The sequence below is a fragment of the Chelonia mydas genome, chromosome 12, assembly GCF_015237465.2.
Source record: "Chelonia mydas isolate rCheMyd1 chromosome 12, rCheMyd1.pri.v2, whole genome shotgun sequence".
NCBI classification, from domain to species: Eukaryota; Metazoa; Chordata; order Testudines; family Cheloniidae; genus Chelonia; species Chelonia mydas.
In genome coordinates, this window is record NC_051252.2 from 27694988 (window position 1) to 28139926 (window position 444939).

The 444939-nt window shown below is 39.8% G+C and overlaps 1 protein-coding gene and 1 long non-coding RNA gene across 5 annotated transcripts; both read left to right on the forward strand.

The window, feature by feature from the left end:
• The first annotated feature begins 105231 nt into the window (after positions 1 to 105231).
• On the forward strand, positions 105232 to 190092 carry LOC122462601. 2 transcript variants are annotated; one of them, XR_006285280.1, is made up of 7 exons: positions 105249 to 105374; positions 126340 to 126458; positions 138785 to 138889; positions 185469 to 185545; positions 185976 to 186099; positions 187025 to 187125; positions 188705 to 190092. It is a non-coding gene; the product is annotated as an uncharacterized LOC122462601 (long non-coding RNA). The 2 variants fall into 2 exon arrangements; XR_006285279.1 differs by lacking the exons at positions 185469 to 185545; positions 185976 to 186099; positions 187025 to 187125; positions 188705 to 190092 and having other exon boundaries at positions 105232 to 105374; positions 138785 to 140041.
• A 9924-nt stretch (positions 190093 to 200016) lies between these two features.
• CDH8 (cadherin 8) lies at positions 200017 to 390918 on the forward strand. 3 transcript variants are annotated; one of them, XM_007059249.4, is made up of 12 exons: positions 200017 to 200589; positions 214316 to 214766; positions 266880 to 267174; positions 289954 to 290073; positions 307592 to 307759; positions 312184 to 312371; positions 314838 to 315091; positions 323574 to 323710; positions 348541 to 348662; positions 356724 to 356841; positions 387024 to 387275; positions 388623 to 390918. In XM_007059249.4, exons 2-12 carry the CDS (start codon positions 214515 to 214517, stop codon positions 389114 to 389116), a joined length of 2400 nt encoding a protein of 799 aa, XP_007059311.1. In that variant the 5' UTR covers positions 200017 to 200589; positions 214316 to 214514; the 3' UTR covers positions 389117 to 390918. The 3 variants fall into 3 exon arrangements, with proteins under 3 accessions (XP_007059311.1, XP_043382296.1, XP_043382297.1); XM_043526361.1 differs by lacking the exon at positions 388623 to 390918 and adding an exon at positions 365009 to 365133 and having other exon boundaries at positions 387024 to 387154; XM_043526362.1 differs by lacking the exons at positions 200017 to 200589; positions 214316 to 214766; positions 266880 to 267174; ... (4 more) ...; positions 323574 to 323710; positions 348541 to 348662 and adding an exon at positions 365009 to 365133.
• The last annotated feature ends 54021 nt before the right edge of the window (positions 390919 to 444939 follow it).

A 444939-nucleotide genomic window follows, 5' to 3' on the forward strand; every position in this document is an offset into this window, starting at 1 on the left:
ACTCGTTGTTCTCAATAAGGCTGGGTATAAGAGAGCAAAGGGATAGATGATGCAACTCATACTGACAACATGGATGAGCATTTCATTTCACAAAATAATCCTACTGAAGCCAACAGGTCTGCTTGCATGAGAGCAAGGCCTCTACAAGGTGGACCAGAGTTTGAGCTAGTATTTCTAGAAATTGTTAAATGACTGATTTGGAAATTTCTTCATATTTACCAATAAAGAAACTTATCCAAATGGAAGCTATTTGCTAATAATTTAAATGGTATGTGAAAACTTTGCTGAATACTTTGAAAAAGCTGGATACATTTATAATACTACTTCTTAGTTGGGTCATCTTCAGTTTTTCTCCATGACACTGTTCTAGCACTTGTCTACACTAGGATGACCTAGAATCAACAAGATTTACAGGTCCACTGGCATTTTCACCACATTTGAGCAGGATTAGCTAACACAGTGAGAGTAAGAAAAGCATTTGAGGAACCTCTGACGCCATGTCTACACTACTGATGTTAATGTTGCTAGCCCTGTGGACCTGAACAGAAGGCAGCAACAGTGGGAATTATTTTGTAGAACTGCCCAGTGTAGCCACAGCCATAAATGAAAAATCTCTTCAGAGGTCTTCAAAATCTGACCTTACCAATTCTGCCAGCCTACAAGGAAAAAATCATTAAATTAATAGAAAAACATACCTTCACAGTATTACAATTTCCTATTAATAACTAGCAAAGCAAACAAACTGTAACAAGAGCAGAAAGGAGCAGTTTTTTCCTGTTTATTGTTGCACTTCTGAATTCACATCCAACTCAATGTTGGCAAGGGATAATATGTTATAGAAACCCACAAAAACATTCTAAAATGACCTTTCTGAATAATTGAATACGCCTTTGTCTTTTTACCAGAATTCTCTATAAACTCAACATGGCCTCAATAAGAGTTTACCACAATATTATCTACAACATAGCATTTACCAGTATTTCAGATAGCTTTACTGTAAGTGATGAACTTCCTACCAGGACAAATATAGCAGGTTTTACTAGCAGGTAGTTTATGGGCTCCACGAGTTCTCATCATAAGTAAAATTATACTTCTAAGCCCATAACAGGCTGGGCTGAAACTGGACTTGAAGGATTAGCCAACACAGTGGAGAAGTGTGAAGCCTGCTGCTGCTCCCTTCCCTCCCCCCCATTTCTCCCCTCGCACACATGCAGATTACACAGCTAGTATATGGAGCAGTCATGATTGGATTCCTGGGGACACAGTGCTGTTGTGTCTGTTTCTTACATGGCCCATGCATCGAGTGGAAAGATACCATAAGTTTCCCTTCCCTTTTCACTTGTGAAAGGGCCAGCCACAATCTGACCTCTTACTAGTCATAGAGAATAAGTTACAGATTTCTCATTTTACTTACCTTGTCAGTGGGGTTGAGGGGCATTTCCCTCCCAACGAAGGTGGGGGAGAGGTGTGACCAGTACATGATGAAGGGTGTCAAGGGATGTAACAGCAGGCATACTCCGTGTGCACACTACGAATGTGGAAAGAACTCCCTATATTCCCCAGGGGAGGGGCACCTCAGCAACTCACCTTGCATGGGGCTGCATCCAATCTGTGTAATCTAGTCCAAAGGAAAAAAAAAATCTTTTTCTTCCCTTACAGAAAGGCAAGTTCTCGATGGCAAAAAGCCTTTCAAGCTCAAGCAGCACAAGCAGCTTTTTATTAAAAGATCACATTCGCACACACACATCAGACAAATTATCTCACAGGAGTACTTTGCCCATAGATAGCACCTTCCTTCTCAGGCAGTAAAAGCACTTTAAAATATTAATAAAACAAGGATCACAGCAGTCCTATTTATACAAGAGGCACACTACCGCACAAAGAGGTCACATTACTTACCCAAGTCCACACTGCATGCCCAGTGTTAGAACCCAGACATGTTGATTACCCCCTCCCTAGCACTAGACCTTTTCTATATAGGAAGGACCATCAGGGTTCCTTGTATTACCAAGTCAGCAAGTGAAACAAGGATAGGAATCTGGGTCACCTTTGGACCAAAAGATGCTGGCAGTGGAAAAAGCAGAGTTAGGATTTGAAGCACCTCCTCTGGGGCAGGAGGAGTTCAGTTTTCTGACTGTTAAAAATACAGCAGTTTAAAAATAAACCTACTTATTGCAATATCAAAGGACACATACCTTTACATAGACCTATTAGCACGAATAGTTCCAATGCTTTAAATGGTGCAAGATACTACTCAGTGTGTGTAGGAGTATCAGAATCTGGCCTAGCAGTGAATTGGACTATCACCAGTGAATACTGCTTAGCAGTGCAATTCCCTTTAATTGACTGACTATCTCCATGTTCTTCTGGTGTTCTTCTGGTGATGTTTTCTGGCTCTAGAAAACTAGGTGCTCCAAAATAATAAAAAGAGGGGCAAAGGTACTAGACCATAGTTGAAAAGTATCTATCCACAAAATAGTGGTAGAATAGTTTAGTACCAGGCAAAGCTTTGACTAACAATTACCATCACTGGATGGTAAAGGTCAATTAAATTCCTTCCCACTAAAGGCACACGCCATTAAAATTCTTTCTTATCTAGCATTTCCCTGCAAGACTTCAGGGTAAAACTGAAGATGTCTTTAGAATGTATTTTAATTCAGTTTCATTTAATTTATTGTGGCTTTGAAATGTTTTATACATTACAAATATTGATGGCCATGGCAGCATCTGGTGGGTGAAGTTTTTTGAGGGGGGAGAAGGATTGTTCTTCAACTTCAAGATGCAATTCTGCCTTTAGGGCTGTCTCTAATTGTATTCTGTTTCCCCCTACATATGGAAAATGCTGACTCCATATGCCATTTTACAATGTTGCTCTGGTAGTAGACTGTGAAAAGGTGTCAGCCCCTCTGTATGGGTGTGAAAAGTGGAACAAACATGGCTTCTCCCTGCTGTACACAGCTGATTACTTTTGTAACCACATCATACTTCAGTGGAAATGCACTTGCATAGGACGGCTACTGTACTTCAAGGATTGGCTGTAGCAAACAGCTGGAGCCCGATTGCCCTTGTTCGTTTCACTTTATTCTTGTTGAAGATTCAGCAGAAGAAAGAAAACAAGTGTTTGCCCATTTCAATAAGTTCTTCCTACTAGTATTAACTTTTCTTCCACTCTGCTCAATTTCTGTAGGCGAGAACGTGAGAATATGCCTCAAATGTATATATTTTGTGACAAGGAGGCAAATTAATATTGCTTCAATTCTGAGCTGAATTACCCAGTAATCAAGAGCAGAATAGAAAGTCGGCACGTTGCCCCAGACTATAAGAACTCAACCTGAAAAAGTAAGAGTGTCTCTCAGACCCATCAGGATTCATTTCTGGCAGGAAGGTGGCAACAGTGTAATGTCAATCTGCCTCCTCTTCTGTCCGTATTCTGAGCTTGTTCAGTGGAATGAATCTGATCTTGCTGCAGGCAAGTTGTTGCCAATGGGAATGAAAGGCTTATTATTAGACAACAGCTCTTTGATGAGTGTCAACGTTCTTTGGGAAGTGAACTGTGTGGAGGAAAGAGACTGCACTACTACAACACCAGCAAGACTTTCCTTTCTCAAAATGAGCTTTTCTGTAGTTGCACCTTAATTTATTTTCCCTGCCTCCTTCCCCCATACAAAAGTTGAAGTCTCTCAATTAACTTCTGGTTTTGTTGTGAGGAAATTACTACATTTTTCCTAAGGTACCTTGTGAAAACCTGCAATTATTTCCCCCTAAAGTGGAATTAAGTCAGCCGCTTGTCACTGTGGAAAAACCCACTATGTTCTGTGGATGAAATGGCAACATCTGAAAAGTTGGAAATTATTAACTTCACCCAACACTCATTTGGTAACAGCATGGCCTAAATAGGATGATGGTTATATGGTCTTGATTTTGACATTTCTTTCTCAGTCTGACTCCTATTGACATATATATATATATAAGAGGTAGAGGACCAGTTACTAGACTAGGGCAATTACCTTCTAGTTTACTTGTCTCCCACTTGGAAATCAATTGTTTAGCTGCTTCATTAACACGTGTATGCTCTTTGGTTAGTTAGCACTGATTTTGATGCCTCTTTTATTTATACATATGATTTTCACAAATGTTCCAACTTCCAAACTCTTGGGCTTCTAAACTTTGATGCTTATAGTAACATGCTATGGCTGTAGGCCCAGCTTGGCAAGGCCTTTCCTCTCAAATAGTATTTGAATATACAGGCTAAAGCAATCCTTTGGCATAATGTATAAACAGCTTAATATTCATTTAGTGAATGCGGGGAAGCAGTAGTATCAGTAATATTGCAGGCGTATTTGAATGAAATCACAGAACTCAGCACCAGAACTAATTTATATCTCTAACCTGAGAGCTAATTTTCACTTTTTCAACTATATTCAGAGATAGGGTATCTCAAGGTTATTGGAATTTTAGTTGATACTAAAGATCTGAGACACACTGTCCAAGGTAGTTGAAAGAGTAATGCGCGAGAGCCAGTTTTTGCTGCACCATTATTTGTGTAGGAAACTTGAGATTGTGACAATTCACAAGAGGAGCCCATTGTGAACCTGAGCTATTTCTGCCACTGGCTCTTTTCAACAAACCTTTTTTCAAGAGGTCAATCAGTTTTAAATCACTTTGTTAAATCTATGTAAACTTTGCATCACTTTCACTATTATGATCAGTACCTTCCTTCCTTCATATTATCGTATAAAAATGTTTTTTAGAGGGGGTATCATTTTTCCAGTATGATACTGCAATTTTATACTATTCACTGATATTTCTACATTCTAATTACATTCTCTCTCCCTCCCACTTAGAAAATGAAACTTCAGTTTTCATAGAAGAATTTTTATCATTTTTGTAGTCAACTGTAATCCTAGGGCTTGTCTACACATGAAAATTAATCTGGAATAAGGGAAAGTGTAAATTTAAAGCAAATTGACTATTACTGAATTAACTCCTTATGTGGACATTCTTATTCCAGAATAAGAGAGCCTTATTCTGAATTAGCTTAATCCAAGTAGATTATGATAATTCAGAATTAAATATTCTTATTCTGGAATAAGAGCATCCACATGCAGAATTAATCAGGCATAAAGCTATTCCAAAAACAACTTTGTATGTAGGAAAATCCCTACATATCTCGGAAACAGTTTTAATTTATAGTTATATAAAAGACATCTGAAAAAAAATGGGCAAATCAAGGACTCAAAATGTATTTCATATTTTTATTAGCTGGCTGTGTTGATCACTACTGGATGTTCTCTCTCCAGTTATATTGAGCCATGGCAAAGAAAATAAAGACTCAAGAAAAGAAAGGAGGGGATAGGTAAAAAGTATACATTAGAGGCTGTAGACAATAGAGCTTGACACAGTTACACCATCTGAGGCACTTGCCCAGAGACTATATTAACATTTAAGTGTGTGCTCCCTGTGACAGATGTGCTTTCTTTCTAGTTATAGAAGGCATTTACAAAAGATACACCACCCTGCTGTTTTCAGTGGTGGAGCTTCTGGGAAAAGGTTGTGCACTCAACAACTATCCTGGCACTTTAACCACTTGTACTCCAGGCTGATTCTGAAGAGATGAGTGTTTGGACATTACGAAGATTTGACCAATAAACACTGGAATAGATTGTGCTACCTCACATGAGGTAGCCAGCTCACAGAAGAGTCCATTAGCACTGGGGATTTTGGATTTGAGAAGATGGCAATAAAGCAGTCCGCTATCAAATGGGAGGTCAGATTGTTGAGGTTTTTTTGTGAACAGTGTGTTTTTGGGAAGAATCTTAATGATAATAAGGGCTATCCTGGAACTGCTTTGCTAGCAATAGAGCAGAAAAAGGCACAAAGTCTCTAGTGCCCAGGAGCATTTTGAGGAAGAGAAGTAAACACATGAAACAGAGGAATTAACTAGTACCCTTTGGAAGGTTGGGATCCAAAATCCAAATACCATTGTAAACAGGTTAATGTGATTTGGGACATTCTAATGAGTTACTTATTATTGTAATTGTGTGATAAAGGAGACTTCTGATTGGTGAGGTTCGGGAGCAGAGGAAAGAAAACAAATATCAGGAAGTGTCTGTAGTGTTTGTTTCCTCTGAAAGTCTATTTTGTTTGGGTGCTCCCAATTTGCAAAAATATCTAGGTTAGTCAATCAGCAAAAGTACAGTTAACATCAAAGCCATAAATGGTGTGTTCTGCATGTAACTTGCTATGGTGCAATACAAGCTACTCCTCGTAGAAGCTTTTGTAAAAGCAAAAGTACAAATTCTTACATTTGTTTTTGTAGGAACCCTTAAATAAGGTATGCATGACGATACTAACACTGCTACAATCAACAGAGTGCAATCTCTCAGCAATCGATCCAGGAGTACTGGAGGAAAAGTGGGGAGAGAATAATTGCTTTTCATGTAAAATATATGCAGGGGACCAAAAAGAAAATTGTGGTACATCCTTGCCACCACTGTACTTGCTCAGGGCTATGGAGTAAGTAGCAAGCATCTTCAAAATTTCCTGATTATGGTACTCCTGTGAGCTTGTAATTTGTGTCAAATCACTAGACACAATGTACTTGCCTATATCTTTTTGTTCATCTTCCTTCACAGCTCTAAAGATATTCTCCCACTCTATATTATTTGGACCAGGAGGAGTGGAGGTTCCAAAACCAGCTCTGTAATCTCCACCACTGCTATATTTGAATAGCATTCAGAGGTGCAATTGGGATTAGGGTCCCAGGGCAGTGCGTGTTGTGCAAACATGTGAAGACTTGGTCCCTGCCACTAGGAGCTTACAATTTAAAACATATAACTGAACTGCTAAAAGCAATATATGCTTCTGGAAACCATAAGGCAATGGAAATTAGGCTGAGACATTCAAAGGTACCTAAAAAGTAGTAAGTAGTTTCAACAGGATTTGGGCAACCAACTCACTTAGGCTCTTGTGAGCATTCCAGCCCAAATAAATATCTAATCTTGTTGTGTGGATTTTGTGCCACATACTGCCTTTTAAAAGGAACATAGTATTTTAGTGCCAGACAATGTACTGACTTGTGTGACCAAGATGACAGTTTTCCAATGTGCAGTAGGCCAAGGAACTCATTCTGTGCCTCTTAAATTGGTTAGTCTCTAAGGTGCCACAAGTACTCCTTTTCTTTATAAGAACAAATGTGTCTACACAGCCCACGGCAACAAGTCTCTGAGCCCAGGTCAAAAGACTTGGGCTCATGAGGCTCGCACTACTGCTCTAAAAATAGCTGTGTAGATGTTGTGGCACCCTGAAGTGGGTGGGCTTCAGATCCTGAGTGCCAGCTCAAGCTGCAATTTAAAAGCACCATCTACAGAAATAAATTTAGTGCAATGCACAAGCTGGAGCTTGTTGACCCAGGCTCAGAGGCTCACTGCTGCGGGCTGCTGCTGGCTATGTAGATGTACCAATGTGATTTAAGATCCTAAGCCTTTAAACAGGACTTAGGCACCTAAGTCATTTAGGAGTTCTTGAAAGTTTTAGCCCTCGTCTATACATGGGCCCAGTTCAGCTACTGGTGGTTAGCAACCAGTGAAGCTGTACCAAATCCCACATATAGACATGAAAAGATACGATTTGCACTGGTTGAACTTGTACCATTTCCAATTAGGGGCAAACTCCACTAGGGCAAATGTCAGCTGTCCTTGTCTCCACTTAGAATTTGTACCAGTACAGGTAACCGAGTTGCCAGCCACAATTGCTGAATCTGATATAGACAGGACCAAATTGTAAGTACCTTGAGTCAATGACTTTCTAAAATATCCGTAAAGAACCTCGCACAGTTTTGGCACCACAAACAATTAGTTTGAACGTTTTTCTGTCGTGATAAAAGCAAACCGATTTTGCTCTCTATGTGTGTAAAGTACTTTACTTGCAGTGTAGGTCACTGTGTCGGGTTCCAATGTGCCTCCATGTATCTGAGGAGGAAAAAGGGTAAATAAACCCTCTGAGTTTTAAGTCACATTTGTATTTTTATTCCCAGATGAAAGGTTTTATCCCAGTCTTTCAATAGCTTCTGTGCCTTCTAATAATTATTCCATTAGCATATATGAAGCTCTTTGTGCCCCCTTTGAAATGTGCTTATCTTTGCCTCTGATAGAGAAGAGGGAAACATAACAGAGTGTTTGAGAGAGACTGCTGGCAGAAGATATGGCAAGAAGAGAAGAAGGACACAATGCAATAGGACAATTTCTATGCTTCTCTCCACTTCTGCAGACCATAATGACCCTGATCTCACAGGGCTACATTGTGGCATTTATGACACAGCCCTGAGTAAGGAAAAGGCAGAGCACATTGTACCAGGTGTAGCGGTACAGACACAGTGCCTCCCAAAGATTAGCTTTCTTGATGCTGCTGCTTGTGCAGAAGGGTGTGCCCCACCTTCTCCAGCCATGAACATTGAGCATGTGAACCAATATAGTGCACCAGCCTATGGGTCAGTGCAGAAAGTGAGTGGCCATGAACTCACTTCTTTTCCACTCCATTTCTAGTGACCTATTCTCCAGATTTCAGGGAGCAGAGATCCTACCATCATAAAAAGCAGTTAAAGTTAAAGAGCTGTACAAGGGCTTCCTATATGTCCCTCTGTCCCTGTAAACCCATTCAAGGACATTCATGGTCTGGTCCATGGGAGTGTGTGGGGAGAAGGTCATGTAATGTATTCCTTCCGTTGTGTAGCCACCTCTCTCATCTACATAATCACTACATGGGAGCTAAGAAGGTAGGGCTAAAGAAAGGAATGGAAGCAGCTGCTCTACTATATTTGGAAGCATACGGCAAAATTTCTGGGCCCCAAATAATCTCTGGCATTGATTATGTCTGAGGCCTAACTAGATTGCATTATTGTGTTACAGGGTCCTCTAAGACAGTACAACAAAGGAATCTGGAATGGCTCTATAACTATGAAGTACTTCACCATTCAAACTAGTTAACTATGAGATGGACTTTAAAAAATCTACTGCCTTTGCCCCTTTTTGTATACATCACCTAATTTTGCCCACTGTGATGGCAGATTTGCTTGTAAAACCGCTGTTCATAATCAATGAACTACCCAGGAATTTGCTTTTATGATACATTCCCTGTAAATGTGATTTTCTAGTAATTTATTAGCAGGCAGCCTAGATGAAGAGGCAGATTCAGGAAGCAAATTCAGCTCTTCCATTTGCTAGAGATCACAGGTCATTACATCTCTATATATTTAATATTGAACACAGAAATATCATACCAAGAAGCTGTATAAGCCATTCAAGTTCATTTAATACCTAATTTCAATATATTAGTGAAATAGGTGAAAATGTATGCCTCAGAGGAGCTCAGCATACATCACCCTTACTACCTAAAATTAAACATTTCTACTTCACAGTTATGTAACTTCTACCTGACAGCTCTTCCATTGCACAGATAAAAAAGTACAAATCAAAGTTACAAACTTTCAGGGTTGCTTTTTACTCTCTTTCTTCCAACCCACCCATGCACATGTTCAGTTACTAGTTAACCTACAACACTCATGCTGTGCACACAATCTGTGACTCCACTTAAAACAAGATTCAGCCACCAATTCAACATAGCCATTATTGGGAAGTAAATATAAAATCACTGCTGATAAAATGTGTGGTTGATGCAAAGATTGGCAGTGGTAAAGGATCAGAACAGGGCAGTCCATACCTAGAGATCTGCATTGCTTGGTAAGCTGGGCCCATTCAAACAAAATGCATTTTAATATAGTAAATGCAAAGTTATACAACTAGCAATAAGGAATGCAGGTCTGGGTGGTGTTGGTGACCTGTGATATACGGGAGGTCAGACTTGATGATGTGCTCGTCTCTTGTTTCCTTAAACCAGTGGTGGGCAACCTGCAGCTCATAAGGGTAATCCACTGGCGGGCCACGAGACAGTTTGTTTACATTGACCGTCCACAGGCATGGCTGTCCACAGCTCCCAGTGGCCACAGTTCACAGTTCCCAAGTTATAATTTCTACACACTGGTTTTAGACAAAACCAAACCAAGTTTATTAACTACAAAAGATAGATTTTAAGTTATTATAAGTGACAGCAAACAGATCAAAGCAGATTAGTAAATAAACATAACTGCAAACTGAGCTTAACACACTACATAGATAGGATAGAAATTAGCAAATTCTCACCCTGAGTGATAAACAGGTTGGCAGAATCTTCTTGGCTGTCTTGGCTTTCCCAGGTTTTCATACACAGGCTAAAAATCCCTCTAGTCTGGGACTATCACTTCCCATAGTTCAATCCTTGCCCATCTGGTGTTTCTAGGTGTGGTGTTGTAGGGAGAGTGGGGTACCATCATGATGTCATTTCCACCCTTTTATATCTTCATCCCACTTTCTAGAAAGTTCTTTTGCTGTGACCCAGGTCAAACAGTTCCCACTGTGTAGTGCTATCTCTGGGAGGTTTGTATTGTACACAGTTCCTGGGGTCATCATTGTGCTTGTGCACATTTTCTCAATAAGCCATTAACGTTGTTTGGCCTTTTTACTGTTGCACCTGAAAAGCTGCTTGTGGGTGTTTTCAACCTCACAACATGTTTCAGTAACATATACGTAGCCAAACTTCATAATTTCACATTTGATGATCACACATACAATACAACAAGATGTTACTGTCTAGCAGATCAAGACTTTTAGAATGATACCTCACAAGGCATACTTTGTACAAAACCTATCCTAATTACATGATAGTGGTGAATATTGGGGTACCAGGGTATCACAGATGCTTTCTGAGAGATTTACTTTAGCCAAATAAAATTTATGTTTTAGTAAAACACAAGTCACTGGGCTCATTATAGACGTATCAGGGTGAAATGTAATGACCTGTGATATGCAGGAGGTCAGATGATTTAATCATCTCTTCTGGTCTTAAACACTATGAAAAATTACAGTTACATGTCACATCTTTAATGTTATGATCATGAACATCACACCATCATGCTATACTTTGTAACAGAATTTGAAAACAGAAATAACCTTTCATAAGGGTAACCTACCACGCACATCAAAGTCCAATTTTTAGAGATGTCCCAAATTGGTATTATTTCTTTGATACATCATTGTGACAATGTGTACCTGGCCCTTTGTGGCCCCTTGCTGAAGGCCCTGCTACACACTGCCCCGGGAAGGAGCAGTAGAGATGGGTCCTCCAAGCCTGCCTAGAGAAGCCTTGTCGAAGTAGCCAATCAGAGCCCAGAAGGTTCAGATAAAAGGAGCTGCAGGTGGTTAGCAGCTCAGTTTCTAGGTGAAACCAGAAGGGTGAGGAAAGGGGTTCCTGTTCTGGCTAAAGGAGTTTGGTGGGCTGTGTTTGCTAAACCTGGGAGTGAAAGGACCTGAGAACGCTCAGGTAATGGATGTGGGTAAAGGGGCTGTGTGGGAAGAGACCCACAGGAATGCAGCAGTAACTACTAAAGGAAACAGTATGTGGTTGCTGTTTATAGGATCTCTGGGTTGGAGTGTGGAGTAGTGGGTGGGACTGGGTTACCTTATTAGCCACTGATGAAGGGGTATAAGGCTCCTTTAGAAGACCCTGGTGAGAGCAGACAGTTTAATGAACCCTTTGCTACCCCAGAATGGGTATACTTTGACTGTGTGACTTGGCCGGATGGTGGAGCTACTGAAGACTTGCCTAGTAAGGTTGGCAACCTATGGGGAGTGCCAGGAGCGGGAGAAAGATGGTAGTCCCACACCCAATTGCTGGGATGCACTTGGGAGGTGAGTGCTCCCAATCACAACATCTACTCTTGGGAAGCTTAAAGAGATAAGGAGGTTAAAATGCTATAATTTAAGACAACTTAAACTTTTCTCCTCTTTCTTTTTGCATCCAAACACTTAAACCCTGTATTTGAAAGCATCATAGTTTTATCTTTAAAGAAAAAAAACTCCTAAAATGATAAGGCAGAGACTTGCTGTTTTGTGAATGTTAGGTGGGCATCCCTGGATGTTGTCTATGAGCACTGTTAATTCTTATGACTCAGGCCTAGCAATTCATTCATCTTGTGGTTTGAACTTTTGGTACAGTAATTGGTAAACAGGAACAGGCCAAATCCTGAAGCCACTCTGGAGGCACAAAATCATTTTGAACATCCAGCTGGGGCGTACTCTTCAGTAGAGACTATCCAGGTGGCATAAAGCCCAGCGTAGTTGATTTGTGCACCTCTCTCCTGTGCATCCCCCACACCACTGACATAGAGGACATTCTGTAGGTAAGAGAGGCATGGATAGAACATGTTGCACTCTGCTGATTCTAGACTGACAGTAGTCTCTAAAGGGTCAATGCTACCTATGCAAATTAGAGTACTCCTGAGACTTATTCAGTCAGACTGTTTATAGGGATCAGGGAGAGGATGGAAAAGTGACAGAAAACTGTTTGTTTTCTGTTATAGTTGTAAATAAAATGAAACTTCAATTAAAAATCCAATGCAGATGTCTAACTTTCTCTTTAACTTTAGATGAGTGGTTGTCTGTAGTTGGGTAGGATACACAAACTGCCTAGGGTTATTGCCTATGATGTGGTTACTTGGGGGAACACATAACATCAGGGCCAAATTCAAATCTCCTGTTACTTCACTGAGGTCAATGGATTTGTACCAGAGATGTATTTGGTCCATTATCATAATTAAAAATTGAACATTCTAGTATGAATGCAATCTTCAGAATTACCTAGTTTTGTTTCTTTTATTGTCCTTCCAATGCAAGAGGACACCATGCTTCCCCCCAGAATTTTAATAACTAATCAGAATTTCTGACAAACTTTTTTCTTTTCTATTTTTCTCTGCCCAAGTACGTCAGAATTTGCTGCTTTAGAGGCCCTGTTTCTGCCATGTAGGACTACCATGACAACTGTCAGACCCAGATAGCTTTTCTTTTAGAATAACAAATCCATTATTTGGTCTGTGGTTTTTTTGTTTTATCTTTCTTGTACTTTGTTACTATGCACAAAATAACTCATCAGTTCCTTGTTGTTCCACTTAAATGCATCTATTTGTAAAGTTCTTGCCCTTCAGTAAACGCTTGTTTGACAGCAAAACACCTTCCAAAACCAGGGAACATCCAATCTACTTTTGCTGTGAAGTGTGCCTGTTTGTTTACCTAAGAGTACATCAGAACATTTAATTAAAAGATATTTTTTTTAAAACCGTTGGTCAGTCTCTACGCATGTGCCACCACTTTTTTCATAATAATAATGAACTGTGAGCCATTGATTCAGGTGACAAACTGCTGACATGCATGTATGGGATTGTACATGAACACAGACATGGAGGTAGCTGGCACACTGTCAGTTTGACTGGTGAACACACCTGCAGTTGGACACTTACGAGCATGCAATTCTAAAAAAACTATTCTATAGAACATAGTATATCTTTGCCTTGCTGGTGCAAATTCAATAACTAGTTATGCATGTACATTTGAATATTGATTGGCATTAAGAACCTCCTCACCTCCAGGGATCCTGCTGTTAGACCTGTTAATTGCCTTACTGTCCATTTTTGAGATGAATTTGACTTGCATCCTTTATTAAATGGTAGGCCCTACACCTTGAAATAGCTCATGTCTGATGTCCAGTAGTGAGAACAGTGGAGGAAGAGACAATTCCTTGAGCCCTGCCTCTCAGTTATAATGCACAACCAGAATTGAGTTTAAAGTGCAATCAGTTTTTTTTTCTTAGTCTTCTACTGAAGCCATTTTACACAGCCTTGTTTCATCAGATTAGTACTCTGGTTTGGGTTCATTTTTATATCCATATACTAGCACTAAATTTAATTGAACATATTCAAAAAAACCCTCTTTCTGATGGTAGCTATTGGTTTTTCTCTGGAATGGTTCCTGTCTAAAGACCATATTTCATGGGTGAGGCCACAGTTCTGCTTGGCAGAGTTAGGAGGGGCTCAAAGCTATCTTTGTACTTCTTCAATCACCAGTGTTTCAATGGTCTCCTGCAAAACAGAGCAGCCTTAGGGTTGCTGACAGTTTCCAACATTCTTCCCACCTTTGCTGATGTGTCCCCCCATACCAATGGGAGAAGGGGAAGAGGTAGCAGACCCAGCTATGCTGGTCTTAGGCTAGCCAGAGACTATTTTGCTCTAGGGGGAATCTTCAGATTACTATTTCATTGATTTTTATCAATGGGGCTTAACAAGGACTGGGATCTGGCCACAAGACTCTCCTTACCTTTGCCTCCTCCCACATACTGTGTAGCATAAATAGGATCTCTCCTTAATTTAAACATCTCCATCACTTCCCCTTTTCCATCATTATTTCTTCTCTTCCCCCCCACAAACCCTTTCCATTCACCTTTCACTCATGTGCTTCTTGTCAGACTGTCACCATTCCTTCAATTTATTTCAGTGGTTTACAAACATCCATAGTTTTTTTTCATTCAGGACTCAGGGCTGTTTTAGTTACTATAGTGCACTGAAGTATGTTAGTCATGGAAGATGCTGTACAGCTTTAGTTTACTTGAGGGTTTTAAAATGTTACTGTCACTTATTTCGAAATGAGAAGAAATCATATTTAGCCCTGGAGTTAATTTTTTTGTCAGTATTTCATCCACAAAGGGCCTGCAAACCATTTCCCCTCACTATTCTCCTTTCAGTATAAAGACAAAGAATCTTTGGGTGCTTTAAGCATTCTTTGTCAGTAAGTTACCTCCTTACACCGTCTTAAATAGTTTTTTATCCCCTTCACTGACCTCTTGTTCCTTATGCACTGTACTTGAAACACTTCTTATTTAATCCTATTCTAGTGCAATATATATTTCGCTCACTATCTTGACCTTATCACTTTTCAGACTCAGATTCATTCTGTATTCTTGTGTGCTTCTTTCGCACCCTTTCTTTTTTGTTCACATGTTCTTGTTGATATACACAGACTTTCTTAAAAGACCTCAGCTGGTGCATTTATACCATCAGTATTAAACCATCCAATTCATTTGTCCTTTCACCTCTTAGTGTCATTACAGTAGTTCTTTAATTCAGCATAAATGAAGATGTACTCTGTACTATATGCAACATATGCTCACAATGAAGTGTGTATAAGGAGAGCATCTGATAACTTTTGCTAGAAATAACAAACATTATTTCATTATTAGTGTTTACCTCCTACTTCTAAGGCTTTCATGATGGAATTTTTCCTCATAGTAAATGTACTAAGAATTTGAGTGAAAAATACTCGAGTTACAAATAGTCAAGTTACTAAAAACCAAGTCAAGTAGCAAATTAACTTTTGGTTGCAAAATTAGCAGAGCATTTTAGCTTCACATGGATTCTCCCACACTGAAGAGTGAGGCTACTGTGGTGGATTTAGATTTGCCTGTTATAGAGTATTGATAAATTATCTCAACAGTGTGTTAATGTAGTAGTAAGATAGGAGTTGGAACCTGATAGATTCTCTTAAGTGTGTAAGAGTCAGCTGTTTTGAAATTCTACCTCAAATACCCTGCTGAACTCAGACCAGGTTGAAGTAGCAAGTCAAGCTGTGGAAATGGAGAATGAAGTCTTTGGCTAGGTTTAAAAGTCTCCCCAGGACTGGGAGATGGAGAGAAGAGACAACCACACTGCCAGAGACTAGGAGTCTGGGGTAAGATAGACATGTGGTTGAGTACTCTTAGGTTATGCTTTGTTCCTATGACTAAGAACAATTTCTTAAAAGTTAAGTATTGTTTTGGTCACTGTATTAACTATTGGTTACAAGCTCCAAAGGAAACGGCAGGTATGAAATCCTGTTGGAACTACAACACTTTATACACTGGGTGCTGTAGCCAAGAAGCCAGAGAGGAGTGGGCAATTAATGAAATTCCATCATGAGAGAAATAAAACACAGATGAGAGGGAGTCAGAAGTGCAGCAGCTGGCCCTGTCACCATTACAGCTACACTTGGAGTTCTTTCCGCTTTCCTGGATATCTAATTTCTTGATGTGGAGACAATATATTGAAGGGTTATTGTAGTTCAGTGGCTCAATCCTAATGCCTTCTCTATTAGGCTAGGTTTGCATTATTTGAAAAATGTAACATCAAAAGGGAATGCTATTTTTGTGCCCAATACGCTGGACTGGGATTGAGAAGATGTAGGTTGACCTCCATGCTCTCCTACAAACTTCTTGTGTGACCTTCTGCAAATGACTTAGTGTCACTGTATCTCAATTCCCTGTCTGTAGAATGGGGATAATCTGCTTCTCCTCCACTTACCTATTTAGATGACAAATAGTTCTGGGCAAGGACTACTGTATATACAGTTCCTACTACAGTGGGGTTCTGGCTTCCTAATATAAATGTGTAGTCTACTATCAACAGGGTACAGAGTTTTTTGTAGCAGTTGTATCATTTGATGAATAAGAAGGACAAGCTTCATATGTGGAAAGTCCAGAAGTAGCCCCAGCAAGGGAGAGATCAGTGCTGTTAGGCTGCTTTTGAATGCAGCTCATCAAATGATGAAATTAGTTTTCTAGTTTGAAAGAGCTGCATTCAGTTTAGTCCGTTCAGTCTCTTCTGCAGGCATTTTTACCACCGGCATTTGTGCCAGTGTCTGATCCCAAGCTCTGGCATTAATAAATAGTGAAAGAGTATTGTTCACTACTTATTCACTGTCATTTGTTGTTTAGCAGCCCCCTTCTGAGGGAGGAGAAGCAATATCCTGTTACTCAGGTAATCAAAGGTGGAATAGAATGGAACAGTTTGCGGGGGATGGGACCCACAGGCTATAAATTATTCGTCCAAACTGTTCACTGGATATGTACAATTCCACCAGCACAGATCAAGATCCATTTTAGGAATAATATGGAAATGGGGGTGGGGAGAGGGAGAAGAGTAAATTCCCAATTAATTGTACCAGCTGTTCTTGCAAATTTGGCTCCCTAAAACTTTCAGTTTATTACAATGACACTGATTGTGAGAGATGTTAATTTTTGTATTTCTTCCTCTAACAATAGCTCAGTTACCACGGAACAGTGGTGGGCAACCTATGGCCCACAGGTCACACGTGGTCTGTCAGGGTAATCTGCTGGCAGGCTGCAAGATAGTGTTTACGTTGACTGTCTGCAGCTCCCAGTGGCTGTGGTTCACCGTTCCCAGCCAATGGGAGCTGCAGAAAGCCTGCTGATGATGATGATGATAAAAGCAAGGAGTGTTCTACATCTTTCTGATCATATGTAGCCACTTACTGTGTTATAGACAATTGCACAAGGTCAGTCAACTTGTGCCAGGGCTTAAAACTGACGATGTTAAGAAACATTAGGGAGCAATGGTTAAATAAAGTAGGGCAGCATGTCAGATGTACAACAACACTGCAGGCTTCTCAGAGCAAAGCTTGTGACACGTTGTTCACATGTGACTTGTTTAGGTTTTTCAAATTACTTAAAGCACCTATTAAGATATGTTGGAAATAGACTCCAAGCTAAGAATAGTTCAGGCAAGAGACCTAATGGAGGGCAGGGGATAAAGAGGAGACCAAGGGAAGATAAAGATGAAAACTTAACAAGAGGGGGGAAGCTCTTTTCCAGTGCCTGAGCTATTTTGTAAAGCTGTCTAGAAGAAAGCTGCTATTCACACAATGCACCACATTGGTCAGATATATGTATATATTTTTAACATGTTTCTCATGGGAACATCACTCAGACCCCCTCAAGTTATGGATGTGGCTACTACTCATTGCTTCGGCAGAGATGCCAACAGAAGCAATAATACTGAGAATTCCATGAATGATGGAGAGCATAAAGGGGAGGGAAGAAGCAAAGAGGTAATCAGATATTCGTAGAACAGTCCAATTGTTCCTTTGTGATAGCTCTGCTAGTTGTAATCAGTTAATAGATAGACTTGGGATGGGATATTCCATGAGGATTAGCTGTGTAGAAAAGATGGAAGTGAAGGGAAAATAAATGAGATTGCAGAAGAAACTTTCCCATTTTGCTACCACATGCATATTCATGTACACCAGACTCCTGGCTTAAGCGGTCTACCTGTTTTGCAAATGAGGTGAAAATAAAAGGATAGTTAATTGTGTATTAAAAGGAAAAGATCTCACACCCTTTGATCGTGAAATATACCCTAGGTACCCACTGATATCAGTGGTAGAATTCCCATTGACTTTAAATGCAGGATCAGCCTCTCTTGACCTTTAAGAGATGATTAATGATCTACAGCAGTGGGTCTGCTATATCAGGTCACATCCATAAACACTTCATGGAGGCCACATGCAAGAAGGAAAATGGTAAGATTCAAAGAGGTGAAAGTAGAGAACCAAGAGGAGATGACAAATACAACAACTACAGGGCCCATCTCCTCAGACTGAATCAGACTGGTTTTATTAGCCATTGTTTGGGGATATAAATGAGCTCAACCCTGTTTGAACGCCTCTGCATTGTTCTTCATGTAAAAATGAGCTTCAGTCCCTAGAAGAGCCATAGTTCTATTACTCTTCCTCCTTTTTACAACTGCAGCAGTAGAAATAGTAGACAGAGGCTTCATCAGGATGTCAAATGGGAGTTTATTTTTGATGTATATCCTTTCAGTGCTATCTGATGCATCATTGAAACTTCTCTCAAACAATAAGGCCACTCAGCTTTAAACAAAAAACTATCTGTTTCACAAGTCATTTAAAGTAACATGGTTCCTGTTCTCAAAAAATGTATTTTTGCAAACCAGAGTAGTGTGAATGGGATTTTAGTGTTTGCACTGTTTGAGTCTGCAACCACCCCTCTTGCTCTGCCATTTTAAATTCTGAGTTTTCTATTCTTGACAAAGATTTAAATAAAATGGTATTTAAATATACAGAATTCAACCATTCCTTTAAGATTGATAGATTCCAAGACCAGAAGGGATGATTCTAATCATCTAGTCTGACTTCTAAAGCACAGGTAATAGAAATTCCCCAAATAGATCCTAGAGTATATTGTTTTAGTAGGGCTGTCAAGAGATTAAATAAATTAATAATATTAATATTAAAATATTTAATAATAAACAGTGATTAATTGCACTATTAAACAATAATAGAAAAACCATTTAGTTAAATATTTTTTGATGTTTTCTAACTTTTCAAATATATTGATGTCAATTATGACACAGAATACAAAGTATACAGTGATCACTGTATATTTTTAATAGTATATTTCAATTCACTTAATAAAAGTACTGTAGTGAAAACTGACCGTGCAACTTACAAATGTAGATCGTTTTGTTTTTGAGGGCAGTTATGTAATAAAAAAATCTAAAATTTTAGAGCCTGCTAGTCCACTCCATCCTAGCAAGTGGCTGAACAAGAAGTAAGACCAACAAGTTTGTTTACATTTGCAGGAGACAATGCTGCCTGCTTTTTGTTCACGTCACCTGAAAATGAGAACAGGCATTCACATGGCACTGTCATAGCCACCATCACAAAATATTTATATGCCAGATGCACTAAAGATTCATGTCCGTTCATGCTTCAACCACCATTCCAGGGGACATGCGTCCATGCTGAAGACTGTTTCTGCTTGATAACCGTCCAAAGCAGTGCGGACTGACGCATGTTCGCTTTCATTATCTGAGTCAGATGCCACAATCGGAAGGTTGATGTTTTCATTTTTGGTGGTTTGGGTTCTGTAGTTTTCATATCAGTGTGTTGGTCTTTTAAGACTTCTGAAAGCATGCTCTACAACTTGTCCCTCTCAGATTTTGGACAGCACTTCAGATTCTTACACCTTGTGTCAAGTTCTCTATCTTTAGAAATCTCACATTGGTACCTTCTTTGCATTTTGTCAAATCTGCAGTGAAAGTGTTCTTAAAATGATCAACATGTGCCAGTTCATCTGAGACTGCTATAACATGAAATATATGGCAGAATGTGGGTAAAACAGAGCAGGGGAGATCAGTCACAAATGTAACTAATGCTTTTTTTTTTTTTTTTTTTTACAAGCATCATCAGCATGGAAGCATATCCTCTGGAATGATGGCTGAAGCATGAAGGTGCATATGAATGTTTAGCATATCTGGCACGTAAATACCTTGCAATGCCAGCTACAAAAGTGCCATGCAAATGCTTGTTCTCACTTTCTGGTGATGTTGTAATTAAGAAGGCAGCATAAATGTAAACAAACTTGTTTGTCTTGTTCAGCCAATTGCTATGTAACAAAAAATCTACATTGTAAGTTGCACTTTCATGACACAGATTACCCTACAGTACTCGTATGAGGTGAATTGAAAAATATTATTTCTTTTATCATTTTTACAGTGCAAATATTTGTAATCAAAAATAATATACACTTTGATTTCAATTACAACACAATACCATTGTATATGAAAATGTAGAAACATCCAAAATTAAAATTTCAATTGGTATTCTATTGTTTAATAGTGCAATTAACTCATGCGATTAACTCAAATTAATGGCAATTAATTGCAGTTTTAACTCCGATTATTTGTGATTAAATTTGATTAGTTTTTAGAAAAGCTTCCAATCTTTATTTAAACACTGTCAAGGCTGACCCTTGATAAGTTGTTCCAGTGATTCATTACTCACTGTTAAACACTCACATCTTATTTCCAGTCTGAATTTGTTTAGCTTCAACTTCCAGCCACTGAATCTTGTTATACCATTTTCTGCTAGATTGAAGCACTCATTATTAAATATTTGTTCCTCGAGTAAATACTTAGTTTAATGAAGTCTCTCCTTAACTTTCTCTTTGTTAAGCTAAATAGGCTGAGCTCCTTGAGTCTCACTATATGGAGCTTTTGTAGTCCTTTAGGCTCTCTCTGAACCCTAATTATCAACATCCTGCTTGACCTCTGGATAAAGAACTGGACACTGTTCTAGCAGCAGTCACACCAGTGCCAAGTAGAGGTAAAATCTCTCTTCCCCTACTCAAGGTTCCCCTGTTTATGCATCCAAGGATGGTATTTGCCCTTTTGGCCACAGTGTTGCACTGGGAACTTTATGTTCAGCTGATTATGCACCAGTCTTCCATAAGAGTGTAAGTATACCCTACATGCTTTGTTCCTAGATTAGCCATATAAAAACCAGTTTGCACAAGCCCAGCTGAGCAAATGATCCAGATCACTTGCTATCAGTGACCTGTACATTTAATTATTTACTGCTCCCCCAACTTTCCATGTCATCTGCCAATTTTAAGTGGAAATCTTGTTTTCCAGGTCACTGATAAAAATGTTAAATGTAGGGCCAACAACCAAACCTTGTGGGAAAGTAATAGAAACATACTTGTTCAATGACTTCCAGTTTAGTTAATGAGCTTTTAATCCATTTAATGTGTACAATGTTAATTTTATCATTCTAGATTTTAATCAAAATGTCATAGGAGTCTATTCCCTCTATCAAACCAAAGTTGTAATAACTTTCTCTTTAGAGCCTTTCAAGTTATCCACAATTTTTCCATAAAGCCACCTGATTGGCATTAATTAAGATAACCCCATTTAATGTTTGAGTCCCAAATCAGCCAGGATTGATGTCAGGTTGACCGCCTATCATTACACAGGTCATCCCATTTACTCTTTTGAAATATTGACACATTATCTATCTTCCAATCTTCTGGGACTTCCCCAGTGTTCCAAGACTATTGAAAATCAACATTAACAGTCCAGTGAGCAACTCATCCAGCTTTTTTAATACCCTTGGATGCAAGTTATGCAGACCAACTGACTTTAAAATAACCAACTCTTGTAGCTGCTTAACATACTTCTTTCTATTGCACTAGTATCTCAGGAGTGTTGTATATGTTTTTCCCAAATACAGAAAAGAAATGTGGTGAATTCTTCTGCATTAAGTTGATTTCCATCTAGTAACAGACCAATACCACTGTTAGGATTCTTTTTGTTCCTAATATACTTATTGTCCTTAACTCTTGTGTTCCATTGTTTCCCTCCATCAGTTTTCTACAGTTCCTAGTTTCTGATTTATATTCATTACTATTGGCTCCTCATCTTATATATTTTTAAAGACAGATCTGTCTTCATGTCCTCTCTACACCGGACTTTTTTTAAAACAAATAGGGCTGCCTTCACTCATGGGATTGGAAATCTAGTAAAGTGTTCTTAAACAATTCAAAATTATCATTCATGCTTAAATTCTTTCTCCCAGCTGACTTGGTTCAATTGTTTTCAGATTTGTGAAACTGGTCCTTTTAAAGTACTGTGTGTGTATATGTAATCACTGGCCTAGACTCCATTCAGTTTGCACATTATAAATGTGACCAAGTCATGATCACTTGTATGTAAGCTACCATTCCTTTTTTAGTTCTGTGATCTGTTCCTCTTTAGCTGTTGAGACAAGGTCTCATATAGTATTTTCCCACATTGGCTGCAACACTTTCTGAGTTAGGAATCTGTCAACATTGAGATGCACTTGGTTTATTCTTAGTGGAATGAATGACTGGTATGAATGATGCACAACAGTGTACAGGTGGGACTTTTCCAACAATGTTAGTGATACACAGGGAAGTGCAATATGCCTTCACCACACAAGGTTTTAAGACAGCTGCTTACAAAATGCTTGATAGTAAATCTGAAGTTTTGGACTTCCATTGCTTAATTATGCAAATAGTCCTTTTCAGTTAAGATTCTACGAGGAAGAGATGCTGTGGGGAGAAGGCCCAAACCTGCAAACTTCTTCCTTTGGTTAATTAATCACATGTGATGTCCCATGAAGGCCTGACCCTGCTCATTTTAAAGTCAGTGATACTAATCCCATTAATTTCCATGGAACAGGATGGCGGTCATATTCCCTAACCTGTGCAAAATCAAAGTGTTCTGGGTTACATGTGTTCAGTATTGTTTTGAGTTAGTATAAGCAGGACCCAGTTCCCAGAGGAAAAGATGCTATGCTAACATTGCTCTTGATTTTCATTATGATTATTGCTATTTTAGTTTAATCAATGCCTAGTGCTTACATAATGCTTTGTTTTTACAAACATTAACTAATAGCCATTAAAAATGCTCTAAAGTTTCAGATGGCTGCAGGGATTCCCTTAGATTAAAGATTCCAAAATACTAGCTACAATATGGCAATTGAATATCTCATAATCAAGCTGCCTGGAATTTTAGTAAGTTTAATCAGATTTCTCCCTCAGTCCTACCCATTTGCTTTAATGAAATTGAAAACTGAATTTATTTTAATATAATGCATACATTAATAAAACATGCTAAGCAATGAGGCAGGACAAATCAGGATCACTTGGGTAGGAAGTAGCAATATGTGAAGCCTGCTGTTTTTCATTTGCATTGATCTGGGGAGGGGGAATAAACCCAGACATTCATTTCATACCATTTAGACACTACCCTGGCTAGCTTCAAGCTCTGAAAACTCAGAGCAAAGCTAGGAGAAACTAGTGGGCATTGATAAATTTTGTGTGTGTGTTTTTTGGCATCTCACCAGGACCTCTATCCCTATTCCCATCAGCATTCTTCCTGGTTACTTCCAGCTTTAATTGGAAGAGGCCACTTGCCCACTTTATCATAGCAGAATTAATTTCATCTTCACTAAGTCGTCCCTGAGAGATGGGAGTCAAATCTTGCCTTGAACATGCCCCAGCCTTCAAACATTGCTGTGTATCATGTCTCTGTATCCCAGAAGCACAAGTACCATATTTTGCAAGCATTCTCATGTTAAATACACATTTTTAGTTGAACACTGAAGTAAACAGATGCTTTCACAAGTGTTTTCATATTTTATTTTGATGTCAGACTAGCTACTGTTGCCCTTTAACTTTTTATACCTACTGTATACCTTATCCATTAGAAATAGTATCTTTTTTTTAAGCTGGCTCCTTCTGTGTCTGGACTTACATTTGCAAAAAGAAAAGGAGTACTTGTGGCACCTTAGAGACTAACAAATTTATTTGAGCATAAGCTTTCATGAGCTACAGCTCATTAATCTGTGTAGATAACAAAGTTCCTTCCTGATGAACAAAAAGAATAAATGGGTTTCATGAACTGCAAAGGGATTTTAAAGACTTTTTTTTAAGGGCCTCACTTTTTGAATACAGTACACTTGGTAGCGTCACAGGAATTACATATGAAAGAGCAGTGCCTATGTAAGTAGGTTTGAGACTAAGCTCCTGCTTCACAGTTCCTACCTTAAGTTTCTAAGAACAAAAATAGAAAATGAGAGAAACACTCGCTATTCCTGCTTGGGGGATAGCTTTTCTCTTTGAGTTGAAATGAGTGACTAGTCAAAAATGCAATTTTTTCCCCCTTCAGCCCATTCTCCTCCTAAATTTAGTGCCAACTGACTTTGTACCCTTCTAGGGACTAGTGAGCTGGGGAATATCATTACAAAACACTAGTTTCAGTTCACAAGAATTTGTGTACATATTTTCCTGGCTTTTCAGCCAAGACATGAAGCTTGAATGAACTTCATATCAGCAACACAACTCAATTGAACCACAGTACTAATTTTCATTGTTTCAGAGTAAGCCCAGATACCAAATCCAGTGATGTGTGTAACACTTTGGGGGGGGGGAAAGAAATGGGCTTAAAGGTGAGCCAAAGTTCAAACCTTGGCAAAATGGTTTATGAAACCTAGTTGGGAGTTTCAAATTCATGATGAAACTTGAAGGTGACTTATTTCAGTGAGTACATCCTGCTCCTTATATCTGTCTATGGCATCACTATCTACTTCACTTTACACTCCAAGGCCAGTATAAGGAAGGTGCTGTATCTTTTACTGTAGTAGGTGAATACTCCCTAGGCAGCTGGAAGAACAGTTTATTGGATTGCAACGAGCAGTTCGTAAAGACCATTCTAGGCATTGTAGAATCAAGGTAGAAGTCTTGACTATGAAGTAGGCAGAGATTATTGCTGTTCATCATTAGATGGTTCAGAGGTGTGAAAGTTGATCATGGCTTCTCCCAAAAAAGATTGTAACCCCACTCCATCCCCAGAAATTTCTTCTACAACAGAACTTTAGTCTGGGATTTCCATGAGCATGCAACTACTGAATCCCATTTAAATATAATGGGATGTTGACATGTAAATTGATACCTGATGCTATTAAGAACCTTTAGAAAACACACCGAGGACTTAGTTGAAAACAAAAAAGACCACCTCCACAAGTGACCCACCCACTAAGCTTATTATCCCTACAAAACACAGTACTTTTTTCTCCTCTTGCTGGCATTGGAGCAGCACTTATACTATTTCAGACTTCTGATGAAATTATTCAATGAGATTAGTGCCTCCAAAAAACAATGCTTGTTACAGTTCTGCTGTTTCATTGATTATTCTTTCTACCGTATGTAGACACAATAGTCTGATTTTTTTTTCTCCCCCTCCCCCATTTTCTCTAGTTACTTTATCCGACTACTACCTTCAGAATGCTTCTGGCCACAAAAGCTAAAAATAGCATAACACAGATTTATCCTAGGAAAGCTTTTCAGAGGTAAATAAGGAGTGTTCAAAAGTTCAGATTTTCATCCATTCCTAGAAACTTGCTGTATGGATAGAGCAGCAGACCTTCTCCTGAACCCGTAGGATCTTGATAAGTTTCTATGCCACAGTTAATTTAATAGGTTTATAACCAAATGGTTTTTAAAGGAAGCTATGGCCTGGATTCAACATGTGAGGCCTCTGTGAATAGTTTCATCTTTATCTTTCACACAGAGGTTTTCAAGCAATGCCTCCTCAGGCAGCATAGTTCTCATTGTCAGGAATACAACTGCTAGGAGTTTTGATTTTCATGGAACTAGTTTGTTCAGGTGTTTCACCTTTTATCCTAAAACTGAAGCATTAAGGACTAATCCTTTTCTGATTTAATATGCCATGTAATTCCACTAATCTTAAAGCCTTCAACAAACTGCAATGGTGTTTCATAGGGCAGAATTGGACCTAGTGCTGTCTAATTTTAATTGAATTTCATAGCCCAAACTAGTTAATGACTGCTAACAATATGCATTTTTGCCCACTTGAGTCCCCAAGCTAATAATTAGGATTGAGTAGGGGATATTAAGTTGTTGTTGTTTAGGGGCTATGATGATTGGTAAAGTGAAAACCAGACATAATTTGAGACAGCTGCTGACACTTTCAATTTTGTTTGGACAAAAATCAGGAACAAAATGTGTTCTGAGCAGCTCTAATAACTCATGGCTACCACCTATGATTAATTATGAAGCTGAAGGTTTATATTTTTACTTTTTTAGGAAAAGTAACTATAAAAATTACAAAGTACAGGGGTGCAATAGAAAGCCATATTTCTTATATTATAAGGCACATTAAACTTGTTCAGTGCTTCACATTTTAAGAAAGCAATCGAAGAATCAAAACAAGGACGAAAGAAGTCACAGAAAATGAGTGGGGGGACGAAGGAGGATGCTACTCAGGACATAGCAAGTCAGAGAAAGTAACACTACACAGAACCAGGAAAATAGTTAACATACTGCAGTGACAAGCTTACAACTAAGGGGTGGAGGTTGGAAATTGCCCAGCTGTGGTGTATGCTACCTCTGCAGCTATTGTTACCAGTGTCTCATTCACAACTGAGCCTATCACAACAAGGTATTTAGAGGTCACATTAAAATAAGGTCCAACTACTAAGAGTGAGAACTGCTCTTGGAAGTCTTAATTAAATAAAGTAGAATTACAGTATTTTATTGATCATCCAGGTTATTAGCCCATGAATGTCATCTCAACTGTAGGTATGGTTAATTATCTGAGGTAAGAGGCAATAAGCAATGTTGTTACACAGTGAATTTCCATAGTGAGCCCTATTTTCTTTCACTGGGGGAGTTGCTTAGATGTGGTGTTTTCTTAGGGTCTGATCCTGCTCCCTAAAAGGGACCGTCAAGTTTCACTGATTTGAGTAAGGATCAGGCTATTATACATCAGTAGTACTACTTTTTTTTTCCTAATGAGATGAATCATGAGGAAAAAACACAAGGTTAATGTTCCAAGGGGCCTAATTATAATCAGGTGAGAGCCTGAAAAGGTACCTAAGGTGATTTCCGTGAAAGTCCATATGAAAAGCCTTAATTAAGAAGAATGATGGCCTTTACTTTAAGTCCCCTGAAGAATATAAGATGCTCTATTTAACTATTCCACACCCAGAAGCAAGAATATCCAAAATCCCAGTGTATTTTTAAGCAAACAAAACAGCTCCTTTTTGGCTACAGCAGGCCATAGACTTATCTATTTGTCAGGGACACTAGCAGAAATGAAGCATTATGATGGACAAACTCATGAGAATAACATTAAATTGGAATCCAATAAAAATTTAGTGATTGAAGTATTCATGTAATTATAAAATTGTAGTGCCAACATTGTCTAGGTCTACCACAAGAAGGACAGGACACACTTTGTGACAGATTTGTTACCAATCTGCCTGAGGTATCAGGTGATCAGGCTGAGGCTGCAGGATCGTTGGGATAGGAGATGAAGGAGCACACAAAGTAACGAAGTTTTAAAGCTTTATTAATAAAATAACAGTGGTGAGTGCTGGGGATTCTCCCCAAGTCACTCAAAGGATGGAAGAAAGCGTTAGTGCCCAAGCCCTCGTCCGCTTTCATACTCTCACATGCACAACCCAGGGCTGGCCAAGCCTGGTTGTAACGTAAGAAGAGGGGGAAGGGTGGAGAAGAGTTCTGTCTTTTGCACAGTTGTCCAGGGTCCACTGTTGATCGCCGACTTCCTTCAGCTCTTGGGAGGCAGCTGAGAGTCTGTTGGCCGGAGTCAGTTTCTTATCTTCAGGCCTGGCTGGAGGGTCAAGTTAACTCATTCTCTTCTCCCCTCTCCCCCTTTGGACTCTTGCAACCTGAAAAGGAACCTTTCACTCCCCACTCACACCTTTAACCCTTCCCACAATCCATTCCACTACATATACTAAACTGCTTACCCAGGGGTTTCCTGGGAGGTGAGTGGGAAGGGGACATTATATTGGCTCTAGACTGTTCTCAATGGTAGCAGATGACAGAACGAGGAGTAATGGTCTCAAGTTGCAATGGGGGAGGTTTAGATTGGATATTAGGAAAAACTTTTTCACTAAGAGGGTGGTGAAACACTGGAATGCGTTACCTAGGGAGGTGGTAGAATCTCCTTCCTTAGAGGTTTTTAAGGTCAGGCTTGACAAAGCCCTGGCTGGGATGATTTAACTGGGAATTGGTCCTGCTTCGAGCAGAGGGTTGGACTAGATGACCTTCTGGGGTCCCTTCCAACCCTGATATTCTATGATTGTGACAACTTTGTTATGGATTTAAATCAGGCTGCAACTTTATCTGCTGGGTAGTCCCAGACATCTATATAATAAAGTGTACAACACAGGCAAATCCATGTTTATTCAAATCAGTTCTCTTGGGCTTCTACCAGCCCCCCCCCTTTGTTTCCATCCAGGTCTCCCAGCTAACCCATGGCTTGGACCTTACCACCACCCTCATAAGAGGCTTAAGGTGGGCTGTGAGAACGGGGCGGGGGAGGGGGCGTTGGCTCCCTGCCGTACCAATCAGAGGAGGCCCCAATCCCCCTCCTCCATTCCATTCCTTTATCCAGTACCTCCTTTTAAGTCCTTTACCAGGCCATTTATCTGGTCACTGGCTGCCTTCCCTATGGAGTACCTGCACTGGACATCTGCCACAAGGAGGCTCCAGCAAGTTTCTTGGCTGCCTTCCCTTCACCCCACCCCCCAAACCACCCAGGTTCCCAGGCATCTCCAAATGGCCTCTTGCCTAGCAGCCCTAGTGGGGAGAAAGAACCTATTATCCCATGAGTGCTTCTAAAGGGGCACCAGCAGCTGCATTGTCTTGACCTGGTACTTCAACAACCACCCTCCACAGAGGGCCGTTTAGGTGACCCACTCTCTGGATCCTTGAATTGACAAGACTCATTAAGAGAAAACAAAATAAACAACTTGTAAGCATGGAGCGAAAAATCTTAATTCCACCAACCACCTCATATGCCAAAGTTCCAGAGAGAGCCAGCGGCATCTGCTTGGGTTCACTTCTAGCCCCTGGTGCAAGCTCACAAAATCTGTCAAACTGGAAATGAGACAAGGTGTCTGCTTTGCCATTATCCATGTCCAGCATGTGCTTGGAAGAAAAACAGATGTTGAAGGTTAAACGTAGAACAAACGCCTTTACCAACTTCATAACCCTGTGTGATGTGGAAGTTTGGTCATTTGATAACCTGTACCCCTGCCATGTTGTCACACTAGAAGCACACCCTTTTATTAGCCAGCTCTGATCCCCAAATCACCACCACAACTAAAATGGGGGAAAATTCCAAGAAGGTCATGTCACACACAACCCTGTTTTGTGTCCAAGTGGCAGGCCATTTTTGTGCACACCGTTTGCCTTGATTAAAACACCCCAAAACCTGTGCCCCCTGCCACATCTGAATAGATTTTTAACCCCTTTGTAATAACCATTCCTGGCAAGAACAGGCTGAATGGGTCCCAAAATATGCCTTACAAACATTCCTGTATCTACAGGCGCTGCAAAAACAACCACAATCATTAAATGCCCAGCAAATATTATGTGCCTCGGCCCCCCTCCCCAGCTTGCTGTGGTGTGAATAAACCAATGTCTATGTGAACTCCTGGCGCCCTTGGTGTCATCCACTCCAACCACAGTGGGAGATGAGGTATGTCCCACCTTATTCCAGTTTGTTAATCGAAACTGCTCATCATAATTAAACCAGGACATGCCCCAAACATATTATGTGCCTACCTCATTATGTCCATATACTTAACCAAGGCTCCTCTCGGGGTAGGCCTGTACTATAACACCTGCATAGATGAGGAAGGCAGCCTCCGAATTTTCCCATGTTCTAGGCACCACTGGCCTCTTGGGCAGCTCGCTCTTTTGCTTGGCTTGCCTGTGTGTACTGTCTGTCAACACCTCCCTCTGCAATAGTGATAATATGTCCATGTAGTGGTCTCAGGATTTTATCTTTAGTTGTACTGAGTAGGTGAACTCCCATCAGGTCAGCCACCCTGGCATAACCATACTCAAGACTGCATGGAGGGAGTTCCACAGAGCCCTGGTCCCCACAGACCTCCCGGGAGTCTCTACTCTGTCCCATGAGGTTACATTCCCTGATGGCCGATGCGTCCCCATGTGCCCACGGGCTTTGATACTCTTGCCAGGGGCCTGCCCCTGTCCTGCTGCCCAAGCCTGAGCCCATGCTGGGCCTACCCTGTCACGCTGTACAGAACCCTCACACTTAACTGCCTGAAGTTGCTGCAGTAAATGCAAATTAGCTTGTAGCAGCTGTGTAATACCATCCATGCCCCCACTGAAGGTGCCACCCCTAGGTGGGTCTGCCCTGGCTTCAGGTCCTCTAACTCCTGAGCCCAGAGCATTCACTATCCCAATAGGCTCACTCCTGTCCCCTTCAGGTGAACTCACTGAGGGACAGGTTGAGCATGGGCCCTGCACTCGCTGCGGTCCCTGCAACCGCCCCCGCCCCCTTGCCAGGCTGGAATAGGGTGACCAGATAGCAAATGTGAAAAATCAAGACAAGGAGTGGGGGTAATAGGAGCCTATATAACAAAGAGACCCAAAAATCGGGACTGTCCCTATAAAATCAGGACATCTGGTCACCCTAGGCTGGAAGGCCAGATACCACCTCTGCCATCCATGCCCCCAACCTCTGTGTGGTTCAGAACCAACTGACCCCTGGGATCAGCGTTACTCCCATCCCTTGTGTTCAGTGGAGAAGAATATCCTGGTTCTGGGTAACCTCGTGCCATTTGGAAGCACTGTAGTGCTATGGAGAAAACCTCAGAAACAACTTCACTGACTGTTTGCTGCACAACTCTGCTGACTACCCCATTAATCCACACAGCCTGCCCAGCTGCGTGAGTGGACGCTTCCCCTCGGTCACTTCCCTCGCTCAGTTCAGGAGGCTGCCCTGGACTGAGGGCCTGGGTTATTAAACACACTGCCCTGGGCACTAGCAGCCCCCATACTGGTGAGCACCCCAGGCCCCTGCTGCAATACTGCCTCCCTTGGGTCCCCTTCCAGCCCTTGGGCTCCATTGGGACTGCCCTGTGTTGCAGCTGCTGCCTCTCACCTTGTCCCCTCTCCAGCAAAGGTACAGACACCTGAGCCACAACCTGCTCAGAGCCGGAAATAATTGCAGCCTGATAGCCCATACATCTACTTGCGGCTGGTACATGGAAAAAGTTACATTTCCTTGTCTTCCCCCCTCCCACTTCCCCTTCCAATGCACATTGATTGTTTCAGACACTGACTAGCTGTGCTTGCCAATTCACCCCCATCCTTCCCTGATTGCAGCTTCCAGCCTGCCTGTGGGTAAAAGTACCTGGGGTAGGAGGATGCTAATTCCCCTTCCTGCGTGAGCCTGAAGAAGCCACGGTGTCGTGTGACTTCAACAGATGCTGGCCAGCAGCTTCACTTGCTAAATCACACCCCTTGTGTCCTACTTGTAATTTGCCTCTGCCTGCCCTTCCCTCCATCTGGGGCCAGGGGATAACAGCTCCCTTTTTTCCCCCGAGCTCACTCTTCTCTGTGTACCTGGAGCCATGCTGCTTCATGATCCTGTTTGCTGGCTTCCTCGCTGCGTGGAACAAAGAGTCTTGCCCCATCCAGGTTTCGTACCTTTATGCCCTTCGGACCTCACATTCTTGGGGGCAGGGAGGGGAGTCATTGCTGCAAAGCTGACCACCGAGCACCTTTTTTGCAGCAGTTTCTGATCTCCTTCCTTCCTTCCCCTCCTCCCCCCACCATAAAGCAGAGCTGTCCTTCCTGGGTAAGCCCCAGAGAAACTCTGCCCCACCTTAGTTGTGGCGTAGTCATTAGAATGGTCTATTATGGAATATTTTTTAAAACTACTATGACTTAAAAAAAAAGATTTAATACAGAATTAATGTAGCTGAGGCACCCATCTTAAAACTCCTATCTCTTAAATTTCCGTAAAGTTTTTCCCCTTTTTCTGAAGGAACAGTAAGGTACACAAGGTATTTTAGCTGCAGGGTGCATATGTGGAGAAAGTGTTGCCCGCTGAGATCATCTGCCTACCTTGTAAATAATTGCAAAAAAACCCCTGGTCATGTGACAGTATGACATTTAGTTTTCTAATCCGTTTAATACCATAGTTTGCACATGATGTGTTTTGATGTGCTTTTATGTTTCTGATACTAAAAAAAGCACATTAGAGTTGCAGTAGTGATTCTTTTACAGACAATATAATTTGTAACAAATTGCATTTTTCCAAAAAACATATAAATGAAAAAGCTAACCTCCTGTTCATTCTTAAAAAAAAAAAAAAAGTCTAAGCACCATTTCTGGATGCACATGAAACCAGAATCTCCCATTCTCTTTTAAAGACCCAAGATAACTGTAGTCAGAATTTGAATAAGTCATGCACTAATCTGAGGGGGGGAAAAGTCTGTATCATAATTTCTATATTTCAAACTTGTTAATCACTTCAGTTTCTCCTGTATCTTCCAGAACCTAAAAATAGTTAGCTGGCAATGACAGAATTTTACTGTTTCCCTGCAATTCATACAAAAATGTTTGTGGAAAGATGGGTGGCTTCTTATACAGTTGCTGCCTGGGCTTCAACCCTTTCATATTTCTCTTATGCCTGTTGAGACCCTAGTTTTCACAGAGCACTCATACTATCCAGTCATATTTCATGCATTTGTGTATAATGTGTATTGCGCATCCAGTATTTCCAAGTTCTTTTTATACTAATTAAAAGAAAAATAAGTTCTCTAGGACAAAAAGGAACTCCTCACAATCCCTCCCCATATTGGTGGTCCTGATTTTTCAGTGATTGGTATGTAGACAGTTTTTGCTCTCAGTTGGGTTCAAGGCAGGCAGTTGAAAGTCTATCAGTCCCCTCCTCTCTCCTCCAAAACTCCATGCTGCTCCTCAGACCCTGCCTCCCTTCCTTTCACCAAGTTAAACCATCCACCTGAATCTCTCTTAACTTATCTGTCTGCTAATTTCCAGCTGCCATTAACGTCAGTTGTGCTCAGCACTTGTGCGATTCAGAATTCAGGTGCCTCAAGAAAATGAGGACCACCAGTAAAAAGTTTCATTGTGTTAAGTGACTTGCCTACCATCCCGTAGGAACTCTGTGATGGAGGCAGCAACAGATTCCAACTGCCTTAACCATGAGCTCACCATCTTCCTGCAGTTCCCTACCTCATTCATGATGCCTCATCCAACTGCTGCAGCAAACAAGGGAAGGGTCCTGGCAACAACAGCCTCATTCACTGCACAACCCACATTGATTCTCTGACCATCCTGCTCACTGAATGAGGCAGGGTTCTTGGTCGAGGGGGAGAAGCATGTGATTGAAGACTTTATCATAATGGATATGCACAAGAGAGCTGAATTAAGGTTTCATGAGCAGCCTTAATGTTGGCATTTCTGACCTCTCAAGTACTTAACTTCGCACCTTAATGTACATTTTTTTTAATTTAACATAGACCAAAATAAAAGGGCAATAGTAATGGGGGGTTATAAGCAGGGGTGAAAGTAAAATGCAGATTTTACTGGTATGGGTCCACTCTGCCCCCCCCCAGCTCATAGTGTAGACACGGGTTAAGAGAGAATAAGACCCTGGGCGTATATGAAGATGCGGAGACAGAGACCTCATTATTCATGGTAACAGGTCTTCATGAATTCTCTTCCATGACTCACTAGGCAGTTTGCTTCCCCACCAGATACCAAGAGCACCTTCACAGTATTTCAGCTAGAAATTTTGCTTCATTAATTTTGCTTGTGGCGTTTCTTTGAAATTCAAGAAGGCTGCACGTGATGGCTATGGCTCCTGGGAAGGAAAAGCTTTTTCCATTCTGATAAATTAATCCCTCAGGATGAAAGATTCTCAAAGGAAAGTGACCTGACTTAAAAAATTAAACAAAATTCACACTAGAGAAAACAGTTTTCTTGAAGGATACAGCAGGGGAAAAATTCCCTCACCAGTAATTCTTTAAGCGATGCAGTTATTCTAAAGGGGAGATTTGCAGCACTGAGTCCTTACCACCAAGAGGGGGAAAAATTAATGCAGAAGTGGCACCTATAATAAGTGAAAGTCCAGGTCATACTCTTACCTTCTGGTTTGATGGGCACTGTATTTTTAAGAAAGGGTTGAGAAGATTTTATGTCATGTAGAAATGCAAAGTGCTTTTTACTTTATGGAGACAAAAACCTGGTGTGGGGGCACGGTGAGTGGAAGAGAGAGACAGTATAAGGAGAGAGCTAAGGCCAAATCCTCAACTGATATGTCAATAGGGCTGAATTCATTCACAAAAATTGAGAATTTGGCCCTTCAAGTTGATAAGATTGAGGAATTTATATAGGCTAGTTCAGTACTAGCAATGAATCGACATTCACAAACACTGAATGAATTAAATACAGTGATGTGATCTTCTGAAGCACCTAAGTTACTTTAGGTGTACATCCCAATGAGCAGGAGGAAGGCAGCTTCTTTTAAAGGCTAATAAAATTATGTTTATTGCATGATAGTTGATTTTGCCCCATGTAATACTTGTAAAGCAAGCCACAGCACGTTGCTAGAGCTGTGAAGACAGACTCTGTGTATAAAGAGAATTAGTTTGACTAGTAGAAGTTAGGTAAATATAATGTTAGATGTAGGAAGACTTTAAAAAGCCTGCCTAGGATGAGCTCACTTAAAGTATTCATAAGACTAAGATGTGCACATTAACTAGAGGTGCATGAAGCCTCTCAGGCAAAGCAGAATTTGTATCCAAACCCATTAATAGAAAGACTCACACTGCCAATTTCAAACGGCTTTGGATCAGGCCCTTGGCTGAAACTTGTAATTTTTCTGACATAATTATGGTGACAACTATACTTACAGCCATGCCAATTCATGCCATGTACAAAAAGGATACCACAAGTTTTCGTGGCTTAAATCAATAGCCATGAGATCAACTATGAATGAAAACATTGATTGGAGAATTGGAAGGAGAGAGATTGTTTGAATGCAGGAAGAAGCTTTGGGAAAATATAGGACAAAGTAATTGAAGTCATTTTATACAATATAGACTACATCTTATATTTATGTAATTCTTTTGTTTTCATTCCTATTAAGTGTCGGGATTGAAAAGAACAAACAAATTACATAAGTTTGCTGAGAGAAAATAGTTGCACCAAAGACTGAGTGTCTACGGCATCAACAGAAGTGAGAAAAAAGGTTCATGAACAGTAGGCAAAATTCCAAGGTAGGGGAAGGAGCAAATCCTTATTCATTTCATCAATGCCCCATTCCCACAAAATGCTGTGATTAGTCATGTCATCAATGCAGGCATTGCCAGATTCCAATGTAGTAACATCTGCACCTGGCTATAATGGGGAAAGTCTCCTTTTAATGCAGTTTCTCATTCCAACAATCCACTATCTAGCATCCGTACTTCTCACCTACCCTCCCACAACATTGACACATTAGCAAGACACCTATTACCTAGGAAGGTATTTTTCATTTGTGGCTTCTTTATGGGATCTTTAATTACATCATATAGTTGTATCTCACCTCTGCACTGTCCCCTTTAAAGGGAGACAGTCAACATAGTGTTTGTACCAGAGGATAGTCTGACCTAGCCTACACTTGGCATGGCAAAAAGTCAAAGTCACAAAGGAACAGCTGGCACTACTGTTGCAACAATGGAAGGGATGCAAGAAATATATTTGAGTACCCAATAATAGCTCAGCTGTTTTATGAATACATTGGTGTAAATAAAGCCCTGTGCTATGGAAGGGAAGGGAAAGCTATAATTACAGCTATTAGTTTCTCATGGGAACTTTAAAAAAAATAAAGACAGGTAATCATCATAGTCTGGCAAAAGGGGGAAAAGTCATGGATTTATTGGGGAGGGGTAGAGAACTGAAGCCTAATTAGTCGTGGCGGGGGGGGGGAGGGTTGAGGGTCTGGGAGTATATTTGTAGATCTGTTTTCTAGAAGAGGAAGATGTTCACCATATTCCCCACCCCATTTCAGATAGATGACACTGTTTGCTACCAAGGCTTTTGAATTCAAAGTAGACACTGACTGCACTCCGCTTGCAGTGTAGCTCTTTCAAGTCGTGCTGCGGGGAGAAAGCACTGACTTAGTTTTCAGGTAAGACTGATCTTCAAATGTTCCTGCCAATTCTTTTTTGGTTTGAAGATTTGGCCAGCAAAAACCTTATAGTGAGGTCCCTACCAAATTCCTGGCCCATTTTGGTCAATTTCACATCATAGGATTTAAAAAATAACAAATTTCATGATTTCAGCTATTTAAATATGAAATGTCATGGTGTTGTGACTGTAGGGGGCCTGACCCAAAAAAGAGTTGGGCGGCGGAGTCGGGGGGAGGGGGAAGGTGTCACAGGGTTTTGTAGGGTCTGTTGCGGTACTGCTACCCTTACTTCTCTGCTGCTGGCGATGGCACTGCCTTCAGAGCTGGGAAACTGGAAAGCAGGGACTGCTGGCCAGGAGCCCAGATCTGAAGACAGAGCCACTGCCAGCAGCAGCACAGAAGTAAGGATGGCCTGGCATGGTATTACCACCCTTACTTCTGTACTGCTGCCTGAAGAGCTGGGACCTCAGTCAGCAGCTGCCACTCTCCAGTTGCCCAGCTCTGAAGGCAGCAGCACAGACATAATGTATGTTATTGCCACCCTTACTTCTGTGCTGCTGCTGGCAGAGGATCTGCCTTCAGAGCTGGGCGCCCAGCAAACAGCCACTGCTCTCCAGCTGCCCAGCTCTGAAGGCAGCTCAGACATAAGTGTGGCAATACCCTGATCTCCTTAAAATAACCTTGTGATGCCCCTGAAACTCCCTGTTGGGTCAGTACCTCCACAATTTGAGAAATAGTGGTCTCCCTCGTGAAATCTGTATAATATAGGGTTAAAAGCACACAAAAGACCAGATTTCCTGGAGGGAGACCAGATTTCACAGTCCATGACACATTTTTCATGGCCGTGAATTTGGTAGGGTCCTTCTTAGAGCCTATGCACTAGGTGAGGCTCATTTTGGGATTAAGTCCACATGAAACCTCTCTCCATGCGTTCATCATGCTTTGACTATCTTAACCTTCATTTCTTCTCTGTGGTTGAGGACCTTTTCCCAGCAAACCTACTGTTCTGTGTTGGCTTCCTTGGCTCATTTCCCTGGGTGCTTTGGCTCAAGCTAAGAGCCTTCATCCAGTAATTCATGATGCGACACCTATAGAATCCTAACAGTGTTAGCTGCTTTTCTCCTCTCTCCCTCCTGTTTCACATCAGGTTGTGAATCTTAAATAATAGAGTTAAAAGGTCCAGAATGCCACTTTACAAAACACCTACATTAAGAATAAAAACAAATCTTGCTATGCAAATGTAAAGTGGAAAAACCCCAACAATTCCGAGCTCAGAAATTCCATGAGTTATGACAAAAGAGGCATTGACCTTTTTGGAAAGGAATAAAAGTTTATATAATCTCTCCTCCCTCCCCTTTAGAACTACCCAAAGGATGACCATTCTGTATTACAACAACTTTTGAGGGTTCAGAACGTGTTTTTGTTTCAAGTGTGGAACAAAACCAAAACCTTTTTGGATATTTCTATGCAAACAGAATTGGGTCAAAATGTCCTTCCTGCACCCCCTCTGTACTGAAACCTGAGCTTTGGTTCAGGAAAACTTCTGGTTCCTGCTTTGGCCACTTCAAGGGAGAATGTCTCTCATATACTTTAGCCTTGTGGTCAGGGCACGGGCCTGGGATGTGGGAGACGTAGGTTGAAGTGACCAGCCCTGGACTCTGGTTCATCATTGTAGTATCTGGGTGCCTTCAGTAGTGCATTAAACAACATAACTAACATTTGTTGTGTGTGTGTTCTCATCCTCTTTGCAAGGAAAAGTTGTGGACCACCTGTGTAAATATGTACACACACATAGCAGTGTGTGTGATGTGTGTTAGAGAAAGCAAAGTCAGAAAAAAATGCACCTTGCACTTGGAGCAGAAAGCAGTGAGATTTGTGATGATCCTTAGCTGCTACGGGCATTTTTTTACTTTATAGTCTCTGACTGTCCCCAAAGAAAGTTTTGTCTCCCAAAAAGACATGCTTCAGTGTTATTGTAGAGAGTTCCATTGTGCCAGGGGAATGTAATTGACCATGGTCTTAGCTCTGAACTTTTAGATCTTTTAGATATCCTGGACCCAGGATATGGAACATTTTTTAAGATAAGGAGCAGGACCTTGAATTTAATTCAAAGTTATGGAATCATAGAAATATAGGACTGCAAGGGACCTTGACAGGTCATCTAGTCCAGTCCCCTGCACTGAGAAAGGACTAAATATTATCTAGACAAGTGGTGGGCAACCTGCAGCCCACAGGCGGCCTGTCAGGGTAATCCGCTGGCGGGCCGCGAGACAGTTTGTTTACATTGACAGTCCACAGGCACGGCCGCCTGCAGCTCCCCGTGGCCACGGTTTGCCATTCCCAGGCAACGGGAGCTGTGGGAAGCGGCATGGGCTGCAGGGACATTCTGGCTGCCGCTTCCTGCAGCTCCCATTGCCTGGGAACGGCAAACCGTGGCCACTGGGAGCTGCAGGCGGCAGTGCCTGTGGACTGTTAATGTAAACAAACCGTCTCGCGGCCCACCAGCGGATTACCCTGACAGGCTGCCTATGGGCCGCAGGTTGCCCACCACTGATCTAGACTAATCCTGATGTTTGTCTAACCTCTTTTTAAAAACCTTCAATGATGGAGATTCTAGCTAACTTGTTTCGGTGCTCAACTACCCTTACAATTTAGAAGTTTTTCCTATTGTCTAACCTAAATCTCCCTTGCTGCAATTTAAGCCCATTACTTCTCCTTAATCACTGAGGACAGGAGAAGAACAATTATTACCCTCCTCTTTATAACAACCTTTTACATACTTGAAGACTGTAATATCTCCCTCAGTCTTCTCTTCTCCAGACTAAACAAATCCAATATTTTCAATCTTTCCTCATAGGTCATGCTTTCTAGACCTAGTTCTATAGGAAGTCAGTGTTGAGAGGAGAGGACAGATCTCATGTGCTTACACTCCCCCATGCACTGGTCCTTATTTCTCCTTCCTCACCTTATGCAGGACTCCTCCTTTCCCAGCTATGTAGGCATCCCTGCAAAGTGATGCAGCCAGTGTAGTCCTCCCTGCACAGAGATCACTTGGGAAGTGATTATGGCTTAGGGAGGTATACTGCCCCCCAACCTGGGCCAATATCTAAATGGCTCAAATTGCCCCAGTGTTTGATATTGTTGAGCAGTGGCTCCAAGATTATTCCTTTCTGTTCTGTTCTTGTGCCAAAGATTATTGTCCACAAAATAAAATTCACTCCTTAACTGCTTTGTTTTACTCTCCACAAATATCTGGACAGTCAAGTTACCCAGGGGTACCAAGCCCTTTTCTTTTACCATCTGTTCTGTTTTCCCTGAGCAAGGATTTGCCCTTGCATTCCCCTTGGATGAGACCTGGATCTGGCTCCAGCTAATGTTGTTTTTTAATTAGTTTTTGGCTATCCAACCTCAATACCTTTTTCCTATGTCTCAAAACTACCACCGCTTGGCAGAGTTGAATACAATTGGCAGTCAGTGTTCAAGAGAGGCCCAGGACTTGAATAGAAGGGGGTGGAGGTCAGGATGCTACCCTGGCTGAGAGAGTGGCATATTAGAATCGGATACTGGCTCTACTCATTGCTATTAGATACTTACTTTCATCAGTGCCAAATCAATACAGTTGAGTAAGGGTGCTATTCTGAAGGGATAGTAAATGTGTCCTATTCACAACATGCATAGTTGAAGTATCATAAACCCAAGGAAAAGTATGGTATGCCTCCCTTGAATAAGGTGACAGAATTCCTAAATTGTGAACTAAATTGTCAAAGGCATTTAAAAATGTTCAGAATTGTCTCTTTTTTTGCAATGAAACTGGAAAATGGAAAAAAGGGATATGGGGTGACACAGACAAATTTATAATTGGTTGGGCTTGAAACATTAAGTTGGGATCACAGTTGTGAGAGCACAGTGGTTTCTAATATACCTATTAATATATCCAAAGCACCTTAACTGAAACTATCCCAGTTCTTCAAAAAGTTGCTGTGTGTTCAGTATGCTGGTTTTGTCAGCAAAACTTTATATCCTCATTGTAGTATTTAGACCGTAAAGAGTCCCAGTAGTTAATGTAGAGGGAAGCATTTGCAAACTAGTTTAACTCAGTATGTAATCTTTGATCTTAATGTGACCTAAGAGAAGATATCTACTGAGACCTGTCAAAACTGCAATGTCAGATAAATGGAAATGTTGCAATTTACAGATTTTGCAGATCTACAGTTTCCAAACGTGGTACAGAAGCTTTCTTAAGTGAGAGAGAAATCCTGCTACAAATTAAAGGTTTTTTAATTTTAATTTTTAAAATAGGTCACTAAAATTGAAATGTAAAACAGCTGGGAGATTTGTGCTTTTTCTGAACTCATGCCCTGTGGGATGAATTTGACTGCCAACTGTATATTTGTTAATTGCTGCTGTTGTAATCCAAAGAGCTTCTTAGAGATCGACACTTATATTGAACATCTAAATTAAATTCCCTCTTCCTGAATATACAAAGGCACCTCAGAATGGCTTTTACATGATCCTCATCATGAATGTCTTCCATTCAGAAGGGCAGTAACAAATATTCTCCTGCTCCTTTTGTCTTTCACTAACCTTGCCACATGAAAAAATATGTACACCTAGTCAAAACATTGTTTTATTGCCCAATTTTCTGTGCACCTGCATGTTTTTCAGGATTCCGATCTACTATTGATAAATTCAGTTGAATACTTCCAAATAAAAGACATTTTTTAATTCACTATAGACTAGCAAGTGTGATGACGAAATTTATTTGCAGAATTCAGTTAACTAATTTACATGAAAGTGTCATAATAGGCTTGTATTTCTGCTGTATGATTTCATTCTTCCCTTTTAATATTTAATTGCATTAGCAGTGTGCTAGTGTAATAGATCTTACTGGGTATTGCTTAATAAATAATGCAACCCACCATTTATGAACTACAAACAAGGAGTACCAGAAGGTACTAGACAAGTGAATCAGGTCTTGTGCCCTTAGAGGAGCAAGGTTATTTTGTATGTTGTCATAAATATAAAGGGAAGGGTAAACCCCTTTAAAATCCCTCCTGGCCAGAGGAAAAATCCTCTCACCTGTAAAGGGTTAAGAAGCTAAAGGTAACCTTGCTGTCACCTGACCAAAATGACCAAGGAGGAGACGAGATACTTTCAAAAGCTGGGAGGAGGGAGAAAAACAAAGGGTGTGTGTCTGTCTGTATGATGCTTTTGCCGGGGACAGAACAGGAACGGAGTCTTAGAACTTTTAGTAAGTAATCTAGCTAGGTATGTGTTAGATTATGATTTCTTTAAATGGCTGAGAAAAGAGCTGTGCTGAATAGAATGACTATTCCTGGCTGTGTGTTTTTTTTGTAACTTAAGGTTTTGCCTAGAGGGATTCTCTATGTTTTGAATCTAATTACCCTGTAAGGTATCTACCATCCTGATTTTACAGAGGTGATTCCTTTACTTCTATTAAAAGTCTTCTTGTAAGAAAACTGAATGCTTTTTCATTGTTCTAAGATCCAAGAGTTTGGGTCTGTGGTCACCTATGCAAATTGGTGAGGATTTTTACCAAACCTTCCCCAGGAAGTGGGGTGCAAGGGTTGGGAGGATCTGGGGGGGAAAGACGTGTCCAAACTACGTTTTCCCAGTAAACCCAGTTAAAGTTTGGTGGTGGCAGTGGAAATTCCAAGGGCAAAGGGTAAAATTAATTTGTACCTTGGGGAAGTTTTAACCTAAGCTGGTAAAAGTAAGCTTAGGAGGTTTTCATGCAGGTCCCCACATCTGTACCCTAGTGTTCAGAGTGGGGAAGGAACCTTGACATATGATTAAACTCACAAGGTTGTGGTAAAATATCCAGAGAGGAGTCCATGCCAAAACTGCAGATCTAATAATCTTTGAGCCAGATTTTGCTGTTTGGCCCATGTCTTAAAGTGACACACTCTTAAAGAGGTGTTGAGTACAGTTCTACCTTCAATTTACACTTTTGAAAATGGTATATCTAGGTATTAACAGAATATATTCCCAAGAATAAACTTAATTAAGGTGAAACAAAGGTTCAGCGTACATATCAGTAGCTAGTGAGCAAGACATCCATTAAAAAGGGCGGAAGTTCAGAATAAATGTTTAGAATCCCAGACATTAACTGTATTTCCCATTCTCTATACAGTATCCAAATGACTTTAACTCTTCCCCTTAGCAATTCAGCCTCCTATCTTTTTTTGTGCCTATTTTGTCAGAGGTTATAATAGGATCAAGGGCTTTGCAGCCTCTGGCTAGCCAACTGTACAACTTGAAAATCTGTGTCTGTAAAATGTAAGAATATTGAAAACAGTTACTAATGAGAATTTGAGTGGTTTTGAGTTTGTATTATTATTGGGAGACGGAACATCTCCTTTCCATGAGAGGCCACTGACACCACTCCAACAGGACAGACGACATAAACCAGGATTGAAAGGTCAAAATTTGCTGTGCAGGTGCTTCGGGAACTTTTCTGGCATCCCATTGCCTATTCTTAATTTTTGTTAGTGAGAGATCAATGGGAATTAGTTAACCTGTCCCATGAAGATTTTGGTGATATCAGAGTTCCTGTCCTGAATCAGGATAAAAGAATCAATGTCAAAAAATGTTTGCGAACCAAAAAATAAATAATAATAATTTTTAAAAAATAGATTGAGTCGATTGAAATGTTTCCATTTTGACCATTTTAAAAAAGTTTGAACATTATGTAAAAGTGAAGCTTCAAAATAAATAAATGAATAAAAAACAAACATGATTTGTAACTGGAAAACCAGAATTACTTATTTCAAAAAAAGTCAAAATAAAATGTTTGGACAACTACAAAGTTGTCTTCAACATTTTAAGGCATTGAAACGGACCCTTTCCTGGGGATGGGAGGCGGGATTGTTGATGAATCGACATTTTCTAACATTGTTTTATTGCAAAATTCCTGACTAGCTTTAGTAAGAGTTTAAAATCAGGCTTTTTTTTTTTTTTTTAAACCAGATGAAATAAACACGGCCCAAACTCTCCATAGTAGTTTACCAGTGGCAGGGAAGTCTGTAGTACGTATCAGTGCAACTGTGGGTACTGGTTGTGATGGTTCTTAGGACTCCCAGGACTTACTCATCTTGTTACCCACTGCCTCCAGCAAAAGGGCGTCTTTCTTGTGATAGCGGGGTGCTAGGTCCCTGACACCACCTATCAGCCAGTCAAGCACTGTCCTCTCAGTTTTACCAGCCCTATCTTTGCCTTGCTGGTTAACAAACCATGCAGCCCAGTCCCCTTGAAGTGTTCCCTTCCGACACTGGCTACTCACAGAAATCCCAGATCCTCTGCACCCAAAAGTGCAGTTCACCAATTTTACCTTAAATCACCACTCCTGAGTAAGACACAACATTTGTGAGCACTTAAATAAACCTTCCTATGTTTTATTATAAGAAAGAATAGAGCTTCCACTAGAATCAAGAGTGAGTGTTGGAAATAAATTATTACAATATAAAACTAGGCCCTATTCTTACTAATAGCTACATTTCCTCTCTAACAAAATAGGTTTCCCCCCACAAAGTTCAGTTTGGTGCAGAGCTGACTGGCCCAAGAACCAGGATCTAGTCTTTCATGAAACACCTTCACTCAACATGATATCTCCTTAGTGAATGGAAGTGGAGTGTTTTTTCACCACTCTGTGAAATACAGAAGCAGTCTTTTATTGTCATCATTCATGGGCAGGGCAATCCCCTGTCCATCACAATGTTGCTTTTTACCTCCAAGTGGTTTTGATTGTTGGCAGTTGTCTTTGATGGTTTTCCACTGACTGTTCTGATATGTGTCAAGAGTAAGCAATTGAACCTTGCACTACATCATCAGGGAAGGGTGACAACTCCCTCCTGTTTGAATGGGACATCACTGAGACACATGATTCCCTGGTGACTTTTATCCTAATACCATAAGGCATAGTTTTCAATAGTTATATTATCCCTTAAATATTATCTGTACACACATTTCACAATGATTATGAATATTGATACATTGCAAGTTTTTAGTAGATACTGCATATGCTACCCTTCACTGATAAATACTGTGAAAATTATGTATTAGTTGTAGTGAGTTTGTCAGCTCTGAGACAGGAGTTGTTTCAAAAAATAATTAAATTTATCTTCCGGGGTGGATTCCTTCAGCATCAGTTCTGTTTCCTACAGTCATGTAGAAATAACATGTGCATACCTGACATTGGGAGTTCTACAGCCTAGATGTGCCCATTTGTTTTGCTGATGGGCTATTTTATTCCTTTGTTTGCAGCAGCCTGTTCTTTGGAGTTAGGAAACCCAAGAGCTCCTGTGCTCATTCTAGAGCAGCTCAGGGCCATTAATTCTTTCCCTAGCATGTTCAGTGCTTTCAAAATTATTCACACAATGGCCAGAGTTCTTACCCAAGACAGTTTTCCCCATAAACTGCAACTAGGGTGGGAATTTGCTGGGCAGCTTCCTACTGTTAATTCCACATACAAACTGATTTCCTAGCTGCTCTAATGTAACACATGGGATGTAAGCTTTTTGAAAACGCTGTAAATACTGACAGCTTTTCAACTAGTGTCTATTTCAGAAACTTTTGCTAGGGATGAGCTTGGTTCACAGTGGGTACAACTCCCACTGAAGCCTAAAGCTGCATTACATATTTGTGGCAGAGCTATATCGGCCCTTTAGCTTTCAGCCAGGCCATTAAATTAAAAGGAATAAGAATTCTGGACATTTTAGTGTTAGACTCAGTTTTACCTGATAGCACTGATAGGAACCCCTCTGTCTTTGTAGTATTTGGTGTTACAAGCTCTTTCAGACATTCATAACAAGGGCTAGAAACCCCTATGGCATAATCCAAACTTACTGCAGAAGCATCTTAGTTTAATTGTTACTCTTCAGAGGCCAATTTCTTTTTTCAAAACCATCAGTGATCTCCTCCTCCATTTCCAAATTGTTGCATTTGGTGTAAAGATAATTAAAAGTCTGGAAGAGACTCAAAATTAGCGTTTGAGGAAGTCAGCTTCCTAAATAGGACATTTTGACTATTCCAAGTACAGCTCAAAACTAGGAGAGGTCTAGGGAGACCTGCAACATCAGAACTCTCTAACAAAGATTACATAGAGATGAGCTAATACCTATTCAGTACCAAGGCATCCTTAAAAATGCTAAAGAAATTGAAGAAATCAGAAAAAGACCTCCCAATACAGAGGAATTATAGGCTACATCTTCACTGCACAACTGGCCTGAGTTAGCCTAGCATAGATAGAGTGTCCCAACTGCAAAGCTCTACCCATGCCAGACCTGTGTGGCTGCATTTATAATGGTGCTGTACTAGCCAGTGTGCTGGGCTGGATTTCTAGCAGGATGTCCCACAGTTCTTTGAAGTGCATTAAACTGGGCCATTATGAATTTATTTGCAGAGTATTGTTTGAAAACTTCTGTCCTATCTTTGCTCCTGCAAGTGCTTTTATGGGTGTTACTGATATCCCGCAATAGCTTACCAGAAGGCTGGTGTCAGCTTTTGGGCAACTAGCAGCACAGGAGAAGAATTTCTATTCAAATGCTGTGAAAGTGCAGCAGAAAAGGAGCAGGCAAACATGAGGTTGAGGCCTACAGCCCAGGTGAAAGAATGAGATAGGAATGGAGGACTAACAGCGCCCAGGCTTGATTAGCTTGCATGCTTACAGCAAAGTAAGTGGGCTGCTAATCCAGGTTGAAGGGAAACCAGAGCTCAAGCCTACTCCCTCAGCAATTCCTGCTAGCCCAAGCTTAAAGTACCATCAAACTCAGGTTAGCCAGTGTGGATGGCAGGTGGGTTAATGGCAACACCTAACTCTGCAATGAAGACATCCCTACAGACATCCCAACATCCCTACAGACATCCCAACATCCCTATGTTACGAATATGCATTCTGCTAGACATGGGACACACAGTTATAGCCAAATTACTGCAGCTGAGCAAACATTCTCGTTAATAATGTATAATGAAACATTTGACTTTCTTGCTACTATGCAACCCCAATGCGCTCTTCAAAGTGATTGAAGGAGGTAGTGAGAGGTCACAGCAGTGGCATGCCAAAGGTTAGAGATGAAAAATGCTGTTGGTCAGTGAGACCTTATATCTTGTAGAACTCTACAGAAATTTTATTACACTTTATTAGAAGAGTGTTAATGCTGTCCTGTAGATTTTAGAAGAATTACATCCTTGCTATAGACTTCTATAGGATGGCTTCAAAGAGGTCAGCACTTGAGTTTCCCACACTAAGTACTAACATCTATTTGTTTCATTTTCTCTTAAATTCTACAGGAATTTTCCATGGGGGCTGGGAAGGGAGGGAGAAAATGTTCCAAGAGAGACATAGGGATTTTAATACTTTGCACGACAAGCCCAGGAATTTTTGTTCTCTGCATTGTTTCTCTTTTAATCTCAAATGCTTTAAGCCTGAGACTTATGTTTTGTACCTTTTTGTCTTTGCTTTAATTTCATTTTCACTCAATATTTTAAGATTTGCTTGAGACCTGATTTCGGGCTTGTTCTGTCCATGTGAAATATTAAGATTTGTTCTCCAATACAAGAAAAGAACTTGAGAATGAGGCCAGAAGTACATTATCTGGGGCACTCAATCTGAAGCATTGGGCAAGAACACCCTGTCCCTAAGAGGTTCAACCAAGATACTGGCCATGGTCAGCCGAGCACATGGGTAACCACTTGTAACATAAGACTACCGGTTAGGGGGCTTATTCCTTCACCCACTTACTTCCCTGGTCCTTCTCGCATGAACACAGAGCAACAATACCCGAAGTCCAAAGGTGCAAACAATTCAATGTTTATTGGGGTGAAATTCCAGCAAGCATGATTCCAGTTTTCTTCCTTAGTGTCCCCCTTCCCAGCTCTGACACCACAGAGCCTTACCTGTGTCCCTGTTCCCATTCCCGCCTCCAGCAAAACATGATTCCAATTTCTCCAACCCCATTCCCTGTTCCCATCCCCCCCACACCCACACACTTCCTGATTGACTGCAGACTATATAGTAAAACTTGAGTTCTGCTTAGCTATACCTTAACCAATCATTTTACTGAAATTTAACTAACCAATCCTAACATACTGTAACATGATTATTTAACCAATTATATCCCACCACCTTAATTAGTGTACACCCAGCAAAATTAATTATACAGCAGACAGAAACAATCACAGAACCGGACAGAGATTATACAGACAAACAATAAGGAAATGGGGACTACAGTGACAGAACAACAAAGAAATGACGATTTCGCATCCCAGCTATTGATAAGTGAGTTCTTGCCAGACAGGATGCTATCAAACTAAGTTTCCTTTTACATCTTCTAGGCACTTCCTTTCTCTGGAGGTGATAGGCATTATCAGGACAGGATTGTATTCCTAACAGCCCAATAGCACCTTATTTCAATGTGACTAGTTTGGAATGTGAGGATGTGACCGTTCACTTCCCAGCTTATGGCTGCCTCTGCTGCTTAGCCAAAGATCTTAGCCTAAGCACAGGGCCTCAGACTGTCACAGTAAGAGAAGGACCTTACACCGGCAGACAATGATTTTGATGGTTTCTTTTATACCTCTATAACTAGCTAAGTGATAAGAATACACCTAAATTCTTAGAGTATAGGCCTTTACAGACAGGCCTGAATATCTATAGCCTAACACTACCCACTCTAGGTATACAAGGATAGTGATATTAAGAGCTCTCTAGAACATGACTTAAAGTCTTTAGGCAAGTAAGAGTACCACAAAGAGAAATTAGGGCATCTCTCAGGAACGTCACCAAAAAAACCAAAAAACCCCACAACCCTATTAGCTATTCATTACTTTTACTGTCATTCCATGTGTCACATTCTCTTTAGAATTTGTATTACAGTCTTGAACAAAACCACCAAGAACTCAAAAAATCAAATAAGTAGGAAAATAAATTCATTTCACTGAGGAAAGTTGTATGAACAAGTAATCCTAATGACATTTTCCCCTTCAACTTATTATCAACATATTGTTTACTGACATGAAAATGGATTACAACATCTCTGAAATTAAAGATGGATCTGTATACACATTTCCCAAGATGGTCTCTTGTCATACTGCATTTGATCAGTCCTCACCCTCTTTTTTATTACTATTGATGGAAGAGCAAATTATCCAGAAATAACTGATCAATATTGGACGCAGCTCCTAGGCTTTGTATATTATCCATTGGCATCTGTTCCTTTCCAGGTTGTGAATGGGTACGTTTGCATTCTCTTGTTTAGATAGCTTCCACTGCTTAAGTAAATGTATATAGCATACTCAGCAGGAGATTCTTTACACACTATTGTTCTCCAAAACCCACTGTAGCTTCACATTAATCCATATACTTTAGCAACACTAATACTGCATCATCTTTGTACTACCCCACTTATTCTGGATGATTGCTGGTGCGCTCTGTATCTTTTGTTTTTAACTACAGCTCTGTAAATATAATTACAAGCATTCCAGCTGGTTGGGTGGAGTGGAATGGAGACAGACAGAGCTCTCCTGTCTATTAATAGAATTTCAAAAACTCACTCATCCATCTTGAAGATAGAAATGGTCACATATCATTAATACTGTGATCTTCTGGATAGACCCTGTGGGGGCAGTTTTGAAGAGTGTGACCAACAGATCTTTGAATAGACAAACCTGTGGTACTGTATTTTTTTTAGAAAAAAAATATGCTAGTACGTCCCTTGCACCGCTTCATAAAGCACAGCCCAATTGCATTTGTGGTATTTCAAGTCCCCAGCGATATATTGTGTTTGTGTAACAGGTATGTTAAATGAGGCTTTTAGAAACTGGAAAGCTGCATTTGTGACCCAAGCACTTTCATGACATCAATGTTCTATTTTTAAATGGACCATGGTTTAGTGTAGCCTTTTCTATATTAAAGGTTTTAGAGGATAAGCATCTCATTATTCATATTAATCCATTTGTGCTGGAAGTAGGATTTTCCTGGGATGATGATTGTTGGCAAAAAGGAGTTGAGTTCATATTTTTTTGCAGTCCATTTCCAGGCTAAGTCTGTATGGTTTGTTATATTAATTTTATATTTGTTGGGGAGGGGGAGAACTTGCCCATTGCCAGGCTGCCTCTGCTCATGTGCCTCCCTCAAATTAAGTATCATGAAAATGATATCCACTTCACCTCAAGGAGACACTGAGAATCCTCTCCCCCGCCTCACATACCTTTTTTTCCAGGGTTCACAAATGCCTGAACTCTCTGTGATCATAGAAGGAGATGCTCCCCTTTCCATGTAGCATTATTCCATTGATAGCATGCACAGGCTAGGGTGGGGGAAAAAACACTGCCCAGTGGTTTAAGCTGTGCAAATATCACTCCAAGGAAATGGAGATGAGGGGTACTGGAGAACACTTGTATTTTTGCAATTCTACTGTTCCTTTTAATGTTTTCTAAGTTAATACATAAATACTAATCCTGATGATGATGATCCACGTAGGGGAGTTGATATGCATCCATATGGTTGAAATATATGTATATTTGAGCCATATGGAACCATAGCAACTCCCCCACATGGATCATCATCAGGATCAGAATATTTACAACCCCAGCACAGGCCTCTGTAATTTGAGATAATTGGATAACTAGGTTGTCATCCTCTGGGCCAGCCACTAGATGGAGGTTCACAGATATTTGCTGACAGAAGAGGAGTGTTGAGGCTCTGGAATGCTGGGTTCTGTGAGGCTCTGAAGGGCATGTTCTCTAGTGATTGCAGACACTTTGGTCCCTATCCCAGTCTCTCCTTCTTCTCCCACCTCCATATCTTCCCAGTCTTCAGGCCCAGCTCCTTGCCCTTCTCCATTCCAAGTCAAGTTGTTTCTCTCCTCCTTCTCCATGCTGCCTGGGAGCCTGCAGCAAGTGCTGAGAATACAGGTGAGAGAGTCTCCCTGTTCTCAGTTCCTGTGACCAGCCCCACAGTGTTGGAGGAGTAATTGCATTGAAAGTCCTACTCAGCCATGTAACTGTGGGCTGGAGCATGCACAGTGCAGATGGACTCTGTCGCGAACTTAGTAGACAAACTAAGAAGTCTCTACCAAAAATGTTTTTGAACATGCTCAGAGTATCATAACTTGGCCAAATTTGAGCTTTTTTCCCCACAGGGCTGGCACCAGGGCTACGTGGCTGCTAAATTTCAAGTGCCTGCTCCAAAGCATGAATATGCTAGAGAGTCTCAACAAGACACCTGTAGGAATTTCCCCCATGGGGAAAATGTATTTTTCTTTAATCTTGTTCTGAAAAATAGCTGACTAGTTTTTGCTGAAGTTCACCTCTTCCCCTCTCCCCCTCCCCCCTAAAAAAAAAAGTGTCCTGAGGCAGTTAGCATAGAAAGTTTTAATCCAAAGAGAGTTTGGAAAAGTTATTAACAACTAAAACCAGGGTTTTATAATTAAAGTTGATAGGCAAGCTTAACTTTAGGCATTGCTGCCTATAATTAAAACAAGCACATGAAAATGTCCGACATTAATGAGGTCTCAGTTCTGTAGCGTTCCTATGCTTGTAATTAAGTTCTAGGTCCCAAGCCCACGCATTTATCTATGCAAGAGCCTTGTGCATAAGCAGAACCCAATTCACAGGGTTCCACCTGTGTGGTTTAGCTATCAGGACCAGGGCCTTAGAGTGTATGCTACATAGGGGAGCAACCAGATGTTCAGTATTTGGGAAGAACACAGCATACTTTGGGACCTAACAACTCAATCTAGAAATTAGATTGTAAACTGTTCAGGTAGAGAGGCTGTCTGTGTAGCACCTCTGTTTAAGGGCACCTATACTGCTCATCGCAGCTCATAAGCACTACAAATAGCAAATTAGTATTTCCGGACTTCCTTTTTGCATTTGGTTGAGAAGCAATTCCATAAATGAATAAATGTTTGGAAGAGTCATTACAGGACCAGTCCTGAGGGTCACTCAGCTAGACTTAGAGTGGAAGCTGTTTGGGATAGGGACTGTCTGTTTTCATTCTCGGTGTACGGTACCTAGCGCAGTAGGGGCCTTGTCCATGTCTGGGGCTGAGAGGAGCGACAGTAATGCAAGTGGGCTCCATCTGAGAGTCTGAGGGAGATTTGTTTGCTTGATGAAAAAGAGTAAGCATTCCACAGCACGTGCTACATGTATATTATGAACCAAATTCTGACTTTTTCAATTTCTGCAATAACTGGCTGGAGCTGTGCAACACGTTTGTGGTAGGCTGTGTCCGTACTCTGGGACAGAGTCTTCTTCTGAGTGCTATACAGCTACTTCTGACATGCCACTCAACCTATCCCTCTGCCCAGGATGTCATGCCCATTGTATGCCTCCTGACACTATACTGGGGCATTGGTTCAGAACTGCCTCATAGGGAAACGTGCCACTAAGTCACTAGCACCATAATCTACAGCATCAAAGTATTCCTTTGATATCTCCAACCCATGCATGGATCCTTCTAAGTTCTGACAGCATCACAGCAAATGGTATCAGGAGCTGTCATAATAGCACACCATGACCAACTGTGCTGTTTCAGACTTCTATAAATGTAGATGTTATGTAAAACAATTGGATTGTCTGTCAGTAGCAAAGAGGTTTCTTTATGGTAAAAATCTTGCCATTGTTATAGTATATATTTTATTCTTCAGATGTCAGTGTTAGATTAATTGTGCAAGGTCAGTGCTGATTGTTTGTCCAAATTTGTCCTCCTTACCTCTGAAAACTAATCCTTGGCTGGGTGCTTCAGTATTTAAAATTCTGCAAGTAAATGCAGTTGATAAGGTTTTTAACCTAGCTCATGGCAGTCGGAATACAATCACAACCATATATGTGCAATAGGCTTAGTGCCTCCAGCATAAAATACAATTTCTGGCTCATCAAGTTTTATTGATAAAACACAGATGTAGTTATGTTATAAGACTTTTGAATGCAATTTTCCAGGGGGAAAAATGAAATTGGCTTTTTTGCATAATCTTTATTATATTCTTATTGGATAAGTGATTGTTTCAGATATGTTTAAAAGCTCCAGGATTAGAGGATGTCAATTTTCCTCCCCACAGCACATGCAACATCAAGTGTTTCATAGCTACTGTAGATGTCTGAATGTAACATTTCATGGAAACAAACTTATTTTTTACATTACATACTAAAGGTGGAACTAAAAATCAAGTATTGGGGGTACAAGAGAATTTTCTCCCTTATTCTCAAAATAGGAACTCAAAACACCACTATTTCATGAGTAAATGGGCTTTTTAGTTATCTACAATGGGTACATAACACATGGACTAAAACAAATCATGAAACTTTTGTAATACACTTGATTAAGTACTACCTTACAATAGCATTATTAAACATCTTTCACAATGCATTCATTTAGTGTGCTGTTCCAGCTCTGCGCAGATAGTGAAGATAATTAAATTGCCCAATAAATCCACAGACTCAGTTTTCAACAAGGCCTGCCTTTTGATCACAACCTGACTTTGCTTCATATCAGCAAAGTTTTGGCCATCGCTTTAATTCAGGCTTCAGGCCTTATATCAGGACTCTAATACAAGCGCTTATGTCTCAGGCTCTCTTTCTACTATAGATGGGTCTAACCAACAAGATTTCTGCAAAGGCAGTCGTGTTTTACTAATCTTAGAATTCTTTGAATGTGTCAAAGTATTGAATAAAGGAAACTTCCAAAAGCCCTTTGTCAATATGCCTCGCAGAAGGCTAAAGAAGTTAAGTAATTAAGGGTGAGAGGCAAAATATTGTGATTAAGACAGGGAACCAAGACTAGGGTTAAATGACCAATTTTTATAATAGCAAAAGGTTAACAGCATGTATGTGTTTCCTGATGCTAGAAAAGTTACCAGTTTTGGTGGTGTTCCCCACTATGTGAGGGAACCAAAGCCAGCTGAAGTAAATTGAAAGACTCTCATTGACTTCAAAGAGCTTTACATCAGGTCTTGTAAGCACAGCTATCTCTGGAATTGGGACACTCTAGATATGGAATGTCCTTCAAGGAAGCTCATTGTTGCACTATACATGTAAAATACTTGTGATGAGCAATAGGGTTTCTGCAAAGCACCATGCACATTTCCCTAGATTTTGAAGAGAGTGGAGGTAAGGTTTTCACAATGGTATGCAATATCTGCAATTTACTGAGAATTATAATATTTAAAGCATTTTATTGTAAACACTGGGAACCCTAGTTAACCAAGAAAATCTCAAACTGATTGATTCATAATCAGCCTTATTTACTCAGTTATTTAGATAAATTTTCTGCTCAGTGTTTTTTTTTAAAGACATTGTCATAATATAGTTAATAAAGTAGATGCAAGATATTTCCTGCTAGCTTTGAGACACAACTATTAGTAATACACAGCAGTGACTCAAAATATTTTGTGTTCTCTTAATCTAGCCATTAATAACTATTATGTTTTGTCCTTCACTAACAAATGTATCAAACAGCTTTTTATGGTAGATGACAGTAACTTCAGCATATTGGAAGAACAGATACGAGTTGTTTTGTTGCATACCCATGGGTGGTACTGAAAGCGCTAAGTTAACAGAGGGAAAACATGCAGCTTAGTGATACAAGTGAAGTCATACACAGATTTGTAATGGATTTAGCTTGTATGATATGCTGTCATTTTGGGGAACAGATACTACTTCTTGCCAAATTTTCCATTCAAATAAACCATTATTTAGTAAGACGATTGGAATAAGAGACACTGTCACTCACTATGGTAATGTATATGTAGCAGGCTGTAACACATTTTGTAGCAGCCAGATTGCTAAATCTTTAAAAAGTATACTTTTTTTTTTTAAGAAATGCTCCTAATCCCCCTCCATGCCAGTATTCTAGATGAACACTGTTGTCCACTGTAAGATAACTTTAGGGTAATAATGAGGAATATACTAATGCGCGCACACAGCCCTCCTCCTCACCAACTCTAGAGCCAAGGTGCTATAGATATTCACCACTCAGCAGACTCAGATTTTTTTAAGCATTTGGCCATAATCACACCAGGTGCTTCAGCCTCTTTCCACGTACTGGATTTATACAAAACTGCCCGAGAAAGAAGTACACCAGCCATCTCATCAGTTTTTTTGAAACATCTCAGAGCCCTTTGACAACAACCTGGATCCATTTGTCAACTGACAAACTGTCCTGCAACAATTGAATTTTGCAAGTGAAAGTAGGTTAAGCACCTCATAAGAAAATATTTGAGTCACATAAACCACAGTTAGAAGTAGATATAATATGCCTCTAACTACTGGACTATCTAAATAGACAGTTTGCTTAGTATTTTCTTGATAATGTCAAGCAGGACATATGAAACAAGTATACCAAACTTGAATATTTTATTCATCTTTGTATTAGAATATGGATGGTGTGGGGTTTACCAGCTTTGTAGAAAGGGCAAATACTTATCTAAAATACACCAACTCTTACTCAATAGAGAAAATTCTGTTCTGTATAGCCCAATTGGTTTCAGAATTTGGTTCAATATCTTTAGTCAGAGATTAATTGAGATGCATTTGTCCGGTCAATACATCATATGATCACGGGGTGGAAGTCAAGGTAGGCTAACCTCCTTAATGCTAACATGTAAAAGCAAAAGTGTTTATCAGGTACATAAAATTGATCCTAGTCATCCTAGCTAACAGTGTCTGTCTCCAGCTGACTTTACAAATGCTAGCAGGTTACATTAATTTCTTTCCTTCCCTTCTCCCTCACCTCTTTGAAATGTAACTGTCTTTAAGCTAAGTAATAAATAGAAATGGGCTGAAGCCAAGATACCCAACTATCTAAGATGCTGCCACATTACCTTTGAATAATTGGCTATGGCAGCCTACCTCTTAACCCAGAAAAGGAAAGATCAGGTGTTGCAATCATTTGCTATACTTAATATCTGTGAAAAAAGTTAAGGGAGGGAGACACTGTTTCCAAGTTTTAACAGTTAAAAATCATACACATTACTGGATAACCTGCGCTGCTACACAATACAACAAAAAGTGTGAATTATTTCATAGCAAGTGTATTATAAAATGCCTCTGGATACAACAGTTAATAAGTGCAATGCACTAAACTTGTTCTGTTCGAATAAAGTTGAGTGTAAAGATAAAACTGAAACTTAAATCTAAAGGACTGTTGACAACATTTTCAACACCAGGTGTTAATGAGCTCCATATTATCTACTAAGATTTATAAAGATCATGCTCTTAAAACTAATTTTATGACCGGCTTAATTTGGACTGGTATTTCAGCAGTCAAAAAAGCATATTGATACTGAAAATAATAAGGTACAATATTAAGCAGCGTAGATCCCCTGGTACACATCTATAGGGTTAAAGATTCCCATTTTAAGATCACAGTCTGAAATCAAAGTGTCATGAGAAAGAAATTTTACAGAATGCTGCCAATCATCAGAACAGATGCAATGAACTACGATGTAAAAGACTAAAGAGCCAAAAATCTACATAGTTTCTTCTAAAACTAGCACAAAAAGTTAAATGAAGATGCATATAAACATGTTTTAGTGTCATGACTTGATCTAAACTCATAGTGAGATTCACCATCCAAAGCATGGTTCAGATTGTACTGAAGTTCTGCAGACAATGTTAGCTACAAAAATGCAAGTTTGAAACAGGATCTAGTCTCAACTATTGTTTTTTGTTGGGTTTTTTTAAGTGGCAAGAAAGTGGCCAGCAAGAACCTCCTCAGAAATAATAAGTTAATTTCACACTGAAATATAGAAAAGTGTAAATCTGGAGGCTGGTTTCGAGACAGCCAAAGACATTAGACTTCTGAGAACATCCGTCTTCTGGGCACTAAAGTTCAGAGAGTCCATTTCAGATGGCTCTCCTTGCACAGCCAATATATTAAATATATAAAGTAATTTTTACAGTTTTAGAATGGTTTGGCAACTTACAATTTTGCAGTTTCTTATCATTAATGTTGCCTATAAACAAACTATTAAATATGAGACCTAAAGTGAGGATTCATATGAACTGTCAAAAACAAAGAATTTGAATCCTCCTACATATTTTGGGTTGGCACTGATCTCTACGGTCTCCCAATCATAAATATATAGCCATTGGTTTGATTTTTGAACAATGCATTTCTGTTGTAGGGCTTGAATCCAGAATGCTTGTTAAAGCATCATTACCCATGTGAATGGAAGCATTTATATCTCAAGGAAAGGTCAGACTTAGGTCAAGATTTACAATTTGAGCTGTCAGTTTATCAGGCTGGAGTGGGTGGCAGGGGCAGCACTAAGAAACCATCCCCAGAAGGAGTAAAAAGCAGACATAGATGAAAGCGTAAAAGTGATAAGTAATGGGTGAAACTACAAGTCACAGGAGACAAATATGTTAAGCTTAAGCATGAAATCAAGACTTGGTTCTTTATAATGAGACAATACCATTGTGGGTACTATTATATTAGTAGCCAGAGGATAGAATCTACTTAAACATCAGGTACTCCTACTGTGAAAAATGTGACCCTAACAGATGCGAAAATCTCAATTCTTGTAATAAGTCTCTAGGTGATTTGAGAGTATGATATAAATACAAGAGAATGGGGTAAAAGAAAAAGAACAGATGAAAAGCTACTATAACAAAGCAATAAGCAAAGGAGTCATATGTGAAGTGAGCAGAAAATTACAGCAACCCAAAGTACATATGTCAATATAGAGGCTGCAAGTGGGGTGAGTAAACGTTGTGAAGATGAAAACTGGGGGCCTAAAGAAGTATTAGTGATACAGAAGCAGCAAAATTGTTGCTCAACTGATTAAGTCAGATCACTGTAGTATTTAATAAGATGTGATCTACATTTTAAAATGTCGAGGAGTAAGATATAACATCTGTAGTTACCAAGTTTGATTTATTAGATTGCAAGCTCGTCAGGCCAGGCCAGGGATTATTACTCTCCATTGGCTGGATCCAACACCTATGGGAGTCTTTCTATGGAAGTCACAGGGAATTGATCAGGGCCCATAGATGTTTGTAAAGTGCCTAATTGGGTTTAACCTTAACTGGAGCTCTGAGCTGCTACTGGAATACAAATAAAAACCCTAAAGAGTAACTCCAGTAATATAGGTTAGCCAACAATACTACGTTCAATTGTCATTGCAAAAAGCTTCCTTAAACTGTCATGGGAATGACATGATATTGAAATGATTAAGGTAATAAAGGAACAAGGGATGTTAAGTACCCAAAAACCTTTCTTCAATAAATAATTTAATTTGGAAAATTTAAGGGAAGGCACAGTTTAGTCAGTGTGTAGCATAAAGTATCAGTTCATATATACGTTAAACTGAACCAGAAAACTTAGAATAAAAAGGCACTAAAGATTGATCAGCAACAGATTACGAATTACAGCACACCCTCCATAGCTAGAACTATGGGAAGTCAAACTGTGTGGGAAAAGAAGTATACCACTTTTTTCCTAGTTATCTGCAGACATTTTTACAAGTTTATTATTCAAATTTTCCCAAAACATTGTTTACTTAAGTCACATGGCACTTCTTCTGCACCCTATTTGGAGGACTCAGACTCAAAGACAGCTTTCATGGCCTCACAAATACTTTTACCAGGAGTATTTGTGCAAGTATTCACCACACTATTTCCATTAAGTTACTTGCTTCCTCAGGCATTTGGTGCAGTATTATATGCTCAAAGTCCACAAGTAATTAATGTAGGGTTTTTTTAATACTCCAGTGGGTACTTTGTATCTGATTGAGAACTTGGGTAAATATGCAGGTGTCATGTAGAGGAGAAGAGTTATGAAGAAAGTTAAGTTTTAACAATTTGATGGAGGGATAAAACAGATGCCGACAACTTTGGCTAGCACTCTTTTGTGTAAGTCAAGATAAGTAAAGACTTGTAGAATCTCTAAAGATAATTAGAAACCACAATGTGGAGGGCCAATGGCTAAACATTTAAACCTTTTGTGTCTGTCATCAAAATTAGCTGTAATGATATTAAATAGCTGGTGTCATTATTCTAATCTAACTCTAGACTACACACACTTCATGCTCTTGTGGTGAACCTTCAACTCTCTTGACTGCTTTATGACATACCTTTCTAAGCTTGTCATACAAACGTACCCACTAACTTTTAAGAGTTAAACAATGTTCAACCACTTCTAGATTCAGATAGCATGCAATGTCAGGTTTACTGTGCCTCAGTTTCTCCAGCCAAATCAAGAGTTTACACCTTCAAGGGGAAACAAGTCCAAATGAAGTCACAAACCTAAATAAAGAGCGATCTGGCTCTCAGAGGCTAGCTAAAGAGCGTCTCATTCCCCAGCCTTAACAGTAACATTTTTATAGCAGGGGTTTCTACTTCCCAGATAGCATCCAAGGCTGCCATGCCTTCTTTATTACAGCCCGTAGGTCCCTAAGTAAGGGGATAGCAATACTTGCCAAAATTCAAGAGTGCTCTGTTCCACTATTTTCCCATCTCCATTTCCTGTTTCTGTTCAGGCTCTCTCCCAGGCCATTACACACAAGCCCATCCTGCACTATTTCCCTACCTTTCATGGTGGAGAGCCCCATTCTAGATCTTAATTCACCTGTGGTCTCTCTTCCGTGAAAGCAAAGGGGCTTCCTCTTATATAGTCTTGCCCACAGTCACTTGGTTCTCTCCTGGTCACATGGGGCCAGATCCACAGAGGGATTTAGACACCTAAGTCCCAGTATGAGGCACCACTGTGATCCACAAAACCCCTGCTCAGCTGCTACCTAGCCCTGTAGGTATCTAAACTTGCTCAGCATTTAAATTTTTACTGTGACAGATCTCTTGGTGCCTAAGTTTCTGCCTGTGGGCATGCTCACTGATGTCTTGGGCAGGAGCCCCAATGCCTAACTTACACCTAGGCCCTGGTGTGATACTCAAACCAGGGGAAGATGGGTGTTCTCCACCTCTCTTTGAGTGTACCTAACTCCAAACAAAATGGCTGGGGGTGGGCATGGACATGTAAGGCATCAGTTGTGGTCTCCCACATAACTTTTATCCCAGTGGGTTAGGGTACTCACTCAAAATATGGGAGACCCTCATTCAATTCCCACCCCTACTGGCTGAGAAGAAGAATTTTGAACAGGGATCAGCCACCTTTCAAGTGAGTGTCCTAGGCACTGGACTATAGAGACAGAGTGAGAATTACTCTAGCTCAGTTAATATTTAATTATGTATTCAGAGTGGAACAGAAAGACCAACATCAGAATATGCCATAGGCCACTGGTTAAGCAATTACCTGAGATGTGTTTAAATCCCTTCTCCTTATCAGGCAGGGGGTAAATGAACTGGATGTCTCCCTCATCCCAGGTGAGTACCCTATCCACTGGGCTAAAGGTTATATGGGAGGCCTCCTGCACACACCCCTCCATCCCAGCCATTTTGTGTGGAGTTCAGCAGGTGTCCAAGCTGACTGATTCTAGAGAGGGTTCCTGGCTGTGGATCACAAACAGATAGGTACCTCCCTACCAGGGCCGGCTCCAGGCACCAGCTTTCCAAGCAGGTGCTTGGGGCAGCATTTAGAATGGGGCGCCAGTCCGTGTCCCACGACGGCAATTTGGCGGCGACTGCTTGCGGCGGCAAAATGGGTAGAGCTGCCCTTGCTCCCTACAGATAGGCATTGAACTCCATGAGAGGGTTGAGGATTAGAATAAATATCTTTTGCTGGCATCTCCCACTGGCTAGTTTAGGCAGCTTGTCACCTCACAGTCTGGCTTTTGTGGATTCCATTCTTAGGCAACTAACTCTCATTGTAAAGGAACTCTAGGTGCCTAATTCAGGCTTTTTGGATTCCAGGGATTTTCAAGGCATCCAAAAGTTAGGTGTTGCAATGCCCAATATCCTTTGTGGATCTGGGCCATGATGCCTCTAAGGTAGGACCCAAAGTCACCCTAATTATCTGGCCTTAAAGGGCTGAGACTTTGTAAGAGTAGTTCTGCCCATACTTTGCCTTTAAAGATCTCTGTGACAGGTAGCACAATATCAGTGGTAGCTGTGAGTGCTATTGACGTGCAAGAGTCTGAAAGTCTTCACAACTACCAAACTTATTTTTTACATTTGTGAGTGAAGACTCATTTTCGTGTCTGATTTCAATCTATGACAAATGTTTTGCCTTTGCCAGATTTTTTCTTCATGATGAAAATGGCAAAAATTCACATCCTGAAAATAGTATGACTTTAAAAAAATAAATAAAATAAATTCACAACAAATTTCCATTTGCGCCAAAATTGGAAGGCAAGAGTACAAAATGTTGTTGTTGTTTTGAAAACCCAGAAAAGATCTATCGATGTAGTGTTTTTTTTTGTTTTGTTTTTCTTTTGTGTAGTTGTTTTTGTTTTGCTTGTGTGTGTCAGTGGAGATACTTTTTACATAAGGCAATCCATTATAGCAGGTCAATAATAGTACAACACTGGAAAAGAACTTCTGAGCAATCTCAGCATGGATGATACTCCCTGGCAATTCTAGCTTTGGTAGCAAGATCAGTTAAAGGACAGGTCTGTCTTATGTTGCCAAGCTTTCCCCAATCTATTCCAAACAGTAGTGCTCAATAGGGATGGACAAATAATGAGAGAGATTATTCACATGCATTCAGGGACTTCTAAATGGAATTTCAATTTCATCATGATTGTGCCCTTTATTGTTCACCTTTTGAAAGCATTCATGTGAGAAAAATTTAGTTAATATGAATGTTTGCTGAAAGTATATTTTGAGCTGTAGCCAAGATCCATTTAATAACAGAGTGAATTTTGTTTTGAGCAAAACAAAAAACCATTTTAGGCAGAAGGGGATGTAGCTTATTACGTTTAGGTCATGTAGTCAGAGAACAGAAACACCCTGTGACCACACACACAACTCAAATAGTGAACTGCAAATACTAACTATGCTCAGTGAACAGTTTTGGGTTAAGAGTCAGGACTAATTTGTTCTTACTAAAGATTCAAACAATTTCAAAAGCTAACCGTTCAGATATAACATGCCAAAGGAGCTACAGTTGCTGGGTAGAGAATTATTTGCCCAACTCTAATGGTGAGTTTTCAAACATGTCTTTCAGCAGCTTGAGGAAAAGGCATTCCAATGAGCATATAATATGCGACAAATGGCTACAGGGGTTTATCCAGCTTCTCCCATCTTTCAGAATAATCTAAAAACTTGTACTATTTTCTGTTGCCTTAATTACATGCCAAAAAAGGTAAGAGCAAAATGATACATAAATATGCCAACAAAAAGAGACAAGCATGCTTTATCCATCCCTTTGACTGTTTATACTGAATGAAGCCTGAATTAGTATTCCTGGCTTTTGGTTGTAGCTTTTGGCTCCTAGACTTTTAAGCGCATTTACTAGTAATCTCCATGCATGCTGACAGATATGCCACAATACCTTAATCACCGTTGGCTACAAGGCTAATAAAGGTTAGTAACAAAGCAAAATTCAATAGGGGCTCATTTTTTAACCAGGTAATATCAAGCCCTATGAACTGTTAATGCCCACTCTGTCCTATTTAGATAGTTATGGCTCAGAGCTTGTATTAGAAGTAGCAAGGAATGCTTTTTCAGAAGTGTTTGAAAATATTGCAAATTACATTGTAATATGGGCTTAGTCCAAACTAATCCTATCCTTTACTGACCTTTGCAGAAACAGTTCTCTTTCATTTAGCAGCTTCTTTTCCCTTCTTTTCGCTTTTCTTATTCCCCAGTCCTTCTATCTTTATTTTATATTATGTAGTCATCAGGAATTTGTTTGATGGGGCTGCTGCCAGTTAGGTGTGTAGTCTGATAGGTTTGTTGAGTTCACCCCAGAGCAAATCCTATTTCTCATTCTATTTCCATTGCAGCCTCATTTTCATCGCAACACTCCATTCCTCAGGAGCTAGTCAATACTTTCTTCTTTGTAAAACAATGAATGTGTTTACTTTTTTGCTATACCTCCCCAGTTCTGTGGAGAGAGCTTTGGATTTTCTTTTCTCTATTTCTCTGCATATTACACACACACTAAATTCAACCAGAAGCTAAAAATAAATGAAATTGAAAGTCAAGAAGGAAGAGTGTGTGTGTGTGTGTGTGTGTGATTTCAGTAAAAAATCTTTTATTAACATTAATAGAAGACTAGACTAGAGTACAATAGCAGTGTTGTTATTGATGACCCCAGTGGACAATTGCTAATCACAGCCTCAGTCTACTTAAATAGTGAAATATTTTGTATCCTTTGTAAATTAGCTACACCATTACTTACTTAAGGTCTGATTCTCCTCTTACACTCATATATGGTTCTAATCCTCATTTAGGTCAATAGGAAATGGGTCCATATACAGTTTTCTGACAACAAAATTGGACCTTGAATACTTAGATGGTCTTGATTTTGTGTCAGCGTATTCTAGTGTGGCAGGGATATCTCATTCCTATCCAAGTAAAATACTGGTGGCCTGATCCTACACTTGTGTAAATTATCATAACTTTATTGAAGTTAACAGTGCTGTGACCATTTTCATCTGGATGTGCTTTTATAGTGCTGATAGTGATAACACAGAATTCCTCTTAGTGCTCAACAAACAAGGCAGATATCAAGGCCCAAAACCTCAAAGGGTATTTCAGTGTCTAACACCCATTGAATTCAATGTGAGTTAGGTGCCTAAATATATTGGAGGATCTGGACCCAACTCTGTGCCCTGAACTCTTCCCACTGTCTTTCACAAGGATATTTACTTCTCCCCAGAGTACCACCCAACCAAAACAGACCTTTAAGTTTCTTCCCTCTGACACAAGTAACTTTAAACACTGAAATTAAACTCTTTTCCTCATGATACAAAGCTACACCAATTCAGAGACATTCTAGATGGCATCTCTCCACAGGCAGCCTGCTTCCACTGAGTATTTTTCTGGCTCTCTCGCTGCTCCTTGTAACCAAATACTTCCAAGTGCTTGTACTTGGGTTTGCCCAGCTAGACCCAATTCCAGTAACTCTCTCCTTCTTTCTGTTCCTCTTCTATCTTCCAAACTGATCTCCTGATAGTTAATTAGCTGCACCTGTGTCTGGATTTGCACTGTTGATCCTTGCATCCTGTGCAGAGACCAGATCAGAAAATCTGATCTTCCACCTCATCTTCGTATTGCATGCCCCAGAAATGTACTATCGTCCATCACAATAGGTCAAATACTGATCATGCTATAGATCTAATACCAACCTGTCTTCATAGCTAGAGATACTCAGACTTTCCAAACTGGTAGAAACCTCCCAAATTGCTTTAGAAAAGCCAGAGGTACTAGGTAACTGAGAGGGCAGGCATTAAGAAATTAAAAGCAAAAGTAAAGTAAAAACTTAAAAAAAAAAATTAGTTATTTGGGACCCACTGATTCCTGGCACCAGCACAACACCTCATAAGTTTCTAACTACATTGTTGCTATCTAATATGTTTATCCAGTTACACAACAGAAACAATGCCATTTGACTTCTGTGACCAATTGCAATCAAGCAATGCATCTCAAATTTCACATATCAAATAGTGACTAGAAATCCTGAAAGTAAATATTATTGAAATATGTCATCTAGCTATTGCACTTAACAAATCTGAGATCTGTTTGAGGACATTCTTCTAAGAGAAAGAAGCTAAATTTGTTGAATAAAGTATAATTCAAATAACTTGTTAAACTTCAGTATTAATTGTTTGTTTCATTTGTTGTTAAAAGATTGTTTAGAGTGAGTTCTTCCTTGTGTAGAGAGCCAACACAGGGGTTGCATTCCACTTATGTTATATTTTGGGAGCTTAACTGGGATTTAAATGGTGCATGAGTTCTGTACTGGTCCTCAGCACTGCATTGTAACAAAAGCAAAAATAAGGCATTTCCATACCTATGTACTGTATATTTGTGAAAGTTTGATGGTTCTTAATGATGATTCAAGAGATCCTTCTTGAAAAGGGACAGATACTAAATTGTATTCTTTTTTTTCTTCCTAAGATGATTGTTTTTAAAATGTATGTTTTCTTCTAATAGCTTTTACATTTTGTCCATAAAAGAAAATCACATACCGTCAGTCATCCTTTCAGAGAAAGCCTTATGTGTTGTAAAAATATGCCCAATTTACCATACTATTTGTGCAGTGCTGCCAGTTTTTAAGATTTCATTATTCATCACAAAGTCAAATCTAATCCTTTCTCTGTTTGGTTTCCTCACTATAACTGCAATTAATATGTCCTTGATCTCACTCTTGTATGTGCCTTCCTTTTTATCAACATTTGGCACTGCTTTACCTTCTGTGTTGCTATAGTTCTGCAACCATTTACAATGAAATATCTTAAGCATGTCTGTGTGACAGCCTCTATGGATATAAAAATAGTGTTGTTCGGTTTTATTGTAGTGCTTTTCAATATTCTTATCTGGCTTTGATACAATTCTTCGTTGCACTAAGATTTCTATAGCTTGTCATGCAGCATCAGCATCCCCAGTTGGAAATCTGACTTGACCATTTGTTATTACATAGTTGTTGTATTATGGGGAGGTCATTATATACTACTGAGGAAAAGCATGTACCATTTAGCAATCACTCACGTATGGCTCTAATGGCAGAAATCATTTCACTTCCATTTAGTATTAAAAGATATTGAATTTGTTGCCTCGATGGTCTTGTAAATAACTGCTCGACGGTCCATTAAATGATAAACACCAAAATGTCTGAAAGGATATATTTTGATTCTTAAAACATATGTTTTTAATGTACCACTATGATCTTTTAGCCCTTACTATTTCTTTGTGAAATGACCTGTGAGGTTTGCACTGGAGATCCGAAGACACAATTGTATTTCATCAGCCCTAGTATTTAGAGTTTTCTTGTTAACAAAGCTAATTATTCCCCATGGTTGTGTTATACCATTTTCACTATCTGGATGCTTTGATTTTTGTGTTCAGGAACATAAAGTGTGACAGGGTCGGGCCAGATGGCTACAGGAGAGTAATAGAAGGCAGACATATTAGCCCCAGGTTAAGTAGGTCCCTTTTCCCTGGGTAAGGTAACAGGGAAGGTTCCAGAACAATCAGGAACCTTCTGGAGACAATTAAGACAGACAGGCTGATTAAAACACCTGCAGCCAATCAAGAAGCTGCTAGAATCAATTAAGGCAGGCTAATCAGGGCACCTGGGTTTAAAAAGGAGCTCACTTCAGTTTGCGGTGCGTGGGTGAGGAGCTGGGAGCAAGAGGTGCTAGGAGCTGAGAGTGAGAACGCATACTGTTGGAGGACTGAGGAGTACAAGCACGATCAGACACCAGGAGGAAGGTCCTATGGTGAGGATAAAGAAGGTGTTGGGTGGAGGCCATGGGGAAGTAGCCCAGGGAGTTGTAGCTGTCGCACAACTGTTCCAGGAGGCACTCTAAACAGCTGCATTCCGTAGGGCCCTAGGCTGGAACCCAGAGTAGAGGGCAGGCCCGGGTTCCCCAAACCTCCCAACTCCTGGTCAGACACAGGAGTAGTTGACCTGGACTGTGGGTTCATGAAAACAGCCAAACTGAGGGCTGCTGTGAAGCTCCAAGGTGAACAAATCTGCCAATAAGCACAAGACCCACCAAGGTAGTGGAGGAACTTTGTCACAAAAGATAACAAGTCAATGACATAAACCCTAGCAAAATGTAGAGTTGATATTCCTCTTCCATCAGACCAGAGTTTGTTTCTGTCCCTGGTCTTGTGGTTACGGTACTGGCATGGGATTCTGAAGGCTGATTCTACTACAGATCTCCAGTGTGACCTTGGGCAAGTCACTTGATTTCTCTGTGCCTCCATTCTCAGTAAAATGGGGATAATAATACCACCTTTCTCCTACCACTTGTCTATTTACACTGTAGAGTCCTGGGAGCAGGGACTGTTTTACTCTTAGTACATTAAAACTAAGAGTGTGATTCCCAGTTTGTGTAGACATAGTTGTTCTAGCTCTCATCTAAGCTAGCACGTTGAAAATAGTAGTGTAGCTGTGGTAGCATGGGCAGTGGCTATGTGTGCTAGCAGCCCTGAGTATGTACCCACAGAGTTCAGGCAGATTTGTGCTAGCATGGTGCCATTACTCCTGCTGCCCAGCTACCATACAGTTATGCTACCATTTAGCATCCTAACGCAAAGGAGAGCTAGCACAAGTATGTCCACTTGAGTTGGGACTCGCACCCCCAGCTTGTAGTGTAGGGATAGTCTTACCCCAACTCCTACTCAGTTTGCATACTGCCCATCAAAATGGGGCACCAATGTTAGCTGAGGCCTCTCGGTGTTATCAAAATATAAACAATATCAGCAGTAAGGAGACCACAATATGTTCTCCATCCTTTTCTTAGCCATAAGGAAACTTCATTGTAGCTTATGACCGATCTGTAGCCTGTAGGGTTACCCAGATACTTGTAGGGTTTTTTTTTTCTGTTTATCTAAGCAAATATGGGGGGGGGAGCTGATATATGATCAACAATTATAAAAACAAAATTAATTGGGGTCATGATTCATCCAGATCAAGAAAATTGTTCAAGCCCTTGGCTGCTATTTGTTACACTGTATGGCACTAGATGATTTGGTAATATCCTACTTGGATTCCCTATTATGAGAATTATGTTTATGTTCTGCTGCATAATATCACCATTATTTACATATGTCCATTCTACATCCAACTAAAACACATTTTGTATTTTGTGATAGCTAGTGCTTTTTGCTCTTAGGTCATTGGGAAATTGATGCTCTGTCTAAAAATCCCTATAGTGAGTTACTAAACATTTCATGTGTGTGAACAGGTCACACTTTCTTCCTCTCTGTTCTTTCCCTATTTGATCTCTAGGTCACAAGGTGTAACGTATACTCTGCAGGCTTGATGATGTGTAGTCAGACCAGATAGATCTAACTACATTCATTTTACCTGTAACCTGACTTCAGTTCATGAAAACAGAGTGTAAAAATGCACTACTCCTACAGCTGTGTGGAGGGACATATCCCTCCCCATCCCCTAAGCTGTTGCCGCTCTGGTTTAATTCTATGGGCTCACCAATATATTTAGGCACAGCACATCCAGACTTCTGGCTGTGGTCCCTCTCCTTCAACTGCAGCTCCCATCAAGTCACCCAGCACTTCTCTCTCTGCTGTTCTCCCCCTCCTCCCCGCCTTTCCTGCCTCCTCCCTTTGCTTCCAGAGTGCTGTCCCTTAAGAGAGAAAGAGGCCCAGGGCCATATATTATCACTTGGGATGACAAACACCCACATTTAAATTTGCAGGTTGTATGTGGCTTTTCACATTGTCTGAGGAGGACGTTAATTTGTATAGAGTTGTAGACGAAGTCCTGGAACCCTGTCCAGAAGAGGATTTCCTGCCCTGCACTCTATTGATTAACACTGAGATCCACCCGCCTTGCAGGGTCCTAGAGCCCAGGCTCAAGGCCAAGCCCAAATGTCTACATGGTGATTAAACAGCCCCTTAGTCTGAGCTCAGGGGCAGGTTTTTAACTGAAGTGCAGATATACTCTAAGGCTCTCGGACCATACACATGAAATCAACAAGAGTAAACATTGCTGTGGTTATTTTGAGAGAAGCGGGGAGTACTTAGTCTCTTAAAAAGCTGTTTGGAGAAAACATTACCTCGGATCGCTCAATTTCTTTAATTTATCCAATCTTTTTTTCCCCTTCATTAGGATTTGCTTGAGTGACATCAGCACTGGAATCCCAATCTGAATCCATGACTGAGAGCTATAGTATAACCCTCACAATTTAATGAACTGCCAGGATCCGCTTCGTTACCTCAAACACCGAAGAATAAGAAGAGAACAGGAAAGGTAATTATCACATACTTCAGTCCCATTCATTCTCATTTACTTGCACTTTTAAAAATAAGTATATAATGTGAATTCAGTGCTTGTGGACGATGTCATGTTGACAGCTCTGGGATATGAAAGTCTCTGTTTATTTATAGAGCACAGACTTCTATTTATCCTACAGAACAAGTGCGGTAGAGTGCAATCCAGCTCCCCTTCACTTCTATAGGTCTCCCTCTTCCATGGCAATTGGAGGTGTGTCCACACGTGATACGTGTGATCATAGCATGTATAGACATAATTGAGCTAACTCGGATATAGTGAGCTTAAGCCGAGGCAGCTCATGTGGTAGCATGGGTTAGCTGCTTAAGTACACACTTATGGTCCTGGGCAAGTTTGTACAGCCCATGCTGCCACCTGTGGTGTGTTAGTGGAGGTAGCTGTATCAAAGCTAACTTGGGTATGTCTACTTGTGCTGCCGTCACACCCCAATTGCAGTGTAGACATACCCTTAGACAGGACTTTAGAAATGATGTGTCTCCACTGTCTGTGAGGCTGTTGGGATTTGAGCACATTAACAAATGATTCACATACACCCCGATTGGATCAGCTCTGCAGGGGATCCCTGTCTAGTGATGTTTGTTCGGGGCAGGTCTGTACTGGCCTTGGGGAGTAATAGGAGGAAGACTAGCAGGTTTTCCACACAGTGGACCCACACAGTGGATCTTCTCCTGAAAAGAAGCAGCCCTGGCATGTTGGGCAGCTCTAGGGCTGTAGTGGTGGTTGTGAAATGTTGCACTTTGCAGCTTGGGAGAGAGAGAATGTCTTTACACACAACTTCAGCTGCTGTGCAGCCCCACTGCTGCAAACACATTCCTCAAGATTAGTGGGGGGGGGGGGTGTAGCATGGATTTTGCTCCTAGTCAGTAGAGAGAAGAGCTGGCCAGATATTCTCCAATGGAATGTTTTTCTATTTGAGAATGTTTTTTTCCAGTTCTGTTTAAATGAAAGTCCAATGGAAAGCAGGAAAGTTTCTGTCAGAAATCAGCCTGGTTTCTTTCCTGCTGGCGTGTGCAGCTCCTTAGCAGCCTGCCAGGTGCACTGATAGGGAGCCAAGGGCTTGGAGCGCTGGGGACACCAGCTTCTAAGTTCCCAGGCTTCTTGGCTCCTCCACAGCTTGTGTGGCAGGCTGCCATAGAGCTAGCTCCCAGAGATACCAGGGCTACTAGTGCGTCCAAAGCTTGCCAGGTGGAATGATAGCTGGACCCTGGGAGCATTGGCTCCCAAGCTCTCAGCCTGTGCTTCCAGGGCTTTCAGGGTCCCAGCTCCCTATCATTCTACCTGGCAAGCTTCAGAAGCACTAATAGCCCTGGTAAGGGGAATCACAGCCACCAGGGCTTTCCTTGTAAAGAAGAATTTCAACATTTTTGGTTTTTTCATGACTTGGAGTGAGACCAAATATCAAATGTCTAAATCCTCCACGAAACTGAATTACCTTTATTTGCACAGCTTGAGTAGAGATGGGTCTGGAGCCATGAAGTGTGGACCTGGATCCCAGCTTTCCAGAAACTACATGTGATTCAGAGGCAGTGTTTTGCTTCTGATCCATCTCGACTAATGAGTTGCAGTTTTGCCAGCTTCAAGCATTCAAAAATCAGGAGTCCCGTCCCCCCACAACACACACACAATTCTTTTTTTTTTTTTAGATATCAATGGCTCTTCTTTGAGTGATGGTCCCTAGTGTATCCCACTGTGAGTTAAACATGCATCTGGATCCAGAGAATTTGAAAGTAGTGTTGTTGGTCCACAGCTGCATCCTGGCTCATCGCACGCCACCGTCCAAGGGGATAAAGGCAGGGTCAACTGACCGCCTCTCTAGTTCCTTCTCACTGCCGCATGTTCTGGATCGTAACCTTCAGTATTTGCAGCTTAGTCTTTGTCCTATCAAAATTATCTCATGTGTATAGAGTTTTAATAGCTTTTAGCTTTAATACTTAGATTAGTCTTCTGGGGGAACCATCCCCTTCCCCTGTACTCTGGGTACCAGACTATGCTGTGGACTTGGGCTTTAAACTCAGTGCTTCCTGCCTGCAATCCTTCTTGTTCAGTAGCAACCACCAGAGCTGCCTGTACTGCCTTGGGAAGCCCACACTGCAGCAAGGTGCAGTATCTGCCTATTGTTCCAAAACTGAACCTGAGAAGGGCAGGAACTTCATCTCTGCAAATACCTCATGGAGAAGGCTGCAATGGGACCCAAGCTGGGGAACCTCCCATCCCTGTACATTCCCTGATTCAGCAAGGAATGTGCCTCCTGCTGTGAAGTGCAATTCCGGTGCAGGAGAATCTACCTCCACAGACTCCACTGTGGGGTCTTGTTGGGAAGCCAAGAAGCACTCTCGTAAGCATGAGACTCTCTCTCTAAATCCACTTCAGAGAAGTCAGATTTGGCTGTCAACAAGCCCATCAGCTTGGCCCATGAAGACTTAGTATGTCCTAAGTCCCAGAGGCATGACAAAAAGCATTGGACTCCATTAATACCAGACCATGTTCTATTGGTGCCATCATTCTCCCAAACCCAGGATAAACCAGCACCAACAAAGTCTGATCACCATCAGCTTTGGTCACCACCTTCCTCACTGGCTCTGGCAGGTGGAACAAGTAGAACCTCTCTCACACAGGGGAGATCCGAATCCGTTGCCACTCCACAGGACATTTTTGCTCTCCAGGAACTGGTATTCCTCCCACCCCCATCAGGTCCCTCTGTCTCCAGGGACATAATAATGCCATGGAAGGAATCAGCTGCTGGAAGGAGTTTGTCACCTGTCCCACACTCAGAATACAACTTCCCTCCAACCAGTACCATCACTGGTATTGGAATCAGCCTTCTCTTCATCAGGAAATTCTGAACCACCCAATGAACCCTTTTTCTCATCCTCCAGTGCTCAAAGACCTGCACCAGTTTGGGAAAACCTCCTTCTCATCTAACCTGGAGCCATTGATACCCTATGACATGGGGGCCTCCCAGGATCACATATTGAGCCCTCCTACTGGCCATTTTGGGGGCCTTGGGACCAGAGTCGATCCAATCTGCTAGGGACTCACCCTTTGCCTCCCCTGTAACGATGCTCAGATCTGCCCCTGGATCTGACAAAAGAGGAGGATGAACATTATGCACCAGAACCAGCAATTCCACTGGAACCAGTGAGACTGCTGTCTTTATCTCTGGATGAAGCAGTGATTCCTACATCTCCACCCCCACTGATTACTTCATACAGTTCCAGGACTTTCTTCACAGGGTTGCTGGAGAACTTCAGATACTTCTTGAAGAAATCTAGGACTCCCAGCACAAACTCTTAGATATTATCCAGTCATCTAGATCCAACAGAATAGTTCTCCCTGTTAATGAAGCCGTTCTGGAACCAGGATGGAGCCAGGGGTGTGCCAGTTCGGCATACTCCTGCTACCTGCAGTTCCTCCCCCAAAAGAGTGGAGAAGTGTTACTATGTGCTAACCAAAGGAGTGGGATTTTTGTTTTCTCACCCCCTCCCATCTCACTGGTAGTCCAGCCACATCTGAAAGGGCTAAACAGCAATACCCCTAGTCTACTACCAATAAAGAAGGAAACACTTGGATCAGTTTGAGGAGAAAGGTCTTCTCATCATCTAGCCTCCAGTTCCTGCCAATTATCAGGCACTAATGTCTAAATATGATTTTCTGAACTATGTCAACTTTGCAGAGTTTACTGTCAGCCTTATTCACCAGGACAGAGCTTATTTCAAAACTCTGATATACGAAGGCAAACTGATAGCCAGCATTGTTCTCCAATCTGTCATTGATGCCACAGATACTTCCTCTAGAGCTATGGCTACTGCCATCATCATGTGCAGGGAGTCATGGCTGCATGCATCAGGGTTCCCAAAGGTAGTCCAGAATACCATCGAGGACCTCCCCTTTAATGAATCTAACCTCTTCAACCAGAAGACTGAGTCCCTCCATACCCTGAAGGATTCCATGGCTACCATCTGCTCACTGGAGATTTATATGCCTGTCCCTAAGAGGAAGTTTCACTGCCCACCAATTCAGACCTAAAGGTATGGCTCATCAGTTTTTTTTTCCATCAGAGGCCCTATGAACTATTTCACAAAAGACAGATAGTTCAAAAGTCCTACTTCACCCACCCTCTGCAACAGGCTCAGAGTCTCAATCTAAGCCCCTGGCTAGATGTTATTTTTGACAAGAGCTTGAAAGCTGAGAACACTAAGCCCAGCACCTCCTGACTCTTCCTCCCCACCCCACACACCATCTGGGGTTCGTCAAGCAGTCTGTCAACACCTGGAGTGCAATAACAATGGACAAATGGGGTCTGAACGTCATCCACTCTGGTTATTTGATAGAGTTTGCATCTCTAGCTCCTCCTAAATGCCCCTCTCCATATCCTTTCAGAGGCCGCTCTCACAAGAGTATTCTCAAACAAGTGTTTAACTTACAGCAGAGAGGAGCAATAGAACATGGAAGCCTACATACCAAGTTCTATCATGATACACCACCTATTCTCACTGGGAGTCACCGAAACACCAAAAAATCTGTTCTCACTGCCACACAATCTCTGGACTTCATTGGGGCCACCTTGAATTTTTATCACTGTAAAAGCATAAGCATACCTGACCAAGGTCAGATTACAGACCATCAGATCACAAGCAACCCTTGAGTACCGATCAAGACATACATCTCTCTCTCTCCTAGATCACATGGTCTCATGTACCTATATCACTCAGTTCACAAGACTCCACCTTCATTGCCTTCAAATGTGGCTGCAGTTGGTATACTCAGCAATCTGCCATTCCATGAACCTTGTGGTAATAGTTCTGACTAAGATAGCACCTTCCCTGATACGGTGGACAAATCCTCATCAGGTATGCATGGATATTTCCTTTCTCCCTTCCTATCAGGACAGGAACTTTATTACAGACACATCCCTATTAGGTTGGGGAGCCCACATGAACAGCTGCACAGCAGACAGAACCTGAATGTCTCAGGAGACCAGGATGTATGCTAATATCCTGGAATTGCAAGAAATCCTGAAGGAATGTGAGTACTTTCTCACTGACCATTTCCTTATAATGTCAGACATCATTGACAGTTTTCTACATAAACCAGCAGAGATGAGTGAGATCCATTTCCCTATGTGCAGAAGCAGTCAGCCCCTGGAACTGGTGTATCAGCAATCTCATCACCTTGTAGGTAGCCTATCTTCTGGGGAAGCAAAATGTACTTGCAGACTCCTTCAGCAGACATTTCACAATCAACCACAGCTGACAACACCATGACTTGCTATTCTGTGATATTTTAAATCTGTGGTGAACCCCAATCAGAGATCTGTTCACTTCTCAAGCAAAGAGCAAATGCATCACATATTGCTCCAGAGGACCCCTAGATTGCCATTCTCCTTCCTTGGTCAGAACACTTCAAGTAAGCTTCCCCTCTGTTACCACCCCGCCACGAGTTCTATGTAAAACCCAGCAGGACAGAGCACACGTCATCCTGACAGAGCATGTCATTCTGACTACTAAACATCCTCCCAATGTTTCCCAAGCTGCTGACCCAGTGGAACAGCAAGATCGAGCATCCTAATCTGCATCTACTCCACCTCTGGGCTTGGTATTTGGATGGGCATTGTCCTTAGAATGTTCATGCTCCACAGTCATGCGAGACATTCTTTCTAACAATAAAAAAGAACTCTACTAGAAGATGTTACCTACCTAAATGGAAGCACTTTTCTTGGGCACATCAGAGACATTCTCCCAGAAACTGCAGATATTCCTCTGATGTTGGACTATGTCCTCTCTTTGAAGACAGCAAGCTTGCCAATTTACTCTTTGTGAGTCCACTTGGTGGAAATCAGTGCATACCATCCACCTTCTCAGAGCTATTCAGTCTTTGCACATCTACTGACCAATAGATTCTGGAAAGGCCTATTCAAAATCTTCCCTCCTATTCAGAAGTCTGCTCTTCAGTGGGGCTTGAACATTGTTGTCTCAGTACTCACAAGGCCCCCTTTGAACCTTTTAGCTTCTTGCTCACTTTCTTTCCTTTCCATGAAGGCTGTTTTCCTAGCAGCCATCACCTCAGCTAGAAGGGTTGGTGAGCTTGGAGTGATGATGGCTGATTGTCCTTACCCTATATTCCATAAGGATAAGGTTTCTTTGCAACTACAACCCAAATTCACCCATTAAGTAGTTTCAGAATTTCACCTTTACCAATCAATTCACTTAACTGTGTTCTCCCCAAAACCCCACGCTCTCCAGAGGAACAAAGACTCCACTCCCTTAATGTTTGCCGGGCTTTGGGCTTTTACTTGCGAAGAACAAAACCAATCAGGAAATCCCTGAGACTATTAGTCAGTATAGCAGAAAGAATCAGGGGGCATGCCATCTCAACTCAGAATCTTCAAATAGATCTCTGACTGCATTCTACTATATCAGCTATCAAACTTTCTCTGCCCCCTCCTCACCCCACTTATTCCACCAGAGCACAAGCAACAACTGTGGCATCACATCAGGAGGTACCCCTCCTTAACATCAGTAAAGCAGCCACATGTGGCTCCATTCACACATTTGTGAGACAGTACTCCTCTGCTGATGTCCCCTTTGGGACAGCGGTCCTCCATTCAGCCCTATCCTCTATCTCTTCCGCCTTTCTCTTACTTAGGTACAGCTTGTCAAACACCCACAGTGGAATACAATAGAGACCATCACTTGAAGAAGAGAAGGTTACTGATCTGTGACTGAAGGTTCTTCAAAATGTGTGGTCCCTATCACTATTCCACTAATTGTCCTCCTTTCCCTCTGCTTTGGTCCTGATCTAATTCAAGGTAGAGAAAAAACTGGAGAGGTGATAGGTCCGCCCTGCCTTTTATCTCCTTCGACAGAAGCAAGAGGTGATCCTGAGTGCATGCATAGACCAATCAACACTACTTTCACATTCTCTGGCTCCAGGCACATGTTGCACATGTGTACCCCACAGTAAACTACAGATAGGGACCACACATCTTGAACCTCCAGTTTCAGGTAAGTAACCTCCGCTTTTTCTTCTGTTTTTTTAAACTTTGGGATTCTTTGTATTTGCTTTTTGGCTTCTGAGCCTTAAGGACTCACTCACTTCATGTTTTTCAAGATTTTCCCTAAAACCATGAGGACTCAAAAATTACTCTTAAAAAAATGAAAGCTGAGATTTGCATGCAATCTCTCACCAAACAGCATGAGATTCACAATAATATCTAGATAGATGGCCACACTGTAGTTAGCCTGGAATTTACCCAAAGTTATGCAGGAAATCTGGGGCAGAAACTGTAAAAGATCCAGATCACCTGAGGTCTCATCCTGTGCTTTAGTTTACAATGACTCCTAGAGCCTGAATTAAAGCCCATCTAAGTCAATGGAAATCTCCTAGTTCTTCCTCCCTGTAGCAACCCCTCGCATCATTAAAATATTTTGATTAACCAGGCACTGCTAATTTCACCATGAAATTGAACTCTTACAAGAACTCCTTTCTGTTCAATAGGGTGAAATACTGTTTTTAGGCAATTACATAATAAAGTTTATTAGGATTAAGAGTAAATGCCATAAGGTCCAGGCTGGTATCAATGAAATTACTGCATATCATCACTTTAAATTTAGTTTTCCAGAAAAAGAATGATCTACTTATCAAGCCATGGTGAAAAGCCACCAACAGCAGAAAATAAGAGCCTGGGCATGCACATAAAAGAAGTAGGAATAGAGCCCTACACTGCTTTTCTTTCTGCTGTTACACCTGCTCCATACCACAGAGGTCCCAAAAAAATTCTGACAAGTCTATCCATTCATTGATCAGTTCTACCTCCTGCTAGTGAGAGTAATCAGTAACTAACAGGATGGGTTTTGTCAGTCTGTTAGCAGTGCAGGGTCTTAGAGTCAGTGTGTCTTGCAGATAAGCTTAAAAAGGCAGGACAAAACACAGCAGTAATCATGTCAGCCTGTCACATACCCAGCTCTCACTCAAAACAACAAAAAACAAAATGGTCAAAGCTGACTGACCCAAAAACTCTTTCCTGAAATTGCTTTGTAAGTAGCCTGACAGTTATGGGCAGAATCTGCTTTAATGGAAGAAAACCAATTCAGAAGGGAGAACAATGCAGGAAGAAAATTATCATGTGAGGAGTTCATATATGAGTCTGTCACATTCTCTCTTCATATAATTATCAGTTTGGGGGTATGGGGGTGGGGAAGCCCATGAAGATTTCATTCAAATTAAGATGAAAGGACAGCAGTAGTAAAAGTAGGGCATTGAAAGATCCCAATCAATTTTCAGTAGTAACCTTAATGAAGGTTATTATGGATTCTGTGCCTCATCTAAGATTTTACTTTCAGATCTTATGCAAGGCTTGCACTTTTACTGTTTTTTCCTAGTGATCTGTTTTTTGTGCTGATAAGTGTTGCAGGCAAATTATTATTCAGGTTTATCACATGTTTAAATAGCATTTGTGGTTGAATCTCATAAAATATTTATTAATAAATGTAAAGTATTCAGCACCTAAAATATTTTCTGCATGAATTTATTTAAAAGCAATAATATTTGTATGTGACCTGCTGGACAAGTTTTCAGTAAATTGTGTCTTTGTTTTTCCTTCTACAGGAAAGAAGTAATGCTATTGTTAGGAATATAAACTAGTATTTGATCTTTTATGATCTCTTCAAGATCCCATTACATTGGGTATGTATTAAACATCACATTGTACTAACTCCATCCTCATTACAGAAAGATGCTCCAATTAAAAAAAAATCTTGTAATCTGGGCATCAGTGTAATAAAGTCTATTAACATTGTCCACAGGTGGAACTCATGTGGTCTTCAAGTGCTTTGTGCTGTGTTACACACCTGCCAAAGCAAATGCAGGATTGGACCCTCTATGAAAATATGAATCAGTTAACATACCATTGAAATGCAGTCAGCTGTAGGATGACAAATATTTAAGGGTTTGATCCTATACCCCATGAAGTCAAAGATAAAATAGTGCAGGATCACACTGTATAACTGCAAGGTCCAGATCCAAGAGAAAGTCCTAATCTTACATCCAATGTGCTGAGTGTACAAACTTTTTTCCTTACTTATGCAAGTGGTCTCATCGATGATAGTCTGGGGAAAAGATTGCAGGATAAAGTCTCAGAGTAGGAGAGGGCAGGAAGTGAAGAACAGTGCTGTACCTAATTGAAACAGCAAAAAACCAGTACCTGATTAAAAGATAGGAAACAATGGGTAGGAACAAATGGTTAGTTTTCAGAGTGAAGAGAGGTAAATAATGGTGTCCCCCAAGGGTCTGTACTAGGACCAGTGCTGTTCAACATATTCATAATGATCTGGAAAAAGGGGTAAACAATGGGTTAGCAAAATTTGCAAATGATACAAAACTACTCAAGATAGTTAAGTCCAAAGCAGACTGCAAAGAGTTACAAAGGGATCTCACAAAACTGGGTGACTGGGCAACAAAATGGCAGATGAAATTCAATATTGATAAATGCAAAGTCATGCACATGAGAAAACATAATCCCAATTATACATATAAAATGATGGGGTCAAAATTAGTTGTTGCCACTCACAAAAGAGATCTCGGAGTCATTGTGGATAGTTCTCTGAAACCATCCACTCAATGTGCATAAGGAGTCAAAAAAGCAAACAGAATGTTGGGAATCATTAAGAAAGGGATAGATAATCAGACAGAAAATATCATATTAACTCTATATAAATCCATGGTATGTCCACATCTTGAATACTGTGTGCAGATCTGCTCACCCCATCTCAAAAAAAGATACAGTATATTGGAAATGGTACAGAGAAGGGCAACAAAATTGATTAGGGGTATGGAAAAGCTTCCATATGAGGAGAGATTAATAAGACTGGTTTCAGATAGCAGCTGTGCTAGTCTGTATTCACAAAAAGAAAAGGAGTACTTGTGGCACCTTAGAGACTAACCAATCTATTTGAGCATAAGCTTTCGTGAGCTACAGCTCACTTCATCAGATGCGTTCAGTGGAAAATACAGTGAGGAGATTTATATACACACAGAACATGAAAAAAGTAATCACTGTCCTTACAGTGTGTATGATAACACCCATTGTTTCATGTTCTCTGTGTATATAAATCTCCTCACTGTATTTTCCACTGAATGCAAAGTGAGCTGTAGCTCACGAAAGCTTATGCTCAAATAAATTGGTTACTCTCTAAGGTGCCACAAGTACTCCTTTTCTTTTTATTAATAAGACTGGGACTTTTCAGCTTGGAAAAGAGACGTCTAAGGGGGGGGATATGATAGAGGTCTATAAAATCATGATTAGTGTGGAGAAAGTACACAAGGAAGTGTTTTTTACGCCGTCTCATAACACAAGTACGAGGGGTCATCAAAGCTAAATATTAGTGTTATTGTAATACCTAGCATATGAAACAGAGCTCACCAGACCATATATAATGAATAAAAATATTCTGGCATAGCGTAAGTATTGATAGGCAGTGCAACACTGCATAGTTTACAATCATGAATAAAGAGGTGTTGTAGATGCTCCAGCAGGCACCTCCTAGCATGGACTAACTGGGACCTTCAAGTGTATCAACAGAAAGTGTTTTCGTGTGATCAAAAACTAGGAAAATAAACTGAAGGAATGGAGGGCAGCTGCTTTGCTACACATATTCATTTTGCTCCACACAGTGTCTGAGTTGGAAAAAAAGAAATTTATATATTAAACCTACTTTTTGCCACATCACATTGTGCAAGTGTTATATGTTACCTATATTTGATGGCATGAAGTGTCATCCTAACACAACATAAAATGGACAGAGTTGTACTTGCTTGGTCATATACTTGCTTGTGTAGAGGAAGAAACGTTATTTTACCTCTCTATTTGGCACTGGAGTGACCACTGTTGGAATAGTGTGTCCACTGCCCACAATTCAAGAATGTAAAGTTAGAGAGGGTTCAGAGAAGAGCCGTGAGGATGTTTAAATGATTAGAAAACATATCTTGCAGTACAAGACACAAGAAACTCAGTCTATTTAGTTTAACAGAGAAGGGGGTGGCTTGATTAGTCTATAAATACCTGCATGGGAAACAAATATTTAATAATGAGCTTTTCAGTCTACCAGATAAAGATGTAACGTGATCCAGGTTGAAGTCAGACAAATTCAGCTTGGAAATAAGTGAGGATAACTAGCCACTGAAACGATTTATCAAAGGCTGTGGTGGATTCTCCATCATTAACAATTTTAAAATCAAGATTGGTTGGGTTTTTTTTTTTTCTGAAAGATCTTCTCTAGGAATTATTTTGGGAAAGTTCTATGGCCTGTGTTATATCAGAGTTCAGACTAAATGATCATAGTGGTTCTTTCAGCTGTTGGAAGCTATGAATGAATGAATGTTAAAACTTGGATAGTCAGCCAAAATTGAAAATTTTGAAAACCCATTGTAACAATTCTGGAAAGACATGTAAACTCCAAACAATATATACATCAGTTCAAATGGGCCAATAGTTGTAATGCTGAACAAAAGCTGTTTAATGTTGATATACAGATGGCCCCTCTGGGTCAGGGTTGAGGTACAATAGTGGGTAACATAGTGAGGTTTCCACAGTTGTTGACTGGTCTTTACCTCCTTTACTCTTTCTTCAAGATTTACAGAAAATGTGCCCTGCCCACTTTGGTGAGAAACCCCCAAAGTCACATATGTGTACCATAATCAGCTGTGAGACATGCACCTGGGACATTTAGCATCCCTGGCATGCACGTTTGCCACTTGAGTTACAGGAGCCATTTTCTCCTTGCTATTTATATGCAGTGTAATCACTGTGAGAAACCACAAAGTAGGCATACACATATTCAAGGCCAGTGTATGCAACTTAATGGAAAACGCATACATATTTGCCTCTTGTGGAGGCATAGAAAGAAGCATTCTCCTAGATAATTCATTCTTCCCCTACCACCAAACCTTCTGTCCAACAAACTACTGGGAAAGTGAAGGACCCTGCACTGTGACTTGAAGATAAGCCAAGGGAGTGAATTAGAATCAAGAACCCTCTACTGAGAGTGTCTTGCCAAGGGCTCACCGATTATTAAATCTAAGAGTTCTGACCACAAGTACCCTACTGACCTTAACAGGACATGTATAGGGAAGTAAAACATTAGATGGTCCTATCGGTCATTACACTTCGCAGTGACATCCAGAAGTGAATAGCCAGGTACCACTGCAGTTCCAAGAGAGCCGGTGTTTTGAATTTCCCTTTTAGTTACCAACTCCTAATAAGCAGACACATTCTTTACTAGCAATAAATATCAGTGTTCCTCAAGCATACCCCCAAATGGTCACCTTGGTAGGTAGTTCTGGAAACTAGTGCCCTATCAGTCTGGCACTTATTATTGCTTTAAAGTGGCTATAGGAAACATTTTCAAAATATAGCCTGTTTGTGCATAAAAAACATTTGTGAATGTGATCATTGAGTATTGTCACTCGTAAACACAAACAATATGATTTTCACATTCAAAGGCCATTTACTCATGTAGGTAGAGTGCAAGTGGGGGGTAAATTGAGGACCAATGATGACTGTAGTTGATATTACATTTATAATCCTCTCATTCAGTTTGCATTGTACTGGTGTTAACATGCTCTCTGTTAGGTATAAATGTTGGGATATTAACTGACAATTACTAAAGGTGTTTGATTGGATCAGAGCAGAGGTCTAGTATTTACACAGTGTGTTATCAGGCAAGGGATCCTCATTTAGGTGATTCAAGGTTGATGCCATGGGAATGGAGGTTTTGTGCTGGCTGTGCAGTGAGTTATCATGGAAGGACAGCTCTCTACACCTCCTTTTATTAATTTCTCCCTGACTGCGGATTGACATTGCTAGGATCTTCTGGGAAATGCATACTCTTTTGAAAGTAAGGTCAACCCCACATAGGGTTGACATGAAATGTGAAATATGTTGGGGCTGGAGGATCCTTGGGGTTTCAAGAAGGGCTTTGAATAATCTGCAGGGTAAAACAAAACCGAGGTCATAATCTTCTCACTCCTTTAAAAAAAAAAATCAAATCAGTACAGTTTGATTGTATCTTTGCCTTTGCCCTGCTTCCGCTGCTATTTACTATTCCATTCCAAAAGTTTTTCTCTTAATTCTTTTTTTTTTAATCTTCAGCAGTGGTTTAAGCTGCCCATTTGCTAAAAGCTACCCATATTTATCTACCTCTGTTGTTTACTGTCATTAATAGCAATTGCATTTCACTACTCATTCTTGAAGTGATATAGTTTATATATAATCTCTCTCACACAAACACACGCACTTTTTTCTGAACTTAAACACTTATTAAAAACCAAAGGGTATAATTGAATACTGCAGAAATAGGTTGTGAGAAAAATGTATTTAGATGTTTTAGAAAAAAGATGTATTTTTATTTTGCTCTTTATAAAATACTTCAAGCATACTTTCATTTGTTTTCCCTTTCTTTTCTAGTAGCACAAACTGTAGCAAGTGCAACCCCACGGTTGGAGGGGAACAGAGGCATTGTGTGACTCCAGTGCCATTCTAGAACAAGAATAATAGAATGAACACTTCGAATTCTGTTTTCTAGTAATAACAAACACCCTCTTACCTCACTACAACAAGCTTATGAATTCTTTGCTGCACACGTGGAAGGTGCATGGCTCTGGAGAGCATTCAGTCTAAAGTTGTCTACTTTCCACTTACTAAATGTTAGAAATAAACTCTGTGTAAAGGTTTCAGTTTCAACTGAGAAATTATTCTTCACTTCCTTCTTTTTTTGCCCCTGCGTTTAAAGAGTATTAGTATTACAGGTGCAGGATGACTGCTGTGTTCCATCAGAGGTGGTTATAGTTCTGGCATGGGTGATGTTCCCCTTACACAGAAAACCTTAAGATGGAAGGCACGATTGATCAGATTTAGAGACTCATCTCATCAGAATGCATTTTCTGAGGAGTGTTGATAATGTTGTTCATTCCAAATTAGCACATTAGCTCTTTTAGCCCCTCATTCAGGCAACGGTGAAATAGAAGCATAGTTACATAGAACTTCCTTCTGCCAGCCTTCTCTAGTGGGACTTGCATTTTTCTTCCTATAATGAGGCCCATAAACAACAAAAAATTATGTGGCCTACTATAGATTGGGAGTTGCATTACAGTAACTTGTTCATCAGAATTAGAGTAGTTAGAGACTACTATATTATTGCAGTGTCAAGTAATACTGCTAACCAGCTGTCAGCATTTCCATTATAAACTCCATTTTTCAGGGGTCTATAACTCTCCAGGAAAGATGCACTCAAGGCTGACATTTGGCATAGAAAGACTCAGCAAGGGAGTGTTTTGTTTAACGAGAGTTAAGTAAATAAAAGAAAAAAAAACATCTTCAGTTTCATGATGGTGGGTTGTTTTTCTACTTTGTTTTTCTTCTGGTCATTGCACTTCTCCAACCTAGCATGGTTGTCTTGTTTAACATAAAGGACATTTTGCAATTAATGAAGTATTTTGAAATGCTCATGTTGATGATTCACATCTGAGGTATGCTAGCGTAAAGCTACTGAACATGCATGATTGATGGGATTCTAGTACAAGTCCATTGGAGCTACACTGCCAGGGACTCCCATGTGGTTACAGCAGCTCCTTGGGATCATTAGGAAGCTCTGCAGAAAAGCTAATACATCTTCTTCCCAAGATTTTATCTGTTTCATTTTTTTGTCTAATTTCCATGGTGCCGGAGAGATTTGATGTACATTGCTCCCCCAGCCCTTATGGCTTGTCATCTTCTCTCTGGCCTCCACAACTCCTATTAATTCAGTGGGAAAAAAGAGTCTGGGAATTTTCATTTGAACTTCAAAGTGACTTTCAATTTGACCGTATTTATGACCTCTTTGAGTTGGTTTCTATGCATATTTGAGAACTCAGAATTTACTAGCATGGATGCTCATGAGAAGCAAATGTTAATGTTTAATATTCCCCAAAAGGCCATTTCAAACTAAACTGTATCTTCAAATATAATTTGTAATTCCCACTGAAGATATTCATGGACAATTATGAACAAAGGAATTTAAGAATATGGGGCCCTGAAAAATATGTGAAAATTTGCCTATTGAATTATTTGTTACAAGTTTTTTCCTTAGCTCTAGTAATTGCCTGAATACATAGAATTTTTCTGACATTTCTTTTAGCTATTACTTTCTGTTCTGTAGTTAAACAGCTGCTGTCTAGCGGAGGCTTCAATTCAGTGGTCAGTGAAATGGTCCTTATATGTAAGCCTCACCCCTCTCTCAGTAGTGTCGTAAGACTTAGTAAAATAATTTTTTCAAAGTATTCCAAAATGCTTACATAAAAGGCACTCTGAACATATGCAGAATATTTTTATTATGTTTCTGCACACTAACTCCATAAAGAAAGGAAAGAAACAGAGTGATTGCACCACCAGCGACCATCTAATCACTTTTGACTGCTGCAAAAGCACTTCTGTTCCCTTATGACTTTGTGTGTTGACTCTTTCAGGTTGTCTCACTGGTACTTCTTCTAATGCTAGTAGTGAGTCAGCACTGGGGATGAGTCCCTCTGATGTCAACTGTTCCTAAGTCCACCTAAGAAGTATTTTATATTTGTGCCACCATTCTTTGCTTCAATTAAGGACTTCAAGAAAAGGACACTGGTGACTCCCTTCATCAAAAGACTGCAGAATACCAGAGGAGATGGCATAGACCATTGGAGATCTCTCCTCTTCTGGGACAGCCAGGTCAGTAGTCATGTTGCTGATGCCTGGTTTTCCAAACATACCTCTCCTCTAAAGACGGGAACTTGGTTGGAGTGATCTGTGGGGCGGATTGGCCATTTATGTCATCCTGCAGAAGGGCCAGTGGTATACATGCTGTATCCTTCCACTGCAGCAGATGGACTTTTTTTTTTCATTTTAGACTTATTCCAATTTGATTTCAATATAAACTAAGGAGAAAATATATACTTGCATTCCAAAATAGAAGGCAACAGTGCAAATAGAGATTGTTAGCTAATATTGGTGATTTTGTTCTATACATTACTGCTGTGTCTTGGCAAGAGTATTGCTTGCCACATCTCCCCACCCCAAGGAATAAGGGGATATAAGGTATGTCCCTGCTTTTCTGTATTGGTGGCCTAAACAGCCAGTCACGGTGAAGTTGGGAGAACTGGTACCTCCTGTCTACTACTTCCCTTCCACCTCCACACCTCGCCAGATTGGCTGGGAGTGGGCAGGCAGGGGCATGAAATGGGCAGAGTCTTAACTCTGTCCCCAGTCTGTCAACCAGCAGAGCTGAAACAACATGGAGAGGAAAGTATTGTGTTCCTGAAAGATGGTGGCAGATTACTGTCTCCTGGAGCAAGTAGGGACCCAAAGAACTATGAGTCTCAGTCACAATTTGTTTCCTTCCGCAGCAACACAATGACACACGCCCCCTATTCAGGGGCCAGATTTCATGGTTATAATCCATGAATAAGAGTCCCTTCTCTCTCTCTAAGCACTGTTATTTATGAGTCTAAAGTAGCACTGATCACTTGCATATTGAGTAAGTCAGTGAGTGGAATTTACCATTCAAACATCAGTTTCAACCTTCAACCAAAATTTGAATGAGATTTCTCCCCACCCACAAGAATGCAGTTTTTGCTGGTGTAGAAAAACCTTGCAAAAGTTCAAATTAAAAAAAAAAATCCATCCCTTTTATCAAATCCGAATCAGTGGTAAATGATGCTGCCTATTTTGAGCTATGTAGTTTGAGCTATGCATCTAATTCATTCATCTACTTCATTGACACATGAATAATCATCAGTTTAGGGAGATAAAATCCACTTTACTGGGCAATGTGAACAATCCTGGGCAATATGATCTACAATAAAATTGGGCAGACAGGTTATTTAAACATCTCAGGTATTCATGAACATGTGCTTTCAAGGGTAAGCATATCTATAAAGAAAAAAATAACCTCTGCTTTGAATTATAATAGCAATCTATTCTCGGTTTATGAACAGGTTTATGGTTATAAGAATGCATTTAAATGCTTACTCAGTCTCAGATTCTGGTTGAGACCCTGTGTTTTTATGTTGAGAGACTGAGAAACTGCCAGAACAAAGGACTGAAATGAGTTTTGTTTTCCTATTTCTGAGACTCATGAATGGGGTGATGTTATCAGCAGAGATAATAACACCTTTAAATGGCTTGGAATGTATTTGGTTCACAAAATCATACGGGAAGATTGACGGCATCTTAAACAGCTGCAGTCAGTGAGGATGTGGCTGGAGTATTGACAGGAGTGATTTTTCGAGTAACGAAGAAGGTTAAGTGATTAAGTTTCCTGAAGCATACATTGCCTGCCGTGTGCACTTACAGTATATTGCCACCCTTCTGTGTCACCGAAGAGCTTCACTTCTTTTCATAAGCAGGATCAATAGGATTAGAGGATTTGTACTCAAAGCTTGCCTGTGGCTTCTTGTTAAGCATGGAGTGTGCTTGACAGCTATCTTTACTGGCTTTTTGCAGTGTTAATCCATGTATTAATCATCTAAGAATCTCCATTCTGATTTTTGTCTATTTTTTGTATAGGTATTTTTAATAAAGAAATTAATAATAAATTTTAAAAATTACAACAAAATTGTCACAAACAGAAGTCAAAAGTTAGGCTCTGTCATCGAAATAAAGTAGCCAGATTTTCAAAAATGCTAAGCACCCTTTGTCCAGCACTTTTGTAAACTTAGTGGGGTTGGGTGGGCCTGGCTATACAGAATAATTTGTCTTGTGTTTCCCTTATAATTGGTGTCCATGGGAGTTGTAGTTAAGCATAATGTTGTTACATGTAAGTATTTGGATCACCTTATTACCTATTAATTTAAAGGAACGTGTAAATTGAATTCCCATGCAAACAAGTTTTCCAGCTTTTTGTTGGCATTTAAGTTCCATTTAAGATACATTTGTTAAAAATATCTCTCCCGCACTGCAAATAGAAACATTTATAATAACTTTAAAGCTACTCAACCAAAACTCCTGCAAACTTTGATCAACTTTCAGGGCTTGTCTGCACTACAAAGTTAAGTCGATTTAAGTTATGTCGACATAGATAATTAAATCACTATGCTCCTTGTGTTGGCTGAGCACTTCCACTGTAGCAGCTCTTGCATCGACACAGAGAGCGGTGCTCCATAGGTAGCTATCCCACTGTGCAACTTGCCACCATCTACCTTACAGTGTTTTGGAAATGGTTTGCAATGCCTTATAGGGGCAGGTTCAATTTACCATGATGCAGTTTTCTCCATCCCATCATTCTATAGGCATCCTTGTATGTTTTGCACCACTTTTCAACAGCCCCTGTAACCTGCATGCCTGCCATCTTTGTCAGAAAGCATGGATCCTTCAATGTTCAATGTGCTGAATGTTATGAACGCCACACGCCTGATCCTGCAGTACTTCCCGAGCTGTGAGTCTGATGACAATGATGGTGTCTATCTTGCTGTGTGCCATGGAAAGAAACAATTCAAGATTACTGTTGGCATTCATGGAGCAGCTGCACACGGCAGACCATTGGCTCTGGGTTCGAGAAGCAAAAACTGACTGGTGGGATTGCATCATTATGCAGGTATTTGATGATGAGCTGTGACTGTAGAACCCTTCCAGGGGGTGGTGTGCCTTGGGTGCTGCTGGGGAGTGTGGTTAGGTCCCGGAATGCAGTTGTCTATGGGCTGCAGAGGGAGGTAAGCATGGATGCGCTCATCCTGAAGTTCTATCAGAGACTGCAGCATGTCTGTTTGCTCCCTCAGCAGCACTGACACCTCTTGCTGCCCATATTTCCTGTTGATTTCTGCCCTCTACTCACAATCTGAAGCATTAGAGGCTTTCAGGACCTCTTGGAATACATCTTCCTTAGTCCTCTTATTTCTCTTTCTTATCTGGCCGAGCCACTCTGCCGGTGTGCTTGAAGAGACCCTCAAGGCCTTATCTGCAACTGCTAAGGAAACAATGGCCAGAGCTACTATTGTCATTGCACTTACAACCCTTGATTCAAACAAGTTACAAGCACAACTGTCTCACTGGCCTTGGAAGTCATAGAGCATGGTGGCAGCTCCAGCTATGGTGCATATGGCCCAATGGGAAGGAGGTGAGTTGGGATAATGGGGAAGAGGTAGCACTGGGGTATCAGTGCAAGTGCATAAGTGATTTGTGATGAATACTGACAACATTTTCTAAAGGCCACCCGTAGTGATTGTAGCTGATATTTCACTCCTGAGGGGAACCGAGGCTGCAAGAGAGGAGCTCCTGCATGCATTAAGTGGAAAATACAGTGGGGAGATTTATATACATAGAGAACATGAAACAATGGGTGTTACCATACACACTGTAACAAGAGAGTGATCACTTAAGGTGAGCTATTACCAGCAAGGTGGGGGGGACCTTTTGTAGTGATAATCAAGGTGGGCCATTTCCAGCAGCTGACAAGAATGTCTGAGGAACAGTGGGGGGGGGGGGGGGGAAATAAACATGGGGAAATAGTTTTACTTTGTGTAATGATCCATCCACTCCCAGTCTTTATTCAAGCTTAAGTTAATTGTATCCAGTTTGCAAATTAATTCCAATTCAGCAGTCTCTCATTGGAGTCTGTTTTTGAAGTTTTTTTGTTGAAGAATTGTCACTTTTAGGTCTCTAATCGAGTGACCAGAGAGATTGAAGTGTTCTCCAACTGGTTTTTGAATGTTATAATTCTTGACGTCTGATTTGTGTCCATTTATTCTTTTAGGTAGAGACTGTCCAGTTTGACCAATGTACATGGCAGAGGGGCATTGCTGGCACATGATGGCATATATCACATTGGTAGATGTGGAGGTGAACGAGCCTCTGATAGTGTGGCTGATGTGATTAGGTTATTTCCCTAATTCTTCTAGCCTGATTAAAAAAGTAGTACATGAGCAGATGTATCTCTGCAGTACTGAATCAATCTGAGCATTACCTGAAGTTCTCTCTGCTGCATCAGGCTTGGTAGAGCTGAACTCCTGGGAGTGGCCAGACTGCTCAGGAGTCCAAAAAAGGTCTTGGCTTATCACATCACTGGATCTCCCTGTTGCCTGCCCCCATCCTCCTCCACTTCCTCATCCAGCACCTCATCCTCAGGGTTCATTCCAGTAGCCTGTGACTCCAGCCCCACCCAAAGTATCCACAATGGCCATTAGCGGTAGAAGTGGAGTCGTCACTGAGGATGGCATGCAGCTCCTTGTAGACGTGGCATGCCTGCAGCTCTGCACCATGGTGGAATAATGTGTATACATTTATAAATGCCTGGTGGAACACATACAATTATGCAATGGTGCAGTAATTATATTTTCCGCCTTCACATCTTGATTCAAACCACATTTTCAATGAAGATGGAAATACAGATGCAAGACTGTGTAGCAAATGTAGAACAGCCACTATTTTAAAAGATAAATACCTGATGTATTTTGTGCAGAAGTGTAGACAGCCATTAACTGTCTCAAGCACCCTATCCTGAACCTCTAACATAGTTTCAAATAAAATATAAAAGGAGTACTGGTGGCACCTTAGAGACTAACCAATTTATTTGAGCATGAGCTTTCGTGAGCTACAGCTCACTTCATCGGATGCATACTGTGGAAATTGCAGAAGACATTATTATATACACAGACACCATGAAACAATATCTCCTCCCACCCCACTCTCCTGCTGGTAATAGCAGTGGGGTGGGAGGAGGTATTGTTTCATGGTGTCTGTGTATATAATAATGTTTTCTGCAATTTCCACAGTATGCATCCGATGAAGTGAGCTGTAGCTCACGAAAGCTCATGCTCAAATAAATTGGTTAGTCTCTAAGGTGCCACCAGTACTCCTTTTCTTTTTGCGAATACAGACTAACACGGCTATTACTCTGAAATAAAATATAGTGAACAAGAACCCTTTCACACAATAATACGGCTTCAGAGCGCTGACCTTACTGAATAGGCCACAATGTCATGTTTACCTTTCAACTTAAGGCAAACTCTTAACAAAGATACTTTCTTGTTTTCCCCTGCTGAAGGGAGGCATTTTTATTGACCAAATGATAATCATGGGTAGATAAGGAATGAAGACATCTCACTCTCAGATTGTGCAAGAGGAACATTGTTAGCATTGTCACTGTACCTTCTGTCAATATATACCATGCTCTGTCATTGACAACTCATGCTTTATTGAATAAAAGTCAAGGTATTATGCTCTCTGGCATATTCTGAAATAGTTTCAAGGTGTAATATGAAAAGGAGTACTTGTGGCACCTTAGAGACTAACAAAAAAGCTGTAGCTCACGAAAGCTTATGCTCAAATATATTTGTTAGTCTCTAAGGTGCCACAGGTACTCCTTTTCTTTTTGCGAATACAGACTAACACGGCTGCTACTCTGAAAGGTGTAATATGTTATCTTTTTGTTTATTTTTACTTTAGCAATTGGGAGCACGAAAAATGTCAGCTTCCACCTCTGAAAACTACTATGGGCCAAATACAAAGCCAGTTGTAGATAATGGATAATATTTATTTCAGTTTTGAGTGTTGTTTGTGAACATTGCCTGCTAAAAGGAAGTCAGCACACTGGAATAAAAACTTTTTCTACAAAAGGGTAAAAAGAATTAAAAACAACCAAGTGACCACTTATATTAGTTCAAAGAGAAGTAAGAGAATTACTCCATTTCTAGAAAGAACCTAAAATGCTACAAAATCTTAAGATAGTGAAAAAAAGAGGGAAAGAAACTTCAAAGAAAAATAGAGATAAATTCCTCAATTAATGGACAAAACTGTTTCTCCCTGCTGAGAGAAGAAGAAAAGTGGGTTGCTTAGATGGAAGTGATGCTCTATGAATATTTCCTATCTCTGTCTGCTGGTAGGTCATATTACCTAACTCCCCTAGGTCCTAATCCAGCAAAGCACTTAGGCGTCAGACTTTTACAAATACCAAACATTTTTGGAACCAAATCACATATTTTTTTCTGATTTTTTAGTTTACAGGCCCAACTGAAAAAAAAATCACTTAGGCACCCAGTTCTAATTATAATATATTGATGGCAGCATGTAAGATGGTTTTGAGATGGAGTGAATTTCCAATAAGTGGCAACAGCCAGAAAAATAATTATTGAAGAAAGAGGAATAGATAAAAGAGGGTTTTGTATTCTTCTGGGGATGAAAGTAGAAAAAGACAGACAGGAAAAAAGAATTATGAACAGGTCCAAGAAGGATCACCAAGTAGAGTTGTGCAAAGAGCTAAACTGTAAAGAACTTCTGCCTTGGCTTTATGAGGCTGACTGGAGGCAGAACTGAATATCAGCCTCAGACAAGTACGCAGATGAGAGTCCCAGTTCTCCCATAGGGCATGCAGGCACCCCAAGAGACAGAGATCAGAATGGACGAGCAGAACTGGGACAGTCTGAAAATAAGAAGTTCCCAGAAAGGTGTGGAGGATTATAGGAATGTACACAATGACTGGAAGAGCAACTGGGCCCTATCCAGACCCATCTCCTCAAATCAGCAGAGCGTAGAGTGGAGGAGGCTGTAGCTGGAGGACAAAACCAGCAGATGACAAGGAAAATTTACATCTGGAGAGACAGATCCCAGAGGCAGACTGGGATCAAAAGAGAGCAGACCAAGGCCAGCACCTCTGGCATGGGGAGGCAGAGTGAGAATGGAAGCATCAGCATGAACTGGACCTCACATAACTGAGGAGCTAGGGACCTGGTGACTCAGTAAACAGAAAGTATAGATACTAATTTGTTGTCCCAGTTGAAGGAGAGAGGTATTGATGCCTATCTCATCACCTTTCAGAAGGCTTGTGACTTGAATTTAGTTTGCCTTCTGGATTGCCTATAGATGCACAAAGCCTTACACCTTACACTCAGATAGATCTAAGAAGGGAAAGAAGACTGGGTATGGATCACTCCATAAATTGACTTATTCTGTTCACTATCTCTGAAGCATCAGGCACTGGTCAATGTTGGAAGACAGAATACTGGGCAAGATGGACCATTGGTCTGACCCAGTATGACCATTCTTATGTTCTTAACTGTAACATGCATAACGGTGGAATGATTGCAACAAAAAGCTAATAATAAAAGGTGTTTTTTTCTTGCCTATATTATATTGTTTTCAGAAAGGTTTTTACTGAAAAGGGTTAGAAAAAGATGCTGTACAGCAGTATATTTGCCGTGGAACAGTTTATTAGATGGCTAATTAGATGAACTGCTAGGTCAGCTCAGGGTAAAATGTGTCAGAACTTATCTGAGTATTTGTTTAAGAATAAGCCTATTCTTTTATTAGAATGGAATAGAAAAGGACTCCAAAAGCAAAATGTGCTGTCTCTCACAGTGGAAAATCAAGCTTAAAAAAATAGCTTCCTTCTTAGTATTGCTTTTGCTTGCAGAATTAAGGGTCAGATGTTAAATCCCAGAATATTGTCTAGATAGGAGATAGGCACAGAATAACATTTTTGGGAGCCCAGGAGCAAAAGGATCCTGCCTAGCACAGTTTTGCTGAAACTTAAAATATCTGCTGTAGTTGAATATTTGGTATTAGAAAACAGACAGGCTGCAATGGCCGAAATTGCAATAGAAATGGACATCAGTGCTAGCTCAGTGGAAACAAACGTACTGGAAAAATTGGGCAAGAAAAAATATCTTGGTTATATAGGTTCCCAGGTACTTTATAAAGGACAAAAGGACATGGGGAAGCATTAAGAGGTGTGAAGTCATCTTCTGAAGTAGTAAACTTTATCTAATGATCAGTGCCTAGCATACTGGAGTGGCTTCATTACTGGAATTATTTAACTGAAAAATAGTCAATAGTCAAAGGGAGTCCAAGAAACTTTGCTCTAAACTTGTACCACACAACAAGGGAGATTTATTTAGATATTAGGAAAAACCTAACTGCACGGATAATTAAGCACTGGAACAGGTTACTAAGGGAGGTTGCAGAATCCCCATTATTGGGGGATTTTGAGACAGGCAAACACTTGTCAGGGATGATCTAGGTATTCTTGGTCTGGCCTTGGCTTAGGGGGATGGACTAGGTGACCTTAGAGGTCACTTTCAGCTCTATATTTCTATGATTTGAGGCACACAATGAACATCTTTGGAACACTGTTGTCATTATTCTGTTTGATAATGACACAAGCGAAAAGTTGTAGAGAATACTAGAGGAATCTGCTAAAAATAAACGAACAACTTGTATGGCATGAAGCATCCTCAGCACATGACTTATGGTAGCACACAAAACCAAAGTAGCTCAGGATATGGCTAGGTATGGGTTTCCCAGTAAAGCTAGGCAATGTTATAGGAGCCAGACTTTGCTCTTATTTACACTGGTGAATGAAACTAATGGGATTGCTCTTCTGTACTTGACAGCCAAACTGAGCCCTAGATTTTCATTACAACAAACATGAACATCGCATGGAAATGTTGCTGAGAAATTTTGTTCCTGAAGCGCAGTCTAATTGTAAAAAACAAAGAAACAAAACTTGACAGTTGTTCCATTTCTTATTAAGAAGCCCTTGTCCCTCTACGTGGTCTTACTGCACTGCCCTCGGGGTCTAATAGTGACACATAGTTAATTTCTCCCTCTGACAACTGGTGAGTGTGTTCACCTTAGCTTGTCTTCTGAGGTGGTGTCTATTATTTAATTACAGCCTACAATATCCTTGTTTTGGGCCTATTCTGTGAGCTAGTGAAATTTAGTAGACTGGAAGTAGAACTGGGAGCCAGGCACTCCTGATTTCAAACCCTTGGTCTGACACAGACTTGCTGCGTGGCCATGGGCAAGTCTCTCAACATCCCTATGTCCTGCTGCTCTCACATCTAAAATAAGAAACATTATGATCATTTATATTTTCCAAGCACTGTTGAAAAATTAAGTAGAATGTACCTTAAGTGCTAAGTTTAACTATACTGTATTTGGAATAACTTCCAAGAGAAAGGTATGTAGGAACAACTCCTGGGAAATAAACGTGTGAAATCTTGCATCTGTCATGAAATGAGGGCTATAAAGAAGAAGAAGTAGGACAGGCAGAGAAGGATGATGCGAAGAGAAACCATGGGTTTCATATCTGATTCTGGTATTCTCATTATACCCCTGCTGTTTTCATAAGAAAATACAGTAAAGTTTTGTTTCTTTCAATTCCAAATCCATTGACTTAGTTTTTCTTTCTTAATTTCTTTCACTCTTTGGAACTGAACACTAGAAGTCTGCTTCAGAACTCATTGACACCAGATTGACACCAGTGTAACTCAACTGACTTCTGTAGAGTTCTGGGGCCTGGTTCTACTCCCACTAAGTTAAACTCCTGTGGTGCAGAATCCTGGTGAGTACTGATATAACTGAGGGCAGAAGCAGACAATTTGGGGTGAGTGGGTTTCCCAGGGCTGTTCTACTGGGACTGACTGGAAGTCCCTTTTACATGAGACAATATTTAACACTCGAATTGCTTTTCGTCTGGAAAGCACTTCATGAGCATTGGGCAGGCCTTTGCCTTGCACAATTGCCATTGATATCAAAGTGAGGGCGGGGAGGTGCGGGGGTAAGGGAGCAATCCCACATATGGAATACCATTAATTAATGAAGTTTCTGGCTATAGAAAGAAGTTAAGACAAGCATCTCTGCTGTCCAGATCTTGCACCATGTCTTGCGCAGTGAGATCCCTGCATACAGCCCTATTGAAGTCAATAGGCTGCACGTGGGCAAAGGAAGTTGCCTGCCAACATCACTTTGCAGAATTTGTCCCTATCGGAGAGGGGTTTGTTTTGTTTTGTTTATGTTGTAACATGCAGCTCACAGCTAGAAAATGATAGATTTCTATTTCTTTCATTTTAGAGATGACAAGATTCACAAGAGGTTCACATATTACCTCCCAAACTCTCCCTTTTCAAAGCCATCTCATATTTGACTTGTGCAGCATTGGCTGGATTTTTTTAAAACAACTAGAGGGGGGAAAAAGCCATAGGGTTGGTGCTTCCCACATGCAGAATTGGAGTTGCTGGGGTAAAAAATGTGAGCAGTGATAAAAATGGTTTGAAAGGTCCGAGAGGGAAGTGTGCATTGTTTTAATGTCCTTTGATTTTTAGGTGGATGGATTTGTTTGGGTAATTGTGAGTGACTGTTTTTTCTGTAAGCACCAGGGACTATTTGGTTTAATTGGGTTACAGCTGGTGCTGATGCTGCATTTTTCCTTAATATTTTTTGGAGCTTGCAATGAGAGGGGGCAGTGCGATCAGCACTGTTTTGGCTTTCTTTACTTCGTATGATTCCAGTTACTCTTTATTTCCTTTTCCTTTTTTAAATTTACCATCAACAGTAACATGAATGGCTGAACACTGCAAGCATGAGAGACTGAATGGACTCCTGCTACAGTAGCTCCAAACTGCTTTTTTCTCCCTCGCCTCAATTTCTAACTGAAGTCTCTGCTTTCTCTCCTTTTTTGGTCCATGTTTATGTTGTTTAACCTTTTTAGGGCACCAAAAATCCTGAAGTGAAGCCCATTTTGATGCAGGCATCCTTTACAAAGCTTTAATAATTTTGAGGGTCACCTTGCAAGCTTGGGTGCCTAAAGTTAGATGGGCCCTTGAGCCACGATTGCTTTGATTGCTGAGGATGGGAGTCTAACTTACTTGACATTAAATCAGTCATAACTAAAAGCCCCACATTGTAGAGTCACAGAAAGTTGGAAATGGAAAGGAGCTGCTAGTATAACCTACTATAATCTATCCCCCATCACAGCAGGATTTGTCCTTACCGCTGAGGACAGCAGTAGTCTGGGAGCTAGGTTAAGAGCTCCATTTAAAAGCCACTTTATACAACTGTCAGAAGTCCTCTGTAAATGAGCCCCTTACAAACATATTGGGAGAGTGACAGATGAAGCAGCAGAGACAAAGCCAGGAGCATCTGAAAGATCAGCACACTGCTGAGGCTAAAATGGTTGGCAGGACTCCTTCTTTCCAGGCCACCTTCATAAAGACTGGGCAAGTGACGTTATCAGAAACATCAGGTAGAGTCCAGAACAACCACCCCAAAAGTGTGTGACTATCACAACTTCTTAGGTGAGGGTAAAATTGGAGGGCACTTGAGGCAGCATCTCAGAAACAGCTTGCTGTCAATTGAAGATTTAGATCATATCAGAATAGAAGTAGAAATCCAGATGCAAAATCTAGGTCATTAGGGATTTGCTAGCATGGACCTCCTATGCAAAATTGAGGTTCTTGTCTTTGGATAGACAAAACTTCAAGATCAGATAGGATCCATCTGTCTCTAGGAAGCCACAAAAGGGTAAAATGAATTGTAATCGGATGCCACATAGAAGACATGGAAAACACCAATGGGTTGGAAAGATGCACATTTGTGTTTTATGAAGCAATATAGGAGAAATCTAAAAAAGTATAAAGGTAGGTTTTTGCTCTGCTAAAGAGTAGAAAAAATTGTCGAAGCTATGATAGGGAAACCCTTGGAAGGTATGATCTGATTATGGATAGTCAGGATACATTTACAAAAGAGCAATCGTACCCAACATACCTTATTGGATTTTATTGAATTAATTAATTTTATTCATTCATTCTTGAAAATGTATCAGAAAGAGCTGACTGGGAAAGTTGTAGTTGCAATTTTCCAGGACATTTAAGAAATCTTTATATACATATATACACAGTGGAAGTTCACAAAAGACTATATCTACCTCTATCTGAAAATACAAAGACTAATCAGCAAGACCACTAAGTGTCACAAAAGATGACCTTCTCAAATGGATGTAGAACTTGACTGGAAGTCAATGACGGAGGCCAAATGTGAATGACAAGAGTTCAGGGTGGAGATATGCATTGCTGGAGTGCAGCAAAGATCAAGTTTCAGACTTGTTTTCAGATTTATTGGCTGATTGCCTTTATAAATAATTTGGAAAAAGAAACGTGTAGTAAGGGGAAGAAATGTGCTGAGGAGATAAAACTGGGGAGTGTTGATCAATACAAAGGGCTGTATAACAGCAAAGTAGTGGAAATAAATGAGCTCTTGTCAGAGGTACATCAGTTAGTCATGAATGAACCCCAGAAGGTTTGCAGGTTCAGTTCATATAGGCCCCCGAAAGTTCAGATGATTGTTCAAATGTTAACCAAATTCTTGGCTCTGCAAAACTAGGCTAGAAATCTTACAAGTATAGATTTTCTCCTAGGATTCAGTTTATTTATTACACTTCTTGTTTCCAGCCAGGCTTAAGTGCCACAAAGATAGTTAGTTACACCGATACATAAACTAGAAAAGAGCTTCTTCTTCTTCTTCTTCTTCTTCTTCTTTTCTTTTAAAGTATTCTGTTGCTTGAGGACTAGGAAGGGTTTGAAAAGGTGCAATTCATAAACTATGACCCTCTGGCTATAGTTTCCACACTTCAAAGCCTATATAATAAAGATATATTATGAACCATTTGCTATTCACATTGGAGTATAAGTAACAAAACAGAATTTCAGAAAACAGAATTCCAGAAAAGTAAAACGGGATCTCAGTATACTTTCATCTTATTGTCAGTGTCTAATTAGTCTGTGTTAATGGTTATATGGAAAAAATAATATGAGTCTCATAGAATTAGAGTTCATTGAGAAATGTTAATTTAAATTAATGTTATCAACGAAAGAAATATGGCTCAATTATTCCCAAGCCACAAATAACCCAATTTAAAATACTGTCAAAATGTAGGGGCCAAATCCTCCCATCCGTACTTAGGGCTGGATCCTGTGAGAGACGCAGCGAAGCATTCAGAACTTCACAGTAAAAGCCTTTCAATCCCTAGACTTGCTTCTGCTCCCATTGAAATCAGGGGGAGTATGATCATGCCACATTAAACAAATCAATAAGTTGACAGTGTTATTGTAGGAACTAGATAAAGAGAAACACAAAAGTAAGGGTGTGAGTGTGGGTGTGGGGAGAGAGAAGGCTACTGAGGGAAAAAATACCAATCAGAGGGTTTTTGTTTCAATTCACCCTAGTATTTATAACTAAGATATGCAAAAATTATACCAACAGGAAACTGAAAACTCCAGATCTGCTCTGTTCCAAAATAGCATAGTAAATAAATTCATTCCTAGTTGGTGTAGAGATCAGCATTCAGCTCAGAGATTTCATTTGTTTAATGTTAAAGGTTTGTTTTTGTTGACTCTCTTTCTTCCTTATAAAATGTTTCTCCTATTCCTTTTATAAAGCTTTCTTCTAATTATTTGCATAGTTGTATGTCATCATCAAGCATTGCAGATAAATGTTCTCCCCGGTGCCTCAAGGCACATGAGCAGGATTATAATTCTCACTAATGGTCAATCCTGTACCAAAGTATTCAAAACCATTTTTTAGTAACTCCTAAATTAAACGCTTTTGAAGGTGATGATTGTTGATTGGTTACTGTTTGTGTCCCCTTTGTAACAACAGCTTTCTAGTCTCTGGCTCTTATTAGTGCAACCCACTTGCTGATACAATCCACCTCTCTCTTTTGCATACTGTTGGAAGCTGTCATCCCTATAATATACCGACACATCCAAAGGGACACAAAAACAAGTCACTGACTTTGTTAATGGTAGTGTTGTTCTGTGTCTCCAGGAACAACAGTGTAGCACCAACTGTTCAGCCTTTCCATGGCAGGACTATCTTTCACAGATTGCACTCATAGGAATCATAAGTTAATTTATGACTAAGTTTACAATGATTAGGCATCAGTATGGATGTGGAAATATCTCTGAGCCTCTCATGAACAGATTCCTTCAGTTTCTCCTGCTCTCACTGAACATAATGGCAATGTTCCCATTGACTTCACGGGAAGCAGGATCATGGGCATTTTGTTCTTAATCTGTTGGGTCTAATTCAAATCTGACCACCATGCAGATCCTTTTCTTTGTCACTTACAAATTGCAAGACACTCTGGCATCTTTTTAAATTAATTGCTTTGTACACATCATGATATTCATTTTCTGTGGATATCTTTGATAACAAGTCTCATGTTTTACTCCGCTGACACTTTAAAAATACTCTGCTTATGTCAGTGCAAACTACAAAAAAAACAAGATAGATAAAGGTTGCAATATTGTTTTTCTTTTTGGTCTGCTTGGCTATTATATTAATGGTTTCTAAAGCAGAAAATTTTGGGAGGTGTGTGTCAGGCTTAATGGTACCGTTGCCAATGCCATCAAATAGTCTGGAGAAAAAATACATTTCTAGAAAAGAAAAACTCACTGCAGGGCGACTACAGAAGTGTTTTACTCCATTAGAGCTGTGCTTGGGGTCCTATGTTTTTTCCTCTGCCTGTAATAGCTGACACATAGCTAATGTTTAAGCAGAGTAGGGAGTTGCATGCCAGACACCCATCACTGCTTTAGGTGTTAGTGGTACCAAAAACTCAAACAGAAGGAATAAAAATTTCTGAACTCAGGTATTGAGTAAATTAGGCAGAAGAGTCAGTTAAGAATTGCTTTCCCCCCCAAAAGTATCTTGTTTTAAAATGTAACATGTAAGATCCAATTTTGCCAGCTTTCTTCCTAGTGAATTTATTGGAATAACTCACATGGCACTGCCTGTGTCCTACCTACATTTTCATTTCACGACTATCATTTTTTCCATCTTCCATAGAGATATCTTGAAAAATGCTGAATACCTCCCAAGTAGTACTGAGCATACTAAGTTCCTATATTCAATGGGAGTTGTGCTCAGTACTTCCCAGGATCAGGCCTTGAAATCCTTAAATACTAAGACCAAGGTCTCTAAGGTTGCTTGTACCATTCTTAGAGATCATAGTTTTCCCAGTTTAGATGCAAGGCTTACTCTGAGACACTGAAATGCTAATTATACTAACCGTATTCAAAGTAGGTTTTGCTTCTATTAGACACATTTATATTGGATTTAAAAGTAGAATTCTGGTTTTTTGTGGGAGATGAGAAGAACTGCTGTAGTATAATAAGTAAAGAAGCTCAGTGTCTTACATCTCTTCATTTTATATTTGGAATGTTTTTGGTGGAACAACAAACAGGAGTTTCCCTCCCCAAGTAAAATTATAGTGTTAGTCATAATGTGGAAAGTCGTAAGAAGCAGCATGACACCTGCAAATATGATGGGATATGCAACATAGAGGTGTAAGGTAGCCCTTCAGAAATAAAGTCCTTTGCTATTACTTCTCACAGTAAAAAAACTAGGGTTTTTCTTTTCTAAATGAAATGTTGTAATCAAACATTTGCAACACATCTAAGTTTCATGGCTGCAGTAAAAACTGACTGATAGAAATAAATCACCTATATAACCTTTTACTGATGATTAACAGGATTGGCATGACTCATTAAATACATAAATATCATTATTTTTATTAGAGGGAGGGGATTTTCATGAAAAAGATAAATAACATATTTCAGATGCTGATATGAAGCATGAAGAACTCTTTACTGTACCTGTGAGCAACACAGAAATGCTAGTACATATGGTAATTAGTTCTATAGAAAACTTTTAGTTTCAATGGAGAGCAGTGTATGTGCACTTGAGGCCACATAGTTGGGTAGCCTGCTGGTTTTCTACTCTTTTTCTCTGCTAGAGTAGGTGAAGTATTAAAAACCTTAATGGTATTTTTCCTTATTTCTTCCCAAAACAGACACTGACAGCTTTCTGCAGCTGACAGCTGTTATGAAGGCGGAAAACACATGCCAGTTACTCCATGCTGATGGACACCTATGCCTGTGTAGAGCCCTGTTGAAGTTAATGGGACTCAGGGGGAATAGAGATGTGCTCATGCAAAGTAATTTGCACAGTTTGTAAAATTCCCTCCCCATGGATGTTTTGTGCCCAGTGTGCTAGGCAATGACTATACATTAAAAGCTAAACCAAAGAACCCAATGCCCAGAAGCATATTAATGGGATAGATGCTAGATATCTTTCCCTAGTAAGTTAAATGACAAGTAACTCACTGTTGTCTTGATTAAAGGAGGGTGTGACTGAGTGCTGGGAGCTAGCACATATTGGGAATCCGGGGATGGGTGGGTGCAAGCCCGCCCACAGCTAAAGACTCCTCCTCCTGCCTAAGGGAAGGAGCTACCAGACTCAGACCCCAGTTAATCCCAGGGGACAACTAAAGATAAAACAGAAACAGGCATAAGAATCACAGGGTCATAAACAGGGAGTCAGAGAGGGACACCAAGCAGAGAACCTGAACAGCAACCACTACTCCTCAAAGGTGTCTAGGGAGCCACCGGACACGGCCCAGAGGAACTCTGCCCAGATACGTGATCTAAGGAAAGAGCAGAAATAGGGCCCACAGTTGCAGAGCACCTCCCCATCCTGCATCCTCCTCCTGGTACAGTGGATGGCCACCTTGACCAGCGCCTGAAGGAGGTTAATGAGGAGGTCTTGGGACTTTGTGGGACCATGGATAGTATGTGCATATATCACGAGGTGTGGGGAGAAGTGTGGCCAGAACCTAAGGAGAAGGCTCTGGAGGAGCCAGAAAAAAAAGGGCTGCCACTTGACGCACTTGACGTAAATGTGTTCCAGGATCTCCCTGACTCTGCAGAAGGGGCAAGTGTAAGGGACAGGAGTGAACCATGCCAGATACATGCCCATGCTTATGGCTCCCTGAAGGAGCTGCCAACTAATGTCCCTGGTGGGTTGTGGGACCAGCGTGGAATACAGACTGGCCCACTGGGGTTCCTTATCCTCCACAGCTGGTAAAAGGTCCTGCCACTTGGTGTCGGGGTGGGACACAAGAGTGAGGAAATGAAAGGTGTGGTGCATGAGTGCGTACATTTACAGCAGCCCAATGGAATTACTCCTGATAGTGCATTGTGTGAAGAAATGCTTCCTTTTCTTCTGGCAAACAGAGGCTAGGGACACCATTCCTGCCCATCCTGGCTAATAGCAATTGATGGAGCTATCCTCCATGAATTTATGTAGTTCTTTTTTGAACCCTGTTATGGTCTTGGCCTTCACAACGTCCTCTGGCAAGGAGTTCCCCAGGTTGACTGTGCAGTGTGTGAAGAAATACTTCCTTTTATTTGTTTTAAACCTGCTGCCTATTAATTTCATTTGGTGACCCCTAGTTCCTGTGTTATAAGTAGTAAACAACGTTTCCTTATCTACTTTCTCTATACCAGTCATGATTTTATAGACCTCAATCATATCTCCCCTTAGCCATCTCTTTTCCAAGATGAAAAGTCCCAGTTTTATTAATCTCTCCTCATACAGAAGCCGTTCCATACCTCTAATCATTTTTGTTGGCCTTTTCTGGACCTTTTCCAATTCTAATATATCTTTTGTGAGATGGGGCGACTGCATACGCACACAGTTTTCAAGATGTGGGCATACCATGGATTTATATAGAGGCAACATGATATTTCCTATTATATCCCTTTCTCAATTATTCCCAGCATTCTGTTTGCTTTTTTGGCTGCCGCTGCACATTGAGTGGATGTTTTCGGAGAACTATCCACAATGACTCCAAGATCTTTCTCTTGAGTGGTAACAGCTAATTTAGACCCCATCATGATATACGTATAGTTGGGATTATGCTTTCCAATGTGCATTACTTTGCATTTATGAACATTAAATTTCATCTGATTTCATCAGATTCTGGGTTGTTCACAGACACTTCCTTTTGATTAATTCCTGTTCATTATTCATGGATGTTAATATAAATCACATTTTTATTTCTGTCCCCTGGCTGGAAGAAAGAAAAGTGTGAAACAAGAAACTAGTTAATAGCAAGTAAGTAATTCACCTCCAGTGAGAAATTTTGGATGAATAATCTGTCATGGTTCAGGGTTAGCTGCACTTCTGACCCCTCTCAGTCTTTCCAAGTGTGCCTTTTAAAGTGTTAGGCCTCTTTCCTTCACCTTCCCTAGGAAGGAATCCCACAGTTATCCTCCTACTTTTTCAGAGTGGGGCCACAGCACCCTGGGTACCACCTTGATTACTCAGCAGGCCCAATGGGGTTGGCTACCAGCAAGACTTCCCTTTAGAAACTGTAACCAGTGGTGAATAGAGACTACAAAACAGCCTTTCCTAAACAAAATACCATTCTGTCTTAACAGTAGGAACAAAGCATAACCAGAAAGAATGGTTCTTACCACAATCAGAGGTCTACACTCATATCTATCTGACCTAAAGTTTAGGTAGGCTAGCTTAAGCCAGACACCCCGCATCCAGGAACTGGAGTTCCCAGAACTCTTTGTCTCTCTCACATGTTCTCCAGGGGCTGCCTTTTTACCAATCCAAACGTTTTTGTTTCATCATCCTGCCTGGAGCCCCACCTGCATCTGGTGTCCTAAACCAGTTAGTAGAACTCAGTATGGACTGAAATGAAACTTCACAGAAAATAAACCTGCATCATCTCTTTAAATACCAATAAATGGACTATCTGAAGCTTTTCTCCCCTTTCCTGCTTTTCCTTGATGATAGTTCCTGCTAGAATTAATCCATTGTCATAATATATTAAACACAGTAACAATCAAACCTGTGGACATAATATCCATACAATATTATAGACACTTCCCAGGTTCTTCCCATACATAACCATTCAGTCAGGAGATGGTGAGCATTTGCAGTAATAAACCAGGAATTGTCCAGATACCCGTACTGATCAGCAGTATGAACCCACAAATCATAGCAATCCAAGGCCCTAATCCAAAACCCATTGAAGTTAATGAAAATGTTTGCTTGGTGGTCTTTATATTTCGGAAAGTATTCACATCTCTATATTCATTTATTATTTGATCAGCTCTGCTTTCTGAAGTGTGGCTGGTCCTTGGCCACTGCTGTGGTGGATAAGCGTAACAGAAGATTCTTCCCGTTGCGCCTGTTCTCTGTTGTAATTTCCAGATAAGAAGTTATTCCAATACTATCTGCCTTCCAGCAAGGTAAGCCATTAACTTGTGAAAAACAATTTGTTTTTGTGCCTTGTTGAAATGGTCCTGATTTCCCTAGCTTCATTCCAAGCTGAAGACATGATATGTAAGGAATTATTTGTGTGTCTTTGAGAAACTAGCCTCTGTGGAACATAGCAACATGATATTGTTGAAGCAATTTGTTCTTATTTGGTAAAACTTTAAACCAACAGGGGATTGTTTATAATATCTGGCGATTGTTATTATGGATGTAAATATTGTATGTCAAGCGGCATTTTGTTAATCTGTTTTTTAAAATGTTACCATAGACACTGAAACTGTATTGTGGCTTTACCAGTCATTGTTTCATTCTGCAGAAGGGCACCACATCATCAATACTGGCTGAAGGCATTCTACCTGCAGATGACAAAGGTAGCCATAATGCCTTCTGGATTCCCAAATGGGATTCTAAGCAGGAGCAGAAACTGCTACATCCTTTAAATGTGTACAGCATCTGTTCCTCTAGCATTGGCTCCAGACATCAGACTAGTGCAGATTCCAGAAGTAAGGTGGAGTCATGGCCATGGATTCACTGTCATGCTCCATTTGGAGTGCCCAGTGCTGCTATCAGTTTTATGACTCCCTTGCATCTTGCTCTCAGTGAGTGTTGAGTACTAGGAAATCCTGCTCAGGTGCATAATAGAAGAGGAGAGAGGGCTGCCTTTGTGATCTTCTCTATGCATATCTACACATGGGCAGCCAGAGAAGCACCTGGGCTGGAGACCCAGGGTTGATATCCTGGTCCCAGTGAAGTCAATGGCAAAACTATCCTTCAGTTCAATGAGGCTAGGGATCACCCCAGAAATCCAACAGCTGAGCCGCTGTTGGTTCATTTCACTTGCTTGTTTCATACTTTTTGCTTCATTGAACAATAATGTAACACATTCTGGGGTGGAAGGTGAATTACCACAAAGTGCCAACTCCTCTCATAAAGCGAGGAAAGTCAGAGGTTCTGTTCAAGTGTATAATAAAAAGCTGTGAAAACTGGTCACAATTTTCAGAAATGCTCCTGGAAGCAATATGCAAAATGCCTTCGATAGTCCATCCATGCTTTTCAAGCCAACCTGGGCATAGGTAGAAGGGACAGGACAGAGAGTTTAAATTTGAAATAGTCTCTGACTGTTAACCTCAAGCAGTTCTCCAAGCTCCGCTCTATATTTTTACCAGGGAATATATTGGGTAGCCTAGTGAAATGCAGATGGTATGTTAATCCTTAAACATTGATTTCAGTATTGCAACCTAACAAATGGGTGTGCTAAATATTGTTGCAGTTTATTTGATTCCAGTGTAAGAGAAGTTAATAGCTGGTCATTTAAGTACATGGAAGGGCTTTTATGTTTCCTGTTACTGATATCTGGTAACACAAAATATCAAGTATTAACTCTTCTTTTGCATCTGTCTGGCTAAATTCCTCCTTCATTTTCAGTTGGATATGTTACATTTAAAATAATAATACTATACATAAAAAAAACCAATCACTGTGTATTGTTACTATTAATTATTGCAGTAAGGTTCCAACTGAAATGAAGATGAATTTTAGTAGTATATGGAGTAAAAAACCATGCTTTTAAAATATATTTGAAAACCTAATTATTAATTTTATAGGTAACTATAAAGAATAAAAAAATTTCCATTTGAAGTTGTTTCACTTTATGAAATTATGTATTTAAATAGCATAGGCCAGCATATTTCATGTACTTTTTTTTCTCTTGTCAGTGTTTAGCAGCTTAGTATTTGTGTACTAATCAAAAAACAGAGATAGTGAAATTGCACTAATTCCCTCAGTAGCATATGGTGTACAGCTAGTGAAAGGTTCTTCTATTCCTTTCCCAAAGAATATCCATTCTGAAGATTTATCCACTACCACCAACTCATTTTCTTATTTTGTTCACAGCAAGTAGAACGCTGCTGGTTACTATCATTGCTATGTTCAACATAATTAGCAGCAATGGAACTCAAATCACAAGCTCTCTAAAGAAGCAGCAGAAGTTATATAATATATTATCTCCCATCTGACTGTCAGATCTGACCTTTTTTTGTCCCCCAGGTTGGAAGGACACTAGACACTCCAAACAGTTTTAGTGCTATAAAGGGATTTTCAAACAGTTTAGATGCAAAATTGCTTGCATTTGGTGCTTAATTTCTACTTTGGACCACTGTTTCACATGCAGGTGTTAACTACTTTTATGCATACAATTACCTGGCATTAACATGTTATGGTAAGTGCATATGTAAGTTATATATGTAAAACCCATACCTTTTGCATATGCAATTGCATAACCTGTGAGTAAGACAATATTGCCCTACAAGCCATAATGCATAATCTACATTTGAATTAATCTATTACCTTTGCAGCTAATTTAAGGCCAGATTCTCAGCTTGGGTCAGCTAGTAGAGCTCCATGTAAATTAGTAAAGCTACGCCAATTTGCACCAGCTGGGGTTTAGTTGCTTTGTGGGAGCCCAAACTGGTACTGGAGGAACCTACAGTCACACTGGGTATTTCTCTAATTCAAGCACCTTCCAAACTGTGAGTATCACCATGCCGAAAATGATTATTTTTAAGAATCATCTACTGAAAGTAGTACTGCTGGAAGGACATTCTAGAGATAGCAGTAGAATGTTATGTCCAGAAGCAACAGCTTCTTCAGTGAGGGGAAAGCTGGCAGTCCTCTATTGTTAATACCCTAGTGGGAAATCTAGATATGTGGTGATAGGCAGTGAATTTCTGAAGTTGGGGCCAGTCATGTGAAAAAAAAATGGAAGATAATCCCTAATTAATTTGTATCAATGCCATTTATTAATTTTCTAGTACGGTACATACTGACACAGATGCAGTAAACTGTGAATGGGATCTGTGTTATAAATGACAGTAAATGGTTTTTATAAGTTCCCAGTTTTCTTTATGGAGAGAAAATGGAATGCTAAAGAGAACTGTTTAGTCATTGAGCTTTAAGTGATCTTCTCTTGATTTTTCTTTATATTTTAAACGAAAAAATATATTTGTTTAGATGCCCAAAGGAAACACAGTAGGCAAAATTTCAGAAATAAATAACTCAAGTTTTGGTAAAAATTCTATTATATAGCTTATTGCCCAAAGAATGGTAGAGCCTGCTGGAGAACATTATGATTTATGTTTCTACTCAGTGTTTGTGTTTAGAACCAAACTGACTTTTTTAGTAATTTGTTGAGACTAACATGATCTCCATTTGGTGGTTTAATTAGTTCCCCTTAATTCTGTTTAATAATGCTGTTCTACACAAAACATTTGCCTGGCTTCTTCCCCCTGTCCCCGACCCTGCAACGTTTCTCATCAGTGTCCTTAATTGCCTAATGACATCACTAGTTCTTGCTGTTGTAGACTTTCACACTTTCCTGTATGCAGCATGGCTCATAAAGCCTAATGAGAATAAGTTCATTAAATTAATCCCAATAATTAACAAACTTGCTGCCTGCTTCTCAGATGTCTCATTTGTGACACAATCTTGGCAACCAGTTTTAACTGTGGAAGCAGGGTTTGCATCCAAAAAGCCTCTTTAAGAGAAGAGGAAGATTCATCTTCATTAGAATTTCATCAAATTTATAATTCATTGCTGATATCTATTAATAGAGAGACACTTCTGCAGTAAAAAAAGTTGACCAAAGAGGACAGAGTTCATGAAAGCAATTTTTCTTTCCACATAACTGTCTGTAAAACATATCTGGGGTTCAGAAAGCCTGCAGAGCCAACTCCTTTTAAGCTTGAAGGCATGATGTATACACACTTCATTGAGGAGCACATAATGGACTTGGGGCCCAATTCTGTAAGAAGTCCTGTTCAGGGAGGAATTGCCAGATTTTCTAAATGCACTGTACATTCTGAAAATCCAGTCATAAAAGTTGAATTGGTCTTGTGTTATGGTCCTTGGAGCTCGGAAACTTAATATTTTAATACCTGATACCAATCTACAAAAGAAGTTGGAAGATTTCTGAAAAGAAGGGATAAAAGGAGAATTGTAATACTAGCTCTCCCTACTTCCCAGCTGTTAGATCCATTGGGCAATACTCTGAACTTGCATGCGTTATTTTTCCACCAGTATAGTTCCATTGACTTCAATGGAATTATTATGTATGTCAGTGTAACAGAGTGCAGAATCAGGGCCCTTTTGTTTTTATTATTGTTGAGGAAGTACTATCTCTTCAACTATACTTCTTAGGAAGAATTGATCTTTTTTTTCAAAACAAAACCTTACTTCGTCTCCCTTCCCTGCATCCCCAAGAGTGCAATTGAAAAATTAAGCTCAAATTTCTGAAATGGTCAAATATTTCCACTCTGTTTTTAATTGGAACTGTAACCAAGAAGGGTCACCCTGCCATGAGAGAGTCTGTTATGGTATTTCTCCTTTTTCTGTAATGATTGCCAGAACTCAGATTGCCTGTTCTTATAAAATTGCCAACCCAGTTTTGCAGATTTGGGAGGTTTGGTAAATTCTGATATGCTTTGGTTAAGCATCCAAACTTCCCACTGCTTATCTGAACTCAATCCAAAATCAGAGCCTTTACAATTATTCCTATCACTGTTACTAAGGACAACAGCAGAGAGCATGGCTGATACCGCATTCTTATTATTTACAGGCTCTCCTACTAATTATAATGTATGTGCTTATGTAACCCACACACCTCCTGGGTGTGGTGCTCTGTCCCCCGTTAGTGGCACTGAGACCACTTAGAGATTGAGTCTGCTACAGCCTTCGCTAAGAGGCATGTGGCTTTTAGCTCATGCAGTAGAGGCTCATACATTTAGCTCCAGAGATCCCAGGTTTGATCCTGCCCATTGTTACACTTAGATTCCAGTAGCACTCAGAGGTTACAGTTAGGACTGGGGCCCCATTTTACTAGGTATTGTACAAACATTTGAAAACAATCTCTACCTTGAAGAGCAGGATTCAAACAAATATTCATCTACATGAAAAGTGGCACTTTTAAAGGAACTACTACTAGATGAATGGCAAGTAAACCCATTGGACCCTTAAGTCAATTAACAATGATTGACTTTGTAGGTATTTTGGTAGATCTGGATCTCATAGATCAGTTTAGAAAGGTGTTCTATGCAGTAGGGACAGCATGATAGAAGACACAGAGCTGCTGGTCTGAGAAGCTGGCAAAGGCAGAAGGTGATGAAACAGGAGATTGGAGTTAGTGAGTAGGGAGGGGCAGAGTTGTAAAGGGCCTCTGAGGTGATAACAAGTAACTTGAACTTGATATGGTGACACAGGGAGTTCTTTGAGGGATTCAAATAGTATGTGCTGATGCAATGGGAATAGTTTGTATGAGCAGGTGGACCTTATAAATAAATATATTGTAAGCTGATCCCTTAAGTAACTTTTTCTATATTAAGATACAGATTTCAGAAGAAAAGCTGTTTGATAGCCCAGTTCCAAACTAGGAAGTTTACTGTAATTGCTTTGTTTGCAAAAAAGGATAAGAAAGTGTGTGTTTTCCAGAATGTCAGAAGAGAAAGTTGTGGTGATTACTTTTATCATCAGTCAGAATTCATTTTTATTTTGCTGATGGATGAGTGTTTGACTGACTGGCTTTGAGGTGCTTGCAGTTTTTCTGTTTTATATGGATTTCATAGAAAAATTTCTATAAACTGATAACATCTTTTAAAGATGTTTGCAGTAGAGGCTCATACATTTAGCTTCAGATGTCCCAGAGTCCTCAAAAGTGGCCTGGTATCTATATTTTTGAAAATTTGGGGGGATTCCAGAACAGCTGTCTGTGCTATGTGAAATATTGAATTATTTTCTTTAAATTGCTGACTTAAGTGGGGCTTTTCCAAGACGATACTTGCGATTGGTGACCTATTTCAAACTTGATTGGGCTGAGTTTAGTAGCTCAGACGTAGGCCTTATACCTGCTTTATCCAACGACCTTCAAGGAAGGTTGCGAAAATAAAATTAATACATTAATAAGAATCAAGGGTAAGGCAGAGAAGCTTCATCTTTCAGGTTCATGAGCCATCTGAGGAAAGACTGATATTACAGAATCTTCAAGCTTCTCTTTTAGAGAGGAAATCATAACATCAACAAACAGGATGCTCCAGTCCTGAGCAGTATCCCCTGAACTGGGAAGAGTACCAGACTCTCATTCTAGACTTGAATGATTTTGGTGAAATTCTTCATTTGAGATTTATGACTAAATGGACAGTCTCCTTCTTAGATTCTTTCCTAGAATTTAAGGAGTGATTATATTTTTGGTACTAATTTGATGATATAATTCCAGTATTGAAACTAACTTGTTTCATTTTTTTTTAAAAAATATCTTAATTTGATTCTGCTATGGTAGTGTTTTATTTTAGCATTATTAGCTCTGGTGATATATTGTCTTGATTTTATTTTAGCTTGTTTTAATAAAATTTATAAAATAGAAACTGATACTGAGTTACATTTCTGTCAATAAGCAATGTGGGTGTCTGAATCTTTGAAGGCTTAGGGTGGGTTACCATCCAGTCAACCTGAAAGCTTTACCTGTTTTCACTAAGTCAAAAGTTTTATCAATGTGGTCAGAGGAACAGATGAGGAAGATGGTCATTGCAGCTGTATATATGGACCTCAGGATGAGAGACTAGAAGAGTGTTTCACTGTCTAAACAGAAGATTTCAGGGCTGAGAAGTGTTAAGGTAGTTAAAAAGGCAAGATTTGGACACAAATCTGGATATGTGGCAAAAGTGACGAAGTTAAAAACAACCCCCAAGTTACAGGCCTGACCGATGAGGAGAATGGTGTTATCAGTAAAGACAGAGAATGAGGGGGAGTTTAAGAGAAAAGATCAGGAGTTCAGTTTTGACCATGTTACCATAAGTTGGTGAGATACCCATGACATGGCAGAGATACAGACTGAGTTGGGGCGGACAGTAGGATACAGTTCAGAAATACTGTAAAAAGGTTCCACTCTGAGTTACAAGTGTAAAGATGGTAGTTGAAGGCCCAAAGAGACAGAGTGTAAAAAAAGATGAAGAGGGACCAAGGAGCCACCAAATCAGTTGCTGAAGTAGCAGTCATTGCAGCAAGAGGATGGCATCACCAACAAAAGCCAATAAATCCATGGTGTTTCAATGATTGTTTTATCTTCAGTTAATCTATCCATTTTCAGTACTCATGGCTCCTGTTACCATAGTATCTGAGCCTCACAGTCTGTAACACATTTAGTCTCGCAATACTCCTATGAAGTTGGGCAGTGCTTTTATCCCCATTTTACAGATGAGGAACTGAGGCACAGAGAGGTTAAGGGACCTGCCAAGGTCACAAAGGAAGTACGGTAAAGCAGGGAAACAAATCTGATGTCCCAAGTCCCAACTTAGTATCCTAGCCACTGTACTATCCTTCCTCTTTTTTAAAAATGGAAGTGAATGAAACAGGGTAATCAAATGCACCCGGCAAAAAATGAAATAGTAGTTTGTTGAAAAATATTTGACAATTGTTTCCACTGTTCATTCTGTAGCAATGCACATTGCACATGAATGGCCACAAAGATCAGTACTATTATACACTGACATTATGTCTACAGCACTAGCTATGTCATTTTTCCAACTTTGAGACTGTATCAGCATCATAAGTTCAAAAATCATCAGATCAAAGGCACACTAGTCAGTCTTACAGACGGTCAGTTTCTGAAACGGAAAAAAAAAATGAGGGAAGAAATTGCTGCTATGTGAGTGCAGTGGCTAAGAACAAAAAGCTATTGATGAGACACACAAGCAGTAGTTAATCAGACAGAGCTCTGAACAAAAAGTCTGGATTTTAACATCCTTGAACTTTGCGGAGTTCGAAATCTGGATTTAAAAAAAAGTCTTTGAGTTTCTTGAGCTCGCTCTGCATCTGTAGAAAACATAAAACTGAGGTTATTTGGAGGGAGGACTCAGTGGACAAGAGGACAAAGTACTTGTAGGAGAGACTATTGGGAAAGCTAAGCCTTTTTTAATTAAGGGAAGATTTACTGCCAACTTGGATGGTGATTGCATTATAAATAGATGTGGGTAAACAGGTTAGACTAAACCATTGACTGTCACAAACACCAACCCAAACAGAACTTTTTTTAAGCTTTGTAAAAGTTTGGTGAATTTGTTTTTGCTAGGTTCATTATTGCACAGCTCTGTACTTCAGGAGAGACTTCAACTTGAAGTACCAAAACTAAACTTCTGAATCTTCTGAGGGTAGCCCATGACAACTACTAATCAAAAGATATTATAAATTATCTGCACTTCTTATAAAAGCCAAATGAGAAGGCATCCGACAAGACAGTGGCAATTACAATGTTTCTGAAAATATATTGTTTACAACCTGCTTGAGTGAGTTTGAGCCTAACTACCGAGAAAAGGAATTAAAAGAGATAGTGGTACTTCTAGGAAGAAACAACAAGGAGTCCAGTGGCACCTCAAAGACTAACAGATTTATTTGGGCATAAGCTTTCGTGGGTAAAAAACCCACTTCTTCAAATGCATGGAGTGAAAATTACAGTTACAGGCGTAAATGTACTGACACATGAAGAGAAGGGAGTTACCTCACTGGTTCAACACTGGTTCTCCACGAAAATCTGTTAGTCTTTGAGGTGCCACCGGACTCCTTGTTGTTTTTGTGGATAGAGACTAACACGGCTACCCCCTGATACTAGGAAGAAACAGGTAGCTAGCATATGGATCAGTACACTGGGGATTTGGATGATTTATATTAGATATCTCTGTGATTAAACAGTGTTCTTAAAAAAATACCATGTTTTCAAATTTTATTTCTAGAAGATGCTGCTTCCATGAATCCATAATATAGCAGATATATAAGTAGGGTACTTTGGATGCATCCACAGTTAAATAGCAGAAGTGGATATTTGAATATCACAGAAGCTTGAGATGGAAGAGGCAAATTTCATCATCCAGTGTAGGTCCCTATTGCATTTTTTAGCATTTTGTCCAGCCTAGGAAAGAAAATCTGGCAATAAAGTAGTTAAATAATAAAGTAAAGATGTTACTAGTACTCCATGACAAGAAGCAAGTACTGCAGAGTAACAGAGACCGGATGATGCGTCTCAAAGCCAGCGGAGCACAGTGGGTATAGGAGGGGGTCGGGGAAAGCTAAAATATGGAAGAGTGGTGACCCATTAATAGCGGAGTGGTGGTAGAAGGAGGCATTATGGATGTGTGAGCCCTTTTGTGGCTAATTTGCTGTCTCTCTCCCCTCCCCTTATGCTTAGGGAACACAAGGAGCCACAAAAGGGCTGCACTATGTAGCTAGCTGTTTCCTTTCCTGCAACACTTCTGTGAACCTTTTCCCTTTTCCTCCCTGTTCCTCACAATGTACCCTTCCTGAGGCAGGTGTTACTTAGACTTATATAAACAAGCTTTGTAATAGTATGTGGTCCTGTAATTAAAGGCTGTATTAGTGCTACACGCAAAGGAGCACAGCCAAGTTTTGCACCTGCTTACGTTGTCCACTATTATATATTTTTAGTTAAGGATCAGATTCTGCTATCCTTTCTCCCTTTGAATAATACCCCACTCTGTAAATAGTACCCCACTCCTCCCTCCCTCATGGCTGGAGCTGGAGCTGGGGCCAGGTCCAAGGCCCTTGATCCAAGATTGGGGCCGGGGCCCCTCCTGCCCTCTCTAGGCATGGCCTGGGCCAGGGCTGAGCTGAAGTCACTGCTTGGTGCTCCCGTCCCACAGCTTCAGCTGGGGCTATCCACCTCCCGCTCTCCCACCATGGCTGTGCCAGGGTCTGGAGCCAGGGCTGTGTCCTCCAGGGGTGGAGGGGCTGGAGTGGTCAGTCCCCACAATGGGGCTACAGCTGTCATTCTTTTCCCTCCCTTCCTCACCCCCCTGGTTATTTTTAGTAAAAGTCTCAGACAGGTCATAGCTCATGTGACTTTTACTAAAAATAACTGTGATAAAATCTTCACTTTGTGGATAACTCAAGCTTTGCAGCTTGGGGATCCCTTGCCTATGCTTAGAAATGTTGTCCTCTCCAGATTCCAAGCAGCATAGTAATATGGATCCTTCTGGTCAGGGATTTTTATTACCTTCCTCAGAGTTCAAACTGTGATGGGATGATGGTTTGTGCACATCCCCTCTTCAAGGATGTGGGGGAAGCAATCAAAAAAGTCTTTGGTGCACTGATTTGTTCCACAATTGTCTGTTGGCCTTTTATTGTTGTGCAGGAGATGACACCTCTTGTGGTAAATTAGTATTTCACACTTGGTAATGCTTCACTCCTGATTGGGGGAGGTTTCTAGTTTCATAGCAAATACTTTTATACTTACACAGAAAACACTTAAACATTAGTTTATAACATGGGATACAGATATTATAAGTGAGATTAATGCATGCAGCAACCCAAAAGCATTTCCTAAAGTCCAAACACTAAACACATCTCTCTAAATCTAATATCTATTTTAACAACACTAACTCGCAGGTGAGCCACATTGGTTTCCAGCTCTGCATTTGTCAGTGTACAGTAAGGCCTCGGGGCCTTGGCACCTTGTCTGCCAGCATGACAATTGCAATTTAAGGGGCTTCTAGAATGCTACATGTGTGGCAGAGAGGTATATTTAAGATAAAAATAAATTAGATTTTCACAGGTGAAAGTTTAAGAATGCATAACAATTTTGCATTTAAAAGTATTAAGTTTATTTTAGTAATTCCATCTGTTTTGAAAGCTAAAATCCTTTTCCTTAGTATCACAGTGAATCATTATATTACTAAAACCAGACAGTTAATGTCAATATAATATGTGCATAAAGGTTTACTAGAATTCTGTATTAGCAGTATTACCCTAGTGCCTAGGAGCTGCAATCAAGAACCAGGACTCCATTGTGCTAGGTGCTGAACAAACACAAAATAAAAAAGTCACTGCCCCAAAGAGCTTCCAATCTAAATATGAAACAAGAGATCCATATAGACCCACAGGGGGAGCACCAGGAAACTATAAGACAATACTGGTCAGCATGACAGGCTGTGGTCTCAGAATACGAGCATCCTAACCATTGTCAAGTTTTTGTAAACAGAGGAGAGTTTGAAGGAGGATCATGGGGAGCTCCTCCCAAGTGGGAGGAGCCACATGGGAGAAAGCATGAAAGTGCTTCTTTGAAAATGTAACAAGTAGGTGATGGAGGCTGGCATTATGAGCTGATCGAAGGCAGATGTGTAGACATAGCGATAATGAATGAGAGTTGATACGTAGGGGGGTGGTAGGCCGTGAAGGGCCTTGAAAGTGAAACCTAGCTACTTGTGTTTGATGCAGTAGAAAGTGGGGGAACTAGTGGAGGATTTCAAAGAGAGGGATGATATGATCAAAGCAATGGGTTAGGAAAATGGAAATTAAGATCTTTCCTTTTGACGACCAATAAAGACTAATAAGACAGTATTACATTATAAAGTGCCACTGTTCTTTCAATAAATTGCCCAGAAAAATCAAAGTATATTTCTCCCACTGACTCTTTCCAATACTAATAGATAAAACCACTTAGCTGTTCAGACCTTCCAAGTGATCTATAGGTATACGAAATATACGGGGGAACCACAGTATAAATTGTTCAGTAGGGATTTCTTAGTGTTGAACAAATTATTAAAATGGAACATTTTTCTGTTGTCCTATGCTGCAGTTACTTAGTCAAAGGAACAGCACATTTCATATTTTAAAGAGAAAAAACACTATTGATTTAAAATTGCAGATATACTTTATCCTTCATCTGAAATAAACATACATGTAATAAGCCTCAAATAACACTGTCCTAAATCTGTACAGTTGCTACATTTTCTAGAGACTGCAGAACAGTGCTAAGACATCATTCAATGGCTGTGAGTTGTTTTATGAATGTTCACTAGAGTATATCTTTGGGTAAGATCAGTCATTAACAACACAGATGAAACAGATCTGAAAACACCTATTTAATTCACAATCTATTATGTCCGATTGTGCAACTAAACTATCACACACACACTAAAAAGTGTGTGTTCTTGATAGGGTGGCAAATATCCCAGTTTCTCATCCCTAGAGTCATAGTGATGCCCATGGGTACGCTCAAAAATAACTAAAGGCACATAGTACAATTTGTGCAAGTGTCTAAGGCCCAGATTCTCAAAGGTACATAACTCCCATTGAGGATCTGGGCCTAAATCCCTTTTTCAGAACTTAGGAGTCTAAGTCCCACTGATTTTTTTTCAATGGAATTAGTTTTCTAAATGCATAAATGACTCTTGAAAATGGTATTTAAGTGCTTTTGAAAAATTTACCTAGCATCTTTCATTGTGTGTATGGTGGGTACTAGTAAACTGGCATCATTTCCTAATGATACCAGCATGGCTGGAAGGAAGGAAAGAGTGGCTACACATTCAGAGGGCAATCTGCATTGCCTACAATATTTTGGAATATTAGGATGGAGTTATGAAATACTCACCTGAGTACCCTAATATAATAGATATTGCTGACCTCATCTATGAGATTCCTTTTCCTGTACTGGGCAAGTCTGCTGTTTGAGACAGCACTGGTTTTGGAAGTAGTTTTCCTCTGTGTTGAGCCCTTGTGCCTTTTGAACATTTCACTTCTGACCAGACTTCTTACTTCCCAAGAAGTGCCCTGACACCCTCTACAGTAGCGAAAATCCTCCCACTCAAACCTTCTGCCAAACCATGATCCCTTCTTTGTGCTACGTGGGTTTTGGAAGTCTATATGGAGACCTACATGCCTTTGACACAGGATGCTACCCCGAGACTATGGGTTTGTCTTGTACTCTGGAGTCCTACAGTACATCCAAACCAGAAAACTATTGTTCGCAGCAATTCACTCTCTTCCCTGATTCCTTGAAGGAAGGAAGGAAGCTTTTAGGTACAGCTAGAACATCTCCGACCCTTCATATAGGCTTTATTATCTCCAGTGGACACTCACTAGTGTTTGAAAATGCACTAATATTAAATATTATTTCATGACTCACAGGATTTGTCTACACGGCAATCTAATGTGCTCTGGAGTCACAACCTGACTTGCTGCACACTAACTTATCTTGTAGACAAGTCCTCAGCTCTTGAACAACCCCCCCTTTCCTCCCACCTGGTTGGCAATCCAAGTTGGTGGACCTTAAGACCGTTTTGTGTTCTTGCCAATAGCATGGGATATATGTTGAGAAGAGTCTAATTGTTGAATTACTCTCATGTTTTTGCATTTCTCAAGAAAAACGGATGGAAAACAAAGAACAAATGGATATGAAGAGAGAATGACAAGAGCCTAGGTTTCTCCTGATTTGAAATATGTTGTTTGGGCTTTTTTATGCTGCTTTACAGTTGAAGGATGATCTGTGTTCTTAATCTTTCATCCCTTTTGAATGTTAGAACACAATCACCATTTTAAGCAGTCATAAATGGGCCATTTAAAAATAGACAAACCTTTCATCTCATACTTGGAAAAAGAGAACAGTGCAATACAAGCTAGTCAATTTGCAAGAGTTGCAAATGGATCCACCTGCCAAAACAAATTTGATCACAAAATGAAGGCAATCCAAGGAGACAACAAAAACATAAGAAAGGAAAAGTGAGAAACTGTCAAGTAAGCCCATCTTGTTTTTGTTTGGTTGGTTGGTTGGCTTTAAGTTCCTGACCTGGTGATGCTAGGAAGAAAAAAAGTTAATGGAGAAATCTCCATGGGTCACAATCCCATTCCCATTGACTTCAGTGGAACTTTTTCCATTGAGTTTGATGGGCATTGGGCTCATGATGAAGGGGAAAAAGAAATCATAGAAGTGCTGTGTTCTCTCTTCACTCTTAGTAAATATTGGCAGCTTCTATAGTTCTTGTGGGTTTCCTATTCAGGAAATGGTTGGGAGTTCACACACTTTTCCAAACCAGCCTAAGGGGCCTAGTTCAGAAGGGTTTGGGATCTCTTGAATACCTTGCTGTAGCTCGGGATATGGGATTAAGAATAATTTCACTTGTGACTATCTTGAAATGTCAATGCCCATTTGATATACTGACTTTTGCCTTACTACCTTAATATGGTGGCATTTATGTTTTTTCCCCTGTCCCTCATGATGTCTCTGTGATGCTTTGATGATTTTCAAACAAAATACAAACTACCAAAATGTACTTAGAAGCTCTTTTTAAAGAAAATATATATACTGGTCTTAATCTGTGACATATTAACATATGCAAAGAAGCTATTTCATGCCAGTGTTATATCATAAGCAAGGCCAAACTAAATGAATAAAAAAAGATAGGCATCATGAACAGGTATTGGGTTAATGTCTGCTTTTTTGACTCTGCCAGTGTTTGCTTTCAGAAAGATAAATGCTTCACTGCAATGTTCAATGTCCTTTCCCTGAGACTGCATTGTTTATGGGAAAACATGGAGTAGTTCTAGTGTTTTCCTCATTGCAAGCAAATTTATGGATGATAAATAATGATTCCCTGAATTCACTATATCACACTGCAGTATCTTCTGTAAAAAGCTTCATAAAGTTAGCAGGTTTTTAGGTGCATTTGGGAAATTACAAGTTTTATAGCATCAACAAGTATGAAAAAGTGCTTATGTGGGTTTTTTGTAGAACATCAGTCCAAAATTAGCTTCCCTATACTTTAAAACGTTAGTAGTTTGGAGTTTATCACTGATAGGTTTTTATTTTAAAAAAATGCTTCAGAAGGTAATAGCCATAACAATCTCTTTATTAAGGAGTTTTAAAAAATATGTACTATATACATTATGTCCCATCACTCTAGGCCAGGGATCGGCAACCTTTGGCATGCGGCCCATCAGGGAAATCCACTGGCGGGCTGGGACGGTTTGTTTACCTACAGCGTCCAAAGGTTTGGCCGATCACAACTCCCACTGGCTGCAGTTCACCGTTCCAGGCCAATGGGGGCTGCGGGAAGCAGTGTGGGCTGAGGGATGTGCTGGCCGCTGCTTCCCGCAGCCCCCATTGGCCTGGAACAGCAAACCGTGGCCTGTGGGAGGTGCGACTGGCCGAACCTGTAGATGCTGCAGGTAAACAAACTGTCCCGGCCCGCCAGTGGATTTCCTGACAGGTCGAGTGCCAAAGGTTGCCGATCCCTGCTCTAGGCACTTATATAGTGCATTATTTTCAAAGCACTGCACTAATCTTAACTAATACTGTAAGTAAAAGTTAAACTCGTTCTAGAGCTACATGAATATTAAAATGCCATTCACCTAGAGACCCCCATAATGCATCATGTGCATCATGTACAGTACCTCTCTGAGAACAGGTCTACACTATGGGGGAAAGTCGATCTAAGCTACTCAATTTGAGTTATGTTAGTAGCGGAACTCAAGTCGACATAGCTTAGATCTACTTACCGCGGAGTCCACACTGCACTATGTCGATGGGAGCTGCTCTCCCGTCAACTCCCTTTACTCCTCTCATTCCAGTGGAGGGGAGACAAACAGACTCCAGGATGATGATGCAATGCAAAGAAATTGTTCCTGGATCTGTGGCATATGTCACAGTACACTATTGGTTGGAATGGTCTCTAGTAGGTGTAGAGCTGGTGTAGCCAGTGTCACAGATCCTAAGAGCTCTCCCTGCTGCCTATCTGCTAGGACTGCTGTAAGGGCAATCTGAGCCTCAGTGCACTGGATCTCCTGCGGTGCACTAACCATCTAGAGTCTCAGCAGGCTGCAGCATTGGTTCCTCCCTTGTAGGGTTGCCAGTTTTGGATGTATTCCTGGATGTTTTATCACATGATATAATCTTTCATTAAAGATTATTTTTTAATTCCTGGAGACTCCAGAACAATCCTGGAGGGTTGGCAACCCTACTCCCTTGGCCTCTCTGGCACATTTCCTGGGCACTGACTCTGTTTCCCCTTCTTCCAAATAGGGCTCCTCAGCCCACCTGTCCTAGGCCTTAAGAACAGCGCTGACCCTGAGATTTCCCATTACTTAAATACACTCCCTCTCCCAGAACTCCATCACAAAAGTTTGACACTGTTGGTTTCAGAGTAACTCTCTCGGGTGGGCAACAGTTGTGAAGTGGTCAAAACATGCACACTTTGCACAGACTAATGTTTTTATATTTAATCATGCAAAGCGAGGAGAGTACAGATCATAAAAAACAACGAATACTAAACACATGTCCCGGCCTCAGTATCCTCACAACTCCAGGGCATTCATTTCCTAGATTCCAAGGCCAGAAGGGACCTTTGGGCTAGGATCAAAGTCCCATGGGTTGTCCAGTGTTCTTGGGGACATCTGGGTTCAAGGAAGTAGGCAGGGCCCCACTGCATCATGAGGCTTCTACTTGCTGGGCGAACCTAACCCAGCTTCTGTGACCTTGCTCATGCTTTTGCTTCCTGTCTGGTCCTGGTACTGTGGGTTACCTTATTTAAACTCCTCCTGGTCACCTGGTGACCTTTGTTCTCTCCTCCTGTTATCTCCTCTGCTCTTCCTCCAGAGGAATCAGCTAAACTGGTTCTTTTCCCTAAAGTTGCACCTGCTTTTTTGCATAACGTTTGTGAGGTTTAAGTACCATAATTAACTTTACATATTTCCCCTTTTATCTGTCTGGGGTGTGCATGCTACAGGCCCTGTCATGAATGTGATATCTAAATACATATAGGCACTCATTATACAATAGTTTTTCATAATACAATTGCACAATATTAATCAGAATTCAAAAGTTATACATCCATAGCTCAGTTATCACAGCCAGTTCCTACATCCCTCCCTCCATCAGCCCAGCTCAGAAAGTATGTCAGCAATAGAAAGGAACTTTTTTTTTCCTGTAGGGAGAGGAGTAGCTAGAATGCTATCTCCAGCTGACCTATGATCCCTTAGGGGCCAAAGACACTATGGTGTTTTCGTCCATCCTCCCCGTGGAAGGAAAAGGCCTGGGTAAAGACCGTTGAATCGTGGAAGTCAACGAATGGCTACACAGGTGGTGTCAGAGAGAAGGCTTTGAATTCTTTGACCACGGGATGGTGTTCCAAGAAGGAGGAGTGCTAGGCAGAGACGGACTCCACCTAACGAAGAGAGGGAAGAGCATCTTCGCAAGCAGGCTGGCTAACCTAGTGAGGAGGGCTTTAAACTAGGTTCACCGGAGGAAGGAGACCAAAGCCCTGAGATAAGTGGGGAAGTGGGATACCGGGAGGAAACACGAGCAGGAGCGTGCAAGAGGGGAGGGCTCCTGCCTCGTGCTGAGAAAGAGGGACGATCAGCGAATTATCTCAAGAGCCTATACAAAAATGCAAGAAGCCTGGGAAACAAGCAGGGAGAACTGGAAGACCTGGCACAGTCAAGGAATTATGATGTGATTGGAATAACAGAGACTTGATGGGATAACTCACATGACTGGAGTACTGTCATGGATGGATATAAACTGTTCAGGAAGGACAGGCAGGCCAGAAAAGGTGGGGGAGTTGCACTATATGTAAGGGACCAGTATGACTGCTCATAGCTCAAGTATGAAACTGGAGAAAAACCTGAGAGTCTCTGGATTAAGTTTAGAAGTGTGAGCAACAAGGGTGATGTCGTGGTGGGAGTCTACTATAGACCACCAGACCAGGGGGATGAGGTGGACGAGGCTTTCTTCCGGCAACTCACGGAAGTTACTAGATCACAGGCCCTGGTTCTCATGAAAGACTTCAATCACACTGATATCTGCTGGTAGAGCAATACAGCGGTGCACAGACAATCCAGGAAGTTTTTGGGAAGTGTAGGAAATTGCACAATTTCCTGGTGCAAGTGCTGGAGGAACTAACTAGGGGCAGAGCTCTTCTTGACCTGCTGCTCACAAACCAGGAAGAATTATTAGGGGAAGCAAAAGTGGATGGGAACGTGGGAGGCAGTGACCATGAGATGGTCGAGTTCAGGATCCTGACACAGGGAAGAAAGGAGTGCAGCAGCATACGGACAATGGACTTCAGAAAAACAGACTTTGACTCCCTAAGGAAACTGATGGGCAGGATCCCCTGAGACAATAACATGAGGGAGAAAGGAGTCCAGGAGAGCTGGCTGTATTTTAAAGAATCCTTATTGAGGTTACAGGGAGAAACCATCCCGATGTGTAGAAAGAATAGTAAATATGGCAGGCGACCAGCTTGGCTTCACAGTGAAATCCTTGCTGATCTTAAACACAAAAAAGAAGCTGACAAGAAGTGGAAGATTGGACAAATGACCAGGGAAGAGTATAAAAATATTGCTCGGGCATGCAGGAGTGAAATCAGGAAGGCCAAATCACACCTGGAGTTGCAGCTAGCAAGAGATGTTAAGAGTAACAAGAAGGGTTTCTTCAGGTATGCTGGCAACAAGAAGAAAGTCAAGGAAAGTGTGGGCCCCTTACTGAATGAGGGAGGCAACCTAGTGACAGAGGATGTGGAAAAAGCTAATGTACTCAATGCTTTTTTTGCCTCTGTCTTCACGAACAAGGTCAGCTCCCAGACTACTGCACCGGGCAGCACAGCCTGGGGAGGAGGTGACCAGCCCTCTGTGGAGAAAGAAGTGGTTCAGGACTATTTAGAAAAGCTGGACGAGCACAGGTCCATGGGGCCGGATGCGTTGCATCCGAGAGTGCTAAAGGAGTTGGCGGATGTGATTGCAGAGCCATTGGCCATTATCTTTGAAAACTCATGGCGATCCGGGGAAGTCCTGGACGACTGGAAAAAGGCTGATGTCGTGCCCATCTTTAAAAAAGGGAAGAAGGAGGATCCTGGGAACTACAGGCAAGTCAGCCTCACCTCAGTCCCTGGAAAAATCATGGAGCATGTCCTCAAGGAATCCATTCTGAAGCACTTAGAGGAGAGGAAAGTGATCAGGAACAGTCAGCATGGATTCACCAAGGGCAAGTCATTCCTGACTAATCTAATTGCCTTCTATGACGAGATAACTGGCTCTGTGGATAAGGGGAAAGCAGTGGACGTGTTGTTCCTTGACTTTAGCAAAGCTTTTGACACGGTCTCCCACAGTATTCTTGCCAGCAAGTTAAAGAAGTATGAGCTGGATGAATGGACTATAAGGTGGATAGAAAGTTGGCTAGATTGTCAGACTCAATGGGTAGTGATCAATGGCTCCATGTCTAGTTGGCAGCCGGTATCAAGAGGAGTGCCCCAAGGGTCAGTCCTCGGGCCAGTTTTGTTCAATATCTTCATAAATGACCTGGAGGATGCTGTGGATTGCACCCTCAGCAAGTTTGCAGATGACACTAAACCAGGAGGAGAGGTAGATACGCTGGAGGGTAGGGATAGGATACAGAGAGCCCTAGACAAATTAGAGGATTGGGCCAAAAGAAATCTGATGAGGGTCAACAAGGACAAGTGCAGAGTCCTGCACTTAGGATGGAAGAATCCAATGCACCGCTACAGACTAGGGACCGAATGGCTCGGCAGCAGTTCTGCAGAAAAGGACCTAGGGGTTACAGTGGACGAGAAGCTGGATATGAGTCAACAGTGTGCCCTTGTTGCCAAGAAGGCCAATGGCATTTTGGGATGTATAAGTAGGGGCATTGCCAGCAGATCAAGGGACGTGATCGTTCCCCTCTATTCGACATTGGTGAGGCCTCATTTGGAGTACTGTGTCCAGTTTTGGGCCCCACACTACAACAAGGATGTAGAAAAATTGGAAAGAGTCCAGCAGAGGGCAACAAAAATGATTAGGGGACTGGAACACATGACTTATGAGGAGAGGCTGAGGGAACTGGGATTGTTAAGTCTGCGGAAGAGAAGAATGAGGGGGGATTTGATAGCTACTTTCAACTACCTGAAAGGGGGTTCCAAAGAGGATGGATCTAGACTGTTCTCAGTGGTAGCAGATGACAGAACGAGGAGTAATGGTCTCAAGTTGCAGTGGGGGAGGTTAGGTTGGATATTAGGAAAAACTTTTTCACTAGGAGGGTAGTGAAACACTGGAATGGGTTACCTAGGGAGGTGGTGGAATCTCCTTCCTTAGAAGTTTTTAAGGTCAGTCTTGACAAAGCCCTCGCTGGGATGATTTAGTTGGGGATTGGTCCTGCTTTGAGCAGGGGGTTGGACTAGATGACCTCCTGAGGTCCCTTCCAACCCTGATATTCTATGATTCTATGACACATGGCCCAGATTAGAGCAGACCCTAAATTAATTTAATTTGTGCTTGGGTGGAGACAGGGGCAGGGTATCAGGGAGTCCTAGCAGACTCATTGAGCGCCCCACAGTAGAAGTGAGGCACCGCAAGGTACCTGGCTCATAGAATAGTTGCCGTCTATTAAAGTGGTGTAGCAAAGTGCACAACTGACTCACTGTGGAAGAGCAAATAACCTGCTGTTTAGATGTACGGATACTTGAGAGACCTGTATATAAACTGACACAAGATAGAGTTGGTTGCGTGGTCATTGTGCAGATGTGCAGTGAGTGTCAAAGGAGTGGTTGGTCTTTTTCCTCCCCTCTCCAGGCTGCGGAGTAGCTATGGAACCATTCATGGATTTATTTCATTCCAGGGGCTGGAGTTATAGGCTCTGTGACCCCTATGCAGCGCCTGTGTGCATGCATGCACACTGACAAGACCGTGGACTCCCTACCTCTTCCCTGGATTGCCAGCACCTATGAGCTCCGTATGCTTATCTTCTGAGTGGGTGCCTGGAATCCTGCCCTTCCCTTACACACTAGAACACCACCAGTTCTTCTGTCAAGTGAGCATCTCTGGCTGCATTCTGATTGAGTACCAAAAGGGTTATTCTAATGAAACACTATACTATGATACAGGAGGAGACAAATTTTGAGACTACAATACAGGCATCAGTAGGTGAAGTCTCTATGGTGTGTGATGTTATTTCATTTTAAATGCAACTTGCCTACTTTGTGATGATTTTTATCACTCCTCTTGAATACAGTATTCTCAGAGGATTAATCTTTCCTCCTACACTGCTGATGTTGGAATGTGCTGCTCTATTTGATGATCAACAATGATGCTCTCCAGAAGGTGTTTTAAGGTAGTAGTGCTCAAAGGAAACAGATCTAGTAACAGCAGTAAACCAGTATGTTTATATACCTCAGGAATACATATATTTGTGCAGGATAAAAGCACCACTACCCATTTTTTGTTCAACATGCTTACCCACACAAAATATCACAGTGATGGAATCTTTTTCTTTTACTTTTCTGCAGCTGTTTATGAAACAGGCAGCTTGAAAGTCATCTATTCAGAATGGATTTCTACAATACAATTGTTTTTGTTCCTTTGCACATAATCAAAGTAGATCCCTAATTATTCTGGTGGAATAAGTACTGACCATCAAATAACCATGGTTTTTTTCCATGCAGGCTAGTGAGTGGGTGGATGGAACCAGTACACTTACTGTAATATTGAGAGATAAAGTACTTAAATACATTTCCAACATTCAAATGCACAAATATGTGAACTGGAAAACCATATACATACACTATTTTATATATATATATATATATATATATATATATATATATATAAGTGTAACAATTTGGTTTTCCAGTTCACATATTTGTGCATCTGAATGTTGAGAATATACAAGCACTGGAGAACACTTTATAATACATGTTAATCCATACCCTTGGTAGAGGTAGCAAATGCAGGGAGAATTAGCAGGGCAGTTACCAGTATATTCCTTACAACAAGAATTTTGTCATTTCTTAGCAGGATTCCTCATGGAATAATGCATGAATCAAGAACAAAAAGTAAGAACAAAAAATAGGGATGCTGCATTCCTCTAGTTCTACAGCAGTGTAACTGCACTGAACTCAATTAGTTACACCAGCAAAAAAACTGCAACAGTGCTTTAGTGAATCTGACTCAAAGTATGTCCCCACCCCAACATACCTATTGCTGGCAACGACTTGCTTTTGATTAATTACAATTATCTCATCAATAGCGTGCAAGGCACTTTACAGATGAGAATGAAGTGAACACAGAGTCCCTGACCCAGAGAGCTTACAATTTAATTGTACTAAATACATGTTTGGAACCTGGAACTTTCATGTGGACTAGTTAAGGAGTATCTGTTGTGTGATTAGACTCAGGTTGTCTTCACTGCAAAAAAAAGTGAGATCCTAATGAAGATGAGGAATAGTTAGTTTTTAGCATGATGTAGCTAGTTAAGGTCAACTTTATACACACACACATCCTCCCCCGCTGAGGTTGACCTCACCTATCTACATTGAGTTAAAAACTATAGTGCCTTGAATCCATTATGATTTTATATCAACTTAGCTATCTCAATGTAAAAAACATCTTATTGCAATAAAATTTCTCTGCTCTGCGGAACAGAGGCTACCATGTGGTTGAAATCAAATATGAGTAATCAAACTTGAAGTCTTAAAAGAGGTTAAGTGACTATACGTAAAATTGTCTTGGCTAATGATGATAATAGTTTGAAAGTTTATTCTTTTGAAATAATATCGTGTCACTGAAATGGGCCACAAAACCGATTTATTTGCTCATAGCAGGCTAAGTATTGCTAAGCATAAAGAACAGAACAGTAATATAGAAAACAAAATTACATTAAAGATTGTATGGGGATTATTTTCATAATACAGCCGTACACACAAGTAGTTATAACTAAAGAGAGACTCTGTTCCCAAATCAAACTAGAGATAACAAAGCCTGTATAAATATTAGAGTTAAAGTATGATTTAAAAGCAGAAATGTAATTGTTGCTCTGAATTACTTAGTATGCATTTAAGAAAAAGTTTATGCAGCAGAGGAAAGACTGCCTCTGGCATATGATTCTGTTAATTTAGTTTAGCACAAAGGGTTTTTGCAGAGGGTAAAATACATACAGAGCCAGAGCGAGGATTTTGTTTGCTAAAAGGGCAAAAGATGCACCAGAGAATGGATATAGTCCAGAAAGGGAATTGGCCTGGAACTGATGTAACTTGAAAGAAAATGTTTCATTTGAAAAGATTGAAAGTGTTGTTAAGATTTCAAAAAGTAAGCATGCTGCTGAGACAGTATCTAAGTGTAAGTGAATTGTGAAATATTAAACATTTGAAATGTGCTATTCATATGGGAATCCATTGAAACTGTTGTTGGGTTTTTATTATACAGTATGTTAATGGATATTTGACTCTAAGATTGTTTATTAATGAAGGACAAATGAAACCTATGCTTAAATGTTATGCCATACTGCCTTGAGTCGTCATCTTATCAGATTTTATAAGATAAGTAGGGTCAGGCTTGGTCAGTCCATGGTCTGTGACCCACAAGACCAGGAGGAAGTGGTGTTGGTGACACAGCAGATGGCACTATACCAGGGCCCCAGGATAGTGTTCATGGATATTAAGCTATCTTTTGAATGAGGTATAAAACTGAGGTCCTGAACTTTGGTGTCGTTTCAAGATCCCATAATACTTTTAAAATGGATTGGAGGGCTAGTCTTGGTATCCTGGCCAATTCCTAATCTGAGTAATTACATTTCGTGTAGCTCAAGTTGCCCTGCGGTTTTTACTGACTATGGTATACGTCTTCTAACCTGAACTATTGTGTAGTTTTAAGCAACTGCTGTGTTTCATTCCTTGATGTCAGCTGGAGTTTTATTTCAATCAAGATTGAAGCCATAGTGTGTAAAATGCTTTGGATAGAAGGATGCAGATGCAATCATAATCACAGACATGGACTGACACCAGAGCAACTGCACAGAGCAGGTAGGATTCTCAAGGCTGTTGTGTAATGAGATAAGGAGTTGGTTACAAGAGAGTTGAAACCACAGACTACTGTGTGGTTGGGAAATCTGTGCTGAATAAATGCTGACTGTCTAACTGTGCAATATGTTTCTGCACTTCTCAGCCCATGGGATATTTTGTAGCCTTCCAGTGCTAAGCAGTAGGCTAGAAAGGCTCTCTTGCATATGTCCTCAATATTTTGAAAGCAAACTTCTGTCAAGTTAATATCAATAGAGATGAAGCAGAATGATCATGAAAATGCTCAGGCCGTGGTTCAGGAAAGGAAGTTTGGTGTGGTGATGCCCAAGTCTCTTGTTTTTGTGAGTGTTATGATGACTCAGTGACTGAACACAATTAACTTAGGTTTGAATAAAGACTGGGAGTGGATGTGTCATTACACAAAGTAAAACTATTTCCCCGTGTTTATTCCCCACACACACACACACTGTTCCTAACACGTTCTTGTCAACTGCTGGAAATGGCCCACCTTGATTATCACTGCAAAAAATTGCCCCCCCCCCCCCACCCCCGCTTGCTAGTAATAGCTCACCTTACCTGATCACTCTCGTTACAATGTGTAGGGTAACACCCATTGTTTCAATTTCTCTGTGTATATAAAATCTCCCCACTGTATTTTCTACTGCATGCATCTGACGAAGTGAGCTATAACTCACGAAAGCTTATGCTCAAATAAATTTGTTAGTCTAAGGTGCCACAAGTACTCCTTTTCTTTTTATGATGACTCAAGTGAATGATAGATAAGTGGCAGTTACCAAAGGAAGGAATCTTTTAGTCACACTATCAATCCTTTAAAAGAAGAAGAAAAAATACAAAACTTCACTGGTTTTCTTTTTAAATGGACTTCATCAGTAAAGCTAAAGGAAGTATCGAATAAGGAAATGTAAGTTAGCAGTGCAGTCCTAAGTTATGCTCTAAAACGCTGCCACACTGTGGTAGTTTAGAAGATATAACACAATCTGTTAACTCACCGAGTCTATTAAAACCATTGAGTAGAATAAACAGAGCCACTTGCGTTTTACACTGTAGTAGGAAAGGTTTGCTTGAGGCTGATAGTCCTGCTGATACTCCTATAGATTTTTGCTCCTCTTTCCAATTGCATTATCCCCTTTATTGGCTACAGCACTCAGTGGTTTTAGGTTCTTAATAATGAGCAGTTTCTCCTTCTGAATTCAGCAGGGGGAAGGATCACTAGGATGACTACACAAATTCACTCATTTGGCTTTCATCCTAATTCTCAAAATTTTCCAAAACTAGAAAGTGTCATCAAACTCTTTATTATTTTACTCAGGGTTCAGACTACATTTATTTAGACTTATAACCATGCCTATTAACCAATTCTCTAGGCCCTTAATTTAAAAAAAAACAAACAAAAAAACCTCAAAGCCCTATAATGGATTCCCATCAAGGAACCTCTGAAGCTCTAAAAACAAACTCCTCCCCAATAACCACTCCCCCAACTTCTGCTAATCCCTCCTCTGAGTGTTTGCAAAATTTGAACACCTTAAAAGCAAACCACCAAACAAGCTGGAAAGGCTTTTTAAAACAGTCTCCATCAAGAGGCCTTAGTCCAAAACCAGCCCAGCAAGAAAGTGAATTCCAAAACATGTTCTTCAGTTCTCCCTTTAATACAGGTGAGGGCTGTTATCTTGAGCACGTCCACTTATCTTAACTGCCTGTGTTGTAGCCCCAGAGGTTAGGGGGGGGAAATAGGGGGAGAGGGACTAGGCATTTAGAACTCAAGCCATTGAGGGTATGTCTACACTGTATCTGGGAGTGAGCCGGATTCACACTAGCAGGGCTCAAGTTAGCACACCAAAAATAGTGTGGATGTTGCAGTGCTGGCGAAGGCTCAGGCTAAACACTCTAGCTCAGAACACTGATCCCCTGAGTCCTACTTGAGCGGTTAGTCTGAGCCTCTACCAGTGCAGCAACATCCACACCGCTGTTCTTAGCATGCTAGCTTGAGCCTTGCTAGCCTGAGTGTTTACCTAGGCTGGGAAGCTTCCTTCCAGTTGCATGGAGATATACCCTTAGGTATTTATATCTTAAATCCAACTCCCTAATCTGCACTTGGAAGTCAGCGAAGGTTAGCGCAGGTCGTTGCACTTTGTTATGCGACTTTGCACTTTCAGATAAGGCCCTGTTAGTATTTTCCAATTACTAGTCAGTGATGTTTCACTTTGTATGCAGCTAAAGAAACAACAAGGACAAAGTAACTTGGTCAAGGTCACTTAGGCAGGCTTTTGAGGGGAGGAGGGGGAGCAGTGTTAACTTGGGTTAGCTAACCCAAGCAGTGAGGCTAGAGCAACTCTGCTTTTAATGGGGTTATCTGCTCAAGTTCAACCCAAGCTCCCCTATGGGATTTCACTCCAATGCTACCCAAGTTAAAAGAAGAGTTACTGTGTCTTCACTGCCATTTTAGCTAACCTGTGTTAAGAACACGCCTTCTTTCAGTGAAGACATATCCATGAGGTCTGTGGCAGATTCAGAAAGAGAACCCAGTAGCCCTAACACCACTTCCCTGCAATTAACTTAGCACTGGATAAGACTACTGAGCAATCCCTTCTCTCAATATCCATCTGTAATATCAATGTTTGCAGTCAGAAGGGTTAATTTGAATGGGGTTGCAAATTCTGCAGAAATTGAAGTCCTTTTTAGTAACAAATTAATAATGTTTTCTCTAAGACTGGCTCTAAGACCAGTGAAACTTTTTGAATACCCAGCCATATGGCTACACCAAGCACAAATTAAGTGAGTCGGACTGTAATTAAGAAAACAGTGGCCTTTTCCTGCTTTAATTATTTTTCTATGTATTATGACAGCATATTATTAATATTTTGCTACTAATAAAAAGAGGGTAAGAATAACAAACAATCTATGCAGTGTCTAGTGTTCACCATAGACAACATTAATAAGGTCAGCACACCTGAGGTAGGATTAGCCATCTCACAGCTTCCCCTCCCCTAGCCCCCTATAGCACATGCCACAAGTGAGGCTTCACTTTACCAGGTGGTTAGGCTGCTATTGTGAGGTCCATGTCTGTCTCTTCGCTCCGACCCACACCCCCATCCCATTGGTATATCTTTAATTCTGAGGAGTTTGTTAAATCTAAATACAGCATGTATAATTTCCTCATTAAATCAATGGGCAAGGTCATTCTATGTTAAAAGGAGGAAATAACTAGTTCACACATGTTATCTTCACAGAAATATGAGCTGCACATTTCTGCACTGACCTTTCAATATCATTCAGAATTATATTCTGTATCCACTCTGCTACCATATCTCTTTCTGAGGTTACTCTATTACAAGACAGACTTTTAGGGGCAAAATATAAACTATGGCTATTGTTTTAAAGCTATTTTGTTGTGTTTTATTTGAGACTATGATTTTCTATTTATAATAAAGTGTTTAATATAGGCATTAATGTGTGTAACATTTTATTTTCTTAAAAATGTATTGACCATATGTATATAAAATAGCTGTTCATTGGAATAAAACCTGCTATTAACTTTAATGCATATGCAGTTCACTCCATAAATACAGGCCTCAATATGCTTTGCAGTACAAAATGGAAGTGCTCACATCTTTAATGTACTATAGAAAATATAAGACATTAATATAGATTTATAATTAGAAAATGAATTGGTCTGTCTGATAGTAGCAGGAAGAGATTTCTGCAGGATAGAATTCAAAGCACATTGATACAAAGATGCTGTAAGAGTACAGGATACTGATGGATAAGTACTCTAACATTCAGATACTTGTAAGAATAGTCAAATGGACTTGTTAGAGCAGCTGGACTCTGGATAAGGAACTTAACCTGTTTATGCCTTAGTGTTCCCATCTGTAAAATATGGATACGAGTGTGCAACCATTTCATTAAAGTGCTTTGAATGCCTCCAATGAAAGGTGTGATTCACAGAACTTTTCCATAGGGTCACTTAGCAGTCTAGTGAGAGTGCGGTGAAAGGGTCTGAGTTTGAGGGTGGGTTCATCCCCTAACTCTTGGTATAAAGAAGAGGTTCTGTAATTGTATCATATTTACCATTGTCATTGCCCTGTTGTGTCAGGGTGTGATGCTGCAGGGGGTCCTTCTCTCCGTTACCTCCTGCTAGCCACCTACTTCTCACTGTGTCTTCCAGGATTTAGCCCTCTGGCCAAGTCACATAAAGTTCAGTGCCCTTCTGGGGTAACGAGAAGATCAATTGAAAATTCAATAGAAATATCCAAATAATAAGAGCCTTTCGTTCCCATCTTGGGCTATCATCATCCTTTGGGGTCAGTCTTCAGCCTCACCTCAGGTTCAGTATTTCTTGCATCGGGCTTACATGCCCTTTCTTCTGAGGCATGGTAAAGCCCACCCTTTACCATGGATTCTGGCCCAGAGACCCTACATTATGCAGCTAGGTCTTCTTCTTAGACATACTGCTGTTTCCCTGGGCCACTTCCTACCTCTAAGTCCCCTTGTGCTGCTTCCTCACACCCTGCGCTTTAACACAGCCTCCCTTTGGTTCTCAGGCCTCTGGCTTTGGCCTTCTCTGCTGAACTAAGAAGTCTTCCATCCTTCTCAGGCTCCACTGACGTGTTTTTACTGACCTTACCTCAGGGCCTCTTCCATAGGAGCCTGACCTGCTCCTGCAAAGTTCTTCCCTTGTTACTTCTTATCTTTGCAGGTTTCCCCTCGTTAGAGACTCTGACAGCTTCCCCTAGGGATCTCCCCACTCCTTGTTGGCCCTAGTTTAGGGCTTTCCCCTACCCCCATGCTTCTCCCTGTGGGTGCTGCTCCCTGTAACAGAATCCTGCCTTGTCTGCAGTCTCTCCCTCTAGACTGAATTCCCAGCTCTATTTAAGGAGCCCTTCCTCATTTCCTGGAGCTGGGGTGCCTAGTTAGCATTAAATTGCCTTATCACCATCAGATGGGGGCTAGCTGGTAGGTCACAGGCAAAGTTGAGCCTGCCTTTCCTTAAAGGACCAGCCAACCTATGACAGGCTCTTAAAGTTCACAGAAGACAAAAACTTCTGCTTAAAAAGGGATATTGGGTAAAATGTGTTGTTGTTTTTCCTGCAAAGGTCAAATCAATTTGAAAGAGATTTGCTTCTTCAAATAAGGCAAGGTACTTATAATGTTTTAAAAAAGGAAATGAAATCTTCATTGTAGCAGGCTTATTCATGTAAAACAGATTAAAATATGCATTCATAATATGTAAATATAGAATCAATTAACATGGAGTGATTTTACAGTACAAATGATTGTAACCTGCTAGTGTCCTCTGGGACGACTTTGAAAATGAAATGTTTCTTCTCCACAGTCATAGCCCAGTTAACAAAAATCAATAAATAGCAAATACAGAGTTGTCTCTGGCCAAATGAGCAATGTCTGATTAGGAGGACAGTTTAATAATTTTAATAGATGAGCTGAATTTACAAGGGAAAGATGAGTTCAAGGGTCCAAAGAGCTTTGTAGGTGTTACAGGAACAATCCATGCAGATAATTATCTAAACGACAAACAGTGAAACTCAGAGGCAATTAAAGACTGGAACTATTGGGACTGATTCTCTATTGCCTTGCACCATATGTAGTCGTTTACACTTGTATAAAGTAGGTGTAAAATTCTCTCTCTTATTTGGTGGCATTTTCCTCCCATTTCGAATTTGCCCAGTTTCTGTGATCACTCTTCCCCAGAGGTTTCACCAGAGAAGCACAGCTGGAATCTGCCTGGAGACCCACTGATGGAGGATATGATGAGGAAGTGCTGAGTCAGCAAAAGGAATAGACATATTGCACCTCAGAATACCCTCCAGTCAGTGACAGTTACTTTTGGAGCTTCTGTGGTTGGCTGTAGGCCTCCTAAAGAAGGCAAAGTTCTGAGTGCCTTTGTACCATTGCAACACTACTCTGGTTGGATTTCCTACTATCAGGGACATTGCAACATACCCTCAGTTGGTCAGGTCAGCTATGAGTCCCACTTGAGCAAAGTATTTAAGCACATGCTTCACTTTAAGCTTGTGAATAGTCCCATTGACAATAATGTTTCTGAACAATTATTCTTTATTTCCACTTCATAGCTAAATTATTCTACACAATGTCCTACTGTACATTGGAATGAAGGAGGCAATGAAATAGGCATTTAAGTGCTAAGATCAACACCTACACAGAGGGTTTGGACATCCTATGGAGGTGTCCATTTTTGAAATTTGGACCTTGAGCATATAAATAACACAGCCAGTTGATCATCTACTACACAAAGCTCATGCTCATGCACATCTTTCTGCTCATAGATGAAATGAAACTTAGAGCTGATGATGATCTCTGAAATATTCATCACTAGATCTTTAATTGCTTTAATCCAAGTTGCAAATATCTAATGTGTTTCTGGCAGACTAAAGAGCCTGGCTCAACTACGTATGAAACTCTCCAAATTAAGTAGATTGTCTGAGGGTTTTGCGCATTTGCTGTCTTCAGCATTTGAAAGCCGTTTCTCCTGAAAGTTGGACAACTTAAAATTCAAGCACTATGCAACTGAGAAGCTCCAAAAAGAGGTAATGAACCATAAATTATTGCCGTTAGATATTTAATACTCAATCAGTATGTGCTCTCTCATGCATATCCCACTGGCATTGCATTCATTCTGACAGTGTGGTACTGGTTCAATTACTTTGCTCATTTACAATAAAAGATTAATGAAAAGAGGTATATTTTAGTTCACAGAGATTAATTGCATCCCTTACTTTCCCTACACAAGAAATATTCAGCCCATAATCCTGATAGCTTTTTCGTCAACAAGTACATGGAAAATTAATAGACTTTCTTCTGCAGGAATCCTCAGCGGGTTTGCAGATACAAACACCCAGGGAAAAGATGACTAAAACTTGGCTTTCTGGTAGAAAGGAATTAATTTACCTTCCTCCCCTCCCTCTTCATTCACTCTGATGATACTTTGAATTAGCCAGCATAAAAATGCATGTACGTATTTGAAACCTACACACTTATTGTCTAGTATGTGCAAAACTAATCCACGTAGTGTATTCCCTTCTGAGGTGCAATTGAAGGCAGACAGTCATAGTGAGGATTGATAGACAGCTCAAGCATTTCAAAAGATATTATTGCCTTTTAAAAAGTAACTGCTTTTCTGCTTGCAAAGTATATGCCAAGATTACTATTAATCTTCTACATTTCTTAATCCTGCTATGAATTTTGTTATTTATTTAAATCAGGAAGACTCAAGTTCCAGTGTGGTTAAAGAATGAACAACTTCTGATTTTTGCTTTTATTTGAGTAATTATTTTTCCCTCTGCTGTGTGATGAAGATGTAAAACTAGCCAACAAGAAAGCTATTAATACACTTATTGTTGACACAGTGGGCACAGAAGAAACACTTTATACTGCCTTATTTATAAAGAGTTATATCTATTTTAAGAGAGTAAACTGACCTGAGGATAAAGGCAATAAAAGGCGCCCTAGCAAATCACATTAAGCAACAAGAACAGGATTATAAAAGAGTCAAGTATCACAGAGGCTCTCAAACTGCAGAAATTGGATCCAGATCTTGACCACTCCATATTTACAGCTGAGTGTTCTGTTCAGCCCTCTAAAAGCATAGGGAACACTTCCTAGACCATTAGGAGTGAAATATATCTCTGATACTAACAAATCTCAAAAGACCTGGACTTTGGGTTCAGCTTGGATAAGCATCCAGAAGTTCAGATGCTTTGCTGAGAACTCACTACAACTTTCTGGACCTCCTGAGTCTGCAAAATCGGGGCAGAAATCTCATAAGAACACCCCTTCTTGCAATATTTCAGCATGTCTGGTCCCTACTGAAAACCCTTAGTGAAAAAAGAAATTTCATCTGAATTTTTTTGACCTTATAAAAGTTCAGTTTGGGCATAAAAGTTGATGAAGGCTTTGGTTGTGTATCTGGGAGACGTGCTTTTTATATCTGGACCTATTTGCCTTTCCATGGTCATATGGTTACGTCTCCCAGAACTGCCTTTGAAAATACATCCCTACTATACGTTTCCAAATCAACTATAAAAACATAAGAGCTATCGTAGAAAGTCCACATACAGCTGAACCTGAAGATGTTATCTAACTTAGAAAAATCCCCCAATTTTTTTTTTTTTGACCTGTACTATTTTTGCATCTCATTAAGGTCCTGATTCTTCATCATTTCTGTCAATGTGAGCTTTGCCGGTGAGTTTTAATGAGTGTAGATTCAGATGGTAAGTGATTCAAAGCTAGATTGTACATTTAGGATCTGCTCAGAATGAGGGTTATTATGGACAGGCATTGTGCCTCAGGGAGGTAGAATGATTCTTGGTGTTCCCAGTTCTGCAGTAGATGCATCTCCGCTATTATGTCTCTTACAGAGTATAGCATACTCTGCTAGCCAGTGCAAACATAGGGCAGTGCCATGCCCTGCCTTGCCCCCACCCCTTTGAGGTGTTGTGTATGTGGTGGGCAGCATTCTCAGTTCTCACAGGAACAGTGGACTGGGAATTATGTATGACCTTTACATAGGCTAGAAAGGGTCTTGACACCCTTCCTGCCAATTGTGCACATACAGGATCAGGCATAGTAACAAGTGGGAGGTTTTTTAGTATTAAATTTGAAAATAGCAGTATAGGTATATGAACCATATATTTGTCCTATCTCTATCTGAATGTTGCTGCAGATTAAAAGTCAAGAGCCTACTCCTGCTCTTTAGAATTAAACAAGTTTAATTCTGGAGTATTTCTAGTGACTACAGTGGAGTTAGTCTAAAAATACTCCAGAATTACATTGGTATAATTCTGGCACAAGACAGCAGAATTTGGCCCAATATGCTTAAACACATTACTTAATGTGCAATGCTTTTCAAACTATCTATCTATGCAAATATACATAGTCTTTTTTTTCTCACTCAGTTGAGTTTGGGACCTTTTGAAAGTGATTTCTCTGAGAGAAATTGGTTTTCCTGGCAGTCCCTTGGGAAAATTTTTCTAGATGTTACTCACTGAACATTTCTGAAGGAGCAACTATGTTTATTTCCTGGTATTTACATTATGTTTAATTTACAATTTTGTAAAGAAATAAAATTTCTACATGTAATTTTCTCCATGCAGTACGACCAACCAAGAATTTAAAATCTATATACTCTAAGGCAGTGGTTCTCAAGCATAGGTTCGGGGCCCCCAAGGGGGCATCGAGCAAGTTTCAGGGGGGGCGCCAAACAGAACTAGCATTAGACTTGCTGGGGCCCAGGGCAGAAAGCCAAAGCCTCACTGCATGGGGCTGAAACCTGGGTCCCTGAGCCCTGCCACTCAGGGCTGAAGCCAAAGCCTGAGCAACTTAGCTACAAGGGAGCCCCTGTGGCGTGGGGCCCTAAGCAATTGCCCTGTTTGCTACCCCGTAATGACAGCCCTGGGTTTTATATTCAGAAAACTAGTTGTTGTGGCACAGGTGGGGCATGGAGTTTTTATAGCATGTTTGGGGGACCTCAGAAAGAAAAAAGGTTGAGAACCCCTATTCTAAGGTACTATGCTACCTGCCTGTGATACGTTTCTTATATGCAGAATGTTTCTTTGAACACAGGGTGAATCTATGTTGAATTTCTAATCTTTCTTCTGATGGTTTTTTATCTTAGTAATATACTTAAGAGCTGACTAAAATTACATTCAAAAGAACTTGATCTAACTTTCTTCTTGTGTCAAATTATATCACTTGAAAAGAAAAGAGTTGGGTTTGGGACATATTATATCTTCAGTTAATAAGACTCCTAATTATGGAAAAGTCCTACAGAATTGAATAAAAAATAAATTTTCTGTAGGGACCATAGTACATAATTTTAACATAAAATTGTATACCTGCTATAGAATTCTATAGGATATTTTAAGAAAAAAAACTTATAGAAAGAATATCATTCTTTATTAAATTCTATAGGTATCACAGATCTGGCTGAGTCCCCATAATGGACAGTCACTACTAATTGGACCAACCTTTAGATCCTATGTGCATCCAAACCTGTCAGGCCCAGTTAGAGTCCAGACACTCTTTAGCTCTTGGCATCTAGAGCATGCTCCCAGGTACAGACTCTCCTGTTTGAAATCCTTCCTTGGGACATGGAACTCCACAATCCAAATGCTCTAAGCCCCAAAACCAATGCTGAGATGTTCTGAGCCTCCACAAGTGCTTATGCACACTCCTCTAGAATTCATCTGTGTGGGTGCTCTGACTTATAATTTAACTCTCTGGGGACACAGGGCAGGTAAAGTAATGAACTCAGTCATTGCTAAGGAGCTTCTTAAATGCACACACTTTACTTGAAGAGAGCACAGGAGAGTTTCAGATCTATGCAAAACAATAATTGCCTGACTTAATCTCTCCTCGGAGTCCTCTCCACTCCAGAGAGTTCTTGGCCTTGGTAGGTATTCTTGGGGGGAAGAGAACCTCTCCCTTCCCTCCCCTCCATCCCTACTCCTCCAGTTGAGTCTGGTGTTTTTGGCAATGGACTGCCTCCCAGCTTTTAAAAGCAGGCTCTGGGACCTTTCCTATTCCTGTTCTTCTGCTGGAGATTTTCTATGCTCCAAACTCCCTGTGGCTTGTTGGACAGAGAGCTGTTAAAAGTCAGTAGCTCTGCTGGTAGCAACCCCATTGTCCCACAAAGGAAGAACTATCTGGTGTTGATGGCTCCTGTGATGGCCCTATTTCAGTTTTCCAGGAATAGTCTGGAAATATACAAGGTGTATATTCTAATCCACACTGAAGGTTAGTCATATATGCTGTTTCACAAAACAAAAAGGAATTGACACATTTCGCAAATGGTCACAATATGTATGTCAAGTAAATTTGTTGATTTTTATTCGTATTTTCCACAGGACTTTTCAAGAAGTATAATCCAAATATTTATTTTAAAGATCCATCTGTTGAAATACAGTGGATGAATAAGTGTTTAGTGTATAACTTACTTCTGCAGTGCATTCAGTGAGAAGCCTTGGTGGTGGTTCATTAGCGTTGTCAAGTAACAAGTTCAGTTTTCAAAGTAAGATGTGTTGCAAAGGATTATTTATTTTAAATAACTGTCAGTTGTGTCCTTAATTATACCTGTGTTCAGAGCTGGTCACATCCCATATTGGGAACCCATTATGTCATGTCATGTGACGTTCATCACACAAAAGGAAATACAAAAAAACCAAAGTGAACTTGTAGGGCATTCTTGATTAAGTCTCTTATAGCTGTAATTACATTTATCAAGGTCTCTTGATTGCTTCCCCTGCACACTGATCCATCTCTGGGGGGAATAATTCTACAGTTACAGATTTTGGACCATCTTCAAATAGCTGCTTTAAAAACAATCCCCAAAACAGTCAACTATAAAATGATTTGTCTTGGACCACTAAATTACACTGTCCAGGGCCTTGGCTGGATACATTTTTTTGAAGCACTCACTGAATGAGTTGGGGCACCTGCGTCCCCAGCAATTTCTCTCTCCCCACTGCAATCAGAGTCAATATAATAGGCCCAAGAAGGATAGTAAAGAGGAGCATTAATCCCTCGTATTCCCCTGCTTGCCTGAGTAAGAGCTGTGATGATTTAACCCATAGGGTTAAATGGGATGATTTAACCCACAGGGTCAATGGGATTCTTTCCTTTCACTTCAGTAGGCCGTCATGCATGACTACTCCTTAACGAAGTATACATAACATCATCTTGTTAATTAAAAATCAGCCTATATCGATACTGATCCCTTAGCTCAGCAAAGAAGAAACAAAAGCAAAAAAAAAAAAAAAACAGAGGAGGAGCCAAATGATGATGAACCTTGAAAATATAGTAAGTTGAAAGTGGATCTTCTTAAATCAAATAAGCAAAAAGGAATATGGATTAAGAAAGACACTTTGATCTATTGAGTGTTCTTCGTGATCTACAGTGTTGACCTGGAATTACATAGTCTTTGATACAAAGAGGTTTCATACTTGTTTAATCCTTCTCATTTTCTGGTGGGAGAAAATCACGCTGCTTTGGCAATGCAATCAAATGTGGATCCTTCTTATCTTGAAGGAGTTAACTGAGATCATTCATCTTAGTCACTCTACTTATCAACTAAGCCTTATTGAAGATCAGTGTTTGAAACACCCTTATTTATTCATGTAATAATTTGAGAGTGCACAACTTTATGAAAGGCTGCTTGCCACGAGTAAAGAGCAGAAATAACTATCACAGTGAATTATTAAGAGCCATCCTTAGATATGACTATTGAAGTGTTCTCTGAAGGATCTCCCTTTAACAACCTTCTATTTTCTTTTTAGGCAAGATGGGGAAGGGAGGAAGAAGCTCCTGAAGATGTCTATGCTGAAAATATCCTAATGCCCCTCTGATTCAGAGATGCTTTTTTGTTGTTCCCTCTTACACTGGTAACTCTCAGCTCCATGGCAACATCAGAGCTATTTGAGCCAAGATGGGGTGGGGGTATGAGTTTAAAAGTTGTCAATTCTGAAGTTATTTATGCATTTAGTGCTTAGTAGAAAAACTGGAGTAATAGCTGACAATCATCTAATTACTGAAGTGGCCAAAAGCCACTGGACCTGATTCTCCATTGCCTGGAACATCTGGAGGCATTTATACTTTGACAAAGTGAATGTTAACTACTGCCAGTTACACTGGAGTTATCTGATTTAGTAGCATTTTACACCCACTTAGTACTTAACTTCATACAGGTATGAATGACTATACAAGGTCAAGGTAGTGGAAAATGACTCCCATTAAGATTTCTGCATATCTGGGTAATAAAGCTGCCATTACCTGATGTACATTTTCTGATATGTCCTTGATTTTTCTCTACAACGTTTAAAAAGCGAAAAAGAACCAAAGCCAAACAAACATACCTACTAGTAATTAGAGCAACTTTTACATTAGACAATACTTAGATCCTAAGTCCAAGTGTAATAAATGCATTGTCACATTTTAGTATTATTTAGTCTCAGAAAGTTTGTGTTATCAATTACCCAATGAGAAAACCATTTCCCACTTTCCCAAAATATCTATCTTTCGTGTAGAAGTTGACATAAAATGAAATCCTGATGTTTGTTACAGACTTGAGATCTAGATGTTTGAGATCAGTTTTACATAAACATCTGAACATACGGAGTTTCATCCAAAATACCTCACAATGCCTGTGGCTTGATGGATAGGGCACTAGACTGTGTCTTAAGAGTTTGGCTCTATCCCCTGCTCTTTCACTAACCTGCTATGTGTGACCTTTTGCAGATCCATGTTTGTTTCCACTACTACTATTTATTACATTAATAAATAAGGTTGTTTCAAACACTGATCTTCAATAAGGCTTAGTTCATAAGTAGAGTGACTAAGATGTAAACTCTTTGGAGAAGGGACTATGTGTTCATACTAGATGATGTCTAGCACAATGGGAATGTTTAGGTGCTATTGTGATAATAATAAAAACAATGTCTTTTCCTGGATATTGACTAAGATCTTCAGAGTTATGCAGGATGTTTAGCCACACATCTTCCATCAATTTTAATGCAATAAATATATCAATCAATCAATAATGGCAGATGTGTGCAATAAATCACCTGTGTTACTTTTCTTTAAAAATCTCGAACATTACCTTTAAATGGTGACCTTTGGAGTACTTGGTGACGTTTGGAGTACTTGCATCTTGCCACTAGTCATTGAAGGTTTCTGAAAAATGAAATGCCATTTCTGGCATTAGTGCTCAAAAAGCAGGACTTGGAGATACGGTAAAACCAATTATTGTTCAAAAAAAATCAATATAACTCTCATTGTTTCCACAGGCCTAGAATTGCCTCATTTGGACATACATGTATATTTCCACACCCAACCGAGAACCTTCTGTCTGTCTCAATAATTTGTTCTCTGCTTATCAGAAGGGGTTAAAATTGAAAAGATGAATTTCCTTTACCTGAATTGACAAATGCTCTCCTGTATCAAAGATGCTACTGGCAAAATAATCTCTACTGAAATGAGGGTATTCCAGCTTGTTTTGTACATTTGCCTTTTAGTGGCAGAGTTGTAGAAAACATCATTTGAAAAAGTTTACTCAAAGGTGAGAAATAAAACATCTGTTCAGAAACATTAGCAGTGTTTTGGAGATGAGCTACATCACTAAAATGAACATCACCAAACAAGTTTATATGGGTAATTATCTTTAAAACCACAATAAGAGGAGAGGAAAAAGAAAATTAAGGGCCAATCATTTACACTTAGAGCTGCAAGTTATTATATACCCAGGAATCTATCAGACTGTGTGAACAACAGTTTAAGAACTTTCATCTGAACTCCCTTGGGAATAGTAACACTTGAATTTATAGGCAGCCAGACTGGTTCTGTATCCTGCTCTGATCAAGTGAATCTTCTTTTCTTATTTCAGAGTAGCAGCCATGTTAGTCTGTGTTCGCAAAAATACCTCTCCAACGCATCATCAAGGATCTACAACCTATCCTGAAGGACGACCCATCACACTCTCAGATCTTGGGAGACAGGCCAGCCCTTGCTTACAGACAGTCCCCCAAACTGAAGCAAATACTCACCAGCAACCACACATCACACAACAGAACCACTAACCGAGGGACCTATCCTTGCAACAAAGCCTGTTGCCAACTGTGCCCACATATCTATTCAGGGGACACCATCACAGGGCCTAATCACATCAGCCACACTATCAGAGGCTCGTTCACCTGCACATCTACCAATGTGATATATGCCATCATGTGCCAGCAATGCCCCTCTGCCATGTACATTGGTCAAACTGGACAGTCTCTACCTAAAAGAATAAATGGACACAAATCAGACGTCAAGAATTATAACATTCAAAAACCAGTCGGAGAACACTTCAATTTCTTTGGTCACTCGATTACAGACCTAAAAGTTGCAATTCTTCAACAAAAAAACTTCAAAAACAGACTCCAGCGAGAGACTGCTGAAATGGAATTAATTTGCAAACTGGATACAATTAACTTAGGCTTGAATAAAGACTGCGAGTGGATGGGTCATTACACAAAGTAAAACTATTTCCCCATGTTTATTTCCCCCCTCCCCCCACTGTTCCTCAGACATTCTTGTCAACTGCTGGAAATGGCCCACCTTGATTATCACTACAAAGGGTCCCCCTCCCCCCCCCCGCCTCCACTCTCCTGCTTAATAGCTCATCTTAAGTGATCACTCTCCTTACAGTGTGCATGGTAACACCCATTGTTTCATGTTCTCTGTGTATATAAATCTCCCCACTGTATTTTCCACTGAATGCATCCGATGAAGTGAGCTGTAGCTCACGAAAGCTTATGCTCAAATAAATTTGTTAGTCTCTAAGGTGCCACGGTACTCCTTTTTTTTTTTCTTATGTAATTTTTAATACATATTTGACATTGTGGGATTGTGTTTGGACAATGTTGTTTGGTGGGAAAATACAGTAAAATGTGACATTTTTCAAAGCCAGTTTTAGAAACACATTTTGGATTAGAAAAGGAAAGAAACAAAAGTTGGTCATCTATTTCCTGAGTGGTTTCATTATGAATTCAGTAGAAAGCTATGCATTTTAAAGGACACCAACATAAATTGGTGACTTGTTAGCTTTAGACACTGATTATTAATGAGCAAGGATAAACCTTCAGCATACTATATTACAGATACTTGCTGGAAGATTTATGACTAGTCTTACAATTGTCTTGGGTGTAAGGGCCAAATGACTTATTCAAATTTTTCCTTTTATATTAAAAATGTGTGCAACAAAATGAGTTGCAGGTAAACATTGAATAAATGCTATTTTTTTTCTGTATTTACAGTCTCTTACACAAAGTGACTCAAAATACGAAAGAAATTAACCTGATCTTGGGTCTGATTTCTCATTCCATTAGACTATTTTATACATATGCAACTCTATTAACTCCACTGCACCCCAGCATGTAGACTCTCAGCCACTACAGATGGGGGCTGAGAGAAAAGCTAGATCAGAAAAGGAAAAACAGGTTGCCTTGAACCAGATTAGTCTTGGAGGATTAAACTAAAATTTCATTACAGCCAGTTTGATCTAGGTTGTTGTGTTCATCAGCCACCTGTATTTATATAACAGTCTTCATGAAAACATTCCAAAGCACTCTGCACAACAAAAAACTCACCCTAATGCTAACAGGCTGGTGTAAAGCTCTTCTCGGCTGGTGTAAGTCAGCATAGCTCCAAAAGTCAGTGGCAATATGCCTGTTTACAACAGCTAACAAGCTGGTGCACAGTCCTTAAGTGCTTGTCTATTATTTTTAAGCCAGGCACTTGTGAACGTTACTTTGTGCCATTAGCTTATCGGCACCAATAATGACAGGATATCTTCCTTTGCAGAAAACCTTTTCTCTTGATACAAAAATCATCAAAAGGATTGAATTTGTCCTCCGAGCAAGTGCCTCCTATACCCTCAGGTCTGTGCCAATCACCTATGCCATCTACCTTGGGACTCCTCTGGGCTGTGCCACTACAGACCCTCTGCCATCACCTTCCCATTAATCAAACTGGTGACAAAGGTAGTACACAACCCACCCTGAATGGTGCCTTCTGATCCTGCTCCTTAACCATCCAGATCCTACAATTAGTGTCGTTATGGGAAAGCTGGATATGGTGGGGGAACGGAGAGACAACTGTGCAGCTAATTAGTCTCTGACTGCATTTCTGTCAGGGAACCCAGCATTTCTGAAGCAGACTGTCCCACTAAAGGTGATGAATATGTGTGGGTCAGTGTCTCTCTATGTTCCCAGGTTGTGAGGAGGAATGGGAAAGGATGGGCAGATGTCTGCCTGCACTGGGAGGGCATGGGGAAGGAGAGTTGGTGTGTGAAGCCAAGGGCCTGCAGTGGAGGAAACATGCACTTGACTGTAACTATGGACTTGATTCAATGTGCATTGGAGTAAATGAGACCAGGCCCTAACCCAGCATCCTGCTAGTCTGCCCCTACCAGCCTCGAAAAGCAAGAACATAAGAATGGCCATACTCGGTCAGACCAAAGGTCCATCCAGCCCAGTATCCTGTCTGCCGACAGTGGCCAATGCCAGGTGTACCAGAGGGAGTGAACCTAACAGGTAATGATCAAGTGATCTTTCTCCTGCCATCCATCTCCACCCTCTAACAAACAGAGGCTATGGACACCATTCCTTACCCATCCTGGCTAATAGCCATTAATGGACTTAACCTGCATGGATTTATCCAGGTCTCTTTTAAACCCTGTTATAGTCCTAGCCTTCATAACTTCCTCAGGCAATGATTTCCACAGGTTGACTGTGCTCTGTGTGAAGAAGAACTTCCTTTTATTTGTTCTAAACCTGCTGCCCATTAATTTCATTTGGTGGCCCCTAGTTCTTATATTATGGGAACAAGTATATAACTTTTTCTTATTCACTTTCTACACACCACTCATGATTTTATATACCTCTATCATATCCCCCCTTAGTCTCCTCTTTTCCAAGCTGAAAAATCCTAGTCTCTTTAATGTCTCCTCATAGGGGACCCGTTCCAAACCCCTAATCATTTTAGTTGCCCTTCTCTGAACCTTTTCTAATGCCAGTATATCTTTTTTGAGATGAGGAGACCACATCTGTACCCAGTGTTCAAGATGTGGGTGTACCATGGTTTTATATAAGGGCAATAAGATATTCTACATCTTATTCCCTATCCCTTTTTTAATGATTCCTAACATCCTGTTCACTTTTTTGACTGCCGCTGCACACTACCGTTACCTAATAGTAGAAAACTAGTTTGTTCAATCGTTCAAAAAAACCTAAATTCTATTACAATCAAAGGTAAGCACTTCAATTTGTAATTCACAACCTTTTTAACAATGTCCTAAAATTTTATTATTTCTTCTTCTTTTTTTTCCCTGGATTTTCTCTCCATCTCTTTTTTTTCCCTGTTCATTATAACTTTTTTGACCCATTTAATTTCCACATCAACTGTAAATATGCTTTAAGGCCTAGCCCTTGTGTCTGCCACCTCAGATACCATCCCCAGTTTCCTTCCTTCCCATCAAACCTCCAGTTCCTTAACCCTGTCTGCACGTAGCTATCAGAGAGGGGAGGCTTGAGCAAGTTTGGAAGGCTCTCCTCTCCAATTGTTCTGCTTCCTCTCCCTTCTCTATAGCAGAGCTGACCCTGTGTGCCCCTGAGTGCTGCCTTCTACCACTTTAAATGACTCCTATTACATCAAGAGGATGGGATTTGCCAGAATATAGTGCATCCCCCCTTGCCTCATTGTGCTGCCTGTAGAGTATTGAAATAAGTGTAAATAGGGTCTATGTTTTGACATCTAGTGATGAGCTGTGAGGGGAAAGATCTCAGGAGCAAACGGCATATGCCTAGACACACCTACTCTGCCTATATGACTAGCAGACAGACCTGCCTTATAAAAGTGATACATTCTGGCTCTTTTGGGTTAAAATTAACTTTACTGTTTAATGTAGGATTAATTGAATATTGTTCTTATTGCATGAGTAAAAGGCAGCAGAAGGGGGGGGGCATGGATCAGTGTTCACATGCACTCCCCGTCAGTACCCGGCCTGAGCCAGGGAAGTTAATGATCCAACCGGGAGACCAAATTTGGTGATGAATCCTGGTCTCGTCCCACCTGAGGCATGTTGTGCATATGCTAAGAAGGAGGCAGCAGAACTGTACTTAGAGTGCCCTAACTTAGGGTGTCACCCTAACTGTAACCTCAGTCCCCAAGCAGGGAGTAGTGATGCCAAATCCAAGTAAAGCTTAGAGGGGTCGGGGACAGATCTTTCTACCTGGCGTTGCGGACTCTGTTTAAAGAATCTTAGTAACCATTTGACCCCTCCCCATCTAGTGTTTAAAGATGGAGCTGATCAAACTCAGTGCAGAGTTTTTGTGTCTGCACAGCGATTAATAGAGCTGAAATCACTGATAAGCTGATCTAAGGGGGCTGAACCTTAGACCTTTCCTGGAGACAATATTGTGATGGAAAAGCAGCAGCACAACCCAGTGAAATCACTAAGGAGCTGAAATTACTAAGTGTGGAACCACAGAATATAGCATCACAGCCAGAGGCAGCAGTGGCTGAGACCATGAAAAATGGCACCAGCAGTGAGCAAAGGTGAAGGCTTCCCATCAGGGCAGGAGGTGAATGCACTCTGGGACATTGCCGATCTGAGATGACAAAGCAGGGGTAGGGTGCCATGGAGGGGAAAGGGGAGTGACACACAGAGATATTAATCGGTTGGATTTTCACATCAGAAGCTGGGAAATGGAGGTAAAAAAATATTGCCCAAGAGACTGTCGGGCGGGTGTTCACTTTTGGTTTCCATGCTTTTAATAATCATTGCGGTGTTTTCCCAAATTAATGCTGAAGTCCCTTTCCCTTGGATTAAAAAAATCTCTTTTTTGATGCCAGATGCAGTGCTTGCAAGCGGGGAAGTATTGCTTCTTAGAGGAGCCTAGGGTTGATGGTTAGTTTCCCCAGATTATAAAGGTGGGACTCAAACAGGTTTTGTTTTGTGATGTTAGAAGGAGCCCTTAGATATTAAACACAATTCTTGTTGCCGCTGACCCCACCTGGTAGAAGGGTTACACAAGGAGGTGACTTCCAGCAGTGTCACAGAATGGCTCTACTATTCATGAAGAGAGGGGAAGCTCCCAGACAGGAGCTGCAATAGGAAAGTGGGGAGGGGCTAGGGAATAAGAAAACCAGTCGGGAGCCAAAGAGCTAGGCAAGGATCATGTTTTTGGAATAGGTGATGTGGTCTGTAGACAAAAAGGGCTGGTAGGACACAGCAACTGGATTCAAGCCCTGAAAGCAGCAAAACAATTCTGCTACAGCTAATGACTTTATTGACAAAGATACCATATTTTATTTCTGAATGAGACTTGGTGTGCATACAACTGCGATGGCCAACAGGTACATTTATAATCCTTGAACCTGCCAATTTTGTCCTCTTCTAAGCACCCTAGAGATTTGTGTTCTCTGGATTGCTTCCCCCCCCCCCCCACCCCTTTGCAATCTGTATCTCTCTGTAGGGTCCTCCATTTAGAGTAGAAAATAATAAAAAAGGGAGAGAGAGAGAGAGAACTGAACAATTTCACAAGAAATTTATTGCAGATAGCAATTTAGTAGACTCATTATCACAGTATGAGGAAAAGATAGCAGAATCATAAGCAAACCAATACCATAGGAATATAAAAATATATATATTCAGTGTCTGAATCCATAGTGTCATATTTTCATGCAAAAATGAATAAAGTTCTGAACTCATTTCACTTTAATAGAATATATTAAATACTAAATTATAAATATTAATTAGCATTTAACTATTGGAAAGGCAATGAATCTAATGCTCTCATGAGGGAATGAGTTCAAGCTGAAAGGAAATTCATACATTCCTGGTCTCAGCTGAGAGTGGTATGACAAAGGTAGGGGGAAAAGTCACTAGGTAACAAAAGACTATCAAATCTGGTTGGCATTGGTTTCAGGCAAGTCAAATGAAGGTGGGGGGAGGAGGGGGGACAAACACTTTTGACATTCATGTACTGCTGAGGTGGTTGGAACGGAGGCAATACTAGTATTTCAGGGTTGCTGAACATACAGCAGAGGTCAAGAGCAGACAGATGCTAGAAAAAGTATGCAATTTCAGCATGCTCCATGCCATGCTCTTTTTTTTTTCTTATGATCATGTGTTTTTTCATTCACACTGTTTTCAAATGGATTCCCACCCTTCCTCTCTCCCACAAAACTTCACTCTGGAATGCAGCTCCCCAGGCATTTCCCTACACCCTCCCCCCCACCCCCAGTTTTGTGAACTAGTTACATGCAGTGTTGCCAATTTAGTGATTGTTTGGAAATTTGAATTGAAATTGAAACATTAATACACACTTTAAAAGCATATAATGTGTATCATAAAATACGTGTATCTGAAAAAGTATAATAGATTGGAAAAGTATGAACATAGACTAGCTTCCTTATACAGCTGTTGTTTTTTATGACAATGTCAGAGCATTCATTTTGGTGATGTTGGCCAACCTAATAATTTCAGATTATGATTTGTAAACAAAGTCTAAATGAGCTTTCCCTGACAGCTAGTGATGAGCTGAGGACTCGGGGGAATGGCTTCAGGACCAGATTGTATTTACATTCACACCTAATCTACCTATGTATCCAGCAAATAGAGCTGAGCTTCCCAAGTGATAGATTTTGGCTGGGTTGGGTTACAAATCACTTGAATGCGGGGGGTAAAAATATGTTGTTCTTATTGTATGAGTAAAGGGCAGTTGAACTGTACTTAGCCTGTTCTGATTGAGGGCATCACGAGAGAGGGTGGGGGCAGGTGTTTTGCTTAATGGTCTGCCTGAGTCACAAGTACGATTTGACCTGCCCCTCTCCACTGTTTAAAGACAGAGCTGATTAGACTCCATAGATAGTCTTTTGTCGTGTTAAGTGACCACTACAGCTGAAATCACTGATAATCAGGTCTAAGTGCTTAGACCTACTGTTGGACAGTGTTTCTGTGGAAGAGATGGCCCAGTCTGCACTAGCAGCGAGGTTCCCCCGCTGAGGGCTCAGCTGAAATCACTGAGAGCTGATGGAACCTCAAGAGACCAACTCACAGAGGTCACAGTGGCAGGTGGCAGCAGAAGGTGATGGTGCAGGGCCACTGGCAACAGAGTGATGGAGTGAATGGTGGCACAACGAACAATAGTGGCCAGAGCGAACAGTGAGCAGCTGGAGGAACGAGCAAGGTGCCTTCTTGCCCCCCACCTGGGAGGTGTACTCATGTGAAAGGACCTCTGAACTCTGAGTCTCCACTGACCAAGGACAACACCGGTGAGTGTTAATGAGGCTGTTACACAACACAGTTCATGCGAACAAACGTGGCCGTGGCATCATACTTTCTATTTAAGCAAGAGATACCACACACTACAAACTGGAGGCCAACGTTAAGTGCATTGTCACTTGTTCATCCTGAAGTTGAACACTGGTTCCAAACAAAACCAACAAATGCTCACTATCTTTCTTCAAGAAACTCAACTAACTGGCTAGACGCATGTGGTGCAACAGTGAAAGACACAAGAGTTGAAAAAGTGAAGAACTCTCTCACCATATTCAAAAAATTTGCATACCTGGCTGATAATGCACCAATGCAAATGGTCAGCGAGTATTGAGTCGTTGTGTACATTATCTTGATGTCAATGGTAGGCCAGTACATGCATTTCTAGATTGGCTGCACCTGTGACAACCCACATCTTAGAAGAGTTAAATGCTTGTCAATTGGACCCCAAACAAATGGCTGCTTGTGCATTTGATGAAGCTGCAAACTTCTCTGGAGCTCAGAGAAAAGTGTAACCCTAGTCCCTCCTATACACACTGCAGAGGCCATCTACTCCAACTAGCATGAGTATAAGCTACATACTCTTCAAAAGACATTTAAAAAGCTATAAATTTAATGTCTTCATTATATTCTTTTTTCAAGAGTCCAAAAAGACTGACTATCTTGGAAAATATAGAAGATACATTGGGACTGAAGTTCAAATTAGTCCAACCTGGGAAAACCCTCTGGCTTTCTCATGAGCGATCCTTGGCTGTTGTCTAAAAATTACTCCAGACATTATTACTGGCTTTGGAAAGTATCTACCAAGATGAGATAGATCTAAGTTGTGAGGCTGGTGGATTACTTTTGCTACTACATTCAGAGAAGACTATTGCCATTCTCTCTCTTGCAAGTCTACTGTTGAAACCACTTGGGTCATTAAATAATGCCATCCAGGCATCTGCTACAACAGTAGCAGATCTTTGTCCAGCAATAGAAGCTACATTTGGATCAATCAGAGAGCTATCCATTGAAAAAGTACTTGAAGAAGCAAAGACTTCAGTCCAGAAGTTGACTAATGAAGGCCTTTATATTGAATCCTTAAGTGAAGAGGACAAGAAGTGTTTGTTAAGACAACTGAAAAAGTACACAGACTTGATTCTTAAAAATCTACAACAGCGATTTCTAGATTCTACTCAACCTCTACGTAGCTTTTACAGATCCCTGTCTTATAAAACACTGACAGTTGAGTGAAGTGAGGCACTGCCAGCAATGGGGCTGCCATGTGCTCAGGACAGAATAGAGAATTTGAACACAGAGTGGAATATCATACGATGAATGAATGAATGAAGATTTGACTTCAACTTCTTTTTTATCATCACTAGTGGCTCGACCTGATCTTTATGCTATGTTTTCTGGGCTGAAAGAAGTAGGAATTCATCTCTTGCTACTCCCAGTCACAACAGCTACAGTTGAGCATTCTTTTTCATCACTGAATAGAATTTTGTGTTTTGAAACAAGTCTTCCTGATCATGTGAATGAACTAATGAGCATATCAATTGAAGGAATGGAAGTAGTGGGCACACGAGAAGCCACCAAAGATGAATGCATTGCATTCAAGAATTTCATTAACAGAGTTGTGCAAAATTATAACAAGAAACCAAGAAGGATGTAGATGTTGTGCTTCATAGAAGGCTTGAGTAGCCAGCTTTAATTTGTGTGATGATTTTAAAATCTAATAAAATGGTCATGAAACATTTTTCAGTTTTTACTATGGTGCCATACAGCCCACCTTCACCCTCATGGTCTCACCCTTCATCAGCCCTGACCCCGCCCCTATAAATTTGAACCCCCCCCCCCCCCACCGTCCCCCAGCCACCCATTTCAATTCCTGGGGAAAACACTGCAGCTCCCTGTAGGAATAAAATTGATGCAACTAGTCTCAAAGTCAGAAAAATCTTCATTTTGAGGGGAAAGCTTCCAACTAGCACTAAAAATCAGTAATGCTTCAGTCAGACCCTGCATTTAGATATGTGCATTTCTCCCTGATATCAGCCTTCTGCTCATGATGCAGTGCGAGAGATCCATGCCATGTGTTCATACAGTTTGCATGCGGAGATGATATCCATACAATAAATTGCAGAGCCACGAGATACATTACATACATCATCCAACTTTAGCGGGCAGAGTGAAAGTTAGGCTGTCAGTGTATCTCCCTGGGACTTCTTGTAAAATTTTAGTCTTAATGTAGCTTCAAACAGCCACCATTCTGAATATGTCAATCTGCCACAACTATATTTCTTCCTGCTTATTCCCTCACCACCCTGATCCCCCAGCACTGGACTGCAGCGAAAGAGCAAAAGCATTCAATCCTGCCCTAGTGGAATATTGAAAAGGTTTGCATTATCAGACCTTAAATCTAGACACAGGAGATTTATACTGTTAGTGAAGGAGTGTGGTATCTCTAGTTGATGGGGACCCTAAGCTAGGATTCTGGAGATCTGAGTTTTATGCCCGGTTCTGCCATTGATTTTTCCATGTGATCTTGGATAAATCACTTCACCTGTTTGTGCTTCTGTTTTCCCTTCTACATTTTGTCTGTCTTGTCGGCTCTGTAAGCTCTTCAGGGTGGAGATTGTCTTGCTAGTGTATGGACAGAGTGTAGTTCAATGAGGCCGTGATCTCAGTTGGGGTCTATAGATGCTGCCAACATATTGGAAAGGGGAGACTGAGCTTTCCAATGGCAAACACAGAATTTGCTTCCAGCTTTGAAATTTTTACTAGACTTGAAAAGGTGCCGTTTTTATGTATAGAAAATTATTTTAGGTCTGTTTGAGAAGTATTTAAAATATAGTCCTCATAACTGTTCTCACCATCTAAATCCTGTGCAGTGGGACTCAAGGTAACCAGAAATGCAGGTCATCCTAATAGCAAAAACATAGACACAAGATTTTTGTCAGTCCTGGTGGTATTGGGAACTGGTAGGTCAATAAGAGCCCCACGGTTTGCCAAGTCTTTCCGGAGTGCACAGATAACCAGAAGATGAATTGCCTCCTTGCCTGTCACTTGCATGTTAAACAGGAGTCTTGTCTCAGCTTGTGAGATATTTATACCACTGTCGTCATATCAGATTCAGAGTTTGCCAGACTTTGTGTCTACACCCCAGACTTGAACTTCTCCATTCTTTATTCGCTATAGGTGTGTCTACCTAACCTAAAATACAGCCAGTGTTGTGGGGCGTGCCTGTCCTGTAGTACCCTCTACTGAGTTCATATGGAGCTGCAGGTAGTCCCTGCCTCAGTTTCCTTTCTCAGTAATTCAATTTCAAGCACTCTTGACATTTGATTTGCTAATACCCTTATTAGGACTTGTTTAGTACAAAATCTCCTACAAAAGGGGCCACAACAAAAAAGTCCCAAATAAATAAAAGGTACTTCTGGTTTTTCACGGTTCCCCTGAAGCCTGCCATCTATGCTCTGTTCCCAGTCCCCTCAGGGTTCTCTCTGTCTGTAAGTCTCTCCTCATGGAAGGACCTCCAACTCTCCTCCTGGAGCTGGATTGCAATTCATCATCCTGGCCCCATTTAATCCCCAGGCTCACAGATTTTGGTAGCCTTATGCTGCTGGTGTCTGCTCCCTTTTAACTCAGGGCCATACAGGAGCCGCCTTACTCCTTAAACTGTCTGCAGACACTTGCCCCGCTATGCCGGAGAAGGCAGCATTTATGCTGACCTCTGTTCCTAGCTCATTCTTTATTGGCTGGGTGAGTGGGGAGTGTTGCTCCATCCTCTTGGAAAGTCTCCAGGCCCTTAAAGATACAGCAACAGGGTCCCTTGTAAATGCTACTTTTTGCTGGGACCCCTTTCCTCTCTCCCTCTATCTTCTCAGACATTGTGTATCAGACCACCCAACATGTTTAAAAGAGCCATGCCAGGTGACAAGGAGGACAGACAAGTAAGCCGTACTGCCCTGTCACCGTCAGCAATTGCTTGCTGGCTCTGCTTCTTTGTGTCTGATATTCCCAGGAGACTCAGCACTTTCACATGGTTTTCTACAGAGAAAAATGCTTTTGGTAGAGCTCAGGTTCCTTTTGTTCTTCATCTTTTTCTTTATCCATTTACTTAAGTATAATTGGTCTTGATTTACAAAGTCAGCACAGTATTTCCACATTTTAGTAGTTCATTCTCATCAACCATAGCAATATAAGGAATATCTTTTCCTGTTCCAATTGCACCTCAGCTAGCTTATTTCCCCTGTAACTTAACTTTGGCATGAGGTGTCCTCCCTGTGATTCCAATCTGTTTTAGTGTCTTTGCTCCTGCCTCTTAAAGAAAATTTACTGTCTTTCCCTGGGGGTCCTATCTAACAAGCAGAGAGAATAATCCTCCTGAACATTAGGTTTCTGACTTGCTATACCATAACTGGGCAAGCACATTATTACTTTCCTAAGCCCTTTCTCTCTTGTCACTTATCCAGACTAATAGCACAGAAACATGGACATTTACTACCTCCTATGGAGGGACCACCTACTTATCTAATTTTAGGCTTCTAGTGAACAATGGGTATATAAATGGTCATTGATCATTCAGGGCTTTTACCTCTGGTGTTTTTAAAAGCTATATCCATGCAGCTGTTTCTTAAACTTTCTCTCTCACTGTTTTTGACTATTCGTATTCCTCAGGTCTCACACAGAGAATACGAGGAGGAGGAGGATAACAGACAGGTTAGCAAGAATAAGACACACATCTGTGTGTGTGTGTGTGTGTGTGTGTGTGTGAGAGAGAGAGAGAGAGAGAAATCAAGTATTACACTGGAGTAACTTACATGTAGCAAGGTAGATGAAATGAAGAGCATCATTCAGTTTAATATATGGAAAACATGGTAAGGGGTAGGTTTCCTGCCCCCACCCAGGAAACCACCCCCGCAGCTCCCAGTGGCAGAGGCAGGCAGAAGAGCTGCCTGGCCACACCTCCACCTAGCAGCTGAGCAAGGGGGTTGTCGCTGCTTCTGGGGAGCCTCCAAGGTAAGAGTCACCCAGAGTCTGCCTCACCCAGTCCCATGCCCCCTCCCACACCCAAACTTTGCTGCTGGGTTGGGGGCAGGGTCATGGAGCAAGGTAGGGAGCCTGCCGGCTCTGCCAACCCCCCAGCCCCTGTAGCAGTGGGGGTCGCACTGCCAGCCCCCCCTCCAGCACCAGTGGGGGTCCCAGGCCGTGCACTGCCACCCACCTGCCCCCCCACAGCACCCAGGCCGCCCTCCCCCAGTACCCACAGGGCCCCCGGGCAGCCCCCCCCCAAGTTTTAGTCAATGGTATTTTTAGTAAAAGTCATGGACAGGTCACGGACCATGAATTTTTGTTTACAGCCTGTGACCTGTCCGTGACTTTTATTAAAAATACCCATGACTAAAACATAGCCTTACCCATGCATAGGGAACTTGGAGCTGCAGTTAGGGCTCCTATGGGGAGCGTGCCCAGCCCGGTTAGGGGTCCTATGGGGAGGGAACTTGGGGCTAGGGTTTGGATTCCTATGGGGGAGGGGTCTTGGCACTAGCATTAGGGTTCTTATGGAGAGGGAATTTGGGGCTCACATTAGGGCTCCTATGGGGAGGAGACTTTGGGCTAGGATTAGGGTTCCCATGAGGAAGGGATTTGGGGCATGGGTTGGGGTACCTAAGGGTAGGGGATTTGGGGCTAGAGTTAGGTTTCCTATGGGGAGAGCACCCCACCCTAGATTTAGGGTTCCAATGGGGAATGGGTCTTGACTCTAGGGCTAAGGTTCCTATGGGGTGGTTACTTGGGGCTGGGGCGAGGGTTCCTATTTGTAGGGGACTTGGCGATAGCATTAGGGTACCTATGGGTAGGGGATTTGGGGCTAGCATTAGGGTTCCTATGAAGAGGGCGCCCTGTGCTAGGTTTTGGGTTCCTATGGGGAGGGTATGTGCGGCTAGGGTTAGGGTACCTATACCGAGGGTACTTGGGGCTAGCATTAGGGTTCGCATAGGTAGGGGTTTTGGTACCAGGGTTAGGATTCCTGTGTAGAGGAGACTAGGGGCTAGCATTAGGGTTCCTATGAGGAGGGGAGTATGAGCTAGTGTTAGGGTCCTTATGGGGAGGGGACTTGTGGCTAGGATTTGGGTTCATATGAGGATGGGACTTGGGGCTAGGGTTAGGGTTCCTATGGTAGGGCTCCCCACCCCAGAGTCAGGTTACCTATGGGTAGGCTCCCTGGCCTAGGTTTAGGGACTGGATTTCACTACTTATCTCAATACTTTCTCTTTCGTAAATAGGACTGCTGATATCAATTCCCATTTCTCCTGTCAACACATTGTGTGACTCAGCGAAGGTCTCAGTGGCTTTGTTTACTTGTCTCTGAAATAGTCCCAACAATATTTACTTTACTCATAGAGGTGGTCTAAGGTTTATTAATGTTTTAAAAATTCCCAGTGGAGAAGTCCTAATTATTAATAGAAATACCCTATTTGTAATAATCCACCATATTAATAGATACAGTTTCTAGATTCAAAGGACACAGTAGTTTCCACATAGACACATCCATCTTAATCCCCCAAAGATTGGGATGGTTCATTTCTGAGAGTCCAGCTTGGCCCATTACAAGGAAAGGTGCCATTGCAAACCATTCTGGTGAGGGTCCAATTCAGTTTTGAATCAGACTTTTCCTTGATTTAGTTTGTGTTTTACTTTGTACCCTTACAGTTTTCAAAACTAAAGGAAGGTATAGAAAACAACATCTAGGAATATGGAACTGAAGCCTAAAAAATTCTATAGGATAGTTAAGATTGGATTGCGTCCAGTCCTTGTTCTGATATTCCTAAAATGTAGCACAACATCTGAGCATTCCAGGAGCTCTGGAAGACACTGCTTTGAAAACCTTACAAAACTTCTTCTGTTGGGATAGTGTGACTCTACTTACCCCTTACCTTGGGACTATTGTTTAAGGGTTCAGACTGGCCCACACTGTTTCTGTCAGACAGATTATTTTGTGTTCTCAGAGATACTGTGGCACATTGATTTTTATTTTTTTTTTATTTTATTTTTTTTTAACCAAGCAGCATTTCATGTCAATGGTCTTAGCACTTGTAAGCTTTTGTGCAATTTTCTGAAACTTACAAAGATTTACTTCACTCTACTGTGGTTTGTAAATATGTTAAATGAGGTTCAAGAGCTGTAACAGATGTTCAGCCTAATGTCATTGAGAGATTCTGGAAATTCAGTTTTTGTCATTGTTTCGTGCCAAGTGTTTATTATATTCTATTGAGACTGAAGAAACTAACCCAAAGTCTGTTCAGAATGGAAGGCGATATGGAATACTGATTTTGACAGAGAAATAATGACTGTTCTTTTCATTATTCCACAGTTGGATTTATAAATTGAAACAAAATTATTTTCTCTACTAACAAAATTCAAAGATTAAATTGGGCTGAGGTTTTAGAAAAGGCATTGTTTGTGCTACATAACCAGAAAAATATTGTGTAATTTGTATTGCAATGTACCACATGTATCTGGGCCCCATTCCTGCAGCTGTTACGCATGTGCAGTGAATGGGGACTATTTGTACAAGTAAGGGCTGCATGATTCAGACCCTTATTATGATAAACACATTATAGACTTCTATTTGTGCAAGAATTTTAAAAAATAGTAATGTTGGGGACAACTTACTGTTGTCGACACACATGAAAATTAAGCATCTGATGTTCATCATATTTCTATATTATGATGACTTCAACAGTCATTTACTAACTTTAATTAAAATGATTGTCAGCTAATTTTTGGGCAATAACCCTCCAATTATAGAGGGCATCTGCTACATTAATAGCCCTGGAGACTGCCTGTTTGCTTTAAAGAGTAGGTGCATGTACAATTAAACTTTTGCTATGTTTCACTGTGTTCTCAATAGGAACAGTGACCATTATGCATTACATGGCTTACAAAGCTGTGATAATGAAGCAATTTCGTGCTGAAAACCTGTACATCAAGGAAGCATTAAAGCTCATTAACTTCATTAACTGAGTGCATCTTCTTCAACAAAACCTTTAAGAAAAATTGCACCATAGTGGGAGGATATAATAGTACAAAAGCATGGAGCAATTTGTTTAATAACTGTGACTCCATAGCAAGTAAACATTTTCACACAATTAGTCTATTAGTCTAATAGTTTGCGAAGACAGGATTTTTTTCCCCAAAGTTTAGCATCTTCATTTTGCATAATTCTTCTTAACAACATTCAGTGATGATATGGTTCCCTTATCATTGAAGGCTGACCCAATCTCTCAAGCTGTCTATGCTTTGTACAGAATCATAGGACGGGAAAGGACCTCAAGGCGTCTTCTAGTCCATTCCCCTTTCATTTAAGCAGGACTAAGTATTATCTAGACCATCCCTGACAGGTGTTTGTCTGCTCTATTCTTAAAAATCTCCAGTGACAGAGATTCCACAACCTCCCTAGGCAATTTATTCCAGTGCTTAACCATCCTAACAGTTAGGAAGTTTTTTCCCAATATCCAACCTAAACCGCCCATGCTGCAATGTACACCCTTTCCTCCTTGTTCATTCCTCAGAGGTTAAAGAGAACAATTTTTTGTCCCTCCAACTTGTAACAACCTTTTATGTACTTGAAAACTATTATCATGTCCATCCCCCCCTCATTCTTCTATTCTCTAGTTTTTCCAATCTTCCCTCATAGGCCATGTTTTCTAGACCTTTAATAATTTTTGCTGCTTTTCTTTGGGCTGTCTCAAATTTGTGCACATCTTTTCTGAAATGTGGTGCCCAGAACTGGACACAATACTCCAACTGAGGCCTAATCAGTGCAGAATAGAGCAGAAGGATAACTTATTTTGTCTTGCTTACAACACTCCTGCTAATACATCCCAGAATGATGTTTGCTTTTTTTTTTTTTTTTTTTTTTTTTTTTTTTTTTTTTTTGCAACTGTGTTATGCTGATGACTCATACCTAGCTTTCAGAGTAGCGGCCATGTTAGTCTGTATCCTCAAAAAGAAAAGGAGTACTTGTGGCACCTTAGAGACTAACAAATTTATTTGAGCATAAGCTTTCGTGAGTTACAGCTCATGATCCACTATTATCTCCAGATCACTTTCCACAGTACTCCTTCCTATGCAGTCATTTCCCATTTTCTATGTGTACAACTGATTGTTCCCTCCTAAGTGAAATACTTTGCATTTGTCCTTATTGAGTTTCATCCTATTTACTTCAGATCCTTTCTCCAGTTTGTCCAGATCATTTTGAATTTTAATCCTACCCTCTAAAGTGCTTGCTACCCCCCCAGTTTATTATCATCCATGAACAAAACAGAATAAGTATGTCGAGTTATCTCAATCCCATGTGATGGGGTGTGGTAAGAAGCACACAGTTGAACAGCAGCTATGCAGACCACGAAAGCTGGGCTTCAGTTTCATAGGATTTTTCTGGGAAACAAGGGGTGCGCTTTCAAGGTGAAACAGCAAACATATAGTCTGTAAGGGGCTTTAATCTGCAAAGAATGCTGGATCCAGACCTACAAGGTCAAGTCCTGTCTATTAAGGAGCAGGTGCAAATGCTGGAGCAAATCTTGTTCAATTTACTTATTGAAAAATACCATTAAGGATTAGATTATGCCACCCTTATTCACACTGAATAGCATCTTGTTCCTCAGATAGCCCCATTAAGGTAAGACAGGACCATTCTGTATGTGGCCTACCTGTATTTCACACCCTCACACTATGGCCCTGACCTCCCTTTGGGTGGCAACAGCAGGGGCCACTCTCACAAAAGCTTTCTGCTAGGCTCCTAGGGGATCTGCCATCCACTCCTGTCTGGGTAGGCTGTCTCCGCCTCTCCCCTCAACTTCATTGACTACTGCTTTCTGTCTTAAGATAACCTAAGGTGTGTCCTGGAAGACTCAGTCTACATCCCCAGTAGTAATGTTGAGGGTGGGCCCCTTCCAATAATACTCCATCAGAGCTGTGATGGGATTGCAGCAGTGAGGGTCCCCCAGAGTCTTGTGCTGGGATGGTGTTGGTGGGGCCCCTGTCCACCAGAGTTAAGATTAACAGGGCATTTCCCACCTCTTGGAGTCATTGGTTTAGGCTGTCTGCATACTCAGGCAGACATCTGTCACACTCAGGTCATTTTTTCCAAGTTTTTCTTTGAAACCACGAGGGGAAGAAACTTTTTTTTTTAAACAGAGGATGAGATTGTGATCTCATCATGTGAGTCCAAGGAGCTGGAGTCCTAAGCATAAGCCTATAGCACCTATGATTTAATATATGTCTGAGTCCCATTGAAATGAGTAGGATTTTGGAGGAGATAAGATACGCCCTCTAATGAGGAAAGGTGACCAATTTGGCAGGTGCTGTCATACCAATCAAACATTTCTGTCAACCAGTTTTCTAATATAAAGTTGGTAGCACTTACTGCTGTTTTCACATACTGTAGGTAGTAAAATTATCCCCTTCTCCCTGCAGCGTGCCAGTGCACCATGTTAGTAATCATGTTTTCCTGTACTTCGTTTTACTCATCTTTAATATAAGTGAGGTTTATTTAAGCCTTGTTTACCTTTCATATGGAGGATCTAAAAAGAGCAACATACTACCAATATTTATTGTGAAGTGTTATCTGCAGTTCTTTTATTAATATTTGCATTTTATCCACATACCTGAGTAATAAAAGCTGTTAAGGTCATGGTAGATTAGTTAAAATTTAATGTAATTTGATGTTTTATAACGATTGTGTAGTGTAAAGTATTAGTGCTTTGCTTGCTAATCTAAGAATTCCACACAAAGCCCTTAAATATAGATTGAGATATTAAAAACACACATGCAATGAAATAGTGAATATAATAACCCCATTACTTTTCCTAATCCCCAATTTTGTATATAAAGGTTAAAATGTCTCATACTATGAATAACTCAGCTAATATTTATCCCTATCCTAAAACCTTTAGTCATGTTGAATAGAACCCTACTTTGAGTAGTCCCATTTCTTTGATTAATTTAAACAGATTTAACGGCACATACTTCCTGCTAGGCATTGTAGCTAGGCTGTGATACTTCCTGCTGTTCATTCTGTCTACTTACAAGGGTATTGACAGCTCTGATACTTCACGCAACATATTTCCATGTGTGTCAATAAGCAACCTTCTGTAGCTCTAGTATCTTTGTGGAGCTGTTATTCATATTAGGGAGGAGATTAAAGGGATAGTCCAGGTTACCAAGAGGTCATTTGGATTTTCTTCATTCTTATGGCATTAAGGAGTTTGGATGTACTGAAGAAGGATGAAATATTTGTTTGTAATAAGAAAAGGGGAAAAAACCCTTAGGAAAAGTAACCTTCCCCTCAAATAGTGGGCCAGTTATTCCTCTATAATAGAGCAACTATAGAAGTCACCACGAGTGCCTCTTCTCACTGAGGAGTAAATCTGAACTAGGGCCAAGCAATGTAAAATGGCAAATTTGCAGTGTAGAGTTACCGCCCACCCTTGCCCTCTGTGAGTGATGACAGGTATCAGACTAAGAGCGTTCATTCTGTCCACAAGCATGATCATTCATGGAAAGGACAAACAACTTGACATCAGGTTTCAGAGTAGCAGCCGTGTTAGTCTGTATTCGCAAAAAGAAAAGGAGTACTTGTGGCACCTTAGAGACTAACAAATTTATTTGAGCATAAGCTTTCGTGAGCTACAGCTCACTTCATCGGATGCATTCAGTGGAAAATACATCAGTAACGATGTGCCATGTAAAAGCAAAACATCCTGTTCAGTTGGGAAAGGCACCAAGGGAAACTAGAAAGGAAACTAGAAACTATAGCTGGTAGTGATGACTGGGAAGCATACAGTTTCCTTTCTTAACTGCTACTACATAGTATCTGAATACTTAATCTCAGTGCTGTCTGCAGGATAAGAAAAGCATCTACTCTTCCCTATCTTCTTATGTCTGAATTGCACTGTTTACCATCCTTTGATTTCTTCTTCAAGCCAAAGATGGTTGATTATTTGCCTGCTCTTGCTCAACCTGTAGCATCTTCCCTGATTTACAGCCAAGAGACTTCTTCAACCAGAAAGCAATTTTTGTTAATTAGTACCACAATGCTTCAAAGATGAGAGTTTTTCAGTCTCTTAATTTTGCAAAGTTTATTTTATTTTAACGCCCTTGCAAGCTGCTCTCAATAAAGTTTAGTAATGTTAATAGTAGTGAAGTTATTTACAATTACTGTGATACCATGTTGGTTAAGTCAAGATAACAAAAGAAGACTCAACTTAGGTTCTAGTTGCCCTATCTTTACGACTAGCAGTTTTTATTAACGTAATTTATTTTGAGGGCATTTTGAGACATTTCCAAGTAATTGTTCAGATATTTTATACAAAGGTATCCTGAAAGGACTTTTGGGAAACTGGCAGTTTACTATATCATTGCTACCATTTGGAATCACAAACTGTGGCTCACCTGTGCATATATGTTACCTGCTTTAACCTCTCAATAAGTGGCATTTCCTTTTCTTAGCTAATAAACCTTTAATTAGTTTACGATAGAATTGGCTTCCAGCATTGTCTTCGGTGTAAGCTCTAGAGTACCAAAAGATAGAGTAAGTGACTGGTCTCTTCGGCCTGGAAGCAACCTAAATGTAATGTGATTTTTGGTGTAAGTGACCATTTTATCACAAAATCCAGTTTGTCTGGGTGGCAAGAGAAACTGGAGAGTCTAAGGGGTCTATCTGTGACTCCCTGATAAGATTGGTATAATGATCTAGGAGTTCACACTTGTTGCTGGTTTGGTGAAATCTAATTACAGAATATACCACCAGTTTGGGGTGTCTGCCCTGTTTTCTGGCAGTCTGCACTGAGGTAGGCATTCACAGTTGTGAGCCACTGCAGACAGCATGACAGATATTAGTTGTCCTATCCTTACTACTAACAGCTTTTATTAAGGTACTTTATTTTGAGGGTATTTTTGAGACATTTCTGGGTAATAGTTCAGATGTTTATAGAGATTAGCAGGTAATGAAATCACTTTGGGCAGGGTCTTTTGACACAGGTTACCCCCCTGTATCCTGACAATGTACTGTGTTGACCTTCCATGAAGCTATGCCAATTTATACTAGTTGAAGTGCTGCCCCCCTATTTCCAGATGTGCTCCCTCTGAGAGCTATTACTTTTGCAAATGATTAAAGATGGGCCATAATGTTCAGATTTGATTTGCATATGCACCCTCCCAGACAGACTGGGCTTGTCATTTCAACCCATTTCTTCAAAGGACATTTTCAGTGGGGGCCGTAAAATGGCATTTCCACTGCTGAAATATCATGTCCAGAACTCCTGTTTCTGAGTAGATACTTTCTGGTCCCTGTAGAAAGAAGGGACAAAGCTTAGGACGTACTGTGATGGACAATAAAATGAGTTTTATAGGCACTAAGGGGCACTGCGCTACAGCTGGGTGAATAACTGATGTTTCAGTTCACAGACAGTTCTGAAAAATAATAAACACAATTGTTTTACTGGAACCAAACCCAAAAATTCAGAAAAAAAATCTGGCAAATTGAAAAAAAGGACAAAAAACGTCATTTATTTTCCACGCAGTTTTTAACATAAAAGCAAAGGAAATTAAGAGCTAGATTCATAAAATGGCCAGAGGGGGAGGAGGTGCTGCCCAGCTCTAGCTCAGTGGCTTGGACACTCACATGGGAAACCTGAGTTCAGATTCCTCATTGTTCTTATGTGGAGTAGCAGCATGAACTCAGGTCTCCCATGTAAGTGCCCTAACCCTGGGGCTATAGAATCATTCTCACTTTCTCTTTTTGGCCCAATGACTTTTCAAGTGCTTTTGGAAATTCCCCTAGAAATCTATCTGCATATTTAGGCACTGAAACACCTTTAAAAATCTGGCCACAGTTCTTAATTACATGGTCATATATTATTTTTTCTATAGCACGTTTAATGTTGGACTTTTTAATGCAGGTTTATGGTTTCAAAGCAAACTTTACAAAAACAACAAAAATTCCGACATGTGGAATCATATCGATACCCATGTGGTTCATTAGCAGAACTGGAACTTGTAGGCCCAGAGCATAAACCTCTGCCACTTGACCTAATGAAGTAACTTAGATGGCAACCTACAACTGGTATACGTGGACCAGAATTAGAGACGGAGGCAACACACACTTTGCTGTTATAGGTTTCACAGAAATTTGAGGACAGCAGAGGAATGCTGAGACTCAGGAATCTTAAGTTCCTGTACAGATTCTGGAGAGGGTAGTGCATTCGAGGCCACAGATCCTTCTGCCTCTGATCCCCCACACAGGGCCACCACTAGAGGGGTGTGGGACCCGGGGTGGAAGTGATGTCACTTCCAGGACTGACCTTGCTGGGGGCAGGTAGGGGAGGCTGCTGGAGGCAGTACCTCCCCAAACAGCCAGGTGTGGCCCCCACCCACACCCCTCTTTCTGCCCCCCTCCGCCCCCGGGCTCTGCTTCAGCAGCACCATTGGGATCCAGGGGGCTGGTGCCACACCGCTCACCTTCCCAGGGCTGGGGAGGCTACGGCAGCACTATGTGCTCTCCTTCCCAGCACTTCAGGGCTGGGGAAGCTGCAGTGGTGCTCTCGCACACCACCCTCCCGGCACACTCTCCTTCAGGTGGAAGGGGCAGACCTCGGGGTAGTCTCCCCCAGCCAGTGGTTCCTACGCCACCCATGCAGTGCCAGCCAATTGCATCGGCCCACGGGACCCCCCAAAGTGCAGGGCCTGGAGCAGTCACCCCAATTTGCCATCTTCTAGGGATGGCTCTGTCCCCACAAACCTGATTCCTTCTGCCCTATCCCCTCTCATCTGTCCTAGTCTTGTCTCCAGTTCCCCATCCCAGATTCTCATCTCAGTCCCACCTGAGTCTCCACCCTTCTTGCCCAGCCAGTCCCAGTCTTCCACCCTCAGGTTACTCATCTGATCTCAGAACCCCCTTCCACTGTGCTCCGTTCCATTTTGCTCCACACAGTTCCTTATCTGATCTATCTCCCCTTTTTCCCTCCCTCCCTGCTTTACTGGCTCCTTGTCCAATCTCAATCTTATTCTCCCAAGAGCTCCCAATATCTGTCTCTCCCCGCCAGACTACTTGTACCAATCTTCTACTCCTACATCCCTCACCCCAAGTCCAGATTTTGTCTCTTCTGCATTTGTCAGGAGGTGTTCTCCTCCATGCTGCTGGGGAGTACTGAGAACACAGGAGAGACAGTCTCCATAGCTCTCCGTTATGGTGCCTGGTGCAGCAGAGATCCACAGCTGCCATGAGAAGCAACTTCAGGAAAAGTCCTGCTCATCTCCTGAAGCCCTGGGATGGAGCATGCTGAGTGAATCCCATGCACCGCTACAGACTAGGGACTGAATGGATAGGCAGCATTTCTGCAGAAAAGGACCTAGGGGTTACAGTGGACGAGAAGCTGGATATGAGTCAACAGTGTGCCCTTGTTGCCAAGAAGGCCAATGGTATTTTGGGCTGTATAAGTAGGCACATTGCCAGCAGATCGAGGGACATGATCATTCTCCTGTATTTGACATTGATGAGGCCTCATCTGGAGTACTGTGTCCAGTTTTGGGCCCACAGTACAAGAAGGATGTGAAAAAATTGGAAAGCGTCCAGCGGATGGCAACAAAAATGATTAGGGGACTGGAACACATGACTTATGAGGAGAGGCTGAGGGAACTGGGATTTTTAGTTTGCAGAAGAGAAGAATGAGGGGGGATTTGATAGCTGCTTTCAACTACCTGAAAGGGGGTTCCAAAGAGGATGGCTCTAGACTGTTCTCAGTGGTAGCAGATGACAGAACGAGGAGTAATGGTCTCAAGTTGCAGCGGGGGAGGTTTAGGTTGGATATTAGGACAAACTTTTTCACTAGGAGGGTGGTGAAGCACTGGAATGCGTTACCTAGGGAGGTGGTGGAATCTCCTTCCTTAGAAGTTTTTAAGGTCAGGCTTGCCAAAGCCCTGGCTGGGATGATTTAGTTGGGAATTGGTCCTGCTTTGAGCAGGGGGTTGGACTAGATGACCTCCTGAGGTCCCTTCCAACCCTGATATTCTCTGATTCTGTGCATGCACACTCTGGACAGCACAGAGGAGCTGTGAGGGGCTGGAGCATGCTTAGTGCAGATAGACCCTTCAGAGAACTTAGCTGCCAAATGCTCCATCTATACTGAGCATGTGAAAACTGCAATTTTTTATGCTTATAACTTGGCCAAATTTGGGTGCTTGCTGATGGGAATAGCAAAATGCACATTCCTGACACCAAGGTGACTCCTCTTTCTTTCCTGCCAGATTTCAAGTTCCTGCTCCAAAGCATTGAGCAGCTCTATTGTCTCCATGAAATGTCTATATGAATGTTTTTAATGTGGACAAAACACATTTCCCCCCCTAATCTTGAAACAGCTGCACCATTTTTGCTGAAATTTTAACCAAAACTGTAGCCTGAGACAGACATTCATCATACCAGATTTCATCCCAAATAGCTAAAGTCTGGCAAAGTGACTAGTAATTGGAAGCAGGGGGCTATAAAGGAAAATGCTGGGAAAGCTGACCTCTAGGAGGCACAATCAGCTCCACCTACAATTATATTATTTTCAGTAAAATGTTGATATTAAAATAGCATGTAATTGCATGCTGTCTTGCTGACGTTTGCTGCAAATTAGTTCATGTCTCCAGCGAACCACTACAGATTAGGTCATAGTCTTAGCCTTTCCAGGGTCATCTATTCAAGCCAATGAGTAATTTTACAGGTCAGACTCTCGTTTTGTTTTGTTTCTGTTTGGTTGGGTTTTGGTTTTTTTGGTTCAAGAATGTTAACTGACTCTTTAAAGACTGAATTATTAATGAAGCTTTCCATAGGGGATGGATTAAATATGTGGAGATGAAGTCCAGTTGTTAAATTGCTGTACTTTATGATAAATAAAATGTTCCCTTCAGCTCTGAATACCTAGTTTGTCCTTTACCCAATTATCCATTTCCCCAAACTTATTCTGCCATCACTGGGAAACACTTGCTTTTAGCCATGGGGAGGGATGGAACAACAAATTTAATACTGTGACAATGGTATGTAAGGAAAAACTATTTAAGGTAAATTTTGTGGGGTTTTTTGGTTCCTGTTGGTCTATATACATTTGGACAATTAAGTCTCCTGGCTTTACAGGTTGAGGGATACAAAAAAAATCCCAGTCAATTTAGTAAAAACTTGATAAAACATTCCTAGTATGTTTTTTCCTTTAATATATCTGACATATTTAGAATCCATAAAGATGGGGTCTCAACACTCATTTGGGATAACCTGCACTACTCCCTTGCAGGCTGGCCACTCATGAGTAATGCAGGATCCCAAATGAGTACTTCTAAAACCACATGAAAACATCCTGCATTCCATATATTTGTACACACAGTGGGTGACAGTTGCGCTGATCTTCAGAGGGAAAATTTTGATTTTTGTAAGTATTTCTCACATAGGTCTATAAAAACCTAGAGACACCAAACTTTTACTTATCCAAGGAGTCCTTTTTTTACTTTGATAGGGGCTACTTCAGATTCATGTCGCAACCCCCATTATTCTTTCTGCTCAGCCTTGCTCAATTTGTGGCTCCAGCCATGGGAAGAAGAGAAGGAGCTACTTGTCCACTACTCCCCACTCCGAGTAAGGGGGCAGAAAAGAAGACAGAGAAGAGCAGGCATTGGGAAGAGCTCTGCACTTTCCCCATCTGCTGACCAGGCTAGATGGCCAGGAGCATGTGATAAGTATGTGCGTGTGGGAGCTGCTCCATGGAAAGAAGTGAAGTAAATTACTATTCCCCTGGGAGTAAGAGGGAACAGGTGAAAAATACTGATTCTGAGTAGCAATTCATTCAGTGATTTGCTCCCAGAGCAGTGCAGCTATGGAAAACCCCTTCATAACAGTATAAAACTTTGTTTCACATATTCTTCACCTCTCAAGAGCAGCTTTGCGATAATTCACTATTAACTACCAATATCAGCAATAATTATGGACACAGAAAAAATTATTTATTAAATAGTTGTATGCCAGCTGCTCTGAGGAAATATATTCTTCTTTTTCTTACAATCCAAGAATTGAAATGAATTGAAAAAGCTGCATTACAAATGCATTATCATTAGATGAATACACTGTAATTTAGTTTACTCTGTTAAATGTCTTTAGATGTCAAGGCAGTTTAAATTGATGATAATTTAGTTAATTAACCAAGATTTGTTCATGTTGTAGCCATTTGACAACCAATAAGAACTAGTAAACATATTGTGATTTGAAATCTGATCTCTTCTACGAAGGTTCTCTACAATTTGCTTTCTTCTAAATTAACAAAAATAAAGGGGGAAATGAAAGATAAATCAAATCCGCTAAAATGTGAGTATTAAATATGTGGTATGGGTCTTTTCTTATGTGCATTTGAATTTGTTGCTGAGTTAGGAATTGATCCTGCAACCCTCCCTCACCTAAGGCCAGATTGTGAGTCTCTTAGTCACACCGGTGAGCAGTTACTCATGTGAGTAGTGTGTGGGGACTTTCAGTCTAGCTCCTAAATAGCCCTATGTATGATCATGAGACTGCTATTGAGGAAAAGTTGTGGGATTGGTGGGGGAATTGCACTTATTCCTTTTATTTTATTTCTGTTCCCTCTTTAAAACCATGAAAGAATTTTTGTCTCATTTGCCCAGATAAAATATACTAATCTTGCATCTCAAGGCTGGATCTAGCTTCCGTTGAAATCAGTGGGAGTTTTGCCATTAACTTCAAATTTTGTGAGGTTTGAACATATGCCTGTATGTTTGTAAAATGCCACTTTGTTAATTGGAGAACAAATTATCCCAAGTCAATGGATATCTCAAAAAAATAAGTTGTGTTTTCATAGATCAGGCTAAGAGACTGAGTTCCATTATTATCCTCTCAGGTCGTATCAGTGGGATTACTCACAGCAATAAGCACTATTACTCTAAGTAATAAGCATCAAGTATTTGTAGGAGAAGGCCCTAAGGCAGAGACAGCCAAGAAAAGCATGATACTGGATAACAGCTAACGTAAAGGAGGGCGCTAGAGATTTCATTGCTTAGAAACACAATATTGGAAGGATTCTTGAAAGAAGGAAATTTTAACAGGATTTGAAAGAAGAGGCATAAGGGCTATTGGTAGACAAAGAGAAGAGTTTGAAGAGACTTTAAGAGGACATTGGCCAAACATCTCTCAACAAAGTGATACAATTACTGTTGCATGCTTTTCCTTGGTTTTAACCAACTGATTTAATCAATTCCATATAACCTCTTTCCTTTGCTCTGCAAAAAGATGTGTAAGAATCCCTTGTTTTGAAGCATCCTGTTTTGTGCAATATATGATGGCCTGGGTACTGTAATAATTATACAAATGTTATAGCTAATCCTCAGTATCAATAATACCTTTGGAGAAAATAGCATTGTACACTTCACTACCAGAGAATAATAACAATATTAATGCAGCCCTGACACTTGGCAGCATTGCTTCCCCCAGCCTGTGTTCACTTGGCAATCAGAACAGCAAGCACAAAAAACACACATTTCTGGCTGCCGTTCTGCTTCTATAGCGTCAGAGAGAATTTAGCATTTAATGATATGCAAAGTGTTGTTCACATTTGATTGTAGTATACTATATATGCCTTGGAGCATGACTTAAAGTAATTTAACAACTGGAATAACAGGCATTTGGGAAGAAACTAATTTCATACGAAGGCAGATCACAGACACTAGAGTTGTTCATAAAAATGTTACCTTGTTATGCTATACAAAGTTGGATATCAAGCTAGCATGGAGAAGAAGGATGTGGGGCAACATCCCTTGGTTCAGACTAGATGAGATCCACTTGACAAAATAACATAATTAGCTTAAATGTAAATACTGTAACTAATTTGCTTTACAGACCTGTATCTTGTCTTCAGCTTCTGTTGATACAAAGTGAGGATAAAATAACTGGCCTAAGCCTTTTCATAACTTTTTAAAACTTTTTTAAGGGAAATGTTAGTGCATGTGAAAGAGGTCAAGTTGACATCCCTGGGGAATGGAGAGCTCGGTTTGTCCATAGGACTACGACAGCAAGATCAGTGGCAGCAATGCAGCACCAATTTCCACAAAACAGGCACTGCATTAGAGTGCCAGTGTAAGCTGCATGTGCTTCCACCTGGAGCAGGTGGGACGATCACGAAGAAAGTGAGCACGTAATTGTATTGACTCAGAAATTATCATAAGTGGTATCCTCAAAATGTGTGGATAAATTCAGTTAAGCATTCCGAAGTGCTTATTCACACAGACTCAGACCAGTGAAGTCTTCAAGATACACCCATCACTAATTAAGATAAAATCCAATTTTTTTCCTCAGACTACTTTAGTGATAGTATTCAAATGCCAATTGTTTTCTCTTTTATACTTCACAGTTATGTCACACAAGCTTAGAGGTTTCTGAGTTAAATGTATTTTACAAATACAAATTATTTGTGCTACTTCAGCAGCTTTCACCCAGGAAATTAAAGTGCTTTCCCAACTCTAAGGAAGTAAGGCTCACGAGACACTTGTGAGGGAAGAAAAGGATAGAGAAGGATCACTTTGTCTCACCAGTAGGATGGAACAAGGCAGCACCACATGACGGTGTAGGGAAGGAAGTGAAGAAGAATACTATATCCAGCTAAACAGCAGGTGAATGTAGAAAGGCAGGATGCAATTGTCCAAAGTGGAATGTAGTTGGGACACTGGCATTAACACATCTACTCTTTTTTTATGGGATATTTAAGAACTACAACATGATCTTATCCTTAAGGCGCAGAACATGGAGTCAGGAGTTCTGTGCTCCATTCTGCTCCTACCGCAGTCTTCCTGAGTGATCTTGAGCAAGTCACTTAACTCCTCGGTAACTTTTTCCTATCTTTAAAATGTGGGGATACAAATTCTTAACTAACTCACGTGAACCTTAATTCATTCATGTTTGTAAAGTACTTTGAGCTCTTCAGATGCTATAGATATACAAACTAATATTATCTTGTGCAACTACTAGCACACTTTCACCAGCAGATCACCCTTTATAACACCATGCTGGGAAAGTAGTTCAGTATGGACCCAAAGACAAGAATACGACCTACTGTTCATATGCCCACTTTGCAGGATCTCAGGGAAAGGAATGATATCCTGCCTTAGCTGCTGTAGCAAGGAAGTGGAGAGATGATCTTGATGATCTAAAATGTCTTTCGCTTTTGATGACTGTGTGTGTCTGGATTTGTTACACTTTTCCCTCCTAATTGCGGGAAATTATGCAAAGTTAAGGCTATAGATACTTTGTATTTTGTAGAATACTGTGTATCTTATTGCCATACTGATACTACTTTTCAGTTTTTTTTCTAAACTGCATGACAATATAGTCTAAAAGATGTGCTAAGATATGTGGATCTTGCATTACATTGTGAATTTAATTGTGGTGCCATTTTTGGTGACTATTAATTGAGTTCTATGGGACAACTGAAACATAAGAAATCAATGGTATAATGAAATTCATATAGAACAACATGCCCAAGCTCATTTGAGACTGCTTTGTCATATTCCCTTCAGTTAAAAATTCTATTGAGGAATGTCTTGTGTGACATTATAGATGAATGCACTAGTTATTCACACTTAAAAATGGAGTCCCATTTCAGCCTTGGTGACAAATGTATGATTTGTGCTTTTGGAAATCTTTCTGCATATCTTGAAATCCCACATATTCTTGACCATTTTAGCAGCTTATCTTAGTTCAAAGGAATATTTAAAAAAAAAAAAGCCCTAAACATCAAAGATGTTTTTAAGAGTTTACAAATTTCTTCTTGCTTCAGTATCTGAGAAAATGGGCTCTAGTTTTGAGAAATGCTGTATTGTCTGCTAAAAAGAATATCTTTTCAGTCACTTAAACATCCGATCTATTGGTAATTTCTATCTTTGTACATTAAATTAGCTTCTCTATTTCTTCATCAGAGTGTCTGGATGATAGGCTGCAATAAAAAAGTCTATTGAATATAATTATAGTAATTTAGACCAAAAGTGTTATTTCAGTAAAAATTAACATTAGGTTAAAAAAAAAAAATCCAGTATGACTTTCAATTATAAAAAAGCAATGAAATTCACTAGATGAAATGTATATCAAAACAAAAGTGTACCAGAGAAAATCCACAAAAGGAAGAAGATGAACAAGTAAGTATTAAACATCTATGGCAGGATTCTGCTTTTACATCTCACGCTGTTCATGATAACTAAACACATGTAACATTACCAGTATGCTGTTTCAAAAGAATTACATCTCTTTGTTGAAGTGTGTGGGTGTCATTGGCTGGCCCTGAGAATGAAGTAGTTTCAGCTCCCCTGTGCCAGAGCAGGTCCCCCTATTTGGTCAATTAAGATGACCAAGAAGCACCTGGGTGCTATAAAGGATTAAAGGTAAGAAGAGGAGAGGACCCAGCAAGTGAGTGAGTGAGAGAGAGAGAGATCTCCACCGAGTCAGAACAGACTGAGGAAGGGCTGTTGAGAGCTGCTAGAGACCAGGAGATTGGAAGAATCCCAGAAGGAAGCAGAATGTGGTTCCTGGAGAAGGCTGAAGGCAGGAAAGCAGCAGATGGGTTTTCTGGCCAGTGTCCCCAAACCAGAAAGCCAGGATTGGAGGGTGAGAGAGGACTGAAGGCAGGAGGAACAGTAGAGGGAGTTGCCTAGTGGCTTTAACTTGGAAAGCTGGAGTGACAGGTGGAAGGCAGGAGAGGAGAGGAGGAGTTTACCTACTGATATATCCAGAGAAAGAGAACTGGATCCAGAGGAACCATGAGAGGTCCGGGGGATGGGGGAGTGAGGGATGCTCCCCAGAAGAAAGAGTGGCATGAGTGAAATTGCAATCCAGCTGGGTTGACTGTCCTGCTACAAGGACAGGCAAGAGCTGCTCTTGAGAACCAGGGAGAGAACCAAAGCTGTGCTGGGGAGCCGAGGTGAGCCGAGCTGTGGTGAGGGGTGCCTGGACTGCATGTTGTATGAACTATTTGGATTATGCAGGAGAAACTCTGGACTATGGTGTTGGAGCTTGTTATGTGAGCAGGGGGATTTCTTTGTAATAAATTACCCCATGAAGAGCTATTGGCTCTCAGAAAGACACTTTGCACTAGTTCTGGGGACTCCAAAGGATAGATACTGAGGCAGGCATGCCTGTCATGCTGCGGTCTGCAGCGGAAGACACTCCAGGTGGGCAGTGCTGTGATAGTGGGGCTTTGCAATGTTGGTAGAATTCCTACGTGCCTGGCTCAGTGTAGTGAGTAGTGTGTGATGTAAGTGTAAATCTTTTCCCCTTAATTCCCACCACTTTTCAAAAAATGGGGTAGCTTCAGAATTTATTTACTCAATGCTTAAAAGGGCTAGTTAATGTTCATGTTGTTTACCCCTGAAGGATTAACCATTGTTTTGAAGTTAAAGGTACTGCTATTCCAGATAGAAGTTGACTTCTGCTTTTGATCCATCTGTATTGTTGAGAACCCCCCTAAATATCTTGGTCCACTCTTCTGCTGAGCTCTTTGTCCCATTGCTTCTAACAATTGACTGCTTCCCAAGCTGAAGGAGGCAACATAGATATGTGTGGCAGGGCAAGAATGGAGACAAAACAGAATACTGAGAACTGAAAAGTGGGAACATCAGCATGAAAAGATGTTTCAAGAGACTGGACTTAGAATGGAGAGGGCAAGGAAGGTGGGAGGAGGAAAAGAAAGAGTCCCTCTCTCCACTGAGAACCCTGATAACAAGAATACTCATTGGTCTTGTTCCAAGGGTTAAGGGAAACTTAGCTTGGAGGGAACTGCATGTGGCCTGTGGGCCTGCTTCTCCTTCCGCCATCTTTCAGTTGCCCACTTTTGAGTTTCTGACCCTTGCAGTCTCCTCAGTGCAGTGTCCCCTCTTCGACTCTCTCTGCCACTGGTGATATTTGCCCTTCTTCTCCCCCCACCACCCCGAGAGTGATCATCCCATTCTCCTCCACTCTCTAGGTCTTCTTCTTCCACCTTCTTCTGTCCCCATTCCTGCCCTTCTGCCTACTTGATTTCCCCCTCCTACTGGGTCCCCCTGTTCTTCTCTATCTGCTGAGCAGAACTGAGCTCACGCTGCTGCTGGATGTGGTTTCCTGCCTACTGTAGCTGGAAGGTGGAACCGAGTGAATAACACAAGGGGAAGACAAAGCAGAGACTGGGTACTCAGAGGCCGGAGGGGAGAACGAAGGCTCAGCTACTTGAGACATGCATGGCTGGGAGAGAAGTTGAAATCTAACTATCCAAAATGTTGGCATAGAGGATATTCAGGTACTGAATGTACACAAAGGATGGAATCTACATAAATGATCAACACTGGCCTAACTGCTCCCACTGAAATTAGTGGTAAACCTCCATGGATTTTAATGGGAGCAGAGTTAAGCCAACTCTGAGAACTTTTGAAAATCCTACCCATCTTGTCTGATTTTATTTTTTCTCCAAGGTATGGTATGAGGATTTATGCACATATGCTAAAGGGCAATTTCAATCCCTAATTGATGCCAAATGAGGCACCTTTTAAAAATGTGGAAATAGATTTGAGATTAATTTCTAATAAAATAAACATGTGTTAGTTTTCCTATAGTTGCGATGTAGAAGAATATTGTCTTGCCTGGAGTCGATAAGATAGAAAATTGTGGTTAATAATAAAAGCTAAATGAGGAGATACTTTAATGATGGGATGTCATGTGCCTGACTATAAAATAAATAGTAATTATCACATTTGAGAAACTACTATCTGAGTATTTGAATTGCTCTTGACAACTTCATCTGTATGTCATGCCCTTCTGGATTATGCACTTTCTAGTTCTTAATAAGCAAACAAATGAAACCGAATTCCTTACCCTGACAGAAGATGTTGTTTTCAACACAACGTCAAACAGCACAGATAGCAGAAAAGAGCCAGCATAGCAAGCTCCAGGGTTATTTTTCATTTACACATTTTGTTAGTTACAAAACAAGATGAGAAATGTATCTTCTTTTTTTTTTAATCTTTACCTTTCTCCACACCCTTCACTACCACACACCATTATAACACATGTCAAAAGAGTTATTATCATTTTACAGAGAAGAGAGGGAAACTGTATAACCCCTGTTAGAGTAGTATAATACATCCTGACATTGAGTCAAAGGGGTAAACATTCCAAGTTTTCCACAGGGTATTAGCATAAAGAAAGCCTGTGTTCGGCAGTTCAGAGATCAAGATTTAGCCAATAGGGAGAAAACTTTGAAGAAAGTATAAGTTTGTTATGCGTTTTTCCTTATTTTTTCCAAAATATTTTTCATGTGCGCACGCATGCACACTCTGACATATTCCTGAAAGAATGCTTCAGAAGTATACGATATTACTGGAGAGAGCAATTGAATTTATTTTGATCAGATACATTTTATTCTACAAAATCAGTTATTCAAAAAAATAATAATCCTAAAATCTATCTTTTTCCAGTATTGCCTAGGGTTTAGAGCCAGTCAAACAATCCACTGGAAGCATGACCCCACCTCTTAAAACCTGGTGTGTTTTTGAAATGCCTTTTCCTGGTCGCTCACTTTGGCAAGCATACCTAGCAGCTCATCTTTGTTGTTTATGTCCAACCGACCAAGGTTCCATGCACACACAGCAATTCGAGGCATGCTCCTGCCTGGAGCAGAGAAGAAGCATTGGATCTCCTGGGCATGTAGGAAGAAAAGGCTGTGGAAGCAAACCTACAGAACAGCCACAGAAATATGGACATCTGCAAGCCGATTGCAGGGGAGATGCAAGCAAAGGGGTACAATAGGGATCAGCAGCAGTGGCATGGGAAAGCACAGGAGCATCATCAGGGATACTATAAAGCGAGGGAAGGCAAAAAATCTGTTGTTGTCCCACAGACCCGCTGCTTTTAGAATGAACTGCATGCCATACTTGGAGGTGACCCCACACCACCCTATGGATACCGTGGAGGAGACCAAGACAAAGACTCCAGCAGTGAATAGTGAGGAGGCGGAAGTGGAGGAGAGAGACACAGTAAGAGACTCCAACAATGCCACGAGCCAGGACCTATTTGAATCTCAGCAGGAGACTAGCTATTATCTAGTGGATGAGCCCGATGATGAAGGGAAAGGGAGCTTGGGTAAGTATGTGCATGCATTTTTCTTTACAATGTTTTATTTGCTTTTCCTTCCTCTCTCTTTCCCCTTTCCCATCTCTTTCCCCCGCTCCCATTTAAAGATGGCACTTGGCCCATCCTCAAGTTTATGAAACAAAGGTATCAACTTTTCATTGCATTACTGGTATATTGTGAGAAAATTAAAAGTTAGGAAGTAAATTCAAAACAAATTCTTCAGCACTACTGAGACAGTCTGAATACACAATCCACATCAATTCGGTGTCCTGTGCTTGGGCAGAGGTGGAACAAACAGAGATAGAGACAGCCTCTGGGAAGGGAGAAATATGTCTGTTTATGTGAATAACGATGTCCCTTTCATCGAGATCTCTCAGGAGGATAAAACATTTTACAGAGAGACTCTGCAATCCTCTCCTGAAGGTTTCTAGGGATGGCAGCCTTATTTCTTCCTCAGTGGTAGGACACTTACTCATGCCATTCTTTGAGTTCAGTTGGCACTATCACAGCAAACCGGCTAGTGGCATACAGGCCCAGGTTGCTTCAGGACACCAGTAGCAGCCTTTATAACCCTGAGGAGTGAGGTATCAGCCAAAATCAACACTGCCAGTGAAAAATAATGCCAATATTCACAGCCCTGGCCCTATTCTCTGACTTGTGCAAAGGGACTGGAATCTTACAGCTCTATGTAGCAGAATATCACTGCCCCCAACATCCCTGGCAGACTGTCCTCACTATGGTTGGAGCTGGAGACCTCTGCTGTACCAAAGTACTCCAAAGCTGAAGTGTCAATAAAGCTTTCTTACTGGAAGTATTTATGGGAATAATATGGGGGTGTTTTGAGACTTACCTTTCCCTTCCTGCTATGATGGTAAATCTAATTGTATGTGCGTCTGGTTTATCAGCAGATTCCGGAGTGGTGGCTTTGAGGAGTGTCCCCTTCAAGTCCACAGAAAGACTGACCTTGAGGAGGAGGAGAAAGAGGACTAGGGAGGACATATTTTGCGAGATTCTACAATTGGGTTATGGACAAACAACTTGGAGGACCAATATGATGAAGAGCATGGAGAAATATAGAGAAGGCAGGCAAAAAGGCCCAAGAGTTTCAGCAGCATATGGCATCACAGGGATATGGCATCAGAGACCTACAGCTCCATGCCAGAGGACAGCAAGGAAAACCACAGCTTCAGCTACCCTGACCTGTGAAAACTACAGACTGATGTGTATATATAGCCACAATGCACTACACTGAACTACTGTTTTGTTGACACAAATGGATATAAAGGCTTGCTTCCTTCTGAAAAGAAATTTTAAATATTTCACCCCATTATGTTTGAAATTTGTATGACATAGTATGCACTTTGATTTTGTGCACTGAATTTTTGCACTCAAAGTATCTTTATTAGTTCACAACGAGCATTACAGTATACATAGTGGCAGTCAAGAAATCAAACACTACTTATAAATGCACACCAAGCACCACTGAATTCATAGCGTCAAGAAAACACCACCATACTTATAAATGCACAATAAGCACCACACAATTCATAGTGGCAGGCAAAGCCCTAGGCCCAGAAGTCTTTATAACTTGCAGCAGGCACAACATAATAGATACCAGCAAACAAAAACCAAAAAAACCCCATAAGACATACATTATCTCAAGACAGCAAGACCGAACACTACTGTGGCTCACAGTGAAAATGAACCTTTAAACACCTTCCCCCCCCCCCCCCATCAAATTCCTAACTCCACATTGGGCTCTTGTTATAGCCCTGGTGTCTGGCTGTTCAAATTCAGCAGACGTCCACTTCATCTCGCCTGTCCACCCTAGCGGCAGCTTCCCCCGCTTTCCCTCACATAAATTATGCAGTATACAATATACAACTACAACCATTGGGATGTTGTGTTTTTTCTCACTGAGGTTCTTATCTAGTGAGTAAAAAATGCTAGCAACCCATCAATCTACCAAAAGCACATTCCACAGTTATTCTGCACCTACTGGACTCTTTCATTAGTGCTGACCTGATGGCCCGTGGTGGGCTTCTAAAGCAAAGGTTAGGCTAGGTCCCTCAGAATCACTATTGACATTTCAACATTGCCAGTGGTAATCTGCCACTTGGGAAAGAATGTCCCTGCATGCAGCTTTCTGAACAGTCCTGTAATCTCAAAGATGCAAGCATCACACATCTTCTCTGGACAACCCACACTAGTATCAGTGAAGCATCCCCTGGTGATCCACTAGTGCTTGGGTAACCATAGGAAAATATCCCTTTCCTGTTGATATACCTAGTAGCATGGTGGGCTACTGCCAAAATAGGGATCTCTGTTCTTCCTATTGCACCACCACAGTTCAGGAACCTAATTGCTGCAAATCCATTCACTATTTCTTTCACATTGTCAAGTATCACAGTCCTGCACAGCAGGAGACAATTACAGGTTCTATATGCTGTCATGACAATGGCCCTGTCAAGGTTCCTTCCCCACTCTGAATTCTAGGGTACAGATGTGGGGACCTGCATGAAAAACCTCCTAAGCTTATTTTTACCAGCTTAGGTTAAAACTTCCCCAAGGTACAAACTATTTTACCTTTTGCCCTTGGACTTTATTGCTGCCACCACCAAGCGTCTAACAAATATATAACAGGGAAAGAGCCCGCTTGGAAACGTCTTTCCCCCCCAAATCCTCCCCAACCCTACAACCCCTTTCCTGGGGAAGGCTTGATAAAAATCCTCACCAATTTGCATAGGTGAACACAGACCCAAACCCTGGGATCTTAAGAACAATGAAAAAGCAATCAGGTTCTTAAAAGAAGAATTTTAATGGAAGAAAAAGTAAAAGAATCACCTCTGTAAAATCAGGATGGTAAATACCTTACAGAGTAATCAGATTCAAAACATAGAGAATCCCTCTAGGCAAAACCTTAAGTTACAAAAAGACACAAAAACAGGAATATACATTCCATTCAGCGCAGCTTATTTTATCAGCCATTTAAACAAAACAGAATCTAACGCATCTCTAGCTAGATTACTTACTAAGTTCTAAGACTCCATTCCTTTTCTGTTCCTGGCAAAAACATCACACAGACAGAGAGAACCTTTGTTTCCCCCCCTCCAGCTTTGAAAGTATCTTGTTTCCTCATTGGTCATTTTGGTCAGGTGCCCGCGAGGTTATCCTAGCTTCTTAACCCTTTACAGGTGAAAGGGTTTTTTCCTGTGGCTAGGAGGGACTTTATATTTATGACAGGCCCCCACTTTATATTTATGACAGGCCCCCACTGTGGATTTTCCAACTCCAAAATGATTTCCCACTGATTAGTAGCAAGCCGGCACTGCAAGCTTCCAAACTGTGGTTCCACTTGCTTCTTCACTGTCAATGCAACTCTTATTTTGGTGTCCCTGCACTGGAAGGCTGAGGTGAGTTCTGTGCACAGATCCAGGTATGTGGCCATTTGCATCTGAAAGTTCTGCAGGCACTGCTCATCAGACCAAACCTGCATTACAATGCAGTCCCATCAGTCAGTGCTTGTTCTTGGACCCAGAAATATCTTCAGCTACTTCATGAATGCCATGAGCAACCTGGGTTTTTTCCCCACTGTGTCCATCAACAAACTCTCCTCAAAGACATCCTCATCTTCCTCGCTGTGATCCCAATGGTTGTGGTACTTCCTGAAGGTCTGAAAATCTAGGAGAATCATTCATGCTGCACTTACAATATTCATGAGAATAATGCTGAGCTTTGTGGGCTCCATCTTGCTGTCAGACATGGAAGAGACTGAAAAGCAATGCACAGGTTTTGGGGATTTTCCAAAAATGGCACAAATTACAAGATTTGGAATGTGTTACACAGTGGAGAAAGTTGTACCCTGGGAGCTAGACCCATAGCTCCCAGAAATCCTTGGGTGAATCATTACTATCTCCACAAAAATTTACAAAAATTTCCCAAAGAGTATTGGGCTGGACAATGGTGCATGGTACTCTGGAATGCCTACCTGTTGTGAATCCTGCTTTACATCAACACACTTGTGGTGAGTATGCACAACACCAATGCAGGCAGACAATTATGTATGCACCTGAGCAATATATAGACTTTGTGGTCTGTACAACAACATAGCCTATGTGGTCTGAAGTTTGTAATATAGATATGGCCCAAGTTGATACTGCATAGATAGGCTTTTTCTTGACACCCTCAGGGAATAGGTCAATTTAGGTTCACATCCATTTCTGATGTGTAATTTTCACCACTTTCCATGTCACATCTGAATGCAAACCTCTGAGTTTAAGGGAGTCTAAGTTAATGTAACATCCTTGCCAAGGAGCAAGAAGAGAAGAATATATTAGGAAATGCCAGTAGCAGGAGGATGTAAGAAGATAGACCTCTACCTATACAATGTCACGGGTTTGGGGGTTTTTCTTTCTTTCTTTCTGCATTCCTTTCTTCTGGCCCCCTCTGTGGGCGATATTGACTTATCCCTCTCCCCACAACAGTGAGTTTGGCTTATTGGGGAAAATTGAGAGGTGGTATGTAAAGGTAATGTAAGTTACACATTGATTAGGAAATTTAAGCAAGTGTAAAGGAAGTCTGCTTCTGTACACAAAGGTGGGCAGAGGCTGGAAGAAACTCTTATACCAATTTACTTGGACTCAGGGAGGGCCTGATCCCACTCCCATTGATGTTATATGGCAAAACTTTTCTTGATGTTGTTGGAAGCAAGCCCTAAGACCTACTTATGGCTAAATTTAGATGTAATCCTATATCAATAAGCATTCAGAAGATAAAAGTTCTGGTGCAGCATGGTGCAGAGAGATTTGAAATTTTTTGCAAGACAAAGGATGTTCTCAGATAAGAACTTTATTCAATTTTTTAGTAGTATTAAATCAGTCCCATTAATCGGAATAATTATCTTTCAGGCTGGGGGGAGTACACTCCTGTTTGGTCCTGAGTCAATAATCTTTGAATCCCAAACAGTAACTTTACAACTTGAGTAAATAATTATACTTAACCTGCAGCATAATCTCTTTGCAGACTTTTACCCACTAGGGGGCAAGGCTATTTCAATTTACTGCTCATGCTAAACAACATGTAAAGTGTAAGTGCCACCATTTCATTCCAAAAAATGTCTGAGAAGTCCCATGTCAGTCAAGTCAGTCACAGCAGCCTCGCAGCCTGCTACCATCTAATTCCAAGCATATTCATAAGAATCTCTTAAAAGTTCTAGGCTTGCATTGGCAGTCCTTATGTAATAGCAGTGTTGCAAGAGAGTCTGTTTTCACTTCCTTGGCAATCTCTTTATAGCCCGGGGCTACACTGCAGCAGCGATTTTTTTTCTTTTCTTTTTTTGGAAGAGAATTACTGCTAGAGCTAAATTTCAAACACAAACCTGTAATGTGGGAGACTTTAAAATGTACCCTATCGTTTCTAAGAACTCACACACACACAAAAATCTCATGCACGACTGTCTGTATGTAAGGACTGATCCCTTGTTCACTTCATTATGCAAGAGCTGCACCCCTGCTATTCCTTTTTAACCATGATGCTGCCTGTTGGCTACTGCTTGTGAATCAATGAGGTGTAGTCAGACAGACATCCACACATCCGGGGATATGGCACTGCATATTAATCATGCTGAGAAGGAAGAGCTCAGGGCCAAGCAGCGCAGATGGTCTGAGGGTCTGTAAAACCCTAGTTACACGTTGTTGGCGCAATAGTTGAGCAATGGATCTCTTTGGATAAAAGAGACGTATCTGAAGTATGCAATCCACTAGATAGGAGCTGTAGAATTGCAGGAAGCACACACATGTTTTTCTGTTTATTCAGAGAGCAATCACTTAATTGTCTGCCTTAAATACTTGATAACTAAGGGAAGTGGTATGTTTTGTTATCATTATTGTCTCTACTAGGGCTATCCAGCATCAGAGTTTATGCTGTCACTCAAGTGCTATTTCTGTTGTGTGACAGGACTGACTAATCCTGCGTGGTGGAGGGGGCAGGAGGGAGAATTTTTTCCCACTTGATGATGCCTTTATGAAGTATTCCTTTGTTCACTATAGAGGTCTGCTTCATGATGATGACATCAAAGCAAAGGCAAGAACACAAAGACTGCATTGGTTAAGAATGTCACAATCTATAAATAACTCTGGGAGATCAATGCACAGCAGAGGGGAAAAAACTTCCCCAGTGGATTGATTTTGTGTTGTTTTTTCCCTTCCTTCCCCTTTCCAGGTATATTGACATTGCAGGTGGCCAGATGAAAAGAAAGAACAGGGAGAGGAACAAGCAGGAGAGAGCTGACTGTACTCCTGAATGTGGGCCTAATGACAACAGAATGACATCCTGTTAAAGGAACATTTGTTCATCCCCATTTACGGTGAACTCTGAAAACATTGGTCCCAATCCCCAGACAGCGTGCATTGGCATAGCTCCATTAAAATTAATGTCACTGCATCCAAGAGAAATTAATAAATAGAAAACTCTCATCCAACGGGAACGTTGATCCTGGATGTGCCTCTTTTGAATGAATTTCACGGGCTCACAGCTGCACACTGATCATAGCACCTTAGCCATGGAGAAAAATTGCCATCTGCAAATCATCCTGGAAAAGTAGTAATGATTGATGTAATTATGGCAACAGCCAGTTCTGTCATAGTAAGATACTGAACCCCAATAATTAGACTCTCAGACTTGTTCCATCACAGCTATAAAACTTGCTGAATGCTCAATGAGCATTTTTCCTCCAATAACCCAAGCAGGAAAAAAAATCCTCTGGAAAAGAGGAATCTTCAAGATCATGTGGGAACTTCAGTTCTTGTTGACCAGTAAGACCAGCCAGCAGACTCGTTACAGTAAAGACCTTAGACTTTACTATGGCTTGTCATCCCATATGATCCATAAACACGGCATAATTATAACAAATTCATATGCAAACTATACACAAGGATCATTTATGGGATAAAACACAGCTGTTCAAGAGCTCAAGGATCCAATACAAGTTTAGGACAGGAAGTGAAAGCATTTTTTTTTTCATTTGACACCTCAAAAGGAATTAGCTAGACAGGATGTAATTACATGTTGGATTTTGCCCATGGCACTGGGGTAGTATCTTTGTATACTTATAGAGTGTCATGGGATCTTTAATTATCACAGGCAATCAGGACCTTGATTTTTTTCTCTCTTTTAAAAGACACTCTCCAGTGGCATAGTACATCCTAAGCTAATTTCAGGACATTGGTTTATAATGATGAAAAGGGAATAACATTCTCTATTGTCAGCCAGATTCGGACCTCCATCCTCATGATTAGTTGCTTGCTTTGCAAATAGTCCTACTTACTGGCCCAGTACTACCGAAATCACATTCTGTAGTCTTTCCTGTGTTCTGAATTCTATATAGTGACCCAGTCCCTCATTTTAGCAGGTGAACTATGAAAGTACCACTGCATAGAAAGGGTTATGGCTACAGTAACTATGGCTCTAGTATCTTCTATCTTAGCACTAGAAATAAAGTACGTTTGATATTTTGCATTTAGAGTCTGAATGTTACTTTTTGTTTTTTTTTAAATAGTATTAATAGATGTAAGCCTTATTTACGAACAACCTGCTGTGATAAGAATAATGTTAATATACTACATGTCCTCAGCTGAACTGGATTTTCGTTTTGTAATTATTTCTTCACCTGAATTTTTCTGTCCCTCGGTGAGAGAATGCTTTATACAATGGGGTTTAAAAAGCTAAACCTGATCTGGATCTGTGGTGCATAATATCTAGTCATTTTATGTATATTAATGCTAAATTCTGTTCTTCATTTTCATAAATAGCCCACAAAGCATGCCAACCTTCTTCCACATTTTAAACAGTACTAGGTTTTGATGAGCAAAATTGGTAGGTACTAGGTGAACAAAAGAATACTGATGATACATAATGTAAGGCTTGATCAAAAGTTGTGAACTCGTCAGATGGTCTGCCAAAAAATTGGATTGTTTTCTAGAAAGTGTTTCTCAGCTAAGTTACAAGATACAGTCTGACTGTTAATTGAAGTCTTGAAAAATCTAACTTTTGGTTATGTTATGAAAATGGTGAAAATGGGTAAATGTGTCCTGTAAAATTGATTATCAATGTAAAATGTTGTACATGAACTTCATGATGAAGACACATGAAAGAAATGAGAAAAATTAGAAATGTACAGGGCATATTTAATCATCAGATCTTCCTGTTAATACATTATTGTTTAATTTGTAAAGATAAATTTGGAATGTTCAATGTTTCCATTTCACTGTACCCACTTGCACCAGTTCTCCGCCATCCCCATCTCCCTGCCTTCTCCCTCGGCAATCCTTGGTGTTCACAGTTTTAAAATACATGCAGTTATTGTGGCCACCTTTAGTAACTGTTAGTCGTTTGCCAAACTATACCTATTTTATCCACTTAATGGGCTAGAGAAAATGATATAAGAGGAAAAAATAACATTTTGTGGGGCTCTCTTCACTCTAGCTTTTGTTAATCTTCTGACACTCAGGTAACAAGAACTGTGTATGAAATTGTACATGTGGTCTCAGCAAGGTCATCAGATAAAAATGTATTGTTGCCCCTTTGCTGAATGGTAGTAGAATTTTGGTGAGTGGAAATCAATACTGTGGAGTCCAGTGTTTTCCTAGTGGAACTTGTTTCTTTAAATAGTATGCACAAATTCTGTTTCTTCTAATGAGGGTGGTAGCAAAATGCACATAGGCAAATCTCTCTTGCAGCAATCTGTGATCAGATACCTCTGCCCTCCAGAAGCAGCTGACTTGCACCTCACACTCTCTCCATGACCTCACTGCTTAACACATAATCTCTTCTTTCTGCCCCAGTGTCCTGAGTTAGTGGGGTATAGAACGCTTCTCTATTGATTTCTGGGGAGCTACACTGATTTATACAATTTAGCCCTACACTATTACTAGGTAAGAATTTTTATGAACAACTTTCTGTAGGGAGAAGTAGTAAATCAGAGTCTGGTTAACGTAAGAGTCTAAATGAAGAGAGACGAGATCATACCTTTTTTGTAAATGCAAGGTAATGGTTTGCAGTTTACAGGGAGGAAAATAAACAGTGCTAGTAAATGCATCTGCCAGAGAAGAGCCTAGTGGCAAAAGCTACCTCTTGTTAGTCTGGGGACAACATCCAGATGTAACAGAGTCAGGCACATTTGCTGAAATCCTCTTGAAGAAAGAACACCGGTGGCTATCAGAAGTGACAAACACAAGATCATAAGGGTGCACATGAAACTCTGTTAGTTCACTGGGTTTTGTATGCTAGCTAAATAACTAGAACTAACATAGTCACAGGAAGGGCTTTGCCCCACCACATCCAGACTTCTTTCCATTTTAATCTTATTCATACTATTTTCCCCCAGGAGGGCTAAGATATTCAGTTTGACTTTCATGTTCTCTTCCTCCGTATTAAACAACAGAACAGTAGCTAAAAATGAGAGACATTCTATACTGCAGCAGGATTCTTTATTGTCCATCCCCCTCCTTTGCCTGTTTTTTTTTTTTTTCTTTGTCATATTTTCAGGCACTATTCCTGTAACTGATTCCTCATGGATGCAGGGATCTCCCTCTTCAGAATCATTTACAGAATTAGGGCCTCAGATTGTAAATTCTTTGGGTCAGGGACCTTGCCTTCCTATATATTTGCACAGAACCAAATGTATGGTGGATGCTGCTACATTATAAATGAAGAATAAATAAATAATAGCAAATCCTAAAGTGCTCAATCGGTATTAAAGATATAGATGCATATCAAAGCTATGCTAAGTTTGTTTAAAAAGTCTGAGTATGGCTATGTGATCTTTGTCATTTTAAGTTACTGTGGTTTCAGTGAACTCTAAACAGAAGTTTCTGGAGTCCCCATGGAGCACACCTCCTGTGGCGTGCTTTGAGTTCGTGATTCATTTGATCACAAAAACTCTAACAACTTCAGTAGAAAACTCACTTTGTCTGTAATGAAACCAGCAAACTTGGCCAACTGCTGTATTACTCCTCCCACCAACAAGCCCCTGCTGCCCCATGGGAAGAAGGAGCATGACCATCATTTATATTGCAACAAGCTAGGTAAGGCTGCTGCTGCCGCACTGCTCCCTAGCAAGCCTTGATGCATTTCCAACCCTGGGAGGGTAAGCAGATTATTCCCATGAAGTTTTTCTAGCTATTTGCAGCCTGGAGTGTCTATTTAAATTCATTTAAAAATGCATATGCAAACAGTATGTATTTTAGAAAAAAATGTGAATACATTATACCCTTAATTCATAAAGAAAAAGCAAATTACATACATATATATAACCTTGCTACACCCAAATCCACTGTTATTATATAGTATGTTTGTTGGTACAGAACCTCTGGTTTTCCTTCTGCAGCTTCTCAAGAGGATGCTGCACCCACTACTTCTGTGGCCATATTCGAGGGCTGGATGACAGTTTCAAGGTTACAGTTTAGGTTTTTGCATGCTGAAACAAGGAAGATCAATCCTAATCTACAGAGGGACTGAATTGCAAATGTCGGAGCACAAAGGGCTTGAGCCTGGGAGGTGCTGAGCACTCTCAACTCCCTGGCCTTCCAGAGGCCCTCAGCACTTCACAGGGTCAGGCCTATAGTTACTAAGCACCATTCTGCTCACACAGCTGATTGAATCTTTTATTCTGCTTTAATACAGCAGGATCTTCTTTCAATTTATATTGATGCCATCAGACTGTGTCACTGCGGGTAAAGGGGACAGTGGCATTCACTAATTTCTTTCCATACTTACAGATAAAGAGTACAGATGGAAACATTCAAGACTTACCGGGCCATGCATTTTTCTGCTTTAGGATACTTTCCACAAGCCCTCTTCTCCAGTGGAATTTAAGAGCCGTTGCTTTACACAGTTGCATGACAAAAATCGAGACTGGGTTACCTGAATTGTCATTCCAGAGAGCAGCACCACTGACAGAGGAACTAACCCTTGCTCTCTTCATTGACAGATCTGAGCCAGAGGTGGAGAACCAGAGCCATTAGCATTTTTAATGCCATCAACAACAGCAAAGGGAAAAACAAAACAGTAAAATTACATCTGTGTTTTCTTCCTTTCACTTCTGCATTAATATCTTTATCACCTCTGCATCTTTATATCCTGGGCTATAATAGAGGTACCTATTCTGATTTGCTTATGTGGTTTTAGCATTCTCAACGGGCTTTGAAATCTGAGTGAAAGCACCCAAGCAACTGCACTTTTTAGAGATGACTTAAATCCTATATTTGGAGAAGAAAACATCACAACCTTTTAATTTTCCTTTCCATTGTCTCTTGGTGACAGATTGACAGGCCTGGAGAATGGAGTTGTCTATTCATAGAACAGGTTCAGTGTGGGTAGCAGCACTGAATGCTTGTTCATGTAGCCCTGCTAGTGTGCCTCAATCCTGACCTGGAGAGGCTGCTTCTGGGGAGAGGGGAGTTCAGTCTCTGTTCTAATTCAGTCCATGTTCTCTCAGCTGAAGCTGCCAAAATGGTTAACACTCAGCGCCAGTGTGGTGGTGGTTTTGTGATGTGAACAGCTCACCTCTAGGACAAAGGACTGAGACCACCAACTCATTTTACAATGAGCACCAAATAGAGGTGAGATGTTAAGAGCTTTGTCACTGATGACCATCTGATTTTCTCATCCTTCAGCCAAATTCTTCTTTTGCTTTTGTTTGCTTCTACAGATTACTTGCACCTCATGGTAATGAAAAAATTGAAGCAGAACATGAGGATGCTCTTGTGCCAAATTTTCTAGAGTTATAAGTATTGCTGGTCTGGTAAAAGGAACAGACAAGGGAAAGATGAAACCAATTGGGAGTCCTTTCTCTGCCTTTAAATAAAGGACAAATATGATATATAACAGGGTGAACCACTAGCTAAGAAATAGACATACCAAAGAATAATCTTTCAGTTTACTTTGTTTTCTGTTTAGGGATCATTTCCAAAGAAAGCCTTATGTTCCAAATGTCTTGCTCATCCCATTTTTATTTGCAATATGAATTTAAGATTTTTTTTAAATTTGAGTATTTTAACAATGCCATTATCAGAAGTACCACTTCCGTGAGTGATGTAAACATGTCAAATCCATCGTGTCAAGCATATTTATCTGCAACTACTGTAAAAGAAGCCACTCCTGCAGGCCACTGAGATTACTTGTGATGAGTTGAAACATATGTGTTCAAACAATCTCCTGGGTTCATATTTATATTTCCTTATGGATAACTCTACTTATTCCATTAGGACACACAGTATTACACTGTCAGTCTTCGATAGTATTGCATTGTTAACATTAGCTTCACTTTTGCATTTATTTTTAAATTATGTATGAGACAACTCCAGGTGAGGGTGTGCAGCAATTTGTGGTTTGGAGACTAAAAGTCTGTCTGAGGGCACTTTCACAGAGAGTTTGGTGTGAAAACCATACACTAAGCCAAATACATATCTATATTGAACTATAAAGCAAACAATGTGGATAACTACTACTTTAGTCCCACTGAATTCAGTGTAATGTGTGTTTTAGGAAGAATTCTGCAAGATGTGAAGTATCCTTAGCTCCCTGTAGTGAGGCAGAGTGGCCTCCCACTGATCCAGAGCGGGAGAGGGGCCACTCTCTGAGCCCAGGTGAGCAGATGCAGGCCGTGCCCATCCCTCCCACCAGAAGTCAGGAGGCGGGACAGGAAATATAAAGGGTGGGTCCTGGAGCTCAGTTGTGCTGCAGCTGCTGAAGGAGAGAGATGCTTCTTGACTGGTCCTGGAGACCATAGATAAGCCCGGCCAAGCTTAAGACTGGCTAGAGCTGCTGGAGCTGCCAGCCAACCAAGGCACTGAGGCCTTGCTGGGAGTGCTGCTGGCCATCTACTCTCAGGAAACAGAGGACCCCTTCCACCCTCCCTCCCCGATCCAGGTACACCCTGAGGGGAGGGGAGGAAGTGACCCAGGGACAGCTGACCCCAGTCTGGCTGCATTGCTGCTAGAAACCCAGCCAGCGTGTTGTGGCTGGGTTCCCCACTGACCCAGTGGTGGAACACTCCACTGCTATTAGGGCCTTGGGCTGGGACCTGGAGGAGTCAGGTGGGTCTGGGTCCCCCTGAAACCCCACCCCTAGGATGGCAGCCTCCCCACTTTAGGGCATGAGGCCTGTGTTTGTCTGCTGTCTACCTGAGACAAGATGTCAGGCAATAGACTGCCTACTGCTCTGCCCTGCCTCAGAAGTCAGAGAAACCCTCTTCTGAGCCCCTAGACTGTTTGGTGCTGTCTTGCTGGAGGCCTGGGTTCCTAAACTGTTTGGTACCCTGCCCTGCTTGAGAGCTTGGAGACCTGAGACTAATTGCAGCTCTGCCCCTTTCTGAGGGCCTGAGCTCACAGACTGCTCATTTGCCCTGCCCTTGCCTGAGGGCTGGAAACTTTTAGACTGTTTGGTGCTCCACCCTGCCAAAGGCCCGAGCCATATACCTTTGCAGCTCTGGCCTGCCTAAGGGCCAGAGCCTTAAACCGTTTACTCCTCTGCTAATTCCCATGGGCAACACCTGACATAGTGAGGCGGAGTGGCCTCCCACCGAACCAGAGGAGGAGGGACCACCACTAACCCACTATACTCCATAATACTGCCTATATTGTATGCATATGCAAATATTTATCAAGTAAGGGACCAATTTTTGGGTGGACCTGAGCGCCTTTCCTGAGAAACCGCCACTCATGATAGTGTTAATAAGCATTTTAATTATAAAGTCAGGGCCACTGCCATTTTTATGAGCCTCTCCAAATAGAAACAAAAATCCTAAGATTGTTACTTTTGCAGCTTGAAAGGAAAGAAACCAAAATGCAGGTGAAAGTTCATTCAGTATTTCTGCTGTCATTTGAGTCTTAGTTCCATGACGTAACCTGGCATTTGTCACGACTGGCAGATTTAATTGGAACGGTTACAGAAAAGTAGCCTGATCAATAGGTTCTTGGAACAATGGTAAGAGAAAGGTACTGGAGTTAAAGCTTGATACTGTATTTCTTTCTTTGTAGTTCTATGTTTTACTTGTGCAGTGAAAGGAAAAAGGATACTTTACAGTGTGACTGTCAGCTATAGGTAATAGAATATGTGTTGATAGCCCCTTTTATATTTGCAGCATCATACATGTTAATTGGAAGATTCTACATCTCCAGTGCACTCTACAGCTGCCAAGTGAAAATAAATGTTATTTTGTTGCAGATGACAGTTGTCCAAAGCACAAACAAGTAAACTGATCTCAGCAAAAGAAGAATATTCTTCAGAGTTTTCAAAAGCATGCAAGATTGGACTGAGGGAGTTGATTTACATGATTCCTTAATATTCTACACACTACCTGCAGTGCATAATGACAGTACTTCTGCAAGCAGCCGTGTTCTTTTGTGTGCCAGAAAACAGTTTTCTGTGATCACAATAAATAAGATGAAACAAAGGGGGTGGGGCAGGGAGAGAGGGAGGATATTATCTCAAAGAAGGCCAGTGTATAGAAGGAAGGTGAATGGGGGAAAATGAGGAGAGAGATATTAAAAGATGTTAGAGAAATAAAGTGTGGGGGGGAAATAGAGAAGCAAAGCATTCTAAGATGATAAAACTGAAAGAATGAGTCATGACAGTACAGCAGCTAAAGAGGTAGAGTATTCTACTTGTGTGGACCTTAACTCTTACAGTGTTCTCTGAAGGACTACATATCAGCCTCTCTTTATGATAAGTCCATTGTGAAAAAATATTATGGTTTGATTTGTTAGCTTTTGTTGATTTTAATCGCTGTTTCTGCAGATATATATTATAATGCATAGCTTTTCAAAAGGAAAATTATAATATACATAGGTTATTTGGATGCATGTACATATGTAGAATGAAGATAGGGAGAAAAAAAATCAGAAGTTAGGTAGACTTTTTAATTCTACAAGTCTGGACAAACTTCAACAGCTTTGGGGACACATTGCAGTAATGCTGCCTCAGACTTCTATTCCCTATCCCATCCCCGATCCAGAACACAGCTTGCAGGGAGATGAGTCAGGACAGGGAGATTGTTCAAGGGAGGGAATCGGTGAGGGAGGAAGAGGAGGGCATTCTGCAGTGCTGGCCTGGATCTGCAGGAATGGACTGCTGTTTCTCTCCACAGACTGCCCCTTCTATTGTCTTGAATGTAGACTGATGATTTTCAACAATCGGAACATTTCAGTTCTCGTACTGGTGCTTCTGTACCGGCTCTAACAAGGGAGGGAGTACTAGATCAGACCCACTCTTACAGTTACAATGACAGGGAAGTAAAAACACAGATTGCCATAGGAGACTTACTTATGCTAGCTATTACCATCTGTGGAGCCAAGCTGGAGCTACAGCAAGAATGGGAGAATGTCAGAAAATCTTCAGTGTAAGAGCAGCACCTACCTGCCACTTACAGCCAGAGAGTTCAGTTTCATGGAAGTGTATTTTTACTCTCCTGCAGTTTACCTGGACTCAGGGATGATAACATATGTCTCCTTATTTGCCCATTACCTGTAGAAGCACAATGAAATAAGCAACTCTTTTTGGTAGACATGCAAACAGTGCTGCTGTTTTTGTGTGTGGGTTTTTTGGCTCACATTCTATAGGATTGTTACTAAAGTAATAGATAAAAAAGGAAATATGTTAAATAAAAACATTTATTAGAGGAAGTAATTTTAAATATTTAATGATACAATTAAGTCTTATTAATGTAATAGTCTTTATTCGTCAGCTTAAAAATTCAAAAGGATAATTTTCTCTTTCATCTTTATTATGCAATGTTTGCCACAATTAATTGTTTTATATTCTTATAAATATTTGATGAATATTAGGTATTTTAATTTAAAAATATGGGTCTTATTCATCACTGTGTTACTCCAGTTTTAGTGAATTATAATGGAGTTGCACCAATATAAAACTGGAGCTGCCACAATGGTGAATCAGACCCTGCATGTTTTACTCTAGTTATAATGACAGAAGGCCTGATCTGATTCCCAAGCAATTCATTGGGAGCTTTGTTATTGATTTCCATGGGAGGAGAATTAGGCCTGTGTGAGGCTACTGAGTTGTAGTGCACATCATATGCAAATAATTTTGCTACATTTAATATTCTAATTGAGGGCACAATCTTGCAGCCCCAATCCCTGAGGAATTCCCATTTATTTCCCCATAGCAGCTCCAGGATTGGGCACATCATTTTCTATACGTGAACATGATGTAATCTTCTTCTAACTTGTTTGACTTCTTTTAATCTGAATTACTAAAATTTTTGTTTTGTTTTAATCCCGCAAGATTACATTGGGTCAGATCATTCTCCCATCTGAGCTGAACTAGTCCTATTATCCACAGTATCTTGTCCACAGCTCTTAAGTGTTTTTTTTTATTGCAATACCAAGCATTTAATAATATTATAATATGTTCAACCTACTAAGCTCTGAAATGACCTTAGAACATCTGTTTGTAATGGCTGTATGGCGATTTTACTCAGTTCCCTCCATAACAGGTATTTAAATGTGTGTTGTGTAGTCAAGTGATTGTTTCTGTACACTGTTAGCCATTTACTGAAAAAGAAAAAAGTCCTGTATGAATAGTACTTCAGCATTAAGCCATGGGGGATTTAAATAATGTATTTTCCCTTTCATCAGTGATATTTGTTGTACAGGTATTATAAAGTGATATTTAGAGGAAGTGGATATTTTATTTTTACCACAGTATCACCTCTTAATCCTTATTACAGTATCAGCTTGGGAGCTACAATATTAGCAATTCATAGGGGCAATCACTTAATGGGCAATATGTTGACTTCCTTTTTCAACTGTTTTTTTTTTATTTTTATTTTTTTAACAAATAAAAATAAAAGCCCTGGTAACAATACTTTGGTAAATAGGAATATACTTCTGATGGGTGTAACAACCTTTGGGAAGGATAGTCCAACTAGTAAAGAGACTAGTAGCCAAATTTAGGCTTGTCTGTGTCATCATAAGTTTTCAGTTCTCTTCAATGTATGCGTGTAGTTCCCTTTATCCTTAAGGTGAATTACTCAGGTACCAACACAGTACATGCAGGGTGGGATTCCAGAGGGGCTTTGTAACAGAGTACTGGCGTGTAAGCACATGCTATCTATTGTTCATTTTCCATCCCCTTCTATCAGGAACTGTTGCTATTGTTTCACCTCTATCTTCAGGCCGTACATTCTTGCATTCTCCACTACACACAGGTGAGGGGCCAGGCACACCAACTGAAGAGGTAAAATACAATGCCATTTCAGGTCACTTGCAGGCTTGAACCAGTGTAAATAGTAGATTCTCTATAACTTCAAATCTTTAAATCCTGATTTGACAATTTCAGTAACTTAGCCAAAGATTAGGGGTGTCTTACAGGAGTGGGTGGGTGAAGTTCTGTGGCTTGCAATGTGCAGGAGGTCAGACTAGATGATCATGATGGTCACTTTTGACCTTAAAATCTAGGAGTCTATGTTAACTTAAGGATATTTCCAAAACGGGATCAAAGTAACAGCCAAAAGAGGACTTTCCAGCTTCCAGAAAGCAGGAAGAGGGAGAGGACATGCCCTTCTCCTGGAGTAGCCATTCCTGCACATCTCCTAGGTGTCCTGCCAGGGCCCCATGGAGACACTGCACTTAGAATCTGATCAAGGAGAATTGCTCTATATAATCTCCAGCAAGTAGTCATATGATACTTAGTCAAGTGACCACTCTCCATTATGTTCCTTATTTGGAGACTACAACTCCAGCAACCCCTGGTCTTAAAGGAGCATGTCCCTTTAACATGGTGGCTGCACCTGTGCTCACAGACCAATTGTGGTTTACAGGCCCATAAAAAAGTAGCTTTATTTAGAAACTCCATGAAATCCATGGCAAAGTCCTTCTTGTTAACTATAGCAAGACACTGGCACTGCAGTCATTTCAGAGTGAAAAATGGGGAAAGGGAGTTAGAATAAAAGATTAATTTGATAGATTCGTGAACTCCTAGATCTGTATGTGATCTGTATGTGAGCATCTGCATGTGTCTGGGAGAGTGGGAGTTAAGTGCTTAAATACCTTTTCAGGGTCAGGTGACAGTCCATAGAAAAAGTGTGAAAAACATGTTTGTTTGAAAATATTGTCATTCCACAAGAAATATGGATGCTTTTTTTTCTTTTCTTCCCACATGTTAAACTACACCTTTTTTCTAACTCTTCATTTTCAGTGTTCCTTCCTGTTCTTTCTTTAGCCTCTCAACGTGCTTTCTTTTCATCCTCTGTTTCCTCTCTATCTCTTGTCGGGCACCTCTCTCCTCGCCATCCTGCTGATGTGGCTGCTAAACAGCTTAGCTGCATGGATTGCCTCCTGTAGTGGAGAAGAAGCATCGTGCCCGGAGTCAGTACAGTGCTTCCCGTCACTGGCTGACACAACATGTTCAGCCACGTAACTTTGGTATGTTGAACCAGCACATGAGCTCAACAGGTAGCCGAACTAGTGACTTGGATTCGAGGAAGGATGCAGTCCCACGGTGCTCTCTCACTGTATGTGTCTATCAGTAGTTCTTTGGCTGTCCCTCTGTTTGTACAGCATAGGGAGCAATTAAAAACAACAACCCTGAAACACCTTCGAAAACAATACCTATTTATTATTTGTGTATTATGGTATTATCCAAACACCCTAATCAGAACTGGGGTTGTACACACAGTTGTGCCAAAGAGTATTCTAGTTTTAGATGTATCCTTTTATGTATTACAGGATATGTTTTATAAAAATCCTTTTTGCCGGCAACCTCTTAAAAATTAAAGACATTTTCAAAAGTAGAAGCACCAGTTGGTGCTCAGCACTTACGAAAATCAGTAGTCTCAGGAGCCTAACTTTAAGCTCCTATTTTTGAAAATCTTGGCTTATGAGTGTATTTTGCTGCTGGTTATATAACTTGCCTGTGGGGGAGGCAAAGAGTTGGTTCTGGTTTTGCTGTGTAGCTAGGAAACATACTCCTAAGGCACCCTAGCATATCTGATTTAAAAGATTGTTGAATTCTATGCAACTGAAAAGTATGTCAGAGTAAACACCTGAGAGCAAACTGATTCAGTCACTCAGTGCTCCGCTTATATAAAAGAGATGATCTGTTTATATATACACAAACAATTAATACAGTGAAAACTTCGTTTATATGCCCTCTGAGAGGGAAAACAATGTTGCAGATTACTTTGGGATTTGGAAGAGTGACTGTTAGAAAAAAAAAATCCTTCCTTTTAGATTGCTACTTGCTTCGTTACTGCACGCTAGAGGGCACTTGAAGTAGAGCAAAAGATATTTCCATAGCCACTGAAAAAGGAACAAGTTACCTGTATCTTGCTTATACATTGGAAGCTAAAAGCAAAGGATTAGGATGCTTGAATCACATCCAAAGCATTAATCAACAAAAAATAGGTAAGTTGATTGCTTTGTTTGACACAACTTTCTTTTTATTTTGTCTTGATCTTAGTGTTTCACATAAAAACCATATCTGTTTTCCTAATAGTGAACCTGACAACAACTAATCAAAATTCCAAACAGTACCCTAGGAATAATAAGAAACTTCCTAATATATAATTGTATTTTTATACATTCTATAATATAATTGGTGAATATGAAAACCTTCTGGTGTGAAAATTAATAGTTATTTTTTTCTTCCATATTTTGAAATTGAAATCCTCCAGAGAGTGGAGCGGATTCAGAAATACGTATGTTTGTAAAAACTAAATGGAGGAATTTAGGGGAAAAGGAAAATAATTCACTAAGAACACAAAGGTGCCGGTCCTGCAATTGAATTCACCCTTGGCACCTGTGTGCCATACCAGAGACTAGAAATGGAACTCCACCTGGACATATGGACCTGATTGCAGCATCAGAGCCCAAGTAATTTGAAGTAACTTTAGTCAGAACCAGCATGCTTCTTGCTTTCTCATGCCTTCGGTAACAGGGAAATAGATCTTCTATTTGCTGAAACGTCTGTGACAGAAGACTAGCGTGCAAAAAGAGTACTTTTAAATATTTGGTCACTTCGAGAGTGTTTTTCTAAAGTCTGCCACTCTCAAGTTTTTGTGGTTGTGGTGCCTGAATCTTATCACTTCTGACACCTGGCCATGATGAAAATATCCTCCTGTAAAAACCGTTCACCTAGACAAGATTCTCTGAAAGAAAGATTATTTATAGCTGTAGCATCTTAAAAAAATCAAGAACTGCAGTCAATGCATAAAGACAAAGACCTACTATCAAAGGCCTCTTACACGGTTTGCCTTTTTCCCTTGTGTCAGCTTTAAGTATCATTTAATAATGCTTTTAAAAGTATCGGCTGTCTTTCAATAATTTTCCAAGCACTTAGTGATCACTGTTTCTCATAGTAAATTTCTCAGGAATGCAAACTATTTGCAAGTATATTTTTAAAGGTTGGAGGAAGGTGATAAGAAACTGTTTGCACCGTTAGTTATGTTTGCATTCACTCTGTGAACCACTAAAAGCGCACATCTCATTCAGAAACATTTCATACCTTTCTTCTTTTCTTTCCTCAGTCTTTTGACTTTTATAAATGCTCTCATCAAATACAAATTCTATTCTCTTGTTACCAAATGCGCATGTTGGTTTTGACTAAGTTACTTCAAATTCCTTTTGGCCTTGGTGCTGCAATCAGATCCTTATGTCCATGTGGAGTTCCATTTCTAGGTAAAAGTTGCCTGGTTTATACTGAAAAGCTAAGGAACAAACAACATCCTATGAAATGAATCTTTGAAGAAAATCAAAGGAGGGCTTGATGCTGCACATAATTTTGAATAAAAAGTAAGAACTATGTGTAAAATCTGAATATTGCCTGACAAAAGTAGACAGCTCTCTGAGACATTAGTGAAATGATGGTGAAATAAGTAATTAGTTGTTGCATAGATTTTATTTTAATACTTCTGAAACACCTTGCTTATTATTTAAGTGGCATTGCTTGTGGGAATTCATGTGCAGTATTTTGAATGAATAAACATGGGATCTGACCAAAAGCCCACTGAATTCAATGGGAGAAACTCACTTAGCCTCAGTGGACTCTGGATCAGGCCCATATAACATATCCACAACTAACTTCAGCCTCTGATTTTTCAAATACTGTGCTGAAGGAAGTAATCTTTCACTGAAAGATCTCAGGGGTTAAACTCTGAGTGTCAGGAATTTAATTCACATAGTGGGTTCCCCTCTCTTCCCCCTCACCCCAGTTTTAGGTTCTTGACTTTTGTATTATTATTTAAATGATATGATGTTCATCATTTTCATCACCAGCCAGTCCTTGTGCGGCTCAGTTGTTTGTTGAGTTACCCCCTGTGAGCTCACTTCAAGCTATTTCTATTGATTTTTTTTTTTTTTTTCAATAAGGCTTGAGCTCTCGGCTGTCTTCTCCACAGAAAACATTTTACGGCACTTCTTTTAATGTTGAAAAGCAGGCAAATATACGATAAATAATCAACAACCCCTTTTGAAAAGCTGAAAAGGATGAAAAGCTATTTGTATTCTATTATATTCCATACAGTTTTAGACGGAAACCAGACAGTTTCTGCCTCTGTGTGACCATGAGAAGTTCCATTAGGTTTACTATCCTCCTTATTCATGATAAGAACAAAATATTATGGAGGGGAAAAAATCTTTTCCTGACAAAGAAAAGTAAATAACCTCTATTTCCTGGGGCTCCTGATCAGGTAAAAGCTGGTTCTGTGTGAAATTTCCTGGCGCAGAGATCTAGTTTTCTTCAGACATTAACTGTGGTACAGTGTGTGCATCCAGAAGGCACCCACATTTTAAAAAGATTCTTTAATTATTCACCTACATTTCACATCTGATGTTCTTTATTCTTCCTTGATTGTAGTTATTAATTTTAAAAGCATATTCCCTCTTTAGTTGCCACTGCTTTCCTTTGGGTATGGAATATAACCACAACATTTAGAATTTAATTTTTAAAGGGGAAATAATCTATAGCTAGCATCCTCAGCAGCACTACTGGGTATTAACAAGAGTGTATTACCATAGGTGGAATTCTTGAAGTAAAAAAATCCCATCCCCCAACTGTCCCCTTTCTCTCTTCCCCCACAATAAAGTTGTTAGTTTAGAAATATGGGGCAAGATTCTCTGGTCTGCTAAGGCTTAACCTGCCATATGAGGATTTGCGCCCTTCAGGGGAATCCATACATGGCAGAGAGCTATCTTATTCATTCCATGTCATCTCTCTTCCCAGTTAGTGACCAAGAAAAAGGGGTCTGGCCTATACCTCCGTGATCCCCAGCTCCAAGAAAAGCTCCTAGGCATTATTTTGTGGATGTTCTATGGCCTGTGTTACACAGGTGTCAAACTAAGGGATCACAAAGGTCCCTTATGGCCTTGGAATCTATGAATTATTAGATTATTGTTGTTGTTGTTCTTTTAAACCACCACCACCCCACTCCCACATTGGAAGATGAAGAAATCTCCTGTTTTTCAGTATGAATAAAATGTATTAAACTTCAGGTATGTGAGGGCTTTCTAAATATAGGTGAAAATGTTTGGGAAGCTGTCATTAATACCCAGGAGTAAAGAAGTACAGGCAAAACATCCTCATTCCTCACCATGACATTATCTATATTCTTATATTATTGTTCAGTTGGTGGAAGAAAAGAGGAGGGGGAAGATACCTTTTTGTTTGAATGCAAATCTGAATAAAGTGAAGCCACATTGCTGATGTTATTTATTGCACTGCAAGCTGTCTCATCATTCCCTGCTCCAACAAACAAAAATAACATTGGCAAGTATTGTATGCAACTACTTTTCCAAGACAGTAGGAGTCAGTCCAGAGCGATAGCTAGGTAAGTAAAAATTTGGAATCTGTGGGGAAGCAACTGAAGGAAAAAATGGAATTCAGGTATCCGTCCTCCATCCCCTGGAAATTTCACATTTCAAAATGCCAGGTCCTGTTTCCTTTTGATGATTTTACGGATTTTCAAAATTAAAATTTTGGGCAAAAGGAGAAACATCTGTTATCTGGAATAACTTACCAGGGACAATTACATTCTCTTATAACAACAAATGCCACACATCAAAGTCACAGAACCCCCAATGCTGGTTTGCATTTTCCATCAGACCTAGACAAACATATAAAAACATTTAATAGTTGTCATTGGCAATAAACATAAGCCAGCCTATTGCCTCACCCTATGTAGGAATAGGGGGCTCCTTTGTTCATCTCCTATCTATAATCAAGTCTTCAAAGACCCTTTGTTCCTACACAGTCATGACAGCCCAGGCAAGTTTGAGGTTTCTTAGAATCATAGAAAGTTAGGGTTGGAAGGGACCTCAGGAGGTCATCTAGTCCAACCCCTTGCTTGAAGCAGGACCAATCCCCAATTTTTGCCCCAGATCCCTAAATGGCCCCCTCAAGGATTGAACTCACAACCCTGGGTTTAGCAGGCCAATGCTCAAACCACTGAGCTATCCCTCCCCCAGAGGTTCCCCTTAAAAGAATGAGTTTGAGGCCCCCAATGATGTCACCATAAAAATAAATCAATTAAATAAGTAACAAACATAACCCTCAAAAACAACAAACTAGCCTCAGCACTGCAAAAAGATTTTAACCACTCTTCCCAAATGAAATGTTTTCTTAGTAAAAGAGGTTATTCCCTTTGCTCCTACCCCAGATCCCTATCCCTCTTCTGTCACAGAGCACTAAAGGACGTGCAACAGAAATGTGCCAGACTATACTCCTTTATAAAACTAACCTTCAGAACCATGATAGAAAGAATTACACAAAAACTGTAACACACTCAACACAGCACAGACATAACTATATATTGACACACGTGTGAGTCTTAGATACATATGTGAGTGTGTATGTATCTTCCAGAGTGAAAACAACATTCAGGCACACATCTTCCAACGTGAAAACAAAAGAAAAAACACAAACTCAGTTAATAGATTTTTAGAGTCAGAAGAGATCATTATTATCACCTCATCTGTCCTGCATAACAGAATTCTTTAGATCCTTTGCACAGGAACTTCATTCTGGGCCCTTTCTATAAGTATTGAATGCTTCAAATAGGTGCTGAGCACCCTCGTCTCTTACTAAAGTGAAAAGGGAGCTGAGGATGCTCAGTACCTCTCAGAAGCATTCAGCTTGCTGTGGGATTGCACTGTATAAAACCAAAACAGGTAATCAGTGATGACAAACTGGAACTAGAAACTAGGAGACATAAGGTCCGTTGTAATCCCAAGAGGCCCAACCATGTTAAGAGAACTTCTTACAACACCATTGTCCCTTAGTGCTGCCACATCTTGTTGTACTGAAGGGACCTAGCCTCATTCCACCTCATGCTAAAGCTCTGAAATTGGGTCATCCAGCACAGCTATACTTGTAGAACACTGGATATGGGCCTACAATGATAGGGGAGAAACCTGACTCTCTCTCTCTCTCACACACACAGGCCTTATTTATTTTTATATATAAATGATTTAAAAAATAGCTCCCTTAGCACAACTCCCTGGCCTCTGTCCTTTCTTCCCCAAGCCTTCTACTGAACATTTTGATTGAATTTTCCTTCTGCAGTGTCTGTTTTCACAATACTGATTAAGAATATTCCTTCTTTCATTTTCACATGCTATGTGGTCTCTATCCTCCCAATTCCTCTCTCACGCCCCTCATTTCCCCCTTCCTTTTCTCTCCTTCATCGCTTCACCATCATCCCTTATTCGTCTCCCACCTATTCCTGCACCTCCCACCAGCTCCTCACCGTTCCTGTCCTGAGGCCTCCCTCATCTCATTCCACTCACATTTCTACCCCTCCCCAAACCTTCCTCTTCCTTTAGCTCCAGCCTCCTTGTGTCTCCCTTCCCCTGCTCTCCCCATCCTCTTCCCTTCAGTTTCTTTTATCACACCCATTACCTTGGTAACTCTGCGCCTTTCCAGACGGCCACTAAACTCTTTCTCCTCATTCTCCCCCAGCCCACCCCCACTTTGGGGAGTGTCTGTCTCCTGAGGACTTTCTGTTTCTCTCCTAGGGTCCTTAGAGTCTCTTCCCACTGGAGGCACCCCTCTCCTTTTGCTCCCAAGGTGTTTCTCCCTCCCTGCCCCGGGATGCCTGTCTCCCCACTCTTCTCCTCTTGTGACTTCTCCCTTATATTCCCCCCCCCCCCCCCATTCCCGTCCCTGAACCTTGGGGGTTGCAGCACCCAGTCCCTTCTCAGCACACCCTGCCCCTGGCTTTCAGCCCCCACATTCTCTCCCAGGACTCTTCATGAAAATCTTGTACCCTGCTACCGCCCAGCCCCCTCTGCCACCCTCCACCCCTTTGTGCCCAGGACCCCTAAGAACTAGCATCCTCTGCCACCAGCTGCCCTTCCTCCCACCCGCCTTGCTCCCGCAACTTCTCTGCTCCCCCTGGGCTGCCTCTGTCAGCTGGCTCCTGCTTCGCAGACCCCGCTGCTCCCCTTTCTCTTCTCTGCTCGGAGCCCCCCCTGCCCGACATCTCCATCAGTCCTCAGTCCCATCTTCGCCTCCCCAGCTCCCATTCCGCTTCTCCTCCTCCCGAGTGTTTGTGTGAAATACGCCAGCCTCAGGCTGGAAAGGCGCCTGGCAAGGAGCTCGGGAATGAATGGCTCTGAAATTTGTAGAAAAGTTGTGTGCTTACTAGATTGAAAAAAAAAAAATGCTTCCTTGAATTTCCAAGCGCTAGACCTGCCTCCGAGATCAGCCCAATAAGAGCTGTCAGGGGAGGCTCCCAGCTCACTTTTCCACATCACTTCACAGTTACATCTGGCAGGCAGGCACATTGGAGCGCTCAGCCCCTGAATTAGTGGATTTATTTGGAATATCCCTGCTTTCCTGGCGATGAGCTGCTGCCGCTGATTTCTGCAAAAGGGAGAAATTACTAACTGCACTTTACCATGCAGGCACGGAAACCTGAGAGTCTAAGTGACCAGCTTCTCCCCCAGCATCAGCAGCATCAAAAAGCATGAAAGAAATCCGGAGAATCCTGCCCATTCAGACGGACTGGTTAATATTTTCCTCTCCCTGAAGTAGACCCTTTAAATCCATTTGTGAAGTGGTCTTCGCAAGACGTTTCCTGGGTCATTGCAAGAGTGAGTATCTGTTTTATTGTTAGCTAGTTATTTATTTCTCACTGGTAGAAGGTTTTCTCTCTATGGATTTGTCTTTGACTTGGTGCACCTTGCATACACTGTCACCGACACTATCTGCTAGAAGGAAAACAGTGTCTGTTTCCTTATAAACAGATGCATTATTAGACTGAAGTGTAGTGGCTCATTAATTCGGATTCTTTGAAATTCCCTGATAATGGGATGCCAGTTTGGGGGTGGGTGGTTTTTTTTCTAAAAGGTTCAGAAGGAGTTTTGTATCACAGTGAGCTGTTCGCTGGGCTGGAGAACCCGTTTCTTCTCGGTGGGTTTATTTATTTATTTATTTATTTAGTACAATAAATCTCTGGACTGTTGTACTGTGGTGAATAGATGCAGGGCTGCATTCATGCACTGAAGTAGATTGCAGTTTTCGTGCTGAGAATAAAAATCAGTCACCAGCCAGATATGTAAATGGTGGAGGCTGGAAGAATCATAAGCGGGGGGGATTTCCCCCCTATTTATCACTGCCGACCCCAGGGTTCCTCAAACCCCTCAAATAAATCAATGGATGGAATTGGACTGATTTATCCTTCTCCCCCGTTCAGAAAGGAAAGTCTCCCGTCAGTTCTGCTCTATCTTTCTCTAAGCTGGGGTGGCAAGGACGCTTTAGCTGTAAGTAGCCAAGAGAGCCATCTCTTTCCCATAAGTTGTTTTCTTTTCCTGTGCTTGTTGACTAAATAGTGAATGCACCCGGCTGAAACTTAGGAGAGGGCGCAAACCCCTTAGCTCCAGTTGCTTGTTAGTTGCATCATGACGGAGGCTTCTAGAGAGGAATGCAGGACTGCCGACCCCTAACGCGGGCTGTTCCACTACGCGTTTGATCCTCTGGTTGAGAAAGGCAAGAGGAATGGCATGTTCTTACATTCTGCTTGGATATCACACCTGCTTGGTGGTAACATCCCGACCGGGAGACCCGAGCTGTCAGATAGCATCCCTGCTAGACTGTGTCAGATCTACAAGAACATTGTGATCAGCTGTGGAGCACAGAAGGCACCGGATCAGACTATAGCACTGCAAGGCTTCAGCACAGAAAACCCATATATACAATATAATCCAAATTTCTCGTTGGATAATATAGAAGAGATTAACTCAAGTCCTTATTTAGGCACTGGCTACCACCATAAAGATGCCACCACTTAACATAAGCAGGGATTCCTTTGTGGTTGATGGCCATTCAGTCATGTCTAGATCCTTTCTCAATTTAAACAGTTTACATTAAGTACCAGACTAAACGGAATCGAATCTATCCAAACTGGCACATAATAGCATTATAAAACAGGGCTCTGGTTACCAACAGGTATCAAATGCTCCTGCTACCCCCAACGCCCCTCCCCAAATCTTCTATACTTTCCCTTCCTCTGAATATAACAATGCAAACTTTCATAAAAGCTGACACGTTTAAACAGCCAACTTGATGAGCTCATCAATGACTAGCCATTTGTCTTCATGGTCATCATTGCCAGATGTTTCCTTGGGCTGCTGAATGTAAGAAATCAAATAACATTTAACTGTCTATTGTTTTCAAATCTCCAACATTGGTGTTTAATAGAAAGTCGGCTAACAGCTGCTCACTTCAGTTTCAATTAAAGAATATAGCTGATAACTAACAAAGCTATAGATAAAGAATCCTCTTAACTTTACTCATCCTCTTTTGTAAATTCCTGAGGAGTTTCTTTGCAATAAGGACCAAGAGATATATATGATACTTCCATATGACTGCAATCTGAAGATATTCCTCTACAGTCTATTGTTAGGAACAAGATGATATAACACAATTGGTTTCCAGGACATGTAGGTTTACTGAAAATATTAAACAAGCAAATAAATAAAAACAAGCAAATGATCCTAATGTACTTTTTCAGCTGTCTTAATCAAAGAGAAATGATCAAAATGGCTAAATGCATTGATGGTATTTTGCACACATGTTAAAGCATTACTCATCAAGTCCACAAATATAAAATCTGATAACATTAAAACCAAAAGATCTCTACAGTGTAACCTCCTGGCCTAATTGTGTGACCATTTCAACCTTAAAGCTATATGCGGGGAACTGATTCTTATATAATATTCTAGTCTAAGATTTTCCATCCATTCAACCTTGCAGTTGTGCCTCATTGAATGCAGAAACCCATAATCTTCCCCTCTAAATACTGCTGTTTGCTTTTTAAAATTGCTATTTATTGAAGCACTTTTCAATCTTTCTGAAATACTTATTTTATAATATCATAGGCTTTAAAGGATTTCAGTTTCTATTGCTGTTTGTAAGTTGAGGGCCTCTTGCAGCAGAGGCTATGCTACCTGGAAACTGTATTTTGTGGACATAGATACATTATGATATACAGGGAATAATGTATTGTTAATTGAAATGTGTTAGTCACAAAAAGCAACTTGCGAGGTTTCTTATCTTATAAAAAGTCATTAAATAAAATAATATGTTTGGCTGCTTAACAAATGTTGATCTGTTTATATGACATTAAAGCATCTTTCATTAAAAAAAAAAAAAAAAAAAAAAACTTTATTGTACTATGGGAGGGAATCCTCCACAGATTGCTTCAGTCGTACCAGCCCATGCTCACTGACCCTTCCAAAAAGCTTATAAGAGGGTGTCCACGGTCACAGACCAGATATAAATTTGCTTATTACTTTTAGAGATGCTTTCTAGAGAAGTTCTGTCTCTTTTTCACGGCACATTTGTCAATTCCCTAGTAAAGATGTTGATTCCTGAAGGTCTCAGTGCCCTGTGTACTTTGCCTGGGACATTTTAGTCAGAGGTTGGAATTAAGGGCGTGGGGGCTCACCCGTATGACCCCTGATATATACAAATAAGTAAAGACCTTGTACTATTACCTCAGCTAGCAGTAAAATTGTTTTAATTCCCATCATGAACACGGGGGGTTGGGGGGGGAGGAGGAAGGGAGATGATATATGTATTTTTATGAACAAGAATAGCTCTTTGACAAGAGACAGAGTCAACACAAAGTGCATATTGAAAGCACATGGTGCTGCAAATCTTTACCAGTTATGACAAGATAGAGTATCTATAAACAATACTTATAAGAAAGCAACTGCTAATGCTACATAGTCTAAATGTTAATGTCTACTCACAGCATTTTGTATAACCAACCATATATTATTATGTATACAAACCACATGCATATTGTATTGCATTTTCCATTTTAAAGCTGCCTCCTTGTAACACTATATCAAGGCTGACCTTTTGGACAAACTTTTAATAATAACAGTTGTGTGCACCTTGATTATATCTGCATTTCAGAAAACCATATAAGACTCTGTGAGCTGTGAGATTAAAAATAACACAAATCAAATTTTACTGGTGGGAGGAGAACTCTAAGACTTTCACATTGAAATGTTTTAAGCATCATTGCTACCATAAGTCTGCATCAATAGAATTCAATTAGATGTTGTAAACTCAACATTTTTCTTAGCCTTGTTGCCATAGAAAAAGTGGTACACTTCATAGCTTTCTAAACATAAATATCTGAGAAAATTTACCCTTTTAGAAATTGAACATAAGTGCCAATACAGTTTACATTTTCAACTATTTCCCCCAGTTCATGAATACTTTCATTAAATTTCTTAGTTTGACAAATCAAGTAAACAGCATCAGCACAGTGGCATTTCAACTACAGATGCAATTTTAACTTTTCAGGATTTCTTTCTGAAAATGCAGTGGAAGCAGATGACATCTGAAAGCGGAAAGAAGAGCTGACATGGAAAGGTGCCCTCAGAACGAGTTTACTAGCAGCTGACTCCAAGCAGAAGACCAATTCCTGCTTGCTTTACTCATGAGTAGTCCATTACTATCAATCACCATTTGATGGCAATGGTACTACTTGAGGAACTGGTCCAACAAGGTGCTAAGCACTAGTTATTATCACTGTAGTCAAAGGGAGTTAGGATGTTCAAAATCTTGGTGGGTTGGGCTCAGAACTAATAAAACGAGCAGGATTTGGCTCAATTTTGCAAAACCTATGTATTGCTTTTCCCGAGGAGCCTCCACTGCATGTATGGGGGTCTAAAGCCAACTTTGTCCCCCAAAAATGTTAAACATGCACGGGGAAAAATGCCACTCAGTATGTTTTGTTCAGGCTTCTACTCCTAGTAGAAGCAGCTGTGTATTTTGTTAAAAATAGTATGTCAGAAATTTTTAGTTCACCAGCTTGCTTGTAGTTTTCAAACTTAGTGGTGTGTATTAAATCCAAACAGGTTAATTCTAAGAAATTCTACACAGCCTACTTTAAGGAACTCATCTTACAGTTTAAATCCACTTTTAATCACTTTCTCTTTCCTATTACTAATGTTTAATCATATAAACATATATAAACTAAATGCCAATGTGGAAAGAAAATTGTGTACTTCTAGTAGAAGAATGTAATTCATTAATTTTTCAGGCAAATACACATTACTGACAATGAACATCAATATTAAGGATTGAATATATCTGCTCATTATTTCCTTTCAATTAACCAAATGATCACTGGACCTTAATTTCTACCCTGACTGAACTTGAAATGAGTAGTATAAAGCCAGTGATCCCGTGGTCCTTAATCTCAGGGAGTGTGCTTCAAATATATCCAATAGGAAGAAATTTAGTTCAGCATGGCAAATGCAAATGTCAAAAATAAATATAAGGCCTGATTCTACTCCCATTAAAGTCAATGAGAAAACTTCCACTGACTTCAGTGGTGCAGGAGCAAGATCTTAAATCCTAATATCATATGTTGCTGTTAGAGGATAATAACCAAACCTTAGCATAACTACCATAACTACTGTATACTGTCAACAAAGCTCGGCAATGTTACTTTTCCTTTTCTGTATAGATTTTCATTCTTCAGCATTTATTTCAAGGGGAACTTCATACCTATGCAGTCTTGAAACCATAAAGACCAAGGGTCATTTTAGTCACATTTCGGGTTGATACAAAAGAAGGTTATTTATGCTACTTTGCTTAATTGTGCATGATAGATGACATTCTCGAAAGAAAATCAAGGAAAGAACAATAATGGTTTCTGTCGTATGTCAATGGATTACTGAAAAAGAATGAGAAAACATATTTATGGCCTCCATTAATATTTAAACAATTTTCAATAAGAACAGGATAAGCACATCTCAGTTGCTGAAAAGTCTGATGATAAATGATGCCCTAGACAGAGGATGGTTAACACCTAATTCTCAGTTACAGGCCAATCTGTTTGCTTTTTAAGAGCTCTCAACATGGTATGCACAACTTGCATTTTTTCCTCTCACTTTTAAAAGTGTTATAGGTATTTCAAATTATGTAATACACCCTTATAAAAATTAGCATTGGTCTGAGAGGTGAGATTGGCACCAGCTAGCACTATTAAATCTATACGTAGTCTAGTATTCTATTTTGGTGGAAGGAAAAATGCTTTAACCACCAGAATGCAGAAAATAAAAAATTGAGTTCAGTCATATTCTTCCCTTTATTATACAAACAAACTGAGGCAGATGTGACCATATTGCGTTTCAGTGTTATAATTGCCTAGACCACTTTGGTGGTTCAAATGGAATATGACAATTTTCCTTCTCTCTGTTTTGAGCTGGCACCATCAGCTTCTCAGAAAGGCAATGTGGAGGTGAACTGACGCTCTGACACAGATCAGAGGGAAATCTGACCCTCATGCTCTGGCAAATAAACTTTTTTTTTTAAAACTAGGTGTGACAGTCTAAAAGGCATAAACATGGCACATGCTCTACAATATCTGTTTATTTTAACACATAGTTTCTTTCGTATTTATATTACACGAAGGAGCAAGAATGATATAAATAGTCATTTCCTTGGAAATGAAATACGATCAAGCAAGCACTATTGGAAGAGAGATCCTATTATTTATCATTATTCTTTATTACTTATTCAGTGGCAAAAAGCACACTGAGCCGAACACAAGACTTTGCGTACAATCAAATGTCAGATACAATGCAATCATTGAGAGCAGCAAAGAGCATGTGGGATGAGGATGTTCCAAGGTTACTGGCATAGTCAGTTATTGTGTCTTGATGGTTCTGTTAAAGCTTTTTATTTATCTGGGTTTTTCAACAGCAAATTATCATGCTGAATATTGTAGGACGGCTCATGTGAGCAAGGATTACCCACATGAATGAGGAGTGGAGTATCCGGCCCTTGTGTTTCTACTGTAGAAAACTTCAGGGTTTACTGAGTTGCCAGGAGAGCATCAGCAGAGTGAAAATAATTCTGCTTCCCACAGTGGGAAGGGTCTGTATCATGTTACTGCCATTACTGGGGAACCCTGTTAGAACTGTGAAAAAAATGGATGAGGAAGCATGAGTGGAAGTGTTGCCAGTGTAACCAATACCTGCAACTAAAAAGGATTGAGTTTAAAGAACAGATAGAACAGTGTGAAGCCAAAGAAAACAGGAATGATATTCTAGCTACTGTGGAAAGTAAGCAGGAGGGGGAGAAAGGGCTAAGAGAAAAATAATTGAACAATAGTGAGGAAGAAGGAGCTTCCAGATGTTGACAAAGGAGGTGCTGCAAGGTACAAAAGTGTCTCTATCATCTATTTGTAGGGTGACCAGATATCCCGATTTTTGAGTCTTTTTCTTATATAGGCTTCTATTACCCCACAACCCCTGTCCTGATTTTTCACATTTGCTGTCTGGTCACCCTATCTATGTTGGCTATTTAAAAAAACAAGGGGCAGTTGCAGATTTTGTACCCGTGTAGACAGCATGTTCAGTTTCTGATCATGGCCCAAGGGAACATCGAGAAAATGGGAAGAAACTGTCATTGTTGATGAGTATGTTCCAAATAAGGGAAGCTAATACAAGGACATTAGTTATTGTAAAAGGCTTCTGATTAACGGTCCTGATGTGTTTTCCTAACTTGAGTGAAAGTTGTCATCTAAAGCTCTACCTGTCTTGCAGGAAGGGAGGATCTTTAATTTATTTATTGCAGGGACTTGAGGTTGTTCAATGGAATTTTCTCTGCAGGGCAAGAACTCCCATGTGAGACTGATGGAATTTTGAGACTTCAGGAGTATATACAATACCAAGAACACCATGCTCAAGTCAACCAATGCTAACCAAAGCTTTAAATGACTTGGTATTTCTTGGTATTTCTCGCCAGTTCTGTGCTACCTATGTTTAATGCACATTTGCCTGTATTGAATCAGGGTGTCAGGGTGGAGTACATGAATGGCACATAATAGGCTGGTCTGCTGTGACCTGCAGCAAGTTGGTCTAATTTCAGTTGTTGGGCTTGGTGTGCAGCTGCTAGGTGGTGGTGGTATCCTGTGGATATAGAGAAGGCCAGACTAAATGATCTGATGGTCCCTTCTGGCCTTTAGCTCTATGTTTCTTTACCACCTAAAACATCTTTACTGGACCTCTGATGCTGTTATGTCCCATCTCTCTCTCCATGTTATTGCTATTTTATATCACAGCCAGTCTTCCCAGTGTACGATGAAAGGATAACTTCCTATTCATTCTGACAGACTGTTTGAGTGTATGCTGAGGTATCTGCAAAAAGCCTACGTTAGACAAATATATATCTCAAGCTTTTAATTGTCTGGCATCTCTAGTGTAATTTATTTAAATAAATCAATAGTGCTAGATTTTTCACGTAACTGAAACAATTGTCTAAAAATTGACAAAATCCTCCTTAATGAATCGGTGAGGTCAGAGGACTTATCTATAGCTTGTAATCACAATGATCAACAAGGCAGCAATGAACGCAGAATGAAATTAGAAGTGGATTGCCCTGAAGATGCAGCAGTTCGCAAGAGGATCCTCAACATTTCCTGATGTGAAGAAACTCTAGAGAGGCTGTAAAATCTCCTTGACTGGGATCATGGTGTAAATCAATGCACTAGCACTATAATAAAGTGGATTACTTGGCCAGAAAGCCATTCTGTGGTTTGACAAATCTAAAAATAAATTGATTTTTCAAGCTTTTATGACCTTACTCCATTTTCTTTTTTAGTAAGCAGTTTGTGTTAACAATTTTTTCTAACTTTATTAATCTTTATAACAGTTCTATTGCATTCCATCATCTCTCTAGTACCTTTTAAAAGTTACAATATAATTGCAAAATAGCCACAATGAAATTAGTACTGGTTGTTACCAATATGTCAGCTTCCAGATAACCATAACCCACAGGTATGTTATACATAAGATGAGAATTAAAGTAATTATACAGTGAACTCCATATTGTTGCCTATTGCCATACTTATTCTATTGCCCCCATAAGTCAATGGGACTATTTGTGTCAATTGACTAGGATTTGGCCCTTAAAGTAACTGTAATGTACATGATATCAACTGATGATGGTGCTACATCTGGAAATGATATTACACTGTTAGGCATTTATAATGCTGCAACATAATTCCAACAAGTGATGCTCCCCCCACCTAACTTGTAAACTCAGTATGGTTGTAAGCTTTTTGTTCTGTGTTTGTACAGCGTTGGTCCATGCCGGGAACTCCTCAGTTCTACCAGATTCCAAACAATAATCATGGTTTGGTGCTGCCTGTCCAAAAGCATATCAACACATACAGCAGGTAGATCCTGTTACAGAAAACAAAGTATTCAGCTTTACCTGTGATTTGATTCTCTATAGGTTTTGCTCTGAGAAACCAACCATTTTACAAATATTTTCACTTTGATTATTTGAAACTGTTATCGAGAACACTCTGTTATCTGAAAAAAGGTCACATTTCCCTAGCTCTATTTGTTATATTGAAAAATCCCTTTATTTTACACACAATCTGGACTCCTAGACTGTTTAAAAAAAAAATCATTCCCACCTTCATCTCACAGAGCCATTCAGAGAACCAAGCCTGTATTATACATACTCTCAGGCAAAAAGCTTTATTGAATTAGAATTACGGTTGTAAGTAAATACCTATCAGACATGGAACCTAAAAAGAACATTGTGGCTTTTGAAAAAACTGCAAACATTAATGGTACACTTTCACAAACAAACCGAAATAATGGAAATAACAGTTTAAGAGCCAGATTCTATTCCTGCTGTAGGTGTTTTCTGCTGTTCTTATGGCACAAAATAGCTGGAGAGCCTGCAGATCTGGCCTCATGAAGGGATCCTCAGATGGCAGAGAGCAACCACCCAAGCTCCACACCACTTCCTTAGGCCCTGGTATACACAAGAGTATCAAGGAAAAGGGAAACATGGCTGCAGTGTCTCTATTTTACAGCGATCCCTGACCACAAAATAGCTTCCTGTGCTGTGTGCAGCCAAGAATAAATTAGAACAACTTAACTTAGGGACTGGGGCAGTCTCTAGCTGGTGCCAGAACTGGAGAAATAGTCTTTTCCCCTTCATGACCAGAAGGGACCGCCTGTCTGTCAAATGGACCAATAGCAGCCATGGGTACAGGAAAAGTGCCATAGTACCTCTCCATAATACCACATCCTGCACATGGATTGCAGCACCTAGAGTGGCAAGAAGAACCCATTTCCACAACTGGCTAGGACTCTGGAGACAGTCCTTTCTCTGTGTGTTGGTTGCAGGCCTCTCCCTTAAAACAGGCCTAGGCCCCTCAGCTCCAGGTGGATTGACTTAGTACTGGCAAAGTCAGAGTAATGAGTTCAAATGAGGCTTGCAGTGAAGAGTTCCAGAAGACCAGCTTTCATTATGGAGATACTAGTGAGTCTCCTTCATTGTGAGCTGTGCATATTCACATACATAGCAGTGCTAAAAGCAAAAACCTGTGCAGTTATGAGGGAGATTTGTTCTGTAATGCCTAAAACATGCTGCAGCTTTCCTTTCCCACTGGTGCTGGAGAACTTATTGCACATTTCTGACCACAGCCCTCAAATTAACTGTGCTTTTTGCCAGGTTGTTTTACTGAGTTAGGTTTAATGAAACGTGGTATGTCAGTGTTGTTGCTGCTGCTGTTTTTGTCTGTTTGAAGTGTTGCTGAAGCCTCTCCCATGGAGCTACACTGAGACTGGATCCAATCATGGCTAAAGAATCTTGATGCATTAGCAATAGCTAGATGGGATTTAATCCATCTGTATTGTGTGAAAAGTAATGGATCCTGTATTTGTTTTAATATACATCTAAGCAAATTTAGGTTTTGCAGCTTGGCAGCTCAGGTAACTAAAGTCTTATGTCCCTTCCCTATATAACAAAAAGATACAGCATATGCAGTGGCAGTACAAGTGTACACTATCCCACCAATTTGCATCAGCTCTGCTCAGGAGGGAGCACCCTTTGGAGTGAAAGGGGACAGCAGTTCAGTCTTAATTAGATAAATTAGTTGATGTTTTTTTAAAAGCCCCTTGAATATGAAAAGTGCTGTGTTTTATTATTATTCAAGCATGGGAATGGCAAAAAAGTGCCAATTAGAGAGGTGTGTCCAAATCAGCAGCAATCTCCGGGTGGGTTCATCTGAAAGGTTTCTCTGGTACAGGTGTAACTCACAGGTCAGTGTGTGTGTTATGTGCCCCCCTCTCCCTTCTGTGTTGAATTCACACTGGATCTGAGTGTTACAGCCTCACCTACAGAGTTTAACTCAAGCTGGAAAGACTTATGCTTCTAACTCTGGAGGTCCCTGATTTGATCCCTAGTGTCAGCCAAGATGGTGACCTTTACACTTCATGGTGGTTCATGCTATCCTGAGGTTTGTTTTTCTTTTGATTCACAAGAACAGCAAAATATCAAAAACCTTTCCCCAAAAACAATTTGTGTATTGTTTTCATCTAAGCTTGAATGTTCCTTCTCCCTCTAATTACTCCTACCTACCTTAACATATTCTGGGTTCCTCTCCCTTTTAAGATCTACAGGGCAATAGCTACAAACCCTCTAGTTCCCCATGCTTTCATTGTCTTCAGAGTGAAGCTGGCTGTTCCCACCCCTCCCCAACCTCTTAGGAGAGAGCTGTCCTTCCACTCTGCTCCTCACCACTCCCTGGAGGGGATTAGGGGATGTGGAAAGTCAGGTTACGTCTCTTCCTTCCACATTTCATAGAAAATCTCTTCAGAGAATTAGGTTGCATTACCTTCCTGCACTCTCTCTCTCTCACTCAGTCTTCAGCACTGAGACCCATAACTCACTGGGCACTTACCTCATTTCTTTTTGCATTATCAAAAGTATCATACTTCGAGGTCCAGAGGTACTCGGACTAAGTTTTAGTTCATAACAGCTCTTCTTGCCTTCTTAAAAATATGAGTCTCTCATGGCTTCAGAATTTCTTGCAAGAGGTTTCCACAGCTGTGTTGTCAGTTACTGAAATAAAAACAAAACAAAGAAACCTGGGAACTTGTTGCCAAGTGATGTTCTGAGGGCCAAAACTATAATGGAGCTCCCAAAAGAACTAGATAAGTTAATGGAGGATAGGTCATCAATGGCTATTAGCGAAGATGATCAGGGATGCAACCCTGTGCTCTGGGTGTCCCTATTCTCTGATTGCCAGAATCTGGCAGTGGGTGATAGGGAATGGGTACTCAATGATTGCCTGTACTGTTCACTCCCTCTGAAGTACCTGGGACCATCTACTGTTAGAAGGCAAGATATGGGCTAGATGGACCATTCTTATGTTAAACAAAAGAAACCCCACAGTTTGTGTCTTTTTACTGGTCTTCTGTTTGTTTTGTTAGCCTTTAAAATTCATGTTCATGTTTTCAAGTTTTTCCTTCACAAACATGAATACTAGAACCATACAATATATATACAAAAATAAAAGCTGTGAGTCTCGCATAATCATATGACTCAAGAAGTTTAGGCTTCAAGAAAAACACCAAATATCATCAGACACTAGAGCTGGGTGACATTATTTTGGCCAAAACTTTTTCTCACAGAAAAATGCAGATTCAAGTTGAGTGAAACATTTCGTAAATTCATGTTGATATCGCTGAATTGTTTTGGTTGAAACCAAAAATTAAGTATTTTTTTTTAAAAGCTCAACATTTGAATTAAATGTTTAGTTTCTGGTCGAATGAAATACTTTGTGTGACCAAAATGTGTGCTTTTGTTTTGACTCATCTAAAATTTCAAAAAAAAAATGGTTTGGGTCTATATGAAACAAATTTTTAAAAAATTCAGAACTGCTAGCTAACCAAAACAATCAGTGATTTGTACAGCTCTGAGCAACACACACACAAATCATGAGTTGGCAGCCCTGCACCTATCCTCCTAGAGTGTAATTTTCCATAAGATTACATTAGGTTCTGAACCAGTCAATGATTATATATCAGGAAGCCTTTTACAAAACTCCAGCCATGCTATTATCCTCTTTGGGTTATGTCCCAGAGATCTTTTTATGTAACCTACAGTTGCATTTAAGGTTTTCAGAGCATTGTGGCTATACTATAGCAGACTTTAAGTTGTTAAACTAGCTTCTTCGTCTCAGTACATCTCTTAGGGAAAACAAACACTTCAAGATTTTATTTTAAAGGTGTTTTTTTTTTTAATTGGCCACTGCTGAGCCTTTTATTTATTACCTTCTCCTGTCCGCTCCTCCCCTCTTCCTTTCCCCTCAGTATGTTATATGAGATCTCCATATCAGGTTTTATTTGTCTGAATGTTAAGGTCTTATTTTTTTGCCAAATTATGTTTTTTATTGTTTTTTAATGGTTTTATGATGTTGTATAAACAGAGGTAGGGGAACATGAACTTGTAAATAGAGTTGATCATAAATTTGATTTTTTTTTCATTGAAAAATTCTGGTGAATCAAAAGTGAAATGTTTTGCAGAAATATGTTGATTTTTATAAAATTTTGGAAAACAACACCACTACCCCAGAAACAGAGCATTCCAATGAGGTTGAAACATTCCATTTTAACCTTTTTGGAATATTTTGATTTTCCATTTTTATTCTTTCTTTTTTTTTGCTAAAATATAATTTAAAAAAATAAAAAGTGGAATGACATTGATGTTGTTATCGGAACAAAATATTTTTGGTTGGCCAAAACCATTTAGTGTGTGTGTGGGGGGGAGGGGCATTTTGTGAGAAAATTTCAAAATATTTTGAATATTGTGCTGTTTTGGAAAGGAAAACAAATTAGAAATAGCAGAAAGTCCTGCAAAATGGGAAATCTGGTTCCTGCCTGCCTCTGCCTACTTAAATGAAATTCATATTTTCTTTCTTAATGTTACAATATTTACTAAAACTGAACTTTTATTTGTGGCCATACATGAATTTAAAAAAAAAAAAAATTCTTGCCCTTGCTGTTATGAATGCTTGGGGGGGGAGAGGGGGGAGGGGGAAGGATTCAATCCTTTGAGGTACTGAGTATGCTCCATTGACTTCAAAGAGAGCAGGGGACACGTAGAATAAAAAAGGAAAAATGAGTTACCCACCGCAGTATTATTGCTCAGCTTCAGAGTTATTTGTGGTTAGCTTTTACTGAAAGGTTTATACAGGGTCAAATTCTAATATGCTGGCTCACACTGAGTAGTTCTGACTTGAAATCAAATGCAGGAAGCTGCTGCACAACATTGACAGAAGAACCTATCCCTTAATTGTTCTTTCCCCCCCCCCCCTTTAAAATGGGCATTAAAATTCGTTTCCTAGACACTTATATAATCTACTACAAATATAAAACTAGACTTTGGCCTTTTTCTGACATGAAAATAACTTAAGATTTTATAAAATATATTCCCAAGCACTTTATAGCTAACTTTGTATTACTCTTATCTTTGCAGGAATCTTGGATGACAGGAAAACCCAGGGGATCATGTTTTTATAAGCTAAGCAATTTTTGTTTATGTTTACTGTGCTGCAAACATATGGAGGAGCTGTAAGTAAATGTACTTTACTGCATGATGAACTGGATGGCTATCGTCTGGAGGAAAGCAAAATAATCGTTTCATTTCTGTGGTGATTTGCTAAGCTCGTGGTACAATGCCAGAAAGACTAACGGAGATGCTTATGGATGTATGGACTCCATTAATAATATTATGGATTACTGTCCTTCCTTCCATTTATATGGCTCCACTGAATCAATCTCAAATATTACCAAGTGGATCCAGTATAGGACTAAGTCGGCTCAGTGGAGAACAGAAGGTTTTGAACCGTTCGAAGAGGGGCTGGGTTTGGAACCAAATGTTTGTATTAGAAGAATTTTCTGGACCTGAACCAATATTAGTTGGCCGGGTAAGTAAAGATTTTTTTTTTGCTTTCACTATGAAAATGTACAGTACATGTAGGTCCTCATTGGCCGGGACTCTCCTATCAAGCTCAAGTTTAAAGCTCTTGGTCATTCTGAGTCTTCCCTGATACCTGTAAATTTATGCTTTATAGATATTTACTCCTCTTAGATGATCATCTCATTTATGTTAGTTGCATAACTCTGACAGGAGAAAGTAGAATGATCTTTTTAGTGGACTGGAGATTTCAGGGTACAGACAACCTGTTCTAACTTGTATTTTTAAGATAGAAAGCATCTTTTATTTTTGGTGATAAAGGAGAACAGATGCAATTTTTTAAAAAATGTCATTAGCCAGCATGCTTAGCTTTTCTCATCTTAAGACTTTTCTAAAACCTGCTATTTGTTAAGTGCTTATATTTACATTCAGTATTCAAAAGTTTTGATACTTTATGGTCACTTTTCACCTGCTGTCCTGCTACACAAAGCTTTGAAATGCTCTGAAATTTCTCAGAGATGCACATTTGAGCAAGTCTAAACACAAGGATGAAAGTGTACCTTATACAACAGAAGACACCAGGCTAAGATATATTTGTAGAATGACCCTGATGTACATGCCATACAAAGTAACATCATAGGCATAGTAACAGGAAGATGGACAGCATGAGTAAAATATCACATGCTTGCCTTGACATACACTCTATCTGGTCTATTACCAGCCCCGTGTTTATTTTTACAGCTCTGTTCATTTCTTTCAATCAATAATTCTGAATTACACTTGCCTTGGAAAGAGATCATGCCATCTGCATTCATCATAAAGCTTGACTAGCAAATAAATGTGTTCTCCTTGTTGGATGTTTGATTTATATCAGAATAGTCAAATACTGTAACATACCATTAACTTTCTGTTTCCTCTGAATAATCAGACATATTATTACCACATTACCTTGGCTCCTAAACTATATAAAATGTAAGCAGACAATGCGTTAAAAAATACATAATTTCATGTTAAAGCATTCTGTACATATTACAGTGTACTTCAGGGAATTTCAATAGCTATGCATGTTACTGAAGAAGACAAAGTATAGAATTGATAACTGTTGCTGGACCAATATGCTAATAGCAATTGTCACCCATTGCTATCTTAAATTGATTCTGTGAAATGATCAGTTTGGGTTCCAAATCTTGGGCCAGATGGTGCAAACAGGCATAGCTCCATTGACTTCAATTTAAACTAATGTTGATTTACACCAATGGGAGATTTATCTTAATAATCTTTGTTGCAGTCAATAAACTATCCCAATATCAATGGGGACTCAGCAGGCTTATTAACATACAAATATTCCCAGTTGTATTTAAAACAATGAAGAGAGCCTCTTTTTGTAGAGTACGTAAAATGACAAGATGATCTTGAATCAAGGCAGTCACTCCTTAGTTAATCCTTTCATTGCAGGGTTATCAGAGAAGTTTGTGATCTTATGTACCATATGTGCAGCAATGCCCGAGCACAATGAAAACTACTCAGAAGGAGTGAGAGAGGACACTGTATCTCAGTTTTGTGGGAATTTATTTTTCAGTGTAAATCATAACCTTAACTTTGCTGTAATGCTCAGTAGTTTTTAGATTTAATTTCCTGCATTATTTTAAATTCATTAATGAAGAGAAAAGAAGGGGGTACGGGACCTCAGGCAAAACTAATAAAGACATCATACTCATTTTCTGCTAGGACTTTGAATCGTACTTATTATTACAAAGCCATGATATCCCATTTGCTGGGACTGCTGCATAATTAGTTTACGGCATGATAGAGATGGAAGAGAGTGAAAAGTGAAACATTCTAAAGGCCAGAAATTTTGGGCTTATTTCTGAATTTAAACTTAGTATTTCCTAGAAACTCATGTCTGTGTCTATTGCTATCTCCATAAAATCACCTTTACTTCTGCTTTCTGAAGGCCTGACCCTGAGAGTTGTGAGCCCCCATAAGTTCCATTGTAGTCAATGGGAGTTGCAGGTGCTCAACCCTTTTCAAAGTCAGGTTCTAACTCTCTTCCCAACTTTAAAATTGCAGCTGCTTTTTTTAAGGCCTCCAGAAAATGGGGGTATGACATTGCTGTTCTCTGGCACCCTCCTTGGTTTAACTACCCATTCCAGATTCCAATTTAAAACCATCCTCTTGGTCTTTCAGTGGATTCATTTTCCCTGTTATACCAGTATTCTGCAAGTCCCTTTCCTGCTTATTCTATTCCTCCAGTCTTTCGCCTAACCATGATTCTGCACAGTTGGAGGTTGCTCCTTCACTTCTGTTGCTTCCTCTGTCAAGAACATTTTTAGCTTATGATTGACCTTAAAGCTTTTTGAATGCTTTGTATGAAAGGCACTCTATAAAGTACACTTTGTGAGTTATTGTAGAGTGTCTCAGGATAAGAAAGTAAGAAAATAAAACACTGCCATGCTGTTACATTTGTTTCACTTGTACATGTGTGTTCTACTGCGTGCATAGCCAATGCTTTTTACATGTTGCATTTGCTACATATTACGAGTACTGTTTATATTCACAATACACCTGTACTTGTACAGAATGCTCTGAACATACACGATGCTATCACGAGACTGAAAGTGCAGTGAACGTAAGAGCCAAACTCCAAAAGTGACTCTAGTTAAACAAAGGCTAAATTTAATGTATAGCTATTTCTGTTCCATTTATATCAGTTCTCATATGGCTCTCATCACCTTACTATCTGAGTGCTTGCACGTTTACTGTGGTACTATGTACCAAGGACCTGCCATGTGTGCAAATCAGGTCTTTAGGTCTTTGCTCTGATATGCAAATACAAACACAAGGGTTTGCATACTTAGATAATCACACATGTACAAGAAAAAGTTGGCACACAATTTCTAAGGCCAATATAGGGCCCTTTGAGAACTCACCCCCTAAAGAATCAGCAGTTCTCAAGATAATGGGTCATGCACCCCAGTGGGTGCTGAGACCACTGATTACCTTTCAGGAAGTGTTCAGCACCTCATGACATTGGCACTTAAGCCTGTGTATAAACAAAATGAAATAGAATACAGAAACTCTTTGGAAAAATACATACACGGGTTCAAATAACTTTTTCTAAAGTATAGTTCTAGCTGAGGTAAAAACACACATGCAGAGAGTATGAATTAGGAAACATAAATGTTAGATACCTTAAACCGGGCTTCTAAAATGTTGACAGAACTTTAACTGATGCAGTACAGCTTCACACTTATCTAGTACTATTGTGAATTATCCTTGGGGACTACAAGGTACATAAAGAATTGCACTCTTCATGTGGTCTCTCTTGGATATGACAATAATTTGAGGGTGAAATTAACTGGACAATTGAAAGCTTCTCCTGTCAAATGAAATAGACAGACAACAAGGTCGGTATGGTGGTTGAGTGAAATGAGTAAAGGACTAGGAAGGAGGAGATCTTGGTTCTAACTTCGCCCTGACTCTGCTGAAGTCAGTGGGAGGCTGAAGTCATTTGCCATTTATTTGCATATGAGCAAGATCAGGCCATAAACCCCCTGCGGCCATTTCCCCATCTTTAAGATGAGGATATAAATATTGTGTCAGGGATGTTGGGAGGATTAATTAGATAATGCCCATAAAATACTACACAAATTCTTATTATTTACCTATCAATATTTAGTTATTGTACTATTAACATAATAAGAAATGTCATTGTTCCAATACTGTACATATGCAAATACAATTTTAAAAACCTATATGAACTCTAGTCATTCACTTTCAAGTTCACATAAGCTCTGTACTAAATGGAGCTACGCTTCTCCACAAGTATAAATGCATTGTTTAAACCAGTACAGAAACATTACACTTACAAATAATCTTCTTTCAGTCTTTTTTTTTTCTGACGATCTGTTCCTTTTTATTCACACATATGTCGACCTGCAATAGGGTAAGTCTAGCTTACCTTCCAAACGTACTACTTTCAGCTTTGGAGGACCTGCATACTGTGTATTTCAGACAGCAGCAGCCAGCTTTCCAGCGACTGGCAATCTCATTCAACTGTGGAGTGATATGCCTGATGACACTGCATGCTGCCCCTGAATATTTGATAAGTTAGCTAGAACTTTTACTTGATATATACTGCTGTATGTTCTTAGCCTCTTCTGCATGCACTTACAACTCCATGGCAGATGTACCACAAACTCTGTGGTGTATCAAATGTCACTGTTCTTTCATTGGAGACAACAGCAGAATTCACAATGAAGTAGACAATAAAATTAGGAAATATTAGGCAACTGCACAATGTAATAAAATATTGTAGGACATGTTATCACAGCTCCCATTTACCAGTCTTATGGAGCCCAAGATAAATATATAGTACTTGTAATTTGTGATGTGTTAAATGGCGTACAGCCCAGAGTAGTAGACAGACATTTTCAGGGAAAACCTAGGTTGTTTAGTTTATGCATTACACTTATGATTTATGGGTACAGTGCAGGAGACAAAAAACAGTAGGCGCACATAGAAGGGATTTGAAAATGACAGAAGCCTTTTATTTTTCGTTTCTGGAGTCAATATTGAATAATTCAATAATAAACCCCAGACTCAAAGGAGCTGTACTGACAAACAGTCAGATTGACGCTCTTTCAATAGGCTGCTCCTCCTGTCCCCATAGACCCTCCCAATTCTTCTCAGGATCTCAGTTTGATTTTTTTCTACCTCCAAAGCCATGTGTTGCAATTGCCTTTTCTGTGTATGTTTGTATGTATCTTTCTATGGGCATGATCCAAAGCTCAATGAAGTAAATAAGAGTCTTTCCACTGATTTCAATGCATTTTGGATAAGGCTTTTACAGGTGTGAGAACCTGTCAATACGTTCCTATGAGCCTCTCAGAGGTGAACAGTACAGAGGGACATGATGTGTTCCCAGGCTGGGTCTCGGGCTGGTGGCCTGAAAAGACAATGTATTGAGCCTTAAAATGGAAATAGCATCATGAATGGAAGAGGATAGAGTGAGCTATGGGTTCTGCATTGCGCATGTTCATGTGATCAGTGCATCATACGAAGTATTTGCATGTACAATTTATTTTATTTATTTTTATGTCCTTTTTATTTATTTAATTAGTTAGTTCCATTATTTTTTGTGGCTGCCTGTTAATGCTGTTCTCATTAATATTGCAAAAGGGATCTGTATCTAAGAAGGGCTCAACTAAAGGCTTCTTGCCTGAATGGGGGAAATCAATATTAAGCAGTGGAAGTTTGCAGTTCGTGGGTGTATCCTTTTCAGAGGATGATGTGATCCTGTGTTAATGCAACATTAAAGTTTTTACAGCTATAACCAGAGAAATGGCCAGTCATATTACATATATGTAGTATTTCTAATCCTGTTTTCTGCTTATCTTTGTATTTTATTATTTATGACCTAAAATATGCATCATGAAACATTCAGGATTTGAAATGCTGCCACTGTTGTTGGAGTTTTAGCTTTTTCATTTCTTGTGCAACCTTAATAGTGCATTAATGTAGGACTTTTTTTCCTAGTTATTTGTTAATAAACACTCAGAAGTAAACAAAATACAATTAATTTTCTTGCCTATTTTTATGCAGCATCCCTCATCTTTTCCTGCTTATTTCTAATGGATGACAATGGCCTTAAAGGACTATTCTGCCAGCTGGGTACCTCCTGAGTGCAGAAGAACTCTGCCATGCTCACCCTGACTCCTTCCCCCCATGAGATCAATTCTACTTTATGCTGCTAGAGTGGCAGAAAGCAAGGCAAAATGATGGGTCTGGGATGCGGCCCTATTTGGGTCTGGGATGTTTAGCATCTATTTGTGTGTAAGGCACTTTGCAGAATACACATGAAGGGCTCAGTCCTGCAATGTGCTGAACACCCTCTGAGACATGCTGTGTGCCCGTTAATGAAGTTAAGGGTGCAGGGCACTTCTCTGATGTGCTTGGCACCTTCCAGGATTGGGCCCTAACTTTTAGACTTGACAGACTAGGGTGTATATAATAACACACAAGGAAGGAGAGGCGTGAGGAAGGACATGCATATTGTGGGTATGATTACACAGTGACTTGGTCTAGGAATTCAGGTATTTTGGTGCCCCATTAATATTATTATTACTTACCATTTGTTCCTTGACATATTTTGCTGACGGCTCACGGATGATGTTTTTTTCAGAAGATTGGTAGATCCAACTGAGCTTAATTCCCTATGTGGGGAAATTAGGTGCTTATTCTAATCAATACACTGAACCAAACTTTTTATTTTTCTTTTAATGAATTTTAACGGTTTTCAAACGTCCATGCAAAGTGCTAGAGTGACAGTATGAAAAATTGAGTGGAGTCCTCTGTGACCATGTAACAGATATGACATAATGGTGTAAACTTCCCCACACTGCTCTTCAAATGGATTTCAGATTCTACCTGGAGGGACCACCTCTAGTGCTGTCAGGACGACTTAGTTCCTCTTGTCAACATAGGTACCAATTAGTGCCAATTGTTCAGGCAGTTTTTTTGAAAGAGACACCTGTCCACTATGAACTGGTTTGGCAAGTAGCTTATTTCCCATAAGCCACTGAAGAGCCATCAGTTGGTAGTGACTTACCATAGCTGACAACGCAGGTCGGAGTCAAACCATTAAGGTGAAGGACTGAATATATCATTATCAAGCCCTGAGAAATATCTCTCTCAATCTGCCAAGGCTCAAATGTGGGCTGCAATGTGTGACACAGACACAAAAATTATTCATGCAGGAAACATGAAATACAACAGGATTCAGTTCAGGATTCAGGATCAAGCTGGACTGTGTGTCATCACAGTTTCATGTTTCCTTGTTTCTGAGGTAAATAACTTTTGACAGCAAAACGGAGGGAACATCAGAATGGTGGGGCACAAAGGTAACTTTGGAACTAAAGTGAGTGACACTTGGAATGAAGGACATTTGAGAGGTATGCTTAAGACACCCAGTTTTCAATTTTTAGACTAGAATACCTACATATATGACAACTGTCATGAAGAAAATCAGCCTCTGTGCAAACCCTTTCTTGTTATTTTCACACAATCTTTTTTTCTGCACGGGAAACTCTTATTTAAAATGTCTTGGTTCTATCCAGCTGGTTGGTACCTCATGTGCTGCATAGCATTGTGTGACAGTCCCAAAGACTACAAATCTGAGACTGCTGATGTTCTCTCTCCAGTTAATGGGCCGTAAGAGACTTCACAGTTTAATCTTTGGATGTGAAGCAGTCACTCAGCTTAGCTGCAAAAATAAAGCCATGGACCATACAGCACAGCAGTAAATATTTTAGGCATTGTTTAAAGGCTCTAATCTGGTGGAAGTTGAAGTATGTTTTCAGGGAAAATTATGTATGAAAATCATACACGTAGGCCCTGTTTCATCAAATTATTTAATCATGTGCCTAACTTTAAGCATATCATTAGCTCCCGTGAAGTACCTAGTTGAGTTGGGGCCATTAATAGCAAATGTATAGCTAAACCTTTCCTCTCTCCCGGGGGAACAGCTGAGCATCTCTCATGCCCGAAAAGATTCTCATTCCACTATTTCCTTCAAGGCCCATATTTCATAGCCACTACATCAGCTGCTAAGAAGAGATTTCTGTGGCTTTCCCCTGGAGAGTATCCATGTCATTCCTGAATTAACCAGAGGAATTATTAGGAGCAACATAAGAAATCCTTTTCCTCATTCTGGTGCTGGTGCTTGCTACCTTTGTAGCATCCAGCCCCTTGTGAAAAGAGAGTGAAGCCTTGAGCTAGTATTTCAAACTTGGTGTGCTCTGCATTGCTGCTAGATTGCCTCCAGCAATCCTTTCTGAGACAGTCTTTTATTTCATCATATTCCACCTAATTGAGACAAAGAGCCCAGTTGTAGGTAAAACCAACAAAAGGTAGTTTATTTAAACAGACATTTCTTAGCAGGAGAGAGTACCACAATCATCTTCTCTATTCAATCCAGCAACTGTCTTGTCTAATTTATTTTCCCCTGCTGGAGAGTAGCATACGCAGAATACCATGTGTTCTTATTCTGAGAATCCCAGCAAGTAAGTGGCACTGAACATCTAGGGTATGAGCACTGGGCATTGGAGAAAAAAGAGACAGTGCCAACCTCCAACTCTTTCATCAGAATGGATATCACTGTCTTTCTAAGGTCATCATGCCACAAGCTTAATAAAAAAAAAAAATGCTAACCTATTGTAATGACTCAACATGAGAAATCAGGATAGTAAATGCCATGAAAGAAAAACACAATTTTAGATTAATTGCGGAAAATATGAAATATAGACACTACAAATAATATGGATTAATAGAATTACATTTTGAATTGGGTTCCTACATCAGACACCTGCTATATGGCCCTGATCCAAAGACCATCTATCTAACTGTTAGGAATCCTTCCCTTGATTTCCATGGGCTTTTGATCAGGCTTTGTATTATTATATGAGGGAGCTGGCAGTGATTCCTATATTTAGGTCACCTAATACTTTCCATTCTAAAATATTTTCTCAAGCTTTTCTTCAAGAAGCTCTAACATTTCCATTGTTTGCAGCAAACATTTGATAGTCAGCAGGGAATAGCCTTCAGGACAGAGAGGTACCTTGTCTGTGTCCTATGAAACTCCACTGATCTTTTACTGAGATATAAAGTGTTAAAAATTGCCATTTCCCCTCTCTTACTTTTGTTCCTCAGGAAAATTTTTGCAGCTTGCCAAAATAATAACTAAACACAAACATTCTACAGCCAGGCTCCCGATGCTGCCAAAGCAGCAGCAGCATGCTCTGCAGTGGAAACATGTGGGAACTGCTGGTGCAGATGCATCAGAAGATGGGGTGGATGAAGCCAAGTTGCTCTCACTTCCAGACTTGGTTCATGGTCCCAGTGCCCAACTACCCCTCTGTATGCACAACATGTGTCATGAACCTCCCCACACCTCCTGGCTGGTGGGGGGAGAGAGCCAGGCTGGATTCCTCCCTCCCGCCCACCCCTGAGCACTGCCTATAAACCTTTCGAAATTCAGAACGTGGTTTCATTGGCCCATCCTCCTGTCCTTAAGAGCCCATATAGAGGATGCTGCTCCCCCAGTTCTGAGGAGAGGGGAGAGAAACAGGCCAGATTCCCCCGAACTACTCTCTGGAACCAGTACACAGACCCAGTCTTTGCTGCAGTGTTGAAGTTCAAGGTTCAAACCCTGATGAGGATGCAAAATGTGGGTGCTGTTACTGTTGTGAATAATATAATGGGATCTACCTTTTCCCTTTAACAAAAATCTAGGAAATTACATAAAATACATTACATTCAAAGAGTGTTATTTAGGTCGTATAGTGGAGTACTCAAGAGCTAGGAAACATCAGATCTGCAGTTGCCGGAGCAACGTTAATTTGGCCCCCTTGTGTGCATGCATTCGGACAGATTTTAATTACATGACCACATACCATTTTTCCCCCACAAGACCCTGCCTCCTTCAGTGCACAGGGTGAACTCATAAGGGAGCTGACTTGAAGCTGAACAGACAATCCTAAATCTGGTATTTTCTGACTTTCGAGAGCTTTACTTTGCAACCAAACAAGCATTATTTTAACATAGTATTTTAATATAATTATTAGTACATTTGTTATATGCATTCCGTGCTGTCTTTTTTTAAAAGCATCTGTCTATTAGGCAAATGTGCTTTCTCATTACTATGCAGTATAAGACATTGAATGTAGATCATTGGCATGTGTGGCAATTCCCACTGTTGCTGTATCATACAGACACCAAAAAAAAAAATAAAAAAAGCCAGAGGCAAAGTGTTTGTGTTTCTTCCTTCATCCAAAATCATCTGAAGCAAGACTTAACAAATGCGGACTCTTGTATTGGCTTTAACTTATTTTTGTTATTAATGGATCTTGATGATTTTATTGGAGGTGCTACATAACTGCTAGAATATTAGATGAACTGAAAGCTGGTGCTGATCTAAACAAACATGTATATATGGAATTAAACTTACATTTTTACTGAGTTTTCATATGAGTAAACAGATACTATATAAATGATTTAACGTGTATAGGAAGATTTCACTTGGCAGGAGGGGATGCATATATAGGTGGGGGGGGGGTGAGTTTTAACCTATGGTGAATTTTGGTTGGGCTTTCTCTTTAGACATTGCTGCTGCAGTGTGTAGTTTTTATAAACATTGTATGTACTCCCAGAACACTGGGGTGGTGAAATAAAATAAATCATAAATCTTCTTAAATAAGAAACATCCATACATGTTAATGTTATTAATATTATTATTTGTAGTGCCCAGAGGCACCAACCAAGATTAGTGCCCCATTTTGCTTCCACTGTTCAAACACATAATAAGAGATCATCCCTGCCACCAAGAGCTTACAATCAAAATGGACCAAACAGTTGGGAGGGGAAATGGAGGCAGAGAGAAGTGAAGTGACCTGCCCCATGTCACACAGCAAATCTACCTGAGAACTGAACCCCTGGCTCCTGACCCTCAATCCTGATTCTCCATCCAGGAGATCATGCTGCCTACCATTGGATCACTAATGGGAACAATGATTTCACAATATGTCTGGACATAATACTATATGGAACTCTGATAGGAATCAATCTGATAGATTTTTTTCTGGTGTGAGACAGAAATAAGATAAGATAGGGTAATAATGAGCGTGCAACCGCATATATTAACAATTTAAAAGCTCCTATAATAAAACAAATGAACCTTTTTAAACTGATTGTACCTAAGGCTCATTGTATCTGTGGTGTTATCACACCTTGAAAATGATTAGAGGGAAATGGTTCATGTTTTGCTGAGATGGATTTCTAGCATCCTTCTCAGGTGCAGCAGTATTGGTGTCTCTTTGATCAATCAGCCTGCCAAAGGCCTTAATCTCCACCACACAGACGCCCACAAGTTACATCTGGGTGGGAAATAATTTTCCCATCCCATGAGAATTTTTGAAAATTTGAAACTTTGTGTATCCCAAATTGGGAAGAATAGTCTAAATCTTGAAAATTTGCATGAATTGCCAAACCTTTTTTCTTTCTTTTTCTTTTTTAGGTTCAGGTCAATTGAAATGTTGTTTGGATAATTTCACTCCCCCTCCCCTTTGACCTTTTTTTTATTTTTAAACCTTTTTTTAGTTTAAATTTACGAACATGTTGACATGAAAAGTCACTTCGACTAAAAAATGTCCCCAAGCCTTTTTGTTCTGAAAATATCAAAATCGGACAAATTCAAAACTTATTCCCTAAAATTTTGTGAGGCTAGGAGATTTGTCAAAACTAAAACTGTTCAGGAAAAAGAAAGTGTTTAAAAAGTCTTAACCACCTCTACTACTCTTGGCTGAATGAGAGTCAAAGAGAGGGATGCTGCCAGAATTCTACTGAAAATAAGAGAAGTAGAATATGTATTAACAAATGCTTTGAGTTTTAAAGGAATTTTTAAAATTAGCAAATTGTGAAGAGCCAGATTTTCACCCTTGTGAGGACACCCATCTGAAATAAATACATCACGTACTAAAGGTACATCTCATGCACCATGTAAACATTACAAAAGTGGCCACAAGATGCTGTAGCCAACCTCTCTGCAGCACATTGTCGTGCTTCACCAGTCCCCTAAAAGTCTGGTAGCATATTGTGTCTCCATGAGTTCAGAGGAGAGAACTGAAACCTCTCCAAACACTAGGCCTTCCAGTTTCTAGCCCTCACTGGGTTCACGTAAACGCTCGCACACTTTGAATAACATAGAGGATTCCTTTACTAGGGCTGCCAGCAATCAAAGATGAAAATATTCTAGGCATACTTGCTTTTATAGTATCATCAAAACAAAACAAGCCTACACAATTCCCAATGCCTATGCCGAGGGGCAGTGCAGTACAGTTCAGGGATATGAAAGTAGCAAGTTCAGAGTACAGCCCCCCTGCACCATTCTCCTGACTGCAGCCCTATGTTATCCTGCCTTCCACAGATTCCCTGCTAACAATAGGCTGTGTCTCTTTCCAACTCTGCGGCCCCGCCTTCCAGGCTGTCTGCTATCCAGCCTTTCCTCTGCAGAAAGCTACCAGACTGCTTCCTCCAGCCTGCTGCTTCTTGCCAGGTGTCCAGTTTTCAGCTGGAACACCGGGTCAAAAAGAGACCCCCCCCCAGCCCAGTGAAAATGAGCAAGTGAGTGAGGGTGGAGGAGAGTGAGTGATGGAGGGATGGGAGATGTAGTGAGCGGAGCGGGACCTCAGAGAAGGGGAGGGGCAAAGGTGTTCGGTTTTGTTTGGTTAGAAAGTTGGCAACCTGCCTCATGCATGGCCATGGACTCCTTCCCATTGACCTCTGATTTGTCTTTCTTTTTTTGCTGCACCCTAGAGTAGAGTTGAGCAAGAATTTTTCATCAAAATAATTTTTGATGGAAAACATGGGTGTGGGGGGGGGAAATGATTTCTTTCCCATTGGGGAAAATCAAGCCAAAATATATTGATTTGGTTGGGCTTGATTTGAATTGGAATATTTCATTTTGTTAAATGACCCAAAACATTTAGTTCTGAGTCAGTTCAACATTAAACTGCAATCTATTGTGGCAGATGGCACAATGGGAGTTGTAGTTCAGGACCCCATTATCTCCTGTGTCCTAGGCTTCATGGAGAACTACATGTCCCAGGATGCAATGTGGCCTCCCTCTGACCAAGCATCCAGGTGGGTGTGTAATGGGAGACGTAGTCTAGTTAGAGAGCCTGGCCCCTTGCTCCCAACTACAGCTCCCATCATATACTAAACACAATAGGGAAATGCAGTTGAGTTTACCCCAAATGAAGAGTTTCATTTCAGTTCAATAAACTGAAATAAAATGTTTCAATTTTGGGAATGCCAAAATGGTTTTTTTTTGTTTGTTTTTTGGGTTTTTTTTACAATAAAACCAAAAATGTTTTGACATTTCTAGATGGAATTTTTTTCAGACTATTTCATTCTGCCAAAACTTTCAATATTTCAACTATTTGGCCTATTTTGGGATGAAAATAAATGTTGAAATAATGGAATTTCTTGTGGGATTGAAATTCTTTATTTTGCTCAGCTATCCACTGGAAATTATGGAGTCCTTTTCTGGCTATATGTTGAATTGCAGGTTACAACCATATCTAGTGATGAACCTGTTGGTTCATTACAATCATTTTCAGAAGTGTTGCTGAAATGTTTATATTCAATATTTGAAAAGAGAAGAATATTAATAAAGTTAAGTCCATGTTCATGCCAACTGATGTCTCCAGTGCAGATGTCTTTCTTAGTTACTGCAAATTTCATGGATTCCTCCAAAGATCAGAAAATATAAGAATTACTCTCACCATTTTAAGAAGAGCAACCTAGAGATGCATCACTTGAGCTGGAAGGCTTATTTTCTAAAATACTTCCTTTGTCTGAGCAAAGCTCTGATATTTCAACAGGGTAGGCTTGTACACTAGAAGAATATAAATGTTGATTTCCTTGAAATTCCATTTCACTTCTAGAGGCTTTCAAAACTTCAATAATCCACTAGAATCTAGACTGGTACATGCCAAAATAAATGTAAAAGAATTCTGTCCTCTTGGTAACTTTCTCACAGTAAAAACCAGGACATAATATTCTGGAAATTCATTTGACCTGATGTCCCCATTAGCCATAAGGGACATTTGTTTCAGAATTCTTAGGAACACCAGTAATCCTACAGTATTCAATCCTTGATTTATTCTTTCCACAGCAAGTCCACTAGTAAACCTCTTGTCCTTATTAAGCCCTTCTAATATGTTATATTTTAGAGCAGTGTTTCCTAAACTTGTTCCGCCGCTTGTGCAGGGAAAGCCCCTGGTAGGCCGGGCCAGTTTGTTTACCTGCCGCGTCCGCAGGTTCGGCCGATCGCGGCTCTCAGTGGCCACGGTTCACTGCTCCAGCCCAATGGGAACTGCTAGAAGTGGCGCGGGCCAAGGGACGTACTGGCCGCCGCTTCCTGCAGCCCCCATTGTCCGGGCACAGTGAACCGCGGCCACTGGGAGTCCTGATCGGCCAAACCTGCGGACAGGGCAGGTAAACAAACCGGCCCGGCCCACCAGGGGCTTTCCCTGAACAAGCGGTGTCCCAAGTTTGGGAAACACTGTCTTAGACCCTTAATTTCTATTTAGGGAAACTTTCTGTTCTCCCCTCCAAAAAATCCTTGGAATGTGTTTTCAATCACAGTTTGTAGCTCATCAAATTGTCTGGGCCTGGCGGTTCCAAGCATTTTAAAATATCCTTCTTTAAATCCAGCAGTTTGAACTCAATCCAAGATCTGTTCAGCAAATCTGAGCACTGCTGCAGAGCCAGTTTGACTGACCCTTCCTAATCCCTGCCACTACAAGCTCCAAGATATAATGTGTGACCTTCTTCAGCTCTTCCATGCTAGTTGGTATTGGGAATAGTGTGGAGATGTGAAAGAGGCATGAAAATAATAGGGAATGTGATGACGACTGGTGTGTGTATTTTTGGAAGGGTTTAGTGGAAGGCTTCTTGTTAATCAGGAGGAGCCACAGTAATTGGGAGGACATCTTGTTTTATAAGTGGGATGGAGTAACTACCAAAGAGAATTAAGCAAAGGAGTATAAGAATCCAATATCACTCTCATTAGCAGTGCAACTTGTCCATGGTGGATTGGGACCTCATGACTGCTGTAACCAATGTCATACATTTAAAAATATTAATGATTTTTGTGAGGATTGCTGCTTAAAACCCTGAGTGGCAATGATGTGTTCTGGCATCTCAAAAGCAATGTACTGTTTATGAGACCATTTTTCATCACAGCCAAAATCTATTATGTAGCAGGAAAGTCGCTAAATTGCCAAAGTCAGCGTTTTACATCCTTCCTGTTGCTCTCTCACACACATTCAAAATCCCACATTCAGTACATAAAAATTATTTCCACTTTTTAACACTTTCCATCTGAGGCTCTCAAAGCACTTTACAAATGTCACTGCTTGTTTACACTTGCAAGTTAATTTCATATTAAGATAGGGTGTGAATTTAAAGTGCAATAACTGTTCCTGAATAACTCAATGGGTAGAATAAAAGACCTGAAAGAAGACCTCACCTCACAATATTGTAGATGGAAAAATGGAGGCATGGAGAGGTTATGTGGATTGTCCAAGGTTACATATTAAATCCCCAGTCCCAAAATTGGACCCATGGCCACCTACAGCCCCAGTGACTGCTGTGAGACTTTAGGTAGTTGGACTATGAGCACAGATCATTGCATCATCATATATCTAGGCCCATAGAACCCATATCTCCTAGTCCTAGTCAGTCCCATGCTATAACCACAAGACCATTCTTCCTCCCACACAGAGTAAATTATGGATTAATGTTAAGGTAATGATCACCCTAACTTCACAATAACTTTTTGAAGTTGAGTTTGAAGTAGAGTTGTAGCCATGTTGGTCCCAGGATATGAGAGAAACAAGGAGGGTGAGGTAATATCTTTTAATAGACCAACATCTGTTGATGAGAGAGACAAGCTTTTGAGCTGACAGTGCTCTGTGTACCACACCTACCTTGTTTGAAGTAGAGACATTTTGGCTTTTCAGTAATACACAATGCAATTTATGCCATAACCTTTTTTGGATCAAAATACTTTAAAAATAACTGAATTTAATATTGTTTTCTTGTGTCTTCAAGCTTGTGATTTAATTGTTTAGGACAATAACAATCTTGACATTTGCATAATTGGAATATCTTTTCATTGACTGAATTATCAAAAGTGGGGTAAAAAGAGAGAGTTTAATTTCCAGAAATCAAATTCCACCATGTTTCAGTGCTTTGCAAACCTTAGTTTAACCTGGATTCCTTCAGAAATGTAGCTTTGCTCACTGGGAATGCATTACCCTTGCCCTGGTTATGTAAGAAGAGAAATGAAAGAATTTTTACTAGGGAACATTTATCATATATATTTCTAAATCTCTCTTCTTTTCACCTGACTCTTAATAGAAAAAAAATCCTATTAAGCTTGTTTGTAGTGATATAAATCATTCAGGCTGTCAAATAAAAGCTGATAAATTTTCATTTATCTGAATTAATGATGGGCAATGTATGTGGTAAAGTGGTATCCTTGTATATAATGCATTACACCTAAACTATGCACAGCTTTGTCCTTGCTACTGTGTTGGCCTTTTGTTACAAAGAGCAGTAGCAACAGCCAATAACCACTTAATAATGTTTTTTTCTCTCTCTCCTTTATTATAGCTTTAGGTACATTTGGCTCTCAGTAATTATCTTATTCATAATCCTCTGTCACAAGTAATATTTTCAGCATCTTGTGAAGCATAATTGGAAAATATTTTCTTTTTATGCACACTATTCCTATTCCCTTTTTAATATACCTTTACCCAGGAGTGCCTTACTTAGGAACAACCAAGTGAGCATAATTTCATACAGGTAATCAAATCTCTCAAACACTGGCATATTTCCTTCATTTCAGTGGGACAAAACGTTAACCTTCAGACAGACCTAGTCATTAAAAGAAAGAATTTCAGGATACCATTAGGACTCCTTGTAAGCCTGTGGAAGGAAACGTGAACAGAAGTTGTTGTTTGAGTTACCAGTACTTTATTTCCCCTATAGGCCACCTTATCTGATTATTGGAGAACTGCAGTGGAATGAATATAGTTTGTCTAAAGTATGTATTATTTAAACTTTGGCTTGAAGCACTGGCTTATGGACTGTGTTGTAATTTGTTACTTTGTATTTTTTGTCAGCTTGACACTTGCAGACTCCAAAACATATATGAAGTTTTAGTTCAACTTATAAGGTTGAACAAGAGGAATATAAAGGGCAGGGAAGAAATAGGCAAGTATTTAGCATTTTCTGGGTTGCAACACAGTACAGAACAGTTAATTTATTTCATTCCTTCCCAAATAAATCATGTGCTGAAGTGAGGACGAAACCCTCAGCTAAATTGCAGATGCAAAGCTAAAGGAATAGTTTTAGGCAAAACAGATCTGTTACAGCAACACTGTCAAGGCTAGCAAGGTAGGCCTAAAATGAAACCTCTGAGCTTTTGTTTGGTTTGTGGGCTTTAACACTCACATCTCCATATTCCACTGCTCTGCCTGCTTGATCTTAGAGAGCACAATTCTTGAAATTTTCAACATCACGCCTACATAAAATAACAGAGCAGAGAGTCAGAATAGATGAATGATTTGATCCTTCTGATCATAAACAGATCCAGCATCCCTCTGGGTTTCCTGATGGAGGTTCATCCAACAGAGTAGCTGTCATTTACCAATGCTGCATCCCTAGTTTTAAATAAATCACTAGATTTTTCAGAATGAGCAGGAATATTTTTTGTAGTAGGTGAAGTATGGTTGTTGTCTGTATTGTTTTCAATTGTAAATCTTATACTCTAATATTATTGGACAGCAAGGAATGGGTAGTAATTGCCTAAGCCCTCTTTTTGTTTTTTTTACTAACCTTAAGAACATATTGGATCAGACAAAGGTCCATCTCGCCCTGTGTTCTGTTTTCTGATGCCAATGCCAGATACCCCTGAGGGAATGAACAGAACAGGGAATCCTCAAGTGATTCATCCCCTTGTTGCCCATTCCCAGCTTCTGGCAAACATCCATGACAATCCTGGCTAATAGCCATTGATGGACCTATCCTCCATGAATTTATCTAGTCCTTTTTTGAACCCTGTTATAGTCTTGATGATTAATTTTAAAAAAAATCCTATTTTCAGTTGGGCCAAAATCTGCTCATAGATATATACATGCAACCCCAGGGATTTCACTGATTTTCATGGGATTAATTGAGCACAGATCTCATATTTGCTCAAATCTCATCTCAAGCTCTCCCTGTTTTGCAAGACTTTGCAAATAATACATACTTTCAGTATGTACGGGTTCGCCTAGTTGTCTATCTATCTACCTGTTAGTTGAAACCTTCCCTTTGATTTGCTAAGAAAGCAGTGGGAAAACCTGGTCATTCAGCACAATGCCTTTTCAAAGTCTCCAAACTTGTAGGCCTAACAAGAACTCAGCTAATATCTGTCTTGCTTTGTGTACTGTGGTATAGCTAAAGTTCAATTACTCATACCCCACATGAACCCCCACCCCTGAAAAAAGAAATATCAGACACTTACAAATTCTCTTGAGAAGGGTCCAAGCTGCAATTTTTGGATACTGAAATGAACTTTTAAAAATATTTGGAAGGGTTTTGCACTGTGATTTTGGTACAAGTCCATCTTTGCTTTCCAGGAGCTCAGTCAAGCCAGATAAATCTTTGATCCTCTCAATCATCTTGTTTCACACTGGTGCACCTAATGTCCATTCTGAATAAGATTGTGCTAATTCAGTTATTTCATGGTGAATATTACACTTTACGTTTTCAGCAATCCCTTTAGTCTTCCTCTTGGAGCAAGTGAAGAATTTCTGGCTAAAATTCACAAGTTTGAAAGAGTTTGATCACTGGAGTTCTGATGTCTACAAACAGCTGGCTGCAGCTCTAGTTTCTTTGTGCTATAGTTAACAGCCCATCTATATCACCTTTGAATAAAGCTTTCATCCACAGAAGATAGTTTTTCATCTAGGAAGTTGCTTTCTTTGATCACTTACTTATAGTTTATTTAGAGAGATCTAAGAAAGCCCTTGGCACCATGACTTACTGGTACAGGTAATCACAGTCACTGTGGTTTTAAACTAGTAATAGTTTATTTATGTTAAAATGCAAGGCTGCTTGGTTCAAAGAGCACCTATTTAATCAAGGATTGCAAGTCATATTTTGTGCATACCACTTGGTGCATAGCTGAATAGAATATCAAAATGTAGCTGAAAATTGTTCTATGCTTGGTGGAAATTTAAGCTTTCATGGGAGAATTATGAGAAGATACAGTTGCTTCATACTCAGGACAAGATCAGAGGATATCATCATGCTGTAGAACATAGTGGTACATGTCTTCTTGCACACTCCTCTAACTTAACTAACTTACATCGGATCACTACTTATTTAAACCAGTGTAAGCAAGAGAATAAAGCTCACTGTCTTCAAGGTATCTGCATATTCACTTGTACAACTCCAGATTGAAGAATCTGGATCAGTATCTGTAGCATTGTCTGTCCATTTTTGAATTCTTTAAGTTTGTTTCCAATTTCCTAGCACTTCACAATTTAGTCTGGTCATAATTCTAGAAGAGGATACGGGGGATGACACAAGGTGGCTGGATTCTAAAAGGAAGATGGGTCTCAGCCATACCTGTGTCACAATAAGCTTGCCTCCCCAGTTGTGGAGAATAAAGGTCCTGTGATTCAATCAAGCCCTACCTTATTTAGCCCTGAGGGCTGAGTAGAAAGGGAGAAGTGGAGGAGGAGATGGCTGTAGCTGCAGAGAGCAAGAAGGCTCCTGCAGGAGACCCTGAGAAAGCAGGAGAGAAAAGGAATCCCACTAGATAGAGCTGAAACTGGCCTGTCAAGGCAGAGAAGAGGCCAAACTCCAGGTAAAGCTCTGGGAGTCACTGCTCTGGTAAAGAGTATTAAAGACTTTGAGTAGAGTGGGAAACCCAGAATGGGTAGAAGGCCATTTTGGTTTGTGCTCTACTTGGACTCCCAGCGGGGAAAAAACAAGAGAGTCTACACTCTGATAATACGAGCTGAGCCCAGGAAGAGCCAAAAACCTTTGATTTATATTACTTTGGGACTATAGTTGAAGCTGGTGTTTATTTTGGGCTGAGCCTCATGAATTCCCAGGAGAGATGGAAACCCTGGGGAGGAGAAACTGAGGCAGGGGCTACTGCAGAGTCATCGTAGGCCCTGAGGGAGTACTCAGAGGCACTTCAGTACTTAGTGGGGTTGTGCAGTAGTTAGAAGCTACTAACATAAGGAATATCATGCTGACCTGCAATAAAGTTAATGATTGTGAATGATAATGATAACAATTATAATGAATACACAAAACATTCTTATGTAACAGACACAGTATATGAATAATGTGATAGAATTCTGGCTTGCTTCAGTCTGTACTTGTCTGCAATGAGGTATCATGTGCATGAATAACATAATGTAGTATTAATAATTCCTAACTCACATTCCTTTTCAGTCTTTTGCAGTTTTCACTTATGTTTACAACAAGGGTTTCCCATAATATCTCCTGTAGTATGTCAAGAACACATGCAGTATATTGGTCTGTATGACTATAGCATAACTGACTGAAGAAAATGAGATTATACTCTCCTGTTCTCTTACAAATGTGCTATTTATACAAAATATTTACTCTTGATTCTATACTTAGGGCTAGATGCATGCACAATAATGTATGCTCTCTTCCCTGTTTAATTTGCATGGGCAGTTACCATAATTGTCCAGGCAATTCATGTAACATGCCTGTGAAGTAGTTATTTCTCACTGTGAGCATTTTACAAAAGGGGGAACTGAAGCATGAAGGAATTTGTGGCAGACCGGGAATAGAACTTAGGTATCCTTCATCACAATCTTATGTATTGTGGTTAGCAGCGGAAAAACAAGGCAAACATTACTGTACACTAAGAATTCATTTGTAATTGCCTGATATGTTCAACTTTGATTTAAACTCTCCTAAATTTGTACAGCTTATACTTGTAAGTAAATCTGGGGCCAACTGGAAGCAACTGAACATTTTTGCTTCAATTGGTGTGGGCTCAAACATCTGAATCCCTAATAATGTTTGCGGGTTCATCTTGGCCAGTACAGTTCCAAATTAATGCTAGATAAAGAAACCTGAAAGCCTGTTAAGAAACATCTGGCATTCTTCTCTAAATGTTCTAATTCTCCAGCACAATCTCTTACTTCGCTTAGATAAGAGCACATCCGAAAAAGCACTCTTTACCCTCACCTGTACTCTTTAAATCACACTTCAGCATCTTAAATTTTCTACATACTGTAGTTTCTTTCAACAGTACATAGTCCTTTCACTTTCTCTACAGAACATTCCATTACAGGCACACTAAATGACACAGCAGCACTGAAGTCTGAGGTCGGTGGAGTTCTTACTTACATGTGTGACAGCATATGCCACGTCTTCTTTCAAAAGGGAGATATTTTTTACAAATAAAGCATTCTGAACAAAGCTGTACAGACACAAGAAACATTGACTCTTCCCCTTGATGATCTCAGTAAAGAAAAAGTTATGTACTGAATAGCTTCTCCAGACTGTCCCCTGCTTCTCTTCCAGTAAAATGAACTTCTCTGTACTCCACTTCAATATACTTGACATCTTTTATTGTGCTCAGGTCATGCACATCTTTCTTCCTATAAAAGGACTAGTTTTATGAACATTTATTCATTATTCTTAAGTTCATGTTGAAAAGACTCATGCCTATTGTCAACATTTGCTTGAAAAAAAACCCAATCTTCTTTTCTCATACTTTTTATTTTTATATTTCTACTGGGAAGGTAATACACTGGTGGGGTATCGAGGAAGGATTGAGAAACGCTTGGAATTTTCTTCCCTTTGCTATTTGTCCAAGCAATGAAAACAACTTTAGGTGTATTCACCCTGAGCTTAAATGTAGGGATTTCATCATTAGAGCTGGTCAGAAGATGGGGGAAGAAACAAGAAAAAAGACATTAATTTTCAGTTTTTGCTGAAATTTCTAAGCAGCTCTAGTTATCATGTTGGATGTTAATCAAAATCACTATCCATAAAACTGTAGTACTGGGAATGGTGTTGTATCTGCTAGGTCTTGCCATCTAGCACATACTGACCCAGGAATGTAAAGGTTTTGCTCCTTTCTAGTGTAAAACAAAGAACATTTGATCTAGACTGCTGCTATCTGCTCTTCTGTCTCTTTTGTTTTTTCTGAAGAGATGCACATATTTAAACAATGGTTTTGTAAGAATATGCATGTTATAGTTAGGTGACCCCTTTGCTCTGCAACACATTTTTTAAAGTACTAGTTACTACGAGCGTGCCTCCCATACTTAGTCTCACACATCTGTGCCGGACAGTTTCATGTTTCTCCACGTGTGCTATTATTCATCTCAACTCATTTTGTTGAACTCATATAGCATAAAAATGTGATACTCTTCCTTGAAAAACTGGAAGTGTGTACTCAGAAATTTCCAGTTGTGTACTTTGTTTGAGATGAGAGACACTCTTGGTATCTATATTGGCTTCCCAAGAAGCACGCAAGGAAATTCTCTAATGATAACTGAATGTTTGTGACGGGCAAATTCCCTCCTGCTGTTCAGAACTGGAATTTGAATGAAAACCATAGGAGGCTGGCCCATCTCTGATGAAAACAGTTTTTAACAGCATGAATTTATGAATCTATTCAGTGCAAATGAGAGTTTATTATGCTGAGAGTCTAAAAATGATGCTTCACTTATTAAATTAAACCACAAAAATTGTATTCAGAAAGTGTTGGAGGCTTGCGTAGACATTTGAGAGAGATGAATTTCAGAGTTAAGGTTGAAATTCTATTCTTCACTCAACGTATGACAGGCAGTAGTTTCAACACAGGACTGGGTGATGGGACTTTTATTCTCTTCACACATCTGCAGTCATTTCTGTATATGGACTTAATCTCTTTTCTAGCGTCTTAAACCATAAAATGGGGATAATGAAATTTACCCATCTTTGCAAAGCTCATTGAGGCCACTGAATGAAAAATATTTTGTAACTGGAAGAATTATTATCACTGCTCATTTCTGGACCTTGTGGCTAGGTAGGTGGCCCCCTGCTGGAAGCCTGGCGGTCCTGTGTCATCTTGCACCAGAATAGAGCAGCGAGAGGCCCTCCGGGCAGCCTAGAGCAGCTACAGAGGAGCAGCCAATCAGAGGGGCTGCTGGAGCAACCAGTAAGGGGCCAGATAAAAGGCAAGCAGCAGAACAGAGACTTCAGTTGCTGTGTGGAGCTCAATGAGGGAGGACCCAGTGCCTGGTTGGCTAGATGAGCCACAGGACCACAGACAATTCACTGCCAAGAGCTCACCAGGCCCAGGGAAGGCTACGGAAGACCTGATGCCTGGTTGCCTGGATGAGCACCAGGACCATCAAAAGATCAATGTGGGCAGGCTGAGCCCAGCAGACTGAGCAAAGTACCTGGCTAGACCAGGCGAGGGTACTGAGATAGGCCCTGCTTGTCTGACTGCAGACTGAGCCCAGGAAGGGCTACTGAAAAGAACACCAGCTGAGGATACCAAGATGGGTCCCGGCTGAATGGTTGAAGAAGGCAGTGCCTCTGGGAAGAAACATAAGAGCTTTGGCCCCATACCAGGGCTGGGATAAGAACTCGGGACTGTATACCCCAGAGGGCTGAGTCGCTGAAGACCCATTGATAGTAGCAGGGGGCAGGTCGCACTTGCAAGGGGCAGGTGCCACCCTGTTGAAAGAACTAAAACCAAAAGCTAGTTCACACCCAACCAACCAAAACACAACCACCTCACAAGAAGTGGGTGGCACCCTGTGAAAAGTCTGTGATTGCGGGCACTATTGAATAGAGAAAGTGGGTGCTCGCCAGAGGCAAGGTACCGTTGCCATTACAGATCCCTATAAGAATATATACTTTTGCACAACTACTGATGTTGGCTACACCTGTGTAAATCAGAAATAACTCAAATGAGTGTGCATGTGTGTATTTTGAAGATTTACCTTTGTATAAATGACAGCAGAATTTTCCTCCATATGTATTACAATACATAGACCCAAATAAGTCTAAGGCTTAATGCCAGATTTTGATATCCAGTCTGCCAGCTGTACTGTGCGCTGCCCAGCTCATCCAAACCATATGTCTTGAGCAAACAATCAGCAAAGGGTGTTAAAAGCTTTGAAAAGGATCTCACTAACAGCAAGTCAATCTGCCACGTGAATTGCCGCATCAGTCTGGATTATAGTTTATTCTTCCAATACTCTGAATATTGATGTCATTGCTTTAGAAAAGGCTTGAATGTAAACTGTGCTGGAAAGATTGGTGGCTATCCCAAGAATTTCCATAAATTATTTTTGGAAATCTGTCCATACTTTAAGGCTAGAAAAAGTATTTCTCTTTAGAAAACAAACTATCATTTCAAACAGGTGTCCTCACTCCACCAGAGCCCATTTATCTTTTCATTGTATGACATCACTTCAGTCAACATCTTCTGGATGTTTGAAATGGTCAAGTCAGGAATTCAGTGGCGACTTGAGGCTGACATTTACTGTGCATTGGATTCTGAATCTCATAAGGTGTTGGCTTTTATGTACACATATCTACCTCATGTGCCTCAATCTTTGTCCTGTGTATCCCAGATGAGGTAGATGGAAGTCCAGGCTGAGTTGATGAGGGGCTGTGGTACTTGTATGCATGCATCCATGGATCCTTACAATCTACTGATTAAAAATGCAAAGTGAATTTGAAACTAAAGAGAAAACATTGTCAATAAAACTGATAGTAATGCATCTTCTAAGCACTGCTGCTGGAACTCGGGAGAGTAAGAGGGGAAACCTTTTAAAAAGTGGGTGGGCCATGCCACCTCGTCTTAACATGGGCATAGTTTGGGGGCAAAAGGTGGTGTTGCCCCACAAAACTGCAAGCCTCAGGAAGGTGTGGAGCAGCGCTGGCAGGGGCTGTGCTTCACAACAGGGAAGCTGACAATGGTGCTGCAGGTGCCAGACAGTGGCTGGTGGGAAGGGCAAAAGAATCACATTCTGCATGGCTGGCGAGCTATAGGCAGCTGCACTAAGTGCCTGAGGGGAGGGGGTAGGGGGCAGGGTTAGCGGTGAAGGGGGCATAGGAACATTGTGCTGGGGTTAGGGGAGAAGGGGTGCAGGAATCCACTTTAGTCTTGCCCTCCCCCCCCCACTTCTACAAAGGTTCTGGTGCCCTTGCTTCTGAGCTGTATTTATAGTCCAGGATCTGGATCTTGATAGTGTTCAGGTCTAGAATGTTCAATAAAGGAAGAACTTTGCATATTGATAGCATTATTTTATTTATATCTCCAGGTTAGCATAAAATATTTTTTGCCCTATCCAGTCCTAGCTGAATAGAAAAAGGAGTGGCTTACACATAACTGGTGAGACTTTTCTACTTCTTCCTGCCTCCTATTGGCATGTGTTACACAACTTTTGAAACAAAATATCCAAGAGCAAACCTTAATAAACACCATAACTAATAAAAAAAAAAAAACTTCTGAACCCCATTTGGACAGGTGTGACTATGATAAACCTCTTGGAATCAGCATAAAATGTGGTAGGTTTAGCCAAGTAAAGCCTACCTCTTCATTAGCTGAACAATATTGTCACAATTTTCATCACTCTACAAATGTTAAAGAAGATCTTCCTACATTTTAGGGGACTGAAAAGTTGATAGATCAGGTTCAACCACTACTACTATTATTTGTTTTGAGGTAACCCCTATGCTGTGGGGGAAACAGCTGATGTGGTATATCTTGACTTTTGATACAGTAAGGTTTTTGATCATCTTAGATGACTTTCTCATAAACAAACTAGGGAAATACAACCTAGATGGAGCTACTACAAGGTGGGTGCATAACTGATTGTGAACTACTCTCTGAGAATGGTTTTCCAGTCAAACTGGAAGGGCATATCAAGTGGGGTCCATCAGGGATTAGTTCTGGGTCCAGTTCTGTTCAATATCTTCATCAATGATTTAGATAATGGCATAGAGAGTACACTTATAATGCAAAACTGGGAGGGGTTGCAAGCACTTGGGAGGATAGGATTAAAATTAAAAATGATCCAGAAGGACTGGAGAAATGGTCTGAAGTAAATAGGATGAAATTCAATAAGGACAAATGCAAAGTACTCCACTTAGGAAGAAACGATCAGTTGCACACATACAAAATGGGAAATGATGCATGGGAAAGAGTACTGTGGAAAGGGATCTGGGTGTGACAGTGGATCGGAAGCTAAATATGAGTCAACAGTGTAATACTGTTGGGAAAAAAAAAGCAAACATCATTTTGGGATGTATTAACAACAGTGTTGTAAGCATGACAAAAGAAGTAGTTCTTCTACTGTACTTCGTGCTGATTAGGTCTCAGCTGGAGTATTGTGTCCAGTTCTGGATTTCATATTTAGGAAAGATGTGGACAAACTGGAGAAAGTCCAGAGAAGAGCAACAAATATTATTAGAGGGCTAGAAAACATGACCTATGAGGGAAGATTGGAAAAATTAGGTTTGTTTAGTATGAGAAGAGGAGACTGAGGGGGGACATAACAGTTTTCGAGTAGATAAAAGGTTGTTACAAGGAGGAAGGAGAAATATTGTTCTCCTTAACTCCAACGATAGGACAAGAAGTAATGGGCTTAAACTTCAGCAAGTAGCAGTTTAGGTTGGACGTTAGGAAAAACTTCCTAACTGTCAGCCTGGTTAAGCACTGGATGAAATTACCTAGGGAGCTTGTGGAATCTTTGTCATGGGAGATTTTTAAGAGCAGATAAGACCAACACCTGTCACGGATGGTCTAAATAATACTTAGTCCTGCCTTGAGTGCAGGGGACTGGACTAGAAGACCACTCAAGGTCCTTTCTAGTCGTACAGTTCTGTGATTCTATGAACCCAGAATCAAGACCCCACTGTGCTAGGCACTGGACAAATTCACAACAAAAAGATAGTCACTTCTGGAAGAGTTTACAGTCTAAACAGCAGTCATAACATATCTTTGTTACAGTTTTTGAGGTGTTAGAGACAGAAGAACCTTTCTTTAAATAGTGTTCTAAATCAATTCCAAAACTTCAGAGGACCCACTTTTACGTAGTCAAGTTCCTGCTTCTCCTTGAACTTCCATTGTTGAGCCATGATGGGATCTGTCATAACTTCAATATTTAATTAAAGACCTTAGCACAGTCCTGGAGCCTTACAATTCCATCTGCCCTGAGGAACTCAGTACAATTATATGGAATTCATCCTGCCAGGGTCGGGTTGGGGGGATAGAGTCTTAGGGTTACAGAGCTGTAGTTACAGACTGATACCAAAAATATTAGTTCATAAAGTTCATTTACCTCTAAGTTTGGGTTATAATTCCCCAGGAAAAGACACATGATATATTATGATGGTACTGTGCTGGACTGGAGCCAAAAGTCTCTCATCTCACCTTTTAACAGCTGAATCTGGAGAGCTTTTCAGAGCATACATCTGTATTTCTAGTTTGCACTTTGAAGGGTGAAATGGACTCAAGAGATGGTGAGAACAAATAAATTGATTCACAGTGGGTTGACAACTCCCTGTGTCTCACTTTCTGTGAAACATCTGTGGGCGATGCTACCACAAAATTTGACTGCTGGCTTGCAAGCTGGTATGCTAGCAGTACACGATTTAAAAACCTGTTACTCATATATGCACTACTGTGTTCATGGCACTGAATATCCATTTGCAGAATACTTCATATGACATTGGATAAGTAGTAAGGAGACAGGAGTATAGAAAGAGAGAGAAGGCCTGATTCTCCACTAAGTTTCACCACTTTTACACTGGTTGAGCATCACTGATAATGGAATCCCACAGACTTAGAACTAGTATAATGTAGTAGAGAATCAAGCCTGAAGTCTGTAGTAAGTAGAAATTATTTATGTCTTAAGAAAATTATTATTCTCACTGTTTGTTTGTTCCTTTCCTTTAATGCTAGAGAAGAAATGATGAATAAGACCAAATTTTAGCAGCCATTATGGAATAATATTTACAGCTATCAAACATCAGAACTATACTTTTGTGAATATCAGGGGCAGGGATAACAAGAAATTTAGGGCTTGTTTACACTTACCGGGAGATTGACGAGCGGCGATTGATGCATCAGCGGTTGATTCAGCGGGTCTAGTGAAGAGCCGCTAAATCGACCGCAGATTGCTCTCCTGTTGACTCCTGTACTCCATCGGATCGAGAAGCATAGGGGGAGTCAATGGTGTCAACATCGTGTAGTGTGGATCCTGCAGTAAGTAGATTTGAGTTATGTTATCCACATAACCCAAATTGCATAGCTTAGATCAAATTTTCCCTGTAGTGTAGACAAGGCCTTAGGGTCTGCAGCACTTGCTCATGTTAAGTAGTACTTTATTATTCAAACAATTGCATGCAAAGACACTGGATTTAAGTCAGTCCAGAAAATGGTCCACAATATTTATAGATTTACTGTTCAAGGATCAACTTAATTAGTAGAGAGCATTAATTTCACAGGCTGTTACACTTGTGAATAAAATGTTCGTGAACAAAATAAGTTAACTAAAGATTTTCTGAAGTTGTTTCTGCTTTACAGACAAGCCATGTTCACTTTCATGCCACTGTACTCTACACTGTAGATACATAATGTATCTCAAAAAATCCTTACATTAAGACCACTTAATAAGTAGGCCTGTACTGTCCTGCTATCTTTCATCCAAAGAACTGTCTAATTTATTGCAATGATTAAATGAGAAGAGACCTAGATGTCCTAGAAGTCTACACTTTGTGTTGAGAATTAAATAACTAATCATACCCAATTGTGAACCAGTATCTTTTTCACAAAGGAAAATGTAGAATTATAGAATATCTAATATATTCACTGCCAGTAGAACCTGCCCATTTTTTTAAACAAACATTATCTTTCTAGCTTTAATGTAAGGAACAATTGGCTCTTTCACATCTTCAACTAGGTATTATAGGCTTCATTCTTAGATAAATAGAGCCTTGTGTAGTTGTCTGCTAAAATCATGAGAGATATTTTGTGTGTATATGAGTGTGTGTGAGGGCATGCAGTATGTTTGTATTTCATGGTGGAGGGAAAGGCATATTAAGCATCAACTCTAGAGTCTCTGATTTTATAATTAGAAACCAATTGGGCAAAACCCAGTTTTGCATATATGACCTCTTCTCATAACAGCTTCCCATAACTACTTTCTGCTGAAATGATTTGCATAGCAATTTTACATTAACAGCTAATCTACTTTCAAAATCAGTTTGAAATAGTAAATTAACTGTGCACTCCTGGTGGCCACATAGAAAAAGTTTAACCAACATGGAATTACCAAAGTGTTGTTTGTGGTTCTGCATTTTTAATATCACTGCATTTTAACAAAAGCTGTCACAAAACCTTCCCTGCTACCACTGAAGTTGATGTCAGTTTTGCATTGACTGTGATGGGAACATGGCTGGACCCCATTGTGTTTGGAATTTACATCATTCACTTGCATCATTCAGTTGTGTGTTCAAGGAGGAAAAAAAAGGTAAGCTGTCAGTAAGTATGAAGCTCAAGATTTTTATCCTAAAGAGACTGTTCAAGTCATTCACTGAACTGTTAATCTTGATGCTAAATAATAAAAATGAAATGAGCCAAGTCTGGGTCTCCACTCCAGGCACTTTGCACCACTCTGGTGATGCAAAGGAGCCATCAAGCCAGTGGATTAATTTACCTGAGGACTTCCCCTGTGTTTGGGCCGCCTCAGTTTTCAGAGAGCAACTGTCACAGCCCTACACCCACCTTCCTCCTGGCACTGTGCTTAGCGTGAAAGATGTATAACCAGGGGATCTGCACTCAGTGACACTTAACTTCTGAAATGACCCTTTGAGTCATGGCTTGGAGGTCATGGTGTTCATGGTAATTGTGACTTTGAATAAACTTTGCGATGAGCCCACTTCACACTCAACCCACAGTGGATGTTCCTGTCCGACAGGGCTGGGCCTGGCTCCAGCTCCAAACATTTGAGACCTGGCACGTGTGGTCATGGCACCGTTCACGTTTGGCATGTTCATACCTCCATAGATGGAGGGGCAGACAGGCAAAACTTGTGCTGTGACACCGTACACTAGGTTGCATCACCCTGAACCACCGCAGGACAGGAGTCCCTGCTGTGGGGTGAGTGTAGTGCAGGCTTGCTCTCCAACCCTCTGCCCCTTTTGCATGACTTATTTATTATTTTGCTCACATCTCTGCAATAAAACGTACTAAAATATCCAGGCCAAAATTGTAGCCTTAGCCATCGGCAGCAGGATGTAATTTCGAGCAGCCCCAGTGCCATATCCCTGCCTGGCCCCAAGTAAAGGGGATTGTAAAGGGCAGTTAAAGTTACTTCTGCCTTCATTCCATCCAGTGTTGTGTCAAGTGCAACTCAACTAATCTAGATGATCTAGGGGAAATAAATACAACAGTGGAGTGAGAATGTATGAAATATTTTGTGTTGCTCTGTTCAGTTTAGTTTTAAATTAGAAATGGGAAGCTTCTTTCCTATTAGAAACTCTAACAACTTAGACAAATTGTTCAGGATTTCTTGTCTTCATAAAATAGCCATGTTCCTAGTTTTACTGTGATGGAAACTGAGTTATATATATGTTTCTTTTGTTTAAAACATTGTTTGGGTTTTTTTAAATGTGCAAGAACCTTTCAGTGCATAGAGCTGTATTGAATTAAATCTAAGCAACCACAGATGATGTGGCTTCATCTTTATAAGCTTGTCTAAGCTTTTGCCCTTAGAAAGGCTTCTAACAGTTCAAAGCACAGACACTGCTTGGTTGAACAGAGTCAAAGTGTGGTTGCACTTTCTTGGCCTTTCAAGAAATAATGCCAGCTTAATTCAGGCTCAGGCATTATAGACCTTGCTGGGGTCTATACTAAATAAAAATTCCCTTTCATTTTTACTGTACAAGGAAATGCCAAAAAGAAAAATGAAACATGCCTGAGTTCCAGAGGCTTTTACTTTATTTTCTATGAAAAATATTTTTTCTTCCATGTGAATAAATATATACTGATTTCTCCCCCATTCACTCTTAATGAAATAAAATAGCTAAATTTCAATGGGCTATTGTATATTCAAGCACAAGTCTTTCCATTTACACATTCCCAGCCAAATGGCCATTGGAATTCGTATGAGGGTAACAATGTATGGTTTTCATTCAGTATATACACATACAAGGAATTCTCTGCTCACCAATGAAATGTAGCATCTAAGTATATTTCATACATCTGAAATGATGGCAGAGCACATTAATGCTGTTTTAAGCTCAGGGGTTATTTTAGTTTGTTTTCAGTTTAACACTCACAGAAGGACAGTGAGATGACTTCAGAGAAAACGGTGAATTGTACTGTCGATCTTGATTTTCTGCAGGATCTCATAAGCCCTTTTCTTTAGAGCTTTTGTATTTTACTGGCCTCCATTAGGCAATGTGACCATTTAAAATTGTATTAGGATAAACCAGTCATATTACTGTTGGTACAAATGAAAAAGAGGACATCTTTAGCAAAAAATTTTTTGCTGGACTCCAAAAATGTTTAGGCCACTTCTGTCCTCTGGTCTTTCTCCTCTTCTAGTTTCCCCAACTCATCTCCTTGTTTTTTTCCAGTAGGAAGGAGGCTGTAAGGCAGTGGTCGGCAACCTGCAGCCTGTGGGCCGCACACAGCCCGTCAGGGTAGTCCTCTGGCGGGCTGCGAGACAGATTGTTTACATTGACTGTTAGCATGCATGGCCGCCTGCAGCTTCCAGTTTTCCTTTTCCATTTGACCAGGAAAACTTTTCCATTGACCAGGAAAAGTTTTCACTTTTCCTGGTCATTGGGACCTGCGGGAAGCAGTGCGGGCCAACTGTGGCCACTGGGAGCTGCGGGCAGCCGTCCCTGAGGACGGTCAATGTAAACAAACTGTCTCGCGGCCAGCCAGCGGAATACCCTGACGGGCCATGTGCAGCCCATGGGCCGCAGGTTGCCCACCACTGCTGTAAGGATTGTTTTGCTGTGGTATGATAATGAGAAGATGCAGGATTAGCATGGGAGTGATTTGCTAACACTTCTGGAGGTTCCTAGTATAGACTGGATGTTTCCAAAGGCCTGGGCAGGCTCAGCCTGAGTCAAGTGCTAGTGTAATAAATTCAAGCACTGCACTTTCTCTTGACCAACCTGGCTCCTGAGGGCTTATTAAATATTTCAGATTGGCACTTGGCAGAGCAGCAGTAAACTCTCTGTCTAAGGGGGGATATGATAGATGTCTATACAATCATGACTGGTGTGTAGAACATAAATAAGGAAGTGCTATTTAATCCTTCTTGTAACACAAGACCTAGGGGTCACCAAATGAAATTAATAGGCAGCAGGTTTAAAACAAACAAAAGGAAGTATTTCTTCACACAGTGCACAGTCAACCTGAGAAACTCTTTGCCAGAAGATGTTGTGAAGGCCAAGACTATAACAGGGTTCAAAAAAGAACTAGATAAGTTCATGGAAGATAAGTCCATCAATAGCTATTAGCCAGGATGGTCACGGATGGTGTCCCTAGCCTCTGTTTGCCAAAAGCTGGGCATGGGTGACAGGGGATGGATCACTTGATGATTACATGTTCTGTTAATTCCCTATGAAGCACCTGGCATTGGCCACTGTCAGAAGATAGGATACTGGGTAATATGGACCTTTGGTCTGACCCAGTATGGCCAAACTTATGTTCTTGCATGCAGCACCTTTCATTCATCAGCAAAAAAGGGCTGCTTGAGAAAGAAGAGGGGGTTGTGGGGTGGAGAGAAGATGTTAGTTTGGACTGGAAGAAGATCTGAGACTCAGGAATTCTGGGCTGTTCTTATCAATTCCTTGTGTCTCACTCACCTGTGCTGATATGTTGAGGACAGCGATCTGGGGTCAGATCTGAATGTCAATTCCAGGGGTGGATTCCTGGAGTTCCTGATCTCTCAGCCTTCCCTGAGGCTTCCTAATATGGTCTCAAGTAATTGAGATTATTTTCACAAATGGGTGGAAAAAAGCCTTGTATTCAAATATGATAGTTTTATATATTGTAGCTGGATTAATTTTGTTTTATTTTTAAATTATTGGTCATTAGAGGGAATTCTACCAGTGGGAAATGACAAGGGAAGATTAGTTAAGAGGAGCATATGAAAAGATTTATTCTCTGATATTCAATAACTTCTGTTACTCACTACAAATAAAAGTTTAAATAATTAGGAAGGGCTTTCTAAATCCTACCCAAGTTAAACACTCTCAGCGGGGTCTAATAAATGTGGATTTAACTCTAGCCTCAACTCATCCCACTGTGATTACTTATTCATACTGTACATACAGCTACTGGGTTATAGGTATGTTACTACTTGTCACTCAAGCACAATACTTATTTTTCATGGGTGAGATGTACTAATCATATAAACTTAATTTATATGATGCTGAAATCCAATCTGAGACTGGATTTTAGAGATATAAATACATGCTAGATGAATGCGAACAAGAGCCGCTTAGCTTGTTAATTTAAAGTCTTTAAGGCATTCAGTAAAATGGGTGTTTGTTGTACTTCCATGAGTGAATGTCAATTCTCATTGCTGTCATTATAAACTTAAAAAGAGAGCCCAATAACTGTCTCCAGCAGACACAATAAATACATGAAGTCCATTTGCATTATTTCTTGATAGTAATTACATGAACAATAAGGATCCTCTACCTAAAGCAAAATGTAGCTTGATATGTATATGCTAAAATATAAGCCTAGGAAGCATATGTTGAAGTATTTTTGTGATTAGAATGAATTTCAAGGCACAACAAAAAGGCATATTAACGTGAAGAGTGAGTCATAGCATATTTTTTTTAAAAAAGAGCCTGATTCTAACAAGTGAAATACCAAAGCTATATTTTACTCACAGTGCAGTAAATAAAGGGAAATAAATTGCTTCATTTTTGTTAGAAGCAGTGGCATTGCTGGGAGATAGCTTAGTTTAGGCAGCAGGAATGGTCTTGCTGTTAAGGCATTTGAATAGGAATGAGGAGATTTGGATTCTGATGGATTTTTAAGGCCAGAAGGGACCATTATATCATCTAGTCTGTTTCCAGCCCAGTTACAGGCTTCCTATGTGACTTTGGGTATGCCATTTAGCGTCTGATTTTCAGAGGTGCTTAGCAGTTACAGCAGCAATTGAAGTCAAAGGGAGATAGAGATGGTTAGCTCCTCTGAGAATCAGACCTAATTAAAGCTTGGCAGGAAATGGTTTTCATGTCTTGCAAAAAATGTTGAGATTAAAAAAAACAAACCCTCCATCCCAAATCAGGAAGAAAAGTTAAAAACTTGAATATTTTTGAAAACTGAAGATCTTCCCCTCCCCCGAAATTTTGTTTGGGTCAATCAAAAACTTTCATTTCAGTTTTGACAGTTCCCCCCCTTTTTAACCTCCCTTAGTCTAAATTTACTAAAATTCCAAAACAAAAAATAGTTTCTACTAAAAAACTAGAAACTTCCTGTTTCAAAATGTCAGAGCAGGATGTTTTGATTGTTTCAAAACATTTTTTCTGAAACATTTTTTGAATTGGGAGATTCATCAAAACCAACTGTGTTTCTCATACAATTTCAGTTTCAGTGAATCCGCATTTTTCAGCAAAAATATTCCAGACCAGTGCTTGGCCTAACACTGCTCTGTGCCTTAGTTTTCCAATCTGCAAAATGGGAGTAAAGATCATTCTTTGCCTCATATAGGTGTTGTAAGGCTAAATTAACTAATTTTTGTGAGGTGCACTGATACTCATGGACTTTAAGGCTGGTAGAGACTATCATGATAATCTATACTGACCTCCAGCACATTCCAGGCCACAGAACCTCATCCACCGACTCCTATAATAGGCCCATAACCTCTAGCTGAGTTACTGAAGTCCTCATATCTTGTTTAAAGACTTCAAGTTACAGATAATCCACCATTTACTCTAGTCCAAATCAGCAAGTGACGTAGGTCCCACACTGCAGAAGAAGGCCACCCCAGGTTTTTGCCAATCTGCCCTGGGAAAAAATTCCTTCCTGACCCCAAATATGATGATCAGTTAGACCATGGACATGTGGGCAAGACCCACCCATCTGACACCTGGGAATGAATTTCTCTGTAGTAACTCAGAGTCTTCCTCATCTAGTGCCCAATCTCTGGTCATTGGAGATATTTGCTAATAGTCGCAGATGGCAATCTCATGATACCATCCCCTCCATAAACTTATCAAGTTCAGTCTTTTTTTGCCCCGCTGCTCCCCTTGGAAGGCTTTCCCACAACTTCACTCCTCTGATTATTAGAAACCTTCATCTAATTTCAAGCCTACATTTGTTGGTGGCCAGTTTTTATCCATTTGTTCTTATGTCAGCATTGGTCCTTAACTTAAATAATTCTTCTCCCTCCTTGGTGTTTATCCCTCTGATGTATTTATAGAGAACAGTCCTATCTCCCCTCAGCCTTTGTTTTGTTTGGCTAAACAAGCCAAGCTTTTTAAGTCTCCTCTCATAAGGTAGGTTCTCCATTGCTCTGATCATCCTAGGAACCCTTCTCTGCACCTATTCCAGTTTGTATTCATCTTAAACATGGGAGACCAAAGTTGCACACGGTATTCCAGATGAGGTCACACCATTTAAATGTATGTTAATAAATGTTAATGATAAGAATTCCCTTATCATGGGAAGACAAATAAAATGTTAGCTGGGTTTACTGAGAGATTCCAAGTGAATATCTGCATTTGAGCATGCATGCCCACTCCACTTTGGAGTCTGAGGCTGAGTGACAAGGCTGGTTTCATGATGTCTATCTCCTCCTGGGTTATTAATATTAAATGACAGTTCTGGAAAAGACTCTGGCCAGAAGGGTACTGTAGCCATGGGGTGTCAGAAGAAATGAGCTTGGTAATAAGGTACCAGACAAAATAAATAAGATTTGGGAGTATTTCTAGAAAAGAAATGCAGTTTCTATGGATGTGATGAGATCTATACTGTCCATTACTTACTAGACTAAATAAAGTCTCAAGCCCACTTTTGGATAGTGTGACTTCCTCTCATGCTCTGTATCCATTCATTCAGCTTTCGTCTGCAACCAGAAAAGCTATTTGCAATCTATGTTATCTCTCTAAATAACTTGTTGCCCACATTTCAGTAACATATTTTCCTTGATATCGTCCAGCTGTAGTTTCTCATTTTTCCTTGTATGGGGCTCTTGGAATAACTACTTCTCTTCAAGCTACTCTTTCATCCTTTTTATTGTGTCTACACTCCCCTGCTTCTCTACAGTTGGCTTAAGAAATGCATTCATTGTGAAATCTAGTCTGTTCTGTCTAGTTTTTTCTCTTTAAAAGTAAAGGTCCTTAAGCAAATGTATAGCTCTCCGGATAACCCTTATGGTAAGCATTATCACAAGTGTACATAGCTTGTTTCTTTCTAGCTTTTAGGTATTTGGAGGGTCTTTGTGTATGTAACCAGATGACATCTTGTAATCAATAAACTGGCATCTGGCAGTTTAGTTCTCAGCTTCATTTTCTATGCAGGATTAAAATTGCCAAAGATTCTTGTAACTTTCTTCTGAATGGCATTTTTAGCTATCTTTCTGTCCCATCCCATTGTTTCCACATTGCTCTTTGTTTAGTCCTTTGTAGTGCTTTTCCATTTGCTGCTGCAATTTTTGTTGTTTTCACTTTATTCCCTCACAGTTTTATTGCTGTGTTGTTGTTTTTCCCTTCATTCTTTCCATCCCTCTTGGAACCAGATTTCAGCAAATGGAGACTCCCCATTACTTCTGAAAATATTGCATCCCTTAGACCGACCCTTTTATCCAGGCTTTCACTATTTTCTGTCCCTATATATAATCACTTAATTTGCACCACTTCACTCCCTCCTGCTAGAAAAGGGCAACCATCAGGATCCCTTTTATATTGAAATTCTCTCTCTTGCTTTCTCTTATTTACACACGAGCTATGATTCTGGCTTTTCCACTATGCTCTATTTTTTTGAATAAGTTCAGCCTTGGTCCAGAGGGGGGTAAGAAGTAATTTAGTATTCATGTTAGCAGCTTGGTTTTGACAACGCAGAGGGTGGTTATATTGTCAAACTGTGTGGGGAGATTTTGAGTTATAGGTTGAATTGAAACCATCAAACTTGAATCATGAAACCAGCTGTGAAAGGACAGAGTCACCGAGTTGACGGGGGGGAGTAAATTTTCTAGGATTTACTAAACAATAGAAATCAATCTTTTAACAAATGGCTTCTGTTAATGTTTTTATATAGCTTGGTCAGTATAATGTATGATTATTATTTATTAAAGATCACCATTAGGCAGTTGTTCTTTGAGCTATTTGTGATTATTTTTATTAAATAAAGATTTCCTGATTTTCCAGTTTATCTTTATGAAAATTTCGTCATAGACCAGAACTTGTTTGTTAAGCCTGTATATCAATAATACGTGAAACAAAACAATAGTCTATAGCTCTCTCTGGTTTTATGGGTGTGTGTGGGGGGGTGGGGGGAGATTGCTATCCAATTATATGAAAATAGTCTTGCATTCCCATGAAATTACTGTATATTTTCTTTTCTTTTGTTGTTGTTGTTGTCAGGTTGGGATTGCTCACACTAGTTAAATTGCTAATTTTGTCTTGCTAATTATTTGTCTCTTAAAAATATTACGTGAGCCTGTTCTACCACTGTGTCATACTCTCTCAGAACGTACACTGAAAAGAAGCAGAGAATGGAAACCCCATGGGGTTTCCCTGTTGAGCCTTCTTGCTAACATGTTGCTCTATAATCAGCAGCAGTTATGCGCTACATTGAAGAAGATTTTGGCTTCCAGCATTCTCATCCTGTAGGCTTCTGTCTTTCTCTCAGAAAAGCTACGCAAAAGCTAAGCAGAGACAGTGAACTATAGTGTAGCTGAAAAGCACATAGATGCTCAGAAACCAATTGTAGTCAATAATGAAACATTTAATAAGTCAATAAATATTGGATAATATGCAGGGAAAATAAAAGATTTAGTTTTGTTGTGTTTCATATTTTGACTGCCTTCATGGTTCCAGTTTGAGTCAGGAAAGAAGAGCTGAATTTTATAATCCATGACAAATTCATTATCTACATGTGGCTTTTGTTTGTGGAGAGAACTGCCCTAACACAAATAACAAAGCATTTAAACTAATAATATTTTGCTAAGGGAGCATCAGACTGTAGATTATCTTTTCAGCTAATTTTTACATCAATACCTGTTTGCATAATGATGGTGACATACTTATCTGTCTAGGTAGACAAAGTGTGCTACTTCTTATATACTAAGTAAATATAGAAAGCAAGCTTTTCTGACCATAAATTATCTCAAATATTTTACTTTACTTCAATTTGTTGCTGTATTCAAGACTTTATTATCTCATAATCAGATAATTGTTGGTCTTGTTATGTATCTTGCTTTATTAAAGTCAATTACATGTGATTTATTAGTTATTAGAAAGGTATAAATAATAAACTTGTAGGCTAGTGGTAAATTAGCATTTTAATTGGACTTCCAATAAATTGTCATACGATGAATGCATAATTAGATATAAGAAATAATATGCCATAGTAAAACTCACCTCCTGAACATGCAGGGCATATTAATATAGGTAGGTTGGTAGCACTGCCTATTATTCAAGTAATCTGTCATTTCCCATTCTAAGACCCAGGTTTACATTTCTTATAACTTTGCTAAACTTTAGCTGTTCAGGCTGAAATTTTCCATGCTGGGTGTCTGTCTCAGGTGTAATCCTTCTGGAAAATTTCAGCCAAAATAGTCTAGCCACTTCCAGGAATGAAGCCAGAGAAAAGTACATTGTTTTCCCATGTTAAAAAATTCTGGTGGCCTTTTCTTTGAATCTCTCCAGCACCTCCATGTTTTGAAGAAAGGACTTGAAATTTGACAGGGGTATGGGATATGTGTCACAGATGTGCCTTTTGCAATTCCCATGAAAATCTGCCTGAATTTGGTGTAGTTATAAGTATTTGAAAAATTGCAATTCAGAGATGCTCATTAGAGACTTAGATTTTAGCAGCTAAGTTCCCTATAGGTTCCCTGCGGAGCATGCTTGAGCTGAAGATGAGCATTACTTTCCCTGTAATTGTAGCTCTGGTTATGGTGGGCTAGCTGGGGCTGGGGTCAAGGCCAAGCAACTGAATCTGATAGTAGGGAGCCTGTCTTTCTTGTGCTCTCAGTGATTCGCCCCTGCTGCGCTCAAGCAGTGTGGAGGAGGAAATTGCCTGACTCAAATGCAGAGGGGACAAGAGTTGGACCTGTTTGAGGGTGGTGAGAGTAGATTGGGATGAGGAGTTTGGGTGGAGACAGGGACTGGCTTGGCAATGAGGCTAGGACACAGAGCCAAGGGTAGGTGCATTGAGAGTGGTTAAGGAACCTGGGGAAGGAGACTGGGACTAGGTGTCAGTGATTTGAGCTTGGGAGAGTGACTAGAGGCAAGGAAAATAGTTTGGTTGAGGAATCAGGAGTGGGGGCATCTGAGACTGGCTTAGCAAGAAGACCGGGGACAAGGAGTTGGGGAATAAACTGGGACTGGGAGAGGGAGACTGGGAATGGCTGGACAAAGAGATTGGAACTGGGACTGAGGGGTCGGGGGGGGGGAAACTGGGACAGCAAGTCCGGAGGGGTGAGACTAAGACTTGCTGAGCAAAGAGACCGGGACTGGGATGCGAATACAGAATAGTGGAGGCCAGGACTTGCTAGGTGAGGCAAATAGAACTGGAATGAGGAGTCAGGAGTGGAGAAGAAACAGGATTGGGACAGGAACAGGTTGGAGGCGAGTCAAGAGGGTCTGTGCTGGGGAGGAATGGGCAGAAAAGTCTCCCCACTAAAGCTGTTAAAAAAATATTATGTGATCATGTAACTAGAGATTGTATCATAATGCATATGCACAAGGAGGCTGAATTAAGGTTGCACAAACACCCTTAATTCTAGCATTTCCTAATTTCCGAGAATTTGATCCTGGTCCAGTGTCCACTGAAGTCCAGGGAGAGTCCCACTGAGTTCAGGCCCCAGAACCTCTGTCCTGCAAAGGAAATAGTTCATCTTTCCTTTTACAAATATAAATGTATTTCAGAAACAAAACACATCTCTTGTCCATAAGTTTGAGTCATACTGATCAGTAGGTGATATTTCTAGAAGTTAGACAGTTTCTGATTAGCTACTACTACAAGTGTTTGTTCTGGATTTACTCTAATTGTGGAAAAAGCAGTTCAATGCTGTGAAAGAGTAGCTTCACCCTAATCAGAGATAGTGAAATCTAGGCAGGGACTTTTTATATGTATGAATACCATCCAGCATTATGGAGCCTACTCTGAAACCTAATGTCAACTGTGACCTCTAGGTGCTTCCATAATGCAAATACTAATAAGATCAATACAACTGATCCTACACTCGTCACACAATCTGTCCAAAACCATTTGGAGGTTCTCATAATCTTGGTTGAGGTATTTTCGGATTATATTAGGAACATGCAAATAATATAATATTAAGATTTGAACATTACTCAGATTTGGGTAGCCTGATGTTTGGATCATATTCATAGCCCCCAATTAAAAAAAATGCAATTGTCCCTCCTTCTCCTCTTTACAAGACTTCTCCCTCTCTCCTATGCCCTCCCATGTACCCTTCTGACAGGTTCCCAGTACTCCATCTCCTAGACAGCCCCCAGCACAATCAGTTGATGTCATCTGGAGGAAGGGACTGTAACTCTCTAATCTCTTCTGTGTGACTGTTTCTTTCCCGTCACTGCTCCTTTTGGACACAGTAGGAAGCATTGTAAAATTCACTGACATGTGCAGCCAAATAAAACATCCCTGAGTGGCCCAGGTGTTGGCCAGTTATAAGAAGCTGACTAAATCCAAGTATCACCCAGACCAGGGGCTCATAAGAATTCAAGATTCCCCCTTCTGACTCTATAATGACAATTATAATGTTAGTGGCCCTATGTGGCATTGCATGGACTTCACACCTACACCCCTGGAAGACCCTGGAATGGAACAGAAGGTTGGCTGTCATTTCACACAAGAATACATCTCCAGCCAAGCTTTAAGGAGAACTGTGGGTGAGGAGAGCTAATATGCTTTGGTAGTGATCTCTATGAGTTTTTATAGTTTGGATAAACATCCAGACTAAACCTTATTAGGTAACTGCCCTCCCCAGATTTATATGGAGCTGGTTTATATCATGCATCTTGAGGCTGGTTTATATCATGTTTTTATATTTTGGCCATTGTGATACTAGTTTGTAATTTGCTGTTATATGTAGAATGGCTGAATCAATTTCGTATCTTTCTTAACATTATTCCCTGCCATTTTGTATCTTTCTTTACATTATTCCCTGGTTTTCATAGGCCAGAACACTTTAGTATAAATGAGAATCAAGCCCATAGTCCGTATCTTAAAAATCAGCAACGCGTTTGGATACACTATTGGGAAACAGGCTGGCTTATGTGCTGTCATAATAGATAATAATGAGAATCATTATGCCATCAGTTTCAATATTCACTCAAATGCTGGCTACAGGATCCAATATTGCTTCCTGTGGAACCAGCACGTACATAAGTGTATACATTCATCCTCATCTCACCAGGACAGCACATGTGTGCCCATGCATATTTGTGTGTCTGCATAGAATCCTATACATGTAGGGCTGGAAGGGACCTGAAGAAGTCATCTAGTCCATTCTTCCATATTGAGGCAGGACTAAGTTTTCCTCAACCATCCCTCACAGGTGTTTGTATGTCTGCACATATAATATAGGTGTGTGTGTGGTATTTGGTGTTCTCCTATCCTTCCCCAGGTCAATATCGTCAAAGACAGCAGCCGTAATACTATCATGACAAATTTCAAATGCATGAAATTTCAAAATCATTCTGTATTATGCTAGACATCAGTGTTGCAAGTTGATCTGCAAGAGATTTTCAGGAATGCATGAGGCTATGGAAATTCATTGAAAATTATTTCCAGAAAACTTGAAAGCCATGCAAATGAACTGGCAAAGATTTTCATGTTAACTTGCACAAAACCATATTAACTGGTTTCAACCAACACTTTCTCTAATGGATTATCATTGTACAGCTATTTATCATGGTCTTTTTCGAACTGAGAGAGAATGGAAAAATTAAGAATGCCCTGACACATTTCTACTTGGCTGTGAAATGTGAGGGCCTTAATGTTGTATAACTGTAAATAAACAATATTGCTTTAGGATTAATGCTTGGTTCAGGACCTACACAGGAATTTGTCATATGTCTAGGTTTTTGTCCTACACATTTATCTAACTTGAAAATTCTACACTAGCTGTTTAAAGTTTCAATTTACTATGTCCAGGCATGTGGGTCTGCCTTAAAATAGTTATATTATACCAGCATAATTATATTATAATCAATATTTAAATCCTCTTCACAATGCATATTTTAGTCCTCTTCCTCCTATTGATAAAGTAGTCACCTTCCCAATGGCTTTCGATTTTGGCTGGCTGCATAACTAATGTTTACATTTTTAAATTCAGGATGTGTTTGAGAGCCAATTGCTGGAAGAGAGCTTTTTATTCACGCTGTCAGTTTTGCACATTCTGTGGCCTTAGACAGAGCGCTCACCTCCCAGATGTTCAAACACTGAAATCTGACCTTATGTCTGAACAATTGTTACTTTCACAAAATTGTACTTTTCCATTTGCAGGTTAATTTTGTAATATTATGAAATAACAAAACACACTCTGTCTGTATGGAAATTCTGAAACTAAAAAGGAAGACACATTAATATATTATCTCTGGCAACCTACCAGTCATGGTGTGCAGAAGTCAGAGTGGTGAAAGCAGCTAAAAGCATAGCATTTTGGCAATGTGTTCAGCAGGATAATGCAGAACGGTAAAATCATGACAACTTAAATATGCTTAAGTAAATAGAAACATTCTGTCACCTTTGACCTAACTGGCTTATTGTGTTTTTCTGCCTTTGCAGATGTAGGCTACAGCTTGTCTGGTCTGACAGATTTAGTAAGCAGCCTTCAAATTACTGCTGTGGGTACACAGTGATTAATTTTATATTTTATTCTGCAATCCTAAGAGTGTGTATTATTAGATATTGCTATGACATTCACTTGAGAAAATCATTTGAAAAACACAAAAAGGTCTTAGTGTTCAAGTTTGATGATCTCTCTGCCTGAGTATACAGGGTAGCAAGTTATAATAAGACTTTTAGAAGAGGAAAGTAAAAATATGGCTCAAAAATATAGCACAGAAGAAATAAATTCAGTGTAAATAAATAGAAGAATTTTAAAGAAATTAAAAAGGGGCACATTGGATGGGACTGTCCAAACTCCTCCTGGAGTGGTGTATAGAGACATTCCTATACACAATGACCCTTGTTTCTCTTAATTGGAGAGCGGTAAGAGGTCTCTGCGACACTGCAAACCTTATCCTCTGGATGTCATAGGATGTGTTCCAGAGGTCTGGGTCTCAGTCTGGGTCTAGGTGCATAGTAGGAAAGAGAGACAACAGCTGGCCAGTTTGGGGATGGGAGTAGGCAAGTAAAGGTTGTGGTTGCAACCCTCAGTTTAGCTGAAATAAATAAATACAACCAATATGAGGCTGTACTATCTTTTCTGCTCTCTATCTCCAGGAGTTCTGGGGACAGCTGTAACCTGGCTGTACCATAGCTGCCATGGAAATGTGCTGTTAGGGTCTGTGTCAGGGGCCAGAGCTGGTGAAGCCAAATACCCCTGGCAGAAGAGGTCTTCCCTGCTAGGTGCAGGACTGGTGAAGCCAAATCCTCACCCTCCCAAGAGCCCCCTTCAAATGGGGAATCCTAGGGTAAGTTGGGAATGGTCTTGTAATGACAGTGTGTGTGGCCAGCTTGTCCCATGACCTGGCTATTTTCTGGCTGATACAAGGTAGCCAGGAGCAAATTAGGGAAACACTTGATGCCCTAACCAGCAGTGGGGACTGAAGCAGCCCTTGGCAGGCCCAGTATCGTGTGTGTGTGAGCATGATGATGGTATGAGGGGTTCAAGCATGGCACAGGAATGAATTCAGACCCATGTGATTTGCCCAAGGCCATAGAGCCAGTCTATGTTACAGTCAGGAGTTTCTTGGCTCCCAGTCCTTGCTCTATTTTTAGCCCACAGTGCACTCTGATACCTCATAAGGAGATAGTGAGAGGTACATGATAAAAATCTGTTTATGCACAGTTGAGGCATGAATCTAAGCACACACTGAATTAGCAAATCAAATGAAATAAAAAAGCAATGGCAAAGAATACATTGAAACATAAAGGAAGTCATCGAGAATCAAAGATGTTGTAATTGACAGTGTAGGAAACTGAGGCAGACAAACCCAGTGGTTACAACACTGGATGAAAGTATTAAGGGTATTATTGCTTTACTTCTCTTTGAATATGGTTATGAAACTGCAGCTGAACAGGAAAGTCCATTGACAAATACTATAGTTACATGATCCTAATATCTTAAGTGAAACCATAAATACCCCATGGGCATTTTCCTTCTCCTGTTAGAATACTTGGAAGTACTGATGTTAACTTCAGTGAGAACAAGGCTGTGCCCCGTGTTTGTCATTACTCTATGGCAATGCAGAATATTTGGTTTCCCTCTCCCTGCTATGCAGATATAATTCCCATTACTATTAAAGGGACCAGCACATCCATGAAGAAAATAATAGATTCTATTGAATTGAAATTACAATCACTTTATTAATTCCACACTGTGTACAAATAAATTGCAGCCTGTCTTATGGAGTTTAATGCTGAATGATCCTTTATACCTTGGGTTGTTGATGAGCACACACATCATCTTCTGTCACAACTCACCAAAAATACAAAGCAAAATTTTTCTTACCACCTAATTGTTTTATATATCTAGCAAAACCAGAAGACACACAGGAAGAATAGACAGATAACTAGGAAAAGGATCACAGCATGAGAAAGATGTTACAATTATTGGAAGCAGTGATGTATATAAATGAATGCAGAAGCCACTGAAATCTTTCAGTATGTTTTGCAGAATGAGCTAGAGTGCCTTAGAACCCATAGGGACTTGTGAAAGAGTCCAGAAAGCTAAAGAAACTGTCTCTCTGGGTTCATTAAATGTGATCTGCCTCTGAAATGAAAGAGTCCCCTTCAGGATTTCCATACCAGGCACAGAAAAGGGGAAAAGAAGGAGCATTAGGATAATATATAAAGTTTCACCGAGGTGAATGGAATCAATGATTTACCAGCGATCCCTTTAAGAAATATACTGAGAAATTCTAAAAGTGAGAGCAGCATGTGGTGCTTTCTCAGAAGAATGATGCAAGGCTTTAAAATGAAGTTTAAAATGCAGATTGTGTAATTTCCTTTGAAAGAAGTGATGGGTAATTCCTTTGTAATTATACATGGATGAATTAATTATTCTCTAATGAACTCAAATAAAACTTCATTTCATGGTGCAGTCTTTTCTTTTCCTAATTAAAAATATCCAAGAGCATATTTCTAATAGGCTGTGATTTTTCACTTTTGGATTATTGCTGCGGTTATGCTTGTTTCACCCCTAATATGTTGACATGGGGGTGGCAGCTCCTCTGTTTAGACACTCCAGCTCATTACAAGCTGGATTATGTCTCCACCAGTACCTGGGCACCAGGGTCAGAGATGGCTCTTGTGTCTGAATCGTACTTTCACTGAAGTCAATGGAAAGATTCCCATTGACTTCAATAGAGCTGGGTCAGACCCTAAGAGCATTATTTCCTTCTTCCCACATTCTGTGCAGCCACACAGCTTGCAGTCACAATGTGATCAGCGAGCACAGTTGCGGCTCCAGCCTCGTGCTCCCAAGAGCGTATAGCTTCTAGGGCAGGGAGGATACACTTGAGAGAAGAGTCATGGCCACACCCATCCTCATATTGGGCAGATTAGGTGACTGGAAGCAGAAGGGAGTACATTTTACCACCCGCCAAAAGCACAGTGGATCTCCCACTGGATCCCAGAACTGAAGCTAGAGACTCAAGATCAATTATGGTTGATTTTTCCCATGGTTGTGCTGGAGTTGGTTACCACACATCTAGTTCTAGGTTTTTTCAAAAACCACAAACACACAACGGATTTATAAAAGTATACAGATTTAGCCAAGAAGTTGAACTTCTATAGGCTATGACTGTTTAATATGAATTGAATAATCAGCATTCCAGTATATTACCTTTTTTTTATTGTGCAGTGGTACTTTTAAATCTGCAAATAGAGAGGTCCTTAGAAAAAGCATTTGTCTCTGCAATTTCTCTCCTGCATTGAGGGTAATTGTGTATTTGTAAGGTATGTATGTGGAAGACTATAACTATATGCTATATCTGACTAAATGTGTTGGCAACACTCTTTTGTATGTGTTCATTAATCGGTGAATAATAAAGTTAGTATTGTGGCAGTACAATACATATGATATTAATAATATTGAAGTCACTGATCAGCAGCTGTATTATACCAATGAATATTAGTTATTGTGGGGTTCATTGTTGGATGAAATTTGTCTTGATATGGAGAAGTACTGTAAAGCCCTCTGTGCTACTTAAGACCTGTGTTAAGGCTATATTGAGAGTCTCAGAGTATTAACACAAGACATCTGTATCACCATTGGGACCAGAGGTATGCTATGGGGAGGATGCATGGACAATCTAATGGCAATTAACACATGAATATGTTGGATAGAGGAACTGTGGTTGCTACTTCAAGAGAAGCGGATGTTTGCATTTGCAACTCTACAGCCTGGCCAGGGGTTGAGAGGGATTTCACTGCCCTGGGACTTCTCTGTCAGAAAGTCTAATTAATTGGGTCTCATGCAAGGGAACTAAATGTCCCCATCTCTGGATAGAATTAAGTTTTCCATTAAGTGTATGTTCCTCTTAATTCTGGGATCATGTCTAGTACTGGAATCTGGGTGGTAAATAGCGATTTCCCCTTTGTTAAATATACGTTTTTGTTACAATTCTGAATACCACTCTGAAAAATAGGAGGCTAGCTTCCAGGAACAGATGTAATGAATAAAGGTACAGGTGTGGAAAGCAGTTTCATATTTCTAACATCTGTGAAGACTTTTCAGCAGAAACTCAGATTCGTTTATCCTCTTGATTATGCCTCTCTATCAATTCACCTAGACCCTATAGAATTATGAGTGTAATGATCTTGAACCTTCACATGAACGCAGCCTGCTGAAGCTTGACAGTTGCTTTTTATTATCATTCATATCTCGCACAACAGAGGGAATGTTAGTTGGAAAAAATAATATGCTCTCTGACTTTGAACATCACTTAGTTTTGTGCTTTGAAGCTATAAGGTGATGATGTCAGTTAGATCCTAAATCAAAACAATAAAATAATTCAGAAACATTGGTACCTATGTAGGTTATTATTATAAAGTTTCCGTATTAAAGCACTTTAATATCTCAGAAAGCTGTTTTGACCTTTGACTTTGGATTCTCACCATAAAGGATTAACACGATTTGAATAAATGCAACATTTATCATTTGCTTTATATTAAAGGGCTGGGCATATATGACTGTCAGTGACCAGGTGGGAGCAAGAGTCTGGTTTACCTATTAGAGCTGGATCCAGGATGGGGTCAGGGTCAGAAGTCAGAATACAAAGCCCTAAAGCCAAGGGTTAACAGGAGTCGCAGTCAGAAGGAGAAGAGGGTCTAAGCCAGGAATCAGAAGTCAGGAGGAAGCTGGGGGCTAGAACAAGAACAGGTTCAGGCTGGAGCAGGACGTGGTGCAGGCTGGGGCTGAAGCAAGGCTAGAGAGGGCAGAGGCAGGGATAGTAAAAGCACACCTGCAGATTAGGACTGTGCTAAACAGCCGCTGGACTGCTGGTGCTATTGAGTTTAAGTATCAGCCAGCCTACAGACTCCTGCAACCAATAAGGTGCCACAGTCTATCAGAGAACTTATATCAGGACCAGCTGTGTTCACTGGGTTGCCAGGAGACTGGTTCTGCTGCAGGCTGGTGCCTGACACTATAGTTTTTGACCCAGATTAATCTTTGGTGGGGGGGAAAGTTAAATGTATTTTCCATTGATCCTAATCAATTGCAGTTTAAAGGTTATAAAATGCTTCTGGGCACTCGTACCTCTTTTGGGCACATTTCCAATGTGCTAATAGTAACCATGAGCTGTATTCAGTCCAAATGTCAATGTCTCACTAGTATATGATTAAAGAACTTCTGCAAATCTTCCATGGCTCTAGATTTCTTTGCCTTCACTGTGACCTGTTAGTCAGAGTTAGTGATTCCTGTTCTTCATGTCCAAGCATTCCTGTTGAGTGCATTTTCTAAGGTGACACTTATCTTCATGAACTCCTTCAGCATCTCGAACAACCATTTTCTGGGTCTTTGTATTTGCCTTGTGACTAATAGCTCTTGTAATCTCTGGCCAACAAATCCTATGTCTCATCTTACATGACCCAAACATCTCAGTTCATGCTCCCTCGGCTTTTTCATGAGGGGAGCTATCTATATCATGGCTTGTATCATTTCTTTGTAGGCTGTCAGCTCTCATCTCACACAGCATCCACCTGAGCATTCTCAGTCAGCAGTGTGAAGTAGTTATTCTTCTCTCTTCTTCATTGGCTAGCATTCCAATCCTTACATTATGGATGGCCTAATCATGGTTTTATACACTTTAATTAACATATTCTTATTGCAGAGAATTCCCACCAACTCCCTGCATTTGCACCAAGCACTCTTCATGAGACTCCTAATATTCACATCCACATGCCCATCATCGCTCATTACTGAACTGAGGTATTTGAATTGTTGCACAGAGGTTAACTCTATATCACCTAGTTTTACTGGTTTCTCATTGTCCCGCTCAATGAAGCATTGCATGTATTTAATTTTTTGTTGGCTAATCCATAAACCATTTTCTTCTCATGCACTCCTCCATCATTCTAAATCCTTTTCCAGTTTGAATTTATCTTTGCAACACAATATAATATCATAAGCACAGTGCAGACTGCATGGATCCTCTTCCCTAATCTCCTGAATGAAGGTATCATTGCAATCACAAATAGGAATGGACTTAAGACTGACCTTGGATATAGACCTACCCTCACTGTGAATGGATCACTGTAGCTGCAGCTGCTTCTCAGGGGTGTTGTACTGCCCTCTGACATGTCCATGATAGTCTGAACACATCTCTGCGTGGCCATAGACCCCATATCTATTCTCTAGAAACTCTGTCATAAGCCTTCTCTCAGTGTACACTAAATGCTATTCATTGTGATTCTCCCTATACTTCTATTTGTTTACCCTCCTGCCATAAATCCGAATTGACTGTCATTTATTTGATGCTCTAGTCACTTACAATGTCTTTTCCTGATAATTCTTTCCAACCATTTAATTGCATGACTCATTAACCTTATGCGTCTGTAATTCCTCTGTACATACATTTCACACTTGAAGATAGGTACCAGCATGGTCTTCCGCTGCTCATTGGGCGTATTTCTAGTTTGGGGGATTAAATGGTTGAAGTTTATCATCATCCCCACCCCCTCAAGGTCTAATGCTTTAACTGCCATAATTGGTCCACTGTATGGTCCCACTGCCTTCCCATGTTTCATCTTCTTTAGCGCAGTCTCAGTCTTTACCATGGTGATGGGTCTTGTGTGGTTATTGAGTGCACATATTTCTCTCAATGGTTAACTCAGTTTCTCTTAACTGAGCAGTTTCTCTAAAAAATCGTTGCCATCACTTAATGATTTTGCTGTCTTCCACAACTCCTCTTCCATGATTCTACACTTAATTAGCCAAATTCTGATTCACAAATCAAAGTGTTCTTTGTGTTGTTACTCAGCTAGTTCTTATATTTAAGCTTTGATGGTTTGGCCACTCCTCATTAGCAAAGTCCCAAATATTAGCCAGTGTAGATGCATCAGAAAAATACTTTCAGGATTTTTTTTCCAGAATAAGTCTTTAATTAGAAAGGCCTGTAAGCACACTTAAATCAATTAGTTAAATTAAGTACTTTGTTGAATAGGGATTAAGTGCCCAAAGGCATATTCTAATATCACATCAACCTAACTCAACTGAGCATGCTCAGAGAAAACACAACTGTACAAGGTGAATAATACTTAGTTCTGTTTGTGCAGGGGGGAGAGGAACAGCCAAATCAGGAGGAAAGTCAGTCTTGAATTATGTTGTTTGTTCTTAACAAACAAGAAAATCCTAGAAAGAGAGAAGAAAGACTTGTGTTTGCAGATAGGATTGAGTTTTGCACATTCAGCGTGCGCATGCATGCTCAGTCTTGTGTTTGTGTGTCCATGCTAGGTTAATAGCAGACTGGGGAATCAACCCATTCACAGTGTCTGAAGTTTCTATATGTCCCTCTTTCTACTTAAAAAAATCTAATAATTTTTAAGGGCTTAACATACTAAGACATAAATCATCAACGCATGGTAGATTACCCATCAAAACACAGGGATGAAATCCTGGCACATTTGACGTCATTGCGGATTTTGCTATTGACATTAATGTTGTTATTGTTTGTTGTGTTTAGCCCCTAGGCACTGTTTTAATAATCAGGAACAAGTCTCTGTTGTGCTAGGCACTGTACAAATAAAGAATAGTAGACTGTCCTCTACTGTCTGAAAGAGTTTACACTCTTAGTAAAGAAGATAGACAAAGATAAGGGAAAGAGATAGAATCTACAAACAGAGTGATGGTTTGTGAACATCATGCTAGTTTTGTGGTTTTTTGTTTGTTTTAGGGTTTTGATCGGAGGAGGACAGGGCAATAGAGAAGATGGAAGGGAGGAAGAAAAAGGGTATGAAGGGCAGGTGGAGACAGAATGAGTTAATGGAGCCAGGATTTCACCCAGAAGATCTTTGTGGGACAACTAAATTATTTGGCTCCATATGGCTGGAAGTCAAATAACAGATGCCAGCTCCAACTCTTCCAAAGATTCAAACTGATTGTCCAAAATTCAAACTACTGTATAAATCCTAAATCCAACTCCAGAAGACCAAACTTGTTGCAATAAGCACAGCGGACAATTGCAGTCATCTAGAGATGAAGCTAGGCAAGGTGCTCTAACATTGTTATGTAAACTGTCTCATCATTACTGAAGCCCAAATACCTCAAAGCAAGGGTATGGGCTAATTTATCAACATTTGTGATCCAAACCTGAAAAATATCTATGAAAGCACATAACTATAAGATCATTTAGGTGCATCAATTACAGTATAGGGTGACAGCAAATACGTAAGGAATTTTATCTCATTTTATCCTCTAATGAAGACCATTGTGAAAGCAAAATCTGTTAGGTGCTTGTTGCTGGTTACCAGGTTATACAAACCTCTATCACAACATATTTTGTGAAGAAGATGTGCAAGATATTTAATTCAAATGATACTCTTTTATACAATTTCCCTTACTAAATGTGTTCAAAGAATGTTAAATATGTACATAAACTAAAGTAATCTTCTGGTTGGCTTAATATCACTATAAATGAATTATAATAATATATTCCTTTATTTCAATATATATTGACATTAATAAACTTGAAATAATAAAAGACACATCTTATACTTGAAGATTAATTGATTATTTGATTTCACCTGGCATTTTAGGGTTGTTCCAGAGCCCACTCCAGTGAGCTTTGGTTCAAGCACTTAGTTGACAAAGACTGAAAAGTATAAGAGAAGAGCTGCTTGCATTTGGATTTTTTTCTGTGGTATTTCAGAGTTTTCTAATCTTATCTTCTCATTTTGCTGAAGCACTAAATATAATTTAAAAATCATTTTTTTGATGGAAAGAAATTGTGAAGAAAAGTGTGTCCAAGGAAAATAATCGTTCTCCATTTTTCTGGTAGCTTGCTTTCACAAAACACTCTTTCATGAATAACCCTTTGGGAATAAGGATTTAAGAATCTTTTTAGTTCAGTTCAACAACTGAGTTAAAATGCAGTTGTAAGATTTTTGGTAATGCTGTCAATTAAAAACATTAACTCAGATGAAACTTGCCAAATGTGTTTAATTCATTTTTAAACACCCATCACTTTCTGAAAATAAGCTGAAAGGAAGTAATGCATGAAAATAAGTAGCTAGATTTAAAAATATATTATTGCTTATCCTTCATTTGCTCTTTGATCTAATTGATTAAGGACACTTAGTGTTTGTTCATTTTGGCTCATAATAGATCTGAAGACATTTACGTTTAGAAATAGGGATTTAAATATATAAAACAGCTGCTTTTTAAATAGTAAGTCTAATTATGCCTATGATTACATTCAATTTTGATTAGTATGCATACAAGTCCTTACTCTCCTTGCGTATTCAAGCTGAGATATGGATCGCTGGAGCTAAGATTAAAGTACAAAAGAATAACTTGAGAAATGCATGGCTAGACCAATGCGAAAAGTAAATGCTGGTTTTTATCACTAAAATGCTTATTTGTCATTTCAGCTACACACAGACTTGGATCCTGGAAGCAGCAAAATCAAGTATATCCTGTCAGGAGATGGAGCTGGGACAATCTTTGTGATCAATGACAAGACTGGAGATATTCATGCTATGAAAAGACTTGACCGTGAGGAAAAGGCAGAGTACACACTAACAGCGCAAGCAGTTGATAGGGATACAAACAAACCTCTGGAGCCGCCTTCAGAATTCATCATTAAGGTTCAAGACATCAATGACAATGCACCAGAATTTCTTGATGGCCCATATCATGCCACTGTTCCAGAAATGTCCATTGTGGGTATGTACGCCTAAACATATAAAGAGCTTTGAAAAGTCACCCTTTAAAATAATCCAGTACATTAGTGATGGGAAAAAAATATATATTTATTTCATTCCTATTTCATTTTTTAAATCCTTTCTTGACCAAAGTGCTCGGCTGCAGGACAATAGGTTGAGATCCTCAGTAATAAGAACATGACTATCAGTTATATTAAATTGGCATTCTTTGCACAACAGTACTTCACTGGCCCAAATTTATAGTCTGTTTATGATGCTGTGGAGTATTGTTACTGAGGAGAATTTATCAAGATTTATTCCAACATGCCACTCTAATCCTATTTTGTTGATGTTTAATTATTGGGTTGTGTGTATTTGTACACAGATGTAGCACTTACAATATGTGGACACATACTCATTTATTTTCCTCCACGTATAACTATAATCAGCCAAAAACATGAAAATGAAAGATGTTATGTCTGGAAACTGATGGTGGGCTTAACCACTTAGCCATATGATCTGAAAACGAGGGAGTTAGTATGGGCAAAGAGAGAAAGCTGGGAAGAAGATGATGAAGGGAACGAATGTGGTTGAAGGAAAGGAAAATACATGCAAAACGTACTTGTTAATAGAGTGTTTTGGTAATGTGTTCATTTATATTCCTTCATATGTCTTTTTGTATATGTCTTGAATAGGGATGTTTGTTTCATTGTGCAATTCTGGTGCACATTTTGTTTTATATATCTATATCTGCAGCTGTCTAGACATATACCTGTACAGATAGGTAGAGAGATACAGACACCTAGGAATATATTGAAATTCAGTGTGTAGTATCTTACTCTGAGAGTAGGCCCACTGAAACCAACGTGACTAATTGCAGAACACTCAGTGTGAGTGAGGACATCAGAATCGGGCCATAGAAAATAAACAATGATTTCTAAGGTTTACCAATATTATACTGAAAGTAATGTGGTTTTTGGCAATTCTTGTACTCTATGGCTGTCAAGGCAAGATATACATAGATGCTCACTTGAAGGCATGTCAAGCCTCTTTACAAACACAATAGTGCCCTGTCAATGAGTTTGGAAAACAGCATTCCGTTCTATTGCAGTCTCTCTCACACACACACACACGCGTGATATATGGGGCTAGAACTGTCATCTTCCTGCAGTTCAGTACAATTAGTTGTATGAGGAACTTTTCAAATCTAACTGCAGCAGACCCAGTAGCACTGGCATAGTTACGGTAAGGTTTGCATATCAGTTATAATTCTTCTCCAGATTTTGGTGTCTTGATTGCTTTGAATCACTTCTACTGAAATTGGTATATGCGTTTTTAGCCTGAATGTCAATTCCTTTACCAAAACACATTTGATATGCTAAGCTGTTTTAATTGTATAGTAGCGCAAACATAATGTAGACCTGGTTTCAGATGATGTTTTTGCCAAGCTCTAGGCAGGAAAATGGCTTAATTAAATTAAAAGGGGGAGGGACAAGAAAGAAATTGTAGGCTAATCCTTATATGAACTGGGCCGACTGGGCATTCCGAAGGAAAAACTAGAAGGCAAACACAAAGATATGCCTGCAGGGGGAAATGGTTCCTGAGCATTAATTCTATTATTAAGAATAATTTATATAGCCCATAATGGTATGCAGCACTTTAGAAACATAGATTAAGATATCACATGATTCTTGTTCAAGGAAGCTTCAATCTAAGTAAGAAAAGGCAAATCAGACAGGGCACTGTGTAGCGGATCAGGTGAAGGAAAGCATAGGGGTTACTGATGAGAAGGGGCAGGCTTTGTTGAAAGAGACGATCTTTAATGAGGCAACTGAGGAGGAAAGAGATGGTGGCTGAGAGCAGAGGAAGGGAGAAACTGAGAAGGAGAAAGGCAATGAAGGGCCGGTAAAGTGAAAGGGTGGGAAAAGCATATGGAATGTGAATGGGATTAGGTACAAATGAAACTATATATGATATGGTAAAGGACAGACAATCAATGGAGAGAGAAAGGAGCGTGTGAGAGTGACGGGATTGGTAAATGAAATCAGAAGTGAGTTTTAGACAGACTTGAAGAGGGAAAGGTGAGAGGTAGGAAATCTGGACAGTAGAAGTCTACAGTAATCAAAGCAAGAGGACAAGTATATGGACAAGAGTTTTAGCAGATGGGATAATGAAAAAAGGATGTTTTGGGGAGATGTTAAAGAAGATGTGATAGGACTTTGCAAAAGATTATATATGGAGGTTAGAGGAGATGAGACCAACATTGGTATCAAGAATGTTAACCTTGGATACATGAAAGAGAAGAGAGTTACAATGAAGACAGAGTAGGGATGGTACAGCGTCTCATTCTAGAAGCACAGAGATGCACAATTGCTCTTGAAATTCCCATTGAGGTGGGACAGCTCTGCCCCTGAACCTACCAGGCCTGGGCCTCTTCTGTCTGGTACAATATGGCCCATAAATATAGTATTTTCAAATGGTATAGTTAATATTCAAGCCCTTAATAACAACAACAACCAAGGTGAAAACAAGCCATAAGTCATCTCAAAAGAAGGCTTGGATTTAGAATTACCATATGATTTGTGCACTCCAATGTTGCTGAATGAAGCAGACAGGAGGACAGTGTATGTGTCTAAATATCCCTAGGCTTTATATTTTTTCTTTATGTAGCATTCCATGAGATGTACTTTGTTTTCAACCTATTACTCCAAAAAAGCACCAATGGCAAATACAAACCCTAATTCTGAGCTGCCACTCCTGAACCCAGAGCATGTATCTCACTGAATCATGTGGATGATGAATAATTATGAAATCAATGCAGCATACACAGTTCTTCCTGTTAACCTGTAATGTGACTAAAAGTCAAGGCTTACATCCTGAAGGCAAGAACGTTGCTGTTTTACCAATTTTACTGTTACTTCTTTGGCTATTCTCCCTCCTTTTAACCAACTAGAAGCTATATCAATAGCTATAGTAAATGTAAATTATTTTAACTTTTTTAGGTATTGTCATGTTTGTTTTAAAATCAGTTTCCATCATCTATCAATATGTAGGGGAAAGACTGACTTCTTCTTCTTCCAGAGTTAGAGATTATTATTTTTTGCTGTGCTCTCAGTATTTTGCTTCCATTTTCCACTTCATTCCCCTTTAAGAAAACTCCACCCACCCAAGCTTTTCTATTTCAACTGTGTGATGCTTTCCACTAACACAGTCCTCACTAAGGTAGGGTTTTCTTAGGGTGACCAGATAGTAAGTGTGGAAAACTTGGGACTGGGGTGTGTGTGTGTGTGTGTGTGTGTGAGAGAGAGAGAGAGAATGTTCTGAGACTGGAGAGGAACTCATATGGTATGTGTAGTGCTTATGCAATGAAAATACTATACAAGTCATTTCATTTCTGGATAGCTGGAGAAAGAAACACACAAGATACAAGTGAATACACATTAATTTCTCTAGCATTCCAAAACTAACTCATCCCTCTTTCACTGAGATTCAGACATAGTGTAGCTTTTCAAACATAATATACGCAGCTGATATATCTTATATTGCTGCATGTTATAATTTCTCGTTTGGCAGCAATGTCGTGGGCACTATAAAAAAAACATTGTCCCAAGGTGCTAACTATATGAATAAGTGCATGGATAGCACAGTTGACATGAACTCTTGTATATATATATCTACAGCATGGATAATGTATCATGTTTGTGGGGAAGCTGGAACTTTGCACATGCAAACCGTCTTTAGAGATCATGTACACCACATGTATACATGCATTTACATACGTAATCAGTATGAACACATGCATCTGTTGTATATGAATGATGCTGGAAAATCCTGTTTCCCTGCAATGACTGTTTGCAGGACCTTCCTCCAGCAAATGATGCCAAGGAAATCTCTATTCCAGTTTTATTTCCTGTAGGAATGATGCTGACTTTTCAGCCGTCTTGACTGCACACTCTTGCATCTGCATGAACACACACACACTGGTGTGCACAGTCACAGTGGTGAATGGTGTGCACAGTCACAGTGTTCAGGAATAATTTGAAATCATTCTCTTTTTTCTGAGGAAGGAGTGGGCTTCATGCTCCAGAAAAAGCCCTGAGGAGCACATACAATTCACCCTTACCTCAACCCTCAGTTTCCTTCCTTTCAGCTCTGCCACAATAATCATCCTTCTAGTCCATCTCAGTCTCCCTCCCTCTTCGGTGAGACTGAATGTTCTGTACAGTTTTCATATTGCTTTTGTAAGCAGTGTCAGGATGAGCCCCACCCTGACATCTGGTGGTGAGGTGTGGCAAGTTGTGGAAAAGAACTTCAGGGGCCGATCTGATTTGCATAGGCACACCCACCCCGCCTAGAATGAGCCATAGCTGCCCAAATGGTCACTTTGGCTGCTGTGGGATCCCCATTGTCTCTGTTATTGGGGCAGGAAGAATAAATTGTTATTACCCTGATTATGGGAACTGTACTTGGCCTTTTGTTATGATGGAGGGACTCACCATCAACTAGGTAGCACTCGCTAGGCAAAGGTCATGGGTTCCAAAACTCTGTGAATTGAGAGAGGCTGGGGACAAGTATTAATACTTGGTGGCATGGGTGCCTGGGTGAGGGCCTTACATGCTAATTGCACTTCCTCCTCTCTCCACTGTGGAATATCTGAGCTAATTTTGATTCCATTAGGAGCCTAGTTACAGGCTGCTGAGCTCACTTTGGCTAATGGTGCACCAGCACTGAGGCTCCCCTACTACAAGCTGAATTCACCAAAGAGCTGAACTGACTAAGAGCTGAAATCACTGAGCGTTGTGTTAAGTAGTGGGGGAGGCTGAAGATATATTGTGGAGCAGTTTGTGGGACGGCTGGAGTGCCTTGTGGACAGGCTGGTGGAGCAGTTCATAGGACAGTGGGAGCTGCTTGTGGGACGTGGAGCGGAGCAGTTCGTGGACTAGCTGGTGGAGCAGTTTGTGGGACTGCGGGAGCTGCTTGTGGGCAGCGGAGCGGAGCGGAAGCGAGCGAAGCAGTTCGTGGGGCAGCTGGCAGAGCGGAGCGAAGGCCTATGGAGCTGTGGGGCGGTCAGCTTCAGATCATGTAAGGTGCCCCTTACCTCTCTCCCCCTCTCCAATCTCCACCCAGGTTGGGAGGTAAAGTTCTGCAGATAAACTTTCGAACTCTGGGGCTGCCCTGACCAGGGACAGAGACTTTTGGGTCATTGGACTTTTGGGACTTTGGGTGATTTGGGGTTGCTGGACTCAAGAACCAAAGGGAAAGAGCATGCCCCAATTTGCTTGGGGTGGTTTTTTTTTGCTCATGGGTTGTGTTACGAATCCTGTTGGTGGTGTTTCCCCAACATAATGCCACATTGTTTCTCTCTGTTATTAAAAGGCTTTTTGCTACTCTCGGACAATGTGCTTGCGAGAGGGGAAGTATCGCCTCTTGGAGGCGCCCAGCAAGGGTGGTATATATTTGTCCCAGGTCACTGAGTGGGGGCTCGAGCCGGTTTGCATTTGTGTTATTGGAATGAAACCCCTAGATATTGAACCCGGCCCTTGTTGCTGCCAACTCTGACGGGCAGAAGGGTTACACTTTGATCTCCTGAGGAGCCAAGGGTGAGAAGGCAGGAGGAAATCAAATCTGAACGCCTGTCTCCTGTGTGGCAGCATATGGTAGCAGGGCTGCTCACAGGAGTGCATTTGGGAAGTAGGAAATAACTTGCTTTCAATGGCATTTAAGCTGCATTCTGTACAAATATGTTTAAAACATCATGAGACCTAAAGGGACACATTTTGGAAGAGAACCCAGGTAAGAACCCCTAGAAAGAGATCCAGATAAGTATGGAGAAGAAAGGTGGAGTACCCAGTGGTTCACTTGTTTTTAAATTTGTTCCTGAACTTGCATCGTCTGTGTAACAGCCAAGAATGATGCCATAATGTACAGATGAGTGAGCCAGCTTAAAAAAAAAAAAAAAAGAACCAGGTCAAACTGAACTGATCCCATAGTGTATAATTGAAAATGCCTGGATAAGTCCCCCTTCTGTGCTTCCTTCTCCTCAACTGTTGTCAGTTCTGTGGTGGTATTCAGGGAAGGAACAGTGAGCTAGACTCCATAGTTCTGTTTTGAGCAAAGGGTGCTTAGAGGTCTGCTAATGGTCTGCGGCAGAGGTTCAGGAGAATAGAAAGATGCATTGAATAGAATGACAGATGTGCTGGTGCAGGGAAGGAGGTGAGACAGAAGAAAGAGGGAGACTGGAAAAGTGAATATTCACATTTTTTGGCTAATTTCAGACAAACATCCAAACGTTTCATGGATTATCTGACCTAAACCTCCAACTATTAGAAAGTTCCCCATCACTTGTCATAATAAAACACAGTACATAGTTTGATGCAGCATGGCAGTGCACTAAAAATAAATTGCACCTGCAATGCGTCAAAAAATTGAGTGAGTGAATTATTTTAGAATAATCCAACTTCTCTTTATGATGATGTTTCTCAAAGATTTCTTTCTTGGAAAATGTCTTTCTTGGAAAAGAGTTTGGATTTTCAGTTTAGTATTTGCTATTATTGCAGTTTTAATCTGAATATATGTGCTTTCTTTGGGCCAAAATCTGCCCCCAGTTGCACTACTGTATATCAGGAGTAATTCCAATTAATTTGGCCATCTGTTATTTCACATGTACAAAACAGACATATTTCACATCAACACGCATATAAAAAGCATGTGGTACACTCTGTGTGTGTGTGTGTGTGTGTGTGTGTGTGTTTCCCTTTCTTCCAAAAGTATTAATTCTATTCCAGTTACAAATTGTTTGCCAAAAGGGACAAAATGTGCTGTAAATCATCAACATCCCAAGTCTGGTATAAATAATGATGGAGTAACTTGGTAAATTGTAAAGTTGTGATTACAAGATGTAATATTATCAAGTCCCACCACACTCTCTTGCTCTTCCCTCCCTCCCCCACCCCATATATATATATATATATATATATATATATATATATATATATATATATATATATATATATATATATATATATTGATTTTTAAGACACTGTGCATGACTGTTAAATCAATGATAGTCTGTCACAAAAATGTTGACTAAAAGGACTATATTACTAAGGTCAACTACAAATTAGCCCAAAGGGTAAACTCAAACATAGTGCAAAAGCTCAGGGAAAAAAAAGTCAATGTTCTAAAATATGGCTACAATGTAACAGCTGTTAGAAAATGTATATCATCACTTTCTCTTGTTCCACTACTTGCTCATCTTGTGCATAATCAACTTCTTGAACTCTGGCACTGAGGAGTCATTTAAATAAGGGATTTTTTTCAAGAAATGGAAATTATATATATATCTTTCATGTATATTGTGAATAACCTCAATGGAGTTTATGAGAATGAAAGGTAGATAGGCAATAATAAGCATGAGAGAATCAGTTAGGATACAAAAGGGAAAAACACCACCACATGTTCTTGACCAACATTTTAACTTGTATTGAGGTTTTTTGGGGGGGGTGGGGAGAGAGAGAGGAAACTATTGATCACCTTTTTTAAAAAAAGTTGTAATTTCTTTTGTACCTTTGTACTTCTTGGTTGCAATCACCTTCAGAATTGGAAATTTCAAAATTACTTTTGTTTGCTAAATGGCTGAAGTGTGCTTGGCAGTGTGTGTAGAGGAAGTCATGACACTGTTCCCAAGGAGGTTATAATCGGAGGGTGTATTCCTACCAACATTTTCACTAGAGAATATACTGCAAACTACTGCAAGTAGTCCCACAAACTTCAAGGAAAGCTGCTTCAATCCAGGGCACTCCTCAAAGTAGCTAGCACTGCTGGTATTTGCAGGATTATGCCCTTAGGCCTGGTTTACAGTAGGAAATTAGGTTGGTATAACTATATCATTCAGGGGAAGTGAAAAATCCACACCCCTAAGCAATGCAATTAAACTGACCTAACCCCCGGTGTAGACAGCACTAGGTCAACAGAAGAATTCTCCTGTCGACAAGCGACCACCTCTCAGAGAGGTGGAGCACCTATGCTGAAAAGTGTGTCCCATAGATGTAGGTAGTGTCTTTGCTAAAGTGCTACAGCTGCACTGCTGCAGTTTTTTAAGTCTAGACAAGCCCTTAGCCTTGATCTCCGTCAATACGAAAACTCCCACTGACATCAGTGGGTGCAGAATTGAACCCTAAAACTTAACTATGCAAAGAACTGGGTGAATAATGTATCATGATTTATTAGGGAAAAGTTGCCTCTCTTCCTGTCTGTGTATGGTCTGCAGTTTCTCGGATGTATTTGTTCTTCCAGAGGATACACTGTGCAAACTGCCTGCACACCAGAATAAGGGGTCAGAGCAAAGCCAAACTACACTTGCGGGAGTTGGGGGAGAAATTGCCTCCCAGAGTTCCTTGGAATGCTGCTGCTACATCTTCCCATTGGGTGCTGTGTACTTCTCCCTGCATGCTGGGCCTGCCCAACAGGCTAGGGGGAATGGCATGGCCACACGCTCTTTGAGGCAATATGCACTTCTGCATTGTTGGCAGGGCTGCTTGTGTTCTTTCCTGATTCTGTGCCCCTATGTACAGTTCTGTCAGAATCTGTGCCCAGGGTAATTTCTGCAGAGATTCTTGTCTCTAGATCAGAGGTTCCTAAACTTGTTCCTCCACTTGTGCAGGGAAAGCCCCTGGCGGGCCGGGCCGGTTTGTTTACCTGCTGTGTCTGCAGGTTCGGCCAATCATGGCTCCCAGTGGCCGCGGTTCGCTGCTCCAGGCCAATGGGAGCTGCTGAAAGCAGCGCGGGCCGAGGACGTACCAGCCGCCGCTTCCCGCAGCTCCCATTGGCCTGGAGCAGTGAACCGCAGCCACTGGGAGCCACGATCGGCCGAACCTGCGGACACGGCAGGTAAACAAACTGGCCCGGCCCGCCAGGGGCTTTCCCTGCAGAAGCGGCGGAACAAGTTTGGGAACCGCTGCTCTAGATCAATCACAGGCAGTCTGTTGCCAGTATTCTGCATTTGAAGTTGAGCTGTGTGTGTTAGGTTTTTTTGCATGCCTAGGTCACATGGTATTGTTTTTATTCTGGACTGTGTGAACATAACTTTTCAGGTATCTCTACTTTGCAGTTGCAGGTGTGGTTGCAGGACATGTAAACATACCCGAGCTAGCTTTAATCTAGCAAGCGCAAATACCAATGTCAGTGAAACTGCAGCAACACAGACTTCAGTGCAGACTAGTCACCTAAGCGCTCATGTCCCTGGCAGGCTCGTACAGCCCATGGTGCCACAGCTTCGCTGCTGTTGATACTCACTTTAGCTAGATTAAAGCTAGCTCGGTTTTGTCTACATCTGCTACAATCGCTCCTCTGATTGCCGTGTAGACATATCCTCTCAGACATGTAGACAAGTTCACTCTTCAGAAAGTTTTTTCCAACGTTTTTCCAAATGTCAAATTTTGACAGAAAGAAGGTCAAAATTTGTGACTGAAATATTTGCAAACATTCCGTCTCATTTTTCAAACACCGCTGCTTGTGGCACTAGTGCAGATGCACGGCCAAAGCTTATTGGGAGAAGACACCGATGAGAGGTAGTAAGCCAATCTACATTACTGCCCAAATATTGAGACACTAGTAAGCACCACATGACGAGAGACCTGACTATATTTTGTATTTTCAAATTTTGGTAAGTTTTGACAAATTCTAGTCACACGGCACCACATCCAAAGTTTGTCTTGTAGAGTATCAGAAAAATAATCTCATTATGTGATAATATTCTCATAGATGCTTATATTAATGTAATGTAATTATACCTGCTCCTTTTTTTAATTCATTATTGATAGACATCAGAACTTCCTCCTCCCCAAACTTTGTGGAAGAACAGCCTTTAATTCAGAAGTAGATACAAATTTTACAGCTCAGGTCACTCTATGTAATTGACACATTTGAAATTTGGAGAAGTCAGGTTCAGACTCAATTCAGAATCTGAACTTTGTGCCTCAGTCCAAGTTTATTTTAATATTATTATTTTCTTTAGGAATCTGTACCTCTGCCTTTGCTTAACTGCTGAATCTGCAACACTTAATGTTTCTCTGTGAATACAGATGAGCTGTTGCCTGTGGAGCTGAAGTCAATGCCACTTTCTCATGAATCAGCCTGCAGAAGACTGCTGGCTGGATGATTTGACTGTACCTTTCCCTGGAGGCCAGTGGTCTCTGCTGCCATATGCTTGCTCTCTGCTGGCTTGAGGGAGCAAGAGTTCTGAATCTGCTCCTGCAACCTGGCTCATATTTGCTGGCGTTATCAGGCTTTGAAAAAGACACACACACATACACATGTGCGCGGGCGCATGCACATACATACACAAAAAACACAGAATTGAAACTGCAAGGTTGTGGAAAATCTCTTATTTTTATAATGTAAAATTTTAAATTAGTGAATTCCTTGTGCATTCAGCAAGGGCTATTTTATTATTGTTTATACATGTAAGTGTGTGTGTGTGTGTGTACATATGTAATAAATAAAAAAAAATTATACACTGCACCTACATGAAGCTTCCTTTGTAAGTCAACAAACAATACAGTAATTTTTCTCTTCATGGAAGTATAACTGTGTAGTGATTATCCAATTTTACTTTCTTTGCCTGGGGACCTTGCAATTTCTATGCCTTAGTAGTTCTATATAAAATAGGCAATTCACCTTGTTTTGTATGAGTGCTGATGAAATAGTCAATTGATTAGACAAACACCATCTTTTAGAAAGTCCTGGACAATAGAACAAGTATTTTCTTCCTCTCCCACAAATACTATTAATGTTCTATAATAACAGCAATGTCTAAAAGGGAAACGAAAGTAATGTCTAAAAGAAAAGAGAGTTCTTTTTAAGAGAAACATAAAATATGGTGAATCCCAGTGCTGCTGCCTATGACTGTATTCTAATGCTAACAAATGGTCACTCTGGAATTTATAAAGCAGCACATGCAGGCTTTTTAACGGCATCGTCTTATAAGTTGTAGTTGGATAGACCTGCCAAACTTAAAACTAAAAAGACGATGTCCTTTCTTATTACTTTCACGAGTCAAATTTATGCAGTAGGTAACATCAACAAGGACAATTTCCAGAGAGAGAGCTTTATCTATCTCAGTATGAAACATTTTACTTTTCTTAAGATCACCACTGTAGGAAGGAAGCATCACAATTCTAAAACAATTAGTTTATGCACATGAAATGGTAAAATATGCAGCTTATTAGATTTCACAACCATGCTTCCATTGCTCCTCATTATACAGTTGTAAAATGCTGAAGGCTGCCAGCTTGCTCTATTGTCTATGTGCTGTGCAGAAGACAGTTTTCTTCTATGCATAGCAAGCACCTTCCAGATTCTTAGTTACACTTTTCCAGACAATATATATATTTTCCATTTGCTTCACATTATAAAGGCTCATTAGAATGACAGATGAGCAATCTGAAAACATTGCTTTGTTGCTGTGTGTGTTCCGGGGTATTTAATTGTTCAAAGAAAGTTTTTGACTCATTCACAGTTATATTAACATTTCTTCCAGTGTCATTAGATTTCTAGACTATGTACACTTCAAGTACATTAAAATAAATTACATTTAACATTTGGAAACAGAAATCCAAATTCTACTCTGTTATACTGGTGTAAACCTGGCATGACTACTTTGAGGTCAGGACCTCAAAGCAGCAAAATTCTGCTGATGGAGTTTGAAAAGAATTTGGCCCAACATTTGTATTCTTTTCATTTACTTCAAAGAAACCATGAAACTAGGGTATATCAGAATAACTTATGGTGATGTCCATGCAGCTGCTGTTATGATTATTTTGATTTTCCATGATAAGACCATTTTTAAAAAATATTAGCAATAAAAGTGATTTTTTTTTCGATTGTAAGTTGTTTGGGATAGGGTCTGTCATTTTCTATAGGTTTGTATAGCACCTAGTACAAGGGAATTCTGATATCACAGGCTTTTGGGTACTTCTGCAATACAGATGATAAATAATATTATTAATAATACGAAATTTGCTCTTAGCTTTTTGATAGTATGTGTGAATAGTTTAATAGCTTTTATAAATTTCATATAATGGCCAATTGTGATCAAGTCTGACGTCCTGTATAACGCAGGCCTTAGAACTTCCCCAAAATATTTCCTAGACCATATCTTTTAGGGGGAAAAAAATCCAGTGTTTATTTTAAAAATTGTCAGTCACCGTGATAAGTTCTCTGAATGGTTAATTACTCACTGTTAAAATTTTACACCTTTGTCACATGTATATTTCAATTTTGATTTAAAAATGAATTAATATGAAACATACCAGTTTCAGAATGTCTGCTTCTTCCACCATATATATAGTGTGGGTAGGTATACAATGTATTGTGCATATATATATACGCACACATACCCATACATATACAATATATTATGGAAGAAGCAGATATTCTGAAATTGGTATGTTTCATATTCTCTACAAAATTCTCAGCAAACAAATATAAAAATCATAACAGCGCCACCACATTACAGCTGCAAAAAACCTCGTAGCTCATTAGTTCATCTTTCTGTCAATATAGGGGTTTTCCTTACAATACACTATCTAATGCTTCATGCAGTAGTGTGAAATGTCTCAAGTGAAGGGGCTTCTGCTATTTCCCTTGAGGTACTATTCCACATACTGTTAGATGTTGTTGTGAGGAAGATTCCCCTCCGCCCCCTGTCCCCTGTCCCACCCCGGCATGTTATCCTACATTTTCTTAATTATATCCCATCAATCCTAGTTTTACCCCTTTATACATGACTGAATAATGCCTCCTCTTCATCTCTCAAACAAGGTATTTATAAGGCCATCATCACCCAAGTATCTAAATTGTCTCTTGGTGGTAAAGAAGAATAAACAAACTATCTTTTGATTCCCCCCTCTCTAGGGGTAGCTTGGTGCAAGATTCTGCACACAATTTTAGTATAAACACTTTAGCTGCTTGTATTCTCTTTCTAGGCCCTTCACAGTCAGTCCCTCCCCACCTGTCATCTCTTACTCACTTTTGAGATGGTGACTCCCATTTTTCAATTGGGCTGGTGCTGTCCTTCACTTTTAAATTTTTTCGACGACTATCTTGGTGTTTTCTCCCAGGCTGTCCCTCATGCTTGGTGGAATTTCTTGTGAATACCTGCAAAGCTCCCTGATTATCCTTATTCAAATAGTTCTTTACAACAATCCTTTGCTTTCAAAAAAAAAAATGGTTAGGCCACTGGTGTGCTGAGACCACAGACTGTTATCCTGACCAATACAGTCTCATTGTTTCCTTGTGTTCCTCTGTACTCCGATGTCTGTCTGTCCATCTGTTGTCTGTGTTCTTGTATTTAGAATGTAAGCTACTTGGGACAGGGACCATCTTTTTGTTCTGTTTGTACTGCGCCTAGCAGCACTGGGTCCATGACAAGGGCCTCTAGGCTCTATGGAAAAGCAAATAATAAATAACAAAGTGGTCACACACTTCATAGCTTCTTTAGACAGAAGTTGTTGCACGCACCAGGGGCTTTGTACGTTCCTCTATTCCACCCCACATGCTCCCTGTGAGCTATCTTCCCACCCCTTCTATTTCAGAAACTCCCCCAGTTTCTCCCTTGGCAGGGGTTCTGTGTGCCCCCAATTTCTCCCTTCCTCTGATACCAGGGCTCTCAATCTGACTCTACTGGTGTTCTGTGTTCCCCTGTTTCCCTGCTCCCTCCATTCTAGGGCCCCCCTTCACTCCAGTGGAAAGGATTCTGTATGTGCCCTATTCTTACCTTCACCCCATGTCAAGGGCTTTGGGTATCCCCTTCCCCTATTCCCCAATATCCCACAACGAGGATTCTGTGTGCCTCCATTCCCTCTTTCCCTCATTTTGGAGTCCTCTATTTTCCCTGTGACAGAGGCTGTGTGTGCCCCCATTTTCCCCTTCCCTCATACCAGGGCCCTCCTTTTTACGTCATGGCAGGGTGTCTGTGTGCACTTCTGTATGTTTCACCCATCTGGCTTTTCTCTGTTTAGGATATTTACTTACTACTAATAATAATTGCATTTAACACTCCTTATATCTGAGAACTTACAAACAAATCAAACATTAATTAACTGCGTCTCTTTACACTGCAAATATTTTTTACCCATTTCACAGACATGGAAACTGAGATGCAGAGAGGTGCTGTGCAGGGTATGAGTAGTACTATGAATGGAACCCAGGATTCCTTATTTCTGGTCCTTTGCTGTAAATTGTTGGACACATAATTCTATTTAGCATGAATTCAGTATAGTAAAAATAAGAAAGTGTACATATATGAATTAAACATATTGCATTCATGGTGACACATTAAAAATTTCAAGGAGAAAAAAAGAAGAGTAAGTTCGTTCAGCTTCAAGGCAGCAATAATTTACATGTCAAGAAGTTATACAGGTTTTTATGAGATTATTGCGGTGTTATTCAATAAAAAATAGTTACCATGACAACAGCTGTCATTCTACCTGTGAGATTATAGAAAAGAAGGACAATCAGGCAAAGGGTTTATTTGGGAACGAATGCTTATCTGACCTAGTGAATACAAACAGTATGTTGTTTTGACCATCGTTGACTACACAGCCATTATCAGCCAGAGTAAAATGCTAGCTGCAGATTTTAAAGCAAAGTGAATCTCATAGAAAACATATCTGTTGGTAAATAGTGGCAAGTACTTTCTTTATGCAAGTATACTGTTAATGCTCAGCTAGAATGATGATTGGATCTCCTAATCAGCTGGAGATTTCAGCCTGACCCGGTTTGGGGAGACGAAAGACTACAGAGGATGTTTTGTTTTGGGTTTTTTTTTTTTAAGTTCCAGAGAAACCAAAAAAGCACAGTCCCACAAGACTTCAATATGGTCACATTTCTGTATTCCCCTAGCCATTACAATCTTTCAACAAAATGGTTGCTTCATTGAATATGGATTCATGTAAATTTCAGATGCTGACTATTTGTTCAGTCCTCCAGGATATACAAGTTTTATTTTTTTCCAATACACACATTTCACTGCCACACCAAAATCTTTGCTTTCCTACTCCCCGTGGCAGTGTGTGCATTTTTCTTTCTGACTAATGTGCAGAATCTGCACCTTGACTTGCACATAAAAAGCGTAGCCAAAACAATAGAACAACACTACCCGAGCACACACATCTTATTTTTATGGAGGCTTTTAATCTTAGTTTGTCAGCAAACAGAAGCCTCCTTACCTAGCCATATAAAAATACTTTTATCATTAACTGCGTCTCTGGTTGTTAGCATGTGGCAATGGGAACCTATGAAACCTGACACTAACAGAGCGAAACAATCAGCCATGGTTAACAGTTAAATCACATTAGAAGTGTTCATTAATTAAAATCTGTCGAACCTCTTTGCAGTCCACATTTAATCACAGTGTCATTAGCATAGCAGAAATGTGTCTCAGGAAAGATGCCGAAAGTTTTAAAATTAATATGCTAATATTTTCCCAGACAATCTATCTAAAAATGTTTTTGTATTACATACGGCAGTATTAGGTATGAACACAAAAAGGAGAAACAGTGATTACGTTGTTACTAGATTATATAAAACTGCTAAATTATTATAATTAGGACAACAGCAAGTTGGACTATAACAGTGGCTTTCTTGTGAAAATGGCACCATGTCAAATTTATAGTCTCTAGCTAAATTAGTTTGTTGTAGCATTGACAAAGGAACAAACATGCCAAATGCAGTCAAAATTAAACACTAACGGAAAATCCTGGTCTTTTGTTTTCTGGCTAGATTCTGGGACACTAATTTTCAAATGACAAACACTGAGCGCTTAGCTATGCAACCTTGACATTTTCTCAACGTGCTAGTAGGATTTTTTTAATGGAAAAAAACATACACAAATGCATCCATTGCATATGTATATAGCAATATTTAGGTATATTTAACATGTAACTGCCTGTCAATTGCAGAGCAAATCCTATTGCAAAATTCATAGTCTAAGTTTCTAGTCTGAGATCTGGGGAATTCTGCTGAGTGGGGAGATGTCTGTGGATTCCGCAGCTCAGAGCGGTAGTAATCCCATGTGCTTGTAGTACTTTCTCAACTGTAGGGTGGGGTGGTGATTTTCATAGTCCTGCCTTCATGTTCGCATAGAAGGAAACCACATGGAGTTGGGCTCCATAACATATGGGGCATGGGGGAAGGTAGAGTCAGTGGCTTGTGAGCTCTGCTAAGATCCTAAGATCTGCCTGTCCCAGTTCTGAGGAGGGCAGTCCTCCACAGCCATGGATGGGACAAGATTTGCTTTGGTAAGCACATGTATCTCCAATTAGTGTCAATATGAGCTATATGTATGGGTGTGGCATACCTCACAACTGCCACGGCCCAGATGTAGGATGCAATGTGAGACAAGGATCCAAAATGAGGGACACAAACTGCTGTGTGATTCACTCTGTTAGTGTATATAACTCGTTGTGTAAATCATTTTCAACAATAAAAGTGTTGGGGATGGGACACCACATTTCTATCGAACAGAGGTCATCTTGGAACTAAAAGGAAGTGGTATCCCTTGAGATGTGGTTCAGGAAATATGAGGTATGGTGTAGAGAATAGATCCTGTGACTGGAAAATATTCTGCCTTTCCAATTCTGCCAGTGGTGTATTAGTTTTATTAGGTAAAAAGACATTCACATTAAAAGTCACCTGCAAAGAAAATCAAATGGGCTAATGACCTTTTTTATTTCTTTATGATGTATAAATAAGGGCTATGAGAAAATGGCTTGTTTTTATTTATTTTTTATTCTTTTATTTGAGAACTATAGGTCTGTTGGTGACAGGAGAAGAGGTAAAATTATGATATCACAAGAGAGAGGATGCTGGAGGCTGATCAACAGAGTAGGGAAGCAATTTTGCAACTGGATGGATTGTTTTTGTTATGGCATACTTAGCTCCAATACCTAATGATCACTTGGGGCAGAGGATGCCTTTGTAAAAGATTTAACACATGCACCTTCCAATTAAGGTATGAGAGCTCAGAACAAATATTTCTAAGATCCCTGAAAAAGGATCCTCAGCTGAGAAAGGAAAAAAACAGACTTGACATGCCAAATATTCCTAAATGAGCAATAGAAAAACTATTTTTAAACAAATAAATAAACCTTTCAGATCTTCTTTCTACATCAGAAGGAGAAACTTGGGCAAAAGAAACTCTCAGAAAAGTCCGTGGTTTTGTTCCTTTGTTTCTAAAGATAATATCATAAAATTCAAAAGGAACAACCACGAGGTAAGAAGCACCTGTGAAAGTTCCAACTGCTCTCTGAATGAGGTACATCTTATCCCTGCCCAAGCCACATCCTCTAAGAGTCTGACCACACCCCTACTGACGTAGCAAGCAGGTTACATTTTGCAGCTTCTGCCACTCTCCTAGAAATTGAAAATATCTCTTCTGCTATTTTAGCCTAATCCAATTGGGGTGTGCATCAATCTCTCTCTCTCACTCTCTCCATTGTCACTCGGGGCAGCAGCTACAGAATGTAACCTATTGGGAGGGTGGGGCTGTGGCCGGGTCTGTTCAAGAGGGCAGAAGTAGATCAGACAAGCTTGCAAGACTCCCTATCCTGCAAGATGGCAAAGCTGATAAGCACTGGGTAAATTATAGCTAGAGTTTGAATTATACAAGAAAGCCAATATCACTTTTAAATATATGAGATGATTCTAGTTTATAGGGTTTCTTCAGGTATGTTAGCAACAAGAAGAAAGTCAAGGAAAGTGTGGGCCCCTTACTGAATGAGGGAGGCAACCTAGTGACAGAGGATGTGGAAAAAGCTAATGTACTCAATGCTTTTTTTGCCTTTGTCTTCACGAACAAGGTCAGCTCCCAGACTACTGCACTGGGCAGCACAGCCTGGGGAGGAGGTGACCAGCCCTCTGTGGAGAAAGAAGTGGTTCGGGACTATTTAGAAAAGCTGGACGAGCACAAGTCCATGGGGCCGGATGCGCTGCATCCAAGAGTGCTAAAGGAGTTGGCGGATGTGATTGCAGAGCCATTGGCCATTATCTTTGAAAACTCATGGCAATCGGGGGAAGTCCCGGACGACTGGAAAAAGGCTAATGTAGTGCCCATCTTTAAAAAAGGGAAGAAGGAGGATCCTGGGAACTACAGGACAGTCAGCCTCACCTCAGTCCCTGGAAAAATCATGGAGCAGGTCCTCAAGGAATTAATTCTGAAGCACTTAGGGGAGAGGAAAGTGGTCAGGAACAGTCAGCATGGATTCACCAAGGGCAAGTCATGCCTGACTAATCTAATTGCCTTCTATGACGAGATAACTGGCTCTGTGGATGAGGGGAAAGCAGTGGACATGTTGTTCCTTGACTTTAGCAAAGCTTTTGACACGGTCTCCCACAGTATTCTTGCCAGTAAGTTAAAGAAGTATGCGCTGGATGAATGGACTATAAGGTGGATAGAAAGTTGGCTAGATTGTCAGGCTCAATGGGTAGTGATCAATGGCTCCATGTCTAGTTGGCAGCCGGTATCAAGTGGAGTGCCCCAAGGGTCAGTCCTCGGGCCAGTTTTTTCAATATCTTCATAAATGATCTGGAGGATGGTGTGGATTGCACCCTAAGCAAGTTTGCAGATGACACTAAACTGGGAGGAGAGGTAGATACGCTGGAGGGTAGGGATAGGATACAGAGGGCCTTAGACAAATTAGAGGATTGGGCCAAAAGAAATCTGATGAGGTTCAACAAGGACAAGTGCAGAGTCCTGCACTTAGGACGGAAGAATCCAATGCACCGCTACAGACTAAGGACCGAATGGCTCGGCAGCAGTTCTGCAGAAAAGGACCTAGGGGTTACAGTGGACGAGAAGCTGGATATGAGTCAACAGTGTGCCGTTGTTGCCAAGAAGGCCAATGGCATTTTGGGATGTATAAGTAGGGGCATTGCCAGCAGATCGAGGGACGTGATTGTTCCCCTCTATTCGACATTGGTGAGGCCTCATTTGTAGTACTGTGTCCAGTTTTGGGCCCCACACTACAAGAAGGATGTAGAAAAATTGGAAAGAGTCCAGCGGAGGGCAACAAAAATGATTAGGGGACTAGAACACATGACTTATGAGGAGAGGCTGAGGGAACTGGGATTGTTAAGTCTGCGGAAGAGAAGAATGAGGGGGGATTTGATAGCTGCTTTCAACTACCTGAAAGGGGGTTCCAAAGAGGATGGATCTAGACTGTTCTCAGTGGTAGCTGATGACAGAACAAGGAATAATGTTCTCAAGTCGCAGTGGGGAAGGTTTAGGTTGGATATTAGGAAAAAACTTTTTCACGAGGAGGGTGGTGAAACACTGGAATGCGTTACCTAGGGAAGTGGTGGAATCTCCTTCTCTAGATATTTTTAAGGTCAGGCTTGACAAAGCCCTGGCTGGGATGATTTAGTTGGGGATTGGTCCTGCTTTGAGCAGGGAGTTGGACTAGATGACCTTCTGAGGTCCCTTCCAACCCTGATATTCTATGATTCTATGAAAATAACTAGAGGGTCAAACAAATCGTTGCCTCTGTAGACTGAATTCCCTGCACACGCCAGGGATTCCTTGCATTCTTCTACCCCACCCCCCATAGTCCCCTACACAAGCTCCATTTGCCACTCTCACATCCCCTTCTATTTCAGGGACAACCTGCAACTCTCCTCGCACCTCCTCCCACGCTAACGGCTTTGGGTACCTCCCATTACCCCTTTCACCCATGCAGGGCCATCCCTAGAAGGGTGCAGGGCCCGGGGAGGAAGTGATGGATATGTCACTTCCTGGACTGACCCATCACTTCTGGGACCGACCACACTGATCAATCACACCGGCCCGTGGGGCCCCTCAAAGTGTGGGCCCTGGAGTGGTCGCCCCGATTTGCTGTACACAAGGGATGGCTCTGCACCAATGTTCCCCATTCTTCCCTCCCCACCAGATGTGGGCCATGACTCTCTTCCTTTGCTAGGGGTTCTGTGGGCCCTCTCATGCCCCTCCTCCCTGTCATTCCCCACTTCTTTATCATTTGTACTTCCCATTTCTTCCTCCACCACATGCCAGGGCTCTGTGTGTCTCCCATGTCTGCCTTTTCCATTCTTCTTGCGTGGGGTGGGGGCATGTTATGCTACAGGAGTTTAACCACATGGGAATAACGATTGCCAAATTAAAGTAAATAATTATCATATGGAACACTGGGTCCAATGATTGGTTGGTTTTGTTTAGGGCAAAAGTGTTCAGGAAAATGTTGTTTCCTTCATAGGAAATGATATTTAAATTAGGAATAATTGCTCATAGATTCCAAGGCCAGAAGGGACCACTGTGATTATCTGACTTCCTGTATAACATAGGCCAGATAAAGTTCTCCCTCCCAGGGCTGCAAGTGTCATGTAATACATTCTGTACATTTTTACACTCCTGGATTTCTCTGCCATGTCACACATTTCCACAGCCCAGGCGGATTCCTGTGCAAACAGCTGAGCTGTGGGAAGGCTGCAGGCATTTGCCTGCTGTGGTGCCATCCTGCCAGATGGGGCCTGTGCCAAGGCAGTCTGCCTTCTTCAGGGTAGTGGTGGGAACTTCTGTGACTATGTCTTTAAGGGTCTGGGGCCAGGAACATTGCAAAGAGGGTGGGGCAAGACTCTTCTCTCATCCAATCCAGTTGGGGAAGAGCTAGGAGAAGAGCACCAGGGCAGACACTAGCCAGAGAAAGCTACCCTGCTGAACTCTTTGAGGACTGGTTGGGGAAAATGGGCTAGTGAGGGAGAAGTGGTCTAAGGCCCTAAACCTAGCTCCAGGAGTAGAGCTGCGGACTCTTGTCCCGAGAGAGTGACCATTTGAAGCACAACAGGAAGGGAACTGGGGAAGGTCTCCTGCACTGGGACAAGAGCTGGCCAGGATTCCCACATAGACCCAGTGCAGGGTGATCTGGGGCAACAAACAAAGCAAGTTACACTTTGTAGAATGACATCATATATCAGACCCCATGAAAGGAGGTATGTGTTTTGATTCAACCTACAGTGGGAGGGGAGTGCTGGAGGGGAGTCCCCTGTGCCAAGGCCTCAGGGGAGCCTGCTGAGCAAGCAGCCACTCTATTTCTCCGCTTGGTGCCCACCTTGTTGGATTGAGCAATAGTAAGAGGTCATGGGGGATTCAGCGCAGACACAAGGCAAGGGACTCAAGGCAGACCATAAGCTCAAGGCGAGGGACTCAAAGTAGCCACAAGCTCCTTCATTTCCAGTAAGCTGCACCAGGATCACCCTCATCGTACACCCCTCCTCTCCTCAATGCTCATCCATCCCCAGCAACTCCATGTATCACAACACTCCCATATTCCCTGGGACCCACCCATGCAGCACCTTTAGCTACCCTAGGGAACCCGGCACTCAGCTATTTCCCAGGGAATCATCATTTTCCCCTGAACTCATTCCTATATCCAGCCACCACTTTCCCTCACAGACACCTCCATTAAGCTAGCCCACCAAATAGCCCTCAGACACCCACGGCCCTCTCCTAATCACACCGTACCCTAGTCACAGCTGCCAATATTTTTTGTAATTCCATTTTTTACCCCTGCCACTGCCTGAGATAATGTGTAGACACTGAAGAGGGTAGATATATGTAAAGTAATTACAAACATGCAAATTAGCCCCCAACATAATTTGCATAAAATGTCAAGAGTTGCACAAAACTTGACAGCTATGAATCTCCTCATATGGGGCAGTAAAGGGGAGCAAAGGGCATGTAAAGAGCAAAGGGGGACCCTGCACTTAGTGTTCCCATACAGGAGTCAGGCATAACCTGGGTTCAGCAGCACACAGGGACAAGGAGCAGGCGTGAGCCATCATTTCTAGCAATGCCAGCAGACCCAGAGAGGGGGCACATCTTGGTGGATGCTGTTATTCTTTCCCTTGGCAAGCATATCTCAGCTCACAAGAAGCATAATTCAGCCCTCAAACTCTGTCTCACTTTCTCATTCTCTTTCTCTCTCGATAATTGTCTTTTTCGCATATGAACTAGCTTAATTAGTGTCATCATTATTTTTTTTAAAGTCATTCAAAAGAAGTCGCTGCAACAAAACCATGAAGCACATTTGAGTTTGATTTGATGCGGCTTTCTACACAATCAGAAGGTCGGAGAAGGAAAATGAACAATTTCTTGTCATGTCTTTGTTTATTTTCTTTTCTAGACAGGTTAGTGAAGGCACAATGGCAGCTGGGAAGTGGACCCCCTCAGTGATGGGGAGTCATTTCAGAGACAAGAGATAATGCCTTGACTCTGGCCACATCAAACCATTATTGTAGCTGGAAGCCAAAGAAAAAGAGAGAAAAATCCTTTATATTATTACTTTTCTATGCAGCCACTGTAAGTTGGCCAGGTTCTTTCAAATGTGCTTTTTCAAAACTTAAGTGCAACATATTATATTGTATTACTGTATTAACCTTGTATTTCGTATCCCTTTGATATGATTCCCTTTGCAAATGCTTGAAGTCTGCATAGATCTAACAGTAACTTTAAAATGCATTCTATAAAGGAACCTTAAATAATACAACTACTAAAAAGGTTTTGCTTTATCTAGAACATTAGGCTGGTGGCATATTTCTTCTCAAAGCATAATGTTTTGTCTGTGGTCTCTGAATAATGTTTTAAGTCATAACTGATTACTTTTTCATTTTACTAACATCTCTCACTTCATGAATTTCTGTATAGATTTAAACAAATTGATTTTTTTTCATAAAGAAACATACAAATCTCTGGCAAGAACTGAAATGTTAATTAAATATTCTTTTAAACTAGGTACCTTTGTTACTAAAGTAACGGCCACAGATGCAGATGATCCAGTTTATGGAAATAGCGCAAAGCTGGTTTACAGCATTTTGGAAGGACAGCCTTACTTCTCCATTGAACCACATACAGGTAGGTGACCCTGAATTAGGACTCTCCAGGTAACAATATACATAAGAAACAGCATTTTCTGAATATTTCACTCACTGCACTTAAACACGATATGTAAATAGGTGTCTGTCAGCATTAGTCAGGCTGTAATCTATGGGTATTTGATTCGTTTCCAATTGTGATCTGATGATGATTTTTGTTTTAAAAAAAAGATCCTCTATTAGTGATGCTGACAATAATGCCAAAGTCAATACTGTAGAAGTTACTGAAGCAAAACTCCCATTACTGTATGACTAACAACTGGTTAGGGACTGTATGATTTGGCCTGGGGATTGTCATGAATATATTATATTTTTTAATAAAAGACTTTAGAATTTCTGGCTAAAGACTGTAGGGTTTGGCTTGGGTATTTTAATGAATATACTGTGTGCTTTCATTAAGAAATATTTGTATTCCTTGATTGGATGGATCTGGGGACAGAGAATATGTTTTATTTGCATGAATTTGAGATGGCTTTATTTCTCATCATTTGCAATGCCATTAGTAAGTGTCTGATAATGTAGGTCATTTCAAAGAAGTGCTAAAAAAGCCAACCCCACATTGTTTATTCTGCTTATGCCACATTTAAAACAAAAAAGCTATTGAGAAATGTTTCGGAGAGATTTGTTCTGTTGTCTTTTTTCCCAATGTTAATTTTTATATTTTTTCATGTTAGTTACTGTAAGTCAGTTGTGCTGGCCTCAGAAGGATAAGAAAAGTCTAACTAAAGTTACCTGAAATAACTTTGCCATTCATAAGTAAAGCAGCCATCTCATGCTTATGCAGATTAAATCTTTCATCAACACCAAAAAGTTCTGTTCAGAAGAAATTATTAGATGATGCTCCTAAATCAGTTAAAATGAGCCCGATTTTTACCTTGCTTGACACACAAATAAATTCCTCTTGGCTTCAGCTGAGTTGCACAAGGAAAACTGTTGTTCATTGACTATAATAAAATGTACAGAGGTGTCTGTGAGCCTATAATAGTGTGTTATGCATATAATATGACAGAGATCACTCTAATAAAGTGTTTTCATGTGGTCAGAAGAAAAATCAAAAGCAACCATGGCTATGGAACTGTCCTTTTGCAGCACGGTTTATTAATACATTGCATGCCTTACGTGAATCTCAGGTCTATGAAAATCTCTTCTGAATGTAGCACAATGAAATTATAGTGATTTCCTGTTGCCAGAGAGAAACACGTCCATTGAATGGCAAAGGGCAGTCCCCTCTTCCCATTGAAGAATTTTCTCATCCTAGCTGAAGTACCACATAGTCCCTATATCGTGCATCCGCATATATGTATGTAGGCAGAGGCCTGACCATGCAGAGTCCCTTTTGGGGCCTTAGAACATATTATTTGGTTTCTATAATACCTTTCAAACATAAGATATTACAAAATATTATATATAATAATGACTAGAGTTAGATATATTGGTATATATCTAGTGCAACAAATGTAGTATTCAGTGTGTTCTGTGCTTCAGACACCAGAATCTTTCAGGAAGAAAAATAGTTTAAAGTGGTCCAGGAGGTAATAGCCATAGGGTAATATAATAAAATGAAATAAAGGAAAACTTAGTTTGAATATCGAGGCGGGGGAACCCATACCTAACAGTGAGATCTTTTATACTGTGAAATTATTATCAAAGTGAAGTAGTAGAATTCCCATTGCTGGAAATATTTGAAAGACCTGGTAAAGCACTAGAAAATAAACTGTACAGAACAATATAGCTTTAGTCAGAGGATGCATTAGAAGACTTAATAGGGCTTTTTGATCACCAATTTCTTGGATTCTCCAAGGAGCAGCTCCTGATGCACATGTTCATAAGTCCTTTAGCTGTTCTCAAGAGCTGTGCAAAACTAGCAGCTTTCAAAGAGGAGCTGAAAAGTGTTTTGTTTATCCAAGGTGAAGCTTTTTCATTTATTTCATTCAAAATGACCTTCATGGCAAAAATCCCAAACCTAAAATGTTGTGAATTTGCCCTCGGTTTATTATTTATATTTCAATTATTTTTTTTTACTCATATTGGCTCTTTTTCTTTCTGGGAAATCTGCTTAATACAAGAAATGACAATTTATCTCCCAGGAAAGCAGATGTTTATTTTCATGAAAGCCAGTAAAATCTCTGAGGATTTTTTGTGAACCTACAAATCATGATTTTTCTCCTGTTTCATTAGTATTACATTTCCCCACCTCATTTCCACTCATCAACAGTGCTATCAGTAGCAGTTCAGTGAGCATAAAAAGGTGATAAATCAGTTCTCTAAAATGCATTAACTCATATAGGGTTCAATTGTGACAGATCCTGAATAAGTGTGCTGCCACAGAAGTAGTCCCAGGAACCATATTGTGACCCACAGTCTGGGTCCAGGATTCCTCCTTACTCTATGGGAGAAATAGTTTCCCCCAGATTTAAGTTTGGCACAGATTGTATCCCCTTCATCACCAGGACATCCGATCTGGCTCACATGCTGTGGGGGAGGATCCAAAACTCTACCCTTTCCCTGCCCACTTCCTCCTGACCTGTGTGGGAAGGGGAGTGAGCCCATGGATGCTGCTCTGTGACTCATGTTGCTATGTATAATATGGGCTGTCAGCACAGAGGAGTGAGAGGGTTCCTTTCTATTTCTGTACATCAGTGCATACCAGATCAGATCATCCTGTCTTTAAATTTTAAAACAAATTGCAGTGTCATGCTGGGGAGTTATTGGGGGTAGATCCTAGAGGAACTGGGAGTATTTAATACTGAATATTAAATCACAGAAATGACATCTGCATAACCTTGTCGTCTAGAATATAAAATGGCTAAACAAATACTCATTGACATAAAATTTATCTGGCACATCAAAAGTGAATACTAGCCTTGTAGAAACTACAGCTTTGCACGGTTACTGGATGAAATGGATTATTCAGGTAGACTAAAGGTTTACAGTCAAGGGGCTTCCAAAGAGTTGCACTGTTTTCAGAAACTGAGGAGGAAATATGCAGCAAGTTTTCCTGATAATCTGAGCATCTGGGAGTAATAGAATTGATAATGCCTGATACACACCAGGGACACTTTTATGGGTTGTTACATTCAGTCTCAGAAAGCCAATAGTAATAGATCAAATATAGTTACAATTTCCTAGCAGTTTGTGGCATTGTAAATTTCACCTCCTCGAGGTAGCGATGCATAAAACATGCAAATGACAGTATTCTCTGTGCATTTCTGGAGTTCAGCAACTTTCCAATTTGAATAGTAAAGCTTAAAAATTAACATTAGCAGGTGGAGTGGGGGGAGGATGCATATTAACAAAGACAAAAAGTCTGGGTCTTCAGAGGAGCAAGCAGAATTAAAGTAGACATCCTGGGCTCTTTCTCATATGCGTCTAATCTTAGAAATGTGAGTGCCTCACAACTAGTATTTTTTCCCTTGCTGAATAGGCTGGGACAATGTACTCCTAATACCCTAAGCGTGGGAATATTTGTGGTAGTTTAACTCCTGAGAGGTGTTCAGATGCAATGGCGATAGGGCACTAATATAACAACTTGGAGTAGTTAGAGTGTGATCTTGTCAGAAACAGATGTAAAAATGAAGGAAAACCTTCAGAAGGAGGCAATTTCAAGTAGCGTAGCTGATTTCTGTTTTTTCCTCTGTGGTTCCATTTTCATACATCCATATGAAGTGCAGGAGCTTTCCACATATAATACAGATATTTGTGCACTCATATTATTTCTACAATTCTGTGCCACAGATAAAAGCATCCCTGTATGAATGGATGCATATAAAAATGTGAACTACTTAAAAATCCATATTTATATTTTCCATCCCTCAGATGTTGCAGTACAATATTGTCTGAGATGACTGTCTTTTGAAAATTTTCATCCAGATTCCTCTCTGTGGTGATGCCAGTGCCTAGTGCGGTGTTAGAATGAAGGTGGCTTGTTGCCTCCTCTATTCAGGTTCAGTTTCTGGCACAGGCTAGATTTATGCCTCTGTTACAATGACCCCTATAGTTAGTATAAAATCATAGAACTGATAGGATCTTCCCTAGTTACATCATCTCCTGCTTCCTTCCTCCTCTGGCCCACCCCAGCCCTGGAATATCCTCGTAAACTGGGCACCACAGCAGAGATGGTTAAGCGCAGGGAGACTTGTCTCTTTGCCTTGTGTACACTGTACTGCTGTGCCTGGGGATATTCTTTGGGAAGCCTTAGGGCTGCCTTGCTTCCTCTTTGCACCTGCCTACCTGCCATAAATGGGCTACAGGATCTTGTTGAATCAGATCCTTAGTCAAGACTCTGACACTGGTTTTCAGTTTGTTTGGCACATTTCTGTGTAGCTGCATGTATAGACATAAGTATTGGTAGAAGACCCATGCTTAAAACAGTCATTTTCCATTACCTTTTATGAAAAATGCATTTTCATAGTATTTCTCAAATTATGATTTTCCAACTCTATTATGTAGGTTATAGTGCACATCCCAGAAAGTAATCCAGTAATTATCTTTCCATTAAATGTCATTGTCACAGTTTGAGGAAAATACTTTCTGGATATAATTCTCTCCTCCTTTCCACCTGCATGGGTTCTTCTACAGATGAGTTTTAACAGGGCTGTTAATTCATACGTTAGAGAGGAAAAATAAATAAATATTTTTTAAATGAAGATTTTGTATGACACCAAGTTATGACACCAAATTAGTGATGTAATTCTCACTAGACTAAATAACTAAATCATAACTATAAATCCATAAATCATAACTATAGCTTGTCAGACAGATATGGAGCCGTGGCTTAATTTTTCCAATGTTCGGTGTTAAGACAGGATTCTGATATTATTTATAAAGGTATGCAAATTGCATTTACTCTCCAGTAAGTCACACACTTACAATTTTTTCCCCAAGAAGATGCTCAAGAATAGTTCTCATTTTTCAGCTTTTCCTAGGATATTAAATCACAACAGTCAGTTTTACAATATGAATATCATAGTGGAACATAATCTGAAGTGACACGGTGTTCTACAATATAGAGGTGTCAGAGAAAATACATTTTCAACTGTCTGACTTATTTACATTTCATATGAACTTATTAAAATACTGTAACTCCTACACTGTCTTTGAAATAAAGTTTCGTGAAGGCTGCAGTTTAACATATTGCTTTATTATACTAGGAGGCACAGTATATTATTCAAACGGAAACCCTGATTGTTTATAAAGCAGTAAATGTTTTACATTTTAAAAGAGGCTGTCTTGGAACTGCTCACTGGGGCCCTGTCTACACTGAAAAATTAGATCAACCTAGGTATGTGGCTCAGAGCTGTGAAAAATGTTGTGCCCTGAGTGCTGCAGTTAGGACGAGCTAATCCCTGGGGGTAGACATGGCTCGGTCAACAGAAGAATTTTTACCCACTCTTGGAGAGATGGATGAACTACACTTAGAAAAGCCCCTTCTATCGATGTAGGACATATGTGTCCTATGGAGCTACAAGCTGCACAGGTACCGCACCGTACCTGTGCTGCTGTAGTGCTGGTACTGTAGACCTGGTCTGGGTGTCATGGGTAGAGTCTGATTCAATAAAACTGAGATAAAAAACATGCAAACCAGGAGATCTAGAGAGCTGAGGTCATTTGTCAGAGGAATATGGAAACTTTCACACAAGGTCATTGACTTGAATTCAGCCCTGATTGTTAGTGACTGAAGGGTTTCCATGATGCAGATGTGTTGAACATCCGTAGGAAACCAATCCAACTGAGAGATGACAGGTGTTCATATCACACACATGACCGCCATGACTAACTCATATTGCAAGTCTTAGAGAATCTACAAAATAAAAACTATATCCCGCCACCGTTACTTGTGTTGAGAAGTACCTTAGCCATTCACTGGTCCCATTAATTTCTGGTGAGCCAAGCAAGGGCTGAATTGAAGCCACTGCCTACTGATTTGAATGGGACTAATCACTGTGTGATGTGCTTCTCACCATGAGTTTCTAGGTGGAATTCAACGTGTCTGGTTTTAAGCGACAAAGGCCTAAATGGTTTGGGACTTGGTCCGACCCCTCTCCCTGGGCCATACTGCTGAAGTTGAGATACCTGGTGGTTCTCAAGCTGGAACATACATGAGTAAGCCAATCTAATGGTAGAAATTGCACCTGCAAATGGGCATGCCTGAGTCTTGTATTTTAACTCTGATCATTCTTCAGTCTTTATTTGCTCCCTCTCATTTCACAACCATGTTCGGAATAGCGTACAAACAAAATAATATAAACAGTATAAAATACATTACATTACAAACGTTTCTGGCACAACTGACTTCCTCTGTCTAGCTGGGAAATCACCTAGTTTATTAATAAAGGCTACATTCTGTATAGCCTTAGGAAAAATGCCCTAGGAGTACTGCGAGCAGATATAAGGTTCTTCATTATAAAAAGGCTATTGGAGAAACTGGAGAAAGTTCATAGGTGGCCAACTAAGGTGAGAGTGATGAAAGAATATGATGTGATGAGAGATTGACTGAACTTTATTTGTATAAACTGATTAAAATGTGATTAAGGGAGGATATGAAATCATTGCACAAATATTAGACAGGTGTTAATAAGAGGGAGGGGAAGGGACTATTATTGTAATTATGTGTGGTAAAATGGAGAAGTAACATCCTTAGACTAGAAAGAGAGATGGGGAAAATTGAGCTTTGATACAAGAAATGCAATCTGGAGCTGTGTAATGAACTGCCTCGGAAGGGAGATGAACCATTTTCTCTAGACAGGTTTCAGAGTAGCAGCCGTGTTAGTCTGTATCCGCAAAAAGAAAATGAGGACTTGTACAGCCCACTGTATTTTCCACTGAATGAATCCAATGAAGTGAGCTGTAGCTCATGAAAGCGTATGCTTAAATAAATTTGTTAGCCTCTAAGGTGCCACAAGTCCTCATTTTCTCTAGAGGCTTTCTAAATAGTTTAGAATTAAACCCTACTGGGATTAGTACAGCGGGAGAAGCTACTCTGTGTTCTTCTGGGCTTTGATTGAGCCATGGCTCTGTGGCTCTCTTTACCAGCTAATGCTGTGTGGGAGCTGCACTAGTTATTGCAGATTTAAGCTTTCATTTAAAATAGTTTTTTGTAACTTTCTAGTTCTTTTGATTGTGTATTGAATGAGACTGAATGTTGTGCTGTCTTAATAAGCATGCAGACAGAGTGAACCTGTGGTTTAAATTATATTCTGTTAAATAGGTATAACACCTACTGAAAATAATAGGATTTGCACCTACGTAAATGAGAGTCTATCTGGGCAAATAACCGATTTTTTGGGGGGTGGGGTGCTTTGCTAGCACTTCTGAAAAATTGAAAAGAAAAAAGGTTGAAGTCAAACTGACTCCAAACACTTTTGGAATTTTCAGTTAATTGAATAAGTCAATTTTGGGTCAAATAAAACATTTTGTTCAACCCAAAAGATTTTGTTTCCTAGCGTTTTTAATGGGTTAGATTCACACACTAGCTAGAGAAGGGGGTTGTTTCCCCTGTACAACTTTTAGCCCAGTGGTTAAGGCATTCATCTGGGATGTGGGAGATTCGAGTTCAATTCCATTTCTCTATGGCCCAAAGACTATTAAAATATTATATACAAAGTAGAACAGCTTCAACAGGAGAGACTGAGGCCTTGTCTACACTACAGGAAATAGTCGACCTGAGCTACGCAATTTGAGTTACGGGAATAGCATAAGTCAAGTCAACATAGCTTAGATCTACTTACCACAGGGTCCTCACTATGCGATGTCGACAGGAGATGCCCTCCCATCAACTCCATTTACTCCTCTCGATCCAGTGGAGTACAGGAGTTGACAGGAGAGCAATCTGTGGTCGGTTTAGTGGGTTTTCACTAGACCCGGTAAATCAACGACCGATGCATTGGTTCCCGTGTGTCAATCGCCCAGTAAGTGTAGACAAGCCCTGAGAAAGACTTGCCCTAAATACCCTATTACTCAGTAAATAGGGCTGTCACCTGAGAAACCCAAGTTCAAATCCATGCTCCGCTTCAGGCAAAGTGGAGCACTGAACCTTGTTCTCCCATATATATCCAAAGTGAGTAGCCTAGCCGCTGGGCTGGATGTTAAAAGGGGGGATCATCACCATATTCTTCTTCATTTGTGAATCTAGCTGAGGGAGGGGGAGAAAAAAATGTCTGAGAGAATTTGGTGAATTCATGTCAAATTTTTGAATAGTTTCAGGTCAACCAAAACTGTTTTTTTTGGCAAATAAACTATTCATCTGAAAAATTTCACCCAGCTCCAGCTGAAAGCAGAATTTGGCCCCTTAGTTCTAAAAGAAGTGGAAACTAACTCTCATTTATCAACAAGGGCTGTTAAAAACTGAACCCCAGTGGTGTCAATTTCAATGTTAGAGCTGTTGACAGACTTATATTTGACATTTTAGTAGATCCCTTAAGATTGTTAGCCACACATAGGATTATGGGCACAGCTTAAGAGGGTAGAGCCGAGTACTACCTTTTTTCACCTCTCCTCCTCACTATTGCTGGACAAGACAGCTCAAGAGGAATTTTCCAGTGTTGTTATCTTTGAATCTACACTGGTGTGGGGCAAGTCTGTCATGCCTCAAACAGAGAATCTTCCCAGCTCTTTCTTCTTGCTCTTCCTAGTGTTTGAAAGGAAAATGTCAGGCCAGGTTGTGATCACAATTATATTGGTGTAAATGTGGAATATCTCCATTTTAATCATCGGTGTGTCCAATCAGAATCTGGTTCCGGTTTCAAAATCTGGGAAGCAGTGATTCATTTTTGGCTTCACTAAGTAGAATTTTCTTTGTTTGACAGTGCTAGAAGCAGTGCTGAAGATGCACTCAGAAGGCCACATTTTCAAAGCAAGTGTGCAGTTTTTCCTGTCACTGTATACTAAGCTCCTTTTATCCTTAGGAGATGTGTTAAGGCATTTATAAGGCTAACTGTCCTTAGTAGATCCTGTGAGTTGTCTTGGTGATGACCCAGTAGGGAGAGTCTTTTGCAGAGAGATTGCTTGTGCTGCAGCCCTGGGGCTAAATTCTGAAGTCCTTGTTTTCATTCGTGAGTCAAAAGGATAATTCTCATGGGTAAAAGCTGTAGGATCGGGCCCCTTGATCACAACAGGAGAAGAGTTGTCTTTTCATATTCATAAGGAAAAGATTTAACCACTGTGGACGTTTGAAAATAATTACAATGATTTGTGGTTGGAAAATAGGAGTGAACAGAACATTATGAACAGAGGAGTCTGGACTCTAAAGGGATGATTTCTGCTTCTAAAATTTACCAAGTAGTAATAATATTGGTATTTCTAACACTGCAGATCAATACCTATATCACCTCACAATGCTAATGGATTATATTAGACTGAGGTATCTTCCTGATATGTAGTATGAAGAGCAGACTTTTGATTCTGTCTGATTAATTTTGTTCTTTAATAGAATGAATTCTTTTTTGTCAAGGTGTAGTCAAGGTCCAGACTCCAGAGAAACATTTTTCACACCGCAATAACAATAATGATGATTAGTATAAGCAAATAAAAAGATGTCAGTCGGTTCAAAAGCATCTGGTGGTCTGCATTTGGCCCACAATCCACCTATTGACTACCCCTGTGTGGCAGGATGGACTAGATCCGGAGTTCTCATGGCCCTGTGTCACCCTGCCCCAGAATAGAACAGTGAGAAGTCCTCCAGGCAGGCTAGAGTGACTTCAGAGGAGCAGCCAATCAGAGGGGCTGCTGGAGCGACCAGTAAAGGGCCAGAAGGGCCAGATAAAAGGCAAGCAGCAGAACAGAGCCTTTAGCTGCTTTGTGGAGCTTCATGGGGGAGTACCCAGTGCCAGGCTGGCTAGACGAACAGCAGGACCATGGACAGGTCACTGCAGAGAGCTCACCAGACAAAGCCAGGCCCAGGGAAGACTGCCAAAGACCGGGTGCCTGGCTGGTTCAGTGAGCAGCAGGACCAAGGAAAGGTCAGTGCAGGCAGGTTGAGCCCAGGGGACTGAACGCAGAACCTGCGTAGACCAGACAAGGGTTCCGAGATGGCCCCTGTTGATCTGGTTGCAGACTGAGTCCAGGGAGGGCTGCTGAAAAGGACAGCAGCTGAGGGTACTGAGATGGGCCCCGGCTGGGTGGTTGAAGAAGGCAATGCCTCTATGAAGAAGACTAAGAGCTATGGCCCCATACCAGTACCATAATAAGAACTTAGGACTGTATACCCAGAGGGGAAGACCGCGTATGTGGCTTGGTCAGAGGGCTGAGCTGCTGAAGACCCACAGAGAACCCTACAAGCTCAGCCAATCTCTATAACAAGTGTAACTACTTCTATAATATATTCAAACATCTACATTAAAAGAACATCAAGGTTGCAAAGTCAAGCACTGAAACGTTCGGAAATACTTGAATATAAGATTTCTTGTGCAACCTTATTCTGGCCCCCTTGGGTATATGCATTATGATACGAAATTTCTAATGACAAATAACCATAGAGTTTAAGGCCAGAAGGTCCCACCAGATCATCTAGCCTGACCTTTTGCACATCAGAGGTTACTACTCCCACTCAGTTACACCTGTATTGAACCCAACAACCTGGATTAGACTGAAGTATTCAGCCTCAGGAGACTAAACTACTGGCAGAGAATAGGGTGGACCGAGAAATACCAGTGCATGAGGTCCTTGCAATAGCAGCAAATTGATTTGGCGAGATGCACCCAGATGATCCTAGCAATTAACCTGCATACTATTTTTTTTCCACAAGGTCCCTGCCTCATTCAGTGCGTGGTATCATCCTTCTTCCTGCAATATCAAGGGCAATTATAGTTAGGCAGAGTACTATTAGAAATAAAATGAAATCCTAAGGATGCAGGGTTTACATATGTGATATGCAGTGAAAAATGTTCATCTGCCTTTTTCACTCATAAAACAATCTCATCTATTCTCACTTTTTGTGTGTACCTTTGAAAATTTATGCTTGAGTGAATAAATTGAATAGTTGGTAAGAACAGATGAAAAGACCGTTTTCCCCATAACTATGAAACCCAGATAGGGTCTTCTAAAACATACCAGCTTCTATCTCAAGAGATTTTATTAAATGACAGAGAGATGCATATATGGAGGAAAATGTAGATGCTGTTAGTTCATACACAATGGGAAACGTGCAAGGTCTAATTAAAAGGAAGCCTAATACGTAAGCAGTCACAAAAAATATTCAAAATGTGGTAGATCTAGACAAATAAAGTACAACAGTTTCTAGGTTCTTATATAGAGTTTCCAACACTTAAGGTCTTAAGAGATTTAAAATGTTTGTTTAGCAAGCAAGTAGAATTGTGCCCTCTTTCATTTGAATCTTAAACAAACTCATAACTCAGTGCTACTATTCAATGAGTATATTATATATATAATACTTTATACAGAGAATTAGAGTAAAATTAGCAGATCCTGATAAAGACGACATTGACAGTTCCTTCTCTCATTATAAAATAAACATACCAAAAAAAATAAAATAAAATAAACATACCAAAAAAAAAAATCACCCAAAAATCCAAGACAGCACTCAAAAGTAGGTAAATATCCAGGGAGGATGGTTTGATGGCTAAATGTTTTTTAAAATTATTGTGACCAATGTGAAGTTTAGTCCTAATGGAAACTGAGGGAAAGTTTTACACACATCTTAACATAATTTCTTTTGTGTTCAAGAAATGTAGAATCCCACTAGTCTGTATGAGCGCTGAGACCTTGGCCCAGATCCCACAAGTGACTCCAAAAGGGCAGAGTCCCTGTACTGCTTAGAACTCTGTAGAAGTCTGTGGGGCTCCATGTAGATATAGGGCTCAGGATCCTGCAGGATCAGGCCTCAGGGCTCAATCAAACCTCCCTTACTAAAAATACTCCCATTGAGTTGGATCAGGCCTTAAATTACTACTACACGTAGAAATAAAAATCTGTGCCAAGATCTTAGCATTAGGATGGAGACAAAACAGACATAACTGTACATCCCTCAGAGACTGATCTTTAGAAAACTGAAAAATTCTGATATCTTACTTTCAACAGATATGGGAAATATTGGAATATGAGACACAGGAGATCACTTGGGTGGTGGTGTATTGGTGAGATAATGAATCATTCCAAGTTGGGTTTTTTTAAGTGTTTGCTTGTGTTTTGCTACTTCCCCACATATACACTGTTGTGTATTGTTTTATAGAACTATATTAATAGACATTTAAAAAAGAGAATAGAAAGAGTGGGAATGGCAAAGGGAAAAAATGCTCAAGTACTTTTGTGCTGCTTGCTCCTCCTTTTCCTCCTCACTATCTGCAGCCTCTGATGCCTCGGTTCTTATTCCCTGATCTTTTCCAGTGTCAGACACTGTGCGCTCTTCCAAACAAGTTTCTAAAAGCAGTCCACAGAGGTGTATATTAACTGATTCAAGTCGTGAGGCAGATTGTGCAAATTGCTCAGTGAATGCATTTAGGGCCACTGTAAAAGAAAATCCCATCCTGCAGCTGTTTTATTTGCTATGGAGCAGTGTGACACAAATAGCTGTTCAGGGAAAGTAACATAGCGTAAACATTGTGACTCCTATATTGGGGACTTTTTTCTGGGAGACTTTTAAAGTGTGGCTTACTCCTTGTTTTTTTGTTTGGGTTTTTTTTTTTTTTTTTTTTGCTTGTCAGCATATTTCCTTTCTTTTCTCTATCTTTGAAGATAGATTCCATAGATAAGATATCTTTTAGATATCTATTTATTGACTACAGTCTAAGAAAGCTCTCCCCTCAGCAACTAGACTCTCTGAAATACTCTGCACAGGCTCATTGACACAGCCTTTACTATTCTTCTCCTCCCTAGTTTTAAGCCACTCTCATAATTCCCCCGCCCCCCGTTAGTTTATGTCTCTAGCTGCCATAATTCTTTACTCTGGGACTTACTCCTTTCCCATTTTAGTCCATCAGAACCCACATTTCAGGGCATATCACAAAGATTATTTATTCAAGGTTTTTTCTGAGTTGAGTTGGGATCGAGAAGGTTGAATGAACAGGCTCTTAATTTTCGTGTGCGCTAAGGAGTGCATTAGCATTAATATTAGGTGAGCTTCAATTGCTTTCTAAGAGACGTTTGAAAGTTTGAGTAATTCCTGTGACTACAGCTTGAAGATCGATACAGTGTATGAGGTGAAAGAATAAATAAGTTTCAGAGACTCAGTCCTGAAACCCTCTGTGTTCAACTTTTCTTATCTTCTCCTGTTTTAATCACATTACTTATTTAGCTGAGGATGCAGAGAAAAGGGGGGGCTTTTGTGTTCGTTAATCTGGTTGTTAAGAGATACTGACACTTCTGTTCTTTTGCTGGACAGCATACCATTGATATTGAGCATAGCTGTAGTGGTGGTGACAGTAAACCCTTGTAATTCAGACTTCTTTGATGTTACAGAACGTTCAGACCTGGTGATAGTAACAGAGGCTATTAACTTTTTCTTTTTACCTTTTTATTTTGTTTGAAATTGAGACTGAGCTTTGTCTGTGACTTGCAGCCCATGGCAAAAGGTTTATGAACTGACACTTCATGTTGGGATATGTCTAAAACCATTGAAATGACATGGTTGTGCTGGTAACAAAGCAAAATGAAATTGTGTGCTTTAAAAATCAGAAACTTGGAACCTTTATTATGGTATACAAAGTTTTTGGAGTATTTAAATCTCCACCCCACAACACCCCTTTTTGTCAACTCCACAAACACAGTGTTGCCTATTTCATGCAGTGAGAGACAAATATCTGGATTAACTGTGTGAGTGAGAGGGAAAACAGTGTGAGTGAGAATTATCCCAAGAAATTCAATAATGAGTGTCGTTTTCATAGTGGGCCTGATCCAAAACTGATTGAAGTCAATGCAGCGGGTTGGCTTTAATGATCTTTGGATCAGGCCTAATATGAAAGAAACTCATAATGGACCATATTCTGATATCTTTACTCAGGATTAGTAGAATCTTACTTCATGAGTGGTCCCACTGATTTCAAGAGAGCTGTTTATGGCATAAAGTTCTATTAAGCATGAATAAGGGAGTAGAATCTCGCCCTGTAACCAAATGTGTGTCAGTTGTAACGTACCGGCTGTTTTTGAGAGAGCTGCCATTGATTTCAGTGGGAATTCCCCATGCAGTAAAAGGCCCTGTTCTTTTCACCTGTGACATATTTAGTGTACTATGTGTCTCTGAGAAATTATTTCCATTTCCTTCAGTGAGTTTTCTGCTCCCACTTTTCTTTCAAGCAGTGGACCACAATTGACCCTTATTCAGCATGTAGAATTCCAATGGATGTCAATAGGACTTTTTGCCTGAGTAATAAGGACAATTTAAGTTCCCTGTTGACAGGTTGCTGCTGGTTCTAGCAGTAAAAATAGCAGTTATAATATTAGCACACAGTGCTGCAGGGCTGTTTTCCTAACTCTTATGAGGAAAGATTAGGTTGTATTAACCATTTCCTAATCATACTTACTGCAGGTGTTTAGCATAGCCATCAGAGAGATGGACCTGAGTTGAAAAATAATTCAGATCCTGCCTCTTTCATTTGCAAGGTTTAAGAACTAGGGATTTGATTCAGAACTTAGGGGCTGTCCATAAATTACATAATACAGTTTTAGGTGATTTTCAAGACCCACACACCCCTTATAACACTGTAACACTAAAACGAACATGCAGAATTAAGAACCCACCCACTCCCTAATGAGTTACGTAATTTAGGACTGCCCCATATCAAGATAGGGCAAAATTCTGATTATATTATATTAAGAAAACCCACAATATTTTAGAATAATGGTCCACAACAGAATTGGGTGGGAAACAGTTTTACCATCTTGTCAGAGATTTTGAGATGTTTTCCCAAATAGTCACAAAAAGTCTAAATCTCAAATTTTCATGAACCAGGAATCCTGGGAGGGAAATGGATTGGGTCAATGGAATTGTTTTATTTTGATAATTTCAAAATGTTTTGTTTTTCATATTTGTAATCTTTTTAGTATAAATTAACTCAAATCTGAAACACAACTCATTAAAAAAACACTTTTTTTCTTTTTAGTTTCCAAAATGTCAAAGCATCCAATCTTGACAATTTTCATATTTTTTTAATTTTATTTTTGAATCAGGAGATTAATCTAAACAGACCCTTTCCCTTGAACCATTTCAGTTTTGACTAAATATTTAGTTAGAAAATCACGATTAGCTCTTGACAACACTGAAGCTTATAATAGTGCTAGTGCAATGATCTATGTGATTACTGAAGGAGAGTGTATTCATTTTTTATAAGCATGCCTCCTCCTCTCCCACCAATATGGTTTTGGTTTAGCCATATATTCAGCCATAAAATTTAGCTCTGGGTTTGAATTCCAGCCACCACTGAAGTTCAAGGATAATTGAATTCAGAGTTCTGAATCAGGCCCCTCTTTAATTGGGATAGATATGGGACAAAATTTCATACCTGGAATGAACAGATGCAATCCATTGACATTGGCAGGGTTCGTATATTCCAAGGCCAGAAGGGATCTCTGTGATCATCTAGTCTGACCTCCTGTATAACACAAGCCATAGAACTTCCCCCAAAAAACCTCTGGAGCAGATATTTTAGTGAAACATCCAGTCTTGACTAGCTTCATACTTCCATTTCAAATTTGGTCCATAATATTTACTGTAAATATCTGGATACATATAATCCTGGAGCCTCAGCCTTCCTGCTGCCCTGCAAGAACAGAGTATCTTTTTTCCCCGGAGCTCATTCTTATTAATGTAAATCAGCCTTCTTGTCAGAGCAGGAGGCATTTGAAGGCTCTGGGATTGTACTCTTCGCAATAGGTAAATAATCCAATGATTTTGTTTTAAAGAAATCTTGATTATCAGAGAACATAACCCAAGCAATTCTTAGATTTGCACATAATAGAAATAAATATTTTGTTAAAAGATAATGAAAACAGATGTGTGATCTGTCATGTGACTCTCTTTTTATGCCATGCGTTATAATTGCTGTCTTTTTAAAACAAAAATGAATCCTAAATTCTTACTGAGTTAGTGTAAGTGTTTCCACATAAACAGTATCCTCCAGCTGAGAGTTCTGGAAATATGGGCCCTTAGAAAGAGACATTCTTTTCTATGCCTGATAAGAGCCCTAGAGCATCGTGGTTTAAAAAGACCACTGCACTGGTGGATTAGATTTCCCTTGGCACTCTTACGCTTCACTTACTACTAAGATGATTCAATAACTTGAACTCCTTGCTCTCTTTTCACAGACAGATGATTTCATTAAAAAGTATTATTCAAAACCAGGATTAATGGGGCAGGGAGGAACCTTCCCAGAGAAACTACTTTATGTTGTATTTTGATTTAACATTTATAGGGGCTTCTGTTATAGGGGTTCTTTTTGTTATGGTGGACATGGCTGAATTTTCCACTGCATATTTGGTGTTGTATTTCCCATTCTAAGTATAGTGAATGCTGTGAATATGTCAGTGATTTGAGGGTGGTGATGTGGCTAATTATTATTTTTTAAAATGATTGGAAGTTGTGAATTTCACGGCATAGCATCATATTGCATCTGTTGTAAGCGTGATCTTGTTCTTTAATTTTGTGTAGGTTTATTTTTTTCCCATTGCAGGCCCCAGTACTGCCATGAGAACCATGTAGGCACCGTGACTTTAATGGGGGTTTACGGTGGGGTGAGGGTTGAGGGCAGTAGTCTGCCTGCATGGATCTCCCTGCAAGATAGGGGTTTTAGTTTGGCTATTAACCATATTGTTTTTAGAGCTCCAAATCACATTTTTGAGAATCACAAAGCTGTTTCACTTCATCAAAACCCTTTTAAATATATGAACCCAATCTTGCCCTACACTTGCAATGGGAGCTCTGCCTGAGCAAGGACTACATGAATGACTGCTGATTCTGGAGATCTTTCTCAAAGATATTGCATCGCTCAAACAGAAGTTATGGGTTTGATGCAGGAATTACAGCAGGAGGTTCCATTTCCTGTGCTGTTCATGAGGTCAGATTTAAAAATGGTCCTTCTGGCTTTGAAATCTATGAAATTCTTGTACTGTGGGATTCTGGAAAAAAAGCTCTGTTTGCACTATGTAATTTGCTGCTGTTTGTGATGTTAATGGCAGAACTTCTATTGACCTCAGTGGGGAAAGAATCTAAGTTTATGTCAGAAAGTAAGTTGTAGAAATGAAAATATATCAGAGGCTTGATTGATTTTGCTCTGCTGGTTTATAATTTCATTGTATTTTTAATGAGACAAAAGGCAGGAGACCTCTCATACACTTTTCTGGACGTCTGCAAGTTCTTTCTTCCCTGGTATCAAAAAGAGCCAACTTCAACTGGGCAGATAAGAGTTCACTTTTTATACTGATATCTGCCTAAATAGAAATTACATGAAAAACTTTCTCTGTTCTTAATCATGTGTTTTTTCTTTTCTTTATTGTAAATGGGGTATGAATCTAACCAACCTCATGATTCCTTCCCCCTTCCTTTTTTTGTCCAGCTATAATTAGAACTGCCCTCCCTAACATGGACAGAGAAGCCAAAGAAGAATACTTTGTGGTCATCCAAGCAAAGGACATGGGCGGACATATGGGTGGACTGTCTGGAACCACAACAGTGACAATTACACTCACTGATGTTAATGACAACCCTCCCAAATTTGCACAGAGTAAGTGTGCCTGTTCTCCTGATTTAATATGTAGCACACGTCTTTGTATTTTAACATTTATATTGCATTTGCTTACTGCAGAGATTTTTTTGCAAAAATGTAGCAAGGGCGAAATACAGTATCCTGGACCACTGACTGATTAAGAGCTTTTGGAAAGAGAGTTGTGCCCATATACATTGATGAGCAAACACATGAGCATGCAGAAGGAGGAGGGAAATATTTATGTATTGTATTGTCTCTAAGATTCTAGTTACTTTTAATTCTATTCCTGCCTTATGTGAAAGTAGGTACAGTAATACTAGTTTTAGAAGACTAGTTTTAAAATAGTTGATAAAAGAAATAAAGGTTTGACTGAGTATGAGAAGAGAATTTTTGTTTAAAAAAAATATGAGTCTAGTTAATTGTTGACCTTTAATTCAAAATCCATATTTACTGCTATGGTTCCAATGCATGTCTTGCTGGGTTAGGTTAAAATGAATTGTCACCCTGCTGAGCTTCTCTGCAGTGCTTTGTAATCTGTTTCAAAGTTAAAAAAAGAAACATAACTGGTTTGATTTTATTTGGAATAGTGTATTTTTATGTCATGTTAGAATATATTCCCCTAATGTGTAATCTTAACCCTTCAGAAAAAAGCCTGGATGATTAGATAAGTGGGTAGGCAGTTAGGGCTGGGAAATATTTTAATGTTGACATTGTGTCATCTATACTTCTCTACATATGTGATTTTAAAGCAAATTATTTGTGTGTCCAAGGTGAAATTCATCCATCAAGATGGAGATACCTATGTACCATTTTAAGCTCCCCTTTGCCCTTTTTTGAGGATTTAAATAGTGTCTTATGCCAGACCCCTACACAGTGTAAATTTCATCCCTAGAGCTTAGGATAGGTGCATATAAGTGGAGGGAGAAGAAGAAAATATAATAAAATAAGTAAGCAGCTATAAGGGGTTACTGTGAACAAAGTTATTTTAATACCTAATTTCAGTGGTGTTTATAAGTGATAAGTACTGAATGCACAATCTTTTTTTCCCCTTTTTTCTCGTTATGTTATATGATGAAGTCCCTGAGTTTCTTACTTCACATCACATTGTGTCACATGGCCTTGTGCATCAGTGTTATACAATCTAAGGTGACATGCCCCTTAATGATGCAAACATTTATAGATGAAGCTAATATATGAGCTATATCACCATAGTGCAGAGACATTTATTTTGTATATGTGTAATGGACAATAGTTCTAAATCTGTAACTACAGGGCTACTTTGGCCAGATATCTAGCTTTTGTACTTACATCAGAATTAGTTACACCTTTGTCAAAGGGCTTTAATGCCAATATGAAATGAGCTGATAGTGTCGATCCAGGACTTATGAAACAGATGAGCAGATCTGAAAATCATTACATAGCTGGTACTAATTGTTTCTCTTGTTGGGAGTCTCAGCCTGGAGATCAAGGACTGAATGGGTATGGAGACTAAGGGCTTGTCTATACTTACTGGGGGATCGACATTCGGCGATCAATGCATCAGTGGTCAATTTAGCAGGTCTAGTGAAGACCTGCTAAATTGTCTGCAGATTGCTCTCCCAGCAACTCCTGTACTCCATCTGAACGAGAAGCCCAAGGGGAGTCAACAGGAGAGTGTCTCCGATCGACAGCGTAGTACCCTGCAGTAAGTAGATCTAAGTACTTCGACTTCAGCTACGTTATTCACTAGGCTGAAATTGCATAACTTAGATCCATCTCCCCCCGTATTGTAGACAAGGCCTAAGTTGTACTTTTACCCTATGAACTCCTCACATGTGGTCTTTCCAGCTTTGGATTTTGAAACACATTGACGGGGCAATATGAGGAAGCCTGCTCCACCACTCCTTGTGATGTACCGGCTAGGTGGACAATTAATGTGGACTAATACTCTTTCAGATCTAAACATAAATACAAAAAGAGCTGTAATGTCCAGCACTTTTCATCAGTGCAAAGATTCATATATAGATTATTTTTATTTATATAAAGCAATAACAGAAAAAAGAAACCCTGTATAAAGAGGATACACATTGTTAAATATTGTATCTGGACACTATTGTCATTATGGACTTTTAGAACTGAGTATTCATAGCCAGGCTGGCTAATATTGCAGATTAGTCATGGCTCTAATCTTATACAATCATTGTTCAATTCTTTGACACTTGTTAGGACACCTTTGTTAAAGCACAGTTTGCATTTGCCTGGTAGAGCCAAAATAAGAAAGGATCATGCTTACAATGGAGACTTACCAGAATGAAATGGAAATTCATAAGATGTAATACCTGCTGCTTTCACAATAAATCATAATGAACCCAGTGTGTTTTATCGGTGTATTGTTTGCAGGCAGGACACAAATGTATGTTTATGGTTAGATTTGAAAGAGCCTCCTGGGTTTTAGAAATGAAAAAGATGAACTTTCACTACTTCTGTGCTCTCTTTGAAATTATTTTAGAGGCATTTTATAAAACATTGACGTTTTTAACCCAACAGTTTACCATAAGATTATATTCAAAAGAACAGCTCACTGCTGAGAAAAGTTAGAATGCTTTAAAATAAGCTTAGAATGGATTGCTGGTCACAGTCTGAACTATGATGTCATGGCAGACCTCTTCATAAGTCTTAGGGACTATTTTTATCCATTAGTCAACAACGTGGAAAAATAAATGTTAATTTTTTATATCTTCTTTGTAAATCAGAGAAAAAATACCTCCTTAAAGAATTTCAATCAACTGTGTAGAGAGACAAACCATGATGTGTGGACAGCGGTATAAATCATAAATACATAATTTAGTCTCTGGAGGAAACTGATTGCTATGGCTGCTCATTGTTTCTGAGCTTTTATGTGTTTGAGGATTCTCAATGATCTCCAAATTATGTCTTCAGCCTGGGAAACATTAAAGAAAAAATAAATTATAGATTAAACTGCTGTTACTTTTCCTGCCCCATGCAAATGTCAGTTTTATACAGTAAACACAGTGACACAAATGTTAATGACATCAAAAGAGATGAACTCCTTTAGAGAGAGTTGGTGTAAAGTGAAAAGGAAAAATTTGGGAAGGAATCCAGTTAATTTTAGGGAAGACTATGTATATATGCTTTTTGATATCCAATGTATATATTTACGTATTTTGTATATTTGACCTTTTCCTTACTCATATTGGAATGTTGTCAGTGTAGTTAATACACTGATTAGTTACACTAGCAAGCTTTTCATCAGCAAATCATGGTTTCAGAAAACGAAAAGCAGCATATTCAGCTAAAAATCACACATTGTGGTGTAGCAAACTGTCATTGAGAGGGAATGAAAAGAACAGGTCCAGATCCTCTACCACGGGATGTTTGTAACATACTTGTCCGCAAAGTTTAAATTCTTCCAACTAACAAACAGTCCTGAAGGTGACATGCTCAGCCCTTACCTGTAGCTACAATGGGGAGAAATTATTAAGAAGCTGCAATAATTCAGCCATCTGTAGAGGATTTCAGAAAGCAGAGGCCATGCATGCTTTGCATGCATCTACTGGCCTCCAGGTCTTTGCTAAAACCAGGAAGATATTTCATCCAAATTTGATTCTCTTGTTAACACACTAGTAACTTGAGGGATAAAAAATGGTATTTCAATAAAAACATACTTTGTATCTCCTTTAAATAAACTCCATTTGAATATAAAGGTGTCTGAAGTTACTGATTAAAATAAGAAATAAAATACAATTACTGAATTTTCACATAATGCAGGGCACATATAGGGCTTTCCATTGGGATTAAGTCATCCCTTGGCAAAATTGTAAAGATGGTAATCCCTCATTATGGAGTAGGCATTATTTCCTTTGAAACATGAGTTGGAGGACATTTCCTGCCTCTCTCCTAATTAGTGAGTTTTCTACCTCACAGAAGAAAATATACAGACCAATTAGATTCTGACCAGAAAGTAGTAGAAGGTAAAGTTTATGGTCTATAGAGCAGTGAGGATTTTAAGTCACAAGAGACATCTTTAATGTATCTGATCAGTTTGCTGCAGGGCACAAGCTGAAGTTTAGTAATTGGATTTTATCAAAAACGGTCTACAAGTCTGTAAATACAAAGGTAAGTTCAAAAGTGCCTTGCAGTAAATTACACATTGCATCTTTCTGTGCTGAAAATAGCTTAATATTTTATGTTTGGCAACACTGAACATCCCTGCAGGCAGGAGATAATATAGTAAGTGAAAAGAAGAACATTCACATTGAGTCAACAGAGCATTCCCCTGTATGGAGCAGATTATGCAGCTTTAAGTAAATAATTTGTTTTAATGTGGTTTGTATCGGTTGCACATCTCAAGCATGTACTTTGGGGAAACAGAGATGAACAAAGAGCAAGAAGGGGAAACTAGAATCAGGCTTAATGTTTAGTCTTTTCCTCTTGTTTGTAAGGTCTGTATCACTTCTCAGTAATGGAAGACATTGCTCTTGGGGAGCCAATAGGAAGGGTTAAAGCAAATGACCTGGATATTGGAGAAAATGCTAAATCATCCTATGACATCATTGAAGGAGATGGAATGGATATATTTGAAATCACGTCAGAGGCTCAGACTCAGGATGGTATTATTAGACTGAGAAAGGTAAATGACAATTGTGTACAATTAACTTTCATCCATTTACAATTATTCAGTTTCGCCATTGGTCAAATAATTTTTTTAGGGTATTTGGCCAGCTGTATGGCTAGTTGAATCCTGATTGGTTAATATATAATTTCATGAGTAATAAAGTATCTGTAATCCAGAGAGACCAATTCTGCCACCCCTACTCATGTAGAACACTACTTTACTCCATGAGTAGTGATTTACGTGGACCAAATCATGATGTAAGGAACTACCCAGCATTAGTAATGCTGGCAAATGCAGGCTTAAAGTAAAGCTTCAGGTCCACTACTCCTTTTTGTGTGTGTACTTACTGCATGTGTGTATGCAACATGGAGGGTTGTGTACTTGCCTGTCTGAAGAGGCACTCATCTAGCCATGTACATACAGAAGACATCTGGGGTGAAATCCTGGTCCCACTGAAGTCAATAGCAACACTCACATCTTTTAGAAACCTGACTCTAAATATGACTATAAATGATAACATTATAAAAGTGATCATGAAAGTGTTTGAATTTCATGCCTACCATAAAGCAAAATAGTCTTTTGTAATTAAACAAATATAATAAATTTCCACATTATGTTCTAGCTGGAAGATAAGAATCAAATATGTCTAGGTAGTTAACATTCAACTTTGTGGCTGTTATTAGATTAAAGAGGTCAGAATGTAGACCTCTACCAATGAAAATGGTTTATTATACATTTACAGTGCAGACCTACTCATAAGAAATATATAAAGAAAAGAAAAACTATGTATGCATCTGTGCTTTAGATTCTCTTTTCCACAGGTTAAAGACATGATACAGGCTCCTATACTCTGTTAATTATTGTATGCTGTGGGCCTACTTTATAAACTAAAGCAATTAGCCTTTTGCCCTGTTTCCCTCACCAGTTATTTCATAACTGATCATCTAACATACTGTTGTTTCGCATATTCATCCTGACAGCAATAACCACTTTTGTTCTCTGTAGCAGAAAATGTATGTAAGGAGACATTCGCCAACGGTGTGGGGGGTTCTTTCTTTTCTTCTTTTATTTCTTCCTGCCCCCCTGCAGTTTTAAATTCATAGCATTTCAGACAATGTAGAGTAAATTTTGAATATGGTACTCTGGGGACTAGGTGTGACAAATTCTATGGGATACTGTCATTATCATGAAGAATTTGAAATTGCTAAAAATGATACAGAAGGTGTGATTGGCAAATTGTGAATATGCTGATCTACAATCACCTATTCATAAGTACAAAAGCTTAGTAATTTCTGAGTAGACAGAGAAGCAAGTGCTTGTCATGTTTTCTAGAAATTGTTGAGAAAGAGCAAAGTCCAATTAGAGCTGGATTCATATCTAAAAATCAACACAAATTTTCAAAGTAAGAATATATATTTAAAGCTTTCAGAGAGTTCTGAAAGAGTTTTGTAATGCCTGCTTGTGTTCTTGTTTGCATTTGCATTGCAGATTTGAGACTTCTCTGTCCTTTTCTTTTTTCCATTGAACATTGTAATGCAAATCTTTCAAAGCTTAACAAATTTGTGTTTTTGAAATTTGAATCCTTCTGAGACATGAGAATTCTATTGTGAATATACTGACGCAGATGTGCATGAAACTGCAGATCTGAATCTTATATACTCATAAATTCTTACATATCATAGACTTGCTTTTTACTATATGAGTCATTCCGTTACATCAATGACATTTTTTTCCAAATTTTACATTTTGATGTACAGAAATAAAATATCAAAAACGGTGGCAATGATGGTGAAGTTACATTGGTGGATTAGAGTTATTGGCTCCATGTTTATCTGTCTGAAATTAAAGAAGGATACAGCAATATAAATTGCAGTAGTTATAAGAAATTCCTGAGACAGATCTGCCTCATTTATCCCTATAAATACTGATGCAAAGAGTTATTTGAGGTGTAGTAATATTAAAATATTTTTCATATGATTATCTCTAAATTGCTCTGCATAATGCCTCTCTGTGTAAAGAACAATAATTGCTAGTTCTTTACATTTTTTCACACTGTTCTAAAAAACAATAATATATTTATTCCACATGGAGCTTGTATAAGATTTATCCTTATCTCCAATTAAGAGAACACTGATTAAATGCATGATTATCATGCGCATCAGGTAATCAATCACCAGTAAAATTTTATCCTGAACCTAACATGAAATTGTGATTGTACAATTCATAAGAGAGAATATATCATTGTGAATTTCTAGTGAGGAAAAAAAGATGAGGGACTGCTTTCACTGACGCTAAATACTAAACATATCAATAAATGCCCAGATAATTTACAGGTTGGAGTTCAGGGAATAGGAAGTGATTGCATGAAAACTTAGTGAACGTACTTAAATGCACGTAACTTTCATCCATCAGCATTATATTTATTTGTTCTGGCTTCTCTGGTCATTAGTGCAAGTCATTTATCTTTGTCATTCTTAACAGCCCCTGGACTTTGAGACCAAAAAATCCTATACTCTGAAGGTAGAAGCAGCCAACGTTCATATTGATCCTCGCTTCATCAGTGGAGGACCATTCAAGGATACAGCAACCGTAAAAATTGTAGTGGAGGATGCTGATGAACCACCAGTCTTTTCATCACCTACTTATCTACTGGAAGTGCATGAAAATGCTGCTATTAACTCTGTGATTGGTCAGGTGACCTCTCATGACCCTGATGTGTCTTCTAGTCCTATAAGGTAGTGCTGCTTTAAAGTTATCATTAAAGAAGCTGCTGTCAGAATTCTAAGTATATTGTTAGTGCAATGGATGATAGAGTGGATAGCAGTTTGTTCTCACTCTCCATGTTTCATTTTTGAGAAAGCATTGTCTTTCTGTGTTTCACTTGAAAAACAGCTTTGCTGCGTTATATGTCACACTTCTAATCAAATAATTTTCATATATAAAAACATAAGCTGTGTGGTTTCTTTCCCAATTCAGTTATCTTGTCCAACAATGGGAATGAAATGGATATAAGACATATAGGGATATAAGAAATCTGAGCACAGCATTTGACACATTAATGTTTATTTCACTTACTGTGTTTAGTTTGAAATAATCCTCCAGCTTCCTTGTTAACAATCCTGAGTACAAGCAATTCCACATAATTGGCTGTAATGTTGGAAATATTTCTTTTATAGTCTGTACTGAATTTCTTAAACCAAACTCATCCCTGCTTTAATGCCAATGAAAAGAGCAGTGTTTACACCAGGGAAGAATTTTGCTTCTTTTCTTTCATTTATATTTTATCCCTCTTTGATCTGACCCAAATTAGATAAAATCCACTATTAAGGTTTCATGCAAATTAGGATTATTTCTGTCTGGTTTTTATTCACACACATCTTTTCCCTTTGCTAATATCTTATGTGATAACATCAGATAGTTTCAAAAGAACACTTTGTTTGCTGTATGAAGGAATTCTGGGCCCAATGCGGAACAATTTGCTCAGGCAAAACTCCTTTTAAAGTCAATAAAACTCTTATCAAAATAGACTGCAGAGTCAGTCCCACAGTGAGGATATATTTTGAAAGATTTGGTAAAGTTGAAGCCATATGATTTCTGATAAGATTATCCATCACCACACCTTTCCTCCCTCATGATGTATAAGTTTATACTCATTTTGCACACATAAGGATGTCAAAATGATGCTAATTACATTATTTTACCACTTACACCCATGGATAAATTCATGGAGGTTAAATCCATTAATGGCTATTAGCCAGGATGGGTAAGGAATGGTGTTCCTAGTCTCTGTTTGTCAGAGGGTGGAGATGGATGGCAGGAGAGAGATCACTAGATCATTACCTGTTAGGTTCACTCCCTCTGGGGCACCTGGCATTGGCCACTGTCGGTAAACAGGATACTGGGCTGGATGGACCTTTGGTCTGACCCAGTATGGCCATTCTTATGTTCTTACCACCATCATTTACATCATTTACCATATCACATTTACACCCATTTTAAATTTACACCCATTTACACCCATATCACCCATTTTCTGACCACCATTATTTACCATATCACACAATGAGACAAATGTTGCACACCAAGTTTGACTAGCTTACAGTAACAGGAAATTATTGTTTCCTCAGCAGAATCAGAAAAGTTAGCTCCTGTAGGACTGGTTTGTTTGGAAGATTACCATTAGTAGGGAGCCTTTCACCTTTAGGTCATCAATTAAAATCTAGTTAAGTTTAGTAGTGACGAAAGATTGTTAACATCTAATAACTCTTCAGTTTCTTTTGTGAAATTAATGGATGATTACAGCCTAGTTCCTAATGGGCACATCCAAATTAGTGTTAATTGGAACCCCTTTTGTCATTCTCAACAGAGGGACTATGAGAAGTGCTGATCGAGTCAATTAAAAATTACTGACACATCTTTATTTTGAACGGCACAGCATATTTTCTCAGGATTAAAAAAAATTGCAGAAAAAAAGGGAAGAAAAAATACACACATCTTGATCTGCCTGATGTCAGGCCCCAGGGGCCTCAAACCCTAATTCTGTGGATTCATCACCCTCCAATCCTCCATCTGGCAGCTCACAGACAGCAGCTAGGACAAGAGTTCATGAAGCCTAACTGGGGCACATGATCTCTACACTCTGATTGGGAGAACTCCAAGTCTCTTGATTGGGCTGCAGCCCCTATTTAAGCCAGAGGAGGAAACAGGAAATTGTCTGTACAAGTGGGATTCATCCTGTCATGGACCACTGGTGTTTACCTGTTTCTGCCTTCTGAACGTGACCTGCTGGTATCCTGACTTGGCCTGACACTTGATAACTGATTCTTGATCCCTGCCTTCTGGTTTCTCCCAATTCTAATCTCATGGTGTTCCAACCCAGCCTGATTCCTGGTAATTGGCTTCTGGACCCTCGGCGCATGCCTAACGCTAACCCCTAGGCCAGGTTGCCCATTCCCCAGCCCTGACATCTGAACCACTTCCTTGCTTTATTCCCCTCTGGATGTGTAACATGGTTGAGTCTTCCCTTTCTTCACCTTATGTGCACATGGTAGATCTCTCATGATGTTCTCCAAAATCTTATACAGACTGAATGGCAGAACCAGGTAATGCTAGTTCTTGATCAAATTATATAGATACCACAGATACCCTTGATATAAGAAAGGACAGAACCAAGCCTATTAAAATGAGAAATGCCGAATTCAATTCAAATTCAATTTTTTTTTCTTTAAAAAATAAATACAATAGATGACCAGGCTAATTTTTTTTAAAAAGTTGCCATCGTTCCACAGTATTTTCTTGTTAACTAAATGAGAAAAGTACAAGTGTAATTTTCTGCATTTTCATGCTTATTTTTGGCATCCGACTGGTTAATTCTGGCACTAGCTAGTATAGCACTAGTTGGTTGCAGACAGGCCGAGTGAATTTAAATATATTTTTATCTCTTGGCCAAATTATTTTAAAAGATAAAAGAAAGTCATGAGTCCTTGCATCTCTACAATAGCTCTATTATCCACTAGAGCTGGGCATAAAATTTAAAATCCATTTTGTGGAGGATTTTGAGATTTCGAAATTTGTTTTTGTCCCAATTTGGAACAAAACCCACACATTTTAAAATAGTCTGAAAGAAAATTTTAAAAATAAAAATAAATCATTTGGGCTGAAACAAAATGTTTTGTTTTGATTTTGACATTTCAAAAAATTTATATTATACATTTTTTAAAAATGGAAACAAAGTTGTTTTGAAAGGAAAAATCAAAACATTTTATTCCAAAAATGTCAAAATAGGATGTTTTCCCCTTTATTTGCTCCCAAACGAAATTTCAGGGAGATTTATATGATTTTGTGAAGTACTGTGTTTTCCATCCTTGCTCTCTCCCATCACTTCAGCTGAGATGCAGAAAGCACCATCTAGATCGGTTTCTCTCAAACTTTTTGGGCTCAGAACCCATTTGTAAATGTTTATGGCCTGTCAAGACCCAGTGAATAGTCTGGCATGGAGGCCCTGTGGCAGACTAGGCATTTTAGTGCCTGGGACGAGCAAGTATATTTCCTCCCCTACCAGAGGTGATGTGTGGGTCACATGCCCCCCAGTTTTTTGGTTGTGCCCTCCTAACCCAGACAGGCTGGGTGGCCTACTGAGTGCTGATCGGTGGGGCCCACCAGTGGGCAGGAGGCCCTGGGTGGGGGGGGGGGTTCTGTTAAGGGGGTTGCCGGTGCTCAGCACCCACCATTTTCCCCCCCCTGGATGCTTCAGCCCCGGAGAACCTACAGAGCACCCACAGAATCAGCGCCTATGCCTGGGCTCCCATCATCATGATGGCTAGGCTAAATTTGAATGGTGCTGGGACCCCAGAGGTTGCAGTGCCTGGAGAAGGGGGGTGAGCCCAGCCAGCCCCAGGGGATAGGAGCCACAGGAACTGCCATATGACCCTTTGAAACATTCTGATGACCCAGTTTGGGTACTGACCCACAGTTTGAGAAACCCTGGTCTAAATGGTGGTAGAGGGTGTCTGTCTTCTCTTCATAGCCTCACAATTTGGTTCCAGCCCAGCTGAGTGATTGTTTGTCAGGAAGGGTAATAAGGGACAGCAATAACCTATAGCAAACAGATTTGCTCAATCCTGAATCCTGCAATCTTCATACCAGCAAAACTCCATTATATTCAAAGGGAGTTGTGGCAGGACAGACTGAAGGATGAGGCTTTGTGTGTATGTGTAATGCGGCCGTTCTCACACTACCTCTGTCTGGCTGTAGGTCTGGGAATGGAGGGAGACTAGTGCTCTGTGAAGCAGGAAAGTAGTTATGTAAGATCCAGCTGTTGATTCTGTCTTAATTATCTGTTACGGTATTCCCTTGCATATGATTTATTTATTGATATGTGACAAACCCAGACCAGTAGGATACAGGAGTCTGGTCGAAGGCAAATATATTGGCCACTGGATGAACAGTTTTCTGTTCCCTGAGTGACCAGAGCAGGGGCTGCCTGAGAGCAATCAGGAACCTGCCAGAACCAATTAAGACAGGCAAGCTAATCAAGACACCTGGAGCCAATTAAGAACTTTCTAGATTCAATTATGGCAGGCAGGCTAATCAGGATACCTGGTTTAAAAAGGACCTCAGTTAGTAGGGGGTGTGCTAGGAGCAGGGAGTGAGAAGGTGAGCTGCTGGAGGAGTGAAGAGTTCAAGCGTGATCAGGCTTCAGGAGGAAGATCCTGCAGGGAGGATAAAGCAGGTGCTGGGGGAAAGGCAATGGGGAAGTAGCCCAGGATGTTGTAGCTGTCACGCAGCTGATACAGGGAACGTTGTGGACAGCGGTTATCCACAGGGCCCTGGGCTGGAACCCAGGGTAGAGGTTGGGCCTGGGTTCCCTCCCATCCCCCCAACTCCTGATCGGACACAGGAGGACTTGATCTGGTCTGTGAGAAACACCAGAAGGGAAGGTCTAAATTGGAAAGACAATCTGCCTTGTCCCCGATCCACTAGGTGGGACACAGACTCTGGGGATTGTTCTCCATTTCCCCCATGCTGGCCAATGATGAGGTTAGCTGAGTGGATGGCAGGTTTGAGCGACTAGCAAGAGTGGCCAAACTGAGGGCTGCCATGAATCTCTGAGGCAAGGAAATCCGCCAATAAGTGCAGGACCCACTGAGGCAGAGGAGGAACATTGTGTCAGATATCAATTCTAAAATATGTCCATATGGAAAAAAATATATGGCCAAGCAAAGCTATTTTCTTTGTGCATCTCGTAGAATATCCGCATCTCATAATCCAGTGTTATATTTTATAAGGATCAACTCTGCTTCTTTTCTCTACATTTACAATTTCTCTGTTCCAAATTATTTAGTCACTGGTTCACTTTTAAATTTTGCTGATGTAAAATAGTCACAAATTTGAACAGACTTTTTTCAAACGTGCGCTAATCAGACAGTTACCAAATTCCATCAAAACTTTCATAAATGTGTAGTTTATAGTTCTAAACTTGTGTCTAAGGATACTCTTAGTCACAATGAGTAGCACCTTATTCTGTAGGGAGTTCCATTGCTGAACTTGAGTAAAGGTAGTCGAACTGCTCTATAGTGGCTCAATGTATCACATCAGCATCTTTTATCATTCTAAGTTCGTCTTCAAATATGTTCTGACTTATTCCAGTGCTGCTCATTTCAAATTTCTGTTGTTTTATTGCCTTGGCCAAGTTTTGGTCCAAATGCATAGCAAAAGCATGCATAATAATTTGTGCTTTCTATACACACTCTGCCCTCCTATAAATTCAGAGATGATCACTGCCCTTCAGTCTCTCTCTGTGAAAGAAGTAAGCTTCATTGTAGAAGGTTTCCCTCAAATTCATACTGAAGAGACTTCATCTTTGGCAGCAGTGCATCATTTTCTTAATTAACAGCAGGCCTTAAAAACCTCAATACAACATTTTTTTTGCCTTTCTTAGGTACAGCTGCTTCTCAGTCACCAAGTAACATGCCCTCTTTGCCTGGCATCAGATAGGGTGATTTATAGGATCAATATTGTGATTCAGATCTCAGCAGGATCAGCAAAGGAGAGTTTTCAACTATGAAAGTTGCATTCTGCTTTCTTTATCTTGATGTAAATCAAGAATAACTCAGATTAAATCAGTGGAGATGCACCAAGGTAAATGTAGTGAGAGCAATCAGATTCAGGCCCAGAGTCTTTTGCTAAAGGAATCTATGATCACACCACCTATTTTCTCCTGCACAGTTTAATAAACTAGCCAAAAAAAAAAAAAAAAGTCCAAATAGCCTGTGGTGTTACTATGGCAATTTCAAAGGATATTATTTTCTGAGATATTCTTTTTCCATTTTTATAGAAATGTATATTTTATGTATCATGTATATATTTGACAATGCAGCCCCATTAAAAAGAGCTATAATCATTATCATGAAAAGGTAGCTTCATATATGCTATTAGTCTCCCCAAGTTCATGGCACTGCAGATTTTTTTTTTTTTTTTTTTACTTTGTACAAGATATTTATTAATTTATAGTCAAGAGGGGATTTTTCCCTCTTGGCAACCTTGTAACCCCATGTAACTTGTGTTAAGTAATGTTTTATTTTTAATGCATTTCTGAATAAATATTGTTAGGATTAAAGTCAATACAATAAGCTCACTGATGTTAAATACCCAGTTATATAACTTTAAAAATATATATACTGTTAGTACAGAACCAGGAATGGAATTATGATATAGAGGAGGCCTCGTACAAATGGAAAGATTTTCATTCTTATTCAAGCCAACAGGAACTGAGTGTGCTCAGCTCACCTGAAAATCACTTTACTTAAGGGTCCGAATATGAATGTCGGTGCCTTGCCCTAAGCAACCATTTATGAAAATTTGGCCGTGGATCCTTCTTTGCTACTCTTTTTAGCTACGTAGTTCTTCACACAGATAATAACTCCTTAAAGATGGAATAAATCAAGTATAAAATGTCTTTTGGGACAAAGAGACCTTTTAATTTTAAGTCCATCAGTAGTTATTCAATGTAGCAATATTATGGCCTATACTAGATTTTCCTAGAGCTATGTTTGTACAGCAGAGCTTCCCCAATAAACATTTGCAGTGAACTAATTTTTTTTTTAATGGGCAATATATTTTACTAAATTACCAGCAACATAGTTGAGTTGCAACCCTTGTCTACTTCTAAATATGAACAAACAATTTATTATTCAAATACTGAAAACAAAAAACCTGTTGTAACACTGAGATTTAAGATTCAATTACGACAGCTAGGTAGGTAAGTCTGATGGGTCAAGATCGTTCCTGGTGTATTCTGTTGACATTAGTGGAGTTACACCAAGAATGAGTTCTGGTTAATCAAGTTTTGTTTAATCCTACATCAGTCCCCACCATATGTCATCGTGACAAAGAAAGGCTCTCGAACCAGAACTTTGATGGAAGTTGATGATGATGCATGAGCAGGAATAGAATAAACTGGTATTTTAATAACTGTCTTGTCGACTGAAGTGAAATATGTTAGTTTTTCATCAGTGAACTAAGCAGATATAGTGCAGAGTGTTAGTAACAAACAGATGTGTAATAGGACACTGCCATTTTTGAGTCACTCTCCAGACCATAACCCCAATATAAAGTGTGTAATCCACTCTGACATTCCATCCTAACTCACCCCATTATGCCTAGGTATAATGCAGAACAGATGCAGAACCACCAGTGCATGCTGTTATTCTCGATAATACCTAGACACAAAAGCATTACAGGCTCTTATATAAATCCACAGTTCAGATTCAGTAAAACCCCTTGAAGCCCGTGACTGTTGTACCATACCAGTAGTTTGTGATAAATTCTTTTTGCACCTCACCCGTCAAAAAAATTGGAAGGCTTAATTTTCCAATTTAGTTTATTTTTACAAGTAATACATTAATAAAACAACTCTGTGAAAATGAACCTATATAAAAGCTTTCTTGTGCTGAGCCCTAAATCATCATTCTGCTTAATGCACTGTTGGAGCAGTCTACCGCAGCTCTTTCTTGTTAGTCAAGCTGGCTATGTTTAGGCTGCATAATTTACCTGTATATTCTCATTTGCAAGCTCTGACTAGCTGTCAGATCAAAGTTGTTTTGTTAGAAACCAATTATGTCAATCCATATAACAGTCAATCCCTGTGTTGTTAGTTGTGTTTTTTTTTTTTTAAGTGCTTTACTGATAAATGGTGATTCATTAACCACCTATTGTCCATGGAATTGCTTGAAAACTAAGCAGGTAACATGCTTGGTTAATATTTCGTGCTTTATTAAAACTGAAGAATATTAGTAAAAGAATGTTTTTCAGTACTCCTTTTAAAATAACCATGAAGCCCAATATTTTTGTGTGTGTTTAATGTATTGGTGTTGAAAATATAAGCAGATGCTATGAAATACTATATAAGTTATCTAATAAATATGATGGGTTGTCTAATTAACTCTTAATCAGCAGCGGCTTTTAAAGATGTTACCTACTGAACCTGATGGCAGTTTATGACCTTCATGTTGAATATGCAGCTAATTACTCCTTGGACAATAATTAAGTTTCTTGAGACACAGTCACTCATTTTGCCTTATAAATTATTATGCTGTTGAGCTTCTCAATCCATTTGGCTAGAAAACTGCAGTTCTCAGAAAATTACTTAAATTCTCCTACAATATGTACAGATCAAACAAACTTATCTGAGTAGATTACAGGTTGTCCATTTTGTAGGTTTTCCATTGATCGACACACTGACCTTGAGAGACAGTTCAACATTAATGCAGATGACGGAAAAATAACTTTGGCAACACCGCTCGACAGAGAAACAAACATATGGCACAACATAACTATTGTAGCTACGGAAACTAGTAAGTGCTTATGCATTTTTCCATGCTTTACTTTCAATTCTGTTTGTCTTGTAGTATTGTCTGTTGTCGTTTCAAATGTTTGAATAACTATTAGAGATTGTATAGCTTGTGAAAGTTATTCTATAGTATACTTGTTTTAGATTTTAAAATAACAAGGTTTTGAAAGCTAAGCTAATTTTATGACGTTCTCCTCTCATGTCTATCTTCAAAAATGTGTTTTATAAGTGAGGAATATAGTTATAAAAGAAAATATGGATATGTTTGTGCAGGAAAAACTGTAACTATAAGAGAGAAAGGAATACATGGTGAGGATCTAATAGAAGGAGGGTGAAATCTTCACACCATTGAAGTCAACTGTGGGCCAAACCCTGAGGTCTTTTCTCTGAGTGTTTACTTTGTTCCAGTCCATTAAGTGCTCAAAGTTTGCACATGATCAAAGTTACATACGCGTTTAAGTATCCACAAGATTCAGGTCTTAGGCCAGATTTCTAAAATCTAAGTCCCATTGAGACTGAATGAGATCTAGGCTTTGAATTAGGCTTAGGGTCCTAAATCAATTAGGCATTGCAACACTAAGCACAGTAACGACTAAATACCATTACGAATCTGGGCCTTAGATCATAACCAGGCAAAATTCTCAATTAGTTCAATTTTGGGGGGTTAGGGCTTAAACAAGTTTAATCATTATTATTTTAGAAAAGAAACTTGACAAGGAGAACTTATTGCAGTAAAGAAGCCTTAGGAAAGTTGGTCTTTTATTCTTTAATGATGTTGCTGAGTGGTTTTCCCATCTTTTACAGGTTCAGCTGAGATACATATGTGTTCTTGCTAATATATTTATTCTGCCATCAATGTGTATACACAATTTCTATTAGTAGATGTGCTCTTCCCACCTTACCCTAAGAAAGTTGTCTTCTGTTGAAGAAACCATACTGCTTTTCTAATGATATGATAGCCATAATCATACTAACCATTTTAATGATCTCTACTGATTTTCAGCTTTCCTCCTCCCACCCTTACCCAGCCATCAGATTTAAATATTTGGTGCTGTAGTAACTACTACTTTTAATTATGAAGCTCATAACACCATCATTTTCCAACATGAGAATGAATGATAGAATAAAAGTTTTTTTACTTGGACTTTACAATATTTTTTTGTAGTCAATTTTCCCCATAGTATTTATATTTAAAAGTGAAAGCCATAAGTGGTAACCAGAGTGTCTGCATAAACAAGAAAAATATAATTGAATATAAAATAAAATCTCAAGTTGGCTCCATGCTATTTAACATTTTTATCAATGACCTGGAAGAAAACAAAATATTATCACTGAGATAATTTGCAGATGACACAAAATGCGGGGAGTGGTAAATAATGAACAGGACAGGTCACTGATACAGAGCAATCTTAATATGTCTGAAGGTAAATGTAGATGTCTGGGAACAAAGAACACAGGCCATACTTATACAATGGGTGACTATCCTGGAAAGTAGTGACTGAAAAAAATGTAGGGGTTGTGGTAAATAATAGCTGAACGTGGGCTCCCATTGCAAGGCTGTGACAAAAGGGCTAATGCAATCCATCAAAGCATAAAAAGTGAAATCTCCAGTAGGAGTAGAGAAGTTATTTAACCTCTGTATTTGGCAGTGGTACAACCACAGCTGGAATACTGTATCCAGTTCTGTGTTCACAATTGAAGAACGATGGATAAATTGGAGAGGATTCAGAGCGGAGCAGCAAGAAAGATTAAAGGATTAGAAAACATGGCTTATACTTACAGATTCAAGAAGCTCAATCTATTTAGTTTATCAAAGAAAAGGTTAATGGGAAATGCAGTCTTACAAATATCTATATGGGCAACAAATATTTATATATTAAATATTAATATAACAGGCTCTTCAATCTTGCAGAGAAAGATATAACATGATCCAATGGTTGAAAGTTGAAAGTAGACAAATTCAGACTGGAATTAAGGTGTAACTTTTTAACAGTAAAGATAATTAATCACTGGAACAATTTATCAAGAGTCATGATTTAAATTTTAAAATCAAGATTGGATGTTTTTTGAAAAGATATGTTGCTCTAGGAATTATGTTGGGAAAGTTCTATGGCCTGTGATATGTGGGTAGTCAGACTAGATGATTACAGTGGTTCCTTGTTTGATTGTTTTGGAATCTATACGTTACGTGCACAGTAAACTGTATTAATATGACCTGCCATTGTGCTTTGTGTGTAGTACTATAAATAACACTTGCCCTGTTAATTACTGCTAAATCTTGTGGGCTAACACCAGTTTGATAGCATGGCCTGAGTGGTTTCAATTGGAAAAGCCCTAAACTATGGAAACAACCATTGACAGGGAAAGAAGTATGAGTCTATTGTATGGAGCATCTTCTGCCCAGGTTAATATCAGCCAGTGAGCAATACTACCATCTCTAGTGAAGAAAGCTGCAAAGTGTAATGGTTAGATTGTTATGGAAGTAGAAACACTGATTCAAAGGAAATTCTCCATATCAGTTTTCCTCAAGGCATCCTTACTTCTATCACATCATACTGTATTATGAGATTCACCACAAGGATTGAAACATATGTCATTATATCTTCACCCAGAACTTTACTGACATTGAATACTGAGTCCAGCCATAACAGAAATGCACCAGCGCTGACTAGCTAAATCAAGCAAAATGGTTGTTTTTCATCCAGCATAGCACATCCATAGACTTCTGAGCTAAAGACAGGTATTGATAGCGGAAGGACAGCAGGCTGACTTGTTCAGGAGAAAGGCTGATCTGCTGAATAAGGCCAAAACTAAAATATAACAAACCCTCCCATGGAAGAACACATCTCACGCAAAAGAGCTTTCCTCCGTTAGTCTGTTTCACTGCTGGTATAGTTGCACAATCTGCAGGAAAGGCACTGCGATGCTAACGCTATTGTAAACCTTCTGCATAGTTCTTTTTTGTGAATATATGGTTTTCTTGTAACTTCCAAAAGCAATACTTGGCATTGGGTGTGGAAAGTCCTCTGTCATCACCAGAGTGGAATTAAAGTGTTTTCTGGGTATATGGGTGTACATTGCATTTGCCGTCACCAGTAAGAAGTGGAGGAAGCACTGAGACCTGGAGACAGTAATCCTCCAGAATAGGTAGAAGCCAGGAGACAGTAATCCTATGAAATAGGGAGAGGTTTATTAGGAAACCCTCAGAATTGCTGTGGGCTGCCAGCCAGAGAGGCTGCTTGCTTTGGAATCTGATGTATAAGGCATCTAAGGTCTATAGTAATTAGAGCTGTTTGGAATTTTTCTACAAAAACAAAATTGTGTCAGAAAAGTGGAAAGATATTTCACAAACATTTCCATGATTTTGTTTTGGTTCCACCGCCCCTCCCCCCATACTTTGACCTGCACTGGTCTAAATATATTAGAATCTGGTAACATTAATGTCATTGCTGTTTGGTGAAGTGACTGATTTAAAAAGAGGAGTTTTTGTATAAAAGACTGTAATGCCTTTAACTGATTAAACTGAATGTATTATCCAAATGTGCCTTCTTTCTTACTTTGGGTGACAAGTTTTGTCATGTGGTGTCTCATGTAACTTGCCATAATGCAGAAGAATTTCACTTTCCATTTCCTCTCTAAAAGCTAAAGGGGGAAAAAAAAAACATTTTTTCAATAAATTGCTTTAGCCATCTTGTTTCTGATTCGCTTGTACCAGTGAGTATCAGGAGAAGCTCCACCAAGTCAATCAAATTACATTGACATCAGAATCAAGACCCTGCCCTCCCCAGCTTTTTTAAAAAAATAATTATACTTAAGTATTTTTATTAATAAGCCTTATCATTAGGCCTCATGTGAGCCACAACATCCATCACTATTGTGAAACTGCTGCCTACAGGGTGGCTATGAAAAAAATAATACCCAGCTTACACCTAGCATTAGAGTTCCTGCTGATGGCTTTTCCACATTTCCAGTGTAATTATGTGGCATTTACAATGAAACAAAGACTGAATTTTACAGAAAACCATAGAAACCTACATTTTTTTTTTTTAATTTGAGGAAATATTTTTAAAAGCTTCTAAGACAGAAATAAGTGTGTTTGAGTTGTCATGGGGAGGGGGACAAGAAAGAACATATTTTATTCTGTTGTTACTTTAAGTTTGGTCTTTTTATGAGACAGTATGTTCCTTGGAAATCTAATAGAGGCAGTGTACTATCTCTCAGTCACTAACTATGAAGGGAAATTCAAAAAGCATTTTCAATGTAATTGTCTGATATCAATGAATTAATGCACATAAAAATAAAGAGTTAACATATATGTAGAATATTCAATATGGGGTTTGGATGGATATTGAAGAGCTCATTCTGTCCTAGTCTATCACTAGTCTAGTCCTTGGCCATTACTTCCCAGGCTCTGTTCAGGGCCCACCTTTACTCTTATTGTGGGCTGGGGTAGAGAGAAATTGACTTGTTTGGGTTCCAGAGTTCTCTTAGTTAGTGGCCAACTGTAGGACATAATAATTGGCTTTTGTCCTTGACTATTAATCAGGTGACTACTAAGTGTCTCCTCCTTTTGCCACATCCTCACATGATAGCCTCCTCCAATGGCTGTCATGTTTTGAGTAGAAACTGATCTCTGATTCTTTTCAGTTCTGACGTAAATAAATGTTGGCAATCTTCTGCAATGATGAAGACAAAGAAAGTATTTTGTTCTACGACCCAGATATGAAGTCTTAAATAGTGGTACTCCTTTTAGGTGGTAGCTTGTTTGGTGAATCTGAGCTGCCTTCTCTCGGAAGCAGAGTTCAGTATTTCTTGCTGTAAACTTTCTGTTTACCTTGTGGTGAACACAATTAATTCGATTCAGACTTTGGCTGCCTTCTGGTAGAATATCAGTGTTTGGGAATTGAGTTTCAACCAGTTTCAAGATGTAGTTGCAGAGCTACATCTTGTGACATACAAGATGGATCAATACCTTTCACAGCTGGTAAAATTAGCTGGTCAGGAATATGATGTCCCAAGTTGGTGGAAACTGTTAATATATTCCTTTGAGAAGGAAGAGGGCCGGTTTCACTGAAGTGAGAAGTATTAGGCCCATGCTAAAAAAGTTGTGTCTTGATCCTGACCATCTCACAAACTACGAGTATGTCTTCTAACCTTCTTTATTTTAAAAACTAAACAACAACATCAAAAAATATTGAGCATATGTTATCAAAGCACATGAAGGCCTTGACTTCCTTTACACCTTTTAGTTTGGCTTCTGGCCTGGGTAGGGATATTGTGCTGGTCACATTGGTAGATTACCTCCTTCTAGCAATAGAAAGGAATCCGTGTGGATTTTTTTTACACAGAAGCAGATATGACACGTTATAAATGATTGACAGAATTATCACCATTGTCAGTCTTAAATCTGTACAATATGTAGACAGGTGATGATTTGCAAGATCATTCCTAAATTGCAAGAACTAAATAGCATACAGTTTTCGCCAACAAAGTGAATGTCCCACAGTGGTGATTCTCAGACAAGTCTTCAGTCTGGATTTATTGTCACAATGCTGAAGATGCGGTGTGCTTCAGTGTCTATACAGAGAGACATCAGTGGAAAATGTGGGGCTGAAAGTAATCTTAAACACTGCACAACAGCTTCAGATTTTCAAACCAGTGCAGGAGATATTGCCATGTATCATTAATTTAAATGGAAAGATGTGTGGATAAGTTTCTTGCATTCCTTTGAGAAGCTCAAGCATTAGTCTTAAAACATAAATCAAGTCACCCCTTATTTATTCTACTAAATATTTCTTACTATTGAAAAATATTTGTATTTCAACAAGAGTTTGCACCTTTACAGTTAAACATATTTCCTATCCTGTCCTGTAGTGATCCTGCTACACTGATATATTACATCACATTGATTTTTAAGATAACAGAATAAAACAAAGGATTTTTACCTTACTGCAAAATCACACTGAAATAGAAGCTTGGAGTGTAAGGCAGAAACTCACTTATTAAAATACAGCAAGAGGGATACCAAAAATGATTCGGGACATAAACTGATTCTTGTGTGTGTGTGTTTCTCCCCTGCCAAGTTTGCTCCAGAGAGAGAATCTTTTGTGAGTCAAGAAGAATATAAAGTAAGAACATGAAGTTGATTAAAATCTAAAGGGAACAGTCTTGTTGGCCAGGTGACCTTTTCCTACCAGGAACATGCCTTTTTGTTCTTTGAATATAAAAGGTGAACTTTGTTTCCTGTCACTGACTCTGGACTTTAGATACTGGAGTAATGGAATTTCACATTGTTTTGTTGTATTACAAGGTAATATGTGACTGAGATCTAAAGAACTTCATAATGTACGCTGAGATTGGAGTCTTTATTGTGATTAGAAGCTTGGGAGAATTCACCAGATGGCTGGGGACTTGACATAGTTTTATTTTCCTGTGTTGCAGTCTGAAGAGAAGGAAGGGTTGGGGAAATATATAGGCATAAAAATGCTTGCTTGAGGTACTGAGCAGAACTTTATTGCAATAAGAATGAAATCAACATTCTCAGTAACTTCTGGTGCACCCTTAACTTCCCTCTTCTTTCTGTGCAGTGTTCCTTCCATCTTTGATTTGCCTTGTACTATCTTTGCAGTACAGTTTTCTGACTGCTTAACTATACCCATGATAAGGGAAAAGTCCACCAGCCATTTGTAATTCCCAGTCATCTGCTCACATCCTTCCTAGCACCTGCATCTCATTTTCCTTCCCAGTCAGTTTTTCCTTCCCCTCCCCAATTTCCATGCTTCCCATAGTTGTGTTATTGTCCTGTCAGATTGGCAACTCTGCCCTAATTGGTCCAGGTTTGAACTGTACCTGCCATTTGAATTGCCCTTGAACAAAACATGCACTTAGGATATAAATATCACTAAAAAAACACACACCAGTGTCAAAAGTATGGCTTCATTCTCCCACAGCCCTACAACTGGTCACTTGACAGCATAATGAATAGTAGCACATCATTTTACATTGTGAAGGGAAACTCAGTATCCTGTGGAAGTAAGGGGAATATGATATGGTATAATGGTACTAGAAATTAATGATTTACAATGTGCCTATGACAATAGAAAAAATAAATTAAACAATGACTGACATAGGCTGTGAATAGATGGAAATTGTGGTAACTTCTACCACTGAGTGGCTAATCTGCTGGTCCATCCTGTCCCTAGTCTCACTGACATGTAAATGGGTAAAGGAAGCTTTGCCTTATCTATCAATACACAATTAAGATGACACAGTAATTACTGTGTCTGCAGCTCTAACATCAAAATAAAGTCAAATGTGCACTATTTATTTATTACACCATTCTCACTAATGTTATCCAAATATTGTAAGCTGAGTAGAATTTGATGACTCAAGCAATCAGACTGCTTTATGTATAGGGCATTACATTTTTAGTTTTCACTGTTATATGTAGGACATTTCTATTTTCCCTCTGCCTTCATACTCCTCTTCTGTGATTTTCCAACTCCATCTTATAATATCAATAACACCCTTTGCTCAGGCTATTTCCTCATCTGTTCTTCATGCCATCAATTCCTCCCAGTCTGTCATTAGTGCTAAAGAAATGCTCTGCATTTCAGTTATTACTGATTAATTGCTATAACAAGACTAATAATAAATGGAGGTTTAATGTAGCTGGGAGCCAAGGTAAAGGCTTATATCGGAGACAGTATTATAACTTGGGCACGGAAGGGGTGCATTAGTCATATAGTATGACTGCAGAACATTTAACTAATCTGAGGCTGAACACACTGATATTTGCATGCTCATATCTCATAGAGTGCATACCTCATAAGTGAGCCCCACTTGAATTATGGGGCTCTGGTGAATCTTAAAAGAAATGTCTGGTTTATTATAAGACATGGCTCCTTACTAACTATGCCTGTCTTGAACTGGCCTTGCAAAAGGTGATGAAGTGTGTTTCAGAAATATGTGCACAAAAATATAAAATTATGTCATAAATTACAACATTAAAAACTTCTACAAAATTCCATTTTCTAAGCTGTATCTTTGTAAAGACTCAGATCAGCAAGAGTCAAGAAAACATGGTAAGCTTTAAAGGTGAATAAGTGATGATCCCTTTAAAATACACAAGCTTTCTCTCACCTGACATTAGAACTACTGTGCTCATTAAAAATTGCCACTCAAGATTAACATATATCCTCTTTGTGTGTGTGTGTGTGTGTGTGTGTGTGTGTGTAGCTGTGTTGCTTATTTGTTTATTTATTCTTTTTTTATTTATTTGGATTCCCCAAACTCCATATTTCAAGTGGATCTCAGTTATGGCTTGTGACATACGATCTTATGGAAATGAGGATGCTGAGACTTAAATAAGTAGAATGTTCTGCTTGCATTCTATGGGCTCAATGTTGAGCCAGCCTACACCCCTACACTTGGGAGAAAAAGAGTAAAGAGTACACTGGGAGTAAAAAGATATCTCCTTCCTTTCCCTGTGTCGGCCACCTACATTATGGGTTACAACATGGAGCAGCTTCTCCCAGGCTGCTGCTACTCCTCTTGCATATGTGGGTGAGGGTGGTGCCAGTAGTGGGATGGGTAAGAGTCTTGGCTCCTCCCTACCTCCATCAGCACAGCTGTAGAGGGGGAAGTAAGTTGAGCTAGAAAAGGGGCAGGTTTGGCTTACATCTGCCTTGGAGCAAAGTTCACAATGGTTGGTCTGTGCTGATCCTACCACAGTGCAGCAACATGCTGCCCCTCAGGGTGGATTGCAATGTGCCAGTCCATCCGTAGGTTTAAAAATACACGCCCTTCTTGTATGCACATTATATATAGGAGCAAAGAGAGAGAGAGAGATTTATCGGGAGTTAATTATTCTGTGGTATATTTGTTCTTGTAATATTTGATATGATATTTGCATTGTGTGTCCCAAATTCAGCCTGTGTGACTCTGAATCATAATTTACACCTTCAATCAGTTTTACGGCATGTAACTTTCAGCAGTTGAGAAATGCAGCTATAACCAGTTGCTCACATGTAAGTTACACTCTGTTCTTTATGCTACTGACATAGTGGCATCAGCCAGACACAGGGCCTCATTGCGCTCTGTACTGATCAGACACAGAGCGAAAGGACAGTCCCTACCCCAGAGAATTTACAGTCTATTAGGATGAAACATGAGTGTAATAAATGGTGCGGAGGAGAAAAATAGTAATCAAATCCTTGCGTAGGACCACTCTGCACAGCAAGATGGTTTAAATTCAGATATTATTTATTTTAGAACCCATAAATAAGATTAATTCCTGAAGTCCCTACTATCCAACTACCTGGCTGTGACCACCTTAAAGAGTAGCTCTGTATTTGGTTTCCATCCACACTTTTTACTTGCTTTTATCAGAATACTTGGTGTTCTCTATCCATACTCAGGCAGCAGAACACAATGGGTGGTGTTTCTCTTTCCTCTTCAACTGGGAGACTATTGAGCTATCTCTGTAAAGATATATTTTTTTCTCATTGGTTCCACCTCTTGCAGGTTTCCTCTTTTACTTCAACCTCACTTCTACCAGTGACAAATTCCATCATGGCTTGAGCTTTGCCTGCTATTTTTTCTCTTCCACAGATGAAAGGATTTGCTTTTTCTAACATGGTGCAGCTATGTTAAAAAACACAGGGAAACCTCTCACTCTTGCTCTATCATGGGTGCAGCAACACCTCCAATGTGTCTACACTGAATTGAAGGTTTCACTGCAGCACAGGTTGGTATTAATCTAACTAGCTCATCTAAAAATAGCAGTAAAGATATGACAGCCTGGGCTTCAGCATGGGCTATATAAGCCTGCCCGGAACTCTACCTGAGGTGCAGTAAAACCTACGACTGCAGTGTAAACATACTCTTGTTGGTGATCTAGCACTCCTACCTTTGATAGTTCTGATGGGCTTGACATGTGACAGAGAATTTAAACAGTCCAAAGCCCAAGGGATCTCAAGATTTTAGCACCTGGCAATAGTGGGCAGGATAGCATGTGTTATCCACTGAAAATACAGCACCACTGCTGGACTGTGTGATTTGGATTGACTCCCTTGTTCAATCATTCTTTAAATACAGCTTCCCTAGCCTAGCTGAAAGGGTTCCAAGGGCAAGATAAGGCCTACCTTTTAAATAAAGCTGGTTGGAAAAAACTCAGAACAGTTTACTGTTGGAAGACACATTGCCATTGGGACCCTTTGCAAAATCATGTTGATTTTGCCAAAAATTCATTTTGGGGGGAAAAGGGGAAAGAATAGTTCCTAAAAATGTTAACACATTATATTTTGACTTTTCAGAATGCATTTTGTTACTCTTTTTGAATGACTTCATTTTGATTTTTTATTTTATTGTATTATGTATTATACATGTAAAAAGTCAAAATTTAAATTAAATATTTTAATCAATCCTGAATGGTTGGATGGATGGAAATTCTTTTGTGGAGTGTTTTCAGATTGTGGGGGTTTGTTCCATATTGGAATAAAAACAAATTTTGAAAATTCAGAATCCTCCATGAATGAATTTTCCTTCTCTTCACTGCTCTACTTTTACTAATATTAAACTTATTAGTTGGGTTACCAAATATTGATAATGAAATTGTTTAGCTATGCTTGAGAATGTAAAATATTCCTTTTTCGCTAGGAAGTGATATGAAATAAATAGCTCTTGAGCCATGCTTATTTGAAAAAAAAAATTCTGACACAGTAAAGTAGAAATCACTGTAACTCATTTCCGTGTAAAATTAAGTAACATGATTTTTGCATTATAATACAGTTATTCTAACAATCATTTTAATATTCCTGATGATGTTTGGCAAAGTTCATCAAAGCACTGGATGAGAAAATAGAAGAGATCTTGAAATAAAAATGGTTTGACCACAATTTTTTTTTTTCTAGACATAGGAAATCTCGAGGACAAAGCTATGGCATGTAACTAACAAAGTCAATTGCCCATACTTGCTGCATCCTTTAGAAATGAAGAAATATGGGGCAATTTTGTCCCTTTCTGTCACCTATTGGAAAAAATCCATAAATCCAAAAGGCATAAATCCAAAAAGGCTATGGTTTATCAAGAATATAAATGCAATTATGAATCATCACACAGTGCATTCTATGCTAAGCTATCTTCTTTATATATTTCAGGTGGGTTTTTTAAGTTAAAAAGGAAGAAAGACATATAGTAAAATATTCTTCAGATTAATGTTTGTGCATTCAGCAAGCACACAGAATCATAGAACTGGAAGGGACCTCGAGAGGTCATCTAGTCCAGTCCCCTGCACTCAAGGCAGGACTAAGTATTATCTAGACCATCCCTGACAGGAGTTTGTCCAACCTGCTCTTAAAAACCCCCATGATGGAGATTCCACAACCTCCCTAGGTAATTTATTCCAGTGCTTAAACTCTGTCACAGTTAGGAAGTTTTCCTAATGTCCAACCTAAACCACCCTGTCTGAAATTTAAGCCCATTGCTCCTTGTCCTATCCTCAGAGGTTAAGAAGAAGATTTTTTCTCCCTCCTCCTTGTAACAACCTTTTATGTACTTGAAAACTACATTTTAATGTCATGAATTCTTTTGTTAATACTTTTAATTTCTTAATTTTATTTTGTCTTTTATTGTAAAACTACTATTGACATTATTAAGAATAATTATAATATTTTAGGGAATTACTTTGGTATACTATATAATTATCTTTCATTTAGGGCTGAATAAATTTCAGTAAAGCTTAAAAAGGAGAAAGAAGCATCAGAGAAGGTTTAAACAGGAGCTCAGAACTGCTTAACCTTTTCACCAGACCCTTTCTTTTCTGATCAGCATGATAGAAATTATATAACGCATAATTTTGCTCTACCTGAATTTACTAAGCTAGATTTCTTGTTTATTTGGTTATAACTACAGGCTAGAGGCATACCCATTATAGACAACAAAGCAAGTACTGGATGTCCTTGAGGCATTGTTTGGTCACATGATCCTGGCTCTCCTTGCTTCTGTCTACTAAACTGCACTAAAAAATGCACTAAAATGCATTACCTACTTTTCAAAGAGTGTATTGCTTTCCACGTGAGCAATTGATGTATTTACCTCAGGAATTCGTCTGAGGGGAAGTGGCCTATATGGATGCCAATGGGAGTGGAAATGTGCCAAAACAATCCACTCCTTGTGTGAAGAAGATGAGAGAACAAACACATGACCGATATGTAGTCACATTGCTAGAAAGGTGGTCACATATTATGGTTAGGAGTGTGGCATAAAAGCCTATATAGAATGGAATAGAGATCTCAGTAGTAAGATGTGCTCCATACTTTGAGAACTGGAATGAACAACAGGCAGGTGGGGGCACTGCAGAGAAGGTGAATAGGTGGGCAAGGAAACTGTGTTTCCAGTTATCTGGTAAGGAGAAATCACAAGGAAACTATAAAAATGAACACTTAGCTGAAGAAAAAAAAATGCAAGAAGCATACTTTGTAGGAGGTGGTAACCATACCTAATGGGGAGAGTGATTGGATCAGCTGCCTAAGAACCATCATCCCTGGTTTCAGAAGTTTATGGAGCAATGTTAGTCTGTAAAGCTGTACATTTTGAAAAACATTGATTTCGCAAAAAGACTTTGGAGAGTGACAACAAAGATCAAAATTTACACCATAAAAATGGGCATGAAGGGGACGGATTGTTTGAGAGAAAGGGAGCGCATATAAGACTAAAATAAATACAAATGGAAGCTCGTCTGTTAGCTAAAGGGCTTAATATGCTTGACTGATTTGTTAATTGCCACAAAAGAAATGGAGGAAAGAACAAACTGACAATATTTCATTATTGAATTAGCAAAATGAGTGTGAGACTGAAGTGAAGCAAGCTAAAAAGGACTAAACTGGACAACTGCCAAATGGGCATCTGCACCTCGAATTTTATAATTTCTGAAGGAATTTTTTTCCCCAGATCAGTAGTGCAGAGTACTCAGCTATTTTGATGTGAGTACACTTATTATTCTGGGCAATATGTGACTCCAGTACCTTGAAAATTGTGTATGGTTGATTGCAGGCCATAGCCTGGGAATGAAACAGGGTGGAGATATATCTATAATTGAACACCATGATAGTCAGTCTCCCTGGTGCACTTTTGTGGATGGAATTTCCATCTCAAATAATGAAGCTACTCAGAGGAGCATACTGTGAGTTTTAACAAAGGTTGTTGTGAATGAGGAGTTACAGTACCTTCAGGCTTAGAGGTAAAGGGGCAGATTTTCCCAATTGTTCAACATGCTCACTTGAGAACAATGGGAACTGCCAGGTGCTAAGCATATTTTAAAATCTGCCCACTTATTAAACAAATAAATACAAGAAACATATTTTATAATAGTTTTAGATCTAAAAAAAATTATTGAAATGTTTTGGGTCAGTTTTCTTCTGAGTTATTTATTTTGTTATTCGTGAAATGATTTTTAAATTAAAAATTTAAAATATCCCAGACATCTAGTCATCAATAAAATTTATTTATTATTGCTGCTATTCATTATACAATTTTAAAGCTAATTATAATTGATAAGTTGTTTTGTATGAGTCAATATTCTATAGCATTTTTAATATGTGTGATATACCATCACCATATTAACATTGCAGTTGCCCTAAACTGTGGGCTTGATTCCTGATTGTGCTACTCCAACTTTATACTGTTGAAGCTCCTTTGATTAACATGGAGTTATTCCAACCTAAAACAGGAGCAACACAATGGTGACTCAAGCCCTGTGAATTTACCTGCTAGATTTGTTGTGTCTGAGACTGGCTCCTTAATCTCTATATCCTATAGAGTAGACTTAATCTCTTTATCCTAGTGCTTTTATTATGTGTTTATTTCAAGTCATATAATGGTGCTACATTATTTTCCGGAAATAACTCATGGTAATGTGTAGAAATGAGAACCCATTACTTCCTAACAATGATTATGATATTGCTTATAGCCTCTGAAAATATAAGAAATCCATTTTATAGTGCTTATGTTGCTATAAGCTGGTAGCATTCCCATCCCAGTCTGTTCCAAATAAAGTTTACAACACACATTGCATAAAGACAAACTTACCACTTCTGGGGTTTGGATTTATTGATAACTCAAATAATAATGATATCAGAATGCAAATCACAGCCAAGGGTGTCTCCTAAATTTAAGCTGTTCCTTGGATTCCCTGAAATATCTCCCTGACTCTTACTTCCATCTGACCCGTAGGAATATCTCTTTCACATACTGGGAGAGTTAACAAGTGGCAGCTGCCACAAGGAGTGAGCGGAAGTTACTAAGAAGCTCTAAATAGATTCTAACTCCAGTTAACAGGCTCAAATGAATACAATACCTACAACCTCAATGGCAGGAGGCTTTTTCTGGCCAAGTGGAAAGAAAGGGGTCATAGCTCCTTGAAGGGTTCCCTTCCTCCTTTGGGTTGGGGGAGCAGGAGATGGGGGCATCACTCGAGCTGAGGTCAGGCTGAAGAGGTTCAGTTATGCCATTTTCCCCTGCATGCCAATTTCCCCCTATATGCCCTGTTCTGCTTGATGGAGATCTCTCTCTTGTCCAGACCAGCAGCTCCCACTTTCTCACCCATGGAATAACTGTAGGACTGGTGTTTTTTGGTCTGATGTGAGCATTGTTCTAGTTGTGGTTTTCAGGACTGGGAAGGAATTTTTCCCTCAGTACTGAGATTGGGTGGGAATGAAATTGGAGTTCATCTTCTCCACAGAAGCTCCAGGAGCCGTTTGGGTAAGCCAGGAGGTACAGTTCACGCTGTCACAATTTAGCAGGTAACTGATGTCCAGTGCACATAGTTATTCCAAAGGTGGCCTGGTTTCCTGGTAAACAGGAGTCAGAAGTGGTCTTAGGGGAAGGCATCCCCTAAAGAAGGTGTGAATGGGGTTGGGGCTCCTAAAGTCTGGCACAGCAGAGTCAGCCCCTTAGCCCTTATCCCAGAGGTGGGATTCCAGCAGTGGGGTGAGACCAGGTTTGGAGGGGTTGGGAACTGACAACAGCCCTCCCCAAATTGGTGGGAATGAGTGAGGAAGGAAAGTGATCTACATTGTATGAGTTATTGCCAGATAATTCCCAGCTTTGTATGTAATGTGATATCAGGATGGAAGGGTGGCTGGGAGAATGTGTGTTCCCTACATTTTTTCAGGTATGTGCAGTGGGAGTTATGACTAAAGCAGGATCTTTTAAAAAAAGATCTCCAAAAGCTTGACACTGAGATAGCAGGTTGCAATAGTGTTATCCAAGGTGGTATACTGGCAATTTATTTTGAATTATCTATTTGTTTACTCATATTGATGTGTCACATATATCTTGGTTATGAGTCACAATGAATATGAAGCTCACTGCAGTCAAAATGAAATATGCAGAACCATAGTTTCTAGGGACTTTGCTATGTTTGCAATCAGAGCGTTCTGCAAAGAAACAAATACCCCTAATTACTGCTCAGCTGATTTGAAGGGCACTAACAAAATGGATTTCTTAATTCACAGAGGATCAGAGGTAATTACACTGTAACTATTTACTAGGTTGCTGAATAACTGCAAAGCAATGCAATACACAGCTTAATTACAGGAAAAGTAGCAAAGAGGTTCCATATAAATACTGAGATACATTCTGCCCTCAGATATTCAAACTCACATCCCTTTAACTCCAACAGGAGTATGTGTGTATATCTGTACAGAATATGCTGGTTTAATTTTTAAATATTATGGATCTGATCATGAGCTAGTGTAAATCAGTGAAGAATACTGTTATCATATTTTCAAAGAAATTAAATTGAACAATACAATATCAAGAGTAAGGACTAAATCAAACTTCCATTGAAGTTAGTAGAAAGACTCCCATTGACTTCAGTGAGTGCTGAATCAGGCCTTAAAGGAAAAATAAAAAGTATGTGAAAGATATAAACCATTAATGTTGCACCAGCAAACGGGGCTACACAGGATGGGCAGAATATCACCAATAAAATTAATCTGCTTGGTCTTGTAGCCCCAGGGTATTTACATTTCTGTGAATTTTTCAGAGCTAAGGATACAGCTTACAAATGCATTCAGCAACTTCCAAAAACTTCTGTGTTGTCGAAAGTTAAAACTGCACATTTGCACTAGATTGCTGAAGTACTACATGTGTTCACGGTATGGATGTGAGACATGGACACTTAAAAAGGACACTGAGACATGATTTATAATATTTGAGTTTGGGTGTTATGGAATAATTTTTAAAATTAGCTGGGTAGCTAAAACTATGAAAAATGAGGTGATGAGAAGGGTGGAATTAAAAAGAACACAATTGCTTGAGACCCTAGGTAAGAGAGTAACATATTTTTGTGAACATGCAGGTTGATTGGAGAGTGACTTAAATCCAGCACTTATACTATCAGGAAAGATTACAGTTAAAGAAAGAGAACCAACTATGTCAAAAACATTTCCAGATGGACTGGTATCCAAAGGAGAGTGGAAGTTTTACGACTCTGTCAGGACTGTGAAAGATGGAAGGTGGTGGTTGATAACTTCAATATCAGATATGTCACTTGAAGAGGAAGAAGTCCATATTTCATAATACTGCTGGCCAAATTCAGCAATTGTTATGCTTTACAAAACTCAAGCAAAAATTAAAGATGCTGAGATTTTTGCCTGAACACAGCTTGAAGGATATGGCCCTAATTTAATTAAAATCTTCTGGAGCAGCTTGCATTTTCCACCTCTAAAATTTCTCAATTTCTTCTTATATCAGCAGTGAAAAGAAGGGGTATGAGGAAAGTCAAGTGAAGGAAAAGTATTAGGTACCATTCCATCACCATTCACCAGTCTTGGTACACTGCTTAGCTGACATCAGTCTGTCTTAGGGTATGTCTGCAATAGAGTTGGAACATGTAGCTGCACCAAATACGAATCTGTCCAAGACCATAGATACCGTACGTTGGGGTGGCTAGCCCATTCTGCTGCTTGCACTGCCACAGTTGCACTTTTTTTTTAGCGCACTCACTTGATCAGTGCTAGCACAGGTATGCCTCATTAAACTGGAATTAACACCTTCCAGCTCCTATGTAGACACACCCATAGCCACATTATTAGCAGAGTTGGCAGCTGGATCCTGTGAATAAAAATGTTAGTTTCAAAGTAAGTAACCCTTAAAACCCATCCACCCTGCTGGAACTGCTTTCACCAAAAGCCAAGGCTACTCCCCTAGCCCAACTCCATCTCATTTATCAGCCAGTAAATAATGCTGTCCTTGACACACCCATATCAGGGTTGACATGGGTTTGGCAAGAGTCTGGGATATGTGGAGGTGATGAGGAACAGAAGGGAGAATGTTTTATCTAGCGCGCATCACTGGCAAATATTTGAAAAAGTCCACAGTTAAAAAAAAAAATTGGCAGCATGTCAATGTGTTATTATAAATATAAAATTTTAAATAAGTTTCCTTTTGAGTTATTTATCTCCTTCACCTGGAAAATGACTAAAGAACCCATTGGGAGCAGACCATGCTTTCAATCACCCTTATTTTTCCCCACAAAGAATGATTTAAGGGACAGGCTCAAAAAATGTGCTCAGCATTCTTCTTTTCCACATACTCCCTCTAATCTGTATTCCAATAATACATCTCTTTAGGTGTGCTGAAGGTAAATATCATTGGAACATTAATTTGGAACCAATGATCTTTTTACTGAACACCATGTTCTAGCAGCCTTTTCCCTATGTACTGGTAGATTTACACTGATTCTTGGTAATTTCTCAATGCCAGTATCTCCCCATACTTTTCAAATAGGGAATATTTTCTTGTAGTATTAATCCTTCAAAAATTACCACTCCTTAATATGACTTTTTTCCAATTCAGAATCCATTGTGATCCATTATTTTTAATAGGAAAGTTGTAGACTGATAGGGCTTACCTTAATTAGTTCACAGTTAGTCTCAGGTGCTCAGGTCCAGTTAAAATCAGAGCATTATGCAGCATTCAAGACAAATGGACACATTCTCTATGTTGTAGTATTTCCACAGTTTCCACAGTTGGAATGTACCATCTAAATAAAAATTCAGCTTCATAATAGCATCCCTTTTTATCAAGATTGGCTCTGTCAGTTTTATATGGCAAAGAATTGTTATCGGGTGCAGTGTTATACAGATAAAGGAATACACGGAGGGGGGAGTGTAAAGTCAAACAGAATAAATTTATCATATGTGTAGATTATCTTATGAGACCCATCAGATATTATCAGAATTATGTGAAGGAAAATGATCTGTTAAATACAACTTGTTGAGCTTGAAAAAATAGGTATGTGAAACAAACTCTGATTTTGGTGGTGTTTGTTTTGTTTTGAGGGGGTTGTTTGTTTATTCATTAATCAGTAGTTTAGATTTTGTGTTTTTTTGATTTCTCTATTAGAACTGGAACTTCTCAGGGTTCTCCTATTTCTAATTTAAAATCTTATTATACTTGAAGTTTCACCGAGCCAGAGGAGCATGAAATAACCACTTCCAAGCTACAGGATGACAAAAAGCTTGTAATTTTCCAGGATTCTACTTTGTATTTAGGAATTGCTTGCTTTTAGTTAAAATGCAACACAGTTTACTACTATTTAAGCAGAAGACCGTTGTAATCTGATAATCTATTTAAACAAAGAAAAAATAGACTTGGATAAAGGAAATATTAAAGTGTACATCTCTATGCGCTAAATTAGGACTTTGAATGAAGGCTGCTGTTCCAGCAGTGGGGGAATCCTTGGCTACCCCTTCATGGAAGCTTTACAGCTGCTTTGCACTACTCCATAAGTTGCATAGTGAAGGCCAAGAACTTGGCTTATAGTGTTTCAGAGGGACCAACTACTCACGGTACTACCCACTACGCTCAGTACCAAGTGTTGCACTTTTAGCAAACTGCTTTTCATTGTTCATTTTGTCTTGTTGATTGTATGCTCTTTAGGGCAGGACTGTCTTCTATTCTGTATCTTGGTTAGGGCCCTTATGTGCTCCAGAGATATAAATACTAATAATCAACAACAATAATAATAATTGAACTGTGATGTTTTAAATTCAAATATTATATCTATTTTTTTCTCAACTTGTCAGCAAACTTGTTTGGCTATAACAACCAACTCACTGTCCTCAAATAAATCTAAAAGATCATGTTTGGAGGTTTGGAAAAGTTTGATTAGGTTATTTGGCAAGTTCTAATTTTCTCTTCTCTTTGTACTTCGTGTCAAATGCTGGAGCCCTTTAAGTCCTTCCTTGAGCAAGTTTGCCATTAAAATCAATGGATAGCTTGCCTAAGCAATGACTGCCAGATTTGACCTTTATTTCCAGGTTCACGTCCAGACAGTGCTGAAATAAAGTAACATTTCATTAAATTTCTAGTGCAACTTTTTTCAGACACATGTGGTTCAGGTAAACCTTTAAACTTGTGGACCTGAACTCAGCTGCGACTTCTTATATTTTCTGGTTCACTTATTGCTAATTGGTTCCTCTAGCTCCTTTACACTGTTGCATCCTTTCCTGATGTCTATCTTGTTAGACAGTGGGAAGTCTGGCTGCTTTCACCAGTGCCAATTCAGAAGTATTCAGGGTCTGCAGATCACAGGCAGCAATGTTGACTTCAATAATTACATGGAAAGAGGCAACATGTCCATGTGTATGCACCTAATTTGCAAGTGCAGTGCAATTATTGTGATTACACGTTTGTGGCAATTGTGCAGAATACCAAGTGGGTGTGCCCTTACCAGGACGGAAAATGAGGTCTTTAAGGTGTAGCTCTTAAAAGAGACTTGCTAAAAATTGTATTGTGGGAGTCCTTGTTCACATCATTGATATCCATATCAATTATACTTAATTTACAAAGTCATTATTTTATTTCTTTTATTTTAAGTGACAGCCCTACAAACTCCCTTAGGTTGCAAGACTCAAGCTGGGCCTTTTCTTGTTGTGCATCATCATCATCAGTAATACAATCTTTAGAAGCCAAATTAGGTCCATTGTGAAAACTGTTCTATCCCATTACCTTAGTGATGTCCTATGACACCTGTGCAACCTCATTGCCTTTAATAGTTTTGCACCAGAGTAACTAATTGGAACAATCCATTAGCTGCATGGGAGGAATAGCCCCCATCATATTCTGTACAGCTTTTCTAATATGTAACAGGGAATGAGGATTCTAAGAGTATTGGGCTATAGCTAACAGACAGGTTTGAACTTCGAGAGTCTGATAAATTGCATACAAGTGCTTTGCCATAGAGAAAGAGGTGTATGCTGGAAGTGCCAAAATAGGAATATGAAAGAAATGTTAACTATTTTATATTCATACTATATTCATCCAAGTGTAGATCTGCATGTCTACTTAGTATTTCTTAGTTTGTTTTCACTATTTTAATAGCTATTTGTTCTGATTTATACTTCTATGGAAAGCAATGTACATAAGTGAAAAGACAATGCAGTGTTTGAGGTGATAACAAGGATGTGTGACTCATAGTGTTAATGACAAAAATTGGTGATCAATGTAAATTTCTCTCTTTCTCTTAAATGACAGTTTATTTCATTGTAGTCTAAAGAACTCAAATAACAAGCATTTCCAAACCAGTTGGGTCTCTCTGTAGTGTTTAGTAAATTAATTTTTTAATTAATTCTCATCAAATATCTAGTTATAATATATTTAAATATAATGTTTGTATTTCACTTGAAAGACAAACATTTTGGGGGCAGTCACAAGGGACATGAGTAATTTCTTTAGACGCTTATCTAATTAATTACATTCCTCTGTAATATATTTAAAATTTGAACTGTCATTGTTTCTTTAATTTAGATAAAAGTAAATCTTTAGTGTTTAAATATGACACTAGTGCTGAGAATTCTGAAAAGCCAAAACATTTCATTGTTTATGTATTATAAAGATAAAGAAAATGTGCTTAAAATGTTTTGCCTTTGTGAATTGCATATTAACCTTTTTTGAATGTGTACATATTAGCAATGCAATGTTATTATGAATGTGATAAATTATGAAACTTTGATTCATTGCATTTATCATGCACCTTTTGATGGAACAAGTTTATCCTGTCTAGAGACAATCTCCCCTAGAACTTTTCCTATGCTATCTAACTCTGAGCAGCTTCAAGCATTAAGCATTTAAGATATAATATCTGGTAAACCCACATACCTTATATAATTGGAAATGGGATGTTCCAAGCTTTCCAGTTGACACCAAGCATTTGCTTCTAACCCTGCAAGGTTTGCTGATATCATACTTTTGAATCTTTAAGTAGACACTTTTATGTTATTTCAGACATTTTTTTAGAAGTGTTGTGAATGTATTTAGGGTAATGTCTCTTCCCTCTGAGCAATGTATATTGAGAATCGTGGTAACTAAGGCAGCTGGGTTACAGGTAGAGGGACATAAAAGATAATCCCAGTATTTATTTTTTAAACTCCATAAAACTTGTGTACAGTAATTTCTCCTCCCCACCCTTCATAAAATATGTGGCATTGCTAGAATGGGTTGTACTGTGGTGTAGTATAAAGGTTTTATTGACATTTGTTTGGAAGCACCTGCCTGGAGTTTATGTTTAGAGACACTTATTCAGAGGGCAAGGATCCCCTCCCTGGGCTTCAAAGCCCGAGCTCTAGCCCAAGCTATAACTTTTACACATCTAATTTTAGCACAGTAGCCCAACTCCCACGAGCCCGAATCTATAGACCCAGGCTCTGTGGCTCACTGCCAGGGGCTGAGGCTCACTGTGTAGATGTACCCTCTGTGGCCCAGTTTACTGCCCTATAATGGGTATAATAATACTTGTACTTCACAAAGATGTTCTGATAATTAAATAGCATTTGTGACATCCTTAGAGATTCTTGAATGGCTGGTGCTAAAAAAGAGGGAAATCTTATTATTAATATTGTGGTATCTGATATAGTTATTAATTAAGGTTCCATCATTATCATGAAAACCTGCCTGTTCTTTAACCTGCAATTTCCTGACAGGAACTGATTCTGCAGTACTTACTCAGGCAAAACTTCTGCTCAGGATAATTAGTTTTGCCTGAGACAGGCTCTGAATTGAACTCACATAGTAGGCAGTTCTTCAGAGTGTTGATACTTAATTGAAAAAAAAATGATGTAAAATAAGGTAATATAATATAGGATGAAGTTTAATAAGGACAAATGCAAAGTACTCCACTTAAGAAGGAACAATCAGTTGTACACATACAAAATGGGAAATGACTGTCTAGGAAGAAGTACTGCGGAAGGGAATCTAGGTGTCATAGTGGATCACAAGCTGAATATGAGTCAACATTGTAACACTGTTACAAAAAATGCAAACATCATTCTGGGATGTATTAGCAAGAGTGTTATAAGCAAGACATGAGAAGTAATTCCTCTGCACTGATATGGCCTCAACTGGAGTATTGTATCTAGTCCTGGGTGACACATTTTAGGAAAGATGTAGATAAATTGGAGAAAGCCCTGAAGAAAGCAACACAAATTTTTAAAGATCAAGAAAACATGATCTAAGAGGAAAGATTGAAAAAAATGGTTTTGTTTAGTCTAGAGGAGAGAAGACTGAGGGGGACATGATAACGGTTTTCAAGTATGTTAAAGGTTTTTACAAGGAGGAGGAAGAATAATTATTGTCTGGCTATGCTGAAAGAAGGACAGGAGATATTTGACATGGGTTTAATCAGGCCGCAACTTTATTATTAGATATCTGGGACTACCTGGCAGATACAAGTGTACAGTGCAGGTAACCCCATGCTTATTCCATAATCACCCGGGGGCTTTTACCAGCTCCCCCTCTTTTTCTATCCAGGTCCCTCCAGCAAATCCATTGCCGGGGCTTATCATTCATCCCTGCCCCCTTGTAGGAGGGTTAAGATGAGCTATAAGAATGGGGGGTTGGCTCCCTGCTGTACCAATCATAGGAGTCCCCAACCGCCCCCTGTTCATTCCTTTAAGGAACATCTCTTTTTAAGTCCTTTTCCAAGCCATTTATCTGGTCACTGTAGACCTTCCCTATGGAGTACATGCACCGGACATCCGCCCGACACTTAAATAATGAGTTGCAACATATGGCCTACCACCCGTCATGCCATGCACGAACAAAGCCCTTGCTGAACCCGCTGTGGGGAAGGTGAAAAAAAACCGCAACTGCACCCAAGCCAATCAGGCGATAAGGGAAAAATTCCTTCCCAGCCACCCTAAAAAAGGGGCAGCTAGCATAATGCCCCCCAGCAGGTAAAAACCTGGTATTTTACCACCTAAAAGGGAGCAAGGGTAAGTCCTTCTTCAGCCTGGTCCATGTAAAAAGGGAGGCTACAGGTGCCAAGCTGCCCCTTTTAAACTCTGTATTCCCAGGGGCTGAGTCAGCGACCATGCTGATCCTTTTCGCAGCAGTTTTCATCTCCCCCTCCCCCCCAGCCATAAAGTATTGTTCCCTTCATTCGGCCAGCCAGACACATTTCCCTCCCCCTCCCCCCGGCTCCCTTAAAGGTGCAGGGCAGTCATTCTTGTTAATCTCTGTGGATAGAACAAGAAGCAATGGGCTTAAATTGCAGTCAGGGCAGTTTAGACTGGACATTAGGAAAAACTTCCTGCCAGGGTAGTTAAGCACTGGATTAAATTGCGTAGGGAGGTTGTGGAATCGCCATCATTGGAGGTTTTTAAGAGCAAGTTAAACAAACACTTGTCAGGAATGGTATAGATAATACTTAGTCCTGTCTTGAGTGCAGTGGTCTGGACTAGAAAACCTATCAAGGTTTCTTCCAGTCCTACACTTCCATGAGTCTATGATTCATAGCTGGATAATGGAGCTAGCATTAGGCGACTGAAATACTATTACGGTTCATAACATATTTTTCTAACCATTATAATAGCCACTTGGACAATCACTCTTTTAAATAAATCATATATTTGCTATTTAGGGAAAATGGTCCTAAGATCAGATATTCTAAGTTATTAATTGTCTCTAAAATATATGCACACACACATACACACACACACACGCAACCACACACATACACACACACACACGCAACCACACACATACACACACACACACGCAACCACACACACACTCTAATTCAGAGAGGACAATAAAACCTGTCTGTAAATTTTGGTCAAAGTAGAACTCCAATTGTTGCTTTAGCTCAGTTTTCCAAAGAGCTAAAGAACAAGGTTATTTTACAATGTACACTGAGGAACCTTATGCAAAATAGTTTAATATTAAAAATGATGGTGCTTTATTTCAGAAAACTGAGAAGTTCATAGGCCACTTTTCTGGTCAACAGTAAATGAATCAGAGTGCTTTAATAATCTCAAGTAATATCCAGTATCATCGACGTCAAGCCTGCAACCCATCTCGCTCCAATTCGGTCTCAACATTAATCGTATTTGCAATGAAGAAATAATAGATGTGCAGCCAAAACAACTAACAGAGTAAAATGCACAGTGCTCTGCCAAAGATAAACAAAGAAATAAATCTATGTTGTTTACAGCCTTCTCTTTCCATGGTATAATGGACTTTATCAATAAAACAATACAAACTTCATCAGAGAAAAATCTAGCAATTTAGGCTAAGAAGGTCTAACAACAAATGCTGTTTGCAATAGGGATTTATTTGCTTTTTCCTCCTTTCAATAAATACTGACTATTCATCTTTATCTTTTGCTCCAATTATATAATCCATTGTGAAGAAAGCACCCCAATTAAGCAAAAATTGAGAATGGGCAGAGTACACTTTCTATATGGAAGTGTTTATATCTTGGGCCCTTTATATCATCAATCCCAAATGAAATATTCTTACCTTTTATGCTATGTTTTCTTCTCTTAGGGAACCACAGTCAAGTATCCCGAGTGCCTGTTGCTATCAAAGTTCTTGATGTAAATGACAACGCTCCTGAGTTTGCATCAGAGCATGACGCCTTTTTATGTGAGAATGGGAAGCCTGGACAAGTAAATATCTCCATGTTGTTGGTGCTGTGTAATTTTTGTAAATTCTCCCCGTAATCTGTCAGCAAATGTGAGTTGTATCGTATCTCCAAATTACCTAGATTTTGTCTGGAATGTAATGTTGAGCTAATACACCCTTTATCTCAAAATATTTGCCTTTGCAGATGTATGAACTATTATTAGTCACCGCTTAGGAGAAACCTCATTACTTTATTTATAATCAAAATGATGAGGTTTGAAATAAAGATAAGTAGCTTGGGGCCCGATCCTGTAAGGTGCCGAGTTCCTTAAACTCCCATTGACTTCAGTAGGAGTTCAGGGAGCTCAACAGCATCTAACAAGATCTTGTCCTTGATTTGGAGAAAATTATGATCCTGCTTCAATCTCTGTTCAAATGTCAAACTATGGTGGGCCTAACTCAAACTGTATGCTAGGTGAAAATAGGTCATTTTAGAAGACCTTCCCTCTTCCTGATTCTCAGCTTTATAAATATCCATCTCATGTACTTTGGCAGTCTTTTCTGGGCCAGTTGTTTTCTTCTATTGCTCTAGAGTTCTCAGGTTTCGCTTGTGGCTGGAAGTGATTTATTATGGGGCGGAAGGGGAAACCTCAGAATGTATAATTAAACATCAAAGTGTGTGTCACAACTGGGACCAAAACCAGGGACCTTAACAATGGGTATGGATAGAGTTTTGGAAGGTTTTGGTTCAGGGATGTAGTCTCAGAGAGAGACTTGGTGGGTGATGTGCATCTCGTGGTTTTGGTGAAATGGACTATGGATTGAGGAAAGAAGAAGGATGCACGCCAAGAAGGGGCAAGAGACTTCAAAAAGGTCAGATAAATTTGGTTATGTTTAAGAAGTTAATTCTAACCTTTAGGGACTTCTTCAAAGTAAACCAAAGCTCCAAGCATTTTCAAATGTGTCCTTCATTAGACAGAAGTATAGAGAATTAAGGGTGAGTACATCACATACAATATCAGTGATATGACATAACCTTACATAAAGTGATACAGAGCGGATGAAATGTAATCATTTTTGTCCAGCTTGTGAAGTACTGTGTTATAGAAATCCACTGTTTTTCAACTACATAATTTATTCTGGGTAGTGACATTTTAATTTTAAATAAACAGCAGCTGACAGCATGACACTACAGTTGTTAATCCAACTATTCTTGTGCCTCATGTGGGTGGTAGGCATTAAACTCACTATTTGCCAAAACATCTTACCTGACAATAGAATCAGAAATTGTTTTATTTTAGTAGTACTGTTTGAGAACCTTTTTGTGCCAAGATTTGATTGTTGTAAAAGATCCATGTTTTGACCTTCCAGCTGCTTTTTTCCCTTACTGTCACAAATGCATCATTTGAGTAGTAAACATTCTTTATAACCATTGATGATAAGATTATTGTAAGTCTCCTTTTAGAGGGTATTTTCTTTCCAGAGAATATATTGATATTTATACTCCTAAATTTCAGAGTGGATTTTAGATCCCTATAAGCTCTGTTTCCAATATTGTATTATGCTAATGATTACATCCTGATCTAAGGCTCAGTGACTGTTCTCAAAATGTGAGCATGTACTAGATGTAGCTTGAAATGAGAGAGAGATATTCTGAAGTGGTTTTAGTATCCATCTAGCTCAGCATTTGTACCACATTGGAGTTGGGTGAAAAAAAAATCACAATTGTGTTTTTTCCAAAATTTTAAATTAAAAAAACTCAAACAGCTGGTGGAAAACCAGTAACAACACTGACAAAATCACTTAACATTTTAAAGTGTTCATGAAAAAATTGTATAAAAAAATATAACCAGCTCTATACTACCCTAATCACTGTAGTATCAGAGTACCACAAACATTAGTAAGAGAAGAGACAGAAAATCCTATGAAATAGTGGATCCTCTTAATTCCCACACTGCGGAGTGTGGCCCTGATTCTGCTCCTTATTCTCCATTTTTTTGCCCCAGGGCAGGTGCAAGTATCCACCATTGCACTGTAACTTGCAGGAGCAGGTTCTAAATTAGCAGTGTCATACTATGCAACACACAGCTCATCTCAAAATCTCAGCAAATACAGTGGCTGATATTTTACTTCTTTTAGTATTCGGTGTTAAAATTTTGCAAGTAAACATATTTACAAGCCAAGGTTTTCATTTTGAAGGAGGAATAATGCTATATCTCCAAGCCATAAGAAGGTTAATATGAGAAAGTGACTGCTGTAATATGTAATATCTAAATTCTAATTTATCTGGGTGTTTAAAATTTTAAAAGCAGCATCGTTGCATGTGAAGACAGGGTGTGATTGCTTTATGCTACATCAGTATATTTACATTTGCAGTTTAACTTAAACCTAAGTTCAAATTGAATTTGAATCACCTTAAGGGAAAAGATTACATCTGAACCTTTTACAAAACCTTGTTTGCAGTCCCTAAATATATTGACTGAACCATCTATTACAGTTCAGTTTGCCAAGTGTTCTATTTTGGGTCCTGATATAATTGAGAGTGGCAAGCACGGCTGCTGGTGACGTGACAGAATGCATTAAAAACTGTTGATGTATAATATTGTCAGATGAATTTTCTTTGCTTTTTATTCTGAATCTGTAACAGCAAAATACAAAACTCAAAGCTGGTAGAAAAAGTGTGTGAGCACATGTATGCGTATAGCTCTTTGTACATTTTACGTACAACAGGAAAGTACTAAAAATGTCTTTTTGAGGGGAAAAATCTGATTTATTGTCAAGGCATTTTCCAGCTGAATGAAAAGCAGTTTATGCCTTTGATATTATCCCTTGCTAATACAACGTTCAAATTACTGTAGACCCAGCAAGCCCATAGGCCTTAGGGCCAGGCTAGTTTAAAATAGAATACAACTTTGAGACATTTTGTCTCTAACTTGATTCTACTTAGTTGTACTAATAGTGTGCAGTGTCAACCGGTCCTGTGTGAGGGAGGGGAAGACCATGCTACTGGTGAAGGTGGGCTCTAGCTGCATAGTCATGGAGACAATTGCAGAGACCAGGGGTCCACTTCTATGTTTCTGTGAATCTGCAGGATAGTTCAGTTGTAACCCAAAGTGTGCCTCAACAATGCACTTTCTGGGAAAGTTTTGGTGTCTGTGATATTCTAGTCATGGGGAGGGTTACAAATAGTAGAAACTAGACTTTAGTTTTGAGAATGCCTTTCCTCCCATTTTCTACCAATGCAAAATTTTGTAATCACATAAAACCATACTCTGTAATGCTGCTCAGCTCTGGTATGTTTTGAGTATATTAAAACTATGCTGTGCATTAAAATCATACAGAGATAGGTACATTATACTTGCAAGATTTTGCTGCTTACCTTTCCATAGCATTCACTATTACTATCCTGATACTCTTCTAGGAATGCTATAATTTTAGGCATCTGTGGCTTTGCAGGAATGTAATATAAGGTTATAGAATATAACAATGTGCGGTCCTCTGGGATACCTTTGCTATTAATTTTAATTCAGATATGCCTGTTAGGCAAGGTGTTAATTTAGTGCTCTCTTTCTTAATACATATACATAGTCAATCACATGCACAAACTTTAACAGAAAATCAAGGTTGAAGTTTTATGTGGAAAAATGTCGAGGAATTCAGCAACCTTTACTCTGAAACCTATACATCAATAAGTTAGAGGTTTTAAAGCTATCCTTTATGGAACCAATTTTATTCTGTGGAGCTCCTTATTGTGCTGTTCAGAATCATTTGAAAATCCTGTGAGGAAATGGGAGGACAGGTCACCCAGAAAGCAGTTAGTATTACGGCACATATGTTATATGCTGAAGAAAATCCTTTTGTAATGCATACACAGAAAGGAGTAGAGTAAGGTTGCTATGGGAATGCTAACTCCTAAATTCTTGGCTCATGCTAGTAAAATAATAATTGTATCATTTTGTTAATGCTAAGTTTTGACTATATTTTTATGTATTTATAAAAAAGAAATAAATTGATAACGTGGGTGAGAATAAATTCAATGTAAGGAATAAGTTTCACTGGAGATTGAGAAGCATCAAATCTGTTCACAAAAAACAATTTATGTGCCCACGTATTCCACTTCTCAAAGATTCCCAATCTAAATAATGACCTGAACTATCTTGCATAGTTTCTGGGAGCTGAAAAGTTCATGGCACTATGGTAGCTGGCTAGTGACTTTTAGTTCATTGAAACCCTGGACAAGGAGAGAAATAATTAGAAACAATTCCCCCACATAACACTGGAAAGAACTACAGTTAAGCAACCAGCAAGTTATGTAAATTGCATACCCATGTGATAAATTCCATTTATCATACACACTTGAGCACCTAAATTCACTCTGCACACTAAATAATCTCCCTATTATGTCTTCCAATAACATTCTACACCTCCAACAAGTTTCAAAGAGTCAAAGTTTTTTGTTTTTTGTTTTTTTTTAAAGCCTTGCACAACAATGTTTTGTTTCCTCCAAAAACTGGAATTCCATTCCAACCTTCACTGCTTTAAGACACCATGATCAGCAATATTCAGTCCTGAGCTAGAGACAAGGGCTGATATTTTACAAACCCGCAGAGACAGAAATTGGAACTGAACACCTCTGGAAAAAGGAAAATTCCATCTTTGCAGTGGGACAGACAACACTTGCTTCTAGCCTTGGAGGTCCTCTGATACAATTATTTAATTGGGAGACTTTTCATGCAGTGAAATGCTACTTTAGGTTATTTTATAGGTATTTTTGTTTCCCCTTAAGCACGATATATTTGAAGTTATGGCAACTAAATCTTTGCAAGTGGAGGGATATAAAAGTTAGCCCTATATATAAAATAAATAAAACTAGCTGAAAGTCTGGGTGTAATTCGTGAAATCTTGTGAAGCCACAGTGACTACTGGAATAAAATATTAGGCAACTAACAAAGTATACAAATACAAAATGTGCACACCGTCAAATTACAATGTAAGCACATGTGGAACTAGGGCTTATATCCCCTAGCTCAGACATACCATTCTCCCTCTCAGTTATTTGGACCCAGTACCGTTCTGATGCTTGCTGCTGCCTGAGGGCTTCTCTTCTGCCCAGGTCCCTCTTCCCCAACTCCTCCGTCCCCTGCCTCTTGCTGCCGCGGACACTCTCTCTGCTCTAGAGCCATATGTGAAGACAATGCTCAGTGGGCGGGGTAGGTCTGTGTCCTTAGCCCCAAGACTCTTGCAGAGAGCTCTGCCAGTGTGCCCAGCCCTGAAAATTGCAGGATTGGACGAGCATCTTGCTTCATTGTGATGGTTCCTCTTGTCACACTCCTGTTACCCACAGTCAGTCTGTGAGAGATGACAGCACTGCAACACATCCTCCCCTTTGTTGCTCCAAAGGAACTCCCCTTCCCCACAACCTCCCCCAGGCAGGAGGAGCTGCCCTCCTATCTCCTCCATTTCCCATACTCCCATTATTATCCTCTGCATTCCCCCCACATACCACTGCATCCCATTTCCCTGCCATGCCATAACCTGCCTCCTGCTTCCCCCAATGTCATACTCCCTCTCATTCTCCCCATTCACCTTTCACAGTGTCTCTGCTCTCCTCTCAGTCCCTGTGTCCTGTTTCACCCCCTGAATTATGGGAGCCATTTTGCACGTGAGCATACGTTCAATATCATTGAAAATAGTGGGAGGTGGCAGCCAATTTTATTAAGATAAGACTCACTTCCACATACAGTTAGTCTGAAGGGAAATGGCAGCAATGTTGCTGACTTTAGGCCTACTGACAATAATAGCAGATGGTGACCATTTTGAATAAAGGAAAATTTATGAGTTGAAAAATGGCTGATAACTTAAAAACCGAATCGTAACAAACTCTGAATCCCAGTGGTGATCAAACCTGATGATATTCTAAACAAAAAGAGCCCTCAGCTATAACTGTAGCTATTTCCATCACTTCAAACTGACTCAACCGACATTCTAGGGTAAGGTTTCAGACTCATGGATTGAAAATCCTGCAATTATTATACAGATATATTAAATTTTGTAAAACATTTCTACAAATAGATGTTTGTAACATATTTGACTTATTCAGAATACCTGATGGCATGAGAATGAGATCATCCCAAATTCATGCCTAGAAAAACGGTATACGTTATACCAAAAAGTATTACTGTCTCTGTATCTATATCTAACTATATATAGACACACACAGAGAGATATTTAATGTATTGCCGTTTGCCCTGTCTAACTATCTGTTGTGCTATATAGAAGACTTGAATTCCCGCTCCCACTCTATGGGGAGGAATAGGGAAGAGAATGATCATGAATATGATAATATATGCATTGTGATAGATATTTATGTTATCAAACTATTCTCTCTCACTAACACCAGTTAGTGGTTATTCCTCCATGCCAGCAACTTGAAATTTTGAAAATATTGATCTTTGGTTAACTTTGAAAGTTGGGCAGGATCAGGCCCATTCAAGTCCCTCCTCACGAGTAACATATGGTTATTTTCTTTTAATTGGAACTTGCTGTGACTCTTTAAATATATTTGTCCCAGGATGAATTTGCACATTTTTAGTTATTATTATGAGGGGGTTTGTTTGTTTGTTTGTTTTAGGGTCTGATGCTTTTGGCAATAAAGCAATAAGAGAAAATTTGTATTGACTTCAGTGTGGAAATGTAAATTTAAATAATACTCATTAAGTGTCTGATCCTATGTCAATTGAAGTTAACAGCAAAATTCCCATTCCCATTGAGTTCAAGAGTGTAGTATCAGGCCCTAAGACCTTTGTCTAGGTCCCTATCTCTCCCTGTCTACACTTCTTCTGATGGGGAAATATTTGGAATCAACTAAGTCTGTCCCAAACTTTAAACCCCATTAAATCCCTCTCCTACTTTTCTGGAAGTGCTGTATTCTTATACTATTCTCCCCTGTTCTTTGCAATCCCATTTGGCTTGGAGGAAGATCAGCAACTGTACCTGCAGTGCTAGCATTCCATATGCACCACTGAATATGGATATTGTGCAGAATAAGTGAAGTTGATTTCCACATTTTCCTAATTTTGTTATTTAAAAACAACCCTCCCCACCAAATTTAGCTAAAATAACATGCCATGTGCTGGACAATGTGCAAAGCATCCTAAGTTTAATATGTTAAATCAAACCTAGTTTTGTGGGGGGGGGTTTCTCAAGAATTGTAAAGCATTTTTTTTTAAAAGAAGAAAAGGTTTTGATTGTTTTTGCAATTCCATACATTCTGAAATGGCCAATCAGATTTTCTTCTAACTTAAAAACATCACTGTTAGGTTGATATTAGACAAGCAAAATTTCACACAAAAAGATACATTTTTAAGAACTTTTTTCAGCTCAGGGGGAAGAGAATGGTGGTGGAGGGAGTTTTATGGCTGGACTCTTCTAAGCACATCCCGGTGCAAAGCTATATCAAACCATGAGTCGCCCAGGAGTCACTGTGTCTCAGAGGCTACCGTGCATGAGGATAGGTTACAAAAAATGGGCATTCTTAGTATTGAGAAAAGACAACTGCTGAAGCACCTGAAAACAGTCTTCAAATATGTGAAGGGCTGTTATAAAAAGGAATGTGATCAATTCTTCTCCATATCCACTGAAGGTAGGACAAGAAGTAATGGGCTTAATCTACAGCAAAGGAAATGTAGGTTAGATGTTAGGACAATCTTTCTAATTATAAGGCTTCCAAGGAAGGTTTGGGAATCCCCATCATTGGAAGTTTTTAAGAACAGGTGGGACAATCACCTGTTAGAGGTGGTCTAGGTTTACTAGGTCCTCCCTCATCACAGTGGGCTGGACTTGATGACTTCCCAAGGTCCCTTCCAGCCCTACATTTCTATAAGATCTGGGCAGTCCACATAGAAGTTTAGGTGTGTGGAGGGGTTCTTACACCTGTGAAAGTAGAAATCAGAATGTATCCTGTATAATAAAGAATGTCCTTTTCAACAGTTAATGCAGATTTTCAGTATCTTTATGTCTAGGAGGTTAATTTATAAAACCTTTGCCGTTGATCAACAGAACTTATGTTGAGGCTGTAGATTTTATGTAACCTTTTTCTATTGCAGGTAATTCAAACTGTCAGTGCCATTGATAAAGACGATCCTAAAAATGGACATTTTTTTCTATATAGTCTTCTTCCTGAAATGGTCAACAATCCAAATTTCACCATCAAGAAAAATGAAGGTAAATATAAAACGTATATAGTGTGGCACTGTATAACTTTTTATTTCTCTTTTGCGTTGCTTGGTTGACTTCCATTTACTTTACCAATTTGTCCCTTGAGCGATTAGAATGTGGTTTATCTGTGTAATGATATCATAATTATACATCTTCAGCTATTTCCAATATCTGTACAATAGATAAGAATAAAACTAAAATAAAAACAGAATTTAGATCCAGAAAATAACTCATTGGGTTGCATAAAACTTGAATGGAGAGATTTAATGTGTACTATACTTTTCTTGATTTTCAGATATCAGAGAGAGAGAGAGAGAGAGAGAGAGATTGTAAAATAAGTGGTTAAAACTATGTTGATAAATAAATATTGAACCCATGTTGGCTCACATCTAGTCAGGAAAAATCCCCAAAGGGAAACACATTTTAAGCCAGCTTGGTGTCTGTGTACAGATTCTGAACTACTACAGTTAAACACGTTCTAACTAGGACGAGAAAACGATTAGGTCAGCAAAGCCTTGAAGGGCACTTTGTATTAGAATTGCTGTTTTATAGCACTTCTGGAAGGGCATAGTCTCATTGTGTAATATTATAGAAGAGGAATTCATTCATGGTGGGGGGAAAAAGAAAAAAACAAATTCAATCCATTTGACTTTTTTTGAGTAATAAATTTTGTCTGATCCTTGTTCTTGGCACACAGCTATACCTGAAGGTCATATAGTGAGAGAGCTGGAAATGATCACAATAATTCTATAAACAGTGCATTCCTCGGTATTTGTATGTCAGGCAAGGGTTTTCTTTCTCATAACATTGCATCCTGTGTTTCAGTCTCTTTTATATCATGTTTGTGCAATGATTATGAAGGAAATCAAAGTATGCTAGTCAGCCTTGTTAGTATTAATATGAAATTTTATTTGTGTGTGTAAAGGAAATGTATAAACATTTAAGAAGAAAACACCATTTTCATACCAATTGTTATTCTAGCTGTAGCATCCAGTGAAGTATGTTGGTACTGTTTTGATAAATATGGCCTTATAAAAATAAATTTATGAAGCTATTTAAAAGTATTATGGCTTTCTCTTTTTGGATATGTTTATTGTAGCATTATGCACTCTAAGTGTGTGTGTGTGTGTATATATATATATATTTTCTTATGAATGTATCTGTACAAAGGAAATGAAAATGCCATTATAGGACTGAATTCTATAGTTAGTACATTTATTATAGAAAATAAAGTGACTAAAAAAACCTTCTCCATAATCCAAAAATCATAGAACACAATGTGAATTAAGTGCCCTAAATATGAAGCTCCCATAAACAGTGGATTACCTTCCACAGCACGACAGAATAAACAAAGGTTTTTACATTTCTTTTTTGAGCATAGACTATCCGCTCATACCACTAATTAATCTTCCTGCTTCAATCTGTTACCCTTTTAAGATTCACTCTTGCTCCCAACTGAAGTCAATGGCAAAATTCCCATTGACTAGTATGTGAGAAGGAGTGGAGCCTTAATATTCTTTTTGACATCCCACTCTTGTGTACAACAGAGATACTGTTTTGTAATTAACATTTTAATAATCATCATCGTCATAATCATAATAAATCCACTACACTTTTTCTTTGAATAACAAATTCACACCCATTGAGGAATAAACTTTCTCAAATTCCATGTGAGGATATACAGTTACATTAATCTTTCTGTGCCTAATAACATTATTCCCTTTAAACATACTTATAACATACACCCTTTAAGCATGTTTTTTTATCAAGACTGTTACCCTGTTTAAAATAGTTCTAGTTTTATCTGCTAGAACAAATCTTCCCTTGTACAGGAAGGACTCTTGCCAAATCCAAAATCGGGATAATATAGCTGAGGTGAGGCAAGGTGTCATGACACAGAGGATATGTCTATACAGACTCATGTTAGTGGAATTCAGGCTAGCATGCTAAAAATAGAAGTGTAGACCTTGCTTTGGCTCATGGGTTCTAAAGTCCACCCCCCTCCCTTGGCTTCTGGAACCTGAGCTCTAGCATGAGCCGCAAAATCCACGTTGCTATTTTTAGCATGTTAGTGCGAGCTCCATAAACACAACTCTGTCCACCCAGGCTACAAGACTTACTCCCAGGGTCTATGTGGACAGAGCCATAAAGGCTCCTTACGTAGTCAAGCCACTTAATCATCGACGCTTAAGTATGACTTTTAAAATGTTCTCTGTCTTCACAGTGAGCATGACCGATTATGCCTGATGAATTTACTCTATTGTTCCTATAAAATTCAACTAATTGGTCCAAATTCTTCTTTTGGTGTAATAGTACAAGTCAGGAATAGCTTTGGTGACTATTAGAGTATTTCCCGAGCATTACTGAATGTGGAATTAAGCCCAGTGTCTCAGTGACTTCTTAACCAACAAATCCATTTTTTTAATTATAAAGTTACTACATTTGTGTTTTCATTTTCTTTATGCTTATTTAATTTCTTTTGGAGCATTTCTTGCCTTTCTTTATACTCTGTGAAGCACAATGCTGCGCAAACCCCCCACTTCTCTAGGGTCTTTCTGAAACTGTCTTACCCTCTAATATTGCTTCCTTTGTGCTGCACTGGCATTTTTGGGATTGGCAGACACCTTTGTACTTGAAGAAGCCATAGTTTTAATTGATCTCTTCTCTTGGCACTAGTACTCAACCAATGCAGATTGACATCTGTTGTGGAAATCAAAGCTGTGTAGTTTTGTTTCTGATAGGGGCATATTTTCTGGCCCAAATAATAAAGAAAGGCTACATAGTAGTACTGGCTTGAATTTGTTCTTGTAACATACTTACGAAAACCTCTGACTATCAATTCACTTTAATTCATCCCCTTTGGGCTAATATGACTTTTAAGCCTTCCAGACTATCACCAGGTGATCTAACAATTTGTGAGCTGTCTTAACTGTGCTGCACAGGTGACGAGTGATATTCTAATAGCTAAAACCTGCTTTTACTAAATGTTTTTAATTTACCTTTTGACATAATGTTGGGCCTTCGTTTGCACCTAGCAAAACCCTCCTCCCCTTCCCCCCGCCGCCCAAAGAATACATTATGTGTCACGGAAATTGGCCAGTGTTCATAGCTACATTCTGTTCCTGTGAAATGATTTACAGGCACCATGACAAGAGTTTTGTCTTTTCTATCCGGTAAATCTGCATATTTACAATCTCTTCCATAGACAAGACACCCTGAAATTACTCACCGGGATCTCTACTGCCTTTTTGATGGCTAGACTAGAAAAGTTATCTGGAACATCATCATGCATCTCGCTAGAACCTCATGCATCTCGCTAGAACATCTGTACGCAAACAATATGCAATGATTTTCTTCCATTCTGTCTGAGCCCAAAACTTCACTTCTCTCTGGTGCCACTGAATGGGTTGGTAATTTTTAAATTTAGCAAAATGTGCTGCTGCTGGCCACAGAAAAGCTACTGAAAGATAGGCTCAGTCTCTAGAACTGTGATGCAAGCAGAACTGATCATTCTGTTACCTGGCCAGAAGCATTAAATCCTTCTCTCTCCATCAGTTAACACATAATCAAGTTACCCAACCTTACAAATCATGTGGCAACATCAGTCCAGGTACCCAACCATGTGAGTCAAGGACAGATCCCATGGCTACCTGGAGCTATATGGCCACACAGTTGCTAATTATGAGTGAAGTGATTATCTAATTTTTGCATGTCTTTGTGTCTGGTTTTGGATGGATGAATGAAATACCATGAGTAATGCTGTTCTTGCATTACTTCTGACTGCCTCCAAAGCAAGAAATGCTGAAAATAATCTCAGGAGAAAACCTGATTTTGTAAGATGTCCAGGCAAACAAAGATGTTCAGATAGATTTTGATAAACTCTGGCAATGTATCTCAACCCTTAGAATGTTTATTCACATAGGGCCAATCTCTCAACATATAATGGGTCACCAGAGTGTGGAAGGCAAGGGAAAACCTGTCTCTAAGCACAGAGGGGGCCACATTGGGGCACACATTGATACTCCTGAAAAAGCTCAACAGACATTCTATGCTCTTGTGGGAAACTGTTCTCCTTTCTCCTGTTCCCATCTCCCAGCCTGGCTACTTGAACTAAACGATGTGCCCAGAATCTGGACCAAAGTGAATATTGGTGCAGGAATAATTAATAAAACCAAGAGTATATACTTTTACTTTGCTTTTAAATTGAAGCATCATATGTACTCTAATGAGAAACCTTTCTGTGGTGTAGCTTATTCCTAGCAAAATTAAATGTTATAAATGCCATTCTCAATTTCTGGGTAGCCTAGGTACAATACTCATTATATATACAATCAATATTGTATCTAGACTCTCACACTTATGACTACATCGCACCATTTCCTCTGCTCTCTCTCTCACACACACATACACACACAAAGTTATCAGTGTGTGTGTACATGTACACAATATTTCCCAGCATATTTAAATACTTAAAAGTGCAATATCTTTGCTCCTTGGATTGAACAATTTTAATCTGTCAGTTATTTCCTCGGTAGGATGACTTGAAACTGGTAGGCAACGTGTCATGTGGTTAAAGTAAGAGACCCTGTTTTATAATAATACCTTATATACCCCCCAAGCACTAGTTGGATTACATGCCATCCTGTGCTTGAATCACTCACCTTATTTGAACATTGCTTTCCACATCACCTCCTTCCCATTTATAAGCTATTGTTTCCAAACTATATGAATTATCTGAAAAGTATGCAACCCCTTTGGGGATTGTTTCCTCTCATTTTACTGTCCAAAATAAAGATGTTAAAAGCTAATGTCCAGAACATATATGAAATCAGAAAATGTTTCTGTTACCTCTTTGCCTTCAGTTTCATAAAAACAAAAAGAGAAAAATATCTAAATATCCCAACTGTCAGATATTTTCTTTAGCAGTGTTTGTCACATGCATACTCACAGGGTAATCTATGGCAAAATAGCTTTTTCTCCCACCATAGTAACTCTGGTTGTGCTAATTAATACAGGATTCTGTCACTGAGTATCGTGCTCCCTTTCCTTTCCTTGATCGGTCTGTCTGTCTGTCATCAGCTATACTGCCTTTAAAAGTTCTTAGTGTGTTTTTGATTGAAGTTCATATATAGAGAGATAGAGAGATATATGATATAAATAGCTTGGACAGTTAAGATATGTTGGTTGAATGCTATTCCTTTGCTGTGCCCAGTTTGAAAGAGAACTTATAGTACAAATTTCTTTACCAACAACACCATGAAACCCATCACTGCCTATGGATGTACACTGCATGTCCAGAATATCAGCACTCCCCCTATTGTCTTATGCACGTGTGCTATAAATCCTCATATTCCACAGCCATTTCCTGTAGTGTTATATGAGCCTCCGGAATCTTTGTGGCCAGCTGTCATCCACCCTGGCTCAGATTTCATTTAACAGTGGCAGTTCTCCAGGGGAAGCACATGCTTCCATATTTCTAATGTGCTTAACTATTATCCTCATTTTTATTCATAGTAATTAAGGTGGTTTGCATATTTTTCAAAGTGCAATTCTGAAATGTACCAAATCACATCTCAAGTCATGCTTTTCTTTAAAAATCACTGATGTGATTGCAAAGCACTTACTGCAGGTCCTATCTGCAGCACCGGCAGTGTGTACATGCACTTAGAGTATGAGCTGCATTTTATTAATGTAAAAAAATAAATTGCTAAGCCCTAGGAAGGCCACTGGTCAGAATTTCTTTAATTGCTATGGAGACCATATAATGGGACTGCTTGCATAATGAGGTGCTCCTCACTGGGCAGATGCCAGTATTTGGCCCTAAGTGGACTGGATGCTTATGTATTTAAATAACTGAACATCTGAAAATACTTCATGGACACTAGGGTTATTGGGTAAGATGCGTGCAACAATCTGCCACCCACTGACAGAAGTGGCACCTAACTCCAAAACCACTAATCGTTGCAGTGTCTGGGCCTAAGCCTATAAATCATGTTATCAATATCATATTAACAATCTTTAATTGTACTGGATTAAAAGAAGAGATGATCATAATTTGGAACTTCCATCAACTTCATTTTGTCCCAAATCAGGACAAAAAGTCAAAATCTCACAATTTTTCGCAAAACATTCCAAAAAATATTTCATTTTAATCTAACATTTCATTTCAAGAAGGTTGAACCATGTTGTTTCAACTTCGTTATTTTGACTTTTGTATTATAATATAAATGTCAAAAAGAGTAGTCAAAATTAAATGTTATGACCTTATTGAAACAAAAAGTTTCACTAATTTCCTGCAAATAATCAATGGAATAGGTACGTTGTTATGAAACTTTTCAATTTAATCAAATCAGCATTTTCTGACCAGTTCTAGTTAAAAGATAACATTCTAGGTCTAGGCCTACAAATTCACAAAATTCAGTTTTTGAGTCAGAAGATCTGCAAAATTCAGGGGTGTTTAGATGTCGGTGATTGTTCATGGTCAACTCTTTCAAAAAAAAAAAAAAAAAAAAAAAAAAGACCTAGTTTTGTGACTTGTACTTTGTGCCAGTGCAGGGGAGCAAAGAAGATGTAAGCACCCTGGGTCCAGAGACAAAGAGGTAAGCACATGTTGCCACCATCTTACTCTTCACCACCACTGTAGCAGGTGGGTGGAGAGTGGTCAGGGCTAGATAGGGAATGTGGGTGATGTCTAACCTCTGCCTCTCAACGTGTCAGAAAGTGGAAGGTAGCCAGTACAAAGGGCATGGTAATTTGCTGCCTCTCAAAACTGGCAGAAAATTATTGTCCCTGGAACAAGAAAAAAGCTGAGAGGAACTTGAGCTTCAGGGGTGTCTTTGAGGGAAGACATTTGTAAAGTTTTGAAAAGGTTCACTTGTAGAAATGGACATGGAGACTGGAGCGGGGTTATCTGTTTGTTCTGCATTGGTTCACCCATTCTTAGTCCCTAGATGATTGATCTGATGGGAACTGCCAGGGATCAGTGGCTGTGGTGGACATTTTCATTCTTAGCACTAACTAGGCAAGTAGACTTAAACCTATTCAGTCATGTAACTGAAGAAGTTCTGAAACATGACGTCACCCTGCAAGTGTGTTGGATGTGTTTGTGGCTCCATGAGATGAACAGTAACATGATGTACTGATGATGAGAGTGAGGGATCAGGAACATCTGATTTTTTTTTCATATTGTTCACACTCTTCTTGACAGTTACTCTAAATCATAGATAAGCCACGAGTTTCAAGTAAATGATTATTTTTACAAAGGAGTCTCTGATATACTGCAGAAATGCCCAGAGGTCATATTGCTAGGCACTGTACAAATACACTTGTGTTTCAGTTTCCATGGTGTTGTCTTATATTGTAATGTAAATAACATATTTCACTTTTTAGAACATGCCATTTTTCAGTGCTAGTAATTCACGTTTTCTGCATTATTCAGAAACCATAGCATGTGCCTCATCTATTTAGAACCCCAGTAACAATGAAAATCCAGCATTTATTTCTTTCGCTCAGCATGTATTCTTCATGTCTGAGACCTTCCTTCTTTCCTTCTCCTATCTTCCTCTATTACCTCACCTATAGGCTATTTTCTGTAATGCCCCCATGCTATCACCTGAGTGATATTTGAAATCGGCTGTCTTTCAGAGAAGAAGTTTCCATTATTGTCCGTAGTGAGGACAACAGCAATACAGGGGAGAACCTGCATTTTCCCACTGCCACGACTGTAGCAGAGTGTATTTTGGACATATAATCCCTCCACGTTGGACATTTAATCTTGTTCTGCTTCTTCCACCAATACCTGGTGCTCTGCCACCTGCCCCATCTTTCTTTTCACATGTAGGCAGCTACTCTTTCCAGGCTCACCTCTAATTGGAGCCACAGAACAGGTGAGGATTGCGTGCAATTTCTTCTTCAAATATATCTTTTAACCCTACCTGGCTGCTGCCTACACTTTCTTTCAATGATTGATGCAGTTTTTGCCACCTCTGTAGGCTGAAGAATGGCCTCCTTTTGGCAGCTTGAGAAAGAACTTCCTCTGTTCTAGCTGAAACCCAGTGCCAGATAACAGAACCAGATCCACAAATTCTAGCACAGCTACCAACCTCCTCCACATTTTGACCATGATGTCTATTCTGTCCAGCTGAAACCTTATTCACTCCTCTCCTGTATTCAGGATGCAGGGCACCAGCCAGACACATCCCCTCTCTCCTCCGCCATAAGCCAGATGTGATCAATCAAGGCTTCATTGGACCGGACAGGCCAACCTGATGTTCCAGCCAGCAAGAAGGGGGCCACCTGGTAAGCCGATTGTCCTCTTTTAGGCATCCTTAGGATCTTCTTCAGCTGTCCTGTGGTTTGGGGATTTTTGTTTGTTGGGTTTTTTTATTATTATTATTATTTTTATTTTTCCTGCTCTTTTTGCAATTTTATAGCTAGCAAAGTGCTTCTACATTTTTGTTCCAGATACTCTTTTAACCTTTTCAGTCCTGTCTTCATCCTATCTCTGTTGTGTTGGCTTCTCCACCACCCCCACAGATAAAAGTATCCAGCCAATCATCAGGGAATCCATATACCCAAATGGAGGGCTCACTTCCACAGCATCATATCCTTCCAGAGAGAGCCCTTTTTTTCCACATGATGTATCAGTCACAATGACACAATTTATTTCAGAATATTTATGTGAACATGAACCAGTACAAGCAAATATGAAAGGAGAGCAATAAAGGAAGGGATAATATTGTATATGTACAGCATGCCATTATGCATACATGATCATAAAAGGCTTTTACTTCACTTATTCATAATTTATGATTTGTGCTGCTAGCAACATAATGTTGACAAGGAGTCAGTTATGTTTCATTTTATAAATCAAACTAATTAAGAACCAGATGCAATCTAAGTGAAAAAGATCTGAGGTCAGTGTTGAGCACCATATGCACTACAATGGAAAACATTGCAAATTTTTCTGCTGCAGTGTTTGCCAGATCCAATCGTTTAATATAGTTTTCTTTCTTTTTCCAATAATTATTTCATTAACTTGTCAATAGAAATATGGTAAAGTAAGTAACGGTGGCATCATTTTAAAACAGCACATAAGGGGGAAAAAAAAGATTAAGAAAACAAATCAGAAAAACGAAAAAAATGGGCCAGGCAATCACCATGAAAGAATAAATTCATTTTAGCAAAGAAAATCTGGAATGTGGATACAAGACCAAGTATACACATAGAGATAAGAACAAATTAAAGCTTCAGTCTGATATAATTTCAGCTAGACAATATGGCAAAAAAAGAAAAAGAAAAAATGAAAAATGGCATATTAAACCTGTACCGCTCGACACACTCAAGGGACCTCGGGCCTTGATGGTAGCAAGTGTGCTAATTTCACATCCAGGAGCATCCCAGCAATAAAGGAATCCAAAGTTGGATCCCTCTGAAATTTTAGACATTTTCTCAGATGTACAGCAATGTCTTGATTGTGTGTAGGATCTCAAAGTGCTTTACAAACATAAATTAATGAAGCCTCAGCACATACAGGGTAATTTGATAAGAGGACTTAATGTTTCCTTCATCATGTTTATTTTCGGTATCACTTCAGTTTCCACTTGTCTTTAATGGGGGGCCAACATGTAGTCAAATGTAGCAGCAATATTGTAGCTCTTCACCAAAACTTCCACAGTACACACAGACTATTAAACTATATTCTACTCCCCCCCCCCACGTAAACACATTTCCTCCTGTTTTATCATTTTAATATAAGCATTAACCATGATTAAAATAAAGAAAGTGACTGAAAGAAAACCAGAGAAAAATAAACCTTAACATTAACAGGAGTTTCGAGAGATGATTCCTCTTTCTTATCTGGCAACATCTGCTTGGACACTTGTAGGTTTGTCCATGTTTCAGATCTTTGTGTATCCTGACAGTATCTTTCTGATGTCTAAACCAATGAACTTATCTATAAATAAGCAAACTTTAGTAACAGTAACTCTTCTTGTCCTCCTGTTCCATCCTTGTTACAAATTGCTTGAGTGTTCTGTCACATGTTGGGTTCGGCTGTGGATGGAGAAACGCTAAGACTTATAATATAAATTATCTTTCAATAATAAAGACAGTGGGCCATATTCTCCTCGGAAACAGTGTGGGAACTTCACTATATAGGTTGGGGCTTAGAATCAGTGTATTTGAGGGGAAAACTTTTCACAGTCTGTTCCTCATCATTATTTGTCAGGTTTGCCAGTCTCATTTGGTTGTTGTGCATGGTGGAGTATTTCTACTCTAACATCTGATGGTTTGCACCAGAAGTATAAGGTGTTTATGAAGGGGCAATGTTCTTCCAAGAAGACGATTGCTGGATCTCTCCAATTGTAGCTTTACAATGTTCACGATGTACTGGATCACTGCGTCTCATTCAGAACTCAACCTATGTGGGAGCAAAAGAAACTATTCCCCCACAACTTACACAGGTTGTTGCTTCCTGCCTGGAATCATTTATATAAGCAGAGTGGCTGTCTTTGCCTTGACTTCTTTTACCAAATGTACATCGGAACACTTGAACATATTTTTCCAGATTTTCAGGAGATGGTCTTCTGCAACATGTAGCTTAGATGCCTCTGTCAGAATATAAGACACTTCTGGTTTCTTATTTGGAATTAATCCCTCCAAGTTTTCTGCACTCAAAAATCAGGTCCCTCAGTAGAGGTGCTCATGGACAATATGCTTTCTTTCCATGTTAGGGATATTTTGTTAAGTGGCATTTATTCACTGAGTAAAAGGAATAATGTCTCAGAAGTGGAGGTGCTGGTAGGAGGGGAAATTGCCATTGATGTTTGTCCCTAAGCTGGTCACAGGTCAGGAAAAACATGATATTTTAACAAACGCTCCCTACCCTCTCCCCAGCCTCATTATTGGCTGGGGGTCTGTGTGCATGTGTTTGGTTTTGTAGTTCTGAGCAGCTAATTGGCAATTATGGCATGAGTCCATTTTTAGTTTTGCATTTAATTTTGTAAGGGTTCAGCATACCTGCTCTGTTTTAATCATCCTCCAATGGCTGTCAGGAAGAATATCAATTAATTCATCCACCCCTCAGTTGTATTTTTTTTCTCTTCTAACCATTGGGTCTCAGTAGATGAGAATTAACTGATATTCCCACTGCCTGAAGTTATAGTACAGTTAAACAGATAAATACACCTCTTCTAGGGAGAGAATCAAGTTTGCAGACAACATACAGTGTAAAGCAGGGATTTATAATGGTCGATTAGCTGACAAAAATATTTCTCTTCCTAAAAATTCTCTTTCTATTGATACCCTCAGTCTGGAGCCTTAAGGGACCCACTAAACAAGGGACCCAAAATATAACATTCAGAATGCCAGAGGAAGATCTGGCTGTCATATTTTGAATTGAGCTGATAGGAAAAGGGATGCAAGACTGAGTTCTGCAGGAGTTTCAATGAGAATACTACCTTGTGCTTATAACCATCTCAGTAAAATCAGCAAGATCGTAGGCCATTGGGTGCTGTGATACAGAAGGGTCAGGGAGCAGTGGGACAGTGGTAGAGGGGAGATAAATAAGCTCCAGGCTAATTAAGATGTGGTTCCATATAGGCTAGAGAGGGTTGCTACAGGTTAATTGGAGCACCTGTAGTCAATTAAGGCCCTGTCAGAAAACTAATAAAAAAACCCTGCTTCAGGCAGTCAAGGGGTGTGAAGAAGGAGAGAGGAGTGGAATTTGGAGGTGTGTTGCTGAGATCTGAAAGACCAGAGAACCAAAAGAAGGGAGACCCTGCCCCAGCAGGCCAGGGAGACTCCCTCCCCTGGGGTCAAGGACGGAGAGTAACCCTACCCAAGGGGGAAGAGAGGAAGAAACCTGCAGGGGTTGAGAGGGGCTGGGGCTCAGAGTGAGGTGCAAACCCAGATCCCTCCCTTGCTTCCCTTCTCTACCACTTTCCCGGGCTACTAGCGGTGCCCTCGGTGCCCAAGAGCAGGGGGAAAGGATAGTGTCTTAGCCCCCTCACCAAGAAAAGCGTGGGACTCACCATACCAACACTGGCCATTTTGTCACAGTGCTTATAGAATTTTCAGGTTGTTCAAGAGAAAAATCAGGTGGTCACTTGAGCAATCTTTTCTGATATTTGCACATTTAGGCAGATTTATGCCTGTCCCACACATGGAAGCTGGTTATTTTTTTTTCTTAGGATATAATTAATGCCTTGGTGGTTTTATATGGTTTTCACCTAAAACCAGGTAGAATTTGATGATTTTGTTTGAGTTTCTCTTGGCGATTTTGATTCAACCTAACCCCAAATTCAAAGCAAAATATAGGAGGTGGGAACTCATAAGAACTGAAATCAAAATGTTTTGTTGTAAACTGCCATACCTAAGTTTCCCTCTAAGGATCCTAGGTACAACAACAATACAAATAATAAACAACAATAATCTTTGATGTAGCCATTTTCTAACTATTATCCTTCTATAACTGACAGGAAAGTCATTCCAGTATCACTTTAAACCTTAGCAAGCCTCACTCCAAAGGATGGCCTTGCAATTATGGAACTGGACTGAGATTTAGAGTGTCTTTCCCTAGAAATAGTACAAGCTTTGGATAAGTCACTTAATCATTGTGTCAGGTTTCAGAGTAGCAGCCGTGTTAGTCTGTATCCACAAAAAGAAAAGGAGTACTTATTTGTTAGTCTCTAAGGTGCCACAAGTACTCCTTTTCTTTAATCATTGTGTGTGTGTCATTTCCCCATATATACTATGGGGATAATACTCATCTCCCAGAAGGGCTGTATGGGCACATTTTTTTTCATGTGTGCCTAGTGCTCAGATGATGGTGGGGACCATAACAGCTTATAAATCAATACAAGTTGTGATTTTTCATAAGAGCCACAAAGGAAATCCTCATAAAAATAAATAAGTAAATGCTTCTAGGTCTCAATCAAGTGAACTACATGGAGGGACTAGTCTCACGAAATACTGTTGCTCCTGCTGGTGGGTACCATACCAGCAGGTTCTCCAATTCCTTGTTCATCTGGATACAATCTTTGTGCTGATCTCTAGTATTAAAAAATAAAGGAGGGTAATTGGGGATGGATACCACACTTCAGATCTCACTCTGCATCTTCTTAGTCTATTCCAGAAGTGGTACTAGTCCCATTTCTCTAGTAACATCTCAATTTTTTAAATCAGTAAAGATTCCAGTTGATTTTTTTCATGAAAAATCCGCCCTCTTATTTTATGCTTCTCTCGTGACTGTCTCCTGGCACACAGAAAGCTACCAGCAAATATGCCTTTCCTTTTGTTGTTATTGTTGTTGTTGAGAATTCTATGGACTTCAAAAGAAGTTCCTTCAGAAAACTTTGTATAAAGAATTCTTGCACTCATCTTGTTCTGGGATTCCTTTAATCTGGCCTTCTGATCTTCTGTTTCATCCAGTAAGGAAGCTAACATCTTTCTCAGAGTACCTAACATTCTCCTTCAGAATTTCTCATGCTATTCCAAGTTTATTTCCCTCTGCTCTTCTGATTAACTGCTTAGCTATTTCAGCCTTCTTGCAGTGATCACAATTATTTGTTGGATTATTGTTAAAATCTTCTCATGTCCCCAGTCTGAGCCAATAGAATCACTCGAGATTCTTATTCCTTTTAATATTTTTATTATGTTCATCTCACGTTGTATTATCTCAGCTACTGTCTGTACTGTTACGGATTCTTCATCCATGAATTACAGATGATAGAGGGAGCAAATCCAGTGTGGCAAGCAAGATATGGCCATCAGTAACATGGTACAAGCTGTGCCCCAGAGATTGAGACCATGTATTCAGAAGAGCAACTGCAAAAATCTACTTAATTGCCATAAGCAATTGAGGCATCTCACTGGCCAATTGTGTGCACAAATCTAAAATTCTGGGCAATTCTGGAAAAGGGACAATTTACTCAGAAGCCACAAAATCAACGTAGTGAGACCCCTTAGGAAAGAGGCAGTGGGAAGGATTCCATATTTGATTTTTGCCTCACGTGTTTTTGGCTTGGTACAAAAGTGATTCATAACAAACTAACTAACTAAATAGCCTTTTTGTTTCCTCTCACACACAAATGAATTGTACCTGCCAAGTGTTTCAATTTTTGCAAAACTGTTGAGCACTTTATCTGCCAGTTTTGATAGTGGTGCAAATTAGTTTGCATGCCTATAGCATTTACATGGCTTAGTCGTCAGGTTTGAAATAACTATTCTGCCCAGAAGCAAAGTGTTGTATGCTGACAACCCTTCACCTTTCCAAGCTAGATATGTTGGGAACTGTGACTTTTACTGTGTGTGGGTCTTCAGTTATGACCTTTGTCCACACTGCGCATACATTAAGGAGTTGATATTCACAGGACAGTGCATGTGCGCATGCACACCTGCTTTGACATATACTATCCTAAATGCACGTGCAAGCTGTGGCTATCTATAGCTATCTAGGTGGTAATACATGCAGCAAATGGGTACCTGTATGCATTTTCCTTTTGAAACTGGGTTCCAGAATATCCCATGACACTTTATACAGGAATAAGAACAACAGTGAACTATTATTATTTATAATGTGCACACTAAAATCCTTTATAAAATAGTTACTGGATTGCCGGTGCCCAGGGGCCACTTTATACACCTCAATATTTCAGACTTTAAAAATTTAAAAGCAAATATAACCCCCGATGTCACTAGTTTACAGCATGGATTACATTTACAAACATATGTAAGGGCACATTTTTGCAGTCACACCCACACTTTATTCTCACTGAAGTCCAATGGAATTTTGCATCTTGACAGACTGCGGGATCAGACACGATCAAAACCACAGCACAATGTTTGAGTTGCGGCAGCTCCAAGGAAATTTCAAGTGACAATTTTTTTTCCCTTAAAGCGTCTCAGATAATTTAAGCCACAATTAGCTTGGACTGATCTTAAGCAAAGACTATGCATGCTAAAAATTTTCTCATAGCAAGTTACAGCTGAGTTATAAACCCCTGAAAATAAGAGTGTGTAATGGAAGTGCTGACAGATCCTGTATTACAACAATACCAACAGGCACTTCTCTGATAAATTCTAGTCAGTTTTTATAGTCAGGTGGCCACTTTCTGCCACTATCTCAAAGTGCACATTATAAGAATTAATGGTTTGGCAGTACTAAAATACCATGGCCTACATTTGCCCTTTTAAATGTTCTAATAGAAATTTGATATGGTTGATATGGTTGATCCCAGGTCAGCTGTAGTGGAGTGCTGTACGATCTGTTGGTAAATCTTTTAAAATTCTAGATGTGTGTAGAGTCAGCATCTGTGTGAATAAGGGTATGACTACCCTGCAAAGAAAAACCCACAGCACCAAGTCTCAGAACCTGGGTCAACTGGCTCAGGCTGCAGAGCTAAAAATATCAGTGGAGACATTCCTTCTCAGGCTGGAGCCCAGGCTCTGAAACCCGGTGGGGGGGAACAGTTTCAGAGTCTGGGCTCTTCTGAGTAGGTACAGCTACCCTGCTATTTTTAGCCCCATAGCCTGAGCCCTGAAAGGCCCAAAGACTTGGTGACACAGGTTTTTCTTTGCAGTGTAGACATACCCGTAGAGTCATCTCAGCATTGACATTGAGATGCTAAGTTATTTGTGCTAACATTTGATTAATGCCAATATAAAAGAAACTCCTGATCCTTAAGTTCCCCGTATGCACTTTTTTTACAAATAGATATATTTTAAATTCTTTCTGCTTTTATTTTATTTTTTTCATCGCATGGGGTTCATTTTTTTTAGTTCAGTTTGATTTTTAGAAAGCAAGAGTAATTTCATAGTTTCTCATGGTTTTGATTTAAGCTAAGAAATCCTTCCCAGAATGTGTGCGAAAATAGCTTGGGTGAGGGAAGGAGATGGGGCTAGGGAAGGGATTCTTGAAACTCATCCTTTGTTTAAAGAAAGGTTCATGAATTTCATTGAACCTGCGTGAGAGAAAGATATATATATATATAGATATAGATATAGATATATAAAATATATGTGTGTGTGTGTATACTAAAACCCATGTCATCTGAGGCTGAGCATTGAAAGATTCTTTCAATTGAAACTTTCAAAATGATTTAGGGGGGTTAGATGCATATCTTCCATTATTTTCAATGTCTAAATCTCACATATCAATGCCTGTAGCACAGTCATCAATACTATGAAATTTCATTCTATTTTAAGTAAAATTCAGGTTGCAAGGCCCTCTGGATGGGGTTATTAGCTTTTTATTTGCCCCCATAGCACCTGGCTCAAATTTGGCAAATATAAATACCAATTAATTGGAAGTTCATGGCTCCAGGTCAGAATATAGCCACTAGTTTTACCAAAGAATTTTAAAATAATGACCAATAGAGTACGTTATTACTTTTTGAAACTTTTGATTAAATGAACAACATAATCAAATTAAATATAATATATAGATGGTGAAAATGATCCATTAGACGATGCAAATTACCATGTTAATAATGTATGTTTAATGCTAAGCACATCTGACAACCATTTCATCTCTTTTCCATACTAGAGCTAGACATCTTGCATTAATTCTCATAGTTTACAGCTGCAACGTTCAACACACGTGATATGTAGTGATGTGATCCGAATGAAATGTTCAACATGTCAGAACAATATGATTACAAATAAACAAGGTGTCTGGCTAACTGAGTACATTGGGCAAAACTGAGGAGCCAAATTTTGTGCTAACTTAATGACTCTTGCAATTCCATTGGTCTGAATCCAATTTCCATTCACAAGAGTATAAATCAGAAGAAGCTCCACTGGAGTCTGTGTGAGTGAGATCAGAATCAGGCTATTGACTGTAAAGAAGTCGTACAGGATGCAATTCAGTGAAAATTGTGGTAATTCATACACACAAAAATTTATGTGGCCAGGGATGTTCCACTTGCAGCTTGGAGTCCTCTTGGTTCAGCTGAAGTCTGCTACATCTTTTCTTAAGAAAAAGACATAAGTGGCAATTAATACTGAGAAAACACACAGAAATTACAGGGAAGACCAAAATCCAAGGGTCACTGAAATTAATGGAGTCACTCCAGATTTCCAACAGTGTAACTGAGAGCAGAAATTGACCCTAAATCTGTAAGTATCCCGGGTGACTATTCTTCCATTTCATATAAAGACACAAGTGTGCTGAAGACACAAAAGAGACTTATTTTTAGCAGTGATTTTTTTTTTAAACCAGGCAACTATGCAATAGAGAAATTACAGAAACAAGGGTACAAATGTACATCAGGATGGTAGGGAAAGCTGTACCTTGAAACTGTCTGATGACTGTAGGCAGCACAGAGGGATAGCTCAGTGATTTGAGCATTGGCCTGCTAAACCCAGGGTTGTGAGTTCAATCCTTGAGGGGGCCATTCAGGGATCTGGGGCAAAAATTGGGGATTGGTCCTGCTTTGAGCAGGGGGTTGAACTAGATGACCTCCTGATATTCTATGATAAGAACTTCAGGTGAAAACCTGACCCCATTGAAGTCGATAGGAGTTTAGAGAGGAAGGATGTTCCAGTGACTAGAGCACTAACTTGGACTGTGTTCAGTTCCTGCTCTACCCCAGACTTCCTGTGTGACCCTGGGCAAGTCACTCTGCCTCAATTCCCCATCTGTAATTGGGATGGTAGCATTTCCCTCCCTCACATGGAGTCTTGGGAAGATAAATCAGTTCAAGACTTCATGGTGATGGGGACCATATAGGTACATGAGATAGATCTGGAAACCAAAGCTGCTGTCCTCTGTGCCTCCCCACTCCTCGGCATACATAGTTGCATGTAAGTTTAAAAAAAAAAAAAAGTAGAGATTCTGCATCTGAATTATTGACTTGTTTCTTCACCTTCCTGTTAAAGATAAAACAAATACAGTCTCATACTGTCAGTACAAAGTTTCTGTATGATCACCTCATGGACAAAGCAGTTTCTATCCAGCTTTTAAAGGGTTAGCAGACCCAAGTGTATAATATAATAGTTGCCACTAGACTAGAAATGACCATACAAGTATGTTTGATTACAGCTCTGCTGGACTAAAGGTCACAGGAAAGTTTTAGAATACTTAAGGGACAATTATCTAAAATTCTGACTTTTCCAAAGGCATAGAACTAGAAATTATTCAGACAATTATTTAAAGTTCACATTTTTCAAAAGGGAGGAAAAAATGTCCATTCCTTCACCTTGGCATTGTTTGCCTCTATTTTTTATTACTTAATCCCTTTTTATGTCAGTGCTGCACTAGAGCAGAATAAACATTATTATTTTTCATTTCTGAAGAATTTTAACTTATAAGAATGATAACAATAAACCAGAAAATAGTTTGTTCATTATTTTGAAATTCTTCATGGTGCACTTTAATCTCAGCGTAGGAATAGATACTCTGTAAAGACATTAGGCTGATTATCCGCCAGTTGATCCAGTGGTTAATTTATGTTATAAACAAGTATTATTTAAGCTGTTGGCAGAGAACCATAAATTTAGGGGTGTACAAGATTTATGAAATTATCCAGTGGATCTCCCCATCTGTGCAATATTGTTCTCTCTGCTAGGTTCTCTGGTATTTTATTCAGTATTTTAAATGATTCAAGACATTTAGGTCTCCCATACTTCTCTTGGAAGGCTATTTCCCCAGACTAATAGAGCTCACAATTAGGAAGTTACATTGTGTATGTCCACCATCTATTATGTGACTTAAATTATACTCCGCAGCCATGTGTCAGCATGACATGTGACATAATAGGATGTAAATGACATAATTTGATCAGCCAGCTAAAATTGTACAGTGCAATTTTTTTTCTTCGTATCTGGTATCTACTATCAAATTTGATAGCAGCTATCAATTTTGTTTTTTTCAGAAGATACATCATAAATGTTGGCTCTCATGAAAAGCAGGTCATTTTGAAATATCCATGAATGTTTCTGTGCCTGTAAGCTTAGTTATCATAGATCACCCAAAAAGTACCATAAAAACTACATAACTTAGTTTCAGATTATTTTAGTAAGCCTTCTGGTTCAATGGGACATTTTTATCTTTATTGTATAGATTATGCAAAGGGCTTTATTCAAGCAATATTGTGCTTGTGATCAGCATGACTTCGTTTTGTTTTTACTAAAATATCCTTTTTCAAAGCAGACCTTGCATGTGAACCTACCTACTGTATGGTGTTATATATATGTGTGCACCAGGTATTTTAGAATGGGTGGGGTAATATCTTTTATTGGACCAACTTCTGTTGATGAGAGAGACAAGCTAGGGCAGAGCAGGAACTGAACTCAGGTCTCCCACAGAAGTTGGTCCAATATAATGTATTACTTCCCCCACTTTGTCTCACTAATATCCAGGGACTGACACAGCTACAACTACATGGCATACAACTAGGTATTCCAAAGCATTCAATTTGCTCTAGAAAAAAAATGCTGTCTCTCCTCTCCCACAGTGAAATTAATCACATGTTCACTTGCTCATATGGTTTGCAACGGTAACTTGCATCATCAAAAGTAGTCCTGTTCTGTGTTCCCCTTTTACAACGGTTTAAATGTGCGACACTAAAGAACATCGTTAAGTAAAAGAACCACAGATGTATCTTTCAGCAGTGTAAATAAAATCCTTTCAGGAGCAATGAACTAGTGTCTGTGCCTTGTATGCTAGCATTGTCTGGGATTCCTAGACCAGTTTTGCAACGCAGGGCTAGCCTTATGATTAAGGCTAAGATTTTGTCATGGTTATTTTTAGTAAAAGTCATGGACAGGTCATGGGCAATAAACAAAAATTAACAGAAGTCGTGATCTACCTGTGACTTTTGCTACTGCGGCTCCATGGTTTCCCCTTCCACCCTGGTGGGTGGGAGCTGCAGGGTTCCTCCCCCACACACACCCCCATGCCCACAAGGCTGTCCCTGGTGGCTGGAACCCTGAGGAGGGCCCCCTGAGGAGGCTGTCACCTGTCACTGGAACCCTGCAGGTAGACCCTGAAGAGGCTGTCTCCTGCTACTGGAAACTTGTAGTGGGACCCTGAGGAGGCTGTCTCCCGTCACTGGACCCCTGTAGGGGTAACCTGAGGAGGCTGTTGCCCTTCTGGAACCCTGCCTGGGCCCCACTGGCTGCCAGCTCCAGTCCCATAGACGCAGGCGCTGAAGCAGAAAATGACAGGGAGATCTCTGGAAGTCATGTCTTCCATGACCTCCATGACATAAACATAGCCTTACCTAGGATTTCTGTGTCCTGTTACATTGTGGGTGGTGAAGGGGCTGGGCTTTGAGTTAGCTCCTAAATTCCTGATGCTAGAAGAGAGATTGATCTGTGAATTTTCTTTTTCTCTGGGTCTGCTAGAACCAGAAAAGGGAAATCCGTACCTGAACAGCTGAGCTCACAGAGGGTTCCCAAATGTACAGGACTGTGAGAGTGACTTGTTTGGTGTGTACTTAATTTTGGTCCTGCCTCTACAAATAAAAACTTTACAGTTTTGGGGTTCATTGATTTTTTTATTGTCACTGTGATTGTGTTAACATAGAGGAATACGAGAAAGTAAGGTAGTCTTAACAATGAGGAGTCCTTGTGGCACCTTAGAGACTAACAAATGTATTTGGGCATAAGCTTTCGTGGGATATAACCCTCTTCATCAGATGCATGGAGTGGAAAATACAGGAAGCAGGTATAAATATACAGCACATGAAAAGATGGGAGTTGCCTTACGAAGTGGGGGGCCATCTTTTCACGTGTGTATATTTATACCTGCTTTCTGTATTTTCCACTCCATGCATCTGATGAGGTGGGTTATATCCCACAAAAGCTTATGCCCAAATACATTTGTTAGTCTCTAAGGTGCCACAAGGACTCCTCGTTGTTTTTACTGATACAGACTAACACGGCTACCCGTCTGAAGGTAGTCTTGTGATTAAGGCAATAGAGTGGGACTGAGTAGCTCTGGGTTCAATCCCTGGGTCTATAGCAGCCTTACTGTGTGAGCTTAGAAAAGTCATTTAATCTCTCTTTGCCTCATTTTCCATACGGTAAAATAGGGATAATAATCCTTCTTTCCTCCAGCTCTGTATCTATCTTGTATATTAGACTCCCTTAAAACCCCAACTTAACCCTGTCAGATCTCCAATGCAGAGACGGTCTCTTACTGTGTATGTACAGTGTGTAGAACAATGAGGCACCAAGTGTTCATTTGTTATTATTATTGTATTACTATAGTGCCTAGGAGCCCAAATCAAGGAGCCGGGACCTCATTGTGCTAGGTGCTGTACAAACAGAGAAAAAAGATGGTCTCTGCCTCAAAGAGCTAACAATCTAAGTTAGAGTTCTTTCAATGTGCATGTATTGGGGGTGGGCTGGGGTCTCTACCTTTTGAAAATTTGACCATAATTGTCAATCAGCAAGTTAATACATGAATAAGGTATTGCAAGGTGATCTGAAGACATTGACTTATCATAGTTAATAGTAGTAAGGAGGCATAATGGATTAATAGTCATGTGGATTAAAGTGGATTAATAGTCATATAAAGAGCTGAAATGTTCTCCAAGCATTTGTCTGATATTTTCCCCCTCTATAGACTTATATTTGGCTACCAAATGTATGACTTTCATTTCTTTGATTCTGTGCTTGTTTTGTGACTGTTCCCATTCCAACTTACTTACTGATGACTTTATTATTAAATGCTTTAAAACTCTCCAGGAGAACTCCTATCACTTATGGAACGAGATAAGAAATGAATGAAATGTCCTCGTATTTTCACTTCTAAAATGCACGGAACATCTTAATAAGGATATCGTTACTGCTGTCCATATTATCCGACAGGGCTCTTTGTATTATGGAGAAACTGCTTTTTAGCTCTCCGAAGTGATTATAAAAAGCCACCTATGATAATAGTGTTTATTCAAACCCTGTACAATACATATTAGCTCCAATAAATGTGAAGAAATACACAGCTCTACAGAGTGCTGAGCTTCCAGCTGTAAAATTTCCAATTAAAAACTCTTTCTTCATGTAAGTAATATATCCAGCATAGATAATAATTTCTACCACAAAGTCTTTAATACCATTAATGATTTGATCTTTCTGAGAGCACTGTAAAAGAGAGAGAAAGAGAGAGACAGAAAAAAAGCTAGGAAGGTGGAAGCTTACCCAGCAGGAAAATCTACTGATCTGTAAATAGAGTGTGTCAAGGAATTAAAGAAGCAAGATGAGGTGCATGCACAAAGTTACACTTGAATGTAAACTGACTGCTGGTGTTACTTTTTTCAAACGCTTAAAAATTGTAAATCACATTTTCTGTATGCGTCTTTCCATTTTGAGGACCAGCTTTTTATTTTCACATGCAGGTTAATCAAGGTTGGTGCCAGTGTCATAAAGCCACTCATGTCTACTGCATGAGCAGTATACCCACACTTTTATGTATATATGTTTTAGGTTAGCATTTTGCTTAATAAAATCAGCACACTTTGACATGAACATGGCTTTTTACTTTGAAACTTTTGGGCATTGTGATAACACTTTTCACTTGCCCTTGTAACATTTCATCCAGCGATCTCAGAACAGCTCAGTGAGAGCTGAGGGTTCATGGAAGCCTGCAGGAAGCACTCAGCCCTGTGCAGGAACAAGTTCTAAGTGGTGCTTTTACATGCCATTTGGGTCTGGAAATCACACTAGCCATCTCACAAGTACTGGCTCCATTGTCACTTCTTGGTTTCAGTTGTGCTGGAAATATTTCCATAGCAGTCTATTTTATGGGAATTTGGCAAATCCACTTGTAAACAAAACTTGTAAGTACAGAGACAGCCACAACGCTAATTTTTAAATATTTTCAGTGAACTGCTTTTGAATCATTAGAAAGATCATGTTCAAGCTATGCACATATTGTGGATTGGGGTTGATCCTTATTTCATGATAGTAGGAGCAACAGCAACTGGAATAAATAAAATTGCACACTATCCAATCTATCCTCCTGTGTTTTAGTCCCTTGTAATTTTTGAAACTTTCATCATTTTGGCTGAGATATTCTAAGATTGGTATTTCTCCAAAATTGTGGATATTTTTGTGTGTGTGTGTGGAAGTCTGAGCAAGAATGATTCAGCCAGTTTTGAGCACAAGGAGAGTGAAAGGGGGGAAACATCGTAAAAACTCCAAGAAAAACATAAGGTGTCAGCCTGCACGAATGAAATCAAAACAATGTGATTCCATAGCATGTCAGGTTTATTTGACATTGCCAAACTATTTATCAAAATGATGCTTTCACTAAACAACACAATCAGCATATGCTTAATATTTCATTGTTCCAGGACTCCCATTTTTGTGCCTCCACTGAAGTACATTGTATTGAGACATGCCAAGAAACTGAAACTCATTCTCAGACTTAAATTACCAATTTTGTGTTTGGTTAAAATAAATGGCCAAAGCCAAATTCTGCTCTGAGTTACAAAAAACATAATTATTGGAGTAAATAACAGCAGAATTTCGCTTGAATCAAGACAAATTTCTTGACCACTATGCTGACTGAGCTACCAGAGGCCTAATTCTTCACTCCAGACTCATATCACACCATTCTCCAGGCCTCAGGATAAAATGCATCTCCTGTTCCCTCCCCAGTGAACAACTGATATTTAAAGAAACTTGGGTATTCCAATGAACTCCATCAATGTCCTATAGTTCATAGCAGAATTCAGCAGCAAGGGTGTTTGTCACTGTGACTACTATGGATGTTCATGGACTCTCTGAACAGTGTGTCTGAATCCTCTGTGCATCCATGAACCTCAGTTTTGAATATCTCTGCTTCTGTCAGCTTCAGTCAGAGCTTTATTAATACATGGAGGGTTTTTGGTTTTTTTTTTTTTGTCCCCCACTTTATGTAATTTTCTTTGTTATGATAAAAGTAGTGTGAATAAATAAATAACACGGACAACGCTATAATGAAGGAGCAGCAGGTTAATTAGAGAGATGAGTGGAGAGTGATCGTCCTCTACCCTGCTGAGCATCTGCTGCCAAGTTAATTCATGCAGCAGCATTGGTGTCTGTTCCTGGAGGAGCTGCCTGCTGCTTTTGCAGCTACAAGTACTATAAAGAAAGGGTCCACAGGGAGGGGAAAGCAAATCAGATAAATTGAATTTATTACTAATCAGCTGGTGTGATTTATTTGCAAGTTTCAAGTTTTAGGAACTAAATAAAAGGCAAGCTGGGGGCTGTTTCTTTTCATGTACAGGCCATATTTCCAGCAGCACTAGGTGACATTTTCTTCTTCTTTTACTTTGAGGTGGCAAATTAGAGGCTGTTGCTAACATGATTCCCACAGCAGCAGTGAGCAGCTTCTATCCATTGTCAAAACAATTTTCTCAATGTCACCCTCTACTTTTTTCCTGAGGACAGGTTCAGGTTACCACTGTGGGCACATCTGATTGATCCCCACCCGTGTGTCTCCTCGATATCTACATCACCATATTTAAGGTTAATTATCATTTAGCTCAACAGTAGTCTTCTTCTAGCTGACAAAGCTCTCTCTTTCTCTCTCCCCTCTTTTTGTCTACTGTCTCATCTTATATCACGTTGGTACCTACAGGCCAGCCAGGTTTAGCTCACATGGTGCTAGGTGCTAGCTGTATAAATATGTAGTAAATGACAGTCACTGCCCAAAGAGCAAGTTTAGTCCTCTCTTTTCCCCTTCTTCTGGGCCAGATTACTCATACTGAGTAGTACCTTACTCGGTGAGAAGTAGTCCTCTTGAAATCAATAGGACTATTTGCAAGGTAACATACCACCCAGCATGAGCAAGGGTGGAAAAAATGGGTCCTTCATTGTCCCCATCCCAGTTCTCCTCCATCCCATTTTCTCCAGTCCTTTTCCCATGTGTTTTCCCCAATTCTCCCCCCCACACACACACACACACACTTTGCCTTTCCACTTTAGCCCGGTGGCATCCAATTCCTCCCTCTTACATTGCTCTCCAGTTCTTCCTCTCTTCCCCCTCTCTGGCCCTCCCAGTAGACATTGTTCCATCCCCTCTTCCTTGTGCTGTAACTGAAAGATCTGTTGTCATCCCATTGTTTGTAAACATCTTTAAATATACATGAATCCCCTCTTCATGCAATGGCAGCTGCCATTTTTGCATTATTCTTATGAGTCAGTGTTCTTTCTCATGGAGGTTTCAGTGGAGCCACCTTGTGGCTGAATGATTTAGATGCACCCTTGTGTGTGAAAGGTTAATAGGGGAAGGGCAGCATGGGAGAAGTAGCTATTTATGAAGCTCATTGTGCAAGCAGGGCCCAGTAAAGAGAATATCTCTTTGCACAGCCCGTCCTTTTTGTTCATGACTCATCTGAATCTGCCTGTTCTACACCCTCAACATGTGACACCGAGCTGAACAGGAATAGGGTGACTGTGTCAGAAAGAAGGGGGAGCTGCAAACAAAAATATAATTTTGTTTCATGTCAAAGCCGGTGTCTGACCTTCCTTTCTGTAATGGGGAGAGGAGGAGGAGGCCAGGAATGGAATGCAAGGAGCCTTCCCAAGAGGGCTTTGTGCTCCACCAGCATGAGCCCAAGACTTCAGCTGCTTTTTTTTTTTTTTTTTTTTTTAAATCATGTCTGGAGAAAGAAGAGAGAATAGGAACAATGTGAACAAAACAACCATATATGGTCCTGCTCCTTGAGAACTATGTGCAGTCCCATGGACTTCAACATAGGGGTGTGGTTCTCAGTGGAGGATTGGGATTTAGTTTTGTTTTACCCCTCCTTTGGAAGTTCAAAAGAAAAGGATTATGGATCTAAATCATGCTTAAACCTCTTTAAATGGTCATTGCAAAAAAAAAAAAAAAAAGTACAGAAATGTGTTTAAAAAAAAAATCTCACCAAAATAGTGCCTGGGACTAGGAAGGGGAAAACACAACTTGCTGAACGTGCCCTGCTAGGATATTCCAAGATTATTCCTACAAAAGAAATTAGGTTCATTTAAAAAAAAAAAAACCTTAAATAAACTAAACTACAGCATAATTTTAGTAATGTCGCTTTTTTTCTTTATATTTGGATGCTTGATACCATGCAATTCCACTGGTGAGCGTGTATGAGATAGGAGGGAGATTTTGTTGCTATATGTGCATTTCAGTGTCACCTCTGACATTTTTAACCAGTGTAAAGAAGTGCAGTTTGTGCTTCATTCTGAAGATGTACTAATCATTGATTCCATACACATATATCTTCTCCATTACATCAGAGTGGCACACAGAATAAGGGGTATAATTAAGGAGTTTGATGCTGTTTGGGTTGTCTAAATCCTTGAGAACTCACACCTGAAATTTAGCTTTAATAAACAGGCATGCTTCCTATAATTCCAAAAAGAACATGAGAAAGGACTAGACTATCTATTTAGCTCCATGGTGCCATCAGTTGTGATGTGACTGTTGCTAACTTGAGAAGACGTAAGGAAAATCTGATTCCCACGGTTGAAAAATGAAGGAGAATCCTTTCTGTACTAGAGAGGTATTCAGCTCTAATCAGCTTCAACTTCAAAAATGTTCCTTTATAATTTCACTATTTTGATTTATGGTGGTCTTTGTCTGAATGTCTATTCTAAATATTTCTAAAATTCAAACTCAGATCTAAATACTTAGGTCCTCTTTAAATCAGAACCGTGAAACTAAGCACCCCTGAATTTTGGGAGGAGGGATGTTTGAAATTGAACCTGGTAGAAGCAGCCCTGGTTCTCTCCTCTGCTACACTATGGGTGTATCTACACTGCAGCTGGGAGCATGCCTCCCACCTTGGTAGATAGACTTGCATTAGCTTGGCTCAAACTCACATGCTAAAAATAGCAGCCTGAATTTTGCAGCCCTGGCAGAGGCTTACCACCTGAGTTCAGATCCAGCGGGTCAGGTGGGCTTGGGAGCCCAAGTTTCAGCGTCCATGCTGCTATTTTTAGTGTACTCACTTGACTCAAGCTAGTGGGAGCTTGTCTACCGTGGCTGGGAAACTTGTTGCCAGATGCAGTGTAGACACACCCCACGTGATTATTAGAGCTGGTTGGGAAATTTTTGATTACACTTTTTTTGCCAAAAATATTGATTCATTGAAACTGAAACTGTTCACAGGAAAGGGTTGTTTTAGACAGGTTTCCTGACTCAATAAAATAGTGAGTAAAAGTTTTTAAATTGTCTAAATATACCATTTTGACAATTTCTAAACAAAAAGGGGTTTTGGTTTTAGTTCAAAATGACTTCAAAGTTAGAAATGTAACTTAATTTATATGAAAAAAATAAAAAAGAGGAAAACAAGGTCAAAATCTAAAAAAAGTGTTTTGAAATTATTGAAACAAAATGTGTTGAATGACCTGAACTGATTTTTTTTGGGGGGGGGGGGGGGGAGAGGGGGTAGGGGAGAAAGGCGTTCTGGACCACAATTTTTTTTTTTTTTTTTTTTTTTTTGAGAATTTGACTTTTTGTCCCAATTTGAGATGGGGACATTTACTGAACTCTTACAGTCTCATGGGATGGGAAAACCATTTCTCACCCAGTCCTTGTGACTACACCATCATGAAACTGGTGTATGCGAGTGGAGAAGTAGGTTCCAAGGAGTCCTAATCTTCATTTTCCTGCTCTAAGCGCCAGCCAACTCCCTCTTTTCTTCTTCTGTTTATGGAACTAATTGGTCAGCTACAAGAACCTTTCCGGTTTCTAATACCCAGGTACAGGCTCAATCAATTATAGAAGTTACTCCTGTTATATCAGTAATACCACATCTACTAGTAAGTATTTCCTAGGGTATTATCATGGGTAGTATGGAGTTGTCTGTATTCTCTATCTACCCTCACCTAAATGAATGTGTGTGCATGCACGGGCGGGCACACACACCAAGAACAGAGCACTATATTTTTAAAACTTTATCAGAATGTGACCAACCACCTGAATAGCTTCCCCTCACCCGTTCCCCTACCTTCCATCTCTTTCTTCCAGTTTATTTTGTATTTTACAGGATTCAAGCTCTTTGGGGGCACCGAGCATGCTTTCTTTTATGTTGGGCTCATGCTAGTGGTCACTGCCCCAGTGATCTATTGCTGTTGGAATGGCCCCTGAGGCCATGAAAATTTGGTATAAATAGAACAGCCTTAAGGGAGTTCCAGTGTAGACCAGAAACCTGAATGGCACCAGGATCAAGGGAGCACAAAGGTATCTCAGAGGTACCTTGGTGCCCACGTACACCCACCAACCACCTCTTGAGCTGCACTGAGTGTTTTTCAGCCACATCTCAGGAGAGGGGCCTTTGTACTATCTGTCGGTTGTATGAACTTTGCCTATCTTTCCATTTTCTCTCCCTTCCAGCCACACAATCCTCCCTCTTCAATTCCCTGCTTTCCATGAAATGTCATTTAGCGATTAAGTCAAAACCATTTCATAACACAAAATATCAGGAGACTGCTTTTTTCATAGTATTTCAAGCACATTTACTGTGGGAATACAGGAGAAAAGAGGTTACTGAGAAGAGTGCAATCTAACCCTTCAGCCCCAAATGTGATATATAGCTTTATCTTTCCATTTTCCATCCGTGATATTAGGGTTTTCAGAAAGACATATAAATATCATAATACTTGTATGTAGGGGGTCTGGGGTAATTATTTTATTATTATTATTTTTCGTGAAGGAATATACAAAGCATGTTAACATGAATCACCATGCACTTTGTTAGGGCATGACTCAAAACATTGAGTTTCATTATTTGTTCCTCTGAATCAAGCAGTTAAAAGCTAAGATGAAGCATTAAGTATGTAAATAAATCAAAGTGCCTTGTATATTTTAAGTGCTTACTTATAGTGGTTAAAATGTGAACATTCTGCCACATACAAAATCATTTATATCAGAAAGGGGTGGGCTGGTAAATGCTTGGATTCTATGGTTACCTAAAGGCAATAGAAAATCTCTTATGTTAAGCAAGGAACTAAATTCAGTAATTACTTGAGAATCTGAGTCAGTTATCTGATGTACAGCTACACATATTAGGTACCATTAAACAAAATCAACATTTGCCACATCACAGTATTTACAGTATTGCCTATATTTAAAATATCACAAATAGCACAGTAAATTTAACTACTGCAGGAGTTAAATCTTGATTGTTTTAATTGTGTCCACTGTGGTTGAAAGCTGTGAGAGTATAAGAGGTTAACTATATGTGTGAGAGCAGTACGTGTGATTCGTAAATCAAATATTCACCCTAACCACATGGGTAAAGCAAATGCCCATGTATACCATCTAGCTGAGTGATCCTTGATATTAGCACAACTTCATTACCACATATATCTCTTTAAAAAACAAAGCCAACAAACAGGCAGCTGATGGCCAAAACTGATCTCTTGATGGTGACTTCCTAGAATCTCCTAACCAACAATCTACCAAAATTCTGTTGAAAACACCACCGGAAAAAAAACTTGCCAAAGTGAAGGCAGTTCTTCCAGTTGTAATTGTGGCAAATCCCTTCTCTTCCCATGTCACTCTTCCAGCATTAGTGACTGCGCTCAGTTCCAGTGCACAATGCTGGATATGCTGCCAATGGTAAAGGGTAGCTTTACGCACAAGCGATCCCACTGAAATCAATGGGGCAACTACCATGCATAAAATTAAAGCATGTTCATAAGTCTTTGCAAGATTGAGGGCTAGGATGATCTGGAATCAGTTTCTCTTATTTTTTTCAAAAGAAAACAGGGTCTAGTTTTCAAGGTGCCAATGACTACCATTCAAATAAATGTTAATCACCTTTGAAAATCAGGCCCACCGTTTTTAATCCAAACTATCACTTCCTTTTGGTTTTCTTCTATACAATTCAGCCACTTTAAACAACAAAAATTCTTCTTTTACTGCGGGATCAATACTATGTAGCTTCAATGTAAAATTAATAAACACAATTTGTGTTGACTGATTGAAGTATTTTATTAAATGAACTAATAGCAAGTGGGATTACTTTAAAAAATAATACTTTTCCATGTACTGGTTTAATGAAGTTAGTTTTTATGAATGGGCAAGCTGAGAATGTCAGTGCCTTATGTATCTGGTAAGCGGGGCTGGGGCTGGGGAACAGGGGTGATGTGCGTGACACAGTATGTATGTGCTTTTGCGGGGGATTTATGAACTGGGGGAAAATTGTTTTAGCAGCTATTTTGAAATGATCCAACTGTTTAAATGTTCACTCTTCCAGATAATACACTCAGCATTTTGGCAAAGCACAGTGCATTCAGCCGTCAGAAGCAAGAAGTGTATCTTTTACCAATCATAATAAGTGATAGTGGAAATCCTCCCATGAGCAGCACCAGCACCCTTACAATTCGGGTCTGCGGTTGCAGCAGTGATGGTGTTGTCCAGTCCTGTAACGTTGAAGCGTATGTACTTCCTATTGGACTCAGTATGGGAGCCTTAATTGCCATATTAGCATGCATCATTTTGCTGCTAGGTATGTATTCAACATTTTTCTGGTTATAAATGACTATAAATAAACAAAGAAACCAAATGGTAACGGTGATGGTATCTGGAAAAATATTATCTAATTATTAGTATTAATATAGAGAGATTTGAGTAGCTGTGGAGTTTTGGAGGAATTGCTTCAACTGCATATAGCTGGGACTAAGGCTAGAAGAAGAAAAAGAATATATATGAATTATATTAGTGCCCTAAGACCCAGTCAGGACTGGCTTTATTGTGCTAGATGCTGTACAAAAACAGAAAGCACAGTCCCTATTCCAAAGATCCTTACATAGAAATTGAATTTAAATAAAAGTTGTATTATGAAATCAAATCTGCCAAGTCACATCAGGCTTTAGAAATGTTGAATAAGAAGGTGAACTGAGACTATACTGTGAATGTTGGAAACTGAATTATTTGTTATATGCTATTTCTTCCAAGACTTGTATGAGTTTATTCCAGACTGTAATGGTTTAGGGGATATTGCAGTTTTACAAGATAAGCAGCACAGTATATTTGAATCAAACACATAAAAAAGTAGAATATGACATCAGCAAGTAAAAGAGAACTGTGATGGAAGAGCCCTGTTGCTCTTCTGAGTAACAGGTTTCAGAATTAAGCTGCAAAACCAACAAATAGTAACAAAAGCCCAACTCTTTGTGCACCTACTGATAATTCTAAAATTAACATGATCTAACCCTCCCCTCCCCCCCAATTATATTTTCACTCTCCTTCCTGTAGTACTGTATGGCCTTCGAGCAACAGGTCAACAAAAGATTTCTTCCTGTGACTATGATCAGAGCCATATTTTCAAAAAGTGTCACCTAATTTTGGTTGTTTCCATTTTTGCTTGCCCATCTTTAGACAAGTAGGCCCAGATTCATAAAGGTACATCAATGGGATTTAAGTACCTAAATACCTTTGTGCATCTAGGCACTAGGGTCTCATTTTCAGAGATGCTGAGCAGTTCCTATTGATTTCAGTTGGGATTGGGAATTCTCAGAAATCAGTCATCTGAAAATCTGGCCAAACCTGTCTGAAGTGAAGCTTAGAAATGGAGACATTCAAAATTCTGACTTTTTTTTAAAAAGGGCATAAATAAGCTATTTTATAAATATAGGGTTACAGTAATAGGAAGGAAGAGCTCCTTCCCCCTAGCTCCTGATCAAATTTTCATCATTCCACCAGTGTGTTACATTTCTAGCTCTTTCAGCTTTTATCATGGCTTTATTACTCTTGTAGAAGGATACCGTCTGCAGCCCTCTACAAAAAAATCTAGTTTACAGCTGTTTTGATTAGATGTTTTCTTAACTAATCAGCCTGTGATGCTTTTTTACAGTTATTGTGGTGCTGTTTGTGACATTGAGAAGACATAAAAATGAGCCTCTGATTATCAAAGATGAGGAAGACGTGAGGGAAAATATAATCCGTTATGATGATGAAGGAGGTGGCGAAGAAGATACAGAAGCTTTTGACATTGCAACTTTGCAAAATCCAGATGGAATTAATGGATTTTTACCCCGTAAGGATATTAAGCCTGATCTTCAATTTATGCCCAGGCAGGGGCTTGCACCTGTTCCTAATGGTGTTGACGTTGATGAATTTATTAACGTAAGGCTTCATGAAGCTGATAATGATCCCACGGCTCCACCTTATGACTCTATCCAGATTTATGGCTATGAAGGAAGAGGCTCAGTGGCTGGTTCCCTTAGTTCTTTGGAGTCCTCTACATCAGACTCAGATCAGAATTTTGACTACCTCAGTGAATGGGGTCCCCGCTTTAAAAGACTTGGAGAACTTTACTCAGTCGGAGAAAGTGACAAAGAAACTTGACAGTGGATTACAAACTTTTTCACTCTTGACTTAAGGATCATATAATATTCTAGGGCCACTGCTATTAGTTACGACTAATGTGGCTTTTTGTTTTAGAGGCAAGTTTAGCGCCAGTCATCTAAAAAATCATAAAATCACCTTCATTGTAATGTTGAATAAAAAAAAAAGTATATGTTAGGAGGTATAAGTCTTGTGGAGTGTGAAGTAAAGTATGTGGAGTGTCTAGAAGTCTTTGGATATTCGATATTCACTTGACCACTCTGAAGATGGAGATTTGGATCTTTGATAATCTTCAGTGAAATGAAAGGAATGAAAAGAAAAAGGTGCTTTTCTAGATAATGGACTTACAATGATTCTGCTGTTGAACAGAATCGGCTGTCAGTATGTAAAGCTAATGGTTTGTTTCCGCATTGCCAACAAAGATCCCGCCACAAAAATGTTAAAAGCAATATCTGGTCTTCTTTGCAATGCTGAATGGAAACAGCACTGTAAATCCCTACTGGCTTCTACTGTGCAGTGACCATACATTGTACATACAGTAATTGTTGGCCACATAACCACAGACTGAATGTCATCTTTAAATATTGTGTCAAGCCTTAAAATATTCACATGTTCTTAATCCATTCCAGTGATGGGATTATAAACCCTACCAATATGCTGAGGTTCAAGAGTGGGGGTTCAAAACCCTACTTTAAAAGACGATTGTTTTCTAGAAGAAGGAACACTCTTATCCTCTACTCCCTCTTCTGAAAGGGGAAAGAAAAAGAAACTGTGAAAGGAGATGAATTTACATATATGAAACAATTAATGATTTTATTGCTAAAGATTGAATTTATTTGTTTAATCCTTGAAATAAATATTTTATTGATGTCCATTACTGATTTTATTTATTAAGGGTAATAATCTATAGAGTAAGATTATAAAGAAAACTAAATTATATCCATTAATAAACCTTTAGAGCTTTTTCTATATATAAAATCAATGTTTAATACATGTACATTTTGAAAAGAAAATAACAATTTGTTGCAGGTTAAAGCAGTAACCTATCCATTTGCAGTAGCTGAGTTTTAAGTGAATGCTGGCAGGAATAAAACTTTCCCAGATGAAACTTTTGACAGTTTTATATTTTCTTCATAGTAACTGGCATTTTTAATACAAGCACAAACAGCTGGAAGTAAACTGGTTCATGTGAATATTTAAACTGTAGACTTTTAGAAATCCACACATTACACAGTACAGTAAAACAATGCTTATAGTTCTCCACTGTATTAGAGCAGGAACCAGTATGTACATAATTTTACTGCTTCTGTTACTAGCATTTCTTTTATATAATATTCATGGTGATGCACCAGGGCTCTTGCACACACACAGAAAACAGCACTAGGAGCTGCAAGCATATTCAATTTGTAATGCAAACTTGCCATTTAGAAGTAGCAATTGTATAATAAAACTGAGTATTACATGCAAATCATTTTAATTTTCTACTTTGTTTTGATGCTATATTATCATTTGTTTATTTACTTCATGTATTGTATTCAGAGAAACTCCTGTACTGTTTCCTACTTTGTGAAATATATTTTTATAAATACCTTTCTTGTGATCACTGTTTCTTTTCAGTTTAACCTGTACCCTATAGAGAGGAATCATCAGCTGTGAATAGCTAAAAAGTTCTTTATAAACCTCTGACTGCTACAGTTTCTTCAGTCATTTATTAATCAATTAAATAGTTCACTATTGGTAATCACATCAATACCCTGTTTAAAATAGGGGATAAAGTCAGAATAACAAAGGAAACAGATCTTGGGGGCAATTTGGGGACAGTGCAAGGAGAATTAAACATGCAGCAACCTCATACCACAAGAGGATTTATGCATATGTCTAATTTTCTGTGTGCCATGCTGAAAATTAACCTCCCAAACTTTTTTTTGAATGTTGCTAATAAAAAGAAATTATTGTCTCTAGGATTCTCAGTTATGTTTCTTCTACAAACAAAAATAGCTTGACGCATCAGCCCTAACTCTGCATGCATTTCAAAATGGAAACATTGACATTTGCTTCAGCTATGCCGCAGCTGCCTTTAATGACTGCAGTTTGCAGATAACTAATATGCTAACACCACTTCTAAATGCATTGTAAAGGTTTTAATGAAATTAATGAAGTCTCCAATTTATTTAAATTAGGCTGTATTCACAAGTTCCATCTGAATAGCTTTACACAACACTCTCAGCAATGTACACTAAACAGAGGAGTCATCTAAAGATAAAAAAGCTGCATTCACCAGGGTTTCAAATTAAACTCAACACATTTTGTCATAGATTTTAATAACAGTCAAATGTGTTCTTGTGAAGGCTCTATTAATCATTTGGCCAAAGTGAAAGTGTGCTGTGTAGTGTAATGTGCCATCTTACAGTAGCACAAGTGTTAAGGTCTGATTTCCATCTGATGTTAGACCAAGTTCTAATCTAGACCACACTCCTTGGAGCAAAAGAAGGTGATGTAAAATATGGATGAGATTATTGTTGATATCCACACACAGATATAAGGCAAGTAGCTCCTGAGTAGGTGTTTTGTTGTTCACTGTGGCTCTTTGCAGGGCTCCTTTGTAGGGAAACTCACAAATGTATCACCTTCTGATTGCCTTTTTGATTGAAAGCTCTGTCTGAGACCATGACTGTGACCCTAGTAATAAGATTTCAAAAAAATCCCATCACTAGCACTATAGGAGAGGTAAAGCATGACATAAATTTCATCTTTGTCAGTTGAAAAGATAAGGTTACCACTACTAGTAGGTATTGCTTTAAACTGTGCTTTCATATAGCCTCTAAACATAAATATCAACAATGAAAAGGAGGGGGCAAAAAAGCAATGGAACTGTTGTATCTACCAATGGTAATGTGCAACGTTTTCTTCTTAAATCTGACAATATTAATGGCAAAAAGGTTCAGTCGGCAAACAAGGAAACTCAGGATACTTTGAATGGATGAGTTACGGCATTGTGGGTCCTTTCACACTTTAGGAAGTGAAATGTTGACCTCTAGTTTTCAGTGCTTGCTCATTGTGTGTGGATGAAATTAGTTCAGTGTGCAATTGTTTTGGATAGGAATTGTGCTGCATGATTTGTGTGCCACGTTGATGGTTTATAATCCTTGGGATTAGAATCATACCAACCCTCATTTTCTAGCAGGATTTAGACATTTTTATCTAAATACTGTTTTTAATCACATAAAATAATTGTTGTCCCTTTTTATTAGACTGATTTGGCTGTTGGATCAACTTAAATGACAAGTAAAATGGGTTACATTAGAATGAATAACATTTACAAATTCCTAAGGTAAATTCCCCAAATCCCTTACAAGCCCTAAATGGCCTAGAGCCCAGCTAACTTAGATTCTGCCTTTTCCTCCCTGACCCACCATGCTACCTCATTCATTTGGGATACAAAAATAAATCATCCCATGGGTGAAAGCACAGAAGAGACAAGATAGTATAGATTCACATGGGGGATTTAGGCATCGTAGAGCATGACTTTTGGCACCCTGCCACACAATGGAATTCATAGTTCTGTGCCCAGGCTTTCCAGTGCATGGGGAGAGTTGGGCCCTGGAAAAAGGAATTCACAGCAAGGTGAATGGAGCACCCCCTAAACTAGCCAGTAGGAAATGCCAAAGAGAAGGTGTGGCCTAAGCCACATCTCAAAGGTAGTTAGGCAAATACCTAAATTTCAGCATTCATGGTTGTGAACTCTCTCCTAGAGTTACATATCTATGCCAAATACCCCTCTCTGGGGAAAAAAAAAAAAGTGATGATAACAGTGGTGACATTACACTCCATATCCCTGTGGTTAGAGCACTCCCTAGGACTTCAGTGATTCAGGTTAATATCCCCACTCTGATGTGGACTTGAACTGAGGTCTCCAATCTCCCATGTGAATAACCTAACCGCTGGGCTTTAAGGTATTCTAGGGTTGATTATTCTCAGTCTCTCCTGTTGAAGCTTTTCCATTTTGTAGATAACACATAACTATTGATTGTGAGAAACCCACAATAGAATAACGACTAGTCCAGTGGCTATAACACTCCTCTGTGAGAGGGGAGATCTGGGTTTATGGCTCTGCTCCACATCAGGCTGTGTGGATAAATGAACCTGTGAGTTATCTAGGCTATAAATGAGACACCATCTTCTTCAGGCCCTGATCTTCTTAACATGCTCTTAGGTGGCCTCTGAGCACACCTACTGGATGGGATCCCACAGGTGAGATAAGTGGAGAAATAGTTTGTAAATCCCACCAGATTTTAGGCATAGTCAACACTGAGCTGCCCTGCCAGTGTCAGGGATTTAGGCAGCTTTGTGTATGTTCAGCAGCAGAAATGTATGGACCTTGAGAACTTACGTCTTGGAAACATAGACACCTACAGGGTTAGTTGGAAGCTGAGCAGTGGTTTTGTGAATGCTGTGGTGCCTCAGTGTTGGACTGAGGTGCCTAAAGTGGCAGTTAGGTGCTTAAATCCTCCTTGTGAATCTAGTTCAATGTTCTCAGCACTTGGCACTCATAAGAAATATATCTCAGCCCAGAAACAGGAAGTAATATAAAATTAACCTTTACTACTTGTGGCTCGAAGAATTTGGCTGAATGTGAAGATCTTCCTCGTCTCTGTCCTTTAAAGTCATGGTACAGTGGGAGATGGCAAATGCTTATGCTAGATAATCTAACCTAAATCATGGAACATGCACTTGGCGATGATAATAAAAACAAAAATTTCAACTGCCATTGTTTATAACTTTTTTTCACAAATGCATTTAGAAAAACCATGGAACATACCAGGAAAATAAAGTTTCATATTTGCCTTTCAAGTTTAACATTTGCCTTTCAAGTAAACAGTCATTGGTCTCAGTATGCTACATAACATTAAGATAGCATTTCAAACTCCATAGTATGCAATACCCCATACACCAAAGGCCAGAGGTTTAAAGGTATTTGGGTTCCTAAATATCCAATAAGTGCCTAGAGAAATTTTCAAAAGTGCCATTAGAATCAATGGGAGTTAGACACCTAGCCGCTAGAGATTGCATCTTTATGTGCCTAAATACCTTTAAAAATCTGTCCCTAGGATAGCAAAGAAATGGGTCTCTTGGATATAACATGGAGAGGAAACTAAGCATATGGGGTTGTTTTTTCACAATGTGTAAAAATAACACTGTTTATTGGGGAACAGCCTGGTGGATGATATGGAAAGGATACCCAAGATCTAGCCAACTGTGGGCCATGTTGTCAGAAACTATAAGGATACACCTAATTTGTATAACATATAGCAGATGCAACTATCCACATCTTAATTCCCAGAGGAGTTAAGGTTGTGTATATATGATTTTTTTTTAATGTTAGGATAAATTTGCTTAACATTTTTATCTGAAGAGTAAGCTGGCTCTAAGGTTATGAAGGCAGGTCACCCATCCTTTGTTGCCATTTGCTGCACATAATGTTTAAGAAACAGAGTTTCATTAAGAAAAGAAAGAGCTAACTCAGGGGTTCTTAACTCCTAGCTGTTCACCAACATGTGTCAGGGGGTCATGACTACCCCGCCATTCCCCCATTACAATATGGGGGGGGATTCCAGTGGAAGGGTCCTTGTTTGGAAAAGGGAGACTCAGCCTGGGACAGATTGAAGACCATTGGCCTAGAATGCAGGGCATAATGTATAAACATAATGTACGGCTGGCCAAAGTGCAGACTCTGGGCCCAGTGCAAAAACTAGAACATGCTCTTTTTGATGTCTGTGCCCCAAGTAACCTATTTCCTTTCCAGCAGCTGATCTATCTGCCTCTCACCCTCCTCCCACCTAGTCCACGTTCTAACTCCCTGAGTGCTCCCACTCACAGCTGTTTCCCCTGATTATCAAGGGCTCCAAACTTCTTGCTGTTGCCTCATCCAGCCACTTTTCACACCAAAGGCTGCTTTGGCCCACTACACACCCTCATGTTCACCTGTCACTTCTGCCCCTACATGCCATTCATTAGCTGCAAGTTTCTACACAGAGAAATTCTTTACATCCATGTGAGCAAATGAGGTGAGTTTCTTCTCTTTCACCTGGCCCCTATTTTTATCTTCATTGTTTTTTTCCCAGCTGTTTCTTTGTTCTTGGCTCTTCTGGTTCCTTTTAGCCTTGTCACCCATTCATTGTCCTCTATTTCCCCAGGCATCCATCTTCTTCAGCTTGCTCTCCTGATCCACACTGGGCCTCCCTCCTTCCCAACCCTGTTTCTGCAACCCAGAAACTGTTTCTTACATCAAAAAAGTGTAAACAGCTAACACAGGTCTCAGTCTACCCTGGTTCCCTTTTCCCTGCTCACATATTGTTCCCCCGTGGTCCTCTCCCAAGGTGGTGTTGACATTGTCACATCTTGTTGCTGCTCAGCACCAGGAGACAGCCAGGTAGGGCAGCATATCGCAGTTCATCTAGCCCTCTGCTTCTTCTACACTAGCTTATATATGCAGTTACATAAAAAAAATCCTCACGCAGTCAGCTTGCTCTTCCAGATATGGACCAGAACTATAGTATAAAAATATATGGCTCAAATACAGTATGAAAAATAAAACACATTAATGGAAAAACCGCACAAAGAAAAGGAGGGGAAACTGCAGTGAACAATCTGAGTTATTTATTGTTAAATAATATATGTAAAAATGATACAAAACTACGGTGTATCAAAAATGATAGAGTTTTATATGTAAAATGATACAGAAAATACATCAAAAACATTCTTAGTAATGTTCAGTTAACAGGATGTATGTACATTAGAATCAAATATGTTCACAAGTATTTCTGACCCAGAGAAATGTAGATAAGTTACTTGAAAAATTAATTTTCAGTTTGGGAGAATGTTTCAGCAATCGACGGAATGGTGTAGTAAACTGAGCCATTGTAGGGGGAAAATAAGCAAGAGTATTTGGCATTATTAGAATTTACTTTCAGAATGTGGTAGGTGTCATTAGCAGCAGACACAGCACTGATGGAGCGAACAGTAGAAGCTTTCTGTCGTCTATCATTCAGATAAGTCGGGCTCATATTATTTCTACATTTGTACACTATTTGTGCAAGATAATATTCTGGCTTTGCAGAAGTTGGAAACCAATTTAGCTTGCTGTATAATTCACAGTGATGGGTTTTGTAATCACACTGCAAAATGAGTCTAGCTGCTCTATTATACAATACTGATATAGGCTTGAGTGCTGCAGAACTAGTCCTACTCCAAATAATGTCATAGTGTTCTAAATGAGAAATTATAAAAGCACTGACAACTGCTATTGTGCATCTGCAACTGAGACATTTTCCAAAATGGTTAATAAAGGCAAGCTGAGGCAGTCAGCTTCTGGCAGAGGCTGGCAAATGTACTCATTAGCATTGTAACACACCTACTTCTTCCTCAGCCACACGCTCACTTTTTGCCAGAATTAATCCAATAAAAATGAACAAAATGAAGAGAAGGCTGCAGCTTTAGTCATCATGTTTGGGGGAAATATAACGTACAAAGCCATGTTCCCTCTCCCTTACACTACTGTGGACCTTGTCCCACACTAGTATGCTCAGTGTGACAATGACATCTCAGTTTAATGTTTGGATGGAGGGCACCTGAAAAACATATGGAGAAAATGAAGCCTTCTAAATACACACAAACAAAACACTCCTTGACTAGACATTCCTCTCCTATCCAAAAAGTGTGAAGTCTGCTCGTTACCTCCTGTGATGGGGTGTCCAACCCAAACTGGCCTGTAAGGAGAGGGGCTGTGAGGAGCAGCCAATCAGGGCTGGACAGGCCCATAAAAGAAGAGCTGCAGAGCAGAGCAGATTCAGTTGCTCCCTGGAGCTTGAGGATGGAGATCTGGCTGCCTTAAAGGAGGAAGAACGCTAGCACCTTGGACAGAGCAGTGCTGGGCAGGATCCTGGGAGTGAGAGTGAGCTCCTGGCTGACTGCTAAGACTGGCATGCTGAGGCCCTGAGACAAGGGTGAAGAAGGTGCTGGGGCTGTGGGGAAGTAGCCTAGGGAAGTAGACTGAGAGGTTGGAGGGGATGCAGTACATGGCTGCTATCTACAGGATCCCTGGGTTGGGACCTGGCATATGCGTGGGCCTGGGTCTCCTTCCCCTCCCCCCACACTCACCACTGAGGAAGTGGCTAGACACTCAGACTATGGTACTGTCCCCCCGGAAGGGAAGAGCACAGAGTGTGACACAGTGGGAGGGCTGTGTCCTGAAAAGGATTCCACGTTCCTCAGAGCAACGGTTCAGGAGCATAAGTGATGGCGGGTGAGACACCATCAGGAGTCAGCGTACCAACCTATGGAGCCGATGTGCAAGATGACCAGCAGGATGCGCTAGTGTGGTGTATCATGTCCCCCCTCGCCCTTCACACCTCCCTGGAGATCAAGTTGCCCAGATCAGGGTCTCATAATAACACATATACCAGTTGTTCTGTAAGCTAAGAATCAGGATACGTCCTCATTAATATGTCCAAGATGCAGCCCAATATCTTCAGTCTTAGTGAGTTCTGGAGTATCACAATAATAACTTCTAGTGTTGTTGTTTTTTTAACAAGGGCAAAATTCTCCTCCCTGATGTTCATAGTATATCTTATTTGCAATGCATACTTCTCTGTTGGATATTCTGCTCTAGTTTCATACATGGAACGTCTAGTGATCACAACACTGACCCAAGGAGTGGATGGCATTAAAGCACACCCAGCCTTACAGTTCATGCCATCACATTTCATAGGTTACAGATATTTTCAGATGTTTGTATGAAAAACCAACATATCTGCACATGCTGCTGCAGTGGCAATACAGGGAACATCAAATCCCCTTTACAAAGATTCAACATTCCAGAAGTCATAAATTCCACATAAATACACAATCACTTCTGGACTGGTTTTTCAAACAGCTAGCTGTGCTTGAATGCTTGCACAATTACTGTGACTGCATAAGAGAATGGAATGCTTTTCATATAAATGAATGCCCATTTGGGAATTTGTATCTGTTTTACACGTGCATTTGGCATGCAGCTTGACTGTGCAAATGTGAATGCAGTTTTGCTCATTCCAATGGGTAGCTGGTCTTTGAAAACCAGATCTTTAAACTATGGAGCCAAAATGCTTACCTTGGGGCTTTACTTCCATATTTCCTTTGCTGATGATTTACCCCAGGGACATGCCATGACCTAAAAAATGGATGAGAAAAGGACTACTTATGCCTGGAGCAAAAATCTATACTGACTTATAGTCCAACTTCACACCGTCTGAGGCAGAGCCAAGACCTGAACTCAAATTTCCTGGTCCAGTGACTTAACCATGAGACTATCCTTCCTTTATAGACCAGTCTTCCAGCCAGTGAGAGGAGAATCAGGACCTTTGACCCTATGTCCTCCTGTAATACCTAATTACACATGCTGTAGAAGGTGATATTTCCATATATTAACTTTTTTTAATTTCCCAGCTATTAACGCTACCAACTGGTCCTGTGTCAACAAGACAGTCAAAAGGAGAAACTCAGCAGGTTTGAGTATACCCTTCATAATCTTACAGATCTCAACAAACCTTCTCTAACTCTTCCTTGGAAGCCTAAACAATCCTAATTTTTTTTGCAAATACTCATCACGTAAACTTTTCCGAGCTCCAACCAACATTGCTTTCAACCTTTCAACCTTTGCGGCCACAACAATGTTTGTCTCATGGAAAATATAGCATGTTAGGCCAAAAGAAGGCAGGTCATTGTTCAATATAATGTCATCAAAATATACAGAAGAGAAGTAATTAATCTTTGCAGAAAAAGGTCAAGCGTGACTCTCTACACTTTGTATTATTTAAAACTGATATTTTCCAAGCTCCCTATTTCATGCCATAGACCAGTCATCACCATAATTGCATAACAGAAATCCTTCCCGTCAAAATAATTGATGTTATAGTATTCTACAGTATAAATGCAGATCCTTTATGTTTCTTACATCTCACATAGCTAAATCAAGAGGACTTTTTAAACCCAGCCTGAATCCCATAATAACAGAGGGGCAGATGACATTAGTGGCTTCTCTCTATCCTATCCTCATGAATGCACTTTGCTTGTTTAACCATTTATTATGTTTATCATCCCTCATCCACATAAGAGCCCATTTGAGAGCTGTTTGATTCAGCTCTATTAGGAATTAGTCCCTTTCTCTCATCCTGCTAATAATAGATATGGACGGAAAGTAATATCTTAAGAACCAGTGATTGTCTTAATAACTGCTTTTCAGTCTTTTCTGCAGTTGCCTTTTCTCTATATATATTTTGTCAGTTAAGAGCACAGCAAAGAATTAATTAACTGTTTTGAGCATCTTCTTAACACTGATATGAAACTAAATCTGTTAATAGCGAGGATTTATTTCCTCCTACATTATCTAAATGACCAAACCAGCACAGACTGATACTGAATGAGTATTTGTGACTATCCCCTTCTAATTAAGAGCAGAAAGCAGAAGTGCAAAGACACACAATTTTAAAATAACAAGGAAAAGATGATACTTTGTGGGATTTTTTTTTTAACCTTGGAAATGGTTCTGTTCGGTTTTCATTGTGTAGCTATCTGTTCCATTGACACTTAAGCATTGGATCCGGGTTACCCTACTCCCAGCTCACTGAAGCCAATGTCTTCTGGTTAGTTTTGCATAATGGAGGGGAGCAAGAGATAGCTTCAAGGAATGCTTACCAAATGTTCCGATTTTGATAGAGAGTTCACAGGGAAAATCCTCTCCTTCATCCCAAGAGAAGGCATACCAAAAGTTGAAGTACTGTTATTGGTAGGGAGCATTCTTTTACTTTCAAGCAGCTACTCTTCTATTGTTGAATACTCTTGGGGTCTCTGGATTGTTCATGTAGAGTTTTCATTAGAGTCTAAAATTCCATGTGTGAACACACAAAAGTATATTTTTAAAGGAGGAAAGTATTTGCAAGCTAGAGTCTATTTGTCAATCTTTAATCAAGAAAACATTCCCAATGAAGTGCATGGGTGTTTTGTCCAAGCAGAACTGACTATGGAGTGCAGGATTTTACCCTAAGTGGTGTGTTGTTGGGCTTTATGGTGGTTGTTTTTTTGTTTTGTTTTGTTTGTTTTTATAAAACCAACACAGACGAATTCTTTATGTTACGAGTTGACAGAGGGAAACTAGAAGTGAGCATGGCACACCAGTACCCCAGTTGGAGGAGATAAACTTTAACATGAATCTTTCATACTCTGAGCAAATACAAAGGAATCCCCATAACTATTTTGAACTTTAAGTGAATATTGCAGAATATATGTGGAAAACAATATATAAATCGGTAATTGTGACAAGGAGTTCTATCCCTTTTTATGAATAGGCCAGAACTTGAGCTGGATGAAAAATTGATTTTTCAGGTTTGACAAGCAAACATAAAAATCAGAAAAAATATTTGGTTCTGTTCCAAAAGCATTTGGAATTTGCCAGAAAGTCTTTTTCAGGCCATTATAGGGCGTGTATCATGTCTTATAACCTTTAGCCCAGCAATTAGGGCTCTTCCATGGGATGTGGGAGATCCAGGTTTGAATCCTTACTGGGGAGCAAGGACTCAAATTTATCTTCCCATTTTCCTGGCTGAGCAGCTTAACCACCAGGCAAGAGGCTATTCTGAGGTGGATTGTTCATTGCTCTAAATCTCACCTGTAGAAGCTGTTCCACTTTGTATAAATACTTGATTATTCAGTAGGCCAAAGCAAAAGAGTGAGCATTACTTCATAGGCTGCTGATTAAGGCACTTAGCTGTGGAGTAGGAAACAGATTTAAAAGACAAATAGTTTCTGCCTGATTTAGGGGGATTTGACCATATCTCCTATCTCCCTAATAAGTGCCTTAATCCCTTGGCTATTGAGTTATTCTCACTCACTTTGGCTTACTGAATATTTAAGTATTTATACAAAATGGAAGATCATCAATAGGACAACTTCAGAGCAGAATAGCTTAGGGTTAAGACATTCACCTGGCAAGGGGTGGGGTGAAACTAAGTCCCTACTCTGATGGTTATATAAATGTGTATACACTCTGGAACAGCTTCCGCAGGAGAGACTGAGAGCAGCTTTCTCCCCCACTGTGATAGCTTAGTGGTTAGGCTGATCATCTCAAAGGGATAGATCTGAGTTCAAGTGGCTGTTCCACAATAAGGATTCAAACCTGTTTTTCCCACATCACAGGCAAGTGCCCTAACTATTGGGTTAAAGGGATGTGTGCATGTGCACACATACACACCCAGAGGAGTTTGCTGGCCTGGAAAAAAGGTTTTTCCCAGCTGAAACTAATCATGTAAAATTTGCAAATACTTTAAGGTTGCCCCAAACTGCATTTTTTTAACTGAATACATTATTCATCCAAACAAAAAATTGCACAGATCTAGCTAGCACATCCCTGTTCAAGAACTGACCTTTTAATACAGGTTAACATGGTTGGTCCTGTGCAGCAGAGTGTAGGGTGTTGCAAGGCATTCTGGGAAGGAATATCAGGGAACAAACAAAGTGGCTTCATTTAAAAGAGTGAGACTTGGAGGGAGTAGGGAGTGTTGAGGCAAGGCTTTGATTGAAGTAAAATCTGGTGTGGGACTCCCTGCTAAGGGAGCAGGGAAAGGAGTAGTAGCAGTGGTGCTAAGCAAGCAGCTTGGAGGAGGTGTGGGTGCCAGAACCTCTGAGAAATAGCCTAGGAGGGCTGAGCTGAAATAACCTGGGAAGATACTAAAAAAACCCCGTAAATAATTATTCTCCATACATCTGAAAGCTGGACAATGAAACAATCATTCTCCCTCCCCCCCCCCAATGATACGCTGTTAAAGGCGTACTCCTCTTAATCGTGCATGTCCTTTCCACCCTTTGGCGGCCACAGGCTTTGGGATAAACAGGCACTGTGGGGAGCAGTCCTTAAAAACAAAGCTGGAGGCTTGAGGTGGAATGCAGACAGCCCCTTTGTGATGTAGTGTCCCAGGGCCTGTAGAGGGCACAGGCCCCACTACAGTGCATGGTGGTCCTGTGGAGCTTATATGGCTGAAGGGGGAAGAGCATCCTGAGCTCTTCTCAGAAGAGTAAAGGAGGCTGAAGGATGGTTGTTAGAGCTCTGCACCAAGTGTGAAAGCTGTGGTCGAAGGAGGGCTAATCACATGTGGTGAGTGTACATTAATATTGAGTTAATGTAGTCACTGAAGGGGAGTGGATGGCTCAGGAAATTTCATCTTTAAGCAACAAATTTAAATCCAAACCAGACTGACAGTGAATCAGACTTGTTAGAGTGGGTGATGTAGAATGAGCTGAAGACAGATAGAAAAGGAGTACTTGTGGCACCTTAGAGACTAACCAATTTATTTGAGCATGAGCTTTCGTGAGCTACAGCTCACTTCATCGGATGCATACTGTGGAAATTGCAGAAGACATTATATACACAGACACCATGAAACAAAACCTCCTCCCACCCCACTCTCCTGCTGGTAATAGCTTATCTAAAGTGATCATCAAGTTGGGCCATTTCCAGCACAAATCCAGGTTTTCTCACCCTCCGCCCCCCCCACAGACAAACTCACTCTCTTGTTGGTAATAGCCCATCCAAAGTGACCACTGTCTTCACAATGTGTATGATAATCAAGGTGGGCCATTTCCTGCAGAAATCCAGGTTCTCTCACCCCCTCACCCCCCTCCAAAAACCACACACACAAACTCACTCTCCTGCTGGTAATAGCCTATCCAAAGTGACCACTCTCCTTACAACCTGCATGAAAATCAAAGTGGGCCATTTCCAGCACAAATCCAGGTTTTCTCACTCCCCCACCCCCATACACACACAAACTCACTCTCCTGCTGGTAATAGCTCATCCGAAGTGACCACTCTCCCCACACTGTGCATGATAATCAAGGTGGGCCATTTCCAGCACAAATCCAAGTTTAACCAGAACGTCGGGGGGGGGGGGGGAGGAAAAAACAAGGGGAAATAGGCTACCTTGCATAATGACTTAGCCACTCCCAGTCTCTATTTAAGCCTAAATTAATAGTATCCAATTTGCAAATGAATTCCAATTCAGCAGTTTCTCGCTGGACTCTGGATTTGAAGTTTTTTTGTTGTAAGATAGCGACCTTCATGTCTCTGATTGCGTGACCAGAGAGATTGAAGTGTTCTCCAACTGGTTTATGAATGTTATAATTCTTGACATCTGATTTGTGTCCATTTATTCTTTTACGTAGAGACTGTCCAGTTTGACCGGAAAAGAAGCCCTTGAGGAATTCCACCATGATTTCAACAATTTCCATCCCACCATCAACCTCAGCCTGGTCCAGTCCACACAAGAGATCCACTTCCTGGACACTACAGTGCTAATAAACAATGGTCACATAAACACCACCCTATACCGGAAACCTACTGACCGCTATTCCTACCTACATGCCTCCAGCTTTCACCCTGACCACACCACACGATCCATCGTCTACAGCCAAGCTCTACGATACAACCGCATTTGCTCCAACCCCTCAGACAGAGACAAACACCTACAAGATCTCTATCAAGCATTCTTACAACTACAATACGCACCTGCGGAAGTGAAGAAACAGATTGATAGAGCCAGAAGAGTTCCCAGAAGTCACCTACTACAGGACAGGCCTAACAAAGAAAATAACAGAACGCCACTGGCCGTCACCTTCAGCCCCCAACTAAAACCCCTCCAACGCATTATTAAGGATCTACAACCTATCCTGAAGGATGACCCAACACTCTCACAAATCTTGGGAGACAGGCCAGTCCTTGCCTACAGACAGCCCCCCAACTCGGAAGCAAATACTCACCAGCAACCACATACCACACAACAGAACCACTAACCCAGGAACCTATCCTTGCAACAAAGCCCGTTGCCAACTGTGCCCACATATCTATTCAGGGGACACCATCACAGGGCCTAATAACATCAGCCACACTATCAGACGCTCGTTCACCTGCACATCCACCAATGTGATATATGCCATCATGTGCCAGCAATGCCCCTCTGCCATGTACATTGGTCAAACTGGACAGTCTCTACGTAAAAGAATAAATGGACACAAATCAGATGTCAAGAATTATAACATTCATAAACCAGTCGGAGAACACTTCAATCTCTCTGGTCACGCAATCAGAGACATGAAGGTCGCTATCTTACAACAAAAAAACTTCAAATCCAGAGTCCAGCGAGAAACTGCTGAATTGGAATTCATTTGCAAATTGGATACTATTAATTTAGGCTTAAATAGAGACTGGGAGTGGTTAAGTCATTATGCAAGGTAGCCTATTTCCCCTTGTTTTTTCCTCCCCCCCCCCCCCCCCAGACGTTCTGGTTAAACTTGGATTTATGCTGGAAGTGGCCCACCTTGATTATCATGCACAGTGTGGGGAGAGTGGTCAGTTTGGATGAGCTATTGCCAGCAGGAGAGTGAGTTTGTGTGTGTGTGGTGGGGGGGGGGGGTGAGAAAACCTGGATTTGTGCTGGAAATGGCCCACCTTGATTATCATGCTCATTGTAGGGAGAGTGGTCACTTCGGATGAGCTATTACCAGCAGGAGAGTGAGTTTGTGTGTGTATGGGGGTGGGGGAGTGAGAGAACCTGGATTTGTGCTGGAAATGGCCCACTTTGATTTTCATGCAGGTTGTAAGGAGAGTGGTCACTTTGGATAGGCTATTACCAGCAGGAGAGTGAGTTTGTGTGTGTGGTTTTTGGAGGGGGGTGAGGGGGTGAGAGAACCTGGATTTCTGCAGGAAATGGCCCACCTTGATTATCATACACATTGTGAAGACAGTGGTCACTTTGGATGGGCTATTACCAACAAGAGAGTGAGTTTGTCTGTGGGGGGGCGGAGGGTGAGAAAACCTGGATTTGTGCTGGAAATGGCCCAACCTGATGATCACTTTAGATAAGCTATTACCAGCAGGAGAGTGGGGTGGGAGGAGGTATTGTTTCATGGTGTCTGTGTATATAATGTCTTCTGCAATTTCCACAGTATGCATCCGATGAAGTGAGCTGTAGCTCACGAAAGCTCATGCTCAAATAAATTGGTTAGTCTCTAAGGTGCCACAAGTCCTCCTTTTCTTTTTGCGAATACAGACTAACACGGCTGTTACTCTGAAGACAGATAGTGAACAAGTATACACACTTCAAAACCAGCTAATAAACAATGGCCCTCATAAGAGCAACATGACTGTTGCCATCCATTCCCCCCACCCTTCCATCTTCACAGAATTTCTGCAGATGAAGTTCATGGAGTGTCAAGGCTCAGGATGAATAGCAAAATCTCAGGCCTGAATACAGAAATCATGAACTATACAACAATCGTAGAACACATGTATCTTTTTGACATAAGCAGCGTATGTTTAAACAGCTTAGTTTTGGCTGTTTGGATTCCACAAATAAACACCATAATTTCTCAAATACCTCCTACTAAAGATATATCTGCACTCCAATCAGGAGGTGTCCCTCAGCCCACGACCGTGGGTACATACTTGAGTGGCCACCATGCATGCTGCCATGGCTTCACTGCTATTGTTTCTCAAGTTAGCTTTGATTTAGCTACATCATAACTAGCTTGGGTATGTCTATATGTGCTAGGATCACATCTGAGTGCAGTGTAGACATACATTAAAACAATATGTGTACCCTTAAAATTAAGTTACCTAAAAAAATGGCTGATCTTAGATTCTGACAAGGGTTAGGAAATAATTAGGACAGGATATTCAACTATTTGACTGGATAATGATAGACCTGGAAAGTTGCACGAGTCAGGTCATCAGATGGCATAAATAACCATACCCACTCACTGTTGGGGATGCACTGATTTACTCCAGCTGATGCTCTGGCGCATCAGATAATTTTAATATCCTTCTGTGATAGAAGCCTAGAGATACTTTTGCCAAAAAAGGAAGAGTTTATTTTTATCAAGAATATGTATATTGTTTCTAAAGTGAATGATTGCCAAAGTATAATTTAGTTGTCAGTATTTCTTCAAACAGACAGAGATCAAGTAGGTTGGGTACCTCTGGATAAGCCATGAGTACCCAGACAACATGCCTGTTATTATCCATATATTCCAAAAAGAAAAGCCTGGAAGAAAGCCTGGAAGAAGACCCAGATGACTTCAGCTTTCTCTGAAAATAATTTCCTGTCTCATAAATGATGTATCATAGGGTCAGATTCTGATTCCTTTACTCACTTTGGGTAGGATTTAGGTAACATATCTTTTTCATATTTAATAGTATCAGAATTTGGCCTGTAAAAGACACAGGGGTGGAAATGACCAGATGAATTATCTAGTATGTTATCTATTATCCTGTATGTTGGCCTTTTGAGACCTCTAGAATACACTGGAACTTACAGTTTACCTGGTAGCCAGTTTACTTTGCCTTTAGACTCTAACAGTGAGGTAGCTATATCCTAGCATCATATTTTATTGAAGAAAAGCTGTCTCAAGAACTTAAAAGAAGGCCGCTTCAATATCTTGTTTTGTCAAAATATACAATAAGCATCAATAAATTATATAACACTATAAATAACTTGAGTTATGGGATGGGAATTGTCATAATACAAGGAACAGTAAAGAGGGTTTGCTCCCAAGTAGGTGCTTTAGAAGAAGAAGTGAAGTGAACTGAAGAAGTGGTCAGTTCCTCATTAGCCATTACTCTATTCTTGTTTCTTATTTTATGTGCTGTTCATGGAAGATTCCTGGCTTTTATCTATCGATGGTTGTGTGTCACTGATGATGTTTCTGTGCAATACGCCACACGCCAATTGTTCTACTTGGTGTGGGTTAGTACCTGGTTTTATTAAGAAATATATTTTCCTCTTTATTGCTGCTCCTTCAAGTAATCTATTTTTTTCATTCAGAAGAGTGATATGTGGGGCCCTTAGTGGCAAACACTCAAAGTAGATGCACCTCAGTAGTATAGGAATCACTTAGTCAATTATTTCTTGTAATAATAGACTTGTTTAGTGTAGTACATCTGAGCTGTTTCCAGCTCCTTCTAAAACTAGCCTGGCTTTTGGATGGCTACAACGGCTAAAAATAAGCCTATTTCCTTTAAACAAGAATTTCACCTGCCAAAATTGTGTCTGTGTTAGGAACTGGTGCCATTTGTATGTGTATCTTTATCAACTTGACCAAAGACAATTACATTTTGAATTATAAAGTCTCCAAAGATAAATTAAAATGGAACATTCAAGTCAATTAATGTCTGGAGTCTGTCTCATCAATAAAGAAAAATGTGAACGGTTTGCCCTCACATTGTCTGAGGTTAGTGGAAAGGTACTGGCTGTCAGAATATGAAAGGAGGCCACAGTATGTAGCTAGCTGGATTGGTAAAAGACACACAAAAGAGTAATTTAAATCAAAGATGTCACAAAGGTTCTTTTTTAAATTTGGTGTTTGAAATATTAGCGTGGCTATTCACTTCCATGGGGGTGGGGGGGGGCACATTAAGAGTTGGACTCAGGAGACTCTGGGATTTCAAAATCTTTTAAGAAATGTATCTTTAGAGTTTGATGCCATCGGACGTGTCTTTTCAGAAAAATGAGGGATAGCTATCTCTATGTACTACTAATTATTTCTGTCTCTCCAAGTACTTATATGATCCCCATTACCAAGTATCTGAATGCCTCAGTGTTTAATGTATTTATCCTCAAAACACCCCAGTAAACTAGGGAAGTAATATTACTCCATGGTACAGATGAGGAAGTGAGGCAGAAAGAGGCTTAATGACTTGCCAAAGGAAACACAAATTCTGGGAAGAAGCAAGGGGTAGGGGTGAAAGTTTGCTCTGCACAAAACTATTTATTTCTAATGTTAAAGTTTGCATTTGGTTTCTAGTCACTCTAAAGTAATCTCAATGGAGATTATGTGGCAAGGACTATTGTTTCCATGCTCTGGAATTGTACATTTCAATCATGTATTCACCTCTCTCTCTCTCTCCCTACCTAAAGAGATATAGAAATAATGGGTGACTGGTTTATGCCATGAATCCAGAATGCACTGCCCATAATTTGAGGAGTAAATATATTTATTATGGGCAAATCGGTCTCCTTGTTCCTGTATGAGCTGTACTGCTGGGAATGGAGGGGGAGAGGAACTTAAAAAGCGATACACAGGGGCTGATCAGCCGTGTGGAGGCCCTGGGTGTGCAAATTTTTCAATCAAAGCTACCTGTTTTTGAGCGAGAATAGATTTCTCATTAAATTTTTGCAAGCTTCTATGATGAAAATAGCCATTGATCCAAACTGCAAATAAAGAAATGCTGGCATGGGTGTTGCTAAAGGAAATGGAAACTCATTCCATTTAAAATTGGAGTAAAAATTGTGGATTTTGAAGAATTCTTACTTAAATCCATGTAACAGTGTGTGCTTGACAACCTTGTTATTTTTCTTTTCATTATATCATAATGAGGTTGTCAGGCTGTCAGCTAAGTAAACAGAGTGGCTGCAACTACCTCTCTCTAGACAGACAAGAGATGTTGTAAAAGGCATGATCAAGGAGGCTTTGGGTAATAAAATTATCCTCTTAGCTACAAGGCCAAATTCTGCTCTTATTGATACCATGGTAACTCCAGTGATGCTACAGTGTAATCCACCATCCACACTAAAGTCAATGGAAAGACTTCCACTGACTTCAGTGGGGTTTGGATTAGACCCTTGTGGTTGTATCTTGGTGTAACTGGGAGCAGAGTTTGGCCCATGATCTCTGTTAACCCTTTGGTCTGATTGTGTGTATTTTTCATGTTGCCAAGTGTTTCTTTAGCTCCAGATATCTGAAGATCCTTTGTATTCTTGCTCTGGAGGTTCAGCAGATTTGGTGGGCTTGGGGAGACTCTCTGCAAAAGAATGTTGTGGGGGTTTTATTATTATGTGATTATGGATAAAGGGAAGAGATAATGTATGTTGTTTTGATAAGCACACTACTCTTTTAAAACAGCAATGTTTTTTAGGAATATGGCAACATTTTCCCCTACATTTAAGCATTGTTCATTTACTTAAATACTTCCTCCTCCTCGCTCTCTGCGTTTCAGAAGATAACAAAGGCTATCAATCAACTGGAACTGTGCTGATGTTTCCATGGCAGTTCAGTAATTAGGTTTGTTCACCAGGGGTTGAGATGAGTCCAATAAACTCCTTTGTACAATTCTTTAAGACAGAATATTACCCTGTGTTGCCAGACTATGAATAAAGTACAACTCTTCAAACCTAGGACACTTATTCTCTCCTGGATAAAAAATGCTTAAGTCTTAAATGCTTTTATTCTATTCAGCTAGATTTCCAAGGATTCATTTTTGGAGATGGATTTAAAAGCTCATCTCTAAACTGAGAGTGATAGACATGTTCATAACCTCCCTCCCGCCATGTGGCATAATCTATTTAGCCACAGCAGGATAGTCTTGGTTTCCCAAAGTTATTAGCTCAGCGAGGATATTCACATAATTCACTAAAAAGTTGTGATTCCCTAACTGCTTCAGGTCTGTTTCAGTTGTTTTCATACTGCTGTCAACAACAAGAGTTGCTGCATGACATTGCACAAGCAAAAGTTACTTCAGGAAGTTGTTGGCCTGAACAATGAGTAAGAGTCTCTTCAGACGCATGGTACATATGGAAATCTCAACCTTAAGCCATTGTGTGCATCTTTCAGCTGATTTGGAGGCCTAAGTGTAAAATCCATCCCACATACATGTCATGTAGGACTGTGAAGCAAATAAAATATACTATACATCCACTGTTCTTTCTTTCAGCCGGGTCACCCAGTGTATTCTGTCTTCTCCATATCCTTCATTCCTTTCTTTCCACCTACTTGATTCTAAATTATTTAGGTGCCATGGATTACATTAAATAATAGGTAATTATTGTCCTTTCATGATTGTAAACTGTAATAAGTGTTATTTATTAAAAAGTAATGGAGGCTTACAAACATTCTTGCATGCATTTTGTTGGATTACGTGTTTCTGCCACTGAAAAGAAGCACACGAGATCCTGGAAATATCAGATAGCATAAATTCAGTCCTCTATGCTTATCGTTTTAGATAGTCACTTTATGAAGTGGCTGTAAAGCTACATGAATGAAAAAGAGATCTAAATGGCAGATGCATAAGTACATAGAATACTGGATATACTAGGGATGTGTATTATATTTTGAAAAAAAAATTATGTATGTATAGAAAAAAGCATAAAATTTATTTTAGTAAAATACAATAATGGAGATTTTATACAGAGTAAATTATGGGGGAACAGAATCCTAGAGCTTTTCATTTAAAAATCATAAGCCAAAGGTCACAAATTTGGTTCAAGTTGTAATTTTGTCATCTCTGTTAGGAAATACAGGTTTTTTTGGGAAGCAGAGAAAGGAAGGGAGTGAAATGTTGCCCTTACTCAAGCAGTATCTAATTTTTTACCTGTGAAAGCTACTTTTCATTTTCAAATGCACACACAAAATCACACACACATGAGGCTTCACTTTTACACTTTTGACAACAGTTAAAATGTGCACAGTGAAAAACTATAGGGAATAAGAGATCTCACTCCATTATATGCCTTTCAACACTTTTATGCTCAGAACTATTAAGGAGTTTCATACCATTTTGACTCATCTCTGTTTATCTTTTTTTAACCAAAAATTACATGAGGAATGGTTTTACCTGCAGTGTCACTAAAGTAATTGTATGTGAACTCTGGGTGCATCCAAGTGGTAAAATGGAGTGTTGCTTTGACAACCAGCACCTCATTTAGCTTTAGCTTTGTGTAGATGGCATGACGTTTCTCTTGCAACCTGTTTGGCTGTTAAAAACACAGCCGTGAATCCAACGGGTCTCTATGCAAACCATGAGTTTAAGGAGGAGGGAGGAAGTCAGGAATCACCTCTCTTATAGAAAAATACCCAGATTGCTCCTCAGTGATAGATATAGTGCTGTGCAAATTATCAATTTTTTTGGCTTGTTGACTGAATTGATTTTTTTCCATTTTTCTTGGACAACCAAAACCAAACAAAGAAAATCATCTTGGATCTAACAAAACATGTTGTTTGACCTGAAATTGAACATTTTGTTTTGCTCTTGGGGCATTTTTAACCACTGCTGTTTATTAAAAACAAAGGAAATTTGGAAATGATGTTCACAAAGCCAAAGGGGGAAATACGTGCTGGCTCTCTTCCTGGGGGCTAGAGCACTCACATGCTACATGGGACTCAAGTCCACTCTGCCTAATTTAGCTGGGCTTTGAACTTCTGTCTCCTACACAGCAGATGAGTGCCCTAACCACTGGGCAAGAGGGTATGTCTCGCTCAGTATCTTCAGTTGAAGCTGCTTCACTTTGCTTAAATTCTCAAATATTCATTGAGAGAATATTCCCTGTTCACTCAAGGCAGGGGTGGCCAAACTGTGGCTCTTTTACAGTTAAAGTGCAGCTCGCATGTCCCCCACATCCCCCTGTTCTCTGCCTAGCAGACTGGGAGGGGAGCTCAGGACCTCTGTCTTGCAGTGGGGTAGGGGCTTATGTCCAACAGGGGGCTGGGGGCTTCAGCCCTTCATGGTGCACTTGCCGGGGCTTCAGCAGGAATGTGGCTGAAGCCCCGAGCCCTGGCTCCCAGCAGGCTCTCGAACTTCTGAAGATTATCGTATGTGGCTCGGAGGGCCAGTAAATTTGGCCACCCATGCGCTAAGGTGGTAAGCATAATCCCTGGGGGAGAGGGAGGAACGGGTTTTTACTTCCTGCTCCAATGAATATTTATGTATTTTATACAAATACAGCTTCAACAGAAGAGTTTGAGAGAGCCCCACCCCCAGAATATGCTGCTACAGCCCAGTACCTAGGGCATTCACCTAGGAGAGGTGAGACCCAAATTCAAATCCCTTCACCAAATCAGGCAGAGTGGAGACTTGAACCTGGGTCTTCCCCATCCTAGGTGAGTGCTCTAGTCACTAAGGTATAAAAGCACCTTTTTCTCCTTCTTTGTAAATGGTACCGAAGTCCCCTTATGAATCTAACCCAAATTTTTTATCGTATTTTATTTTTGGCTAGAAATATTCAGATAATTTGACACAAATTCATGGTAGACTTGAAAGTTCATTTTTTGTGAATAAACAATTAGTCTGAAATTTTTTTTCCCAGCTCTAATTTAATAGCCAAGCTCAAAGATCAGTTTTCTGTGGGAACCATAATTTCCTTAATACAAAAATGATGCTGACTAGCGTAAGCTGTGAATATCACCAACAGGCTAAGAAGCAAATTGTTGAGAGGGTCTAGAAATTGCTTTTAATGTAATATCCTTACCATCATCCACGGCATCTCTGTAGAGATATTAAAAGATGCTACTTTTGGAACAGCACCAATGGAAATCAACAACCAAACAGAGAGGGGTCAGCAGAGAAAGAAATTGAGGGAATAAGTGAAAATTACACTTCTGATGTTGCTAAAGCGATGATAGATAGATAATCTCTGCACACCGTATTTTTATGCAGACATCTGACAAATCCCTGAAGTATTCCTACCGGAATTGTCTTTCTCTTGCTCTGTCACTTTTTTTCTTTTCCGTTCTTATTGCATGCTGTTTTTAAAGAATTGTTTATCACATAGCTCTATTTCTTACATCTGTTTGAAAATGTTCTCCTTTTGTTTGGAGTCACCTGTATGTAATGGCAGCAGGATTTACGTGATGTTTGGACTCATTAGCCCTTGATGGTTTCTCTACACTGGAAAATGTGGACTAGGCTCAAAGGCCTCCTCTAGGAGTCCTCAATGTCCTGCACACTCATCCCAGGTAAGGAGCAGTGGAGAGGTCCTCCGAGGAGGCTAGAGTGGCTGTAGGGGACACAGCCAATCAGGGCCCAGGAGGGCCCTATAAAAAGGAGCTGCAGAACAGAGCAGCAGTTAGTTGCTGCTTGGAGCTGAACAAGAAAGGATTGTGTGCCTGGCTGGCTGGAAGAATAGCAGGACCACAGACAGCTTAGTGTGGGCAGGGGCTGGGGGAGTGAGAGGCTGCTGGCTGGCTGCTAGGACTGAGCCAAAGACAGTCTGCTGGCAGGGATAAGGGGAGCTCCTGGCTGGCTGCTGGGACTGAGTAAGGACTGATCCCAGGCAGGGCTGTAGGAAGATAAAGGGAGGAAGTCCTGGGATTTGGCCCCATACAGGGCCATGATGTTTTAAAGACTGAGCCCAGGGAGGGCTAGAGAGGTACTGAGATAGGCCCCGGTGGACTGTATACCCTGGAAGGGGTCTATTCTAATTCACATGCAGACTTGTGAGGCCAAAGGGTTGAAACACTGAAAACAACATCTGAGAACCACTGAAAGGGGTCACCAGAACTGAAAGAATGCAGACTCACCCACCCGGAGGGGGTGCTTGCGAGAGGTGGGTACTGACCCCAAAAGATGAGGTTAACTAATATAATAACATTAATAACACTCATTGTGGACTGGGAATGTCCTGGATCCTAGAGATAACCACAGCCAGCTGATGCTAGGATAAACATGACAGCCTCTGATTACACAGAACTGTAGGCTGTATTTAACGCAATATAGTTTTTCCAGTGTAGGCAAGAGTTGTGAGGCTGAAGGACTGGTCACATCACAGAGGTGATGGTTAATTGTTTGATGGTAATGCTGGTCTTTGAGGAGACTGTATATTCTGCCTTTCTAACCAGTGAATAAATGGAGAGTCAGGCCTGCCAAAGTGGTAAGAAGTTTGGAGATTAGGTTTGTTTCTGATAAAATCAGAAAGTTCTACTGCTTAGCTCCAAACCATAGCAATCCCCACCCCTTCTTCCACCCACTACAGTGAAGCAGTTCTTCCTCTTTCTTCCTACCCAAACAGGGTGATGCTTCTTCTGTCTTCCTGCCCCTAAAAGAGCATATAACCATTGAAAAGTGAGCTAGAAAGTAGAAGAGCTCAAAATGAAAGCTGGGCTGTATTCAAGCTCAGCAAGCCTGCATGCCATCATAAGGAGAATGAAAACATGGAGATCGCTTTTGATTCATGAAAACAGATGCACAGATGTTCAACCTACAGAATTGCTATGGAGACTTTGAATTCCTTGTGCCATGCTGTCAAACCTTTAGAAATGTAAATGGGCCAGCTATTTTAGCCATACAAACAACACAGCTCCTGTTAGGTTGGTGAATATGCATGACTTTAAAAATGAGGTACCGTCCACCTACCCACAGCCTATAATTTTCCTGTGGATTGATCTATGAGCATTAATGCTAATCTTAATCACCCTGCTGGTGTATGTTTGCTGTGAACTAAATACCAGGGACTGCCCATCTGAAGTAATTTTGTTGTGATTCATTTAAAACCTAAAGCTGGAAGATTGCTCTAGAATGTACAAAAGTGTTCCTTTTTTGAAACCAGTAATTATTTTTAATAAGTGGGCAGTTCTGCATTCTACATGACTAATATCATGATATAAACTCTGTGTGTGATTCCTACCTCATATATAGTGCTTTTATCAGTATATCTCCAAGCACTTTATCGAGGAGGTCAAGGTACTGAGATATGTTATCTATATCTCTTCTATCTGTGATACTACAAGCCTGCTGACATAACCCTGTCTCCCTGATGGTTGGTCAAATCAGCAAAATTATTCACAAATATACCTTGACAGCTGACAGGCAAACATTTGTTGTATACATTATTCATGAGTAGTGTTGGACCAGCTCATCTGAATGATTAGTTCTCTTTTCTGTCTCTGGTTAGAATTTATAATTTCTGGATTTACTGCATGATAGTTATTAATCAGGTGATTCTGTATATCAAGGCGCAGATTGGCACAGAAGCCCAATAGATGCCTGCTAAACTAAATGAGAACTAGCGATGGGTCTGTGCAATGAAGTTTAGATCATGAACCTGATATAGATTCGGATTTTTCCCAAGCTAGTTAATGGAACCAAATCAGAAATCTGAGCACTGTCTACCCTCATTATGCAGCATGATAAAATCCTGTTCTGAATATTTAGGGCCTGATGCTGCTCCCATCAAAATTAGTGGTAGTTTTGCTACTGATTTCAGTGAGTGATGATGGAGACCCTTACTTCTGAGATTACAAGCAAGACTAGTTTATCAGAATTCCATATTATTTCATCCTTGTGTATGATTGTGGGACTAAACTGAAATATGTCAGAGGGAAGACAGGAAGATAATGCTTTGAAAAACATTTAGTGACTTAAGAAAGTCTCAGAAATGTTCACATATGGATTTATTTTTACTCAGTTAGTCACCAGAAGATTTTTAAAACTACACTGAAATTTAGACATGGACAGAGGGGCTCTGAAGTTTGTATTGACATACATTTTGGAATTCACTTTTAGCTTCTGTACTTGAAAGTATTATTGTTACTGTTTTAAAATGTTAATCTTTATTGATTTGTATATGCATCTGTTGGGCTGGTAGAATCCTTGGGCCAAATTCAAATGAGATGTGTAATAGGATATAAATTAGACTTTTACACCAACTGAATCTGCTATGCATTCAGTAAGACTTCCTTAGAGCTACTTGAACCCACTCCAGTGTTGTGCAAGGCAGCCTAACTGCTTGTCTACATGGCCCCGCAGTGCAGACTACAAGGGTAACATACAATGCAACACTTTAATGCAAGTTGCAACTGCCCTCTGTAGACCCTGTGTCAAGGTTCCTTCCCCACTCTGAACTCTAGGGTACAGATGTGGGGACCTGCGTGAAAACCTCTTACACTTACTTTTACCAGCTTAGGTTAAAACTTCCCCAAGGTACAAACTATTTTACCTTTTGCCCTTGGACTTCCGCTGCCACCACCAAACGTTAAACAGGGATATAAAGTGGAAAGAGCCTGTTTGGAAATGTCTTTCCCCCCAAAATCCTCCCAAATCTTACACCCCCCTTCCTGGGGAAGGTTTGATAAAAATCCTCACCAATTTGCACAGGTGACCACAGACCCAAACCCTTGGATCTTAAGAACAATGAAAAAGCAATCAGATTCTTTAAAAGAATTTTAACAGAAGAAAAAGTAAAAAGAATCACCTCTGTAAAATCAGGATGGTAAATACCTTACAGGGTAATCAGATTCAAAACATAGAGAATCCCTGTTTGTTGGGTCATCTGATTAACTATGGGTAACTTTAGAAGCATTTCAATCGAAGCTTAGTCCCTTAGTGAAAATGTTTCTCAAAGAAAATTCCATAGCAGATGAGAGTCCTAACGATGCACATAGTTTGTTTTTTTGTTTTTTTGGTCTAATTCCTCATCACAGTATGTTTGAATGTCAATTTTCAGTTAGACAAAATGAAAATTATATCCTTAAGCAAACAATGGGGGATTCTGCTGGTATGACTTTTAGGGTCAATCATCTCATTAGCAGTCAGCTTTTACAACTGCATGTTATTTATAGGAGAGAGACTTACAAGCTGTTAAACTAAACAGCAAATTAAATTGTCCGTGAGCGGTTGTCATCTGATAGAAATTTCCCTTGGGTAACAAGATGCTGCTTCTCACTGGAAAGTTTCTCAAAGATTTAATGTGTTTTAATATGATTTTGTGCCAGGATAACCTTTATAGGAAATAGTTATCTTTATTATGACAAAACTGTGCCATCACTGTAAACAGCTCTAGATGCACAGCAAAAAAATCAAGTCACAATCCACATGCCCTATTATAATGAATGCTCATAGGCATCTCTCTATCTCCTAATTGTTTCCAATCAAATTTAAAATACCTTAAATAGAGAAGTAGTCCATTAGGGAATTTGCGTTCTTCTCTAACTAGCAGATTTTATTTCATAATAAGAGTAGTTCTTATTAATTAAAATCTAAGAGTATGGCCAAGGTTTAGGAATGGTTTCTACATCTATATTCTACATAGAAAATGACTGCATCACTTTAAGTATATTATCAGTACGGCTATGATATAAAAGCTGTCTTGTGGTTGCGTTAAATCTTATATGCCACCCTATCAATGACTATGATAACTGGGTACACACCATTAACAATGTTGTTCCTAATCAAGTGCAAATTTAGTCTCTGATTCAGCAAAGAATTTAAGAACATGCCTAACTTTAAGCATGTGACCACTCCCATTGACATTAGTGGACTACTCATATGCCAAAGTGCTTTAATAGATCAGGGTCTGACATTTAGGCCTGTGTCTCTGTAGCTGCCGCACATCCCTCTGTATTGTAATACTCTCTGCACAAAAAGCTTTATTAAAAAATGTGTGCTTGATTTGCTAACAGGTAAGTAATTTCAAAATATTGCTACACGGTGTACTATCTTACTGTATTTTGTCATATTTGTTAATTTCTCTTGTTCTTATAAAAGCAATGCAGTCCAGTTACCATGTTCTAATACATTAGCTAGGCAGCTAAAAATACAACATGACTACAGCTATGCAGATACATGATTTTTCCAGTTCAGTGGCCAAACCAATTTGTATTAAAAAAAAAAAAATAGGGGGCCATTTTGGGTCAATCTTAACACTCTTTAAAACTCAAAACAAAATGTTTTTGTTTAGTTTTTGCATTTTCAATTAAAAAAAAATTTTTTTGTTACAAAATTGAAGTACAATTTGAAAAAAACGTCATTTTGAGCTGTACTGTTTCATTTTGATATTTTCTAACCCCCCCCCCCCCACCTTTTTTGGAATTGGGGGTTTCAACCAAAAATAATAAAATTCAACACAAATTCACAAATCATTTTGGTAGACCTGAATCTGCATTTTTTTTTGACACATGCTTTATCCCAAAAAATTCACCTTTCTACACATGGTCTGATGAGATAAATGCTCATCTCCTCCAAGTATTTAAAATGGTCTCTTTTGTTGTTGTTTTTATCTCTGAATGTTTGGTCTGACTCCTTACTCTGTACTAAATGTAAAAATTGTTAGGCAGAATACTAGAAAGTTGCTTCCAGGCTTCAGAATTCATCTGAGAGTCAATTGTTCCTGGAGAGTTATAGAAAAGTATCAGATTAAATGTTCCTCTAGGTTCAACAAATGCCTACTGTATATGTGAGGCATTGATACAAAATGAACAAGCACTCTGAATTATTACTATTTAAAAAGCCAAATATTACATGTGAATGTGACACTATATTTCATGGATCACAGAAAACAAATAGTGCTTTGTAAAGATGTCCATATCATAGTCCAATAAAGGTGGCAAAGCATGTGTTATGTACTTCCTTTGCAACCTTAGGCATGGCCAGGTTAACTTCACAGCAACGTAGTCAATAGTTTGAGAATTTGGTCACTAAAAGGCAAATAAAAACTGCATGAGTACCAATTTAAGCAAGCAGACTTGACATAGGTGCACAATAACTCAAAATTATCCATTGTAATTCTAAAGGATATGTAACATTCTATAAAATCCATTTCTACTTTCACTAATACATCACACAAAACAAACGCTATCTAAATCCTGTAATGAGTTCATATTAGAAAAAGTACTACATTTAATAACAGTTTAGGACTAGTGGGAAAATGAATTGTTCAATAGAAAAGAGCACAATGGAAGATAGTATTTAATGCATGTGAAATTACTTAGTTAAAAGAGATGTAGTTTTCTGTCCTACAGAATGTATTGTCACAAATTCTCAATGTTAAGCTTCAGAACTCGAATCCACCAAAGTAAGGACTTCTATGACAGGTTAAGCATAAAATGCTGACAGCATAGCTTTGCCCCAGATTAAGTCACTTATGCTTGAGTGACGACTAGTTTCTACTGCTATTAGAACCTCAGAGACAATGGAAGAGTGAATGGGTTTATGTTTAGCACCATATTTATCCCCTTGCATCATCGGCAGAACTGCCTGCTGAGTCCCACTGCAGAATTTTTATTATAGATGGTGGTGTATGAGGCAGAAGGAACACAGCTGGACTTGCAGGGCGCAGACTGAGTTTGATGCATTGGGCGTGGGAGAATTATTTTTATATGCAAACTGTACCATTTTTATATGATAAATGCTAATGATGGAGGATAAATACTGCCTCCCATGATCTCAGCTTTCCAACTAGTACCACACTTTGATATGCAGAACCAGGAAAAAAGGAAATAACAGGAGAATATGATAGGGACATAACTGTCTACAAATAATTGACTAGCAAGAATCCCTGTTGTGTTATTGACTGTGGCTGAAAATGGCATAATAAGGAGCAATAATGTGAAACGACTGTATGAAAAGAAACATTTAAGTCAGACGTTAAGAAAGTCCCTAACAATAAGGGAAATTAAGCAATGGCAACATAAAGCTAGGGAGATATTTGAGGTACTATTACTAAAGGTGTTCTGCAGTATAATTCTAATTGACAAGTGACTCTAAAAATGGCAGTTTCTCACCCAGCTGATCTGTTCTATTTATATAGTCACATTTGCTGATTTGGAGTGAAAACTTGCTTTTATACAACTGTTTTCTTACTGGCACTGCAAAGCAGTGAGAGGAGAATGAGCACAATTTTCCTGGGACTCAAACATAATCAGTGGGATTGTTTACTAAGATCCAATTGCACAATGTTTGGTTTTGGTGAAATATGAGGCAGATGTTCTGATTTAAGGCTAAATTTGCAAGGTTAGCTGTTAGACAATGCATCATTCTGTTTGTAATGTAAAGTAACAGTTATTTTCACAGAGTCACTTTTCAGAGAGAGCCAACCTTTAAAAAGTATAACATCAAGCGGAAAGAGGATATTGAACATAATTAGAAATGGAATGAGTCATAAAGTTTGGATCCAGTCTTTGAGAAGGCTGGGGTGTTCAGATCTGGGGTTTTGTTTCTAGACATAGTTAAATATGTGGAAAGGCTAACACTGGGGGAAATTCTCTACTGTGTATAACTGGGGGTCAAATGTAATATCAATATCATGCCTTTATCTTAAAAGGAGGATTCTGAGTGTTGGAAACTGCGACAAAGTTCTGCTGATGTCAATCCAGAACCCCTAAATAATTCCCCCTGATGTGGGGTAAGGGTAATATTGGAAGGAAATCACTATGAAGATTATCTTTTGGAATTCTTCCCCAATCATTCTGTCAGGGGCTAGAGTGGTTTCTTCCTTGAAAATACTCTGCAGGACCGTCCCTTTCAAAACTGAGGAATCACCATTCTTCCCCGTGAATCTGTGGAAAACCAGGGTCACTGGACCCATTCAACCAGGGGCTCCTTCAGTGATGGCTGTTCCTCATCACTTTCCCCACTAATTAATCTCCTAATCTGCTCACCACTACACTCTGTCTTACTGTGCCTTCTCTAGCACAGAGCCTGGACCAGCGGGGACCCCTCTGTGGGGTACAGAGAAGGGCTGGATGGTAGCACAAGAAGCAACTAACCCTACTCCCTTCTGTGCAGGATGGGTGAAAACTTATGTCCAAAGTGTCCCCTCCTCATGAATTCTGGGAGGAAGATGATTCTACTATGGGAACTTATACAGCCTGGGGAGAACTCTGTTATATTAGGATTTCAGGGGGGAGGGAGGGAGGTGCTTATTTTTTTGCTACTCTGAGATTTGTGTTTGGTTGCTGTAGAAACAGCTTGTTTGATTTTGGGGGGAAAAAATCTTCTCTCTCTCCTTGTTGGTCACAGGAGATATAATCTTGTGAAGCTCCCTCCTGGGAAATATCCATTTCAAGTTGGAAACTGTAAGTAGACAAATCCTTACAGCAGAAATACTGCAGCAAGGAATTACTCATGGCTTACCCTACAGTAGGAAGTGTGGTACAGGAAAAAATAAATTGTAGTGCATTCTTGTTTCCTGGAAAACCTGAAGGAAGAGTATTTTATAAACTAGGATGGGAACTTTAAGAAATGTTTGGGTCACTCTATTCTTCTGATTAATGATTCTTCAATGGTCACCATTAAGTCAAAATTTGCAGCAGAGCAACATCCAAATTTCCACTATTGTTTCCCATTCCACGCAGGGGTCTTTTTACTTCTTTTTAACAGATGTTCTTGTTTACTTAGAACTTTTTTTAAAAGTTCCACAGTACTTTAGAATTTAGTCTGTTTTTTCTCTCTCCCCTCCTCCCCTTCCCCTCCCCAATTTGTACTAGCTCCTATTACACCAAGTCAATACTTGAGGCTTACTTACGAACCACAAGAAATCCATTATGTGCCGTATGCTGCAACCTTTAACATTGTAGTATATTGTACACGTTTAGCTTAGTTTATTTTAAAATAATCGATATCACCTGCTGGCTTTGGTACCGTTTCCCAGACAGTCATTAGAATTGCAGCTAAGAAAAGGAGTATCTAGTCACTGCATGGATCCCGCTTTCAGAACTAAAGGCAATTCCAGAACAATCAGCTTATGTACACTTTAAGACACTGAATGCATAAGTATTTTAAGAGATTGCCAGAGCAGAAATACTAAAATAATTACACATTAAGCGTCCATTATTTTAAAGGCTTACTTTGTGCACTGTATTTTAAACTTTTCAATATTCCTTTCTGTTCTTTTTAGGCCTTCATTTCTGTGTGTCACTTGTGATCTTCATTAGCAGGCTCTTTCCTACCTTTTTCAGATCATTAACAGATATGTTAACTGTGTGTGTCAATTCTAAAAAGTGACTCTGTGAACAGGGTGGTGTGGGGCTCCATGCTTATTGGTCCTTTATGAATCTCCATTGGATGTGCTCAGCTTACATGTAAAGAGATGTCTGCCTGCCACCCCGGAAAATTCAGGCTGTGCCCGGACAGTCAAGCAGGGTTCTTTCCATCTCTGGCATTTTCACCAGTTATAAAGGTTCTACATGCCAGATTAGTCTCTTAGTGACACCTGTGCAACCATGGAATGACACAGGTATAACTGATTGGAACCTAGTAAACCATTTTGATGATATACGATCATGAATACACTCCAGCTCACTCTCAACTATTTTGGCTCTGAAGGGTGATAAGAATAAATTTTTATCACTAATCAGACATGACTGTACACAAGAAATAGATGTGTTAAGGAAGATGGTGTCATTTTATCAAGCCATTTTCCAGTGCACAGCTACACTTTAAATAAGAGCTGACAGAACACTGCTCCTTCTGGTGTCTGAGTGGACAGCTCAATGCATTGCTGTTTAACTTTACCATTTGCTTGAAGTTTTTTAGTCAGTTTTCAGTCCAACTGGCTTGCATCCAAGCCATTTCAAATTGCTTTTTGGAAGATTGCATAAGACTGTGTGTCTAATCATTTACTACCATAGAGAACCCCCTCTCTAAGAGGCCATTTTTCACATCTCTGGTGCAAATCAGCCTTGAAGTGAATTTACCAAGCTGTTGGAGGAGTCTCCCTCGTGGCATGGAGGCATTGAAACAGCTCTCATGATACCTTCTCCCAGTAACTGGGTCATGGCTGGGTTGTCCCAGCATTCCTTAGATGCCAGAATGACTCCTTGAGTCTATGGACAAAAATTAAAGTAGCCTTAAGGCTGCTATAATTTATGCTGTGGGGCTAGCCCCAGGACTGGCTGCAAAAGTGGGTTAATGCCACCTCTATATCCTCACTTGTCAGCTGTGCCTATTGCTCTTCATACAGGTCATTTTATCTTCTGCATTCACTACATCCATTCATTTTATAATTTCATCAAAAACAAAAGAGCAGTAAAGTTCATTGTGCAAGCTTTGATCTTTACAAACTCATATTGTTAATGGGGAGGCATCATTACCGAGTAGATAGAGCACTAGGACTCAAATCTGGGTTCTAGTCCCAGCTCTGCCACTGCTTTGCTGGGGACCATTACTGTCCTCACTGCCTAACTCCTGATCTGTAAAATGGGAATACGGATACTGACTTAATTTGTAAAGTTCTTTAAGATCTATGGATGAAAATGGCTATATAAGAGCCAGGTATTATTATTAATGCTTCCTTTATCCTGTAGGGTTCGGGTGCTACTCCCCTGGATGTCAGTTGCATTTGAGTTGCTGGTGGCTTCTTTTTGTTGTTGCCATTGACTTCATTGAAAGTAGGATTGAAGTTAATGTAGTTGCATTTAATTCAGGAGTGCAAGTATGGTGGTACCCACGAGTATGCAGTGCCAGCAAGTGATTTTTAGCGGGTACGGGGTACCGGAAAGACTTGGGGCTAGCTCCCCCCCAACCCTTAAAGGACAGAACACGACTAAGGAAGGCATTCATTCTTTAAATGGCTTTAACAGCACAATACATATGCTAACAAACTTAAACAAAGCAGCATATGTATTGTGCTGTCACATTCGTCAGGAGTCCTCAAGAGGGGTGGGATGGGATGGGGGGGACGGAAGGTTTTTTAAACAATATTTTTTATTTTGTTTCTCCATGTTGGTCTGAATTATCCATGACATCCATTCTGCATCACATCAAGTCCAAATCCTTAGAGAAGTGATTCCCAAACTTGTTCCGCCGCTTGTGCAGGGAAAGCCCCTGTCGGGCTGGGCCAGTTTGTTTACCTGCCGCGTCCGCAGGTTCGTCCGATCGTGGCTCCCAGTGGCCGCAGTTCGCTGCCTCCAGGCCAATGGGAGCTGCTGGAAGTGGCACGGGCTGAGGGCCTGGAGCAGTGAATCGTGGCCACTGGGAGCCGCGATCGGCCGAACCTGCAGATGCAGTAGATAAACAAACTGGCCGGCCCACTAGGGGCTTTCCCCGCACAAGCAGCAGAACAAGTTTGGGAACCACTGCATTAGAGGAATGCCTCTGCTTGCGCTAACCAGAGGATGGTTGGATGCTTGTACTGACCAGAGCATGTTCTGCAGCCTTACAGGAATCAGGTGTTGTCCCCAGCGTACATAGAATTCTTCTTTGCAGCCGAACTTGTCTTCCATGCATTTTGTTAACTGGAAATGGAGCAACAAAACAAAGAAAACAAATGCCCTGTTCCAGCTTTGTGGGTGAGAGAACTATAAGTGATTATAATGCCGGACGCTGACAACCTTAAACCAGCTGCCTCAGGAATCTGCCAAGAACTTTGCTGAAAATATGTTCCTCATCTTACCAACGGAGCTAAGACTTATCACACATCTGCCCACCTTTATTCGAATGAAGCTCCTTCTGGTCTGATAGCTCAGGCATTGTCAGTTTCATCTAGAACAATTTACAAACTTGGAACCTAATCCTGTAAACCCTTAGTCATTTGATCAATCCCATGGAAGACAAAGGGGACTGTTTGCATGATTATGGACCACCTTTTTGGCCTGGTAAAAGTTTCAGGAGTCTGTTCCTATAAAGGAAGTTGAATCCCCCATTGAAATGCAGTGTTTGGTACAATACCATAAAGCAGCTTAGGATACAGTTCTACTTAATATTTGTATTTTAATAAGTCATACATATGCTGAAATGGCTCCTCACCCAACTCCCATATTCCATATAAACAGACTGAATACTACAAATGTGGGGGAAAAGTGAGTATTTAAGCATGTTGATGTCTGTATATACAAAGCAGGGGTGTCAGAGGGAATGGGGAGAGCATGGGGGCCCTGGTCTGGGGGTGGGACAGGGAGGGGTCACATGGGGAGGTCATGTGCCCCCCTCCTTGGGTCTCCCATGAGTGCAGTACCAGCAAGAAATGATTTCTACTTGCACCACTGATTTAATTATACCCAGTCTGAATTGGATCCACTGACCGGCAACTGCCAGAATAATTCTTCTAGGACTAGGTCCTTACTAAAGTGTGGCAATGCTATTGAAAACATAAATAAAAACTTAATGGGTCTGTACACAGAGTATTTTCATCCTAACAAAGCTGTAAAACCAGTGGCAGACCCTTTTGCTGGCAAATATACAGTAACATGAAAACATCAATGGGATCTGTTTGGTATTGAAAGAATTTGTTTTATCCTTCAACTGCTCACCATTCAGCATGTAAGACTGCATATTGGCTAGCATACAACCATTATTACTGACAAAAGAAAATTCAAATTAGAAAATTTTCAGCACTTGCTTTTCCTGCAAATTAAATATCATAATTCCTCCATTTTCTGTCTTTTACTTCCAGTTGTATTTAAAAGAATGTCAGAAAGATGGAAACATGGTGGCTGTCAATGGTGACAATTTAAAAATGAACTAAAAATGTGTAACCATAGCTTCTGATAGAGAATGGTAGTTGCACAATAATAGCATTTTATAAAAATCATAGAATTGCAGAAGATAGACCTGGAAAAGATGTGTTAGGTTATGTATCAATGTTGGTACTGCAGGATTATTCCATACAGCTCCTTTACTAGTGCATTGTCTAGCCTATTTCTAAAGTACCCAAGGGATGGGACTTCCATTATTACCCTTCTGTGATTCCAATACTCACTCACCTCCATAATTTTTTTTTCTTTTCTCAATTTCATCCCACCCACCCCTAGTTATACTGCCTTAAAAAATCATCCTCCTTGCTGGTAAGAGGCTTCAGATAAATACAGACTATGGTTATTCCCCTTCACCCTTATTTATTTGCTAATTTAACAAGCTTTATACCTTATACCAAGTTGCTTTATGTAGAGTCAGTGCACACTGAGGATCCCATATCACTTCATAAAAATAGATGTATACATTTAATACATTCCTCATCTTGCTATTCTCTCATCTTTTTTTTTTTTGTCTTTGCCCCTGTCATCCATCACAACAGGTGTGTATGGAGGTTACAATCTGCAAGTGCAAGCACAGATCCAATTAAACATTTCAGTTCTGGCCTGAAAACTAAAATGGCATTATGTTAGGCTATGTTTTTGTCAATGATTTTCATATCAAATATGCTTCGGGAATTAAAAGAGCGTATAAAAGTTCTGCAGGATGAATTTGGCCTTCCATTACACCTTGGCAACCCCTTGTCTTCAGTGGAGTTGCACAAGTGAAATTGACTAGAATTCAGTAAACAATTCTGTTTCTGATTCACAAGAAAGTGAATAATTCAGCCCCCTCCTGCTTTGACTGTGGAGGGCTGCTGGTATTAAACAAACAAGGAAACATGTTCCAGTTTGTTGTTGTTTGGTTGCCTCCCTGAGGTGAAAGCCTGGGTTTGTCAAGAGCTGAAATAAAACTGATGACATACAGGGATCAGATCTGATGAAAAAGGGTAGAGGTGCTATTTTTTTACAAAGTCAAATTTCAAAGCAGAATCTCACACTAAAAATTTTCCTAAACTTTCCTTTTTGCTCCTCTCTTATTAGCAACCCTGTCATAAGTAGTTTTAATCCTTTAAATCAGAAAGGGAAGAAATCTGGAATTACTGAGAGACGTTACTGGCTCAAGTTGCATACTCGAAGCAGATATTTTTTCTGTGTTCTTTGCCAGAATAGAGCAGTGGATATTTCCCATTTGGCACCACTTTAATTAGCTGATCCCATTGTAACTATAGAATTACCTGTTTATTAGCATTGCTTAAACCCTGTTAATTTACAGAAAAATCTACCGGTGATGAATATGAGCCCTTTCCTACTAGGAATGGCTTTGAAATAAGTAATTGAGGGGATGGATATGTGAGGCGAAGAGGCATGCCACAACAAGCTCCTCGGCCTGATGTACTCCTGTGCCACTGTAGAGCCCCATGCAGTAATTGAAGGGAGGCAGATTACACTGCCCCCATCCTTAGGGCAATTTAACCCCTGGTGCAGGTTAGAGCAGTTTTGAGGGTTGTCATAACTTGCACCCAGCTCTCATGGTCCCTGTGGTCCTTATGGCAGCCAGGCAATAGGCATGTCCTAGCTACACCTCTTTTCACCTCAAAACCACCCTCCTTGCCTGCTCCCAGACACACACTAGAATGCCCCACACATCCAGCAGACCTGCCAGGTATCATATATCTGGTGTGACACTTCCACCTGCAGGCTTCTCCGCTCTCATGCATACCCACAGCCCACTGTTAATGCCATGGATGCAGCTGGCATCTGGACAAACAGGAACATTGGAGCTGCATTTGATCTTGGCCAAAGCTGGGGCTTCTACAACTGAGAAGAAAGCTTATTTGCCTCCCCCTTGATCTGCTCTCTACTCCATTGTCCATTCTTAGCCATGTGGAGAGGGAAGGCAGCGTCATAATTGCCAGTGGCTCATAAATAGGGCTATTGAGAAGCTAATGGGAAGAAAGAACAGGAATTAATGAGCGGGAGCTGCACTTATTGGAAAGCGGGGTCCAATCAGGGAGAAAGAGGGGGAACAACAGCCGAAGGGTTGGGGGGAGGGAGGGTCAGGAGCAAAATGTGGAACAGCATGGGTGCAGGAGCTTATGAGGGACAGAGGTCAATGCCACCACCTAGGAGTCTCTCCCAGGTTCATTCTAATAGTCCTCTAACAGTTGCCTATCCTCAGACTTTCTCTGGCTCCCTTCATCCATCCTTCTTCCCATCCAGTTTCTGATAGATATGAGATATAAAGTCCTTCCACCCCACAACTGTTCCCACATGTAGGGAACCATGTGAGGGAAACTGGTCACCTGTCATCACTACTGTCACTCCCAAACCTTTCAAAAGATGCAATCTAGCTCATGGCACAATTTTGGATAAAATGTCACACATGAAGGTACACTGGACATGACAGCCCTGTGGCAGGGAGCCCTGCGAAGGAAGCTACGCAGGCAGCTCTGCACTTACTGGGGAGGCTTATCCAGAGGGGCCATGAGGCTGCTTTGTGGATACTTAGTACCAGGTCTGGGCCACAGAGCACCACTAAGGTAATGTGAGCCAAACCCTACGTATGTCTGCCTTATTCTCTTCTGAGAACTTTTAAAAGTCTATCCAAAGTCCTAATGATTATGACTTTCTTTCCAGCAAGCCACTCTTAAAACTCTGCCCACACCAACATTTCTAGAATTGGCTCAATTCAACAAGTGGCCTATGGTCTTCATTTCAAATCTATGAGGTCAAACTTATAACTTTCAATCACCCTTCTTCTCTGCTATGCTGTCAGTTGAATTTAAAGCAGGTCAAATTGATAAAATCATAGATTGCGGGGTCATGTCAAAAAAGAAAAAAGTAAATCAATAGATTTCAAATCCTAGAGTGGCTTTAAAATACCTGCTTACAGTGTCTGCTTTTCCCAGCCCTCACTCTACTGGATAATAAATGCCTCTCATTTAAAATAATGGAAGTTGATCAATTTGAGTAATGTTGAATGCAGCATGCTTTGCTGAATCATTTGGCCCACAGGGTTACCAATATGAGTAAGGAATTCACAGCTACTCACACAAGTAGTCCCATTGACTCCAGTGGGGCTATTCTTTTAGAGCTAAACTTAGGAGTTAACAGTTTTGTTTGATGTTAACAAAAAATTCCTGAGTAATTGAGTTGTTCATTAATACATAAAGTTCCAGCAAAAGTAAACAAATCTGGCATTTACTTTGAAACATTATAGATAGAAGTAGTCTAAAATACATGCTTGTGTTAGTAAGAAAAGCGATTTTTCAATTTCATATATGGAGAAATTCTTTATTTACTACTGTCTTTGAAACAGGAGAACTGATTACTGCTACTTTTTAGCCTCTTAAAAAAATAAGCATTGCATGCTAGGCTCTCAGTATGCTCTTAAAATGTTTCTTTTTTTTATTAAAACAAGAAAGTGGTTTTTATTTTTATTTTTAGAAAGAAAGATAAAAGCATAATGATAATGAAGGTGGAAACATTTTAAATCAGTACCTCACTCTTTTCAATCATATAACATTTTCCTTCAATATTTTTTTCTGAAACCACATAAAACTCCCAGTTTTTTAAATTATTATTATTTTGATAAGGAACCATTACAAGCTAAACTCGGGCCTCTTTTCTATAGAAATAAAAGTTGTCTTCCCTCCTTTTAAAAAAAAAATATTTCAAGACCTTCATCTTCCCTAAGGTATGATTCATCTCTCTAATTTGGGGGCAAATTGTGCTTTGCCTTACTTATGTGAGTAATCTCACCAAAGTGAATGGCCCTGATGCTACAAGTCTTCAGTGTTTGTAACCCCCATTGAGTTCAGTAGGTAAATGTACAGGGTCAGTCCCAATGGGATCACTTACTTATGTATAACAAGCAGCATTGTCACTGAACCTTTAGCCTGAAAACCACTTTTGATCTGTTAATTTTCTTATATCAAAAGCTGTGTTTTATATTAGCTCCCAAACATGAAATGATGAATTTATCACTGCAACATTTTGCCAGGCAGACTACAGAATTTTCAGTAAAATTAGAGATGAAAATGCTCAAAAATGGGGAGGATGGAGTGGAATGAATAATACTAGTTTTGTTTACATTATTCCTAGGAATTGTTTCCAGTGAAACATACTTGAGCCGGAACTACTAGGGCTCTATCAAACTGTTCACTTCAGCTGCATACTCAGGCAAACAGCACTTGTCTAAGCGTGTCAGTTTTAACTGGGGAGCTGTCTTCTGTTTGGCCTTCTAGGCCTCCTTTTCATCATGAACCTGAATCCATTTATTAGGGAGTCTAAAGATAATGTTTAAATTTCTACCACTGAGACTGCCGAAAATGCTATTTTTTGCATGTCCAGTGTAGTGTGAGGACATAAACACAAAGAACAACCAGAGAACTGAAAACAGTAAGTTGCTTCATTTGTTGAGCTCCCAGATGCAACATATCCTGGTCCTTACTGAAACTGGAGGACCAGGAATCCTGTACCCACTCCACATCTCCTTTTCTTCATAATCCAAAGATTAAAACTTAAATTATACACCACTGTATATTTGCACGATAATTGAAAATAAACTTCAAATTCCTTAAAACTATTTATCCTGCTATGTCCCCTTACCAATTGCAGTTAAATAATCCTAAGCATTTTTCTGCAGGTCTAGTCTTCGAGGGAGTCTGATCAATTTTTCAAACCATGCTCTCACTTCTGTTGAGTTTGTGTGCAGTTCCCTGTGGAAGGGGCTGTCTTCCCGACTGAGTCCCTGCCAGTTTCAGAGCCTCTTTTTGTTGTGTTGGGCAATAAGGATGATGAACTGGACTCCTCTGGAAAGGTCCTTCTGAAGTCTCCACTAGATGGGATCTGGGAGTTTCTGCCATACTTTGAACAGTTCTAAGTGTTTGGGAGCTTCTGAGCCAAACTTTGTTCTCTGGTCTCAGTTCAGGTAGTGCTTTTTGTTCTGTGCTGATCATTTCAGTCTTTTGTTGAGGAATTTTTTATTTCAGCCTCCTGTTTTCAACCTTTTTTCATGTTGGGCTACACAGGTTTAAGCTCTATTGATGCTATGAGTGAAATAATTGACAGCTATAATGCATGTGGGTCTTTACCAGGGAAAAAAAGATCTGTGGCTATCTGCTACCAAGGTCTGCCAGGTAGCTTTGTAGACAGTAGTAGTTCAGATGTTAGTTCCCTGCTCCCTTTTTCCCTGGTTACATGTATCACACCCCTCTACTGAGGTCTGAATTTGCCTACTCAGACTGAGCCACCGTATGGCTTGCTGTGCTCATGTCCTGCATGTGTTTATACCTTGAATGTCCCTCAGGGATTTTGGAGACCGTCTCTTTCTGAAGTACCATTGGGATAAGAGTGTGTTATTCTTTCAGAAGCAGGCCATCAACAATGTGAAGGTCATTTCAGTCCATATGGTATTATGTCTTTTGGAAGTTGATTGCTTTAACCCGATCTTCTTTGGCAGAGTTGAGTAAGTTTTTAGCAAGCCTCATCCTTTAGTTGTTCATCTGTAATCTGCTGAAGACAGCTGGCAGATGCTGAAATTGTTGCCAGACAAAATCTTTGACTTGTAGTCTTTGACATCTTTTTGAAATCTTCTGTTGGTGGCTGTTTAATTAGACTCTAGATTGAGTGTCTGCTGCTGTGAGTGGTATCCTTGTTATGTGTTCAGTGTTGAAAGAAAATCACATCAGCCAGAGCTGAAATCTCTAAATCCTAGGTGGAAGTTCATTGAGTGAGTTTTGAACCCAATAATGCCACTAAGGGTTCATGACAGAATGAGCTCACTAGCACTGCAGCTTGAGTTTCATCTGAAAGTGACTTGGGAAGGAGTAAGATGGAAGCCAAACTAATGCCATATGTGATAGAGGATGTGAGAGGGGGAAGAGGAAAGAGAAGGGAAGCACAGATTTTAATAGCTTTCCCTCTTCTGCCAGACAGTGTCTGAGCTAGAGAAGCAAAAGTAGAGTGGTTTGGATCAGCCAACAGGTGTCATTGTGGAAGAACATGCCCTAGGATCTGAAAGGGTCCAACGTAATGCTTTCAGGTGTCTCTGGGTGTGAGACTGAGCATAAATCAGTCCTACAGGTCCAATCCTGCAAAGCCTTGACCCTGTGAGCAATCCTATGGGACTTAGAACTGGCTGAATTTTTTAATGTATTTCTCTTTTGATGGTGAAATGACCATGCAATGAAACAGAAATTTTGGTGTGAAAACTTGTTGTTGTTGGCTTTCTCTGTTTTCTCTAAATATTTCGAAACATTTTTTTTTATTTTTTTGGTCTCCAAAAATGTTGTTTTCGTTTTAGTGTGAAATATCCCATTCTCTTCCCCTCTCTCTTTTTAACATTGCCACCCTTTCCTAGTGTTTTTTCCCTGCTTGGGATCACAGGTCCTTGGGACTGTGTGGTCCTGGCAGAGTCTTGATTTACATAAAATGTCTAGACCTGGTACAGTTAGGCTGTTGAAAGAGTAGTGGGTCAGTGAGAACTCTAGATATCTATCTCTTGCTGCCAGGACATGCTGCTTGCGGCTGTTATCTTTTATTCTTTTAGCTTAAAATATGGTTGCAGACCCTTGACATAAATCTAATTTTTGTGACTCTCCTCTCCTCCCATCCTTCCCTTTTTCTTGCCTTTTCTTAGCCCATCTTTCTTTCTGTTCTTCACACTAATAGCTCTTCCTTTTTTTCTATTTGCAATGCTTTTCTTCCTCTACAATCTCACTGTACATTACCCTTCTCATTCCCCAATCCCTTCTACTTCTCTGAGACACTCCACATTCTATACCCTCCTTGGGTAGGGTGACATTTGAACCCTAGCATGCCCTCTTTTTTGCACTTCTCAATCAAAGAATTCTCAGCCAGGAGGGGAAATCACTTTGTGTTCTGGCTGAGAGCAGATGATGGACAGCTGAGAGGCTTTTCTCCTTTTACCTCCCCACCTTCTCCCCGCCCCTGGCCTGACCTACAAGGAAGTGCTGTGCCATGCATTCTGGTTCAAAACAGGCAGCAAGATGGAAATATGCAGAAAGCAAAATAAAATGAATATTCTTTTCCCACTGAATATGGGGAAGTTCCCCACTGTGTGTAGGAAAAACAAAAGAATGGTTTGTTTTACAGGCCTGTCACTTTAAAATATCTCAATTCCTGCCTTTATGAAAAATCACAGCAAGACCCACTGGAAATAATGCTGATTAGTTGGAACAGACATATTTTAAAATAACAGTAATTAACTATAATTAAATTCCTTGTAGGTTCACAAGCTGAAAGACCACTACGTATTGTAAAAGGGAGAGGATAGACAAAATCTTCTTTTAAAGCTCCCATATCTTTGGGTATTTTTAATGTTTCATTATATATATATCATTATTTGTCAAAGGAGAAGTCTAATGTCGTTTGTTTTTTTCCCTGGCTAGCTATAGCATACAACAGTTACTCAAATACTCATTTTATAAACAAGCATCACTATATCCTACCCTAAGCTTGAAACAGTAAGTCTCTGTTGTATCCAAAATGTGAGGTATACTTGTGATCAGAGTCTGGATGTTATACCTAATAAATATGTCACTTTTGTGATGTGAATTAGAAGAAAACCAAAAGATGCATAACTAATAAGAGCTGTGCAAAATTGCCAACACCTCTAAAGCTGATGTAAAAATAATTTATTGCAAGACCCATACAATTTTCAAAAGGATACTAAGTCCTATTTTAAAAAGCAACTGAGGCATTAAGAACACTAAATCTCATTGGCTATTAATGAAGCTTAGGTTCCTAGGGCCAGATTCACAAATGTATTTAGATGCCTAAAGTTGTGGACAGGTGCAGAATGGGATTTTGCAAAAGCTGCCAAATGAGTTAGGCTTCTAACTTCCATTGACTTGCAAAGCTCTCCTGGTTTGGGATTTTGTCATTTTAGGAACCTCACTTTTGGAATTCACTCCCCTTCACTGTTCATTGGACTCAGACACTGGTATTCTTTCAGCTATGATACCGACATATTTATTTGGTTTGGCTTTGGTGTGATTTCATCCCCTTCTCCTACCCAACCCCATATTTTAGGTAATGTTTTACAGCTGTATAAGCAACCAGCTGCATGGGTGATGGGCATATACAAATCAATATGTATTATAGACATGACACAGGGTTCTAAATCTCCAGTAGCCAAAAGTATTTGGCTTGGCAGAAGCCTTTATGTTTAATGTTGTACATTGGGGGTTCTCAAACTGGAGGTCGGGACCCCTCTGGGGGTCGCGAGGTTATTACATGGGGGGGTTGCAAGCTGTCAGCCTCCACCCAAAACCCCACTTTGCCTCCAGCATTTATAATGGTGTGCACTATATATAAAAAGTGTTTTTAATTTATAAGGGGGTTAGGGGGGCTCGCACTCAGAGGCTTGCTATGTGAAAGGGGTCACCAGTACAAAAGTTTGAGAACCACTGTTGTACATATTAATATTCTATGGGCCTGCCTCTGTGCCCATGGAAATCAGTGGGAGCAGGATTGGGTCACACATGTGTTGAAGCTGTTTTTTAGAGAAATACCACAGGTCACTCAGCATGTCCTTCAGTCTGCCAGAAATTTCATAATTTTGGAGACAAGGGAGGTCAAGCGGGTGCTTAGAGAAAAAAATCTTCCTCTACCACCTGCAACCTCATTAGCCAAGCTAGATCATCCTGCTTAGTGCACCGGTCACAAATGAGGATTATCTTTAGTTTTTCTTAGTAACTATGCAACATATCTAGCCTGGGCAAATAGAGAGATACTGGCAAGGTGATATTATATGTTTATGAAAAGAGAGTCTGATATTACATACCTTCCGTTTGCAAATTAATTTGGTTTCTAACTCATTTAGGGGTGGTGGTGTTTCAGTGGTGTTGTCCTGAAACTTTTGCTAATGCTAACAAGGCTGAAGTAGGTATTTAGTTTTAAAAATGTTACGTGCTGTCCAAGAGACTTTTTTCTTAATGTCCATTTCCCACTACTTTGTATAGTAGAATTACATAGGTCACTAGGTACAAAATTACTTTAAGAACTGGAAAGTAAGCAGAACCAATAGAAAATTACAGGAAAAAAATGTGAAGTTTGTGGAAAGTAGCAAAGAATTTTCAAGATTTTCTGTGGATTATTTTGTATGTGATTTTTACAACATGAAGTAATAGTCACATATTTGTTGCTAATCGAGTAGTAACATTCTAAAATATCATAAGCAGACAAAAGACATCTATGCAAAACGGCAGCTATGGGCCATTATAGCAGCTACAGTAGGCACTGAAATTTGTATGTGCCCCTAATTATCAAAAGGCCTCCTATTTTAATGTCTCTTTGCGAGGTGTTGGTGCATGGAAAGAGCAACATTTGCTCATATTCTATCTACACCAACAATGATCTTAAACATTATGTGATCTTCAGCCCTCCATTATGTGAAATAGCTTTTAGCATTGTGTGAGTTTTTGATCCTAGCTGTGAGGTCACATTTGCCTCCCTTCCCAAATACAATTTGTTATATGGCATGGGTGGACTTGATGCAATGATTTTAACACAGATGGAAATTGGAAAAAACAATGAGTAAGGCCTGCCTGCTGGATGTTCACAACTTCAGGCAGTTTCCTGTTAAGAATATTTTTATTCCTTTCCTTCCCACACAGTATCCAGTGATTTATGCAGCCGTGCTTTGCCTGGAGAATGAGATATGGGGTCAGTAGTGTGGGGGTTCTTCTTTCTGAAGTCCAATTAAGCATTCATTTTGGGCAGCAACTCTACCGTATCTCAGTTACAAGAATTTGGTAACGCGAAGACACCATTCCTCTTTCTTTTTACACAATGTCAATCACCAGGGTACCTCCCAAACAGGAAATAGTTTATTTTCACAAAGTGAAACTCTAGCAAAAAATACATACCGGCGGTGGTTGGTAGTGTGACATAGAATTTGCACTGCAGATGAATAGTAACTGAAATGAAACTGATGTGCTGTGAGAAGAGGTGAAGCTAGTACTATTAATAATTAAAAAAACAAAAACCCTTCAGGTCATTGCTCTGCACTGCTACTCTCTTTGTTTGAATACATCTTCTGTTTCCTCTCAGATGTAAGATTAGTCTCTTTGGTAAATGGTTTAAGAAAATCCACAGGTACAACAAAAGTAGGTAAAGCAAAGAGGGGTATTGTGCATACCAGCCATTTTTAGTCATGTTTGGTTTTCTGCAAATATACTCAGCAGATAGGAAAGACCAAGCTATTTTAAATATATTTTGGCAAATGTGTAAATATACAGTGCCCTTTACAATGAATTAGAAAATTTACTAAAATAATGCATCATTTAAAGAAATTCCTGTGCATGACCAGCATACTATCAATAAATGGTATATTTTTTAAGATAGTGACAGAGACTATTTAAAAAACAAAGAACGCTATTAAATAAAACACCCCTGTGCAACACTTGCTTTATTTTTCAAGATCAATTATTTTGCTGTTAATTTCTTGGATCAAATTCACCTGAGATGAATTTGGGCCATTCCAGGAACAGCAAGCAAAACTGTCAGACTGCAACTTAAGAAATATAAAGCAAGAAGACACTGTTACTCAGAGCAAACTCTTTCTCCTAGCTTTAATTGAAATGCATTTTACTAGTCTCATCTGAATTCTAGCGAATTCTCATTGAGTGAGAGGTAAGGTGATTATGACTATGAAGGCCTGATCCTACAAATATTTACACATGCTTGATTTTAAACATGTGAGTAGTTATCTTGATTTCAGTGGGGTTACACAAGTGAGTAAAGTTAAGCATATGTTGCATAAGTTCTGGTGCAACAGCCACCCCATGTGCTCGGCTGACACACTGGGGATTGAACTGGACACGTTCTTAGCTAGAAGCACAAGGTACTACAGCTTGAGCTAAAGATCCAAGCCTCTGGATTTGGGGATTATAACTCATATCCTCTGAAAATTGACACTGAGGAGATAACTGTAACACATATTCACAAGTGGGTTACACTGGTGGGATTGGAGACTAAATTATTAAAATATATAGATTACACAGGCCCAATACTGGAGACCTTTCTGAGCCAAATCTCTGGTTGATGTAACTAGGAAAGGGAGATTTGCCTCAATAAACAAGTTTTAGGGAAGCAGAATCAGTAATACGGAGCCCAATCCTGCCTCCCTTGTGCACCCATCACTCCCTGCTGGAATTCAGTGGGAGTTATGGGCACACAAGGCATGTAGGGTCAGACCCTATGGAATGCATTTAGAGCACAACTAAAATTCAAGGCTAACCCTCCTCCCCTTGAAGTCCATAGCAAAATAACCAATGAGAGGTATGAAATATATATCAAAGGGAAGGATTGTCAACTCAGTTTCCGGCTATAGTAAAAAGGTAAATAAGGTATTGAGATGAATCAATAGAAAGAATCTGAATCAAAATGTTAGAAGGTAGCTCTACAAATCATGGTTAGACCCCATGGAAAAAATACTACATGTTCCACTTCTGTTTCATCGGAAAAACTATTAACTCAGACGATGCAAGTGAGCAGCAGCCTCAAAGATTCTGACCATTTTAATCTTTTGAATTTCCTAAACAAATTGCTGCACACTAGACAGGTTGTTGACATTTTTTCTTATGTAACTAATGCTTACAAAGTGTGACTTTGTCTCCCTGTAGTGGCTGTACTACATGAAGGAGTATGCATCTACAGTCTTTGAGATAATAAACCTAGGTCTTTTAGATTAGGCACACGTTTTTAGATCGAGTTCCCAGGTTCAATTGCTGCTGCCAGTGAAGCCCCACATGGTTGTTTCATTGCACAAGGATCGATAATAGCAATATGGGTCCAGTGGTTTGCAAAGGCACAAGTGGAAGGAGAGGGTGAAGGGAAATTCTTATGTGTACAAATACACTCCTACAGCCCCTGGGAAGGCACCCAAATCCCATTAACTTTAAAGGGAGTTCAGTGTACAGCACGTTGAAAAATCAGTTTAAGTGCCTTGTTTATTTAAGTGCCTGAAGCTAGGTACCTACACAAAGGTTGAAAACTTGAGCTGAGTCTAATTACATGGTCATTGTAAGATTTATGAAGTTCTTAATGATTTATATACAGTTTGATAGGCAGCTACAATGGAAAAAAAAATGACCTGCAACTTAAAATCAGTTTGACTCTTCTTCAGATTTTCCAGAAACATAATCCTTTGTTCTCAGATTAAATCTCCTCTTCATTAGGGGCTAAGAAGCTTTTGGGGAAATGAAACATGGCTTCCTGCTTGTGCTAGCAGTTTGAAAGAGGAAGGGAAGGGAGAGACGATAAAATTTTCCTCCCTCTCGGCTGCTGCATCAGCCAGAAGAGTTGGTCTGTTGTCAAAGGCCAGAAGAACTCCTACTCTAGCCTTGTCAGAAATTGCATCCTGAAACATAGCCCCTGCATATTCTTCTCCCCATGCTACATGCAGCTCATAGCTTTAGCAATAAATTTCATGACTAAATATTGCTTATACTAGATCTTGCAAAAAAAAAAAAAAGACATTTTAAATTAAGTTTCACAGTAAGTCTACCCTTATGGGATTCTGTTTACATCTCATATGTGGAGACTGTGCACCACACTTTACACCTTTAATTACTGATATGAGACAATCAAATTATTATGGGCAAAGGAATCTTTCACCTGTTCCCAGACTACCAGATTTTTACAAAGCTTCTGAAGTCCTTGAATTGCAAGATCTTTCTTTATTTAGGTCAATTGATTATTGACATTGAATATTCCCATTTCTCAGATAGTGAACTGAAATAAGTACTGCCTGGAGAGAATAAAGTCTGTTATTTTGCATTGGATGATTACACTTGCAGACCTAATTATCTCCCCTGGGACTCAGTGCAAACCTAATGCAGCTCAAATTTTGAAGACTGGATCTTACTTTCAACTTTCTTCAATGGATTGCCTTTTTCTGACAAATCTAGTCTTATGGATGATTAGCTCTCAGCATAGCCAGGGGAGACAGTTTCAGTATAGTCATCATGTTTTCTTCAGCTGGAAAAGAGCAGGCTTGTATTTCACCACTGGGTTTCCCCAGTTTTATTCAGGCAAAATAGATGTAATGAGGGTTAAAATTGTTGAGTTTTATGTAGAGACTGCTATTTTGTTGCCACAATTACCACCCAAATCTGAACTATTAGAAATGATTGATGCTTTTGATGTCTTCATTTGCTTTCTAACTATGACTCCCATTTTAGTTGCAAAGTAGAAACTGTCATGAATCAGTAGTAACCAAAGGCAGTGTGTTTGTCTGACTCAAGTGAAGTCTGCTTTGGACTTAGTTTTGTTGCTGTAATACATTTCCAGCTTTGTCACATGTTCTTACTACACTTAAAAAAGAAGAATCAGATTAAACCCACAGTACACTGTTTATCCTGCAGGAGGACATAGGTGAAATAGCAATTTTGTGCAGATGTAATTCAACTTGTGAATTTACTAACTTTCACTGGTAGCACTTATTCTAAACCACATCTAATGGACTCAAAATGAAGACAGAACCAGAAATAAACCTATCTTAAAAATATTGGGTCTGATCCTCAGCGGGTGCAAATCTGCACAACTCCATTGACATGAATAGTGTTATGTCAGTTTACACCAATTGGACATCAGGCCCATAAACATTTACACTTGGGAGAACAGATGCTTAAAATAGAAGGTAGCATTTGCTGTAAGATTACATTGTGTGTGTGTGTAAGTGTAAAGAAGGTGTTTGAGATTAGGCTACTGTGTGGTGTTAGAAAGATAGAAAAGCAAGGAAGACAGAACACAAATTATGGATTTCAACGTTATCAGAAAGAAACTAGTTAGACTAAGCATTGGAAGAGACATTAAAACAACCAACAACCCTTCTCAAGTTATCTTTCTCTGGCTGATGATATGATATTGATGAATCTCAGAATGGACAATGTCCAGCTCTCCTCAGATTGAGAGAACACCACCACAGCACAGGGCCTCTGATGGGGGAGAAGTGAAGAGTGTGTGTTATTTTATTTGCTGATATAATTTTAGCTTGGTGAGCTGGTGGGGTCAGGGGGTAGTTGGTCAGGGATCCAGTTATGGTCCCAAAGGTGCATAGGCCATTTGAGATTGCCAAATCAAATCATGCACCAATATATTCCTTCTCCAGGGCAGAAAGTGGAGAGCGGTGAGGAATAGACAGAGCCTAGGCTTCACCCTAGGGATCTACTGGTCAGTGCAGTTGATCCAGTGTAAGGTGGGCATATTAAGTGGCTGCAAGCACATTGAATTCTCTAGAGCAAGGAAGATGCAGGAGCAAAGTTTTGATTTAACTCTGGGTCGTAATGTCTTCTAAGGCTATTTTGGGGATGGCACAGTTTAAACATCAACTGATTTCCAGGGCTGTGCCTAAAGACACAATCTAACCCTAAATATCCTTGTTTGGAATATAATTTCTAATACACAGTGGAATAATATTATCTAGCTACATCTTTTAGTTAACATAAGAATATTTGAAATATGTTCCCCTAAAGATGTCATTTTCTTGACACCAACTCATTACACAACATTTTTCATTGGAAAAAAGAAATAAATAACCCAGAAAAAAATTCCCAAACTTAAAAGTTGATTGTTTCCCAACAAACAATTAAGCACAGGTGATAATTTATTAGACATTAAGATGAATGTATTACATGTCAGAAACTGATAAGATGTAAACAACTGAAAATATCATGCACCTTACTTAATCATGCTATTGCTGTTTTGTTAAGCTGGCTTTAACTAAAGTGTAGTATACTCAGTGATACAAATGAACAGCAGAGTAATCCTGAATGTTATTAACTCATTATTTGAATAAAATATTGGCAACCTAAGTGAAAAATATATGCCCTACTGAACTGCTGTTTACTGGCCAATGGAGCAACCTAAAGTAGCCTAAAGTATCAGAGAAGACATCACATAACCTATCACTTTGACTTATATCTATATTAGCCTTGTGAATTGAAGCCCTTATTTATTTTTACTTTTTCTTCCCCTTAGTCTTAAAGCCAGCTGTAAACAAATACTAAAGAAGAGAAATAGATGTTAAAATTTCACTAGCTGTAATGATGATTATTTTCACTTTAAAGATCCATAAGAACTAAATTGTCACTTTCCTCTCCACACTTAATACTGACTGTGAAAACCCTTTGGCGGGACCAATGAAAATAAATTATTCAGTCTGTTTCTCAATAAAATATGTTTATGTAGAACAAATCTCTTGTCTTCACATATTGCATATACTTTGTTATAATTACTTGACTCCTTCAGAGAGAGAGAGAGAGTTAGCAAATTTAAGTGATTCACAACTTTTTTTTAAAAGTTAATTGAACTATGTAACAAATACATAATACAAATACATTAAAACAAGGAAATGAAAAGTTAAGCCACATGCCCTTTACTCCTTTGCCATCAGACGTGCACTTTATCATGACAACTAACGTATACCACATACAACTTTAATTCTGTTCCTGTTTTGTCATTCTGCCCACACCCCTTTCTGTTTGTTTGGAGCTTTTTTTTGTTATACATTAGTAATTGTGTATGCTTGGTGCAGTAGCTGGCTGTATTGGGAAAGATTGGTTTGCCAAATGGGACAATGAAGGCTAGCATTCCTACAAGGTATCTGACCACTTAGAAAAGCCAAAGAACTTTATTATTGACAAAGTTTCTAACAAGTTGAAAAGAGTGCCTCGTGCCTAGCTATATTTAGTATTCATCAACAGCAGGAAACTGCCTGAGAAATTTCATCCTTGTGTAACATGCTTCTGTCATTCAGTTTGGGAAAAAAATAAAGTACGCCCACATTCATCTACTTCAAATACCTTGCAAGTCATAGTCTAAGGATGTTATGCTGGTATATCACCTATTAGCTAAATGTCACCCATCTCCTTTTCCTCCTCTTGCTGATTTAAAAGGTTGCAGGAAACAGCCCCCTCCCCCCACCCCCATTTCAGATTGTTCTTTCTCACTCCTTTTCCTTACGTACAGTATGGGAATCGTGATGGGTGTGTTGAAGGAATCGTCTGTGCAGCTCAGGCATCCCTCCTGACCGTATCTTCCCTCCTCATACGCTCTGCTGTTCACGCTAATGTTGTATGGATTTAGTTGATAGAATGAGTGAATCCTAAACCATTCTTCTAGTCTATTCCTGCCCTCCATACCCTTCTACCCCATGCTTACCACTCCCAAACATACATAGCCATGTCTAGGGTAGCCAAACAAACATTCCCACTCATTCACACAAATAAAGGTTCCTTCCCAAATATCTGGACAAATAGTAACCCAATAAGTGCCAATGTTAATGGAAAAGTAAGCCAGTTCAAAATGAAAATCCCTTCCAAATCTGCAAAAAATGTGTTTGAATCATTTGATCCACTATTCTCTCAGTTCTACAAATATCGGTCCTTAAAATGAAGGCCTCAGTCATGTAATGAGCTCTGCATGGGTGGACTCCTGTACTCTTATAGGGTCTCATTAACTTAATTGGGGCTGGGTGGGTTCAGTTGCCAGATCAGAGCTTAGGTGTGAGGAGGCTTTGTACATTCTTAATTCATCTGCTGTAAAACTGAATAAAAATATTTAAAATGATAAATAAATGCAGCACGAATGTTTCTGAAGTTTGGACACTGCATATAAAATATATATTGCTGGGAATGGAGTCCTTAAATGGTGACTGGCAATGCTGTTGGTGAAGGATAACAGAAATCTTAAATGTATGACATATTCAGGTCCAAACTTGCACATAACAAATAGATGGGTAAAACTCTGCTGAGGATTGTTCATGGTTTTCAGAGCAGCTGATGTGTAAAAGCCTCAGAGGTGTCTGACCACAGAGAAAAACTTCTCCCTTCATATGTATGACTCAACATGTGTCAGTTTCTTCTCATTCTACGGAAGTCACAACAACATGCTACATGTACAGGGTTGAAAAACTCTAAAGTAATTGCTTTTAAAAGCATTGACATGCTTGCTGAGTAGCTTACCATTTGGTCTCTGTAAATTGACTTTATTACTGCTGATAATGGGACAAATGTGTTGTGTGCTCTGAAGGGTGGGGAATTGGCTGTGCATGCTGGCAAGGATGGAAACCTTGTGCAAGTGCCCTGCTTTGCACATTGCCCAAATTGGCTTGCTTATGTTTTCCTAAGGTAACACTACAGTGTGGGAAAATATGATGGCTTTTGAAAACAATGTGTGTAATAAATTCACCACTTTCTTATACCTTTTTGGCTAGTTCTCAACTGATGGTAGGAACCAGATAGCAGTATGACCCTAGAGACTGATTGGTTTTTGTTTTAAACAAAGCTGTTATGTTCATGGCAAACAAAGAGACTTTAGATGAAAACAAAGTGCTCTTGCTGGAAGGTTGCTAGTAATGCTACTTTATTTCTTAGAATTCAGAATGATAACACATAAGAACCCCAAAACATATATATAGAGAGAGAGAGAGAGAGACAAAGCAGGCTGCTCCCTAAGACAGAAAGGCAAAACTCATATCACCTTACCATAGGCTGGCTGTTGTCAAAATGACTGCTACTAGACCCACATTTCACCCGTCCCTACAGAGCCCCTTACACTGCAACCAAGACCAGGGAAACCCCATAAATGTAAAGTAATAGATTACAATTTTAACACCATGTACATACCAGTCATGTGAGAAAATATGCTGTCTGTATTAGTATAATGTTCTTGAAACATAAAATGTATGGAATAGAATTTTTAAAATGTCAAAAATATACTTAATACAATATAAAGTTACTGAAACATCTGGAATAGCCCCATATCTGTTATATATTAAAACACATTTACCTCTATTTTGTTTGTTTTGTCACCCCCCCCCCCCCTTAATATATTATTGCTTAATATTTGGTCACATTCAAAGAAAATTAGGCCATGTCAGAAGCCAGCAGTGATGTCCAATGAGGTCAGTTGAATGGAGCTACTGTTCGCAGTGGGAATCAGCTAAACTAGAGTAGGAGAGAGAAGACGCTAGCAGCATCAAAGAATGGGCGCTTGCAGGAAGATAAAGCTGGTGCTGACAGCATCAGAAGCTAGAAGCGGAGAAAAAACCCATAACAGCCTTCTCTCTCTCTGCTGTTCCTAGCAGAAGAGCATTTTGTCTGTACTCTTCCTCAACAGACACTCCAGTTAAGTATTTCGCAAGGAGATTGAGGGAGAGAGATGGTGGAGATGGCCAGATGGTAGGGATAGAGTTAGTATTAATGTGGAAAATACCTCTAGTATTTATAAAACAATGTACTGACTGCCATCAGGATCAAGAGCAGGGCAAGAAACTTGCCTTCGGGTACAAATAATTCCTTCAGTTGTGAGATATTACCTGCAGTTCCTAGCCATAGAGGGCAGTTTCAGGAGCCTCCCATCTTATCGCTTTCATATACTTCTCCCATCATTCACATCTGTATGGTAACAGGAGAGCCATATGGTAAGTAAAGATAAAATCATTCTTGGGCATTGCACCATGGATTTTTCAGAACATCTCAACTGTTTGAATGTTGTTTGAAATTCTCTCTCCTTTTTGCTTCTGGTAGAAGAGTCTCAGGTTAGTCCACGAACTGGAGGTCACGATGAATACATTTGCAGTTAAAGTTTTTTTTTATTAAGCTCCATAAATGGGGAAATAACTTTGAAACCAGCTCTTACTCATAATTTTAGCTTGCTTAATCTATCAATTTATGGCTCATTAAGATAAGAAATGACAGGGCTGGAAATAAATGACTTTCTTTTCTTTGCAATTACTTATAACATAAAGCACTCGGTTATTTAGTCATAGGGTACTTCCTTCAAAATATCAAGCTAGTGGAAAACTGTCAAAATAATCCCAGTGAAAATACAAAATCAATAGTGATTTGCTTTCTAGTGACATAATAAACAATATCTCCCAGCCCCTCCATACATCAAACTCCCATTGTGTTGAATGGGAGTTAGGCTCTGACATCTGGACCGCGCTAGATGAGTGGTAAATAAATATTACATAGAATATTGTGATGGCTTCCTTTGGCACTGATCATTGGATTATTGCATCCAGCCAAGGAGAGAAAGGTGGCAAAAGGAAAATTATTGAAAAATCTCCCTTTTCATTCTGCAGTGTGGTTCACTATTGTATATTCTGCACTTGATCCATGCACAGAACTCATGCTGATACCAGTAGGTTTTTCTCTGCACAGAATTAACAACACAGATTCACAGTATGGGTGAAAGAGAAGTTTTCCCTTATTATGTAAAGAAACAAAGAGACTTTGGGCCAGATACTCAGCTGGGGTAGCTACATGGACTTCAGTGGAGCTATGATTGTCACAGTTTCAGAGTAACTGCACCTGTATTCCTCCACTGTAGTCAACTCCAAGAATGTCCAATCAGGTCTGAGACCTCCTGCAGTCACCCATCTCTGGGCAGAGTTCTGTGTCACACTCCCTTCTGAGCAGGGGTTTAAAGGCTGTGCAGAACCCTGGCAGATAGTGAGATAGCTCCTGCAAGCCAGTCTATCTAAAAACAATCACTTTGTGGACAATGAACAGTGTGTCCCAGCAGTTCCAAGTTACCACACATCTCTTCCAAAGCAAAGTACATTTATTTATAGGGCAAAAGCATTACAGAGAAAACATAAAAACAATAAACAGTGTTACATGCATGCTAAAGCCTTACCAGAAGTTACCCCTCTTCAGTTTCAGCACAGGGCTCTGGGGGTGTCAGTCTTTCAAAACTCTCAGCAG

Excerpts from the sequence above, each read along its gene's own strand:
- CDH8 (XM_007059249.4), top strand. The coding sequence starts at position 214,515 with ATGCCAGAAAGACTAACGGAGATGCTTATGGATGTATGGACTCCATTA. Across the intron at positions 267,175-289,953 it reads TCCAGAAATGTCCATTGTGG|GTACCTTTGTTACTAAAGTA; the intron begins GTATGTACGCCT and ends CTTTTAAACTAG. Across the intron at positions 323,711-348,540 it reads TATTGTAGCTACGGAAACTA|GGAACCACAGTCAAGTATCC; the intron begins GTAAGTGCTTAT and ends TTCTTCTCTTAG.